The following is a 487587-nucleotide window of genomic DNA, read 5'->3' as shown; positions in this document are numbered from 1 at the left end:
CATGGAAACAGTTTTTTTTACATGAAACGTTTTTATATTATTAATAAATGTTATTACATGAACTAATGTCTACTTATAGTACACTGTAATTATAAACAAATGCAGATGTACAAGTGCAAGTTGTACAATTAATTATTTTCCTGTATATATATATATATATATATATACGTGTGTGTGTGTGTGTGTGTGCACATGCAATCAATTGATGAAAGTAGTTATAAAGAAGCTAAAATTAAACCATAATGTCAATTGTACTGCCTGCTTTTAAAAACTGTCCACAGCATATTTTAAAATTATAAAAACTTTACTGTATTGAAGTCTCTCAAGAAAAATAAAGTAGAATAAAGGCTTATCAAATACAGCAAAAGTTTTTATAATTTTCATCTTAAAATAAGGTATACTATAATCACTCAACACCCTTTTTACTTTGAGTAAAAAACGTGCTGAGCTGTTCTCTGTGGCAGAGTGATAGCGTCTCATTAATGATATTCTAATTATAGACATTCTGCTGTAAACAGATTAAGCTGTATCTTTAATATCATAATACAGTATAAAACAAAATATAATTGCAAATTACATTGAACACCTTAAAAACTAAGTTTCCATTTAATTGAGATTTACAAAAACAAGGATCTACTGTTACACATATAAAAAAATACATTAAATAATTAATTTATCATATTAGGAATAAATAGACTGTAATAGAAACCAATATTAAAACTAAAATGTAAAAACAACCTTTAAAAGCACTATTTAAAAAAAATATTAATATGTACATAATATATATTAAAAATATTATCATCACATCTCTCTCACTGACATAGCCGACAGGGAATCTTTATAATACAACATTAAGGAACATAGGGGGTTATCAATCTTAAAAAGTATAATATAAAAAAAGATAGGAAAATAATTATTTTTCATTGTAATCTTAAAGTCACATATATTCCTAAGTACATTTATCTCCATATATAATGAATACATTAAAATTTTACACACCATTATGATAAAACTTCAGAATAAAATACATTTAATTTTGAAAATTGCCTCTAAACATAAAATCCTGGCTATGCCTGAAAAAATTACTCATAGAAGTAAAGTATAGAATGAAAAAGTTCATATGGTAGAAAATACATCTATAAATACTAATCAGAAACAATAGCTTAAATAACAATAATTATTTTACGTAATTATAAATTCAGCTATAAGGATGAAATTGTAAAGATCTTGAGGAAGGTACAGGATTAATATTCTGGTAAATTGGTTCTGATGATCTTTCAACATCACCAGCACTAAATCTATGATGCTGATAACTCCAACAACTTGGAGGTGGAAGTGGATTAGTCAACCATTCAGGTGGAGGGGGTTTAACTGTGGTTGCACTATTACTACGAACAACAGAACAGTGATGATTGTCATTTTTGTACAACGACGGATTTGATGTTGTGTTTCTTTTATTTGAATTGACTTCTGAAGATATTCTAAATGTAGTAGTATTTGTGTTTGATTGTAATAAAAGGTCAGGGTCCAACCCTAACCAAATAAGAACTGTTCTTGGATTTTCCCTTACAAACACTTTGATCATTTCAACTGGATTATCAGTCTGTGTTTCCATATCAATTAAATGAGAATAAGAAACTTCTTGTGATTCCCAACAGAACATTTCTGGTGGATGTGATGAACTTCTAGGCAAAATTCCTGAATTATTTACTCTTGGAAGGTTTGGATTTGAATGTGCTGGAAGTGGATAAGGATAACGATTACTTACAACATTGTTGCTGGTTGTCGCCAATTCTTGCAATGCTTGGATTGCATTCTGGACCTACAGATACAGAACAAAAGATACCAACAAATAATTAAGTAACTTATTTCAAATATTAAATAAAAACAACTGTCACATGATAAAATACAATGTAACGCACGCACAAATAACGATACCAGCTGCAGACCACTAAATTATTTCCATTTATCAAAACTAAGCTTTAAAACTATAAAAAATGTTATTCATAGATGAATTTACTTATCTATACATTTAAATAAATGTCCCGACTGACTGACTGATAGACTCATCAATGCAGGGCTCAAACCACTTAACATAAGAAGGTAAATTGTGGAAGGTACATTGTTTTGTAACATGGGTGACTAAGGAAGAATTTTGGAAATTTTTATCTATAAGGGGGGTGAAAACCAGGGATAAACATTTTAAGAAAAATTGTTCTTTAGTCTTTCTTTAAAAATAAATTGACAAGAGTTTCACCAATTTTCAAAAATCCAGTTTGGGAATGGCAAAAAAGGAACAAATTTTTTCATGAAAATTCTATAGCTTCAGAACTGAAGCTATTAAAAACATGAAAATTGGTATTTAGATACTCCTTTGAAAATAAAATTATATTGTGCAATGTGGAGCTCCGTGAATTTTGGTAGTGAGTAATAGTATGTATGATGTCATCGAATATATTGACCTTCAGCAAGTAGTAGTGCATTTGTGAAAACTTGTTAATTATTGCATAGTTGTATTTTATATTACTGTAGTATGTAACTAGTATGTAACAGATGCTTTTAACTAGTGTAGTAGATGTAATGTATAGTAATTGCCATCTTCACCCCACCTACTCAATCAACACTATCGACCAGATTCACAGAACTGGTCGTCAGACAATACTTATTTCACTATTTTAAAAATTCCAATTTGAGCTATGGCAAAATATATGAAGCTGAAGGTATTGCAGTAGTGAATATTGGTATTTAGACTTTTCTTTGAAAATAAAAACCCATGTGTATCACCATTTTTAAAAAATTCAATCCCCAAAACTGTGCAATGGCACCAGATTGTTAAGTAAAAGCCCTTCACAGAAATGTGGTCGAGGTATGATGATAACTGGTTTTGACTAAGAGGTGTCTGTTTATTCTGCGAATACCTTTTCTATACAATCAGAATATATTTTTGAGTTCAAGATTTCAGTCTTCCTTAAAGATATGTTTCACCATGATTAGCAACAAGCCCCAGGGGCAGACTCTGAAGATGGCAGAAATTGACGTTCCTTTTTTCCTGTTTAGCCTCTGGGAATTACCGTCAGGTTTACTTCAGAGGATTAATGAGGATGATATGTATGAGTGTTAAGTGAAGTGTAGTCTTGTACAGTCTCAGGTCGACCATTTCTGAGATGTGTGGTTAATTGAAACCCAACCACCAAAGAACACCAGTATCCACGATCTAGTAGTATTCAAATCTGTATAAAAATAACTGTCTTTACTGGGACTTGAACAATGGAACTCTCAACTTCCAAATCAGCTGATTTGCAAAGACACATTCACCACTAGACCAACCCGGTGGGTTGGGCAGGAATTGAACTATCAGAAAACTGCTTCTCTCATGGATAGTTTTATATGGCATGTTTCAGAATGAGTTCACCTATCTCTCTAGTCATTCTCACACTGAAATGTAAGACCACTGTACAAAGAAGTTGGTTCTGTATCTTTACAGTTGAAATTTTTTAACACTGATTATAATAAATAATGTACAGAAATTTATGGATACCAATCCAACAGATCTAGTAACATCAGAAATTAAGGTATTACTGTTTTCCAAATTATACTACTGCTTTCTAAGGGTGTATATTTTAAAAATATCCTGGTTTGTTAACTCTTATAATAATGATATTCAGTAGATATTGAATGTAATAGTCTAGAATTATCATGTACAGTTTCATATGGTGGTTGAAACATGGTAAACAAAAGATATGCAGACCCTACTAATACAAACTGAGAATTTTGTGTATTTGACATAGTAGTCAACATGTAGAGAGTTTTTTCATCAAACATGACACAAATGATGTAGAAGAATATTATACATACATGTTTACGTGTCATAACTATTTAGAAAATTTTTCTTCTTCTGGGTGCCATATTTACTTAGCAATCATCATTATTATGGTTACATCTTTATATAAAAAATAAAAATAAAAGATATTTATGTATTTTTTCAGGCTAGTGTGATATTCTAGTGAAACTTAATCCTGACAGAGGTTTGGTTTTCAATTTTAAATATTTCAATACAAAAATATTTATTAAATTATTGTATATATATAGATTGGTTTTTAATTAAAACAAAGTTAATAATAAATATAATTACCTCATGACTAAGTGTAGCAACATGATGATGCAAAGAAGTTACTTGATTATCAAGTGTATCAACATTACTTTTTGTATGATCAACACTGGTTCTTTGTTTTTCTCGCAACCGTTCCACTCTAAAAATAAAGTAAAGTAATATGTAATAGAATAATAGAAAAGCACTAATAAAGAGTTCATCTTAACCTTACTGGTAAGTAACAGCAATATTTTTTCTTCTTTTTGAAAAATGCCATGCCTGATTGGGATTTGAACCCAAGTCCTCCAGGTGAAAAGCCGAGATGCTACCCCTTGCGCCATGGAGGTCGGCAATTGCATCAATTCTATTTCTCAGCTACTGTATGTTGTGAATTATAATTAACAATATATCATATCATAGCTAAATATACACAGACATAAATAAATCTGAGAAGAATTAAGTAAAATAATTTTTAATAATATTCAGAAACCTAAAAAAAAAAAAAAATAAAAAATAATTTAATAAATTATCAAACAAACCTCCTCTATGAATTATGAGACCTTGCCGTTGGTGAGGGGGCTTGAGTGCTCAGGGATACAGAGTAGCTGGACCGAAGGTGCAACCATATCGGAGAGGTATCTGTTGAGAGCCAGACTAAGGAATGATTCCTGAAAGAGGGCAGCAGCTCTTTCAGGAGTGGTTAGGGCGTGAGTCACAATGACTTAAACGGCCATATCAACATCACTCAGTCCTCTGAGTACTGCGCAGCTGAAAGCAATGGAAAACTACAGCTGCTTTTTTTCCAAGAAAATGTGGCTCTCTGCATTTTCACATAGCAATAATGGAGGCGCCTTCCTTGGTAAAATATTCCGGAGGTAAACTAGTCCCCCGTTCGGATCTCTGGGTGGGGACTACTAAGGAAGGGGTCACTAGAAAATTAAAAAATAACATTTTACGAGTCGGAGCGTGGAATGTTAGAAGCTTAAAAAAGGTTGGTAGGCTAGAAAATTTAAAAAGGGAAATGGGTAGGATAAATGTGGATATAGTAGGAATTAGTGAGGTTCGGTGGGAAGAGGAAGGCGACTTTTGGTCAGGTGATTTTAGAGTAATTAAATCAGCGTCAAATAATGGGCAGGCAGGAGTAGGTTTCGTGATGAACAAGAAGATAGGGAGGAGAGTGGAGTATTTCAAGACGTATAGCGATAGAATCATTGTAATAAGGATAAAATCAAAACCTAAACCGACTACGATTGTTAACGTCTATATGCCTACAAGCGCCCATGATGATGATGAGGTAGAGTGTGTATACGAAGAGATTGATGAAGCAATTAAACATGTAAAAGGAGATGAAAATTTAATAATAGTTGGAGATTGGAATGCAAGCATTGGAAAAGGCAAGGAAGGAAATATAGTGGGTGAATACGGGCTGGGCAAAAGGAATGAAAGAGGGGACCGACTTATAGAGTTTTGCACGAAGTATAATTTAGTAATTGCCAACACCCAATTTAAAAATCATAATAGAAGAATATACACTTGGAAAAAGCCAGACGATACTGCAAGGTATCACATAGATTATATCATGGTTAAGCAAAGATTTAGAAATCAACTCGTTGACTGCAAAACTTACCCTGGAGCAGACATTGATAGAAACCATAATTTGGTGATAATGAAATGTAGATTGGGGTTTAAAAACCTGAAGAAAAGGTGTGAGATGAATCGGTGGAATTTAGAGAAGCTTGAGGAAGAGGAGGTAAAGAATATTTTTGAGGAGGACATCGCAAGAGGTCTGAGTAAAAAAGATAAGGTAGAAAATGTAAAAGAAGAATGGGAGAATGTTAAAAAGGAAATTCTTAAATCAGCAGAAGCAAACTTAGGCGGAATAAAGAGAACTGGTAGAAAACCTTGGGTTTCAGACGATATATTGCAGCTGATGGATGAACGTAGAAAATATAAGAATGATAGTGATGAAGAAAGTAAAAGGAACTATCGACAATTAAGAAATACTATAAACAGAAAGTGCAAACTAGCGAAAGAAGAGTGGATTAAAGAAAAGTGTTCAGAAGTTGAAAGAGAAATGAACATTGGTAAAATAGACGGAGCATACAGGAAAGTTAAGGAAAATTTTGGGGTACATAAATTAAAATCTAATAATGTGTTAAACAAAGATGGTACACCAATATATAATACGAAAGGTAAAGTCGATAGATGGGTGGAATATATTGAAGAGTTATACGGAGGAAATGAATTAGAAAATGGTGTTATAGAGGAAGAAGAGGAAGTTGAGGAGGATGAAATGGGAGAAACAATACTGAGATCTTGTTAAAGAACAATTTAGATTCGGAGTAACAGTACAAGGTGAAAAGATAGAGATGCTACGATTTGCTGATGATATAGTAATTCTAGCCGAAGAACTATCGCATGAAAATAAACAAGAACAAAACAAAAGTAATGAAATGTAGTAGAAATAACAAAGATGGACCACTGAATGTGAAAATAGGAGGAGAAAAGATTATGGAGGTAGAAGAATTTTGTTATTTGGGAAGTAGAATTACTTCCCAAAGATGGACGAAGCAGGAGTGATATAAAATGCCGAATAGCACAAGCTAAACGAGCCTTCAGTAAGAAATATAATTTGTTTACATCAAAAATTAATTTAAATGTCAGGAAAAGATTTTTGAAAGTGTATGTTTGGAGTGTCGCTTTATATGGAAGTGAAACTTGGACAATCGGAGTATCTGAGAAGAAAAGATTAGAAGCTTTTGAAATGTGGTGCTATAGGAGAATGTTAAAAATTAGATGGGTGGATAAAGTGACAAATGAAGAGGTATTGCGGCAAATAGATGAAGAAAGAAGCATTTGGAAAAATATAGTTAAAAGGAGAGACAGACTTATAGGCCACATACTAAGGCATCCTGGAATAGTCGCTTTGATATTGGAAGGACAGGTAGAAGGGAAAAATTGTGTAGGCAGGCCACGTTTGGAATATGTAAAACAAATTGTTAGGGATGTAGGATGTAGAGGGTATACTGAAATGAAACGACTAGCACTAGATAGGGAATCTTGGAGAGCTGCATCAAACCCGTCAAATGACTGAAGACAAAAAAAAAAAAAATCAAACAAACTAAAAAATTTCAATAAAAGGTTTTTTCCAAGAAACAATATTATTCTTTTGATGAATTTCTAATTAATACGAATACTAATTTAAGAAAGCTGCATTTTCTGAAAATTCAACATATACATGATATGTGCTCAAAAATTGTAATTAATTGTGAACTATTCACATTTGGTTTGAGAGTATAAGAGATGTAATTTATTAAATGCATACAATGAATCGATATTTTTGATAGACTTTTTTTAAGATTTTCATGCAAATAGTGTTGTACAATTGCTCCATTATAATGAATTTAAAAACTTTTTATAAAATACCATTTTTTTTCAGTCAATACCACATGCCACATTTCATGGCTTACCACAGAAACAGCTTTTATATAATGAAATTTATTTGATAAATATTTTTAAAACAAAATTGTAGTTTTGTTATGTTCTTTATGTAAATGTTTTTATAATATTTTTTTTAAAACCATATAAATAAATAAAAAGAAATACCTAATATAAAATTTTCAAGTTTTTATAATAAAAAAAATTTTAACACTTAAATTAAAAGTTAAGATTATTTATCTTTAAGGAGGTTGGGGAATCACCCATTTCCCATTATCCTTCACCCACCACCCAATACCCATTACCAATACACCAATCACCCACGCCAATTAAATAGAATAAATATTTAAATACTGTGATTTTTTATTAATGGATTGGAAGAGAGTGTTTATTTACTAATGTACTCTCTGATTATAACTTTAAGAATATTAATATATTGTGGAAGTCATTGGGATGTTCCTAATCCTTTTTAGTTGAGTCCAAAGGTGCAACATATACTGCCATTTGCCACTGGGGATGGGACGGCCAACTGGGGCTTTTGTTGTCAAGGCTGAGGATGGTTCAAGACTAACAGTCCTGTTGGTTTGGTCTAATTCCGTGTGGAGAAACGGCAGGTGCTTAAGAGACAGGAAGTTAAATAGGGTTACATGGGATCTGTATTTGATGGGATTGCCAAGATGATCCATAGTCATGTGGACAGGAACATCAAAAGGAAATTAAAGCAGGCCAAGCTGGAACTGGGTAGGCTTGCTGTGAAGCTTAGTAGTTTAAAAGGCAAGTTGGTGGATATTGATCTTGTAGTCAGATTGAAATGAAGGCTGGTGTAACAGATGTTAGAGCTCGGAGTTGTATAAGGACAATTGAGATGGAGTCTGTGTTCTCTATGAATAATAGAAACACCTTTCTCATGTACGATTTGGCCAGTGATACATCCCTACGCCTTGTGAAGCTATTTAGGAGGGAAGGATTAAGGCAATGAGGTTAACGTCATTAGGGAGGTTAACGATGCATCAATCCTGATTGAGTACGAACTTGATCTCTGGAGCTCGTCCACCTATATAGTGGTAGTAAACACAGACAGCAGAGAGTGAGGAGAGGTCTATTCTAGCTGTCAGGCAGGCAATGGAAAAGATTTTGGATGGTTTTCAGAACCTTGTCTTTGGGCTGTCATGACTAGCACATAGCAGGGCTGGTATGACTACTAGATGTCTGTTGGAGTATGTGGGCAGGCGGAAGGATTTCTCATTTGAAGTTTCACAGAGAAGCTAAGAAGAAGACGAGTTCAAAGAGGGCCGACCCTAAGGAATCAGAAGCTGGAACCAGCTGCGCATCCATGTCAGAGGTGAGACAAATGCAGTGAAGTCTCTAAAGGCCATTTTGCACAAACATGTTGCCAGGTTTGACGTTTCTTTTCGCAGAAGGGTGGATAGAAAAGTATTGTCCATATTAAGGACATCAACTGTAGAACTGATGAAGGGGCGATTAGGCAGGGTGTTGCTTCAGCAATTGGACCCAACAAGTCTTTTAAGTTAGTTTAAGTTACATTACTACCAAATGAAACAACTAGCACTAGATAGGGAATCTTGGAGAGCTGCATCAAACCAGTCAAACGACTGAAGACAAAAAAAAAAATACTACCAAAAGTCTCAGCTATGCAAAAGCATCAGTAGTGATCTGTCTCAGTTCTCTGACGTTCTTGGGGGACTACTTGAACTAGTTACTACCTTATTTATTATGAAAGGCAAGACCTTATGAAGGGAGCCACCTACTCGATTCTTCTGAAGAACTACATATCTAATGTTGGTATATTGCAGATGGGACTGGTCATGATTTAAATTATTATTTTCTTTGTTACTTTTATCCTCATCAGACAAAGCTGAGCAAGATTTTTTTTAAAAACTGGATATTGGTGGTTTTTTTCAGATGGACTACCAACCATCATAAGGCTTTTCTGAGGACTAGTAATTTTGGTCCCATGAGTACCAGGGAAATGGAAGACCACTCTGCAGACCCCACACATAGGCTAAAGCTAATTACAACTGGGTTTGCCCAGATGCCCATAGGATATCATTCAAGACTATCTACATAGAACCATCCACCCATTGGCATGATAGTTTCCACCTTGGGTTATGGTTGCATTTTGTAAGGTATTGCAACACCAACCGAGTGTCAGTTTAAGAAGAAACAATGTAAGATGTTTTGCAATTTGTGTAGTGTTAGTGTATGTATGTGGTGTAAAAGATTATGCAGTTTGGTGTGTAGGAGAAAGAAGAGCTGCATGAATTTTAAAACATGAATAATATGGCTACGGTTATATAAAAAAATTAGGTATATACTCGTAACTAACAAAGTATCAGTGTAAACCATGAAAAGGAAATAATTAGGACTGCTTCCAAAATATTTAATTGCAAAAAATTTACTGTTCAAATTCAGGAGTAAACTTTGATGTAAGTTACCAGAAGTGTGAATTTAGATATAAAGTTATTTATTTATTCCCTTTAGAAATAACAGCCAGATGCTCAATTATGAAACTGTAATTACCACTTACCAAGCCTGGCCAGGACTCAAACCAACCTTTCAAATGTGAAAGATAGAGATACTAATGTGATGTAACCATACAGCTATGGTAACAGAATATTCTTTAAATACTAAAATTTTTTTTAATATTAAATATCATATCTTATTTCCAAAAACAAATATTCAAGATAAAATAATAATGTATATTAATTACCTTGAATTAAATTTAGCATGCCTTGGACTAATATTTGAATGAAGAGGAGATTTATTATGAGGGGAAAGGGGAGATGTTTCCCCTTCTTCAGGCACATTCTCATCATCTTCACTTATTGATGGTAACGTCAATGAAGGTAAACCATTTACTTCTGACTCTTGCTGCAAAAAAAATATTTGATTATCTACACAAATTCATATTTTTTAATATATATATATATATATATATATATATTTTACAAACTTAATGAATAATGATTTATTCATCAATTTTTAAACAAGTTTAGTAAGATAAGTCAACTTCAGTGGGTTAAATAAATAGGTGGACAAATCCCTATGAGTCATAGTAGTGTAGAAAACAATTCTATTCAAAGTTTTGTATTTTCTAGTATTTTTATATTGTTATATTTGGTGTACAGTGTATGTTGCATACATGTGAAGAATTCAAAAGTTAATTTTTGAAGAGTCGTTTGTCATGAGAAACTTAATTGAAAAGACTCAGTTTACAATGTATTAACAATTATTTTCTGCATAATCATTTTGTTACAATTTATTTGAATAAAGCTTTATGGGAATTATGAAAAATAATACATAAAAAGCAGCCCTTTTTTCTGTCTTTTCCAGTACTGCAATTTCAACTTCCCTGAGATTAATTCCAATTTTGTCATGAGATTATATACAAGTTCAATGTTAATATGACAGCTACATTTTGTTTTAATTTCCTCTCAGTAAAGATAGAAATTTTTTTTGCACTCAACAGTATGTTTAAACACTTTTCTTGCTATGGTAAGTATATACTAAATTAACGTATATACATAAATATTAAACAAATATATATATATTTGTTTAATATCTCAGTTTTTTAATTTTGTTTTTTATATCTTTTATTCGAAAATACTTTTTAAGTTTATTTTACAAGCTGTAAAAATCTCAATAAAAAACAAAATTTATTTAATAAGTAGTTTGCAAAATGAAGTAAATATTTATAAACATAATCTTTGGTTATTAATAAAATTGATTTTTTTAGATTTATTAATTTATCGTAGCCATAAACTAAAATTTCATTACTAAATACCAGTTTAATTTTCAATGCCATGTATATAGCTAATTATGGTGTACAAAAATTGCTGCATCATAACTTTTATTTTTGATAACAGACAACCACTCTGCAACACTGGCTTCAACCAAAATTTCATGGGCATATATTGTTGAAATGGATTAAATAGTCAGTAAACAAATCTAACAAAATAAACTGTGATAGTTTTAAAAATTCATAGAAGTTTATAAATAAACAATTCAGATTAATAATTACCTCAGCTTCATAACCTTCTCGAAGATTATATGTTAAATCATGTTGAATATCGTGTGCAAACTGTTGCTGATATTCAGGATATAATCTCAGTACTTCAACTAAACCTTGTATATTAATACATTTAAGATCACAGTAAGTTAATGCTTTAACATCACAGCTTGATTTAATAACAACATCTACTCCACCACTTGTTGGTGGTCCAGGACACTGACCTCCATTTGATGGCTGCAAATATGCATTAATATCTGAACCAACAAGATCACCCTTTCCTGAAAAGAGATTTAATTAACAAATTAACATTATTTATAAATAATATGGAGCAAAAAAAAGGAAGAAAGCATATTTTTTTTTTCCTTGAATTTTTATGGGCATCGACTGCTAAGGTCATTAGCCCTCGTCACATTCTTTAAAAGAAATTATTATCTCCATCAGGATCGTCATATGTAAGAGTGTAAAGGGCCCTTACATTTTATTTAAAAACACAAACTTCACAATAAACATTAAGACATAAAAGACAAGGACAATCACAAACACTTACGGGGTGTAAAGGGCCCCAATATTAAAATTTGAGATAAGGTTCTCAAAAGACCATGAAATTAAAATTTCAACTTATCAATACCATTTCTTTCTTTATATATATATATAAAACTACCGCTTAGAGATTCTTTTATCACAGCTTTAAATTTTCATTTTATAGACTTGTAAGAAGTCCACTGGCGTGTAAAAATGCAACTATATTTTCTTCATTTCCATTATCCAGATCAGCACTAATATTATTTCTAAGACGGAACCTCTTTCTGAGGTCCTCATATATGGTACACTCTTCTATTAGATGCTTGATTGTCAGTGTTTTATTACAAACACCGCACATTGGTCTCACTTCGCCGGTTAACAAATATAAATTTGTTAATCGCGTGTGACCGATTCTAAGTCTGGTCACCGCTACTTGTTCACGGCGAGTCAACTTAAAGTCGCTTTTCCATTTATAAGGACAAGTTTTAACTGAGTTTAATTTTGTATTTAAACTCCTCCATTCAGCATTCCACTTGTTTTTTACTATGTTTGTTAGACGGTTTTTAACATCTGCCACTCTTACAGGAAATGCATCCAAGTCATCGCAGACTGTTGCATTTCTGGCAGCTTCGTATGCGATTTCATTACCTGTAATACCAGCATGCCCCGGAGTCCATAGAAATACGCATCGCTGTCCTCGTTGTTTTAGAACGTATAAAATGGACAGGATGTTTGCAATTAGGACATCCTTAATGTTCTTGTTCCGAATTGCGACAAGTGCACTTAAAGAATCGGAACATATTAACACTCTCTTCGCAATAGTGTTCAGTGTAGCGAAGAGCTTGCTGAATTGCAGTGAGTTCTGCCGTGTAGACACTGGCCACATCTGGCAGTTTCCAAAAGTGGGCTTCTCCATTTACATATATTGAGCATCCAACACCATGTTCGGTTTTAGAACCGTCAGTATAAATTCTAATATGCTCTTCGTAACTACTGACGGTTGCCAAAAATTCCTGTTGGATGATCACTGCTGGTTTCTTTTTTATTTCTCCTTGAGAGAGATCCAAACTTGTATTTACCGCTGGCAAGAGCCATGGCGGTATTTCTCTAGTAGGAATTGCCAATGTATCTGGAAAGGCAATTTCGTATTTACTTCTTAATTCGTGGTACCTAATTCCGGCTGGTCTGGAATAGGTAGCACGACGTTCGTATAATGGAGCCACAGGATGGTTATTGAAAAGTTTATTATTTATATGGGCAGGATAAGCCCATATATTTGCTGCGTATCTTAGTAAAAGGATCTCTCTTCTATAATGTAGTGGCATTATTCCGGCTTCAGACATCAGACTAGCCGCCGGACTTGTGCGGAAAGCACCAGTTGCATATCTTATTCCGCTGTTATGAAGTACGTCTAACTTTTTTAAATGGGACTTTCTAGCGGATGAATATACGATACATCCGTAGTCTCGTTTAGATTGAACCAATGCTTTATACAATCTCAATAATGTCTCTTTGTCTGAGCCCCAATTTAAGTTCGATAAACATTTTATAATGTTTAGGGCTCTTTTGCATCTATCACTCAAGTCCTGTATATGTAATCCCCATGTAAGGGATTTATCCAATACTAGTCCTAAATATCTTACATTGTCTTTATATTGTATTGGATTATCATCAATTGTCAACGCAGGACTTTGATGAGGAATTCTCTTCCTACAAAAGTGTACACAGCACGTTTTTTCTGGTGAGAATTGGAATCCGTTATTCCTTGCAACTTCATTTAGAGCATTGATCGCTCGTTGCAATTTGTACCTCACCATAGCAGTCTTGTTGCTAGATACCAGATCATACCAGATCATCAACATAGACACTTTTGCTGATTTCTACTGGAATGGCTAATATCAATTTATTAATGGCAATGGTAAAGAAGGTACCGCTCAACGGCGAACCTTGTGGTATGCCATTTTCCAAATTTCTACAGATGAATATTCGCTACTGACTCGTACTTAGAAAGTACGGTCATTCATATAGTTGCTCAGTAAGACTGGCAGGTTGCCACGAATGCCTGGAGCATTATACCATGACGCCAGGTCATATCGAAAGCCTTCTGAAGATCAAAGAAGACCCCGACACAATGTTTCCTTGTAATGAAGCTGTTATATATAACGTCCTCTGAGCTGATCATTTGATCAGTGGTAGAATGGTATTGCCGAAAGCCTGCTTGATACGGTGATATCAGGCTTTCTTTTCCAAAACCCAGACGAGTCGATTATTAATCATTTTTTCAAATATTTTTCCCATAGCACACGTCAAAGAAATAGGACGATAGCTATTGGGATCTGTTAAATTTTTATTTTTCTTTGGTACTGGAACAACATGAGCTTTTTTCCACTGCTGCGGGTACGTTCCATCCCGCCATATTTGATTATAAAGTTCTAATAATCTGCGTTTTGTAGTGGTATTCAGCTGCCTGATCATATTATAATGGATTTCATCCGGACCAGCAGCTGTGTTACCTGATTTTTCCAACGCTTTCACGAATTCTTCCATTTTAAATGGTACATTATATGAGTAATTATACTCAGTTCTAAAATTTAGTAGACCTTCGAGTTCTTCTTTTTTGGTTCGAAAACCTTCCTCGTAGTTGGCCGTTTTGCTGGCCTTCTCGAAGTGATTGGACAATAGCTCTGCTATTTCGTTTGGAGTATCCTTAATTCCATCTTCATCTTGAAGGCTAGTTATGGGAGCAAAATTTTGACGCCCACAAATCGCCTTCACTTTCCTCCAAACATCTGATGCAGTAGTGGTTCTGTCGATGACACGTATTGCTGCCAGGATCGTTTTTTTCGAGTCAATCATAAGACGTTTTGCATACGCTCTGTATTTTTTAAAGGCAACAAGATTTTCTATGCTAGGACGCTTCTTGAAGGCGTTATACGCTCTTTTCTTTCTTTTAATAGCTTCACTTATTTCATCGTTCCACCATGGAACGGGTTTCTTCGTAAGTTTCCCAGATGTTTTGGGAATATATCTCGATGCCGATTCAATTATTGCATTTGTTATGGCGTCGACATCGTCTCCGATAACTCCAGTTGTTTCAGGGAGTATCGTTATAGCTGTGAAGCTCGTCCAGTCTGCCTTTTCAAATAACCATCTTTTAGGGATGGGATATATTGTTCTTGTAACATCAGTTACAATTTGCACCGGGAAATGATCGCTTCCATGCAGATCGTCTAAGACATGGAAGCTGTACCTCGGTGCTATCGATCCGCTTATAAGTGCAAGATCTATACAGGACGTCGATCCATCTCTGGCATTGAAAAAGGTTCCTGATCCATCGTTTAAAATAATAAGTTCTGAATTCATCAGGAACCCTTCCAGTTCTCTTCCGCGGGGATCTATTCGATCCGATCCCCAAAGAGAATTTTGAGCATTGAAGTCACCAGTAAAACAGGTGGGGGAAGCTCAAAAATGAATCTTGCTATGTCATCCTTATTCCAATCAAAATTCGGCAAGTATATGCTGCAGACAGTGATCTGAAGCGGACGGTTCATTCTAACGGCGACCGCTTGTAGGGTTGTGTTTAGAAAAACCGCTTCGGTGGTTCTAGTCTATGTTAATAGAACTACTCCACCTCTAGCTTTTACATTTGGCGGTTGATCTCGCCGAAATATATCGAATCCTTTTAATTTAAAATTTTCATTTCGGCGGAAATTCGTTTCTTGCAGACATATACAAATCGGGTCTACATCATATACCAAGCGTTGGAGCTCATGGATGTTTGAAAAACATCCATTGATGTTCCATTGTACAATCGACTCGCTAATTTTTAATTAAATTATGATCTGGGTTTGCCTTTCGGCCACCCTTTTTTCTTTTATTCTCCATCTTTCGAACAGCATCGTGTTCGTGGAGAAAGTCGTCGCCCGTAAAGCTTCCGGTCTCCGAATCGGAGACCACCGAAGCCGCCAACGACGACGGGCATGGATCGGCGCCGGTTTCAGGCGCCGATTTAGAGGCGGCAAGCTGGCTGTCCCCAGACACGGGGGTCGTACCGGTCACCGCCTGTGGAAGGGGGGACACTCGTCCCCCCTGTGTGATATTTTGTGGCCTCTGTGGTTTAGAGGCCACCTCAGTTGCGGGAGGCTTTGCAGCCTCTATAACACACTCTATCTTGTCATGAAGAATCTCGCTGAGACGGACTTAACATTCTGGCTTGGCGTCCGTTTTCTTTTCTGCAGGAGCAACTTTCACTTTTACCGATTTATCTTCAGCAGGCTGTACCACTATCTTTGGCTAAACAAATTCTTTATTGGTGAAAGGTTTCATCTTGTTTTCGATGATCCTCTCAATCGTGTTAGCCAAAGTAGGCGCAAGTTTATTTATAATTTGAGTCTCATCTACAGCAAATGGAGCAGGAGCAGGAACAGTAGCCGCAGCCTGAGCATAAGATGTTGTTGCTCTAGGTTTGCGGGCGTTAACAATCTTTTTGGCTTCGATGTAGCTGACTTTCTGCAGGGTTTTAACTTCCTGCACAGCTACTTCTTCTTTGTAGACAGGACAATTCCTGGATCTACATGAATGCTGTCCCTTGCAATTGATGCATGTAGGGGGCTCTTTACACGGCTCTCCCTCATGCACCTCTTCGCCGCACACGCATATTTGCGTTCTCTCACATTTGATAGCGGTGTGGCCAAAACTTTGGCACTTGAAGCATCGCATTGGTTGCGGGATAAATGCCCGCACATCCAATCGATGTATCCCCGCTCTAATCTTCTCCGGCAAGGTAGGCCGGTTAAATGTGAGAACATGAGAGGCTGAAGGTAGGACTTCGCCATTCCTCCTCATGTTCAATCGCCGACACTCTATTACTCCCTGCGATGACAACTCCTCAACAATTTCTTGCTCCGTGCAATTTAGAAGATCCCGACAGACGACCACACCCCTTGAGGTGTTGAGCGTACCGTGGGGATCGACATGTACAGCCAGTTCTCCAATCTTTTTAAGCCCTAAAATCTTTTGAGACTGGACATCATTTACAGTCTCAACATGAAGTCCCATGAAGGTCTTCCTTATTTCTTTTACAGGGCCACCAGCGCATTTGGTTATCACCCGAGCGATGAGAAAAGTACTCACCCTCGAGAAATTTCCATCTTCCTTTGTAATGACTAAATATTTGGGTTTCGGTACATTACTACTTTTAAAAAAAAGCTTTTTGTAAGCTTTTCCTAGCGTCAATCTCAATCTTTCTTGACTCTGCACTTTTTCTCCGTTTTGCCTCAGGCGAAACGGCTGGTTCTAGACGAGGGTGTTTACGTGAACCCTCTGCCACGTTTAGTTGTTCAGTTTGCATGAACAATTAATCCCTTCTGTAGTAAGGCTAGCCGCCGGGGTACACCCCCACTCCAGGGCTACCAACCCTGGAGGTTCGTTCCGGTACTCCGGTGGAACCGGCATATGTCCTGGCAGAGAGCGGATGCGCAGTCTCTGCACTGACTCCAGGCCCTTACACACCGAGGCTTTCAGGGCTCCCATGCCCCGAACAACATGGGCACCTTAACTACATGCTTGCCATCGCGGGGTCATGTGGACAACGAAAGGTCCCGTTACACCTGCAAATAACTTCGACCGTGGCCGCCACATCGCCAGCTCTAAAAGCAGTATCAATCCATTTCCATAATCAGTAAAAATTTCGTATCTGCAGGTGGCCGCGAAATCCAGTCCTCTAATTCGGCCTGCAGATGAAAATCGGCCGAGAAAAGTATATCCGAGAAACAATACTCGGAACCCCGTTAGCCAGCTAACGGGGTAATGCATTACATATAATGCATTACATATAGCCAGCTATATGTAATGAACGTGAGTACAGCTGTTGCCGCCCTGGACGTGGAACGTAGATGTTGTGTTCCGGACGTGGGGATTATCTACCTCAGGGCTAGCATATTTTTAGTATTAATAAAAATACTCTTTCAGTAAAAGAACCCTGACAAAATGATTTGTGTGATTGATGTGGTAAGTAATATTATTTATCGAATGATTTAGTTGCAGTTTTACATGGCAAAACGAGTTGCAAAAAAATATAAGGTAGAACATCAGCTTTTTTTTACTGTCAAAACCATTTTTAAATTTCACAAAATTCAATGCTATATAACTTACCAAGTATAGCAACCACCATTCCATTTTGAACTACTTCCATTGATCCATTGCATAAATAATAGATGGAACTTAAAGCATCTCCTTTATGAATTAAATATTCTCCAGGAGCACAAAAGTTTGTTCGGATATGAAGAGAGAGTAATTTTAAACAACCCTGCGATGCAGCTTCAAATATTGGAAGCTGAAGGATTTCTCTATGTAAATGCATTGAAACATCCCCTCTAAGTTCTTCTGGGAATTCTTTAAGAGTCTGAAACAAACAAATAAAATAACACACAGAAATTAAATATTTATAAATAAATATATTTTGATAAAGAATTTTATTGTGAAACTTAAATGACTTTTTTAAAACTTACTTCAGCTTAATCACTTCACTTAAATCACTTCAGCTTAATCTTCTCACTTAAACATAACCAAAATCATTGACATGGTTCATAAATCATATACTATTCAACTTTAATAAGACCATTGATGTTGCTTACTAATTTGTGTCTGTTGAGATTTAATTTAATCTAATTTCAGCATTTTACCTTTAGAACAGGAATCTGGCTGAAATCTTTTGTAAGATGTAACTTGAAAACAAAGCAATTCCAGATTTATGTTTATAAACACTTTTTTCATTATATTGATAAGAGGAATACATCAATAAAGTATACAGCAGAAACTGTCTGAACAGTCGGTTTACATATTTTGAAATCCTGATAGCTGAATACAAATAATGGAACAGAGTAATGGTGAATCAAATAATCTACTCATATTTTACAGGATTTTATCTTATATAATTTATTTTTTACCTTAAATAACACAGGTCAACAAAAAAAAATAATCTGGAACTGAAATAAAAGTAGGTGAATTAGAATGTATTTTTTATGCTGAATCTTAAAATGAAATCAGTTTTTCTTCATCACCATCAGATTTTTAGTTATGATCCTTTAAAATACTGAGAAACTTCTTAAATAATAGAATAAAAAAATAGTAATAATAATTACAATTAAAATTCCTACCTTTATTTTGCAGACATTTACGTGTATCTTAATTTATTTATCTTATTTTCCTTTTGTGTTCAGTGAAGTCTTCTCTTTTTATGATCCAGTAGTAGTCACTCATCATAGATTCATCCCATCTACCCTGATAACATTGTTGCATCTGCAATATATCTTGGTGGAGCCTTTCTCCTTGTTTGTCGTTGATGTCGGCCAAGAAAGGGAAAAAGTCCAAACGAGAATGTAAAAAATGAATTTTCAATAACAAAATTCTGCAGCCTAAATTTTTGTAGTTCACTAAGAATTCATTTATAAGCTAATCATGGCTTTCAGCTTTTTGTTTCCAAGAAAACAAGTAACAACATCTTTGAATGACTTCCATGCTGCTTTAGGATTCAGTTTGCTGTTAAATATATTTTCACAAATTAATTTTCCTGATTGTGGCCCAATTTGGCCAGTCTTTAAGTGCATAGTGTTTATCTGTAGCTTGACTATTCCACAAACACAATAAACACATATATTTTGTAAAGCCACTCTGGAAACCAAGAAGAAGCCCTGCAGCTTTCAGGTCACCATGAATATTCATCATACTTAATAGCTTTTAAAATTTTTGACATACTTTCATATGTTTCTTTCACTCCTAGAGCATCACATCAGTATAGAAGAAAACTTATTCGATTTATGCAATAACTCTGCCTTTAGGCTTCTTTTTGATGAGTGTATAAATGCCAATCATGAATTACATAATCAATGTCCAGTTCAGACATTAGCCCCCTAACATCATGGCAGGAACAAATCAAATCATCTCTTCTAAAGTATTTTAGTAAATTTTCATTTTGGTTTCTATGTACTGAAATTTTAGTATCCTTGTTTAATAAATTACATTCTTTAAGGTGTGAACATAGAAGTTCTACATGTTTCAATGAATACATGGCACAAATTAGGTCGCTCAGTTCTGTTTGTGTGATGACATGAGGTTCAGTATTTAATTCATCTGGAATATAATTAATATCTATTGAAATTTAAGATTCATTGGTTGAGCCTTCTGGGGAATCAGAAGTTTCTTTCCAAGAAGTTGGAGCAACTGGAATCAGTAAATCAACACCATGAAGTACTGGTCTGATAGCTAAACAAACATTTTGGTATACAATACTATTTTTATTGCTTGAATTGAAATCATTAACATTTGTTAAGCAAAATATCAATCAAAATAATGGTTAGTAGGCTCTTGCCAAATCCATTCAAAATGTTTTAATGAATGAAAGTAAACTGAAATATTACAGAAATAATTATAAAAATTAAATTTTAATTTATAAATATATAATTACTTAAAATACTTCTTAAAATTGTTTCACCATGGAGTGAAATAAAACACAGCATTGATACACGCTCACGCGTGCGCGCACACACACACACACACACACACACACACACACACACACACACACACACACACACATACAACTTAACAAATCTTGATGTTCAATAAAATAATACCAAAAGTTGTCATAAAAAACTTTCACTAAATTTGTGGCATCACTTATGAAACAATCTTTATAATATGTGTTAATAAAACCACTACCACAACTAAAGAACACAGAAAGTCATACAAAGAGCTGATCTCGTACTGAAGAAAATTCCATCATATTGAATTACTCATTACTTGACTCACTGATATGTCTATACATGTCTGACTTGACATGAAATGACATCATTTGACTTATGTATCAAATACAACATGCATCACATTATAAATTACATGTGAATAAGCAAACATACAGATGTACTAACTTATTTGTATTGTTTGTTCTACAAATGATGGAGCAAATAAATTTAAGGGGTTGTAACATAGTATTACGTGATGGGTTGTTTCAGAATACATATTCATATTCAGCATATAAAATAATATATAGAACACCTACTTCCTTTTCAGTTCCAAATTTTATATTGACCAGTGTAATGTTCTATAATTTAGTAAAAGTTAAACATTTTCAATAACATAGTTCAACAGCAGTTAATGATGGATTAAAAGGAGAAAAGGAGAAAACTCAGCAATAATCTCAACAACAATTACTAAAAATTCTTTCAAAAGATATTATCAGTTATTGGTGCTACTATCAATTCACTGAAACCTTTCATAGTATGGAAACCTAATAAACTTTTAATGGTTAATATAACAAAAACCCTTATGGGGAAAACCAAATTAAACTTAACTAATTTATAGAAAATTGTAAAAGATCATTAATCCTGTAAAATATGGTCAGATTATCTGTTTTACCATTACTCTGTTCCATTATCTGTATTTAACCATCAGGATTTCAAAATGTGTGTGCGTGAATGTGTGTGTGTGTGAATGTGTGTGTATGTGTGTGTGTGTGTGTGTGTGAATGTGTGTGTATGTGTGTGTGTGTGTGTGTGTGTGTGGGTGTGTGTGTATGTGTGTGTGAATGTGTGTGTATGTGTGTGTGTATGTGTGTGTGTGTGAATGTGTGTGTATGTGTGTGTGTGTGTGTGTGTGTATGTGTGTGTGAATGTGTGTGTATGTGTGTGTGTATGTGTGTGTGTGTGTGTGTGTGTGTGTGTGTGTGTGTGTGTGTGTGTGTGTGTGTGTGTGTGTGTGTGTGTGTGTGTGTGTGTGAATGTGTGTATGTGTGTGTGTGTGTGTATGTGAGAGTGTGTGTGTGTATGTGTGTGTGTGTGTGTGTGTGTGTGTGTGTGTGTGTGTGTGTGTGTGTGTGTGTGTGTGTATGTGTGTTTCAAATACTTAAACACAGACAGTTTTGCTATATACTATATAGGTGTATTCCTCTTATCAAAATTATGAAAAAAAGTGACTATAAACATAAATTGGGGAATGTTATGTTTTCAAGTTACACCTAACAAAAAATTTCAGCCAGATTTCTGTTCTAGAGATCAAATACTGAAAGTAGATTTATATTAAATCTCAACAGACCCAAATTATTAAGCAACTTTAATGGTTTAGGAGGAGCTGATTGCTGCCAGCTGGAGAAGTCCAGATAATGGTCTTTCGATTGAAATAGTCAGGATTGTGATTGACGCGACACTATATAAGGTGTTGGAAGCATTCAACCATATCCTGGTCAATGAGTGTACCAGAGCACTGGAAGGAGTCTAGGCTGATGTTGATCAGGAAGGAGGGACGTGTTATTGATGACACTTCAGCCTACTGAAGGCCACTATGCTTGATCAACAACTTTATGAAATTGTTTGAAAAGATGTTCGTTGTTAGGTTTGCTGATACCATTGAAAGATGCAGTGAGTTAAGCCCAAACCAGTTCGGATTCCGTTCTGATCCCCTGTTGTATAATATAGTCTATGATGGGGTCCTCAGAATTGTGTTCTGTGAAGGAGTTGTTCCTGTTGCCTTTGCTGATGATTTGGTCCTGGTTGTGCTGGTTAATTAATTGTGTTGTGTCGTGGGTCAGTAGGGATTATGGATTATGTTCTTCTTAGGGCATGGGTGTTACAGGTTGCACTTGTTTCGGCGAAGACAATTGGTGCCTATACTGCACTACCCTTGATGACATTATCTTCGTGTGAGATAGGTGGACAGATTCACCCACTGGGTTGGTCTAGTGGTGAATGCGTCTCCGCAAATCAGCTGAATTCAAAGTCGAGAGTTCCAGTGTTCAAATCCTAGTAAAGGTAGTTACATTTTAAACGGATTTGAATACTAGATTGTGGATACCGGTGTTCTTTGGTGGTTGGGTTTCAATTAACCACACACCTCAGAAATGGTCGATTTGAAACTGTATAAGACTACACTTCACTTACACTCTTACATATCTTCATTCGTCCTCTGAAGATAAGATCTAGGAGTCTAGAATACCTGACGGTGACTCCTGGAGGCTAAACATGAAAAAAACAAAAAAAGGTGGACAGATTCAAGGGTGTGGGTGTGGTGTGTGGTGATGGCCCCTCTTGATGCCAATAGTATTGTTAGTGTCATTTTCGATTCCACTGAAAACTGAAACGCTGTCTCTACGATGGTGAAGGGGCACCATCACAAGGAAGGTGATGGAGGGGTATGATAGGGGGTCAGCTGTGGGGGTAGGAGACACCTGTCCACATATCAATATGGGTGTGTGTTCTCCATTGTTGCTCATGGGACTCCACTAAGTTCCTGCTGCCCCTTTCAGTCCTACGATTGTGCTGCTTGCGTCAGGGCAATGAGCATTATCATGGGGAGAAGCCAAGAATGGGATGGAGGGACAGCCTTTGGTGAGGAAGGTGCATTCGCCTGCGACCGGTCATGGATGGAGGTAGCTCTGTTGATCCCCATGAGACTCCGCTCACCATATCCTTCTGGCTTTCAATCCTGGAATTCGTACCGCAGATTGTTATGCTTTTTGGCGGATCTGGTCTTTGTGTGTTACCGAGGGGGAGATTTTCTTTTGCTAAAAAAAGCTGGGTTCCAGACTGTATCTTTAATATTTTCTAAAAAAATTATTGTAAAACCCAAAAAATTGGAATCTAAAAGTTTGAATTTTTTAAGTTTGGTATAGATTTATTTTGTTAAATTATCAATAACTGCATAAAACTTCAAGGTACCATTTGTGAGGAATTTAATTCTGTAATAATTTATGTAATGTTGTCAATAAAAATCGAATAAATTTGCTACTTAAAAAAAATTAACATATGTTTGAGATTTGTATATTTGATGTCATAAATGGAAGTTATACCAAATTTCAAGTTTTTATGAAAACACTTATGAGATATAAGTAATAACTTAATTTGTTACCTTCATTTCTCTTTTTAAAATATTTATCAATAACACTTAAGCATATCTATCAAATATTTATGCACCAATAATTAACTATTGCATTACTATCTTCTTCTTTTGTGCTACAGCCTAGAAACATAAAAATTGACTATAAAATGAAACTCTGTGTTAAATTTATTACAATAGAATTTGTAAAAAAAGAAAAAAATTCATTATTCTGACTTTTAACAAATAGAATTAATGCCTCCATATAAAGTAGTCCTTTTTAAATGCTTCAGCATTTTAAACATCAATCTCATCTGAGATAAAGTGAAATTGAAGTCAAAGCATACATAAGTACATTCACAGAAGTGCAGATAATTTTTAGTTGCAAGATTTTCAGAATTTTTTGCTGAATTTGGTTTCAATTTGTAGTCCAATACTTTCAGAATCTTTGTTGTGTTTGTTTTCAATTAAAATGGATTTAAACAAGTTTATTAGCTTTTGGATTTTATTAGCTTCATTAACATAAATTTTCTCAAAATTAAATTCTCTACTAATCTTGTCTTGGGGTTTTATGTGGTTATTGGCAATTTAACAGAAACTTTAAATAATCATGCTTTTTTCTCCAATTTTTTTGGGTTTAACAATAATTTTTTCAGAAAATACTAGAGATACTGTTCTGGAACACTTTTTTAAATAATTTATGTCCATTTAGTTTTAATATAAATCTAGTTTCAGTGTTTGACCATTAGAGCTGGAATATGGCTGAAATTTTTTGTTAGCTGTATTTCACAAACAAAGCATTTGCAGACTTATGTTTGTATGCATTTTTTTCATTCTTTTAATGAGGGGATATATCTGAAAAGTATGACAAATTTCCTGAAGCACAATAGACACCCTGTTTTGGTAATTATTCCTAAGAAGTCTTATAATCAAACACAATACAATTTTGTTATTAATTTCAGTATAGTTCATCTTCCTACGACTTTTTTTAACATCAATGGAATATGCTATAAACAATTACTATAAAAACATAATTCAATAAAAAACAATTAAAATACAATTCTTTGGCTGAATGCAAAATTAAATTTATTATCCAAGTTAATTCAGACTACTCCAAGAGTCACTATTTTTTTCAGATGGGTGAACTGACCAACAATTAAAGCTATAAGTGGTTTCCTGTTTTACCTTCTTTATTGAGCTGAATATATGGTTTCATATTAGCAAATCAAACCAACCAAAATATAGATAATGTACCTTTTTTTATTGTGAAATAATGCATTTATATGCTCTCCTAACTCAGCAGGGAAAGATTAAACGCACAATTTAACAAAAAGGAATATATTGAGGATACAGCATAAAAAATTTCATGCTTCACCTTTAGCAAACTAGGAAGCCAGTACTATGTCACTGAACAAATACTATCTTCTGAGCACAAAATGCAGTTTTGTCACACTATTTCAACAAATTAAAATATTCTGATTATTAACTTACACTTATGAATAAACTATGTTGAATTAGCCTTAGTTCTATGGATACTGTTATGTGAATCCAACAACATATGTTTTGCTTTCAAAATAATGGAATGTTTTCATCCATAAATCTTTCCAGACCCCTAAGTTTTTAATCAAACGTGTTAGACTTATGTTGTCTGTCAAATACATGCTTGTAAATTTCACATTATTCAAGTATGTTGAGTTATTAGACGTATGGATAGTGATTCTAAGATAATTTCTGAGTGATTCTTGTTTCTAACATGTGAATGTTTTTGAAGTGTAGTGAAAATATTTCATTCTAGACACTCTATTTTGAATTGTTTGGAATGGTCTAACTGTGCTCTTCATGTATCAAGGTTTTTGTCTGGAAGAGCAGCAGTGCAACTTGTGACAAGTCCAACATACATACACACATGCATGTATTTTTAAATGTGTGCTTTTAAAACATTAACATTTGTTTGTGTTATAATCTATGTGCTTTAAGTTATTTTATTCAAAATTTTGGGGTAGAAGTAGAATAAAATTAAAATGAATAAGTGTTTCATAAAATCATATAGAGGAAACACTTATCTAATAATGAGCAAAATTCTTAAAGAGTATTATGATACCAACATTTATTAATACACAAAACTAGCAGTAACTCCTCATGAGAAGAATTAGTATAAAATGGCACATTTTATAGTTGCTCATTTATAAATTGAAACTATCATTAACTATCTTTACTCAACACTTTTTTCTATTTTATTACTAACAAAACATGCAAAATAATGCAATATTTTGAAATTTAAAAGATAATTTCATGCATTTTCTAACATAAGCATATCACAGTTTATGGTATATAAATTTACTTTAAATTACAAATATGCACAATACAACTATACATAAAAAGTATAGATTACATGCTAAAGTATTTTAATGCTGTATTATAATTAAAAAAAAATAAAAAATAAATAAATAGATTTTGCTTTGCAAATATTTTCTATTACCCCATGAAGGATAAAAAAAAACCATAACAATAGTAAGGAACTTTCAGAAGAATATTTTTAAGCCAAAAATTTTACATATATTAAATTTTTATTTAAAAAATTTAAAACATTTTACTGGTAAATGAAAACATTTTTTATTGATCTATTTTCAAGCAATTATAGGCTAATACCCAATTAGCCTATTTGCCTAATATTAGCCTATTTTTACTTTTTTTGAAGATGACTAATGGTTTTATAGCATATAAAAATACTAAGCTTAATTAGGATTTGATCAGCACAGACACTCCACTGATTATAAAATATAACATAAATAAGATATCTGACATACTTTTTTTTTCTTTAGTATAACTATCAGACAGGAAATTGGCTCTTCATTTATCACTATCCTGTTTCTCCTGTATGTTTAGATGAAGATAACTTCTTCCTTTAAAAATACTAAGCTTAATTAGGATTTGATCAGCACAGACACTCCACTGATTATAAAATATAACATAAATAAGATATCTGACATACTTTTCTTTAGTATAACTATCAGACAGGAAATTGGCTCTTCATTTATCACTATCCTGTTTGTCCTGTATGCTTAGATGAAGATAACTTCTTCCTTTCATCATTTCTGACAACATACTACCCCGTTTTCTTTATATTTCTATCTTACCTTCAATGATTCTTCTCTGAAAGCAGTCCCTTCTTAATATATGCTCAGTCCATTACATTTTCGGCCTGTAATAACTTTTTAACAGAGATTTTCTTTCCCTCAATACTTAGCTCCTTTTCATTTTTTCTAACTTTGTCACTTCATTTTAATATCAGTTTATAATTCATTCTAATTTTTTTCTAGTAAATATTACTGCAATTGAAAAATCAATGAATTGGATGATTCTTATGATATAAATGTAAAAGTAGCCAGTAGTAGAATATCATTTACCAGCAGATTCTCACTCTAAAAAAAATGTATTTAATAAAATAGATTACTCGTAATGAATTTAATGTAAATCCCAATTCCGTGTTTTTTTTACTATCATATGATAAATAATTTCTTTCATTATAAGAGGAGCTTTATGATGTTTTTTTTTTTTTTTCAAATAACAAATGTACGAATTGCATATAGAGATAAATAAGTAGTTCTTTAACAACCACTTTAAACTCTTACATAATTTTTGCATATGTGCTATAAATTAATTTTGTTTGATTGTAATGCTCCCCTTGGTCAATCACATAGGTCATCACGCCTAGCTTCAAAGTCCCAGGACATAAGAAATCCTATTTTACTAAATAATTTTATGTGATTTGCTTAAAATAAAATTGATTCAAATGTTATGATCAATGAGTACGTTGTTATCTTCAATCAGTATTCCCAATGAATTATTTAACTTAAATTTTAAATTTAAGATTAAAATTCTTAAAAATGACTTTCCAAAATGGTTTTCTAAAACATAACACAATAAATCTGTTTTTTTACAGAATACTAAAATGGGGTTTAGTAACTGAGTGGCCCTTAAAGTTTCTCCTTTTTATCTTTTAAGGAATCTAAAAGATTGTTCACGTTATTTAAACTTAACCCTTGATTCTAGTTCATGAATGTTTACTTTTTAATATTTACCAACTTCTTTTAAAAAAATGTTACTGTCATACTTTTTTGTGTACCTTTTAAATTAAGGTATAGTCTACACCAAAAAAAAAATGACCTACAGCCTTTTCTTAACAGACTAAACAGATGTTTTGCTACCTTAAATTATCTTTTTAGTCTTATTTAACAAAATTGCTTAACAGTGGTCATTTGTCAGATGGTCAGCCCATTTATTAGATTAACTTTTCCATATTTAGAAACATGATAGAAAAAAAACAAATTAAGCAAAATAGACATAATAAAAAACTTAATGAAGTTTCTAAATTTACTAAAAAGTGGAAGTCGTGTATTATACTATAATGGTTAAGGTATAGATTACTACTTATTACTGTTTGCCTCATTCTACAGAATGTTACAGAAGTCTGGGAAAATTTTCATAAAGCAAAAGTGAACAATGTGATTGTGACTAGATGTTCAGGTACAAAAATGTTATTTTAAAGAAAGTTGTAAATTTCTGTCCACTACCTGTGGGTATTGCCATTTTGAATGCAACTTAAATTTTTTTATTAACAAGATAATTGTGTTATTGATGATTTTCATATAAAACTTGCTTAAAGACTTATGTAAAACTTTTTTTTGATTATTATTCCTGTTTATATCAAAAACACAAATCATAACTTTAGTCATCAGTAACTTTGGTCAAAGTTGATGACCAAAGTTACAAAAATTGCTCAAAAAATAAAAGTGAGGAAAATGTACAGCAGACATTTTTTATTATGTTTCACCTTCAAACTACATTCAATAGTAATTTAATGAGTTACTGTTGTAAAAAATTATATTATTAAAACTGTCCTCAGTTAATAACTTATGAAATTATGCATACTCGATACTCTGCATACTAGATCAGAGTAGCATTTTGAAACACGAGTTTCAAAATGAGGAATCTGACGTGCCTTTAATACAGTCTGAATTTACCTTCCAGTCTATTTTTGGACAAGTCTATTATAATCAAACTGAATTTTGATTTAAGAATGTACACTTTCAAATGATGCAACAATACATGCAATAATGTCTGTGGTTCTAGTTTTGGCCTTTTCTGGATTATGTAAAAAATTCAGTAATCAGCAACACATGCAATTCAAATTTAGTAGTGAAAATAGGTAGTAAAATGTGAATAAAACCATAATTTTCCATAATTTAAAAAATTCTGTTAGTATCTATTCTAATTCTTTATAACAAATAAATCTTGCCCCTTTAAATCGCAATATATAATTCAAATATCAGGTTTTCACACTATTGTTCCAAAATGCTGAACTCTTCATTTTTCATTTTAACCACTATAATATAATTAAATATTATTTGCAGCAAAGTGCAAGGATAAATTTCTGAAATGGATCACCTTTTTTTGATAAACTGCTGATCAACTTAAAATATTTTCAAGAAACTTTATTTGAAAGATTTATAGGAATAAGTGTGATTCATACATGAACAGGAATTTCAAAGTTATAATTTACAGACTGTAATTATGTTAGTGGCTATTTCTTAATGTAGCTCCCTGCCACTGCAATGCACCTTTTCCAGCACTATGGAAACTTTTTAACTTTTTTCTGTTTAGCCTCTAGAACCACTGTAAGGTATTACTTCAGAGGATGAATGATGATGATATGTATGAGTATAAATGAAGTGTAGTCATACAGTCTCAGGTCAACCATTCCTGAGATGTGTGGTTAATTGAAATCCAACCACCAAAAAACTATTATTTAACACACCACCACGACCTATTATTTAACCACCACGATCTATTATTTAACACAATAGTCCCATTTTATAAGTTGTAATAACTGCATTGAAATCACGTCTTCAAAAAAAGCAAAAAAAGAATTTAATTCAAAATTTACAGACATTAGACCCTTTTGATCAATTCAAAACATTCAAAACTGAAAAAAACAAGCTCTTTTTATTTTCCTTGCTATTTCTTTCATAAAAAGGGTCAGAAAGATATTGGAAGTTAATCAACAAACTCAATCAATATCCCATGCACAATAAGTTAAACATGAAAGGTTGAATACCCGCTACAAATTCCTGGGATTTAAAGACAGTGCATGAATACAGTACAGAGTGCATGCTATATGTAGTTCTAGCTTACAGCATCTACCAGATGTTATGATATAATATGTGTGCTATCATATCATCTACCAGATGATAAAATATGTGTGCTATGTGTAGAAAATGTTTGTCAGCAATTTTTAATCAAAACCTAAACAGCATTTGTTTCAATTTTATCTCTCCCAGCTTAGCAAATACATAGAAAGATTATTTTTATGCCATGAAGAAATGAATTAGCATATTATTAAAAAACGGAAGAAGTATGTCTCAAAAGGAAGCTTAAAGGATGTTAAAGAATATGAAGAAAAATTAAAGTACTTCATCTTCAGATAAGTATTCATAGAACGAAAAACATACATTTGCATATTAGCTATATATTATTAAACTCGAGGAACCTTTAGAGTACCCTCTCTTTTAAAATATTTAAACTGCAGAACATAAATTACAGATACCCTCATTACATTCTTGCTGAAATAAAAATGTAATGTCTTATGAAGTACAACAAAACAGACAAATGACGATAATAAAACACAGAATATTTTATACTAACACAATTTATACAGTAAAGTATGACACATTTAACAATAGCATAAAGAAATAGCAAAGATGAGATGTGATCATTTTAATGTATTGAATCTAGTAAATTTTGGCTAGATATTTACATATTTATTTAACTTTTGTACCAGTATACAATTTTTTTATTTAATGGTACCAGAAAGTTACAATAGTATCTAACCTGATGATATTATTAAAATGATCAAGCCATCAATACACATAGGGAGAGTTTTTCACTGATATAGCTTTGCTCTAATCAAAAAAAACCCAGCCATTTTGAATTATTACAACTCATATGCTATTAAAGATCCCTGTATGTGCTGCTACTTTACAATATTTTCACCTACCTTTAACCCACCATGTTATGCAACTGGATGCAAATATTAGTGCAGGTTGTTAATAGTGTATCCAGTGAAATTATAATATTAAATATGTGCAGTGATTATCAACCTTTTTAGCTCTATGACCACAAAAAGTAAAAAAAAAAAAATATAATGAATATTTTGTGACTCCCCCACCAACCATAACCCAATGAAACCTACTTAAAACTAATTTTCACGTTCCAACTTGATGTGTACCTACTCCTTGTAATTTGATCTGCCTGCATAATATTCACTGTGAGAGCATCATGTTCCTCTCATGCATATGATACGTTTGTACACATTGTGCTCTAGCAGTATAAAACAGGCATAAGGGATTGCAAAATGTCAGTTTAGTTTAGAATGTGAAGCTTGTGTCTGGTGTCTTTATTTAAGTTTCTAAAAGCATAGTTTCACTGAAAATTGATTGGTAAAAAGACAAGATTGTACTATGACATTTATTTAAATTATTGTTTTATCTCACTGGATGGAAAGTGAGATAAAACAAGAAGTGAGTTAACACAGTGTGTTGTTTGCTTTCAAGTCCTTTCTGATGAAAGCATGAAGCATTAAAATTAATTTGACACTTGGAAACTAAACATCCAAGATCATAGAAGCAAACCTTTGGAATTTTTCAAAAGAAAATTATGTATTTAAGAAATCAACAGGCTTCTATTTATAAATAAAGCCAAACTGATAAAAGTACACTTGAAGCATCTTATCTCTTATTCAGAGTAGCTATGATGTCCAAACTCCATACAATCGCAGAAAACTTCATACTGCCTGTTTCAATTGATATGGTCAGTGTTTTAATAAGCATGGAAGAAGCAAACAAGTTGAAAAAAATTCCACTTCTGACATGGTATCAAGGCAAATCGATGACATGGCTGCCAATGTTAGATAATTCAGCATGTGAGTTCAAGTGAATTTTTTAGTATTTAATTTGATGTACTAACAGATGGATCAAACATTTCTCAGGAAAAGTCAGAGTTATTGTGGGGGTAGTGATATCCCAGTTATTGGAATTGTGAGATGAATTAATAATATTTTTTTCAGGATAAACACAAACACCATTCTCAATGTTTTTACAGAATAATGAGAAAATGTTGCTTTTGGCTTAGTTAGCCGATATATTTTTGCATTTAAATGACTTGTATGTGAATTTACTAGGATGTGATAAAAGCATTTTATTAATGACAGTTCATAGTTTCATTAAGAAGCTTAATTTCTTGATTACTTGCCTTAAAAGCAAAAATTTTGATATTTCCCCTCAGTATCGATTATTTTGAGAAAAATCTGAATGAAGAAGACACTATTATTCACCACAGTTTGAATACTATGAAGATGCATTTGCGTCGGCTAAAAATTCAATTGGTCAGTTGGTAGAGTAGTTCCTGGAAGATAAAAATGATTTTTTAAAGAGATGGGTACTGAATCCATTTAGTGAAAATGTTGCAGCTACCAAGTTACCAGTTGAGATTCATGACCAGCTCATCAATATGTCTGCTGATAAAATGTTACAACTACAATTCACATATGAAGATTTAGATAAGTTTTGGCTTTTTGATTTTGATGAAATGAATATGGAAACTTTGAAAATCTTAATCCGTTTTACCACTTCTTACCTCTGTGAAAAGGGTTTTTCATCTATGGTTGCGATACTAACTAAATATATAGATTATCTTTTATCACTTGAAAACAAACTTTTTATCATTAGAAATACAACTATGTATTTCTAATGTAGAACCATTTATGGAAAAACTTTTACATGAAAACAAATCAAATCAATCAATAAATAAACAAACGGGTCTACAGGTAGTACGGGTTGGTCTAGCAACCATCTCATTAATTTATTTTCTATAAATGTGCACTTATAAATGTAAGTAAAATGTTTATATTATAAATTTTTTTTTTTTCTCATAAAATGATTTCATTACTGTTTTTGTGTAAAATTATTAGCTAATTTCACGACTTCTCTTTCATATCACTCCAACCCTCATGGTGGTCGTGACCCCCAGGTTGAGAAACACTGTGATACATATACATTATCACAAAATAAAATTTATTTTAGTGCATTACTCTTGTAGTATTGATGTAGAATACTCTCAAAAAAGTATTATAATCACAGTAACTTTTATTAAATGTAACAAACTATAAAATATTCACTAAATAATCACCACATTCACTGTCAGTTATATTTTAGAACTCATTAGAAATTAATTCATTTGAACTTCAATAGCAGTTTTTAATTTCCTCTTTTTATGCATATTTATTATTCAATTCTCTGTCTCAACTCTACTAAAGAAAAACTTCAGTATTTTTTATGAATTTTATTAAGCAGTATTACTTCAGTTTTCCATAGGCGATATTTTCCATTGTTCTAATGGTTATTTACGGAGCAGAGACATGTGCAATAAGCACCGCAAATTAAAATGCTGTGCATGAAAAAAGACAATAAGAAATATTTTGGGTTCAATAAAATTGGCACAGGATATAGACTAATGAGGAAATACTAGATAACATTTCTAGATTAATGATAACATAATTTCAAAGCTTGTGCATGATAATTTGGAATAAAAATTCTGTAGTACCTGAAAAATGTTGGGATTTATACTGGGGACATTTTGGATGAATGATGAGATGCTACCACTCCACCATAGAGGTGGACAAAGACACAGTCCATTCTATATGAGTATAAAAGATACAAACAGTTAGAACACTGGTAAGAAACCTCTTGAAAGACAAAATGGAGGAAGAATGCAGAATTAAGAAAGAAACCAAGAGACAGATGCAGAAAGGATGCTGTGAAGAATATAAGGATACAGGTGTTCAGCAATGTTGGATTACAAAACAGAACAGAAGAACAGAAATATATTAGAGTCCAACTTGGACTTAGATAATATACTGAGTTTACTTCAGTAAACTTTACTGCACTGTGATAGCAGTTGTACAAGTTAACATTTTGTTTTCATAATGTAATCTGAATTTAAAATGATATTTTTCCATTCTTTGTTGATTTTTATTAAAAATCAATATCTAATATCGACTCAAGAATTATTTTTTTTTAATTTTATGAGAAAAAATAAGTGCAATAACATTTTTGGTTAAAATAAGTGTAATAAACTATTGGGAGAATTGTGCTACTGTAATTCATATTACAAAATTATTTAGCCACAGAATGTACATCATGTTACAAATGGTTTAAATGCTAAATGTATGTGTATATTCTTAGTGTGAAGAGTAGTTAAATTATGGCCAGTAAATGGAAATTCAAAACTCTGATTCTATCATATTAACTGAAATGATATGCTGAATAAAACGATATATAAAACTATTGATTCAGTGGAATCAATTTTTTTTTAAATACAACAAAAAAAACTTAAAATTGATATTTGATTAAATTAAGTATTATAATTTTAAGATCCAATATTATGTATACAAACAACACAAGTGATCACATTTCTTCTTTCACTACCAATGCATAAAGTTAAATGGTAAACTACTATGTAAAACACAGATTCAAGTGTGATTTACTTTATGCACAAAGCTAAACAACCACAACACAACACCTACCTCTCTCACCTCGTGAATATCAATGCCGTGGTTCAGTGACCACATTGTTTGAAAGTAATCTTGCATTCTTTGTTTCAATTCTTTTGGTATTTGATGTAATGTTAAAAAATCCTTCAGATCTCGCCACTTTGTCTGATAAAGTGATCGTCTTGAGTACATTCTCTGGATAATTGCAGTTACATTACCAAAAACAACAGCATGCATTAATGCTAAAAAAAAAAAAAAAAAATGTATAATTTAATCATATTTATTAAATATACAATGCTTATAATTCCACAAAAACATTTTTATCAAATTAATATTTTCTAAACCAAAACAAACAATAAAAATCAGCAGTCACAGACTATGATGAAAGTTTCTCTTTTCCTCAAAAAAAAAAAAAAGGTGTTACTTTTTTCTGTTTAAATTCTTCCTTTTTACCAATTTAGTGTCCAGTAATTTCATCTTGTTAGCTATTAGACATTTAGTAAGAATTGGTGACATATTTGCAAATTAGACTAAAACATCCTTTTACTTCAGTAAACTAAACTATTTGGGAATGAAATTTCTCAAAAAGATTTTTTTATGTTACATTCCTGAACCACTTGGTATGAACTATAAAACAATTGTAAGTATATTTATTACAGTAAAACCACATCAGGTTCAGCATCAGCAGCAGATTAATTTTGTACTCAACATAGTATAAAATAAACATAAAAGAAAAATGGCTTCTTTTTGTCATTCTGCGTAAAATCATCATAAAAATACAATGTTCAACCAGAACTGTTGGTAAATTTTTTATCAGCTATCAAAATTTTAAGAAATGAAATATTTCATGAATCTTACAATTTAAAAAAAATTTCCTGTTAAATTTTAAATCTGAGGAAATATCATTTTATAGGGCACACAAATGTTATATTTTGACACAAAAATAAATCTGGTAATCAACTTTAATTTAATTTTTACCCAACTTTTTTTTTTTTTTTAAATACTAAATATGTTGTACTTTACTTACATCTAAATTTGAAAGAGAAATGGCAATAGTTACTATGGAAATCCATTTAATAAGGAAAAATAAAACTGTCACAAACTTTTTTATGTGGAGTGATACATTTGGATAACCTCATTTTTAAGATTTCATGCCGAAAATAGTTTTCTGAATTGAAAAAGAGGCAAATTTACTAGAAGAAAATAAATGAGTATGAAGTTATTGACAAAGATGGACCAATGAATGTGAAAATAGGAGGAGAAAAGATTATAGAGGTAGAAGAATTTTGTTATTTGGGAAGTAGAATTACTAAAGATGGACAAAGCAGGAGCGATATAAAATGCCGTTTAGCACAAGCGAAATGAGCCTTCAATCAGAAATATAATTTGTTTATATCAAAAATTAATTTAAATGTCAGGAAAAAATTTTTGAAAGTGTATGTTTGGAGTGTCGCTTTATATGGAAGTGAAGCTTGGACAATCGGAGTATCTGAGAAGAAAAGATTAGAAGCTTTTGAAATGTGGTGCTATAGGAGAATGTTAAAAGTCAGATGGGTGGATAAAGTGACAAATGAAGAGGTATTGCGGCAAATAGATGAAGAAAGAAGCATTTGGAAAAATATAGTTAAAAGTAGAGATAGACTTATAGGCCACATACTAAGACATCCTGGAATAGTCGCTTTAATATTGGAAGGACAGGTAGAAGGAAAAAATTGTGTAGGCAGGCCACGCTTGGAATATGTAAAACAAATTGTTAGGTTGTTAGGGATGTAGGATGTAAGGGGTATACTGAAATGAAACGACAAGCACTAGATAGGGAATCTTGGAGAGCTGCATCAAACCAGTCAAAAGACTGAAGACAAAAAAAAAAGTTATTGAAGTAAAAATGTTATTTTAAGCATCTGAACATTACATCTCCACTCAAAGTAAAATTCTTGATTAGATTAAGTACCTAACACCAAAAATGAGAAAAAATAATAGAAACTTCAGTTAGAACACAATATTAAGAATTTCATCTGATGCTGTGGAGTAACATCCATATAAAACTGAACTTGTAGCTGAGCTGACTTTCCTTTAAACAAAAGGCTGGTTATGGTTAATTAACAAAGTAAATCTAGTGTTTCGTGAAGCCTCATTACAAATATATAAACAACAAAACATCTGGTTAAATGAGCAGGGTACAGTCATCACCAAATTTGGAACATGGAAAACAGCTACCATTAAAAATACTTCAAGGTGGGATTATAATATTAAGAAATAATTATAACAAAGTCAGACAAAATATATTTGTTTCTGTGAAAGATCCTCAAGTATGAGGTCATAAACAAAAGAGTATAACACTATATGCAAGAAATGCATCCATTACCAAAAATAATTCTTTAAATTTGCCTGTTGTATTCTAAAACCTGTATAATTCCTGTTGCAAGTGAGACCCCTGCATTGCATGTTTGAATGAATATGTAATTCATACTTACTCATATTCATTAATATGCAGACTATAACAGTGTCTTTTTTTGGGAGGGGGCTAATTTTACATTACCACTCCACAACAAAGATCAAAATTAATGCAGAATAGAAAGAAAAAAGTGTTTTTCAATTACCAATATAATAAATGTAATAAGAATTTACAGTTAGGTAACATCAATTTAAATAGTAACATAAATTAACAAAATTTACCTCCAATTAGCATTGTGCATATACTAAATATTTTCTCAGCACTAGTATTAGCAGAAACATTTCCAAATCCAACACTAGTTAAACTTGAACATGTGAAATATAAAGCTGTTATATAGGCCTCTGAATTGGAGACATTAACGATATCAACTTTTAACCTTTCTGCTAATGTATGAAGCCAACCTGTAAACATAAACACAATAAATAAATAAAAAAATCTGATATGGACACCAATGACTTCCTTATATGCCTATTAAATTACATGTACACATTTTTTGCTGCACTTCATTTCAACTTATTTCATTTGAAAGTGAGATACGATCATCCAATTATTTAATAAAGTGGACAATTACACAATTGCTAAAATATTAGTTTTTATTAACATCAAATATTTATACAATTATTAATTCAACAATCTTACTAGGACAATCTAATATTAGGACAGAGTAAAAGTCCAAATTATTTCTGAAAGAAGATAACTATAGTGACCTTTTTCTATAAAAAGTTAAATCAGTGTAAGGCACCTAAGATCCATATTACTGTAGCTAACAAAGGAAAGGCTTAAATGGTCAAAATGGGTATTACTGTTGAAATCTGAAAACCCGAAATTTTTGCATGATTACAATACTTCTTTTACTTTGTACAAGGAAATAAAAACTAGTAGGAAAAATAATAAAATGCAATAAATTATAAACAAATAACAAATAACCTTTTATCATGATACTTTTTAGTCAATATTGCATAAAGAAAAACTCTCTGGTTACATCAGACCATTTTTTTATTAATAATCTACAAAACAAATTTATGTGATCATTACACAATTCCTATGTATCTTTCTCTTTTCTAAGAGTACAATTATTTTTAATACAATGGAAAACAAATACAAATATTACATAAATTCTCAATTAAAATACTTTCATAAAGGTGGAAGACTCAACAATCAAAATATTTTTAATTCATTTTTTTATATATATAAATCGCCTAATGATGTTTAACAACTGAAGGATGTGTTTTACTCATAATAGGTTCTATATTGTTAGCTACAAGAATTAATGTCAATGAATTTAAGATTAAATAAATGTAAGCGCAGTTGGAAATGAAATGGCAAACACCTGTTAAAATTAATTATAACACTTTGCAATATTATATTTTCTTTCTTAAATTAATATTGACAACTATATAAATTAATTAATATGAAAATTTTTACCTTTTTGAGAGATCCTTTGCAGAAATTCTTTTATATAAATTTTATTCTTAAACTATTAACTTTATTGATATCATTTTCAATCATTATAAATAAAAACATTTTTTTTACATTGATTTAAAAATAGATTAACATTAATAGATTATTAGGCTTTTATTTTCAAATTTTAACAAAAGTAGCCCAGAGTTTCTTATTTGCTAAATAAAAAGGAGGATATTATCATTAGGGATAGAATTTTACACTTACTATGAATATTTCTTTATAAGTTCTTCCATGCATAAACTATAAAAAATGTTTATTTAAAATATGCGCCTTTTCTACATTTAGAATAATCCCACTAGAATAAGTTTTGCTGGATATTTTGTGTTTTTACTCTGTAGTTGTTTTATGGATTTTTTTGACACACTGGAGTAAGTACATAATATTCCTTTGTGACTATTTTGCACACTATAGAAATGGTGATTTTTCCATCTTGTATTTGTCTTTATTGACTTATTGTGTAATCTACATATATTTTTATGCTCAATGTACTATACAATTTGTTTTTTATTATTTAATCTGTTTTTAATTTTTTTTTTTTGATTAGTTAGCTTCAGTAATATTGTACTGATTGAATAGTAGTGGTGACATTAAACATAGTGGTGTCATCATTTAATATTATAATGATAACGATAATGTTACGTATAGAATATTTTTTTTTTTTTTGTGAAAAACACTTTTGCATTATCATCACCCAAAGAACAGATAAATAGATATAATAACAGAACCCCTTACAATTTAAAGTAATTCCATTTACAGTCAGTAATGAAACATATTCAATTACTAATGAATTAATTAACTTTTTGATAATACATTTAAGGTTTTAATATGTTTAATTATTGAAAACATAACAGCCAAATCATCAGTGATGTTTCTTGCAGATTCAAAAAAAAATTTAACATCAATTTATTTGTAATTAGTTGGGAAAACATAGATACTAACAAGTTAATAACTTTAAATACCAAAATTTGGTCAATATTGAAATAAAAATAGTAAAATTAATTACCTAAATCCCATCTTGTGTCATATCGTGATCTTTCCTTTTCAGCAATAACAAACCATACACAAGCGAGCCAATGAGCAACAAGGGTAAATGATAACATCAGTAAAGTTAAAATCATTGCACTGTACTGTGAGTATCGATCCATCTTCTGTAGAAGTCGAGCCAATCTTAGAAGTCTAGTTAATTTTAAAAGATGTATGTGACCGTGCCCTGATTCCTTAAAACAAAAAAATTTTCTTTTACAAAAGTTACACTATTATAAAACTTTAAATAGCAATAGACAAAAAACATGAATAAAATACAATACTTATCTTTTCAACTATTACAGTTGAAAAATATACATACACATTCAATTATAATTCTGTTACCTAGCAATACTAAAGACAATAAATAAAATAATATTCTTTAAGTCATTTCATACAGATATTAAATAACTCTGAGTAAAACTGGTAATACATCTGTCAAATTTTAGTAAAAATCAATAATGATCTCACACATTTTTAACATCTAAAAATAATGAAAGTAATAAAATTTATTGTAAATTTAAAATACTCCCCTCAAAATGGTTTTGCACATTCATTTGTTAACATTGCTGAAATAACAGTAAAAGCAAAAATATAAATAGTTGGGAATTATTGTGTCAAATCATTGTTTTTAATCAGTTTTAATTTATTTGACAATTTTACAAGTAGGTACTTAATTGAGGTATTAGCAGTGTTCATACAGCTCCTTATATTTCTGCCAGATGAAATCACACATTATTTTATCTTTTTTTTTATCTATACAATTACAGTTGAAAACATATCGAAAAAATTCAGAAATATCATTAATTAGTGAAGTTTGTTTTCTTGCCTTATCTACTACAGCTGATATGTTTTAAAAAATAAATTCAATTTTTATTATGGTAAACAAATTCTTTGATATGATGAAAGTATAATTTTTATAAATCTGATTTTTGAAAAACTTGAGATTAGAACGAATGAAAGTGTAATTCTAATTTACCTACCAAACAATTTGTATCTGCTTTAGTTTTTTAATTACATATTTATTAAGAATCATTACAAAAAATATATAAATATAAACTTTTTCACTAGAGAAATCTCTATAAAATACACATCTTGGAAAAAATAATTAAAGGCTAAAAAATTCATTTTATAAGTCCATAAAACTTAATGTAAGTTTTATTACAGTTTATTCTGATATTGTGTTTCCTTAGGGGAACAAGTGTAATTGTTTTGTGTCTTCTTAAACAAAAAACAAAAGACCACCTTAGTTAATACTGAACAATTTGGTATAAATATTATCATATTTCAGAGGGTAATAAATTATAATCAGGAAAATTATATAAAAATAGGCTAGCATTTAAAGATTTATGGGCAGATGGAGTATATTTATTTTTAGGACTGATGTTTGACTTTTTTGTATTAATTCTAATAATTATACTGAAAAAAGCAATTATGATACATAATATCTTACTTTTACGTAATTATAAATATAGGTAATTACAGTTTTAAAACTAATAAAATTATAATTTTGTTAATTATTGGTTGATTATAACAAGGCTAAGCATAAAAATAAAGTTATAATGATAAGTACATACCTCCCCACTGTAAACATCAGAAGCGTAAAGTAGATCAAATGGTATTGCAGCTAATAAATCAACAGTAAACCACCCTTTACCATAATTAATAGCAATAGAACTAGAGTTTGATACAACTTCACCTTTGCGGTTGACATAAGTGGTTCGAAAATTAAGAATGATATCTAAAAACACAAAAAATTATGCACAAAATTATCAGAAACTCATACTAAACTTTTAGTATCATAACATAGTTTATCCTGTAGATACAGACCATGTAAGCAACTGAATTAAACAGGCTTCTAGTGAGTCATATTATAAATTTAATATATGTTAGGGCCCATTATAATTTGATTTCACTAAGCCGCAACTGAATCACATAGAATAAATGATTACTGCACCTGTCAAACAAAAGTGTACCAATACTGGGTAGGCAGGAAATCCCTTACATTGTAATAAATCCAGCTTAATCGGGCTCTACTGCAGCCAATTCTCACCGCTGATATTGCTCACTGTTGCTGGAAAAGGTAGAAAGGATAAGTAGTGGTGGAAATCATCCTGTACTTTCATTTGTCATGGGATGACCTTAGTTGTAGTGAGTGTGGAACGATGGCAGATAATAGTGTGATCACTGTCGAAAAGCGTTTTTTAGCTTGTGTGTGGGTCCACAAACATCCACAGGCTGGTAAAACATTTGAGAACATTATGAATGACTTATTTGTGTGTTTTAGGAAATCAAATTGTCACCATCATGGTAAATATTACTGACATGGGAGAAGAAGGCTTTTGTAACGGCCAGCGTTCTTGATGCGCCAAGCAGAGGGAAGCTGAGGACTTGAGCTGAGACATGTGCTGCTGTGGAGGCATTGATTCAGTAATCATTGATGAAATCAACACACAAACGTTCTGTAGAGTTAGGCATTCTAAGATCAAAATGTGAAACTGTATGCGCAAGTACTTGGAAGTAAAATGTTTTCGTCCAGTCACAGTTAATGAGTTGTGACAATGACCTTGATCCACGTGTTTATGTATATCAGTTATTGCTTGAACTCTTTCCAAGAGCAAACAATAAAAAGAACGTTCTCAAACGAGTGTGTGATTTATCAAAGCTCTTGATAATCCTTACTTTTTTGAGAAAATTGAACACCATTCGCCTCATGATATTTGGTTTGGCAAGACAGCTAAATATTTCCTTGATCCTTATTTTTCCAATAGCGCTGTTAATCAACAATGTTATCTAAAGTTAGAAATAAAATTTTGTAATGAGTTATAAATGAAAACTGCGATATAATCATGAATTATTTTATTTACTCACTTGATACCTAGTATTAATTTTAATGGTCCAGTGGGTCTGTGTGTTCGCCCTCATGTTGTATGCACAATTCTATATGTCACCACGTTCTCTGTGATATGCGACAGAGCATTTCTGGTGTTAGGTTACAGAAGGCGTCCCTCACAACATCATGCAATTCTTCATTTGTGGTCTAGTGACATGCAGATATATGTGCCTTGATAATTCCCTATAATGGGAATGATTCTGGCGTGATGAGATCAGGACTTTGTGGTGGCCATGATGATGGAGCTAGTGATGCTGGAGAACCACAGCCAATCCAACATCCTAGAAATTTTTCATTCAGAAAAGCGCGGACTGACAGAGCAAAATGTGCAGGTGCTCCATTCTGTTCCAACCATACTCGTTGCATGAGATCCTTATCTTGAAGCTGTGGTACTAACCATACCTCCAACATCTCTAAATAAATTTGTGCATTCACTGGCCCATCAAAAAAGTAAGGACCATACATTTCTGGCATGCAAACTGCGATAGATTACACATTCGTCAATAAAAAGCACCTTTCCATGGTGCACTGCAGCAGGAAATTTTTCTAATAAAGCCTGGCAGGATGATTTACGACATTCCATGTCTGCATCTGACAGTTAATAGAACATCGAACAAAATAGCCGAACTTTCAAGTTCTTTTTCATATGGTCTTGCATTATCATCCGCAGCATACAAAGTTCAGCTGACCGTTTATGAGTTGATTTCATTGGGGATTGTTCAATGGAAACTGCAAATGTTTTTACTCAAGTTAACTTTCATCCACTTCGCGGCCTACCTTTAACACTGCCTAATTCAAACATATATTTTTCTCTAGCCAACATTGTTACTTTTTGTGGTGGCGGCTTATTAAAGCATTGCCGAAACATATCACTAGCTTTATCATTAGCTTCATTATTTGACTCATATGTTGTTCATAAACCCATACACTTGTCAGTAACCGCTTCTTGACACTATAACTATTAATGTCAGTCATTTTAGCATAACTGTCATAAAAGTGTTGTCAACTGACCCCAATGAAAAAAAAGTATATTCTAAACACATATATATCCTAATTCATATTTTTCGTTAACTTTAGGATTACGGTGACTTCCCAGCCAACTGTACATAAAATTAAACAAGCAAAGGAGAGTAAGACAGAAAATGTAGTTTAAATTTTTTAAATTACAAACAAGCAAAAAATATACCATATCAACTAATTAACATTAAATTCCAGTCTAAAGATGCCAAAAAACATGTCATCAATGAGTACTGTTATAAAATACAGCATCAACATTAAACTGTTAGGGTGACATGTATTTAGAATGCAGTCAAAAATGTTTTAGATTTTAACATTTTTCAGTAAACTGTTGTTTTGCATTTATATATTTCATAGTGTACAATTTGTTAAGATTTGGTGTTTTTTTTTTGTAAATCAAAATTGATGGCAGATTTTTTATTGATGTGCTTGACAAATACTGCCTCTAAGTTATACAGGTATTTTAAGATTTTATGGTATATTTGTTTGAAACTGCATCCTACTTGACTAATAAAGAAACTTTATGCATCAGAACAGTTTAGTTTATATTCAGGAGCATTTTTTTTTTTTTTGTTTAGTGATTATTTTTGTTGTGTTATGATTTGATTTGGTATGTTTTTTGTTTTGAAGGCTACATACACTATATCTGGATTTTTTAAAATTTGTGAGCCACTTTATCTGATTCTTTACTTATATATGTTAATGTGATATATTTTATGTTTTGTTTACTTTCATTTATTTATTTTGTGCAGAAATATGAAATATGTCTGCTGTTATATGTATGTGTGCAAGGTATTTTATGGTATTGAGTTTTTCATGTAGACTTAAGGTGACATGGATATGCTGAGTAAAGGATTAAACTTCTAAAAGCAAGAAGTGAGGGTGAGTACCTTGAATTGTGAGTGGGAGTATCTGTTACTGTTTATTGTATCTTTTTGAAAATGTGTTTTTTCTGGTTGTCTATTTGAAGGAACCAAAGTACCATGTCATTGCCCGCCTCGGACATGTGCGTAGATGTTATTGCACGAATGTGGGGTTGGTTGTGACTGGGGCATTATTATTTTAATATGTTTATGAAACCAGTTGTCAAAATTAATCGGCTAAATTTAATGTAACATCACATGAGCATGTGATAAAGAAGATAAAAAACTGAATTATATGTGAAAGTGGCTATACTTGTTTGGGGCAGAGAGGCATATTTTATGTTCTATTGAAGAGAGTCAGAATTGAGTCCTGTGGTATAGCTGAAAGTAGTACAAAACAGATGCATTGATCTCTAGTAAAAGTGAGAAATTATAATCAGGAAAAATCAAATGGTAATTGAGAGATGACTGAAGAATATGATATGCAGAAGGTAAATAAAAAAAAATAAAAAACACAAAAAACCAGATTTATTTTAATAACTGATTTTAGTTTTAGTAATGGGTTGACGTGTATATTAAAATGAACTGTATATTATGTTGATTTTAATTATCAGTTAAATGATTGTTTATATCCTTATTTTTTCAATAGTTTGTGATTACTTAATCAATATCATGATTAGTTTTATGATAATAGTTAAAATGAAAATTTCCTCTGAAAATCATGTTCTTCTTACTACAAGAATAGAATAAATAAATTAAGAAAAAAATATTAAAAAGAAATTAAATTTTATTAATTCCGTTTAAATATTTATTTTTTATTAATAAAATTTAATTTTCGCTTAACTATAAAACAATAAAAAAATGTATATTGAAATTAACATTTATTCGGAATCAATATTACCGCCGCGCATGCGTGTAAAAACTTATTGTTGTCTACAATGAACACGAAAAGCAGCACTAAATATCTAACACAAGAAACGATTCAGTCGGCCATCAACGTTATGCAAAATGGGAAGTGTTTTTAACGCCAAAATGGCTTCTCAAAATAAGGTTTCTTTGTCGAGTCAAAAAGTTATCCAGTCTATGTTAAAAGAAATAGGTATTAATGACTACGAACCAAGAGTTGTCAATCAGCTGTTAGAATTTACTTATCGTGAGTAACTAGTTATTTTAATATTAGTCATTAGTTTTGTTTACATAGTTTTTAATATACAAATACTAGTGGTTAAGGCAGCTGGTTTTTTTAATAAACCTTCAGTACATTTTGTTTTATTAAAATTGAAGAGTGTTATTTATGGCAATAAAACATAATTCAGAAATTGCAAGTATATTCCACTTAGTAGAAAATTTGTGAAATTATAATATTTTTATTCATGGCAAATCTTGTTCATAGGTTCAGTAGTTTCCAAGAAATTGTAATTTTTTTACAAATTATACTTTTGTAGTGTTATTTTCAGTATTTATAATTACTAAGTTTAATGTTTAACTAAAGAAGAATCAATATTAAACGTATTAAATGTTCATAATTCACAAGTAATCACTTTTGTGAATTATTTAGTAATCATGTAGATATAAATTTATCCTTTACATTAAGATTACTTTGTGTATATTATTTCCACGTATTCTTGATGAATTACTTAACTATATTGATTTATAAATAACAACCAGGCAAAGAATAATACATAAGTCTTTTTCTCTTGTTTTCTTTAATTACATTATTTTTTTTGTTGGAATATGACATGTATAAAATGAGATTTACATTGAAGGTGAATACTACAAGAAAACCTCCTTGTTTGTTTTGTAAAAACAAAAAGATTTAATTCATGACTTTAATTCAAAATTTTCTCAATAACATATCAAAAATACTAATCTAATTATAATTCCCATTTTTAATGTGATGAATTTTTTAGCAAGTAAAACTTCCAAAATTGACCAGGATTTGAACCTTCCTGATTGGCAGAGATAAAATATTGAGAGAATAATTATTTTGGATATTTTATAATGGTGTAAGTAATCTACATTGGCCAATAAATATGAGTTATTTATCTTGTCTAATTTAATAATTTTAGCTAGAAACCGTTACCTGAATATTTGTAATTGTGCATTGAATGATTTTTCTTTTTCAGCCTCATGTAAAGTAGAATTAACTATGATTTTCTTAGAATAATATTGTACTGATATGGAGTGTATAATTTTTCTGTTGATACTAGTACAATATCTGAATAATATTTTTATTCTTACATAATAATAAGCTAAAGCATTATGCTTGAGCCTTAAATGATTTAATGTTATATTATTAGTATTGTAATTCAGTTTAGCTATCAGACATTAATCCTTTGTTATAATGTAGTACTTTAACATTACTTCTACATATGTTTGTTAATAAATGTACATTATTTAAGAATTGCACACATTACATTACCATTTCTTATTTCAGGTTATGTAACTTGTATTTTGGACGATGCTAGAGTGTATGCAAGTCATGCCAAAAAAAAAGGAATTGATGTGGAAGATGTAAAATTAGCAGTTCAAATGCAATTAGACAGAGTATTTACGACACCCCCACCTAGAGATGTCAGTTAAAGTTTATTTTAAGTATTTTATCTTTGACAAGGGCAAGTGAAACTTGTGGTTTTAGGTGATTTTCATAAAACTGTCAAGAAAATATTTCTGGTTACCAAATTGATATTTCTTTTACTTTGTAGAATTTACTGTTGCTTTACATGGATGATTGGTACCATTTATTTTATAGTTGCAAACTATTAGGTAGTTAGATTAATTAGTATGTTATTGACTCTGTAAAGAGAGAATGACAGGAAACTACTTTGTGGAGGGTTTGGTCAAACTGTTAATTATTCTTAACTGAAAACATTAGAATGGGAGAGGTGAAAAAATTGTGCAAATGTATTGAAATTCCTTTTTCTAACTCCAGACATTTTTACTATACTATTGGAAAAAATGAAACGTATATTTACTCCAGTTATGACTTTGAACACGTGAATAAAATTTTTACAAGGTTATAAGCAAATTTTAATGAGTTTTTTGCTAGAATAAAGAAGTAGCTAAAGTAGATGCTGAATGATTTCTTGCAATTACCCCTCGATATATACTTGCTTAGTAAAAGCAAACTGACTGACAAACTCTGGTTTAAATGAGATGAGAAATAAAATTAAAACCTTTACAAATGGGGGTTTAAAGTATACATATTTAGGGTTCTAAAAAATATTGTATCTGGAGTATGTATAAATTAAAAAAAGATTTTTGAGTGAGTCAGGAAATTAACAAAAATAATTAAACTTAATTTTATCACTTCATTTTAAGACTCTTAAATACATGAAATTTTATTTCGTTAAACTTCTGATAACTGAAACCAATGAAAATAAGTACCACTTATGATATATAGTTGAAAAGCTCTCAATGAGGGCTTATTACTGCAGTTAAGAAATCCAACTTTTTGGATTTGGGGCTCCTTTTTATACCTTTGGTCTAGATGATTGCAATCAAAATGAGAAGTGCACAACTAGATGTTACAACAGTCCTAAATCCAAAATTTCAACATCGTATGGCTAATCGGTGTTTAAATTATGCGAGATACATATGTACATACAGATGTCATGCTGAAACTAGTCAAAATGGATATTTCCATTCAAAATCTGAAAACTGAAGTTTGATCACAATAAAAAAAAAAAACAAATTGCTGGATAGTTAAAATACTTATTAAAACAAAAGTAGTTTGATACTGTTCTATAAAAATTTAAAAGTAATTAAATAGTTTTAAAAAGTAGATATGCAGTGGCAGAAACTTTTATGCAACTCATCAAACTTGAATTCATTTATATAATTGATAAATTCATGAATCTTTAGTCATTCTGTTTTGTAATCAGAAATTTGTACAGTTCTTTACTTCTTTTATTGCAAAGATTTTGTATTTAATAAAAAATTTTGAATTTTAAAAGATTTTGAATTTTTTTTTTTAAATCTTGCATATGAATTTTTAAAATTGTTTAATTTGTTGTATTTATTTTTTAGATCTTGCTTGAAATTGCAAGAACAAAGAACAATACTCCATTGCCATTAGTGAAACCACACTGTGGAGTTCGTCTTCCACCAGATAGATATTGTCTGAATTCTTGCAATTATCGAATGAGAAGTCATAATTCAAATAATAAAAAGGTGATTAATTAAGTTTTTGTGATTATAATCGGATACAGTTTAAAGTCAATCTTCTTGTTAGTTGTTCTTGTTAGTTTATAAACTAATGTGATTTTTTCTAGATCCTTTTTTGAATTGTGAATAACTGTTTGAAAGTATTGTATTGTATTAAAATGCAGTTTATAACCAATGTTTTTGAGGTTAAAAGGTATAGTTTGTAATTTATTACCTCATAATTCATTTCTCAGTAAGGTTATTTCATATGTAAAAGGTTCAATAAAGATTTGTAAATTGTTTGTTTCACTCTATTCCAATCTAATTAATTGTGCTTATTATTTACTTTGTTTTTCGGCACTATATTCCAAAAATTGATGAGAATATTTGGTTACATTAAGTGAATTGCTTGACTTGTGAACTCACTTCTAAACTACGCATGACAATGAAAAAAATCCTTACTGTACATGCGTAGTTTAGAAGTGAGTTCACAAGTCAAGCAATTCACTTAATGTAACCAAATATTTTCATCAATTTTTGGAATAATTTATTATTAATAATTTATAAGTTTAATCCAAAAGTTTACACGCAATTATTATAAATAATTTAATTTGCTTAAATTACTTAAAAATATGAATCCAGAGAAATTTGATAACATAATTTTGGGGGGGGGTTATCTTTTTAATAAATTAAGTAATTTCTATGTATGTTTATGTATGTATGTATTATGTTTAAAAAAAAAATAAATAAGAAAAAAATATTAAATTAAAAGTAATGTTCTAAATTTAAAAAGTATGTCTATGTATGTTTATGTATAACAAATAAATTTAGAAAAAAATATTAAAAATTATTTGACTGTGTAATGTCTTCATTTAAAATAATTGAATATGAACAAGTATGTAAAAACTAGTCCATAGCAATAAAACAAATTTTGTTTTGTGTTTGATTTATTTGAATATATATGTCTCGCTAAAACATAAGACATGAACTTTTTAGACCTACTTTATATAGCATACTGTCAGAGAAATGGAGGAAAGATTAAATGCCATTTGACCTTCCTAAAAAAAAGGAAGAAAAATTTTTTTTATGTTCAGATATTCATGTTATCTTAAGTTTGAAAAGTTTGATGTTTCATTTCCCTTAGAGAGGGCTACATTTATTTATTATTAGTCTTTCGTATGCATATAATCAGTCTAATCAAGTAGAACTGGATGTTTTCTGTGAGAATAGTGATGAAACTGTTAAGGTCAGTCATATGTAAACATTCATTTTTGTGGGCTTAATATTGTAAAGTTGTGTATTTGGCTTGCTAAAGAGACTGTAGGAGGAAACTACTTTCTTAACTGGTGTCTTATATCAGATAGTCATTTTTAAGTGTTTATGGAAATAAATTTTTACAATATTTTTCAGATGAAACAGTTTGGACATCAGTCCCAAGGTGTTACTGGTACATTTATGTCCAGCGGTCAATCAGGGGTTAAAATTGCAGCTAAAACTGCATCATTATCATTAGTAAAAAGGCCTGGAAGCATTACAACAATACCTCGAACACAATCAATTACTGCTCCTAAACAAGTCATAAAATTTTCAGCAGCAGGTCTGTAATTGGGTCTTTGCATTTTACTTATTTCCACTTTTTTTTTGTATCTAAATTGTGATTATTTCATTACTAATGAAATAATAAAAATAAATTAGTAATATTAATTTTAATATTAATTAATATTAGTAATTTAAAAAATATATAAATTATAATTATATTATATTATAATTATATTATATTATAAGTGGATATTATATTATATTATATAGCATGTGTTGTAAACATATATATTTATATATATGTACTTAAATTTTGTTTCTATTTATTTATTTTTGTATTTTTAAACTGATATTTTTAAACTGTGAGATAAATATTTATTTTTGTATTTTTAAACTGATATTTTTAAACTGTGAGATAAAATTCTGGATTACCAAAACAAAATTTTTAAAAATTTGTTTTAAAAAAAATATTTGTTTTTAAGCGTAAAAAATAAAATAAATTCCTCCTTTTATTCACACCAAAGAAGTATAACTTCATACACGTGTACATCTTCTTACAAATTATATAATTGGGCTTGAATTATATAATTGGGTTATGAAGGAGCTCTTTGAATTAATGTTTTTTTTATTAATGTATTTATCATTAAATAGAAATGATTTTGATGATTCTGTTACTCCCTCTGATATAAGGTTTCTCCTCATAACTCAAGTGGCTCATAACTCAAGTGGACTTAACTTTTCATTTAAAATATAGCATCATATATTCATTTGATAAAATTCAAGAAAATTAGTTGTGTAACCCAGGCAGGCATATTTTTGAAGGATAATACCTCACTTAGTTTGGTTTGGTGAAGCACTTCAAGTGCTTCACCAAAGGAAGGAAGGATACCACTTAGTTTGGTGAAGCACTTGAAGGATACCACCTATTAAATGGTGATTTAATAATCTGCAGTGTGAGTAAAACTTTCTTTGCAATCTGCAGTGTGAAAACACCTGGCAGATATAAAATTTTTGACAGTTACTTCAGTTGAAGAAACTGTTCAGTTGGAAAGAATTATATCTGATAAACTAAAAAAATTATTACTATTATTACTGTACTATTTATGCAATTTTGATTATTTTGTTTTTTAGGTATGGCTCAAAAAATTCAAGTGAAACCAAAAATTCAGATTTCTTCTTCCTCACCAGCTCCTCAAGTTGAAGTTATGGGTCAGAATGTAAAAATAGAAGTTGATGATAGCAATAATCCACTTAGCAGTAATCCACTTAAAAGGAAAAGAGAAGATGATGGGCAATTTGATGAATATGATTCAAATACATAAGCTTATTATTTTCCTTAAAATAAAAAAATGATTTAAATGTAGGTAGAATCAAAAACTGTTTTTGCTGATGAGCCGAATCCTAAATTCTATTCAGTCTCCTGTTAAATAGATTGTTTTTGTTTTTATGTATTAGGAAAATTCAAATAACAATAGAATGTGTGCTTTGTTCTTTTGCTGTTCTAGTTTCATAAGTTAAATGAATTAAGTTTCTATGTTAAATGAATGCTTTACCTAAATAAATTGCAATAAAACTCATTTGTTTTTGTTTTTATTTTAAAGTTGTTGTTGTTTTTATTATTTATTATGTTGTTTTTATTATTTATTATAGCAGTTTTCTTTAGCAATCAATAGGAGATTTTAAATGACGTACTGTCTATGTACATTCAGATGGGTTCAAGGATGGGGGAGGATATACATTGAAATCTCTTTGTATACATGAAATCTCTTTGAATTATTCATTCAACATTGAATTATTCATTCAACATGTATGTTGAAAAGTGATGGAAAGGCACAAACTTGTGGTTTGTGATTTCAAACCACAAGGCAACAAGACCATTCCATCAAGATTTGGTGCCATGCCGTACCGGCAAAAAAGTGGAAAAATTTGCTCCTGTCGCCAGGAGCCAATTCTTTAGCTTTCAATAGTTCACTTCTTGAATCGATAGAAAATCATGTACCCAAAGTATTAAGAATAAGGAGGGCATATACATCAATATTAGAAAATTTTTTATTAAATAACATCAATGTTCGGATTAAGAATTGATTGTATCTGCGAACATAAGCATTCCTTTAATATAAGAATTTTTATTTGAAGGCAAACTCACCAAAATCAGAAATATTGAAGAAAAATAATCAGAATTTTCCTTGAATTTACTGATTCAAAAGAGAATCAACTCCTTTTTTATTCCAAAAAATCTTAACTCTCATTTATGCTGTTGTAAAACAAACTTTTTTTTAGCCTCATTTCCACAAATGTGTTAATAAAAAAATGAGACAAAAAAAAACAATTAATTCTTGATTATAACAAAAGTAAAGGAGGATTCAGTGTTTTCTATCAAATGTGCCAATCCACTAACTACAGAAGATGGACATTGGTCTACTTTATCAAAATGTTAAATGTTGCAATTATAACTGGTTTTATTTACAGTTTTTCTTCACAGAAAATATAAAAACATCTTTCTAGACCAAAATTTTTGCTTTCTTACTGGATTGTTCGTGAATAACGTGAACTGTTCGTGGCATAAAGAAAATAATGCCAACAAATTATTTATTCCAGTAATTGTTTATACCCATAATTCTTTTTCACAGAAGTAATAAAAATGTTCCTAGACTAGAATTTTTGCATTATTACATGAATAGTTTGTGAACCATAGCAAAAAGAACGGATAATAATTCCATCTTACTTGCAAGTTATGATCAGAAAAATTGTAGAAGGGCAAAACATTATTTTGTTAGTATCCAAGATTAGGTTATGGCTAACTCACAGAAAGTAATTAAAAAAGACGGAAAGAATTACACATTGCTCATATACTAAAAGGCATACTAAAATTTACTGTTTAAAATGCCAAATTCCATTTGCAGAGAACATCAATTAGAAGAATCTGATTAATTTTTTTTAAAATAGCTATAATATTTAAAAAGCTGTAATTAATAAAAAGTTGTTTTAATAGTAACTGTGTGAAATTAGTGCTATGAAAGAAGTTTGTATTTTTTTTTTTTAATTTTGTATACTAATCTGAAAAATCAAAATTTTAAAATCTATGTTTACTTTTTAGATTATATTTTATATTAATCAAAAATATAAATTAAAAAAAAATTAATATAAATATAAATTTATATTAATAATAAATATAAACAATAAATACCACATAATGAAACAAAATATAGAGAATAAATATTTTCATAAGCATAAATTTCACCTAAAGGGTAAGTGGGCACTTAATATTAGAAATAATTTAAGGGTTAATAATTAAAGTTATTGTATGCCAAACCTATAAAATTTCATTTTGTGACAACCATTTTTTTACATTACAATAATTTTCTTAAAAAAGTTACTAGATTTATGGTACCAGGATATGTTTTATTCAATTTTTGAGGTCAAAAATATGAAACCATCAAATTCATCCCTTAACTTAGTTCAAAGAATTTCAGTTGGCTTCATTTTCCCATGGACAGAAGTCAGGACAAAATTTTTAACAAGCTACAGCTCAAAAACCAAGTGTTGCTGGTTCCATGTTTGTATGAAATTTTTTATTTATTTTCATTTGTAGAAAATGTGAAGTTATTTATGAGACACTTTATGGAAAAATTTTGTTCATCTGAAGGTAGATTAATGTAATTCCTTTAAAAAATATTTCACAATATTTTAATAAGAATTACCAATATTTAAATAGTTTGCTGCTTTATTTTAACAAGTTGTAATAACAATACCATGCATACATGTTTTGGGTCATATGATATACATCAATTGACGATAACATGTAAATTTATATGTCTTAAAATGTTATGAGGTATGTAGTTTTTGATATTTATATTGAAGGACATGGTTTTGTCTATTGTATTTATTTTAATTTTCAATAAATCTCTTTTTTTATTTAAAATCAATCTTGTGAAAACATATCTTGAAAATTTATTATTAATATTGCTCTTTGTTTAAATAAAAATAATGAAGTAAAATGAACATTTAGAAAAGGACATTACGTAAATGTTGATAACATATTTCTATTCTGCAGAGATTCTGTTGTGTGTACGCGGACTTATATTTAACAATAGCTTTTGAAATTGTAATGAAACCTTAAACTGTTCATTTGAAAAGATGTTTACAAAATACTTCCTTAGTGTTACATGGTAGTTGGAAGTATTTTCGCAACCTACTGCACCGTTAAATTAAGAATAAAATGTTATTGATATGTAATATTTATCTACTTGATTTATTTAGGAGTACCACTGAGATCTTAAATTGTTTTTTTAAGTTATTTTCTGTTTTAATTAACTTTCCTTTAATTTGATTTCATTATTATTTTTCAATATATGATAGTTTAAACATTAAATTTAAAAAAAAATATATATTTTGCATTAATTTAAAAAAGTAAAATTAAAATCAACTTAAACACATGGGAGTAAAATATAACAGTTCTCATTATTTCAGTTTTGAAGTCATGAAATAAAGATAGGTTATCAATCTTTAAATGGTGCTGCTTTTTAAAAGTTAAATTTTGAAGAAGAGTTGAATACATTTTAACATTTAGTGTACATTTAAACTGATTTAATTTTTTTTTTTAATTTATGTTATTTACAAATTTTTACTTTTTATCTTCATCTAAAAGTTCTGATGTAATACATGGATGGTTAAACAAAATAAAAGTGTTCATTTAAAAAACTATTTATAAGAAATTTAAAATATGACCAACTACTAGCACCTATTCACTAATAAAATGAATGCCGAGAGGAAATTAAGTACAACCAAGGTGTGTGAGCTAATGATAAATGGTGATCTAGGCTATTCCTCTTCCCCTTCCTTGCATTATTCTTTATTAACTTGAAAAAGTGCCATGGAGTTAGATTATCCATCCTTGTTCCATATGTGGTGTGTTACTAGGATTTTCTAGGTAGAAGGCAGTGTAGCTTTATTTAACATGTTGGATATTGATTCTTTTTACTGCATGTAAATTTTTAGTTACAAATCTCCACTGTATGGTATTCCATCTCCAATGATATATTACAGGACAACCGTGTCTTGTAAGGTTCGCCTCTTCTAACACTGTCCATCAGCGATTGATATAACTAATTATGAATTTTGTAATCATATAGTGTGGTACCAGCCACTCAGGTCCTAAAACTTAATCCTTCTAATGTCAGAATTAATCTCTAGTATTACTCAATATGACATAAAAAATAAACAGATGGAAAAATATACCTGCCACATAGAAGGGAAATCAAAGGGAGAATAGAAGCTTCATTGCAAATGCTTGTACATATCTAATGGATAATGCAGCCAATGTGTTAATGTTGGCATTAGTTAGTTGATTGGCAGCTTTTCTGCCCTAGAAAGTTTTGCTTTCTCACTATGAATTAAAAAAAAAACTAACTATTGTCTAAGGTGCCTTCTGGATAAAGCCATGTATTTGTTCCTGTTCATAATCAATCAAGTGAGAATAAAGGAATGTGTATCACTTTTTATCTAAGATTTTTCAACTAATTTTTTTCAAAATTCACATGAAATTACTTTGAAAAACATAATGACTTCAAATAACAATCAGACATATCATAGATTCTACAATAATTCAACACTAAACAGTGATGAGAAATATTTAAAAGTATCTTCAAATAAGATCTTGTAACTAACTGCAGCCAACAGAAAGAGAAAAACTTCTACAAAAAAAGAATTTGGGCATTAATTAAGGCTGAACAGTTATTAACAAAAAAAAATCAGTTTTACATGGAGAAGAGATTGTTTTTGATTTCTGTAACATTAAAAAGCATTTGATGTGAAAAAAATGATTTCTTTTTCTTATGCAAGTCTTTTGACATCTGTTTGAATTGTATTACAGAGTACTAGTGTATATTGATAGGAAAAAGCGACATTGAGGAAAAAAACATTTCATCAAATATTAAACATTTTTGGGGGAAAAGTGATAACAGGAAAATTTTTACACTATTCTTAGTTTTTGGTAAATTGTGACAGTACATCTAGAAGAATAAATAAAAAGGTAGATTAATTCATAACATGAGTATTTAGCTTTGGTATCTAAAGCTGGAGGTATCTAATTATGCATGAACTGCATGCAGTACTGTAGCATGTAATTCAGTTAGTATAAGTCTGCATATTATTGTACCTAGTCTGTTTACTTTTGATAATGAGATACCATGACTGTTCTGTTTATTATTACTTAATTTATTGAACTTTTTTTTTTTAAGTTTTGCAGTTGTCATTAGTCAACCCACCCTTCATATTCTTTAAATTTTTTTTATAAGTAGTTTTAATTGAGACCCATTAAGAATGGGTCTCAAATTAAGAATATAATACAGTAAATACTTAATTTATGGGCAAATGTTGCAAAGTTAAAATAATTGTAATATTCACAATATACTATAAAAATTAATTATAATATACATAGGTGAAAAAAAATGGTTAAGTAATGTGTGTTTTACAATAGCAGTTGTTTCCTCTGTAACAATATGATTTGGAGGAGATACTGCTGAATGTTTATAAGAACAAAAATTATTTCTCTTTCTTATGCAAGTCTGTTGACATCTGTTTGAATTATATTGCAGAATACTAGTGCATATTGATTGGAAAAAATGACTTTGAGGAAAATTACATTTCATCAGATATTAGACATTTTAAACTGTACATGAAGTAAAACAAAAGTGACAGAAAATGGTATGAACAGGTTATAAGCAGAAGATCCTTACGACAGAAATCTTGCAGAAAAAAGAGATATTTCCACTGAAATGAGGAGTTCTGATAACAAGGAGAAATACGCCATTATGAATAAACAGTAACTATGTGTGTAAATTTGTGGACATGGTATGGGTTACCTATCAGTAATAAAGCTGTACGTATACTGTTACCACTTTAGAAATCTCAAAGAAGTACTACTCAAAATTAACACCAGAATATTCTCAACTCAAAATGGGCCAAGTTTCTTTTAAGCAAGACTAGAAATATCTTAATTAGCAAATGATAATCTATCGTATCATTCCCTACTTAGTGAAGATAGTGTGCATGTAATTCATTATTTCTTGTGAGAAATAATGAATTAATGAATGAGAAATAATGAGTGGGGTATTTTTTGCTTGCCACTTTCTCTTCTAGTGATTTTTATAGCTGTAACACATTAAAAACAGATCAAGGTTTTAGTCAAAGTTGGTTCTTTTAAGTAGTGATTTTCATTATGCATCCAATTCATACGATCAACAGAATAAAGGTGTCATTTGTAGATTTGACCATCTCTTGTAGGTAGCCTTGATATGTAGCAATACATTTGTCTAAGTCAAGAAGGGAATTGGAAATTATTTACTTCCTGATCTTTAATAAATCTGATATGAAATGCTTGGTATCTTGAAAGGTTATTACCATAAACATTTCTTACCTCCATTTTATGAACTATTTAACTATGTAAACTGTTCTTCCCACTAATTTTAAAATCAATGATTTACTGTATCAATAATTTATTAACAATGAATTTAACAATAACGTTTTATAGATATGGAATTTTTGTTTAATTATTTGTAGAAAATGTTTTTATCATGTATCAAATAGGCAATAATTTATGAAACTAGAAACTTTTTATTCTTTGACTTGGAAATAAAATGTTTTTGCATATCACAATAATATTGAAAAAAGTAAATGTAAATATTGATAAGAATTGATCATTTGTCTAGCTAGATCACTATACATACTGCACTTAACTGATTTACAAAATTTTAAGACAGGCAGATAGTTCCTTTCTCTGTCAGAAGAAGACACAATTCTTAAAAAGAGAGGAACACAATAACTAATGGATTAGACAGAAAAAAATATTTTTAATATAAACGGTATATCTTCATATTTTTACTAACTATTGTCAATTAGCCTCTATTACAAAGTTTGAGAAAAATATGGTCTATCAGGGTTAATGAGGAAAATTTCCTTTTTGGTACTGTACACAGCACTTTATTGACTATTAATTATTATTTTCCAGAATTAACTGAGTGACGTTAGGAGCTATAACAATTAAAGTAAAAACAATAAAATTATAAAAACCAAGTATTAATTAATTACAATAACTATCACTTAGTGTAATTAAAGTGAATTAAGGTAGGTATTTGGTGAGGAATAACTTAATGGATGTTACAGTGTTATTGTTTAAATAACAATAGACAGGGAAATCAGCTATCTTGTGTAATTCTATTTCCATACCATAAACTAGTGGATTAAACATATTATGTATTTATTCCTTTGAGAAATCTATTGATTAGAATCTACATGTTTGGGATATTCAAAGCTAACAACTAGTCTGTAGCAGTCAAATGAAGACAATGAGAGAGAGAGAGAGTTATTCTTATTCTCTCTACTTTGACAGGGAAGAGATACTTAAAGAAAAAAAGGGCACTAAAAGAAAGAGAAAGATGGAGTACAGTTTAATCTAGTTTTGTATTCTTTCATCTAAAAGCATATTCTAACCAGCTTCTTCAATGAATATAACATGAGTACAACAGATTTTTATATAATATTTTTGAAAATCTAGACATTTGGAATTAATTTTATTTGGGACATTTCCTTGTCTATTTCAAACTATTATCATATAATTACCACGTAACATAATTTTATGTTTACCATAAGCTTACATATCTATAAAGTTGTTTCATGTTAATATTGCTTTACATGTCTGTTCTGGTGAAAAAAATGAAACTATACATATTATGTTTTGTAAAAATCTGATTATTTGCTTTGTTATTTTTCTTGTTTTAATTAGTTATTTTCAATAACTTTTTAGCTGAGGTTTATATTCACTACTTTCATTTTACTTCAATGTATTGAGCTACACACATAAGGATGCACAGAGATGGGTGTAACCCTACTCTACTTGTTCAGATTAGTCCAGAACCAATTTTTTTTTTTAAATCAAACAACATTTTTTTTTGTAATATGAATGTAAAGCTTAATTTAAAAAAAAAAGATAGTACAAATTAAATTTAAAATGATAGCATATTAGTAAAGCTCTTACTAGATCTAGTATAAATTAAATCCATATAACTTAATAAAATGTACTAATATTAAAATAAAATTAAAAAACTTACCTATTATAAACAATGCTTCAACAACAACATCACTAACCATGGATGGTCGGTCAGTATTGACAAAACTTGCATTATATGGTACAACAATTGCAACATAAAATGTTGCTATAAGTATTAACCAATCCCAGCATGTTTTAAAAACTCCATAATGTGATAATACAAACCGAGACTTCTTAATTGCTGCTGTTTTGTATTCTGGTAAAGGTGCATTGGACGCTTGAAGAAGTGTCTGTAAAAAAAAAAGTTGAGAGAAGAATTACATAATGATTTATTAGATGAATTTATTTCATAGAAGCAAAACAATCTAATCTAATCTAATCTAATTTCACAAACTTGACAAAGTACAAATATCTTTTGTTTCCAATTCAAACCAAGAAAGAATTACTACACAGCCGGGTAATTCATAAGAGAATTAAATAATTTTTTGATATCATGTCTTGCTTCTGTAGACTACTAATTTTTGATTGTTACATTTCTGGATATGAATACATGAACAAAAATATGAATCTAACCTTAGAACATTTTTAAAAGTTTTGCTGTATTATAAGATTACTTGTGGAGTTTAAAAAGTTTAAAAATCAGTAGAGATAAAAATAACTATTCATAAAAATTGAAAAATTTATTTTTCTTCTACCTTAAGTCTTTTAATTCACCTTAATAGCTCAGTAAATACAGCAATATATAAAAGGTTTGATTTTCGAGACTGGATTTGAAAGGTTTTCTTTTGTTAAGGTTAACATTGCATCAATTTAAAGAATAGTATTTAATAAATAATATTGTTAACCTTTTAACAAACAAAAAAGAAATTGCACTTGAAAGTAATAAATTATACTTTTTTAGTTCTATTTTAAATTTAGTCTTTTTAAAGTTGATTGTCAAATTAAAAACAAATTATTTGTGGCTTACAAACCCTTAATATAATAATAAATACTTAAAAAAAGAAGAAATTTAAAGGATTGAAAAGGTATTATTTTTTAAAAGTTTTATTTGGAATTGATTAATATTTCTGCCTGTATGAAAAAATGTTGATTGAAAAATTGCAAAGATGAAACATCTTGGTAAAGTTAAAACAAGGAATATAGAAAACTATAAAAAGGGACTACTGAACATCTGTTAGGTCTCTTGGAACATGATATTGTTATTTCTTTATTTAATTTTGATAAAAGAAGAAAAAGGAATGCAAAGAGAAATAATTTAAAGAGTATAAAATAAATTAGGTAAATTATAAAATTCCTTCTGTGGAAAATAGATAAAAAAAGATTCAAGTTAATTGAGAACCTCCAACTGTTATTGAAATATCTTGAAAAATGACTTTTCTCAATAACTATGAAAATTGCCTGAAAACTAAAAATATTTGTAAAAGTTCAGTTCTCCTAACAAAAAATACAATCAATTTGTTAAAATTGTATAAAATATTTTAAAGAAATTGAGTATTTTAAAAATATATACAAAAAAAGTTATTTTAAAATAATTTTCATAATAATTGGTTGCAAGAACTAAAATTACATAAACGTTACACTAAAAACAAATACACTGAAATTTTATATGACTGGGCAAACATTAAAAAATTTTGTTTTAAAATTTTTCAAAATTGAGGTATTGCTTATCTTGGCAAAAATAGTGGCTATTAGTTTTGGCTGAGGCTGATATTTTTAACTTAATAAGTATACACAAGTTGAAAATATCATAAATAGGGAGAAAAAAATCATGATAAATTCTGTACATGTAATATGGCTGATTTCAGAAACAGAGTATTTATAATAAGACATTTAAAGTTTCTCTGTAAATGCCTCAGTGGTTTAAAGTAAACATCAAAAGAATATTCTCTTTTAAATCAAAAGTCTGCTCTTTTGAAGAATGAAAGATTATTTACACTCGAGTAGAACTTGGTTTTATAATGAGGAATTACTTTCAGGAAGAAGAAATCAAACTTTTCTAAGCTTATTACTTATATTTTATTTATATAAAAATATAGTAAAATTAAAAAAGGATTGCGGTTGCTAATCCTTTTTATAGCACATTTAGTTAAATATGTTCTGAATATAAAATTATTTCAAAAATAAACAAAAATAATTTTTTTGTTTTGTCTGATATTATTTGTTATAAATGAATCTGATCTTTTTTATAATCAGTACACAACTGTTCTTTTTATAATACTCAATCAAAATTATGAGTTGATGATGGACCACAAAAACAATACGAAAATAAAAAAAAGTTGTGATAATAAAAATAAAGTAGTTCTTGATTACTGCGTTTCTCAGAATTAAGGAATTACTATTTTCCTTTTAAAAAAAATTTTTTTATCAAATGATTTTTGATAAAATCAATATGAGTTTTCCAGCTCAGTTGATCACTGTGCTCTAAGAAATAGAATTTACTCCTAAACTCTTGGTTGTCAGATGCAGCATAATATATAATTCCATTCTTCCCTGAGTCAATCTCTTGTAGGTTGATGTTACCCTTATCACATACCTTCAGTTATTTCACTCGTATTGTCTACTTGCAGAACTTCAATGATTTTTCTCTTGTATAGAACACCTTAATTATTATCTGGAAATAGAGTCATCTCAAATGATTCATCATATCTGCTCTTCTTTGAACCATGATCTTCTACAAATTGTTTTTTCTTTAAGATTTCTATAATTTGTGAATTTTTCTCCTATAATTATTTTAAGCATCCAATTAATATCATAACTTGAAACATAATTTTTATAAAATGTAATTTTTATATTTGAGATGTTACACAACACCTCAAAAGGCTTTTATTTCATTATTTTTGTTGAACAAAAGATTATTAAACAACATATTAAAATACTCAAAATGTATTTAACTTGTTTTCAATATCAATGGAAATTGTGCTTCCAGATCGTTTCAGATCTAATCTATTATTTTCAGCTATATAGGCTTCTTCATCAACAGAATTACTGGTGGTGTTTTTGTTACTGACTCCAATTTTAAAGTGATTTGATTTTAGTATATAGTCAAAAAATATACTTTGTCTGAACTGTGATTGTTCATCTAATATAGTTTTTTGTAAAATTTAATAAGAAAGTAAATTTTAGGTGTGTTGTGTAAAATCTGAGTTATGATTATTATCTTTGTATATGTCCATCTTATTTTTCAATAATGTGATCAACTATGAGTTAATTACGCTGTTATTTTTTATGTTTATGAATTTTCATGATAAATGTGGACACCAAGAATGTTGATAATATTATAATTTTAAAACTTTTAATATTTTAACCATGTTATGTAGTAATATTTTAATATTTCATGATGTATCTAATATTTTAATCATAATGATGGTAATGACAAGATGTCAGCATAAAATGGTTAATAAGTACCTAAGTAACTGCAGGTTTGTCACACATCCAATTAACAGAAAATGGCAAAAACTGGATGAATATCATAATTTTTTCATGGAAATCAGAGCCGACCCAGACAAATACTAATTGTATTTGAGAACAACACTGGAAGCATTTTGATGTTTTTGATTTTCTCAAACAAAAGTTGAATGAGCACATTAAATATTATAATCTCCATATTCATCCTGTTTTTTGGAAAAGAAATACTTTTCTGAAAATAGTTTTGAGGAAGAAGTGATCTGTATGAAACAATCACAAAGCTGAATATAGGTAAGGCACTGACATAAAATCAAACTAGTTTGATAATCGAAGACATCACACTAGGCCTCCATGTAAAGTTCTTCCTACACTGTGACATGCTTATTATTAATTTACTCATAAGTTACAATGCTATGATTTACTAAGCAGTTAACTGTGGCCTTGCTCCACAAGCTACACCCACTGTGACCTGTTCACCATGTTCTTGTTCGTATGAGTACAAAGCTAATGCCAATCATTTTTAAAAGTATTATTTTCATTTAAAATGCAAAATATTCACTATATTAAATTTCTTTCAACAAAATAAATCAACAGACCACTTGTTATATTAGTAAGAATTCTACTCATTTACTATTTCAGATATTATATTAAGAAAAAATGCTTATTGAACAAAAAAGTCTGATATGGACAGCACATGACTTCCTTGTATGCCTATTAAATTACATATATACACATTTTTTAAAATTGAAAAGTACATAAAATTTTATTTCATGATATTTTTTGTTTTTTTTTATTGTTATTTTTTTACAATCAGAGGTTAATAATTATTAATAAATCAATATATTTAATAAAAAAAAAAAAAAAAGGTGATGAAGTCTGATTTGAAACGATGTGCCTTCCCTTTCTAAGATCCAAATATTTCATTAATTAAAACTATATTTCGCTATTACTCTGGAACCAATGAAAATAAGTACCACTTATGATATATTACTGAAAAGCTCTCAATGATGGCTTATTACTGCAGTTAATAAAAAGTCCAAAATCCAAAACAATTTGAATTTTGGACACTTTTGGTCCAGTCGATTGCATTCAAAAGGGGAGGTGCACAAAAATTTTGCATTTAGGACTGTCCTAAATGCAAAATTTCAACATCCTATGTCTAATCGTTTTTGAGTTATGCGAGATACATACATACAGATGTCACACTGAAAATGGTCAAAATGGATTCAGGGATGGTCAAAATGGATATTTCCATTGAAATCTGAAAACCAAAATTTTTGTGATCGCACTACTTCCTTTACTTCATACAAGTAAAAACACTAGTTTTGATCTGTCAAATCACATGATTACAGTAGGCATTTTAATAAATTTTAATTTTTAATCAAAATTTCTGGCATATCATCTATCTAAGTTTATGTAAAAAAAAATTCAATTTTAATCCTATTTTTCTGCTAATGTGTAGTCTCTTATAATACAGTTTATCTTGTATAAGGTTATTTTGTAAACACATTTAATTTTAGTATTTACCTTACTGTGCCAAATCTTTTCTTATTTATAGTATGTTTGGTGAGGCTTTTAGAAAGTATTCTTTTGTAATGAGGTGTGTATTACTAGAACTATTCAACAAGCACTCAATAGTGGTTACTTAAATATTTACTGATTTTTTTTTTTTTTGTTGTAAGCAACATCCAAAATTAACGTATAAATTTATTATTATCAATTTTAATAGTTTAGCCACTAAATACAGTAATTCAATTTTTAAGACTGTTTTGATTAATTTTATTTATACATTACTGGATTTAGAATATCTGATTAAGGACTAAGAATGGTAAAATTTTATGGCTTGAGGACTGAGAATGTAGAATCAGAATAACCAATACAACACAACATTTCAAATTTCCTCTTAGTGCTGTACCAACTTAAATAAATATCCTTTTCATAAACTATTTGGTCATTCATGATGCTAATTGAAATAACGTTTTAAGTACAAAATTTTTCTCATAAATTTCTAAAGGACACCATAATTTATCCCAAATTATTCAATAAATATCATTCATTATATGTTATGAGTCTGTGGGATCTATTGGGTTTAAAACTTTTCCTCTGCAGCGGATTTATGTGGATTTTAAATTAAATGTTTCAATGACTGAATAGAACATCAATCACAATAACTATAAAAATGCTAATATAACTATATAAATGCTAATATAAGGATAAGTCTGGATTTTATGAAAATATACTTACCAAAACATTATAATATTATCTGAATGGATATCAAAATTAACTTTATGATTATTTCAAAGCCAAGCCCTAGTACTGGAAAAGATGACATAACACCCTGATCAATTCCTATCAGGTAGTTCCTCTGAGGGTTGACTTTCTTCATCCTCTTTCCTCCCCTTTCCTTATCCTTTATTTCTTCTTAAGTGCCATAGAAGTTTGTTGGTTGCCCTAGCTTCTGCTGGTAGCCAGCAGGGAAGTGATTCTGCAGACCAGTTAAACTGTCTAAGAATTCTTGTTTCCTATCTGGGATTTCAAAAAATATTCAAACTAAGTGTCTACTGGTTAAATCTAGTTTCATATTTCTGTTCAACAAAAAATAAAAAATCAAGCCTCTTAGACAGAGCTTCTATGAGCTACATTTGAGTTTTTATTTTATGTAGTAAGTGATCCCAGGCTGGGTCAGGTCCCGGTGTTGTTTTCTTATTGGTGAGTGGCTGTATCTCATTCAATGAGACTGGACTAACTGCTTGAACCAATGTAAGTTTGACTGGATCCAAAAAGCCTGTGGTACAACTGTATAGGTCTGTCCCCCTGACAAATATCATTACAATTGGTGGAGATGCACTGGGACTGATTTATAAGCTGCGTCACATATCTTTTGGATGGGCATGCAAACTAAGTAAATATATCTTTGATAATGATCAGAACATATTAATATATTATATCAATTATATCAGTGGGTACATAATCTACTACATTGATAAAAAATAAATTACTGGATGGATCAAGGGCAAAAACATGGTAAAACTTTGATCATTGCAGCATCATAAAATAAACAACAAATTATAAAGTAAAACATCGGTGTGATTAAAGTTTAAATTAATTATTAAAAATATAAACATATGAAAAAATGTTAAGCTAAATATATGAAGTTATTGTAAAAAAATAACTACAAATTAATTCACATTTCAGAAGACGTTATTGATAAATATTTGAGTAGATAATTGTGTAAATGTTGAGTGGAATGCAGAAAATTTAGGGGTTTTTCTTAAATTTTTTTTTTGTTTGTTGCTATCACCACATAAGCTTGATAAGTAGGGAGAAATGTATATTGTATTTACATGTTCATATGTAAATGATGTTGATTTAGGTTATGGTGAAGTTAGATTGTATGTTATGATTGAAATCTAATATGTACTGAATTAATGAGTCTTATAAGTCTAAAGCAATCATTATGTTCATGTTTTTGTAAACAGTCATATACAACAGTTATATGGGGTAGGCAGGTCATATACAATATTTTGTTTACATAATTTTTGAATGATTTGCAATTTTGTTTGTATTTCTGTGCAATTTGTCTCAAGTCTCTGATTCCTTCTGTGTTTCTTTAATTCAGTGAAGTCTCTAGTGCTTGGTTTATATATATATATTTATATATACTCCTTGTTCTATAATGTGAAGTTCCTCAGAGGAACAGACACAGGTTCCTAATCTCGTTTGAAAAAAACAGAAATAATGGCAGCGGTCCCATTATTAAAAAACACGTAACAGTAAACAACAGAAAATAAAAATAGTAAAACAATTTTCAATTTAAATATCTAGGAGAAATTATAACATACAATTTAAATGAAAAACCCACCTGGCAAGAAATAACTAATAAAAGCCCTAAAACTAACATGGTCCACAAAAATGCCTATCCATCAATACAAAATTAAAACACTACAAAAAAGTAGTTCAGCCAGAAGTAATCTATGGTAGACTCTTTTTAAGGTCACTCAGAGGACCAGAATTGACAAGATCCTAAAAGTGGAGAGAAGAATGGTAAGAACTTTTAAAAAAAGAAACATCAGAGAGAAAGACAGTGGTGGATAGTGCCAAATGAAGTAGTGTACAAGGAGCTAGACCCCATCACAGATACTGTACATAAGAAGAGGATCTCTTTCTTTGGGCATCTCATGAGGGCACCAGAAACCAAATTGAAGAATTGTAGAGAAGTTTTGGAATAGGAAGCAAAGAATAGGATGGATCAACGAAATAAGAGAGGATACTGGAGATAACTCTAGAAAATTTACAAAACAAGACAGAAAACATCAAGAATTATCAAACAAGGAAATAAGTATTAAGGACAAATGACACACAATGAAATGGAGAGAAGGGAGAAATCAGAACGAATGAAGAGGTACAGAGAAATTCAAAAGAATAGAACAAGTGCGCTCATTGAAGAAGGTGACTGGACAGAGATTGACTAAAGTAGTCCAATGAGGCTATAAAACTAAAATAAAACAATAAATAAATATTCCTTGTTCCATCATTAATTTAAAAATATAACGTTATAGATTTTAAAGATGGACAATGATTTAGTAATATTGTGGGTGACGAATTTTCATGTATAATGTAAAAAAAATAAAAATAGAAAAAATACTGTTGAAGTCACTGAACTGTTAAAAATAAAGAAATGTGAGAGAAGGTAAATTATAAATTGCAATAATTCAACATATTTGCTTACCAACTGTCCTAAAGTACAGATCATGTAGGTAGAATTACTACTATGCTTAAAGGTGCTTAGCACTTTGTAAATAAAATAGAAGAATAAATAAGTAGAAATTTAATACATATATAGATATTTATTTAAATCAGTTATTTAATTAATAAATTAATAAAGTGTTCATAATTAAATTAGTTGCAAATATATTGTTAGTTCAGTTTATTACAATATGATACAATTATCCAGCTGTAAACCACAGGGTATTTAATGGTAAGTTCTACAGGAACAAACAGGAACCCTTTCCGTTTGCATCTCCTAACTCTACCTATCCTTATTTTACTTAGCTGCAATGCACTATTCTGATTTTAGAAGATCTCTTGAATTAATTCTGGAGAAAGGTTTCCCATGTAAAACCTATAGTAATTAAATGAATTCCAACAGAATAAATATTTACTTGCAAAAGACAATTTTATTATTTATTTAGTAGGCTGTGAGTAAGTGAGTGAGAGAGAGTGTAGTACTTAAAAATGATGTTTTTTCACTGTCATGAATATTAATGCTTTAGATTTATTTTATTAGTTTTTGTACATTGTTACACTAAAATAAATACAATTTAAAAAAGTAAAACTAAAAACTTTTCTCTTTTTACACAAATGAATTTAATTTAGATATTAGAGAAAAGGTCTTAAATTTAAATTTTAAAGTTAATTGTGTTTACTTAAAAGGAGTAATAAAAACATTTTTTGCTACTATTTGCTGATAAATCTTAACTTTTAAATTACTACCACAGCTAAACGGTACAATGAAATTTAGATTGGCAACATTTTTAAATCTAAAAGATTACATCACAGCCCGACCAAGAGTAATTAGGAGTGGATGTGCAACGATCAAGGCTTTCAACTTTCCCTTAAGAAAAAATTAACTGTTAAGTTTTCTTCAGTAATAAACTTAAATTTAGATATAAATTTCTTAAATGTGAAACTGTATTTTTATGATGTCTCTATCTCAACAACTAAACAGGGAATGACAATTTATAGTATATTATAGCATATCTCTAGACTTTAGGTTAATGATATTTTTTTAACATTGTTTTGAATTTTCATAACTTTGCTGAATAATAGTGTGTTTTCAAAGAACTTCAAAAAGAGAAGGAATTCTCAATTAGAGCATTTTTTAAAAATATTGTGTAAGCCTTTACACTTCAATCTAGAATTCTAAATAAACTGATTTTAATATTTATTCTATTTTATAGAAGAAGTGGTTCTGTTACAATTTCTTTTATACAAAATAGCATTTTCTACCTTCTGTATTATTTGAAAACTTTGGTCAGCAAGAATTTTTCAAAAAGTTCTTTCTGATGATTTTTCTTTCAATTTTTTATACCTTCCACAACTTATATCTTTCATAACTTGTATGTTAATGTTGGTTTCCCTCTTTGTTTATACATCTCTTCCCCTCAAAATTGAAAGGAAAAAGACTCCTTCCATTATTTGTTTTTCTATATTATCATGTCTCAGTATATGTTTGGTGAATTCATTTCTCCTGTTTGTTATAATTCTATTAACAGAATATCTTTTCCTCTCTCATTCTTTTTAGTATTAATTTTATCGCACCATTTTATCTTCAGCAATTTTCAGTAATACCATATTTCAAAGGATTCAAGCCATCTTTATTCTTCTTTCTTTATTGCCCACATTTTATATTTGTATTAAGCTATAAGCTCAAGAGATAAGAAAGTGAGATTATGTTGGTTGTAAATAAATTCTTTTGCAAGCAGAATTTTATCTGATTTATCCTACATAATATGGTTTTTTTTTTTACTGTCATTAGTAATTTTTCTCCCCAGATAAGCAAATTCCATTACTTCTTTAATCATTCACCCAATTATAATATGTAACTTAACTTCTTTCTCACTACTTTAGTTTTCTTGTTCATTCCCACCATTTTCTCTACTGATCATTAAGCTCTTGTGCACTTTCTGATGTTATACCTGTATCATCATCATAAAAGTGGGACAGTAATTCATTGTAAATTAAAAAAGATAACATTAATCAGTACTTTTGGAAATGTAATAATAAATTAAGAGATATAAAAAAGTAGCATTATTGAACATTTTTCTTTCATAACTTGCCAAAATAAAAATTATTGATTTTTTAAAAATTTATAATGTATTCTAAAATGATCTTTGTTTATGAAGAGTATGTAGACCTGACTCCCTGCCAACCTTAATGAGAATTCTTTGCTAACGAGCAGTAAAAGGTGGTTAGGATGCTGTGGTTGCCAAAATTCCTTACTTATGAATTATATACAACCATCTCCTTTTCATCCATCCCCTATCCATGGGTAATAGCTACTGTTTTAGAGGATAATTTATTGAAGTGAAGTGTAATTTCACTACTCCTAGAAACACACTCTATAAATTATGAAACAATTTGGGCACATAAATAAAGTTATCTAACGGATTATTCAGTGATTAAAAAATTACTTAGGGCCATGATTCTTAAACATTTTTGTTGGTGTGATTGATTACTTTAACTGGAATTAATTGGTTTGGGGCAAGGTGTACAGTACCCCAATTAATCTCAATGTGCAGATCTTCCTTTCTTACCAATCACACTTTTTTGTCAACCCCTAATCCCTTTTTTCCATTACTAAATTTGTGGGTGTAGATCCTGTATGGACCATAATGGCAGAACCACTGCATCCTTCATGTTATTGGTTGGGGAACTGTTTGTGGTCTGACTTGGGTATGTTGTTTCCTAACTGGTAACTGCAATATTAACTTTAATAGGTGAAGTGGCTCTATCTGGTAGTGAAGCCTCCTTACAGTTCATTTAAAAGGAGAGATTAAGAAGTTAATTTTTTTGATATGAAATATGAAGCCTTGATAAATAAATTTACTAATATATTTTTTCCTCCTTGATTTATTTGATGCACTTCCTCATTCTTTTACTCTACATTAACCTTTTAACCTTAAATTATTTGTCATATCTGACATCTTAAATTATTTGTTTTTTGTGTTCTATGTCTACTCACTTCTTTTTACTTTCTACACTTCTATTTATAAATTAATAAACTCTATGTGCTTTAATAAATTATCCATTAAACTAATTCTTCTTGAGATGTGACTGTCCTTCAGACTTCCTTTTTCTGTGATTTGTCTTAAAACGTTTCTGAATTTCGATAACTAAACTAATTTACATTTTCTTCCATAATGCCAATTTTCAGAAGCCTCTATTCTTTATTGTGGTTGTTCATGTTTCACTTCTGTTCACTACTTTATTCCATACGCACATTTTCAAATCTTCTTTTCCTACATATGTTTTACATAAGATTAATTTTGTCTACAAAAACTTTTTACCATACACTAACCTTTTAACGTGGTTTTCAACAATTGGGATAGACTACATCCTTTCTCATTCTCTCTTAAATTGTAGCTTTCAGGTTCTCGTCATCTACTCCTTTTCTCAACTGATTTATAATATTATATATTTTATGATATACAGAGTGTATCTAAAATGGTGGACTGGCTATACATTTTTGGATACTGTGTCAAAATGAACAAAAAATGCTGATTTCCCCTTCGTTTTCCTTCTGCAGTTTTTAGTTTATTAATGAGGAATTTATATCTCAAGATTGGATTGAGAATCACAATAACATTTGGTATACACATTTAAATCAACAATATCTAGTAAATAAAAATGTACACTGTAACGCAGTCATAAATTTCAAAATGGTGGGCATGTGAATATTTCATCCTTTATATCTTGGTAATCCTCAGATATATTACATTGCATTTTATTTACAAAAATGTTTATTCTATTGTGAACAAAATGGTACATTAGTTTGAAAATCAGTTGACAAATAACCAACTTATAATAGAAAATGTATCTAATTTAAAAGTACTCTATTTCACTTATCATTACTGAATGTCCTCTAAATATTTATAAATATCAGGTTAGTATCAACTTGATTAATTTGAAAACTAAAGCTTCCTGCTATGCCATCATAAAACAAATCATAAATAATAAGACTTACATCAACAACCAGTATAATCTTTACAATTATCAACTACAAATGATATATGCAATGAAAGAAATGTCCACTGAAAATAATAGCCAAAGCCAATGTTTACTCAATTTTTGAAGTACATCCTAGGTTATTTTATTGACTGAAGATGACTTATCGTAACTTTGGATTCTGTGAAATCTATTTTATGTATTGAAGATTACATTCAACTGTTATGGATAGGATAAAATAATGCTCAGAAAAATCTCTATGTATGATTCTTCTAGGTGTGTTTTTTTCTCATAAACAACTGTCAAAATTAATATAAAGTAATTAAAAGTAGGAGTCTAAGCAATTCTCAATCATCCGAACAACAAATATCATAAATACAAATACAATGTATGAATTTTAAGTTTTGACCAAAACAAATTTTTAAAATTTTAATCACTTACCTTAAGAAATTAATTCCAGTTGATCATTAAAAGGTTAGGTAATGTATTAATATCACTGATATTGTGACATTTAAATGTTACTAGTACTATTAAAGGCTAAGTATATATTCTGAGTTACTTATTGATGCCTGAAATAACTCTGTATTATGTAAGACATTTTAAATTATTCAAATGTAAACCTGCAATTTTAATTTATTAATAATATTGCATCAAAAGTATGAACAATTTAAAGCTACGTTACAAAATGAAGAACTGAAAATACAGCATATTTACAAATGCATGAATTCATATTTATTTGTACTCAACAGCAACTTATGTAAAACTTTATCAAATTTAAACACAAAAAAATGTTTACAGAATGTGTCTTTTTTGGATATTGAAATATTAATTCATGTCAGACAAAGATTTGGTATATGGAACTTAAAGAAGTGATTTTGTTTTAAAGAAAGAAAAGTAATTAGAAAACTGGATGAGAAGAATAAGTTTTATCTTAATATGGAATACTGAAACTAAAAAATTTAAGATAATGTATGAGTACTTTATCAAGTTTAATAAAATACATTGTTTCAAGATTGGTTTGCCTGGCACTAATCAAGACCAAGGTTGTACATGAATATGCAAGAAGTATATCAAAATAAAATTTTAAATAAAATCAGTCAAGGTCACTGAGGGGAGAATAAAATTTTCCAAGGCCATCATCATTTATCCTTTATTGTAATTAATTCTATGGATTTCTAATTTTAAACATAATCCTTAGTTTCTTGTATTTAATAATCTGAACCAAGCATTCATAGTGTATTACCATATGTAATTCATTACTACATATACTAAGCTAGGAAAATCAGTTACAGGGTAGTAAAATCAATATAGTCCAGATGGTCAAAAACCCTAAATCCTTGCCTGATTATGAGCTTTAAATGTAATCACTTGTTACCAAGATGACAAACGTTACAGCATATTTAATATGCCTGTCAGCTTATACTGTGATTGAATGTTGTATAGGAAATATCTGTATGGAAACCCATGTCCTGGGTTTTAGGCTTACTTATATATATAATGTGAATCTAGATTGTATCACTATTACTAAACTACACTAGCAAAAGCTTGTCACATAAACTTCTGCAATAAATGTCATTATTTAATTATATATATATATATATATATATATATATAATTATATTATCGTATTAATCGTAATTAATATTTAACTGATAATTGGGTATCATTAAATAGTTGTTATACGTTATTTTTTCCTCTACTGAGAGAAAACAATAAATAAAATTTATTCCTGCTGAAAGGAGTCCATTCATTTTTCATTCAACATTATCTGTCAGGTCTTTATGATTTATGATTTTGATGCATATTTCTAACAGAATTACTTTCTCTAAAAGTTATGTTGTATGTTATACACAGTCTCACTTTGAGGAATAAAAAAAATAACTTGTAATGTGAATATAATCTATATTTTCAACAAACATACATTATATAATTTTCAGTTTTACAGTTTGTTTTTATAGGTTTTATAGTTAGTTTTAGTTTAGAGTTTATACTGAACAGTTTAGTTTATAGGCTATACTATTTTTAGAAATGATATGTATTTCACATCAGGGTCATCTACACCTTTAAGGGTAAATGGAATCTAACCAATATCTGTATAAGGATTAGGAATACAAAAGATTAAATTTCATCTGATGATTAATACAATGCGTTCAAAAAACAACTATATGAAGTAGGCGAGAAGTCCCTTTGCACTGTAATAAATCCAGCTTAATCGGGCCCTACTGCTGCCAATTCTCACCGCTGATATCACTCACTGCTGCTAGAAAAGGTGGGAAGGATAAGAAGTGTTGGACATCATCTGGTATGTTCGTTCGTGGTGGATGACAGTCATAGACGAGTGTGGAACGATGGCAGACACGAGTACGTTCACTGTCAAAGAGTGTATGTTAGCTTGTGTTTAGGTCCACAAACAACCACACACTGGTAAAACACTGGAGAACATTATGAATGACTTCTTTGTGCAGTTAGAGAAATTGTCACCATCTTAGCAAACATTAATAACATGGGTGAAGAAGGGTTTTGCAACGAGAAGTATTCTTGATTTTAAAAAGTTAAATATTTTTGTCCAGCACACAATGCTCACTTTTGAGGTAATTGAACACTATCCGCTTCATGTTATGATTTGGGCTGTGACGACAGTTGAACATCTACCTGGTTCATATATTTTTGATGGCACAATTTATCAACACAGTTATCTGAGAATGATCGACAAGTGGTTGCTTCCAGAATTAATGACAAAATTGATCACTGATATCATTACATTTCAATAAGATGATGCTACAGCACATTTTGCTTTGAATCTCCGCAGACGCCTCAATGAAATTTTTTTGAATCACAAATCAAACGTAGGCGAGAAGAGTTACTGTCTACATTGCCTTAGCCACCAAGAAGCTTTGATCTCACCACACCTGACAATGCACTCTGGGATTTTGTAAAAAAGAAAACTGAAAATGAAAATACATCAACGAGCAGCTCCCAGACGTGTTCGACCAGCATTTGAAATGATCCCCCTGATATGCTGTTGTGGATGAAAAGCCAGAAATGTAGGTGCATAAAGCTGTGCTTTGAATATGGTGGAACCCACACAGATGTTTTAGATCTATAGAAGGTAAGCTGCACCTATCCTAATAATTTTATAACTATTCTAAAGGAACTTCACATCCATCTATATAAACACAATTATATGTTGAGAGTTTGTATTTTGTTTGCTGAGAGTAATGGTTTCTGCAAAGATTGGTAATCCTGTGCATTTTACTCGGCAAACCAGTCTGGCTGATGATCTTTCAGACAAGAAGGTGCAAGTGTTTCTTTGTTCATTGTGTTCGTCTCCTTTGAACAATTGAAACCGTGTCTCTGTTTTCGCTCAGAATGTTATTTGCTTTAGAAGAGGGAATATTTCTCATAGTGAAATTTGACCTGATAGAAAAACTACAAGTTGTTGTTGCAACTGGACACAAGGCAGTTTGTAAGAATCTCAGTTCATCCTATATAAAGCGAAAGCTATTCAAAACTTGTTCACAAAAGCGTATTTGACAATATGAGTGGTTTCAACAGTTTCTAATGGATAATTCTGATGATGTGTTTGACTATATTATGTTTTCTATCCAATGAGGCATGGTTCCATTTATCAGAGTATGTGCATGCACATAACTCACTTTTATGGCTGCCAACAAACAACATAGTGTAACTGAAATTCCTCTACATGACCGAAAGATTAGGGTGTGGGTTACAGTACTCTGGAGAAGAATAGTGACCCAATAATATTTGTAGAAAGAAATTCAGCACGTTATAGTGAAATCATTTACCAGTTCATAGGGGTACTAAATTAATAATGGTTGGATAACACTTAGTTGGCAATAACAGCTGATCAACAATTAAGTTTAGTGTCTAGCATTTGAATATTCATTTGAGCATTGTTTGTGCTGTTATTGCTCGGTTAGTCATTCACAGGGAGTGATACCACCAATCGGGATGGTCTCGGTTGAACTCGTCTTCGCAAATCAGCTGATTTCAAAGTCGAGAGTTCCAGCGTTCAAATTTAGTAAAGGCAGTTACTTTTATACGGATTTGAATACTAGATCATGGATGTCGGTGTTCTTTGGTGGTTGGGTTTCAATTACCCGATCTCCTAAGTAATATTCTAATTATTAATGAATTCTGTTTTACAAGAAATAGCATTGTAAATTTATGGAAACACTCACACTTCGGCAGTTGAAAATCCTCATGAGACTGCTACAAGTTATTTCCATTGCACTTTCGTTTAATGTGTGGTGTTTCTTCTTTTGCAAACAAATCTGACGATACACTTGGAAGATATTCCACTTGCAGATAGAGTGCAGATGTGGTTTTTCAATGATGGCCCACCTACTCACTACTACCGTGATGTGATGAATCATTTAAATAACACATTTAGTAAGAAATGGATTGGTCGAAACGGACCAGTAAAATGTCACCTTGATCTTCCGATCATATAATAGAAGTTGGATCTACTACTAATAATGATAATGATGCTATTAGACGTGCCCGAATAGCATGGATACACGAAGCTAAACTATGCATTGAAAAGAATGGCGGCCACATTGAGCAACTGCTTTGAAGAAATTTTTGCAGCTTTATCAAGTAACCATTTTATAGTTAATAATTTTTAGAAAAAAAGTGTGATTTTAATTTTTTTAAATTTATTTATTATTCTTTTTTTTCTGTTTTACATTGAATAGCATGAAAACTACGGGAGATAAAGTTCTGGTACGTGTTTTATACGACTTTTCAGATAAAAAAAAAAAAGAAACCATCAAGTTTACCCCTTATATAACGCCTTAAGAATTTCAGAATGATCTCATTTCATCGGGGGGGGGGGGAGGGGGGACTAAAATCCAGGCGAAATTTTTTTACTCGATAACAAAGCGTTTTCAGACATATGAAACTAGTATTTTTTTCTTTTTTCAAGCCTTAGAATCAGTTCCTAAATTAATCCCCATTCCTCCTGAGTCAGTCGTACTACTACAAAGTTCCAGTGATGGTTAATGTCTTACGTAAAGATTTCTGTGTGGACTGGCAGGAACGCGTTGACAAAGATGGTTCTTTCATTAATTAATAATTTCGTGATGAATATATATTTGAAATTAATTGAAAGTTAAGCAGATGAATATTGGGAACAGAAACCCTCGAGAAACTGTGTAATATATATGCGATTCGCTAAAAGTTAACGTGTTTTGTGGTATTTCCCACGATAAGGTGTACAGACTACTTTCTTCGTCCATACGAATCTGTACATGCCAGCGGGCAGTTACAGATTTGTTTGGACGAATACTTTCCAAGAGGTTGGATTGGCGTACAACTTAAGAAAATTTAGCGTTAATAGGTTAACCAAGGAGTCCAAACTTAACGTGTTGTGACTACTTTTGTGGGCTTTTATAAAAGACAAAGTTTTTGTCTTTTGTATCACAAACGTTATTAGGTACATACTAGCAAATAACAGTGTTGAACGAGATATGGTTTCACGTGTTTAGGACGAATGGACAACTGTGGTTGTTCCATCATGAGACTTACGGAGCACACAAAGAACGGTTAAACAGATCAACTTTACGACATTTTCTGTAAAACCGTGTAAGTAATAATCCCCTATTTGAAATTTTTTTTTTACAAGTTATCAAAAGTGTCTATTTCATTTTTAAAAACCTCTACATTAAGAAGTATATAATGAAAAACCCTCTATATTAAGATGTTTATTATGTACAAACTCGCGATCGCCAATTCATTTCTGACAATATAAATATTAGATATTTCATTAATTACAACCCGTGAATATATTTCATTTTCAAACTTAACTTAATTATTCATTTTTAAAGTTTAAAATATTATGTTTCTTTTCTACGGTGTGACTGAACTTTTAGATCTTGATTAAATGTTTCATTTACAGAAAATTAAATCGAGAAAGATTTCATTACAGAAAATTTAATTGAGAAAGATTTCAGATTCCATTTCGCTAAGATTTTTTTATGTATATAAAATTTACTTAAGTTATTACTTTGTATGTTGTATGTGTAAGAGTTTGCAGTTGGATACCAATTAATGAAAACTAAAATTTTCCAGTTTCACCGAAAAAAGGATTTTCTGAAAATATATGATCCCCAGTTATTATAAAATCATAAATAAATAGGCCGATATTTTAAAAAGGGGAATTTGCAAATTAGAGATATTTTTTTATCCTTGAGGTTGTGAAGCGACGATCATTTATCTCGCATAAACGATACAATTCCATGCCCATATTTCGATAGATTTTTGTGATTCATGAAACGAAAAATGGCGAAATTTGATTTCCTAAGGGATAAACTCGTTCAGTATAATCCAAATTTCTTAAAAACTAGTTTACCGATATTCCTGAGGTCTAAAAAGAAAAAATAGAAATGCAAACTGCAAGCTCACATAATTTAATTAAATTTCTTTATTTTTACTAAGTAAAAAAACTACTGTCTTTGTTTACCATCTTAATAAAGTATCTTCTTTTTGCTTTTAATTACCAAAGATTACTTAACAAATTGGTATTGGATTATCCGGAAGGGTTCCGTGTTGGAATCGCTGAATAAGTGGAATTTGTGGATCGTTAAGACTGATATGTATCGTCATTCGTCATTCGTTTATCAGTATCGGTTTTTGAGGGATAGAATTAAGCATTAAAATTTGTAAAAGATCAATTTAGTATAATTTTAAAAATAGTGATTGTCGGTATTTTTATTTATGCATAGCTATTTCTTATTTTTTCGATTACACAGATATTATGGATTTACATTCGTTTCCGTAGAAACAATTGCAAGTCTGAAAAATAAAATAGCATACATAAAAAATCACCAGTTTGAATATTACAGAAAGAATGATTTTACAAAATAAAATATCACTTAATTATAATAACCTGACCAAAAATACTACTGCACTATAAAATGAAAAACCACGAAACTGCAAATATAATGATAAATAAAAATTAAACTTTGTTCGATTTATAAAAAAAATATCAATGTATTGTAATTTCTTCAAAGCAACAGTATTGTCAGTAAAGGATTCGAAATTTTGAATGATCTAAGAATGTACTTTTCAAAACGTCAGCCTCCATCTTAAAAATATTAGTTAAACTGGTTACCTGTACGAAGAATGGGTAAAAATGTATTTTGTCCGGTTCTTATCCTTATCCAACAAACACCAGTAGGAGGTGATCGTACTTCGTTTCTCATTTAAAAAAAAAATCTTTTAATTACTTTTATTTTATGTCTTTTAGTCAAGTAAGTGGAAGCAGGTGCAACCAGTTTTTTGGTGCACACACCAAAAATCAAGTTGTCTTCATTTGTTACCTAGAAATTGAAAAAAAAACCAAAAAAAAACCGGGTTTCAAAAACGAATCAAAATCTGCCTTAACCCTTTAAACTCTATAAAAAAATCCTTTCTTAGTGTTTATCTTCAGTAGTTTTTACTGAGCGTTGATGTATCAGTCAGTCAGTGACAAGTTGCTTTATAGGTACACATTAAATATACGAATGAAAGTATGAAGACAATAGGGTAAATAAAAAAAAAAAATACATAAAATCCTACTGATTTTCCAAGGGTTACGTGAATGATTCACTCTGAATAAAAACTCTCAAAAGTATTATTTATTAAATAAATCTAAATCTATCATATGTACGATAGATGTAAAAGGAGTCGAAATAATTTCATTAAACATTCTAAACGTGATAAATCGATCAAAAAATGTTCATTCTGTGACACATTAGGGGCACACACGGCAAAGAACTTATCAGTAGTAAATAGAAAAAAAAAATACTTGTTTAAAAATTGTAATTAATTTTAATGGTATGACTGAAATAATTTCAATAAAAATATTCTTGAATTTCAATTGAATCCGTTGTTCTTACATTCTTTTGTCTTTTATTATTTTAACATTCTACATATTGAATTCTTACAACATTCCATGTAGAAATGTAATTAAATGTTTTTCTAGTCTATTTTATTTTAAAATAATAAATAATTTTAAGAATAAAATAAATGAAAGGATTATTAAAAAATAATAAGAATCAGAAATAACTAAACTGGAATAATGAATTAACGAAGGCTACTATAGCAACAGGAAGCCAAAAAAGAAAAGAACTGGAACTTTTTAACAAACAAACAAGGAAATAAAATAAAATATAACAACGTATTCGCGTATTCATACTTAAAAAGTTCCAGTACTCATATCAAGAACCAGGATATTTTATTTTATTTCCTTGTTTGTTTATTAAATACTACAGTAAATGAAAAATTGTTCATCTTTTAACAATCTTATTTTAGTAATTAATATATTAATCAATACATATAATAGAATAACTAGGGTCGTGTCTGTGCGTGCATCACGCAAAACCTAAGGGACAAACTTTAATAAAACTTCTCAGATTTATACCTTAGAGGCTTCTAAGGTATAAATCTCCAAGGCATTATCTCCAATTAGAATTATCATGAATTTCCAAATGGGGATTAAGATATTACAGATATTCATTAAAAAAAACATTAATCCTTTTACTTTATTATATTTCTGTTAACATGGTAACAGAAAAAGATCGAGTTCAAATTTATATAGTACTTTTATACGATTATTATAAAATTATTATTGTAATAGCTTAAATTAGCACATTTAGCGAACTTTTATGAGTTTTATTTGTTTATTTTGGCTGTCGTTACTGAATTGTCAAAAGTTAAAAAAATCAGGCTTTAATTTTTATTTATCAGTATTATTCTCACAAGGATAACGAGGATAACAAACACAGTGGAGGGTCTAGGCTAAAAGGGAAGGCCGAGCTAAGCAAGCCCAGAACGGCTAGTTATTAAAATAAAAATTATTCTGTTTTTGATTAGATAAATTATAATTTAGTAATTAAATATATTCCGCTATGTTCACTGCATTTGAAGTTTACTACGTTTTAAACCTTATCAGCTCACTGCGAATACTAATATTGGCATAATACAAGGATTTATATGAAGCAGGTTGTGGGATTTGTATTAAGCAATATATATTGATTTATTATTTTCTATTATTAGATTTATTATTTTTTTAATTAGGTAAATGTGTGTTTTTTCCAAAGTTCAATATAAGTATAGGTTTTAGCCTTCAAAATGAAATTAGTAGTGAAAGAAACGGAACAAAGAGAAAGACATTAGAGAAACATATAATTTATAGAACAATGGAAGATAGAAGTTCTATTAGTCTTAATGAGATTTAAAATTCTAAAAGCTTAATACATATATTTGCTGCTGTCATTATTCAAAAATGAAATCTCCGCATCACTATAAAGTAATTCCTTAAATTTGTAATTCTTCTTTTACTATGGACATTTTTTAAAACTGCCGTTTATAAAAAAGTAATTTTTTTTTGTCAGTTTACTGGGTTTTCGCTTATTTCTCTAATCTATATTTTAACGAGTCAAATGCTCCTTTACTTGTAGTTTCATTTTTTTTTTTTTTGAGTATTTATAGATCAATCTATCGCTCTTTATACGGGATTAGTTTTATCTTCAGGGCTTTTCCATGTTATACAGGATAATTTTCTAGATTTATACACACGGTAACATTAAAGTTGTAATTAAAAAAAAAAAATTTTACTTTGTTGCTATATGGAGGGCAATATGGAATTTTATCCATGCTTTTCCCAAAAATACTTCTCTATTTTTCTGAAGTAAGGTAATTTTGTTCGATTTTACCGATTATTTTCTGTATATTGGAGCAAATTAAAAAAAGAAAGATTGAAACTCGAGTAAAGAAGCTCATTATAAATTATCAATAATGGAACTAAAGGATTCATTATAAATATAGAAGACCTGAGAAACTGGCTATAGCCCAACATTGATTAAAATATGATCACAAAATAAGCTAATTAGAAATAATGGTTTTAAAAAGTGTACATAATATACAGGAATTAAGATTAGCTTGAAAAAACTTAATTTTCAGTAGTGAAGCATAATTCATTGTTGAAGAAGGAAAAGATACTAATGTCCATTATCCTGCAAAGTGATCGGATTTGTGCCCCTGGCGTCCAGAATAGAGGGTGGATAAGGGGATCCGGAGGTATCGCTTGTCCGCAGGTGGCAGGAGAGTTGGGATTAGTTGACGAAAGGGATGGACTTATAGACTAATCCCTGACCTTTCAGGCAAAAATACGAGGAACTTAGGTGCCAGTTGACCCAGTTCCCTAACGGAGGGGTGTTTTAAATCATACCAGTGTGCGAGGACGCTGAGACCCTTCCCGCCTTTATCTTTCTTGATATAAGTTTTATTTACTCAATTTATAAAAGAGGGGTGCACTAAATCATGGTAGCCAGTCTGAATTGGAGATTTAAATGGTTTAGTTATTTTAATAGAATGATACATTTTTATTATTTTTTCTCTTAACCTAAACTCCGGCTAAGATACTGGTTTTATGGTGTATTGTAAGTACAGAATATTTGTCAATTAATATTGTTTATTATTTCCTTTCTTTTTTAAATATCTTTTTTTATACTATTTCCCTAGTGTTTATTGATGATGGTCACCTGAGCTTAGATTTTAAATAAGATTTTTTTTAACGGTTTTAGTGCATAATCATGGTTTTAATTTATTTCAATAAACATTTAAGCATAGCTCTTTATGTAAGTTACGCATATGTCCTAAAATGCTTCGTTTGCGGGTTACGGCTAGTGAAAGATTTCGTTCGGATTTCAGCTAGTGAAATGAGGTCGTACTGAAATTTTTAGGACGATAATTAAAGAACAGAATTAGTGATTTCTTACGGTTTTTGACATGAAAAATCTAATAAAATAGGTCCCAGAAAATTTTATACAAAACTTGTTGAAAATTTAATTTTGAACAAAATGTAAGATAAGTTGAACAAAACAAAAAAAATTCGAATATTTCTAACTTTTTTTTTTGTTTTAAATCGCTAAAAACAAAAATCACTTGCCATAGAAACACTCATTTTTCATTAGTTCGGTATGAGTAAACATTAAAATGAATATATACGGGTATATATATATATATATATATATATATATATATATATATGTACAGAGTGTATCAAGAAGTTCTTCCAGAACTTTCATAACCTATTCTTCTCGTGAAAATAATGGAAAAAATTCATATAAACATATGTCCTAAAATGATTCGTTTGAGAGTTACGGCAAGTCAAAAATTTCGCTCGGATTTCAGCTACCCTGGTGAAATGAGGTTGTACTGAAATTTTTAGAACTATAATTAAGGGGCAGAATTAGTGATTTCAAACAAAGAAAAGTTAAAAAAATTCTAATTTTCTTTGTTTATTTAACTTATCTTACACCAATTTCTTCAGAATTAAATTCTCTACAAGTTTTGTTTAAAAGTTTTGTATTTATTACCCATTTAACAAAGTTATTGTACGTCAAACATAAACAAACAGTTTCTTTTACTCCAATTTATTGATTTTTACCTCGGATTTCTCAAAATTACGGTTTTGGGACCTATTATAATCGCTTTTTCAGGTCAAAAACCATAAGAAATCACTAAATCTGTCCCTTAATTATCGTCCTAAAAATTCCTCTTACGACCTCATTTCACCGAGTTAGCTGAAATCAGAACGAAATTTTTCACTAGCCGTAACTCGCAGACGAAGCATTTTAGGACATATGTTTACATGAATTTAATCCATTATTTTCACTAGTAGAATAGGTTATGTAAGTTCCGACAGAACTTCGTGATACACTCTGTACATCAAAATATTTTTTTAAAGAAAGAATATATTGAAAAAGATATATATTTTGTATAATTTTAATTCATAAACACATTATGATGATTGGTAATAATTTCTAGTTGTGTAACATACTATTTATTGCTTTTATTACTCGTTAAGCCCTATACTTATAAAGGTACTTAAATAAATTGTTAGTAAAGAGAAGCTTAAAGAAGAATACTCAAGGTATTTAATTTGCCAAAGAGATAATTCTTTATAGAGGGAACTTAATTTCATTTCAGGAAGAACAGGTGTGATGGGGGTATGTAAGGGGTAAAATAATTTAACAGTAATTAATTATTAAATGCAGAAGAAATGCTATTGTCTTTTAAATTAGTTCATGAAATATTTTTAATTAATAACACCTCTATCTATATCATTAAAATAAAATCATAATTTTGCAATTTATATCACATCCCATATCAAATCTTTTTTACAATGATTTTTTTAAAATATTTTTTTTGTTAATTAGATTTTGATTCTTATTATCATTATCAATAATTCTATTAGATAAATCATTTTTAATTTCAGATAATCATCTTCTTTTAGACATCTAATAACCTATTTTTAATTTTGTACCTCACTGTATGAAAGACCTGTATTTTTAATATTCCAGAATTTAAACAAACAGTAATATATTGGTTAAAAAGAAAGATAAACTTAATTTTAAAGCCATTGAGCCAATTTTTAAGCCATTGAGATCACAAAAAGTGAATTTATAGCTCTTTTCAGTCGATTATGAAACAACATAACTTATGGAATTTAAAACAAAAACATTTTCCTGTGGAACGGATATTCTGAGATATTTTTATATGTTAGCAAATTTTAGTATTCTTGTTGCAAGGGAATTAGGGAATTTTATAAATATTATTATTTATGTTTTCAAGAAATATAACACTGCTTAAAATAATATCATAATCCTTGTAAAACTAAGGAAGCAAAAAAAATATCAGAATGAATTTTTTTTTTTTACTTATTAAAAAAACTGCATATGCTCAAACTGGACCGATTACAATACTTTTCCTTCTAGCTAGACAGGAAAGTAATAGGACAACAGTATCTTTGCTATAGTATTTAGGAGAACCATTTTTGTTCATGAAAATGGAAATACAGTTTTTAAAACTCTTAATTCCTTTACCTGTTGCAGAACAGTGCTAAAATGTTTTATCTGTTATAAAAGTAACTATTAAAAAAATGTTTAAATGACATGTTTTGAAAGTTGATTAATATATAAAATGTTTTTTATTAGTAAACTGTAGTTAGTAATGACGTGAAAGGGAGGCATCTGGTGATACCTACCAAGACAATAAAATAAAAGTTTAAACAAAGTGCAATACGGTAAAATGTTTAACGAATAAAAATACAACTAAGCATAACAAAGTATACACAACAATGAACTATAAAGAACAAACAAAGTTAGATATTTAACATAACTTAACACAGATAGTGAGAACAATAGAATTAAATGGTTAACAAAACACATAGTTTGAATTTAGGCGGTGGATTTCTTCATGAATAGGTGGCATCCCTATGTAATTGTGGATCTCCTTGTTCTTTGCAAACCATGGCGCCTCTGAAATGTTTCTCAGCACTTTGTTCAGGAACTTTTGAATGATATCGATACTATGCTTGATATTTAATTGCTTCCTCTTTTCTCTCATACTATTTTATCATGTTAGGTGGCACCGGCGGGTCAAAATGAAGTTATAGGTATCGTACATTGTCGGAATGAGGGATGTGCACTCCATCTAAGTAGACTCGTGGACAGAACCCACCGGGTTGGTCTAGTGGGGAATTCGTCATCGCAAATCAGCTGACTTCGAAGTTGAGAGTTCTAAGATTCAAATCCCAGTAAGGGTAGGTAGTTTTATATGAATTTGAACACTAGATCGTGGATACCGGTATTCTTTGGTGGTTGGGTTTCAATTAATCACATATCTCAGGAATGGTTGACCTAAGATTTTACAAGACTTACACTTCATTTACATTCAAACATATCATCCTCATACATCCTCTAAAGTAATACCTTATGGTGGTTCTGGAGGTTAAAACAGAAAAAGAGTAGAGTAGATTCGTGGGCATACTCTTCTCCTCATTGCAAACATCACATGACTCAACTTTAAAGCATTAACATGTACCTTCCCCATTTGACTAGCCATTCACTGAGAAGGTCTAACTCCAACTGCAGTTTCTCCAGTACTATTATTGGGTTAATTTGTAGCTTATGAAGCTACTAAGAACTATAACATAGATTGAACAAATGTACTGCAATATATTTAGTGATGATGCAAAGGTGATAACAGGAAAGAACAGTGGATTTCTGAAAAAAATTAAAAGGCTGTTTTATACCACGAGGGTTGCACTGCTTTCTTCACAGATATTCTCTTATCACAGAAAATCTGCTAGAAAATCTTAAACAAAATTTGTAAAGCCATTAAAATGGTTGATTTTATTAAAAGTTGCCTATTACAGAAAAGGTTGTTTGCTAAACTATGTGATGAAATGGGCAAAAATAAAAAATCTCTTCTTTTCCACACAGAGATCAAATGGTTATTACGGGAGAAAGTATTAATCCCGTTAGTAGAATTGTGAGATGAATTATTATTTTTCCAAGATAATCACATGCCATTCTTAATGTTTTTAGAGAATGAGTATATATTGCTGTTGGTTTACTTAGCTGATGTATTTTGGTATTTAAACAACTTGAATATGAATTTTCAAGGACACAATAAAAATATTTTATTAATGACAAAGTTCATGCTTTCATTAGGAAGCTTGATATCTGGATTATAAGCCCTCAGTATAAACATTTTGATATGTTTCCACTCACTTCTGATTCTGAGAAAAATTTGGATGAAGAATACAATTCAGCAATGTTTGGAGAGTATGAAGATGCATTTACATGAGATAAAAATTCAGTTTGTAGTTGTTAAGAGTATTTCCCTGAAGATAAAAATGATTCCTCAAAGAAATAGGTATTGAATCTATTTAGTGAAAATGTTTCAGCTGTTAAGTTACCGGTTGAGATTCATAACCAGCTAACTGAAATGTCTGCCAATTAAATGTTACAACTATAATTCACATCTGAAGATTTAGATATGTTCTGGCTTGCACGTGGAAGTGAATATGAAAATTTAGTATCAGAAGCATTAAAAATATGAATCTCTTTCACCAAATCTTACCTTGAAAATGGTTTTACATCTACCATAGATGAAACTAAATTAAGCTAAAAACTTTTCTTTTTTTTTGTCTTCAGTCATTTGACTGGTTTGATGCAGCTCTCCAAGATTCCTTATCTAGTGCTAGTCGTTTCATTTCAGTATACCCCCTACATCCTACATCCCTAACAACTAAATACAACAGCTAAAAACTAAATACAGAAATCATCTTTTGTCACTTGAAAACAATTTGCTTTTGTGTGTTTCTAACACAGATCCATTTATGTTAAATGAAAAACAAACTAACCATCTCATTAATTTATTTTCATTATGTGTGTATTTATAAGTGTAAGTAAAATGTTTATAGTAAATGATATTTTTCTCGTAAAATAATTTCATAATTGTTTAAGTGTAAAGTTGTAGGCTAATTTTATGACCCCCTCTTTCTGTCACTGTGACCTCCAGGCTGAAAAACGCTGCTTTAATCTATGTTTGACTATATAATTTATTTTCTATATAAAATATCGCTTTTCATTTGACCTCACTTGCAATTAATGAGTTCTTTACAATGTCTCATTATTGTCATTTTATACTCCCTAAATAGAAAAATTACAATTTACGTTTAGTATATTATATTCTACCTGTTTATAATTTAATTCATAACTTTTCTTTTTTGCAACATTTCATTTTATTTTAATCTGCTACAATTATTGTACTAGTATTAACTTTCTCTCCTAGCAGGGAATCTATTGTTAATAATTATTTCTTTTAACCCACTTTAACTTACATTTAAAATAGTATCTTCAAATATTATAATTTTTGTATTTTTTTTAACTTTTTCTTTGTACGTCAACTGCATTTATGAAAATGAAAAGAGAAAAGAACAAGAAGATTTTTCTAGCACCTCAATAAAACATCCTTTGATCCTTTTTTCTTAAATAGGCGCCACTACAATTTTTTAATTTCTTATGATAGGCATACATATGCCAAATTTATGGCAAATTAAATACAAACAAAAAATAAAATTTATTTATTTTTTTTTTTATTATTTATAAGAATTAAGTTTTGTATAGAACCAATTATAATTTTTACATTTTCTTTCATTTGAAAGAATCCTTCTCCTAAAAAATCTCCTGTGTAAAACACAACCTCAGCTTCTTCAGAATGTAGCAAATCCCAAATCTTCATGTTACTTAATGTCTCAAAGAACTGAAATATAGTACATTGTGCAATTGAAGTGGGAAGTAACTGTATAAACAAAATCAGGGAGTAAAGAAAGTAAGAGGTCACAACACGTATGCATAAGCTATCATTAAATCATGTGGTTAAAAGACAAGGTATACTAATAGATTACGTCAATGAAACTCATATATATATATATATATATATATATTATAATTACAATTTACAATAAAAAAGGATCCTTTTCCCAATTTTTTATAACTGAATAGTATTGTAATACTGTTATAATACACTTGCACTTATAGTATTACAAGATAACAGTCACAGTTGAATTACAATATAATAAGTATGAATTATTTTGTCAGTAGCAAAAAAAAGCTAAAGTATTAGTATTAACAATATTAAAAGAATTTAACGATTTATGATAAATTAAAATATAGGTCAAATCCTTTACTATAACAAATTTTCATTAAAAAAGATTATTTCCGCGAATGCAGGAGGTTTAAAGATAAGAATAGGGTAAAAAATATTACTTTTCAGATATCTTATTTTGAAAAACTGTTTCCTTTTCCCCCATTCACATCCATTAAAAAAAGCACTTGGCTGATCCTTCATATTTTTCAAATATATTTCTTACCTAACTCTATGTTTTGTTCATGATAAACTTAAACTTTAAAGAAAAAATCAAGAAAACTAAATAAAGTAAGAGACAGATTAAATAATTTAAGTAGCGACGTTTTAATGAATAAATTAATTTGATAAATGAATAAAAACTAATCTAGGAAGTTGACAAATAGTTGAACGGTTGAAAAATACATTTACCATCACTATAATCATAGAGATATATCCGCAAAAAGCATCAACCTTTTAAAGAGTAAATAAAGAATAATTATAATTATGTTGTACAGAAATAAATATAAAATGATGCAAAATATATTGTTTACCATTGAAATAATTACAAAAAGGTTACATTTTTTATAAATTAAAGATATTATGAAAGGTTTCAGGTGTGAAAAATTTATATACGATTATAGATTGTCAATTACATGTAATGTTACTTAAATAATTTTAATACAGGCATTATTTGGGTGGATTTATTTTCAGATTTGGGTGGGTTAACATTAACTTTTCCCATGAGACATTAATGTTGATCACCATGTAGACTCCAGTATCATATAACGTGGATTGCCAAGCAAATCATTATGCATATAACAGCTATTGAAATGTGAGTTTGAAGAAATAGTGGTATAATATTTGTATGTTATTAGTTAGGAGGAATACCTATGAAGTGAGTAGTAAGAATTAATTATACATTTTGAAAGACAGTATTATTATCTTTTGCATTTACAAAGGTGCAGTATGAATTCAAATAGCTACTGCGACTGTCTAAACTAATCACAAATCACCTTTATCATTGACGGTTAACTATGTAAGCACATTCTGCAGACTAGTATAAGCACATTCTGCAGGTTTATGCAAAGTAAAATTCATAATTACTTATACATTTTCCATATTTGTTCTATAAATCTATTTCTGTTCCCCAGTGAGACCAATTGACCTAGGAAACAGATGAAAATAATATTAGTAGGAACTACAGAGGACACACAACAGTTGAAACCTTCCTCTCAGAATTATCAATCATTGAGCTGTATCAGATCATCTCAATGAAATAGAATATCTTTCATCCTGGAAAGGACACTGTATATTAATGTAATTATTTTTTTTAGTATTCAGGTGGATATTTTTAAATACGTGTTCAAGTCTTTCCTAGCAAAATAGCATCTTGGCTATTTTAAACCCAACACATAAACATATTACTTATAATATATCTTGTAAAATAATTCAATTATCCCCAAGTAAATGCTATACAATGAAAGATTGGATTAAGAAGAGTATTAATATAGTAAACAAGGTTTTTTACTTAGGTTTTTATTTGATTTTGATTAATATTCTGTCCTAACCCTGAATTAGGACCTGTCAAAATTTATTTTTAATTTCAAATAGTTAAGAACAGTGGGGTAAAAGTTTCAGTAGGTAATGTGACCTATCCCTGATCAAAGTTAATTGTCTGTAGGTTGATAATTCTACTTTCCTCTTTCTTCCCTCTTCCTTAACTTTTATTCCTTTTGTCTTGGAGAAGTAACATGGAGTCAATGTGGTCAGCCAGCCTATTTTCACATGTGGCACCATGCTGAAACATCTCATTAGTCAATAGGGCAACTGCTTCTTTGTTAGATCTTAGTGGATTAACAACCTTGAACTAAATAAGGACTCTACCTGGGAATTGCAAAAAAGGTAACTACTGGCTATACAATATAAAACCAGAAACCCTACTCCTATTTCTAATCAATCAATAAAATCTACTTAATTTGTAATAATTTTATTAATAATGTAATAATTTTTTTCCTATTTAATAATAAACAAAGTACTTTTAATTTTTTGTTGCTAATGATAATAAGGAAGGAAGATGTAAAAAGATTTAATCATACAATAAATATTAAAAAAAATAGGTAAAGAGTGAACAATTATGTTATGAATGTTCTTACAAAAAAAGCAGAACAAAGCTTATTACAAAAGAAAGAGACTGGAATGGGAATACAATAAGACAGGTAAAATTTTAATAGACAATCTGGATGTAATAATTGAGGAGAGGATGTGAGACTGTCAGATAAGCAACTACATCAAAATAAGTTAGAATTATATAAGAACAAAAGGAATAACAGGGAGACAGACCAACATTAAAGGAACAATAGGACATAAAAGTAAACTGTATTACTGTGGCTATTAAAATATATCTTCAGTAGAATGAAAAAGTATATTTAGATAAAAAATATATTATTATTTTTATCTTCTATTAAAAACAACTATAAAAGTTACTTACATTATTTAATTTGATTTTAGTCTTCATTTTATCCTGTTTATAATGTCCTGATAGCTGATAAAGAACAGCTCTACTTCTACGCCTTCCATAGTTTGCTGGTGGTGCTTCAGGATCTTCAAGATCTCCATTAGTATCTACAAAAAATAAAAAAATAAAAAACATCCTTTCTTTTGAAAACATTTTTCTCTTAGATTTGTGTATTTCAAAATTTTTTTACAGTTCTAATTTAGTTTCTTAGAAACAGAGGACAATTAAAAACTTACCAAGTAATTTAATCACTAGAAATATATTTACACATATAAAATTTTTATTTTCTGATTCTTAATTAACAATTTTTTTGCCAAATAACATGTAGTTTGGTGTAATCTATGAGCAATCAGAATGAACATGTACAGCATTAAATTTTAACCAGTGTGCTATATAATCACTGGACAGCTGTAATACTAAAATAATGAAAGGAATGGGCTCTTAGCCATAGGGGAATGAAATCCTTCTTAGCCACTTCCATCATAATTGTTATTGTACATTCCAATAAATCTAACATAGCTTGTAACTCTGTATTTCTAATGAATACCAGAATCTTTCCAGGGAGGTTAGAAATATTAACACCATCTAAAAGACAGGATCCAAAAATGTAGAAATTTATCTAGGTTCCTCCTGATATAGTCTATCAACAATTATGGTCTATATAATAGTTTATATAGACCAATAATTATATATCTCTATTATCTATATAATCAATAAATGCATTATATGTAGCCTACCAACAATATTATTTTACAGTGAAAGCCTTTTAAAGTAACCACTTTCTTAACTTTCTGGAAGAGTGACACTCTTCCAGAGTAAACCCTTTGTATTAAGGTGTTGAAAGGCTTATTTTTATTATTATAGGGGCTTCAAACCACAATAGTACAGTTAGGTTCTGCTGCAAATGAAATCAATTTTATTTGGTTTGGATAGGATCAGCATCCTGATATGCATCTGTGTTTTGGTTCAATGAAAAGACAACAGAAACTGTTTCACTTCTCAATTTTCTTAATAAACCTGATAGGATGTTTATTATTATTCCTTGTGAATTGTAATGTCATTTTCAAGAAAGATTTGTGATACCTTTCAGGTTACATACATCCATTATGGTTAGATACTTTATATACACAATAATTAAAGAGCAATTTTACATGAAATGTGTTTGGAGGGTTATCCTTAGGCTTGTAGAACGTGCCTATATTCTACAATTTTTGAATTAAAATTAAAATATAAGAATACAAATGAAAGTTATAGATTCTCTTCAACATCTTTTTAAATATAAAAAGATCAAATAAACAGAGAACAACTGATACAATGGAGACAGCCAAAGTGAAATACATTCTATGATGTGTATGAAAAAATTAAGAAAACTGAACAAATTATATTTTTCAGTATTTCTTGTTTAAAAATATTAAAATATTAAGTATAAAATTATTTATTTTTAACATTTAAGGAATTTTTTATGTTGCTTAATTTCCATAATATAAACTCTTTAATGAACACCACATCAATTTAGTAAAGTAAACTTTGTAAAAGTGGTATATTATAATTGACAACATTATTACTGTGTTATTATTATTATTATTGTAGCAGAAGTTAGATGGTAGGTTATTATTTTAATAAAAGATATCGTGGTGTGTAATTACAGTTTTCATCTTTAATAGATACCATTAAAACTGTAAAACTAAATAAATTTACTTTCATTGGTTACGTGATCTCATTTAAACAATTTCATACTTTGCTACCTTTTCTTTAGAAAATCCCCATGCCATTTATTTCTTATTATGTTATTTTACCCTTTAACTGGCTTCCCTAATAAAGTTTCTTACATTCAAAGTTTTTTTTGTTGCACAAATAATACTTTTAACAAAAACTTTATTTATTTTTAAGTTTTAATCATTAAAAATTTATTCTTTATATGAAATAAAATATTTTCAAGATTAATATTAAGAATTGTGATCAATACTAAATTTTTAATTTATATATATTAGGAACATAGCAATACTCTCTGCTATTTAAGTTTCTAGCTGTCATGTTTAAGTAATACTCACACATACTTAAAATATAAAAAGTTAATTTAAGATGGTCCATATCATTGTTCATATGAAATCAAAAAATTATTTTTATTTTTTTTCTGTGGTAGCTGAAATCAATAAAATCATTAAAATTTGTGGCACAGACTCTGGTGCCAAAATATCGCTTTTTTTTTAAAAACTGTCCTTCCTCTTTAGTATTGATGGGATTACAACAACTTAAAATATAACATACTGTAAAAGTGGTAAAAGAATTATAACTTCTGTCCCTGATTGTTTATTTATCCACAAAATTTCATCTCACCTGCTACTTGAAAAAAAGCACACCATACAAGGTTATGTATTCTGGCTATTAAATAGGGGTAATAGTCGTCATCATCATCTGGTTTTCTGCCTGACATTATGCTGTTGCTATCTTTATTCATATCTGTCTCAAGCCTTTTCCTTTGTTCCCTTGTATATTCCAATTTTCACCTTATCTATTAACTTCATCCTTCTTCTTCATTATTTCCTTTCTTCCACTTCTGACCCAACGTCAGATTACATTTTCTCTTATCCCCATGTCTTAACTGGCTTCCTTTTCTTTCGTGTATTTCCTGCATAAGTGCTCTTTCTTCTTTAATCCTGTTCATTTCTTCCTTATTCCTCACTTTATCAACCCATCTTACTTTCTCCATACTTCTCTATATTCATTTTTAAAAAGCTCAATACAGTCCTTCTCCCTTTTCCTCATCATCCATGCTTCACATTTTCAAACAACTAATTTTGGCTAACCTTTTCCTTAACTCAAAGAAATAGTGTTATTATTAAAGTTATCCCTCCACCTTGAATTTTATTGAAACATAAGTATAAAATTATGTACCAAGTACATCCTAGCATAATAGTAAGTCAATAATTACAAGGCTACCATAAATAAAAAAACAATTTCAAAGGAGTTATGCACATATTTGGTGAACAGAATTGAAACATTACTTCCATGACTGTACACTAGCAATCAAACATCTCCATATACCCAAACCATCTCTTGACACAACTAGTAATAATATTATAATAATTGCCTTGTTGAGATAAATTAATCCTGGGATTGGATACTTAACATTACAAAATAAAGTCAATTACATCACTTACACAGAACTTAAGCATACTTATACATTTATTACTAGTATCGATCAGCTATTAACAATAACATAATAAATTTACAAAATATTTATAATAAAAGTGGGTAATATTAAAAACAGATTAAATTATTACATTAACAAATAAAGTGTAAAACAAAACGGAAGGCAACAAACTCTATTTAAAAAATTAAGTAAATTAAATCATATATAGATTATTTAGTAAGTTTTTTTTATTATTATTCATTATTATTATTTGGACTATAAAGACGGATTTATCATAACGGATACATATGAGACTTATGAGAAAATTTTGTTTTTGACTTTGTAACACTTTTATAATTTAATTATTTGTTTGTAACAATTACAATTTTGATATATTCTCAGCATTTATTTGTATAAAATTATAAAAGTTGTTTAACAGAATTAATAAAACAAGTTTGTATTATTAAGTTTTTAAGATATTATTAGTAAAATACTTATAAAAACATAGCTAAGAAAATAAAGATTTCTTGAAAATATGTTATTTCATTACTCAAATTTTTATTAAAGCAAGTTAAGTAAAGAGATAATTAAAGTGATCTAAGAAGGCTCGTTTTTATAGCAATTTACTTGGAAAATATGAGACTTAAAAGATATGGAACTTGACCAAACTTATTTAAAAATAAGTGGAATTTAATAATTACAGATGAATTTTTTTTTTTTTTTTTTTTTTAGAAAATATAGTTTTGGAAGCCAGTCACAAGTTCATTGTTTGTCTTTAAAAACTAACAATGAACTATATTCTGTTTGTTTTTTATGAAACCTAAAAGGTGGTTTCGCCTAGCATGCTTGATGATTTTTTTGAGTAGCATTTGAGGAGTAAGTATTTTCAGTGCAAGCTTGTGCCGTGCAAAAGAAATGTTTTTATTTACCTGGCATGGTAAGAGCTATGATGCCTAGAGCATTATAGATCTAGAGCAGAGCCATGATGCAAGAAGTAAAGTGTGGTAATATAATCAGCCAAAAAATGGATTGATTTTTTTTTTTAATTTTTGACTTTTCATGACCCAGAGACCCCAAAAAACAAAAAAAAGTGAGGGGTAATTTTCGTACATGTGTACACGAGTAGGCATGTTTGAAGCTTAATAACTTTTGACTGGATTAACTGATTTTGATGAAACTTGGCACAGAGATTCATATATATGTGGCAATTTGTTAGTAAAAATTTGGGATCAATTTCTACAGTAGTTGGTAGATAATTTCTTTGGGGTCAGTTTTCTCAAAATTTTGCAAACATAACCCCACTTTATATAAAGCTCAGTACAAGCATACACGCTTATCTTAGAATTAAAAAAAAGTTTTGCCCCAAAATTTTCCTCCTTACATGAAAAAACTATCTCTTTATTTATGACTTATTTTTAACCGATTTTTTTATATCTTCCTTAGCACAGTAGTAATGCAAATGGCAAAAAAATAAACAAAATACTTTTGGAGTAATACTGGTGGTGGGGGAACATATAAAAGTTTAAAAATATTGATTTTTGAATTTTCAAAACTTTTTTATAATTTATTTAAGCTTTTAATTATAAATATTACAATAAAATTTCATCATAATTCACCTCCACCACCGAAAAAGAAATCTTAGGTAACTTTTTATTGATAGTAATTTTTCTGTGAATTTTTAAAAAAATTTCTTCCATTTAATGTATTAAACGTAGAAAATGTTCTTGGGAACTGATTTTGAGGGTGGGAGAGTAGAAAAATGAAAAAAATATAAATTTTTTTAAAACTTTTCATATATCGTTATTTTTTCACTATGTAAAAATAAATAACCAGTGCCAGGAAGTATAACAGCTTTGTTATTGGTTTTTTGTAAGTGGCTGAGCAATATATCAAATTCTTTCCTAATAAGCTGTATTTATTATTTTTGTCAATTAACTACTGAAGAGTTTTCGTACAACTTTATTATCAATTATATATTTACAAAATTACTAAATGTATGTATACATACAAACAAATAATTAAAAAAATATTTTTCACCTATATTATAAGAGAGGATAAAGGCAAGAAATCTGCAACTTGTTAAATTAAGAAAACAATAAAACAATGTGAAGATAAAACTATCAAAAGCAAACTAAAGATCGAAAAATGCGAGCAACATATTTTACCTTAAGTTTATGTACGTGTTTATACGTATAAAACATGGAGTTAAAAGGAATTTTAAATCTATTTATTTTTTTACATTTCCTTTTTGAAATTAGGATACTTGATGTTTTATGAGAATGCAGTTTGATAGAATGATTTCAGACGATATATCTTTATGATATAACAATCTAATACTAAATAATAATTGCAAAAAGAATATTAAAATTCGATGTTCGAACTGTATGTATATCTTAAAATATGAATTCAAACCTAATTTTTACCAAATGCAAATCATTCAATGATTTTTTTTTTCTTCACAGAGGAAGTCCTGTTGATCTGTTCGTAAGTATTTTTGTATGTACCTTTATCAGAAGATTTATTTAAAATTATATGTCTTCACAGACTATATGAAGATAATTTTATTTCTTTGTTATTATCATTATTCAGTATTGGATTATTTTAACTATAGTAAATAACCAAATGTGATTTTGATACTCAAACAGTTTTCATAAGAAAATTTAAGAAAAAAGTAGTGGGAAACTTTAGTTAAAAACGTTTGTAAAGCATTAAGCTTGAAGTAGTCTGTTTATGTTGTTTTTCTGCATTCATTAATAAAAATACTATTTTATCATTAATTATATTATGCCAAAGATATTATGGTATGCTATTAATTTCATCCGGAATTCAAAAAATAAATAAAAAAAATGGTGGAAAATTATGTACGGATGATCTGTAGTGTTGTAAATCTTAAATTATACTAGAGAAAGTAAAGAAGTAAGAAATATTTTTATTTTCTCAAACAGGAGGTTGGCAATACTACATGTACTTTATCCGTAACCTCACAGAAACTATATCTAATTAATAGTTTATAGGTTATGTCTTTGTCATTTGGGTAATAAAAATTTAATTTGTAGGGAATGATAGCACTGGCATTTTTACACCAAGAACGAAATGTGAGGAGTGAACGTCATTTTTTAAGGATATATTATGAGTATTTTGTTCATTCTACACTATCGCTCAGGAAACATTACATAAATCTCGATACTGGTTATTGTTTTTTTTCTGACGAGAATAAATCTCAAATTTTCTATAAGGAATCCTAAAACCTTTTTGAATAGGTTCAGTCATTCACATTCAAATTTACATTCTTTGTGTGTGTGTGTGTGTGTATATATATATATAAAACTACTAAAAGGCTGTCTAGATTGTCTGACTTTCTGATTACCTCTAGCGAATCAGTGTAACGATACTATAGCTCGAGTAAAAGAAATAAGAAAAAGTTTTGCAAGTAGCGATTTTTTACTTAAATTGATGAATGTCATCTCAAGTAAGTTGAAGCAGCTATATGAGATGGAAGGTCATCCGCCTTACCTGTCATTTAAATTATAGCTCATCGCTTTCCCCACTAAAAACATGAAAATTTTTCTTCCTGTTTGTTGGATCTGTTTTCTGACAGTTTTCAACTGAACATTCTCTATTTTTCACGGTCCTAGTTAATTTCTTAATTTCCTTATATCTTCTTTCTTTCCTATCGGAAATAAGTATCCATTCTTTTTACTTTTCTTCTATGATACTTTCCTGAAAGTAATTTCTAAGTAAGATGTGTCTCAACTACCATATTTTTTTGTTTATTATCTTAATGAAAGTCTGCTCCTATTTCTATTCTTCTCAATCCTGACTCATTTGTTCATACAATTCACCTACTTCATTTTCATAATCAAATCCTTAATTTTTTTGAAATTTTAAGTCTTATGAATTTTATGAAATAAGGACATGGGAGAAAAGCACTGCTCGATTTTGTCTACATATATATATGTATATATATATATATATATATATATATATATATATATGTATATATGTATATATATATATGTACACCAATATGTTTATTGTTTTATATACATATAAAACTTACAATATAAATATATATTTATAAAATATATAATTTATCTTTTAATATGCCATCTAAACGGGTAATACATTAAAATAATAATAATTTATTTCCGTAATAAAATAATATAAAAAAACAAAAATGTGCAATAATAAATACAAATATGGTAGAGTAAAAGAAGATAGAGAAAAACTGTAAAAATTACTTTTTCTCCAAAAAGTCGGTTATTTTCGAACAATTCGTGTTGTAGAAGGTTCTTTTCTAAATCGAAACAAACACTCTTTGTTTCTTCTTTAGCAATTTCTGTAAAACTGAGAAACCGGCAAACGGTTTTCATTACCGGTAAAACTTCTGGAAGATTTGACGGATTGATGTCTTCTTTCTTACCTTCGTTGTCATTACCTACGTCCCCGTCTATTTCTGCTAGTACTGAAGCCATTACATCATCATCTGCTACAGTTTTATGCGATTGTCAACCTCCTGATAATCTTAAAACAATGCATTTGACAACGATTGGTTTTGCATACTATTGTCGCATTCCGCTAAAGATTCTTCTACGCATGCGACGTCAGTAACTTCGCCAGCCTGTGGTAAAAACCCTGCATGTCGAAAGCAATTTTTTAGTCAGTGGAGAAACCTCATTCCATGATCTTTCTAACATAACTATAGCATCCAGAATAGTTATTTATGTTTCTTTTTTTTTATTTAAGTCCTGTATGATTTCTAAAATTAGGTGTTTTTTGTAGTGGACTTTTACAGACTTGATCTAAAGACTGTAAGACTGCTGTTGTTTTCGGTGCTAAAAACACTAACTTTATACAAGAAAGATTTTCAACGTGTGGATGAGCCGGACAGTTGTCAGTGAAGAGCAGTATTTTGTCATTTTCAATCATTAATTCACGGTCCCATTTTCGTAACCAAGAAGTAAAGATATCACTTGTCATCCAAGCTTTCTTGTTACTTTCGTACATAACTGGAAGCGATTTCAAAATTTTAAAACATCGGGGTTTAACACTTTTCCCTATAATCAGAAGTTTTTTTGTTGTCAGTTCCAGTATTATTTGTAGCAATTAGTACTGTTAGTCTTTCTTTTGATAATTTTCCCCCAGGACACGTTTCACCTTTAAACCGAAGGGCAGAGATTTATTTAATTGATTTGCTTATGTGCAGGGATTTGTTTAACTGCACAGAAGTCGAAATTGTAGAAGATCTCTATGGACAGGTCGTTGCTGCACGTCGACTGAATACACAACGAAACGGAGAAATCGTACCCTCCACGCCGAATGTTTTGATGTTTAACAAACATAACTGTCCTGAAAAAGTAAAGGCTGGATTTCATAGGCTAGATGTCTGTCCGTTCATCCCAACACCATTTCGGTGTTTTGAATATCAAAACTTCGGATACACTGCTGCGAGTTGCACGAGAAAAAAATCTGTATTGGTGGTGACGCGTACACCTCAATGACCCTTGCAGAGTCCCACTGATTTGTGTTAATTTAATAGACATCACACTGCAAGATCACGAAACTGTCGTAAATATAAGGAAGAAGCAGCAATACAGGAGGTAAAGACTATTCAGAGGTCAGCTACTTTGAAGCGAAAAAAATCGTGCTCAGCAGAACGCCAAAGGCCACGTCTTATGCACGGGTTACTGTGTTTCTGCAACCTCCTTTAAATCAGAGGAAGTGATATCAGAACTGGTGCCAACCTTAGCAAATTTAATAAAACGGAACATTGATGAAAAGTTGAAGAATCGAACAAATAGGGATAGCAGTTCAAAGCTGTTATGAATAAAAACAGACATGATTAAACAAAAGAGTACTTCGCAATTGAGGAGTGAGCCTTCGACTAGTTCCAAGGCGAAGGAAAATGAAACCAAAATGCAAAAGATGCCTGAAGCCAAAGTTAAAATTGAAAAAATCCCCATTCAGGGAAATGAGAAAAAAGAGATTAAAGTATTACAAAATGAGAATGTTGGGTGACATACAATGGAGCCACTGAGAGCTGGCTTTCTGAAAGCGGCAGTCTTGCACCCAAGCTAGACTTGGATGCAAGACTGCCGCTACATATGGGTCGGTATAATCCGATACCGGACGCAAAACATCCTCTCCTTCAACATTGGTATTATCAGAGGTGGACGAAGATTCCATCTCTGAGCCCTCAGATACCTTGTTGAGAGGTGGATGCCGTCAAGAGGATGGAGAAAAGAAATAAAAAAGGTTGGCCTAAGAAAAATCCTAGGCAATAAATCTTATGAAATAAGTTTTCGTAACTATTGATGAATCTATTTTAAGGATGTTCTTTTAATAATTGCAGGCCCTTTACACCCATTTTGTCAATTTTGAGAACACTTCTTTAGAAATGAATTTCTTTTGAAGCTTTAATGTTCCATTATAAGTCTGTTTTCAGGATGGTCTGTTTGACAAGACTGATCTTTTGACTTGGCCACTATTTTTAATAAGGGAGGGAAAGTTTTAGCTTAAGACAAGAGCTAATGATCGTAGTAGTCGATACCCCCTGTACTATGAAAAAAAAGTTATAATATCTTATCTGATTGGGAATAATATATATGTTACCGTAAAAGATCGATATCAGGCAAATATATTTAACAGAATTAATTGCTACAACTATTTACAATAAGATTTAGTTCATATTTCTATATTAAATGAGAAATAATTTCAATCAGTAAGTTATTAAACCATTATATTATTTGATAAAGTGAAAGTCTATTTTATATTACATAGAAATGAGTAATGAAAGACAGGATACTCAGTGCGATGAAGTATTTTTATTAAGCGTGTATATAGATGTATAAGTGAGATCATGTTAAGAGGATTTTATTTGCTTAATGTGCTTTTGATAATTCTAAATACTTTTAGATTATAAAAGGAACAAAAGTAACATTTACAGCTAGACTGAAAATTTAATTACGAATTATAATTAACAGAAGTAGGATTATTGAAATTAAAAAAGAAATACAGATAAAAGAGAAAGTATCAATCAAATTTTTTACTAAATTACCTAAAAAATTAATGCAATTTGAAATTTACGCTATTTTATTATTTATCTTGATTTTTAAAAATAACATTAAATAGATGCAGCCCTTTATAGTTTTTTTTTCAACAAAAAAATCTATAACGGGTTGCTTTTTTTATTTGTGGTTTTAATTTCATTAGAAATGTTTTTCAATTCTTCAGTTGATCTTTTTTCTTTTTGTAAACTTTTTCTTTCAAATAACCCTACCAAAAAAGCACATACACTTAAATCTGTGCGATCTTGATGGTTATTTAATATTTACAATCCAAAAAATCAAACGATGAAGAAATATTATTCGTAATTCATCCAAAGATATTCTAATTGTAAATGGTATAGCACCATCTTCATGGAATTATAACTTATTATTCACTCCTTTTAAACGTTGTAATTAGCACTAAACAGTAACTATACTGTAACATAGTTTACTTAAAAAAAAGACCATTGACTTCAAACATTTTTACGCCATAACCGAATAGTTTACTTTAACAGTGCAATGGTTATTCGAGCTTGAAGTAATATTTTTTCAGAAGATGAGTACCTACAGTTTTGTTTAAAATATCCTGTTAAATGGAAATAAGATTCTTATTGCATAATTAAGTTCTGGAACATTAGAGAGTTTTTACCTAAAACTTTAACTTATTTTCAAAAGTCAAGGCGTAAATGATTCAGTAAAAATTTCTGAAAAATTTAAGTTTTATACAGGTGAAAAAAAAGGAATGGCGTATTTGCCGAGCTGTTCTATTTGGTGCGTTAAATAATGAATGATATCTGAATCTGATAACTGTTCAAATAGTTAATGTCGTTATATTACTGATAGTCGAAAACTTTATAATACTATTTTTCTTACATAAAACTATTCTAAATATTTTTTATAATTGTATAAGATATTCTAATTTCTCGTTCAGCATTTTCAGCAGTTCTAATGATTAGCAGCTGCCAAAAAAAAAAATCTAACATTCCCAGTCATTTGTATACCACCCTAAAATAATATTCCATGAGAGAATTATTCTCTCCCAAAGTACGGGCCAACCTGGAACTTAGACGTCAAAGGGAAAATTGGCCACACACAAGCGGCGAGTCAATGTGGCGAGAGTCGCATTGTCGGACCGTGTGGGAGTTTCTTGTTGCGGTTGCTTTATTCAACCGACATCAGTAGTTTACCTAAGAGAAAAGACTCTTACCGCACTGCTGTGGGAAGCTAATCTAGATATAAATGACTGACCACCAGCCAATTAGTGGTCGTAAATATTAAAGCGTCACCAAGCGCTTTAATATGGTGGACAGGTACTTGCTGACATTCAGCGACCTAGGCGTGACAGCGAATTGCTGTCTCGACGAGATAAATTTTAATTTCTGGATGTCATGTATATTTTTAGTAGCTGACGGGGTGCGCCTACCCATTTTAGCAAATATATGACAAGTGAGCGGTTGGAATACGTAAGCCGGTGGTGTATGGCACCGAGCTATTTAGGATACTAGTCGCTAAACTGTTCGAGGCTCAGTAGCCGTTTGTGGCACAGACATTTAGTGCTTTAGGGCGACCGAATGGAATGGTGGCGGGAGAAATGCCAAGCAAACCAGTGTTTCCCAAAGGACATTAAACTTTCTACGAAACTCATTTATGAACGATTTACTCTCAGTGAATGCTATACTGACAAATATGCTACTAGTTCCGCTGATCAGTTGCAGCTGAGAAGTGAACTATGACCGTCATGGTAAGCAAAGGAAAATAAACCATGGTCGCTGACAAGAAAACTGTATGTAATGTAGATAATAGCGTGCTGAATCTACATTCAAAATATTTTCACTAAAAAACCGTCAAATTTTCATGTCTCATCAGTTATTAATAATAATTATTATAGTTGCAAATTAAATAATCTACAAAAAATTAAAAGAAAAAACTAAAAATTAAAATCTGCCAAATCTCACATCTTAACGCGTGATACGTTTTTAATAATACTCACAAAGGGTGATAATCTTAGATTTGATTCAAATTTATGCTAAAGGAGATTTCATAATCAAGCGGAAAGCGCAGCCTTCTTAGTTAGAAATATATATTTTACCATGTTATTGATTGAATATATTTTAACAAAAATTGAATAAAAACTTACTATTAAATGACATTTTCATAATTTCACAAAAATTTATTGATAATTTATATATTTTTCCAGTTATTGGTATATTATCGATTGTTTATATGTAGGCCTATAACTCTGGCTACCATCATAATTTGTAAATACAACTAAAGAAAAGTAAGAAAATTTTTGTTGTGAAATAAGTCGAGTAAAAAAAAAACCACATGATTTCGATGATGGGATCCGTCAGGTTATAAGGGCATTCAATGCCTGGACGTAATAGTATTTGTATTTTGGAAGCTTTTCAGGTTTTCTTCAAATTGAATCTAATTAGTTACCGGATTGAGTAAAGAAATTTGATACCTTATTATCGAAAATTCGAAATAGTTTTTTTATAACTGTGTAGAACATGCTAGTTTCCTCGGATATTTTATTTAGGTACTAACAACACCTAATAACTAAATTAATAACCTAACTAACCCTCAATTCCAACCAAAATCTGTAACCTTTATTCTATGATCAATAAGCTCTCATTGGAGCAAATTTAAAAAAAATATTCAAAAGTTAAGTTCATTCTTTACTTAGAATACCTAATAAACTAAACTGAAATCTGTAACTAGTTAAAGCATATGATTTAAATATTACTACCGAATACTTACCATTATCAATGTGTTTAGAAGTATCAAGTTCTTCCATTTTACTTCTGGTAATGTCTTTATGAGAAGCAAGAAATAAAACAACTTCTCGCTTTTCATTTTTAATCGGAACAATATCCAGTAAACACCAAAATGGTGTACCTGTAAACAAAAAAAAAATTAGTTTATTTTTAAATTAAATACATATCTGTACCTATAAAAACATGCACCGATTGATTCATAATCAACACCCAGCAAAAACTACCGAAGATAAATTGATTAAAGTCTGCATACACGTTCTTCTAACGGTGTAAACGCACACGAAGAAAACAATACTTGATAATTTATGTAACTAGGATTTTTTGAAATTCCTAGTTTAAAGAGTTAAAATGGAGTAACAATGAAGTTTACTATTTTTTTAAATTTACCGGTTACAAATGAATATATCGATGTGATTTTTGGTGCGTGTATTCTACATGTGAATATCTAAAAAAGCAATTTCTAGACTTTTCGAAAATCGATTATGAAAGGAGTGAAGAAAAGTAAAAAAATTTTGAATAATGATTTCAAACTTTTCCCATTTACGACTATACTAAACTATATATTCACTCGAGTTGGGATTGCAAATATTCTTCAGATAAATACTTAAAAATCATTTTTGAGTTTTGTCCCACAATTTTTTAAGGGGTGCGACGTGTACGGTGTGGCGGTTTAACCGACACAACCACTGTCATTTTACTGTATGTGCGCTGCGACTGGCTACACCTGCCTGTGGTTAATTGACAAAAAACATAAAATAAAAATATTACAAAATAAAAAAAAAAAATGAAAAACGAAGTACGGTCACCTCCTAGTTGTGTTTGTCGGGTAACACTAATAACCGGAAAAAATACATTTTTACCCTACGAAAGACGGGTAACCAGCTACAAATACTATTTTTAAGATGGAGGCCGATTATTTTGAAAACTGCATTCTTCACATGTCAAAGTTTCGGGTCCTGTAAACTGTTGCTTTGAAGAAATATACAATACACTGGTATTTTTTTTTATAAATTGAACAGACTTTAACTTTTATTTATCATTATTATTTTCACAAACATGCATTTAATGAATACTGAGGAGTCCAGGGAGCAGAGCCGCCTGGTTACACTAGTAAATATATATATTCCTTTGGCTAATTAATTTTAAATTTCATCTAAAATATTTCCAATATAATTATATCAACATTCGTTGATTTCTATCAATTACTAAAGTCATTAGAGACTATTCTTGAGCTTATTTGTTTAAATTTTTCAGACCTAACTGAGAATTAAATCAGGATATTTTAGTGCAACAGGCAAGTACGCTACCACCGTGGCGGTCCATTTCAAATCTTTACAAAGAAACTGAATAAATAAAAATATATAATAAACTATGAAATAGATAGTAATGCTAATCGGATCAAATTTTGCATGTCAGGGTTTTTGCAGATCTTGACGTTTTATGAATTCCCTCTAACCAAAAAATCATTTTGGTGATGAAGGATTCTGTAAGGATGTACGTACTGATCTTAGAAGCACATTTCTTGAGATTTTACCCAAAGAGTAGATACATTTTATCATATAATTTAATGCCCCTTAGGTATCTTAGTACTATCTGATGGTGTTTAGTCTTATTTGTCTAAACCTATATAAAGAGATGGAACCAAACAAAATTTTTTCACTTTTGTCTTTTTCGGACTCAAAATCACATACTTGTACTAAATAGGTAGTTCCATTATTTAGCATGTTACTTTGGTTACATATATTTGACAATTTCATTTAAGGTGATAGATTAAAAGCCTATTTTCGTCAGTTATCGTTTTGCTTGATATCTTCAGAGTAAATTAACAGATTTTTATGAAATTTTTTAATATGACCTGTGAAATTGAATTATTGATTCCATTTAATCTTGGTTACAATTGGTCAAGGAGGTGGGAACATAAGGCCATCATGGCTTTCCAAATTTAATCAACTTTTACATTAATTCTGTAATTGCATTGTTCCATTTAATTTTCGTACTAAGTGGTAATCTTAGGGTTAAGCAGTAAATTTGGTTAAGTTTAAAAAAAAGCTGTTTGTAAGGAAATAAACATTTGCATGAAATACAAACCAGTTACAATACCAGTTACCTATATTTTGATTCACATAAGAAAAAAAGAAGATAAACTACGTATATAAAAAAATATTAGTAGCGAGCCCAACCAAGACACTCTGGAATGCATGAATATCAATTTTTTGATCTTAAATTTATATTCGTAAATTAATAATAAATTTAACGTCAATTTTTTTTCAGATCCGTTCCATGTGAAAGCGATTTCTTGTGTAATATTTTGAATATCAGACTGAAATCAAGTTATATATATATATATATATTTATATAGCGAGCAAATACTACGCAATGATAAAAAATTATATTTTCAAATCGTTTGGATAGACATCTACTTTTTCATTATAAATAACTTTTTATAGCGCCCATCTAACATATTTGGAAAAATGTTTTCATGAAATCACTAAAAAAAGGACTTAATACGTAAAATTAATATAACGTACTTTTCTAAAAAAATAAAAATTGTACTAAAAATATTAAATTAAAAAATATTATATATTCTTCTTAAAATTTTGATGAAAATTTAAAAACATTTAAAAATTTTAAATGTATGCATATATACATAAGGGAGTCTCGAAACGTGGCACGTATAGTGACGGGAGGTAGTCCTCTTGCCTAGGCCATTTTGGCTCACCTGCATTCAAGAGCAGTGAGTCGGGGTGTGTCCGATGATGGCATGGGGGACCCTCAAGGGTGGATTGAGGGCGCGAGGCTGTGGGTGTACGCTGTGCATTCCTATAGCCTGTTTATAAGAAGGATTCAACTGCCACTGCACCCTGGCGCGACTGATATACTGCTGAACGGCGGTTCTGGTCGCCCCGAGGGTGCTTAAACAAACTATAAATGAGACTCGTAGAAGAATGAAAGATATGGTAGGATAAGTTTTAATTTTAATTTAATGGTCTTTTGGGAACCTATCTCAAATTTTAATATTTGGGCCCTTTACACCCCATAATTGTTTGTGATTGTCCTTGTCTTTATGTCTTAAATGTTTTGTGTAGTTTGTGCTTTTAAATAAAATGTAAGGGCCCTTTACACCCTTACATATGACGATCCAGATGGTGATAGTAGTTTCTTTTAAAGATTCTGACGAGGGCTAATGACCTTAGCAGTCTATGCTCATAAAAATTCAGAAAAAAATAAGTACAGACAGCTGGTAACCATGGTAGTAACAAAATAACAAGTTTTTTACATTCATAGAAAGAAATAAACTTCTTGATATTACAAATAAAGAGGAAATGAAGTCGGGACTGACCACTATCGGTTTGTTGAAGAGTAAATTTGAAAATTCGTAAATAAATAAAATTAAAGAAAAGAATACACGTCAAATTGAGAATACTCTTTCTTTTTTGAACTCTGTTAAAGAAATGAGTGTAAAAGAAAAAAAAATATTAAAGAAGATGTATATTAAAAAATCTGGCAAAGTATTGCATGACTTTTCCGGCTGTTAATAAAAAATAAAAGAGCATTAAAATAATTTCTAAAAAAACCAGAATGTATATTTTTTAGAAGTGAGGAAAACATTTTAGGAAAAGGTTTTTTAAAAGATATTCATATATAAACTTATCGAATTTAAAAAAAAAACTTTTATTTATAGTCACATCAGCAAATAAAGTCATTAGCGACTTATCAGTGTAATGTAACTGTACCGGTAAATTTGTAGTCTTGAAAAAACTCAGGTCGACTACTCCTGAGACGTGTGGTTAACTGAAACCCAACTACCAAAGAAACCGGTATCCGCAATCTAGTATTCAAATCCGAATAGAAGTAACTACCTTTATTAAGATTTGAACCTTAGAACTTCGAGTTCGAAATCAGCTAATTTACAACAAACAGTTTACCACTAAACCAACCCGTGGGTTAAGATAACGAATTTGCTTAAGTAAAGTTTTTTTTTAAATCTAATACTATTTTAATTAAAAGTTAAAATATGAAAAATAAATTTTTCAAAATTCCTTTCTGCATTTTCGGTCCGGGGTCTATAACTTAAAGCAATTGTACACATTTGTTAATAGGTCTATATACGAAGTATAAACTTTCAAAGATTAAAAAAAAAATATATTTGGAAGGCAGAGAAATAGATCAAAAGGACAAAAAATATATTTCAATTTTAAGAGGTGGGATTGTTTTATGAAAAACATTTTTTGGATTATTTATTTATGCATTGCAGGTTAAAAATTTGCTTTAATAAAATGCCTCTGAAGAATTTGCTTTTTTTTCGGAATATCCTGTAACGGATTTTGTAAAAAAAAAATAATATTATCAATGCCCTTCATATAAAGATATTTTTGCCAAATTTGAAGAAAATCTGTTTGGTCAATCCTGAGTTATAGTCAAAAACAGTGTGACACACATAAGTACATACGTACATAGATACATATGTTTTTTTTGGTCTAGATGAACTAGTTGGGCCCTAAAACGTAAAGATTTGAAATAAACCTGATCCCCCATTTTGACATGACCTCCAAACTTTTTCCTTTAGTATAGCTACTCTCGCTATATTCACTGGGAAAGTAAAATTAATTGATTTCTCAGCATATTCATAACATTGCAAATAAAAGAAATCAGTGAAAAAAAAATTAATAATAAAAAAAAATGGTGTTTCTCTTTTTTATGAGGATTTTTTAAAACAGTTTTAGTTTTTTTAATTTGGGTGTTTTACCAAAGAAAACAAGAAAAAAAATTGGAAAACTAATAAAATGCCTCTGAAGAATTTGCTTTTTTTTCGGAATATCCTGTAACGGATTTTGTAAAAAAAAAAATAATATTATCAATGCCCTTCATATAAAGATATTTGTGCCAAATTTGAAGAAAATCTGTTTGGTCAATCCTGAGTTATAGTCAAAAACAGTGTGACACACATAAGTACATACGTACATAGATACATATGTTTTTTTTGGTCTAGATGAACTAGTTGGGCCCTAAAACGTAAAGATTTGAAATAAACCTGATCCCCCATTTTGACATGACCTCCAAACTTTTTCCTTTAGTATAGCTACTCTCGCTATATTCACTGGGAAAGTAAAATTAATTGATTTCTCAGCATATTCATAACATTGCAAATAAAAGAAATCAGTGAAAAAAAAATTAATAATAAAAAAAATGGTGTTTCTCTTTTTTATGAGGATTTTTTAAAACAGTTTTAGTTTTTTTAATTTGGGTGTTTTACCAAAGAAAACAAGAAAAAAAATTGGAAAACTAATATTCTAAAGTAAATTTCAAATAAAATTTTAAATTGCTTTGTTGCTAAACAAAGTTAATTAATTTATAAAACAATCTATCAAAGTTTAACTTGTTTTAAGTAAATTTAACGGGGGTTCTTGTTATTAGGTAATAGTGTTTCAAAACATTTTCTGTTGAGCTTCACCTATGGTAATTTTATCACAGTTCAACAGATTACAGTACAAATGTTACAAAATTACACCGTGAACATATTACTATTTGTCACAAAGTCTCAGTTTTAACCATTAACTTTGACAAACAACCTAACTTCCGTACAATAAAAGATAAATTATGCTGTTATCTTATTTGGTTGAGTGTAAAATGTAATATTTCACTAATATTTTTTTAACTACTTTTTTTTTATTAAATTTTTAATAATATAATAAAATTTTTTCATCACGTTCATAATAAATAAATAACATAAAAATTAATTACACATATCGTTTGTATACTGAAAATAACATTAAAAAAAAAAACAATAAACAAAAGCTGGATAAGAAAAACAGAGAAAACTTTGATTAAAAAATAATATATATATATATATAATACCATATTTAAACATAGATTCATTTAAATATGGTATTTTATGTTTTTAATAAAAGTATACTTATTTTTAACCTATTTTTTTTTTTTTTTAGTTTATGCATAAAAAACACTGTTATTTGACATGTCTAATTTCCTTTCGAATTTACTACCTAGCAAAATATAAATCCAGTTTTTAGATTCTTAATAAACTATGTAAATTGATACCTAGTGTCCGATCAAAAATTATGTATCTAGGTTGCGGGTAAATAAATTGGACAGATTGTCAGACATTTATAAAGTATATTTATAAATTTAGTACTACGTTTATTTATTGCCTTTTATTTTTTTACTTTCCTAAATATTTTAAGTGTGAAAAATGGGGTGTCGGGTTTTATTGCAAAGCTTTACGTTTTAGGTCCTTTAGATTTTAGGTTTTTTTGGTCCTTTATAGAATAGAATTAATTCTTTTAATGCATATTAAAAAAATCAGGTATTAAAGAATCAGATTTCATTGCAATTTGATTGCCATAATACAACATTTTTATTTATATAACTTTAAAGATCTTTTTTTATAACCAAAAATTTATGCATAGTTTTTTTTTTATTTTTTAAGTAAAATATTTTTTTTCTATTTTCCGGCAAATATAGTTAGAATATTAAAGAGAAAGTATGGTGAACATGTCAAAAATTAGGTATCGGTTTTTTTTTCAAATCTTTACTTTTTAGGGTCCAACTAATTCATCCAGACTAAAAAAAAATATGCGTGTATGTATGTGCGTACATATGTACATATGTGGTGTCACACTGCTTTTGGTCTTATATCTCAGGATTGACCAAACCGATTTTCTTAAAATATTTCTACATATGAGGCAATAATAATACAAATTCCTTCAAAATTGTTTAAGAGGGGTGGGGGATATCGTGAAAAAAACAATTTCGACTTACTTCAGAAGTATTTAAGAGAAAACTTTATTAAACCAAATTTGTTATCTGCAATCCACATATAAAGAAAAAAATTAACTCCCACCTCTTAAAATTGAAATATATATTTACTGTTCTTTTATGTTATGTATGTTTTTTTTTTGAAAAAAGTATTTTTCTTATTGAAGCGGGTGTTAGATTTAGAGAAAACTTTACATTAGAAAATTTGTTAAGCTTAACGTACATAGTACGAATATTTTTATAAAGATCTTTCTTAAAATCTATTTCCTAATTCTGAAAAATATATATTCTGTTTTTTGGCTCTAACTCTTTTAATTTTTATTATTTATATTCGGAATAGTCATGGAATATTTTGCCAGCTCTTAGATACTTAATTTAAACAATTTTCTTTTTTACATAAATTCGAAAAAGTTTGTTTTGAAGAGTTTTGATTCCGAAGGCCACATGTTAGTAGATAAGACAAAAAAACCATTGAAAAATTTGTTCATACATTATATTTTCTATACTGTTTTTAAGTACCTGCCGAATTTCAAATCGATAATGTTTTACTATTTATTATTTGTGCTTGTTATGAAGGTGTGATACCTGTGCAATTATAACTCGAAACTAAATAGTTAATTATAAAATCAGGGTTGTCAATTAACCAGTAGTAATTCAATTAACTGTATGTAGATCTTACTCATTTTCTGATGAATTAAACAAACCTAAATCTACAATAAAACTAAATTAACAAAATGAAAAGCTAATTAAAAAACGAAACAGAATTGTGATTGATTATTGGTGGAGGTTTGGCCAGTGTCAAAAATAACTTTATTGTATTATAATTACCGTAATTACTGACTGATGGCTGTCGAATACATATTGCCTCTATATCCCAAACCATTTTTTAAAAACTATCTAAGTAAGGTGTCCAAAGAGAAAACGGTAAACATAAGCTTACCAAAAATCAACATAAGATTAAATATTTAACAATGTATTGAAAAAGACACGTAAAAGAACTACCTCGAAAAGAGAGTTAGACTTAATGACGGACTAAAACGTAGAAGAACGAAGTGTTCTTACGTGTAACCGCTAAAAGACAGACTAGAAATTGCGTATGATAACAGGAATACGCCGCGTCAGAAGCGGAGGTGGGGGATTCATTGTTGATGTCTTGAAGATAAAAACTTCCCCACCACTACAAAAACTGTAAATGAAGAAAAGCACAACAGATCAAATTATTTGATATCACAAATCAAAATTTTAAATAAACTAAATTCTTTTATGTATAAATGCGAAATTTTGTTTGTTTGCAACAGCAACAAGCGAGAACCAACCGACCGATTTCAAATCATCTGCATACATTCGTGTTACCTCAGGGAAGGTTTGAAGCCATAGATCGAGACCCTAGCCCCCTTAAGGGATTAAAATATTAAAGATATTCATTAAACCAAAAAAAAAAGATTAATCCTTTTACTTCATTATATCTCTGTTACCAGATAACAGAAATATTTTCAAACACAAAGCTAATTAAAACTATAATTTGAGTTCAAAGCGTAGTGAGCCAGGTTGGTTCCTATATTTATCTTCTTTTTATTTTATTAATTCTAACTGGTACAAAAAAATTTAATATTATAATTATTTATTTAGTAATTTGGAAGGTTTTAGTGCTTTTTAAATTTAGATTTTAATTATGTCTTAGTTTAAAGTTAGTAAATTTTTTTCTTTCTTATTTTTATTCTTTTGGATGTAGTTTTTTTTTCACTTCATCTGAACTTAGGATTTTAGGCTATATTCAATTTCGTAAAGATCCTAATAGGGTTGGTTATGCTTTCTTTTTCCTGTTTATTAACCTCAGGGAATTACCGTTCAGATAATACTTCAGAGGATGAATGAAGATGATATGTATGAGTGTAAATGAAGTGTAGTCTTGCACAGTCTCAGTTTGACCATTACTTAGATGTGTGGTTAATTGAAACCCAACCATCAAAGAACACCGGTAATCCACGATTTAGATATCATAACCATCTAGGGTTAGTTATGCTGGATTATTTTAGCCTTTCAGTGATTAAAATTATTTAGTAAGGAGTTTTATTTTCTTTCTTTTGATAGGGATATTATAGAAATCTTTAATGCCCCTGAATAAGAAAAATAAAAATAGTAGCCGCCATTTTGAAAGTAAAACTTTTTATGAAAAATTCGTTACAATACGTCATCTCACGTAAGGTATTTATTCCAAAAACGCGTTTGGCCATAGTGCGTCACATACCTGATGCGAAATTCTCTGTGGGGTGTTAATATAAGACCCCATTTTTCTATTATAGAGCATATTTTCTATTATCGGTTAACCAAAGTGAAGTTACGATAGAGAGATTTATTTTTTTTAGTAAAGCCATCCAACTCTGCGTTACATCTGTTTAATCCTACACTGAAATACTTAAACACATCCAATTAAATCACTGAGATGTTCATCATCTTTAAGACCTTAAATATTTTCCAAGAAAATTTATATTCAAAATTAATACAAATTATCAGCTAAATCTTGAAAAACATCAAAATTAATTTGTATTTAACCTATAAAGCATAATTTCACGTAATTTTATTAAGTTAGAGACAAAAATATCTCTATTTAGGGTACCCATTGAACAGATGCAATGCAGATTAATTTTATTAGACAAATCACTTTAACATTTAAAATAATTAAAGTGTTTCGTTATTTTAATCATGTTTAATTATTAAAATTACCAACGCCATGATCATATTCGTTTTTATTCAATCCTTTGTTGGTATAAAAGCAACACACACACACACACACACACACACATTATATATATGTATATGTATATTAATTGGTAAAATGTATGTTATATGTATGTATGTTGGGCTTCGTAATATATAGGCAACACTAGGCAACCTGGCATGAGACACAAGTCATTTATGGTCACTTGTGGTTGTAAGCACAACAATCACCCCACGTCAGGCTAACTAGGAAAAATGAAAGTTGAAGTGGTTTCTTGTTGCCTTCAACACTGAGACAAGATGAAGTTATTATAGTACATCAGTATGCCAAGTTTTCCGATTCATATGTGACATTAAAACTAACAAATGTTGCCTTTTATTTGTTCATTACAGAGATTTACTGTAATGTATAGTAAATATTATTAATATCAGAGCAGGAACTCTGATTGGTATAAGTTATACTTAAGATGCTTTATATGCGTTATAGCTATAAGAAAGACTAGACTAGGAGGAAATAAAAATAATCTACCCCTATCTAAGTGAAGCAGTCCATTTTTATACAAATATATACTGTTTATACTTAATAAGGGAAAAAATGATAAAAAAAAAAAATAATGAAAAATTGTCATTATATCAGCTTTTAGCTTAATTCCCACTGTAATTAATTATTTTTACTTAATTTTTTTTAATGACGAAGTGTTTCGCTTTAATGTTCTATTAAAAGCAAAGATGTTACAAAATATATATTCTAAACAATATAATAAAAAACTCAATTTTAAGCATGACTTGTGTGTTGACCTATAGGTAAGAAAAGTGCCATTATTAGGAATTTATTTTTTACAAAAACTAAAAACAAAAATTGTAATAATAAAATTAGACAATCTCCAGAAAGACAAGCAATATAACATGAACATATTAAAATCTTAAAAAAATAGTGATTTTAATTTAAAAGATTTTTTAAAAAATTATCTGCCAAAATTATTGAATTTTGAACAAACTAATGTATAAAACGTAAATAAAACATACAAAAGTTTTATCAAAATTATACAAACCATTTTAGAAAAATACAACTACAGAATTTTATTGAATAATTTCTTCTTGAAAGAATAAACTAAGAATAAGCTTTAGAATAAACTTTAGAATAAGTATTAAACTAATTATTATACGTGATATTTAACCCTTTAATGTTTAATAAAATATAGGAGTTACAATTTAACTAAAACAAAATTCATCTTGGATAAAATTAATAGAAATACTCACGTTATTAGAGGAATAATTTTATCTCACTGGTCGAGGTAAGCGTTGTCATTTATTGTTTAATAACGATTAATAACCCCCTACCTTCAAAAGCTGTCAAACATTTCCAATTACAGTTTAGTGTAGATATATTATTAACAATTCATGACTCTACCTAGTAAAGCACAATTGATAATCTGTTTTTTGATAAATTTTGATAAACAATTCATATATTCGAGTGACACAAACTAATAATAAAATAATGGACATTTTAGAGGATAACAAAATGTTAGGCTACGGTAAAATTTGATTTTTTTCTTTCTAGAACTATAATCATTTATATTATTACCAAAACTTAATATTTACTATGAAAAGATTTACGTCTTTGATTTATTTACATTTTTTTTTAATCAATAAATTTGGCTGAATTTTTCTAAGCAAATTAAACGCATCATGAAAAATACATCGTAAAATATCAAATTTTATTTTTTTATTTTATACACATAAAAAGGCAATCTTTCAAAATAAAATATATACACAGTTTAAAATCGATGTACTTCAAAAAACGTCAATAAGAAAAAATAAACAAAATAAAGAATTATCAATTTTTTATTATTTTTGCTATTGATGAATTAATTCATCAAGAACCCAATTATTATTTTAAAAAAAGCTTTTTTCGCGGTAAAATGACAGTCGCAATTTTTAGCGTATTAAAAATACCATGCCTGACCGCGATTCTAACCCGGGACCTCCGGATAAAAGGCCTAAACGTTACTACTCCACCACAATTTACATTTTCAGAAACCAATACAAAATTAAAAAAAAATCAACATTCAACAGCTTATAGAAAGTCACCCTTCTTAAATTGGAGCAGATTTCAAAAAGTAGGAATTTAAGGAAGTTAAAAGTTAAATTAAAAAACCTATAAACTTTTTTGGTCGTTTTTTAAAGTATGTATTGTTCATTTATAAAAGTTTATCTTATTTTATATTTGTGTTTTATGTTCATTTAAAATATGGAAGGGTGTAGTAACAACAATAACTATTAGAATAACTATTATTTCAATTTAATTACAATTGTATCTATATATATTTACATAAAAACAATAGTGATAGCATATTCAATGTAACAATACAATAATTAAAACATAGCATCTATATTATTGTAATATTTTTAATATTATTAAATTTCAGTTACTGTTGAATTATTTAATTTATTCCGGAGGAAATGAAAAATATTTTTTTAAGCTAAAGCGACTCACTTCGGGAATCTTTGCCATAATTTTATTGTTTATGAAAATATTTAAATAAATAAGGTGTCTTTTTTTTGTTTTTTTTTTTTTCATAAAACGCTTAATATTTTTGTTTTATATAATTTTTAAATAAACCAGTAGTTGGAAATATATTAACAATCAAAAGGTTTACATGGTCGCCATTTTGAAATGGATAGAGAGATCAGGTTCATTATTTTTATACCTTTATAACTTTAGGTTCATATATTTTAATTATATTTATATTTTTAAGTAAACTTTTAGGTACCCTAGCAGTATACGGAATTTCACTCGATACGATTAACCTCTCCTGAGAAATAACATTTTCTGTTAAAAATATAAAATGGCGGACAGCCGGTAAACTAAGCGTTTCTGGACATATGTTGATAGTAAAGTTTTTTTTAATTTCGACTATCTCCAGAATTCTTGAAACGGGTTTTTATAAACACTATATGTATATATGTATATATATATATATATATATATACACAGAGTTAAAAATTAAAAATTTAATAAAATTTGAAAAAAATAAAATAAAACCGATTTAAAAATTTTCATAAAAAATAAAATTAATACGTCTTTCTTTTTACTTAATTCTATTTTAGATTCGGAGTAACAGTACAAGGTGAAAAGATAAAGATGCTACGATTTACTGATGATATAGTAATTCTAGCCGAGAGTAAAAAGGATTTAGAAGAAACAATTAACGGCATAGATGAAGTCCTACGCAAGAACTATCGCATGAAAATAAACAAGAACAAAACAAAAGTAATGAAATGTAGTAGAAATAACAAAGATGGACCACTGAATGTGAAAATAGGAGGAGAAAAGATTATGGAGGTAGAAGTTATTTGGGAAGTAGAATTACTAAAGATGGACGAAGCAGGAGCGATATAAAATGCCGAATAGCACAAGCGAAACGAGCCTTCAGTAAGAAATATAATTTGTTTACATCAAAAATTAATTTAAATGTCAGGAAAAGATTTTTGAAAGTATATGTTTGGAGTGTCGCTTTATACGGAAGTGAAACTTGGACAATCGGAGTATCTGAGAAGAAAAGATTAGAAGCTTTTGAAATGTGGTGCTATAGGAGAATGTTAAAAATCAGATGGGTGGATAAAGTGACAAATGAAGAGGTATTGCGGCAAATAGATGAAGAAAGAAGCATTTGGAAAAATATAGTTAAAAGAAGAGACAGACTTATAGGCCACATACTAAGGCATCCTGGAATAGTCGCTTTGATATTGGAAGGACAGGTAGAAGGAAAAAATTGTGTAGGCAGGCCACGTTTGGAATATGTAAAACAAATTGTTAGGGATGTAGGATGTAGAGGGTATACTGAAATGAAACGACTAGCACTAGAAAGGGAATCTTGCAGAGCTGCATCAAACCAGTCAAATGACTGAAGACAAAAAAAAAAAATTCTATTTAAATATTTTTTTGAAGTCGATACCAAATTACTTTAAGTCAGGTTCCCAACCTTTTTGCACTCTAGAGCTCATTTTAAAATATCAGAAGAGCGGTGGGCACATCTATTTTTCAAAGTAAATATATAGTTGGATATAATTAATAAATCATAAAAAGCCGAGTTCAGTGACCAAGTAGGTATATATATATATATATATATATATATATATATATACATCCATACATTTAAAATGTGCTAAATATGAATTATACCAAATGAAAGTGTGTCAGATATGAAGATTCATAAAAAAGTGATTTTAACAATTTATTTGTGTAAATTTTATGTTGATTGATTATTTAGTTTTAAATCTCATTATTTTGATAACAAGAAAAAATAAAAAAACAGATTAAAACAGATATAATATATATGTTTTAGTCTTAAAAATAAATGTATGCCACGAAAGAACTTATTTAAAAATATATTTATTTATAGAAAACAAAAAAACTACATTTAAAATCCTATTCGAAAAGATAAAAGTTAGTAGGAAAATAGCCATGAATTTTTTAAAAGCAATAAGGTACTTAAAGAGTGTTGCTATTTTCTTTTATTTAAGGGTTTTAATAGATAAGGCGGGTATTTTAATATTCTTTTACCTACTTTTATCTTAAGTGCTGCTTAAATATCCCATTATTTTATATGTTTACTTTAATACCAAACCACTAATCGATAACAATATAACGAAGCTTAACTTATGTTTAAACTTCAGATCAATTAACGGGTTCTGTTACTGATGATCTGTAGAAACAAAGCATTAAAAGTCAGTTGTTTTTTCATGATTGTAAACTAGACTCTGCAATTAAACATTTTAATTTATTAACATTTTTAGAATAAATTACCCTCTACAGAAGTGATGAGGTTTTAATCAGTTTGGAAAAAAAAAACAAGAGGAAGTTCTTAATACCATCTATATTTATTATATTTTTTTACTATTTGTAAATTAAACCCTTACTTTTCTCTTATTAAATCAATCTTGATGATTAAAAACAAAGGAAAAATTATATAGAAACTCCCTCTGCGCCCTTGCTTAAGTTATTCTCATACTCACAAATATTTAAGTAAAAGAATATTTAAAATGAAAAAAAAAGTTTCATAGACAATTCATGACGTTTAATTTTTTTATCGAAACCGTTGATTATATTGAATCTTTATTAAGTAAATTCGTTCTAAATATTCTAAGTATTTTCATATAAAACTCAAGGAATTAGTTGGAAAACAAAGAATAAAAAAAAATAATACACGTTTTCGTTTCTGACTCACGCTCAATAGTAGTTACTTAACATCATTTTTCTATATCTTATTTCTTATTTTTATCAATATATAAGTAAGCGTTATATGTATGTAAATCTATATATAAATCCATATATAAAAAGAAAATTAAAAGTTTAAAATTTAATAAAATTTGAAAAAAATAAAACAAAACAGATTTAAAAATTATCATAAAAAATAAAATTAATACGTCTTTCTTTTTACTTAATTCTATTTAAATATCCTTTTGAAGTCGATATAAAATTACTTAAGTCAGGTTCCCAACCTTTTTGTTCACTAGAGCTCATTCTAAAATAGCAGAAGAGCGGTGGGCAATTTTCAAAGTAAATATATGATTGGATATAATTAATAAAACATAAAAAGCCGAGTAGGTAGCATCTCGGCATTTCGTGCGGAGGTCCCAGGTTCGAATCCCGGTTCAGGCATGACATCTTTTCATACGCTACCAATTTCCACCAGCTGTAATTTTAACTGTTAAAATACATATTAATTATTTAAATTCTTGTCTTAAATGAAAATGTACAATGTTCACGATATTTGTAAAAGAAAAATTAAAAATATTAATTTCAAAGTCAGTTTGATCTTAGGCATTGAATTTCACTGGCCAGTTCCTCATAATTAAGACAGTATATTGCTATTCCTGTTTATAAGCAATTATCAAGGTGGTCATCACCTTGATATTTGGAGTCGAGATCCATATTTTGATTTTGTGATTCACGGTCGAAAAGAATGATTCACAAAGGTATGTGGAACCGAAAATTGATTTTATCTTGTACGCTGCTCTTTTTAAGAATGGAAACCATTTTCTTTCCAATAAATTCCAGAAACTCTCATCTGATATGTAGGAGTTTATTATAAAGTCATTCCGAAAATCCAAAATTTCTAGCTCCAGTTCTTCAGCCCTTACTTGAACAAGCTCAGCGATATATGCAGCCATTTCTATTAAATTAGTTGGAAGTAAAAGTATCGATAAAAAAAGAAATCATTGGCTCGATAAGAATAAGCTGTCGAAATCACTTTTGAAATTGTTCTTTAAGTATTTGAAGATGATTAACAAATGATGACAAGTTAAATTCACTGTCGCTTACCATTCATATTTGGGAAATGCATGAGATCCCAACTGCAGCTCTGATATCCGTGAAACAAGTTTTCCTTTAAATGAGTTTACAAAGCCGATAATTTTAGCGACATGTTTGTCTTTTCTTTGCAGTTCAATGTTCAAAGAATTCAATTTTTCCATGATGACCGTGAGAAATCCCAAATCCACCAGCCAGACAGTTTTACATTGAAATCTTCATTTTTGGCATTTAGATATACTTTTATTTCTTCAGTCAAGCTTAGAAATCATAAAATTCAGTGATATCGACTCAGTTTTATCACTACCTCCTTGTATCAACTTCCTTTATCTCTCTTTACTATTTCTTGATCTCTCCTTCACTATTTAAACCTCTTCTAGGCTTTTATATTAAAGGTAAGATCTTTTTAAGAATTGTAAGATAAGCATAGGCCGGCTGGACAGCTGCACTCGAATATACATAACTCGTACCGCTATCAGAATGAATCCATCGAGTAATTTAAATTCCATAACTTTTTAGTCATACCAGGATCGAAAGTGTTTAAATAAAAATTATCGAGTGCACCCTCCAAATACTGAATTCGTATTCGATAATTTGAAGAATTCAATACTACCCATCTCTACCCACCACTACTCAATTGGACTACCTAAGCGCACTGCGGCGGTAACACAGATATTGGTCGACGGTCACAACTGTATCCGCGGGCATAGGGTTGGGAACCCTGGACTTAAGTAATCGGCAAGATTACCAATTACTATCAACAACCTTGAGTTGTTGATAGGTGTAGTGAATTATACTAAATTTTATTTAGTATAATTCACTACACTAAATTTTATTTAGTATAATTTGCTCAAAGTTGAAAAATTAAAGGTAAAGGCATTAATTTTTATTTTTTGCTTTTTAGGGTTGTTCTTTACAATAAGTTTTATTTTTAAGATAAGTTAATTTTATCATGATTTATAATTTAATTATAATGATAATGTTATATAAATCAATAATTATCTTCAGTTTTACATTAAACTTACTCAGTATGTCGTAACAATAAATATGTCGTAATAATAAATATTTGTGTATAGAACTTTGTAACAAGAAATAAGTAAAATATAGTTAACATAATCTTCAGCTGAATAAATATTACACCATAATTTATATATCTATAGAAAGTTATATTAAAAACAGAATAACCTATTTAATAGTAGTTTGATTACATAACACTTCTAATGTTAAAAGTGGAAACCTTTTAAATAGATACTTCAACTTAAGTTAATGTAGTATTGCTGAATATGAGTATGTAAGATTGAACGACAATTCATTTTAGTAAATTAACTAAATCCAATTATAAGTTATCAACTGCATTAATTAGAGTATAATTGTTATTATTATGCAATAATATTTTGACCTACATTTATAAAAATTAATCAATTTTTTCCCCATTAAGAGCCAACAAATTAAAACAAAGAAAAAGGTAATTATGCCTGTTCAACCAGACAATCGGGAAGCCCAAGGTGCCTTCATCATTTCTATGCTCACTATGCTCTAAATTCGCTTTTACTTGCAATCTTCAATCACAATTTTTGAATTGAAATAATATAATTTATAATAACATAAAACAATTAAGAGTTTAAAAAACTCTTGCGCAGTTCTGCGCAAGAAGACCGACTTTTCGTTTCCGACGCCCTCACTATTTCGCAGTCAGAAACGCACTGATTTTCAAAGTACAACGCACTACATACGTTCGATTAACGAGTAGACCCTACACATAAGCATCAAATGCCAACTCACTCACCCCTAAGACTCAATACATAAACGCTGATAAAAAATAGACAACTACACATGTTGTCGACTTTAAATTCAGCGTAACTAAAAAATTATTCAACCAATCTTCAACAAATTTTTAAATGGACAACCTCAAGATACACTACTTCAGCATATCTAAATTTCAATGAAATTGATCTGGTAGTTTTTGGACATTTTCATACCACAATATTTTATACATGATTGGTATTATGGATTACATCCTTTGGATGACACTAAATACTATTCACGTCTTAATTTTTTTTCTAGAAGAGTAGTAAATCTAATATTTATCAAAATAATGTTTTAACATATTCTTTTTGATTAATAAACAATATTTAAATTTAACTGATATGAAAAGTGTGTTACAGAAAATAATTGTAGAGATAGGTCAACATGAATACTTATATTTCGAGTATTTAAAAAAAATCGCGTAATGGAAATAAATTACCGTAATATTCATAAGAAATAAAAATTTGACAACAAGGCTGATATACCTGGTATTGATTATATACTCATTCTTACATAGTGAAAAAATAATGATACATGAAAAACGTAAGCCATTTTTTAGAGGTTAATTATGATGAAATTTTATTGTAATATTAACTCTAAAGGTTTATTATTTAAACTTTTAATAATATAGAAAGATTAAATAAACCAAAAGAAGTTAGCAAAATTAAAAAAAAATTATATTTTTAAACTTCGATCTGCTCTCCCACCAACAATATTCCAAAGTATATTTTAGGGTCACTACTACTATGCCTAGGAAGACATTAAAAACAATTCGGTTAAAAAATATGGAATAAATAAAAATATATTTTCCATTTTTGGATAAGGGGGAATTTTGGGGTAAAATATTTTAAAAATGGTAAGATAAGCATGCACACATGTACTAAGCTTAATATAAAGTGCGGTTATGCTTGCTAAATTTTGAGAAAATTGACCCCCAAAAAACCCCCTACCACCTGGAGATATTGACCCAAACTTTTATACACGAGTCTCTGTACAAAATTTCATAAAAATCGGTTTTTCTAGTCAAAAGTTACAAAGCATCAAACAAGTACATATATGTACGAACATTACCCCTTTTTTTGGTTTCTTGGGTCATGAAACGTCGAGAAATGAAAAAAACCCATAACTCATTTTTTGACTGATTACTACTATACTTTCTAATTGCAACTAGCTCTAGAGCTGTGATGCAAGGAAAGTGTAAAATATATCAATTTCACTTTTTTTTTATGGATAATATAATTATTCCGATTAAATTATAAATCTATAAAAAGAGCACACATCTTCAATATGATCAGAACTAAATTATATTTAAAGTTTAAAAGAAATTACTGTAATGTTCATAAAAAATGAAATATAATTTTATTTACTTTTTACATTTTCATAATACAGGCTATGTTCTGATGAAATATACTGAATGTTGTCAAGAAAATTTTGACAACAGGTTTCTTTTCCTGAGATAAAGAAATTTCTTCTTTGTATAAAGAAGGTAAATTACTCAGATTCACTATAACTGAAGAAGACAATTCTGATGGACCTCTTGAATACTTCGGGCACATTACTAGATATGTCGAAGTCCAATTTTGAAATAAATTTTGGAATTTGCGAGATTGTAACACTGTAGGACCATCGCATGAAATCTTAATTTATGCAAAGTCAGTAATTCTGAAATCCGGTTTTTAACAAATTCCACCTTCAATAATATACACTTTAATAAAACCTTCTTGGTACACAAAATAAGTCGGAAATGGATTTGTAATTTGTGAAAGACAAAAAAGAAATGATAAATATATTCTTAGACATACGAGTAAGAATTAATTAAAATGAGTAACAAAGATAATTTACTCACCTCAGTTAATAGTATTTTTCCAAGCTTTGTTTTTGTATCCCAAATATCATTGTCTGTGTTTCTTTGTAATTTATTTTTTTTACTTATTCACTCACGATTCTTAATTTTAAGTCTCCTACATTTGTCCATCAATTTTATGCACTTGGCGAAATAACAACGGAATGGAAATCAACCATGATGATACATTTTACAAACTTTTTCCACCCAATGGATTGGCGGAAACAAATAACACCTGATATTTGTACTGTATGACCCAATATAATAGTGGAATAACTTAAGAGGCTTTTTACAACTTTCATCCCTGGAAAAATTACTTTAACAAAAAACTGTATATTATAAACGTTTTGGTAGAAGATTTTCTCTTTTAGTAAGAAAATTCTGTCTATTAAAGAAAAGAGTCAAACTATTTTTTAAGGTAAAGTAAAGGAATTACTTGTACAAAGATCAATTTATCATTAAAAAGTTATTTAATTGTTTATTAAAGAGCATACACCTCGTATTCTTTTTTTCCAATCTTACTGTATTCCTTAATATCATATGAATAACTTAACCAGCCAGTTTTTAGACTCAGTTGCAATACTCGCACAATTTTATTTTCATTAAAATTTTAAAATTATACAGTTTGAAATACAAATTTTCACTGATACTATTACTTCATTTTTTTAATATGTATGTACCGCTACTTAAAGCAATAATCTATATTACATTTTGTTTATAAAGAGAGCGGAATATACTCTAGAAGTGCATACATAATGAATAATGTTTATTACCTTTAATTGCAGAAACAACTAGTTTTTTGAGTATTTATTTAATAAATTCAGTAATTATTGCAATTATTTATTATTTAAATAATCAAAACCCTCCTGTTAATTAGTCAAGGTTAGCGAGCGAAGCCAGCGTAGGTTAAGTTTGATTAAATTATATTTATAAAATAAATAAATATAAATAACCATTTATTAAAATTAATAAAGAGACTGTTTTGAATCTATGTTAAACTCTATATCGGCTCATTTTCCACCGAAATACGATTGACTACTTTGCTTTTAAATAAAGCTGTAGCTGCGGTGGCGTTAATACGTAAGTACCAAAAAAAAAAATTATATATATATATTTTAATTTCACGAGAATCTCATTTGGCTAAACGATAAATAAAATGCATTTCAACGTGCTCTTCATTAGAATAATTGTACTGCATGTCAAATGTCTACACAGATAATTACCATGTACTATCAAACAAAAATAAACAGAACTGGCTAACAACCAAACTGGAATTATTTTAACACAATTGTACTCGCTTACCAATAAAACTTAAAACAGGTAAAAGCATACTTGGAAAATATTTTCCGTTATAATTCGGTTGTTTATAATCATATTTATATAGTTAAGATATCATTTTGTTATAAAACAAAAACATGCTTAACATTTTTATTAACTCAATATAAGTTATTAAGGATTAAAATATTTAATTATCCATCATTTTAAAATTTGACAAGGAAAAATTTCAAAATATTTTTGCTTTGGACATGTCTGTTAAGTAGATTTTAGAAGAAAGCTACCTATTGTAATGGATACCATGATTCGACTTCCGGAAAATTTCGACATATCTTCGCGTTTCACATCCGCCAGACCCCAAAACCACCGTCAGCTCAAAAATGTATATATATGTATATATTTCACTTTCTTATGGACACGATAATTGCCGTAATTTTCCCCCAATCACTTTCAAATTGTTCTTTAAAAATAACTAGTCCCAAAACCTCGGTCGAGTTCGTTAACAGCTAAAATCGGACTATCGGAGTGGAAATTTGTGGAGGGGGGCTTTTTCGATAAAACAAAATATCGCTATAACTTTCTTATTAAGTAAAATATCGAATTCGTTCGATATTTTAAGTTCCTACCATTCTGTGGATAAGGGCCTAAAACTTATCTAAGTAACGTTTTTTTGATATCACCAACCATTGGCTCAGAGGTGGAAAAAAATAGGGTTCCGAAGACAAAAAAATTATACTTCCCTTAACAGGCACGGTATCGAATCGGTTTAAAGTTGGTCTTAGTCCTCTAAACATAAACTAAAACTTTTGTCTGAAACAAGTTTTGATATGAGCAACCCTTACGGCAAAGGATGACCAAAATGTTGCTGGAATTGACTTGTTGTATGCTAAACATATGAAACATTTTTCACATGCTACCATTGTCGCATTGAATAAATTTAAAATATTTCTTAACTTTAAGGTGGAAATATTTTTTATCCCTTTAGACAGGTAAAATCTACCTCCGCCTTCTGGTGTGTCGAAAGGGATTTTTTAAATATGCATTCCGAACTTCGACGAAATACTCAATCAGGAAATATGAATTATTGAAAATACACAAAACGGCGGACAGCCGAAAAACGAAGCGAGATAGTACTTTTGTACAAATAAATTATTTTTTATTTCGAGCTACTGAATCATGTCGTAAAGTTTGACGCTCTACTGTAGACTCTGTTCACTTATCTGTACAAAGAGATTTTTTTTTTTTTATAAAATAAATAAATAAACAGAAATTTACTATATACGATTATTGAATAACAACATTCAGAATAAAATTGGTGTTCTGGTTATTTTTTCCCTCATCACTTATGAAGTTGCTATGTATAGTGTATATGTTATCTAACTCAGGATATACAATTTCCCTACATAAAATATGACAAATTATAAAAAGCTAATTATAGAGTTTTTTTTAGGTAAACAAGCCTCCCATGTTTAAAATAGTGCTTAAAATCTTTGAATAATAATAATGATATAGTAGATATAAGTATAATAATAATAATAATAATAATAATAATAATAATATAGTGATATAGATATGTTGAATGGTATAATGGTATAATTATATAGTGGTAGTCGAAATTCGAGGTATAAAAACTTAGTTTCTTAATGGTAACCAAATTCATTTTTATATAAATAAAATCTTAATATAATTAAATCTTAATATAAATAAAAGTCATTGTTTGTATGTATGTGGGTATGTATGTCTATTTGTTTCATATCTCCTTCTAAAACACAGAATTGATTTAAACTTAACTTGGGACACTTACTACTTACTAATCAAACAAAAATACTATGGCTGTTAGAGATCCCTATTGCAATCGCTTTGGGTGAGAACACTATTACATGATTGAAACCCTGGTTTTGAACATTATACATTAGGTTTCACTTCTAATGAAAAACATTACATTAGTATTGAACATCTTAAAATTTTCTACAATATTTTGGTATATTCTAGATCATTCTGCAATATTATAGAACATTTCTTAAGTGGAAATTCTAGACCAATTTCAAATTTTCCAAATGTTAATATAAGATTCTGGAGTATTTCTGCAATAGAGAAGATTTCTAAATTTCTTTAATAATTTAAAAAGTGGTGTGAGATATCAGTTGTTTCAATTTGAACTTAAAAGTGTAAGTTAAGATCGAAATTCGAGGTATAAAAACTTAGTTTCTTAATGGTAACCGAATTCAGATTATAATGTTTAGTGAAATTTCGGACAATATTATCACTGAGAAGTGTATAAACTTTAGCGTAGTGATTTGACGATGAATAAAACGAAACTTAAGACCATCGGTCAAATTCAGCCGAAAGTGAAAAAAGCAAACCTTCTGCGAGCAGACGAAACAGATGACCAACGATAGCAACGGCTTCAGGCTGTGCGGGAACGTGCCACAATATCGCAGGCGGCGGAATCTGAGGTCCAAAGAGAACTTCGTCTTCAAGAAATGCGGGCACACGCTAGCACATTGTGAGCAACTGAAACTGAAGACCAACGTGAACTTCGTCTTCAAGTAAAGCGAATTTAAGCTAGCACATCGCGGATTAATTAATCTTGCTCGATTTGAAAGGTTAAATTCAACAAGAAGGAATTCAAAGGAAAATTATTTGTGTTGCGGAAAGTTAGTGACAATTTTTGTAAAAAAGAAATAGATGGGCCTACGAAGAGAAGTTATGATCCTGAGCAACATCGGGTATATAAGCTAGGAGTATTATAAAAAAAAAACTATTATTAAAAATATTCGATAACTACAGTACTTTCTCAATAATATAAAATGTTAACTATGTGTTATTATTGTCATGCAGTTACTGTGTAAGAAAATAGAATTTTAGTAATTATCAAATTATAAATGGAATAATTTAGAAAATTAACATTTCAATATCGGATTAATTTTTCTTTATTAAACACAAAGAATACTATTTCAAAATAATTTCATATTTCAATAATAAAAATGTATCAAATAAAATAAATAAAGATAACCAAGGTTTATTTATAAATATAAATAAGTAAAATTAAAAAAAATATTGGAAAAGTCATCATTTTAAGTAAAGCTACAAATGGATGGATATTTTCACCTCTTTTTTATTCTATATCCATGAAGAAGGAAAAATGATTGTATTTCTGTTGAAAGGATGCTTTTAGTCTAAAAAGCTAGAGAATAAAACAGTTACATCTGCAGAATTGACTCCGTTAACTATGAAGCTCAGAACGTAAATAAATAGTGAAAAGAAAAAGAGATTTTTCATCGTTAATCCTGCCTTGGATTTTTAAACGTAATAATTCATTTCAATATTAATAGATGCGAGTAAACACAAAGATTTCATTTTTATTTTAAATTATCTCTCATGGTAAAATCATTTTGTCGTTTATTTATAATAATAAATTATCAAAATAATTTACAGATTAACTACATGAAAAAATTAAGCAGATTAATAATTAAATCCTTACTAAAGCAGAACGTCAGTTATGAATTTAAACATGTTTTTGTTGTAAAACTAAGGGTATTATTTTACTAGTTTTACTAAAAATAAAAATATCAATATACTTAAATGCTAATAAAAGAATGAAGAGAGGTTTAAATAAATAAAAACCGTCTGGAGAAAAAAAAACCCGAAAAAAATAAAATTTTTCTATACTGTTCGTTAAATTTCGTTTCTTTCAAGCCGGTTAGAAATTAAAAATAATTAAAATTACTGGCATTTCACCTCAATAAAGACTTCAAAAAACTGAAATTTACAGAATTATTTTCTAAAAGTTTTTCCACGTTTTAGTGCTTTATTTTGTGGCTGATTTTATTTATGTTAAGCTCATTGTAGTTTTACTTAAAATACAGGTATCCTACTGAAAGATTCCCTTGATAAAAAACTTAGCAAAGAAGTAAAAGATATGAAACATCTTGATTAAAACTAGTAAAAAAATTCAATGAAACGATATTAAGAAACTACCCTTAACATTAACTAAGGCTCTATGGAATGCGGGAATTTATACTAAAGTATATTTATTTATCATACGTATAAAAAGCACATAAAATATAAAATTAAGAGTTTAGTTAACTATCGATGTTCATTCTCCTTGCAAATATAATTCTTAGATTAATAATAAATTTAAAGAAATTTTTCAAACAGTTTTCAATTAAAATACTTTACTAATGATATGAAGCTATAAATCGACGTACAATATTTTAATATTGAATTATTTTTGATGAGAAGAAAACATAAATATGTTAAAAAATTGTAAAGCATGAATATTTATTTAGAAAATCTTCATCTTAAGTTATTTGGAAAACCTAATAGACATTTGTATAAAACGTTTTACAAGTATAGCAGCAAAACATGGATAATAAATAGGGGCTTTTAAAATATTAATTATGCAAATTTTATTGATTAAAATAGTGTGAAAAAAAATTTAAAAAAAAGGTTTTTATAAAAGACTTTTGTTCTAAATTTTAAATCATTTATGGTTTGCTACTTTTATTTCAGAAGAAAGCATAGAGATTAAAGATTATAGAGTCAAGCATTAAAAACCATAAAACAGAAAACTGAAGATACAGAATGTGCAAAAGACTTCTAAAGCTGACTTACTTAATCAACTGTCCGACTGGCCTGTTAATCGAAATTATTTTCAGTTCGTTATCTTAATGCAACTTCCGGTGGTAGAGTGATATGTTGATGAAGAAGGGAATAGTTACAAGTAGAGTTGAAAGTGGAGGTGATTTATACAGAAAAATCTAATTATTGCATCCATTAGGTACCTTTACTCGCTAGATATCAACGCAGGTAACGGTATCGGAAACGTATTATTCCGTGCAAACACTAGGATAATGTTGATAAATACTGAAATTTATCACTATAATTTAGTAAATTAAACGAATATTGAAAGTCATTCGGGTAATTATTAACTTTCGAGAAATTATTAAATATGTGGCAAACTAAAAAGTAAAAGCTTAAAATCTGGCCGATTTTCATTGGAAAAACAATGCTTCGTTTAACTAACTAGATGCTCATAAACTTTTTATATTTTAATTGGCCTGAGTCTGTACAAGACTACACCTCATTTTCATATCATTCATATCTCATTGGGCTACGGAAAGGGTTGCTTATTGTTCACTAGTGGAATAGACTGTAACTCACATATAAGGGGAAAAAAAAATTGGATCAATTAAAATTAATTTATATTTATACAGCGAACGTATAATTTTTTTGATGAAAAAATTACCTAGACTTAAGATTTTAGAGAAACGGGGTGATGGGCAGCCCTCTGCGAAGCCTTCGTTCGTCCACGCTTGCGAGGATGGGCGTTAGTGATGATGCACGGGGACTCCGGACCCCATAAACTTGATGGCATCTTGGGGGGAGCCTCTATATTAGAGGAGTAGAAAGATGAGACTATGCTACTTGGACTCGGATGGTGGTCTACTCCGAAGGATCAGATAGACCGATAAGAAGTCCTCGGTGCGAGGAAGAAGCACAGGACCGGTGAGCAACGGGGTGACGGAGAGTCCTCTGCGAAGCCTTCGTTCGTCCTCGTTTGCGAGGATGGGCGTTGGAAATGATGCACGGAGATTCTGGATTCCCTGAGCTCGATGGAACCTCTCGGGGCTGATTATGCTTGGTTGCAGGGCCGGCCCCGGTGGGGGAGAATCGGTGAGAGTTTTAGTCGGTAGGGTACAGGTATACATACGTTCTTAGTAACATCTAGCGGAACCTTTGCGAGTCCGACACTGCTCTATTTATGGGACGTGCGTAAATGGATGGCATTTCTCTGACTCATCGTGAACAAAAAAAAAAAGAAAAGATTTTATAATTGAAGTACCTATAAGCAAAAAAATTCTACTCTGAAAATAATGTTAAAAATTCACTTGACCGATATTGTTCAATTGATTTATGTCATATATATAAACACCTTTTGACTTTCTTTAACATTTTTTTCTTAACGAGAAAATAGAAGATACAATGCACGTAAAGTAACATTGTTATTTTGTGAGTCTTGGAACACAATACAAACAGGAAATGAATCTATCAAAAAGAAAAAAAAAAGAGTAGAGGAAATACAACATAGCAACCTTTTGTTAAAAATAAAAACTTTAACAGAAGCTAAGAATATTATAGTTTTTCTACCTCTCCACTTCAGCAACGAAACAAAAAAAAAAATTACTAGATTTGAGAATTACGAAAATAATCTGTTATATACAACTGCAATTCATATAATACATAAAAAAATACAGTAGTTACATTTACTAACAAATTCAACTTTATCCCATCTCATTGTCTATTTATCGCAAAGCACTTGTTTATCTCTCATTTAAAATTAATTCTTGATTTTTTGTCCTATCTAATATATATTTCTAATTTATAATACCGTTTATATATCGTTTTATTTTAAGGTGCAACCACCAGAATTAATATGACATATTAAATTGAAAAACTTTTATTTCATAAAATATATTTAATTTAATTGGAATAGTAAAATATTAGATAGAAAAAAATATTAGGAAGCCATTAGACTTATAAAAATCAAATTGGCCATTTTATACAACTGATAAAACTAATTTTATTATGTCAGTAGATATTATTAATATCAACAAAACGTAATCAGTAGATTTACATAAAGAATATTTTGTGTTTCTATTTCATTTTAATAAATGAAAATAAAATTAAATAAATTTATATGTAACTTAGGATGTAATTTACTGATAATGATTAAATAATATTAAAATTGTTAATTAATACTGCACGTATATTTAATGTGCTGTGGTGGAAATGTTTCAATTTATATTGGTAGAGTATTATTTGGATTAAATTATTTTAAACAATAATATAAAATATTTCTGTTTATATATATTATGCCTATATGATCTATCCATTTATATTTGGACACGATTCCTTTTTTCAAATGTGGAATTAGATTGTAATATTTTATAAAGATAAGAAATCCCTCTAAAAAGCAACAATGCTTGGTAATAAATTGTTTAACCTAAGTATAAAAAATCTATTACAATTTATTTATTTAAAACTGATATTTTAAGAAGGAAAATGATATAACAATGATATTTAATGAATTAAAAAATTATTATTATATTTGAATGTTATTTTACTTTGATCTAAGACCGACAGGCAGAGCTGGCATTCACTGTAGCGGAAGATTTTCAGCAGTAATTGTTTATAATATTAGTTTTGTTTTTGTTTGGATTACTAATCTTAAATATTTATACGTTTGTTTTATAATATTGAAAATTTTGTTTCGTTTAATACTTTGTTAAATCTACTAAATTTTGATGTTTTTTTTTTTTTTTTTTTTTTTTTTTTTTTTAATAAACTTCGAAGTTATTACTTTTGTATTCAATTTCTGTGGATTTTATTCATAGCATTTTACTGAGAATCAATTTATCTACAAGTTTTGTTTAAAAATTTTATGTTTTTATTACCAATTTAACAAAACTTATTTTATTCCGAACATAAAATAGTATGTCATTCATCCCCAATTTTTTTGTCTTTTACCCTAGATCTGTCGAAAACTACTATAAGTACAGTTCTGCTACCTATTATTTTAGTATTTTAGGAGTTATTACATAAAACCACTAAATTTACCTCATTTTTCGCGAATCACTCTGAATATAATCATTTAAAGTTTAGAAAAAACTGATAAGCAGCAGCTGAATAAATGAGGGATTGCAAACTCCCTGACCGATATTTTTTAAATTTTATAATACATTTTTTATATTTAAGATACCTAAATGGGAAACTGATTTTTCCATTTCATTCTTTTATTTACCAGATAGCTAGAACGCTAAAGTTCCCATAAAGATTTCCCATAAAGATCTTTACAAATAATTAAGCAAAGATTGATGTATAATTAATTCCTAAGGAATTAAATTAAATAAAGATAAAAAGGAGGAGGGTGTACAGGACTAGAAATTAAAAATAATTACTGGGTTAAAAAAAACGAGGAATATTTTGGGTGCAGAAGGAGAAAATGAAATTTTTTACCTTAAAAGTTGCGCTGTAGCTAAAATAGTAATCGCAACAAAGTTACGAATGATACCATCTATGTGCCATTTGTAGACATGGATAAGGCATTTCATATCAGAGTGGAATAAAATGTTAATAACATTGGGACTTCGGTATGAGAAAAAGAGTAATTTACAGTCGATCTAGAATCAAGCAGATGTACAAACTGTGATAAAGAAATGATTAAAAAAAGGTGTATTCATCTATGTAGGTTTGGTATGAACGGTCTTCAAAAATATGACGTACTAATTGTTCCGTTTTTAAATCGCAGCACAATAAAGTAAAAATAGTAATAACACATACAACTTATTTAAAAAAATAAATATCTATATTAAACAGAGGGCCTTGCTCTCCTTAAAGACAAGGAGTTACATCCTTTTCACCCGTTCGATCCATCTCACTATTGTAGCGTGTTTGATAAATGAGTCTGTTTGTAATTAGTTACCTCAAGAATATTTAATACGTCTTGATGTGGTTTCTTTGAAAGATATCTTAAATTTAATTAGATATTTCCTAAATAAAGTTATTTTTGAAGTTTTATCTAATCTCTTTTTAAAATGTGATTAATTAAATAAAATTTTAAATCTTAAACATGCTTTAAAATACATCATAAATCTTGAATGAAATTGGCGTTTCCGCTATCTTTAATTTATTTTTAAATATATTTTTAAACATTCTGATTTCACTGAAACTGAAATAAATTAGTTAAAATGAAATTTTTATTTAACAAAATATACGGAAATTTTGATGAAAAATATTTGGTGTAGTGGAATGCGTGAGGCCAAAATCTTTCACCTACCTGCTCTTTGATTTTTTTCAATGTAATTAACATTTCGACATGTTATATATAAAAATGGAAAAAACTTTCAGGATATGTTCTTTGGAAAATAATGGAAAAAGTTCATATAAACATAAGTTTGGAAACGCTTCGTAAGCAAGCGCCGGATGGCGAAAGATTTCGCCCTGATTTTTACGCCTTCGGTAAAATTAAGCCAGACTTGGGACACAAATTAAGGAATAAATTTAGTGGTTTTATATGAAATTAACTTGTAGAATTGAAAAAAAGATTCCAGGATTGTATTTTTAATTGGTTTTAAGAAATTTGTGGTAAAAGACAAAAGATTGCGATTGAAAGACACACTATTTTGTGTAAAATAGCTTTGTGAAATGGGTAATAAACAAACGAATTTTTTTTTTTAAATTTGCAGAGTATTTGATTCTGAGAAAAATGGTGTGAATAAAGTCCACGGAATGAAATACAACTGATAATTTTAAAGTTTATTAAAAACGAAATATATTAAAAGTGCGGCAGATAACCTTACTAACGAAACAAAACTTTTAGTATTAGTAATATTACGGGTAATCTTTTCCTGTCCGAAACTATTATCAGCATCACAGTGCAATATTGTTTTTCGTAACCGGTAATTTGTATCTAAACACTCTTTACACACACACTTTCAACTGTTACTGTTGACGGTATTTCTAAAGTTACCGGTGTATTACCGGTGCATTCCCAATTTGATTTAGAAAATAATTGTTCCTTTTTCGTAAATTTATGACATATTTGAAACTTTGTCAATCTATATTCGCATGCTTCTGGTAGCTACTATACATTGCCGTCCTTCTTCGAACAGAAAAACTATGTCGGCAAAGAAACTGCCGTACCCGGTTAAAACTAGATTTAAATTCATCCCTACCAATATTTAACTCATTGGCGATTTTGCAGGGCTTTCATCAGGCACATTTCTGTTATACAAATTTCTATTATGGAATGCAAATGGTTTCCAGACCGATGCACATTCTATACACGCACTGGACGTTTTTTCTCCTATTTCCGGATATTTTGTATTTATCCACCGAAATGATCTCATGTTTTTATTGGCTACGAAAAATTCACTATCTTTCTTTCTTTGGCCAATCACAAATGCAAGACTTCGCTACATTAAATTTTCTGCCTGTAGACGATTTCCATATTTCTTCGTGTAAGAGGGAAACTCGCGTGCTGAGATAGAACTCAGACCGACTCAGGCATGAGTCGTACTAAGGTTATGGAGTCTACAGCATAAGATGGTTTTCAGTGCAGAGAAAACCATTATGATGTTTCTTAAAGGTCGTCTAGCCGCGACACATCACCCGCGGGACGTGATGGACGGCCTTCCAAGTAGATATGTTACCGTTCATATCTGGGTGTAATCCTTGACGAGAGGCTTCAATTCAGGAAGCACCTTCAGTTTGTAACAAGGAAGGCTATAGATGCCTTCCTTGGTGTTCGTAGAGTCATCCATCCCGATTGGGGGTTGAATTTTTTGAATTTTCATACCATGCGTATTCTTTACAAAGGTTTCCTTTAAGTGTAAGGCCACAATGTTGTACGCTGCGTCCGTCTGGCTCATCGTTTACAATTCCAGTGTTTTAGGGACATTTTATTGCGAGCCCAGCATCTTCTTTCGTTAGCTGTTGTCGGAGGTTACAGAACTGTCTCAAGAGAGGGAGTACCTGTGATCGCCGGCATAAAACCCATTGATATTCTAGCTACGGAACGTAGCAAGTGGTATATCTCAAAGAAGGAAGGCCTTCTTACTTCTGGGCGTATGCAAGACATTGAAGACCAAGGTTTAAACTCTTGGCAAATTAGGTGGAATGAATCTTCTACTGGTCGATACACGCATGATATATTTCCTGATGTTAGGGACTTGTGAGATATTAGGTGGGTTTCCCTCAATCGGTATATAAATCAATTCCTTTCGTGACATGGTGTCTTTAGAAATAGTTTGGCTAGGTTTGTTTTGGCTGATTTGGGCTTCCGCCCGGAATGTAGAGTCAATGAAACTGTGGACCATGACCTTTATGTATATCCCCGGTACGAGGCTGAACGTACCAGAGTTGTTAGTGAGCTCGAGAGAGTAAACTCCTTTCTTGAGCTGCGGGTCAATTGGAAGACTCGCAGAGAATGGAATGTAGTGGTAGGCTTCCTCCGATTCCTCGCACTGAGCAGAATGACTGAGAGGGTATGAGTAGAGTAGTAACCCGGGCGGCTAGGGACTGACTGGGCAGTTGATTGGCCAAAACGCCTACCTCTGCGTTTTGGCATCAAGCTACAGTTAATTAAAACAAATATCGCGATTATTAGTATATTTGTTGTCGGCGGGACACGACTGCACTGCCGAGGTTATGGTTATCCATGCAGCCGAGAGGTGTAGCGTCGTTTGGACGAGGGCAATTAATGAATGAGCAAGTATCGCTGTCGACGGGATGGTGACGGCACTACCGAGGGCATGGATTACCATGCAGCCGTGAGGTATAGCGCCATCTCGATGATGGTAGTTTGTATGATAAAGTAGATGTCACACGGGACTCTGCGATGGAGCTGAATGGGAATAGGAAGTCTGTCCTCCGCTCACTGGTAGATCAGACCAAAGTCCGTAGTTGTAATCAAACTAAGGAACCTTAGTGAACTCAGCTATAAAGTTGAGTTCACTAAGGGAAATACGAATAAATTCCGTTGTTGCAAACAACATTTCTTGTGGTATGTTATTTACTGAATTTGCTCGAATATTATGACATTTACTCGCAATAGCTCAATTAAAATGTAGAACTAGTCGCGGAGTTAATGCTTCCACGAACTCGTTTACCTAGTTCAGAGGGCATTGAAGTAGGACAGTCAAGATGTCCGAAAGAAGTCTACAGCGAAGGCGAAGGCTGAGTAGTAATTCATTGATGTAAATGTCTACCGAGGCATTTACATCGGTGGCATCCCAACGAGGCCTGTTTTATTACTGTGAGATGTAAAACGTTAGATAGCTAAAGACGACCTCCGTTAAAGCCGATCAGGGCTAGGAACGGAGGGGGTGATGTGACGACCGGAATCGTCACAAGGCGGGTGTCTTCCCCAACGGGGATTGGGATGTTCCTTTGTGTAAGCAATAACACGTAACTTTGCATTCACAAATAAATAAACGTTGGCTCATTTTTACACTCATTCTTCAGTTCTACTGTACATAACATTTTTACAAACTGAACGGTTACTGTCACAGTGAAAACTGATTATGAAATAACGACAAAATTTTCGATTAAAAAATGTTTCCGTAATGATCAGACTGTGAGAAAAATGCAATATCACTTTCCGATAAGTTTGGCTCCACGTCGTAGATAAGAGAATAATTTTGTAATACGTTTAATTACTCATAGGCAAGTTTATGTTTTATCTAAGTAATTTTATTTCACTGTATGTAAGTTCGTAGTCAAAACAAAGCATATTGTATTGCAATTCTGCATGGACTGATTAATATACATAAATTTAATCGTTACGTTATCAATATCAAACTTTAAAATCGATGTACGACCAGCAGGCTGTTTCTGGAACCGTCATTCAGGTCAAAATGGTATGCATGGAACATGGATGTATATGGTAATATAGTAACTATTATAATAATTTTTTTTTAAATTCGATTTCAAGAGAAAAATTGTTTTACAATATTTAAAATGTCTTTTGCCTTTTAAATGAAAATAACTAGTGTGGGTATTTGAATGGGGTTTTCAATAGGTCTTAGTTTTATTTCTCTGTACTCAATACTACGTTAATAAACATGGAATAAAAAAAATGTACTCGTATATATAACTTTTTTTATAATAAATGAGACCTTCCAAAACAAACGTAGCAAAAAAAAAAAATATGCGAGATAAAATATCCACGCAAATTCTTTCAACATCACTGACATATTTAAATCTGAAATTTCAAATAAATAATATAAATCGTACCATTTTATCAATCAAAGTTTTTTCTTTTTCTAGTTTTTAGTTTTATTTCTCTGTACTCAATACTACGTTATTAAACATGGAATAAAAAAATGTACTCGTATATATAACTTTTTTTATAATAAATGAGACCTTCCAAAACAATCGTAGCAAAAAAAAATATGCGAGATAAAATATCCACGCAAATTCTTTCAACATCACTGACATATTTAAATCTGAAATTTCAAATAAATAATATAATTCGTACCATTTTATCAATCAAAGTTTTTTCTTTTTCTAGTTTTTAGTTTTATTTCTCTGTACTCAATACTACGTTATTAAACATGGAATAAAAAAATGTACTCGTATATATAACTTTTTTTATAATAAATGAGACCTTCCAAAACAATCGTAGCAAAAAAAAATATGCGAGATAAAATATCCACGCAAATTCTTTCAACATCACTGACATATTTAAATCTGAAATTTCAAATAAATAATATAATTCGTACCATTTTATCAATCGATGTTTTTTTATTTTTCTAGTTTTCACAAAAAAAAAACATACATTACTACTTTATATAATGCATAGCAGTTCTATTAATAATGAAGAGAAAAAATAAATTTTCATAAATTAACTAGATCATCAAAACTTATGTTTTAGAAGTTAGAGATGAAACCCCCAACTATGATATTCGGTTTAAATGTTCATTAAAATACGAACATTTAAATGAATACGAACATTTACAATAACTGAATTAAGAGTACGGCTTTTACCAGATCCATAGTATAATAAAAATGTTATAGAAAATGTCTTAAAATATAAAAAAATATCAAATATACAAAGCAAAACTTAAAAAAGTACAATTTTTAAGCTTTCTTTTAAAGGTGAAATTATTTAAATGCAATTAAAAAATTCCACTTTATACAGTTTCCTAAATGAGTAGTGGCACTTAATTTTTCACAACACAACAGAAATGGGGTAGGATAATTTGCTGCGTTACACTCTCTTTACCAGTCATTATTAAATAACGCACGTAAAGCACTTGAGATACAAAAGACATAGATCAGAGTTGCATTCTCTTCTCTCACTCTATCTAAGATCAGTGATGTCTATCCCATAACTGAATGGAAAGAAGATGTCCTTTGTTGGTATGAACATCACTTATTTAATTTTTGATGGTCATAGCATAATTCTGTTCAGCAATTCCGGGTGATTCAAAAAGGACTTCACAAATTTAAAAGCATATAAAAATTTATTGAGATAACTTACAGATTCTGTTAAGGTCTCATTTCGTAGAAAAACACACCAAGTTTGTCACCCGACATTCACTTTGGTTTGACATGGTTTCCATTAGTAATGTTATTACGTCTTACGGTGCGCCAAGAGATTGATTGCGACGTGAGTGAGGATTGGCTGGGTGCACTGGAGGACCGGAATACGTGATCCGGGTGAGAGGTGCTTTCAGTGCTGAGGGTTGGAGCACATGTTCTTAATCTGCAAGGGACTCGACCGCACTGCACTGTGTTTTAATTGCGGTCAGAAAGGACACCAGTGGACCCACAGCGCACCTGCCCGAGAAGGTATGCAATTTTTGGTTCGAAAGACCACAAGATGGATGACTGCTCTGCCCGAAGACGAAGTTCATCGGTCATCCAAAAGGAAATTGTACGGCCACGTGATCAATTCTGAGCTGGTAAGACCTAGTTTCGGCAGCGGCGGCTTGTGGGTCGCGCTTGTTAGAAGTAGGCACTTGAAGGACTGAGTCCCGGCGGAGGTGACCTTCGGGTTACCTCCGTTTGAGGCAGGCAAAGCAAGACCGAGTCCCGATTCCCAGGGTGGGTCGCTGGGCATGACTAATCTTCCGTGACGCACGTCGAATTGATTTCTTCGGACTGCGCGCAAAGCTTTCTCTGACTGGTTCCACATCAGTTTTAGGGACACGTGGCTGTCCTGGTGATTTTGTATGTTTAACAGAACAACCTGTCTCAACGAAGGTTTGATGCTGAGAGTAAATTGTCTGCCAACAAGGAGGCTCCCTACCGTACTCTATGGAAATTACGTTGAACTGCAGTTGAGAATATTAAACAATAACTATTATTTAGAACAGTTATGCTAATTTTCTTTAATAAGTGCTCTAGAAGGTTAACGTAAACTAACTGAAAGATAAATAAACTATTAAAGGATACGCCTTAATAATAAAGCTTTATTGTGAGGTATGGACTATAATGAAACTTTTAAACAAAAAGCGTTGGATATTAATTCAGGATCAGTAGATGAATCTCACATGAAGAATTAGAAAGAGCTGTGGTTTAATGAAAAACAGGAAACCGGTAGGATCGGGTAAATTAAATTCAGAATTATCTAAGAATACGGGTCCTGTTTTCTTGAATCGATCCGGGAATTTCCTAAAAAGGTGCTGGCATCATAGATCTATAACAAAGGAATGAAGCGTGGGAAACTTCAAAAAAGTGACCAAAACAATTAATTGTGCGAATTCATGGGATATTAGTTTATTAAATTTCTTTAAAAGGTTTATGCAAGGATTGTTAATAATAGAATGAGGAATATTACTAAAGTATCGTTAGTGGAGAATGAAAACGGATTTCGCTGAGAGGTAATGGATTTGATGGTGCTGTTTCCTTAAACAAATAGTCAGAAAAGGAAAAGAATTTAATTTTTGAACACATTTAGCATTCCTTGATCTATAAAAAGCATTCAACCGAATTAACAACGCACCTTTAGGTGTATTTTACAAAAAAGGGGATTTCCACTCTACATTATAAGTCTCATTAAAAATATCTACCAGGGAACTAAGACATCTATTGATGCAAACAATACATCTAGTTTACATGTATTGATGTAAAACAATTCGTAATATTTTTTTTTTGGTAAAATCAAGGCTTTAGGTAAGGATATAGTTTATCACCTGTATTACTTAATATTTAGTTGACGATCTGGTAAAAGAGGAGTAGGAGATGATTCCAAATGCATAAATATGAATGGATAATAAACATTATCCTATATGCTTCTGATCAAGTGATTTTAATAAGTCAGAAGATGAGTTACAGAAAGACTACGTATCACTAAATCGATGTGAAATATATTATACAAACATCTGCATATAACTTAGAAAAAAGATATCGCATTAAAAGAAAAGAATTTGATCTACTCGAAAGTAGAAATTAACAGAACAGTTTTTAAACCAGTAAGTGAATTATCTAGAATATGATGTTAGTATTCTCGAGGAATCACACAAAGATAAGAAATTAAAAGATAATCAAAATATCTACAGCTCAATTTGAATATTTTTTAAGTACATAAAAAGAAAATCCAATTGAAGTTTTATAATGTTATAACCAGGAGAGTATTATTATGATAATGAAACTTGTATTATAAAGAAAAGAGGTGAGGTTCTTTCGAACAGTGAAAGGTTGCACACAGTAAATAATGTGGATATATGAAGAAAACTTGCCCTGGAAGAAATTAGCGATATTGGCAAACAATATAAGTAAATGATTCAAGACTTGAAACGAACAGAGAAGGAGAGATTACAAAACGTGTTTTTAATACTGTACAGGAGGCTGAAGAGACATAGAAATCGTTGAAAAAATGGAGAGATCATAATAATAATAGTAGTAGTGATAAAGTAAATTTGTAACTGAAAATTAATTAATTTACTAGGAAATCAATTTGATATTCCGGCATTTACAATAAATGAAACATACTTGATAATGGACAGAGTTTGGGTCCATAATCCGTTTTAGTGAGAGAAAGGAAAAATGGTTAAGCAATATTCAAGAGAGGCTCATGTAATTCATATTAAATCACCTACTGATAATTATGGTTAGAACACTTAACAAAAGCACAAGTTTCTGAAATTCATTAATCTTTTATTTACAAAAATAAAAGTAATTATGCAAGAAATAAAAATATCCATGCAGTAAAATACATTAATAAATAAATATTCACACATTCTACAAATAACTGGGTTTATCATATGTAAGAAAAGAAATACAGCGATTCGGTATGAAATATAGATTGAGGATAAACAACCACGTGAACCATTTAGCTATTAACTTTCTAGACAATAGTGAAGACGTTAGCAGATTAAAACGACTCTACGTGCTAGATTTTGGTGATTTTATGTGATTTGAGGTGGTGCTGCGTCAACTAAGTGTTACATATCATATCTATATTTCACCTCCTTCAATTTTAATTACTATTCGTTCATTATTAATTATAGTTTTATTTTAATTTTTCTCTTATTTATGAATTATTGACATTATTTTTACTTTGTCTTGTTTTGTGTTGAACTGTTCTCTAACCTAACTCTATGTGTATACTTACAATGAATGTTCTTTTTAAGAATATTAGTATATGATTTTTAAGGAGGTTCGATGGAAACCTCTCTATATGCGATCTAATATGTCATCATATATACTTATGGTTTCTGTAATAGTGTAACTGATTGTAAATTTTATTTGAAACAAAAAAAAATTAATAAATATGACAATAAAATTTTATGATGAATAAAAATTAAATACATAATAAAGAAGAAACATTTTGTAATCAAATTTTATTAAAAATATTTTCTATAATTAAAATTTATCCAATATTACAATCTTTTTTAATATGAGGTATATATTTTCATCGATGTCCTAATAAAAAATTAATAATAACAATAATTTTTACTAACTGAGATAAATTTTAAATGTCAAATTATTATATACAACGAAGTCGTTTCTATTGTTACGTTTGAGTTTCGTGACAACAAAACACTCTAAAATGAAATACAAACCACAATCCCTCGTTCAATTTATTTCTGAAGTTTTTCTAACCAACAGCATTCAACAAGTGTCCCCCCCCACAAACCAACTCTATCCCTTCTACTTTTCTCATCATTTCCTTTTTTTTTAACAACGGATCGATAAGTTGTGGCTGAATCTGAGTAAGTTATAACGTTTGTAGCAAATCATCCATGAATATCCCTTAAGCCACCGACAAAATTAAATTATATTTATAGGGTTATAAACAATAAACTTATAGTTTGAAGCAAAGAATTTTATGAAAAATATAAATAATATGGTCATAGCTTTAAAAAAGAAATAATTTTTGAATAGTTAATTTTCTTTATGGTACTTGAAATAGTGGATTAAGAAAAAACTATTTTGAAAAGATAACCCACCGGGTTGGTTTAGTGGTGAACGCGTCTTCGCAAATCAGCTGATTTCGAAGTCGAGAGTTCCAACGTTCAAATCCTAGTAAAGTCAGTTATTTTACAGTTAGTTAGCTAGTCTGCAGTTAGTTACTTTAATATGGATTTTAATACTACATCGTGGATACCAGTGTTCTTTGGTATCAATTAACCATGCATCTCAGAAATGATCGACCTGAGACTGTACAAGACTACACTTCACTTACTCATACATATCATCCTCATTCAACCTCTGAAGTAATACCTGATGGTGATTTCCGGAGGCTAAACAGAAAAAACATTCGTAAAGAAATAGACTTAGTTGGGATGAATACAATTAAAAATAATCTGAAAACTATTTATACTTTGTTTCCCAAATAAAGCATTTTTGTGTTTTATCTAACACAATCTTAAGTATTACTTATTTATATAATTGTGTAACTAAAATGTTGATTCCAAAACGAAAGAAAGAATAATTAACTTGTGTAAAAATAAATACATAAAATTTATTTGTCTGTCATTTAAAATAAGTTAAAATAAATAATGACTAGATTATTATCTAATACTAACCGGGAAGGGTGAGCGAAGCAAGCCCTGACCCTCCAAGGGGGCTCCGTCCATTGATTCCCGTTGTGTTCGTTATCTTCACGGTTGTGAATGCTGGTAAATAACGAAGCCTGAAAAGAGCTCTCTTTCCTACAACGTTTACCTCGTTTTTGAAATAGAACCTCTGATACGCTCCTGCTGTAGAGAAAGCTACAGCTCGAGTCTGGCGTAGCGCTCTCGGTCAGCAGATATCAAAGAATTACGCACTTCAGCTGTTTCAGAGGACCGAGATACTTTCATTCTTTTAGACGATTTTGAATAATAAGAAATCCAATATCAACAGCCAAATTAAACAACTAAAACCCATAAAAGTTCGCTAAATATGCTAATCTAATCTAATTACAGTAAAAAATAATTTAATAATGATCATATAATAAAATATTAAAATTTTTAAAAGTATGTAGGTCTGAACTCAGAGATTTTTTTTCTTTTACCACGGTAACAAAAATATAATTAAATAAACGATTTAATTTTTTTTCTTTAATGAATTTCTTTAATATCTTAACCCCCATTAGGAATATCGTAATAATTCTAATTGGAGATAATGACCAAGCTTCTGAGGTATAAATCTGCAAAGTTTTATTAAAATCTGTCCAATATTTTTTTGCGTGGTGCGCGCACATGGACAACCCTAATTATCATTTTATTATGTGTATAGATGCTAGGTAATTACACTGAAATTCATTATTATGATTAATTAGCTAATAATTAAAATATGAGGAATATTTAAAAAGAAATATGAAAAACGTAACAAGAAAAGAATTACGTGAACGATAGCGATACAAAAAGAAATTAAAAAAGATTTTCTTGTAATTAAGTAATAAAATTACAAAGCGTGAAAGAATAAGATTGTGTAAGCAGTTTAAACTAGCTTCCTGTTTTCTGTTTTGTCATAGAATCTTTTCCTATTTCAGGTAGTTATTCCATTTTATTTCTCCACTTTCAGGTTGTCATACTGTGTGGGTGTGTTCATGCGCGCTAATGTGTATATGTGGTGATGTATTCATACATTATTTATTATTTACTAAACTTCACTTATTTCATTTAATCTGAATTTAAGAATTTGAAAGGCTACATAAAACCATCCTGTCTTAGTAGTTTTATTTAAAGCTTGTCTATTGCTACATATATTCATATATTGTATAAAAAAAATTTCATTCTAAATATCGTTATATACTTTAAATTGCTAATCTGAGATTTATTCCTTTATATTTTCTAATTAACTGTATATTTTGTGACTCTGATCTAATGAAGGTTTTTACCATGTATTCACTTAATTCATCCCGGAAAATGTTGGCTTGTTTTCTTTCATAATACACCTACTCATATCTGATGTTATCTATATAATGTATTATAATACAGCGATCAGAATAAAATATTTATTTATTCCCTTAACCTAGTATCACTGTGTATACAGTAACCTTAAAATTAAACAAACAGAAGATGTATTTTATTATTTACTTTAATATTTCTAACTGCAAGTTTATACAGAGTGATATTAAAGTATACGGAAAGGACTTTATATTTCAGAACTGAGGCATATTAAGCGGTGAAAACAAGTGCGGATTTACATAGTTACAAAATTACTATTTTATGGTAGTAATTAAGTTCCATGATATTGGGACCGGTTTTATTTCTAGTGTATTATGCTGAACTTCCTTGCCCAGGATCTGTTGCAATTGCATCGTATGTGGATGATATGGCGATCTTATCTTACCGGTTGTAGATAACCTGACTGTAGTCTCGAAAAGATTCAGTTGGCGTTGGATGCGATTAGTACATGGCTACACAAATGGAAGATTAAAATCAATCCGGCGAAATTTACTCACGTTACTTTTACAACTAAGAAAGGAGAGTGCCCTCCTGTTTGAATAACATTGAAATTCCTCATACGATTAGGGTAGTAAGATACTTTGGCTTGTACCTAGATTGACGAATGACGTGGAGAGGTCATGTACTGGAGAAACCGACTGACCAGAAATTCGAGTGTATGTATTGGCTATTGAGGAAACTTACTCAACCGTCTTGGTACATCAGGAATTCCGAAATACATAAATATTTGGTGATCCCGTTAGTTCGGAATGAGATTGATCGTTTCAGTTCTAAATACATGCTAAGGCTAAAGAACCTGCTAAGGCTCTTATTTTGAACCTGTTAGACAACGGTGATGACATCAGACGATGGAAAAGGTTTCATGTGCTGGACCATAGTAATTGTCATTGAAGTATTTTTTTCCCGTTTTCTTATTTCCTGTTTTTTTCCGGTACTATTTCTTGTGACTATTTTTTTTATCGATTTTTGTTTACTATTGTTTCAACGCTTATTTTTTCTGTTTTAACGTTATTACTGTTTAACGCTGTTTTCATTCGTTCATTTATCTACATCTTCTGTTTGATAAAAAAACATCGCGTGCGAACTGAATATGTTGGACATATGTGGTCCATCGACTGGACTAGGTATAGAATCCAGTGATGATAATGCTTATCACATATTGAACGTTTATTGGATTTTAGTTGTTAGTATAAGTATTTTTATTCAAAAGAACGTTTCTGTTATTATAATCTTTCACCGTTTGTTTTTGTGGGGGTTCATCTCTGGATGGTCCTCTCTCTTGTGATATCTTATTTATTTAATTATGGGTTCGTCAGGAAAAACCGACTGTAAATTTTTGTTCTAAAACAAAAAAAATAAATAAACAGCAACACTAATAATAATAAATTATATTCTCAGTGCAAGGATGATTTCTTACAGTGGCGGTTTCTTCAAATCGCTGAACTGTCTGGTCACAGATGATTTACTTAGTGGTTCTTTGTTTTGAAATCTATTATTAAATAAACCACACACCTCTTTTAAAGACCATATTCTGTCACCTACCCTTACATCATCAATAGATTTGTTTTTTCGATTTCACCTACCCGTACATCATCAATAGATTTGTTTTTTCGATTTCACTTGAAAAATGCATTATTATTTGATAAAACTAAATGAATAAACTAAAATAATAACATTAATATTTGTATTCGAGAACAAAGATTTGAACCACTACAACCTAATTCTCCGATACGTAATTAATTTAGAGCCACTGAAATACTGTACATGTATGTTGAAGTAAGAAGCCAAAAAGAGAAGTCAGTAATTTGCTTTGTTGTAAAATAATATTAATTGCATTGTAAAGTAATATGTGATTTACTGCTCTAAATTGTTAATACATTTCTTAAATTTCAAATTTTTTTTCAAAATTTATTATATTACGTAATTTAGGAATGAAAAAGTTTAATTAAATTTTAAGATTAATATGCTGGTATGTAAGTAAATAATATCAGTTTACCTAGCCATTTAATTTGTATTAATGTTATAGATTATTTATTATTGTGTATTATTATTATTATTAGGGTAAATTATTATTTGTTACGGCTTTATTATTAGTGTTTTTTCCCAGTACGGGGAGGAAAAAGCTCTGTCAGCCGTCATCAGGCCCGCATTGACGGCAGTGCGGGACTTTCACCCGCTAAAAAACCTCTCCCTCTTATAATTAATGTTTGGGACATTAATTCCAATATTAACTGATTAATATTTGTTATTGGATGTAATTCTGAAGGTATTATGAAATGAAAACGTTACTACGGGGAATTTTACCTCACTTTACTACTACCGTGATTTTTCCGTTTTTGCAACTGTGATTCCTTAAAACAAAAAAAAACCAAGGCATTTATCGAGAAACGGTTTTCACTACAGTTTTTCTCATAAAATCTTAAATTAAAATCATGTACACACGTCCAACTTTCTGTTTAAAAAAATTTTGATTTATTTTGGCGGATCGAAAATTGCGGACAAAATTTCAAACACACCATAAAGTAGTAATTTTGTAACTATGGAGATTCGTACTTGTTTTTACTTTCTAGTATCCTTTAATTTTAAAATGTGAAGTCGTTTCTATACTTTAATATCACTATGTGTAAGTGTGTGTTCATTATGTCTTAATTTAAATAGTAGAATAAATTAATTATTGGATAAATTATTATATTACGTTGATATAATGTTTCCATTTTTAGCAAACGTACCTGCACTGTTTCGCGTGTTAGAACTACAAAAGCTTGATTTGGGGAATATATTTTTTTGGTCGAGGGGTTATTTTTCAAGTTTTGATTTATATTCCACATGTTAAAACTAGTTGGCTATTTTATAGACACGTGTTCTATTTAAATAGAAAATGAGATGTTTGAAATTATAAGTGAAAATACTCTAGCTCCTTGCTAGGAATAAAATAAAAGACTAGCTGAACTAAAAGCAAATAATCACTATAACCACAAATAAATAACTGTAATTAATCTACTACTAAGAGAAGTTACGAATAAAACAGGAAGTAGTCACATTTTATAAAATAAACGGTCTGTTAATTTGACATTAGAAGGAAACGTAGAATATATTGATAAATCAATATAAAGATTATGATACATATTGTAGATATAATACATATTGTAGATTATGATACATATTGTAGATAATCAAGGATATGAGATGGTACATAAGTACGTTCTATTCGAATATTGGCGGAGAGGAGAAGAAAAACGAGGAGTAATGATGTATGACAAAGAAAAGAAAGTCTAATAAAAGAAATAATACATTTAGTATTTTATTCTATAGCTTTTATTTTATATCTATCTATCTTGTGTTGTATTGAAAACAGATAAAATCTCTAACGTAATGTTTAAAAAAGAGTTACGTCACTTTTACAATTTTTTTGCAACACATGTTTTTCTAATTGTAGGGGAGCCAAGCCTTTTTAGAATTATAGTAGTATGAGTTACGTTTAAACTTCTACAAATAGAACACCAAAATTTTATTATGGGTTTTAACATCAACAAATGAAAATACCAGGACCTCATATCACGGTTAAGTTAAAATAAAAAATTAGAGAAGTATTTGGAGTGAAAAGATTCAAGATCGGCAAAAAATCTGATACGATGAAAATTTGATGCAACTTAATTTTAATTTCAATAAATAATTCTCTCGTTTCACATCACCCGAAGTAGAATAATCATAAAACTTCAACAGATTTAGAATATCTTATGAATTAACAAGGGAATAATTATAAAAAAACTTATGAGTTCGAAGGAAATAAGTACAATATGATAATAAAAAATAGCTTAGCCAACATATTAAAGTAGTTTCAAAAAGTTTATTTTCTAAAGATTTAAATTAGCATTAATTTATTTAAAATTAAACATTTATGAAATATTATCAGCTTTAATTGTACCGGTACACTTTATTAAATTTATATATTTACCAACTAAAATAATATTTATTAAAGAAAAAAAAATACATTAAATCAGTATAAAGTAGTATGCACATAAAAATTTTTTGAACATTAGGAATTGGAATTGCATAGAAAATAATGTTTATTTATTCATATGAGATCCTATGGGATTTCAACTAATGTTCTTACTTTAAAGTTCTTTCTTTAAAGCGGACTTAATAGGATTCAGGAAAAAATCTGTTGTGGAAATATCTAAACTAATATACTATTTTTAGAATAGAATAAATTCCTGTAATGCATGTTAAAAAATCAGTAACTGATTTTATTGCAATTTGAATAACATAATATTGTTATTTATATAACTTTAAAAATCTTGTTTGATACCCGAAGTTTTATGCTTAATATTTTTGTAAGTAAACTATATTTTTTCTTTTTTTAATGGATCTTTTTTATTTTCCGGCTATAGCTAAAATAACTTTATTAAACAGGAAATAGAGTGATCATGTCAAAAATGAGGTATAGCGTTTTTTTGCAAATCTTTACGTTTTAGGGACAACTAGTTCATCTAGAACAAAAAAAAAACATGTATATATATGTGTATGTAACTATGTATGTCGCATTGCTTTTGGCCTTATATCTCAGGAGTGATCAAAGCGATTTCCTTGAAATTTAGCTCAAATATTTATATATATGGATCATTGATCATATTTTATTTTTGTAAATATTGTTAAGGGATGGAAGACATAGCGAAAGCTCTAATTCTGATTTTCTTCAAAGGCATTTTTTTGAGAAAACGTTTTACATTTAAAAAAAAAAGTTTTTTTCAATCTATCAATCCCAACTCTTAAATTTAATTATATGTTTTTGCTCTACTTCCCTTCATTTAAATATTTTTCAAAGATTTTTTGAAAGTTTATACTTCAATGTATAGAGATGTCAACATTTAAAAAAAATTATAAACACCGAAACTAAATGCAAGAAGGTTTTTTGAAAATTCTCTTTTTTCTTATTTTCGTCTTTATTGAAGGTGGGTGTTAGATTTAGAGAAAACTTTACTTAGGCAAATTGTTAAGCTTATCCTATATATGAATATTTTTAGAAAATTTTTTCTTAAGATTTATTCCCCGCCTCTAAAAATATCTATTCTATTTTTTGGCTTTAATTCTTTTAATTTTTATTATTAATAGCTGGGAAAATTGTGCAATACTTTGCCTGCTTTTTCTTTTTATCTTGTCTATTATAATACCATTTCTTAATAATAAAATTCTTTATTCCCTAATTATTTATTATTTTATTACATTTCTTTCTTGTTAAATCATTATTCTGTGGGTGTTATATTTTTATTATCCCTCATTTTTCTTAATTTTGCAATTTTTTGGAATTTACAACTGCCAACAGTTTAAAAAATATGTATAATTTTATTTATCTTAATAAAAATGAAAAACTTAAAAAAAAAACCAACAAATTCGTGAGATTTTGAATAAATAATATTAAAAATAAGAAGAAAAAGATAATGTGGGATAATCACATGCAGAATTTCCATGTTTAAAACTAATTTTAAAATATCTTTATTTTAGAATATTTTTTCCCTTCACCGCTTCACCATTCCCAACATCCAATGGATTGAGAAGAAAAGAAGTGTCGTCACCATATGTTTCCGATTTAAACTTCTTTCTTGAGGAATTTTTAAATCTTTCCAGTTACGGAATCTCACTTGATTACACTAAATATTCCCCGGTGAGGGAAAGCTTTCTTTTCTTTTGTCAAAGTGGGTACTGACCCACTTTGATAAAGTGGTTATACAAAGTAGTTAAGAACGTTAATCTGATTCATCAAACAATAATAATAATAATAATGACAGATATTTTTGTTATTTCTAGATATCATATCCAAAACTAATGAATCGGTTTTAACAGTAAAGTTGTGATCCCGTAGGAATTTACTGTAGTATTTACGTAAATATACTCCACAATTCAAAGGAATTTTATATCAAATACTGATATGTAAATTAAGTCAACGGGATGTTAAGCTGAAAACTATATCGGGTAGGCTTTATGAGTAACAGACATTACAGTTACGATAATTCAATATATTTATTATTATGGTTTCACATATTTAAAGGGTAAATATAATCTACGTACAGATAAAACGATAGAAGTTAACATTTTGAGCTCACAATGAGCTTGTGGTTTCGTTCAGTGTTTGAACCCTGATGTTACAGAACCAAACTTCTCTGTCTTCTCTAATTTCTCTCTCGCACAAATATGAATATATGTACGCGTGCACACCCCTACTACACTAAAAAACACCTTTGTAACGTATTACCTGTTACTATTCACATACACGCACACACATACATATGTATATTTGCAACTGTTATAGTGTGTATCTTTGTAGAGTTTAATTTTCTGTTTATTAAAATAATCAAAACAATATTTACTTCACAAATAAATTGTTTGTTATAAATAAAATGTGAACTGATTAAAAATATTATTCAGCCTGGAAATTTAACTTCAAATTATAAACTGTATAAATTCATTGAATACAAAATCAATATTAATTTATACATGTACTTAAAAATCAACATTTGATTAACATGTAATATTTTGCAACTATATAATTAAAACGGATTTTTACGTTAATAATAAAATATACAAAACAGGCTTAGATTTTGTTTTATGAAATTTTTACGAATATATTGCTACATTCATTATTTCTAATGGAATAATAATACTTTTAAAGAAATACTGCGCTTGTTTCATTGATGACGAAAACGATTTTAAATGGATTTAAATGAAATAATAATTAAAAAATAATTCGTTTAAAAAAAAGCTTAAATAAATTCATTGCATAACTTTAATATTAACGGAAAATTATAAGCCTATATTAAAGTTGAATATTTAAGCTCAACCAAAAAAAAATCTGTAAGTTAATTCCCAAAATCGTAGTGGTTGTAAATTATCTAACATGAGTCATAAGTCACTTTCAAAAATGAAACATCTATCTTCAAAGCATAAAAATATACCGTACCAGGATTGCTAGGGGAACGTAATTAGGGAAGTGGTTTTCTAGTACCTTCTTAACCAAATATATATTTATATGTTTTTATGCCAAGTTCATAGACATTTCAATTAAATGCTATCAAATAATACCTTCTTTCTTTATGCCACAAGAATTTGCTACAAAGTGAAAATCATTATTCCCAGAGATAGAAAATCTAATTATAAAACTCGGATTTGTTTTATAATTTATTAATTATAAATAATCGTATAGTCTGATAAATATTATAAATGGTTTCGATTTTGTGCTGTAAGAGATGGACTTAGATTAATTAAGTTTGAGGATATTACAAAATAGACCTTATTTTCAATAAGTTTAAAATAAAATCTTTGATAAAATATCGACTATTAGGAGATGACAATGAATCGAAAAGTAAATTATTGGATTACAGTATTATAACAATAATTATATTTTTTTTTTATATTTTTTTTAGATGACCTCCACATCTCCCCTTACAGTCATCCAACCTCCCTGAAAAAGCCCTAACTTACAAGGAAGCTGAATGATCTACTCTAATGCGAAGAAAGTGCATAGACCAGTAAAAGAAAACCTTCGTGTATGCACTAGTCGTATCAGTGGACGTATAAAGCAGGGATGTATAAACGTCAAAATATTAAATTAAATATAAATATGTCACAAACTACAATAATATAAACTACAAAGGGCTTGGCAGTGCGGCAAACCAAAACACAGAAATAGTAAAACAGTACGTGCAAGTAACAATAAACAACAAAATAATCGGCGCCGATCCATGCCCGTCGTCGTCGGCCGCTTCGGTGGTCTCCGATTCGGAGACCGGAAGCTACACCGGCGACGACGTTCTCCGCGAACATGATGCCGTTCGCAATATGGAGAAGAAAAGAAAAAAAGGATGGCCGAAAGGAAAACCTAAGACATAATTTAATTAAAAATTAGCGAGTCGATTGTACAATGGAACATCAATGGATGTTTTTCAAACATCCATGAGCTCCAACGCTTGGTACATGACGTAGACCCGATTTGTATATGTCTGCAAGAAACGCATTTCCGCCGAAATGAAAATTTTAAATTAAAAGGATTCGATATATTTCGGCGAGATCAACCGCCAAATGTAAGAGTTAGAGGTGGAGTAGCTATATTAACATCGACTAGAGCTACCACCGAAGCGGTTGTTCTAAACACAAACCTACAAGCGGTCGCCGTTAGAATGAAGCGTCCGCTCCAGGTCACTGTCTGCAGCATATACTTGCCGTATTTTGATTGGAATAAGGATGACATAGCAAGACTAATTTGCGAGCTTCCCCCACCTGTTTTACTGGTGGGTAATTTAAATGCTCATAATTCTCTTTGGGGATCAGATCGAGTAGATCCCCGTGGAAGAGAACTGGAAGGGTTCCTGATGAATTCAGAACTTATTATTTTAAACGACGGATCAGGAAACTTTTTCAATGCCAGAGATGGATCGACGTCCTGTATAGATCTTGCACTTATAAGCGGATCAATAGCACCGAGGTACAGCTTCCATGTCATAGACGATCTGCATGGAAGCGATCATTTCCCGGTGCAAATTGTAACTGATGTTACAAGAACAATATATCCCATCCCTAAAAGATGGTTATTTGAAAAGGCAGACTGGACGAGCTTTACAGCTAGAACGATACTCCCGGAAACAACTAGAGTTATCGGAGACGATGTCGACGCCATAACAAATGCGATAATTGAGTCGGCATCGAGATATGTTCCCAAAACATCTGGGAAACTTACGAAAAAACCCGTACCATGGTGGAACGATGAAATAAGTGAAGCTATAAAAATAAAGAAAAGGACGTATAACGCCTTTAAGAAGCGTCCTAGCATAGAAAATCTTGTTACCTTTAAGAAATACAGGGCGTATGCAAAACGTCTTATGATAGACTCGAAAAAACAATCCTGGCAGCAATACGTGTCATCAATCGACAAAACTACTACTGCATCAGATGTTTGGAGGAAAGTGAAGGCGATTTGTGGGCGTAATGATTTTACTCCCATAACTAGCCTTCAAGATAAAGATGAAATAAAAGACACTCCATATGAAATTGCAGAGCTGTTATCCAATCACTTCGAAAAGGCCAGCAGAACGGCCAACTACGAGGAAGGTTTTCGAACCAAAAAAGAAGAACTCGAAGGTCTACTAAATTTTAGAACTGTGTATAATTACTCATATAATGTACCATTTAAAATGGAAGAATTCGCGAAAGCGTTGGAAAAAGCAGGTAACACAGCTGCTGGTCCGGATGAAATCCATTATAATATGATCAGGCAGCTGAATACCACTGCAAAACGCAGATTATTAGAACTTTATAATAAAATATGGCGGGATGGAACGTACCCGCAGCAGTGGAAAAAAGCTCATGTTGTTCCAGTACCAAATAAAAATAAAAATTTAACAGACCCCAATAGCTATCGTCCTATTTCTTTGACGTGTGCTATGGGAAAAATACTGGAAAAAATGATTAATAATCGACTCGTCTGGGTTTTGGAAAAAGAAAACCTGATATCACCGTATCAAGCAGGTTTTCGGCAATACCATTCTACCACTGATCAAATGATCAGCTTAGAGGACATTATATATAACAGCTTTATTAAAAGGAAACATTGTGTTGGAGTCTTCTTTGATCTTCAGAAGGCTTTCGATATGACCTGGCGTCATGGTATAATGCTCCAGATACATGAATGAGGCATTCGTGGCAATCTGCCTATACTGCTTAGCAACTACATGAATGACCGTACCTTCCAAGTACGCGTCAACAATGAATATTCATGTGAAAGAATCTTGGAAAATGGCATACCGCAGGGTTCGCCGTTGAGCGGTACCTTGTTTACCATTGCCATTAATAAATTGATACTAGCCATTCCAGTAGAAATCAGCAAAAGCGTCTATGTTGATGATCTGGCAATTGTGTATGCCAGCAACAAGACTGCTATGGTGAGGTACAAATTGCAACGAGCGATCAATGCTCTAAATGAAGTTGCAAGGAATAACGGATTCCAATTCTCACCAGAGAAAACGTGCTGTGTACACTTTTGTAGGAAGAGAATTCCTCATCAAAGTCCTGCGTTGACAATTGACGATAATCCAATACAATATAAAGATAGCGTAAGATATTTAGGACTAGTATTGGATAAATCCCTTACATGGGGATTACATATACAGGACTTGAGTGATAGATGCAAAAGAGCCCTAAACATTATAAAATGTTTATCGAATTTAAATTGGGGCTCAGACAAAGAGACATTATTGAGATTGTATAAAGCATTGGTTCAATCTAAACTAGACTACGGATGTATCGTTTATTCATCCGCTAGAAAGTCGCACTTAAGAAAGTTAGACGTAGTTCATAATAGCGGAATAAGATATGCAACAGGCGCTTTCCGCACAAGTCCGGCGGCTAGTCTGATGTCTGAAGCCGGAATAATGCCACTACATTATAGAAGAGAGATCCTTTTACTAAGATATGCAGCAAATGTATGGGCTTTCCCTGCTCATATAAATAATAAATTGTTTACGAATCATCCTATGGCTGCAGTATATGAACATCGTGCTACCTATTCCAGACCAACCGGAATTAGGTACCACGAATTAAGAAGAAAATATTAAATTGCTATACCAGAGACACTAGCAATTTCTACTAGAGAAATACCGCCATGGCTCTTGCCAGCGGTAAATACAAGTTTGGATCTCTCTCAAGGAGAAATAAAAAAGAAACCAGCAGTGATCATCCAGCAGGAATTTTTAGCAACCGTCAGTAGTTACGAAGAACATATTAGAATTTATACTGACGGTTCTAAAACCGAACATGGTGTTGGATGCTCGATATATGTAAATGAAGAAGCCCACTTTTGGAGACTGCCAGATGTGGCCAGTGTCTACACGGCAGAACTCACTGCAATTCAGCAAGCTCTTCGCTACACTGAACACTATTGCGAAGAGAGAGTGCTAATATGTTCCGATTCATTAAGTGCACTCGTCGCAATTCGAAACAAGAACATTAAGGATGTCCTAATTGCAAACATCCTGTCCATTTTATACGTACTAAAACAACGAGGACAGCGATGCGTATTTGTATGGACTCCGGGGCATGCTGGTATACAGGTAATGAAATCGCAGACAAAGCTGCCAGAAAGGCAACAGTCTTCGATGATTTGGATACATTTCCTGTAAGAGTGGCAGATGTTAAAAACCGTCTAACAAACAGTAAAAAACAAGTGGAACGCTGAATGGAGGAGTTTAAATACAAAATTAAACACAGTAAAATCTTCTCCTTATAAATGGAAAAGCGACTATAAGTTGACTCGCCGTGAACAAGTAGCGGTGACCAGACTTAGAATCGGTCACACACGATTAACAAATTTATATATGTTAACCGGCGAAGTGAGACCAATGTGCGGTGTTTGTAATAAAACACTGACAATCAAGCATCTAATAGAAGAGTGTACCATATATGAGGACCTCAGAAAGAGATTCCGTCTTACAAATAATATTAGTGCTGATCTGGATAATGGAAATGAAGAAAATATAGTTGCATTTTTACACGCCAGTGACTTCTTAAAAGTCTATAAAATGGAAGTTTAAAGCTGTGGTAAAAGATACTCTAAGCGGTAGTTTTATATATACATATAAGGGAGTCTCGAAGCGTGGCACGTATAGTGACGGGGGGTAGCCCTCTTGCCTAGGCCATTTTGGCTCACCTGCATTCAAGAGCAGTGAGTCGGGGTGTGTCCGATGATGGCATGGGGGACCCTCAAGGGTGGATTGAGGGTGCGAGGCTATAGGTGTACGCCGTGCTTGCCTATGGCCTGATATAAGAAGGATTCAACTGCCACGGCACCCTGGCACGACTGATATACTGCTCAACGGCGGTTCTGGTCGCCCCGAGGGTGCTTAAACAAACTATAAATGAGACTTCGTAGAAGAAAGAAAGATATGGTATTGATAAGTTTAATTTTAATTTTAATTTCATGGGCTTTTGAGAACCTATCTCAAATTTTAATATTGGGGCCCTTTACACCCCGTAAGCGTTTGTGATTGTCCTTGTCTTTCATGTTTTAATGTTTATTGTGAAGTTTGTGTTTTTAAATAAAATGTAAGGGCACTTTACACCCTTACATATGACGATCCTGATGGAGATAATAATTTCTTTTAAAGAATGTGACGAGGGCTAATGACCTTAGCAGTCGATGCCCGTAAAAATTCAGTTAAAAAAAAAACCAAAAAAAACAACAAAATACAGAATGTGGTTAAAAATATAAAAAAAATGTTAACCTAACGAGACACTAATAAGAAATCCTAATCAAATAAACATTATATCGCAGGGTGTAACACGAAACACAAAACATTAACTGCTTTTTGGGCAAAGACAAGCTCTTGTATAGTGCGCCTGACCTTGAATGACTGCATCTTCTAAAAACAGCACTCATCCTGGTAGTTTCAAAAGAAAAAAGATTGCAACGAAGACGCAACATACAGAATAGTTACTTCTATAGTCCTTAACACGACTCCAGATAACAGCACGATATTCAAGAATATGTCTAACCGTAGTCTTATATAGGTGCAAGATCGTATTTGCATACTGGAAATGCCGACTAACCCAAATAAGCAAACCAAGATTCCTTCTTGACTGGAGACTATCCTACTTTCATGCTCACTATCAATTAACTTTGAATCAAAGTAAACCCCAAGATCAAAAATACCTTCACCACGTTGTATAGAGGGCTGACCAAACTGTAAGTATACTTCGTCACAATGGTTTTTCTAGAATAAGTTACAAGTGCTGTTTTTCTAAAATTAAGCGGCATTCGGTTATCAACTAACCATTTCTGAATTATATCAATATCAGATTGCAAATCCTACGATCAGAATAGCTAGCTATTAACCTAGCCATGATTTTAAGGTTGTCAGCATACAATAATGGCTTAGAAGAAAATCCAGTCCAGTATCATCCATAAACAGAATAAATAGCAAAGGGCTAAAGTTGGATCCCTGAGGTACCCCAGAAACGGCCTTGAACTCATCAGAGACTCTACCAAACACTTTCATGTGAAAGGGTCTTTCTTTTTCCTGTTTATCTTCCGGTAATTACCATTCAGATAATACTTCAGAGGATGAATGAAGATGATATGCATGAGTGTAAATGAAGTGTAGTCTTGTACAGTCTCAGTTCGACCATTCCTGAGACATGTGGTTAATTGAAACCCAACCACCAAAGAACACCGGTATCCACAATCTAGTATTCAAATCCGTGTAAAAATAACTGACTTTACTAGGACTTGAACGCTGAAACTCTCGACCTCCAAATCAGCTGATATGGGAAGACGCGTACACCACTAGACCAACCCGGTTTGTTATGCGAAAGGGTCTATCAGTAATATAGCTCCGCAACTACTTAAATAATAATAAGAACAACTATAGAAACTACTTGTAATAATAATAATAATAATAATAATAATAATAATAATAATAATATGCTCCATATATGTAAATGGAGAAGCCCATTTTTGGAAGCTGCCAGATGTGGCTAGTGTTTATACGGCAGAACTTATTGTCATACAGCAAGCTCTTCGCTACTCCGAACACTATTGCGAAGAGAGAGTGCTAATATGTTCCGACTGTCTGAGCGAAAAAATAACATTAAGGACGTCCTTATTGGAGACATCCTGTCCATTTTGTACGTTTTAAATTAACCAGGACAGCGATGTGTACTTGTATAGACTGCAGAGCATGCTGGTATTGCATGAAATGAAAGAGCAGACAAAGCTGAGAAAAGCGACAGTCTGTGATAATTTGGATGTAATTCCAACAAGAGTGGCAGATGTTAAAGATTGTCTAACCAATACAATTAGAAACTGGTGGAGTAATGATTTGAGAAGATTTAATACCAAATTAAACGCAGTTAAAACTTCTCCATACAAATGTAAGAGAGACGTGAAGCTGACTCGCCGAAAACAGGTGCGGTGACCAGACTTAGAATCGGTCACAAGCGAATAAAAAATTCATATTTGTTAACCAGCGAAGAAAGACCAATGTACAGTGTAATAAAGCTTGTAATAAAGCACTTACAGTCAAGCATCTAATGGAAAAGAGTACCATATATGAGGACCTTAGAAAGCGGTTCGGATTAATAAATTATTTGCTGATGATTTGGAAAGAGGAAAACAAGAAAAAATAGTTGCTTATCTACACGCCAGCGAACAACTAACAATTCTTTAAGAAAATACTAGCTGTGTAACGAATCTCTAAGCGAAGTAGTTTCATTGTATGTATAGAAACAAAAACGGGAATATTGAAGCGTGGCACGTATAGAACCGGAAGGTAGCCCTCTTGCCTAGGGCGCCCGGGTTCGCCTGCATGCAAGAGTAGAAGTCGGGGCGTATCCGATGATGGCATGAGGGACCCTAAAGAGCGGACTGATGGCGCGAGGCAAAGGGTATGCGCAAGGCATGCCTGGAGCCAGGGAGGTCAGGACCGGGAAGGTCAGCCTTCCCGCCGAGTTGTTCTTTGGCCGTCCTGAACAACAGGTGGTCGAAGTGCTCTTATGATGCGGGGGGGGGCCCTCATGTGTTACGTCATACGGGACTATTTATAGGGGGGAGTCAACTGCCACGGTATTCTAGGACGACTGGTGTGCTGCTTAACGGCGGCTCCGATTGCCCCGGGGGTACTTAAATAAAACAAGGGAGACAAAAAAAGTGTTGGTATTGAGAAGACGTTCTTTTTAATTTATATTTTCGTGTTTTATTTATTTCGTTGATTTTCAATTTTAATATCGAAGCCCTTTACACCCTGTAAGTGTTTTCAATGATTGTGTTTAAATGTTTTGTGCATTTTGGTGTTTTTAAATAAAATGTAAGGGCCCTTTACACACTAACATATGACGAACCTGATGGTGATCTAAACTTCTTTTAAAGAATGCGAGGGCTAAAATGACCTTAGAAGTCGATACCCGTAAACAAAAAAATTAAAATAAATAAATGAGTCACTGCTGTAAGGCAGGTCACCGGTATTTTCATTAAAAAAATATTTCTTAATAAAAATTTCTTAATACATGTACACATTTAAGCAAAAGTACTTAAATAATCTCTTATTTAATGTTAAAAATAAATATATCTTTGTTTTTTGCTTTCACAATTCCGTAAAAAATTATAGTCCAGTTTAAATGAACAGATTTATAACAATATTCATTATTTAGAATTGAAAATAGGACAGAGTAGAGGGCAGGTTTAACTAAACAGCAGTCACCGGATTGTGTAAAGTTAGTTCTGTTAATTGGCGGATTGCTGAGAAACTATGGAATAACCACGAATTACAAAATATAGATAGATAGTAATATAGATAGTAACAACAATTTTATTCGCAATAACATGACTACAAGCCTTCTTTTTTCAAGTAAAGGCTATAAATACAGCCAAAACAGTTTGAACTACTTGTATTTGGTAGTTTTCCTCCGATTAAAATCAAGGTTTGAAGAATGTTTCCTGTTTCTTCCAAAAAAAAAATAAATTTCTCACACAAATTTGATAAAATACAGAAAATATTTCGAAAGAAAGGTTCAAAATCGGAATTTTTCAGAAAAAGAAATTATTTTCAGTAAAACATTACTATTCAATCTATAACACGATTCAATTATTTCAAATTTTGTTTACAAGTAATTTAACTTTTTAAAATCAATTAACGAACCATATTAAAAAAAAAATATGTGTGTACAGAGTGATTCAGGAGTAATGGGAAATAACTTGGGAACTTATTCAAGAGCTTGAAATAATAAAAACAATTCATACAAACATTGGGCGAAAACGCTTTGTTAACGAATTAGGCTAGCAAAAATTTCGCTCGGATTTCAGTTTCCCCGGTGAAATGATGTCATATTGAAATTTTTAAGGCGTTATATAAGGGATAAACTTGATGGTTTATTATGTTTATTATTAACATAATTATTATGTTTAATTGAAAAATCATATAAAACGAGTCCCAGAACGGTATCTTCCGTAGTTTTCACGATATACAATGTAAAACAGAAAACCTCGGTGACGAAAAACACTTTTTGATAGGATTCATTAATAATAAGGTAGGTCTATATTTGTTGTACTAAAAACAGCTATTTTTAATTTTTTTAAATTCATTATATTTTTTTGTAATGTTTTATTGTTTTGTTTATAATATTAAAAGTTAATTTTTTTTGTTTTTCATTGACTTAGATGAATTTTCTCAGAGTGAAATTTTTTACAGTTCTGATAATACAATTTACACATTTCTTAGTCATTTAACAATGTTATTGTACTTAAAACCTAAAGAAATGTGTTTTTCAACACAAAATTTTTCTATTTTATGCTGAATATCACGAAAACTACGGAAGATACAATTCTGGGACTTGTTTTATTCGTTTTTTCAGGTCAACAAACGCAAGAAACCATCACATTTACATCTATAACGCCTTATAAAGTTCAGTATGAACTTATTTCACCGGGGCTACGGAAATCCGGGCGAAATTTTTCGCTAACCGTAGTTCGATAACAAAGAATTTTCGGAAATATGTTTCTACAACTTTTCTCTTATTTCAAATTTTAGAATCACTTCCCAAATTTTCACCTTTCCCTCTGAATCACTCTGTATATCTAACGGGGGCAAAAAAAAATTCTGGAATTTAAACACGTTAGTTTAAACTATTATCAAACACCATTATATTAGTTTAAAATCCAAGTAAATACGTCCTATTTATTACTAATATATTTTATATTATAAATATTTTTCAATTAACTTTACTTACACTGATTAATTTACTTCAGATCTGATTTTACGTAAGATTTGAAAAGAAATTTTCACTTAAAAATACTTTGGTTTATCTATCTTTTATAAAGATTTTTAATACTTATTACTCTAATAATATCAGACTTAGTGTCCAGGTAAATATATATATATATATATATATATATATATACATACATGTGTGTGTGTGTGTGTGTGTGTGTGTGTGTGTGTGTGTGTGTGTGTGTGTGTGTGTGTGTGTGCGAGCGCGCACGTATGTGATTGTTTGTATTCGTGCGTAAAATTTTAAATTAATTTAAACATAAGCGAAAATATGAGCAATAAAAATACGTGAATATATAACCAGAAAGAAAAATGAATGTTTGGTTAAGCCCACACCGTTTTGTGTAAACCTCAATTTAATTAAATTTTTACATTCGACTTATTCCCGGTGGATTTCTTTCCACGTTGGACAGGAATATAATTCTTGTATTTTGTACCGAGAATTATTTATTACAAATTATAAGCAAATCAGTAAAAATAAAAAAGAGAAATTGTAGTATTTAATACTAATTTCATAATTCACTAAATTTTATTAATTTTATAATTAATAAAACGTAATAAAAATAAATACAAACTTAGATTGACTCTTGGAATATTAATGGTTATTGAGATGAAGTAGATAAAAGAGATTTTTTATTAAAAAAATTATTTGCATACTCCTTTCTCACTATTAGCGAATCTTTTTACATGATATTCTTGCTTTAAATAAACAAATTAATGAACTCTATTACTTTTCATAGAATTTTTTTTTTTACGACATCGAAACTTCTAATTACCTCAGTGTTTTAAGGAAGGGGAATAAAAGGAGAACAGCTTTTGTAAATCGTTGACTATTAACCAATCCGTTATTTATGATATACTTTAATAGTCAAACAAATTGAAAGATTAATTTCAGCAATTATACAGAAAAAACAATGCCGTATTTTAACTAAAAAATTATAAAACAACAATTTAACAACCAAACGTTCTTAAAATTAGGCTACAAAATAAAATTTTGCAAGCAGTGGTATAGAAGGCCATAAGGAAAACACGAACTTGATCTAACTTGTAGTGAAACTGGTTGTAACAACATTACGGTTTAAGAAAGATCCACCCAATTGGATATCATAAAATAGAAGTCTTTTTTACTCCACGGTGAAAACAGTTACCTCACACAACCATATATAAACGTTATTATGGTTATATATAACCATTAAACCTTTATTTAAAAACAATAATAGAGTACAAAACACTGAATAGTGGGGTTCAAATTTGATAAAACTTTCAATAATTTATTTATTGTATTGCAATCTATTACTTTGAGAACATAAAAGAATTTCCCGGATGACTTACGTAAAAAAATAACGCGATCAAAAACATGACCCATTATATTTATTATCCAACGCCGATTAGCTGGTTTGTACAATCTTATTCTACGTTACAGTTATGAATGATAATTTATTGAAATTATATTGGTCGGTTGATTTATTCTATTAATTTTATGAAATAAATTTTCGTCTTTTCAATTACCTACAAACACAAATATTTTTTCCATTTGTATAGATAAAGAGTCGCAATTTTATTTATTACAGCGTAAAAAAAAAAAAAATAATAAATAAATAAGTTTCGGTAATTTAGATTTTCCATCTAAATTACCGAAAAATTAGTTCTCCCATTAGAGTGCAAACAAACAAGTTAAGACTGAGTCCAAGACCCACCGGGTTGGTCTAGTGGTGAACGCGTCTTCCCAAATCAGCTGATTTGGAAGTCGAGAGTTCCTGCGTTCAAGTCCTAGTAAAGCCAGATATTTTTACACGAATACTAGATTGTGGATACCGGTGTTCTTTGGTGGTTGGGTTTCAATTAACCACACATCTCAGGTATGGTCGAACTGAGAATATACAAGACTACACTTCATTTACACCCATACATATCAACCTCATCCATCCTCTGAAGTATTATCTGAACGGTAGTATCGGAGGCTAAACAGGAAAAGAAGGAAGAAGACTGAGTCCTGGCTGTTTGGGCGGGGTCCCCGGGAACGGCATAGCCTCTCAGTAAGAGGCAGGCAAAAAGGAATAAAAATAAAGATCCAACCGGCGGCCCGACCTGCCATGCAGGACATACAGCCGGTAGGTGGGCAGAGCCGTTTGAGTTAAAGGACATCCCCCTGTGCTGAGAGATAAAAGTTTTGTAATTTTTCAAATTTTATCAGTTACCGAATCAAAATAATATTTTCTCAGATACTTGCAGCAAGAGTAATATTTAAGTAAATAAATTTTAAATTGACTTATTTACTTTCTTGTTACCGAAAGTTAATTGGCTGGTTAGCGTAATTTCATTTTATTTTATAATTATGAGTGATATTTTTCTTAGTTGAATTTTCTCTTTGTTCTGTAAACCAAACTCATTTTAAATTAAAGTTCTCAAATAAACATTTTTGAAATTGAATAAAGATATTGTATTGTATACAAAGGAAATATCACATCATTACGTTTCTAGTAGAAAGTAAGATAGTGAGGAAGATCTATTCTTAATAAATTTTATGATTAATTTAAACTTATTATCCCAGTGGAAAGCAGGCATGCTCATAATAGCACTGAATATTGCATCTATAAACATCAGTATTGCAATTGAAGCTATCTTTTTGATGCTATCATACGGAAATGATCCATTTCCTGTTTTTTCACGACATATTTTTCTAGCCTGTAAACATCGTTATCGTCAACTACTATTTTAGCCAATATGTAGCTAAGGTGTGGAATTGTAAAGACAACCCTTATAAAACAAAATAAAAATCAAGAAGTATGTGTGATAATAATTTACCATACAGAAAATTCAACTTCGAAACAAAATAAATAAAAGTACATTGAAAAATAAAACATAATTCAATTAAATAAGCAGTAATATTTATTTAAACATATGAAACAAACACTGAACGTAATTAGACGATATAAATAGCTAAAATTTATTTATTAGCTAGAATCGCTTGTGAACTAACGACAAACATTGGTGATAAAAATACAGACCTTTTGCTTTAAAAGTCTAAAAGATGAGATTTAAAAATGTATTCTGCTTGTCTATTTCTAACGTAAAATCATCTAGAATACTATAAAATTGTATAGTTTAAATTTGTACCGCCCGGGAACGACGTAGTCGGGTCCGGATTACTCTCTCTCCATTAGAGGCAGGCAGAAGATAAAAAGATCCGACTAGAGGGGCTGACCTGCCATGCCGGACTTTCAGCCGGTAGGTGGAGAGGCCCCCTTAGAGTGAAAAGAAACTCTCCTGGGCCGAGCTTTACTTAATTGTATGTCCGGTCCAGGGGAGTAGGGGAAAAATAATAGTACAAACAATTAAGGGCGGTTTCTTCGCAGCAACTGTCCAATACCGATACTAAACATCCCGTCTAACCAGGAAGCAGAGTTCTCGTAATCCACACTGTGTTTATTATCCTCATGCTTGTTAGACTATTACTGGTAAATAACAAATGAAGCATGTTCAATTCATAAAAACTATCAGTGTACTGTAATTTCTTCAGAGCAACAGTTTGGTCAGCACAGGACCCCGAAACAGTATATTTACACCAATCACAGCACTGAAAGGAACTGAAAGTATAAAATTTGACCAATCAAATTCTTAATACCTATGACCAATCGCAAATCTGATAAATTACATATTTTATCTGATCAATTACATGCAATTTTAAATTTGTAACTCCTAATTTAGGGCATCCACTGATGACGAATGTCAACTCGGCACACCATAATATACTGTTAATATGAATATCATTATATCATATAGAGGGGGTTGAAAATGTCAATTAGTTACTATGTTGAAATTAAAGAAAACAATCAACTGCCATCCATAAGGAAAGTTTATGCATTTAAATTACATTAGTAAGCCGACAATTGGTATATTTAACAGTTCTTGTCGTGTATGAAATACATTTCATTATTTGCAAATTCACAAGAGAAATATAAGGACTATAGTAGTTGTCCCATTAATAATACCACAGAGATTGTCTACATAGAGTTAAATTTCAAATTTGACATTTAAGTCCGTTGTAACAATTTCAAAACAAGCTACCGTACTATTATGTTGATTACATAATGGGTAGTATGAAATAATTACATAATGGGAAGTATGAAAACAAGCCTAGTCTTTAGAGTAATTACATAACTTTATATAATAGTTATTTGCAAATAATACGATTGCGCAATCATTAATATTTTATTCGTTCATAATAAGAAAAAAAATCGATAACTAATTTTATTTTATCTCCTGTTTGGCAAATATAAAATAAAAGTAGCTTTAAATTTTATTTTATATAGTTATGTTGTTTAAGGATTTCAGTTAGATTTAATATTAGTAAAAAAAAAAAACATTAAATTAGTTTTGCAATTATTTTAAACTGAGATACCGGTTGTACTCTACATTTCATCCAATTCGAATGCGGATATAATGTCATAGTTTACCTTTAGATTGCAGTTATATCGGGATATCTGTTGATTAATCAGCTCCATAATATTATATATGGAACTGTATATATAACTTAAGTAACATCAAAGGATTTCTGACACTGTATGAAGTTAAGATATTAATCTTAAACAATAATATGTATAGCGATATATCTACAAGATATAGAACAGATCATTTTTGCGCAAGCTCTGTAGGTTATCGCCAATATCAATATTTTATTAATTTTTAAATTAATGAAAAGTATGCATACGTAAACCAAACTATTTCCTCTTAAATGCATTTTAATAAAGGAGATCTACTGTTGCAAACATAGTTTGTATGAAGCTAATAATGAACTATTGATCTACGAGAGGTAAATATGATGAATAAATCTTTTTGGAAGAAACAGGCTCTTGCTAAGTAAAGGGAAATTATGTAATTGATGAATACAATTATGGTTATGAAAGGTATACTTCTAGTACACGTCCACTGGTAAATTCCCCCCTACTTCACTAGTTAGTAAGAAGAAAAATGTTTTTAAATTTTGCTTAAATAAAGTTTCGTCTATAATGAAGAAAATCGAAACTGTTTTTTTTCGCGATAACTACCCCATATTCTTAAAGAATTATGAAAAAATTAATTCGATCAATACCCCATATATAGAATTGTTTAAGCCACATTTGAAAGAAATTGTCTGGGTCAATCCTAAGATATAAGGCTAAAAGCAGTGCGACACACATACATACGTGCATACATATGTTTTTTCTTGATCTAGATGAACTAGTTGGCCCCTAAAACGTAAAGATTTTCAAAAAAGATAGATATCCCATTTTTGACATTATCATCATAATTTCTCCTTTAATATAGCTAACTGCTCTATCTATATTCGCTGCTCTATCTATATTTAATTGTTAAATTAATTCAACAAAATTAATATTTATACAAAAATAAACTAAAATTGTAAGACTTAGCTAAATAAATCTTTTTTTAATATTACATGGCTTTAATTTTCTTCAACTGATTATACATAGTGTTTTAATAAATTGCTTCTCTACTGTAAGGGTATGCATTAATGTGTAATTTTATTATTAATCCCAGTCAGCTTATAAAATTATTAAGTCAGTTCAGCTTATAAAACTCCTGAGGTACAAGAGGCACCCCAACCAAAGCCCCTTTCTCTGAAAGTAATAATTTTTACCACACATTAGATGTGTAAAATTGTGTCCCTTACAGAATTAAGTACCACTTGTGCACACACTGGTGGGTTTTACATTCTACTGTGCATCTATATATTATAGTCAAGGAAGAAAGCAACGGTAAGTCACGTTATTCTTTACTTCATTTATTGGACTCTCTTCAGATGCTTATTTCTTTGAGGATAATTTTTTTTATTTTTGTCTTACATGTGGTTGCATATAACCGTTTGATTATAGGTGACCTTATCTAGGACATACTCACATGATTGTAGACGATTTAATGGGAGACACAAATCGGCACATTATATACATAAATTCTGTTACCAGGAAAACCTAGCGAAATATAATCGCTTGCCTGCTGTAAATCGAATTTAGAACCCTTAGTTAAGTGTTACACTATCAATAAAGCAGGTTACGCGCAAAAATAAAACGGGTTGTAGGAAAATGTATTTTATATATAAAAGTATAAATGTATTTTATGTGTGTGTGTGTGTGTGTGTGTGTGTATATATATATATATATATATATATATATATATAACCACACACGATTTTAAGTGAATGGTATTTTCGTACTCCTGTACCTCAAAACGTAAAGAGATTCATTTTCACTCCCCAATCTTACCATACGACGAAACTACCGTACTTTTCTTCGAATAGTCGGTAAAAAAAGCACTAATTTTATAACTAGGAACAGCGAAGCGTTAGCCATCAAAATACGTTTACAAAAGTCTGCGAAAAAATACGGATTTTACATTTTACAATAGAAATGCCTTTAGTTTTCGATATCGGGGTATTCATTAAAACAAGTTCCAATATATCTTCAACGCTTAAGGAATTAGGGAAGTTTTTCCGATTTTTCAAGAAAAACGTCACTTTCTGGTATATACTCTCAAGAAAAGGGTTTGAGCAAATCAGACATCATTAAAATAGAAGCCTAGGAGTAAGAGTTTTATTTTATAATTTTTAATAGTTTTTATAAATCTATACGTAATATCAATATTATCAATCCACTATAGAGTAGCCAAAGTTAAAATAAAGCTCGGTTAAGTAACTTAATAAATCGTAAGTTAAAGTCGGCTGCAAATTATAATTACATTTACTACTTCTTACTAGTCTACGTGCTTGAATGATATTTAGGTTAAATTGTAGAAAAAGTCTAAATAAAGGGGAAAAATGGGAAATTTAAAGACCAATAGCGTATCGTCATCAATCAATTAGATCTGTCACTTCCCCTTTTATGCTTAACAACCACTCAAACCACTTTTATAGCAATCTCGATTGAACGATCATAGTAGATGTGATGATATGCTGTAAACTTTGATAAAAAAGAATGATGATAGTAGTTCACCAATATTTTTTGGAAAATTAATCAAATTAAATTTGAAAAAAAGAAAGAATCTTTTGACAAATCGATGTTAATTTAAGGTAGAGCTTAAAATCTATTCATAATAAAATGATGCGAAATAAGATTCTTTATATCTAGTATCCGATAAAAGAAAATTAATAGCATTCCTTTTATTTGGAAACAAATTTACATCTCCAATAAAATTAAAAAAAAGAACCTGTAATTAAAATAAAATACGAAAACTTTAATATTTTCTAATAAATTAAAACTGGAGATATATTTATGTAAATATTATAAACTATTGATTTTTAAATTCCCTTTAATCTAATCAGATAACAATAATAATTACCAACAGTTCAAAAACAATTTTATTTTATTTTATATCAATTTTATTAAGGTTAAGCGAGAAATTTTTTTTTCACAACTAGTAAATTTGCAATCGGCTAAGTGAAACCATAGGTAAATCGTTCGATAATAAGCACATGACAGGGGGTTCTTAAGGAACTCCCATAAATAAGTCAATCCTTAACAAAAGTTTTCAGGAAACAGTAACCTTAAAGTTCATTAGTAAAAATATATATCTGTCAACACTTCGTAGACCATAAAAACAAACAATCGACAAATAAAAACCAATAAACAAATAAATAGGGCCAGGAACGTGAGGCGTTTAGTTATGCAACAACGTAGGCTAAACATACGTGTCATCGCAGGGTGTCGTAAGATCAGCACCGAGGCGGCTTCGGGTATAGCTGGAGTACCGCCCATAGACTTACAATCGCAAATGAGCTTCAATAGTGAATGGAGGGGACAGAAAGGAGGCACTTGACGGTCTCTACATGGCTTGGCGTGACAGATAGCGAGATTCGGACAAAGGAAGGTGGACCTATGGGCTCATAAGAGACGTCAGGAACTGGGTGGAGCGAAAACACGGTAACACAGGCTACGAATTCACCCAGTTCCTGTCTGGACATGGATGTTTTCGGGACTACCTGTACAGGATGGGCAAATGCCATACAAGTTGCTGTCACGATTGCGGCGGACTGGATACAGCAGAGCATGTGGTGTTTTTTTGCCCTAGATGGCGTAACTTACTCGTAGTGCTCGATGATCAGAGTGTGGAGGGGGCCAACAATATAATCGAGGTAATGCTCAGCAATAGCAACAAGTGGGAGTGTGTCTCGACTACGATCGCATCAATGATACGAGAGAAGGCCAATGAAGAGAGGCGACGGCAGGCCGAGTAGATGCGAATCTATGGAGACTTGGAGTTCGATGACGGGTGATCAAGGGAGGCCAGCTTCTGGGGGAGGGCGGCGGGGCTCCTCGGAGTCGTCACTCGTCGATTGCCCCTGGGGACGCCTTCCAGTCACACGGATTTGGATAGTACAGTGCCTGGGTGATCATGCAGGGGCTGTACATACCATAAGGCTTAGATCCGGCCCCTGCATGGTAGGAGGGGAGGTTTTTTAGCGGGTGAGAGCCTCGCACTACCATCAGTGCGGGCCTGACGGCGGAAGGCAGAGGTTTTTCCTCCCCAACGGAAAGAATAGAAAAAAACAAATAAATAGTAAAAAAAAAATAAAAATAATAATAAAGTGATAACTAGTCGAACAAAATAATAAAAATAACATCACTAGATTTGGCGATACTACATACTGTCATTCAGAAGCCCTTAAGTCAAGCACATGGAGACGTTTCAACCTTCAAACGTTCCCACTACTATCAAAAAGATTGGTCGCTAAGTGGTTGACGTGATTTTCTAAACGTTGTGAGAAATTTGGCCAAATTTTTACGGCTGGATGCCGTTTTTGATGCTTACCAACCATAGGAGATGAAGCATGGAAATTTACAGCACCTTGAAAGAAATGCCATGACTGATCAGAATTTGAACCCGAAACTTTCCAAATGAAATAAGGGTTACTACCATTCGGCTATGAAAGTTCGGCAGTTTTTTTGTTTTTTTCATTATTTAAAAGAATTTTTCTTATAAGTTAATAAAATTATATAAATAAATGATTAATAAAATTAACTTCCATAATTAATTTCATCAATATAAATTTTTATTCAGTTACATTTTAATTACTCGTATATTAATAAATTGAATATATATTATATAATTTTGTTATAAATACATTACAATTTTATTTATAATATATAATTTTTTTTTATTTTCTTATACGAAGTAAAGCTATTTGTTTGCTACTGTCTACTTTCTATTAGACCTTTTTAAATTTCGTTGAATTTCCTTTCTTCTTTTCCTCTTCTTTCCGTTGTTTCCAGTAAGTTTCTATTTTATCCAAAAGTGCTTGTTTTTACTGTTCTGTAAATTCTCTTGAACTGTTTTTTTGGTTTTTGCTTTTTATCTAGTTTGAAATCTTCAACTGTTTCTCGAAACTCTATTCTATATGTTATTTTTTTTCAATCTTTATTTAGTCTTTCTAGGTCTTGGTTTACTTCCCGGTGCCACCTTATTTTTGTTTTTCAATCTTTGTAAAAGTTAAATAATTGTTTTATAAGTCTACTGTCACTCATTCAATAAATTTATCCGGAGGTTCCGGGTTCGAATTCCGGTCAGGCATACATTTTTCATATGCTAAAAAATTCCATTTCCATATCTCACGCACAAGAATCAAGCTTATGCGTTGATACCACCAAGGGAAAAAAAATTAATTTTTCTTTTCCATATTTTCATTTCTAAATCTTTCATTTCGCGGCAAATTTCTTTGTTAGATTTTAGCGTATAAATATAATTAAACATAATTTTAGTGACTATTCTTTTGGATCCACCCATTTGCTATACATTTTAAAAAATAAATTTTTTCAACGTACCAGCTCTCCCCCTCGTAAATATAATTCGTTCAATTATTAATAACGCAATTAAACGAAATATGTAATTAAATAATGAAACTTCTAAAAATAAATATATAAATATGCCCTTTCCTAAATAAACTGCCTTGTATTAAAAAGGTGTCTGATAATTTGTAAATTTCTGTAATTTGTAAACGGTCAAAATTTGGCAAGAAGGTTGAAAAATGAAGAAAAATTAGTTATTGTCCAGTTGATAGAATTTAGTTGGATGTTTTTTTTTGTTTTTATATCAGATATACATTAGTTAAAATTATAATAATGTTTTTAGAAGCTTTTAAATGAAGTATTTTGAGTAATTAAATGAGAATTTCCTAGGTAAATATTAATATGATTGAAAAATAAAATCAAATTATCCTTGATTTTTTACTATTATTATAAAGTAAGTTAATAAACTTTTAAATTTACTGACAAAGATATAACTTGTAAAGTATCTTTCGGTTTTAGTCATAAAATTATTAAGTTTTTGTAATTTTTCCTTCGACAAGTTTGTCATTTCAGTGCAAATTTAATGATATCGCGTTTGATAATCTAAAAATTCAACGGTAAATCTTCACTTTATTATGACATTATATAATGATTTAGTTCTCTTTACTCCATATATTTTCTCTATAATTATTCTATGTATCTATATTACTTTATAGCAGAAGTTTTAATCAACATTATACATCATCAAAAAAAAAAGTAAATAAATAAAAAATAAAAATAGATTTTACAGCTACCACCACAATTTTAGGAATTATTTAATTTGAAATAAACTGTGGTAAAATGGATATATTTTTTCAATAAATCTAAATCGAATAAAAAAAGAAAGAAATTTTATAAACTGTAAACTGAATAAACTGAATAAACTTTATCCACTTTTATTCTTCGTGGCTTTTTTTAATTTCAATTATTTTTCACGTTTTTATATTTCAAACTTTTTTTTAAATTATTATTCTGTAAATTTATTAAATTGATAGCAGAAGAGAACCTGTACTTAATTCAACCAATAACGTGAAATAAATATTCGTGATTCAAGAACAAATTAATTAATCACGCCAATCAACTAACTGACCTAAGGTCAAATGCCTCTGAATTAAAAAAAAAAATCTGTACGTTAGAGGGAAAAAGTTACTTTGTTAAAACAAACCAGCCATCATATTGAGAGAAAATGCTTATCCTTTAACAGTTTAAATTAATTAATCACGTCTATCAACTAACTGACCTAAGGTCAAATGCCTCTGAATTAAAAAAAAAAACTGTACGTTAGAGGGAAAAAGTTACTTTGTTAAAACAAACCAGCCATCATATTGAGAGAAAATGCTAATCCTTTAACGCTTATAAAAGAAATATTACACTGAATTAAATCTTGCAGTTTTCCGCAATAAGTCTAAATCTCTTTAAAAGAAACCTGTAGGAATTTCGGTAAATGGAGTATGTCCCGTTTTTCGCACCTTTTTTATAATTAAGTAATATCCGTGTTCTATAGATTTTCCATAAACAATATATATATAAATATATATATTAATTTTAAGTATATATTAAAAGATTTTATTTGTCGTTTGTGTATTTAAATCTTTTTCCAATATCCAGTTGGTGTTTATTTCTAAAGATACAGTTCTATGATTTTTTTTAAAGGTAGTATTGATATATATATATATATTTATTTATTTTTATAAAAGAATGAAAATGTGTGTATAATTCCAATTAAGAACGGTATGGAAAAATGTATTGTGTTGGAATGAAGAAATTTCACAAATGACAATCTCAGGTTTCTGTTCTGTCACATGGGGAATAAGAATATCAACGTTTCACAGTGAAAAAAAAAAAGGCTTTACAGACATGTTGAATGTCAGCAACGTAATTCACGCTTACGTCAAGCTACTGCTCTTTCTTAACAGTCAACGGAGACTTCCGCCCGCTTTAACAGAAATACATATTTTCTTTAATTTTTTTTCCTTTAAATTTCATTTAAATTTTCCCTTTTTCCATCTCGTTAATTGAAATTGTGCAATTATGTACTTTCTGTAATAGTTTATTTAAAATGTATAGTCAGCGTAAAAAATTTTCTAACTTTATCGATAGTCAAAAAAAGCAGTTTTTCTTTTAAAATATCCACCATACTGAGATCGGTCATCAGAAAATTAATAAAAATTCTTTAGCAATAGATATAATTGTAACACTTAAACTTTTATTTCTTTATATTACCTACTAACAAAGTTACAGAACACTGAAATTCCACTGCCAGCTAAATTAGATGAAAAAAAGGTAAATTTCATATGTAATTTGCCATATCCTTCTCCTTTAAATAAACTAAAACTCTCAAGAATCTCTCAGTAAAAAAAAAATCAAGGTTTAAGTTTGTAGATACATTAACCTCGTTCCATCAATTTGGTTTTCAAGGTATAAATTTACAAAGATAAACCTTTTCTTTCATGATAACTGTTAGTCGTACACACTATTTCACCCGGGTTATCGAAAAATCGTCGCTGAAGTTTAAACCAAGGACATAGTAAAAAAAAACTAAATTTCCTTAAAATTCATCAAAAAAAGAAATAGTAAAAATTTGTTTGAAAAGCTAACAGTGCATGTAACGCTAATACCATTCTAATGAAAACATTCAGTATAATCAGTCAAAAGATTCAAGTCTTATAAAAAAACAATTCGTTTTTTACTTCCTTTTAATTTAAAATACGTTGTGTTTCCCGGAAGAACATCGATAGATTCACCTCGTTAATAATAAAAAAAAAAAAACATTCTTAGAGAGTTAATTATAAAAAAAATATTCCCGTAAGATGGTAAGAAAAAATTCACGTTTAAAAGTATAAAAACGTTTTTATGAAAGTTGTTAAAATTTCATGTTCAATAACTGAGGGTTTTTTTTGTTCACCGATTACAACACAGGATGAAGGTGGTTATATACACATAGAGACGCAATTATAAGAAAAATCTAATTAGAAGTTTGGATAAAACAACTTTGTAAACACATAAATTATAGCATAAATTAATTATTTTTATTTCATAAAACATTGCATTAATTAAGTTACTTGGCATAAAACAAAGTTTATAAACTTTGCAAACGAATTACATCTTTCATAAAAAAAAGACGCCTCATTCATATAAAATTATTAAGCTCATTGTCATCATTGTCAATAAACCTATCTTTCTTTCTTTTTTTCTTTGTTAATAACCTGAGGTAAATTAACTGAAATGTCAAATGCAGACCACGTTTACCATTGTCATATTCTGAACTAAAATCCTTCATTATGTCTAAATAATGTTCATTTAAATAGAACAAGCTGAATTTCAACAATCATTTATTTAAATGAGGTAGCGTATCTCATTAATATGATTCATAAAAAGTATATTTAAATATGTTTACTAAACTATTCTCTTATTATTAGAAATATAATTAAAAATCGATTAACCGTCATTTTCTGAAACAATGTAACTAATCATTCTCAATAAAATTTTATTCTAGGTATATTTCTTATTTATTTATTTATTTATATTTTATTCTAGGCATTAAATTATACGTTTTATTATACCATTCATAATTTTGATTACAATTCATAATTAAATCTATACCTAATAATAGCCGGTCAGGTTATTATTAGATTCCCGTCTAGCCAGCCTAGACGGCTGGAACACGGATGTGTTCCTTATCCTCATTGCTTGTGAGAATAATACTGATAAATAACAATTAAAGCTTGAAAATCTCCCTTTCCTCCAACGCTTCCCTCTTTCTTGACGTTAAAGCACTCATACGATCCTGTTTTAGAAGAACATATTCCTTTTGGTTCCCCTTTCCATTTCCAAGCATGATAATATAAACACACTTCTGTCTTGGCGCTAATATGTTCATAATCAGCGTACTTAAATTATACATTATAGCTAAAGGAACTTTTATCCTTATGTAACTACGGTAATACTACAATGACATCAGTAAAAACTCGTAAGGAATTTAACTGCAACTCGAGTTGCAAATTTACTGCAGATCGAGTCTGGGCGTAGCGCTTTCGGTCAGCAGCTAACCAAGAATCGCGAACTTCAGCTGTTTCTGAGGATCGAGATAGTTTCATTCTTTTAAGAGACTTTAAATAACAAGAAAGGTTATTTCCCTTTCTTGAAGGCATTTTTTTTTAACGTTTAACAATCCAACATAGACAGCCAAAATAAACAATCAAAACCCATAAGAGTTCGCTGTCGTCGTAATTACAATAACAATAATAATAATAACAATTTAATAATAATCGTATAATAAAATATTAAAGTATTATAGTCGGAGATCTTTTTCTTTTACCATGGTAACAGAAATCTAATGAAGTAAAAGGATTAATTTTTTTTTCTTTAATGAATATCTTTAATATCTTAATCTCATGAGGAATATCATGATAATTCTAACTGTAGGTAATGACCAGCCTATAACATAAATCTGCAAAGTTTTATTAAAATTTGTCCGGTAGATTTTGCTTCTGGATGCGTGCTTATGGATGACCGTAGTTATCACTTTATTTTAAGTATAGATAGTGTTATAAAATATTGATCGAAAAAATTTATCTAAAGAAGAATTAAGTTCTAGTGAACATTTTATTATTATATTTTTAAACCAAGTTTATCTATTCTTAAACAAAATGAGTCATGTTTATCTGTATTAGTGTCTTCCAATTGCACTTAAATTTCTGGTGATAATTTTTTATAGTTTTTAAATAGTTTACTGCCAATCGGCAGACAATCTAACAGTCAAATTTTGGTGAATTTATTTTCATTTAGTGAAGAATTGATTGTGAAGGAAAAATACAATCTTATATTTGAGTTGTTTTTCTAAATTTATGGTAAAATAAAATTAGCATTTTTTTCAAATTTTGCCAACTGTGGATCATGAGAATAACTCTTCACTTCTTTTACTTTTTTTGTTTCTTCCAGAATACGGTCATTATTTCACTTTATTTCTTTCTTCTTTCTTTTGTTCAAGAAAGTTTTGATTACCTTTCGTTTTTTCTTGGATTTTCTCATTACTTGTTATTATTTTCCTATCCAAAGGTTTTATCTCCAGTATTTATTCGATTTTTTATTTTAATTTCTTCAGTCTTGTTTAACCTGTTTTATTCATTTTTTCTTAAAGAAATTTTCAAAATTTCTTTTTGCCAATCTTTCCGGATTCATTCTTATGTCCGTAAGAAACCAATTCCAATTCATACGTAAGTATCCGTAGAAACAATTCCTATTTTCTTCATCATATTTGATCATTTTTGTATCTCCTTGTGTAGTTCGTTGTATTTCCTGAATTTCTATTCAACTTCAGTTTTCCTTGGTCCTTCAAATAATGAAATTCCTTTTATGATGTTTGTAAATATGTTGTACTTATCAACAATGGAAATTTTATTTACAATTGATATGACGTAGTGAAAATATTTTAAGTATAATATGAATATTGCGTACAAAAGGACAATAAAAATAAAAACTTTGTATTTATGAAAGGAATAAAAAAAAAGCTGGGGGTATAAAATATTAAAAAATTACTAAGATATGTTCATTTTTATGAATTAAATAACAAAATATGCATAAAAATTAAAAATTTTGAATTCTATCTCTGGATATCGTTGGAGACGTTTACGTTTATATAAAATTGTCGTTAAAATTAGTAATCAATCAATTTTAATCATTATAATTAAAATAAAATGAAAATGGTAGTAGTTTAGTTAACAATTTTACAGTGTTCTGTTAACGTAGTTGAAAATACAAGTCACGTGACCTAAAAATAATTATGAATCTAAAATACTATAAGGGAGTGGAAAAGTTCAATTTAAGTACAAGGAATTTATGTAATGATGTTTTTTTGATTCTATCGTTGTAAACAGAAGTATAAAAGAATTTGACCTGATTTTTAATCATTCTTTTTAATACCAATTGAAGACTACACATTTTAATAATAATTACGATTTCAGTATTATTATTTTTTTTTTTTTCATTAGGAATATAGGATCAAATATTTAAATTAAGTTATTTCGATGAGTAGATAATCGTTAATAAAAAGAAAAATAAACAGAAACACTAAGATTACAATAGAAAAATAAAGAAAACAGAAAATAGGGAAAAGAAATAGAAAAATAAAGATTATTATCCCCCAAAAACGTATTTATAAAAATAAATTAATGCATAATGGATAATCACATCAATTATATTTTAAAAATCTTATTCAAAAATATAAGAAGAAAATCTAGTTCATAACTTGTCGTTTTTTATAATAAAAACGACTTGTTTATAAGTTAATTAAATTAACAAGTCCTGTATAAAACGTTTAATCAAATAATATCCGTTGAAACAAAACTCTGTGAAATGAAATACATTTGTTGCATGCTGAATTACACTATTTTTTCTTCGGGTTCATAAATATTATTAAAAAATAAACATTCGGTTAAAATTTCAAAATAGTTTTGTATGAAACTTATTTAATTTGTATTTTTTATTTTTGAAAAAATTACTGCAATACTTAGGGTAAGAATGGTGTCCAGAATCTTCTTTTGAAAATTAAAAAAAAAAATTTCCATAAAAGTATAGTAAATTCCGTCTGTTTTAATCTCCATCACTCGAAATTATTCGTTAAACTGATCAATAAATGGACAAATATTTATAAGATAAAAAACATATATGGTTAAATTCTAAATTAACTACTAAAGTAAATAGTACAGAAACTAAATGTATAGGAACTTTACAAATTAAATTACAATTTAAAAGGCTTTAATGAAAATTATTAAATCTTTGATAAGAAAATTGTTAATTAAGAGTTAAATTGTTTTTCTTTTAATTAAGAGCAAGTATTAAAATGTCGTCCGTCTGCTCATTTGGATTCGTGATATCTTTCAACCTTTGAATTGCACATTTTTTCAAATCAGGTTTGGATCCGATTTATAAAATTAATTACCGACAAGGTTGTGATGGTGCAACTAATTTGGATTTAAAGAAAATACTAACTATGTCTTTGACGATTACCCAGAACTAAAAATCGCAAGGCGGTAAATCACATAACGTTGTGTTATACAATTGTTCCCCGGCATCCTTTACATTCAGGAAAAGTTTAATTACGACAGTTTCTAACATGAAGAGCATAATGAGATGGTGGCCTATCTTGCTGCAAAACATAGAGACAGCTGATATCAAACACATAGTTGTTTAATATCTCCGGAGTAACAACGTCTTATAACATCTAAAGATGTGAATCGATTGTCTGTTGAACTGCCGTTGAAGAAATAAGATCTCAGGATTTCATATTTTGTGATCCCACAACAAAAATGAACTCGAAGAAATATTAAGTTCTTTCACAATAATTACTTAAGGATTTTAATCAGGATTAATAATCATACTCGTAATTATGGAGGTTTTCAAGCCGTTTAAAATGAAGTATGCTGAACAAGAGAGATGAGAATATGCTTCACAACAAATTCATCACAAAATTTCACCCTTTTATCCAAATCATCTTCAGAAGTGATTGAAGATCTTGGAGGATAACACTTAAACTTTAATTCGTTTAGAATCTTTCGTGAATTTGCTCTGGGTTATTTAAACCATTACGGAAGCCTATTTGGTCGATGTTTGACGGATTGTTACTTACTTCGACAACTTATTTGTTTTCGAAGTGTAAATAATTCTAGACCTACTTGATTATAGAGTATATTCACCCCTTCCTATTTCCAAATTAACATTAAATTAGCACTAAAATCTTACATTATATTATTTCTCGGTACAAAAATTACTTCAGTTACATTCATTCCAGTAGCGTATATTTTTTGTTCCTCCACTGAAATGCATTATTATTATGAAGGTGTTTACACACCACATAAAATTATAAATATTTTACAATTAGTAACCGGCAAACATCATTCTGTAAGAGGAGCAGTTCTTTGCATAGCTAATGTATAATGCAGTATTCGTAAATCATGCACTGTCAATATTACTTGTATACTCTAAAATAATTTGGTACTATAAGTAAAACATTATATAAGTCCTTTGTAGCATGTTTAATTATTTAATGTATGTTTCGTAACATAACAAACAAATATAATATTAGAATAAATATTTTTTCTTTTAGTAAGTAATTATGTACATAATATCTAACCTACACGTATAATGTTACCATATTATTCTGAGGAATATAACGTCTGTTCGTGTATAACAACACATGCCCATGTTATACCGAGATATTTAATAGAAAAAGTGTATAAGATTGAAATATCTTGTAAAAAATAAAAAAGTAGTTGAAAAATTTAGTACAAAATTTAAAAAAAATTATAATTTAAATATTAAATGTATTGTAAAGAAAATGTTTCATAAAAAAATTATAAATAAATTAATAAATGTATTTACGAAGCTTATTTTTATGAAAAATCAAGATAATAAATATTTAATTAAATTTAAAAAATTTAAAACAACTTTAAAAATTTACTCATTTCATAATACGCAGTTATCTCTTATTAATATCATCTATTAGCAACATTTAGACATGTCAAAGTTACTTGATCTTTTTCCGAAGAAGACAAAATTGCATTTTGTTCTTATCTTCTGCGTGGGTTAAACTGTTATCCTATATCGAAGAATCTTTAATATCGTGTGAATTGTTCAAAATATTACTTTTTAAAGTTTTTTTTTTTTTTATAACTACTTTACATTTTAACTCATTCCAGCATTTATAATTCATTTTAACCAATTGAACTGAATTGGAAGTCAATTCCATATTTTTAATATTGTAAGTACAGTTTTCTAAAATTGATTGTAATTGCTAAAAAATTGTTTTTTTTTTTTTTTATTTCATGAAGAGTTTCTTTAACACGGTCTATCAAGAATATTTTAAATCTCTTCAAAACAGTCATTTGTTCCATACTGTTGCAATAGATTTTAATATCGTTTTGTCACTCACCCTTTCTCCTACATGCGAACAGTTTGTTCTATAGATATTTTATTTCGGGTCAATTTTTTTTTTGAGAACCACATGTTTACGCAAATTTTTTTTTTTATCAATTGGAATCGAAATTACGTACTTGCATCTTTGCTAATCGAGCCCCCCTGGACTCGATTAGCAAAGATTTTTGTACTACGCATGGTTAATGGACCATGCGTAGTACAAAAATTACATCAGTTGATTTACGTAACAAATTATAAACTTTGTTTAAAGAAATTTGGAAAAGGGAAAATTCCAAAAGATTGGAAAAACGTCTTAATTTACAATTCACAAAAAATGTGATAAAACCGATTTAAACAGTTACAGAAGAATTTTAATTTTGTCCGTCATATACAATTTTATTAAAAGAATTATTAACAGAATTCAACTGATAGTTGAAAAACAATTAGGCGAATATTAAAACAGCATTCAACCAGGTAGAAGTTGCTTTGAACAAATTTTCAATTTAAAATTCAATTAAAATACCAAAAAACTAGAATCTTAATTAACAGTTTTTTTGTGGATTTCAAAAAGGTATAAGATTCAGTACATAGAGAATTTATTATTAAAATATTGAAAGAATTTAAGATCAATAATAAAATATTACATTATAAAAGGAAAATTAACAGAAACATATTCAAAAGTTAAATTTTTAGGCAAATTTTTCAAACCATTAAAAATAAAAAAAATTGATTGTGACAAGACGATGGTCTGTCACCGATTTTGTTAAATTTCGATTCTGGAAAAGTAATTAGATAAAAAAATATATAAAAATGGGGACGAAATATAAATCCTTAAATGTAAACGTTTTAGAATTTTTCTGACGATCTGGTAATTTTGATAAAAGACATTAGAAAGGGGAAGATCAAAATTAAAGAATTAGGAAAATGTGCAAACAAAATTGGTCTACAATTTCATACGAAAAAATAAAATTACTTTCCAGTAATTAAAAAAAAAATAAAAAATAAAAAATTCAGTAGAAAAATTTATCAAAAGAACAAAATTTAATTATTTTGGGTGAAATAACTAGCAGTAATATTTTTTGAAAATAAGGAGTAAAAGCTAGAACATAAAAAATGGAAATGATATCTTACAAGAAACATATAAAATAAAAAAATCCTTATCCAAAAACACAACATTAATATAGTATAAAAATGTAGTTTTACCAGACGCATTACATATTGTAGAAAGCAAACAGAATTTTTCCTGAAAAATTCTGTTTGAAAAAGTTGAAAAAAAATTTAAAGACAAATTTAAATCCCAAAAATTGAAGATAATATTTTATAAATTAATAAAATCAGAAGAAATTAACCAAAATTTTGAAGAAAAAAAACAGAGCATACAACGAGAAAAAGTAGATTCAAAATGTTTAACATTTTATTTGAAACATTTTGCAACGTGTATTAAGTCACATTATTACATGTAACTTAAACATGTAATAAAATTTTTTACTGTCACTTATACAGACTAGATGGAATTAGATTAACAACAAAAAATAGTTAAATAACTTTTTCAAAAATAAGGAAAACAAAAAAAAAGCTGCTTCAAAGAAATAGAAAAAGATTAAAATTATTACATATTTCTGAAGAAATAATTTTTTATACAGAAATCTTTCAGAAAACTAGTGGATGAATAAAAATTTTCAGAGAAATAGAAAAGGAAACACAGAGGATATACCGAAGAAAGGAGAAAAAAGCTGACAGCAAGGTTGTAATACTTTTTTGGCATTGGTTATCTATTCTTATATAATGGAAAAATAATGATACGTAAAAATAAACCAAAAAAGGTTTTGAATAATTCAAAATCGATATTTTTAAATTTTTATCGGCTCCCCAATTCTCAATATTGCATCCTAAGTATTTCTTTTTTAGATTACTTGCACTATTACTATCCCCAGGAAAACAAACAAATTCTGTTAAAAAAAATAACTTTTTTTAAAAAATAAAAAATAACTTTTTCGATTTTTGAGGAAGGGGAGATTTTTGGGTCAATTTTTTTTTAAACTGAAAAGTGATTCGAAAAGTTAACCAACAAACTGGCCTATATGCACGAGTATATACAAAATTTCATAAAAATCGGTTTATGCTGTCAAACCTTATAAAGCTTCAATCACGCCAACATGAAAAAAAGGGCATTTCATTTTGTGTACACGACAACACACGCATGTACGAACATTATTCCCCACTTTTTTCTTGTTTTTTTTTGGTGTCCCTGGGCCATAAACTTCAAGAAATGCAAAAAAAATCTTATCCCAATTTTTTGACTGGTTACCATACTTTCCTTCTTGCAGCGTAGATCATGCAGCTGTGATGCCAAAAATTAAATAAAAAGAATAAAAGGAAAAGTGAAAAGGGAAGTAAAAGTTAAGGTAAACAGTTTTGAAAAAGAAAAAAGTCAGAACTATATATGCGTAATCCTTAAGAAATCCTGTCACAAAAATAAGGAATTTTGATTTTGTATTTGTATAGTAAATATTTATTAGATGGGTTATTTTAATCAAAAAACACTGTTTACGATGAAACTGGATGTACCAACTGTACGAAATTGAGTATTATCGATTTCAACACGTTGAGCGATTTACCTAGTTTAAATCTGTGTAATTTTAATTGCAATTGTGAAAGTTACAATTCCTTTTTTTTTTGATGAACTCGATCAGCTGTTCAGTACCTTTGAAAGCCTATGAGGTGTGTGAGAAATGTAATGAGATTGGTAACACTGCGAGCGATCTGGCAACGCTGTGTTTGTTCATCCCTTCCACATGCTCAGTACGAGTTTCAACTCCGTTCAGCCAAAACATTGTTTTTGACAGCGCCATCAGTGAAGTTGTGTGTTACGAAAATGGAGTATCGGAATTTAGAGCAACGTTATGCAATCAAGTTTTTGTGTTAAACTTGGGGAATCCGCAAGTGTAACCTTTGAAAAGTTGAAAAAGGTCTATGGGGAACATTGCTTATCAAGAGCACAAGTTTTCCGCTGGCACAAATCAGTTTTGGAAGGCCGAGAACACGTTAAAGATCAACCTCACTGAGGGAGACTATCAACTTCAAAATCTGACGAAAACATTGAACGTGTGAGCGTTTATGTGAGATTAGACCGTCGTTTAACAATAAGGATGATGAGTGAACAGTTAAATTTAAACACTTTCACCGTACATCAAATTTTGACAGACGATTTGGACATGCGAAAGGTTTGTGCGAAATTGGTGCCGAAAAACCTCACAATGGAACAGAAGGACAATCGAAGAAACGTGTGCGTTGATCTTCTTGAGAGGATTGACAATGACCAAGAATTCTTCAATCGTGTTATCACAAGTGATGAATGCTGGATATTTGAGTACGATCCTGAAACAAAGCGGCAAAGCGAAGAGTGGCACAGTCCGTCATCTCCTCGACCGAAAAAATGTCGAATGAGCAAATGAAAGATCAAAATCATGCTGATTTGCTTTTTTGACAGTAGGGGTGTCGTGCATAAAGAATTTGTTCCTCAAGGACAAACTGTCAACCAAGTGTTTTACAAACGTGTCCTTGAAAGGCTCAGGAAAAGAGTGATTCGCGTGAGACCAGACATTGCAGACAAGTGGATGCTTCACCATGACAATGCCCCGTGTCACACGGCTATTTCCATCAGGGAATTTTTGACCTCAAAACGCATTCCTACGGTTCCTCAATCCCCCCTATTCACCTCATTTGAATCGTTCTGACTTTTTCCTTTTCCCAAAATTGAAACATGTCTTAAAAGGACGTCATTTTGGAACTCTAGAGACAATTCAAAAGACTGTGACCGACCAATTAAAAGCCCTACCAGTTGAAGCCTTCCAGCGCTGCTACCAGGAGTGGGAACAACGACCCCGCTGGTGTATAGCTGCCCAAAGGAACTAATTTGAAGGGGATAATATTGTAGTTTGAAAAAAATAAAAACTTTGGTAAGTAAAACGTCAGTCTCATTACTTTTCTCACACACCTCGTACGTTGTTTGTGCTAAAACTTACATTATTCACGAAACATACCTATCAAAGAAAATCTGAGGAAAACTTATTTCTTATTTACATAAAACTACGGTATGTATTAAATATAGAAGAAAAATACGTACGTTGTACGATTCATTTTAAGTTATCACATACGCAGGATATAATACTTGCGTATATTGATGACTGGTTTTAAAAGCGACGTACTAACCTACTTTTTTAAAAATATTGGAAATTTTTTTATTATTATTGGTTGATATATGCTTCTAGGTTAGCGTTATGTATTCTCTGTCAGTTGGTATGATTTTATTTTGTTCTATATTTTATGAAACATGTTGTCAATAAGGGGGCAATGGATGCCATTAATCTGTGCTGGATATTTTATTGTATCGAGTTCTCTTCTGTATAGTTGTGTATGGTGTCGTTCAATAATGGAACCATTCATTTCATATTATACTATATTTTATGTATGTATTTATTATAAGCATATTAATAATTGTTGAGCAGTATCTGGCTCTTCTAAGTAATGTTTTTTCATTATTTATAGCGGGCTATAAATAAATATGCCTTTCAATTAATTTGTTTAAAAATGACCTGTGATATAACTCATTAATAATTTTAAAAGCAAATTTTTAAAGAAATTTAATAATAAAATTGGAATTAAAGTAAAAGAAATTATAAAGAAATATATTATGTGTGTATCATTAAAATCTAAAATATGTTAGAAAGATATTACAATTATTTCATACTGATAAATATAGTACACAAAATAAAAGCAGAATTCTTGGAAAAAGATAAAATTTAGAAGGAAAATTTCAGAAAAATTCGTAATGGAAATTTTTTTGGGAATTAAAAAGAACAGCAAACGAACGAGATGAAGTAGTGAGTAAATTGCTTAATCGAGTTTTCTGTTAATTTTATCTAGATAAAAAAAATCATCCGTGTGCACGCACACAAGCATTATAAATCTTTATATTTCCCGTAACTGCGAACATTAGTGCGTAAGTTAGAATACGTACATAAACATTGAACAAATAAATCGAAAAAAATTCTAATATTGAATCATTTTATAACGTGTATTTTCAACACATTAATCGTACAAGTGTTTTACATGTTTTTCGATCGGTTTAATAACAGCTGATTGAAGATCTACCCAATGTTTTAAGCCGATTTACTAATATAATATAATATTTAATTGGATTAAATACCTCTTTTACCAATAGAAATTAAATAAAAAGGGGTCAAGGAGACTTAGGGCTACTCTCAGGACTGTCGTAGTCAAAATGGATTAAAATCAATATGCTTATGAAGAATACTTACTTATATATGAATAAACTTTATTTGGACGAGTAAAATCGTATTGAAAGGCAATATAGTCAAATAAAAAGTTACATATATTAAAAATAAAATGAGATAAATCTGATGAAGCAACATTATATTGACTATTAAGTTGAGATAGTTTCATACGCCCCAAACTTCTATAATTATAGACAATAACACTTGAGACTTATGAAGTTTAATAAAAAATAAGTACCTTAAGAGAAAAAGAATCTTATATAATTGACTTCCATTTAAAAATATCAACTTAAATAATTGCATAACATCTCTAGACTTAGAATTAAATTTCATTAAATTCCTGAAGGGTAAAAATAAATTTTGATTTAAACCGATTATAGCTACATTATGCTGTCATACGTCACTGGTTATGAAAAATCAAGTGACATAAACTTCCATAGTTCTATAAATAAATAATATTTATTTCTATACTCTATATGTTATGCTCGAGACCGCTAATGAATTAACAAAATGAGGGGAAGTAAAGGAACAATAATGCTACTAGGAATTCTCTTACAAATTAGTACACTCCAGCAGTAAAATATTGTTCAAATTTATAATCAAAATCATATCATCCTACATATTCTTTGAATAATGTATCGGGTGATTTAAAAAGGACTTCACAACTTTAAAAGCATATAAAAATTTATTGTGATAATTTACAAATTCGGTTGAGATTTCATAGAAAAACACATCAAATTTGTCACCCAACATTCACTTTAGTTCGATACGGCTTCCATTTGTAACGCGACTTATAACCCAACTGAAGTCGATTTCATTCCATACTATAGCCAGCCAGTGGGGCATTACCTTTACAGCTGCGGCATAATTCGAAATCTTAGCTCAGTTAGATCAGCAGGCAAAGATGATACATAAACCGATCTTTTATGAAACCCACAAAAATAAATCTAGCGGGGTCAAATCTGGGGAGCGAGGTGGCCAATGAATTGAATCTTCACGACCAATCCATCGAACTGGAAATCCAGTATCAAGAAAGTGTCAGAATTCTAGATGGTAGTAAGCTAGTAGTAGTGCTCCGTTTTGCTGGCAGTAATGGTGTGTGTGCATCTAGGGCATTATCGTCTAAGTGAGGAATTAGAAAATTTTGAAGCATGTCCTGATAAACTATACCATTTACGGTTGCCTCCTAGAAAAAGAACGGACCATACAGTTTTGTTTGCTTATGGCAGAAAAAAACATTGTCTTTAGGGGTATCCTGAAAGTGCTGCAAAGTTTCGCTATCCCATAATCAGCAGTTATGGGTATTCACCGAGCCATTGATGTGAAACGTTTACTCATCACTAAAAATTAAATTGCCTAAAATGTATCGTTGTTTGGAATTTTATTCATAACTTCCCCATAAAACTGCAGCCAAGCAACTTTGTCGTTATCTGTAATTTGTTGAACCATGGTTAGTTTGTAAGGCTTCAAGTACAATCGTTTATGTAATACGTGTCAAACAACCGTTTGTGAAATGCCAGTCTCGCGTGACGCTCGTTAAGCTGATTTCTTCGGGATACGTGCAAAGCTTTCTCTGAGTTGTTCCATAGCAGCTTTAGGGACGCGTGGGCGCTCTGTTGATTTTGAATGTTTAACAGAACAACCTGTCTGAACAAAGGTTTGGTATCAAGAGTAAATTGTACGCCTACCCGGAGGCTCCCTACTGTACTCTACAAAAATTACGTTGAACTGCAGTTGCTGACTGCAAATCATGAAACCAAAAAAAAACAGCAAGCTCATTCCGCACCAGTAAATATATTCAATTTTTAACAACACTGGGAGCCGAATTCAGTATTAATGAACTATGCGAGTCAAAATTAGATGTGATTTGCTATGAAATGAGACCTCAACCGAATCTATAAGTTATCAATAAATGTTTATGTGCTTCTAAATTTGCGAAGTTCTTTCTGAAATACCCGGATTTTTGACAACGCCATTATCCTTCTATCTCAATCATCTATCCCACATATATATTATTAATTCATCGAGGAAACTCTTTATTTGAAATGTATGAGCAAAGGAAAGCTGAGAATTAATGACTAAGATAAAATTGTTAACCGATGGAAGGTGGAAAATTCTATGGTAATTCATTCATTAATCAAAATGGATTGTGATAAAATAATTGTTTCTAGATATATTTATAAAGAGTATAATTTGTTTCAATTAGATTTATGCAGTACATTCGAAAGAGACACTCTTCTTTGTGTTAGTGCCAAGCGAGATTACAATCCACACTTTTACACTTTTACACTTCGAAAATTATCTTAATTTGTTTTTTTATGTACTTTTTTTTAGTAAATTATCGAAGATATGATTATTTTTACCTTATTTATAATAGTTTTCATTTAATGAATATATGTGATACAAGTATGAATATTTATAGAATCTGATTTTCTAAGACGTTTTTCGGTTTATATAAATATATATGTAAGATTATATCTGATTATAAGAAGTATAGATAGAAGTCACATTATAGGCCCTAATCTTCTTCGAAAAGACTACTGATGAGGATCATTTTTCTTCAATTCTGTAATCAATTCAACTCACAAAAGGCGAAGATGAATTTTCTAACAAAATGGTGTCATAACTATCCTGTAACTGATAGGACCGAGACATTCTTTCGTTATCTTTAACGATTGGATCATCTCTAAGGAGTATTACCCTCTTTAATCATCAGATTTAACCTTACCAAATTATTTACTACAAGCAATGTTGCATCTGATAGAGCAGGATTGAACAAACAAATCATCAGATACGTAAAATTTTACATAATCAATTGATTAAAGTATTATGAAACAAACTGATTCTTGTTCACGATTCTAAATCTATACAGGGAAATTAATTCCATTATCTTTTATTAATTCTGTTAATCTAAAAATATGAATACAATTAATTTGTTAATCAGCTTTAAAAATCAAGCATACCGTAATTTGCGGAAATATTGTATTATGAAAATATACCTTCGCGTAGACGACTTTGCGGTACTCGCTTGTCAATTAATTTTTCGAAAAAAATTAAATTTTATCTTATATAAATTTATTTTGCTGTTCATTGAATAAATTCATTTTTATAGGACATTAATTTCAAACTACTACTGTAAATGATGTTGAAACTTTATATTTGAAAGTGTATTAATTTTTATTTATTTTTTATTGCGTTGGTTATAATGCAAAGTTTACCTATTCGACATTGACATACCTCGTTCGTTCTTTTACTCGTATAAGCTTCAGGCTATACTAGAATATAAGTTGATATTTAGTTCACATTCAAGAAGTTATTTCTAAGTAAAGTGACAGTTTTGAGATGTGCTTCAATAATATACTGTGAGTAATAAAGCTAGAGGTATAAACAACATTGATATTTTAACCTTCCATGAATCACTAATATTGAAGTAAACTTTACTTTACTTAGTTATTAGAAAACTCATGCAAATAAAGCAATAACCAATAAATTAATTCAAAATGTATATTCTTCTTATATTAGCCATAACTAAATTTAATGACTAATTTTATCAATAATAAAACCTTAAAAAGATTTTGTTTATTTGAAATTTTTATTTGAGATAGATTTATCATCTTATATTCATAATTTATAAAAATTACATAAAAAAATCTGGCAAAAATTTTCTACATTTACACTTTTTTAAATTTTAGGTCCGGGGTTTGAAATTAAAAAAAAAATTGTAAACATTTTTTCATAGTTTTAGGTACTGTGTGTTCAAAATGAATATCGGAGTTTTAAAATTATGTAATATTTACTAAGTTTTACTTTTATTGATTGATAATTATACCTGAAGTGAGAAAAACTCAAACAGTTTTTCCTTTAAGTGTTCAATGTGAACACCATTCGTCACTCGGCACACGTCCGGCCAATAGGAGAGTTCATCCCATACTTTAATTAGCAAATCTGGAATAATTAATGCAACACCTGCTTCAATCCTGTGTCTCAAGTCGGGTAGGTCAGCTGGTAATGGTAGTACATACACTTGATCCTATATAAACAACCAAAGAAAAAAATCTCAATGGTTCAGATCGGTGGAACGGGAAGGCCACAGCAAGCAAGATTTGTCATCTGGTCCCCGGCTGCCGATCCTGCGATAGGGAAGAATTTCATACAACCAATCACGTACAACGTTATTTTTCTGAGGAGGCGCTCTTTTGCCTTTTTCCAAGTAAAGTTCTGTGGTTTGCATTGCAGTTGAGGAAAGAGCCATAGTTGTACCATATCAAGATAGTTCATTCCAGACACACTTGCTTCCGCGAAAAAAATTGTCGTCGAGATACGGCAAAAAAACATTCAATTTTGGGAAGTCTCGTTCACATTGCAATATTTCGTGATAATTTTCTGATTCTCAGATACGAAAATTATGAGTGTTTACCTTACCGTTAATAAGAAATGTTGATTCGTCCCTAAATACGACTCGATAAAGAAATTTTTCATTGTCACGGTGCATCATTTCATTTGCGAAGCTAGCACGCAAACAATAATCTGTAAGCTTTAGAGCTTGTATCAGCTGTAAACGATGTGGACGGAGTTGTAAGAGTTTCCTTAAAATCCTCCACACAGACGTCATTGAAATTGCTAATTCGCGGCTAGCCTTCCAAACGGACTTCCTAGAAGTACATACAAAAGACTCTCTTACTCGTTCAACATTCTCTTCGGACACACTCGGTCGTCCTATATCCGTCCCTTTACAATTACAGCCAGTGATTTCAAATTGTTTATACCATCTACGAATGTTATTGTCACTTGTGGGATTACAACGGAATGCACGTTGAACAGTAATTACAAATTCACACGTTGCTAACTGCAAAACAGAACGCTTTCTGATGGTGGGGGGGGGATCGCCATCTTTGCTAATAGCGCTTTCAAGCGAAAGGTACAGGAGATAGAGTTTATAAGCTTGCACACAACTAAAACTACTTGAGTTGCTCTTTAATTTCATGTATAATTAATCAATGTACGTGAAATTTAAGAAATATTTCGTAGCTTTTAAACCCCATTAATCATTTTGAAACACACGGTATATTTGAAGTATAAACTTTCAAAAAAATATTTAAATAAAGGAAAATAGAGCAAAAGAAGAAAAAATGTATTTTTCAATTTTAAGAGGAGGGCGTTGATTTTTTGAAAACAAAATTTAGATTAATTATATATCCGTGTAGATAACAAATTTGCTTTAATAAAGTTTTTTTCTAAAATGCCTCTGAAGAAAATCGAAAATGGTTTTTTCTCGGTATCTCTCCACCACCTTACCAAATTTTGAAAAAAAAATAATTTGATCAATGCTTCATACACAGAAATATTTTAGCCAAATTAGAAGAAAATCGGTTGGATCAATTTTGAGTATAACGCTAAAAGCAGTGTGACAAAAATACTTATGCAAATACATATGTTTTTGTCTAGATGAACTTGGCCTCTAAAACGTATAAATTTTCAACAAAAAAAAAATCGATATCCCGTTTTTATCAATCACCGTATTTTTCCCTTTAATATATTCTCCTTATATTCGCCAGGAAAGTAAAAGTGAAATAAAACATGCAACAAAATTAATTTTTTTTTATTCATGAGAATAAGTAATATTAGAAAGGTTTAAATGATCCAATTTTCCTTAAAATTAAGAAAAAAAATTGTTAAAATATTTGCAATATTAAAAATGTTCAAAACCAATTTTCTAATTCTAATTTTTTAGATTGAAAAAACAAGTTCCAAGAAATATATATATATATATATATATATATATATTTATCAAAACTGGTAAAAATATAAAAAAAAGGTCTAATTTTAATAAATATTAAAAAAATTTCTTCTTAATTAAAATGATTGTCTATTTTATTTTTAAAAAATTATACATAAAAAACTGAAAGAAAAAACAACCAAAAGCCGTGAAAACTGACGGACAAGCAATCAATTTTTTTAAGACAAAATATTTAATCCGATTGTTCTTTTGTTTGTTGTTTCTGATGATAAGATTTTTGTATGATAACTTAAAAATAATTAATACTAGGTTTTCAAAAACTGTGGACGTAATACAAAATTTACCGGTTACTCAGAACTGAAATTTTCTTTCTTTAAGAAATCCCATTTATACTGTTTCCATAACTCACAGGTAGTAATAAAAAATTAAAACTTGATGTGTTGTTTCTGAATGAGAGAACAGAAGTGAGAGAATGAATGAAAAAGAGGGAGAAAGAGAGAGAAAAGAGAATATAAATGTATGCGTATCCTTCCAAATAACCAAACAATGAATAATTACTGGATGTATTCTGTAAGTGTTTAATTATGGGATTGAAATTAGCATTTGCGTATTAACCGCTTCTTCAATCTCCATTTCATGATATTAAATTTGTTTTCATCCATATTTCATAATTAAACAAAATATTTAATATACTAGTTACAAGTAAAACAATATTAACATAGTAGCATCACAAAAATTTATTTTAAAGTATTTGAACTCAAAACTATATAATAACCTAATAATTATATTTACTTAAATACCGTAAAAGAAAAAAAGAACTGCTTTCAATCATTAAAACTCTTATTTTTATTTTAATAAACGTTTAAATGTAAGTTATAAAAAAAATCCGAATCGTTTAAGATTTCGGGGCCACGTATCAATGTGGCTTTTCATTAATTATAAATGATTACCAAAATAAAATTTAAGCATCACAATTTTCCAATTTCAGATAAAAAAAATTGATCTTGGTAGCTCCCTTACACTGTGGAAACAATTTCGTAAATATATCTATATAAAGAAGTGTCCCTTAAAAAAAAGCGTTTAAAAAAATTGTTTAAAAATATAAAAAAAATGAAGTATAACTAATTTTAGGAAGTGGTGGGGGTTGATTATTGAAATTTTTTGGATTATTTATATATGCAATGTAGGTAACAAATTTTCAAAAGTTTTTCTAAAGTACCTCTAAAGAAAATCGAAATTGGTTTATTGCGATATCCCCCACCCATTGAACTGACCTTGAAAAAGAATTAATATGGTCAATGCTCCATATATATATATATATATATAAATATTCGAGCCAAATTTTATGAAAATGGTTCAGTCAATCCTGAGATATAATGCTAACAGCAGAACTGCATACATAAGTACGCACATACTCATGTTTTTGGCCAAGATGAACTAATTGGACCCTAAAAGATTTGTAAAAAACCGTATACCGCATTTTTGACATGATTACCATACTTTCCTCTCTAATATAGCTATTCTAGCTATATTCTCCGGGAAAAATTAAAGATTTTAAACATTTTAGTAATAGAATCTAACTTTGTCATTACTCTTTCTTTCTTAATCAACAATTTTTTTAACCCGTTAATGAAATGATCAAATAAACAGTAAGAGATTTACAATAGTATGTTTTTTTAGTCTTATTAAAATTCGTAACCCATTTACATTGTTAGAATATTAGAAGTTTTATTTATTCATTACATGTTAGTGTTATATATTTTCAAATGATTTACCGCTTCTTAGAAACTGTAGTCTTGATTTATTTATTTTAATTTATTAACGTAATTTCTTTTTCTTTTTTAAATCTGCCTTCAAAAAAAAAAAAAGAATAAAAATTCATTTTTATTATTCTTTTGTCTAGCATGATTTTAGACTTCAGACAAAAAAAATCCTATTTAGTTCCTAAAATTATCATAGCTTCTCATTATCACAGTTCAACTTTGAACTTTTTTAATTAGAAGTTTATCTTCTCTGATAAGAGTTCTTTAGTTTGGTTACTTTTGACCAATTTTTTACAATATTTAAACAGTTACTATTACATACCGGATGAAATGATATGTATAAATAACATTTTGATTAAATATTAATGCAATAATAAAAACCAATAAAGAATAATTTTTTTAAGAAAATGATCACCCGGCGATTTGGATTATGAGCAGCATTTTATACAATAGCATCTACATACAGGTGTGTCCGTTGCGGTGTTCCTCCAAATTCACCACCTGTCATAATGCCTACTATGTTGTAGACATCTGAAAACTTTGATATATGAACAAAAATTTAGTCGAAGGTTAATGATACGAATTCACCATGTAGCTAAAGTTATATGAAATAAATCTGATACAATACAGAAAGCTACCCAAAGTGTTCTAGGTAGATCGAGCAGAAAATAATGGAAACTGTAAATGAAGGATAATTTGAACAATTTTTGTAATTATAAGTTCGTAATTTTTTTTCAATTTCTTTTAAATAATCAATTTTTGTTATAAAATATTTAAAGAAAAAGAAAATATTTTTGGTTTGGTTTAAAATTATATCACTTTTCCTAGGTTTCAGGTCTGTTAAAAAAAAAAAAAACTGAATTTCTTCTTTTTTTTAGTTTTCAGTTGACTTTATATAAATTTTAACCCAATTATGCCGAGCGAGTAAATTAAAATTGAACCGAGCCGGTTCGAACTGCAGTTATTTGAATGGCACTTTTAACGCTGCTACCGTTGTTACAGCTGCTATCGTCACTATTGGTTGTGTATGTTACTACCCGTCTATTGCTGTCAGTTGTAAACTACTCATGCTTCAGAGTAGTTTTCAGTTGTATTTACCTGAAATGCCTTATTCGATCGAGAAAAGGGTTGCTATAATGGAAGCTTGTATGAATTCTGGATCTTTTCATGAAATGCATTAAATATTAGTAGAAAAATCTCCAAATATCAGTACTTAGCAAAGAGTAGCATATAAAAAATGATGTAAAACGGAGTCGGTTTCAAACGCAAAACGAAATAGGCGGCCTTCCGTTAGAATTTCAGAAGCCATAGCGATATTCAAAGAAGAATTTCTACCGGTTCGAAAAATCTTTACATACGTTATCACAAAACAAAGCGGTGTAAAATACACACCTTGGCGAAAGATTCTTCACGATTTAAATTTGAAACAGTATCTGCAATAACTGAGCGACAACTGAAGAGAACAAACAAATCGAAACGGTGCGTCTGGTTTTTAATTATTGGCTTCTCGAAAACATTGTCGGCAGGCAAACAGAAACAATCCTGTGTTTCTTATCAGGCGAGACACGGTTTCATTTATCTGAACGTGTTAATTCGCAAAACACCAGGTATCGAATAATCCTCATCGGATGTTTGAGCGTCCATTTTACAATGAGAAAATTGGTACATGATGGGCTGTTTTTGGTAATCGTACTAGCGGAGCAAATATTTTTTTTGAATAGACTGTCAATATAGTAGTATACCGTAAAATTTTAAAGATTTACGCTCAGTTAACAAATCGTCGAATAGAATACAGCTTCTTTCAACAAGGTGGAGCAACACGTGACACATCAAATTATTCACTAACAAAGTTGCGATTTTTCCTTTGGTACTGTTTAAAGGATAGGAATTAAGAATCGAATCCCCTCGCTATCGATGAACTGAAGGTGGACAGTCAACAAGAAGTCGACGGAATTGACAATAACCTTTTACATCAAGTGTGACTCTCAATATGATCAATCGTGAACAAACGTACAAATCTGCGCAGGGCGCTCATTTCAAGAATAGTATGTAACAATATGATAAATAAGTTGACTTTTGCAAATGTAAATACAAAATTTATTTAATTTTTTCATTTCATTCAAAAATATTACGTCACAACTGTATTTAGCCTTTAGCAGTTTGAATTTAAGTTGCTCACCCGGTATTATCTAAGAATCTTTTTACAAAATTTTATTTGTTTAGAAAAAATTTAGCGAAGTAAAATTATAATAAATTTACAAAAGTGCGGTTTTCGTTTAAATTTACTGAACTTCACAATAACATTCTCCAAAACTACCGAAGAGGAACATCTAATTTTCTTTTAATTTTTAATTTTCAGGCCAAGAAAATAAACAAAACATCTAAATCTTTCCCGTAATTTGGGTCCCAATTATTTTACTAAGAGCAGAAATTAAGGCAAACATTTTCACTAGGCGTAACTCGAAAATGAAGCTATATGGAAGTTTACGAATCCTTTTTTCGTTATTTTTACTAATAGACTATATTTTAAAACTATTTGGATCTCTTCGTGAGGACACTTTGCTACATGCTAGGTACAATAAGATAAATATTATTCACTTCCCAGTAGAAGAAAAACTAAATATTTAGGAGTGGCATGCTTTTTTATGATTTTTGTAAAACATTTTTCAGTTATGTTATTTTAAAATACTCTTCTGAAGATGTTAATAAACTTACATTTTTTTAAGTCATAATATCATCGAGATTTAACCTAAAAATATCTTCCAACGCCATAATCGAGCTAAAGAATATTTATAAATAAATAATTTAATTTTTCCTACTATTAAACTATTTAATTTTCAGTAAGTGATTTTTTTTTTAATTGTTGAAGAAAGATACCTATTAATGTTTACAATTCTTGCAGGTAAAATATTTTTGTTTTAAATGTTATACGTACTTACGTATTAAAATAACACACGTATAACCTGTACACTCTGTCCGAAAATAATAAATTTTCATTTGGTATTACGATGCTTTAAAAAAAAATGCACGAAGCCATGACACGCTTATGTTTTATACTAAAATTTCAGTTTGCTATGGCACATTTTAATTGTGGCTGTTTCATATAGGCTAGTCCTTGATATATGAAATTTATTGGATAGAGTTCTGTTATATGTAGAACTATGTTATTTACATAAAATCTGTATCATTTTGTACTGTATTCATTTTCTTTTTATGAGGTAAATTATAGTGAATTCTCTAAATATATAAGTTTGTACGATTACAACATTCTTTCTATTATAGATTTCACTGATTTATTATTATTTTTTAATAAGTGAACATTAGCTAAGATTATCTCGAATATAAATGGATTATAACCTACATGTTATGGTTTTGAGATACGATAAAAAATTCTTATCATCTATAAAATGCCGAACTGGTGACATATGTCATGATTAAAGAGACCATTAATCTATCACTTTCTTATCATAAGCTGTTAAAAGGGTTGGAGTATCAAAAATAACAAAAAAAGCCTCTTTAACACTTAACCAACAAGTTTAATCGTAGGATAAACCAAAAAAATAAAAAAACTGTTACAAGCTGGCTCAACACGAAAGATTCCTTTGATGTAACACTCTCTTTTCATCCTGTTGTAATTGAAATTCTACCATGCTGTTGTTAAAAACAGTGCAGTACAAAAACATTTCCTAACTTTACTGATAGCTAAAGTAGTAATTTTTCAACTACATTCTGAAACGAATCAGTAATATTATTTTTAAACTCTTAAACAACATATAAATTTTATTTTTAAATAATCTTACACGCTTTTTTAAAATCTATTAACGAAGCTATGAAATGTTTTTATTACTATTCTATAAAACAAGGTACATTTTGTGTGTAATTTATCATAACTCCTACAGCTTTTTTCTAATATAGATAGAAACTGAAAAATAACGTAGAAGAGAATAAAGTTTATATTACAGTAAATAAATAATTTTTTTTTTCATTGAGAAGTTTGTAAAATATAACTCTTTAAAGAAAAGCTTATTTTTCGTGTTGACCACTGTAGACAGAGTTGTCAACAATGGAAAATATTCATAATGCAGGCAATTCTTGTGGTGAAAAGAATTAAACTGTGTCGGAATATGCAGAAGTTGAACGTGATCTTACTTAAGGATATTAGAAATTAGGCGTACAAAACATCTGGAAAGCTAATAGTGGGAAGGAGGAACAGCATTTTTCTTGACTTGCTTTGTGATCGATAAGTAGGCGAAAAGAATTACGAAAACAATTCCAAATAAAGTAGTAAATAATGCAAGTAAAATAAAGATTTTAATTATTTCAAAAACAACCAATTACATAATAAGAACATAATCCGTTAAAAAATACCCGACTAAGTTATGAATTCATTAGAATTCATTTTAGCTAATACTGATGATTTATTTAATAATAATTCAAATATTTCCTTGATTACTAAAGTTACCTTCACCTATTCTTCAGTCAATGGACTTATGAAGTCCATATATCAATGGATATTAACAATACAAGTTACCAATGCAATCCAACTTATCAATGGACTTAACAAGTAGTGTTTCTACCTTTATCGTAGTGTTGCGAGTAAGATTGAGTACCACCTGTATTTCGGCAGCCTTAATAAAAGGCATATTCGACAAATTGAACAATGGAATAAGCAAACTATTTCGCTTCTCACTTGGCTTGGTATGGAATGCTTGTTGGAAATGAAAATTTCAAAGGAAATTGTACTTTGCCTATGACAAACACTACAGTATTATTTGGAACAATGTGTATACGAAGATAAGAGAGGATTTTAAACTAATTAATAAACAGTTTAAAAGTAATAGGTTGGATGTTAATGTTAATAAATAAAAAATCATATATTTTTTGCATGGTAATGAGGTGACTGGCTCCACCATGCAAAATTTCTCAACTTATAAATTTTTTTGTCTTAATCGCAATATATGCTCATGTAGAACATCAAACAAGCTGGTTTTGTTAAATATCTACGGTTCGGGGTCGATGCAGACCCTTAAACCTAAAATGAGAATCCCGTGTATTGAAACTCAAAAAAATACTAATGGTTTATGCTTTTAAATTTGTCAAATCGATGAAATAATTTCATTGAATGTATTATTAGTAGTATTTTTTATGCTCTGATATGATCACGCATTCGATACGGAATTGCATGTCAATCGATTACATTTAAAACTAATATAGCAGCCAGCATAAAATATGGACAAAGAAAGATCATCAGAATTATATATTTCAGGCCTTGGTGATCAAATATAATTTTTAAAAATATATTAATATATTGCTGTTAAAAATTCATGCACACCATTTGGTCCGGAATGATGGCTGCGAAAGTAGCCTGCGTGTGTCATATGTGGATTTTAAGTTTGACGATGATGTAGTCAGATTTATACGTATATTAATCAATGCATAAACAATTGAAAGCTGCCCTTGCATTTTTCTCATACACGGCTATTTTTATTTCTTACGAAAATATTTTTATCGATCATTTCGTAGCCAATTTACGATCAGTTTTCATTTTTTTAACGATTATTCAGTACGTAAACGTTTCGTGTACAGTAGAACTGCAGAATGAGTGAAAAGATTGCGTTTATTAACTGTTGCAAAAAAGTTAGGTTTCGCTTACGCAAAGTTGCATGGATTACATAAATTAAAATCCAATAATGTGTTAAACAAAGATGGTACACCGATTGGTGTATAATACGGAAGGTAAAGTCGATAGGTGGGTGGAATATATTGAAGAGTTATACGGAGGGAATGAATTAGAAAATGGTGTTATAGATTAAGAAGAGGAAGTTGAAGAGGATGAAATGGGAGACACAATACTGAGATCTGAAGTTAAGAGAGCATTAAAAGATTTAACTGGCAGAAAGTCTCCTGGAATAGACGAAATACCTGCAGAATTACTGCGCAGTGCAGGTGAAGAAGCGATTGATAGATTATACAAACTGGTGTGTAATATTTACAAAAATCTGAATTTCCGTCAGACTTCAAAAAAAGTGTTATAGTCAAGATAACAAAGAAAGCAGGAGCAGATAAATGTGAAGAATACAGAACAATTAGCTTAACTAGTCATGCATCAAAAATCTTAACTAGAATTTCTTAGAGAGGAATTGAGAGGAGAGTAGAAGTAGTGTTAGAAGAAGTCCAATTTGGTTTCACGAAAAGTATAAGAACAAGGAAAGCAATTTTAGCGGTCTGATTAATAGTAGAAGGAAGATTAAAGAAAAGCAAACCAACATACATAGCACTTATAGACTTAGAAAAGGCATTTGATAACGTAGGATGGAATAAAATCTTCAGAATTTTAATAAATTTAGGGTTCAAATATAGAGACAGAAGAACAGTTGGTAGGTAACATTTACAGGAACCAACCTGCAACAGTAATAATCGAAGAACATAAGAAAGAAGCCGTAATAAAAGAGGAAGTCCGATAAGAATGTTCCCTATCTCCATTACTTTTAAATCTTTAGATAGAATTACCAGTCAATGAAGTTAAAGAACAATTTAGATCCGGAGTAACAGTACAAGGTGGAAATATAAAGATGCTACGATTTGCTGATGATACAGTAATTCTAGATGAGAGTAAAAAAGATTTAGAAGAAACAATGAACGGCATGGATGAAGTCCTATGCAAGAACTACCGCATGAAAATAAACAAGAAAAAAACGAAAGTAATGAAATGTAGTAGAAATAATCTAGATTCACAGATAATAGGTAGGTACCTATTCAGGTATAGAGAAGTTTGTCATGTTTTATTAAAGTACGTGATGTGCTGTAGATAAATAATTGTAATGATTAATCTTAAGCTAAAGGTATAAAACTTTTTAAATCGTTGCTTTAAAAAGTTTACACATAGTATAATCAACAAAAATTAAAACCTGAAAGGTAACAGTATTTTCACGACTTTAAAAGTAAATTCGTAAAAGTTAAGAGAGGATATATCATCTTCTTAGAGAAGAATAAATGACCAGAGACGTAACAAAGGGATAATCTGTATTAAGCTTTTGACAGAATACAAAATTGCTTTAGAGATAGTCGGAATACTGCTACGAATCTGGATGGAAGCCAATTCTCAAGTTCAGGTCGTACATTTCAACATTTAAGATGAAAAAAAAGAAATAAAGGAAAAGGAGAAATCATCAGAAAGTATGTGAATAAAGTGAAATACGCTAGGTATTACAAAAACGGATACTCAAATATGCTGAAAAATATTCTTTCGTTCCAGGAAATATTTTATAAAATTTATTTGAATAAATTGTACCGTAAGTTTATAAAATGAATACATAATTTTATGAATTATTGAAATCTAAGAAATGTATTTTCGAAAATGTAATAAACTAAAAAAAAACTGATCAAGATTAACTTGCTCACAAATCGCATTGCTCTGAAATTAAAATAAAAACTATTGAGGAATTTTTATAGTAATTTAAAAATAAAATTCATTATGTAAAACTATGAACAAATAATGTAATTATGGAAATAAAATTCAGGCAAGACGATAATTTATGTTGTTATTTTAGATTTAGAATAATCTGATTATTTCGTTCGTTCAACAACCCGTATCATTTGATTATAGCTGGGAGTGTATCAGCTATCATTTTACTCTCACATGTTACGCTACAATTATATAATAAATACGTAATTTATTACAATTTGTTTAATATAATTTATATTTTGTTTAATAATATACAAATATTGTTTAATATTTAATTTATTTAAGTTATATTTTATTCTATTGTTTCTTTATTTCAAATTTTTTTTTTCTAAATGAAATGCACTGCAGAAACTCGAAGCTTGTGCGTAGGAATATAAAATATAATTTTAGTAGCGTATGAAGAATGTCATGTCTGACCGGAATTCAAACCTGGGACCTCCGGATGAAAGGCCGAAACGCTACCACTCGCGCCACGGAGGATGCATTTGATTCTATTTTTACATTAAGTAGTTTTAATCCTCGAAAAATGTATTCTTTTCAAAAAGATTCTCAAAAAATTAAAAACTGCTTTAATTCACCATTTAAATAAAATGGAAGATACTGAATAAAGACTTCAATAATTATACAAGAATTTCCCTTATGAGTTTACCAGGAAAGTCCCTTATGAAATTTTACCCAAAATCCTACTTAAAAGAGCTGAACAAATTCAAAATAAAAATTTTGGAGTATATTAAAGAAGATTTAGAAAAATTACATCTTAATCGGAATAAATCTTCAATCCGAAAAGTATTATTATGTATAATTAATTATAAAACAACATGGTTATATAATTATGTTTGTGGCTATTAAGAAAGCCTATGATTCGAGGGATAGAAACAATTTATTTAATACCGTAGAAGAATTCAGTATCAATCCTAAAATTACAAAATTTATTCAAGAAAAATTGTCCGATAAATATTCCAAAAATTAAGTTTATGGGCGAAGTATACAAACCATTTCTTATCAAGACAGAAGTTCTGAAACGAAACTTGATTTTAGAAAAAATAATTAAATTTTAGAATCTTCAGTTAGAAAAACTTGAAATCCATCCAATAACTCTAGAAACGAAAACACAGTGAATTTAAAAATGTATAAAAAAGAATCCTAATTGCTATTTCAAGATCGATTAAAAGTACTTTTTTAAAAATTCAAAAATATAATATAGTATGTTTAGTTTGATAAGTTGGGTAAGAAAATGATTATAGAAATGAATAACTACTATTGTCACGTAGATGAAGTGATATTTGAAAATCAAACTACGATTAAATATTTCGGGTAGTCAGTATGATGATGTACAGTAGTAACTAATGTATAAAAATAAATCGTTGGCGCCTTGACTTTAGAGAAGGAGCGATTCTATTTTCTTCTTTTTTTTCTGATTTCATTAAATATATTTTTCTCACCTTTAAAACTGTTCAATTTTTCTCTCCCGCACACCTTCTTCCAGTCCATCTTTTCTATCTCTTCACATTTTATTCGTTTAAAATAAATTTAATAAAGATGTATAAAAATAAACTAATATATATGTGTATGTGTACATCCTACTTGCAAAATATACTTTATAACATTATTGAAGTTTGAAAAAATATTTTGACTGTAACCGAAGTAAATACCTAATTCAGAAAATACGATTAATTCTTGTAGATGTACCCGTTCTTTAAGTGAAACGTAATTTGATTTTAGAAATAACTGAACCTCTTACATTAAAAGACTGTTGGGCTAATGCAATTTAAAGTAAGATTGTATCTGTCAAAATCGATACTAGTAACTTTCTCTTTTTGGTGACTTACATAGTCTATACATCTTCCAAATTACGCATCTAAAATATTTAGGTAGCTATTTTTACGTAATTTACATATTATCGAGGTTTTGTTTTTTAGGAGGGACTATCTAATTCGTCTTATCCAAAAGAAATTTCAGTCATTATAATTATCATGGAATCATTGATTAGGAAACAACAGACTTTAGATACGGCCACAGATATTCATTCCATACTAAATTACAAAGACAACAGTCAGATTCTACTGAGCCCAGCGCCTGATGGCAACGTTCTGGAACCGTAAAATCAGACATGATTGATTTAAGGTAACGAAAAGGGGTGAAGGTTTCTCATTAGCCGAACCAAGCGGAGAATTTTGATGGTACAAATTATAATTTCCGCTTAAAAGAAGAAAGATTTGATTTACTGATACGTTTCATATTAATTGATAGTATGTTTCATCTTATCAGAAGATTGAAAAAATAAAAACTGAATAGCTATAGATAAGAAAGAATTTAACAAAAGGAACTCTTATTATTATGCAGAGACATGAAATGGAAGAACCGCTTTTAATAGTGATATATATCCAGTATACTTGAGTATGGGTTTGAAACGTCAAAATTAGGAAAAGGAGAAAAAGAAAGGCTGGAGGCACATGAAATATGGCCTTAAAAGAAATTAGAGAAGAGAATTAAATGGACAGATACAGGGAAAGATAAAGAAGGGATGAGGAGAGTTAACTATAAAAGAAACTAATTCAAAACAATCGAAAATAAGAAAGCTAATTGTCTGACACATAAAATGAGAAAGGATGAACTGAATAAAATAGTGATGGAAAATAAATAGAAAATGTAAAAAAGAGAAGCCGAAAAAAGTAAAGATTGTAGACAACCTAAAATAAAATGACACCTATCAATAAACTTGTACGTTTAGCTAGAAATAGAGGAGAATAGAGACTGTAATGGTGCTGGGACCTTCTTCAGGGCTGATAACCAAATATCAATGGTGATGATGAAACTATACTATTATCTAATATTTCGCTTTCTCCTAAAAGTGATCGTAACTAATTGGTTTAAAACAAAAAAAAAACATTTTAAATTAACTAAGATTAGAACATACTCAAGAAATAGTAACGCAAAGTGAAATTAAGTAATTTTATGCTTGCTTTGTGGTGTGTGCGAAGAATGAGGACGAGGTGGCTATTGCAGCTAATCGAGCCATAAAGCAGGTGAGCGGCTGGATGAGGAGGAAAGTTCTTTGTCTCGCACAAAAATACAAAAATGATTACGATAGCCGGTACACGCAAGATTGGTTCCATCCCGGTCAAGTTTCAACCGGAGGTCCTTTACTGCACACTCACAGACAGGGCACAAAAGCAAGATCTAACTGGCGAGCCGAGCAATCATGCCGAAGCTGTCATGCATGAAGGCACCTCCCGCAGCTGTGTTATGCTTAATTGTGGGTCCGGCTCCGGGAGAGGAGTTGATAAGGTGGCTGTTTAGTTGATAAGGCGCAAGTATACACACGCATTCGAGTTAGTAAGCTCATGCAGTATATTGCATGCTCACGCATGTATTGCTTATTGCAATAGGCAATAAGGATTATTTTTGTGTGTCAGAAGGTTGTGCGTGTATCAGCTAGTTATCGGCTAGTTCTTTGTCTTTATTTTATATATCATTTAATTTTTTATTTTCTTTCTTTTCTTGTTATCCTTGTTCTATCTCTTGATATATTCTATCCTTTGGTTATTTATTCCCTCTTTTTTCCGCCATACAGTTGCGAGAAGGGTGAAAATCCGTTTTCGGCAACGAAGAAGCTAACTCTCTAGTTAGGAGAGAACAAACCGCAACGGGCTCGATTTCACCCGATGTGATGGAAGAGGACGTGGTTGGGTCGTCGGTATCGGGTAGGGTGGAGCAGACCACTTCCGGCAGTTAAACGCCTCCGGGTGGCGTTCTCGGACAAGGAGTAGTCCATTCCCGGATTGGAAGTGCTGGTATTTAGACTTGAGGAGTTGGCTAAGAGTCTGAATCAGAGAATTGACAGTAGTACTAAGCCGACAGTAAAGGCTATTAACAAGGCTCTCTTTCTTAGTGGGAGAATTGAAGGAACTCGGCGAGATGTCACCTCCGGTGGCGAAGATAGCAATTGCCACACAGAGAGAGCCATATCGGGTTATGGAAATTAGTGAGCAATTGAACAAGGAAGTTACTGACGAAGAACCTCTACCTGTTGGTGGCCCGACGTTGGCCTGCAGAAGTTATGGCCACGATAATAAAGATAATAAAGGTACCCCCAGTGATGTCGAATGTGATAGTAAGCCTTATAGATTTAGCGAACAGAACTAGTCAGGCCATACTGGATAAACGCACGTCCCTAGTCTGCTCTTTGATCAAGGAAGGTAGGGCTAATAGCGGACAGGTAGTAAGAGAAAGAAAGCAAGGATCCATTCAATGCGGGGAGGAATCGTCAAGAGTCGGAGGAGCGACGTATACAGCGTTTTACAATTCTGAAGAGGGCGAAGGGGCCGTTTTGGCTGATTGCCTTAGGGCATTTAGGATTATCCTTGGCGAGTCGGAGGACCCGGTATTTAGTTTCTTCAGGGATAAAATAGGAAACACGGCAAGGAGAATGTTAACATATCTGTGTAGGGGCAAGAGTAGGCCAATGAGTATTACCCAGATGAAACGGGACAGTTCGGCTTCCGGAAGAAAGGCGACTTCGGTTAGTCAGAAGAATAATGAAATGAAGACACTGGTGGTTAGGGCATCTGGAAAACCCTACGCAGAGTTGCTGAAGTCTATGAATGAAGGCGTTTCTACGCGTCTACGAACGTCTTGTCATTGCGTCGTGGCAACAATAAGGAACTACAGATCAAGGTAAAAAATGTTAAGGCGGCGGAGACGTTTAGAACCATTCTCCAAACAAAAGCGGAAGACTTGTAAGTAAATATTAGATCGAGGGCCAACCGTCGGACGGTAGTCTATGTAAGGGATATTGATGTCACTACGGATGCAGGCACTGTTAGGGACAGTGTGGCGGCGCTTCTGGGTCGGGAGGAGAAGTTAAGTGTGACGTCTCTAGGTCTCGCATCAGATCGACGCAGAAAGCCACGCGACCATGTCTAGTAGGGCAGCCAAGAAAGTAACAATGGACAGGATACGTAGTGGATGGTGCGATGCCTTGCCACCATCAGAGAAGATCAGGAACGGTGCTACGGGGAAAAAGGATAATGTGTCGGCAGTATGAAAGAGGACGGATAGACCCCGCCAAAGCTTCAATTGCAGCAGAAACGGACACCAGAGGGCTAAATGCAAGTACCAGAGGGTGAGCACAATTTGTAGTTCGGGGCGTCACAAAACCGTCGACTGTGGAACCAGAAAATTAAGGTAATACAACTTATCACGAACAGAGTAGACAGTCGGCCGATGTAAGTTGGAAGGTGACCTTCCAGAACGGTGTGAAGCTTATACTATTATTGGAACTGAATGAGAGATCAGCTACCGGATCTGTATGATTGGTGGACAGGGCGAAGGTGACAGCCATCGGTTTCCCTACTGCAGGGATCCCTGTGGTTATAAATGGGTCCGGTAACGGTTACGTATTGGGGGATTTGGTGGATGTGGTAGTGGTTTCCTGCTACTACTCCCCAAATACCACTGTGGAGGAATTTTTATGGTTTCTGGACCAACTGGAAGAGGTGGTATAGCAGTTTAGAGGACGCTGCATCCTTACTACCTGCGACTGCCATTCGAGCAAGAGCAAGCAAGATCGGTGTTGGACTAGGAATTCGTAAACGGAGGGCATGCGGACTCATACCAAGAATGGCAAATACTGTATGAAGAAAGCCTGTCAGATCATCGGATCATTATGTCTGAATTCATCAACGGAGTGAATAGAAAACAGCAGAAGAGGAAGGTCACGTCGATGGCTGGTAGTGTAAGGTTTGCAGGGGCAATCTCGCAGCAACCACTGTATGGGTTATGGCGGAGGAGTTTATTAGGATGGGTTAGAGATGAGTATGACAGATCTGGGGTGGTGATTTCTAGTCCTGAGAAGAAACATACTTACTGGTGGTCGGCTGACCTGGCAATCATCCGGCGGCGCGCATGGGCGGCTCGCAGGCGGTATCAGGGATCAGGTGTAACAGGAGTTGATGAGGACCGGATTGAGACCCGAAGGGAATTTGTAGAGGTCAGAAATAGATACCGGGCGAAAATAAAACAAGAGAAAAGAAGAGCGTGGGAGGAACTCGAGGCGTCAGTCGATAGCGACTCTTGTGGGAAGGGCTTTAAGGTGGTAACAGAGTTTCGGCCGCAGGTTACCGGTTCTCCCTGAGGAGAAGGTGAGCGAATGTGTGGCGAAATTATTCTTGGTATGACCGGTCCCGGTACGGAGGAGGTAGAGGTGATAAAACCCTTCAAGATGGAAGAACTGATCGCGGCCGGTCGTAAAATGAGATTACAAAGGAGTCCCGGACCGGATGAGGTACCGGTAGAAGTTAAAAAGGTAATGTTGGAGAAAGTCCCGGTTAAAGTACTAAATATCATGAGCACCATCTCAACAGGAGGTAGTATCCCTCCCTCCTGGAAGGTGGTGAGGCTGATTTTGCTACAAAAACCGAATACTCGTGATACACCAGAGCGTTATAGACCGGTATGCTTATAGAACAAATTTTGTAAGCTACTGGAGAGAATGTTGACAGGCTGCATTCTAGAGGACGTCAGGGCCACAAGCGGCTTTCATGAACACCAATTCGGTTTAGAGAGAAAATATCAACGGCGGATGCAGTGGGTATGACAATTGAGTAGGCAGATCGGGCGGCAGCTGGCACCTGGAGGACCAGAATGATTCCGGTGCTGGTCACGCTCGAAGTTAAGAACGTATTCAGTTCCCTCCGATGGGAGGCGATCTTCGGGGCTGTTAGAAATCGGAGAATTCGAGGGACGTCGAGAAGGCTTATCATGAACTCTTTGGAGGATGGTCGTTGACCTATACTGTAGGAGATAGGAGAATGTATTTTGAGGTGATATGTGGTGTTCCGCAGGGGTCCGTGCTGGTTCCCTTCGTGTGGAACATCGTATAAGATGGGGTGCTCGATGTGGATCTCCCTGCAGGGGTCACTATGGCTGCTTTTGCGGGTGACCACGCGATATTGGTTACTGCAAATAAGGCCGGGGTAGCGAGAATTGTAATTGGGAAGGTGCAAGAATCGGTGGTCGAGAAGGGGCTTAGACTGTGTATTATTAAAAAATCCCAAAATCCAAATTTTTTTTGGGATTTTGGACTTTTTCTTAACTGCAGTAATAAACATTGAGAGCTCATTAACGATATATCATATGTGGTACTTAATATTATTTGTTCCACAATTATAGAGAAAATAAATTTTAATTAATAAATATTTGGATCTTACAAGGGGAAGGCACATCGGTTCGAATGCGACTTCATTTCCTTTTTTTTTAATTTACATATATTAATTTATTAATAATTATTAACTTCTGATTGTAAAAAAGATTTCAATAAATAATAATTCAATAATAAAAATATAAAAAAAATCAGACGTTATTAGTGAAATAAAATTTTATATACTTTCAAAAATGTGTATATATAATTTAATAGCCGTACAAGAAGTAATATGGTGGTGTCCACATCAGATATGGTGAAACATCTGATTATTTAATATTAATTGAAAATTATAATTAAGAATCGTGTTACAATTTTATGTACTTTTCACTTAAAAAAAAAAAAAATGTGTATATGTAATTTAATAGGTGTACAAGGAAGTCATGTAGTGTACACATCAGATTTTTTTTTATTTATACACCGAATTTAAAAAGAATATAGTCAAATACACCAGGTAAAAAAGCTCAATCTCTCTATGTGTATTAAAAGAGAGATGTTAACGAAATTTTACATTAATTAAATAGAAGGGTGTACTATAATCATTTACTTAAACTTTTTAATATAACTAGGTTTAAAAATAAAATAAAATAAAAAAGTTATAAATATATACAAGGTTTATATAAGAAAGAAAATCGTGACATAAATTTAACGATTATGATATTAAAGAATCGGGAAAATTTAATTTTACATTAACGAAGAATTTTATTATAAATTTATTTTACAGCAAATATATAATTTAGCTTTTATTTCTAAACAAACGTTTACATTGATGGATAGTTTTTATAGAGAATTATATTCTAGAAAAAAGTATTTAAAAAAATAAATTATTTCTAATAAAATATGCATGACAATGCAGTTGTTAAGAAAATTCTTACTGTTTAAAAATAAAGTATGTCGTTAATAACTGAATGAATTCAAGTTAAATGTTCATATAAACGTCAAATTATTGTTAGGCAACAAAATATATACCCTTTTGACATGACTTTTACTGAAATACATACTAATGTTTTTATTGAATTTTGAAGTTGGTTTTAAGCACAGATTCTTCCATTATCGGATGAGCAATAAGGATTAAAATGGAATGATGTCATATTTTATAGTGCCTTTCAAGTAATATCTTGAGTCCCTAACTAAATTACATTCTGTTTATTTGTGAGGTAGGTCCCTCACAAATAAAAATTTATAAAAGATTGAGTTTACTTTGGAATTTTATTTATACAAATACATATTTAAGATTGATTTCAACACTAAAGATAAATTTATACACAATTTCATTCAACAGACATAATTAAATTTGAAAAAAATTAAAAAAGCTTATTTTTTATTTCGAATTGGAAATTAGGGTTCCACCTTCCTACTTGTATAACGCTTTTGTGGTTTAAATTGACTTTTTCTAATAATTAAGCAATTAAATAAAAATAAAGATTTCTGAATGAAGAATTAAAAAAAAAAACTTTGAAATATCATTTGCATGCTTCAACCTTTAGATTTTTGTTGAGAATTGTATGCTATAAAACCTAACAGCAGCAGTCTAAAAAAGAGAATCCAATCAATTGAGATGGGCTTCTGAAATAGTTGTTACGACTAGTATATAGAAGTTGTAACTACCAAAAACAAATAAATAACTAAAACGTTATCTTGAATTTCGACTGAGAAGAGTTTTCTACCGGTTAGTAAATAAAATCTGTTAACATCGAATCAAGTTCAGTTATAATTTAAATATTTGCTGGTATACATTTCATGAGAATAAATACTAAAAATTTATTCCTCTTTCAATTACTGGACGTTACTTTAAGTAAGGTGTCATGATGAATGGTTATAGGCGATTTCAAATAAGACGCATCCATTCCATGTTTGGCTTACTAAGAAAAGTTAGGAATGAAATGGTTCCCTATTGGATTCTTTATTAAACTGATTGCACTTCAGTACAACAACACGATAAGCCCATCAAAATGTAGGTGTTATTCATTGTTATCATTGCACTATTTTCACCAATAACAGTATGCAAAAGAAATACTATGTACATTTATTTATTATACTCTGATTACAGGAATTGGGCTGTAGAATGATCATTACTCTCAGACTGAGTCGATTGATACTTCAAATCTGTAACATAATTCACAGGAATAATAAAGACTGAAGCACGGAGTGTAACGAAAAAATTAACGTTTCCCTTTTGTTCTGTGAGACAATATTCTATATACAATAATTACATCGTAGAAAATTTTAGGCTAAATAATAAGAAAGAAAATTTTACTAGTAATAATGCAAAGTAAATACAACCGGCAGCCATTTCCTATTGTTGTATAAAAGAATTTATTAAATAAAATAATTAATTTAGAATAATTTATTAATTAATGCAATTTTTAAATATCTCTTTATCTATGATTCAAATTTTCTATTAATAACTTTTTTTGGTTATCAAGATATGTAATATTTTTTTTTTTAATTTAATATGAAAGGAAAAAAATTGAGAATAGGTTCATTCTTCCCATCAATCTACATTGTGATAAATAATTCAATTAGCTATAAACAGATTTTATTTTATTTAGTCGGCTTCCGTGGCGTCTCGGCTTTCATCCGGAGGTCCCGGGTTCGAATCCCGGTCAGGCAAAGCATATTTTCAAACGCTACAAATCATTCATCTCATCCTCAGAAGCAATACCTAACGGTGGTCTCAGTGGTAGGTTAAAAAAAAAAAACAAAGAAAAAAAAACACGAAAATGATTTTAACTAACGATAGCTTAGAACTTATACAGAAATTGAAATAAAAATGTTTAATTCCGTCATCAAAATTCCCATAAATTACACTTAATTATAGGTAGTAAGATATTACATTGTTTTCCATCTTTTTTCCAAATAATTTAATTTAAAGAAAAAACCATTCAGTTAACTTGTTACGCAATTTGTTGAAAAATATTTCAAAGTCGATAGAGCAAACAATTTTAATGCATGTATGTAAATAAATATTGAATGTAACATTCAATATTTGATTATAAGACGAGGTTTGCTCATATTTTATTATAAAAGGAAATTGATATTTTTATGAAATTCTTTTTATAAAAAGTGTTTATTGAAAGGAACGCTCTGACATAAAATGACACTGCTGATCCGTAAAATGTTATACATATATATAAAATAAAAAAAAGTTGCAGGTGTTATTCTGTTAATTGGGTTGTTTCCACTTACTATTACTTGTCTTTGTTAGATCCATTTAGTACTTTTATAGAAATCTTGTATTTCTTCAGGGTGGATTTTCTTTCATTAAAAAAAAAAATAAATAAATAATATAAAATGAATACTACAGAAATTTGTAAAAAAATATTCACCATGAATGTAACAAAATTTCAAGACATGTTCTACTGGTGAAAATAAAGAAGAAAGTTAATAGTAAACAGAAGTTTGGAAACATTTCATTAGCGAGTATCGGCTGGTGGAAGATTTCGCCCTGATTTTTGTCAACCAGGGAACCAGGTAAACCAGGCTGTAATTCTTGAGACCCATATTAAGGGGTAAATTTTATGGTTATATATGAAATCTGACATGAAAAATTGTTAAAAACTAGGACTCAGAACTGTATTTTCAGTAGTTTTAGAGAAATCTGGGGTAAAAGACGAAAGACTGGGATTGAAAACACACTATTTTATTTTTGGCGTAAGATAGCTTTTTTAAATGGGTAATAAAATTTAAAGTTTTAAATAAAACTTGCACAGAATCTGATTCTGAGAAAATGGAATAAACAAAGTCCATAGAAACTAAATACAAATATAAGAATTTCAATGTTTAATAATCACTTCTGTATATATATATATATATATATATATATAAAATTACATCTGGGTCCAAATAAAATAACCAAAACCAGCCGTCCACCCCTTTTAAAACGACAAAAATTGTTTTTTTTCCATAAACTCATGTCTCCATATTAAGTAAATTGGGTATGCTCTATCGATTGCTGATAATATCAACTTCTGATTCCCACCAGAAGTGAGTTACCCAGACCGGAAGTTCATTTCTTAAAACAAAACTTGCATATTCTGACCATGGACTTGTATTCCACGTTGAAAATACCTAAGTTTTGTTTTAAACACTTTTTTTTATCAAAGGTAGATTTTAGAGGTAATTTTTAATCTCTAAATTTTCTTTGAAGTTTACCTTGTGCTAAGTCACTATGAAAGTACTTTCAATTCAATAACGAATTTTTAGGATAGTAGCAATGATGTCTAACCTTAAATCCCATTTTGACTCCATTGCAATGCTTTTGATGGCAGAGGTTTGTACACACAGCGGCACGTTGCACTAAGAAACAAATCTGTGTTTGTAGTGAACCGTAGCATCCGGATGACCCGTGCAGGAATCCACTTGTCTGCATCAATTGTCAGAGGAATCATTCAGCAAGATCAAGAAATTGTCCAATGTATAAAGAAGAGCTAGCAATCCAAGAGATTAAGACCACTCAAAAGGTGAGCTACTTCGAAACGAAGAAAATCGTAAAAAATAGATCGCCAAATTTAATGTCATATGAATAGACTGTGTCATCTCCTGCATCTTCTTTCAAAACAAAGAATATGATTGCAAAACTCGCACCAACATTGGCAATTATGGTTGAACGTATCGTGAACAACAAACTTGGAAACGTCCAACCAGAAAAGATAGATCAAAATGGAGAAGCAACTGCAGAAGAAACAGGAGAAGAAAACAGCAGCTGTTAAACAAAAGAGTTCATCTCCTTTGAGAAATGAACCTTCGAAGTTCCAAAGCGAAGGACAGTGAATGCAGATATGAGAAGAAGACATAGAAAAACAGAAATGGAGCCTCCAAAATCAAGGAGGCCTTTAAGTGAGAAGGCGAGGATTTTAGTCGCCATACAAGCAATAGCGGGGAGTGCATCGAGTCTTGATGCACTACTGAATCCATCATCTGGGCCCGTATCATCTGATGCCGGTAGTAACGGATTCTTCGTGGTTTACTGCGAAGGATCGGAAGATTCCATCTTCGAGGACTCAGACACCTTGGAATTTGACATAGAGGCCTTGAGAAAGATGGAAAAAAGAAGTAAAAAAGGGTGGGCTAAGGGAAAATAACAGCGGCGCAGGCGAGCCGCTGTTGTATTATTCTCTCGAATATCTTCACCAATGTATCATTCATTGATAAAGGACGGTAGGATGACGGAAGCGCCACATCCCTCCCGGGCTTCGGTATCAAGACGAGGCGCTGCCGCCTCCACCTCGCAGGAAAAACGCTCTTGCTCTAATATGCATTATATACCCCTAAAAATATATCAGGCTCAGCTACAATCACCGCTATGACAACCGCATTTGGTAGGCGGTCAGGACCAGGTACCTTCTCCAAGGGAACTCGCTGCACGGCTGCCTTACGTTCCTCCACTCCGAACATCGGTATTATCCCCACATCCATCTCCTCACGTTCCAGTGCTACATCCCCAATGGGAAAACGCTCCTCGATTATTCTTGCAACCTCTCAGGAATCGTGGGTAATTGAGGACCTCACTTTCAGCACCTTCTTGACTAACAAACTGTATGGTTTCTTCCAGGGTCTTCCTCTATCTTTTGAAGTAAGAACTTTCAACATTCTCTCTTCCTAGCTTTAATCATCCAGGACAGTTCCTTCTTCTTTGTCTTGCATACAGCCATGTATATTAACTAGCTTAGCTGAGCTGTAGTGCGTCCTCATAAACGGCCGCCTAACCGATAAGCACTCCCTACGTTTATCCGCGATTTCGACCGTCAACCAGTAAACTGGTGGGCGGCCTCTCCTGATATATTTTCTAGGGAGCTGCCTTTTACACGCAGTCACCAACGAGTCAGCTAAACAACCGGCTTTGTTCTCAGTGTTGCGTGCCTCGTGTACTATCCAGAAATTCAGGCTCTCTGCAAAGGTAGTTAAGTCCCTTCATTTAACACTCCAGCCTAACAAAGCAGACGTATCACTTCTGCCGTATCCTGTTTCGACTATCGTCATGGTTATCGCCGAGTGGTTGCTAGCGGTATACTCACCCTTGTCATTTTCTCATCTCATTGGGCTGGACGGGTGGTTGCTTATTGTTCACTAGTTGAACCGATTGCATCGTACACATTAGGAATATATATATATATATTTTAATAATAATTTAAAAAGGTGAAATTAGTATCACACGTACTAAATCAAACAAAAACATACAAGTTTATTGGAATAATGGAAATTTAAAATGAATAAATCATGAATTTTTTTGTTATATAACTATTATTAAAATTTAATTGAAAAGGAAGGCAATATTGTTGGTACTTTTTAATAATTAAATTATTCCTGAAATCTTATTTTAAAATAATAATGACTACTAATCATTAGACAATAATTTTAAAACTTGGTTTAAACCTTTTAAAAAAAATATTAATAACGGCCAGAGGTATTTTTTTAAAAATGTAAAATTTAAACAGAATTGAAATTAAAAAAGAAGATTTTATTAAGGAAATTCATTTAAACTTGTCTAGAAAGATGATAATTTATAAACTTTTTAATTAATTAAAATAACTTTCATAACAAAGGTTTTATTGTATACAGGAGAGAAATAATAACATTAATAATAAACTTAATTTTTATTTTATTTGTTATAATTTTATTTTAATTTCAATTTCACACGCACGCTCACTAGTAGTGCCTATTGATATGTTCTTCCGTAGTTGTTCAATTATGGCATTTTTTTGCTACTAATTAATTTTTCCTCAAATATTAAATTAAAATATTTTAAAATTAATTTACTGATTCTTTTCGACAACCGTTTTGATTTTTGAAACATTTGCATGATACATTGAAACATTTTCAGTGATTTCCGAATAATTAAAACGGATGGTTAGAATTACCAAGATATTTATTCAATTCTTAATTTTTAAATTTCTTTAATGGAATAAAATCATCGATATAAATAACATTCATTACCAAAACTGAATCTCAAAAGAAAAAGTAAACAGAGCCAGTTAAGTAATTTATTTATTAGGAGACTTTTTGTTAAAATTAAAATACTACAACGGTAAGGTGGCTTCGGGGAAAATTTGTTTAAAAATAACATACTAACAGAGATATCGATGGGTTAAGATATACACAAGGATCTGAAAAATAATGTGACTGTTCCAAGAATTAACAGAACTGTATTTCGACAGTATTATAACATTAAAAATCTTAACTTTTTTTATTGCAAAAGATAATGTTGGTGGATCTCAAAGGAAGTAGGAAAAATATTACTAAATTTTTAATTCTAAAAAGAAAATAGAAGCGATATAATGGAATAATATAAAACATTTGTTGTGATATTAATATAAAAACTTCTATAAAATGCCTTATTAAATAGAAGTAACATGTGTTACATTGTTCAAATATTTCCATAATTTAAAAATCGAGCATTATTATTTATCCGATTTCGACGTAACACAAGATATATGTCATATATTACATGTTTTCGGAAAAAGGAAGATAGAAGATTATCGTTGTGGAAACTATAACTAATAAAGCAATAAGAGCAAGAAAGAAAGTATTCTACAGAAAAAACTTAGTCTAAACGTTTTGGATAATATTATTATAAATGATACGAACTGTTGGGTTAGCTTGTCTATTTATTAATGCTAGATATATAATAAATTTTTTTACTATTAAACTACGAAATACCTTGGTGTTAACAATGAAATCGGTAACCAAACAATTAATTTTATAAAATCATTAAAACGAAACTTTCCTAAAGAAGCAATTTAAAAGAAATAACAAAATTAGAGGAAAAAATTTAACAATCATTATTATTCCAGCTATTAATATTTCCGATCATTTTCTTCAAACTTCAAAGCTGTACATATGAATATTTAAAAAAAAACAATTTTAATTCTGTTTCCAGTGAAAACATTTCATAAAATATAATAAACAGTGAGAAAAATAATATGGTAATTTATTTTAAAAACGATCTAACATTTGGTTAGTTGATAAAATTGTAATATAAACAAATTAATAGCATATAATGTTACAGTTAAGGCAAAAAAAAAATCGAGGAAAGATTATAAAATTTATGTTAGCGCGTCTTTTTAAAATTTGGTAACAAATTTCCACGTCGATATAAGAAAATCAGATAACCAAGATTTATCAAATTACAGAGTAAAATTTTACGTTAAAAAAGGGTCAACCTATATTACAAAGTATAATTTGGTTTGAAACAATTATATAAATGCAATCCTAGAACTTTTACAAAGTCGAGAAATATTAAAAGTAATTTAAATTTCTAAGCGATTAAAAGAATTAATTTAAATAAAGAATTACATAGAAAAACTTTAAAAATTATAATTCGAGAACATTTAGATTACGTAAAACACAGAAAGGAATCTTAAAAAAAGATTCAATAGAAGATTCCAGAAATTGTTTAACGAAGAGGCTAAAGAAAGGAAGAAAAAAGAATTTTAATTATTTTGCACAAAAGTGATCGGAATTGGACTTATACCAAAAACAAATTACACAGCATTTTGGATTAAACAGTTAAAACGTTACATATTTAGATATATCTTTGGATAAAGACTAGAAAATTTTAAAGCCTATTATAAAAAATTATTAAAAATATGTTCGTAAATACTTTTGATAATACAGCAATACCAGTAAAATAATGATTTAAAAATATGTTTTTAAGAGCCAAGACAGAAATACTCCTCTCAGTATAATTGATATTTTCCGTTTCCAGAATTTTAACAATAGAAATACGAGGATCAACATCTTACAATGGGGATACTTTTCCCATAATAAATGCTATTATAAAAGCATATAATAAATAAAAGTTTAAACATGCATCTTTTCAGACTGATAGTATAATTTAATAATTTTCTCATACATTTTAAATAGTATCATACAATAAAGTCTTTTCAAAAAAAGTTCTGGAAAGGAAAAATAATAAACTGAGAGAATAAAGAAAAAAGCAGTTAACAACGTTCTATTAAACACGTTTACAAGAATTAACAACAGTCGTTCAACATCCTATATCTACGTCTAAAATAGATAACAAAGTCCTATGAACATTGTTATTAAAGATTGCTGGTAAGTAGAAACTATTATATAAATAATTTATATATTGATACTAACGGGCCATGCTTAAAAAAAAAAATCCTATTTTTACCTTTTCAATGAACAAGTTAGATGAAGGAAATTAAAATCCCTGGAATAAATTAAATATACTTAACTGGAAAGAAAGAAATTAAATTACTAAAAACAAATATTAAATCACACAAGCATAAATTTTTTTTTTCTTATTACAAATTTAAATATTTTTTAGTTTTTTTTGCATTTTATTATCAAAATCATCACGAAAGCTTGAACGTACAGCAATAATTGTTATTTATATAATGTTAATAATTCCGGCTATACTGTAAGTATTTAAGTAAAAGCATAGAAATTATAGTTGGTATTTACCTTAATGTAATCAGTGCTCGAGTTTCAGTCATGCGTAAAATTGCAATTTTCATCTTAAATACGTAACCGCAACAATCGTCCTCACTTCCATCGAGAGCGGTTCGAAGTACAACATTTCTTAAACGATTTTTTAATCAAATCATCCGGTATTTCTGAAAAAGTCGCAAAAATCCACTTACAAATCTGTATAAAAGATAATGTAATCTTGTGTATCGTGTTGGCTACCAAGTTTTGAGTAGTATTTACGAAATTTGGTTGATGTTCGCATATATTTAGCGGTTGATTCCACTTTCCAGTTTGGTCATTTCATCATCGGTCGTTTAACCTCTAAAACTGTCCATTACAAGTGTGGTTGTTTGTCGTAATAAAGCTTCTGATCCATCCTTCCAGACGAATTTAATTCCATCCAGTATTAACTAATTAATTAATTATTCATCAATTTATTTTCTTGTGTTCGTACCACAATATCGGATGGAAATTTTTCACCGTTCAGTAGATGTTTTCTTTTATAAATTACATCAGGGGGGGGGGATAATTTTTTCCCGTTCGAAAGTATTGTCAACACCACCGATGTTTTTTATAACCGGCAGTTCCTATCTAAACACTTCTTGCCCGTGCACATTCAATCGTTGTTGATGACATTTCCAAAGTCACTGGTGTCCAGTCTGCATTCCAAATTTGATCTAGGGAATAATTATTCTTTTTTTCTTAAATCTATAACATAGTTTTGAAACTTTACAGTTTATCTTCATATGGTTCTTGTAGCTATTCTAATGTCGCCCTTCTTCGAACAGAAAAGCTATATCGGTAAAGAAATCGGCTTACCTGTTTAAGACTAGTTTTAAACGCACCCCTATCGATATTAAATTCATTGTCTATTTCCAAGCCTCTCATCTGACACATTTTTGTAAAATCGGGTCCCTCAGATGCGTCCCAGAGGACTGTTACTTTGAGTTAAGTATCAGTTTAGTATTTAGTTGAGCTGGCCGGTCGAGCGAGAACCTTCCGCTAGTTTCGAGGCTTCTCTGGTTAATTTGGATGACAAGCGTCATCCAAATTAAACTTATCTTTGTCCCAAGACACAGAGAATTAAAATGCGCAGTTAATCCGATGCACCCCGGCGAAGAAGTGGCAACGACCTCTGGTCGTTAAGACCCTGTTCAAGCAGGGGAATACTCCCTAGTCCTGCTTGCGTTCTTTTCAGAACGAGGGCCGTGATCCGTGGTATTAAACGAACCGATCCAAAAGCGGCGAGGAGTGGGGAGAATATACAAGGTCTCCGGCTACCCGTGGCTCGCTGCGGGTGATTGTCACACCAATCGGCTTGTCCAACAGAATAGTAGGAGAAAGATAGTAAGCTTTTAGTTATTCGGATAGTCAGGCTAGGGAATATCCAACCATGACTGATTTCTAAGAGGCAGTGAGCAAGCCCAGGTAGAAGAGGAGTGCCTCTATGACTTTACCTTTACCTTTAAAGGAGCCACGGAGACTTTACCACGGAGCCTTTACCTTTGACCTCTATGACTGCAGATGATGAGGTCTCAGAGATGGATGTAGGGCCATCCACTCGGATAGAGAAACCCAACCCTGTTCTTGAGAGCTTTCATAAAGCGAAGGGAAGTCCTGTCCCGATCGTCCAAGCAGCGCAGGACGATTTTGATAATTTGTAAACAAACGAATCAATAAGTAAACTTATTTAGAGAACTCCCGTAGCATCAGCGCAGGTGCGAGAAAGATAACTCATCCTAGGTGGCAGCAGCTTCGCGAAGTCCTTTCTGCATTGGCAGTAGGATTTGAGAACTTGGCCTCCAAGCTCAAGGAGGTCAAGGTAATTCAGAAATCTGTTCCGACCCCAGTACAGCCCAGGCGCTATGCTGGGGTAGTAAAAGTTAAAGGGGAAGTCAGCCAGGTAGCTAAAAAACCCGAGGTGCTCTTTGTGAACAAGGCGGAGAGCTCTACCAAGAGCAGGAAGGAATTGAAACGGGACTTCCAGGTTGCCCTTCGTGACAACCGGAACGGCCTGAAAATAAGGGATATAAAGGAAACCAGGAAAGGGCTAGTAGTAGTAGCAGAAAACAAGGAGACTGTCCGCGTCATCACAGAGTCTCCTGCGGTCAAGAAGCTCGAGATTAAGGTTAATTCGAAAAGGAAACGTAGGCCCCTTGTCGTAGTATATGACATTTGCCGGAGCCTCTCTGATGCGGAGGTTTTGTCTCTCATTAGAGAGCAAAACACTGAGTTGGATGAGGCTGAGTTCAACCAAGAGTGTAGGATGGTCTTCAAAACTGGCAAGCGTGATGCCCAACGGTAACACGGTGTATTTGATGTGGGTGCTGATCTCTTAAATAAGTTCCTGTCTGAGAGTAGGTTGTTTTTAGATTTCGTATCCTGCCGCGTCAAGAAATACCTTGACGTACAATGGTTTTTAAGTATTGTCGTTTCGGCCACAGGAATACGTTTTGTAAATATGCGTCAGTCTGCGCGCATCGTGGCGAAGATGGCTATAAGGGTGACGACTGTTCGCAGAAAAACGAGGCTCCGACTTGCGACAACTGTAAGAGGTTGGACAAGCATCATAGCCATTCCGTTAATAGTAAGGAGTATGGTTGCTATGTTCGAGCACTAAAAATGTATTTCAACTCTCTAGATGGTTAGGTTCGGCCAACTGAATGCCCAGGGTGCCTATGTAGTCAACGCTGAGATAGGTGAAGTCATTGAACAGCGGAATCTCGATGTTATTCTTCTACAGCACCCGTACACGATCAAGGGTGATTTGCCAGGTTTTCGAGGTTGGAAATAGTTTTTCGTAGGCCGTCACAGTAAGTCCGCCGTTCTGTGCAGGAAGTCTTTAGATAGTGTTTTCACACGGAAGCTCTCGGACACGCATCACGCATTAAAATAATAGTAATTTTGCGGATCTAAGTAACAAATCATTTAATCAGCTTGTTATTTAATAATATGTCAAACGTTTCGATGAAAAAAAATTAAAATAATAATATACTGTTTTGGCTAAAATCTTTTATAATTTACCATTAAAATTAGAATAACATTTTTAATAATCATTGTAGATATAAAATTATTTATTAAGAAGATGAATAACCAATATTTGTTTAAACTGCAGAAAAAATAACTTTGTACAATTAGTTGCAAGGAAATAATAAAAATTAATTGCTTAAAATCCTAAAAGGATAAGAACTATAAAAATATTTAATCTCTTTTTAAAGTCATAAGTAGAAAAAATAAAACTATATTCTGGCTTTAAAAATATTTATGTCATACATATATATGCCTTACATAAAAATAGATTTTTTTAAATTTACATTTATTTACGACGTAAATATACGTCTTACATAAATATGGATGAATGTACTACTACGTATCAGTATTCTTTAGATAAATTTTATTTTCTTAACACAAAAAAAAAACAGTTCATATTACACGGTAAAATAAAATGTAAATTTTATTTTATAAGCAAAAACTTTTAACTGAATCAACAAAAGAGTATTACTATACCATTCATACGTTCAAAAGTACTTATAAAAGTCAATTCAATTCAAGTAAAAATACAATAATGTACTAGGAATTTTGAAGTTTCTTTAATTTATCGATTCTTGTTTCACTCGTAAAAAGGTGAACGACCTTTTTATTACACAAATAAGAATAAATACAAAGTAATAAGAAAATATTTGATAAATTTAATTTCTTAGAAAATTTAATTTCAATTTTATAACACAAGTAGTTGATTTTTTATACCGTATTAAAAGCAAATAACGAGAAAACCAGAGTTTTTTTTATTTTAGGATACAATTATATAACGAAAAACTTAATTAAATTTGAAGAAATAAAAAAGTTATTGGTAAAACTTAATAATTAATCATTTCTAAGCCAGTGCTCGCCAGGTTTATTAATTTTAAACACACTGTGTACTAGTTAACTATATCTACATTCAGGATAGTTAATAAATTTTGACCGTAAGGGAAATAAATAATCTCTTACGACAGCAGGGGAAATTCTTTTACCAACTTAACTCCAGCAGTCAATAGACAATTATTTAAATTATTTATGATATATTTTGTCTACGTTTAATCGTTGAGGAGTATTCTTGTATAGTCGGAGATATAGTGCTGCTGATAGCTTTTGGGATCAATACAACATGTCTTCTATTGAATTTTATGAATGAATAAGGACTGAAAATGAAAGCGAATGCTATAAGGATTTCCCTGAGTTACACCTGATACCGTTCTTTAACATAGGAATAATTTCTATCCACTTTTTTAATGTCTACAAAAAAGGAAGAAGATTCTAACTTCGGCCTGTATGTATCTTTTTTATCAGTAAATATTACTGATATTTAAATTCATTGATTTCCATAAAAATATTATTTTTTATTTATTTATCAGAGTAAGTTCTCTTATGGTCATATAGTGAGCTTCCTCTCAGAGAAAATCTTTAAATGAAAAATTATTGTCTAGATAGAAAATTTAGAAAGATAAAAAAAAAAAAATATTTTCTATTTTTTTGCCGTCATTATTATTTAGTACTAGGAGACACGGCAATGCTTCGCTATTGGTAGAATTGATTATATTTGAAGATTAAATGAGCACAATTGAAAGTTTGATAAAACATTAAAAAAATGAACATTACGGAACTTCACAAAATTTAATCTTTCACTTTATCTCTTTTTCCCTATTCCCGCGCATAAATCGGTTCAATAGTTTTTTTATTTTATAGCGGAAACACATACGAACATTGCTTTATATATATATATATATATAAATACTCTTATATATAACAAGAAAGTCTGTTTGTATTTTTCTTTGTTTGTTTTGTAAATATCTCGACACAAGTGCCACCTAACGGGTATAGTTTTTACAAAAACCTTTCTTTTCACGTAACTAATATATATTCTGAATATGAGCCAAATCGGACCATAAATGCAATTTTTCCAAATATCTCGACCCCAGCACCATCTAGCGGATCCATTCTTTGCTGAGGTATTTCTTTCCATGTAACACATATTCTGAATATGAGCCAAATCGGACCTTGAGTACAATTTTTCCAAATATCTCGACCCCAGCGCCAACTAGCGGGTCCAAACTAATTCAGAAACCTTCGCGGGTGTGTGCACAACTCACCATAGTTTCATGGCAATCGGATGAATGGTATAGAAACGCATATGGGTCAAACAAACAAACACACAAACATTCTTATAAATATATATATATATATATATATATATATGCGCGCGCGTGCGTGTGTGTAAGTTATCATCGTCCTTAGAACGTTACTTGGAAAACTTCTTTTACTTCAATAACACATATATATTTTTATACCCGTATTATATTTATAATATTCCTTACTTTAATTTACTGCTCTATAATTAATGTAAATTGTTTCAACTCTTTTTTATTTTATTTTTTATTATCAAGGCGCAGATTTCTCGCCTTTCCAGTTCTTGAAAATTGTTTTTTTTTCATGTGGACTACTATAATTATTGTAGACCAACATACATATTAAATAAATTAATATTAAATATTAAAAACCCAAATTTAAAAAAACATATTAAGTAAACCTAAATAATTCTTTTCTTTTTTTCATCTTTGAGTTTTGAAATAGTTGCAAAATTAAGGATTGTTTGTTTTCAAATTAAGAGCTGAATATTTTTTATATTTCTTTACTCGATTTTTTAATACGTACTTTATTTGAATAGGAATAAAATTTTCAAATTATTTTAAAACTATTAAATAGTGTTTTATAATCGTATTATAATTAGAATGAGAGAAATTGATGGTTTTAAAACGTGATTTATATAACTTATTTTTGAATAGGTACGAGAAATTTTTGTTATTATATACGTAAAAAAAAAAAACAAAAAAAAACAGAGATCCGTAATGACCAACGCGGCTTAACATGAAAACAACTATCTATCAAAAGTGGCATAATCATTCTCAGGAATAACAAGGATCTAATTCCAGGTTTAATAAGGAAGCGAGGAATGAACTGGTTTCCCACTTGATTTTTTCATTGAATTGAATACATTGTTGAACATCTGCATACCAAGTTCTCTGAAGTGCAATGAATATTCAGTTTTAATCTGAAACTTTCCCTGTTTGCATCTTTGGGTTTTATGATTTATGATGAACATCGTTACTCTCGAGACAAAAATTCTGATTAGTACAAATTTTAACTCAGATGCACGTATTTAATAGCCATAACTATCTAATTTACTTAAAATAAGCTATGAATACAATTTTTTTCTTAGGTATTTTTTATTTCTGATGTATTATTGCAGTTATCTTTTTTTTATTTTTTTTGTTTAGCCTTCGGAACCACCGTAAGGTATTACTTCAGACGATGAATTAGGATATGTATGAATGTAAATGAAGCGTAGTCTTGTACAGTTTCAGATCGACGTTTCCTGAGAGGTGTGGTTAATTGAAACCCGACCACTAAAGAACACCGGTATCCGCGATCTAGTACTCAAATAGTATTCAGTCAGTATCTTGTATTGTAGTTATCTGTTTTTAGTTTATTTTTAATTTTCTCACACACCCACGTTCTATTAATAATAATCTTATTTAATGTTACGGAGAAGGAAATGAAAAGCAAATTACGACATTCGTGATTTAACATGAAGACATTTTGAAATTAGTAATATTACTGTATTTATTAGCATGAATTAAAGCTTTAACACACGTGCGAGCACACACACACACACACACACACACACACACACACACACACACACACACACACACACACACACACACACACATGCGCGCGCGTGCGTAAACACTTTATATGTGTAATACGTAACGAGTACATTTAACTTACAAATACATTACTTGTAATTTGATAATTAATATACTGAATACTTATTCTAAAGGATTTACGCTCGGAAAGATAATTCCATTGTTAAAACCAATGAATCAGTCGGTTAGTTAAGTTGAACTCTGAGTTTAACTGTGTTGGAAAACCACAGATAGATTAGTAAAGTTGTTAACTTTACGAGATAGTTAAATGACTTCAACATATATATTATTGCATTATGTTTCTAACATATTTGAAAATTAACTTTGATCTTTTTGAACGATTCGATTACTTATTATATAAACAGTTTTATCGCGTAAAATAATTCATAACTAACAAAAAAATCAAATTGTTTCTATAACTCTATACGGAAATTAGCAATAGAAATAATTTAACATGTATCTCAATATGTACGGGGATATTAATAAATCAGAGGATAATTGATTAAATTGTACTCCACATAATCAAATATTTTCGTATCGATTAAAACTCAAAATGAATCTGGAAATTCTGCAAAAAATGAAAAATTACTCTCTTGCATTTGAAATACTAAACCATTACGTTGATTGAGATATTTAACATCTTCTAAGTTAAATGTTTTTTCTTTTTCTGTATCAACTTTCATAGGAGAAGGTGATTTTGATCTGTTAGCTGATATTTTTTGGAGAAAGAAGTTTCTTTAATTTTTCCTTGAGGTGATTTACTAGTACTTCCTTTTGTTACTTTGCTTTCACTTGTTTTATGTATGATACCAGAAACAACTTGGGCTGCAGTAATTATTTCAGCAGCTGGTACAAACTGTAAATTACTTTTTTGGGTTGCTATATAACACGATGGAACTGATTCATCAGCAGTCCTTTTAATAGGTTCATCTCTGAAAGATGACCTGGATAGTTATTTATCTCTTTTTTCATTCAATGATCTACTCAATACTAATCCTCCAGTACAGTGTAGAACTGGATGTTCTTCCTTATCTCTTGTAGTTACTCTGAGTAAAGCCCTACCACTTGTCAGACCAAGAGTTCAAAGAGTGGTTATTTTCAAAGCATCTACACCAACAATTTCTCTACGCATATATACAGCTACTGGTATTCTTTTATCGCTATGTTCAATAAACTTAGGAACCAAACGTAATAAGATATCCTCCAAACTTGAGTCAGATAGAAATTCATCCTTAATTCGCTCATTTTCTCCATCTAACTGCAAAATAAAAATGACTGTGGAGTCCTGAGATTGTCTAGTAGAGGGTACCACTTCAAGGAATGCATTATTAGGTAATGATAAAAACCTTATAATTGATGCTGGATCTAAAATATTTCTCTGATGCTTAAAGGCAAAATCCTTGGAACTGAATCCACACTTTTTACATATGTAGGAGATAATTTATTTACCCTACTTTGAGTTAGTACAACAATCAGTATAATAGAAACATGGAATATCAATCACTCCTGAAAATAGTATAACCTTTCTCAAGAACAAGTTCTCATGCCAGGCTTACCGTGAAAGTGAGGAGTTGTCATAATCACTTTGCTGAATATAGTATAGAAAATCTAAATGTCAAGCCTATTAAGAGTTCGTTGATATTCAGACCTTCATACCGTTTAGCATAGTGATTAGTTTTATTTTAAGTATTATTACTTTCAGAGAAAGAAAGATATCTAAACATTACCGCATATATAACTAAGTTACTTTATATGCGCCATAAAGAATCAAAATTGTGATAGATAATGTAAATTAACAAATTAATATACCCCCTTATACGGGAAACATGCATTATTGTCGACATTGAATGTCAACATTCAGCAAAACTAAAAGCGTACAAGTTATACTCTTTATTTAAAAAATAATTTTCAACTATTAATATTCATCTCTTTGTTCACCGACCTTTTTCCCTGTTTAATCGAAAAGCTTTTTTCTGTACTATATCATTTCATTTTTTAACTATTTACATTTTGTTGTTCAGTATGTTTTTTAAACGTAGAATTTAATTCTTAAATTAAATTTCATTAGAGGTAAAAACAAAGTAAAGTTCAAAGAATTATCTACTAGCATTAAAATTTAATCAGTTTTTTATCTACTCTTAAAAAGAGGATTAGGGATTCGTCTCTCCGATTTGAATAAATCATCTCTTCCTGGATTGTTCTAATCTTCTTCTAAAAAAGAGCCAGTAATCTTTTATTATATGTGAAATTTTAATGTTTGATCCGATATCTTTTTCGAATGTTTATTATGTTCTCCAAAATCTTTTTCATTATTATTCCTTAACATGAGTGGAACATAACATAGGTTAATATTTTAGCTGTTTCTTTTTTTTAAATTTTCTTCCTAGAATGATATTGATATTCTTCGAATGATATTGCAAAAAAGTCAAAAATGTATAAATTTTTCTTCCAATTTCTCTAATCTATTCTCATTTTATATCAGTATGTAGTAATATTAAATTGAATAACCTGGCGTAGAGCAATTTCGTCCAGTTTCAAGAATCTATTAGAGTTGTCTTAATAGGCAATATATAAACCTGGAGAAAAATAATACCCTTGTATTCTGATATATAACATAAGGATCTGATTAGAATATTAAAAAATTCATCATCATGTATAAATGTTATCTATTTTATTAATAGTGTTCTATATTTGATGTCGTAGATATCTAAACCCTTTTTTTTATTTTTGATATAAATCATTAAATCTTTGACATAATTCAATAAAATTTAGATATGATACGATTAAATTACCGACTTTTTTCAATAAATCTTCATGTAAAACATTTTAATACAAAAGAATGTTTTCCGGTAACATTAGTCACAAAACATCAGATATTCTACAGTTTTTGTAAACCCGAGTACACCGAATTCAACAAACATTACACCCTTATAATGTTAGTTCCTACATTTTCCTTTTTTTTGCTGAACAGCGTAATTAATTTTTCTATATCCCGCATTCTTAAAATATTTATAGACATCCAATATCTCTATATATAAAAGAGAATGTCCTGACTGACTGACTGGCTGACTCATAATCAACGTACAACCAAAACTATTATAGGCAGAGACTTGAAATTTTCAGGGTACCTTCGTATCTTTAAGTAGGCGTGCACTAAGAAAGGATTTTGCGAAATTTTGATTTTAAAGGGTTCAAATGAATAATCAATAGTATTTTTAGTGTCGATTTATTTGTGATGAAAATATTTGAGTTTTACGATCAACCGATATTGAATGAATGGATTACGGTAGTAAAATTTATTAATGATTTAATTAAAATTTATTATTAACTAGCAGGTTACCCGTCGCCGCCACGCCCACCCGATAAAGCTAAAATTATCACTGGGTGTGCCAAAGGAGAATCGGTGCTCATTCCTCGCATAACAATGATACCATCGGACTATCCGTTTGAATTTAAGAGAATGCAGTTTCCTGTTAAAGTATGCTTTGCAATGACAATAAATAAATCGCAAGGCCAAACGTTACAAGTTGCTGGGATTGATGTTAGAGGAGACTATTTTTCACAAGCGGCAATTTTATGTGGCATGCTCCAAAAACAGCAACCCTTAAATGTAGTTTACAAAGAATTCTAGAATAATTTTATTTTTATATTATACTTAAAATATTTATATTCATTTTTTGTTATTTGTTATTTAATGATTTTTTTTTTATTATTTATGTTGTTTGTTATTTAAATATTTATTAAAATAAATTCTGTAAGTAACATGCGATTAAGAAGTTTTTAGTATTTATTAGTAAATTTTTAAAAGCACTGGGCCTGTGAGGGCTCGAATGGAAAAAAGGGTAGACTTTTTTTTTTGGGAGCCCGCAAGTAACTATGATGATGAATGAAGATTATGAGTGATAAGTAGAGGAGTTCTATTATCTGTTTCTGACATCATCTTTTAAACATAGCAACATAATAAACAAAAGCATCACTCCAAAACATTCAATAAATATGTTTAAAATTCAAATATCGCGTGGGTGAGGCCGCGACGGGTAACCTGCTAGTAAGTTAATAAAGTAGATAATTCTAAACTTCCAAAATGGTTCAACCATACTTATTCAATTTTCTACTTAATCTAATACTTATTTATTTTATATTTACACTACTTAGATTTTTCTACCACTGATGACAATAAGTTTCCTATTTTTTAATATCTTAAATATATCTTTCAATTTATCAACTGGAAAAAAGGAATTAAAAATAAACTTGAAATAACATAGGATCAAAAAGTGATTATCCTTTTTTTCAATACCTTTTCAGGTTAATAAGTATTATTTCTTAAGTTAACTGTCACAGCAATACACTGAACACTGACAAAGTTAAAAATGACCAGTATTGCTGCAATATTTTATAATTTTTTTGTAATAAAAACACTAAAAAATTATTTTCTGATTTAAAATGAAAAATTATTGGTAAAATTTTGATTATTGTTCATGAGTTTTAAAATTGTAAAAAAAAAGTTAAGACATCAATTTATGTTTCTCCCCTACCGAGGATAATGAGGTATACGTATATTGATGTCGAATTGTTAAAAACATATTCTCATTTTTGTTAAAAAGTTATAATGATAACAAAAATTATTTACTAAAAAGTGATTAAATTTATATTTTCTTCTATTAAACTACAGATCTCTTTAAGAATATTTTTATTTTTTTACAATAAAATATACTTTTTAATAATAAAAGAAAAAGCTCTTGCGCATTCTGCACAAGAAGACGGACTTTTCGTTTCCGACGCCCTCACTATTTCGCATCAGAAACGTAATGATTTTCAGAATACAACGCACTACGTACAATCGAATAACGAGTAGACCCTACATACAAGCACCATGATCAAACTCACTCACCACTGTGACTCACTGCATAGCGCGTATGAAAAATACATAAATACAAAGTCAAGATAACCTCAAATTGAGGTTATTTTGTCTGTTTTCAATCTTTAATTGAGCGTAACTGAAGAACAATTCAACCAATCTTCATCAAAGTTTTACATACACAACTTCTGATACACTAATACAGCATATATAAATTTCAATGATATTAATCCTGTAGTTTTGGAGATTTTCGAGCAAAAAAATTTATACATAGACCTTCCTTTACGTATATATACGTGCCTACCTTTTCTTTACGTATATATACGTAAAACAATTACATTTTAAGTGAATAGTATTTTCGTACTCCTCATACTTCAAAACGTAAAAAAAATTCAATTTCACCTTCCAATCCCACCGTTCAACCGAAAGTAATACCGTACTTTTCTTCGAAATGTCAGTAAAAAACACTATAGTGTTATATTAAAAAAATAATATGTAATTTTCATATTAAAAAAAAACAACAAAAAAACAGCATTTCTGAACTTATGTAACATTTTATTTACGACAAAAATTCTCATTTAAGTTTATTTTGCCTTGATAAGGTTGTTTTCAAAAATATAGACATTGCAAAAAGATTATAACTTTGTATACTGAGTTTTTAATATAAAATTACACGCCTACGCCAAATATACGCTAAACTATGATTTTTTGATTTTTTTAAATAAATAAGAATAGAAGAACATTGCCATTTAACAATAACACTACCCTGAAACTAAAACTCGCAGCAATGACTGTGAAATCAAGACACCAAACTATGTCTCATACCAATCATAGATATCAAAGTGAGACGTAATCTGATTTTCATGGCAGTCAACCTGTTAGCTAATAAAAATATGAAAAAAAGAAATAATAATGAAAAATAGAATTACAATGTATTTATATAAACAATATTTATTATTATAACTATAATAATAATTTGATAATGATAAACAGAATATTTAGGACACACAAAATTTATCCTTGTACTTTATTTCGTACGTAATTCATCATATTATATAATGCTAAGTTACTGAAATGGAAAAATGAAAAAGGAAAATTTACGTAAGAATTATTCAACATCTAGAGTTAATGCTAGCTTGTGCATATAAAACAAGAAAATATGAAGCTTTTTTTTTTTAAACGGTAAAAAAGTTGTAGCTATGCTTTTAGCGTATCAAGGTTGATAGGTATACACGATGTACAGAATTTTAATTCTGTAAGTTAATATTAGATTCATTACGTGACGTACAGTATATCTCTACTATTTTTTTTACAAGTAATTAACTGAATTAAAAATCTGTATCTGAATTGTAACAAAAAATACTTTTACTTTAAAGAAGTACCGATTGTATTCCATTTAAACACAAATATTTTGAATAAAAAACAAAAAAATAGATAAAAATTAAAAAAAATAAAGAGTAAAAATAATTACTATTTCTTAAGTAACGTTACTCTGCTCAAAATTAAATATTGCATGTTATTATTTAGGCGTACTACTGTATGCTAAGAAAAATGAAACACGTTCAACTTAACAGCTTTTATGTTGTAAAATATTGTTGTAATACAACAAAAGCTACGCAAAAATGTTATAATATTAACGTTCCTTTGTCAAATGAGTGATTCTACAATACAAACGGCTGTAAAAATAATAGATCTAACTTATTTCCTGGTTAATTTAACAAACTGAATTCAACAACAGATTTGGATTCAAGTGAAAATTAAAATAAAATTCAAAATACAATTTTTGAATGTGGTTGAATGATAAATGTTTAGCTTGTGCCAAAATTAATATTGAATATTAAAAGCACTGTTTTTTAGTACTGTACATCATTGACCGTTGATTGAGGTAGTTATTGTAAATTACCACCATGTTTTTTTAATTTTATTTTCTAATATATGTTTATATTTTTTCAATTTATTATTATTATTAATCTTTTTGTAAACAAGGTCCAAAGGCAAAACGATAAAAAGAAATTTATCAAAAGGCGACGGAAATTGTTTATTTAATGTAAAAAGTACGTGCTATATAGTAATAGGAGACAGGTCACAGAGACAAAAATTAGATTTAAAGTTGGAGTAAAAAGTGAAAGAGTGATGTATCTTACGCACAACCGCTGACCGAGAGAGAGAGAGAGAGAGTGTGACGGTGACAGGAAATGGGAAATGGTAGATGATGTCGGAAATTGGTCGAGTGGAGTGGACACGTCTTATTCTATTAACAGAGTTGGCTTGGTGACGGAAACTTCCCTTCTGCCACAACTCACTATCACCCCCCCCCCACCTTAAAGATATATATTTTAAAAGAAATATTTTAAGAAATATCGTTACATATACGACGTTCAAGCTAGTAGTAACATCTTTACAGTAAAACTTCATACAAAATCCGAAATCGTATATGACCGTAACTGTGTCACAAATACACAACGGAGGAAATGCTGCAAGATCGAGTTATAACAGGACCTCGCTTAATTCGATCAAAGAAATTAACAAGTCGATTCGGTTTTTACGGTGATTTTAACTCAGCCAGAATAGTATTTTAAAGATATTACTAGAGGGCACTGCTCCTCTCTTGGTCCTAAATGATTTTCCGTGTTTTTAATTTTATTTAAAATATTAACATCATATGTTAAAATCTATGTAAACTTTTCAAGAACTTTTATCACTTTTATTATATTGCAAAATTTTACGAATCATTATTGATGCAAGGTAGATTATTGATCAAGGTAGAAAGAAACAGATCTTGTACAATGTGGGACTGGAAGAGAAATGTTGATAAACAGATAGAATTACAAAATAAATATTAAAAGAATGAAAGAAAAAAGAAATCTTGGGAACAATCTTGAAAAGAAACGCATTAGATTGGTGAGCCGATCTAAGACATTCAAAATTTAAAGTATCTTAATTAATTAAAAACATTAATAACATTTAAAAAATATTATATATACAGAGTGTTTCTAAAATGGTGGGCTGGTTATACTTTTTCGGATTCTACTTGTAAAAGTAAACAAAAAATATCCTTCGGAAAAATGGCAATTTCTCCTTCATTCTCCCCTTGGCCGCCATTTTGTTATTTTTATATAAAACTTTATATCTCAAGTTCGAATAAACGAATCACGTTAATATTTGGTAAGCATCTTGGTAATAAAATTTTAAAATTAGCAAAAAATCAGGACTTAAATAACTTCGCAAATTACAAAATGGCGGCCACGTTTATTTTTCAATCCGTTATATGTCCATAAATATTAGGTTTATCAAAATGTATGTTTTAGCTAAAATATTAAGCCTTTTCATTTTATTTTTTTAAACCGATTAACATATAGTCGAGTTATGGGAGAAAATTGATGTTGTAATTTTGTGTCATAGTTATTAGGTCTATTATTGTGAGAAAATTATTACTTAATTTGATATTAATTTATAATACTAGATAACACTAAATAAAAGCAATATTTAATCGAATTGAATGTAAAGTGGTGGACATGAAAACAGACACAATATTACAACAATCCATTTTTAACATTCAATTTGATTTGTTTTTACGTTATAATATAATATAACAATATTAAACATAAATATTATTTTACTTGTGTAAATTGGTTTACTTTATTATATACACTGTCTACATGCACGCGCACTGCGCGCTGAGCATTGGATTATAATATACTTTTTCACTCTCTATCCATGACAATACTTCTCAAAATTCCCCCTAAAATATGAAATTTGAATGTTTAATAAAATTTAAAAAAAAAAATAACGAAGGAGATTTTCCAGTGGATACTAATAAGAAACGGATGTACCCAAAATTCTTTAAAATAAATTTTGTTTGAAAATTAAAATCTGAATAAACAGTTTTAGTTATCTTTACTTTTAGTATTTAATATGTAAGAGACGCTACAATAAGACGGAAATGAGAGAATTTGGATAATTATTTTGAGATTCAGTTTATATTATGATCTGAAAAGTTCAACTTTTGAATAAGTCAACGTTCAACCTTTTCATATGCAAATAATCAAGCATCAGAAATTGTTCAGGAAGTCAGAAAATTAGAGGTTTTCAAAATTATTTTAAATGGATCAACATTGATTTTAAAACAGGTCAAAGCTACTTTAGAATTAAGATAACGTTCATCCGGAGAATCAAATTACAGACGGTGATAATCAACTTTACAGTATAAGATAATTAAGTTTTAAACAGCTAAATAATTAAAGTGCAATTTGCGTGGCTAAGTATATAAATCAGTGTAACTAAATGTTAATAAAATCATTTTATCAGTTCAAACTAATGATTTAATGCGAAATGAAACTTGTGGGATAGAAGGGGTTGAATATTTGATTAACAAATTATGCCAGTTAACAAACTCATTGTTCGTATTATGATTTACCATGAGTAACCTAATTTTAGTAATCTTATTAGACTAAAATTATCATACGCTTACACATAGTAAATTAATTAATAAATCAACATCATTGTATTTAATCATGTCATAAGTTCATAAATAGAAAATACAAAATGTAAAATATCTCGTAACATAATATTATATTTCGATTTTTTTTCATGATATGTTTCACACAAAGAAACGGGAAAAGTTTCAATATATGTTCGATAAGTGAAAAAAAAAATCATATTCATATAAACTTAATCCGGAAACGGTTTGTTTTTGACTTATAACTTGAGAAAAATTTCATCTTGATTTCAGCTCCAAATGTAAAATGAAACCGTACTGAAATTCTTACAACTTATTGTAAAGGATAAATTTGGTGATTTGACCAAAAATTGATTAAAGCAGATACCAGAACTCTAGCTCTAGTAATGTTTGAGAAAATTACTGTAAAACCTAAAATTTGATATCGTCAAACATAATTTTTTATGTATAAAAAGATAAATTCGTTAAATTACTCGTAAACAGATACAATTTTATAAAAAAACTGAGCATATATATTTATAACGTATTAATAAAAAAAAGTTCCTGTGTACTTGTGTACGCAAGTAAGAAGTTATACTTCTTTGACGTGAATAAAAAAATAGTTTTTTTACGCTTTCAAACAAATTTAAACCGAGTCAAACGATCGACAGACGACATTAAATACCATGAATAAAAGTATGAATAAATAACAAATTAAATTAAATAATATTTATTTTATACAGTTTAAAAAGTATTGAAGTATTCGTTGAAATATCGTTCATCGAATATATTTGGATTAGTTCAGTTCCATGAATTCTTAGGATGACGATTTAATAAACACGAGGGTATCAGTAGCTTATGATATGAAAAATATGATATAAATAGTTTTATTTTGTAATAGTGCATTTTATCAAGAATTTTGTTTTTGGTAAATTTAAAATTATTTATGCAAAATCAAGAATTTATCTGATGTGTGCTATTTTCTGTCTCATTAAAAAAATATAATTTTATTCATAAAAAATAATACTTACATAAACAGAACCTAAAATCTTGATATACAATTTTCACAAAAAAAAAATAAATAAATAAATATACGCTGCAATATAAATAAAGTTTTATTCACAGTTTAAAATATCTGTCTTCAGAAATCCCTGTATGTAAATATATATTTATTACGACACAATATCTGTTATGTTTACAATACGTGCTAATCACTTAATTGCATTGAACGACTGACTGAATTAGACACTACACGCAAGTGCGTGCAAAGTGATCCACTAGGGCCTGCGCAAATCTTCATGGTGTGTTACATAGGCGCGTGCAACTTCCGTAACTTGCTGAAAATATACTCTGATCAGTTTCTTTTAACGCGCCAAAAGAAGTATAAATTAAATTTTTTTTCTAGAATTCAATTCTGAGAAAATATGTGAAAGTAACGTCAACTAAACAAACTGTTTAAGAAATATCTGACTTTTATTAAAAACAGAACAGACAGATATGTGGTTCAAAAATACGTTATTATAATTTTAAATTAAATGAAGGAGACGAACCTGATAAGGTTGGTATGAAATTGGAAAGGGTGGTGGTGGTGATTTAAATACTACGTAGATATTTTCTGCTGTAATGGTTTATACAAGGAAAAAATGAATGACGAAGAAAGTTTATATATTTTAAAATGTATATAAAAAAAGAAAAATAATAAAATGGTGTACATGAAAAAAGGACCTCCAACTGATACCTGTCAAATTAAAAATTTACGGAAGAAAGACGTTCTGGATATTTTCTTTTCTATCCATTTGGGGTTCTTTCAACATTTATAAAATTAAAAACTGTTAGTGAGAGTGTAAAGCAGAAAAATATGTTGAAATATTTATTTAAACTATAGCCGCTACAGAAATATTCTACTGCAGTGTCTATGTATATTGTATACCGTAAAAGTCGATCCTATTTATAAGTCGAATTTTTATAAGATTTTTTAAATAATTCATGAGAGTTCTGCCATTATAATTGAGTTTAAATAATTCCAATGATTTATTATGATTTAATCTGTACTTACTTCTATCTTCAGAAATATTTCTCTTGCGTGACTTCAAGGACTGCACATTAATAACATCAACCTACTACTACCGATATATCGTACATCAATCATTCATAAAATGTGATCAGTCTTAGCTCATGTTTCGTAAAAGAATAGTATTATTGTTAAATATTAATTTAAATTATTTATTTAATACTTTTAATAATGCTGGGTGAAAAAAGATTGTCCTTTTAAAGTTAAACTAATCTTTTAGAAAAGAAAACACAGTTGTTTATGATTAGTGGAAAAATTGAGATATGTAAAATAAAAATGTCTTACCAGTCCCACTATTGGACAGGTGACGTAATCAATACGATTCATTTGCTTCTGACGTCGCAAGCATTTTTATCACTACTGATAAGATTACTATGCGGTCAGGTGATGCATATTCTTCTTATTTTGTCGATAAAGAATATCAAATCTTACTTTAGTCCCCTTGGAGAAATATTAAATAATTTTAATACACAAAAAGAAAAAAAAAACGGTCTAAATGAAAAAAACATTGAAAACATGATACCTATGAAATGAAAAATTTACAAAATTCAATTTTTTTGTTAACATATGCAACTTGATTTCATTTTTATAACTCTTTAAAAAAAAGTTATTAAAGAAAATTAAATTTTCTTGAAACATTTTTAACTTTTCAACTTTATTTGAATTAACGTCTAAGTGAAAAAGAAAAACAAAAAAATGATTAAATACTCACAATTACCTGTATAATAAACTACTCTTTTTTCATTTTCCTCTGAAAACTTTAGCGTTTTTTATTGTTACTGTCTATTCTCAAGCTACAACTATTTGAGATGAACCGGCTATTTTTATGATTTATAAAAAGTTTCTTATGTTACTTTGGTAGACTAAGTAAGAAAGTATGTTCAGTAATAAAAAGTAAATATAAAAGTTTTCAACTTTGCTTATATAAATATTACTAAAAAAAAAAAAAAAACATATAATTACTGAATTTAAATAGCCAAATCGGCTGCGTAATAGGACATATTTCTTGAAACGTTTTGTATTTTTCACATAAAATGTAGTCAAAAAATTAATTTTATTCAGTTTTCGTTTGGTTAAAAAAAATTCAATACTGAAATGAAAAAGCCTAAGTTATTTGAATAAAAACGACGTAATTTCAATTTTCTATTGTTGTTTTAGAGCAAGTTATAAAACTTAAAATTGGAGAAGCATATAACACGACTAGTACACTCGAATGACTGTTTAAAATCAAAGAAAATTCCAAGGGAATAACAGTAAAACAAAATTTTTATCCAAATAATATCAGAGCTACTCAATTTATGAAAGCTATTCACGCATAGTTGAAAGCGATTTGAAAAATAAAAATTGATTCAGACTTCGTGAACAATAAAATCATAGGGGAGAATAATAACTATTGCGTTAATAAAACAATAAAAGAGTAATTTTTATTATATTAATGCAACAGTTAAAGCCATTATAATACTTTCACTCCGGTATTTTGTTTATATAATATATTCCTGATTTAGTTAAGTTGTTTTAACTAGCAGAGTATGAGTTTAGAAATAAGGAAAGTTAGGTAATTAGTTTCTTGTAGTCTATTTAAGTAAAACCCTATTTAGATTATAACCTTGAAAATGTGAACTCTAAACAATAGATGTAAAGCGAACGCAGGAAGGTAGGCAGGCCTATGTATATGCAACGTCAATTTTGTCTTTTATTATTAAAATAAAAGTTAACTTAAATTTACTTATAGGAACAGTATGATAAAAGGAAAAGTACAAAAGGAATGGAGAGAAAATGGAATAAGGTTAATGCAATTTTCTATTTGTACAAACAATAACTAAAAAGCTTTTTCTTTATAAAATTTTCTAAATTGAAGAAAGTGATAATAGTTTTAAAGTAAAGTTCAAATCTTTTTTAACACCAATAATGAAAACGAATGGACAAACAAAATTAAATAATGATAATTTATTTTTTAAATACAACAAATTTTAATAATATCAGCATTATAAAAGTTTATCCTTCTGGTATTTTTCACCATTTTGATGAAAAAAGAATCTAACAGTTCGCTTTTATATCATATAAAATATACGAAGATCATTCAATAGTTTAGGAAACAAATGATTGTAGAAAAATATTATTTATTCAATAATAATGCAACAAACTCAACTTTTCAACAATCAACAGTTAGAGTACTTGTGCCATCCTTCTCTGAGCTTTTTTACCCAGTAGTAAAAAATTATCTTTCTTGGTGTCTGAGTCATTATTGTACCATATTTTCGATTTACTACTGCATTGCCAAACTTGGTACTGCCACTTAAACACTTTCAGAGGATCAAATAAAAAATAATATGACAGTACAAGTTCGGTACAGTTTAGTGGATCTTATACTTCTCCGGACACGGAAATGTTATTGCATCCACAATGTAGTACATCTTACTTTATCTGAACAGATTTTCCTCCTTATTGCAAGTTCCACTTTTAATCTAGCACTCACAAAGATACTCATTGTTGATTATACATCGCTTTTCCTAATAATCACAATAAATTCGGGTTTTATATCATCACGTTTTTTTTTAGGTTCACCGTTACCGGCTGTCGAGTAGCTTTTGAAAATTTTGCGGGCGAACTCGAATATTTTCATTCCGTACTCTGGCGTTTGGATTCCAATTCAAAATAATGAAACTATAATTTACCAGAAGTTATTACGCGATCTATAAAAGCATTAGCTTTCACTAAAAAACCGTCGTTAAAGTTCCGTAAAAATGTGAATTCGGCTGTCTTTGTGATTTTGAGATGATAGTCTCACGATCTTTGATACGTTCCGAGACGGTCGACGATTTGCGGTAATTCAGCTTCTCATGGATAACGGAATGGATACTAGCACTACAAATTTCACCAATCTCACTAATTTTTATGAGTTCTTGCGAATAAGATCATTATTACGATTTTGCAAAGCGCCAGTCGAAACTTCCACTTCGAAATTTCATTTATTCTCCCTGATTTAAATTGTTTGATCTATTTATAAAACTTTCACTTTTAATACGCTTTCTACCATACCGTTTTAACCTCAACAAGTAAATTTCAGCCGGTTTTATACCTTAGGAAATAAAAACCTTACAACAGTTATTCTTCCACAGCACAACTTTCAAACGGAACCGATATTTTGAATTAAATAAAAGAATTTTTAATAACGGAAATTCAATTGTTATTTTCCTGCCTGGTGTGCCAATTTGAATGACAGTTAATATGTTTTTTTATCATATAAACGTACGAAGATCGTTCAATAATTAAAGAAAGAAATGACTAGAAAAATATTATTTAGTCAATTATAAGGCAACAAACGCTACTTTTCAACAATCCTGCGCTACATTTAGTCGCTTATCCCATCCTAAACTCTATTAAATATTTTTTCCGCTATTACTTAGGAAGTCCGATAAGAATGTTCCCTATCTCCATTACTTTTAAATCTTTAGATAGAATTAGCAGTCAATGAAGTTAAAGAACAATTTAGATCCGGAGTAACAGTACAAGGTGGAAATATGAAAATGCTACGATTTGCTGATGATACAGTAATTCTAGCTGAGAGTAAAAAAGTTTTAGAAGAAACAATGAACGGCATAGATGAAGTCCTACGCAAGAACTATCGCATGAAATTAAACAAGAACAAAACAAAAGTAATGATATGTAGCAGAAATAACAAAGATGGACCAATGAATGTGAAAATAGGAGGAGAAAAGATCATGGAGGTAGAAGAATTTTGTTATTTGGGAAGTAGAATTACTAAAGATGGACGAAGCAGGAGCGATATAAAATGCCGAATAGCACAAGCGAAACGAGCCTTCAGTCAGAAATATAATTTGCTAACATCAAAAATTAATTTAAATGTCAGGAAAAAATTTTTGAAAGTATATGTTTGGAGTGTCGCTTTATATGGAAGTGAAGATTGGACAATCGGAGTATCTGAGAAGAAAAGATTAGAAGCTTTTGAAATGTGGTGCTATAGGAGAATGTTAAAAACCAGATGGGTGGATAAAGTGACAAATGAAGAGGTATTGCGGCAAATAGATGAAGAAAGTAGCATTTGGAAAAATATAGTTAAAAGAAGAGACAGACTTATAGGCCACATACTAAGGCATCCTGGAATAGTCGCTTTAATATTGGAAGGACAGGTAGAAGGGAAAAATTGTGTAGGCAGGCCATGTTTGGAGTATGTAAAACAAATTGTTGGGGATGCAGGATGTAGAGGGTATACTGATATAAAACGACTAGCACTAGGTAGGGAATCTTGGAGAGCTGCATCAAACCAGTCAAATGACTGAAGACAAAAAAAAAAATTTGAGTGAATTTATTATTTTTCTAAGATCCCTCCCTACTTTTGCCTTTCCCCATTAATAAATCTAAAGGTATTTTTAATGATTGCACATATTTTCAATAATAAAAAAATATCTCCAAATTGATATACTCTCTGAAATTATAAAATGCCCTTTTAGCTTATAACCAACATAAATAGTAATTTCTGTGAATAAAAGATAACCCATGAATTTTCTCTGTATTACTAAGAGACCGTGCATACCGCTTCGTATCCGGGTGGGGTACACAAATGTTTGTATGCGATTTTAAAAATCAATTACTTTTTTAATATATTTTAAGCTAAATTTTTAGATTATTCATCTACAACCCTGAAATATTTATGATAAAATTCTCGTTTCAACCAGAGAACAAAAACTGTATAGTTTTCTTTCTAAAGTAATAATTTAATAATAATTAGTACTCAAAGAATGTGTAGAAGACATATTAACGTAAAACGTGTCCCAACAAGAGCAATTATACAAAAGTTATTGCTGGTTTTCAACAACAGGACTCTTGTTTCCGATTTGCCTGGTTCAGGTAGGCTACGTTCCGTTTTTTAGAAATATTAACTTCAATATGTAAAAGAAAATGAAAAGGGGATCCCAAAACTTTGACCCATACACCTTAATAATTGGTATTGTTTTGAACAACATTAAAGCATATTTCAAATCTCTTGTTAATACTGGCAAATTGGATATTAATGAGCGATATTACTCATTTTCACTTAGACGATTCTGTAAACAAAACTGCAAATTTTGGAACACCCGTAAGCCAAGAGACTTTCCTTAGGTTTTAGCGAATGCTATTGATTAAACCAGTTGCAGGACACTATCCTAAATGAAATTCGAGCCTTAGTGAAACCGATTCACAGAATTGTTATGAAGAAAATATGCTACATCAAGCAAGATTTAACGAAACTAAACTGGAAGATTTTTAGTTGAGGTTGTTAATTATACTTGGTACTAAACAGTTATTTTTTGTGTTAACAAATTTTCAAGGTTTACACAGAATGGTGAATTATTAATGATGAATTACCAAAATAATGGTTAATATTTTCGATCATCTTTGGAAATTTTTGCTCATTTTGTGTAATATATCAACTCTTAGAATAAAAATGTAACTTTCCATTTATTTTTTTTTCACCTAGCAAGCATCATTTACACATAACAAACCCATTTAAGTGACTCATGACTCATCTTGCATTTAAACAGCTTTGATACGGTTGGACTTATTCGTACTTGGTGTAACATCCAAGTAATAACATCCGATGGTGTTATTACTATGCGTAGCTAGGATAAATCGGTGACTTTACTTTTAACGCATATACAGATAGGTAGTATACATACACTGATAGACTAAAATTAGAGCGAGGTGAGGATAAACTCAGTGTTTTCTTAATCATACAAATTCAAAAAAGAATAGCCCGGTTATACACAGTATTTAAATTATAAATCCTCATCTATGTTTGCGATGTCATAGAGGATTAACTGTTATTTTTCCGAGTAAACTCGTATAATTTCGAGACTGAATTGGAACAATTATTTTTTGATATTATCGGCTTATCGATATATTAATAATTAGTAATACTGTGTTTAATAATTAAAATTATTCTCTACAAAGCAATCTAAATCACGTCTCATTTTATTTTATTTTATAAATTTTCAGTTTGCCAATCAAGAGATTTAAAAACCAAAGCTTATTTCACGAAAAACAAACCGAAATATTTTTGACCTCAAATCGGCAACAAAATATAAAGATATTTTCAAATTATATGATCAATAAAAAAAAAATTTAAACCTATTTAAAATGGGCTGTTAATTTTCACATATCCAACCAAAGTAAGAACAGAATTTTTTTATGGTCACAATTATCATTTAGTATACTTTTTTAACAAGGAAATATAGAAATAAAATGAATTATAATTACACTTATTAATTAATTAAAATTTCATAAAGCATAAGAAAGTTGAAAACTTAACAGTAATTTGTATAACAGAGCAAGATGTTTTTTTAAAAGTTATTAAATAGTTATCATGTAAGTTTTTGGTTAATTAAATAAATTCTGAAAATTGGTTAATAAATAAATATTAAACATAAAGTTAGAAGTAAAACTGTATTTTTGTGAATAAAAAAAAATTATTTAACTAGAAGTAATATTTTGAAGCGACAATGTTATGTTTAGATAAGCTTAAGACTAGATGAGAATGGCAGGTGGTATTATTCGTATTTGCATTTCTTATCGAACACAACAGTCAAGCTTGCAGAGCGTTGACATCTACTAGTTCTTTTTTTATTCTTGTTTTTCACTTAGAAAAAAAAACACTCTCCTTGAAACATTTGAGACGATGTCATTTCATCGAAACAATAATTTTTATATAAAACATAATGTTTCTAAAGATGACATTGAGCGTCAAATATTTTATGATTAATTTTCAATCTGAAATAAAATATATAAAAAGTTTTTTTTTCCTTTATATTATAATTATTAACAAATGATGATATAAACCTTTTGAATATATTTTCTTTTTAATAAGAACTTTTTTATTCAGATTCGACATCATAACAAAAGTTAAAAAAAATATATTTTATAGTTTTCCAATTTTACTGATGTAGTATATTTGATATCTAAATAAATTTATCTCTCTTTTAAAATATCCAAGATCAAAGAAAAATAATTAAAAATGTAAGTACACAATTTTTTTTAAATTTAAAACTAAAGATTGTGTAATATATCAATGATGTATAATTTGAAACTATACACTTTACTTCAATTTTGACATACGATATATGCCTGCTTGTCTAAAAAGAAGTAAATTCACGGAGAGGCGAAAAATTAGGTTTGTCTCCCATTTTAACTGCAGGAATTGGAAATAAGAAAAAGCTGAAATATCAATTAAAAAAAAAAAAAAAAAAAAATTAAAAAATGTTACTAGTTGGCCATTTCGATTGTTTAATACAATCGAAAAAGCTAATATATATTGAATGAGATGAATATAAAAAAAAGTAAAACAAGTATTTTAAATAGTATTTTTAAAATAAAAGTAAAGATTAAAACACGGTTTCGTTTTGGGCAGCCCTATCGAAAACGAAAGTTTCGCTTAAAAACTTTAAATAACTAATACCTCTGATTGTCGTAATTATGATTTATATATTACACGTGAATTTTAGACAGGCTTTTGATATTCAGGATATATGGCAATCTCATAACATACAACTTGTAAATTGACGAATACTCTTTACTTTTATTTTAAAGGGCAGGAGAGATATGAAGAGAAAAAATTAGTGCGAGAACATGGAGAGTGAACTATTTGCATTTAATAAGGGAGTGAAACAAGGGGACGGCCATTCCATCGGACGGCCATATCAAACACATGGATAAGAGAAAAACAATATTGAATAAAACTAACAAAATATGTGCTTACGTCGATGATATGATATAATCATCAGATCAAGAAAACCCATGTTTGAGGTTTGTAAAGAGCTGAAGAGTAAATCAGTTGAAATGGGATTAAATGTAAATATCAGCAAAACCAAAAATATGCCACTCTCTGACAGAGCAAAGGAGGACAATAACATATATATATATAGAGAGAGAGAGAGCGATACATTCGAAGCAGTTGGTAGGTTCAGGCAGATAGGTTGGTTGGTAGGTACTTAGGCAGAGTGGTAGTTAGTAAAGGATGCATTAACACAATAATTCGAGATAGTATTAAAATGGGAAATAAAGAATATTAAGAAAATACAAGATTGGTGAGAAACAAAGTAATTAATCCTAATACAAAAATTAAAATATATAAAACGCCAATTACACCGGTTGTCACCTATGGAAATGAAAAGCGGACATTACCAAAAGGTGAGCAAGTTGCGCTGAGAAGATTTGAAAGAAGAATCGTGCGACACAAATATATGGCTCAATTAGAGAAGATATGTTGAGCAGTAGACATAACCGGAAAATAGAGGAGGTACTGAAGCATTAAGAAAATTTAAGATTAATAAAAGCGCGAGGAATACGATGGCTGGGTTATTTGGAACGAATTGATGAACAGCGCGTGCCAAAGAAAATATTAAAAGGACAATTATGAGTATATAAGAGTAGGAAGAAGAGGCCACCCGAGAATGAGATAGATGGATGATGTTCTTGTACGGGTGGACGTGGAAGGTTACATGGAGATGTCGATGGATAGGGACTCTTGGAGAGGACCGCTAAGGGGGGCAAGGCTGATACAGGGCCGTAGTGCCAAAGCAGAAGAAGAATATTTCTAACTAGACTGCCACCATGACCTTCATACTACTCTAAGGCAAGAACATGATGAGTAGGTTGCGATGATGTGTAGCTTGTGTTGAGCTGTTCGCCGCTTCAGTCATACTCGATGTAGCACCAAGAAGGTTGGTAATATTTTAATTTAAAAACTTTTAGTATTTAGTTTTTAGTATGTTAATTATGTGTGATACTAGCAACGTTAGTGCCGAGATATCGTCAGCAAAAAAGTGGTAGTAACAACTATCTTAAGAAACCACATGTTTCCCACACATCCCATTAGCAGAAAACGGCAAGAATTGGGGGAATGATATCTTTTTACGGAAGTAAGAGCTAAGCTAGACATATTCCAATTGTATTGGTAAAGACGCCGTATTTTTCTGGTTTGCTCAAGCCAAAGTTGATTGAGTGTATTAAATACTGTATTCTGCTCGTAAATCCTGCTTCAGGTGAGGAAAGATTTCTCGGAAAAGAATTTGAAGTACGAAATAGCCTTTTACGAGCCAATCACAGAGCTGGGGTTAGGTAACGCAATTACATAAAATCAGACAAGTTTATTTTCATAGTAATCGCGCTAGGTCTCTATGTAAAAATGAGCTGAACCTACCACCGCGACCTGCTAAGTATTATATTTACTCATTAGTTATAATGACGATAATTTAAAAAGTGATTAATTATACCGCTACCTGCTGAGAATTTCCTTACTCTTAAATTTGATAAGATAAAAAAATTATTTCATGAAAGACATAAATAATACAAACCTTAAACCAGTCGAAGACGTATCCCATTCCATGAACAAATTTTGAGAGAGGGATAGAGGTACTAGCCAAACCGCTTAAAATGTTTTTATGAAAGCTACATTAGATTTTGATCCCTATAGTTAAAAATTCTAATTTATAAAAAAATAAAAAAACAAACACAAAAAAAATTTGGTTCCATTTTTCAGTCAACGATTTGCTGCAGTAAATTTCTCCAGTCTTTTATATTTACGAGCTTAATTCTCTTTTATACTAGTTTCATTATCTCTTTTTGTTTGCTCCCCCTTCCATAAATTGCAATTACTGTTTTTAAGAATCAATTGATAAATGGCCGCTGTTTCGGTAAGTTTAGTGTCCAACTTTAGTGCCTATCTTTAGCGTTTCCAACTTCTTAGACGTAGACACAGTAACGTTAAATTTGTAATTTTTAAAATATTTTACTGCTAAAATGGAGGGTAGTATAGAATTTTAACTTATTCCTCCCACCTTCCACCCACCTCCTCACCGCTCCTCGCTCCTCCCACCTTATTCTGAAGTAAGATTTTATAAAGCGCAGGAGAGTAATTTAATCGAATAAAAAATAAATAATTTTATTTATAATTTAATAAAATAGTTTTATTTATTATTATATATTGATGTATAACGAATTAAATGTATCCACAGTCGGCTACTGAAACGCAATAATTCTGTGTTACTCGTTTAAATAATGAAGTATAATTAAATGTTACTTATCAGTTCTTCTATATTTCTCCTAAATAGTTATACATAAATATATTACAACTATTATCATGAATTGAATTCTCTAACCTACAGATGTACACTGTGTATGAAAGATGAAGCGTCTTCCGTCCAAGAACTACATAATCTAAACTTACATGTTTATAAAGATTACTTCCCATAAAAAATTAGATTGAACATGGCTGTTCTCTTTAAACATAATATAGCTCTAATTTCATCAAACCCAATAATCCAATCACTGTATTTTCAGCCAATTAATATTTTATTTAATTTTAATTACTTCTGCTCATATCTGAATTTTGCGTTGTGCTTGTAACTGAATAAGTAACGATCTTACTATGACTAACTGTAACTACAATTGTAACTATATAACTAACTATATAAACTATGTTATAAACTGACTGTTAATTATATAATATAATATATTACAGGTAACTGGCAATTTTACGGTGCATAATTTTAAAAATATCTTTACATCATACAAAATAATAATTCTTTTATAATTATTGTACCCTCACTGTAGAAATCTGTTTTCATTTCTTTTACATAAGTTAATTGTATTTTTAATGATAATAAAATGGACACGCAAAAAATTCTTTTCTATCATTAAACTAACTTAAAAAGTATATTTTTTTTATTGTACTAAAGTATATCAGTCTTAAATTTATACAATTTACTTAGTGAAGAATTTAACATGATGGAGATACTGAATTTTATCTAATTTTTTGATACATTTATTTATACGTAATCATAATGAAACTAATTTTCAATTATTAAACTATACTGAAAATTAACGGTACTTTTAAACAGTTAATGAATTTCTGAATTAAGATAATAATTATTATTATAATTATCTTCTGCTAAGAACGCTATGATTTCTACGTTGAGTAGTTTGAACCTTTCTTAGCTTCATTTTTTTCTTATATGTTGACAAGTTTCAGAACTACTCCATTGTCAAAACTTATTTTACTAGTACTTTTAAAAATCTGTTAGTCTTTATAAAACGTTTAGTCAACGTAACTCCCTTTATTTGACGTCGCCTTATCTGGTCTTCTCCTTGTTTATTTTTTATTAACGGTTATACTTACCTTTCAATTTTATTTATCTATTTCCCGTTTTTAGTAAATTGAGGTTTTTGAACAGGACATTCCTTTGATTGCTGAGCTTTATAATTTTAAGATTTCTAAATTTTCTAAAATGTTCATTCTTCTTCCTTTAATACAACTGTGAATTAATTAGAATGATTCTTTCATTTTCATCAGTGTATGTCCTTCTTTTATTAAATTTGTTGCCTAACTGGAATATTGTTTTTGATCTTTAAAAGATCTCATGTCACTATATGTTAATTTTAATTTTCTTCCTGTTTGTCCAATGTATGTTGCATTATATTTACATTTTATTTTATATATTCCGTTACTGTTATAAATATATTTTTCTTCTATATTACTATTAAAAATCTTATTCAGTGTATCATTTGTATTTACAGCCATTTTTATATTATATTTACTAAAGAATTGTTTAACTGGATAAATTTCATTTCCCGTAAATTTAAATTTACTCCATTTTTTTAACGTTTGTTGTTTTAATTTCGTTTCATTATTTCTATTTTTATTAATTTTTTTGATGATTTCTTTTTTATACCAGTTATTTTCTGCTATATGAAAAATAGTATTTAACTCTTTTTGATATGCTGGTTTCTTTAATAGTAATTTATGTAGTCTTTCTATGATGTATCTAAAAGCCGCTAATTTATGCTCCATATGGTTCGAATCGTAATGTAATCTGTATAATCTTTTTTTCTGTATATTTCAAAATCTAGGTTATTTCTTTTTATTTTTAGGTTTAAAAAATAATAGTTTCGTCTGTCTTTTTCCATCGTATATTTAATGTTACGGTAAAATTTGTTCATTTCTTCCAGAATTTTTTCTTCGTTGTTATTTTTTTTCTTTTTTAATTACCAGTAGTGTCGTTCACGTACCTAATATATTCTAAGCAACTGTATATTTTCATGTATATATTAATATTATATATATATATATTAATATATATTTCATGTAATATTATATATACCATATATGCTCCTGTAAAGTTATTAAACTTAACTGTTTGTTTAATAGAATGCACTTCTCTACGATAAGCTTTCAGATCAAACGGTATCCAGTTTACTTTATAAACCATCGCGTTAATTCTACCATTTTTTATTGCATAGAATGAAAAGTATAGTTGTATGATTTTATATACTTGAAATTGATTTTATTATTTTTAATAATTAATTTTACAAATAAAAAAAATTTGATATGTTTTTAATCTTAAGTTTCATGTATTAATTTTGTTTATATTAATATAAATACATAGATAATTTTTTAAAAAAATCATCAATATAATCAAAAGCAGAAAATCCACGTATCTTGATTAAACTCATGGGAAATAATGATTAAAAATTTTTATTTATTACATCAGTCTACACAGCCTACTAGGGTTGGGATCTTAAAAAATCATCGGTTACGAGCGTATATTACTTCTACAACCTTTCATAAATTTTCCTTATGACCTCTACAGTGCTGTAAAAAAGTGGTTCATTTATGTTATTTTAATATTTTAAAGATCATAACCAAATTATAAAAACCAACCGAAAAAATGGATAAACTAATAGAATAAGTAGTAATATTCCATGTTCATGAGGTGTAGGTACATTTTTCTAATTTAAAAAAAAAAATTTAATTAAGTTTTTATTAAAAAAACTGAAAATTAATAAAATTTTCTTCGTAATATTTAAATAGTTTAAATTTCCGTTAAAAAATTAGTGGTGAAAACAAATGCGCAGTACTATTTATATAAGTTTAGTGATTCTTTTGTTTCAAAAAAAAAAAAAATATATATATATATATATATATATATATATATAGTAAAATAATAATACATGCCTGATCTTGTGCTCCTCTCCAGATTTCTTTCTCTTTTCAGATAAAAAATATTTACACATACAACACAGATCAGTAGTATATTTGATATGTATTAGTTAAATACAAACGAGAAAGTTTCTTTAAGTTGTTTTCATTCTCGTATATCATGTAGTTTACTGTTCTTTTTTTACTGGAAACCGAAAAGCAGTAACTAACTTAATTTTCAACAGTATATTATAAATCTGATTCAAATGAGTTCTGAATACTAATGTGTAGATTAATATTCTGCAATAATATTTCTTTACACAACTATGAATAATTAACTTACAAGTTTTTATTTGAATTGTCATTAAAATTTAATAAAATATGTTTCACAATTTCTTTTTAATATCTGCTTTAATTGTAAAAAGAGTATTAGAGAAAGATTTGATATATCTACGAGATAGGCGATTATTATCTATTTGATCGAAGTTGTAACTGTCATTTCAATATTATTTTCAAGTTGACAGTTACATTTTTTTAGATTTGTATTTTTTATGCAAAAAACCAATTTAAACTTTTCTTCAGCCAATTTATTTAAAATTACTGAAGGAACTTTCAATATACTATTTAAAAATTAAATAGTAATTATGAAAAGTACACAATATAAATACAAATAATTTTATAAAATTATCTTTTTATTTGATTATAATGTTATTCTACATCCAATATTTTTAAACGAAATTGCATTATATACTAGCTTCTTATTTTATTTACAAACGTAAAACATTTAAAAAAAATTTTCTTATAGATTAAACTATAAAAATGTGATAAACAGTATTAAGTGGCATCTGCAGTAATAACATTTATGAAACTTCGTTTAATATTATTGATTAAAGGCGGAATATAAGAAAATTTATAGTTACACGAGTTTTTTTTTGGTGGGGAGGAATATCTGAATCATTAAAAGGATAGTTTCTGAATATTAAAACAAAAAAAAAGAAAGATTTACTTTGGCAAAAGTTCCCTAAATATAAGTACGTATAGTATTATAATTTTGTTCTCCCATTTAGGAAAAAACCTTTTTTTTTCTTAATTGCAAAATGCTTTTACAAATTATACAGAATTTAAAAGTTCTTTTAGAATTAAGAAAAAGGTAATTGTTTCTTTATTTTTCTCTTGTCCGGGAACCTCAGTTCTTTCCAATCTTATAAATTTAGGGTTAGTTTCATCCTAACTCTTCCTTGCGCAATCAGTTCCGTTCATCTCTTTTAGTGTTAAATTTATTTTTTATGAAGAAAAGTTTTTTAGTAACAGTTATTTATTAATTATTAAAAGTACAAAACTGAAGAATATGTATTATTAGCTCAGTTACCCGGCATCCGGTTGTCCGGGCTTTGCGCAAAGTAAAGAGGCTTCAATTAAATATTTTTATTTCTTGCGTGTATAAATAAGAGGAGAATGGGGAGGGTTAATAGATGGCAACCGATAACATTTTTATTTATTTCAAAGCTTTTACTGTAATGTTTGACGGTACACTACATTTTTTACTTGTCCGTCCTAAGCATAGAAAAATTATTTGGTCTTTGATCATTTCGAAGAGTACGGAGTGAAAAGTTCTAATGCATAATTTCCAGATTTATTTAATTATCCAGTGTCCTCAACTATTTTCTCAATATTATTATTTTTCCACTTCTAATTGTCCTACTATTCGAAAATCATTTTTTCAATATCATCGATTTTCATAGTAACGACTTTATTATTGCTTTAAAATTAATCCCAAAATTTGAGGTTGATTAGAGACTACAGTGAACAAATGAGAAGGGGGATGGGGATAGTTTTTTCAAAGTGAAAAGTAGATAACTTTCCTCTTGTTTGAAAATGTTAGTGTGCAAAATTTTAATCACGATTGGAATAAAACTTCAAATCTGTATAAAAGGCAAACGGACACTCAAATACACATACACACACACACACACACACACACACACACACATATATATATATATATATATATATAGCGAGAGAGAGAGAGAAGAAAAACTAGGTAAAAAAGACAAAGGTAGTTCAAGATGACTGTGTATAGCCAACTACTTGCTAATTAACGATGTCTTAAAGAATACGTTAGTTTAGCTTTGAAAGACATCAAAAAATGCTGATGAAGTTCACCAAGTTCTCAAAGATACTTACATGAGGGCTTACTTAAAAAGAGGAGGGAAGGATTTTTTGTTCAATCATAAAGAGAATATAATTCTGAGATTTTCGATATCAAGCAATCTGGAATATTAACGAAGAGGTAAAATGTGTTTTAGGTTGGTACGTTCAAAGCTGCCGAAAGGTTTTCAATGTTCACAATTTACGTCTTAATGATTTAAATATTGCATCTGATTATTTCTGGTTAACATCTAGCTTATAGTCACTACTTTAGCTGTGCACGTGACCAGCAGATGCGAATCGATCTGCTCAGAATTTACCGATGGTTGGTTTTATACTACACAGCCAAACTAATGTATTTTTATTGCGAGAAATGGGTTCACGGCTGAAAGGATGTAGTAGTTACTCGTACGTACTATACAACTGTAAGAGATATTTGCTGTGGTTACCTAATGTAATTTTTTGCAGAGTTTTATTAATAGAAAGGTCTGGCTTACCTTCAATTGTCTCTTGTTTTGCCAGGTTCTAGTTTGGGAGGTAAATCACAATGATAACACCATCTCTAATATATCCTTCATTAGTAGAGAAAAACATTTATCCGAAGAGGTTCATTCATTAAAAGGTTATTTTACCTTCGTTAACTTAATGTTCAAAGAAGTACAAAGTTATATATGATAAGACTTGAGAATGAACAGAAATAAAAGAGATTATCTATTGTAGTTTAGAATGCAGGATTACCAATACAACAAAAATTCCTTTCTAATTTTTACCAACAATATAATTTTTTATTTGTTTTCATGCAAGCTTTGATTGGTTACGTTATTATATTCTTATAATATTCTTCTTCTTCTACATTTATATATTATATATATAATGAAAAATGAATGTCCGTTTGACTTTTATAAAGATTTACGGTTTTATTCCGATACTGATGAAAATTTGCACACTAACATTTCCAAACAAGAGGAAAATTTTTATCTATATTTCACTTTGAAAAAGCTATTCCCATTCCCCTTTTCACTCGTTCAGTGTAGCCTCCAATCAACCTCAAATTTTGGGATTCATTTTAAAGCAATAATAAAGTCGTTATTATGAAAATTGATGATATTAAAAAAATTATTTTCGAATAGTAGGACAATTAGAACTGGAAAAATAATAATACTGGTAAAATAATTGATGTTGGATAAGGGGCACTGAAAAACTAAATAATTTTGGAAATTCTTCATTCGAACTTTTCACTTCGTACTCTTCAAAGTTCTTTTATATATGTATGTTTACATGTTTATAATATATAATTTTATATATATGGAGAGAGAGAGAGAGAGAGAGAGCATAAAAATGATCTTCCAGAACATCAGTAGTGTCTTAACATTAGTGCAAAAAATGTAACTATAATCATAGATCTGGAAACGTCGTTATATTTTTCTGTCGTGCATATTATATTCTTTAAATCGGATTTAAATATCGATGAGGCCTGAAGTTTTTTTATTTCATTCACAGTGCACTTTTTACCATTAAAAGGAGTAGAGTTGATCTTACTGGGATTTAGATCTATAATTACTAGATAAGAATAAATAAATAGAAATTATACCTCTAGGATTGATTGGGCTATTTTAATGAAATCTTTTTAAACTAATATTCTATACCATTGATTCTCAAACTTTTTCGCCTACCGCCCACATTGAAAATTAAAAATTTGCTAGCGCCCCCCAAAATTTTTAAACTTACCATCTGCTAAAAATAATAATTGCAATTGCTGTTTTTAAGATGCGCTCTTAAAAAAAGCAATTGCAATATTATTTTTAAACTTACCATATTCTATTTCTGAGTTGAAACTTACATTTTAAATGAGAGAATTTTTTTTTTTTAATTTGATGATTTTAAAATTTTGAAGTATACTGTCAAAAAGTAGAGTAATCAAGCTTTAATTTTTTTTATTCGTCTCTCTAAGTCTCTTGGTTGCAAAATTAAAGTAGTTTGAATACCATCATTTTTTATCATAACATATCGGTGTCCCTTTAATTTTTTTATTAGTATAGTAGGTATTTAATTTTAGTTTGAAATATCAGGAAAACATAATTTTGGCTTTTTTAAACCAACCATCGCCTTCCTAGACCGCCTGAACATCCCCAATTTTCTGTGGGCCTTCTACTGCCCCCCTCCCCGAAGGCCACCAGCCCCCACAAGGAGGCGTTATCGCCCACTTTGAGAGCGAATGTTCTATACGAAATACATAAATAAACATGCCATTTTATACATTTTTTTGCAATGTTTTTTTAATTTAATATTTAAATTTAAATTGTGTAGCGTTTTAGTCAAATTTCACCAGTTTAGTAGAATTCGAATACTATCAAGAAGTTCGTTAGAACTTCGCCGGTAAGAGTCCGCAGAACTGGATGGCAAGGCGAAGTCAACGAACTATATTTACAGTTTTAAACATGACTTAACCTAAAAGTAAAATGAAAATGGTGAAAAATTAAAAAATAAGCATGAAAAAATTATATTTCAGTTTAATTAGATTTTTATAAAGAATACTTTCAAAAAATATCTCGAATTTTGTTAGAAAACGTTTTTTCCTCCAATTGATGAACCACGGGACTCGTATATGTCAATGTTTTATCAAAAAGATGGATTTACGAATCGCGCCGCTAGGTAGCAGTACTTGATAGTACTAGGTAACGTACAAAAACATGATAATGTACTTGAAAAAATAAAATTTACAGCTTGTCTTAATAGTAAATGATCTTATGTAAATGAAAGTACTGAAGATGAAACAATTTTTTTAATTCCTATCAATTCATTAAAAAAAATAAAAGTATTAGTTTAAAAAAGATTATAGCTGCTAATAAAACACAAAAAACAGAAGGAAAATATTGCAAATGTGGCAACAAAGATTTGTTACATAAAACAGAAATAAATTCGATTGGTAAAATGTTTATTCCACAATTAGAATTATTTGAACTAATTGAAGAAGAAATAAAAAAAAAAAGTTCATTTAACAGTAATATAAAAAATGTGTCCACGGATACGATCAATGGCGGCTCGTAGCTAAAATTAGTGTGGGTGCTCCTCCAGAAAATTCTTTTCTGGGCTTTTTCAAGGCTGGTATAAGTTTTTATTTAAAATAAAAGAACCGAAAAAATAAATCAAATTGAATAGCTGGAAGCAGGATAATAATTTAATTCTACACTTTCATATTCAAGAATATGGTAAACCGAATACGATTTTTAAGCACATGTACTTAAACACATGTATTCCGTTTAACCAAATAAATAATAAAATGACAATACAGATAATATATTTTAGTATTATTACATAATAACTTAATAAAATGTTTGCTTAAAAGCACTGTAGTCCAATGGTGCTTAATTTAAATTTCTATGTACATAGAACCAAATAAATAATTAGTTTTTACTAATTACCTTCTCTTTCACCCTTCCAGCGTGTTTTTGGACAGATTTGGCAATCAAAGGCCCTTGCTTTCAATCACTTTCTGATCACTACTGAAAAAAACAAGTAACCAACTTTCATATCCGTTCCACCGACTAAACTAAAAAAGGGAACGAACAAGGAACGTTCCATACACACGAGTAACTTCCACCAGCACACCAGGATCGGAACTGCAGGAGCGACAGTGCTCTCTTTCCCTCATAGCCTCGCTTGCAGCTTCCTATGTGCGCATGCGCACAGCAGCCAAACAACACGCCGATGGAACTGTGAAGCGCACAGTTCTATACAAAGAGCTTTGTATCTTTTTCAAAAACCGGGGGATGGATACTAACATTTAATCTTATGGATTATATATTATACAAGTATAAGGTAAGAATTAAAGAAAAAAAGGACTCACTATATTACATTTTATCGATAATATCGAGTGTGAATAGGGATACAGAAGTTCCACAGTGCCTATACACGAGCCGCCACTGGATACGATAAAAATCAAGGGTAACACTTACAAAGTAATAAGTGCAATATTACATCACGGATATTCGATTCGTGAAGGTTGAAGTACTAGTTTTAATAAAAAAGGAAAAATATGGTATCAAATGACTGATATGACCATCAACAAAATAATTGGCCGAGAAATTCAAAGAATGTATATTTGTTTGTTCCAGAAAGACAATAAATTTTAATAATAAATCAATAGATAACAATCAGTAATTCATAAAAAAAAGATAAAAGAATAATTTAACAAAACGCAGTGATATTCAAATAAATTCCAATGAAATTGTAAACCGTACAAACATTTCTGTAATATAAATAAAACTGTTTTTAACAAAATGATAATATCAAAAATGTAAGGCACTACCATTTCTATGTTAAATATATGTAATAGAAAACAAGTATACAATAATAGATAATAAACAATGTTTAACGTTCCATATAATATGCAAAATATTTAAATTTTGTTACAAAACTCTTACCGGCCCGGAAAAATATTTATTTTTAGTTTTATAGTAATACTGGGAAAATTCAATCAATTCTTTGCCAGCTTATGCTGGTAGATTATATGTTTTGCAGATTATGTTGAAAAATTTTTTATACTAAATGCAAAACTTCATATTTCTTATATATAAAAAGTATGTACCGAAAGTTTGTTAGTTTGTTCTCACATCTCGCGAGAATCAACCGACCGATTGCTTTCAAATCTGCAGAACACATTTGTGTTATCCCAGGGAATGTTTTAAGTCATAGATCGAGGCCCAATCTCCCTTGGGGGTGAAGTTGTAGTCGTCCACTATGTTGTGACATCACAGGCAACCGGTAGAATTAAATAAATGAATAACATTTAAAGTGTAAAAAAAAGTATTTATTGTGACCGCCACACTCGCGCGATTGAAATACGGTATGCGCGCGCCCTTTAGTTAAAATTACTGAATTAAATAAACAAAAAATATTATATTTAAATAAAATGAAAAACATTTTAAATGAAGTTGTGTGTGTGTATGCATGTGTAAAGCGGTGCATCAGAAAAAATCTGCGTGACGGGAAATTCCTATAACTATGTTGTCAGCTTTTTTTATTCACAGCAGCTTGTATATAGTTTTTGCTTTATTCTCGTTTAATTGTTGTAAAGTACAATATTTCAAAATATACAGAATAACTCCTATACCAGTAATATTATAACGTATTTTAAGTGTAATTTAAGTTAAGCAACAATTCACAGAATAAATATAAATATGACTTACATTTCAGCTATAACGGAATAAATAACAGCAACTTACCTGTAAAAAAAAAATAACATTATATTTTTTGTTTTATATTAGTAAATATAAAAATTAAAATTGCATCATATTTACATTCCACAAGTAATTGTATGTTTTGTATGGTATATTTAAATGAGGTACCGTAAACAATTTATATTTTTTATTTAAAAAAAAAAAACAAACTATAATGTCTCTCTAATGACGTGGTTAACAATGTGGAAAAAATGAAGAAGTTTTAAGGACTAAAATAATAAGCTGTATGTGACGTAATCTTATAAAAGAAGACAAATCTAGTGTCAATTATGTAAAGATATTTATGAGTGGTTAATTTAGCTAATATAAAAATATTAATGTAAATGAAACTTTTACAGTGTACTCTAGCGCTTTCAACTGTTACACCAACTTCAGTTTTTGTACCATGTTTTCTATTAATGAAGAGGAAATTCTTGAACAGCCCAATTCCTCTGAGGAGTCTTCCGATTAAGCTTTTTTCTTCAATGGAGGTACTGCTAGTAATTAGAAAGGGGCAGAACTCTAAGAAGGCTCCAAGCTTTGACTTGGTTACTCACAAAATGCTATTTATGCTTCTGTTTAAGGCCATCCTGTATATAATGCCTCTTTTCAATGACATTCTTCGGACGATATGTTCCTGTCGAAGTGGAAGGTGTCGAAAATGGCAATGGTCTCGACAGCTAGTAAACCAGTACTCGATGAATCTTTGTACATGCTTATAAGCCTGTTACCTATTCTGTATAAGATATCTGAGAAGTTATTTCTTCGGAGACTGTGGCCTATTATAGAGCAAGGACATGTAATTCGTGACCATCAGTCTGATTTCCGAATTGGTCATTATACAACTGAACTGACAACATACGATTGTTAATGTGGTCACCAGGTGCTTGGGAAGTACTGCTCAGCGGCCTTTTCGGATGTTCAGCAGACTTTCAACAAGGTCTGGCTGCCTGGTCTATTACGTAAGCTGAAATCAAGCCTGTCTCAACCGTTTTACTTAGTCCTTTGTAACTACTTAGAAGAGACTTTTCTCAGATTAAGTATAATCAGAATATTTCTGGGTTCTTTGACATTGCGTCGGGTGTTCCTCAGGCTCAGTTTTGAGACCTGTTTTGTACTGTATTCAATGTGTCCCTTCTGTCTCCTGACCACGTCACTGTTGCCTCATCTGCTGACGATACGGCGATCCTGGCTTTTGATGATGACCCAAATCAAGCTTCGGCTAAACTACAATCTGAATTGGATCTAATCAACGAGGGACTGTAAATGTCTATAAGTTGAAAATGAAGATCAATCCAACGAAGTCGAGTCATATGACGTTGGTAACGAGAAGTGACTGTCCACGAGTCCACCTGAATGGCGTTTATATCTCGCATGCTGATCGTGTACGGTACCTACGTAGGTCTGCATTTGGATCGTCTTCTGACGTGGATTCATGTGTGTAAAAAAGGGAATAACTGAACATCAAGTTTACAGAGCTATAATGGTTGATAGGAGGAAGTTGCAGTTGTATCTAACAAGCGATTGTTGTTTACAGAGATTCTACAGCCGATTTTGACCTACAGCATCCAAATATCGGTACAATAAACAACAGAAACTTTGAAGTTATTCAGCGATTCCAGAAAAAAGTATTGAGCATAACGGAGGCATCGTGTTTTGCGAGGAACACTGAGATTCATTAATATCTGGGGTTACGTACGTTCGCGAAGAAATCCAAAGGTTCAGTACGAAATACAAACTAACTTTTATTTCACAACTATGTGAACTGTTTGTTTTTCCTGTTTTAGCCTATTCTAATGTCCGTTTTATCTCAATATTTTATGTAATGATTGGACAATACAATGTATAATTTTACATTTCTAATTAAGATAAACATTTTTTTAAAATTTATGTTAAGTTCAATTTTTTAAAAATAATGTACTTCTTTTTGATTTCATGGTGTTATCTTTTGTGTAAATAATTAATCTCCGTAAAGTTTTATAAATAGTTTTCTTTACTTAAGTTTTGTATTTTATATTCTATTTAAATTTTTTAAAAAATTGCTATAATTTTTTTTTACATACAGCCTAATATTTTTACGGAATCCTACAATAAATCATGTAAATTTTGATAATTATCTTATCGCTTTGTTTTCGTAAGAATTAATAAAATAATTTTATGAAAAAGTTCTTTTTGCCTTGAAGAAAGTGGAAAATATTCTTGTTAATGTTAAAAAATCAGAGTAGAAGATAAAAGTAACGAAATAAATGATAAAAGATCTAAAGAATAAAAGTAAATTAAAACAACCAAACAAATGAATGATGAAAAACAACTATTAATATATATTCAGAAACGATTAAAATCAGATAAAGAATTCAATTATATGATACAATTCGATTATGAATTTGTATAAAGTATAAAAAGAAATTTAATATTTATTAACTATCAAGGTTAATTTGTTAATTTTGGTTTTCCATTATCCAATTTGTTTTGGATGATGATGATGAAGATTATTATTACTATTATTTTCTTTCTATATATCTTTGTATAAGACATACACCATCATGACTTTGACCTTGATAAAATGTATTAAATTTTCATCTTTGTTTTATTTTTTGAAGTTTATTTGTCAAGATGATCATCCGTCATTTTTGTGTACTGAAATATAAACCGCTCCCTTTCATTTATAAATGAGCAGAAAAATATAAGAGAAAACGTTTTCATCGATTCTACAAAAGAGAAATATTATATATAAGTTTTATCTTTTTACTTTCATTTAATATAAACAATATATTATTTTTACATCAAATTTATACTAAAAAAAAGAACAAAATTATGGGTTCCAAAAAAACTTAGAAAAATAATTAATTTCATATTAAAATAATGGGGTCTCATGGGTTTTACGACCACCACTAAATATCCTATAAATATCTGTCCATGTTCGGTTATGAGATATCCAAATAAATAAATATATATATATATATAATAAATAAATCTAAAAGTATAAACCTTGACTAACGAGCGTAGGTTAAGTTTCGTTAAATTATATTTATACTTTTAAATTTATTTATTATATACCGAACATTTATTTACAACATTTATTTACATTTATTTATTATACAACAACAACATTTATTTATTATATACCGAACATGGACAGATATTTATTTTGGTGGTCGTATAACCTATTAGACCCAAATAATGTGTTTATAAAAGATGTATATTTTGTTATTAAATTAACGATATGTAGTAACTTAATTTTAAACTATGTAAATATTATGAAATTATATAAACTGATTTTTTCAAAATGGCCTGCAAAATAATTTTCTAAATTTAAAAATAATTTGTTTTTATGTCCATCTGTATTATTCGTATTTTTTTAATTTAAAACAAGAGATAAGTATTAAAAACGAAAAAAAAACAGGACTGCCAAAATCATTGCTGACAAACATTGCTCTTTAATATAGGATAATTATACAGAATAATTAAAGAGCGTGCACATTACAATTTTTTTCAAATCTTTAAATTTATTTAACATTATATAATAAAATATTTAGATTTCAAATAAATCATTACGTAGGTAATAGAAATACGAAGATAAAATAATGTTTCACTGTAATTATCCATTTATTGGTAAATAAATCGTATATATATACGATTTTTTCTATATATATATATATAGAAAAAACCTTTTCTTTTGACTATTGTTATTACAGTTATAATTAAAGGGCAGTTAAAAAAAAAAAAAAAATTAATAATTAAAATAATGTAATAATAAAAAATGTAAATAATTAAAATTAATAATTAATTAAATAAATAATTAATAAATAATTATTAATAATTAATTAATGTAATAATTAAAATAATGTAATTTTAATAATTAAAAATAGTCAAAGGTTGATTCCAGATATGCTGTAAAAACAAAGCTGTTTCACCACTAGCAGTCCCCCTTCCCAGACTGCTGTTTCACTCTACACTGGCAAACCGAATTTCAAGTAGACATTTTTATATTATGTTTAATAAACTTAAAAAAAATATCCCAATTATCAGGTATATTGAACTGATTTGTAGTGAAAAAAATAAAAATAATTAAAAACTAATAAGCAATTAAAAATAATTGGTAAAAATATTTAAAAATAAATTAATCATTATATCGTTAATTATCTACACTCTATCAGCATAAAGTACACTATATTGGCGAGAACTGGCTGTTATCACTTTGTATAGATTGGCTGGTGTTTTTGCTGTCAGTTGATGACAATAGTTGTATGCCGTTTCTATATCCACAAGCAGTGAGAAAGACAAAAGAAAAGGGAAAAAAAGCCGTGCAAATGCCTTTGTTGAATGAAACTTTTTTTTCCATTTGGTGTTTTAAGATACCGTTCCTAAAGGCGAAATAGCGGGTTTTAAAAGTATGTGTAGAATTAGTCTTAAAGTGCACGTTCGTCCCACTGATTGCTCCACTTCAAATTGAATGACATTCAAACTGATACATACAAACTGAAAATCCGTGGAAAAAAGGACAAATCAATTTCAGGTGTCATCAGAGCCATCGGAGCCAGTTGTCAGAATGAGCATAACGTGCAAATTTTAAGAAAATCTAAATATTGTTGTTTTTCTTGAATATTTCGATAAAATTTCACTCAAATGATTTGCTAAATTTTAACGAAAGGAGGTTCTCATTTCAACACTATGCACTTCTTTTGAATTTTTATTGAAGCTTTATTCTTCATAAAATGGAATGATTTACATAATTATTTTTTGTTTTGTTGACGTTCCACTGGTGATTCCGTGGTATATTAAGCGGAAGATATTTAAACGATAAATACGTTCACTAATTAAATGATTTGGAAATTTTTTCGTCATCGTTTATTAGTACTGAATTATTGTAAAATAATGTTATACAACCTGATTCTCTACAATTAATATTAAAATATTTTCATGCAAAAATTCAAGATAATTATTTTTCAATTATAATAAAAATAGTTACTTATATTTCAGACAGGCTTAGTCATGCTGGATAACTCTTTTATATCGTTCTCTGCACTTCTGTTCCACTTTTTAGCATGTCACACGTTTCCCTACCTTTATATTTCTTGCAAACTGCTTTTTTAAGGCAAGAATTTCTACTAGTTTATTCAAATTTTAAATAATTTAAATAAAAATAAAGCAAGAGTCATTTCAAACTAAAACCTGCACTAAAAACTAAAAAAAAAGTATACTTCGCAATTATTTTTTTTAAATTTAACATTTTGAAGGAAAATTAAATGATTACCGGTAGATAGATTTTTGATAGTTATTTCTAATCTAGCACTGACTAATGTTTTTGTTTAGAAGTCGGTTTTATTATTACACATAGTTTAAAAAAAGTTTTTTTTTCAAATAGGGTTGAGAAACATTTTATGTTAATACAGTAATAGAATAAAGTTTTTCACACTAAATTAAAACTTTCTGATTACAATAATTCTGTACAATAATATCTATGGATACGTTATTTTTCAATACGAAAAAATTGAATAATATTCTGAATCATAAGTATATGTAAAAATCAGAAAATAAAATATTTTATTAATCATGAAGCGAGAATAGATTTTGATATTTAATAAAAATTAACAATTGTAAAAATGAGAACACAAAATAACACTCCTTCGACAGTGATTAAAAAATAACAATACTTCGACTAAGATAAGATATTTCTATCAGGGATTTAATAAATTTAAATTTTGTTTGGTGACAATATTTTTGAACGGGAGATCAAAATATAAGACACACAGTTAGATATTTGGAATGCATAAAATAATTTATCAAAAATTAAAAAAAAACAAATTGAAATTTGAAAGCATCTTTTTATGGAATGTGCCTGAAACTCGCATTTATAAGTTTTACATTATCTTTCGTTTGTTATGTGATTGCGTCCTTATTCAAATAAGTTTTGTTCTGTTATTAGGTTTATTAAAATTTTACCCTTCGTTTCAAATACAATTGTGTCTTATAGTTATCGATTAATTTCTTTTATAGTAGCTGATATATAACTTGTTTTTTTCTGGTTTAGTTGTTTTAGAGGTGCGGTGCAAATAAAATGTCCTTGTTTGGACCCTCGTAAGAATTGGACAACTCAAAAGCGATTGCAGTACGGCACTTTCAGCAATGCGAAATTGGGAAAGGATGTGTGCAAACGGTGATCATATATTTATTTTAAGTGCACCGTCCGACGATTGGCGATGCAATAGAATAATATGCAGAACGGAAATCGGTTTACATAATGGGACGTGGCTGGAGAGTTCGAAATTACCATTTGATAAGATTGCACTATTTATTTATTGCTGGGGTAAGGAATATGCCACAACCAAATTTTGCACCGTTAAATTTTGAAAGAGGACGGAAGCGATCACAGATTGAAAATGTTATCTGTAGGAGGATTGCTCATTCCTTAATTATTAAGCCAGACACTATAAGTGGGCTGGCCGTACAATAGAAATCGACGAATAGTGCTTCTCAAGGCGGAAACAGAATCTAGGCTGAATTTACCTTAATCAGTAAATGTTCAGAAGTGCTTGCAAAGAAATAAATGTTTCTTGTATGCTGTGCCGGAAAGTCTGCGAAAATCCTTATAGAAGCAATCATAGCCAGCATTTTACCCAGCACAACCATTATATCTGACGATAAAGGGCGTACCAGGGAATACCAAATATTCCTGGAATGCGGTACAAATACCGAATTCATTCATCCTATTATGACTGCGTGTAGCCTAAAACATTGAACCGCTTTGGACTGTTGCAAAACAAAGAGACAAACCGGGTAATATTAGATTCCTATTTACGCGAATTTACTCTGCATGAACAAATTCTATACGATAAATGGCTTATATCTCTCCTAACAGGTAAATGGTAAGTTTAATTACGCCATTAGTCACAGTTTTACAATTTGCGTGAACTTGTAAAAAGGACCCACAATATTCTTGAAGGGGGTCAAAAATTAGACTAAACAGTTAAATACTTGATTCCATAATAATAAAAATAAAAATAATAATTAATTAAAATTTAAAAGAGAAAATGAAATTTTAACTTGGTTTAGAAACACTATACAATTAAAAACATCCAATCAGTGAATTTTTTAGTGACGATGTTAGACGCTCTAATTGCTTCTTTTTATCACCTAATTAAAAAATAAAAAAAAAAACTTTAATTTTTATTTTGGTAATAGACCGTATCTATAAGAGTACGGAAAATCTTATTGAAAATATATATAGATGATTTTTAGTTTTATTAAGATGAGATTTAAGTAGCAAATTAAACTAATTAAGTTAAACATTTGTCCTATAAATAAGTAACTATAATTAAGGAGCAACTACTAGCTATTTCATGAATAAGCTTTCATTATCTTCAATGAGCTATTCTTAAAGTTAAGTGAACCAAGAATAAGTCAAATTTAGTAGTCAGTTTAGGTTGCGTTTTAGATATCTGAATTTTTATGACAATATTACAATTCTCTGATTAATAGGTTGAAGAATTTAAAGTAGGAGGAAAGGGCATGTAAAAATGATGAAGAAGGGATGGGGGAACGTATAAACATATGCGATGCAAATTTACTCTAAAATATAACAATAAAAAAAATTTCTAAATTAAGACAAAAATAATTTTTTACTTAAAGATACATTAGTATTATAAATTTCTTTATAAAATGACGCTATTTTTTAAAATAAACTAAAAATCTTTTAAAAGCGCAAGAAAAAAAGAGAAAAAACACAGAACCTATAAATACAAGAACTCTAATCTCTGGAAATGTCACACAACGTTTAAATTTGTTGTATTTTTTTACTGCAGAACAAAAAAGACCTAAATCCTTGTTGAAAGATGGTTGGTTGCTTTATCTGCGTCTATTCTAGAAGATCAAAACAAATCTATTTTTCCGAGTTTTGAAGAAAAAAATAATGCATCTAATTTAACAAAATTAAACAAAAATAACTTATAGATCAACTTAAAATATTTATTTAAAAAAAAAAATCTATTTGATTTTAAACCGTTCTAACTATTAAACTATACCTATCTTTTAAAACATATTTTGTATCTTATACGTTAGTTTTATGAATAAAACCAAAATACAAACATTAGAATTTTAAAAAATGTTTAAAGAAAACAAGCCCGCATTATAGACGGTCTTTAGTAGACTATGTCAAAACATCTATTACATAAATAGATTCATTATTTTTACTATGAACGAAGAAGTGTAAGAAAGCCAGACGATTTCTGATTATTTACAGAGAAATAGCTATAAAGAATTCGGAATAATAAACAATACAAAAATAAAAGCTATGCTAAACGTCTATTGGAATAAATAGCATGGCATTGGAACAAACGTACTTGGCGGTTGAAAGTCACGAGTCGGTACGTGGTTGAAAAATTTCGTACATCACCTTCATGACCGTCATACGTTTTCTATATAGTTGGGCATTCAAATTATCAAGTGTTGCTCTCAGTGTCACCGTGAATTGGGTATGGATCCGAATAGAGTAGTCGACTGGAATAGTTTCTTTAGAAAAATGTGTGTCGACTGTATTGAACAGCACAGGCAAGGTAAAAATGAGGAAATTGTATGGTCATTGAAACCGATGAGACGCTGTTCTCGAGGCGTAAAAATCATTCAATTATCGCGGTATTTTTGTTAAAACGGCAAGTTTTTCGATGTGAATTTTGCTGATAAATCGATTCATACCGTGTTGAATGCTATCAAAGCCAACGTTAATGACGGGTGCATATTGAACTCGGATTCCTGGCAAGCGCACCAAAATAATGCGCAATAAAAGGAAGAGTTCCGCCATTATACTATGAATCATCAGTATTTCGTTGATTCATGCTTATGCTCTCAATACAGTATCATGCTCAAATCATTGTGCACTTGTGGGGGTAGCTGAAATGGTGGAATGAAAGCACAGGAGAACTGCCCGACACCACGTGGAATTCTATTTCGTCGAATATATGTAGCGTCATATGACAAGGGATAGAACCCGTTCCAAAAAACGCTCAGTGCAGTAAGGGATTCCAGGCGGCAGGAAGTCATTTAGTAGTCAGTAAGTCAATTTTCTGTGATTTTTAAGTTGAAATAATGCAGTAGCGCTTAATAACGAATTATGAAATTCGCTCGAAAAAGTCACCGGTTGAAGGGAACAAGTGGTAGCGCCGGTATTCGATAAAAGTATCAAATAAATTTTAAAACAAAATAATTATGTTCAAAAACCGCTTACAAGAAATTTTTTTTAAAATCAAACCTAGATGGCCATTCGATTGTCAGAAAAAATCTAGAAATTGGTTTGTAGATATTCACATGAAGATTACACACGCCAAAAATCAAGTTGAAATCTTAATTTTTTACCAAAAAATTCAATAAATAATAAAATCTAATGTTACCCCATTTTAAACTTTTAAACTCGGAATCTGAAGAAATCCTTTATTAATGTACTCTTACACCGTAAGAAGAAAATGTATAGAGATTTTCATCAATTTATCCTTAATAGTTTTTGCTGGGCGTTGAATAAGTTTCGCTTTCAACATGTTCTTTTATATGTATACTTGCATCCCCGTCTCGGTTTCGTTCACGCTATACATTTATTTACTTCTGTTTCTCGTCTTGGTCAGGGATATTCAGCCGGTCGTGGTTCGCTTCGCTCGCCCTTCTCGTCTAGCCGGAGGGCTCTGCCACTTGGACCCCGCTATGTTCATGCTTGTGAAAATAATTATGATAAATAAAAATTAAAGCCTGTTCAATTAATAAAAAATGTAAGAGTATTGTAATTTCTTCAGAGCAACAGTTTGGTCAGTACAGGAACCGAAACTTTGAGTGATCTAAGAATGTGTAAAATAGGCGCTGGTCACCAGCGCAAGGATTGTACGAAGGAGGTCAGATGTCTCTCCTGTAACGTGTGGGGTCATTCGCTGGGGTCGTGGTGCAGGGCATCGCCACCGACATGAGTTTCCATCTCCGGAGTAGTTTGGGTGAGTTGAGACAGCTCCATTTAGGAGGGGTGGAATGCTTAGTTGTTCCACCTTCGAAGATTGAACGGGGACTCCCTGGGGTTCTGCACAGTGAGAATATTAAGCCCATAGTCCCAGTGGGGGATTCCTTCGAGAGTTCCCCATTAGAGGCATGGCGGGAGGGAAATGTAAGACCGTAGTCTCAATGGAGAATCCGTCTGAGGGTTCCTCACTAAAGCCATGGCTTCCCATGAACGGTGGGAGGATCTTCAGAGTCCACTCATTTGAAGCATGGGAGGTGAATAAAAAACCGAGTTTCGGCTACTTGTGTGGGTCTTTGTTCCGCCGAGGGAGTTTGAGGCGATGGCGTCCCCCTGAAGCTCTGTAAATGCTTAATTGGGGTCCGGCTTCGGAGGGGGAAAATGAACAAAAAAAATGTGTAAATTAAGTAAAAATGTATTCCGCCTGATTTATGCGTTACCTGACAAACACCACTAGGAGGTTACCGTACTTTGTTTTTCAATTTTAATAAACTTTTTTGATTATTTTTATTTAATATATTTTTTAGTTAAGTAACCGTTGGCAGGTAAGGCCAGTCGGGTTGCATATATAGTTGTAACAGTTATAGTGGCTCTGTTGGTTGAGCCGCCGCGCCGTACACCGTCGCATACATTAATAAAACGAAATTCAAAAAAACCTCGAAAATGATTTTTAGATATTTTTATGAAGACTATTTGCAAGCCCCAGTCTCGTGAATATCTCGTTTATTATAGTCGGAAATGGGAAAAATTTACAATCGGTTTTCAACATTTTTATACACCACATTTCAAGGTCGAATTTCAAAAAATCTAGAAATTTGTGTTTAGATAATTACATATAACAAAAATCAAGTTGATATCTTCATTTTTTACCGAGAAATTAAAAAATTAAATTTCATTGTCACTCCATTTTAGCACTTTAAACTCGGAATTTAAAAACATCCTTTGTTAGTGTGCACTTATATCGTAAGAAAAACATGTATACAAATTTTCATCGATTTATCTTAAGTAGTTTTGCTGGGCGTTAATGAATCAGTCAGTCAGGACAAGTTGTTCTATAGGTACATAGGTACTGATATATATAAATTAAAAACTAAACAATTCTTATGAAGCGCTAAATATATATTGGAATAAATATATACGAGTATATATAATAAAAAATATAATTAATTGTTTTTGTCCTAGGCAATTCCAATAGAAGCGAAATTTAGCATAACAATATCTGAACAATTTAAACCTTCAATCTAGATTGCCCACCTCAACTTAGTGCACGCCTCTTTTTTCTGTCCAACCTATATAAGAGGCACACTCAGTGGAGATGCGCAGTCTGGATTGGAGGTTTAAATGGTTAAGATATTTTTAAACTAAACTTACGCCTCCCATTGGGTTGGCCTAGAATGAAAAAAATTATTTGCAATGTTGTTAACTTTTTTTTAGTCTTAATCTAAAATCTTAGATAAAAATGCTTGTTTTATAGAGTTTCGTAAGAATTTTTTTTGTATTTATTTCACTTTTATAAACGTGTCAACAGATGCTTGTTCAACACTCGAAATAGTATAGCTTTATATTTTTGTAAAATTATTTGCAAACGGTTCTTTAGAGTGTAACATGTTTTAAAATTTAAAAAAAATAGTATTTTATGACCTTTCCTATTTGTATTTTATTTTCTTTCTTCTTATTTATGTGTTTTGGTTTAACAAAACCACAAATTCAACTTTTAACACAATCAGGAAATTACGGAAAGATGTCGTTTACTCTTTCAGATCACTTAATGTCATTCAGTGATGGAGATAGATACCCAAAGTATAAAAATCAGAAAAATTACGCACGAATCATAAAAGCACAGACATTAATATTCACATATCACCCATAGATTATCTCCTTTTGACGTAGTCGAACAATGTTTATTAGATTTATCCAATCACATAGTTACATAATACAAGGTATTGAAACTAATTAATCAAGTAAACTTTAATAATGAAAATTAATTAAAAATACAAACACGTACAGCGGTATGAAACATATATGTATGCAAATGTAGAAAGCCAAACACATAACCCTTCTTTGCGTGTTGCAGTCGGATAAAAATATTTTAATAAAACAAAGGGTTTGACAGATACCTATTCTTACCAAGGCGTTATTTAAAAGCATAATTAATTAAAAAAGTTATTTCGTTTTGTTTCGTTAAAATTTTTACTTGTAAGTAATTATTTAATAAGAGAAGAAGTTATTTCTATCTGTGAAGGTAAAAGTAATTTATAACTCTTGCGTATATTGCAATAAAATTAAAGATAATATTTAATTACGAACTTAAGAACTGGTTAAAATAAAAATTCTGTCTATATATATATATATAGACAGAATTTATATATATATATATATATATATATATACAGAAATCAATATATATATATATTTTAACAACAATTAATTATATAACTGAACCAAAATCTAATTCAATAAAGTATTGCCGTACTGGTACTATATGTTAATAAAAAATACTAAGGTAATTGGAGAAATAATTTCCATTTTTACTCTTTCTTTCAGTACACAAATCTCTTTATAAACGATTCTTTTAAGATAAAAGCAAAATTAATGAACAACAACAATAATTTAAATAATAGTCTCGATTTTAATAGCTGTGAATTATTTATAGTAAAAATTCTCCCTGAATCAAAGTATTTTCTCATGTAGATTTAAGGATGCAAACAAAAAATATGTACTTGAAACATTTTACAACAATTGTATAAAACAGATACGAAATTTTATAAATTTATTTGGTGTTTACTATGAATATATGCTGACAGAACATTAAAAATAATGGAGAAAAAATAAAAAACTTCATGATTCCGAGAATAATAATGAGAATAGAAAAAAGAATTATTCAAGAAATTAGAAGTGAAAGAATTATCGTATGGAAGATGCATGTACGAGACTCATCGTCAATTAGAGAAAAAATTAAAAACTGTAAGGGGAAAAATATAAAATTCTCAAATTATATAAATTTACTGGCTGCTGTAAGACAAAGTAAGATAGAATTTGAAGAGTGAAGAGTTATTGAATAATAATAAATATGTGAAAGTATAAAACAGCATGAGATAAGTTGAAATGTTAAAAGGATTAATGTCACGTTGGAAATTGAAGAAATACGAGTTTTCACAGACATTTTCTAAAAAGGACAAGAACGAACGGATGAAGAACCGAATGAAGAATTCTAGAACCGGGAGATTGAAAAATGTTTTGAGATGAAGGAAATGAAAAAATTACTAACTACTATAATTAAACTGTACTAATTGAAGAACCTTCTTTATGATACTACCACTAGTAAAACTGAACTTAATCATTTAGTCAGAATGTTACAAAGTTTTGTTGTTTGATTAGTGGTAAGATATTTAAATATAAAACCTCTATTTTCTACTTTACTTTTCTTTTTTACCGCTATATTCATGAACAAGTCATTACGTTTAAAATAATAATAATGATATTTAAAGTACATTTTATTTAACTTAAAGGGCGAAATAAAAAAATAAGGAAACGGGAATCGAGTTTTTAAAGACAGAAAAATAAGGAAAAGAAAGACAAATTGAAGTAGAATTTGAAGAAAAATGAAGGGATAAAGGCGAGATGATTGAATCGGAAAGGAATATTTAAAAGGATTGTAGAAAAATTATGAAAACTGGAAAAGATAAAAAAGTAAACAGTGTATGAAAATGGTTTGAACTGTGAGAAAAAAGAAATACTAACAGAGGAGCTGAGCATATCCTAGACAACGCTTAGTTAAATAAATTAGAAAGGAAAAACAAAAGATTGAGATGAAATCAATTAACCTTTCTTTATTTTTCTGTTTAGCCTCCGAAACCACTGTGTGGTATTACTTCAAAAGATGAATGAGGATGATATGTATGAATGCGAATGAAGTGTAATCTCAAAAATTCAATTACAGTTTGTGGAAGATATGATAAATCAAAAACCTTGAGGATTGCAATGAGAGAATCTTCTCAGGGGTTTTAACAAAACTTGATTTATTGTAGTACTGTTTTTTTTTTTTTTTTTAGAAACGAGTTATCAATGGTATGTGAAAGAGGCGTTTTTTATAAAAAAAAATTCATCAAATTTTAGTCTGTGCTAAGAGGTAAAAGAAATAATAATAGTAATAATTTTTTATTTTATTTGTATTTTTTGTGCAATAGGACAGCTACCTAAAGCCGTTATGTATTACACTGTAGTGCATAAAACATATACAATAAATATAAGTTAACAATTTAGATATAAATTAAAAACACAAAATTTAAAATGTACAATTCGGAACATAATTTTTATAATCATACATTTTAGATTAATATTAATTATAATTCATAAAAAGATAGTAATAATTGGTGTTCTAATTATGTTACACAATTTATTATTATTATATTAGTCTTTGCATATATAAAAAATTACAGATAAACATGTACACATAATTAAAAATACGTATAATTCAGAAAACAAATTTAAATAATACAGTTTAATAATAATAATAATTATTATAAATTCAAAAACAACAAAAATAAAAATTAGAGTTTTCATTATGGTAATTATTGAGAGATAACCTTAATAATAATTTTATTTATATCTAAGTAGTAGTACATCACATTTACATCTATCTCCTGCATCCAATTACATTTGTATTATAATTTAATTAGACTTGCTGGTAATTATACAACACTAGCAATATATATGTGCAGGTAAAAAATAATCACAAAAGAAATTTATATCACTGTCATACAATATTAACTGTTTTTAATTATTAAAATATTTATTTATTTATTAATAGAAAATGGTTTAATTTACATAACTTAACTATGGTCAAGCCGAAGATGGTCTGTGTAGTTCTGCAGTAATCCAGTTTTATAGCTTTATGTTTTTAATATCGTTTACCACACCGGAGTATAACCTTCTCAGTTCAAAAACAAAATTCTTCCTTGGTTGGAAAAAGTCTATTTTATCATATATGTTTGCAGCAGTTAAAGAGCATCTCTCTCATCTCTCTGTGGGTGTAATAACTTGCGTAGAGTATACAAGAGGACAAAAGTTTCTAATACTACGTCCGGGTATTCGCAGGTGTATTTAATTTTCCGTAGGATTACACCCGTGTAATACTTTATGGAAAAACAGTAAATCAAAGCATTCTCTTCGATATACGAGAGACGGCAAATTATGAAATGACTTAAGCTGTTGTTTGCCAAGATGCTGAGGTTTAAATTTGTGAGAAAGTCAAGACTGAAAGTTGTTCTGAATGGATTCGATGTATAGTCTCTTCGAAAATTCCAGGTTGAGGTAGAATATTCAAGCTGGCATCGAACAAGTGACTTGAAGAGTAAGACGCAAGTACGAGGATCAACAAAAGGTCGCGCAATCCATTTCAACAGACCAAGATTTCTCTTCGCTCTGCTCACAATCATGTCTGCGTGTTTAAAAAGGTGTAGCTTGGAGTCAAGGAGTATGCCTAGATCGGTGACGGAGTTTCCAGTAGTAATAGGAAGAGAATTTATTGTATTATTAAAGCAAGCAATAACAAATAATAATTCCGTTCTTCCGTCTTACGGAAGAATGTAATATGTTTTATTTTTGATAAATTTAGCGGCATGTGATTTCTCATTGCTCATTGGGAAATAGAGTTATATTGTAAAGTTAATATTACATTGTAACAGTAGATGATCATATGCTTTTAATTTGGAGAAATATTTTAAGGTCATCGGCATACATACTCAGACCAATAGAGACGGATTCAGTAATGTCATTCATAAAAAGTAGAAACAGCAAAGGGCCAAGGTTGGAACTCTGTGGAACTCCAGAAATGCGGAGAATTCTCGTTGGGAAGTACATCCAGCATACCTAACAGCAAAAGTTCTGTTATTCAAGTATGAAGAGATCCACTTAATAAGACGCTCACTGAACTCGAATACAGCCAACTTCTTTTTGGAGCAGGTAATGCTGCATTTTTTCAAATGTTTTTTTGAAAGTCAAAATAGATTGCGTCCACCTGGCCTTGAGATTCAGCAATAGGACCAATTTGATCAAGGAAGCAATTAAGGTTTGAGGTAGTGGAAGGGGACTTCATGAAGCCGAGTTGAGAAGCGAAGATCTTATGTTGGATAATTTGAGATATATGAGATAATAGGATTGATTAAACATTTTTAGGAAAGGAGGATAAGACGGAAATGACATAATAATAATAATAAATCCTGTGTGGTATCGGGACCACCTGGAGAGTTGTGCCATGGGATCTCAACCTGTCGTAAGAGGCGACTAATAGGAGTAGCAGTCTGCTATCCCTCCCCCTAATAGTCCCATATTTTCCTCCCACCTTCCTCCCTTTCCCACGGGAGCCAATGGGTGGATTGAGTAACTTGTAGGCTCCTGTTCCCAATTCCTGAAGTCGTCCTGCCCAATCCTCTCCTCAACCGTCTTTGAAACCTGGCCGTAGGTATAAAAGGCCTCCCCATTTTATGATGGAGTCTCTACAGAAGTAAAATTTGAGGCCGCTGCCTGAGGATCGTCAGGGCGTACCTGGAGCTGGTGCTGGTGCGATAGCATGCAAACCACCAGTGTAGGAGTTTGGGAAAGACTAGCAACTCCCACGGGAGAACCCGAATGGGCTACTGGATCGCAAAGCTTGGAACAACAAAGCGTAGAAGTACCTCCTGCGAAAGTTATCTCCTGTTAGTCTGCCTCGATCATTGAATGTCAGAGGCCCTAACAAAACTTCTGCACAAGTTGTTTTAAATGGATACATAAAGGTAACTGTGATGTATTGAGGGCATTACACATAGTAACACACTGTGGGAAAGACAAAATTAACTGTCGTATGAAGATGTACCGTGAAGTCAAAAATATTCGACCAAATTAGGGTAAATTTACTTAACAAAACATATCTGACCAATTTAAGTATATTCTTAGCAAGCTTGTTATCACAGTTAATGAACAAAACATGATTACAAATGAAAACTTTATTAAGTATTTCAGTAACTCAATTACCACTACTGACCCTGCATGTTTAAATGCAGACATCAATCAGTATTATGTAGTTTCTGGAGCAGAGTTCAGTGCATCTAGCAAATAGCCCAACATAGATGAGGAGATCTCAAAAATTAATGAAGAATTGGAGAGAAATGTGTCTTTGTATGCCGGAACGAATCCAAAGCACAGAAATCCCCTACCAAAATTATATCCAAATAAAAGGACGTTTTAACTCTTGGGTACGGTTAACGAAATTCTCAGGACAAGAACTATATTCACTTTGGAATCCTTACAGTTACACGCGTATTGTGCTGTAAAAACTGTATTAAGTATCCAGAACATCAATCCTGAACCAAACGTGACTTCAGGTCCGATAAGAGTATTACAGGTACCAAAATGGAAGATAAGAATTAAGAATAAAATAAAGAGATTCAGAAGCGATATCGCAAAGTTGTCAGTGTGGAAGGAAAGACGCGACACGACCAATGTAAACAGCATTTAAGGGATAGAGTCAAACACATTTTCAAATTACAAAAAATCAGTAAAGATGATTCAGTATTCGAAACAAAAGTGGACCTGCATATTAACACTCTCAAGCAAAAGATTGCAGCTCTGGGGAAAAGACTACGACGATATAAGATATCGAACAAGAGAAAATCTGAAAACAGGAAATTTGGTCTCAACCAGAGACAGTTTTATAACAGTTTCAATGAAGCACATTGCACTGGTGGTCTACCAACCGTGGATACTACCGTAAAATATTGGAGTGACTGTGGACTGGTACAGTGAGCCATAATTCTCAGGCAGAATGGATACAGAATGAGGCAAGTAGATGTATATCAATCATGGGCACACCCGTAATTTCGTTCGATGATATCAAACAAGCTGTAAAAAAGTTAAAAAACTGGAAAACAGCAGGACCTGACTGTATTCAGAATTTTTGGTGGAAGTACTTGGTAGCTCTTCACGCCCCTTTGGTGATGATTTTGAATGATTTGCTCCGCAATCCTTTCTGAAGCACCCATTTTTATCTCCCAGGCAGTTACATACCTGAAACCAAAATCTAAGGAAACCAAAAATCCAAAACTACAGGCCAATCTCATGTTTGAATACAGTGTACAAAATTATTTCCTCAATATTGGATCGTAAGATCATTACTTATATAACATCTGAAAACATTCTCGCTGAGGAACAAAAGGGTTGCCGGAAGAATGCTAAAGGTTGCAAGGAGCAGTTGATCATCATAGATGCGATAATAGGGAGAAGGCAAAGAAAAGGAAAAGAAATCTGTCAGTTGCATGGGTAGATTATCAGAAGGTCTATGACTCGGTACCTCATAATTGGCTATTACATATTTTAAAAATGTACGGCATTCATCAAAATATTATTGATCTCCTTAAGAAGTTAACGGGTTCATGATGTGAAGAATTGGTACTCCCTGGAGGAGGAAATAAGTCAAAACCAATCGCAATACAACGCGGTATTTTTCAGGGCTATACTTTGAGCCCCCTGTGGTTCTGCCTAGCTGTGAACCCTCTCTCAAGTATGTTGCACCAATCAGGACGCGGTTTCAAAATTACTGACAAAGGGAAAAATGTATACACTATCAACCATCTACTGTACATGGACGATCTCAAATTGTTTGCTAGCAATGATATAGAGCTTACAACGTTGCTGAATATTATAGCTACATTCAACAATGATATCCAGATGCACTTTGGTGTCGGGAAATGTGCCACTCTAAAGGTTATACAGGGAGAAATTGAGGATGTTCCAAAAAACTACAGTCTGCCGGGAAATGGAAAATACGACCACTAGACGCAGAGGACACTTACAAATTTCTTTGTTTAAAACAGACTATCATCTATATATATAAAAATGTTAAGTTCGTTTGTGTATGGCTTCAAAAACTCAAAATGTTCTGCACTGATTGAGCTCAAATTTTAGCACGATATATAACCCGCATCAAAGATTGTATTCATCTATTTTTAATAAATCTATCTATCTATTTTTCATTTATACATTTTTAATTTGGAAATGTAAACAAAAGAAAACCAATCAGATTAATGCAAGATGGCCGCTGTCAAACACAACGACCAAATTTCTTTGAATTATATTTAACAGCTAAAATATCTGTATTTTATTAAAAAAAAAAAAAAACACGATAAAAAAAAATTAGCAGGATATATAATCCGCATCAAAGATTGTTTTCATCTATTTTTAATAAATCTATCTATCTATTTTTAATTTTTACAGTTTTTTGATAAATAAGAGGCTAATAAATCAGATGGAAATGTAAACAAAGGAAAACCAATCAGATCAATGCAAGATGGCCGCTGTCAAACACAACGACCAATCACAAAGAGCCCGTATGGCTGTAGCCAATATAAACAAAATCACAACTGATTAAGTAACAAATTTCTTTGAATTATATTTAACAGCTAAAACATCTGTATTTTATAAAAAAAAAAAACAAAAAAAACACCAAAACAAAAAGAAAAGCCACCAAGAAGGATGACTTACAGTAAATAAATTAAAACACCCAACTTTCTTATAGCCCAGATAGACTTAAGAATAAGCAAAACAAAAAAAATCGAAATAACCAAATACACAGAAAATAATATCCCTACATAATGACCAAAAAATCCTTTGTTAGGTTATTTTTTTACATATATATATGACCGAACAATCGTTTTTTGGTCATTTAGCATTCTTTGGTATGTAAAAGCAAAGAACAAAATTCACAAATAGTAACACTGAAACCACACAACTAAGTATTCGTTTTTTTTTCGTTTTTTCTAACCTCCGAAACCATCTCACTCATATCATCATCTGAAGCAATGCGTTATGCATTGCTTCAGATGATGATATGAGTGATTTATAGCGTATGAAAATGCCATGCCTGACCGTGATTCCAACTCGGAACTACCGGATTAAAGTCCGAGACGTTACCACTCACGCCACGGAGGCCGGCAAACATATTCGTTAGGAGCCGAATAAAAACACGACTTACCAATATGGCGTGTGTGTCAAACCAATTTTATACGGACTACAATTACTTTTAATACGAGAAACCCTTTGCAATGATTGAACATTAACTTAAACCTCTTCAAAAATTATTCCTTTTGAACTAAGCCGCATTTTGATATCATTGTTTTTCTATAACACGGCTGGAATTCTTTTCGTTTAATGATAAGAAGCGTTGTCGAAGACAATAACCGAATTCTCTTCCAAAGGACATAATACACCGCTAAACTATTTTCTAAATAATTCAAATTCGTGTAATTTTTTTACTAATTGCGTTTTTATCAAAATCTCACCTTTTTCTCAATTGACCTGCGTGGTTTTGTTTTCTTTGGAGACCGTAATTCATTAGTAGATTCATACTCGAGAATCACGTTGTACACTGAAGCAGCACAACTTCTACTTACGTTAGCAGTTTATTAACATCTGAAATCAACGCCGTTTGATTATTCTGTAATTTGTAAGCATTACTCTGCTTTTGTAAGCATTTAAAATGATGTGTTTTTTCGCACGACTTAAGGGTTTTTTTCATTTTTGTTATCAATTTCAAAACATCGAAAGGAGGTAAATCTTTTTCGAATAGAGAACACACCACTGATATTTCATCACAAAGTTCCAGGCTGTTTTTATCCCAATGGTTTCCAAATCTTTGCAACTGGACAAAATTACAGAAGAATAACATATATTTTAGTTAATATATATGATATGAAAATTAGAATTGACTGTAGTGATGTTGCAGCTGAGAAAATCTTTGCTGTTAAGAATTGATTTCAGTGTCAACCAAGTGGTTCAAAAGAATTCACTTTTGTATTTTTCCTGTGCATCGATTATGGGCACATCCTGACTTTCATAATTAAATTGTCTTTACCGCTGACGAACTCAATATCTAGATATTGATTCTAAAGTCTAATCTGCATCTATTTCGGATGGCATTTTGCCATCATCGACAAGGATTGGATTAAAGTGATTGTCTGATCTCAAATTCCTAAAATAAAGATTGGAACTTACCAAAAGTTTTATTGCCAATGCAATATCGTAATTTTTCCCCTGCATGAGTTTACTAATGGGATTGACATGATTTAATACCTCATACCATATTACAACAGAAAAAAGAAATTTGAATTGTTGTATTTGCTAACTAGCCCAGATGCTTCATCTCTTATTGTACTATCTATATATTTGTTCTCGTAAATGCTAAGCAATGCATCATATATTTGACCAATTTGATACCTCAGCGGCTTTATAGCACCGATGGACTTTTCCACCAGTTGTAGCTGAGAGGGTTTAAGATTAGTTCTTCAACGTGCTTCAAAAAAATATCCCGTCTGAAAATCGATGAAGAAAAAAATAAGTATAATTTCTGGACAATATTGAAGAAGTTGGCTTCTTCTAATGATGAATTGGCAATATCATTTACCACGAGGTTAAGTGAGTGGCTATCACATGATATAAAAAAAGCACGAGGGGCACGAGGGCTGAAGATTCTAATCTTTGCTTACACCCCCTCTTGTTTTCGTTTCATATTTTCCCCGTTATCGTGTACCATTGGCCTCTCATGTTTGCCAAAGGTAATCCCAGGAATCTCCTGAGACAGAATATATGTCACAAATTAACAAAAACAAAACACCAGAATCAAAGTAAAAAAAGTTTATTCTCATACACAATCGTTATCCACACTGTTCTAAATTCCTAAGCAGAATATATGACACAAAGTAAACAAAAGCAAAATACCAGAATCAAAGTAAAAAAAAAATAATAAATAAATAAATTAATAATATGTAAATGTTAAATAAGTAAATGCAAAATGAACTTCAAAGAGAATCTCCTGGCCATCTCACTCCATAGATTTTCCGATGCAGATGTTCATCACAGAGAAAGTACTTTTATACTAAGTGTCGAAATAATGCATGTTTAACAGAAAATATTTTATAATCACAATTTGCGCGCTAGATTATTCTTCATCCAATTTTTTTTTATATTAATGCTTGTATTACTGTGTCTGTAAACTATTTGTTTAGAAACCTCTTTATATATTTAATACATAGTTGTATTTAGATATCCACGAATAAAAAATTAATAAAATACAGTAATGCGTGTTTGATGGTGAAATATTTTATAATAATATCTTGCTGTAATGATTATCCAAATTGTTCTAAATCGCTAAAATAAGCCTGTATTTCGAATCGAAATCACTCACTAAAAAATTTCGTAAATATGTCACACCTCCCTCTAAATAACAAGTTTTTCTCTCCCAACAAAATCGCCAATTCGAATTCAATAATTCTTTCCCCCCCACGAAACACACACATGCCTTCTTTCTTCCTCGCCCTTTAACCATATGACTTGCATCAGCCAATTACGATGAACAGAGAAAGGAAGAAAGATGTTTTCCTAGCAACATTCGGAACATACTTAACGCTGGTCATTTTTCAAATTTATGGCTTCGGAAAAAAGATTTTTTTAAAAGAACTTCGTATCAGATTTGAATAATTTTTCTTTCATTTGAGAGCCAACTCTTGAGTATTTTCTGAAAAAAAATTTTTGTATGACTAGTAAAGTTTTTACCGCGATTTACAAAACGACTTTACGGGAAAATAGGGTTTCGTCCGAAAAGGTGACCTTATTAAAGTGACCGAAACGCGTCTAATTATTGCACAGTTTTAAAGATGGTTTCGTTTTAGAGGATATTAAATAACGTTTCAGGTGGTATAAAAAATATTTTTGTACCTGTTCAACTTCCGGACTTTCAATAATTTTAGTACGGAACTTCTCTGAAAAAGGCGAAAATATCGATAAAACATTGAATAACGAAAAATCTAATTCGAAAATCGAAAAAATCGCTTCGAGGTGTTTCGGCTCCTGTCCTGGGCCATCTTCGTGCCAAATTTCGTACCTGCAGGTGCAGCGGAGAGACTACTGCACCACACACACACACACACACACACACACACACACACACACACACACACACACACACACACACACACACACACACACACACACACACACACACACACACACACACACACACACACACACACACACACACACACACACACACACACACACACACACACACACACACACACACACACACACACACACACACACACACACGATGTGAAATACTATATAATTCAGTATGACAATTAAACCAATTTAATGACAAAAACAACCTTAGTCATAGTAACTTCTATCACGACAGTTAACGCCACAGTTAAAACAATGAATTTTTCACAAGACCAAGTAATCTTTTTTAAAATAGTGTCGGAAATATAATTTAACTGTTATAAAACTATAAATAGCTACGAAGTATTGCTATTGATTATATAACATCGTACATATGTAGCGATATACTGACTGCAATTCAAATATTTGTGCTATAATCACGGGACATTTCTTTATTCTAGGCCTCAAATAGGATAATATAAATATTATAAAATTAGAAAATCGAAATCTGTATAAACTTTTCAATAATAGTGTATTTTTTACATTGATGTAGACCTAACATAATTATAATTATACAATAATAACTAACAGTGTGATAATCTGAAATTAATAATAGGTGTAAGTAATGATTAACGTTCTTATGGTAAGGTACTCATAAGCTACTTTTAAAATTGATGTGTCATTTTTGTCCCTCCAGTGGATTGCATCAACTGGTTGAAGGTTGTCATATGTATGTATGTAGTATATTTACGCGCACCACACAATGCAGATTGTTTACTTCAGGCCTCAATGTAAATTAGACAGAAAATAAATATAAATTTTCCACTTCAGTGTATTAATAAATTCAGGGTTGCGTAATTTTCACTCACTCTGTATCCACGTAAAACGAACACAAGTTTACATATCAAGCACCAGTTAATATGTGATTTTATAAAAAATTCAGGTCCAATCATATGTAAAATTATAATTTTATGGTATTACCATTAAAAACCCTTTTTTTTTGTACCAGAATTACATTTTATGTATTAAAATATAAAAATATTGAAATGAAAATTAATAGAAATATTGAGGAAAGTATTCGTAGTATCCAGTTTCTTTCCTTATTAATATAAACCTGTTAGAGGCAATCACTTTTATAACAATGTTAAATAATTTAAAGCACTTTAGGAAATTGAATAAATGATAGACGGCTATATTTATAATGAAAGTAGCTTAAGTAGTTACATATATTCAATATTTTCAATATCATACACCGCAATCAGAAATGCATATGACACGCAATTAATTTATTCTTAACCTCTATTTGTTACTACATTTTTGTTTTTAATAAATTAGTTGCTTATATAAAGACCATTAATGTATTGTACTCAATGACCTGCTTAATTCTCTTTCACTAAACTAGTACCTCTTTGATACAACAAGAAGCTTAAAAAGTAGGGGAATTTGCCTTGTACTCTCTTACTTTCAAGAGCAAGAGAGCACTTCAAAGAGGGATTCCCCCTCTTTCTTTTTTTTAAATAAAGAAGCTTTTCAGGTCGGTTAAATTGGTAAGAGTACTGTTCTGAATATACCTATTTATTACTGAACGCCCACATATTCCTCTGGACCTACAATTTTCAACATATTCCGCGAGATCTTAAAAATAGATTATAGAAACATTATGTAACGCAATAAAAGCTTAAATTGTGTGGTTATAATAATAGTAATAGAATTTGTTTGAGTAGATTTTTAAGCAGAACTAATAAAATTATATTTTATTACAAAAATATTTATTTGAAATTACTTATTTATTTGTGATTTTTTTTTTTCTATAATTAAAAAAAAATAAAATTATCATACAGTGCAATTATTTATATTGTTAACACAAACAAAGCCATAAATTTTAATTAGTGATTGATAATAATATTCAGAAACATTTACAAATTACATAATGATGATTAAATCATATATTGTATATTATCCACACATAAACACCTATTTATCTCAGAAACTCTTTTTAATAATTTTTTTTTTTGATGATTAAGTCACCACATAAATTTAAGCTTGTGCATGGGAATATGAAATGGAAATTTTGTAGCGTATGAAAAACGCCATGCCTATCGGGGGTACGAACCCGGTACATACAGATGAAAGGCCGAGATGCTACCACTCCGCCACGGAAATCGGCAAAAAAATTATTAATAAAGTTTAAAAAAAATTGTTAGTAGAAGTAAAAATGTCAATAATGGCTAATTTAATAACACCAAATTTAGGGTTTTAAAGGTACAGATTTAACGTAGGGTGTCATGTCAAATATCAGATATCGGATTTTTTACAAATCTGTACCTTTTTAGGTCCAAATAAATCATTTATAGATAAAAAACACATATGTACGTGGGCGCGTACGTATGCACATACGTGTGTCGCATTTCACTTGGACTTATATCTCAAGATAGAGCAAATCGATTTTCTTCAAATTTGGCTCAAATTTCTATATATGGGTCATTGATAAATTAATTATTTTTCTACATTAGTAAAGATGTGGAGAAGGTATCTCGAAAACTTCAATTTTATTTTCTTCAGAGGCATTTTAGAGAAAACTTTATAAAAGAAAATCTATTATCTACAATGCATAAGTAATCCAAAAAGATTTTTTTCAAAAAAAAAAGTCAACTCCCACCTTTTAAAACTAAAATATATGTTTTTTGTTCTTTTGCTCAATTTCCCTCTGTTTAAGAGTTTTCTTAAAGTTAATACTTCACATCTTAGAATCAAATTCTATGATCCAAAGAAGGGGACTCAGAACACTGCCCTGAAGACATCCTTTAGTTAAGGTTTTACGAACCTCCGAGCCGCCATCACGCAGGTAAACGGTCCGAAGGCTGAAATAACTTGAGGGCGCTTCTAGTTAATTTCGTGTATACTTACGCTTCTGCATCTGAAACAGGGCAAAGGGCCACCATAACTTGTTAAATGCCCCGGATATGTCCAGAAAAATCCCTAATACATATTTACATTGACTGGAGGAAGCTATATCCATCACCTTTAGTATGGCATCCTCAGTGCTTTTGCTCGGTCGGAAACCATACTGGTTGTCCATTAGCAAATGATCAGTGGCCAATCTAACATTAATAAGCAAATATAGGACCTTCTCAAAAATCAGCTACAGTAGGATCTTTGTCGCCACCTCTGAACAACAACACCACGTCTCCACAAACAACAAACTATCCTGTATTCTACTTTCTACAGCAAACAAAAAACATTCACCCATTTCACAGCAAATGCTTTGCTGTTTCGGAATCCAGCCGATATTATATTCGAGTTATGCAAATGTGGATTCATCGATTTCGACCGTTAATCCTGCCATTTTATTACTTTCAGTATTTTTTGTTGTACAATACAACAGCATACACTTCTAGCAAACAGTTACACCAATTCAAAACCGTGTTAATTCGTACTTCACGCTCGCAAAACTTAATATTCACCATCTCATATCTCCAGTCGTAAAAAAAACAATACTTTCCCATAAGGTAATCTTTCCAAAGTGATTTACCAGAAATTAGACCGTAATTGAACAACTTGTTTACACTCCGCTTTTTTGCAAGCCAACTTTCACTACTTTCAGTTGCACTAAATGTTATGTTGTTCCCATTATTATACGTTTTATTTTTTAACAAAATATTACACGTTTGAAAGAAAAAAGTACACAATTGTTAGATTTACACAAATTAAAGATATTATCAGAAACTTTTATTAACGTACTGACCCACAAAGAGATCGCGCATGAACTGACCATCATTCTTATCGCAATTATGTGATTGATTGGATAACATCGGATCGTTCCCAGAGAATTAGAAAAATATTTTACATTAACGACTACATTTACATGGATATAAATATAAAGAAAATTTTTGAAGATTTACGGGCATATAACGGAATTTAACCGCAGTCGGTGCTACGCAATTCAGTATTCTTATCATTTTTAAAATATCGTTGGATAATTTAATTCATTTTGCACTGTGCCTTCATGATGAAGCTAACATGATCGATTTGCCTACAAACTCTTTGTAAACAACCTACCAAAGAATATTTGATACATTTCAGTTCGATTGGGAAAAGTGCTTGTTGAATGTATAATATCTTATAATATAAGAGGCGTTTTTATGTAAAAGGTACAAAATATGACAAAAATTTAACATTTAACAAAGTTGACGAATATTACATGGTTTTAAACGTCTAAGAATATTTATGAACTAAGTATACCAAATTACTCGTATACATAATTACCAAAAGTATTAATTTTTGGTCCAAAGCTTTGTATTATTTTCAAAAAACCAATTCTTCCCACCAAACCCGTGCACACACTGTGAACTCGTCCAAACACAAATACGTATTTATCAACATACAAGTACGTATTACCGACTAATGTTAAGAAAGTTTAGTAGAATAACACTGAGATTTCTGTCTGGATTGAGGTAGGATGATACTAATCGATGAAAAATTCTATCAAAAATATTCATTAACTTATTTTACTGGAAGTTAATATATCAATATTAAAAAAATATTCACTCTTATGGTAACAAATTTTTTATAATACTCACATAAGATATCTTAAAAAATATTCCATCGTGATTTTACGTTCTTGCAAAGATTTTCAAAAGATCAGTTATTACATCAAATTAGAATAACAATATTCACAACTAAATTAACCAGCTTTTCAATTTGTAGTTACTTTTAATTTATATTACTAAAAAACCTTTTCTAGTGGCTTTTTCTGAGTTAGTATCTACAGAAATGAAATTAACTTCAATATTTTCAGTTTAAATGTTGATGTCATCCCATTGTTAACAAAACATTATAAATTTATTTATTATTTATGACATATTAAAAAGAAAAGATAATATAGTAAATCCAAACTTTGAAATGGTTTCTCTATATTTTTATTGAGTGAGATGGAGAATAATCTGCTAATAACAAAGAATTTCTTCTATGATATCTTGTTATTACTAATGAGCAAGTTTTTATTCCACAATATGTGTAGCACAAATAATAAAAAAATTATTGAAAATTAAATTTTTGAATTGATTTTATAAAAAATTATTTTATTATAAATTTCATAGGTATATTTTATGATAGTAAAATGTTTATTATTTTCAATTGGGACGACATTTAATTAATAACACATGATAATCGATATTTAGAAAGATCCCTGATTATTAAGCTCTTGTAATTAAATAATATTTACTCTATCGGTAATATTAATTAAACAGTGAATGAGCAATTTAATTGAAAATACTTGTAATTACTTAATGGAAAACGTTTACTAAAGGAAGAAAATTTATCGCAACTATCAGTGAAAATTCACTTTTAAAAGCAGGAAAATTAAAATACCTAACAGACACTCTAAAAACTCAAAACATTATGATCACAGCTCTACGAGAAACACGGTTTATGGACGAAGATATTTGTTCCCGAAGATGTTTCGGGAGGTTTCAGAATTTATAGAAGTTAAAACCGTGCAAGAATAATGAAGAACATGCCACATCTATGGTTTCAACATAAATAAAATTATTTTAAATTCTATTCTAAATTTAGAATCGTGTAACGAAAGACTTTGCCTACTTACATTTAAAAGCACAAATAAAATTTATACGATAGTTAATACACATACACCTATTAATAAAGAAAATAGTACGAACAAAGAATACATGGAACTACTTTGGGATAAAGTAAATGACATTCAGAAAAATACTCCTTAAACACAACATAATACTCTTGGGAAATGCACAAATCGGAAAAGAGACAAAATTTAAAAAAGTAATGGGAGAATACCCCACGCACAAAAGAACTAATAAAAATGGGGAAAGATTAATAGAAATAGGCCAATCACATAATTCGATTTTAAAATCCACAGCTTTTAAGATATTGCCGCAGAAAACGTGGATCTCTCAAAACCCCACTTGGGAAAATTTCAATTAGATCACGTAGCTACAAAAAGATATTGGCAAAAAAAATTCAAAATGTTACAGCATTAAAAAGTGCTAATTTAGATTCAGATCACTAACTCTAGAAATAAAATTTAAAGTAATTCCCAAAATAAAAAGAAAATCTAATATACTGAAGACTAAATTATTGATCCTGAGAAATTAGTACAAAATGCTAACGAATTTTTTAAATTAACAGAAGACTTAAAGCACGAAAGATGGGAAAACTTTAAAACCAAATTATACGAAAAACAGAGAGTGTTGCATCACGTAAAAGAGTTAAAAAACACCCGTGATAGACGTCATACTGCGATGATCTTATAAGTATAAGACAAAAAGCCTTGCAATAGTGGAACTCCACCAAAAATGAGGAAAACTGGCAAAATTTCCTTAAAATCCGAAAAGAAGTTGGTAAAAAGATAAAACAAGTCAAAAAAATAATGAAAAAGAACTTTTAAACCAAATAAATGAAAACTTTAATAAAAATACTTCTCGCAACTTCTACCAAATATTTAAACAAAATTTAATAAAATATAATCCACCAAGTGTTCAGCTGGAAGAAGAGGATGGTAAAAAACAGATAAAAGTAAAATTTAAGCCAAATATTTATATTAGAAAATTTATTAAATTGTGAGAAACTAAAAGAAACTTTTAATTTCAAAATAACAACCATAACGCAAAAACTCCACACCTCCGGATTTGGATGAAATTCAAAACTTAAAAAACTTAATAATAAAGCTTTTGGGAAAAGTTCAATTATAGCAGAAATGTGGGTAAAGGCCAACATAAATGCAAAAAAATCCCTAGTAAAAATGTTTAGCGTAGTACGGAATAACGAAAAAATTCCCGAAGATTGGAAGACTGCACTCATCCACCCACTTAAAAAAGAATTTAAAACAGGCTCAAATAATTACATGGGAATTTCGGTTTTGGAAGTTACATACAAAATTCTATCTAAAGCTCTTCTTAATCGTGTGGAACCTCAACTGGATCCACAACTGGGTGATCAGGGTAGATTTAGGAAATATAGATCTTACGTAGAACAAATCTTTAATCTCAAAAGTACTATGGAAGATTGTAAATGTCAAAATAGAACATATGTTATAACTTTTATTGATCTTCAAAACCATACGATTCGGTAGATCATTGCTTTTTTCAGCATAAACAGAATTAGATTTAAATAACAAAACCGCAAACTTAAAGCAACATGAACATATTATTGAGTTTTGAAAATGAGTGAAAATGATGAAGAAATTCTAAAAATTTTGAAATTTTATTACAAAAGGGGGAAGTATGGAACTCAGCTACTAAAAATATTTGTAATATTTATGGATATGATACAGTAGCAGTAGGTATAGCACAAAACTGGTTCAATCTGAAAATTTAGATGTCAATGATGATGCATCTTACTCTGGTAGGCCAATGACTAAAACAGTCGATGAAATCATGTAACAAATTGAGCAGGTCCGGCTCATTAGCAGTCTGATTTCAGTAACGAACTAATCATTGACGATAAAACAGTTTAAACCATTTAAGAAAGCTAGGTAAAAAAAAAATTGATGATTGGGTCCTAATAACATTTTTCACTGTTAAATCATATTATGAAAACTTTTATTTATTTAGTTTCCATCTGAAAATTATTTTTAAAACGGAATGAAATCGATCAAATTCTGTTATGGCTTATTACATGCGATGTAAAATGTTTTGCTTATGACAAAAATGTACGTGAAAAATACTGATCAAATAATGTTGAAGCTCTGCAAAGGTGGAAAAGCCAGGATTGACGTCAAGAAAAGTGATGTTTTGTTTAGTGGAATTCGATAAGAATTATTTACTATTAGCTGCTGCTGCTGGGCCAATTAATTGATTCTAAACCTTCTGTCAACAACTGGAAATATTACGCTAAGAAATCGAAATAAAACGACCAGAATTGACCAATAGGAAATTTGTTCTTCCATAACGACAACACCAGTGCCCGTACATCTTTAGTGTTCCGTCGAAAATTGAGATCCATAAATTTGATTTGGGTAGGGAAGTTTACATGCATCCACTGTAGAGTCCTGATCATGTCACGTCAGATTACGACTTGTATCGGCCTCTACAGAACTCTCTTAAAAGTATAAATTTTGTCTCAAATGAGGACTGTGAAAATCAGTTATCACGCTTTTTTATCCAGAGAACACAAAAGTTTAACTGTCACGGGATTATAATTTTATCTTAAAAATGGCAAAAGTTTGTTGATCAAAACGGTCATTATTTGATTTAATAAAGTTAATTTCAAATATAAAAAAAAAGTGTTTTACTTTTGCATTAAAATTAACTTTTCACTCGCTGCCCATTTCTGCTTTGTAACAATTAGAATTGTACCAAAGCAAACCTATTGTATCTGTAATATTATTGTATTTTCTATATTTATTTTAAATATTATAAAAAAAAACGATGTTATTTTTTCTTGAAATTTTTTCAGCTGGTTTTAAGATCCGTTCGCATCGTTTTGGAAAAATATTCAGAATAAATCTTATTAAAAAAAAATCTTAATTATTACTATAGAAAATATACACTGAATAGTTCCTTATCGATATTGACCAATATTTTTTTTTTATACACTTCACTATTAATATTGTAGCACTTTTCAAAATTAAAGCGTAGCTCCAACGAGAATCCTGAGCCAAGTTGTAACCCTTCCATTATTCTTTCAATTTTTCTTGTTTGAGGTTCTCCTTCAATTCAATCTTTTCACCAAACGAAGAATTTAATTTTTTTCTGGAAAAACTTCTTCATTTTAGTCGCTAAACTTCTTTTTTTACAATTATCTTAGATGTTTTACTTTCTATTAATCAATCTTCTCGGAATAAAGATGTACGTTACAAATAAATAAAAGCTACTATATTTTTTATAAAGAAAAATTTGTTTATTAATTTTAGCAATTAGTACAATCTAAACCAAAAAAATTAGAGTTGGGTACCAAAAAACAAGTTATAGTTACTTATGAAACATTTATTTTGTAGCGTATGAAAAATTCTAAGCTGACTTGACCTAGATTCGAACCGAGAACCTTTCGAATAAAATGGAACATGCTAGGAATAGTAAAAATAATAATTATTTTCTTTTACTCAAAATTCAACACGTACGGGTGGGTTGTATTAACTTCAAAACCCTACAAAGTATAATTTATTTGGCTTTTCAGCTTTTATCAACGATCTTGGAATCCTTCTTGTATTTAACTTAAATAATTCTTAACAATTAAAAAAAAAAATATGTATTAAATGTATAAAACGAAATATTTTATGCTTTAACATAAAATAGTTTGAAAGATATCTTTGAGTGCGAATATTTCAGTAAAACAATGAAAGTAGGCTTAAAAATGATTATAATGTGTAATATATAATAGAAACAACATGTGGTATTAAATGCGAGAAAAAATCTGAGGTACGTAACATAAATTACACAACTGCAATATATTATACTATATATTAAAAAAAAATAGAATTGAAAACCTATTTCCAGCTCTTGTGGGCGTTCTACTGGCCGGATCGGGCTGACTTTTTTTAATCTGCTTGAAATGATCCATATATATATATCATCAAGAGACTCTAAGCTTGAGTCTCGTCTGAGATATCCTCTAAAAATCCTCATTTATTCCTTAATTGATGAACTTTCCGAGATTATTACTCACAGGTAAATAAATTACTTTAAAGATCCGTCTAGGTGCTTGATGGCATATGTGCGAGCCATTCCGGACAGAATAAAGATATCAGCCCAATCCGGACTGGAAATAAGTTTTGATTATGCATTTTACATGTGTAGGAAAGGAAAAAGAAGACAAGAAGCCCTAAATATGTTTTTTTTTAAATGAGAAAAAATTCTTATAAAATGGTTAAAAAATCTAAAAATTTAGGAAATACGATAATAATGGTTAATATTCATCAGCAAGAGTTATCAACTCGTCACAGAAACAATTTATCTATTCCCATTTTAATTTATAATTCAACCTCTTCTCTTTAGAAGCATTATAGTAATTACAAAACCAGAATATAATGTTTTACTCTTCATTAATTATAGATAGGATAGAACTTCATCTACTAAGTGACATCGGGCAAATAATTCAACAAATTTTATGAATATGTTCGCAAAACTTCACTTAAACTACTTAATGGTTAGTTATAAAGTAGATTTTTGCTTGAAAAATTATTTTAATTTTATTAATTTAACAAAAATTATACATGAACATATTAAAAATTAGCTGAAATTACTACATGGTGAATTCATTGTACCGTTAAATACCAATATAATTTTAAACTAACATAATATGGAACTACCTCTACATGTCTTCCTTTGTTATCTGCCCTTTTGATATAACATTCTGAAGGTTATATTCATTATTCTTAGAGTTATTCATAGAGACACGTTATCCCATAGATTTTTTTTTTAAGATGGATTTTCCCGAGTTTTTTAATAAGAGTTTTACAGTTATCAGTTTCACAGTGATCATGATCTCCTTACCTCTACATGATATTGTCTGTTCCGATATGTTTAATGTAGGGCCATGAGGTTTTGAGAGATTGCAAATTATGTATATTCCGTTGGATATTCTTATGTCACTCGCTAGACGGTATTAGTTTACTTATCATAAAACCTGTTTATTATTTAGTACCAGATAGTGTATATAAAAAAAGGGAAAATAAAACTCTAAAATCTGTACTACAAAGATACAACAAACAGTTCAGATGAAAACTAGTAGAAAACGTTTTTTTATTAGACGAGTTAATATAAATTTCTTCAAAAATTATCTCAAATATCATTTTAGAACTCTAATTAAAAAAATAACTCAACGTTATAGATGTATAAGTAATCTAAAAAGAATAGAATAAATAGAATCTTCAGGTTCAAAATTGGAAACTGATTTCCCTTAAAATCCTGAAACCGAACTTGACACCGCCCATGAATTAGTAATAAACTGTATATACTGATAGGGAGGACTGAAAGTAATCACTTCGGATGCAATGTTATCACACTTTAGTGTACTGTTATATTTAATCTTTGACAATTCCATATTTCTAGGATTAAAGACTTCAGTGAAGGCAATAAATTGCCATATCTGATATATAGCTATATAAATTTCAATAAATTAGCTTACCGTTGAATATATTATTCTATATAATAGATTTTGTCTTGGTTTTAGACGATAACATGAGGTTTCTTGGTTTGTGAATAAATGTTTTTTTTTTTTTTTTTTTTTTTTTTTTTTGTAAAATGTATAAAAAGCCGAAATTTTCAGATATTTGAACACAGAATATTCTGTATGAAGGCAGAGAAATTAGCACTTCATTAAGTACAGTGTTATGGAAATTATTATCATTTTTAATAATTAAAAAATTAATAATAATCAACAAAATTTTCGGTGGATACGAGAATTTTATATATATAATTACTATAAGCTGAAAAATTATAACTTTCCCGGGTGTTAATATTAAAAATACATACAGCCAAAAAATAAAAAAAAGAATATATGAAACAGGATATTGAAATATTTAATGATTGAGACTGTAACATGATCTTGGGTTAAGCTGTGAGGGAATGATACATGTCCAGTCTTAATCTTTAAAGATTTCAATACCTCGGCATGAAATGAATATAACCCAAAAACTGCAACGCTACATTAAAGAACTCACAACTTTTCATTAAAGCTAGATCAAAACCCTTTAACTTCCATATTTATTTGTATCAATACGTTGCTTAGATTGGGAGATAAGCAGCATTAAAGATAAAAGTGGTCTTTTCTCTTTAAAGTGAAATATTTCGGTTCAGAAAAATCGTAGAGACACATAAAAAAAGAAATGAATGCTAAAGTCTTAACCTTTTAAACGATTTTAATGCAGTTTACTGAAAAAAATTCGTTTCCCTCATGCACTTAATCAAACACGAAGAAAAACTATAAAATTTTTAAAACTTTTTTTCTCACTGATTTATTACTTTTTTTAATTTTATGATTTTTTAAATCTGATGTAAACTGTCAAAAAGTAGAATATTGAAGCTTTAATTTTTTTCTATTTGTCTCTCTATGCCTCTTGATTGCAAAATTAAAGTAGTTTGAATATAATCAGTTTTTATCATAAAATATAGATGACCCTTTAATTTTTTGTACCAGTGTAGTAGGTATTTAATATTAGTTTGAAATGTCAGGAAAACATAATTTTTGGCTTTTTTTTTTTAATCAGCCATCGCCTTCCTAGACCACCTGAACGCCCTCAATTTTCTGTGGGCCTTCTACCCTCCCCCACTGAAGGCCTCCAGCGCCCACAACGGGGTGTTATCGCCCACTTTGAGAACGAATGATCTAGATGAACAAGGTAGACCATAATATGTAAATATTTTTAAAAAAAACGTTACCCCATCTTTCACATGATCACCATACATTCCTATTTTATTTAGCTATTCTAGCTATATTCGCCGGGAAAGTAATATTTAAATGTAGATCTTGTATTTTTTTTTAAATATATGTTTTAAACACGATTAGTACTAAATTAATGAACATAAAAGATTGAAATATAGTTTGTACACTCTTTATATTACACAAAGGATTATAGAATTAATAAATTTGGGTTTTTATTTACACTTTTAAAGTGAAATTTATGCGTTTCTTTCTAAAATATTCGAAGTGACGTGACTAAATCACATTATGTGAAATTTTATGGGCGTAAATATATTTACACCCATAAGCTGTGAAACCAGTCCGAGGTAAGAAACGCACCTAACTTCACTTCACCAAACACCTATCATCCTTTCCTTACACTTACAATCGTGTTCCTAGCCAGTACATGCGACTCCCTCCGGAAGGGTAACGCGTTGCTTCCTCCAAACATTAGACCCTCGAAAGGCGTATTCCTGTTAGGCCGAAAGGCCCTAGCACCGTAACGACTTCAAGAGACGGACTTTGAAGTGGAATCACGCCGGGAGAACGAAGCTCATATACGCCTAATCTCCCAAGATCAGCAGTGGTCAACAATTTTTCACCGGTCTAAAGGATCAGAACGCAAATAAAAATTCCGTCCATAAATAAAACAAAATACTCGTATCTATAACCGCCACGAAATAAATAATGACCCGCCCTATAAATGAAAGACACCGGAGCAAGGGACATTCCTCCAGGTTCTGCGATTAGTAGGAAGATACAAATCTCCCGCTATTCTTGCGTTCCGTTCCGATATATATATATATATATATATATAGAAAAACTATCGAATATACGTATTATATTTGAAAAAAAATGTTTAAATTTAGCGATCTGTTTACAGAAGTGAAGGGGTAAACGACAGCAATTAAAAATTTCTACCATTTGATTAAACATTACATGATACATATGCTATCATATTATACTGAGTTTTCTACAGCATCTCTTGTACTACATGACTTTGCTTTCTAGTTACGAGGTTTGTATCACTTTTTTCAGGTAACGTAAAATACAAAAAATGTTTACGACACTTTAGATTGGGAAAGAGCTTTGTTAGAAAATTTCCCCAATCTTAGATATCTAGATCCGAAATAAATTTTTACTTTTTTTAATTAAAAGTCATAAATAATTAGATTAGTACATTTTTTCTTGTTAATGATACAATTTTAAAGTAAATTTCCCAATATTGACTGAGTAAATTAAATTTGATACCATCGGTTTTGATTTGATGACATTTCAAAGGTATATTTGATTGTTATAATAGAAAATATTTTAAATTTTCCTATCAATCTTACAATAATATTAAAAATGTAAATTAAAAATTTCATCACCACTTTGAAAAAATAAAACGTAATTTTTAACTAGAAGATTAAGTTTGAAATTATTTTATAAGTTACACATAATTTAATAATTTATTAAAAAAAAAAAAAAAAAAAACAAATAAAGTTATTTTACTACATTTAGCAACAAAAAATTGAACTTTTTTTAAGAATTAAAACTTCTTCAATAATATTTCATGGTGCATACTTCTTTATATAAATTGCAAAACTGTTTGTTTGCCAATATAAATTGCAAAACATATCGCAATATATGTATTTTTTCAATGAAAATTTGAAAATTTTATGTGACGAGAAAATGTAAAAAAATAATTTCCTAAAAGTTCGTTACCTTTAAGATAATATAGGCATTTAATCATGACATAAATCTAAATAAAAGAGAGAAACATCAACGTTAATAAATAGTTTTGATACTTGTTCCCTTGAAAGAAAAATACGTATTAAGTCAAAAATTTATTCATAAAGATTTTTATTAAAGTAAATAAATGACAAACACCATTAGTCTATATAAAATTCAGGAAGTTCTACATAATAACTATATATGAGCTGTATAAGAAATATTTTATTAAATTTAGACGAACTCGTTCGTAAGCGAGAAAAAAACTTTTGTTTACATTCTAAATAATTTAAAAATTACTTTTGTGAGTTACGTTTTATTAAACGGAACGAAGAATAAAGAGAAAAATTGAGCGTAACATTTTCTCCATTTCCCAAACTTCCATTCCACAATGAAAAGTACTGCAAGATGGTACATTTTTTTTAAAGACTGCTCATATTTTTCACTTCTCTTTTCATATTTCTTCCTTATAATATATAAAGTTTTATATTTCAATATAATGTTTTTATATTATATATTACAATCCTACATTTTTAATTTAATTCATGTGTGGGAAAAAATATTTTTTATTAAATTAAATAGATCATTTTTTATGTTTGAAAATTTAACATAGACCTAATTACTTTTAATTAATTTTTAATGCAAAAAAACAGTACGTCTTTTTCTCTTTTCTTTCCTTACAAACTACAAAATATTATCACATGATTTTATTTGAAATAGAAGCTCATAATATAATATGGAAAAGGGAAAAACAAAAGTATTACCTCGAGTTATAACAGAGGGACTTCTTATTTTGTGGGAAAAGATAATTTAAAATTATATAAAAGAATTAAACATTTTAAATGACTTAATTACAAAATCGATTCACATTATTTTTATCCAGACTTAAGAGTTAATATTAAAAAAACCTTACAAACCCTTCCATAGAGCTATCGGTGGCAGTGAAGTAGAGAAGAAGGTGAATCAGTTCCGAAAAATTCTTTTTGAACTTTAATGTAATTTAACATTTTATAATTTAATAAAAAGTTGTTTAACCAATTGAAAAAAGTAACTGAACAAAACAGGCTTGCAAATTTCCTTTTCAAAAACCGAAATTATGAAGAGGGGTAGTAAATATCCCGAAAAAAACAATAGAAACAAAGTACGGCAAAATTAAGATCACGGATCGTTTTAAATATCTTAGAAAAATACTCTCAGTTAATAGAAATGGAATAAATAAACTAGTGATTGAGAGCAAAAAAAACGCATTAGAACAATTAAACTTTTACACAAAAAATATTTACAATACAATAAAATGTTTAAAAAATGCAAAATTAAGACATAATAGCACAGTTGTAAGACCAGTTCTCTTGTATGGCATGAAAACTACAAATATAACTGGAATAGAAAATCTACTTAAAGAACAAAGAAGAATTTTAAGAAGGATTTGTGGTCCAAAAAGAACACAAGTAGGCCAAAGACTGAGTTCAAATAAAGAAATACACGATAATTGAACCTGGAAGTAACAACAAGTAACGATCGTTACGTAAAAATTCTATGGACACTTGGTCCAAATAAACCATTCAAGGCTAAACAAACAGATTTTAAAAAACCCTGCGACTACAAATCAAGGTGGCTATGTTAAACAGATAAAAGAAGAATTAAAAAGATTAAACATTACAGAAAAAGACAGTCTAGATCGATAAGAATACAGAAAGAAAATTTTTGAATTAAATTTTCTGTAGGTAAAAAGAAAACTCAACAGAGGAGAATAGACTGAAGAAAGATGAGCTAAACAGTTCGAAAGAATGAAGAATTTCTGGAAGAAAAAGAAAAAACTACATGAAATGATATTTGCGTTGTCCAGAAGGCCTGTTCGCGGAGAAAAAGAGTAGTGTGTAATTTTTAAGGTGATATGATGAATTATCATAAGTACAGTTCTACAGAGGTATGTCTAGCTCTTGGATACAACCGGGTTTCCTAGCTCTGCGTAACTGCGGTTATTACTGCGTTTTTCTTCATAGTTTTTTAGTTTTGTTTTTCGATGTTTTGTGTTATTTTTAGTAGTTTTGTTCGTTATTTATTGCGCACTTGTTTTTTTTGCAGTTTGTCTTATTCGCGTCAGACTATTTTTGGCAGTGCGTTATTCATCGTTTTACGTAAATTTTAATTACTTAAGTTTTATCTCGTTTCGTTAGATAACTTTTATTTTGTGTTTAGTTTCCGTTTCGCTGATTTATTTAATTTAAATAACGTGTTTAATATTTATATTTTTTATTTGGTCCACGGTAACCAAGAACTTTTTGCTTGGTTACACAGATGGTAATATTAATTTACTTAGTTTGTTTACATTCTGCTTGGAGTTGCTAAGTCGAATTTTAATAACGACTTTAACTTAGTTGTGGACTATAGCCAAACCAGATTGGTCCGGGGCAGCGTCCCCTCCTGATGGGTAGGTTTTCACTCCTGTTGCGGGCAGATGATCCGGAAGGAGGAAGGCATCACGAGTTTAGGTACGTGAAGTTCCCGCCGATGGCAGTGAGAGTGATAGTTCAGCGGATATGGAGATGACGGAACTTCGGCGCGAGGAGCGATTGTTAGAAAAGCGCCGAGAGATGATGAAGAAAGACACGTCGGCTGGGAGGCAGCAACGAGCTTCTGATTTACCCGCTTTAGCCGCAGTGGATAGTGCAGGAAGTAGAGGCTATGAAAAGGATTTCGCGCTTCTTCCGTAAGGTCCGATGATGACATGAAGGCAGGGACTCCCGAAGACATCTGGGAAACGGAAGTTACGTCTCCCTCCCCCGCAGGTGAAGAGAAGAAGAAATCCAAAGGTAGTAGCTGACGTTCCTTATCCCCAAATGGGTTTGTCTCCAGTGTCTACCCCCTCCACCATTCGAGACTTGAGGAGGGAGAGCAGAGAGTTGGTGTTGGTAAGGATCTTAAGAGGCGGGTGAAATGCCTGGCAAATAACACGGCGATTCTTATACATTACGTTAAAGAGTTGAGTTCTCTCGTTGACCGTACCGTTACCACAAAATTGGAAATTAAAGACTGTTCTCTTAACATGGATGACATCAGTCGAATGGTAGATACGTTTCGGGATCTTCTTGATGACATTGATGTGGAGTCCTAGGAGAGGCATTTTATGCAGCCTTGCAGAACCCAGATGTGGGAATGGAGCGGTCTGTGTCCTGGTCGTGTGTGGAGATTCGTCGTATGATTGATGACGGTGTCCCTGATGGAGACCTTTAGAGGCTGGTTCTTGGAGGGGGAGAGGACCTTCATATCTGGGTGCGGGCCGATAGTGGTGTGGCTGAACGAATTAGTAAGGACACTTCCGCGAAGGTCGAGGGCATCACTACGACCGTTCTGTCGGTGAGACCGGCTTATGGTGAGACGCAGGTGGTCATTGTGGCCGTGCCACCCATCCTGGCGGACAAATTACTGGATGACGGACGTATCTGCATTGGGCGCTAAGCTGACGACCTATATTTCCGCTGCTGGAAGCCAATTTAGAGCCAATTTTTGTACTGGGCCAGACCGTAGTGGCCACTGCTTTACCTATAACGAGGCCTGTCACCTGCGGAAAGGACTGCCGGCGGGAGGCTCGGTGTCCTTCCTGCAGGTTGCATGGCATGCACCTGAGGGGGTGGGCGGTCATGCGTCATAAGATGCAGCGTCTGTTTAGCGCTGTTGGGTGTCTGTGGGGGGGGGGGGGACAGCCTCGTCCAGGAGTGGTAGGAGGCTGCGGCGTCCCACTATCAATGATTGGCCTGGGACTCCTTTGCAGCACATTCGGTGAGGGAATGTATGACCTCGGTGCTGGTGGGGATCCCTTTGGGGGTTCATTAGTGGCAAGGTGTAAAGACCGGAGTCCCGGTGAGGGGTTCCCATTGGGGTCCCTTCATTAAGAGGCGTGGCACGCAAATATAGACCGTGTCCCGGGTACCTGCGTGGGACTTTGATTCTACCGAGACAGCTTGAGGCGATGGCATCCCCCGGAGCTGAGTTTATGTTTGGTTGCGGGTACCGATTCTCGGGGGGAGGGGAAATACATATGTAAAAGAAAAGTACAGTTCTACGAATGGAATATTATCATTGACATTAGAAAATTAATTACCTGGAAAAAACTTTGTCATTAGGATTCCAAATAAAAAAAGTATACATACGATAAGTGTTTTTACTGATGATTTGTAATTTGTTTTAACTGTATAATTATCTTTTTTAAAGTTTTGTAATGTTTTCCCTCTGTTTGACCTAGAGTAGAGTTTTTTATTTTTTTCCTCCGGTTGCGTATTTGTACGATATAATGAAGTACTCACTTCTCCATGAAGTGCATTAACTTTTTTAATTCCACTATATTAAAACATAGAAATAGTTTTTCTGGACTGGAATAAACTTTTCCTTCCAGATATGTTACGAATAGTTTAAAAAAAAGTATGTTAAAAAAAAGTTGGAGCTGAAATTTTACATTTATATTTTATAAGTGGATTAGAAATACATTTTTTTTGCAAATTTTTATCAGCTAAATTTACTACCAATACATAAAAATTTGTTTTATATCTATTATTTACTGATATAGCGGTTATTACTATATATAGCAGTTTGTTTTGTAAATTATATTCAGAATTAATGGTGAAGGAGATTCTTCATCATTATCTATTGATAGTTAACATGAATACAGTACCACCTAACCTCGAAATACAATACATAACGTCAATTTTAAAAAAAAAAGAAAAATATTATAAAAAGTGCTTTTATAAATATATATTTTCTTTTGTGTATGGTACAAAATTATAATTTTAAAATTTCCACGGTACATTATACGCCTTACAAACTTATTAAACAAACAAAAACAAAATGTACGTAATTATTAAAAAATAATATAGTATTTTGAAATGTAAGCTCAGTATTATATTATATTCGTAAATATACAGGAAGGTTTTTAATAATTATTTTTTACGAGAGACTATAGTACAGAAAGGAGATTATAGTAACAATGAAATCCCAATTAATTTTATACTAAAACAGCTAGCCGGAAGATGGTAGATGTTTTCCCACCTACCATTTAAAGATGGTTAAATTATTTTGAATTACTTTCTAAAATAATAATTATTGTTTTCTCTTCCTGATTTAAAACAATTTATATAACACATTGCTTCACAACAAAAAAATATAACTTTAAAGATATAATACATTTCTTTTATTTACATAATTTATTCCAGTCTCTCTTACGACTTAAGCCATGTGAAGCATTGAGGCACTTGTCATAATTGCTATCTTTGACAGTAATGATACTCATCAATATATTGATACTGATGATATGTAGAAAAGATATTGGTCAAAGAGACATGTCTCTATGACCAATAAATGTATACATATATATATATATATATATATATATATATATATTATATATAAAAATAGCATAGACTGCTAGCTAGTAGCATGTAGTGAAAATATAACCAGGTTTTTTAACTCTGGTGCTTATTGAAATTGTTTTAGTAAACATGGCTACAGCAGTTAGCATTTTACCCCTGATACATTTCAGTATCCAGGCTTATCTTTCTCGAGATCTTTTGCTAGCTTTTATGTTTGTTTTAAGGGTTATAACTATTTTTGATAGATAATATTATTATGAAACTGTGTAATATCTAAATTTTAATTGCTTTATATTAAACTTGATTGGTTTTAAAAAAAAAAATTGAATTTTCAACTAGAAGAAAATGATATCTATTTTAATAAAATTGTTCAAACAACCCTACACTTACTCAATTCGAACTAAATCGTCTGATACGTACCTTGTGAAATTTGGTTTAGCGGTTGTGGAGTTACAAGGGCAGAAATAAACAAATTTACAACCCAATCACCCTAGCAAGAAAAAGAAAAAAAAATTGCTAATTTAGCTTTTTTTACTGTACTACTCAGAATTTCTTTTAAGTGTATTTTGAAGAAGATGATATGACGAATGATGATATTGAATGAAATGACAGGGTAAAAATGCCAGATCCTCGCCGGAAAACAGAAATTAGACTAAATGATCTAGAAATGAACATGCCAACCACTTCACCAACTAGCCATCTGTTGTTAAATTAACTAAGAAAATAAAGATGAAATTAATATATCGATCTGTGGGGTTATCATAATACACTGTAAAGTTAGATTGGTATATCAATATACAATGAAGTATCGATATCTGTCAAATATAATATAATCTTTTGAATCTTACCCTAAGCACTCATTATTTTTTAATTTTCAAGAATATAGCTTTATCTATCTATTTAATGCAACCGATAATAGTTATATTAAAGGGGAAAAAAGTATAGTGATCATGTCAAAAATGTGTTACTGACTTTTTAAAAATATTTACGCTTTAGGGTCTCTAAACAAAAAAACAAAATCGTATGTACGTATGTATGTGTATCGCACACCTTTGGAGTTATATTTCAAGGGTTGACCAAACCGATTTTCTTCAAATTTGGCTAAAATATTTCTATTTATGAGACACTGATTATATATATTTTTTTAAATAATTCGTTACGGGTTAGGAAGGATATCGAGAGAAAACCAATTTTGATTTTCTTCAGAGACATTTTAGAGAAAAATTTACTAAAGCAAATTTGTTACCTACAATGAATATATAACTAAACAAAAAAATTGTTTATAAAAATCAATTCCCACTTCTTAAAATTGAAATATAATTTTTTTTGCTCTTTTCCTCTCCCTTTAGTCGAAATATTTTTCCAAATTTTTGTAAGTTTATATTTCATACAGAGAGCTATCACGAAACGTCTACATTTTTTTTTTTTAAATTATAGACTCAGGACCTAAAATGCAGAAACGTTTTCTGAAAATCTTCTTTTCCTTATTTTAGCCTCATTGAAGAGGGTGCTAGATTTAAAGAAATTTTTACTTAGGGAAGTTTGTAAAGCTTAACCTATGTATGAATATATTTAGAAATGTTTTTCTTAAAATTTATTCTCCACTTCTAAAATATATATTCTCTCTTTTGTCTTTTGACTCTAACTCTTTTAATTTTTATTATTAATGCTCGGAAAGTCATGCAATACTTTGCAAGATTTTTTTTGTATGTTTTAAAAATTCATACATGTGTGCCTTTAATTTGAGATCATTGTATAGAATATTTTGAAAATAATAAATAGTAAATAAAACTTTGAAAACATCCTCATTGTTAATTTATCAAAAGCGACCAAAATACCATTTACAGCTTATCGTTTTACTGAAACAAAATTATCAATAGAATTTTATAAACAGTAATAATATGAAATTTTAAAATAATGCGGATTACATAGTAAATTAAAACAGCATTCAATATTTTAATCCAAGAATAAAAAAATTGTAATGAAACGGAAACTAGAATCAGACTGTTCCACGTACCTCCGATACGTGACATATATCGTGATATGGGGATTACAGTTATAATTTAATACCTGTACAATGATAATATAAAATATATAACCGTTGTTCTATTTGCAGGAATTAAAATTTATTTTACCTATTAATAAAATGAATATTTACCTATAAATCGCTTATGGATTAAAAAAATGTATATTTATTTACTAAAAGAAATATTTACCTCTGAATTACAGGAAAAATGAGTGGTTTAATGATGGTAAAATTTTATATATATTTTTTTTCATATTAATGGGTTTTATTTTGTTCTCAGGGGAAATGAAATAAGGATATCGGGGAAAAAATGTTCATTTGTAGTCATCAGTCAGCTGACTAATGACTATTTGCTATTCTATATCGATTTCTATTTAGTACTTATTTTTTAAAAATAAACATACTGGGGGTTGAGGAAAAAGTCTTTTCGTATTCTCTCGAGAGATAAATTCAGAATCCTATAACTCTGGTAATATTAATCAAAACTTCAACAATTACGTGCTTTTGTAAAGTGACATAACATAGCATTTTTAGGAATATTAAGGTACTTATATTAGTTTATTTATTCAAAAGTTATTTAATCATGAAAATGAGTGAAAATAAAGAATAAATTCGATATTTCTAAAAAAAAGGAAAAATATGAATTAGGCTACTAAAACACGTTTCTGATGTTTATAGACATGACACAATATAAACAGGTGTGGAACAAAGCTGGTTAAAGCGTTTTCAGTCTGAAAATATTCATGTCAATGATGCAACTCGTTCTGGTCAGCCAGTGACTGAAAAAGTCAATAAAATCATGGAATAAATTTAAATCATAGCATATTAGCAGTCTTAATATCAGTAAATAACTAAAAATCTACAAAAAAACAGCTTTAAACCGCTTGATGAAGACTGGATTCAAAAATAAAACTAATGTTTGGGTGCCACGAAGTTACTGAATTTCTTTCTGTTAACACGGAACGAAATCGAACCAATTTTATAACGACTCATTACGGACTATGAAAAATAGATTGCTTACAATAATAATGTATAGAAAAAAAATAGTGGTCGAAACAAGGTGAAGCTCCGAAAAGTGGACAAGCTAGGATTAAAGCCAAGAAAAGTGATGATATGTATGTGATAAAATCGGAAAGAAATTGTTGACTATTGAGTCTCCATAGAACCGTCTCAACGATATAATGTTCTATTCAAAAGAGGCCTATGAAAATCAGTTATCACAGTTTTTCGTGCGAAAAAACACAAATTTCATTCCCGGATTATAATTATTTAGGTGTTGATCAAAACGGCCACTATTTGATTTAATAAACTTCATTTCAAATATAAAAAAAACTTGTTTTAATTTTCATTGAAATACACAGAAAGTTTCTTCCAATTATTTTTTTACTATAATATTCATTATATAGCCTTAATTATTTGTTTTATATTTTCCAGTAATATTATAATAATATTCCAAATATTATCTTTACATTTTGCACCCATTATATATCTTTCATCATCAATTAAATCTGAATGGTTTTAATACGTCCCACCAATCTAGTTCGTCTTTATGCAAAATATTTTTATAAATTTCTCTCCATTTTTATTCATAATAAGACCTCTTCATTTCGAATTATACCAACCCATCTACTTTCCCTTAGATTCCTGTAACATAACATCTCAAAGGCTTTTACTATTCTCCTTTCTCACTTATATTTTTTGATTATCCATGTAAGGCTACCGTAAATTTTTATCCTGTATAGAAATATTTTCAATAATTTTTTCCTCATTCCTTGATCTATATTTGATACTTACAGACAAACATAGCTGAAATATTATTTTTAATAAATTACTTGCTATTTTTATGAATCCTGAAATATATGAAAAAATAAATTTTATAATTTACTAAAGACCTATGAATGAAAATTCTGTAATCTTCTGCCTTAAGATCACATTGCTGGAAAAGTCATAACGCCAAAATTTGTCATGATTCACTATAAAATATTATTTAAAAAACCCAAAGAGGTGTCTTCAGTTACTTTTTTTTTTTACCTGTTTAGCATCCGGGAATCACCGTCAGGTATTACTTCAGAAGATGATATGTATGAGTGTAAGTGAAGTATACTATTCAAATCTGCATGAAAGTAGCTGTCTTTACTAGAATTTGAACGTTGGAACTTTCGACTTCAAAATCAGTTGATTTGCGAAGACGCGATCATCACTAGACCAACCCGGTGGGTCTTCAATCACATTTACCAGAACATAATTAACTGATTAAAATTTTATATAAAATCATTATCTTAAATGTTTTTGAAAATCGTTTAATAGAAATAGTATTACAAATAAACACGAATTATCATGACCTTAATATAAAAAAAATCATTAAGAAATTTAGAAATATAATAAAACAATTTTTCTTTACTCAGGATTATTTTTGCAAACCAATACAAATTTCTTGCCTTATTGTTATTGTTTGATCATAGTGATAAGCAATTTTCCTAACAACTTTATAACTGGAGTAATTTATATTAACAGTATCTAGATTAAAATTGGAATTACTTCATAGTTAGGTTGATAATATTAAAAAAAACTTAATATTACAAAACATCACAAAAATACATATTCAAGCCAGTATATGTATATCATTTACTTATTTTTTTAAATGCATAAAAAATGATTAAAATGATTTTAAATGATTTTAAATGATTAAAAAAATTAATAAAGAAATCATTAGGTTTCATATCTTATACGTTATAATAACTTATGAAAAGCTTTAGACTTTAAATAATTCTTCTTTTACTTCTCTTTCTAGAAGTCATATTTTTCTAACTTTTGACAGTCCAATATCGACAGCCAAAATAAACAATAAAAACCCATGAAGTTCACTAAATATGCTAATTTAAGTTAATTATAATAATAATAATAATAATAATAATTTTACAATAATCATGTAATAAGGTATTTAAAAATATTTAAAACTGATCTCAGAGATCTTTTTCAGTTATTATGGTAACAGAAATATAATGAAGTAAAAGGATTAATTTATTCTTCTTTAAAGAATATTTTTAATATTTTAACCTAAATTAGGAATACCGTATTAATCCTAACTGGAGATAATGATCAAGACGCTAAGATATAAATCTACAAAGTTTTATTAAAATCTGTCCAATAGTTTTTGCGTGATGCGCCCAAAGGAATGACCTTAGTTATCATTTTATTATATGTATAGAGAAACATTTATTTTCATAATTTTAATACAATGCAAAAGATGATAACAATAGTAATTTTAACCATATATATATATATATATATATATATATATATGGTTAAAATTACTATTGTTTTTGGTAATGTGATGATGATGATATTAAAGTATGGAAACTGTTTCATATTACAAAACTGAGTTTCTAGGAAGTAGAAACAAGTTCGGATCTATATAGTTACAAAATTACAACTTGATGGTGTGATTGAAATTTTGTCTACGATCTTGTATCCGTCATTGACCTAGCCATAAATTTGTAGTGTGTTGCAAATTATTATTATTAGTCATTTTGTATTATTATTATTAATGTTATTTATTACTGCGAAGACCGTTATTATTAATGTTTCAGCCACTAATTTCCAACACTAACTGTATAAAGTTTGTTAATGGATGTAATAATGAAGATAACACAAAATAAAAATTTACTACGGAACATTTTACTTCGTTAAATTACTACCGCGATTTTTCCGTTTTTAGAGACTCTATTGCTTATAACTCGAAAACTACGGCATTTATCGAGAAATTTATGCAGTTTTACATTAAAATATGTCATAAGTCCCCCTTCATTTTTAAAAAAATAGTTTGGCGGATTCAAAACGGCGGAATAAAAATTTAAACATACCAAAAAATAGTAATTATGCAGCTATTCGCAATTATTTCTATCTCCTTGCATCTCTCGATTTTGAAACATAAAGCCGTTTTCATATTTTAATATCATTCTCTTTCTCTCTTTCTCTCTCTCTTTCTCTTTATATATATATATATATATATATATATATATATATACAAACATATATTGTCTCCGAATGGCTTCGACGGCACGTTAATCATAACCCTGCAGTGGCCCTGAAAAGGGCCCTTTTTTTGCGTTAGCTCTGGGAAGAGCTGTTGGGTTCGGAAGCTGGTCCCCGGCGAAGTCGGGGAGTTGCGGCTTGTCCATTGAAGTCCGACCGGGCTTTCCCTCAGCGACAGTAGGGTCCCCACTACAGCATGGCAGTGTTGGCTCCCAGAGCCCCGCAGTGTCGGATCGGCGTCAGTCGTCCTTTGCCGGCGCGGTCGAGGAGGTTCTCCCCGAGCGATCGCACGCTGGGCCGGCTACTGTTTTTGAGTCCGCCGGCCACGGCGATTGAAGCCCGGCAAACTGGAGCGGGAAGGTAGCGACCGCGTCCAGCGGCTCCCTCCCGGCGGGCCGGCCAGGTCTGCTGCTCCTGCCGGGAGGTCCCACGTTGAGGCGGCCAAAGAACTTCTGTCTTCTTCCACCTTCTTATTTTTCTTCTTGATCTTCTCCAGGTGGTGGTCGACGATGAATTGGAAATTCACTCTCGTGCACGCTCTGTTATTGGAGCCTGAGAGTGGTGGGGCCGCAGCGCCGCTATGGTGGGAGAACTGCGTGGCGGTAGTGATGCTTGTATCAGCGCGTCCGTATACTGTGCGTCAGCTCACACTGAGCTGCTACAGCATCCGTCCGCCGATATTAAATTAGGCATATATGTGGTAACAATATATAATATTTGGTCTATGTGGTAATATAGACAGATATTTTTTCATGTTGTTTTTTATTCATTTGATAAACTTCTTCAGTGGAATACAATTATTTATTTTAATTTTTTATTAGATACTTAAGAAAAACCGATAAGCTGATTAGAAAGAATTTGTTCTATTTAAAAACATTATTAATACACCTATTACTTTTTTTAAAAAACATGATTTTTTGTAAGGTACTCAAAGTAGGCAGTTTGTCCAGATTTAGCTGATCATTATATTGTTTAAATCAATACTTTTAATTGAACCTAAATGATAAAAGGTAACGATGAAGGAATTATGAAATGTGAATTCAAAAATACCTTAAAAATAAATATACTTTCACTCACATTTGAACCTGGACAATTCATTAACACAGAATAGCATTCATTACAATGAATTCGTAACGATATTAAACAGTGTTAAATTCTCATTTAATAATCTGGATTAAGTAAACCCATTTTGATATCATTTAAAAAATGCTGTATAACAGTAATTACCGATGAATAATTGAATAAAAATTCGATGTCCAAGATTATGTTTTAATTGAAAACCAATTCACAAAAATTTATGCATATTATTTAAAACTGATGGTATACGGAGAGTGACAGTGGACTTGGGTAATCATACTTTCTGGACACGTTGTTAATACTTATTTCTTACTTTCACTTTCGTACTATCAAATTATTATTCAGTAATAACACTAGTTATTGTTGAGATAATCATTCCGCGCTAAATTCGGAGATTTGGGGGTGGTAATAGCTTGTCCTATGGATTCAACGATGATAGAACTATGATCATGAAATAGTCCATGCCCCTAAAGATCTATTTCTTAATTTCAAAGCATAGGTATAATACAAAATATTTAAAAAAAAAAAACAATAACCACTGATTTACTCTCCTTTCAATACGATATCCAAACTTATCGAATTTCGCGTGATTACTTCGATATCTCTTAATTTAAAATCTGCCATCAAAAATTATAAGCATAAATTTAAATTTAATCAAAAATTTATTGTTTCTCTATTGATTTGATTTACTAACAATGGGAGTTTTTGTTTTAGTAATAAAAAAAGAAAAATAAAAAATAAAATTTCAATGAGAAATATAAGTGCAGACGTTACAATATGTTAAATTCTACAAAATAAAAGTATAAAAATAAAATCAATATATATCAAATCAATAAATACATAACAAAAACCTAACATTCTTATGTATTTTTCTTTTCTTCTTATCAATAAAATATAAGGTCCTAAATAAATATGATTTAATAAAAATGAATGGTTTGTATTTCTATTTTATTTCTTCAACAACTCTAGTATTATTCAATAAAACCGTAAAAAAATGTATTACTCCTTACTCTATTCAAAATTGAAAATTTTAGATGGATCATGAACTCTGTATAAATGTCATTCTTTTCATAGGGTTTTTAGATTACACCAATATATAATAAAATATTAATATTTACCACTTTAGTTTTTGTCCACGTTAAGTATTTTCTCTAATTTCTGATTCATCAAAAATATTTTTTATGATTTTTTATTTATTTAAAATATATATATATATATATATATATATATATATATATATATATACATAAAATATATTTTTAAATAAAAATTAGTTAAAAAATTGAAAAAAAAATATTACATGACTTTCCCCGGCTACGCAGGTCAAGTAATATAATAACTTGAAATTTTATTGTTACGATGATTAATAAAATAAGATTTAAGCATCAAAATTCCCAAATTTTGAATAAAAAAAGCATTTGATTTTAGGGCTTCCTTACTCTGAGGATAATATTTAGAAAAAAAGTTATTTATACTGAAATGATCCCTAACAAAAAAAAAATTAATAATATAAAGAAAATTGTTTAAATATATAAAAAAAATGAAGAATATCTTTAATAAAAATCATGAAAAAGATTGCTTCTCATTTTGAGTCCGGAATGTAACATAGAGTCAGACCTACTTTAATTTTAATAGCCTTTTAAGAGATGAAGATAAATACAAGAAAAAAATTTAATAAAAATTAAACGAGTTAGAGCCAAAAAGCAAAAAATATATATTTTAAAGTTCGGGAATAAATTTTAAGAAAGCCTTTTTTCTAAGTATATTTGTATTTACAAATTTTCTTAAGGTAAAGTTTTCTCTAAATCCAAAATCCCCTTTAATAAAGGTTAAAATAAAAAAAATAAAAACTTGCAAAACAATATTTTTTTATTTAAGGTCTGGAATCTATAATTAAAATAAATTGTAGACATTTCTTTATAGTTCTTATGTGAAGTATAAATATTAAAAAAAAATTGAAAAATATTAACACAAAACGGAGATAGAACAAAATAACAAAACACATATATTTCAATTTTAAGAGGCAGAGAATAATTCTTTTTTTGTACTGTTTACATATTCACAGTAGATAACAAAAAGGTTTTCTCTAAAATGTCTTTGAAGGAGATCGAAATTGGTTTTTCGTGATATACTCTCACTCCTCAACGAATTTTGAAAAATAAAATATATAATCAATAATCCCACATATAGAAATATTTGAGCCAAATTTGAAAAAAAAATCGGTTAGATTGAATTTTGAGATTTATGACCAAAAGAACTGCGGCATACATACGTACGAACATAAATGCAGATTTATAACAATTTTTTATTATATTATATTACGTTATATAAACAAATTTATATGACAAAGGGTTTTACTTTTAATAAGATTAAAACATATAAAAAAAAAAAGGTTTTCAGTTACTGATGATGGAATTTTATTTTTAAAGCGCTTGAACGCATGTATAAAGAATTGTTGGTAAGTAGGTTTTTTAATTATTAATTAAATAATACATGCAGATAGTTTTTGGTCTAGATGAACTACTTCTTGAAAACGAAAAGATTCGGTTGTATGGAGTATATATATATATATATATATATATAATAAAACAACATGTCCTGATACATTCTTTATCAACTCCCAGCAAAAACTACTAAAGATAAATTGAGGCATATTTGTATTTAGTTCTTACGGTGTAAGTACACAGTAAGAAATTCCAAGTTTAAAGGGTTAAAGTGGAACAACGAAATTTGTTATTATTTTATTTTTCTGGCTAAAAAATAATGATATCAACTTGATTTTTGGTGTATGTAATCTTCATGTGAATATCTACAAACAAATTAAAGATTTTTTTTTAAATTCAACCTTTAAAGGGGTGAAGAAAGGTATAAAAATGTTGAAAAACGATTGTAAATTTTTCCATTTCCTACTATACTACACCAGATATTCAATAGATTTGGGGTTGCAAATACTCTTCAGATAAATATTTAAAAACAGTTACTCGTAATTATGAGTTTCGAGGTTTATAGGGTTGCGACGGTGTAAGGCGCGGCAGGTCAACCAATGCAGTCAACTGCCAGTATTATTGTATGTGCGACGCGACTGGCTGCACCAGCCTCCGATTACTTGACTAAAAGGCACAGAATTATTAAAAAAAAAAGAGAAACGAAGTACGGTCACTTCTTAGTGGTGTTCATCGGGTAACCCTAAGAACCGGGCAAAACACATTTTTACCCGTACGAAGAGTAACTCGTTATAACTACAATTTTTAAGATGGAGGCCAACCGTTCTGAAACCGGCACTCTTCAAATCACAGGAAGTTTCGCGTTCTGGACTGACCAAACTGTTGTGAAGAAATTACAATGCACTGACAATTTTTATTAAATTGAATAGTCTTTAATTATTATTTATCAGTATTATTTTCACAAGCATGAGGATAATGAACTAAGTGGAGATCCAGGCTAGACGGGAAACGCTCGCTTCGCTCGCCCTGACCGGCTAGTAATATATATATATAAAATATATATATATATTGTTACCATATATATGCCTAATTTAATATCGGCAGACAACAACGGTAGCATCTCAGATGTCAGCGGGAGCACAGTAAATATACGCGCTGGTACACGTCACTCCCTTCGTGCAGATGACCACGCAGTTCTCCCACCATAGCGGCCCCACCACTCTCAGGCTCCAATAACAGAGAGTGCATGAGAGTGAATTTTTAATTCATCATCGACCACCACCTGGAGAAGACTAAGAAGAAGATGGAAGATGACAGAAGTTCCCTGGCCGCCTTAACGTGGGACCTCCCGGCGGATGACAACATCCCCGCCGGAGCAGCAGGCTTGGCCGGTCCGCCGAGGGAGCCGCTGGACGCGGACGCTACCTTCCCACTCCAGCTCACCAGGCTTTAATTGCCCTGGCCGGCGGACTCGGCAGCAGGAGCCGAACCAGCGTGGGATCGCTAGGAGAGAACCGCCTCGGCTGCACCGGCGAAAGACGACCGACGCCGATCCGACACCGTGGGGCTCTGAGGGCCACCACTGCCATGCTGCAGTTGGGAACCCAGCTGCTGCTGAGGGGAAGCCCAGTCTGATTTCAATGGACGAGCCGCAACTCCCCGACTTAGACAGATAATCCAGCTCAACAGTTCTTCTCAGAGCTAACGAAAAAACGGCCATTTTTAGGGCTAACACAAGGTTTTAAATTACGAGCCGTCGAAGCCATTGGACAACAACAGCCCTTCTTAGGGCTACCAAAAGGTTATAAATTACAACGAGCCGTCGAAGCCGATCGACGACAAAAACAGCCCTTTTCAGGGCTACTACAGTGTTATAAAGCGCCACATGCCGTCGAAGGAATTCGGCAACAGTATAAAGTAGCGTCTTAAAGTTTATTATCCATTTTTGTTTTTATTAAAACCTTTCTTGGTGTTTTCTGCTATAATGAATCGACGCAACACAACGAATGTATCGAAAGCAATATAGCCAACAATATTCGCCTTTTTCTTAGACTATTTGTCACTCCATTTAAATTGGACATTTTTTGAAGCAGTAATTTCTGCTGACTGTCAATATTTTTACCATAACAAATCAATCTTTGGAAACGTTGTAGGTACTTGCAAAAAAGGTGAAAAAGGGACGCATATTTGGGTACCCAAAAATCGTCCCTTCATAGAATCACGCAAACGATTTACATTAGTTTCCTCACAAGACTTAACTGTTCATAAAACCTCACAAGTTCATAAACTGAATCCTGCTTATATCTAAAAACTTTATTTACTGTAAAACTCTATTAAATCTTACGTATTGAGATCACCAGTTTTCCGTTAAAGGTTTTTGTATCAAACGAACCTCACTTTTAGTTGAAAGATACGGTAAACGAAGTTTCGATTTTGTGAAAATAGAAATACAAAAAGAAATTTATTTGATGTCATTACTTCCGTAACGTAACCGTTTGTCTGGGTTAAGGTCTCAATTGATCAAGGGCCATATTTCTTTAAAAATGAGCAAGAAAATTAATTTAAAATTTAGCCGGTACAGAGTAATAGTACATGATATTTTAGTACCTGAGCTGAGTAGTCAATGCCTGTAAAACTTATGGTTCCAACAAGATGATGATACCATGATACAAATAGATCGCACGGCAATGGATGCATTGAGGAAAGTTTTTCTTATTAGCCTAATTTAAAAACCACTTATTCATTAGACTTTAAATTTTTGTATTAAAAATAATCTTGATTACTTTACAATTTTAGAATTGTGGGCAAAAATGAACAAAAAACTGTACTATATACTCGCAATAAACACTTACCTTAGAATTCTGATTATTTTATCGTCATTTTATACAGTTTTTAACAAAATAAAAATAATAGTTTATAATTATTTTAATAAAATATCTGATGTGGACTTCCTTGTACGCATATTAAATTAAATATAAACATTTTCTGCTGCACTTCATTTAAATTTATTTCATTTGAAAGTGAAATATGATCCTCCTCCAATTTTTTAATAAAGTGAACTGTTCCACAGTTGCTAAAATATTACTTTTTATTAACATAAAATATTTATACAATTGTTAATTCAACAATCTTACATGAAATATTAGGAGAGCGTAAAGTCCCTTTATTACTCGTATTACTAGATGAGTATTATTCGTATCATCGTGAGTTGCTGATTAACAAAAGTTTTAGATTTCTGGTGTACCGTATAAACAAAAGTTATAATAATAAAACTTTTTCGTTTACTGAACTCCTGTACAGTGGTTACAAATGTTAATTTCGACCTAACGGTGTAAACTATTCAGTTTTTATTATTGGATTATTTTGTGAATAACCAAATATGAAAAAGAAACAATCTCACAGGAAAAAGAAAGATAACATGAAGAAATATATCTTAAAAAACGACAAGAAGATGAATATGAAGGAGAAGAAAATGTTAAGAACAAGAGAAGAACGAAAAAATTGAAAAGATGATAAATATAAAGAGGAAGAAATCGTTTAGACCAACGAAAGAATAAAACAGATTAAGAGAGGATGATGAATATAAAGAGGGAGAAAATTTGTAAACTAGAGAACGTGTACACAAATTAAGATCAGAAGAATTATATCAAACCAAAAAGCTATTAAATGAGTGGCAACAAAAAACAAACGAAATGATGATCAACCCCGATTTAGGAAGAATACTGTCCGACGATATCAGAGGAGTAATGAACTAAAATATAAGAATTTCTTGCAATCTATTAAAGATCGGAAATGTATGCCTTAGTGTATATGTTGTTCTTGTGAGGGTCTATTTTTCAGTTACTCTGTAGTTAACTTTAATGTAGATGAAACTAACAGAAGTTAAATTGAAAATCCAAAAAAATAATACGATTCTAAATTATAATTTTTAGTTAATATTAAATAATCAAATGTTTCACCAAATCTATTAAATATACACCTATGTAATGCCTACTAAATTACATTTACACATTTTTAAAAATACATAAAATTTTATTTCACTAATAATTATTTTAATTTTTTTTGATCATCGACTTATTATATTTTGTAAAACTTTTTTTACAATCACGGATTAATAATGTGCCTTTTAATATCCAAATATTTCATTAATTAAGATTTTAATTTTAATTTCGATTGCAATATAAAGGAGGTGCAGAACTAGATGTAACAACAGAGCTAAATCCAAAATTTCAATATCCTACGGCTAAACGTTTTTGAGTTATGCGAGATACATACATACATACGTACGTTCAGAAGTCACGCCGAAACTAGTCAAAATGGATTCAGGGATGGTCCAAACGGATATTTCGATTGAAATATGAAACCCGAAATGGTTCGCAATCACAATAATTCCTTTACTTCGTACAAGGAAGTAAAAAAAGTTAAAAGGAGATGAAATCTGAAGACCGAAATTTTTCGCGATCACAATATTCCATTACTTCATACAACGAAGTAAAAAAATTATAATATAAGCTGAAATTCCATAAAATCTCTCTTATCAACGGATCTGGTTAACCTGTACCATTCAATACTACTGGGTTTTGTTTATGCAATAATTTTATTTAACAAATAAATTTTAATGATTTCATACTATAAAAATACTCTATACATAAGAATTAATTTTATTCTTTGTTGAGCACACTAAAAGTTCATTAAAATAAACATGGTCGCCTAGACACTTTTAATTAACTAATATGCATGAAAACTTAATTAATTTACTGTTATTACTATTATTTTAAGTTAAGCAAAATAAACGAATAAATAAAAACCAATACTTTTAACAAAATGTTTACTTTTTAAAACTGATTTATTTTAAATAAAGCACTTTTTTCATTAAATTTGTTGATTAGAGTGCATTTTTTAATTTTAACTTTACAATTGTTTAGTTGTTTCTCTTTTAATATTTGCATTTTGGTTATATACATATATATATATAAATAATAAAATGACAATATTTTAATTAAAAATATATCTTGATTAATCTCTTGGGTTAACATACAAGCAACTCCTGTTAGGCTTTTCTCAGCGAAAAAAAACGATCCGTAAACTTGCTGCCGGGATATTTAATTTACACAGAAAACATTTAATTTTGGAAAGTCTCTTTCGGAGTTTCTTTCATGGGATAACATTTCGATCGCGAAGTCGGCATGCACAACATAGTTGTTATTCTTTAAAGACTGTAAAATCTGTAAATGCTACCGACGCATATGTAAGCGTTTTTTTAAAACGTCTTATATTGTCATCACCAGCATCGCTAGTTTTCGGCCGGCCTTCCCAAAAACATTTTAAGACTACGTAGGAAAAATCTTCCCGACATGTTCAAGATTTTTTCAGACACCCTTGGTCGTCTCGTACTTGTCATGTAGAGGATCACAACTTTTTACGGAACACACGTTGAACTGTAAGTATAGATTCTCATTTAGCAAACTGCAATACGCAGAAGGTTTGCAAATGTCATTGTCATGCAAAAAGATAGGGTATATCTTTTTGCTTAATTAAAATATAGGATATTGGGCCATGCATACAACTAAAACTTTCCGTTTTGCTGTTTGATTCTTTCCTTAAATCAGCACTGTGCACTTTATCCAAGAGATATTATAACAAATTAACGCTCTTTTTGTGCAACTGGTATCTTGAACATGATTACTGTATTTTTTTTTTGTAACATGCAAAACTTTATTTTTAGGTAGGATTTTTAATGTATGAATACTAGTCCTTCCTGATTAGGGATATTTTTACAAAATTACAAATTTAATATTGATTAAGTAGATGAAGAATTAAAAATGAAAAAATATGGTTTAAGCACCGGTTTCATACATATGAGCATATTTTTTTAAATTTCTATTCTAAAATCGATAAATCAAGTCACATTGGGTTTACATACGGTAAACATTTACCATGTTACTCGTTTAACTGATATTTTGGTTTATTTTTTACTTTTATCTTTAACAAATATTTTTTATTACAAAATACTTTTTTTTAAAGATGAATATAAATTAATAAAAAATGTATTTATTTAAAACATTTACCATGTTACTCGTTTAACTGATATTTTGGTTTATTTTTTACTTTTATTTTTAACAAATATATTTTATTACAAAATACTTTTTTTTAAAGATGAATAGAAATTAATAAAAAATTTATTTATTTATTTTTTAATTTAAAAACAAACACTGAGGGCCTTTTGAGGACAAAGAAATAGCTACCATGCCTACATTCATTTTAAATATGTACATTTATTGGGAAAAGTTCTTTTGAAAAAAATCATCAAATAGTACAAGGACTAGCATTACACATAAAGTTAGAAATTACCTTAATTTTCAGAACGGGTAGTACACTCTTTTAATAAATGGTTCATCGACTAAAATAATGCACTTGTCGAATTTTCTTTTAAGTGACGGCAGTTAATGGGCAATCCATCAATATTGCTTTTAAAAAAGAAACTTCTCTTCCTTTCAGTAAAAAGAAATTACAATTTACACTCCCGATATCTAGTAAAATGTAATTATTTTCTAAAAAAAATGTAATAATAATAATACCAATAAAATATAATAGCGTCACAGTAATCAGGAGGCAATTGCCTTTATTCTTAAGCAGTAGCCTAATATATTTTATGATTTGTGCTATAGAGTTTATATGAAAATAATTTTATATAGTTTTTTCATAAGTATTAGAATTAATTTTATTTTTAATTACATAATATTTGAATTTTTGCATACTTTTACTGATATTTACTTAAATTTCAAGAATTGTCCTCCAATTTGAATAATTTTTCAGCTATTAGAAAGAGAAAAAAACGGAAGTTTAATGAGATCATGATTGTATGATTCACGCGACTTAAACTTATTTGAAATATTATTACAGTAATGATGTAATATATTTCAGGATTGTTAGTATAGACGCTGGCAAAATAAAACGTTGGAACAAATAATTAAATAATGAATTTTTTTAAATGTCTATTTTTTGTTTTCGTTTAAAAAACTGGCATTTCGTAATGGTTATACCAATGCTTTTATACGGATTTTTAATTTTTCACACGTTTGATGTGATATAATTTATCTCAGGAAGTATAATACAATCTAACTATTAAAAATGTTTTAGATGTTATTATTACAAATTTTAGTTAGTTAAAGATAGAGGTATCATTTCGAATTAATACAGTAAAACATATTTTGAAATTTAAAAAATGATTGTTTTCATTTTTATTCTTGTAATTTTTTGCAATTTATATAGCATGATGAAACCGAAGTAACATTTTTACTTTACAAAATATAACGATTCACTTTTAAATTGTTAAAACTGCTAAATACCTTTCGGAACTAATTACCGCTTATTTTTTCGGAGAAATACTCCTTAGAAATTTTGTTAATAGCGCTGATTTTAAAAAGGTTATAAAGAACCTTTTAATTATGTAATAATATATTATATTCTGTGTAAACATTATCAATTTGCGTGTTCGTAATTTAATACTATTTAAATGTGTTGAAATAATCTTTTTTCTACGTAAAAAGTTTTCATTTTATAGTTTTTGTTAATATCTTTGTATAGGCGTATTGTTTCTATGTAGTAATTAGCAAGATCTGATGTGTTTATTCTATCTATAATAATTATTCTATCTATCTATAATAATCATTCAGCCAGTCAAATTAAGTATTACTGAATGCAATCGCTGCAATTTAATTTGTATAATTATTGAATGTTATGTCTGTCAGCGGATAATTTGTGCGTTTAATATTTATATATGTATACTGTTATTCTATTTTTTTCTTTTAGCAAAGGAGGGGAATGAAGAAGAGAAAGAAAGATGTACAATATCTTGATTGTGGATAATACATTAGTAGTATTCTAAGGGGGAAGAACAGTTTGATTCAGGTTCAGGAAAGGAAAGGGAACCAGAGATACCAATAGGTTAGTAAGGTTGATTGGAGAGATATTTAGAGAGAGGAGGAGGAATGAATCTGTGTTTCACAGATTCAGAAAAGGCAGAAAATGATGGAGATTCTGAAAGAGAAAGAAATAGAAAGGAAAGACATCGTTATATAAAGAATTATACATAAAACAGCAGCAGTGGAAGTATATAACTGATTGGATGGGTCTAAATCGATTTTTTAGGCAAATATGCTGCCTCTCGCCGACATTGTTCAACAATTAGATTGAAGATCTGATAATGAGTATATATATGAAGAAAGAAAAGAAGGAATAAGTTTATGAAGATAAAAAATAATATGGATAAGATTTGCTGATGATATGATAACTTTATGCCGATGGCAAATACGCCCTTCAAAGATTGTTAACAGCCCTGGAGAAGGAATGAAAGAGTATGGAATGAAGATAAATATACGTAAAATTAAAGTAAACAACATAGAGGACTTATCCTCTTGTGAAGGAAGAATAAAAAATGTAAAAGATTACAGATAGCTGAGTACTATGCTGAACTGGAAAAGCGCAATGGAAATAAAAGAAAGGATGGTGATGGCAAAGGAAGCCTTCAATAAGAAGATAGAATTACTACGTAGTAAAAGTCTAGATTTAGAGTCAGGAAAGAGGTTGACCAAATGCTATGAATGGATATCTTGTTATACAAAAGTGAAGCATGGACCATGAGGAAGAGGAACTGGATTGAGGGTTTTGTTAACGATGGAAAAAATAAAACAGGCGGATAAGGTGAGGAATGAAAAAGTAATGAACAGGATAAAAGAAGACAGAGCACTTGTGCGAGAAGTACATAAATGAAAAGGAACTGGTTAGTTTAGGACATGTGGTTAGAGAAAGTGGAATCTTGATAACTACATTGGAAGGTTCAGTATAAGGAGAAAGGAAGCGAGGAAGAAGGAAGAATTTAATATATGAGGTAAAGACTGGAAACTACAAAGAACAAAGAAAAAGGCTCGGTTCAGTAACGGATGAAACAGCAGTAGCGTAAGGGATCTGTCGACTGCCAGAACATCAGATAATGATTGCTGTAAGAATAGAAAAATTTTAAAGAGAAAGCAGCAAAACAGATTATCATGGAAAAACAGCTAAAACCCACAGGGTAGAAAATCAAAGTAAATAATGTTAAGTAAAATAAATATAAATCCTCAATAAAAGAAGTTAACCTCGTGCAAAATATTTTTCTACAGACGGAAATGGAAAAGAATTCTTATTTTTTCTTTCTACGGGACAGATATTATAACTAGTTTTCTTTTCTGCAATTATTTCTTTATGGATCTTAAAAGCTTTAAGATATAATTAACTACTTCTTTAAAGAAAATTGTTTAATAGTGAATAATTTAAAGTATTAGTAATTTATGTTAATTAAGCCTAAAGGCAAAGAAAGGGATCGGCAAATGGAATGGATAGGAGAATGGATGTTTTTTTTAAATATTAAAAGAACAGTCGGTTTTATTTATACAGATATAAAACAATTAATTTAAAAATGTTTAATTACTTCTTTTGATCTCAGTAACTTATAATTAATTCAAATGGTGTTACATTCATTAATTTTCTTTCAATAAGTTAGGTAGTAATTTTTTCATATAATTATGATTTAAATTTATTTAAAGCTGTAAAAGGAAAATACATTCATTTTTTTTTTTACTTTTATAGAAAAAAAAAATTAAATTTATAATAATATTCTGTACAACTTAATTGAAATCTTAATCTACAAAAGATAAATTATATTACCGTATGTAATATTCTAAGCGATAAATATTTTAATCGCAAACTTTTTCCTTATTCATTTTTTCATAAGACATGTTTCAATTATTTGTCTCTCATACTGACATTTCTTTCTCTGAGTATATTAACTTTATCAGCAAAAAAATATTATTTTTGTCTAATTTAATTTTTTTTTAATATAAAAATTTTTTTTCAATTTAAATTATTTCACTTAAAATGTTTTATTTCCCACTTCAAAGCTAAATGAAAAAATAATATCTACCCAAAAAAAAATGATTTAATTGTAGAAATATTTCTTACGTTAAAACAAAAGTTCGGTAAAACACATATAAATAATTAAAAAAATAGGAAATCGACGTAGTAGTAGAGAAAACGGAGTGTTAAATAAAATGTGAGAATCTTATATATATATATATATATATATATATATATATATATAGAGAGAGAGAGAGAGAGAGATGGATAACTTTAAAAAAAAAAACAACAATTGAGACCTTCATACTGACATGACGGATAACGTTGACATTATTTTACCTTTTGACGATCAGTTGTTATATTTATATTTTTATAAAAATTCAATTCAGTATAATTAATGATATGTGAAGTAAATAATTGCAATGTATAACACATCACTGTTCCTGAAGGTGGGTTAATAATCCGAAAGCGTTCGAACATTACTATTAAAGATTGTTGGTAAGTGGAAACTATTAAATAAATAATTTATAATAAATAGAGTGTCCGGGCTAAATGTATCCAAAAGTAATATTTAGAAAACCAGTCGTCGTAATCTCTTAAACGTAGGCTCAATCGACAGAAAATATCTCGTTCTGTTTGCTGGCAAGGTCAAATACGCATACGCAGACAAGTCGACTCATAATGCAGTTGTCAGTCAAGATGTGGACGCCGCAACAGTAGGTGTAGTATGTGCTTTGGTTAGCGTAGTTTCAATAGTTACGCTTGAACAACGGCGTGTACGAACTGAATGGAATATCGATCCTCTTACATCTAGGTCTATTCGTCAGTGAGATACGACTTTAAGAAAGTGGAAATCACCCAAAGTTTCAATTAGTGACGAAACTGTGGATCGTGTACGCGATGCACTCATTCCAGTCCTGGAAAGCCAATTATACGGGCTAGTTAGAATTGCAAATTCCTCGTTCCTCTGTTCACGACACTGTTTATAAGCAGCTTCGTTTGCGAGAGCGTACAAGTTACAACTTCATCACATCGATATGAGTTTGGTGCAGAGGTAATGCACCTTGTCAAAAAAAATCCTAATTAACTTGATACGTTATTTAGTGATTAGGCAACCGTTCATACGTGCGGGAAAGTTAACAGACACATTTGTCGAATTTGGGGTATTGAAAACCTCCATACAGTAATCGAAAATGAAAGGGACATACCGAAAGTCAATGTCTGATTAAGACTGCAAAAAGTGGGGTCGTCGTTTTGGTTTTTTTCATGGACCCGACTGTGTCAGGACATGCTTGAAAACTTTGCTATTCTTCAGATTTTTGCAGGCTTCAATTTTCAACAAGATGATGCTCCATCACACTTTCATCGACATGTTACCGTGTTCATGAATAACACTTTCCCCGGATGTTGAATCGGACGTGAGGTCCATTCCTGATATCATTCCTTTGGATATTTTTTATCTTGGAGGTTTATTAAAAGTTGTGTGTACCAAAGAAAAGTTCGATATCTGAACGATTTAAAACAGAGAAAATTGTTGAAGCTGTTGTTCTAGTAACGCCTCAAATACTCTTAAACACCTGACAAGAGTTAGATTATCGTCTATACGTCTGCCTAACTACAAAAGGTGCATACATTAAACGTACATAAAAACTTGGCGATTTACTGTTTATTAAAAAAAATAAATAAATAAATTATATTAACTGGTACTATTAATATAAGCTATTATTTTTAAATACCTTTAACTGGGTCACTCTGTATGTATATATATATATGAAATATTAACCTTAACTAATTTATTTAAGTTTATTTTCCTCTTGATTGGATAAAATTGTATATAAAAACAAGACATATTTTACTTACAAATATTATTTTTATTAATCTCTTGGGTTAACCAATCAACCATACAAACTTATAAATTAAATTCACAATGTTTCATTTAGAATTCTCTAAGCTTCCTCAGGTGACAATACACATTCATACACAAATCATACAGAATTCTCTTGCATACTAAGAAATTAACTGATCAATCCATCCTAGACAACAACATTTTACCCCCGCCCTTATTGTAATAGATCCCACTACTCACACATGACTCATCTTATCTTTAGATAATTATATAGACCAATCAAACTGTCGAAAATACCTTGTTTTTTTCTGCCAAAATTAACTTCCGTTAAATAAGACATGTAAAAAATAGGAAAACTTACGTAGAGTAGAATGGAGTACTTTTCCACTCTCTCATTTTTTGCATCATTTCAAAATGGCGTCAAAGTCGGTGAAAAACAGTTTTTTAGTTTTAAAGAAAAACTAGATGTTTTACGAAAAAAAAGATTTTAAATAAAAGTTGTAAAACTATTTGAATTAAAAATTTTAAGCCCTGCTTGATGTCAATTCATCAACAAAGAAATTAGTTACTACAAAAAAAAAAAAACAAAAAAAAAACGCTAAAAATAACGTTTTCTTCAATTAATATTTTTAAAATAAAAAAAAAATTTTTGACAATAGTTCCAAAATATGTAATCTTTGACGAGTAAAAAAAGGGCCTTTTTTTGACTTTTGCAAAATATTCAGTAGTATTTACAAAAATCCAGTTTTTCGAAAAAAATACATTTTCCTAATATTCGAATAACTCATACTATAATGAACCTACGTGGTCCATCCGGGGCTTATAATTTTTTTTAAGACTTGTACTAACCTCTGCAAATAGTGTGCGTATTGCAAACCAATAGAAAATATGCGAAAAATTGACTAAAACATAGATTTTTTTTTGTGTTAAAAACTTCAATTATTTTTTTTTAAGTTGGAATGCTATCGAAATGGCATTATTTCTATTCAATAGCTGCCATTTTTCTACGAATTTTAGAAGAAAACATTTTGCTCTACAACCTACTGGAGCCAAGATAATCTTTTTTTCAAAAACTTTCTACGATCTCATTTGACAATATTAAGGTCTGAAATTTTCACACATTGCACTCGAATACTAGTACATTAATATAAAAATTATTCCGCAGCTATCGATTTCATTTTCTTCACTGTAAGCTAAATTATATTGGACCCCGTAAAATACTTATTCCACTCCGCACGCTGATGCGCGTGATGGGCGAAGAGAGACTTCGACTCGTCGGTTGACAGTTTAACTGAGGACGCCAAGTCGATATCTACCACCACCCCGCCAGGCGCATCAACATATGTAGTCTGGAACAGACTCGGGTCGCCCACTCCTGGAACGTGTGGTTAATTGAAAGCCAGACATCAAAGAACACCGGAATTCACAGTTTAGCATTCAAATCCATATAAAAGCTATTGCCTTTAAAAGGGCTCGAAACTTTGAACGTATATACGTATATATATGAGTAAGTATTGTTCAGATCATAATTTATTATACTAAAAACAGCTGTTTTTAATTTGTAAAAATTCCTAACATTTTTCTGTCAATTTTTTTCTGTTTTGTTTTTAATTATAAAAGTTGCAGGTTTTGTTTTACGAGAATTTTCTCAGAATTAAATTCTCTATAAGTTTTGATAATAAAATTCACGCATTTAACAAAGATATTGTACTTCAAACCTAAAAAAAAGTTTTTCGTTATTGAATTTTATTGTTTAACGTTGGATATCATGAAAACTACGGAAAATTCAGTTGTGGGAACTTTTATTCTATTTTTTAGGTTTAAAAACAAAATAAACCATGAAATTTATATAATGCCTTAAAAATTTCAGTATGACCTGATTTCACCGAGGCAACTGAAATCCGGAGGAAATTTTCCGCTACATCTGTTACAAGATATTCAATATTTTCTGTAAAACGTCTGTCAATTATTCCAGCATTGGTTACGCTTTTAAATCAATTTTAAATAGTTATTTTACAGTTGTTTTTTTAATAGTTTGAACGTTATTTGTAACTACTTCTTGTTCATTCATATTCTTGTTTCTTTATTACAACAAAACATTCCTTTAACACCCCTATCCATTTTCCAATTACTTTCTCTTGTTTTCACTTACTTCATATTGTAACTATACAAACTTGCTTCCTCTGATTCTTATCCTGTTGGTGTTGTTAGTATTATTCGATTTCTGTGGACATACTTGTAATTAAGTAGTTGAAATCTTTTAGATCATTTGAAGGTCAGGATGTGATTTTACTTTTCTGAGATTATCATAAGAGAATTCAGAATAAAAGTTATTTTAAGAAAAAATTTAGTGAACATTATCTTAGAGAAAGTTAAGTAGAAATTATCTTAGGTAATCCAAACTCTCTTGTTGCTTTAAATCATCAGCCTTACTACACACACACTTATATGTTGTCCATTTTCTGATGATGATTGTTTAACAATTGAAACGTCCAACCTGTAATGGATTTTTAAGGTGGTTCTTGAGTGTTTATCTTAGGTAAATTATTTCTACCGCTGAAAGTTTTACAGTGTGAGTTCCTATATCCATATTCCTAAACAATATCTGTTAATGTTAATTTATATTCATTAGTATTAGTAATTAATATTAATTATTTGCTAATTAAAATCAGCTGGATTTAATTTTACCATATAAATAATAATTAATATTTATGAAACTTTTACAATTCACAGAGCTACTTCAAAATTTTTTTTACAGGTTTAATTGGATTTAGATTTTACAGATAACATGGAAGGAATGTTAAACTTTCCTAACGTAATTACAGGTGCGGTAAGAAAAGAAAATTTATTCTATCTATCTATTGTTGCCGTCTGCCTACTAACTGTATTAACTCCTACAGTTAATACACGTAGTTCGTACTACTTCGACAATTTCAGAATTAGGTTACCTTATCGTTCTTTTTATTTTTAGAATTAGGCTTACGTTACTGGAAGAATTTTATTCGAACTAATGCAACTGGAAACATTTTAGTGCATACTTGTCTTAACTTAATTCTATACATTAACACTGATTAAATGGAAATAATTATTGTGAAGTAGATGAGACTTTAGATTGTAAACAACTTTCTATTTTACTCTAAAGTCGGATTTCTCCAAGAAACCTTCTCATGTGTTTTTTTTTTATAATACAAGAAAATTTCCTTTTTCTCAAATTAGGGTTTCGCAAAGCATTCACTACTGGTGATAGTAATAATTACTAAATATTTAATTATACAAATAATTAATAAATATTTGAATCATTATTAGTATTTATAATTTAGATTTTTGTTTAAATTGTTGAAGTTTTAAAAATGGGTATTATATAAATCGATAATAAAAGAAGAAAACGTGAAAATTACCGGTCAGTAAGCCTAACAATTTCTCTAAAATTAAGGATAAAAAAATCTTGCTTTTTTTACTTTTCTTAAAGAAAAGTATTTTTTTTATCAAAACCAGTTGAAAATTTAATTGATAAATATTTAAGTCTTGCGCCATCCAGTATGTCAGTCACTTCGGCTCTTGGCAGGGATTGTCCCACGGGTAAGGGTATCGGAGCTCTTACTGCTACGTGCGTCTCCGGGATTATGTGCAATTTTTCTTCCTCGGCGCGGTTTATATCTGTGAGAAGCGGCTGACTAGAGGAACTCGGGCAGGATCAATGATCGGGGGCACGCCCAACCGTATTTCCGCCCGTACCTTGCGACATACTGACTGGCGAATTATAGGTTTATGGAAACTTCTACTTCCACAACTTCTGTGGTAGACGGTCCACTTTAAAATCCTCGTCTTGGAGAACCTCTTTCTTTGAGAGCGAAGGAGGAAAAATTTAGAGTTTAGTGATACAGAAGAGTGCAGAGTTTTGGTAAGGAAGGATCGAATCAAGTTTCAACCGAAGAGAGGCGGACTGATACCTAAATATTTTTAATCGATAAAAAAACAATTTTTCGAAGATTAGCCCTTTCATGATAACTCAAGGCATCGCGGAAGCATCTGGAGGACCGGTTAAGGAAACAAGAAAGACTGCGACAGCATTCTTTGTTGAGACCGTCAATGACCTACAGTCGTTACGGCTACTCAAAGCAAATAAGAAGGAACTGATTGATATTGAAGCTGTTCTATATAGTATTAAAATACTTTCAAGGGTTTTGTTGTGAGCAGGGATCTGCTAAACTGTACAGAAGAAGAAATCACAAAATAAACGAATAAATAAAAACCAATACTTTTAACAAAATGTTTACTTTTTAAAACTGATTTATTTTAAATAAAGCACTTTTTTCATTAAATTTGTTGATTAGAGTGCATTTTTTAATTTTAACTTTACAATTGTTTAGTTGTTTCTCTTTTAATATTTGCATTTTGGTTATATACATATATATATATATATATATATATATATATATATATATACATATATATATATATATATATATATATATATATAAATAATAAAATGACAATATTTTAATTAAAAATATATCTTGATTAATCTCTTGGGTTAACATACAAGCAACTCCTGTTAGGCTTTTCTCAGCGAAAAAAAACGATCCGTAAACTTGCTGCCGGGATATTTAATTTACACAGAAAACATTTAATTTTGGAAAGTCTCTTTCGGAGTTTCTTTCATGGGATAACATTTCGATCGCGAAGTCGGCATGCACAACATAGTTGTTATTCTTTAAAGACTGTAAAATCTGTAAATGCTACCGACGCATATGTAAGCGTTTTTTTAAAACGTCTTATATTGTCATCACCAGCATCGCTAGTTTTCGGCCGGCCTTCCCAAAAACATTTTAAGACTACGTAGGAAAAATCTTCCCGACATGTTCAAGATTTTTTCAGACACCCTTGGTCGTCTCGTACTTGTCATGTAGAGGATCACAACTTTTTACGGAACACACGTTGAACTGTAAGTATAGATTCTCATTTAGCAAACTGCAATACGCAGAAGGTTTGCAAATGTCATTGTCATGCAAAAAGATAGGGTATATCTTTTTGCTTAATTAAAATATAGGATATTGGGCCATGCATACAACTAAAACTTTCCGTTTTGCTGTTTGATTCTTTCCTTAAATCAGCACTGTGCACTTTATCCAAGAGATATTATAACAAATTAACGCTCTTTTTGTGCAACTGGTATCTTGAACATGATTACTGTATTTTTTTTTTGTAACATGCAAAACTTTATTTTTAGGTAGGATTTTTAATGTATGAATACTAGTCCTTCCTGATTAGGGATATTTTTACAAAATTACAAATTTAATATTGATTAAGTAGATGAAGAATTAAAAATGAAAAAATATGGTTTAAGCACCGGTTTCATACATATGAGCATATTTTTTTAAATTTCTATTCTAAAATCGATAAATCAAGTCACATTGGGTTTACATACGGTAAACATTTACCATGTTACTCGTTTAACTGATATTTTGGTTTATTTTTTACTTTTATCTTTAACAAATATTTTTTATTACAAAATACTTTTTTTTAAAGATGAATATAAATTAATAAAAAATGTATTTATTTAAAACATTTACCATGTTACTCGTTTAACTGATATTTTGGTTTATTTTTTACTTTTATTTTTAACAAATATATTTTATTACAAAATACTTTTTTTTAAAGATGAATAGAAATTAATAAAAAATTTATTTATTTATTTTTTAATTTAAAAACAAACACTGAGGGCCTTTTGAGGACAAAGAAATAGCTACCATGCCTACATTCATTTTAAATATGTACATTTATTGGGAAAAGTTCTTTTGAAAAAAATCATCAAATAGTACAAGGACTAGCATTACACATAAAGTTAGAAATTACCTTAATTTTCAGAACGGGTAGTACACTCTTTTAATAAATGGTTCATCGACTAAAATAATGCACTTGTCGAATTTTCTTTTAAGTGACGGCAGTTAATGGGCAATCCATCAATATTGCTTTTAAAAAAGAAACTTCTCTTCCTTTCAGTAAAAAGAAATTACAATTTACACTCCCGATATCTAGTAAAATGTAATTATTTTCTAAAAAAAATGTAATAATAATAATACCAATAAAATATAATAGCGTCACAGTAATCAGGAGGCAATTGCCTTTATTCTTAAGCAGTAGCCTAATATATTTTATGATTTGTGCTATAGAGTTTATATGAAAATAATTTTATATAGTTTTTTCATAAGTATTAGAATTAATTTTATTTTTAATTACATAATATTTGAATTTTTGCATACTTTTACTGATATTTACTTAAATTTCAAGAATTGTCCTCCAATTTGAATAATTTTTCAGCTATTAGAAAGAGAAAAAAACGGAAGTTTAATGAGATCATGATTGTATGATTCACGCGACTTAAACTTATTTGAAATATTATTACAGTAATGATGTAATATATTTCAGGATTGTTAGTATAGACGCTGGCAAAATAAAACGTTGGAACAAATAATTAAATAATGAATTTTTTTAAATGTCTATTTTTTGTTTTCGTTTAAAAAACTGGCATTTCGTAATGGTTATACCAATGCTTTTATACGGATTTTTAATTTTTCACACGTTTGATGTGATATAATTTATCTCAGGAAGTATAATACAATCTAACTATTAAAAATGTTTTAGATGTTATTATTACAAATTTTAGTTAGTTAAAGATAGAGGTATCATTTCGAATTAATACAGTAAAACATATTTTGAAATTTAAAAAATGATTGTTTTCATTTTTATTCTTGTAATTTTTTGCAATTTATATAGCATGATGAAACCGAAGTAACATTTTTACTTTACAAAATATAACGATTCACTTTTAAATTGTTAAAACTGCTAAATACCTTTCGGAACTAATTACCGCTTATTTTTTCGGAGAAATACTCCTTAGAAATTTTGTTAATAGCGCTGATTTTAAAGAGGTTATAAAGAACCTTTTAATTATGTAATAATATATTATATTCTGTGTAAACATTATCAATTTGCGTGTTCGTAATTTAATACTATTTAAATGTGTTGAAATAATCTTTTTTCTACGTAAAAAGTTTTCATTTTATAGTTTTTGTTAATATCTTTGTATAGGCGTATTGTTTCTATGTAGTAATTAGCAAGATCTGATGTGTTTATTCTATCTATAATAATTATTCTATCTATCTATAATAATCATTCAGCCAGTCAAATTAAGTATTACTGAATGCAATCGCTGCAATTTAATTTGTATAATTATTGAATGTTATGTCTGTCAGCGGATAATTTGTGCGTTTAATATTTATATATGTATACTGTTATTCTATTTTTTTCTTTTAGCAAAGGAGGGGAATGAAGAAGAGAAAGAAAGATGTACAATATCTTGATTGTGGATAATACATTAGTAGTATTCTAAGGGGGAAGAACAGTTTGATTCAGGTTCAGGAAAGGAAAGGGAACCAGAGATACCAATAGGTTAGTAAGGTTGATTGGAGAGATATTTAGAGAGAGGAGGAGGAATGAATCTGTGTTTCACAGATTCAGAAAAGGCAGAAAATGATGGAGATTCTGAAAGAGAAAGAAATAGAAAGGAAAGACATCGTTATATAAAGAATTATACATAAAACAGCAGCAGTGGAAGTATATAACTGATTGGATGGGTCTAAATCGATTTTTTAGGCAAATATGCTGCCTCTCGCCGACATTGTTCAACAATTAGATTGAAGATCTGATAATGAGTATATATATGAAGAAAGAAAAGAAGGAATAAGTTTATGAAGATAAAAAATAATATGGATAAGATTTGCTGATGATATGATAACTTTATGCCGATGGCAAATACGCCCTTCAAAGATTGTTAACAGCCCTGGAGAAGGAATGAAAGAGTATGGAATGAAGATAAATATACGTAAAATTAAAGTAAACAACATAGAGGACTTATCCTCTTGTGAAGGAAGAATAAAAAATGTAAAAGATTACAGATAGCTGAGTACTATGCTGAACTGGAAAAGCGCAATGGAAATAAAAGAAAGGATGGTGATGGCAAAGGAAGCCTTCAATAAGAAGATAGAATTACTACGTAGTAAAAGTCTAGATTTAGAGTCAGGAAAGAGGTTGACCAAATGCTATGAATGGATATCTTGTTATACAAAAGTGAAGCATGGACCATGAGGAAGAGGAACTGGATTGAGGGTTTTGTTAACGATGGAAAAAATAAAACAGGCGGATAAGGTGAGGAATGAAAAAGTAATGAACAGGATAAAAGAAGACAGAGCACTTGTGCGAGAAGTACATAAATGAAAAGGAACTGGTTAGTTTAGGACATGTGGTTAGAGAAAGTGGAATCTTGATAACTACATTGGAAGGTTCAGTATAAGGAGAAAGGAAGCGAGGAAGAAGGAAGAATTTAATATATGAGGTAAAGACTGGAAACTACAAAGAACAAAGAAAAAGGCTCGGTTCAGTAACGGATGAAACAGCAGTAGCGTAAGGGATCTGTCGACTGCCAGAACATCAGATAATGATTGCTGTAAGAATAGAAAAATTTTAAAGAGAAAGCAGCAAAACAGATTATCATGGAAAAACAGCTAAAACCCACAGGGTAGAAAATCAAAGTAAATAATGTTAAGTAAAATAAATATAAATCCTCAATAAAAGAAGTTAACCTCGTGCAAAATATTTTTCTACAGACGGAAATGGAAAAGAATTCTTATTTTTTCTTTCTACGGGACAGATATTATAACTAGTTTTCTTTTCTGCAATTATTTCTTTATGGATCTTAAAAGCTTTAAGATATAATTAACTACTTCTTTAAAGAAAATTGTTTAATAGTGAATAATTTAAAGTATTAGTAATTTATGTTAATTAAGCCTAAAGGCAAAGAAAGGGATCGGCAAATGGAATGGATAGGAGAATGGATGTTTTTTTTAAATATTAAAAGAACAGTCGGTTTTATTTATACAGATATAAAACAATTAATTTAAAAATGTTTAATTACTTCTTTTGATCTCAGTAACTTATAATTAATTCAAATGGTGTTACATTCATTAATTTTCTTTCAATAAGTTAGGTAGTAATTTTTTCATATAATTATGATTTAAATTTATTTAAAGCTGTAAAAGGAAAATACATTCATTTTTTTTTTTACTTTTATAGAAAAAAAAAATTAAATTTATAATAATATTCTGTACAACTTAATTGAAATCTTAATCTACAAAAGATAAATTATATTACCGTATGTAATATTCTAAGCGATAAATATTTTAATCGCAAACTTTTTCCTTATTCATTTTTTCATAAGACATGTTTCAATTATTTGTCTCTCATACTGACATTTCTTTCTCTGAGTATATTAACTTTATCAGCAAAAAAATATTATTTTTGTCTAATTTAATTTTTTTTTAATATAAAAATTTTTTTTCAATTTAAATTATTTCACTTAAAATGTTTTATTTCCCACTTCAAAGCTAAATGAAAAAATAATATCTACCCAAAAAAAAATGATTTAATTGTAGAAATATTTCTTACGTTAAAACAAAAGTTCGGTAAAACACATATAAATAATTAAAAAAATAGGAAATCGACGTAGTAGTAGAGAAAACGGAGTGTTAAATAAAATGTGAGAATCTTATATATATATATATATATATATATATATATATATATATAGAGAGAGAGAGAGAGATGGATAACTTTAAAAAAAAAAACAACAATTGAGACCTTCATACTGACATGACGGATAACGTTGACATTATTTTACCTTTTGACGATCAGTTGTTATATTTATATTTTTATAAAAATTCAATTCAGTATAATTAATGATATGTGAAGTAAATAATTGCAATGTATAACACATCACTGTTCCTGAAGGTGGGTTAATAATCCGAAAGCGTTCGAACATTACTATTAAAGATTGTTGGTAAGTGGAAACTATTAAATAAATAATTTATAATAAATAGAGTGTCCGGGCTAAATGTATCCAAAAGTAATATTTAGAAAACCAGTCGTCGTAATCTCTTAAACGTAGGCTCAATCGACAGAAAATATCTCGTTCTGTTTGCTGGCAAGGTCAAATACGCATACGCAGACAAGTCGACTCATAATGCAGTTGTCAGTCAAGATGTGGACGCCGCAACAGTAGGTGTAGTATGTGCTTTGGTTAGCGTAGTTTCAATAGTTACGCTTGAACAACGGCGTGTACGAACTGAATGGAATATCGATCCTCTTACATCTAGGTCTATTCGTCAGTGAGATACGACTTTAAGAAAGTGGAAATCACCCAAAGTTTCAATTAGTGACGAAACTGTGGATCGTGTACGCGATGCACTCATTCCAGTCCTGGAAAGCCAATTATACGGGCTAGTTAGAATTGCAAATTCCTCGTTCCTCTGTTCACGACACTGTTTATAAGCAGCTTCGTTTGCGAGAGCGTACAAGTTACAACTTCATCACATCGATATGAGTTTGGTGCAGAGGTAATGCACCTTGTCAAAAAAAATCCTAATTAACTTGATACGTTATTTAGTGATTAGGCAACCGTTCATACGTGCGGGAAAGTTAACAGACACATTTGTCGAATTTGGGGTATTGAAAACCTCCATACAGTAATCGAAAATGAAAGGGACATACCGAAAGTCAATGTCTGATTAAGACTGCAAAAAGTGGGGTCGTCGTTTTGGTTTTTTTCATGGACCCGACTGTGTCAGGACATGCTTGAAAACTTTGCTATTCTTCAGATTTTTGCAGGCTTCAATTTTCAACAAGATGATGCTCCATCACACTTTCATCGACATGTTACCGTGTTCATGAATAACACTTTCCCCGGATGTTGAATCGGACGTGAGGTCCATTCCTGATATCATTCCTTTGGATATTTTTTATCTTGGAGGTTTATTAAAAGTTGTGTGTACCAAAGAAAAGTTCGATATCTGAACGATTTAAAACAGAGAAAATTGTTGAAGCTGTTGTTCTAGTAACGCCTCAAATACTCTTAAACACCTGACAAGAGTTAGATTATCGTCTATACGTCTGCCTAACTACAAAAGGTGCATACATTAAACGTACATAAAAACTTGGCGATTTACTGTTTATTAAAAAAAATAAATAAATAAATTATATTAACTGGTACTATTAATATAAGCTATTATTTTTAAATACCTTTAACTGGGTCACTCTGTATGTATATATATATATGAAATATTAACCTTAACTAATTTATTTAAGTTTATTTTCCTCTTGATTGGATAAAATTGTATATAAAAACAAGACATATTTTACTTACAAATATTATTTTTATTAATCTCTTGGGTTAACCAATCAACCATACAAACTTATAAATTAAATTCACAATGTTTCATTTAGAATTCTCTAAGCTTCCTCAGGTGACAATACACATTCATACACAAATCATACAGAATTCTCTTGCATACTAAGAAATTAACTGATCAATCCATCCTAGACAACAACATTTTACCCCCGCCCTTATTGTAATAGATCCCACTACTCACACATGACTCATCTTATCTTTAGATAATTATATAGACCAATCAAACTGTCGAAAATACCTTGTTTTTTTCTGCCAAAATTAACTTCCGTTAAATAAGACATGTAAAAAATAGGAAAACTTACGTAGAGTAGAATGGAGTACTTTTCCACTCTCTCATTTTTTGCATCATTTCAAAATGGCGTCAAAGTCGGTGAAAAACAGTTTTTTAGTTTTAAAGAAAAACTAGATGTTTTACGAAAAAAAAGATTTTAAATAAAAGTTGTAAAACTATTTGAATTAAAAATTTTAAGCCCTGCTTGATGTCAATTCATCAACAAAGAAATTAGTTACTACAAAAAAAAAAAAACAAAAAAAAAACGCTAAAAATAACGTTTTCTTCAATTAATATTTTTAAAATAAAAAAAAAATTTTTGACAATAGTTCCAAAATATGTAATCTTTGACGAGTAAAAAAAGGGCCTTTTTTTGACTTTTGCAAAATATTCAGTAGTATTTACAAAAATCCAGTTTTTCGAAAAAAATACATTTTCCTAATATTCGAATAACTCATACTATAATGAACCTACGTGGTCCATCCGGGGCTTATAATTTTTTTTAAGACTTGTACTAACCTCTGCAAATAGTGTGCGTATTGCAAACCAATAGAAAATATGCGAAAAATTGACTAAAACATAGATTTTTTTTTGTGTTAAAAACTTCAATTATTTTTTTTTAAGTTGGAATGCTATCGAAATGGCATTATTTCTATTCAATAGCTGCCATTTTTCTACGAATTTTAGAAGAAAACATTTTGCTCTACAACCTACTGGAGCCAAGATAATCTTTTTTTCAAAAACTTTCTACGATCTCATTTGACAATATTAAGGTCTGAAATTTTCACACATTGCACTCGAATACTAGTACATTAATATAAAAATTATTCCGCAGCTATCGATTTCATTTTCTTCACTGTAAGCTAAATTATATTGGACCCCGTAAAATACTTATTCCACTCCGCACGCTGATGCGCGTGATGGGCGAAGAGAGACTTCGACTCGTCGGTTGACAGTTTAACTGAGGACGCCAAGTCGATATCTACCACCACCCCGCCAGGCGCATCAACATATGTAGTCTGGAACAGACTCGGGTCGCCCACTCCTGGAACGTGTGGTTAATTGAAAGCCAGACATCAAAGAACACCGGAATTCACAGTTTAGCATTCAAATCCATATAAAAGCTATTGCCTTTAAAAGGGCTCGAAACTTTGAACGTATATACGTATATATATGAGTAAGTATTGTTCAGATCATAATTTATTATACTAAAAACAGCTGTTTTTAATTTGTAAAAATTCCTAACATTTTTCTGTCAATTTTTTTCTGTTTTGTTTTTAATTATAAAAGTTGCAGGTTTTGTTTTACGAGAATTTTCTCAGAATTAAATTCTCTATAAGTTTTGATAATAAAATTCACGCATTTAACAAAGATATTGTACTTCAAACCTAAAAAAAAGTTTTTCGTTATTGAATTTTATTGTTTAACGTTGGATATCATGAAAACTACGGAAAATTCAGTTGTGGGAACTTTTATTCTATTTTTTAGGTTTAAAAACAAAATAAACCATGAAATTTATATAATGCCTTAAAAATTTCAGTATGACCTGATTTCACCGAGGCAACTGAAATCCGGAGGAAATTTTCCGCTACATCTGTTACAAGATATTCAATATTTTCTGTAAAACGTCTGTCAATTATTCCAGCATTGGTTACGCTTTTAAATCAATTTTAAATAGTTATTTTACAGTTGTTTTTTTAATAGTTTGAACGTTATTTGTAACTACTTCTTGTTCATTCATATTCTTGTTTCTTTATTACAACAAAACATTCCTTTAACACCCCTATCCATTTTCCAATTACTTTCTCTTGTTTTCACTTACTTCATATTGTAACTATACAAACTTGCTTCCTCTGATTCTTATCCTGTTGGTGTTGTTAGTATTATTCGATTTCTGTGGACATACTTGTAATTAAGTAGTTGAAATCTTTTAGATCATTTGAAGGTCAGGATGTGATTTTACTTTTCTGAGATTATCATAAGAGAATTCAGAATAAAAGTTATTTTAAGAAAAAATTTAGTGAACATTATCTTAGAGAAAGTTAAGTAGAAATTATCTTAGGTAATCCAAACTCTCTTGTTGCTTTAAATCATCAGCCTTACTACACACACACTTATATGTTGTCCATTTTCTGATGATGATTGTTTAACAATTGAAACGTCCAACCTGTAATGGATTTTTAAGGTGGTTCTTGAGTGTTTATCTTAGGTAAATTATTTCTACCGCTGAAAGTTTTACAGTGTGAGTTCCTATATCCATATTCCTAAACAATATCTGTTAATGTTAATTTATATTCATTAGTATTAGTAATTAATATTAATTATTTGCTAATTAAAATCAGCTGGATTTAATTTTACCATATAAATAATAATTAATATTTATGAAACTTTTACAATTCACAGAGCTACTTCAAAATTTTTTTTACAGGTTTAATTGGATTTAGATTTTACAGATAACATGGAAGGAATGTTAAACTTTCCTAACGTAATTACAGGTGCGGTAAGAAAAGAAAATTTATTCTATCTATCTATTGTTGCCGTCTGCCTACTAACTGTATTAACTCCTACAGTTAATACACGTAGTTCGTACTACTTCGACAATTTCAGAATTAGGTTACCTTATCGTTCTTTTTATTTTTAGAATTAGGCTTACGTTACTGGAAGAATTTTATTCGAACTAATGCAACTGGAAACATTTTAGTGCATACTTGTCTTAACTTAATTCTATACATTAACACTGATTAAATGGAAATAATTATTGTGAAGTAGATGAGACTTTAGATTGTAAACAACTTTCTATTTTACTCTAAAGTCGGATTTCTCCAAGAAACCTTCTCATGTGTTTTTTTTTTATAATACAAGAAAATTTCCTTTTTCTCAAATTAGGGTTTCGCAAAGCATTCACTACTGGTGATAGTAATAATTACTAAATATTTAATTATACAAATAATTAATAAATATTTGAATCATTATTAGTATTTATAATTTAGATTTTTGTTTAAATTGTTGAAGTTTTAAAAATGGGTATTATATAAATCGATAATAAAAGAAGAAAACGTGAAAATTACCGGTCAGTAAGCCTAACAATTTCTCTAAAATTAAGGATAAAAAAATCTTGCTTTTTTTACTTTTCTTAAAGAAAAGTATTTTTTTTATCAAAACCAGTTGAAAATTTAATTGATAAATATTTAAGTCTTGCGCCATCCAGTATGTCAGTCACTTCGGCTCTTGGCAGGGATTGTCCCACGGGTAAGGGTATCGGAGCTCTTACTGCTACGTGCGTCTCCGGGATTATGTGCAATTTTTCTTCCTCGGCGCGGTTTATATCTGTGAGAAGCGGCTGACTAGAGGAACTCGGGCAGGATCAATGATCGGGGGCACGCCCAACCGTATTTCCGCCCGTACCTTGCGACATACTGACTGGCGAATTATAGGTTTATGGAAACTTCTACTTCCACAACTTCTGTGGTAGACGGTCCACTTTAAAATCCTCGTCTTGGAGAACCTCTTTCTTTGAGAGCGAAGGAGGAAAAATTTAGAGTTTAGTGATACAGAAGAGTGCAGAGTTTTGGTAAGGAAGGATCGAATCAAGTTTCAACCGAAGAGAGGCGGACTGATACCTAAATATTTTTAATCGATAAAAAAACAATTTTTCGAAGATTAGCCCTTTCATGATAACTCAAGGCATCGCGGAAGCATCTGGAGGACCGGTTAAGGAAACAAGAAAGACTGCGACAGCATTCTTTGTTGAGACCGTCAATGACCTACAGTCGTTACGGCTACTCAAAGCAAATAAGAAGGAACTGATTGATATTGAAGCTGTTCTATATAGTATTAAAATACTTTCAAGGGTTTTGTTGTGAGCAGGGATCTGCTAAACTGTACAGAAGAAGAAATCACAAAATAAACGAATAAATAAAAACCAATACTTTTAACAAAATGTTTACTTTTTAAAACTGATTTATTTTAAATAAAGCACTTTTTTCATTAAATTTGTTGATTAGAGTGCATTTTTTAATTTTAACTTTACAATTGTTTAGTTGTTTCTCTTTTAATATTTGCATTTTGGTTATATACACATATATATATATATATATATATATATATATATATATATACATATATATATATATATATATATATATATATATATAAATAATAAAATGACAATATTTTAATTAAAAATATATCTTGATTAATCTCTTGGGTTAACATACAAGCAACTCCTGTTAGGCTTTTCTCAGCGAAAAAAAACGATCCGTAAACTTGCTGCCGGGATATTTAATTTACACAGATTGGAAAGTCTCTTTCGGAGTTTCTTTCATGGGATAACATTTCGATCGCGAAGTCGGCATGCACAACATAGTTGTTATTCTTTAAAGACTGTAAAATCTGTAAATGCTACCGACGCATATGTAAGCGTTTTTTTAAAACGTCTTATATTGTCATCACCAGCATCGCTAGTTTTCGGCCGGCCTTCCCAAAAACATTTTAAGACTACGTAGGAAAAATCTTCCCGACATGTTCAAGATTTTTTCAGACACCCTTGGTCGTCTCGTACTTGTCATGTAGAGGATCACAACTTTTTACGGAACACACGTTGAACTGTAAGTATAGATTCTCATTTAGCAAACTGCAATACGCAGAAGGTTTGCAAATGTCATTGTCATGCAAAAAGATAGGGTATATCTTTTTGCTTAATTAAAATATAGGATATTGGGCCATGCATACAACTAAAACTTTCCGTTTTGCTGTTTGATTCTTTCCTTAAATCAGCACTGTGCACTTTATCCAAGAGATATTATAACAAATTAACGCTCTTTTTGTGCAACTGGTATCTTGAACATGATTACTGTATTTTTTTTTTGTAACATGCAAAACTTTATTTTTAGGTAGGATTTTTAATGTATGAATACTAGTCCTTCCTGATTAGGGATATTTTTACAAAATTACAAATTTAATATTGATTAAGTAGATGAAGAATTAAAAATGAAAAAATATGGTTTAAGCACCGGTTTCATACATATGAGCATATTTTTTTAAATTTCTATTCTAAAATCGATAAATCAAGTCACATTGGGTTTACATACGGTAAACATTTACCATGTTACTCGTTTAACTGATATTTTGGTTTATTTTTTACTTTTATCTTTAACAAATATTTTTTATTACAAAATACTTTTTTTTAAAGATGAATATAAATTAATAAAAAATGTATTTATTTAAAACATTTACCATGTTACTCGTTTAACTGATATTTTGGTTTATTTTTTACTTTTATTTTTAACAAATATATTTTATTACAAAATACTTTTTTTTAAAGATGAATAGAAATTAATAAAAAATTTATTTATTTATTTTTTAATTTAAAAACAAACACTGAGGGCCTTTTGAGGACAAAGAAATAGCTACCATGCCTACATTCATTTTAAATATGTACATTTATTGGGAAAAGTTCTTTTGAAAAAAATCATCAAATAGTACAAGGACTAGCATTACACATAAAGTTAGAAATTACCTTAATTTTCAGAACGGGTAGTACACTCTTTTAATAAATGGTTCATCGACTAAAATAATGCACTTGTCGAATTTTCTTTTAAGTGACGGCAGTTAATGGGCAATCCATCAATATTGCTTTTAAAAAAGAAACTTCTCTTCCTTTCAGTAAAAAGAAATTACAATTTACACTCCCGATATCTAGTAAAATGTAATTATTTTCTAAAAAAAATGTAATAATAATAATACCAATAAAATATAATAGCGTCACAGTAATCAGGAGGCAATTGCCTTTATTCTTAAGCAGTAGCCTAATATATTTTATGATTTGTGCTATAGAGTTTATATGAAAATAATTTTATATAGTTTTTTCATAAGTATTAGAATTAATTTTATTTTTAATTACATAATATTTGAATTTTTGCATACTTTTACTGATATTTACTTAAATTTCAAGAATTGTCCTCCAATTTGAATAATTTTTCAGCTATTAGAAAGAGAAAAAAACGGAAGTTTAATGAGATCATGATTGTATGATTCACGCGACTTAAACTTATTTGAAATATTATTACAGTAATGATGTAATATATTTCAGGATTGTTAGTATAGACGCTGGCAAAATAAAACGTTGGAACAAATAATTAAATAATGAATTTTTTTAAATGTCTATTTTTTGTTTTCGTTTAAAAAACTGGCATTTCGTAATGGTTATACCAATGCTTTTATACGGATTTTTAATTTTTCACACGTTTGATGTGATATAATTTATCTCAGGAAGTATAATACAATCTAACTATTAAAAATGTTTTAGATGTTATTATTACAAATTTTAGTTAGTTAAAGATAGAGGTATCATTTCGAATTAATACAGTAAAACATATTTTGAAATTTAAAAAATGATTGTTTTCATTTTTATTCTTGTAATTTTTTGCAATTTATATAGCATGATGAAACCGAAGTAACATTTTTACTTTACAAAATATAACGATTCACTTTTAAATTGTTAAAACTGCTAAATACCTTTCGGAACTAATTACCGCTTATTTTTTCGGAGAAATACTCCTTAGAAATTTTGTTAATAGCGCTGATTTTAAAAAGGTTATAAAGAACCTTTTAATTATGTAATAATATATTATATTCTGTGTAAACATTATCAATTTGCGTGTTCGTAATTTAATACTATTTAAATGTGTTGAAATAATCTTTTTTCTACGTAAAAAGTTTTCATTTTATAGTTTTTGTTAATATCTTTGTATAGGCGTATTGTTTCTATGTAGTAATTAGCAAGATCTGATGTGTTTATTCTATCTATAATAATTATTCTATCTATCTATAATAATCATTCAGCCAGTCAAATTAAGTATTACTGAATGCAATCGCTGCAATTTAATTTGTATAATTATTGAATGTTATGTCTGTCAGCGGATAATTTGTGCGTTTAATATTTATATATGTATACTGTTATTCTATTTTTTTCTTTTAGCAAAGGAGGGGAATGAAGAAGAGAAAGAAAGATGTACAATATCTTGATTGTGGATAATACATTAGTAGTATTCTAAGGGGGAAGAACAGTTTGATTCAGGTTCAGGAAAGGAAAGGGAACCAGAGATACCAATAGGTTAGTAAGGTTGATTGGAGAGATATTTAGAGAGAGGAGGAGGAATGAATCTGTGTTTCACAGATTCAGAAAAGGCAGAAAATGATGGAGATTCTGAAAGAGAAAGAAATAGAAAGGAAAGACATCGTTATATAAAGAATTATACATAAAACAGCAGCAGTGGAAGTATATAACTGATTGGATGGGTCTAAATCGATTTTTTAGGCAAATATGCTGCCTCTCGCCGACATTGTTCAACAATTAGATTGAAGATCTGATAATGAGTATATATATGAAGAAAGAAAAGAAGGAATAAGTTTATGAAGATAAAAAATAATATGGATAAGATTTGCTGATGATATGATAACTTTATGCCGATGGCAAATACGCCCTTCAAAGATTGTTAACAGCCCTGGAGAAGGAATGAAAGAGTATGGAATGAAGATAAATATACGTAAAATTAAAGTAAACAACATAGAGGACTTATCCTCTTGTGAAGGAAGAATAAAAAATGTAAAAGATTACAGATAGCTGAGTACTATGCTGAACTGGAAAAGCGCAATGGAAATAAAAGAAAGGATGGTGATGGCAAAGGAAGCCTTCAATAAGAAGATAGAATTACTACGTAGTAAAAGTCTAGATTTAGAGTCAGGAAAGAGGTTGACCAAATGCTATGAATGGATATCTTGTTATACAAAAGTGAAGCATGGACCATGAGGAAGAGGAACTGGATTGAGGGTTTTGTTAACGATGGAAAAAATAAAACAGGCGGATAAGGTGAGGAATGAAAAAGTAATGAACAGGATAAAAGAAGACAGAGCACTTGTGCGAGAAGTACATAAATGAAAAGGAACTGGTTAGTTTAGGACATGTGGTTAGAGAAAGTGGAATCTTGATAACTACATTGGAAGGTTCAGTATAAGGAGAAAGGAAGCGAGGAAGAAGGAAGAATTTAATATATGAGGTAAAGACTGGAAACTACAAAGAACAAAGAAAAAGGCTCGGTTCAGTAACGGATGAAACAGCAGTAGCGTAAGGGATCTGTCGACTGCCAGAACATCAGATAATGATTGCTGTAAGAATAGAAAAATTTTAAAGAGAAAGCAGCAAAACAGATTATCATGGAAAAACAGCTAAAACCCACAGGGTAGAAAATCAAAGTAAATAATGTTAAGTAAAATAAATATAAATCCTCAATAAAAGAAGTTAACCTCGTGCAAAATATTTTTCTACAGACGGAAATGGAAAAGAATTCTTATTTTTTCTTTCTACGGGACAGATATTATAACTAGTTTTCTTTTCTGCAATTATTTCTTTATGGATCTTAAAAGCTTTAAGATATAATTAACTACTTCTTTAAAGAAAATTGTTTAATAGTGAATAATTTAAAGTATTAGTAATTTATGTTAATTAAGCCTAAAGGCAAAGAAAGGGATCGGCAAATGGAATGGATAGGAGAATGGATGTTTTTTTTAAATATTAAAAGAACAGTCGGTTTTATTTATACAGATATAAAACAATTAATTTAAAAATGTTTAATTACTTCTTTTGATCTCAGTAACTTATAATTAATTCAAATGGTGTTACATTCATTAATTTTCTTTCAATAAGTTAGGTAGTAATTTTTTCATATAATTATGATTTAAATTTATTTAAAGCTGTAAAAGGAAAATACATTCATTTTTTTTTTTACTTTTATAGAAAAAAAAAATTAAATTTATAATAATATTCTGTACAACTTAATTGAAATCTTAATCTACAAAAGATAAATTATATTACCGTATGTAATATTCTAAGCGATAAATATTTTAATCGCAAACTTTTTCCTTATTCATTTTTTCATAAGACATGTTTCAATTATTTGTCTCTCATACTGACATTTCTTTCTCTGAGTATATTAACTTTATCAGCAAAAAAATATTATTTTTGTCTAATTTAATTTTTTTTTAATATAAAAATTTTTTTTCAATTTAAATTATTTCACTTAAAATGTTTTATTTCCCACTTCAAAGCTAAATGAAAAAATAATATCTACCCAAAAAAAAATGATTTAATTGTAGAAATATTTCTTACGTTAAAACAAAAGTTCGGTAAAACACATATAAATAATTAAAAAAATAGGAAATCGACGTAGTAGTAGAGAAAACGGAGTGTTAAATAAAATGTGAGAATCTTATATATATATATATATATATATATATATATATATATATAGAGAGAGAGAGAGAGATGGATAACTTTAAAAAAAAAAACAACAATTGAGACCTTCATACTGACATGACGGATAACGTTGACATTATTTTACCTTTTGACGATCAGTTGTTATATTTATATTTTTATAAAAATTCAATTCAGTATAATTAATGATATGTGAAGTAAATAATTGCAATGTATAACACATCACTGTTCCTGAAGGTGGGTTAATAATCCGAAAGCGTTCGAACATTACTATTAAAGATTGTTGGTAAGTGGAAACTATTAAATAAATAATTTATAATAAATAGAGTGTCCGGGCTAAATGTATCCAAAAGTAATATTTAGAAAACCAGTCGTCGTAATCTCTTAAACGTAGGCTCAATCGACAGAAAATATCTCGTTCTGTTTGCTGGCAAGGTCAAATACGCATACGCAGACAAGTCGACTCATAATGCAGTTGTCAGTCAAGATGTGGACGCCGCAACAGTAGGTGTAGTATGTGCTTTGGTTAGCGTAGTTTCAATAGTTACGCTTGAACAACGGCGTGTACGAACTGAATGGAATATCGATCCTCTTACATCTAGGTCTATTCGTCAGTGAGATACGACTTTAAGAAAGTGGAAATCACCCAAAGTTTCAATTAGTGACGAAACTGTGGATCGTGTACGCGATGCACTCATTCCAGTCCTGGAAAGCCAATTATACGGGCTAGTTAGAATTGCAAATTCCTCGTTCCTCTGTTCACGACACTGTTTATAAGCAGCTTCGTTTGCGAGAGCGTACAAGTTACAACTTCATCACATCGATATGAGTTTGGTGCAGAGGTAATGCACCTTGTCAAAAAAAATCCTAATTAACTTGATACGTTATTTAGTGATTAGGCAACCGTTCATACGTGCGGGAAAGTTAACAGACACATTTGTCGAATTTGGGGTATTGAAAACCTCCATACAGTAATCGAAAATGAAAGGGACATACCGAAAGTCAATGTCTGATTAAGACTGCAAAAAGTGGGGTCGTCGTTTTGGTTTTTTTCATGGACCCGACTGTGTCAGGACATGCTTGAAAACTTTGCTATTCTTCAGATTTTTGCAGGCTTCAATTTTCAACAAGATGATGCTCCATCACACTTTCATCGACATGTTACCGTGTTCATGAATAACACTTTCCCCGGATGTTGAATCGGACGTGAGGTCCATTCCTGATATCATTCCTTTGGATATTTTTTATCTTGGAGGTTTATTAAAAGTTGTGTGTACCAAAGAAAAGTTCGATATCTGAACGATTTAAAACAGAGAAAATTGTTGAAGCTGTTGTTCTAGTAACGCCTCAAATACTCTTAAACACCTGACAAGAGTTAGATTATCGTCTATACGTCTGCCTAACTACAAAAGGTGCATACATTAAACGTACATAAAAACTTGGCGATTTACTGTTTATTAAAAAAAATAAATAAATAAATTATATTAACTGGTACTATTAATATAAGCTATTATTTTTAAATACCTTTAACTGGGTCACTCTGTATGTATATATATATATGAAATATTAACCTTAACTAATTTATTTAAGTTTATTTTCCTCTTGATTGGATAAAATTGTATATAAAAACAAGACATATTTTACTTACAAATATTATTTTTATTAATCTCTTGGGTTAACCAATCAACCATACAAACTTATAAATTAAATTCACAATGTTTCATTTAGAATTCTCTAAGCTTCCTCAGGTGACAATACACATTCATACACAAATCATACAGAATTCTCTTGCATACTAAGAAATTAACTGATCAATCCATCCTAGACAACAACATTTTACCCCCGCCCTTATTGTAATAGATCCCACTACTCACACATGACTCATCTTATCTTTAGATAATTATATAGACCAATCAAACTGTCGAAAATACCTTGTTTTTTTCTGCCAAAATTAACTTCCGTTAAATAAGACATGTAAAAAATAGGAAAACTTACGTAGAGTAGAATGGAGTACTTTTCCACTCTCTCATTTTTTGCATCATTTCAAAATGGCGTCAAAGTCGGTGAAAAACAGTTTTTTAGTTTTAAAGAAAAACTAGATGTTTTACGAAAAAAAAGATTTTAAATAAAAGTTGTAAAACTATTTGAATTAAAAATTTTAAGCCCTGCTTGATGTCAATTCATCAACAAAGAAATTAGTTACTACAAAAAAAAAAAAACAAAAAAAAAACGCTAAAAATAACGTTTTCTTCAATTAATATTTTTAAAATAAAAAAAAAATTTTTGACAATAGTTCCAAAATATGTAATCTTTGACGAGTAAAAAAAGGGCCTTTTTTTGACTTTTGCAAAATATTCAGTAGTATTTACAAAAATCCAGTTTTTCGAAAAAAATACATTTTCCTAATATTCGAATAACTCATACTATAATGAACCTACGTGGTCCATCCGGGGCTTATAATTTTTTTTAAGACTTGTACTAACCTCTGCAAATAGTGTGCGTATTGCAAACCAATAGAAAATATGCGAAAAATTGACTAAAACATAGATTTTTTTTTGTGTTAAAAACTTCAATTATTTTTTTTTAAGTTGGAATGCTATCGAAATGGCATTATTTCTATTCAATAGCTGCCATTTTTCTACGAATTTTAGAAGAAAACATTTTGCTCTACAACCTACTGGAGCCAAGATAATCTTTTTTTCAAAAACTTTCTACGATCTCATTTGACAATATTAAGGTCTGAAATTTTCACACATTGCACTCGAATACTAGTACATTAATATAAAAATTATTCCGCAGCTATCGATTTCATTTTCTTCACTGTAAGCTAAATTATATTGGACCCCGTAAAATACTTATTCCACTCCGCACGCTGATGCGCGTGATGGGCGAAGAGAGACTTCGACTCGTCGGTTGACAGTTTAACTGAGGACGCCAAGTCGATATCTACCACCACCCCGCCAGGCGCATCAACATATGTAGTCTGGAACAGACTCGGGTCGCCCACTCCTGGAACGTGTGGTTAATTGAAAGCCAGACATCAAAGAACACCGGAATTCACAGTTTAGCATTCAAATCCATATAAAAGCTATTGCCTTTAAAAGGGCTCGAAACTTTGAACGTATATACGTATATATATGAGTAAGTATTGTTCAGATCATAATTTATTATACTAAAAACAGCTGTTTTTAATTTGTAAAAATTCCTAACATTTTTCTGTCAATTTTTTTCTGTTTTGTTTTTAATTATAAAAGTTGCAGGTTTTGTTTTACGAGAATTTTCTCAGAATTAAATTCTCTATAAGTTTTGATAATAAAATTCACGCATTTAACAAAGATATTGTACTTCAAACCTAAAAAAAAGTTTTTCGTTATTGAATTTTATTGTTTAACGTTGGATATCATGAAAACTACGGAAAATTCAGTTGTGGGAACTTTTATTCTATTTTTTAGGTTTAAAAACAAAATAAACCATGAAATTTATATAATGCCTTAAAAATTTCAGTATGACCTGATTTCACCGAGGCAACTGAAATCCGGAGGAAATTTTCCGCTACATCTGTTACAAGATATTCAATATTTTCTGTAAAACGTCTGTCAATTATTCCAGCATTGGTTACGCTTTTAAATCAATTTTAAATAGTTATTTTACAGTTGTTTTTTTAATAGTTTGAACGTTATTTGTAACTACTTCTTGTTCATTCATATTCTTGTTTCTTTATTACAACAAAACATTCCTTTAACACCCCTATCCATTTTCCAATTACTTTCTCTTGTTTTCACTTACTTCATATTGTAACTATACAAACTTGCTTCCTCTGATTCTTATCCTGTTGGTGTTGTTAGTATTATTCGATTTCTGTGGACATACTTGTAATTAAGTAGTTGAAATCTTTTAGATCATTTGAAGGTCAGGATGTGATTTTACTTTTCTGAGATTATCATAAGAGAATTCAGAATAAAAGTTATTTTAAGAAAAAATTTAGTGAACATTATCTTAGAGAAAGTTAAGTAGAAATTATCTTAGGTAATCCAAACTCTCTTGTTGCTTTAAATCATCAGCCTTACTACACACACACTTATATGTTGTCCATTTTCTGATGATGATTGTTTAACAATTGAAACGTCCAACCTGTAATGGATTTTTAAGGTGGTTCTTGAGTGTTTATCTTAGGTAAATTATTTCTACCGCTGAAAGTTTTACAGTGTGAGTTCCTATATCCATATTCCTAAACAATATCTGTTAATGTTAATTTATATTCATTAGTATTAGTAATTAATATTAATTATTTGCTAATTAAAATCAGCTGGATTTAATTTTACCATATAAATAATAATTAATATTTATGAAACTTTTACAATTCACAGAGCTACTTCAAAATTTTTTTTACAGGTTTAATTGGATTTAGATTTTACAGATAACATGGAAGGAATGTTAAACTTTCCTAACGTAATTACAGGTGCGGTAAGAAAAGAAAATTTATTCTATCTATCTATTGTTGCCGTCTGCCTACTAACTGTATTAACTCCTACAGTTAATACACGTAGTTCGTACTACTTCGACAATTTCAGAATTAGGTTACCTTATCGTTCTTTTTATTTTTAGAATTAGGCTTACGTTACTGGAAGAATTTTATTCGAACTAATGCAACTGGAAACATTTTAGTGCATACTTGTCTTAACTTAATTCTATACATTAACACTGATTAAATGGAAATAATTATTGTGAAGTAGATGAGACTTTAGATTGTAAACAACTTTCTATTTTACTCTAAAGTCGGATTTCTCCAAGAAACCTTCTCATGTGTTTTTTTTTTATAATACAAGAAAATTTCCTTTTTCTCAAATTAGGGTTTCGCAAAGCATTCACTACTGGTGATAGTAATAATTACTAAATATTTAATTATACAAATAATTAATAAATATTTGAATCATTATTAGTATTTATAATTTAGATTTTTGTTTAAATTGTTGAAGTTTTAAAAATGGGTATTATATAAATCGATAATAAAAGAAGAAAACGTGAAAATTACCGGTCAGTAAGCCTAACAATTTCTCTAAAATTAAGGATAAAAAAATCTTGCTTTTTTTACTTTTCTTAAAGAAAAGTATTTTTTTTATCAAAACCAGTTGAAAATTTAATTGATAAATATTTAAGTCTTGCGCCATCCAGTATGTCAGTCACTTCGGCTCTTGGCAGGGATTGTCCCACGGGTAAGGGTATCGGAGCTCTTACTGCTACGTGCGTCTCCGGGATTATGTGCAATTTTTCTTCCTCGGCGCGGTTTATATCTGTGAGAAGCGGCTGACTAGAGGAACTCGGGCAGGATCAATGATCGGGGGCACGCCCAACCGTATTTCCGCCCGTACCTTGCGACATACTGACTGGCGAATTATAGGTTTATGGAAACTTCTACTTCCACAACTTCTGTGGTAGACGGTCCACTTTAAAATCCTCGTCTTGGAGAACCTCTTTCTTTGAGAGCGAAGGAGGAAAAATTTAGAGTTTAGTGATACAGAAGAGTGCAGAGTTTTGGTAAGGAAGGATCGAATCAAGTTTCAACCGAAGAGAGGCGGACTGATACCTAAATATTTTTAATCGATAAAAAAACAATTTTTCGAAGATTAGCCCTTTCATGATAACTCAAGGCATCGCGGAAGCATCTGGAGGACCGGTTAAGGAAACAAGAAAGACTGCGACAGCATTCTTTGTTGAGACCGTCAATGACCTACAGTCGTTACGGCTACTCAAAGCAAATAAGAAGGAACTGATTGATATTGAAGCTGTTCTATATAGTATTAAAATACTTTCAAGGGTTTTGTTGTGAGCAGGGATCTGCTAAACTGTACAGAAGAAGAAATCACAAAATAAACGAATAAATAAAAACCAATACTTTTAACAAAATGTTTACTTTTTAAAACTGATTTATTTTAAATAAAGCACTTTTTTCATTAAATTTGTTGATTAGAGTGCATTTTTTAATTTTAACTTTACAATTGTTTAGTTGTTTCTCTTTTAATATTTGCATTTTGGTTATATACATATATATATATATATATATATATATATATATATATATATACATACATATATATATATATATATATATATATATAAATAATAAAATGACAATATTTTAATTAAAAATATATCTTGATTAATCTCTTGGGTTAACATACAAGCAACTCCTGTTAGGCTTTTCTCAGCGAAAAAAAACGATCCGTAAACTTGCTGCCGGGATATTTAATTTACACAGAAAACATTTAATTTTGGAAAGTCTCTTTCGGAGTTTCTTTCATGGGATAACATTTCGATCGCGAAGTCGGCATGCACAACATAGTTGTTATTCTTTAAAGACTGTAAAATCTGTAAATGCTACCGACGCATATGTAAGCGTTTTTTTAAAACGTCTTATATTGTCATCACCAGCATCGCTAGTTTTCGGCCGGCCTTCCCAAAAACATTTTAAGACTACGTAGGAAAAATCTTCCCGACATGTTCAAGATTTTTTCAGACACCCTTGGTCGTCTCGTACTTGTCATGTAGAGGATCACAACTTTTTACGGAACACACGTTGAACTGTAAGTATAGATTCTCATTTAGCAAACTGCAATACGCAGAAGGTTTGCAAATGTCATTGTCATGCAAAAAGATAGGGTATATCTTTTTGCTTAATTAAAATATAGGATATTGGGCCATGCATACAACTAAAACTTTCCGTTTTGCTGTTTGATTCTTTCCTTAAATCAGCACTGTGCACTTTATCCAAGAGATATTATAACAAATTAACGCTCTTTTTGTGCAACTGGTATCTTGAACATGATTACTGTATTTTTTTTTTGTAACATGCAAAACTTTATTTTTAGGTAGGATTTTTAATGTATGAATACTAGTCCTTCCTGATTAGGGATATTTTTACAAAATTACAAATTTAATATTGATTAAGTAGATGAAGAATTAAAAATGAAAAAATATGGTTTAAGCACCGGTTTCATACATATGAGCATATTTTTTTAAATTTCTATTCTAAAATCGATAAATCAAGTCACATTGGGTTTACATACGGTAAACATTTACCATGTTACTCGTTTAACTGATATTTTGGTTTATTTTTTACTTTTATCTTTAACAAATATTTTTTATTACAAAATACTTTTTTTTAAAGATGAATATAAATTAATAAAAAATGTATTTATTTAAAACATTTACCATGTTACTCGTTTAACTGATATTTTGGTTTATTTTTTACTTTTATTTTTAACAAATATATTTTATTACAAAATACTTTTTTTTAAAGATGAATAGAAATTAATAAAAAATTTATTTATTTATTTTTTAATTTAAAAACAAACACTGAGGGCCTTTTGAGGACAAAGAAATAGCTACCATGCCTACATTCATTTTAAATATGTACATTTATTGGGAAAAGTTCTTTTGAAAAAAATCATCAAATAGTACAAGGACTAGCATTACACATAAAGTTAGAAATTACCTTAATTTTCAGAACGGGTAGTACACTCTTTTAATAAATGGTTCATCGACTAAAATAATGCACTTGTCGAATTTTCTTTTAAGTGACGGCAGTTAATGGGCAATCCATCAATATTGCTTTTAAAAAAGAAACTTCTCTTCCTTTCAGTAAAAAGAAATTACAATTTACACTCCCGATATCTAGTAAAATGTAATTATTTTCTAAAAAAAATGTAATAATAATAATACCAATAAAATATAATAGCGTCACAGTAATCAGGAGGCAATTGCCTTTATTCTTAAGCAGTAGCCTAATATATTTTATGATTTGTGCTATAGAGTTTATATGAAAATAATTTTATATAGTTTTTTCATAAGTATTAGAATTAATTTTATTTTTAATTACATAATATTTGAATTTTTGCATACTTTTACTGATATTTACTTAAATTTCAAGAATTGTCCTCCAATTTGAATAATTTTTCAGCTATTAGAAAGAGAAAAAAACGGAAGTTTAATGAGATCATGATTGTATGATTCACGCGACTTAAACTTATTTGAAATATTATTACAGTAATGATGTAATATATTTCAGGATTGTTAGTATAGACGCTGGCAAAATAAAACGTTGGAACAAATAATTAAATAATGAATTTTTTTAAATGTCTATTTTTTGTTTTCGTTTAAAAAACTGGCATTTCGTAATGGTTATACCAATGCTTTTATACGGATTTTTAATTTTTCACACGTTTGATGTGATATAATTTATCTCAGGAAGTATAATACAATCTAACTATTAAAAATGTTTTAGATGTTATTATTACAAATTTTAGTTAGTTAAAGATAGAGGTATCATTTCGAATTAATACAGTAAAACATATTTTGAAATTTAAAAAATGATTGTTTTCATTTTTATTCTTGTAATTTTTTGCAATTTATATAGCATGATGAAACCGAAGTAACATTTTTACTTTACAAAATATAACGATTCACTTTTAAATTGTTAAAACTGCTAAATACCTTTCGGAACTAATTACCGCTTATTTTTTCGGAGAAATACTCCTTAGAAATTTTGTTAATAGCGCTGATTTTAAAAAGGTTATAAAGAACCTTTTAATTATGTAATAATATATTATATTCTGTGTAAACATTATCAATTTGCGTGTTCGTAATTTAATACTATTTAAATGTGTTGAAATAATCTTTTTTCTACGTAAAAAGTTTTCATTTTATAGTTTTTGTTAATATCTTTGTATAGGCGTATTGTTTCTATGTAGTAATTAGCAAGATCTGATGTGTTTATTCTATCTATAATAATTATTCTATCTATCTATAATAATCATTCAGCCAGTCAAATTAAGTATTACTGAATGCAATCGCTGCAATTTAATTTGTATAATTATTGAATGTTATGTCTGTCAGCGGATAATTTGTGCGTTTAATATTTATATATGTATACTGTTATTCTATTTTTTTCTTTTAGCAAAGGAGGGGAATGAAGAAGAGAAAGAAAGATGTACAATATCTTGATTGTGGATAATACATTAGTAGTATTCTAAGGGGGAAGAACAGTTTGATTCAGGTTCAGGAAAGGAAAGGGAACCAGAGATACCAATAGGTTAGTAAGGTTGATTGGAGAGATATTTAGAGAGAGGAGGAGGAATGAATCTGTGTTTCACAGATTCAGAAAAGGCAGAAAATGATGGAGATTCTGAAAGAGAAAGAAATAGAAAGGAAAGACATCGTTATATAAAGAATTATACATAAAACAGCAGCAGTGGAAGTATATAACTGATTGGATGGGTCTAAATCGATTTTTTAGGCAAATATGCTGCCTCTCGCCGACATTGTTCAACAATTAGATTGAAGATCTGATAATGAGTATATATATGAAGAAAGAAAAGAAGGAATAAGTTTATGAAGATAAAAAATAATATGGATAAGATTTGCTGATGATATGATAACTTTATGCCGATGGCAAATACGCCCTTCAAAGATTGTTAACAGCCCTGGAGAAGGAATGAAAGAGTATGGAATGAAGATAAATATACGTAAAATTAAAGTAAACAACATAGAGGACTTATCCTCTTGTGAAGGAAGAATAAAAAATGTAAAAGATTACAGATAGCTGAGTACTATGCTGAACTGGAAAAGCGCAATGGAAATAAAAGAAAGGATGGTGATGGCAAAGGAAGCCTTCAATAAGAAGATAGAATTACTACGTAGTAAAAGTCTAGATTTAGAGTCAGGAAAGAGGTTGACCAAATGCTATGAATGGATATCTTGTTATACAAAAGTGAAGCATGGACCATGAGGAAGAGGAACTGGATTGAGGGTTTTGTTAACGATGGAAAAAATAAAACAGGCGGATAAGGTGAGGAATGAAAAAGTAATGAACAGGATAAAAGAAGACAGAGCACTTGTGCGAGAAGTACATAAATGAAAAGGAACTGGTTAGTTTAGGACATGTGGTTAGAGAAAGTGGAATCTTGATAACTACATTGGAAGGTTCAGTATAAGGAGAAAGGAAGCGAGGAAGAAGGAAGAATTTAATATATGAGGTAAAGACTGGAAACTACAAAGAACAAAGAAAAAGGCTCGGTTCAGTAACGGATGAAACAGCAGTAGCGTAAGGGATCTGTCGACTGCCAGAACATCAGATAATGATTGCTGTAAGAATAGAAAAATTTTAAAGAGAAAGCAGCAAAACAGATTATCATGGAAAAACAGCTAAAACCCACAGGGTAGAAAATCAAAGTAAATAATGTTAAGTAAAATAAATATAAATCCTCAATAAAAGAAGTTAACCTCGTGCAAAATATTTTTCTACAGACGGAAATGGAAAAGAATTCTTATTTTTTCTTTCTACGGGACAGATATTATAACTAGTTTTCTTTTCTGCAATTATTTCTTTATGGATCTTAAAAGCTTTAAGATATAATTAACTACTTCTTTAAAGAAAATTGTTTAATAGTGAATAATTTAAAGTATTAGTAATTTATGTTAATTAAGCCTAAAGGCAAAGAAAGGGATCGGCAAATGGAATGGATAGGAGAATGGATGTTTTTTTTAAATATTAAAAGAACAGTCGGTTTTATTTATACAGATATAAAACAATTAATTTAAAAATGTTTAATTACTTCTTTTGATCTCAGTAACTTATAATTAATTCAAATGGTGTTACATTCATTAATTTTCTTTCAATAAGTTAGGTAGTAATTTTTTCATATAATTATGATTTAAATTTATTTAAAGCTGTAAAAGGAAAATACATTCATTTTTTTTTTTACTTTTATAGAAAAAAAAAATTAAATTTATAATAATATTCTGTACAACTTAATTGAAATCTTAATCTACAAAAGATAAATTATATTACCGTATGTAATATTCTAAGCGATAAATATTTTAATCGCAAACTTTTTCCTTATTCATTTTTTCATAAGACATGTTTCAATTATTTGTCTCTCATACTGACATTTCTTTCTCTGAGTATATTAACTTTATCAGCAAAAAAATATTATTTTTGTCTAATTTAATTTTTTTTTAATATAAAAATTTTTTTTCAATTTAAATTATTTCACTTAAAATGTTTTATTTCCCACTTCAAAGCTAAATGAAAAAATAATATCTACCCAAAAAAAAATGATTTAATTGTAGAAATATTTCTTACGTTAAAACAAAAGTTCGGTAAAACACATATAAATAATTAAAAAAATAGGAAATCGACGTAGTAGTAGAGAAAACGGAGTGTTAAATAAAATGTGAGAATCTTATATATATATATATATATATATAGAGAGAGAGAGAGAGAGATGGATAACTTTAAAAAAAAAAACAACAATTGAGACCTTCATACTGACATGACGGATAACGTTGACATTATTTTACCTTTTGACGATCAGTTGTTATATTTATATTTTTATAAAAATTCAATTCAGTATAATTAATGATATGTGAAGTAAATAATTGCAATGTATAACACATCACTGTTCCTGAAGGTGGGTTAATAATCCGAAAGCGTTCGAACATTACTATTAAAGATTGTTGGTAAGTGGAAACTATTAAATAAATAATTTATAATAAATAGAGTGTCCGGGCTAAATGTATCCAAAAGTAATATTTAGAAAACCAGTCGTCGTAATCTCTTAAACGTAGGCTCAATCGACAGAAAATATCTCGTTCTGTTTGCTGGCAAGGTCAAATACGCATACGCAGACAAGTCGACTCATAATGCAGTTGTCAGTCAAGATGTGGACGCCGCAACAGTAGGTGTAGTATGTGCTTTGGTTAGCGTAGTTTCAATAGTTACGCTTGAACAACGGCGTGTACGAACTGAATGGAATATCGATCCTCTTACATCTAGGTCTATTCGTCAGTGAGATACGACTTTAAGAAAGTGGAAATCACCCAAAGTTTCAATTAGTGACGAAACTGTGGATCGTGTACGCGATGCACTCATTCCAGTCCTGGAAAGCCAATTATACGGGCTAGTTAGAATTGCAAATTCCTCGTTCCTCTGTTCACGACACTGTTTATAAGCAGCTTCGTTTGCGAGAGCGTACAAGTTACAACTTCATCACATCGATATGAGTTTGGTGCAGAGGTAATGCACCTTGTCAAAAAAAATCCTAATTAACTTGATACGTTATTTAGTGATTAGGCAACCGTTCATACGTGCGGGAAAGTTAACAGACACATTTGTCGAATTTGGGGTATTGAAAACCTCCATACAGTAATCGAAAATGAAAGGGACATACCGAAAGTCAATGTCTGATTAAGACTGCAAAAAGTGGGGTCGTCGTTTTGGTTTTTTTCATGGACCCGACTGTGTCAGGACATGCTTGAAAACTTTGCTATTCTTCAGATTTTTGCAGGCTTCAATTTTCAACAAGATGATGCTCCATCACACTTTCATCGACATGTTACCGTGTTCATGAATAACACTTTCCCCGGATGTTGAATCGGACGTGAGGTCCATTCCTGATATCATTCCTTTGGATATTTTTTATCTTGGAGGTTTATTAAAAGTTGTGTGTACCAAAGAAAAGTTCGATATCTGAACGATTTAAAACAGAGAAAATTGTTGAAGCTGTTGTTCTAGTAACGCCTCAAATACTCTTAAACACCTGACAAGAGTTAGATTATCGTCTATACGTCTGCCTAACTACAAAAGGTGCATACATTAAACGTACATAAAAACTTGGCGATTTACTGTTTATTAAAAAAAATAAATAAATAAATTATATTAACTGGTACTATTAATATAAGCTATTATTTTTAAATACCTTTAACTGGGTCACTCTGTATGTATATATATATATGAAATATTAACCTTAACTAATTTATTTAAGTTTATTTTCCTCTTGATTGGATAAAATTGTATATAAAAACAAGACATATTTTACTTACAAATATTATTTTTATTAATCTCTTGGGTTAACCAATCAACCATACAAACTTATAAATTAAATTCACAATGTTTCATTTAGAATTCTCTAAGCTTCCTCAGGTGACAATACACATTCATACACAAATCATACAGAATTCTCTTGCATACTAAGAAATTAACTGATCAATCCATCCTAGACAACAACATTTTACCCCCGCCCTTATTGTAATAGATCCCACTACTCACACATGACTCATCTTATCTTTAGATAATTATATAGACCAATCAAACTGTCGAAAATACCTTGTTTTTTTCTGCCAAAATTAACTTCCGTTAAATAAGACATGTAAAAAATAGGAAAACTTACGTAGAGTAGAATGGAGTACTTTTCCACTCTCTCATTTTTTGCATCATTTCAAAATGGCGTCAAAGTCGGTGAAAAACAGTTTTTTAGTTTTAAAGAAAAACTAGATGTTTTACGAAAAAAAAGATTTTAAATAAAAGTTGTAAAACTATTTGAATTAAAAATTTTAAGCCCTGCTTGATGTCAATTCATCAACAAAGAAATTAGTTACTACAAAAAAAAAAAAACAAAAAAAAAACGCTAAAAATAACGTTTTCTTCAATTAATATTTTTAAAATAAAAAAAAAATTTTTGACAATAGTTCCAAAATATGTAATCTTTGACGAGTAAAAAAAGGGCCTTTTTTTGACTTTTGCAAAATATTCAGTAGTATTTACAAAAATCCAGTTTTTCGAAAAAAATACATTTTCCTAATATTCGAATAACTCATACTATAATGAACCTACGTGGTCCATCCGGGGCTTATAATTTTTTTTAAGACTTGTACTAACCTCTGCAAATAGTGTGCGTATTGCAAACCAATAGAAAATATGCGAAAAATTGACTAAAACATAGATTTTTTTTTGTGTTAAAAACTTCAATTATTTTTTTTTAAGTTGGAATGCTATCGAAATGGCATTATTTCTATTCAATAGCTGCCATTTTTCTACGAATTTTAGAAGAAAACATTTTGCTCTACAACCTACTGGAGCCAAGATAATCTTTTTTTCAAAAACTTTCTACGATCTCATTTGACAATATTAAGGTCTGAAATTTTCACACATTGCACTCGAATACTAGTACATTAATATAAAAATTATTCCGCAGCTATCGATTTCATTTTCTTCACTGTAAGCTAAATTATATTGGACCCCGTAAAATACTTATTCCACTCCGCACGCTGATGCGCGTGATGGGCGAAGAGAGACTTCGACTCGTCGGTTGACAGTTTAACTGAGGACGCCAAGTCGATATCTACCACCACCCCGCCAGGCGCATCAACATATGTAGTCTGGAACAGACTCGGGTCGCCCACTCCTGGAACGTGTGGTTAATTGAAAGCCAGACATCAAAGAACACCGGAATTCACAGTTTAGCATTCAAATCCATATAAAAGCTATTGCCTTTAAAAGGGCTCGAAACTTTGAACGTATATACGTATATATATGAGTAAGTATTGTTCAGATCATAATTTATTATACTAAAAACAGCTGTTTTTAATTTGTAAAAATTCCTAACATTTTTCTGTCAATTTTTTTCTGTTTTGTTTTTAATTATAAAAGTTGCAGGTTTTGTTTTACGAGAATTTTCTCAGAATTAAATTCTCTATAAGTTTTGATAATAAAATTCACGCATTTAACAAAGATATTGTACTTCAAACCTAAAAAAAAGTTTTTCGTTATTGAATTTTATTGTTTAACGTTGGATATCATGAAAACTACGGAAAATTCAGTTGTGGGAACTTTTATTCTATTTTTTAGGTTTAAAAACAAAATAAACCATGAAATTTATATAATGCCTTAAAAATTTCAGTATGACCTGATTTCACCGAGGCAACTGAAATCCGGAGGAAATTTTCCGCTACATCTGTTACAAGATATTCAATATTTTCTGTAAAACGTCTGTCAATTATTCCAGCATTGGTTACGCTTTTAAATCAATTTTAAATAGTTATTTTACAGTTGTTTTTTTAATAGTTTGAACGTTATTTGTAACTACTTCTTGTTCATTCATATTCTTGTTTCTTTATTACAACAAAACATTCCTTTAACACCCCTATCCATTTTCCAATTACTTTCTCTTGTTTTCACTTACTTCATATTGTAACTATACAAACTTGCTTCCTCTGATTCTTATCCTGTTGGTGTTGTTAGTATTATTCGATTTCTGTGGACATACTTGTAATTAAGTAGTTGAAATCTTTTAGATCATTTGAAGGTCAGGATGTGATTTTACTTTTCTGAGATTATCATAAGAGAATTCAGAATAAAAGTTATTTTAAGAAAAAATTTAGTGAACATTATCTTAGAGAAAGTTAAGTAGAAATTATCTTAGGTAATCCAAACTCTCTTGTTGCTTTAAATCATCAGCCTTACTACACACACACTTATATGTTGTCCATTTTCTGATGATGATTGTTTAACAATTGAAACGTCCAACCTGTAATGGATTTTTAAGGTGGTTCTTGAGTGTTTATCTTAGGTAAATTATTTCTACCGCTGAAAGTTTTACAGTGTGAGTTCCTATATCCATATTCCTAAACAATATCTGTTAATGTTAATTTATATTCATTAGTATTAGTAATTAATATTAATTATTTGCTAATTAAAATCAGCTGGATTTAATTTTACCATATAAATAATAATTAATATTTATGAAACTTTTACAATTCACAGAGCTACTTCAAAATTTTTTTTACAGGTTTAATTGGATTTAGATTTTACAGATAACATGGAAGGAATGTTAAACTTTCCTAACGTAATTACAGGTGCGGTAAGAAAAGAAAATTTATTCTATCTATCTATTGTTGCCGTCTGCCTACTAACTGTATTAACTCCTACAGTTAATACACGTAGTTCGTACTACTTCGACAATTTCAGAATTAGGTTACCTTATCGTTCTTTTTATTTTTAGAATTAGGCTTACGTTACTGGAAGAATTTTATTCGAACTAATGCAACTGGAAACATTTTAGTGCATACTTGTCTTAACTTAATTCTATACATTAACACTGATTAAATGGAAATAATTATTGTGAAGTAGATGAGACTTTAGATTGTAAACAACTTTCTATTTTACTCTAAAGTCGGATTTCTCCAAGAAACCTTCTCATGTGTTTTTTTTTTATAATACAAGAAAATTTCCTTTTTCTCAAATTAGGGTTTCGCAAAGCATTCACTACTGGTGATAGTAATAATTACTAAATATTTAATTATACAAATAATTAATAAATATTTGAATCATTATTAGTATTTATAATTTAGATTTTTGTTTAAATTGTTGAAGTTTTAAAAATGGGTATTATATAAATCGATAATAAAAGAAGAAAACGTGAAAATTACCGGTCAGTAAGCCTAACAATTTCTCTAAAATTAAGGATAAAAAAATCTTGCTTTTTTTACTTTTCTTAAAGAAAAGTATTTTTTTTATCAAAACCAGTTGAAAATTTAATTGATAAATATTTAAGTCTTGCGCCATCCAGTATGTCAGTCACTTCGGCTCTTGGCAGGGATTGTCCCACGGGTAAGGGTATCGGAGCTCTTACTGCTACGTGCGTCTCCGGGATTATGTGCAATTTTTCTTCCTCGGCGCGGTTTATATCTGTGAGAAGCGGCTGACTAGAGGAACTCGGGCAGGATCAATGATCGGGGGCACGCCCAACCGTATTTCCGCCCGTACCTTGCGACATACTGACTGGCGAATTATAGGTTTATGGAAACTTCTACTTCCACAACTTCTGTGGTAGACGGTCCACTTTAAAATCCTCGTCTTGGAGAACCTCTTTCTTTGAGAGCGAAGGAGGAAAAATTTAGAGTTTAGTGATACAGAAGAGTGCAGAGTTTTGGTAAGGAAGGATCGAATCAAGTTTCAACCGAAGAGAGGCGGACTGATACCTAAATATTTTTAATCGATAAAAAAACAATTTTTCGAAGATTAGCCCTTTCATGATAACTCAAGGCATCGCGGAAGCATCTGGAGGACCGGTTAAGGAAACAAGAAAGACTGCGACAGCATTCTTTGTTGAGACCGTCAATGACCTACAGTCGTTACGGCTACTCAAAGCAAATAAGAAGGAACTGATTGATATTGAAGCTGTTCTATATAGTATTAAAATACTTTCAAGGGTTTTGTTGTGAGCAGGGATCTGCTAAACTGTACAGAAGAAGAAATCACAAAATAAACGAATAAATAAAAACCAATACTTTTAACAAAATGTTTACTTTTTAAAACTGATTTATTTTAAATAAAGCACTTTTTTCATTAAATTTGTTGATTAGAGTGCATTTTTTAATTTTAACTTTACAATTGTTTAGTTGTTTCTCTTTTAATATTTGCATTTTGGTTATATACACACATATATATATATATATATATATATATATATATATATATATATATATATATACATATATATATATATAAATAATAAAATGACAATATTTTAATTAAAAATATATCTTGATTAATCTCTTGGGTTAACATACAAGCAACTCCTGTTAGGCTTTTCTCAGCGAAAAAAAACGATCCGTAAACTTGCTGCCGGGATATTTAATTTACACAGAAAACATTTAATTTTGGAAAGTCTCTTTCGGAGTTTCTTTCATGGGATAACATTTCGATCGCGAAGTCGGCATGCACAACATAGTTGTTATTCTTTAAAGACTGTAAAATCTGTAAATGCTACCGACGCATATGTAAGCGTTTTTTTAAAACGTCTTATATTGTCATCACCAGCATCGCTAGTTTTCGGCCGGCCTTCCCAAAAACATTTTAAGACTACGTAGGAAAAATCTTCCCGACATGTTCAAGATTTTTTCAGACACCCTTGGTCGTCTCGTACTTGTCATGTAGAGGATCACAACTTTTTACGGAACACACGTTGAACTGTAAGTATAGATTCTCATTTAGCAAACTGCAATACGCAGAAGGTTTGCAAATGTCATTGTCATGCAAAAAGATAGGGTATATCTTTTTGCTTAATTAAAATATAGGATATTGGGCCATGCATACAACTAAAACTTTCCGTTTTGCTGTTTGATTCTTTCCTTAAATCAGCACTGTGCACTTTATCCAAGAGATATTATAACAAATTAACGCTCTTTTTGTGCAACTGGTATCTTGAACATGATTACTGTATTTTTTTTTTGTAACATGCAAAACTTTATTTTTAGGTAGGATTTTTAATGTATGAATACTAGTCCTTCCTGATTAGGGATATTTTTACAAAATTACAAATTTAATATTGATTAAGTAGATGAAGAATTAAAAATGAAAAAATATGGTTTAAGCACCGGTTTCATACATATGAGCATATTTTTTTAAATTTCTATTCTAAAATCGATAAATCAAGTCACATTGGGTTTACATACGGTAAACATTTACCATGTTACTCGTTTAACTGATATTTTGGTTTATTTTTTACTTTTATCTTTAACAAATATTTTTTATTACAAAATACTTTTTTTTAAAGATGAATATAAATTAATAAAAAATGTATTTATTTAAAACATTTACCATGTTACTCGTTTAACTGATATTTTGGTTTATTTTTTACTTTTATTTTTAACAAATATATTTTATTACAAAATACTTTTTTTTAAAGATGAATAGAAATTAATAAAAAATTTATTTATTTATTTTTTAATTTAAAAACAAACACTGAGGGCCTTTTGAGGACAAAGAAATAGCTACCATGCCTACATTCATTTTAAATATGTACATTTATTGGGAAAAGTTCTTTTGAAAAAAATCATCAAATAGTACAAGGACTAGCATTACACATAAAGTTAGAAATTACCTTAATTTTCAGAACGGGTAGTACACTCTTTTAATAAATGGTTCATCGACTAAAATAATGCACTTGTCGAATTTTCTTTTAAGTGACGGCAGTTAATGGGCAATCCATCAATATTGCTTTTAAAAAAGAAACTTCTCTTCCTTTCAGTAAAAAGAAATTACAATTTACACTCCCGATATCTAGTAAAATGTAATTATTTTCTAAAAAAAATGTAATAATAATAATACCAATAAAATATAATAGCGTCACAGTAATCAGGAGGCAATTGCCTTTATTCTTAAGCAGTAGCCTAATATATTTTATGATTTGTGCTATAGAGTTTATATGAAAATAATTTTATATAGTTTTTTCATAAGTATTAGAATTAATTTTATTTTTAATTACATAATATTTGAATTTTTGCATACTTTTACTGATATTTACTTAAATTTCAAGAATTGTCCTCCAATTTGAATAATTTTTCAGCTATTAGAAAGAGAAAAAAACGGAAGTTTAATGAGATCATGATTGTATGATTCACGCGACTTAAACTTATTTGAAATATTATTACAGTAATGATGTAATATATTTCAGGATTGTTAGTATAGACGCTGGCAAAATAAAACGTTGGAACAAATAATTAAATAATGAATTTTTTTAAATGTCTATTTTTTGTTTTCGTTTAAAAAACTGGCATTTCGTAATGGTTATACCAATGCTTTTATACGGATTTTTAATTTTTCACACGTTTGATGTGATATAATTTATCTCAGGAAGTATAATACAATCTAACTATTAAAAATGTTTTAGATGTTATTATTACAAATTTTAGTTAGTTAAAGATAGAGGTATCATTTCGAATTAATACAGTAAAACATATTTTGAAATTTAAAAAATGATTGTTTTCATTTTTATTCTTGTAATTTTTTGCAATTTATATAGCATGATGAAACCGAAGTAACATTTTTACTTTACAAAATATAACGATTCACTTTTAAATTGTTAAAACTGCTAAATACCTTTCGGAACTAATTACCGCTTATTTTTTCGGAGAAATACTCCTTAGAAATTTTGTTAATAGCGCTGATTTTAAAAAGGTTATAAAGAACCTTTTAATTATGTAATAATATATTATATTCTGTGTAAACATTATCAATTTGCGTGTTCGTAATTTAATACTATTTAAATGTGTTGAAATAATCTTTTTTCTACGTAAAAAGTTTTCATTTTATAGTTTTTGTTAATATCTTTGTATAGGCGTATTGTTTCTATGTAGTAATTAGCAAGATCTGATGTGTTTATTCTATCTATAATAATTATTCTATCTATCTATAATAATCATTCAGCCAGTCAAATTAAGTATTACTGAATGCAATCGCTGCAATTTAATTTGTATAATTATTGAATGTTATGTCTGTCAGCGGATAATTTGTGCGTTTAATATTTATATATGTATACTGTTATTCTATTTTTTTCTTTTAGCAAAGGAGGGGAATGAAGAAGAGAAAGAAAGATGTACAATATCTTGATTGTGGATAATACATTAGTAGTATTCTAAGGGGGAAGAACAGTTTGATTCAGGTTCAGGAAAGGAAAGGGAACCAGAGATACCAATAGGTTAGTAAGGTTGATTGGAGAGATATTTAGAGAGAGGAGGAGGAATGAATCTGTGTTTCACAGATTCAGAAAAGGCAGAAAATGATGGAGATTCTGAAAGAGAAAGAAATAGAAAGGAAAGACATCGTTATATAAAGAATTATACATAAAACAGCAGCAGTGGAAGTATATAACTGATTGGATGGGTCTAAATCGATTTTTTAGGCAAATATGCTGCCTCTCGCCGACATTGTTCAACAATTAGATTGAAGATCTGATAATGAGTATATATATGAAGAAAGAAAAGAAGGAATAAGTTTATGAAGATAAAAAATAATATGGATAAGATTTGCTGATGATATGATAACTTTATGCCGATGGCAAATACGCCCTTCAAAGATTGTTAACAGCCCTGGAGAAGGAATGAAAGAGTATGGAATGAAGATAAATATACGTAAAATTAAAGTAAACAACATAGAGGACTTATCCTCTTGTGAAGGAAGAATAAAAAATGTAAAAGATTACAGATAGCTGAGTACTATGCTGAACTGGAAAAGCGCAATGGAAATAAAAGAAAGGATGGTGATGGCAAAGGAAGCCTTCAATAAGAAGATAGAATTACTACGTAGTAAAAGTCTAGATTTAGAGTCAGGAAAGAGGTTGACCAAATGCTATGAATGGATATCTTGTTATACAAAAGTGAAGCATGGACCATGAGGAAGAGGAACTGGATTGAGGGTTTTGTTAACGATGGAAAAAATAAAACAGGCGGATAAGGTGAGGAATGAAAAAGTAATGAACAGGATAAAAGAAGACAGAGCACTTGTGCGAGAAGTACATAAATGAAAAGGAACTGGTTAGTTTAGGACATGTGGTTAGAGAAAGTGGAATCTTGATAACTACATTGGAAGGTTCAGTATAAGGAGAAAGGAAGCGAGGAAGAAGGAAGAATTTAATATATGAGGTAAAGACTGGAAACTACAAAGAACAAAGAAAAAGGCTCGGTTCAGTAACGGATGAAACAGCAGTAGCGTAAGGGATCTGTCGACTGCCAGAACATCAGATAATGATTGCTGTAAGAATAGAAAAATTTTAAAGAGAAAGCAGCAAAACAGATTATCATGGAAAAACAGCTAAAACCCACAGGGTAGAAAATCAAAGTAAATAATGTTAAGTAAAATAAATATAAATCCTCAATAAAAGAAGTTAACCTCGTGCAAAATATTTTTCTACAGACGGAAATGGAAAAGAATTCTTATTTTTTCTTTCTACGGGACAGATATTATAACTAGTTTTCTTTTCTGCAATTATTTCTTTATGGATCTTAAAAGCTTTAAGATATAATTAACTACTTCTTTAAAGAAAATTGTTTAATAGTGAATAATTTAAAGTATTAGTAATTTATGTTAATTAAGCCTAAAGGCAAAGAAAGGGATCGGCAAATGGAATGGATAGGAGAATGGATGTTTTTTTTAAATATTAAAAGAACAGTCGGTTTTATTTATACAGATATAAAACAATTAATTTAAAAATGTTTAATTACTTCTTTTGATCTCAGTAACTTATAATTAATTCAAATGGTGTTACATTCATTAATTTTCTTTCAATAAGTTAGGTAGTAATTTTTTCATATAATTATGATTTAAATTTATTTAAAGCTGTAAAAGGAAAATACATTCATTTTTTTTTTTACTTTTATAGAAAAAAAAAATTAAATTTATAATAATATTCTGTACAACTTAATTGAAATCTTAATCTACAAAAGATAAATTATATTACCGTATGTAATATTCTAAGCGATAAATATTTTAATCGCAAACTTTTTCCTTATTCATTTTTTCATAAGACATGTTTCAATTATTTGTCTCTCATACTGACATTTCTTTCTCTGAGTATATTAACTTTATCAGCAAAAAAATATTATTTTTGTCTAATTTAATTTTTTTTTAATATAAAAATTTTTTTTCAATTTAAATTATTTCACTTAAAATGTTTTATTTCCCACTTCAAAGCTAAATGAAAAAATAATATCTACCCAAAAAAAAATGATTTAATTGTAGAAATATTTCTTACGTTAAAACAAAAGTTCGGTAAAACACATATAAATAATTAAAAAAATAGGAAATCGACGTAGTAGTAGAGAAAACGGAGTGTTAAATAAAATGTGAGAATCTTATATATATATATATATATATATAGAGAGAGAGAGAGAGAGATGGATAACTTTAAAAAAAAAAACAACAATTGAGACCTTCATACTGACATGACGGATAACGTTGACATTATTTTACCTTTTGACGATCAGTTGTTATATTTATATTTTTATAAAAATTCAATTCAGTATAATTAATGATATGTGAAGTAAATAATTGCAATGTATAACACATCACTGTTCCTGAAGGTGGGTTAATAATCCGAAAGCGTTCGAACATTACTATTAAAGATTGTTGGTAAGTGGAAACTATTAAATAAATAATTTATAATAAATAGAGTGTCCGGGCTAAATGTATCCAAAAGTAATATTTAGAAAACCAGTCGTCGTAATCTCTTAAACGTAGGCTCAATCGACAGAAAATATCTCGTTCTGTTTGCTGGCAAGGTCAAATACGCATACGCAGACAAGTCGACTCATAATGCAGTTGTCAGTCAAGATGTGGACGCCGCAACAGTAGGTGTAGTATGTGCTTTGGTTAGCGTAGTTTCAATAGTTACGCTTGAACAACGGCGTGTACGAACTGAATGGAATATCGATCCTCTTACATCTAGGTCTATTCGTCAGTGAGATACGACTTTAAGAAAGTGGAAATCACCCAAAGTTTCAATTAGTGACGAAACTGTGGATCGTGTACGCGATGCACTCATTCCAGTCCTGGAAAGCCAATTATACGGGCTAGTTAGAATTGCAAATTCCTCGTTCCTCTGTTCACGACACTGTTTATAAGCAGCTTCGTTTGCGAGAGCGTACAAGTTACAACTTCATCACATCGATATGAGTTTGGTGCAGAGGTAATGCACCTTGTCAAAAAAAATCCTAATTAACTTGATACGTTATTTAGTGATTAGGCAACCGTTCATACGTGCGGGAAAGTTAACAGACACATTTGTCGAATTTGGGGTATTGAAAACCTCCATACAGTAATCGAAAATGAAAGGGACATACCGAAAGTCAATGTCTGATTAAGACTGCAAAAAGTGGGGTCGTCGTTTTGGTTTTTTTCATGGACCCGACTGTGTCAGGACATGCTTGAAAACTTTGCTATTCTTCAGATTTTTGCAGGCTTCAATTTTCAACAAGATGATGCTCCATCACACTTTCATCGACATGTTACCGTGTTCATGAATAACACTTTCCCCGGATGTTGAATCGGACGTGAGGTCCATTCCTGATATCATTCCTTTGGATATTTTTTATCTTGGAGGTTTATTAAAAGTTGTGTGTACCAAAGAAAAGTTCGATATCTGAACGATTTAAAACAGAGAAAATTGTTGAAGCTGTTGTTCTAGTAACGCCTCAAATACTCTTAAACACCTGACAAGAGTTAGATTATCGTCTATACGTCTGCCTAACTACAAAAGGTGCATACATTAAACGTACATAAAAACTTGGCGATTTACTGTTTATTAAAAAAAATAAATAAATAAATTATATTAACTGGTACTATTAATATAAGCTATTATTTTTAAATACCTTTAACTGGGTCACTCTGTATGTATATATATATATATGAAATATTAACCTTAACTAATTTATTTAAGTTTATTTTCCTCTTGATTGGATAAAATTGTATATAAAAACAAGACATATTTTACTTACAAATATTATTTTTATTAATCTCTTGGGTTAACCAATCAACCATACAAACTTATAAATTAAATTCACAATGTTTCATTTAGAATTCTCTAAGCTTCCTCAGGTGACAATACACATTCATACACAAATCATACAGAATTCTCTTGCATACTAAGAAATTAACTGATCAATCCATCCTAGACAACAACATTTTACCCCCGCCCTTATTGTAATAGATCCCACTACTCACACATGACTCATCTTATCTTTAGATAATTATATAGACCAATCAAACTGTCGAAAATACCTTGTTTTTTTCTGCCAAAATTAACTTCCGTTAAATAAGACATGTAAAAAATAGGAAAACTTACGTAGAGTAGAATGGAGTACTTTTCCACTCTCTCATTTTTTGCATCATTTCAAAATGGCGTCAAAGTCGGTGAAAAACAGTTTTTTAGTTTTAAAGAAAAACTAGATGTTTTACGAAAAAAAAGATTTTAAATAAAAGTTGTAAAACTATTTGAATTAAAAATTTTAAGCCCTGCTTGATGTCAATTCATCAACAAAGAAATTAGTTACTACAAAAAAAAAAAAACAAAAAAAAAACGCTAAAAATAACGTTTTCTTCAATTAATATTTTTAAAATAAAAAAAAAATTTTTGACAATAGTTCCAAAATATGTAATCTTTGACGAGTAAAAAAAGGGCCTTTTTTTGACTTTTGCAAAATATTCAGTAGTATTTACAAAAATCCAGTTTTTCGAAAAAAATACATTTTCCTAATATTCGAATAACTCATACTATAATGAACCTACGTGGTCCATCCGGGGCTTATAATTTTTTTTAAGACTTGTACTAACCTCTGCAAATAGTGTGCGTATTGCAAACCAATAGAAAATATGCGAAAAATTGACTAAAACATAGATTTTTTTTTGTGTTAAAAACTTCAATTATTTTTTTTTAAGTTGGAATGCTATCGAAATGGCATTATTTCTATTCAATAGCTGCCATTTTTCTACGAATTTTAGAAGAAAACATTTTGCTCTACAACCTACTGGAGCCAAGATAATCTTTTTTTCAAAAACTTTCTACGATCTCATTTGACAATATTAAGGTCTGAAATTTTCACACATTGCACTCGAATACTAGTACATTAATATAAAAATTATTCCGCAGCTATCGATTTCATTTTCTTCACTGTAAGCTAAATTATATTGGACCCCGTAAAATACTTATTCCACTCCGCACGCTGATGCGCGTGATGGGCGAAGAGAGACTTCGACTCGTCGGTTGACAGTTTAACTGAGGACGCCAAGTCGATATCTACCACCACCCCGCCAGGCGCATCAACATATGTAGTCTGGAACAGACTCGGGTCGCCCACTCCTGGAACGTGTGGTTAATTGAAAGCCAGACATCAAAGAACACCGGAATTCACAGTTTAGCATTCAAATCCATATAAAAGCTATTGCCTTTAAAAGGGCTCGAAACTTTGAACGTATATACGTATATATATGAGTAAGTATTGTTCAGATCATAATTTATTATACTAAAAACAGCTGTTTTTAATTTGTAAAAATTCCTAACATTTTTCTGTCAATTTTTTTCTGTTTTGTTTTTAATTATAAAAGTTGCAGGTTTTGTTTTACGAGAATTTTCTCAGAATTAAATTCTCTATAAGTTTTGATAATAAAATTCACGCATTTAACAAAGATATTGTACTTCAAACCTAAAAAAAAGTTTTTCGTTATTGAATTTTATTGTTTAACGTTGGATATCATGAAAACTACGGAAAATTCAGTTGTGGGAACTTTTATTCTATTTTTTAGGTTTAAAAACAAAATAAACCATGAAATTTATATAATGCCTTAAAAATTTCAGTATGACCTGATTTCACCGAGGCAACTGAAATCCGGAGGAAATTTTCCGCTACATCTGTTACAAGATATTCAATATTTTCTGTAAAACGTCTGTCAATTATTCCAGCATTGGTTACGCTTTTAAATCAATTTTAAATAGTTATTTTACAGTTGTTTTTTTAATAGTTTGAACGTTATTTGTAACTACTTCTTGTTCATTCATATTCTTGTTTCTTTATTACAACAAAACATTCCTTTAACACCCCTATCCATTTTCCAATTACTTTCTCTTGTTTTCACTTACTTCATATTGTAACTATACAAACTTGCTTCCTCTGATTCTTATCCTGTTGGTGTTGTTAGTATTATTCGATTTCTGTGGACATACTTGTAATTAAGTAGTTGAAATCTTTTAGATCATTTGAAGGTCAGGATGTGATTTTACTTTTCTGAGATTATCATAAGAGAATTCAGAATAAAAGTTATTTTAAGAAAAAATTTAGTGAACATTATCTTAGAGAAAGTTAAGTAGAAATTATCTTAGGTAATCCAAACTCTCTTGTTGCTTTAAATCATCAGCCTTACTACACACACACTTATATGTTGTCCATTTTCTGATGATGATTGTTTAACAATTGAAACGTCCAACCTGTAATGGATTTTTAAGGTGGTTCTTGAGTGTTTATCTTAGGTAAATTATTTCTACCGCTGAAAGTTTTACAGTGTGAGTTCCTATATCCATATTCCTAAACAATATCTGTTAATGTTAATTTATATTCATTAGTATTAGTAATTAATATTAATTATTTGCTAATTAAAATCAGCTGGATTTAATTTTACCATATAAATAATAATTAATATTTATGAAACTTTTACAATTCACAGAGCTACTTCAAAATTTTTTTTACAGGTTTAATTGGATTTAGATTTTACAGATAACATGGAAGGAATGTTAAACTTTCCTAACGTAATTACAGGTGCGGTAAGAAAAGAAAATTTATTCTATCTATCTATTGTTGCCGTCTGCCTACTAACTGTATTAACTCCTACAGTTAATACACGTAGTTCGTACTACTTCGACAATTTCAGAATTAGGTTACCTTATCGTTCTTTTTATTTTTAGAATTAGGCTTACGTTACTGGAAGAATTTTATTCGAACTAATGCAACTGGAAACATTTTAGTGCATACTTGTCTTAACTTAATTCTATACATTAACACTGATTAAATGGAAATAATTATTGTGAAGTAGATGAGACTTTAGATTGTAAACAACTTTCTATTTTACTCTAAAGTCGGATTTCTCCAAGAAACCTTCTCATGTGTTTTTTTTTTTATAATACAAGAAAATTTCCTTTTTCTCAAATTAGGGTTTCGCAAAGCATTCACTACTGGTGATAGTAATAATTACTAAATATTTAATTATACAAATAATTAATAAATATTTGAATCATTATTAGTATTTATAATTTAGATTTTTGTTTAAATTGTTGAAGTTTTAAAAATGGGTATTATATAAATCGATAATAAAAGAAGAAAACGTGAAAATTACCGGTCAGTAAGCCTAACAATTTCTCTAAAATTAAGGATAAAAAAATCTTGCTTTTTTTACTTTTCTTAAAGAAAAGTATTTTTTTTATCAAAACCAGTTGAAAATTTAATTGATAAATATTTAAGTCTTGCGCCATCCAGTATGTCAGTCACTTCGGCTCTTGGCAGGGATTGTCCCACGGGTAAGGGTATCGGAGCTCTTACTGCTACGTGCGTCTCCGGGATTATGTGCAATTTTTCTTCCTCGGCGCGGTTTATATCTGTGAGAAGCGGCTGACTAGAGGAACTCGGGCAGGATCAATGATCGGGGGCACGCCCAACCGTATTTCCGCCCGTACCTTGCGACATACTGACTGGCGAATTATAGGTTTATGGAAACTTCTACTTCCACAACTTCTGTGGTAGACGGTCCACTTTAAAATCCTCGTCTTGGAGAACCTCTTTCTTTGAGAGCGAAGGAGGAAAAATTTAGAGTTTAGTGATACAGAAGAGTGCAGAGTTTTGGTAAGGAAGGATCGAATCAAGTTTCAACCGAAGAGAGGCGGACTGATACCTAAATATTTTTAATCGATAAAAAAACAATTTTTCGAAGATTAGCCCTTTCATGATAACTCAAGGCATCGCGGAAGCATCTGGAGGACCGGTTAAGGAAACAAGAAAGACTGCGACAGCATTCTTTGTTGAGACCGTCAATGACCTACAGTCGTTACGGCTACTCAAAGCAAATAAGAAGGAACTGATTGATATTGAAGCTGTTCTATATAGTATTAAAATACTTTCAAGGGTTTTGTTGTGAGCAGGGATCTGCTAAACTGTACAGAAGAAGAAATCGTTGAAGAGCTTCATCCACAAGGATGTATGTCGTTGTATCGTTGTATGTCGTAGATTGAACCCATAACACAATAAAGAAGTTGTACCCTCCGTGTCGCATGTCCTGACGTTCAACCGACCCAAGCATCCGTAGATGATAAAAGCTGGTTTTCTTCGTTTAGATAGATGTTCGTTCATTCATTCCAACTCCGTTGCGGTGTTTTGCGGACCGGAAGCAAACATCGCAGCGCGATGTACAAAAAAAAACAAATCTGTGTATGTTGCACCCTGATGATTTGTGTAAGGATCCATCTGTGTACGTCAATTGCTGTGGACACTACTCAGAAAGATCGTATAACTGTATACTTTATAAAAAAGAAGTAGGAATCCAGGAAGTGAAGACCGTACAGAAGATCAGCTATTACGATTCGAAGAAAATTGTGACTAGTAGATTGCCGAAAACTACGTCCTTTGCTCAGGTTGCTGCAACCCCAGCAGCTCCTGCAGCTCCCTTTACAACAGGAGACGTAATATCTGAAATGGCACCAGCGTTAGCGAAAATGGTTTAATGTATCATTAACGGGAAACTGAAAACTAGACCAGTTAATGAAACGAGTCGTGAACCGTTACAGAAGTTAGCGGATGTTACTAAAACAATGACTTCTTCTTCACCAAGGATTGGACTTTGGAACAGTTCTAAAGTGAAACCAAATGAAGTAAAAGCTTAGCGAAAGCCTGCATAAACTAAATCACGAATTTAAGTGCAGATTGACAAAATCCCCATTCAGGGATCTGAGAGACGGAAGTGAAAATGTTAGATGGAACAGATTTCGAAAAACCAATAATGGGGCCTCCGAAAACACGGAGGCCCTTTAAACGAGAGGACGAGCACTTCATCCGCCCTATACGCTCTAGCGGGGAGCGCATCTGGTCTCGACTCTGATGCACTGCTGACCGCACCTTGGGAGCCGGTACAATCTGATGCCGGTAGCAGGAAACCCTCTGTGATTTACTGCGGAGGATTAGAAGAATCCACCTCCGAGGCCTCAGACACCCTGGAGTTTGATATCGAGGCCTTCAGGAAGATGAAAAAAAGAAAGAAGAAAGGATGGTCTAAGAGTAAACCTAGGCGATAAATTAATGTTTACAAATTAATTTATACTTCATATATATTATTTGAATTGATTTTGATAGTCTTTTTTTGACATTTCGATAGGAATGGTTAAGTGTTTTAAGTATTTTTAACGCGTTTAATGCGTTAGTTTTAAGTGATTTTTAAGTGGCAAGGGCCCTCCCTGTACACTTTTTTACATCACAACATAAAAAATACTACTAGTCCAGTTGTTAGCTTGAATATTTCATACAATCCCTCATAATATTCATTATTATAGAGAACACTAAACAGTGCATCACAATAGCACTGTTATTTATTGCGATATTTACCCAACGGATTAATTGGAACATCACCAGCAGGTATTAAGGTGTCTGTACTTTAATTTTTTTTGAAACTCAAAAACAAAGGACAACTTCACGGCGATCTTATTCTCGACAATATTCCTACGGAAATAAACAACAGTTTGTTGCCAATACTATCAAACCATTTATCTTAAATAAGTAGCCTTTAAATAACGATTTACCCAGCTAATAATACGGTTGTAATCATAATTAAACACGCTCTCAATTGAGTGCAAGATTTTGTTGATCTTGATCGACTTGTTTACAGATTAGAATTTCTAAGAAAATTTATACATCTGGATTTATAATATGCATAAATTATTAAGGAACTGTAGTCTTATTCACTTGCTTTACTTTTATTATTATTTTTTTAATGTATAAAAGACATAGAAAACGGTATGGTTTTGTCATCTGAATTTTGTCTAACGATATGTATTTGAAGATGATTCTATCATTACTTATCTAGTTTTATCTGTGAAAAAACTTTCATCTTGAAAAAAATAAAAACAAACTGCAGTGTTTAGTATATAAAAAGGGCCAATAAAAAGATAGCATTTTCGGAAAAGCTTAATCCATACAGAAAATAAGAAGGAAAAGGTTATTTTAAGTATTCTATTATAATTCTGCTTCAAATACAAAAACCGCAAGCGTAATTATAGTTTATTAGTTGGCCTTTTTTAGCTTTAGGACGACTATTCTCGTGATGGTGACATTAATTAAACCAAATGACGTAAATAGATTTATAATACGGTAATTCAAAACTAATCATCAGTAATTACATTTAACTAAATTTGTAGGAGGGCTTTAACCCATTTAGATTAGCTGTATTTACAGCTAACCATTTTTTATTGTTTATGTTACTTTAGATGTGGTAGACGATCAGTCGGCTTTTTTCCAATATTGATTTTTCAAAGTTTAAACTGATATAATATGAATATTTATAAAAAAAATTATACTACCATAACCTTTACCATAATAAAATTCTTGCAAATATTACTAATCCTTAAATAAAAGTTTAATTGTATATATATATATATATATATATCTTTAAATTATTTTACAAAATAAAATATTACTTTCTATACAGGAAAGGAATTTTACACGAACATATTATGTAAAATAATATAATATAATAAATTGGTTTAGTAAATACTTTACAAAAGTTTGACAAGTTCTTGAGTAAGAGCTTAGTTTGAGACTTGGAAAAAGTTTTGAATAAAAAAAAAGTAAGGATCTTCGTGAAGAAGGCAGGTTTATGAGTATACTGTACGTCAATTTCGTTTCTTTGAAAAAAAAGTTTTAATAGTTGAAACAACATTTTCTCCGACTTAAATAAAATGGTAAAGTAACGAAAAGTATTTGACGAGAAAGATATTGAGTTATCTATGAGCCTGTATAATTAATATTATACAAAATCTAGATTCATCTAAAAGATTTTAAACTACTCAATCATATTAAAGACGTATTTCAATATTAATTAATATGTTATTATAATTTTATAATTAAAATATTCCAATCTTGAATAAAACTTTAAAATTACTTATTAGTTAATCTTATGATATATTAATCATTTTTGTATTTTAACAGCTTAAAAAGAGATAATGAAAAGTATGTTATTGAAAACATTTAATAACAATTTCATTAAATATGGTAGCTTATTTCATAAAAGTAGTCAAAACAAGTTTATGAATCGAACATTGCTAGGTCAAATGTAAATTAAATGAATAAGTTATAAAGTTAAATATAAGCATACAGAATTTCCCAACTTAATAACAGCTTAGATAATAGTTACCTGTTAATAAATTGATTTGAATATTAAGTACTCAACTCAGGAAGTATTATTATTATTAAACCTAGGCTTCATTCAGAATGTTTAATTAACTTATAAAAGGTACTTGAAACTCACCAAAATTTATTATCTAATAATAAAAATATTTTGTAAAATTTATAATAAAATTAAACATTAAATTTTAACAATAATAAAAAGAGAAGAATATTCTCAAAATTAAGTGAGCATTTTCAAAACATGACAGGTTAGCATATTTGATTTTTTTCCCTCTCCCCCGAATCGGATCCCACAGTGAAGCATAACACAATCCGGGGGAGTGTCTTTTATAAGCCGGCTGGATCTTATCTACTAATGCCTGCCTCTAACTCCCAGAGTAGGGTTACCAGGCCCGACTATGTTCCCGCACCTTAAGAACCGGGACTCGGTCTTTATGCCTTTTGCCTCAAACGAGAACACCCAAAGGAGCATTCTCGCTGGGACTACGGTCTTTTCTACAAGAGGACGAGAGAGTCCCCGTGCCTCATCACTGCTATCCATCTGTACATGCACAAACGAATAATAGCTCAGCAGGGAGCTGTCCCTCAGCATATTTGATTTAAAGTACTTCATATAAATTTATATACGATAGGTTAGTAAAAAGATGTATTTCATTAAAAAAATAATTAAAAGCTCTAACAAATAAAAAGACATCAGTGTTCTCCATAAAATATAGCTTAAATATATATAAATAGTTTTAAATTCCTGTTATACATGTTTTTAAATGTTAGTTATAAATTTTTATTTAAATTCCTGCATTATCGATGGACTTCGGTAGTTAAGAATCAATAAAAAATGTTTCAGAGGATAGATCTGAGATTAGACTAGCTCACCTACCAAACAGTAACTGGTAATTTTCTAACGCTCTTAAAGAAGCCATTATAGAGATCTTAAAAAAGTATGAAATTTAATGTACATAATACCTACTAATGCATATTAATATAAATTTAATTAAAGATGTTTTCTATCATTAAAAGAACTGAAAAATCAGAGAATGGTTTGGAATATCAAGAAGTTCCAAGAATGCCTAAAGAGAAAGGAAACAGAACAGTTCTTTCTAAAGGAAAGAAACGTTCTTCTAACCTGGTTAGAAGAACGAAAAACCGAATATGAGAGGGTGAGGAAGTACTAGGAAGAGAAAAAAAAGCGGTTGAAAAAGAAATAAACCATTACTTAGCGTTGTCCACATAAGGCCGGTAAAGAAAAACAAAAAAGATTGAAAAATCACGCGAATATCTTCAAAGAGCCAACAATTTTTAATTTTTTAACTCAAAATATGGGTTTTCTAACAATATTTTTGTAAATTTTGTAAATTAATATAAATAATATATCGGGTGATTCAAAAAGGGCTTCACAACTTTAAAAGTATATAAACATTTATTTATATAACTTAAAGATTCGGTTGGGATCTCATTTCATAGCAAAACACGTTAAGTTTTCACCACGTAGTTCATTAGTACTGAATTCAGCCACCAGTGTTGTTAAAAATAGATACATTTACCGGTACGGAACGTGCTCGCTGTGTGTTTTGGTTTCACTATTTACAGTCAGCAACTGCAATTCAACGTAATTTTCGTGGACAGAACGGTAGGGATCCTCCTACTAGACGTACTATTTACTCTTGGCAGCAAACCTTCATTGAGACGGGTTGTTCTGTTAAACATACAAAATCACCAGGACGACCACGCGTCCCTGAAGCTGCTTTGGAACAACTCTGACAAAGCTTTGCACGTAGTCCAAAGAAATCAACTCGACATGCATCACGTGAGACTAGCACTACACACACGACTGTTTGGTACGTACTACGTAAGCGATTGCACTTGAAGCCAAACAAATTAACCGTGGTTCAACAAATTTCAGAAGACGAAAAAATTTCTCGGCTGCAGTTTTGTGTAGAAACGATGGATAGAATTGCAGACAATTATATCCATCGTTTTCACACAAAACAAAATTATATTGTTTCCACACAATATTACATTGTCTGAAAATGTACATTACATTTTTAGACAATGAAATTTTTACTGAGTCAGTTTCACGTCAGTGGGAAAGTGAGCACCCTTAACTGCCAAATATGGGGTCGCGAAAACCCTCATAAAACTTGCAGCACATTCGTGATAGCCCTAGGGTCAACGTGTGTTTTTTTGCCGTAAACAAACAAAGACTGTACGGTCCGGTCTTCTTCTAGGAGGCAACCGTAAATTGTGCCGTTTATCTGGAAGTGCTTCAAAATGTTCCTCAGTTAGACGATGATGATCAAGATGGACGCCTTTACTATTAGCAAGATCGTGCACCACCACCTCACTACTGTCTAGAAGTCCGAGGTTTTCTTGGTACTTGATTACCGAAGGACTAGTCATGAAGATCCAATCGCATGGACAGCTCGGTCCCCAAATTTCATCCCGCTAGATTTTTTCTTGTAGTGTTTCATTATGTACGAGTTCATGTACCACATTATCCTCGTGACCTTGTTAAGCTAAGACTTCAAATTAACGCCGCAGCTGTAGAGGTAACGCCCGACTTGCTGGCTACAGTCTGGAAATAAATTACTTCAGGTGGGATTTACGTTGTATTACAAATAGAATCCATATCGAACCGAAAAGAATGTTAGATGACAAACTTGATGTGTTTGAAATGAGACCTCAACCAATGTGTAAGTTATCTAAGTAAATTTTATATACTTTTGAAGTTGTGAATTCTTTTTTTAATCACTTGGTACAATGACTTAGAATACGCTTTATACAACTGGTTTTTTATTTATCACACTTTTAAATATGTTTTTTTTTAAATGTATCTGTATTATAAAAAGATGATTGATATTTGTAATAGAACGTAGTGGAAGTGGAACCACGTTAACTACTGTTGGGTAGATAATTAAGACTCTACGGTAGTAATGCATCAAGGTTGTCCAATGTTCATAAAATTATGTAATACCACATGAACGGAGTACTCTTTTGTTGTCTTCAAACGTGCAACATAATGTTTACCTTACTCGACTTTTCCGTTGCACACTTGCGCTCTCCTTTCCAAGCCTATCCTGTACCACTAGTATTGAGTTGGCAAATTTACGTTCCTTACTTTTCCAAACGTTAATCCATTTTGAAAATCAAGTACAGAAAAAGCTTTTTTCATTTGGGGACGAATTCCAGAAAAAAGATACAAAGTTGACTTTGAAAATCAAAATTAATTTTCAATATTATAAACGTTTCAAGATCAACTTTCTTTCTTCTGATTTGTTTACTAAATGAAAAATTAATACTAAAGTTGGTCTTTTTAACTAAAATATTTTTGAAATACTTAATTTTCTAAAATTATTAATGGAAAGCTTTTTAAAGAAAGATGACTATTATTATTACTGTGTTAAGAATATATTTAGTATAAATTTTATTAAAACTTTGAAATTGGTTATATCTATTAAAAGAAAACTATAATGAAAAGCAATGAATTTGTAATAATTTTAAAGATATTACTTTTACAGGGGGATAAATATTAAATTTATTTTTCTAAAGATTTAGCACAAAGATATTGTCTCTGCTAATATTACTTTAGTTAAACATTTTTGAACGTTATTTACGGAATAAAACCATTAAATAAGAAAGTACTTAATTGCTAATTTAAAAATTATGTTTTCAATTAATTCTCTACTTTCAATAACAATTTGTATAAACCTTTATATACTCGTATTATTATTACAAACTGAACTTTAATTTATAACCTTTTGTCAGTTAAGGTTGCCAGGAAACCATTAGAACCACTTCCGGCAGTAAAGCTGAAATAAGAACTTACTGATGCTGAAAACCATCTCCTGAAATCTAAGTGAAGATTTTATAACTTTCGTGTTAGATGAAAGTATTAAAATTATACATTTTTTATAGGTGTTGTTTCATTAACAGGATTATGATAAATAAATCTTCGTATCATAAAGCAGTCTCACAAACAATAAATTAAAACAAAACACGAGTTAAGTTTCTTATCTTTCCTTTCTTGTTTAATAAAAATAAAACAATTACAAAATTACTCGGTAGTAAAGCAGTTACATTTTTGATCTCCAGTTTTTATCAGGCGAGATCAATAAATTTTATAATAAAAATGTATGCAAACACATTGTATAAGCTGAATGACAGACACGGCCATTTTCTTTCCAAAATTTCATAGGTAAACATATTAGAATTGTTTCTATTACTATAAACACTGTTGTAATTATTACAAATAAATTTGGCGCCTAAAATAAATTTCTAAAAAGTTTATCGATAATTATTTATGTCTTAAAAATTATTTCAAAATTTTAAATTATTATTACATTTAATTTTACGTGAAATATTAAATATCCATTCTTATGTTATGAACCTGCGGATAATTTTCGTAAAATAAAAAAAAAATATATAAAATAATCATTACGCAAGAGCATTATATTATTAAAATTAAATAAAGATAATTCTTAGTAAAATAGGTAGGAATATCCCGATCATACCGAAGAGTAAAATCGCTCCACCTACGTGAGAAATATAGTTCAGAACTTTGAAGCGACTATAATCCTCTCTAATAGAATCGAAATAGTCAGCAGCTTTAATGGAAATGTTTCCTCCCTTCCCAACCGTCGTTAATAAAAATATGTACCAGTATACATTGAAATAATCGCCTTTTTTTACTCAGCCAAAATAACTGTATTTTAAAAAAAATAATCGCTGTATTGAAACTAATAATAAATAAAACATAGGTAATACAAAATAAATTAAATATCTGTATAATACAAAACGTAAATATTTAACTTATTTGAAAAAATGAAATTCAAAATAAGATGGTTCAAAGAAAATTATAAAGTTCTAAATTTATTAAATATTTCCAATGAAATTATTTCTGATGGGCAGTCTTTTAGAAAACTATAGGATGAATCTAAATTTGAAAAGAAACAAAAAAGCAAAATATGGCAGATAAAACGAAAAAAAGAGAGAGCAGTTACGGGAAAAAATGAAAGAATTTTGGAAAAGAAAGAAGTCAGGACTAGGACTAATATATGCATGATCCTTAGGAAGTCCTGATCGCAAAAAAAAAAACTAGTAAACTATTCCGTGATTTTCCCGCTACGCTGCCAAGTCCTTTCCTTGTACAGCTTTTTCGTTACATAATCTTCCCGACTTCACCAGATGCCACATCCGGAAGTTCACATTACAAAGATAAGAGCCCCAAAATAAATAACTCCATTTTTAGGCCCTCGTATCAATGGGGGTTTAATGTTGATTATAATGATTTCCAAAATAAGATTTAAGCATCAAAATTTGCAATTTCCAATAAAAAAAACTTTCGCTTTTCGGGGCTACCTTACTCTGTAGGGACAATTTAGTAAACAGTTTTTTGTATAAAGAAGTGATCCTTAAAAAAATAAATATAATTTTGTTTTTTAAATATTAAAAAATAGAGTACAGTTTTTTAAACTCTATTTACTCAGTAATGAAAAAAAACTTCTTACTTTGGGTCCGTACAAAAACAACGTAAACTTTAATTGCCCTTAAAATGACAAAGAAAAAAAAAACGTTTAATAATACAAATTAAAAGAAATAAAAAACAGAATATTAATTTTTATGAGGTGGGAAATAAACTTTAAGATAATTTTTTAATAAAAATATTAATATATAGATTAATCTTCACAAATTTGCTTAGGTAAAGTTTTCTCGAAATCTAACACCCCCTCTATAAAAATGCTAAAACAATAACGAAAAATTTTTCAAAACAATTTTTCTGTGTTTAAGGTTTATAATTTTGGATAATAGTGGAAGTGTATGATGTATAAAATAACAAAAATGTTTTTTTTCTAAATATTAAAACTGAATAGAGATAGAGTAAAAAATCATAAATCAATTTTAAGATGTTGGGATTGATTTTTTGAAAAATATTTTTTTTTTTATTATGAATTGAACCAAATTTGAAGAAAATCGGTCGGTAAATCCTGAGATGTAAGGCGAAACGCAATGCGACACACATACGTAAATGTTCGTACGTACGTATATACATTTATTTTTTTTAATCTAGATGAAATAGTTGAGCCCTAAAGCGTAAACATTTGCAAAAGACCAGTTACCCTATTTTTGATATGATCACCATACTTTTCCCTTTAACGTAGTTATTCTAGCTGCAATCGCCGGGAAAGTAAAAATAGATAATATAAATACATTTAACATTAAAAAAACTTAAAATTCTAAAGTATGTTTTTAAATACTCTCATAAACGCTAATATTTTTTTAACGTATAATTTATTAAGGAATTTATTGAACATAAAAATTTCACTACTGTAGAAACCGGGTATTTTTTACGAATAAACTGCTGTACCTTTTACTGGCGTTCTTTAAATAACTTGAAACCCTAAAAAATAATGAAGAAAAGACGAAGGTTTAAAGTGACATCAGTCAGTTAATGTTTTTACATTAATTGGTTCATAAAGTATAAATTTTCAAAAAATATTCTTATTTTATTTTTAGTATATTCAGTATACTATTATTATTTTATAATAGTATTATAATTTAGTATAATAGTATTATAATTTTATTACAGTATTAATTTATTTAGTATATTTTTAGTAACTTAAATGTTATTTGTTCCTCCGATCTGACTCCGGCTTCTTAATTTTTTTTGGAAATTTATTAACAACAAATTGTTAATAATTTTATTTTAACAAATAATGAATGTAAATATTTACGGTTTCCAACCAGGTAAAGCACAATACATGTATTTTAAAATACATTATAATCGCATTCAGTTTTCCTTGAATTCCAAAAATGTATATTTATACTATTTTTGAATTTCTCTTGATTTAAAACTATGATCATTCATTTTAAATGCAAGTTTATAATAATTTTCTCATTCACTGGGGGTCAAATAATGTACAACCTATACCGACTCGTGAATCTGATTGTAATGTATTATGTGATGATAGTAATTAATTATTAGAAACCCTTTGCATCATTAGTTATTATTCAAAACCAAAAATTATATGTGTGAAGATTCATGACGGCGACAGTAGATTAGTTAAACCTAAAGCTGGCTGCAAATTACAGTAAGAGGAGTCTGCGTTTGAGGATAAATTATTACACACTGTTGAGTATCAATCGATTTTCTCTAATACACCTCTTGGCATTGGGTTGCGGTTTTCAGCCCTTACCAGACTGACATTCCTGTACTAAATTCATGACAGACATCTTCTCGTGTATGCCAGACACAAGTTTAATGCAAATAACTTAAGAGTATAAACTTTTGTTAATAGCTTCATTCGTACATCAACAAAACATATATTATCTTTAATAAAATTTGAATTATGTGTTTTACTACCGACATCAATAGTATTTGTAAACATGATCAATATGTTAAAACTTTTTTTATAAAAAATAAACGTTCTCTAACGTTTTACGTTCTTAAAAGTTTACATAAGTAAACGTTGAAAAGTAATCTTTAAAATTTACTAGGAAAACAATTAAAAGGTTAGTTGTTTTTTTTTATATCTATTTTTTAATCGGTTGCAATTAATTTTCTACGAATAGTTAAAAAATTAAAATTAATTAATTAATTTAAAATTAATAGAGATAGAATATACAGAAATAAGTTGGCATAAAAAACTTAAATAAAACCATTTTAGCATTCTATTTTGAATTAATAAAGCTACTTTTAAAACTTATTTAATGTAACATATAATAAAATGATAACTAGGGCTGTGCGCTGATCGTGCAAAAACTACTCGTCAAATTTTAATAACACTTTGCAGATTTATACATCATAGGTTTAGTAATTATCTCCAGTTGAAATAATTATGATATTCCTAATATAGGTTTAGATATTAAAGATATTCATTAAATAAAAAATAAAAAAATTAATCCATTAATTTCATTATATTTCTATTACCATGATAAAATGAAAAGATCTCTGGTTTAGATCTTTATACTAATCATCTAACCTAATTTGTAAGATATTTAATATTTAAAATACCTGATATTTTATTGGTTTATTTTTATAATAATCTTTTCATTCACTGAGGGTCACATAATATGCTCTACAACCTACACCAACTCGTGAATCTGATTGTAATGTAGCACATATATGATGGTAGTAATTAATTATTTATAATTATTATTATTGTAATTAGCACGTTTAACGAAGTTTGACAGAATTTATACTGACGGTTCTAAAACCGAACATGGTGTTGGATGCTCCATATATGTAAATGGAAAGCCTATTGTTGGAAACTGCCAGATATGGCCGGTGTTTATACGGCAGAACTTACTGCCATTCAGCAAGCTCTTCGCTTCACGGAACATTATTGCGACGAGAGAGTACTAATTTGTTCCGATTCCCTAAGTGCACTTGTTGCAATTCGGAACAAAAACATTAAGGATGTCCTAATTTCAAACATCCTGTCTATTTTATACGTTTTAAACCAACGAGGACAGCGATGCGTATTTGTATGGACTCCAGGGCATGCTGGTATTACAGGTATTACAATGAGAGCGCAGACGAAGCTGCCAGAAAGGCAACAGTCTGCGATGATTTGGATGCATTTCCTGTAAGAGTGGCAGATGTTAAAAACCGTCTAACAAACATAGTAAGAAATAAGTGGAACGCTGAATGGAGGAGTTTAAATACAACATTAAACTCAGTAAAAACTTCTCCTTATAAATGGAAAAGCGACTTTAAGTTGACTCGCCGTGAACAAGTAGCGGTGACCAGACTTAGAATCGGTCACACGCGATTAACAAATGCATATTTGTTAACCGGCGAAGAGAGACCAATGTGCGGTGTTTGTAATAAAACACCGGCAGTCAAGCATCTAATAAAAGAGTGTACCATATATAAGGACCTCAGAAAGAGGTTCCGTCTTAGAAAAGATATTACTGCTGATCTGGATAATGGAAATGAAGAAAAGATAGTTGTATTTTTACACGCCAGTGGACTCCTTAAAAGTCTATAAAAATGAAAATAAAGCTGTGATAAAAGAATCTCTAAGCGTTTTATTAGATTCATATATAAGAGAGTCTCGAAGCGTGGCATGTATAGTAACGGGAGGTAGCCCTCTTGCCTAGGCCATCCTAGCTCGTCTGCATTCAAGAGCAGTGAGTCGGGGTGTGTCCAATGATGGCACGGGGGAACCTCAAGGGTAAACTGAGGGTGCGAGGCTATGGGTAAGTGCAATGGATGCCTGTAGCCTGTTTATAAGGAAGAGTCAACTGCCACGGCACCCTGGCGCGACTGATATACTGCTCAACGGCGGTTCTGGTCGCCCCGAGGGTGCTTAAAAAAAAAAAATAATAATAATAATAATGCCCTGAGGTAGGTAATCCCCACGTCCAGAACAAAACATCTATGTTCTACGTCCAGGGCGGTAATAGTTGTACTTATATACAATACTTATAGCTGGCTAACGGGGCTCCGAGTAAATTCCTCGGATATATTACTCTTTTAGACCTGTTTCCATCGTCAGGTCACCAGATGGATGGGACTTTTTAGCAACATGCAGGATATGAACAATTAAATGATTAGAAAGCGGACACGTACCAAATTTAGAGCTGGAGATGTGGCGCCCAGGGTCAATGTTATTGCAGGTGTCCCGGAGACCCTTCCGTTGTCCACATGCCCCCTGGGATGGCAAGCATGTAGCAATGGTGCCCATGTATGTCGGTGCATGGGAGCTCTGAAAGCTTCGGTGAGTAGGAGCCTGGAGTCAGTGCAGGGATTGCGCATCCGCTCTCTGCCAGGACATATGCCGGTTCCACCGGAGTACCGGATCGGACCTCCAAGGTTAGTAGCCCTGGAGTGGGGGTGTATGCCGGCGGCTAGCCTTGCTACAGAAGCGATTAACACAATGAACATACTTGGACATACAAACGTGGCAGAGTGTGCACGTAAACACCCTCGTTTAGAAACCTCCGATTCGCCACAAGCGAAGAGGATAAAAGTAAGGAGTCTGATAAGATAAAGAAAGATGCTGATAGAATCAGTAAAGACTTAAAGAAAAGTTTATTTGTCTATAACGTACCTAAGCCAAGATTTTTAATTATTACTAAGGAGAATGGAAACTTCCAAAAAGTTAGTCCATTCTTAATAGCTAGAGAGATTGCTAATTGTGTTGGTGGTCTTGTTAAAGAAATCCGAAAGACGTTTAATGGATTGCACGTCGAAACTATCAACGACATGCAAAGCCAGAAAGTCCAGGCGTTGAAGAAGGACGGTGAATTTGCGGTTTCTGTCCAACCGCATAGCACACTTAGCTCATCCAGAGGAGTTGTTGTTTGTCGCGATCTTCTAAATTGTACAGAAGAAGAAATTGTACAAGAAATGTCGAGTCAGGGAGTGACTCAGTGTCGCAGACTAACCATGCGAAGAAAAGGGTGAAGTTCTTCCTTCGGCTTCGCATGTTTTAACATTTAATAGGCCGAACCTTCCTAAAAAGTTGTGAGCTGGCATCCATCGGCTTGATGTACGGGCATTCATTCCGCAGCCAATGAGATGTTTTAAGTGTCAACGATTCGGACACACAGCAGCTAGATGTGAAGCCCAGGAAACACGTATATGTGTAGTGAAAAACATGAGGGTGACCCATATAAAGACCCTCCAATCTGCGTTAACTGTAAAGGGCACCACAACTGTCATTCAAGGAACTGCCCTATATATAAATTAGAAACGGCCATTCAGGAAGTTAAAACGCTTCAAAAGGTCAGTTATCCTGAAGCGAAGAAAATTGTTAATCAGCGTACACCTCGACCATCGACTTCGTATGCAGAAGCAGCGGCTGCCCCTTCCACATCTAAAATTAACGTAGAGCAGTTGCTTAACACGATGGCACCAAGTCTTGCGACAATGATTGAAAGAATCATTGATTCAAAGGTTGAGTCGACTCATCGGATAGAACAAACTAAACATGAGAAGGCTCACTCTCCGACTGACGCCGTTGACGTACCAGCACAGCCTAAAAAACTAGAAAACCCAGCAATTATAACGCCACCAACCTACGTAATGAATAAAAATCTTGAAAAAGGTAAAAAAGATCACTCCATCGACTAGTCATAAGACTAAAGAAATTATCTCGAAAGTACAGGAAAATTATGCGTCTACCGAAATGGAGGTGCAAGTTATTATTGAAAAAGCACCAGACGCAGATGATATAAAAACTGCAACAATGGAGCCTCCAAAAGCTCAAAGAACAGCTTCAGCGAGAGCATCTACTTCAGCTGGACCCAGTACTGCATTAGAGATTGAATCCAGATCATCAGCCGCGGAAAGTGCATCGCTTGCTAGTTTAGATTCCATAGCAACGATGCTAACAGCACCAATGAAGCTTTCATCACCTGATGTAAACCGGCGAACGTCATTGGCATCAGAAAGAGAAGAAGATGCCATGTCATAGGCCTCAGACACACTGTCATCGGAAGTTGAGGCCGTTCGCAGAATGGAAAAACGGTGCAAGAAAGGATAGCCGAAAGGAAAGCCTAAACGGTAAATGTTGGATTTGAACGTGTATTAGAAAATGAAATTATTGAACCTTTTGAAAGTTCGATAATTTCAGAATTTTTTTTTTTTTTTTAAGTGTGACGGGGCTAATGGCCAAAGTAGTCGATGCCCCTAAAAACCTCAAAAAAATAATAATAATGAAATATAATTATATCGCAGAGAAAACGTAAAATGATTAAATTTGTAAATTTTGCATTGGAAAATTTGACTCTGTACGCTTAATACCTATCGAAGTACGACCGAAAAAAAGAAAAACAATTGGTCAGATAACTCCTGAAGCTAACAAACGTCATCTGTGTATCAGAAACACCTGAACAACGGGAACTTCATCTACAATAGGAGCGTATCAGATCTTCTACATCAAGTAAGAAGGAAACTGAGGAAAGAGAGCTTTTCAGGCTTTAATTGTTATTTATCAGTATTACTCTGACAACTATGAGGATAAGAAAAACCTGACCGGCTAATGTAACAATAAAACTAAAATACAGAAAAATGGAAAATTTTAGGTTTGTACCTTTGAAAAAGGTTTCGATGGTACAAACCTAAAACTATTACATTACTTATAACTGTCTAACCAAAGAGAATATTAGTTGCATAAAAAAATATTCACAACTTATTAGATATGATGTGTGTGTGCGTGTGTGCGCGTGCGCGTGTGTATGATATTTTATAAAACTCTGTGATTAACAATAAGAAATGTTATAATAATAAAAATACGACTCCCTCTCAAAATACATAAAATTGTATTTAAATAAAATTATTCTGAAACTATTACATACTTACTCGTCGGTGGAGTTACTAGTTGGAAAAATGGAATCTCATGTAAAACATTTTCATCCTCAAATTTTCTGTTTTTTTTTCACATTTGATTGAAAAAATAGAATACAAAGTAGTTCTTTTTTCTTTCTTTTAAACATGAATTTTAGTAATGAAAAAATTTAACACTAAAGTGATTGTGGAACAAATTATGAATATATATTTTTATTAAACCTAAGATTTTTAACTTATTGACAAAGATATAAAGTGACTGAAATAGTTATAAATATCGTTACTTAAATTTATAGACTGCCTTAAAGTTATCTTGTATAAATATGTAAATATACGTTAATACGACGAGTAAACTATCTGATCTACTAAAGAAATCAAAATTCATTATCCATCATAGATTTTTCAAAAAATAACTATAAGCTAAACCTTAAGCTTCACACTCAATCAATAATTTTTTTTAAAATTAAAATATATTTATCAAGATAAACATTCCTATTAATAATTTTAAGCAGAAAATAAGTTGAAAACAAAAACTAGTTGTAAATATTCATCTGTTTTCTTTTTTTTGTAATTTGCTATTCGTAAAACCTTAATTTAAAAAAAAATGTTTACCTGTTATTAACTTAATATAAAATTTATATTAACATTAATACACATAATAATAAAAACATTTATGCACAAAATTAAAACTTACACTAATAAATAATAAATGAATTATATAAAAGACTTACCATCTTTTTTATAAAAGATAACTTCCAATTTAAGTTCAGTCTTACATTCCAAAGATTTATCAATCTGCGTCGTATGATCTTCATTGGTATCACGACCATAAAGAAACTTACAGGCACACCCTTTTTGCATAATTTGCGCTCTCGGAAATCCAGTGAGATCGCAGAAACCGTCAGAACAGTACACAATCGGATATAATGCCGGTACTTGGGCATTTCCCAGCACAAAATTACTATCTGTAATAAAAATGAAAATAAAATTTTAATAAAATATTATATTATACATCTTTATTATTATAATTTTTAACAATGTAAAATTAGTTCATCTATTATTTATTGAAGTGAAAACTTCTTTAGGCGTGTTGTGTCAGAATTTTTTGTACGTACGAATTACATGGGAACATGGGAAAAAAATCGCTGACTCGTAATCAAAATCTGTAACGTAACGCAAGACGCTAAGCATACATATATGAAAGAGAAAAAGGCATAGAGCGAGAATATATATATACGCATATATGAGTGTATAGTATAATATGTAGTAGCAGTGGATGGGAGGTGGGAGAAAAAGTGCCGGTGATTCACAATAATTCTCCCTCTCTATCGATCTCTTTCTCTCTTTCAATATACATGCCCATACACGCGTATACGTATAGATAAGTATACGGTAAAGATTGACTGTGAATTATAGTTAGCCGTACCACATTGCTTCTCGGTTGTGCTTGTATGTATACATATATACATTGAAATGTTTGTTTATTATATGTCAAAGCGTTTGTTTATATGAAATATTTCAATACGTACTCATAATAATAAAAAAAATAATAATAATTGTTTAAATTCAGTGTAAGTGTAACATATAATATTTGTGAAGAATACTGGATAAAAAAGGGAGTACATCAAAAATGTATTTCATGTTTATATTTTTTGAAGTTTTCATTTCTGTCGGCAAGTCCCGCGACTGCCTTTTTTGTATTAAAAAATGCTTCCACAAAAAAACAACACGAATTATATTGGTTTTATACTGGTAAGAGAGATATGTTAAGAAAAATTTCATATTATTATTAATAAGGTTAGAATAGGCAGAAACAAACAAGCAGGCATTCTCTGACAACTACACCGACTGGATTAATCTTATAATTTATACACTGAATCAAGAATTAACGGTACCAGATAATCCAGTCAAAGTTTCTTATACACACGCCAACTTTGCATAGAAGTAGAGACTTAGTTCCTAAAGCAAATAACTATATAGTAATACTACTATAATTCTCCTTTCAACACCGATGTGCCGATCACTTAAGTCAGCAACTTCATCTATTCATTATTGACGTAGAGTATTAAATAGCCAACACCCTTCGTTGTTCAAATAGGGTTATTTTTACTTTGCATTTAAGTTATCATACCACTAAATGCATCTACTGCTACAGACAGTATAAAAATAAAATAAATTTTACAAGAAATCCAACTTAAAATACACATCCAAACAGGCTTTTAAAATATTTTCAACAAAAAATTTATCGTACATAATATTTATTCATTTACATGGAATACGTTCATAAATTTTCTCTAGAGTGACAACGTAGTCTCTCAAACATTCGGAAAAAAAAAACAACTTTGGTCTGAAAATTGTGCATAAGTGTGGAGATAGTATTGACGAAAGACAACAGTTTATACACAATATTCCATCCAATTATAAATAACAGTTTAGAGGGTTGTCTAAATAAATAATACTTCAAATCTTAAACGATGGTACGGCCAAGTGATGTTATCTTATATTACGAAACGTTCGATAAAAATTGTAAAATTTTCTCTATACTAACTTATCGATGTTTAATTCTTAGTGTAACTAAAGCCGATACATATTCAAGATAGGAAGATTAAACATTTTAAAGAAATAAAACGGAATTTTTGTACGTTTATCAAGGATAAAAGATTTTAAAAAAATTCTTTGAAAAAATTTAACACTTGATTAAAATCAAGAAAAAAATTACGGGTTTACGCTAAAAACATCATAAACACAATCCTGTTAATCGTTATTATTTTTAAATGGAACTATGGAATGACAACTTCATTTAATAATCACACCGCCTCGGCTCTTAGTTTAAAACATATTTAACGGTAATAATTCTTTTATTTTACTGCTACCGAACAAAATTAAAAACAAGCAGCAGTATAGCGGTTGGTAAAAAATTTCAAAATTGGGGTTTTTGGAAATGTCAATGTTTCCTACAGTTCAAAAAAATCTGATGTAGACACCACATGACTTCCTTGTACGCCTATTAAATTACATATACACATTTTTTTAAAATGAAAAATACATAAAATCTTGTTTCACTAATAACGTCTAATTCTTTTTAATGTTATAATTGAATTATTATTTATTGTAAAACCTTTTTACTATCAGAACTTAATAATTATTAATAAATACATATATATTTAAATTAAAAAAAAAAAGTTAACAAAAAGGAGATGTTGTCGGATTCTAACCGACGTTCCTTCCCCTTGTAAAATTCAAATTTCATTAATTAAAATTTTATTTGGCAATAACTCTTGAACCAATGAAAATAAGCATCACTTATGATATATCGTTGAAAAGTTCTCAATGTGGACTTATTATTGCAGTTAAGAAAACGTTGGAAATCCAAAATGTTTGGAATTTTGGGCTTTTTTGGACACGTTTGGTCCAGTCCATTGCAATCAAAAGAGGAAGTGCACAACTAGATGTTACAACAGTCCTAAATCCAAAATATCAACATCCTATGGCTAATCGTTTTTGAGTTATGCGAGATAAATACGTCTACACGTACGTACAGACGTCACGCCGAAACTAGTCAAAATGGATTCAGAAATGGTGAAAATGGATATTTCCATCGAAATCTGAAAACCGAAATTTTTCGCAATCACAATATTTACTTTATTTCGTACAAGCAAGTAAAAACACAAAAAATAAGCTATAGAACTAGTGGCCCCTTGCTTCTTAGCGCGCTATTATTACAAAACAATGTTATATACTTAAAAAGGTCTGTTAAACACCAATTCCATTTACAAAATGTCTTACCCCAATTCTCTTGTTTTTCTATTTTTCTCCTACTACAGGTAAAATGCATGCTGAAATCCTATTTCCAGTCCATCCAGATGTTCTACTGGGCGGATCAGGCTGATTTTTTTTATTCTACATGGAATGCCCGTATATATATCATCAAGCATCGACGGACCTTCAAAGTGATTTTCGTAGGAGTAATAACATCGAAAATTTCCTCAATTAACTAATAAATGAGGATCTTTGAGGATTTCTCAGAGGAAACTCATGTTTGAGGTCCGATGACGCTTGGTGAGATATATGTTGGATATTTTGAGTATAATGACAGCACAGTTCCCAGCACCCGATATATCGGGTGCTGTGAACTATACTGTCGTTAGCGAAGGTTTTCTGTAAATTTTACTTTGAACGTAATCTGTTTGCCAGTTGAAGTAAATGCTGTGCTTATTTACGATAGAAGAATACGCTGGTATGGTATTCATTTGATGAACAGTTGTAATGTTACAGTTAGCATAATATGAAATTCGTTTCTCGAATAGCAAGATTTCAGATTCCAAACAATTAGCGCGACTTTCACAATCTTCGGAGAACAGGTTCACTATCTAGTATTCGTGCCAGAACTTCGCTTGGAGTTCTGCAACTAGTGGTACCAAATTGATAACTCTGTAAGTATGTTTTGTTTATCGACGAGGCAAATTTCACTTGATATGGCGTCAGCAACTTAAGCAATGAGAATCCATAGCAGAAGTAAATCCTCATCCAACGTTGGTAGTCAATTCTCAACCCCGATTTATCGTCAATGTATAGTGTGGCCTTCTTCACAATCAGCTGTATGGGCCCTTTATATTACCTGGCCGTTTAAATTCTGAGGTCTACTTCCACTTTCTTCAAGAAGAATTGCCGCAGCTGCTTGAAAATATTCCTCTAGTACTGAAACATAAATTATAATTCCAGCATGACGGCTACCAGCGCCTCCCCACTTCTCTTGTGCCTTTTCACTTACTTAAATCATCGTTTATGAGAGAACTAAATCGGTCGTGGAGGTCCACATTCCTGGCCATCAAGATCGCCTGATCTATCACCTTTAGATTTTTCCATCTGGGGATGGAGGAAAAATATTGTATACAAAACAAAAAAAAATACATTTTCGTGAGGAATCAATTGTAATTAATTGCATTATAAATACGGCTGAGTAACTTAAGGACAGATCTAAAGAACTTAAAAAAAACAAAAGCAGTACAGTAGCGTGCCAAGAAATTTATTGAAAATGGCGGGCTGATTTTGGACATTTACTATAAACAGGTTCGTATAATGCACTTTGGTCTAGTGTACTGTTCTAGATAGAATTAGAATTTTTTAACTTTTCTTTGTTTTATTCAACTTATCTTCCACCATTTTGTTTAAAGTTAGATTTTCTACAAGTTTTTTTTAAAGGTTTATGTGATTTACCCAATTAACCAGGTTATTGTAGGTCAAACATACAAAACTGTTTTTTACCCCGATTTCTTGGTTTTCATCCCAGATTTCTCAAAAAAACTACTGCATAAACGGTTCTGGAAACTATTTTATTCAATTTTTCAAATCAAAAGCAAAAGAAATCACTAAATTCTTCCCCTTAATTAACGTTCTAAAAATTTTAGTACGACCTCATTTTACCGGGGAAGCTGATATTCGAGCGAAATCTTTGACATACCGTAACTTGCAAACGAGCATTTTAGGATCTATGTTCATATGAACTTTTTCCATTATTTTTACGAGTAGAGTAGGTTATGAAAATCCTGGGAAAAATCGTAATACAATTTGTATAGGAGGCATTTATGAAATCGATATCACAAAGATAACGAAATAAAATACAGTCAAAGATCATATCTCGGCTAGAACAAGAGTAAATGAAAACGAACATTAAACTAAAAAGTTGTAATTATATTCAAAATTTTCGACTTCCCATAAATTTTTTATTTTTATTTCAAAGTTGTTACAGAATTGTAAATGTAAATGTGTATAATATAGTGTTTTAAAAATATTTTGATAAAAAAGACCCATTTCCGGAAAATTGTATCAATATTTTAATCCGTAATTTGGTTTTGTGTGCATTCAACATTCAAGTCTTTTATACATTAACTTCTGATATTAAAGCTGAACCTTATAACCCCTATTGTCATAATAAGTATACTAATCATTCATTATTCAACGTAATTGTTTCTAATCTAAGACAATCATTTATGTTTTAAAATTTATTTTTTATTTTCTAATCTCTTTTCATAGCAACATTATGTTGTTTTAATGTACCAGGAAAAAACGTTCAAAATTTTATATATTAAAAATATTAGAATAAAATCAGTGTTGTTTTTGACAGGTACTTTAAGACTATGACCACTTAAAAAATGTACACTTGTTCAACACCATTAAAGTATAAACAATGCATCGTTAAGATGAACTTATTGAGAGGATAACATTGATGTCAAGGACCATTCTACTTGAAATAGATCATGTTAAGCACTATGTTCACCAGCTTGTTTCAACGAGTAAGCTCATTTTTTGCAACAACAATTGATAGATCTTTGTTCAGTTCTAAGCGCTGCATTTTATTTAGTTACTTTTTTTTAATAATCGATTTACAATTTCTTTTGCATAGAGAAATGACCATACGGTAAGTTTTTATTTTTAATAACTTTATAGAACGGTATAATATCAATGGTAATTTTACCAAAAAACAAATAACGGTAATGTATCTCTAAAGACGATTTCCTTGAAACTATATTTTGTAAACAACTTAAATTTTTATTAAAGAAGAAAAATCTTGAATCATATTAACCTGAAATTTAAAACCTCTATACTGTAAATCAAATATCATTAACACTGAGTTATTATTTTCGTAAGATAGTAAATACTCGAATTTAACCATGTCTCGTAATCGTTGGTTGGCAATTTAACGTTTTGGCATGTTTTATTTGATATCATAAATCGATGTTTTTATCAAACCATTGGTTTTAACTTCTTTGTTTTCTCCAACCAGTTTTCCAGCTACTGCCGGGTCTCTCTCTCTCTCTCTGTGAATGCGCGCGCGCGCGTGTGTTTGTGTGTAAACAAATACAATTACTGTTAATTATGGCTTATGAGCCCTGACTTAGCAGCAGATGTAGTGCAATGTAAGTGAAAATATACCAGTAGTCTGGAACAGACTCACGTCAACTGCTCCTGAAATGTGTAGTTAATTGAAAACCAACCGCCACAGAACATCTGTATCCATAGTTTAGCATTCAAAAACAAATAACAGCAACTGCCTTTACAAGGACTCGAACCTTAGAAAACTCAACTTCGAAAATCAGCTGATTTTTCGATGAGTTTAACCACTAGACACCCGGTGGGTTTGTTTTTAGCTTACTTTGATGCTGCTAAAAAATATTGCAGTCCACTATTAGTACATTAAGCAACGAGCCTATAATGATATCCATTGATGGATACTAGAGTGCAAAGTAAGTTACGACACGAACCAAGGCTCATTAATGACCATTACAGAGAGTTACACATCGTATTATTTCTACGGCTGAGAAAATATTGGGAATATTCATTTAAATCAATGATAAAATACATCGTTTATGAAATATTTTTTTATATTTTTTTTTCAAAAAAATACATTAAACAATAAATTTCTGTGGCAATAGGTTATTAATCATAAGTTTTTCCTTTTTTTAATATCGATCGGTGTTAAAGACATTTCTTCCTCTACATGCGGCTTAATCAACAAAAGAATAAACAGTGTAATATAGAAACTTTGTTACCTATTGGTCTACTTTCAAATCAACTTCTGCTTACTAACTACTAAATCGGATTAAAATCAAAATAAAAAAAACAGCTGATACATTAGACGATACTCGCTTTCAATTTGTCAGTGGTTGAAAAGAGTATGCTTTTGACTGATAAATAATTGTAGCATAATGAAAATCTGTTTCTTAATAGCTTATTATAATATCTCATTATACTATTACGTACTAAATGTATTAATTTACTATGTGCCTTGTTTTTTCCCAATCATAGGTCTTAATTTAATTTTATATGTAAGGTACTGCGACATTTTTAGAACACAAAATTGCACTAAAAGAATCGGAGTGTGTTTGAAAGGCTTTTAGGGTAAGGTATGTTTGTTTGGACCCACTCACTCATCTAATTTCCTTATTCGATTTATTTTACTTTTCCTCTCTTCGTATAAGACAATGAATTATCTCTGATTATTATTTATCTCAAATGTATCAGTATGTAAACTGGTAATTTTATTTAGTTTTATTTTATTCATTGATAACCATTTCTTTATTAGTACCTACGAAAACTTTATTAAAAAGTTTTGTATTATGTTGGTTGGTTAGTTTAACTAACCAACAAAAGTTTTGTATTATGTTAGTTGGTTAGTTTAACTAACCAACAAAAGTTTTGTATTATGTTAGTTTGTTAGTTTACTAACCAACTAACATAATTAACTTAATAAACAAACTATATAAACTTATAAACAAACTGTTTACAAATTTTTTATAAACAAACTATATTATTAACTTAATAAACATAATAAACTTTAAAAAACAAAACCATACTTATTTTGTTGATATTTTATGACAAGTGTTGGTTTTAATACATTTTAAATGAGTATATCTATAAGTATACATTTCTGTATTCTTCTTCAAGGTAATTTTACTTAACTAACAGTATGCCGTTCAGTCCGAAAAACAGATCTGTAAACAATTGGCATTTGTTATTATTTCATGTGCACATCAATCATGAACACCATTAAAAAAATAATCTTTTAGTTCTAGGATCTTTTAGTTCCTAGTGCTCATATAATCAAAATATGGATCATTAACTTTGATAAATCAGAATTATGAGCTTTGAAGTTCTTAAAAAAGCCACCATGTAAAAAAGACTACATTTGTGAAGAAAGTTTTATTTAATCTCATTTAGTATAAATACGAGTAAACACAACTATTATATTTTTCACAAAGATTTATATTTTCATTCGTTTAAAGATCCAAATCTTACGGTCTCAAAAATCATGTAGACATTTTTTGAGAATGTTTGTTACGTTTAGATGAATATGAAGAGCAAATCAATTACTGGTTAATGGTTTTTTGAATACATAAAATTATTCATACTGGTTGAATATAAATTCTAGACGTTTGTAATAACGATCTCTTAATAGTAAACAATGATTGTATGATGTCCAGTCTTTTGCAGTAAAAGAAATTTTTTTTTTTAAAATGGAAAGAAAAGAGGTATCAATTTCGAGATAGTACGTTTTATAATTAAATCACATTTTGACACCTTGTGTTACATTTTACGTTTCCATCATGTAAACTGGCTTTAAGAAGACGGTGCTACTGTATATGTTCTAAAGGAATTTTTTCGAAACTAATTTCTTTTAGAAGTGACATTCTTTAACCGGCAAGATCTCCTCTGCAATTTTTTTGATTTCTTTCTATGGCAATCCAAGAAAAGTAATGTATATTAAAGCCATTCACAAGATGTTAACAGCCTAAAATTAAAAAAAAGAAATTATAAAGAAATCTTGAACATAACCATAAACTACATTACGCAGTCCTATGTATGGTTTGCTTTGTCGACGTGATAATAGTCATCAAAGGATTGAAATGCGATACAATCAGTAAACTCTAAATAGGCTGACAGACTGTAACATGCAAATTTGTTATATTTAATACACAAATTCAAAATGCAAAATGACAGTCAACCGGTCTTTTTTTTTAATTTAAAAACTAAATATATTTCAGAATATATTGGAGATTTAATTATAATCCGCTTCCCTAGCAAACTCTGTATGTAACTTACAGTAATATAACATTTTGTACATAAAAACAAAGAGCATGTAGCTGACATGTTTATTTAAAAAAAAAGGAAATATAAGTATTATACGAAACCACTGATTCTCAAACGTTTTCGCCCACCGACCATATTGAGAATCAAAACTTTTCTAGCACCCCCAAAATTTTTAAACTTACCATCTGTTAAAAATAATAACTGCAATTGCTGATTTTAAGATTTTTTCATAAAAACAGCAATTGCAATTATTGTTTTTAAACGTGGCATATCCTACTTCCGAGTTGAAACTTACATTTTAAATAAGAAAAAGTCCAAAATCCAGTTTTTTGGGGGGATTTTGAGCTTTTTTGGACACTTTTTGTCCAGTCGATTGTAATCAAAAGGGGAAGTGCATAACTAGATGTTACAAAAGTCCTAAATCCAAAATTTCAATAACCTACGGCTAATCGCTTTAGAGTTATTCGAGTTACATATACGTACAGACGTCACGCCGAAACTAGTCAAAATGGATTCAGGGATGGTCAAAATGGATATTTCCGTTGAAATCTGATAACCGAAATTTTTCGCGATCACAATACTTCGTACCAGGAACTAAAAATTAAAACTAGAAAACGCTCAAAACGTTTACAAAAGGTTTAATTAAAATGTAAAATCTGTTCACCATTTTGATAATAATGGTAAATAATAATCGGTAGGTATCGAGAATTGGAATATAAGAAGCTGAAAGGTTAATAAAATTAGAAGTAATGATAAAATAAAAAAGTAATAAATTAAACTGTATGAGATTTGAAATACTAAAAAATAGCATTTCTAACTTTCCTTAAAAAATAAAAATTAACCTTAATTAAAGAATTGTGAAGTATCGCTGTCGATAATATTAACTGAAAACAAAATGTTTCGCTTAAAACCAATTTTCCCCTCTAAAATTCCTCTTCAAATTATTCATTACGGTCTAATATATACCCCTTTATAGGTATTAGCCAAACTTAAGGAACTGATTATCAATATAAACAGAAACGTCATGTGAACAAATCTTCTATTCTCCACCATTTTCCTTCTGCACAACATCTTCTAGAAATAAATAAATTTGAAGTTTTTATCTTTAAAAATGTTAAGCCTTTTTTTGATAACAAAATTTCATCTCATTTTTTCAAATCGGTTAATGAAAAGCTGAGGGGGCTGAAATTAAGATATAGCAAAAATTATTCAATCTGATAAACTGTGCCAGTTTTCACTTTCTTCACTAATTTCATTAAAATTTATTACAACACAACACTTCATTTACATTCATACATATCCTCTGAAGTAAACTTTACGGTGGTTCCAAAAGCAACAGAAAAATAAAAAAGAAAAGATTATTCAATAATTTAAAAAAATTCTTAATCCGTTCTTAAAATATATTTTTTTACAAAAAAAAAAACAAATGAATTAAAAATTTAAGAAAACACGGTGAATAAAGAAAGAATGAAGTGAGATGGAGAATTTGTCCATAAGAATTTTTTTGTTTATTTTGACGACTTGAATTGGTTCACAAAGATCCATAAAACCTGATATTTATTTATCGTAGTTTCAATTTTTATTTTTGTTTGCTAGTTTAAAAAAAAAAAAATTTATATACTCCAGTTTTTTCTACAGGTTTTACTTTAGCGATTATGAAGGTAAAGGACAGTTTTCTAGAAATAGGTAACAAAATATAATTTTATTTTACTTTTTTGCTATAAGAGTGATACGTGGCATTCTTTACAGATTATTCTACATTATTAAGTGGCCTTGTGTTATTTTTATATTTTTTAAACGTTTTTAAATTATTTTCTGAATTCCATTCAATAATTTTTCTGATAACGATTGAAATCATTTAAAATAATTTGTCTTTAATGTTTCTGCAATAAGCTTTACAGACTTGATTTACGATGAAAACCATACCATTAAAATCTACTACCTTGTGCAACATAAATGAAAGAATCTTTATAATAAAAAGGGAAGCAGGAAATATTTATTTTTATATTACAACTCTGCAAAAATAAGCTTTAAAGACTTGATTTACAATGAAAACCATACCATTAAAACCTACTACCTTGTGCAACATAAATGAAAGAATCTTTATAATAAAAAGGGAAGCAGGAAATATTTATTTTTATATTACAACTCTGCAAAAAAAAGAAAAGAGAGCAATTATGAGTTAGAAACTAACTTAAAATTGAATTAATAACTCTTTTTGTCACCTCTGTATAATATTACAGTTTTCTTAATCTTCCAAATTATAATCATAAAACAAAACAATTAAAATGAGACAACAGCTTGAAGTAATATTGTTGTTAGGTAAAATTTAATGTATAATTCTTTAGTAAATTTATTATTGTATAGAACTTAAAAGTAAATTTAACACTGAAAATTACCTTTTTTCATTGAATTATCGGAATATTTTTAAATACCGTTCCTATATTACAAAAAAAAAATATTGACATAATTAATCTCTATGCAAAAGTCTCAAAATATTTCTGATAATGTTAAAAAATGACACATATAAAAACAGACTAAAAATTTTGTTTTTAACAAGACTACTGTTTTTAAAATAAAGACATATTTATTGTTATCAAATTTTTTAATAACATTTTTGAAATAGTCAAAAAATTGTATCCCAAATTTTTCTAAATTATTATTAAGATCTTTTTAAACAAAGATCTTTAAAAAAAGATCTTAATAATAATTTAGAAAAATTTGGGATACAATTTTTTGACTTTTTCAAAAATGTTATTAAAAAATTTGTATCGTAGTATTTTATTTAGTTAACCAAACTATAATAACTGAACAAGGATAAAGGTTAGAAGGCGTAATCAGCTTATAATATTGTATCTTTACATATTCCTCAAGCTAAGCTTCTTTTGAACCGTTATTATTATATTCAAAGTTACTTTCTATGATCTCAATAATAAACAATGAATGGATAACTTAGGGTATAAAGGGTTAAATTCAGTCAGATTATTGTATATCCAATCTTGAAAACTTTAGTATTTTTTTTTTATGTAGAATATTCTTAAATTAAGCTAGTGCATAATAAATCATTTACAAACAAATCTCCTACGATAAATCAACTCTTAAAGAGCTTATTAAAATACACTGGAAAATAAAAATATGCTTATTCTCTTAAATATAAACCTTAGTGACCACTTCGATTGTTAAACAACCATCACCTGTAGAAAAACTAAGGAGAGTGAGTGAAAAGAATTAATTAAATTAAAGGTAAAGAGAAATAATGACAATTTATTATTAAAGAATAAATATTATAATTTTAACATTTTTTATTAATTGAAATATATAAAGTTATATAACTCTACGCTTTCGATTAGGATTGCCTAAAACAGTGGTTTTAATATATACATATTTTTAGTTCCTTGTTCGAAGTAAAGGATGTTTTGTGATCGCAAAAATTTTCAGATTTCAACGGAAATATCCATTTTGACCATCCCTGAATCCAGGGGAAGGCATATCAGTTCGAATCCGACTTCATTGCCGACTTTTTTTAAAAATTTAAATATATTGATTTATTAATAATTGTAATATTATACAGGCGATTCAAAGAAACGGGAAATTTAAAAAATTAAATAACGTTAATGAAAAAATTTTTTAGAAAATTAATTTTATTTCATGTAATTGTACAAATGTTGCCATTTTAGGATACATACATTTTAGTTTATTTTTTAAAGATGACAACTTCCAGGTGACCTCCTCTTCTACGTAAACACTCACGAAGCCTCTTCGTTAAATTGTTCACGGTTTAACGTAACATCTCAACTGGAATTTCCGCAATTGCTTCTCGGATCTTTGCCTTCAGTTCTTCCGTTGTAGCAGGTCTACTGTGGAACACTTTGCTTTTAAGGTGACCCCACAAAAAGTATCGCAAGCTGAGAGATCAGGCAATCTGAGAGGCTATCTAATGTCACCATTTCGTGAAATGACACGTTGTCCAAACAATCGGCGTACAGCTGCCTCGATATTCGTGCAGTATGTGACGTTGCTCCGTCTTGTTGAAACATGGCTGTGTTAAGAATTGGTGTAAATCTCTTTTTGTTGTTCCACAACAAAGGTTTCAAGCATGGCTACGTAACGAGCTGATGTCACTGTAATCACAAGACCGTTGTCATCCTCAAAAAAATAAGGGCCTATAACACCGTTAGATGACATAGAACACCACACGGTCACTTTCTGGCTGTGCAACGGACGCTGGTGTAGCTGCGTAGGATTTTCTTGCGCCCGGTATCTGAAATTTTGCTTGTTAACAAATCCATTGAGGTGGAAATGCGCTTCGTCTGACATTCACAGTTCGCGAACAAACTCTTCGTTATCATTTATCTTTTGAAGCATTACATTACAGAATTGTGCTCGCACAACTGCATCGTTCGGTTTCAGTTCCTGGACGATCTGCAACTTGTACGGATGGTATTGCAAGTCCTTCACTAATATTCTACGAACACTTGAACTATGCAATTGTAAAGATGCTGAGAGACGACGGATTGACCGATGTGGACTTCGTGTGACAGCATCTTGTAAAGTTTGAACATTCTGTGGTGTACGGACGGTTCGCTCACGGCCTGGAGGTTTCTTTTTCATTGCCGAACCAGTTTCCTCAAAATTAGATATCCATGTTTTAATTGCATGTGGTGATGGAACACGGTCGTGCCGTCCCACATTAAAAAGACGGCGAAATTCTCTACGCGCTCCCGCCACACTGTCATTGTTTTTGTAAAACGCTTTGATAGGAAATGCACATTGCGCACCACTCCAAGGATCCATGACAACTAAATGGCAGGTTAGGTTAGAGAGGCTGGCCCTACTTATCAAGTGGTACCAATCGCCTACGGTTACCAACACAACTTTCAAAATTTCCCGTTTCTTTGAATCACTCTGTATAATAATTATTGTAAAAAAAATTACAGTAAATAATAATTCGATAACAAAAAAAAAATAAAAAAATATCATAAGTTATTAATGAAATAAAATTTTATGTACTTGTTATGTGTTTAATAGGCGCACAAAGAAGTCATGTGGTGTTTACATCAGATTTTTTTAATTTTTCTATAAATCCTATGTAAAAAAAATAAACTATTTTATAGCAGCCTATTTCTAAATATTATTTCTTTTATGTAATTATTATTTTTTTTTACTTATTTAGTTTATTATTACTTCCCATTTTCCTCAATTTCTACTGATGATGATTGTTGGTTAACAGTCGAAATGATTATTTTAAACTCTAACCTTTAAGAGGTTGTTTTTTAATATTTTCTTGTTTTGAAATGTATTAAATTAATTACAAAAAATAAATTTGAATTATATAAAAATAATAATTATAATGTAAAAATACTAGTAAGAATAAAATATTTCTAAAAACAAAACGAACTTATTTAGTAATCTACATGTTTGGTAACTTACAAACAAAATGTGAGTATTTTTTATTTATTTCTATAGCAAAGTTTAGTAAGTAATACGTTTAACGTAATTAAGAAAAGGATAATGAGAAAACAAAGTTTTGTAAAATTTCTTACTTCAGCTTGAAAAGTTATTATCGTACGTTACTTATCGTACGTTAAGTTAATATTATTTACACTTTAATTAAATTAATTTTGATTTTGAAAATTTATTTATTTTTAATTTTTTAAATTATAATGAATAAATAAATCCAAATAGATTTTCTCTGCACAAATTAACATTAGATTTATCTTTAAAATCAAATATGCACGTGGGATGTTGATTAAAAAAGGTAGGTGTATAACGAGTTAAAAACAACAATTTTTTTTTCTATAATTAAAATAAACTAGGTAATTAAAAAATATATTTTTTTTATTACTCACCAAGGACTTTTAATTTATTTATGAACAATTTTCTTTACAGTTTTTATTTTAATATTATATTTATTTTTTTGTTCAGAAATTAGGAATACTATTTTACTAGATTACATTATGTACTTTATCATTTTAAAAAAAAAAGTGTATACGTAGTTTAATATAGTATTCTATATGAATATTCACCGAAACGTATCTCATATTCATGTCTACGCTGTTCAACACAGAAACATCATAATTCTCGAGAATTAAAATAAAAAAAAAAATGCTCATCTACATAAATGTATAAAATGTATGAGTGATAATTTGAAATTACACCCACATAATATAACATAAAACAGATAAATCATTATAAACTGATTAATCTTCCGGTCGCAAAGCGGCCATTCAGATAAGAAAGGATTATCCTTCGAAGGTAAGGGGGAACTCTTCTATTCACCAGCGCATTCCCGATGGCACCGCGGGTCACACAATTAAAAGCATTGCGGACATTCAGAACCACAAGCACACATATCTTCCCACGGGTTATTCTTTTCGCCATCCTCACAACCTCCTGCGCCTGCACAACCGCCTGCGGAAGAGGCTGCAGAGCCTCGCGATGGATGAATGTTAGCTGGAATGGCACACCCACCCTAAGGGAAGACCCGACTAAGGGAAGATCCTTGAATACGTTTATACAGAATCTGGGGGAATGAAATGCCTCGAGCTCGTTTTTAAGGGCAACGGGTGCCCAGCTGCTCACCAAGCATGTTAATTTAAACCAATATCTGTTTTAGTTCCGCCTGGCAGCTGAGTTGTGCGTCTGCAGGGAAGTCTAGTCAAATGAACACCTGATGTTTGACTGCCTTACCCTGCTCCTGTGGGGGCCGCAGACCGGGCCACCCTGAAACTTAGAGGTCAAGGTGAAAATTGGCCACTCAAAAGAAGCGAGTCAATGTGGCGAGAGCCTCATTGCTGGACTGTGTGGGAGTTCCTTGATTCAGTTGTTTTGTTCAACCGACATCAGTAGTTTACCTAAGGGAAAAGACTCCTATCACTGTGGGAAGCTAACCTAGATATATATATATATATATATGGCTGAACACCAGCCAGTTAAGGTTCCACGCGCTTTAATATGGTGGACAGGTACTTGCTGGCACTCAGCGACCTATGCGTGACAGCGAATTGCTGTCTAGACGAAATAAATTTTAGTTTATGAATGTCATATATATTTTTAGTAGTTGACGGAGTGCGCCTACCCATTTGAGCAAATATATGACAAGTAAGTGGTTGGGACAACTACCCATTTGAGCGAGCAAATATATGACAAGTGAGCGGTTGGGACACGTAAGCCGGTGGTGTATGGTACCGCGCTTAGTCCGCTAATGCTGTTAAGTAAACTCTAGGATACTGGTTACTAATCTTTCCGAGGCTCAGTTGCCGTTTGTGGCACAGACATTTGGTCTTATGCTTTAGGGCGACCGAATGATGTGGTGGCGGGAGAACCAATCTCCACAACCTTCGCCACCACATCTAAAGCCGACCTCCCTCGCGTCCTCTATAGCTCTGGATAACATCTGTTGTAGTGTGCGTTCGAATTCCTTAGATATTGTGTGAATCATTGCCATAGGTCTACCAGAGAGATGCAACACCGGATCCCTCCCTGGCTTGAGGACCAGCACTAGGGGCTGCCGCCTCCATCTCTGGGGGTACACTCCTTCTGCTAAACAACTTTTGTACACCCTCAAAAAGGCACCTGGATTGCCTCAGCCGCCACTCTCCGGTTCGGCAGTAGATCCGGTTCCGGCAGTAGATCCGGTTCCGGCGCCTTATCTAGAGGGATCCATTTAACTACAGCCACTAACTCCTCTTCCGTGAGACCAGCGAGGGAACAGTCCGTCTATTATATTCTGGACCTTCGCTGGACCTCACCTCCGCTCTGACTCTCAATATTCTTTTTAACAACGGTCTGGAATGGTCTCCCCCACGGGTCTCCCCATTTCAGCGATGAATCGCTTCCAGAAAGCCATTTTCAAATCTGGAATAAGCTTATTAAGCTCGCTCCTATTGGTTCTGTAGCGTTCCATGTGCATTTGTTTAAGTGCGTGGATGCGTGTTCGTTGCGCGACCCTCCTGGCCGCAAGGCAGTCCTCACGTTTAAGGGCTATGTCTTCCGACCACCAATATATTGGTTAACGACCCCTCTATCAATACCTGCTGGGGAAAAGAGCGGAACAGGCACTTTTCAGACAGTCAACCAGTCTTGCAGCCCCATCCTCTGCAACGATAGTCTCACGCACCCCGCTAAAGTCAAGAGTCTCCCTCCACAAATGTTTTCGGGTCAAATCCAACCGCAAGTGACCGGCCTCCCAGCTCCCCTGAAGGCTCCCATCTGCTGTACTAATTAAAATGACTTGATGGTCACTTTTCACTCACGCACCAGTCTCGTATCCGTGCCGCTAGGGCCGGTGTAGCGAAAGACACGTCGATAATGGAACCGATGTTCCTCCTCCTGAAAGTGAATGTATCACCGGTATTAAGACACTCTAGGTCTAAAAGCGTACGGCTTCCATAAAGTAATGAAAATCCCACCCACTTCTTCCGATTTATAGAATTTATATACCGAGATTATTCAACAGATATCCAAAATCTAACTTGTGTGTGTGTGTTAGAAGGTACTGTAATCGAAAATATGACCTGTCGCATGCTATTACTTACTTCTGAATTGGCATAAACATTTTAATAATAATAATAATAATATCTCATATTAGGCTATCTCAGAAGATTGAAGAGTAAAGACATTTCGGATTGCTTTCATTACTGAACCAAACTACTAACAAAACAAAAAATTGGCATGAAAAGCATTACGAAATTAAAGAGAAGTTTAGGACTATAAATGGCACATTCATTATGATCATCATTTTAACCGACAATGAAGTCATTATTACTATTAGAGTAAGCAAATATGTTTATTACCTTTTGTATTGCTGCCGCAATGAATCTTGAAGCTTGGACTACGACGGCTAGAACGGTGCCTGTTGAAAACAGGCAAAACAAAACATTCAGTTTTGTTTTCACGCGCAGAAGCAAATTGCCTTCTTGTAAATAGAACTGATTATTTTATGTTATTGGATGGTATTATGGATTACATTTAAACATTTTCTAATTCTGCTGTTCATGCCTTATAAAAGATTACGTATTTTGTCATAAAAAGAAATGTTATGCCTATACCTTTATATGTTTTAAAAATGTAGGCCTATTCTTCTTGAAGGTAACATTTAGATTTGCATGATATCATTTTATGTGTAGGCCTAATATTCCCAGCTTCTCATAAGTGCTCCTGTAATTCTTGTCACGTTTACTATTTTTGTCATAAAAAAGGCCAATAACATATCTTTCCGCAGAAAATGGTTGGATATTGACTAAAATTTCTGTTTAGCTAATGTTTAAAAATATTAGCTATACAAAGTAGTGATTAGAATTTCAAAAAATTGTGTTCTGCGATCCAATACTAACACCAAAATGTATTTTATGAAGGTCCATTTGCTGTTAGGTAATGAAGCAATTGTTACGCTTAAAGGATAGTAGAATTATTCGAATTGCGGCTGTCGCTATCGTGGCACCAAGCATCAAGATTGGCTGCACAGTCTGTACCTATATTTTATTCGGTTAGCTAATAGAGTCTAAGTAAACCAACTGTGCGTACGAGTGTTTAGGCAGCCAAATCACAAGCCTCTTTTGTAATCTTAAAAACTAAATAATTATACACATTCTCTTTCTTTGATATTATATAAAATCTTTCTTAGAATTTTTAACTAAGCAAAATAAAAATAATATTTAATGAATTATGCATTTTCAATTTTTTTCAATCGCTATGAAACGTAAAAACATTATAAAAAATATATCCAAATTGTGGTATGAATATAAATATTTTATACCTATACTAGCATATACACACAAATAGGTAGGACAATGTTTGTGTGATATATTTTCTTGTAATAATATGAAATTTAATATAATAATATATACAAAACAAAACAAAGTGAATAATATAATTAAATATTCAATGAAATTAGATAGATTAACATTTATCAAATTTAACGAAATATTACGTTGTGATTTATATTGATTAATGTAATAACATAATACCAGTTACGTAAATAGAATATAGTAAATGACATAGTTTCATATTACATGTAGGTAATTTCAGATGTCAAAATGACTTTATAATCACACCACTAATACATAAGTAGTATCATACATCAGCATAAACTAGCATAACTAATCAATATAGCTTTCAAGCAGTGAGAAATCAAATTACCAGCTTCAATAACAATCGATTACGTGAACATGACAGTTTTAGAAAAATCACCACGTCTAATTGTTGAATATTATTATTAAATAGCTTAAAACTATTGACGTTTTTATAGTAAATTAAAATCTAATTTTCAACAAAAAAAAATCATAAGCTCAAGTTAATGTTTTTTTTTTTCAATTAGATCATATTATTGTATATTTAAAAAAAAGGTTTTTTTTTAGCAATGTAGGATTTCAAAATTAATTTTTTTTCATAAAACTGTAACGATCTTAAAGTTCTTTTAATTTAACTTCAATTAAAAAAAAAAAATTGAAAATGAATGGAGACAAGCAGTAATTGTATCTTAAAAAAGTAAAAAGGTGTCGGTGCATTCTTATCTAGGTATAAGTATTCTCATCGGAGTTTATAAAATATTCACGGCTTATAACATTGAAATTAAAAAAAAAAAAATTAAACGAAGACTGTACTGAAGGAAGAACAGTCTGATTTCAGGAAACGTAGAAGGAGAGAAAGATTGTGCAGACAGTGTCTTAGCTATAAGAAAAATCAATAAAAATCGCCACGAATATATCCGTGAAACACACCTATTATTTTTTTGTAGATTTAAGAAAGGCGTTTCATAAAATTTTAAGGATGAAGCTTTGGGGGTTTTTGGAGTAAAGAGGGTTGTCAAGACATCTGACTTTTACATGGAAAATATTACACAAACTTCCCACTCCTGAAAAAAGGATGAAAATGTAGTGTTTGTATAAATTTAGGATTTGATAAGACTGCAGTTTATCATCGTTCCTTTTCAATATAATTTTAAATCACCAGATAAATAATTTTGGGAACTATACGTACTACGATCTTAATTCCAGAGATTTTATCATAAAGAAATATGTAAATGAAAGAATCAAAGCTTCTCATAAAGATTGGAAAAGTATTATTAGTAGAATGAGCGATGAAAGATAAACTATTTTATCAGTATAAACCCAGGATATAGAAGACGTTTGCGTCAGCCTAGGAGACGGGAAGGACAGCTGATAATATTTAATTAAAATTATATAGTGGATAGTACGTGATTTTCGAAAAGGGTTAAATTTCAATAGATAAAGAAAAATACTAGAATGATTTATTTTTTGTTTTTATTTATTATAATGTACAATAAATAAAATTTTCGTACCTTGGACAAGTATGTGCAACTTTAACGAATCTATCATATAATTAATGCAAGAAATTACGGGTTTTAATTCTTAATCGCAAATTTATTTTTCCTAACTAATTTTGGAAATAAATTATAAGGCTACATAAATAGTGAATAGTTTTTAAAAGATTTTCCACCATAAAATAAAACAATAAACAACAGTATTTCATCATTAGAAAACAAAGAATGCTTACAGACAAAAGCATTTCACTTTTGACATGATCACCATAATTTATCTTATAATATAAAATATAAAAATAAAAATAAAATTATATAAAATATAAAATAAAAAAAATTTTTAATTTAATAATTTTATAATTTTTAAATCATTCGTAATTGCAATCCAATGGAAATAATCTAATCAAAAGAAAGGAGCTGAGCCACCGCATAAAATTGTTTAAAATATTTGAAATAATGTTATTGAAGATTTTACGAGAACACAGTTATTTCAATATTTGATGCGTATTTTATGCGGTAGACAGGCGCCCGCTACAACATCATTAACACGAGAATAACATATCGTTTAAGCCATTCATAAACTCGGATTTGTTTCATTTTACTTTTAATTACAAGCTAGATATATATTTCTCTGACAACGATACTTAAAATTTCTCAGCCAAATGTTTTATTTAAAAAAAAGCATAAATTTTGATTACTTTCTGTCCTTTTACTGTATTTTTATATTTCTTCATATATAGTATAATTCATATGATGTGCAATTAAATAATATAAGTACCATAAGGTATCAATTATAACAAAGCTAATAAAATTGAATTAGCTTTCCAACTAACGAAACACACATATTACAAACAGTCTTTATCATGGAACTCAAACTTTCGACATTATAAAACTGTGATAAAGCTAGAAGCGCTCTACGCGACATTTTTTTAGATTGACTAAAAAAATTCTGAATTTCTTCCAAAGTGAAAAAAACTAAAGGAAATGGTTCACACAAGTCCAAGAAGATATAAAACACTGAAGATAACTAAAGAAATTATAAGAGAAAGAGAAACGAAGGAAAGAGATTTCATAAAGAATGAAGAGGTACTGGGCAGATACAACAAAGAAACAACCGAAAATAAATCTAACGTATTTCAAAGTGAACTATTCGAGGGGGGATTATTTATTTGTACCCTTTAATTTAATATTAAGTCTAACTTCCTGTATGGAGATAGAAAATTTTAAGGCGCCTGAGTTCACACAAGGTACAAAAATATAGTTGTAAAATTATATTTAAATTAAAATATTTTCACACACGCTACGAATCATTCATCTCATACTCTGAAGCAATGCCTAACGGTAGACCCGGAGGCTAAACAAAAAAAAAACAGCGAAGAGCAGCGGACGTGACAGGACCTGCCCTAATGGCAGAACACTATGAATGAATGAATTAACAATTGAATAATACAAATTTTATAAATTTTTTCTTTTACTTTAATTATAAACAAAAATCATAACTGTACCATTTATTCTGAATAAGAATTTTTTAATAATATAATTATTATAAATAATAATACGATTAATACGAGTATATAGGATTATAGACAAAATCGCTGTTAACTCTTAAAAGAGTTCTAATTAAATTTTACGTTACCAAGAATAGAAAAACTTCAAATTCACCCAGTATAGCATCTATCAAAGAATTTTTTTGCCTCAGATTAGATTCAACAATCAACTGACATTTATGGTAATTAAAGAACTTCATGTAATTATGTTTCTTTAGGTGAAACGTAGTTAACTTTATTAACATGGATCCTCAACTTCAATATAAATTCACTCAAAACTTTCATTTAATTAATAATAAGGCTCAGAAAGAAGATCCTTAAATCACCCCAGCAATGGAACTGTAACCATCATTAATATATATTTTATGTATTAATAAATCATTTTTTCTCTTGGACCTTCTTACTTGTCGCTAAAGATAATATCGAGCTTATAACGGATAGTGTTTGTTTTTCTAATGATAATACTGATATTATATTAGAGAATTTGGTTCACTGTTATCGAACATTTTATACAGATTTGAAAATATAAAGCTCTTCAAAGGTGGAGCCACCACTAGTCATTAATGAATTCTGTAAAGGATGACATAATATAAATAGCTGATAATAATAGAGAGAAGCCAATTTTGTGGCAAAGCCACAAAATCGATTTAATTTAAACCAGTTTTAGTGGCTGCATATTATTACAATAGCCTAAGCTTATAAATACTTTATTGATATTATAGTTATAATTAATACGTCATCGTCTAAATAATAGATTGATAATTCTCAAAATAGCATTAATTGTATCTAGGAAAGCCTGGGATCCACCATAACAATGCTTTTTTAAATCTGACTTTACTTGAATAAATTGGTCTGGTAGAAAGAAGAATGAAGAGTTGTAAAGCTACCTGTGAATGTGAACACTGCTTTTTAAATTTATAAAGCATCATTTAATTTAAATGCTACATCTTAAATTTACATTAAGAAAATAAAATCGTATAAAATTTTACTGAATTCTCAAAATAGCTTTTTGTAAATTAAAGTACATATCTTATAAAAATTACAAAATGAAAAAAAGACTTAGGATCCAATTATTAAAATTAGTCTTTATGCTTTTATACAGTCTCTTCTACAATATAGAGTGGAATATTTGATTCTCATTTACTTGACTTATTTGCATTGCAAAAACAATTTAAAAAAAAAAAAAAAAAACTTAATAAACCAATAACGACGAGTTGTTTAATATTTAAAGACTTCAACGTCATCATTATAATACATTTGTATTACCCGAATGTAAATAAATATTTATATAATTGTATGAATTTTAATTTCCACATGATTGTATTTATAATGTAATGAAGAACAATTATAGTAGTTTCGGATTATTAATTAACTAATTTCACAATTATTGGTAAAGATTATTAATTATTTATTATTATTATTATTTAATTATTATTAATTATTTATAAATCAAATATTTATAAATTCTATCTACTTTTAATTAAACTGATAATAATAAAAATAATTTTAAACTACTTGCCATCGACTGAATTATGAAAAACTATTTTTGGTTTCGTATGAACTCGTCATATCGTAATTTCTTACTTACCTTTTGTATTATACTCTGTTGCAATAATTATTATTACCGTAATCTTAAGATAAGTATCAGTAGAAAAATTTATTAATTATATAGCAGAATCTCAAAGATAGTAAATTATTTTGAAGAACTTTAAATTCATGCCCGAAGGAAAAAATAAAAATTATATTAGCATTGATTCTTGCGAATTGTACCAGAAACAATTATATTAGCCTATATCTAAATAAACCTTCCCCTTTCTTTTAATTAATGACTCATCCTATTTGTCGTTCTCTTTTGAGGAAATATAGTTAATCATTGAAATATTGTAAGAATAGTAAATCCCTGGGTCCTGATTACGTTTAAAATGAGTTCTATAAAAATTTACCTCTTTACGGTGTCAGAATTATTTAACACTACATCTGAGAAAAAAATCATCCCAAAAGCATGAAGAAAACCGAGATGTTCATAATATTTTCAAAAGGTAATCCTTACTGACCTAAAAATTACAGATATAAATTTATTATGAATCAATTAATTAATTGTTCATTCAAGCTTTCAGTATTAGATTACCCGTATGGATTGAACTTGGTAACGCCATAAGGAAAAACCAGAAGTTTAGAGGCTGTTTTGGTAATATTTTTGTTCATTCTACTCTTATCCACAGTCAATTTATGAAAACTTTTCCTGTTTAGCCTCCGGTAATTACAGTTCAGATAATACTTCAGAGGAAGAATGATGATGATATGTATGAGTGTAAATGAAGTGTAGTCTTGACAGTCTCAGTTCGACCATTCCTGAGATGTGTGGTTAATTGAAACCCTACCACCAAAGATCACCGGTATCCATGATCTAGTATTCAAATCCGTAGACTTTACTAGGACTTGAATTCTGGAACTCTCAACTTCAAATCAGCTGATTTGGGAAGACGCGTTCACTACTAGACCAACACGGTGGGTTTTTTTTGCAGACAGCTAAAATTTTCAACACCATTCAAATCGTTGAACCGTGTTGAACCACAATCAGTTATGGCATAAGCCGTACTATCATGGTATTAGATGTAAGTTGATAGAGTATTTGTAAAACTCTATAGTGTCGCAAGTACTAAAATTAGAATAGATTTTACGTTTATCAGTGAAATTAAAGTATCGAAAGGAGTCTTGCAGGCACTAAATCGCCCCTACTCTATGCAATATTTATCAACCCAAATTAAATAAAAAATAAAAAACCGGGTATCTTCATTGTTATTTTTCTGATCTATTTTATTGTAGTCGAACTCAACGATAAATGTATTAATTTTGTTTTATACTTACTTTTTGACAAAAATACTGTAAAATCCAAGGTTGTAATATTTTAAAAAATCTTCAGAATGTCCTGAAATAATTGTTTTATTACTTAATATCTGTTGGATTTATCCCTGCAATAACAAGATCTTCGTTCACCTGAGTAAATCACTTAATGTTAATTTTGGTTCTATGGCTCTTCTCGAAAACCCTCTTCGTCAATCTGTTTTCATCCACTCTATATGCGCATAGATGGCCAACCTTCTTTTTCGAATGGCATCTGTGAGACTGTCTTTACGAAGGTAGAGGTAGAGTTCTTCAATTTTTCGTAACCTCCAACCGTCATCGGTTTCCATGGTCCGAGTAACTTTCTTAGTATTTTCCTTTCAGTCATTCCAATTTACCAATCTCTCCTCTGTTTAGAGTTACACAATCTGTAGCATAGAGCATGGCAGAGTTAACTACTGTGGTGTAATGTCGAATTATTATAAGGCGTTGACCTTCTGCAGTTTTTTTTCTAGTTTTCTTTGCCTCACTAAATAATTTAGTGATACCTAATGTTAGTCCACAGTTTTATCGATTGATATCCTTAGAACTGCTTCAGCCATCTCCACTAAGACGTTCAATTGTTCGCTGTTAGGATTGCAAGGGTGATACAATTTATGTTCAATTTTTTTTTAGCATATTCTAATATAAATTTTCTAATTATCTTTTCTTTGCATATTTTCCTCCATTCATTAATGATCTTTTCCAAGACAACATTGAAAAGAAGGGGGGATAGGTCATCGCCTTGCCTTACACCTGTCTGAATGCTGAACGGTTGCGGGATTTTATTGTTACAAGGTTCAATGTTTTCTTATCCGAGTTTTTATTTTATTATTTATTGTATTCTACTTTCAAATTCTGCTGTTTTTATTTTTATTTTATACTAGCAGACCCGATAATGCTTCGCTTTTGCTAGATATGAGTATATATATATTTTTTATATATATTATATGAACACAATTGAAAGTTTCATAAAACATTAACAAAATGAACATTATGGAACTTCACAAAATTTAACCTTTCGTTTTTCCCTTTTACTCTTTTCCCTTTTCCAAGACTAGTAAATATTAATTCAGGGAACTGATAGAACATTTGATTTACTAAAAATCGGTCCACATTAATCATATCTAATGACACAAATAATAATATTACAATAATAAATTGTCATCTGATAGATCATTTTGTATTCTGAATAATCTTTCTTTCTGAAGAAGTTCTGAGAACACAACATTTCAGACGAGAATATAAATTAACGTAATAAACAGTCTAAAATGATTAAAAATTTATTGTATTAAAATGTTTGTAAACGAAATAGTTAGATGTAATTTTGCTATGGATGGAATCTATCTGATCATCCAACAAAAATTTATTACATTCACAAAACCTCTAACTATTTGACAAAATTGAAAATAGAAAACTTAATAAATATGGTAATTGAATGCAATTAAGAATTATCTCTTTTTAAGAAGCATATTTTTACGTTTAATTCACCAGTAAAGTTGAATGTTTTCAATCTTTGCAATGAATAATAGTTTGAATTGGCAACGCATAATTTTAGAATGGTGGTGTTACTTAGTTATTTTCGGATATAGGTTACAGCTATTAATTAATATGTGATGTATAATAATAATAATAATAACAAAAACGGATCAAGGACGTTTCTCACGGCTCATTAAAATCAATACACTGAGGACTTAATAAGGGTGTTTTAATAATAGACAAAATCCCAATCAGCTGTTTTTGATCGATAATGCATCTAGGAAATTAAATTTCTAACTATTTCAGTCAAAATTAACATGTTTATTTTTATTTCTAATGTTTTATTTTTATTTCTTGATACTTAGATCATATCTTGATCATACAAAGAAAATATTTTCTATCGGAAGAAATCATCTTTTCGTTGTTTACAGCGCATCATATTTAAAATCCATAAAGAAAATAAAAATGGATGCTAAATTCATTTGAAATAGCCATAAGTATTACCTAGTCTTAGTTTTTCTATATACAACACGCATAAGTAATTTTATTCCTAATTTTTTTTTTCTCCTTCAACATATTTTTTTTATTTAATGCTTTTATTTATAGTCGCATCAATAATTAAAGTCATTAGCGACTTATCCGTGTAATGTAAATGTATTGGTAAATGTGTAGTCGTTAACAAACTCAGGTCGACTACTCCTGAAACGTGTGGTTAATTGAAATCCAATCGCCAAAGAACACCGGTATCCACGATCTAGTATTCAAATCCAAATAAAAGGAACTACCTTTAATAGGATTTGAACCTGAGAACTTCGACTTCGAAATCAGCTGATTTACGACGACGAGTTAACCACTAGGCCAACCCGGAGGGTTAACATAATATTTATTATATTTACAATCCAATATATAGAACATCACACTATCCATTCTATTTTTAAATATTTAGGACCAAATTTTCAGATTTTATTGTATAAAGGAATCTTATAGCACATTGTCTTCTTGAGTGCAAAGGTTCATGTGAGTATTGCCACACATTCCAAGAATGAGTAACGCAGCATTTCTTTATGAAAATTGAGCCAGTAATCAGATAACATTAGTTTTAGAAGGTTGTTTAGACACAAAATCTAGTATTATTTTTTTTTTGTACAGACTCCTGTAAATCTATTATTCTTTATCTGATTATTAACGACCCTACTGTACTTTATTTTTTAGTTTTGAACAATTCACTAAACACGTAACATGTCTTGACTTGATATGATCCTAAAAAGGTCACCTAACTAAAGTTTTAAACAATGAATCAAATCTTTACTAGAAATGATTTATGTGGTGCGCGGACTTTAAAATATTAAAATAATAACATGTTAACAATTTAAATAAATTACAATATCTAACCTTTAAATATTTTGTTTATAAACAAATGTTGCCTTAACTCTTGACGCTCTGAGGATTTTCGCAATAAAGCTGTACGTAAAATGCGTAAGAAAAACATCTCTCATTAATCCAGAGAATGGTTCTAATGCATCGTGCCTATAAACTGCAGACAAATAAAAATATTCTCTTGTCTACTGCTTTATGTAAATCTATTGACAAATATGGCAGTAGTATTAATTGCAGAATACTCCTCGATTCCGGTAGTCGAGAAAATCTTTGTACAATTAAATGTACACACAAATTAGGACTTGATCTCATAAAGAATAATCTTCTGATTGCAGTCATTAAATATAATTTTTGTCTGTCCAAATATGTCATGTTCTTTGCCTGAATATTTATTTTGGGCCGATCCAATCTTTAACATTTCATCTAAAATTGATATTATTCTTGGTGCTAAATTTTATCTTAGTCTTATTAAACCAAATAAATTCACTCGCAGTGCTTAACATCCAGTCATTCAAGAAACTAGGCTACATTTTTGCTGTAAATTTACCCATCAACAATCAACATAATAAGCCAGTTTCAACATTCCTTACTTGAAATGACAATCTTGATCTCTCATCTGTTATGGGAAAATTTTGGAAAATTGAAAGAGTTAATTTATATAATAATAAGAAAATCTAATTTTTGAAACTTATTTCTCAAAAAATACCTATACAAACAAAATGGAAATTTTTTTGTCACATTCTACTCAAATTAGTTAACATACTTGGTGATTTTGTTGTCAATGCCAAACAAAGATCTATGTCTAGAAAGAAAGCATAATCGTAATCCTATTCTTAACACTAATTATTCTAATTTTATTCATGAATATATAAACTTAGGTCATACGTGTGAATTCAATTCATATGATTTGTCAATTTCAGATTCCAATTTATTTTACTTTACGCACCACCCTATGTTTAAAGAATTAAGCCTAACAACTAAGCTTCGAATTGTATTTTATTTGATGGCAACTAAATCAACAAATTGTTTATCACTCACTGACATACTATTAGTTGATCCTACTGTCCAGTAAGATTTTTTTCCAGTAATCCTTAGCTTTAGAACATACGAATACAACTATGTTATTACAGCTAACATCATGAAAATTTACAGACAAATTCTAGTCACACCTAAAGATAGCAATCTACAAAGAATTTTATGACGTGAATCCCCTGACTAACAACTAAAAAATTACGCGTGAGAACTGTAAGTAATATTAGATACAGCTAGTGCCTCCATTTTGGCCCCAGGTTCCTTAATAAAATTTCTGAAGATAATAAAGATGAATCTCCTGCTGCTTATCAAGCTATATTAAACGATTTTTCTATCGATGATTTCATCTCAGAATGTTACGATCTAATTATATTAAATCAGTTAAAATTATACGTAAATAATTTATTGAAGCAATATGGTTTTTCATTACATGAATGGTTTAGTAATGGTCTAAATATAATTTCACTAAACGAAAATTTCAACGTCTCGCTAAAAAAAAGGAAAATACGGAAAAAGGAGAAACGGTTAGGAGTTAAATTTAACAATCATTCAAATAAATTAGTATTCGAAATTAATAAAAAGGAAATTAATGCGTTTAGTAAAATAAACATTCGATATATTATTACTGGAATTTATTACCCGCTTTCAGTTCAATTAAATTTTTTTCATCTAATAAAATAGTTAATAATTACTATCATTTTACTTGAACTACTCTTCCTTTGCTGTAATATGAAACCGAGATGAATGAAGAACTTGGGAACGATCCATCAGTATGAAAACTAACCTGTCAAAAGAAGATAAATTAAAACGCCCACAAACCACAAACACAAAAAAAACAGGATAACTTGTGCCGCTTAGATAACATTTTTTGACATCTGGAAGATAGAAATCTAATAAAAATAATTCAGGACAGAGCAGTTTTAAAAACCTAAAAAAACACTTTTTAAGAAATGGAAAAAACGATCGAAAGTCTTTTAATTGATGACGATGATGGTGCATAAAGTTGTCTACAATCTAGTTGATAGATTTTTGAGAAAGTGATATTAACTGAAGTGCAGTCTCCGTGGAATACAAGTTAACATGGGGAATGAAATTCAATTTCAAGAAAATTTAGAAGATGAAAATCTTAATCAAAATTTAATGTTAACAGGTTCATTTTGATGCAATTTTTTCGAATTTAATAAATTATTATAAAATTTCATTTTACAATATTTATTTAAAGATGGTATTAAATTTAATTTCCTACCATAAATAAACATTTGACACCATTCCTGCTGGAGAGTACGCAGAGAGAACTCGATAAAAACAAATTAATGGAGATTTAAACTATAAATCAGTGCTACATAAAAGTAAGAAATTTGGATCAAGACAATATTAAATGAAACTAGAGACAGGTTACTGTTGTATTTCTGATTATTTGTTATAAATAAGTGGTTTCTTCAGAACAGAACATAAATATCCATTGTATTGATCACGTTAAGAAACATGATCTTACAGATTGTAAGTGAGCTACCAAATTTAAGTATTACTAGTTGTGCCATTGATTAATGTAACTGTTCCCGAATTCGCCTGGTAAGAAAAACTTTTACAAAGTAAGACAGGGAGATTTCATACGAAATAGACGTATTTTATGGTTTTTAAAAAATTTGCCTTTTGTACGTAAAGACAATAATTAATGGGATTTTAAAGGAAAAGTTTTTAAGGTAGTGAGTGCAATTCTTTTTTTAACCCGTCAAAACTGATTTTTTGGCATAACCAGTCTGGAAGATGGCAGCTACTGTTATGGAGAAAACGTTTTATAGGTTTTAAGTGCCACAAAAATTCCGTTACTATCATGCAGCGACGTTTCATATTAAATTACGTGAATGTCTACTAATAAGACAATCCACCTACACCTGGATAAAGCAATTAAAATATACAAGTCTCTGAGTACAAGTCGACTGTGTTCACGTTACGTACCAACGTAGTCTTGATGAATCAGCCATAAACAGTCAGTTTAAAATTAAAAATTTCACAAATGATCGTGTGGAAAATTTTTCGGAAACGTTTAAAAATGACGAATTATAAATTACAGTGGTTTAAATGACGACGGTAAAGTCTTAGGTAAAATTCCTTGGTGGACATACATGAATATGACAAGATGGTTTCTTTTAACGGCTAATTGTTGGAGATTATGTACCATATATTTCAATGTGAAGAATTTTGGAGCTTTCTACTAATGAAACTTAATGGAAACATTATTAGGTCAGTAGACACATCTTACGACTTTGGGAAACTACCCCAAGTAGTTTATTAGTTTACAAGATAATATTTTGGCCTAAACGGTAGGCCAATATGTTATCCTTTGAAACGCGGTTTGATAGAAGTGGATTTTTTTAGAAATAAATTACTTATAAAATAAGAGTAGCAAATCCCTAAAAACACAAATGCTTGATATTTGTAAAATCTTTTAATTTACTAATTGTCGTTTAACATGATCACGTTTACTAGAACAAATCAAAGATAGGATACGAGTAGTTCAATTCTGTAATGTGAAAATTCGTTCTGCTTTTTTAAATAGCCTCATTATATGTAACTTGGAGAAGTATTTAGACATATTAGGTATTTAATAATGTTGATGTATTTATCACCTAATTTAGACTGAAGTGTCTAAAGTGAATACATTTTTGTTTTTTGGAAACGAAATATAAGACTCTTAAGTATAATACTATCTACGCGTTTAGCAATGTTACTTCTACCTTGAATCGTATTATGAAGGTTAAGTTAGATTTAGGAAGGTCCTCCTCTCAACAAATGACTTTATGGTTTACTTAGGTAGATTTTATAATTCTTTTAATAATCGTCTTCTGCCACAGTGAAAAAGTAGATCAGTGGTATAATTTTCGACATAATTAAAATGAATGATGTGATGGAAACATATATATTTATATAAAATGACAAATTTCGAGTATTAAACATAATAAAATGAATAAAAGTTATCTAGGGTAGAAATTAGAATTAGTGCTTGTAAAAAAGGTATTAAATAAACTGAAGGCAATTAATAATTTGAGTCGGTTATAACAATATTCCTGGCAGCTAATTTAATGGAGAATTCTGGCTGGAACACTGACCGAAAATTAGCAACGATTTTATTCTGCTTGCGCATAAGTAACTGCTCCGAAACATATTTAAATGTTTTTCAGTAGGCTTGCAGTCAGTGATGTAGTCGTAGATGAAAAACAAATGGCATGAGTATTTTTTGAATTGATTTCTTTTTTACCAAGGTGATTAACATCGTTGTTGTTACTAGCGTGGTTCGTTAGGTAGCATTCTGCAATATAAGATTAAGTGTATTCTGGCGAGTGATTGATGTTAATCTGTAAGATGTCAATAAAGTGGTGAGCTGTGCTTGTGGTTCGCGTTACGACTTTGAACAGACAATACTATACCCGAGCAGAAGCTTCTTGAACAATTAGGTCACTGCTTCGCAATCCATATTTTTTGTTATGTTACGGGATTGTATAAACTGCAGCGATTATAGGGGGGGGGGGGGGAGAGCGTTCCTACATCAGTTCGTCGTATCTGATCCTTTGTCACAGTAATGAAAAAATGACGGCATATACCATCTGAGACGAACTATGATCTGAAGGTGAACGAAATATTGATGTTAATAAATACATGGTTATAGGTGAGAGAATGGAAAAAAATTTGGCTTGGGAAACAGCTAAACAAATTAAAACCTGTTAATTGTTATCAGATAGAAAGTTAGAAAGACCTAAAAAATAAATTGGGAAAAATAGTTTGTTAGTCATTTTTAGACATGCAACAAGTTTATTTTGTATAGATTATATATTAATATATATTTTATATAATAAAATAATTAATTAAAGTTTATAATTATCTTACATTTTATATGTAGTATAAGTTATTCTCTCCTATGGAATAAAAGTTCAATTATTAGACGTCTTAATATCAGAAATTAAAAAAAGTAAAGTCTTATTTTAAGTAGAAGAGGATATTGAATAGAATTTTTTCTGCACTACATCAAATTTTATACAAGTATATCGATTTTAAATATCAACCAATAAAGACAATTTATAACTGAAAAATATGCGAAATTTTTAACTTTGTTAATATGAAAAATAAAAAAGAAGAAAATAAAAAATTAGGTAATAAAAAAAAAATAGAAAGCATATAAGAAAAAAATAATAAAGGTAGAATGATATTGAGGAAATACTGGAGGAAACAGGAACCGAAAGAAAGCCACGGGGAGATCATGAACATGATGGCTAGATTTAATAGAAAATTATAAAAATACACTGATGCAGTAAGAAGTGATTTAACAGCAACCTATTTGAAGGAGATGTGTCAAGATCTCGACGAAACTATATGAAAATGGATAAGAAAACTCGAGGAAGAGAGAAAAGATAAAGAAAATATTTAAAAAGGAATGATAGCAAAGAGAAGAATTTATATCCACAAATATCTAGTTACAGGATTTCTTTTTTACCAATCCATTACTTTGTTTTCGCAAGTTGTAGATTTATAAATAATTTAAAAAAATATTAATAAATAAAACATACAAAACCCCTAAGGAATAAAGATAAAATAGTATAAGCTAAAGAGAAATGTAAAAGAAAATTAATATTTTATTAGACATGTAAAAGTTGGTTTCGCTTGTTCCATTATCCTAATTTTCATGAATCTCTAGTCTGAAATAAACACTCGTTTGTGGTTTATGAAAACTACAGCTCGGTGAGTTACTTATTTAGCTTCATGATACTGTAACATATATTATGTTATCATGTTTGCCCTAGAGATGAAAATTCAACAAGTCTGCAATAATCAGCTACTTGATTACACTGACAAACGTAATTTTTGTTTCCTAACATGCGATACATGATTTTAATCTGTTTTTTATTCTGAAAACGAATATGAACTCAGAATCTTTCTATCGTCCATCATTTTTGAAAAATTATTAATATTTTATTTCATTTTTCAACGTATCGTTAGCATATTAAGCTCCTATATTGTATTTTGTTAGCTCTTTATTCATTGTTTAACTTTGTTAACAAAATTTGTAAGCTATAAATAAACAATACTAGACAAAGAATTACATCATATTATGACATCGTATCTAATACTGAAGAGTGAGCATTCATGGACAAGGTTAGTCATGTCTTTGCGAGTCAAAACATGTAGCTGAAAACACAGCTGTGTTGTTTGTATTAAACATAGGATTAGGAATAAATTAATTTTGTCTTATTGCTTTCTTAAGTTTGTTAACAGTGCAGTGTCATAATGCCTCAAAATTGTGTAAATGATATGGATGCCTTTTTTTATATATGTGGTGAGTTTACCGTAAAATCAAATAAAAAAAACGTTATACCTTTAATTAAAAAAGCATATCATTTATACTTTCAGTGTAAAATTGGTGATCAGAAAAAGACGTGGGCTCCTCATATAGTATGCACTAATTGTTCTATATATTTAGGAGGATGGCTGAAAGGTTGGAAGGCTTTGCCATTTGGTTTACCTATGCTTTGGCGTGAACCAAAGGATCATGTAACCGATTGTTACTTTTGTTTAACAAGAGGATTCTGGAATTTCTAAAAAATCTAACCATACTGTAAAATATCCTTCATTGCAATCTACAATAAATCCTGTACCTCACACTCAAATCATTCCAGTTCCTGAGCCACCTGTGAATGTGTTTCGAAATCAGTATGTATGTATGAATGTATGTTGAATAATCAGGCAGTGCTGAAGAAGACAACAATAATTTTGATTTTCAATTATCTTCCAATAAGCCACATCTTATATCACACTGATTTAACTGACTTGGTTAGGGATTTAAATTTATCAAAAAATCAAGCTGATATGTTAGAATCAAGATAAGGTTGGAATTTACTTAAAAAAAATAAATATTTTCGGGCATTCGAAGCCGACAAAAAACTGATAATGTTCGTTTTGTGCTTAATTGATGAATATAACATGGTTTATTTCTCAAATATTGATGATCTTAAGTTGCACTTAGGACAAGTTCATAAACCTGAGGACTGACGCCTTTTAATAGATTCGTCAAAATATAGTTTAAAAATTGTTCTACTACACAACGGTAATAAATATCTTTCGATACCAATCGCTTATGGTATTAATTTGAAAGAGACATACGATGTGATGAAAGACGTTCTCGAAGAAATAAATAATAAAAAAACATAGCTGGAACATGTGTGGTGATTTGAAAGTTATAGCTGTTTTTTTTTTTTGGGTCATGCAGTTAGGCAATACTAAGTACACGTGTTTTTCTTTGCCAGTGGGACAGCTGAGCTAGGGATAAACATTATGTTACCAAAGATTGGAAGAAACGAGACAACTTAACTCCAAATGGGAAAAATATTATTCATGGGCCCTTAGTTTATTTAAAAATATTTAAATATATTTATTTAGAGGATTGACCATTAATTAATAACAAAAAGCTTTATTTAAAAAAATAATCTCAGTTAATTATAAAAAATTAAAAAGTTTTAAAAATTAAATTACTTTGTTAAAATTAGTTTTTGTGAAACATCCAAATTATTATAAGTATTATTATAAGGTACTCTTTAAATCTAAATATTTGTTTACCGTCATGCTGTTGCTTACTAGATGTGAGATACGGTGTTCTTTGGTGGTTGGGTTTCAATTAACCACACATCTCAGGAATGGTCGAACTGAGAATATACAAGACTACACTTCATTTACACTCATACATATCATCCTCATTCATCCTTTGAAGGATTATCTAAACGGTAGTTACCGGAGGCTAAACAGTAAAAAAAGAAGAAGATGTAAGATACGAAAAAATCAGCAGTTAACAAAAGAAAGTTGTAATTAGTAAAAAATTATTTAATCAAAATGTATTTTTAATTAAGGCGTATTTTATTCCATTTTGAGGGTTTGTAGTGTTACAATAATGAGTGATTTGCCAATTATCAACTACCGTAATAATAAAAGATTGACACATCTAAAAATAAGACACAATGATGACATTTAAAATCCTTTTCATTAAGCTGAGTGACGCAAGAAAATATCTATCTGCGTTTATTTTCATGAATATTAACAAAAAGCCATAGAAAATATGATGCTTATAGATGTTACTTTAAAATATTCTACTTATTTTCGTAGATCAATACCAAAGGTTACTTCTTCCCAAATTCAGAGAAGTCCTGCGTTACCTAAATTTTGCAGTAAGAAATACACAAGTATACATAATTTTTTTTTCCATTTCTGAAGATCGGTTGTTTTATTACTCAACTGTTGATTTATAATAGCAAAGGCTTCCATTTAGTAATTAATAGTTTGAGTAGAGGATCAATTCGTAATTAATATCACTTTTTTTATCTCACTTTTTCTGCATTGTGTTATGCTATGTTTAATGAAGATATAATTTCATGATAATAAGCTAAATTATAAAAAATAATTATTGGATATAATTCTTAATAAATATCAAAAATCTATTCAAAAATATACAAGAGTATTTATTATAACTTGAATCATAAACAACATTGAAATAAAAGCAGAATGATTGAGGAATACTCGAGGGGGTGCAGATTGCTCTCAAGACCATCTCAGCGTACGCTTCTGTTTCAACGGAGGCGGTAATGGTTGTGGCGGGAATTCCAGCTCTGCAGCAACTAGCCAAACAACGTGATCCAAGATATAACAGCAAATCAAGAGAGGAAGCACAGGCTGTTTTAATGCGCGATTGGCAACACAGATGGGATGTGTCCATCTGAGGTTTGGTGAGAGGTTTGGTGAGACCAAAGAGGTTTGGTGAGACCAATTTCTGGCTCACACAGTTCTTGACCGAGCATGGGGTCTTTAGGAGCTACCTGTATGGCCGTAGGAGGGCGGAGAATCACAAAATTGTGGGGATCCTAACACACTCGAGCCCAAGGTGGGAGATTCAGCGACAAGGGTGTGTCACGAACACGGGGGGGATCGACGTAGAGTCCATAGTAGAGATCATGCTGGCAAGTGACGAAAATTTTCGCACGACTGCAACGTTCGTATCGGGGATACTAAAAGAAAAAGAGAGGGTTGCGAGGGGGTGAGAGACAGCCTCGGATGGAGTCGTCGTCTGTCCGTGGGAATGTATTTCACGGGTGGGCGGCGACGATGAAGGTCGGGGTCTCTCGAGCCCGAGCTATTAAGACCGAAACCCGGCAGGAGTTCCCCTCGGGGTTACTCCTGTTAGAGGCAGGCACAAAAGACCAAGACCCGGTTGCGGTGGTGGGGTGGTTGGGAACGGCATTGCCGGGCCTGGCTGCCCGCCCTCGTGTTTGGAGGCAAAGGCACTTACCGGAGATGTGTGATGCTTTAATGCGTATCCAGCTCCGGGAAGCAGGGGGAAAAATAAATTCATATACTACGTAAAAATTTTGTTTGTCTATATATAAGATTTTATATTTTATTTTGTAAAATAAATGATATTAAAAAAAAAAAACTGATGAAGTACAATAAAAAGTAATTGAGAGAAAAATTTGTAAAAACAATAACAATGAATAATGTTATTCACTCCCTTTGGTCAAAGCGCAAGTGAGAGTTTAACAAAAATTTATGTTTCACTGACATCTGAGCATAAATTTTCATCAAGCTATTAGATGAATAAATAATGTTTCATTACCTGTAATGTACGAGCAGGTTAAAAATACTAAATGCACTTTCTTGTTTTTTGTATATTTTATTAATTAACTTAATTACCACCTAAAAAAGACAAATATATTATTGTTATTAATATTATTATTATTATATAAAACACTGAAACACAGTCATGTATAAAATATAAGGTATGAATATGATGAATTTCATATACGTAATCCTGACGAAAAGCGTACCGTTAAAATTCATACAATTAACTGCATTAAATTAAAAAATTTATGTTTTTAAAAATGTTTATTATCTCCCCAGTAATTTTACGAACAAAACCACTTTAAAAAAAAGAATACGTTCCTTTTTTGTATGGGTCGTTATATGATCCATCTGCAAAACAGATTATCTATGGTATACGTGACTTTTTCCTATGTTATTGTGCCTGTCATTTTAACATTATTACTTTCTCCGCTATTCTTCTGTTTTTGCTAACTAACTACACAGGAAAACTACAACGATGGGCCAAAATTTTGGGTATCGGAGTTTTTTTAAATGTCATTTCAAGAACATTAGTTCAACAAAGATATAGAAATTTCCAGATCTATGTACATAAGTACGCATGTGTATTTTGATTAATATATCCGAATTGGGTAAACATAAACTTTTCAAAAATGGCAAAAAAAATTTCTATACTGATCGAATTAAATTTTTGTGTACCGATCATCGTGAATTGAGAGCTTTAATATACGATGAAAGTAGTACTTCGTATTAAGTTATTTAAATTTCCAAAGTTTTAAGGCAATCAGATTTACGAACAAAGTTATACAAAATTTTTTAATCAGATTTGCCAAGCATCACTAAACCTCTAAACTAGAAAAGTTGAAATTTTAGCACAAATATCTGACTATATATATAATATATATATCCCAGCTTCGGCCTTTTTTCAAACCAATTGTGATGAGGACATGATGGTACACCACCTTAGTGAACTATAATTTTTTTAACCTTGCTGAATATTATACCAAATTATGCCAACTTATTAAAGTAAATAATTACTGGAATAAATAAAATTTTAAGCCCAATAAAACAATGAATGAGACAAGGACTTATATATCAGTTTTTTTAAGATTTTAATCCACCTTATCTAGTATTTAAGTAGACAACATGTGAAATTTTCAAAAAAGGAGATCCCGCTGAACCCCAATTAAGAATTTTATTTTTTAACATTTCTGATACTTCGTCTTTTTTTTAAAGTATAATGTGACTAAAAATGTTATAAATTGCAAGGAATTTAATGGACGTTTTTTAGCAATTTTAGTATAATTTTTCAGAATAAAGACGTTTTTTGATCAAGGGGGTTTAACTGGAACTCAAAATGTTTTACTAAAAATTATGATTTTTTACCTCAATTATACTTTTAAGACAGCATAATCTTTAAAATACAAACTTAATTTAATCAAGGGGATCATCATCTTTGTCCCACATTTTTTTCCTGTATATCTTGTTCTTTTTCTTAATTGTACTTAATAATTAAGTCATAATATTTAAAATCCCTTCGACGTATTTAGATAAAAATTTGTCAAGGGCAAATGGAAAATATTATGTAACCTTTAGCGGGCTTCGTTTAAGTTTATTATATTCTTTTATCATTAATATGTCTTTATTTACAAATTTTTATTATCAAATAAAATTAATGAAATATGAACAAATACATTTTTAAAAGCTTACAAACAACGAATAACTTTCTACATGATACTGATTTACTGATGTAAAAAATACCAAATCGTTTATTTGTATTGTAAAATAAGTAATTTTTAAAATCAATTTTTAGAAGTTCTCCACATACTATTTCTATTCCATCTACTAGTAAAAATTGTCAATAATAAACAATAGTATCAAATATATTTTATCAAATACGAGATATAATCTTCTTAAAAAGACAGAAATACGACGTATTTAGTTTACATGATTACTGCAATAAAATTTGTCACAGACTGTGATATCTAAACTTATGACAATTTTCACTTTTCCAATTACTTTTTGGTAAAATTTTATATTTATAATCTTGTTTTTATTAGCGTGATTTTTATTGCCAAAAATCACAAGATTAGTTTTAATGCTAAAGATTAATACACAAGATTAATTTTTTATAACTGATTATTCAGAAATGTTATTAAAACTGTTATAAAAACAGTTGCTTTTATAGAAAGCGAAAGTGCTATAATAAGGAGTGTCATTATTTTGTTTCAATAAATTTGCCACTACTTTTGTGAATTGTTAATAAGGATTCCATTCCAGCTTTTTAATTTATAATTTCATATAAAAATTATAATTTTTTAACCACTGATATCATAATTCCTTGTAGAATGTAAGGGCTATAATCAAACCGTTATTGAAAATAAACAAGATCAAATTATGATTTGTTATTAATAATCATAATTTGTAAAATGTGACCTAATAAAATGTTTTTCCATATTTTCAAGACAGAGCTGGAATAACTTTCTCTTATTAAGATAGCACAGACAAATTTTAAAATGAGAATAACATAGTAGAGACAAATTCGTTAAAATTTATTTACTGAAAATTTCTGTCGACTTAATTAAAGCTGGCAACAGACTTGCTATAATTTTCTGGCACTGAGAATTGAAGCTGTATTTCAGAAACTAGTTCCTAACGATTTTTTCTTAAAAAATTAAAACAGCTGTTTTCTTTAAAATTATTATTTAAAGAAAATAAATAAAAAATTTATTTCATATGTAAGAGAATATTTGTTATACGTGTGGTATGTAGTATGAGTGTAATAATAGATATATATGAAATGTGCGTGAAATAAGAGATGTGCGTGTGCGACGCTAATCGCATCAGATATGTTTGGATATACTAATCGCGTCAATTATATTAACAGCTTTTAACCGCCTATTAACCACATATTAACAGCTGTTCCATTATTGTATGTCTTGTTTGTTTTGAGTGATTTTCAAAAAAAAATAATTGTGTATTGTTACTTTGGGATTATTGCGAATATTTTTCGTGATTTAATAATAGGTAACAAAAATTATTTCGAAGGTATATTTAATTATATTCGGGCTATGGTCCAAGTAGTCCTTAGGTTAGGATGTATTCTGTACCAGCTGTATGATCGATGATGGGACGTCTTTTATGGAGGTTATCTGGTATCATCACGAAAGCGTTGTTAATTAACGTCGTCGAATATGGACCCTGAGGAGAATAGCTCGCATAGTATTAATCAGAGATGTCATAGCGATTAATTTATCAATTAATTTATCCTACTTCAAGTCCGTGGAGAACTTTGGCGAGAAAGCAAATTGCAATTCATAATCCAACCATTGGAAGATTATCAATATCAGATAGATTTAGCCTTTCATTAGAGGACACGAATGTTACGAGCCAAACGGAACCGTCAATTCCCCACCTATTGTACTTTACGGGATAATGATGTACTTAGGCTATACAAACTAACAGAAATGGTTGTGGGTAAGGTAAATTACAACGTACGACTTGTTGGAGGGAACCACTTAGAATAATTAATAAACTTATAATAATTTCTATAGATGATGAGGTGTACAAGAAAAATAATAAATCTAGTTCGTAAACATAAATTAATAGGTCATATCTTCACTTGAAAGGATCAACGAGCCTTTCATGTTGAATCAACCGGCCTCACGTTTGAAGATAATTTCCCCAGACTGGGACGTAGAGCACCTTTGAACGTCGACGGAAAGTCAGAGTAACTCCACCGGACGTATGCTACGGCAGCTGGCCATAATGGTAAGAATAATGAAGACAGGTTAGACAGGCTTTGTTCAAATATATATTTCCCAGTTCAACAGACGAATTCTGATAAGTTTTTTTTACTCAGGTACTCTCAAAAATCTATTACATGCAACAGAAAGAATTCTTTCTTTCTAAACGGAAAGAATTAGAAACTACGGCAATTACCAATTTACCTGAACGGTGTACGGGTATCAGTGACGCACTTTACAGACCGAAATTACCTAATACTGGGAGGTCGCTCGGTGCATATAACAAATCATCCAGACGGGAGAGCTCGAGGGGGAAATGCGGTACTGGTTAGGAATTCTCTACGGCATCACCAATTTTCCGGTTTCTGCACTAAACATATTCAAGCAATCGCGTTTAAAGTTACAAATTGGTTGGGATCTTTAATATTATCAGTGGTATACACACTGTGTACTGACCTCCGAGCCATACTATAACTAAGGAACTATTCTCTGAGCCCAATGCCAGTCAGCTTTTCGTTTAAGCCAATCTCGACAAGAAAGTTATTGCAGTTAATCAACCAGGGAAGGCGACTGAAGAAAGTTTCTGGTTTTGATTTAGTGATGTACAAAATATGCTACCTCTTAAACGCGTTACATAAATTAAAGACTTCTTTACCGCTGTTCTGCTGATGTCTTACTTTCAACTTGTAATGTTACTTACAAGGTATCTTCTTACAGACCAATTAGCTTCTTACTAGTCGTATCTAAATTACTATGTCAAAAAGCTATTCCTTCGCAGACTAAGGCCAGTTTTGGAGCGTGAGGAAGTAATTCCGGGCCACCAATTTGGGTTCAGATTCAGTCACTATCGAACAATCCCATAAGGTCGTCAACGTCATCTGTGGATGTTTGGAATAAATAAAATGTTACTCGGCGGCAATCTCAGTAACTCATCATTTCATCTTACCTAGAAAATATCAAGATAATTTCTTAATATCCAATAGGCTGTTGACACGGCATAGTTGCCTGGACTGCGCTATAAAATTATAATTAAAACTTTTATTACCCTACTAGACTGCCTTAAGAAATTATCTTGATATTTTCTAGGTAAGATGAAATGATGAGTTACTGAGATTCTTCGATTTAGGTCGAGTATCCCTCAGGGCTCTGTATTTAGTCCTGTGATCTATTTAATATTCATTGCGGACTTTCTAACCCTAGAAGACTGCACCATCGTCACATTTGCCATGACACTAGTATCCCTGTCGTTAACGAAGACACTTGACTAGCCTTGCGAGGCTCCAAATGATACTTGACCTTTGTCTGCGCATAGCAGAAAAATGTCAATCAGGATAAATCTAAGCACATCACATTTGGCATGAGAAGGGGTGGTAGATCTAGTATTAACATGGACGTTATCTTGATTCCACATACAAATTTAGGTTTTTTAAACCTAATAAGGCGTATGAAGAGTAAATATCACGTGAAGATGAAAAGAGAACAACTGAACGCGACGAAGTATAGGGAACTGCATTGGCTGCTGCGAAGAAACTCACATCTCACATTGTCCAATAAAAGTCTGATTTACAAATCTGTCCTACGTATAATCTAGATTCATGGTGTAGAGTTTTGGTGGACAAGAAGTAATAATAACGTAGATATCATACAACGCTTCCAAAACAACGTAACTAGAACAATTGAAGAGGCGACATGGTTCACAGGGAACGATGAGATTCATGAATATCTGGAGCTACCAACTGTTGGTGAAGTTGTGAGGCAGTATACTGTTAAATACCATTAACGTCTAGAAAATCACGTCAACCACTTAGCGATCAATCTGTTTGATAACAGCGGAGACGTTCGAAGGTTGAAATGTGCTTGACATAGCGACTGCTGATTGATAGATTGCAGTTACTATCGCCAATACTAGTGAAGTTATTTTTATTTAATTCTTTATTCTTTGTTTATAGTTACTATTTTTGTTGTTTTTGTCAATTTCTACATTATTGTCTATCGACTCTTTATCGCTTGATTACTTATTTGTTTTTATTGACTATTTTTTTGTGTTTTGGTTGCTATTTATCTTAATGGAATATGGAGTGAAGGCAGATATATTTTTTTACTAATGAACTAAGAACGCTGCTTACTTTTGTTTTGGATTGACTTATTATGGGAGTTCCTTAGAACTCAATAACATGTGCTTATTATTTTTTATACGATTTCCTTATTGTTCCACTTTAGGAGCTGATTGTAAATATACTAGTTGAAATGAAAAAAGTATAAGTTTGGGCCTCGGTAATAAACGGCTGTAGTTGTACTGTTTATTTATTTTATATTCAATAGATTTTTAATAATACTATACCTATGTGTCATCCTTGACTTTGCTGTATTAAACAGTCACTTAATGTTCTCATATACTAAAAGTTAATGTTTCTGTGGGATTATTTTAAACTTATTGCTACTTCCAGTTGAGAAATTCTAAAACAAAGATGTATAATTGTAATTTTCGGTAATGGGGTTAAAATTTTAGAAATTGTTTTGTTGAAAGTTTATGTAGTATCTAAGCTCTATACTTTTTGCTAGGAAGATTTTATTTTCTAAACCACCTAAATAAAAAGTAAAAACTTCACCCGTCCTTTGAAAAATTTGGAAGAAAATTTAACACGATAAATACATTATATTTAGATATACCTACTGACCAGGTTTTCGACAAAATCGGTCCAGCCAGCCTGAAAATATTTACGGAAAGCAGTGCGACATACATATTCTTACACAAGTGAGTATATATATGAACATAAAAACATACATGCATACCATTCTAACTGGATATTCAGAAAATCTTTGCTTTTAATGGACATCTTGGCGCAAGAAACGTCGAGATTTGCCAAAATCAGGAGTAGATTTTTGGCTGATTATCAAGAATTGATTTTTTTGGGAAATACTATACTTTTATATAGTTTATCATTTGTATAAATAGGAAGAAATATAAAAACTAAAGTTACCATAGATATATTATGCATCACGAAAGATAACGATTTGCTCTAACTAATGAATTCTCAAAAATAAATTTAAAAAATTAAATTTATTTAATTAACTTTTAATTTTCATAATTTAGACTAATTACTGCTAATGTGAAAATGGTAAATTCATGGTAATTTAGTTGTTATAGTCGTAGTAAGTTATATCGATTGCTTTTTAAATTGTTTTTACTAAATGAATGCATTTCATGCTGCAATGAATATTTTACAGAATGAAATGAAATCACTCGAATCCTTATAACAACGCCAGTTTGATTATCGTATTTTATAAACAAATTACAAAGCAGAAAACTTTTAATGGAGTTTTGAAGAAAATAAAAAATCACATTTAAAAATACGATCGATTTGCAATTCAAGTACAATCCCTACTAGAATTATACTGGTTGAGTTGTGAAAATTTTCTTGTTGAAATGTAGCCCTGTATTAAAAATAGTCCCGTAATTCCTTAAAAATAAATTTTACTACTTGTACAAAATGCATTTCTTAGATTTTTTATTAATGTACCATAAAGCTTCGAAGCTTGTGCACAGGAACATGAAATAAAATTTAGTAGCTATGAAAAATGCCATCTCAGACCGGGATTCAAACCCGGGACCTCCGGATGAAACCCTGAGACGCTACCACTCCGCCACCGGATTGGCAAAATTTAAAGTAAATGATATTAATCTCTAACAAAATCTTGTCTAATTTGAAAATTTAATGATCAAAATACTAATCTGTTTTTATAATTTGAACTTTTGTTTTTATACCGGGTGTAAAAAAAAGAATAATACAGGGATTTTAATTTGTTGTAGTACCTCGTGAATGAAAAGAACAGTTGATATATGGCTAGAATCAAAGAGCAAAAAAGAAGGTTTTTGTTGCACGCATGGCCGTAGATTGTTTCCCTGTCTTTTTCGCTTGACAGCGCTACTTCCAAAACTGCCTATTCCTGAACACAAAACCTTTTAGGTTTGCAGTTTGCTGAATGTGAATCAATTGTTTTTAGTTCAACCTATGTTCCGAGCCTTTAAATGATAATAACATTTGTCGATGGCAAAATCAGTTTGAAACAACTGGATGACTGTGTAAAGAAAATAATACGGGACTACCGAGGGTGTCAGTGGAAAATCTTGAACATATCAGAGGGTCTTTCCTGCGTAGTTGTAAAAAATCTCTTGGGGGCCAGCCGCAAACTAGCAATGCCGATCATAACAGTATGGAATGTTTTAAGAAACAGTTACTTTTACGTCCATATCATTTATAGCGGTTAGATGCTTTGAACCTGTCAATTACAATGTGCGAGCTGACTTCGCAATCAAAAGTTATCACACATAATGTTCGTATCAGGGGTCAGAAATTCTCATGAAGTCTTAAATGTGTACGGGAGTTTCCAAAATTAAATATTTCTTGTTTAAATTAAATATTCCGATGGTAAGTTTACGGACCGATCTTTTTCGCTAAATCAAGTGTAACAGGAGTTGGTTATCTGTGTATGCTGTGAACATGGTTCTTTCCTCAATTGGGAAATGAACTAGAGAATTATATTTGACAACTACATTGTGCGCCTCCTCACTGGCAAAACGGTTGAATGATGTTTTCCCCGACCGCTGGATCGGCCGGCATATGACCGCAATGATAGAACTTGTTTGCGGTGATCTCTAAGATCACACGACTGACCTTATGTGAATATTTCATTTGTTATTTTATAAAGGATGTTGTGTATGCGCCTCCATTACCTATTGAACTACCCGATTTGAGGCAAAGGTTTGAAGCAGCTGTCGCTTCCATCACTCCAGACATGCTGATTAAAGTACGGGATTAATCCTCCTGTTAGTTGAATGTGTGCCTCCTGATGAAAGCTGCTCACATTGAACACTTGCAAGGAAAAATTAGAAGAGTTACTTTTTATTTCATTTGTGATTGTAAATAGAAGTTAAGAATACTAAACAGCTTTAAAATCCGAAATTAGTTTTCTTACATCCTTATTTCGAGTAGTTTATTTGAAATATTCCAGCACATTGAACACCATATTTTATACAAAATAACAGTTACATACTTTACGGTTTTTTAAATAAATTCAAATCAAATTTTTTTTATGACGATTTACTATTTTCAAATATATTACAACTAGAATGTAAAAAAAATAATATTTTTTCATTTATACAAATATATAGTAATGCTATTTCTTAAAAGAAAAAAATAAAGAACTGTTTTTTTTAACAAATTATTTATAGTTTATTAAATGTTTTTTTTATAGATTTAATATTTGTTTATATACGTAGCCAATAATTCAATTTTAAAAAGATGGCAGACCCATAACAAATATGTAACTAAAGTAATATGATTAACATTTTTTAAATCATTATAAGTTATCAATTTTTAAAAATTAAATCAAATAAACTATAAAGCATTGGAAAGTTACTTATACTAGAATTCGAATTATAGAAAGCGTTTAAAAACATTATACGGTAGTTATAATTCTCCCTACAACGGGGCACTCACAATCATTATCTTACACACATTATTCGATACAGTACATTTTATCTTTTGTTTTTATATCACGTGTTGTCAAAACAATTTAAACATAAATTATATAATATTGAAGAATTTGTATCACTTTCTCTTTTTTACATTAAAAAATATAAAAAAAAATAGGTAACGTAGAATTGTGGTACTTTTTTGCTTACCTCAAATTCACAAAAAAATATTTTCATATTCTCATATTGGTTTAGAGTACGGTATAAAATATGGGTTTGTTTAAATAATAGTCAGAGTTACCGAATAAATAGAAGTAATATTATGCCTATAGGCTATATTTAAAAATATGAACATCGTACTTCGTATGAAAGAAAAATTAAACGTACAAAAAATGGTCTACATTTAAAATAATTGAAAAAATACGACACAAAAAATTAATAATAAAATTTAAAAAATACGTCAAATAAAAAAAAAATTATCCCAACGGGAATCAATTAACTATATAAATAACAGAGATCCTACTATAAATTTAATTTAGACAAACGTGGAGTATACAGTTTAAAATGCGCAAATATAAATAACAGATATCCTACTATAAATTTAATTTAGATAAACGTGGAGTATACATTTTAAAATGCGCAAATAACGATTTGGAATGTATCGGGATGACAAACCGATCTTTTTCAATCAGAATTAATGAACACATTAATTATATAAATAAGGGAAATAAAGAACGATCTAATTTTGCTACACATATTTTAGAAAATAATCATAATTACAACCCATATTTACAAACAATATTATATTGGAATATTCCAGTAATATTCATAAAACAAATTATTGAAAAATATTATATATACTTAAATAATAAAAATTTGATAAATGAACAAACGAAATTTGATAAAATGAAACAAATTTTAAACAATAATTTTGATTCTTAGGTGGGTTATACCGATTCATACTGATAAACATAACAATTCAGAGCTTCATACTGACTTTATGGACAACGACATTTTTACCTTTCGATTGTTGTATTTATAATTTTTATTTTTAAAATTCAAAATTAATTTAATATATTAATCTTTGAAGGAAATAATTATAATGCGTAACACATAAATGTTCCTGATGATGGATTTATATCCGAAACCGCTCGGACATAATAAAAAAATAGTTGGTAACTGGAAATTATTATCTAATTAATTTATATCGATACCAACGGGCCATGATTAATAATAAAATTAATTTTAATATCATCAACACAAAATTTGAAAACGTTTTTAAAATAACATTTGATTGTCATCAAATGTTTTTCTTTTTTTCATATTATTCAGTAAATAATATAACAACACATAATAACAATTAAAATGCAAATATAAGTTGTATTTTTTTCGTATCTTATATTCATTCATTATTTCAAACGATGAGTATCATAAACTCACAGTTATAAGCGAGCTGACATAAGTTACTAGTCACTTCCAATAATAATAATTATTTTCAAGAATTTCAAGAATATTCGGAGAGGATGGAAACCCTCTAACCTTCCTCAACGAAAAATATTCATGAAAGCATTCAGTTATCCAGCGAAAGATTTCTGGAGATCCAGCGAAAAATTTCTGGAGATTCGCCTGAAAGTGTTTGGATCTCAGACGACAATACTAAGAGCGGCTCACTCCGATCACAGGTCCCGAAGTTCTAACAAAACAAGGGATAGAATTAGCATAGAAGTCTCGATCCTTATCATAGGTGTTACATACGAATAAGTCTGTGTATGTAGAAATACATAAAAATGATTTCGTATGCTCTAGCCGTAATTACTGATTTATTTTTTTGGGCATATAATGACCACAGTAGTGGAAGTCAATACCAAGCATCCATTTCACATATGGGATCGACATATCAGTACGTCGATTGCATCGAAATGAAGGTGATATTCAGCTTTACAACACTTTTTATTCATTGTATTCACTACGGGACTGAATGCGCCGTGAATTCTCGAAGCAAGAACTCTCATTGGTGCCTGTCGTACCTCAGATATTTTATATGTATTACAGTCATGAAAAGACTGAGGTAGAAAATATAAAGGAATATATAAATGAACTCTTTCTGTTATGATACAATACAGTTATATATATATATTCAATTTATATATTTCTAAAACCATTCAACACTAAGTAGTGTTGAACATTACAAACCAAGGAGTAGCAACATTACAAACCACTCTGTAATTTATGTAACGTAAGGAGAGCTACTACTTAACAAACAGCTGCAAAATGAAAATAATTTTTGGATTAGTAATGTAAATTAACAAAAAAAAAAAAAAAAAAAAAAACGAAAAATTAAAATTAAGACAAAAAATTCTAGTTTATATTTCTTTTTTAACAGTACAGGCATCAATGAGTAACGAAAGTTTTTTTTTTTTTTTTTTCAAGAAAGTGATAAAAAAACTAATATTACTCGATAATTCCAAAGAAACAATAACTCAGTTTTATAAAACTGATATTAAAATTGAGTAACTAATCCATCAATTACTAACAGTGATTATGTATAAGTAAACCATAAAATATGAGGCAATTTAGTATTATACTGCAGTGTTGCAGTGTAATAACATAAAATAGAAAATTAGGTTTAAACGTTTATTTATTTAGTATAAATTTTCTTTCTGTTGGATAGAAGGATTTTATTTATCTTTATAAAAAATGTTTTAATGAAATATTTACTTTATTTGATTTTTTCAAATAAAATCTGTTTATAAAAATAAAATCTCAAACAGGCAAGCCAAGAACAAAAGATTCAAGTATCTTATACTGTTGGTTAAATACATATATTTATTTATAATTTTGTGTACAATTTAACATCGTGGAATTCGTTTTACTTCATTATAAAAAATCGAAAATAAAACAATAATAATAATAATAAAGTAATAAAAATTTCACAAAAGTAAATAATAAAATAGAAGTCATTAGCTATGAATAATTTATTTTTTTCAAAAACTTAATTATTTTACTAGTTGGATATTTACAATTATCTAGCAGATAATTTCATCTGTGGAAATGTTTGCTAAAGATACACAAAACACACACGCAAACGAAGTAAATGATATCAGTTTAGCAGTCAAGATCGGTGAAACTATTTTTAAAACGATAAACCAGTTGTGGTCGCATTTACCCCAAACAATGGATGTTGTGTTATTTGTCGTCAAACCAGGATGTGTTTTTTTGTTGAAGTATCAGATTGATCTTTCTAACTTCAGCATCATCAGAAATTGCTGTGCTAAAGTTACAGAGGTATTTCTTATTTCAAACTTCTTATGGAAAAATGCTCTATTTGACAGTCCATACAATCTATCAATTTTGTGCTTGTTTTCAGTTTCCTCACTAATCAAATTAAAGACAATTATTAATAAATGAAAACAGGCACAAAATTGTCTGATCGCATAATCTTTTATATCTATCAACTTCGGCCATATCTCAGTTGTTTATCAACCAATTTTAACAAATAGGGTGCTATATTGTCTATAATAAACGGGTTAAAATTTTATCTGGTAAAACGTAATTGAAAAAACTATTATTAACGATTAAAAATTTCAAATAGGCACCATTTTGAAAATTACAAAGATAAAATTAGTAAATTTATTTATTTTCTAGAAGATATTGTTAAGTATATGTGTACCAAATTTGGCCTGATATAAGAAGGAATCAACTGCCACGGCACCCTGGCACGACTGATATACTGCTCAACGGCGGTTCTGGTCGCCCCGAGGGTGCTTAAGCAAACTATAAATGAGACTTCGTAGAAGAAAGAAAGATATGGTATTGATTAGTTTAATTTTAATTTTAAGTTCATGGTCTTTTGAGAACCTATCTCAAATTTTAATATTGGGGCCCTTTACACCCCGTAAGTGTTTGTGATTGTCCTTGTCCTTCATGTTTTAATGTTTATTGTGAAGTTTGTGTTTTTAAATAAAATGTAAGGGCCCTTTACACCCTTACATATGACGATCCTGATGGAGATAATAATTTCTTTTAAAGAATGTGACGAGGGCTAATGACCTTAGCAGTCGATGCCCGTAAAAATTCACATTAAAAAAAAAAATCTCAATCCGTTCTGAACATACAAATTTTTATTGAAAAAAAAATATATACGAACAAAGGTAAAATGAAGGGAGATGGGTGTGTCTACATGAATGTTTTTGTTAATTTTGATGTCCAGAATCAATCACTTAAATAAGTATAAATGTTTGTCTATAATAAACGTATTAAATAATTTTAGTAAATTGTAGATAAGATAAAAGATAAAAAAAATAACCATTTAAACCTTAAAATGCTGTATTATGGCTCATTAACTAACCTGCAGGTTAAGGAAAACATTTTGCTAAAGGTCCAAAATCTAATAATAAATCTATTGAAGTAAAATGAAGAGTTCCTTTTTAACAATCTCAAAGAAGCTTTTGTTTTCTTTTTTCTATTTTTAAGATTGTTGGACGACTCTAATATTATCAAAACGTTTGTGATTTTTACTGAAAATAAAAAACCACTAACAATCCTTCTCTCTTTTAACACTGCATTGGCAAAATAGTAGGAAGAAATTTATTAATACAGATTATTTTCTAAAAGTTCAGTTAACCTGAGAATAGTTAATTCCATCAGAATGAGTGGTTCTCCAGTAAGCTACTTCCTGCGTCATTCAAGTTACTGAAGAACTATCAGGTTGTAGGGGGGATACAGTTTACTCCAAATCTACGTTTATTTTATTTTAGGGCTTTTCTTATGTTATTTATTACTAAGCAAACTGCATTTGATTTATTGTAACAAAATTATAAATATGTGTTTTTTACTGATGAAAACCTACTTTAATGACTTCATTTTGTATATCAATCAATATTCATTCCTTTTTTCTAGTAACATCAAGAAAGACCATACAGAAAGATGTACAGTTGTGAATAAGAATTTTGATCTGCCAATTAAAAAATCTTTCTATTCTTTCTTAAAGTACTCAACCCTGTATGACATAGCAGACTTCATTTATGTAATAAACTAGTTTTTTGGTTGTCACACGCCCAAAAAATCTGGATAATTCCTGGATAAAAAATTATGTATATATAAATTGATACCACGGGTGTGGTAGGAAGATATGATATGTAAAATAAAAATAATAAAAAATCACCAATATCAGTGTCAAATTCATAAATTTGACACTGAAAACTTTAGCGACACCGAAAACTATGGTTTTCGGTGTCGCTAGTTGACAGTCCCTATGATATTTAATCCAAGTTTAGTAGAATTGAACGAAGGAAACTCTGTAGAATCTTCTGGAAGTTTTTAGGAACGAATAGAACTCTATAGAATCTTCTAGAATATTGTGAAAACGAATAGCTCGGTGTCGGTAGAAACTTCTGGAAAATTTTAGAAATAATTTATCCCATTCAGACATCTGATGTTCGACAAAATTCCAGCACCCACTCGAAACTTAGATGGTCGTATTTAAGGGAAGATTTGATCCCTTTTCCTATCTAATAGAAGACTGGGATCTGGGATAAATAAATACCCGGACAACAACCGGGTATCAAACCCTTAAAATATCTGATAAAGGAAAAAGTTACACAAAATAAAAACACAATGAAATTTACCATAAGTGGTGAAATAAAAAAGGCCAGATAGTAGAATAAAAAAACCATTCTTAAAATACATTAAAAAAAATAAATAAATAAAATAAACCAGAACTAAATTTAAATCGGCAGTTATATAACCTAATCTATATAAAATTAAACACAACCTCTAATTAAAAAAAAATTAAAAACAATTTAACAAAAGGACCTACCTTTTGGTCCTTTCCAACCGTGGTTTACCTTTCCAACCAATGTAAATGCTTATATTTTTATTTCCCCCTTGGCATGGGTAAATCATCCTATGCCAACCTTACTAAAGAAAGTAGGAAGTGAAAGCAGCTTCCCACTGTCTTCTTGAAGGAGCCAAATACATGGTTTACTCGGTTGGTTGAAATTACATTTACTAGATTATCATTACTCCAAGAGAAATCAGTCAGACTAGTTTCCCTTTTATCTTAGGTTGTTTATATGTATTATAGCAAGATATAATCAGTCGGATATATATTATATACAAATATTATACACGACATAATTAATTCTGTTACCCATAAGTTATAATATTACATATCAATTATATACTATGCAATTATAATAAATGAAATTCGCAATTCTTTATCCTAAAAAGAAGATTTAAAAAAATATTATTCATAAATTTTCAATAATAGTAATTTAATATACTAAACAGAAGAAAAATAAACTGAAAAGCATTGAATTAATATAAATATTAAGTACTGATAAATTCAAACTGAAACAAAACTTGTGCAATATATAACGCTCTTACTGTAATAAGAGATTTTAATATGTAATAGGAATCTTGCTACCTGTTGCTGTTTATTTGTTATGTCGGGACGTTTCTAACCTATTCTGACAACGTGAAACTTTTAAATTTACTAAAATATTACGTTAAGTTATATCTAAGTCGTTAAAAGCTATTAATATTTTAGGGTGATTAAAATACTATTTTACTAGAGCTAAACTGTTATTTCAGACTTAAGAAAGTTACCTAACTCTTACAACTTTCATTTTATTTCAGAATTATACTACCAAGATACAGAAGATATATCTGCTCTAAAAAGATTACAACATCTAGTCCTGAACACCTCTTTGTGTGTGCGCGCGTATGTACACTAAATTATTCTCAACACAGACTTCTTTGAAGAAGGAATTTTTTTCAACATTTTTAAAGTATCGGATTATACCTTCTACAATGAAACTTGAGACTGGACTCGTAAAAGAACGATTAATCAGACTACATTCGTAAAAAAATCATCGCTGTTTTAAAATTTATTATTTTATACATTTCGTTAAATTATTAATAAAATCCTAGAAACAGAGTTACTCATTTCACTCAATTTTTTATATAGATCGTCTTTATGAAATATAACAATTATTATATATTTAAATTTAATTAAAAATAAACAAAATTATCCTTCTGTATGTATTAAGTCCCATAACCACAATAATGTAAGTTGTAAGGCTTCTAGTTTATAACTAGAAGCCACTTCTTAAAATATCGTATCTATCCTCAATCATCCCATGCCAGAACTATTAAATAAAGTAGAGAATAAAAGCAGTTTCCCACTGACCTGAAAGGTTAATCATAAGGACTGGTTGAAATGATTTTTACTAGATTATGTTACTCCAAGAAAACAGTTGACCGGTTACCCCTTTTATCTTAGTTGTTTGTATGTATTGTAGCAAGAAGAATAGAGAGAGAGAGATGGCGTAAAGTAATAAATTGAAAAGTCTTTTCTGTTGTAAAACTGTGCATGCAATTATGAAATAATTATTTTTTGGATATGTTATATAATTGCCATATCATGGGAATATGGAGTAGAACTTTTGTACGTATACTATACGTACATATATGAGAGGGTTCGAATCCCGCTCATCGTATTTATACGATCAGATGAACTAGTGAGATGGGTACCACTCCAACACGGAGGTCGGCGGATTGGTATAATTTTTCAATATTATTATTATATTTATTACTCTTTAATAAAGTAAAAAAAAAAATTATTCTGAAACTTGATTTTTAATAAAATTCTTTCTTGATCTTTATAAGAAGATGAAGTAACACATCAAAAAATAAATAGAAGTTATAATAATACCGGTCGAAAGCTATGAAAATTGAGAGCACGGTTTGAATAGTATACCATCTTTGGATATATATATATATATATATATATATATATATATATATATATATATATGTGTAAAATAATCCTCCTTAATTAATACATGGGAAGGGAAAAACACATTATGTATGTTGTATGATTCTTGTAAACATTACTTTTTGTTATTTAAGGAAAAATATGTACAGAGAAAAAGAAACAATTAGCGTTTTAAATAAACAGGATTGGGTTAAAAGGTAAAACAATTTTTTAAAGAAATTAATTTTTACAATTTGAATAAACTAGTATTTTATACTTTTTTTAATGTGTTCTGTATTTTTATTTTCCTATAAATAATCATGCGTTAATAATTTTCAATGAATGACTTAATTGACCATTAAGTTTAATATGAAAGATTAGTAAAAATTATTAATAAGTAGTTAATTAAAAAAAAATTGTTTTTTGATACGTATTATGCTAGTACTTCATGAAAATAATAGCTTATCCAGTATTTTTAAATCTACAGAAAATTTGTTCAATCTGCTAACAATACAATTACCATCTGGTAACATGTACTGTATGTAATAACCATATAACACCACTACGTTAAATCCCTAATCGCCTTATGAACTGAGCCTATTACACCTAGTTGAGCTGCATACAGCCGTCAGGAGGATGAGTTAATAATAATTGTGGTAAACTGACAATTCGGTATTTAATAATATCTTAACGCAAACCAATTATACTATGATATTGCTAGTTCTACCGAATTCGGGAAGAAATAGACCGCAATAATTAATTTATAATTAATAATTTATTGTAATAATTAAATTTAATGTTACGACATAATCAGGCTTTAAACTACTAATACAGTTTGGATTACATTTTATATACTAACAACCAACTAATTTTAACGAAGTTAGGTTTTAAATCTATAGGTTTTACTACATAATCTACATTTTAATAACTGCTACTGTATTTAGCAGTAAAATTAATTATTATGCATTTCAATTAAAATAACTGCAAGAACTTATGCATTGTATTTTCTGATTATATTATATAAGTATTCAGAATAATAGTTTATTTTGAATAAAGCATCTGTTTATAGCACAATGTTTGTAATACAAGTTAATAAAATTATTGACTAATTTATTTTTTTTTTATATAAGTAGCTGTTGTTTTTTAATAAGTAGAGTAAAAATTATTGTAATAAATCACTACACTTTTAGTTTTTTTTTTCTTAATATTAAAGGAATTGAATATTCAGTAATAACATACTATATAACCGGTTTGTGTGTTTTGAAACACTCTAAGTTAGGTCAAATATCATATCACAATTAGAATAATAAATCGATTTACTACAAAAGATTAAGACTAAATAAGTAGACTTAAAATTAAATAAAAATGTTCATGCTTTGTTGCCTCCCCAGAAAAAAAAAATTGTCTGCAATTTTGTGTTGTTTTTATAAAAATGTGTATAGTCTAGTGTTTGACGGTAAAAATAGAGTATTACCTCAGAATTCTTTCGAACAAGATCGATTTTCATGAAAATTTGTAATTAAGTTTATCTAACCCTCTGCTTCAAAAGTTATATGTTCCTGATGTGTGCTTTTTTTTTGGGGGGGGGGGGTGAAAACTACCCTTGTTAAAAAATTTCCAAAACCATAGATTTAAACTTTAACAGATTGAAGTCATGTTTAATTATATAGAAAAAAAATTCTTTTATGTTTTGGAATACAATTTATGATGTTTTACTACGTTGAAATTAAAAAAAAAAAATAATTTTCAAGTTAAAAATGTTTTAGTGGTGCATTTATAACGAATTAAAATCCCTTTAGTGTTTATAATATAATTTATGATTTATTGCAACTTTTTAACCCTTAATAACCACCCCTTATGAAAAGAATTGTTAAAATTATACATCTAAGTTTTTTGTAGCTAAAATCATTTAAATGTGTAGAATAGAATAAACTTTGTTCCATAATCTGAACATAATTTATGATGTGTTACAACGTTGCAACCCTTACACCCCACCCAAATGACAAAAAAAAGTATTTTCAAGTTTTCAAGTTTTCAACAGCTTAAAATGTTTTAATGGTGCATTTGTAATGAATTATAAACTTTTTACAGTTGTTAATGTAATTTATAATTTATTGCAACGTCCGAATATATTGCAACTATCGAGAATATAAAAATTTACACGCTCCGAAAATTTCTCCGAAAAAATGCGATTGGTTTTTTAACGAAAACTTCCTTAAGGTATACAATCTCTACAGAAACCATTTTGGAAGGAATTTCAAGGGCTACAAGGCGTATAAACCTTTTTGTTTTTGAAATTTTTGAGTTTAAAGGGCTCGGGCAAGGTGGTCCTTACACTCAAATGCAAACTTCTAACAGTGATATCTCAATCAATTTTTATTCTACAGAAATGAAAAAAAAAATTTCAGTAAAAAAAGAAACTAAATTTTTGTACTGTAGCAGTTTTTACGTATTATTTTATTTCATGTTTGAATTATTGTGAGAAAAAAGAAATTTTTTTAAAGAAATTTCAAAACATTTTTCAAAGTTGAATCAACCGTTTTTTCAATTCTAGGCATTGAAAACTGGCCAAACTTCTAGAACATATAGTTAGTCCTTAAATAATATAAATCTAAAAGTATTACGTTTAATTTCAATTCTTGCGGAAAAGTCAGTTGTTTCATTGCTGATATTTTCTCCGAAAAAGCGAGACATCCATTTTATTTTCATGATAACTCCGTTAGTTTTCATGCTAATGATTTTTACCAAAGCTAAATTAAAGGTCTTTTCACGTACTATGAAAAATATTCATAATATTTCCTCGAAAAAGTTTTCGTTTTTCCGTTATTTAACGTTCAAAGGTCAACTTCAGTTTTTGGTGAACAATAAGTTACCTTCAACAAGACATAACTCGGTTCGTGTTGCAGCTACAGAAATAAAAAAGTCAATCTCTTTGGTATTTTTTAACCTTCGTTTTTTTCTAATAATAACTTTTTCAATAAAACGTATTCGTGATAAATCGTTCAATGTTTGGGTGGAAAATCAACATTTTCAATCACGAATAACTCAAAACGTAAGACTCTACAAAAACCGTTTATACAACATTTTTTGCTTAGAATTTATTCCTCCATCGATTTCTGTTGTTTTTTCATCGATTTTTAAAATTTTATTCGATTTTCGGGGGAATTCATTTTACCTCTCCCCAACCACCACGAAACCCATCGAATTGGGTCTCGTTGAACGGGGTGAGTTTTGGCCCGTAAGCAGAAAATCGGATAATACAGAGAAGACGCTCATTCCCGTTGAAGCAATCAGTCGAAGAAGATACGTCTATGTCCGGAAGTGCGCAATCTCAGAAAACCGAGAAGCGGCCCGACTTCAAGGGCAAAAAACGAGTTAGGCTGGTGTCTTCGGAGTAGGAGGATCCAGCTCCAGATGGTTTGCGGGGCATTACCCATCAGCTTGGGCTGGCAATGGTGGTGTTAAAAAAAAATCATGGGTCTGGATTGCCAAGGTTTATAGGCCAGTACGAGAAGACTTTGTCGAAGATATTTAGTGGACTTAAGACACTGGAACCCGATAACGACAATAACGCAGGCTATACAGACAGAGGAGCCAAAAAAGGTCAATATCAACGACATTTTGCAGGAGGAAGTAACTGATGATGAGCATGTGACCTCATCCCTCAGAGATGGCCGGCTGAGATTATCAATCGGGTCAAGCAGATAAATGACTTGGCAGCAGAAACTGGTGATAGATGTTCCTTTAGAGACCTGGCCAGAGCTCAGGGTGTGAACACGTCGATCATACTACGTGACGTGTCAACTATACTGGGAACGGACAAAGTGGATATACAGAAGTGCAAGTATCGAGTATATTATAATTCAGCCAAGGAGGGAACAAAGTTTTCTTTTGTTACTCCTGAGTTTAGTTACGACAGTCATGTGTAGCACCAAGTCTTTGGTTTTTATTTTGCTTGGTGGTGAAGTTGGTTCCTACATTAGGAAAATGTTAATATACTTGCACAGAGGACAAGAGAAACCGGTGAAAGTGGTTGCGCCGCAACAAGATGGTGCACCTGACAAATAGGGGTCAGGATTGGCAAGTGGAAAGAGGGTCACTCCCCCTGTAACTGAGAGTAGGACCGTAACTGTGAAAGCGGCAGGGAGGACTTACGCTGACTTAATCAAGACCATGAGCTCACAATTTCCCGAGAGGAAACGGGAGAAGTTATATCGCTCAAGAAGAGCAATAATGAATTGCACATTCGGGTTCAGGGTGCGCAGAATGCGGAGAATCTTATAGCAAGGTTGCGTAACAAGGCTGTTGAATTACTGATTGATTTCAAAACACGAAGTGGACATACTGTAGTACATATTAAAGACGTGGAATCAGACACCATAGCACAAGAGATAAAGGACGCGATAGCACAGGCCCTAGGTAATGATGAAGAATTCAAGATGTTCTCAATAATGCTGGAGTATGGGGAGCCAAAGAGTGTCACAGTAATCACTTCGCTACCCGCAAGCTTACCCGGCAGTGGACCGATCCTATTCGGATCGGTCCACTGCCGGGCCCATATTCGTGAGGAGGCAGATAGATGCTACCGCTGTTGTCATGCAGGGCACCGCAGACCAGAGTGTCGGGTGTCGGAGTCCAAATAGGGCAGACCTTTGTTTTAACTATGAGGGAAGTAGCCACAAAATAGCAGCTTGTAAGTAGAATATGAAATGCCTGGATTGCGAGCTATTCAATCATCGCACTGGAGGCCTGGAGTGCATATACAACAAACATGATTAGAATCCTATAATGAATTCCAGTAGAAGCTCGCTGTCTCAAGACTTGGATGGTGAAATAGCGGGCAGGCGCTGGGCTGATTTCGTCGTGGCGACTGAGCCCAATAGTTACGATGTCGCAAGAAGCGACTGGTGTGCAGACACAAGAGGTGATATAGTTGTCCGAAATATCGATGAACGGATCACTTGGCAATTCCTAGAAAGAAGAGATGGCATTGTGTCGTTGGAGTTGGTAAGTGTGGTGGTAATTGGAGCCTACTCCCGGAACTGTGCGCTAGCCGAGTACCAGATCTACATAGATGATCTCAATGAGGTAATAACTAGATCGACTAAGAAGACAATACTGCTGGGAGACTTCAATTGTAAATCAGTGGCAGCAGGTAGTGGATACACAAATCGTAGGGGTGATTTGTTGAAGGACGTGATGTTAGTTAACGGTTTAAATTGTGTAAATGACAGCACTCACACGTTCGAGGCTAGCGGTCACGCTTCAGTCCTAGATTTGATTATCTTGGTCGGAAGAATGAACCTGCACCAATGTGACTGATGTTTACTCTGAGACGACATTGCCAGTGATCATTGATCATCTGGCGACCTAGCTGGAGATTAGAGACTGATCGTTCAGAAGAAGAGATCGGGGACTGTCCCCAAGGCTGACTTACCAACAAGTCGAAACATTATTCCCGAACGTGGCCAGAGCTGTCAATGATGGAATTCAGTTGACTCCTGAGGCCCTGGAGGTCACTACAAGACAAGAAATAGGCAAAATCTCAGTTGGACCGAGACCATACAGGTCAGCCTACTGATGGACCCCGTGGATTGCCCAGTTGCGCAAGAATTAGCAGCGTAACAGACGTACTATGCAGCACCTCAGACGATCAAGCGGGGAAGAGTTCCTCATTGCAATACAGAGAGAGCAGAAAGATACTCAAATATCAAATCAAGACAGAGAAACGCAGGAAGTGGTTGGACTTATGTGCAGATCTGGATCGCGATCTCTGGGAGCAGGTGTATCGTATATTAACGATAAAGCTAGGAAGACGCCTGCTCGTACTTATGGAGGAGAGTTCAATAAGAGATCTCGAGAAACATTTTCCCTGTCGGAATCAAGACATAGACAGACCACAGGACTTTGAGTCACGATGGATGAGAGCCCTGGGGTTCTCATCCCCAGGGCTTCCTGCACTGATTCTCAAAAGCATAGTGAGACGGATCCCATGAGAGATATCGGATATGATTAATAGGGGTCTGGGGAGTGGTTCCTTCCAAGTTTGCTGGAAGGAGGCATGGGTGGTCTTCCTCTGAAAAGGTGGACAACTGGTTGACCAGCGGAGTATCGTCCTATTTTCCTGTTAAATACTATAGCTAAAGCGGTAGAGAAGATACTGGAAGTAAGAATAATTGATGAACTAAGGCTCGGGTGAGTATTCCTCCAAATCAATATAGTTTCAGTGGCGGGAAATCGACCATCCAGGCGATCTCCAGAGTGATACACTTGGTTGAAAGATGTAACTAACTGAGAAATGTAAGGTGGGGGCAATAGAACTGAGAATCAATGACCAGCTGTTGCATCGGAGGGATAAGGTCAAATACCTTGGCGTAATAATAGATAGAGCATGTCATATATGGAATAATCAGAAGGGAATTGCCAACGTGTATGTACTGTCACGTGCAAAATTCAGTAGAGCACACCGTGTTCCTTTGCCAGAAATGGCAAAACATCAGCTGGGAATCGCTGATTTAACACCATAAGAACTATTAGATTATATGCTAGCTTCAGCGGCAAACTGGGTAGCCGTCGACGGTTTGGCAAGGACGATTTGGAAGGAAAAAGATGATGAAAGACGTCGAAGAGGATTTTAGTTGATGGCAAGGCGGACAGCACTGCCTGAGAGGGCGGGCATGCTGAGTTGTGTCGGCTCCCCGAGGACTCCTGGGGTCTGTAGGCAGGGGAATCAAAATATCGAATCCCGGCTGCTGGGTGGGGCTCGGGAACGACATAGTCGGGCCCGGTTTCCCTTCCTCAGTAGTTAGAAACAGGCGAAAAAATACTTAGAAAGAGCCTTGGTGCCGTATGGGGGGGGGGGGCGGAACGACGTAGTCGGGCTTGGTTAACCTCTCTTGACGGTTGGCGGAGAGGCTCGTTTGAGTTTGAAGGACACTTCCCTGCGCTGAGCTTTACTTCATTGTATGTTCGGCTCAGGGGAGTAGGGAAAAAAAAGGAAGAAAGTAATTTTACCTAAAAAAAAACCTCAATTTAATGTAGATTGATAATTTTAATTTGTAGATATTTCTTTGATATAATTATTTAAGGAATAATTGGATATTATGTTCATACATATTATAATGAGTATACGTCATTAAAAGTTATTGTGTACATGATTTTCCTAACTCATAGCTTTCGAGATATTATGAATGTTTTATATTAAATTTTGAATAGAAAAAAGATTAAAACAATTTCTTTAAATAAGCCTTCATAAATTAAACTATAAATAATTTCATAAATGTAATAATATTTTTTTTTAATATTAATTAAAAAAATATCTGTAGGCTTCGTGATAAATTAGTTAATTTTTATAAAATTTAATGATATTCCTTTGGAATAACAGAATCCTCGAGAAGCAAAGTACCCCCTCAAGGGATCTATTCATGTTTCTCTTGTTAAATAAATTCCAACGAAGTATTCTCCCGTTAAAGCATATTTTCTTGTATTTGAATAAATGAGTGTAATATTCACCATACAAATGGGCATCTTCTTAACTACATAAATATGTAAAAACGTAAAATATACTGACTACATAAAAATGTACTGAAGTATTTTTCTTTTTATACTATAAAACAAAATTACAATTGGGTTCTCCTGACGAAACTATAAGTAACATGTTAAGATATCACATGAGAGATGGCCATCTAACGATAACCTCCCACGAAAACAAACAGTAAATGATTATAATAATAGTAAACGTCCATGTTAATAAACATGCTTATAAAAAATCTAAAATCCAATAAACAGTCATTGTATCATAAGCACTATCACCACTGGGTTCTAGAACTTGTTCAATCTTTGGACCACATGTGACCAACACATTCAGTTCGCCCGCGATATTTTTTATTCAAAAAGAAGATTCTCATCCACATACAAACGCAGGTAAACAAACGAACGAATGAAAAATTAAACACAGACATAAAAAGAAGGCTGACTAAATAAGCGAATACAAGGTAATACAAACAGTAGTAGAATTGAAACAACAGCTGTAAATTGATAGCAACAATGGAAACAGAAACAGATAAATGTTTTTCAGTACAAAAGTACCGAAAAACATGAAAATAGAGCATCTTCAACAACCATCACTAATGTCCGGTAAATAAACCCTTTTCAATCGTGTAAAGTCATCACCGTTGTCTAGCAGGTTCAAAGTAAGGGCATTTACATGCGTATTTAGCCTAACCATGTACCTAGAACTGAAACTGTCAATCTCATCCCGAAAATACGGGATCTCCAGGTATAAAAGTATTTCAGAATTCGAGTTGAATTCTGTTTTTAAATCGGACATGTTAAAGGCCAAACTAATTTGCTTAATGCATTAACAAAATATGTAAAATAAAATATGTAATAAATATGTAATTTTTCCGAGTTAAAAAGATTTTTTTTTCTAAATTAATGGGATTTTTTATAAATATCCGTACGCTAAAAAGTACATCAACGATTATTTTTGCTTTCTTGATAACAACAAAGCGCTCGATATAATCCATCATATTCAGCTGCGTTAGGAAAAAAAAAGTTAGACATGAAAACTGTTTAAGTAATAATGAAAGTTGTATTTTAAGATAAAGAGAGAATGAAAGTAGGTTATGAGGTCTCTGAGGAATTAGTGATGCAACCAAGAGGAAGACAGAGATTTGTATCATTATTTTTTAACTTATATTCAGAAGAAACAATTTACAAAGCTTTGGCAGGTATAGCAATCAAAATTAATGTCAATATTTACCTATTAATAGGGACGAAGTAGAAAGCTCGAGACAGGGTAGGATAGAGACAGCGGTGGCGAAAGAGATCTGTCGCCAAGTGGTACAACGGATGATAATGCCTAATAATAATATCAGATACGCAGAGGAAACCATACAAATTGCCGAATCACAGAAGAGTTTACAGATATCAGTTGATTTACTTGTGAAAAGTAGTGAGGAAAATGGATTAATAATGAACATCAAAAAGACTAAATTAAAGAAATTAAATAATATTTTCAGAAAGAAAGTAGCAGTCACAAGAACAGAAAAATCTGTGGCTCAAGAGTAATTAGAAAAAAGAGTCACTAAATATAAATAAGGATGTCTGGGCTGGAAGTATATAAAAATAACAGCCTACAGCTAGAAAACCAGTCGTCGTAATGTCTTAAACGTAGGCTCAATCGACAGAATATATCTCCAAGATTTGTTATGTATACACCCAAGATCAGTGGAATATACATACGCAGGCAAGCCGACTGACAATGCAATTGCAGTCAGTAGTAGTTAGTCGAGATATGGATCCCACAAGAGATGGTTCAGTGCGTGCTTTGGTTAGCGGAGTTTCAATCAGTTACGCTTGTTCATCGGCGTGCACTAACTGAAAGGAATACCGATCCTCCTACATACAAGTATAATCGTCAACGAGATACGACTAAGAGAGGGTGGAAAATTAGTTTCACAAACTTGAAATCACTCAAATTTTCAATTAGTGACGAGACGTGAATCGTGTACGCGACTCATTCACTGCCAATCCTGAAAAGTCAGTTAAGCGGGCTAGTTACGAACTGAAAAATCCTCCTTCCACTGTTTCCGACACTGTTCATAAGCGGTGCTGTTTGCGACCGTAAAAGTTTACCCTCGCAAAAGAAAGCTTACGGGATCATTCGGTTTAATCACATTAAATCGAATGATTCCGGCCTACGATATCAGTTTGCTTCACCGTACCGAAAACAATCCTAATTATGTTATACGATTATTAGTGATGAGACAACCTTTCGTACGTATTGGGAAAGTTAACAGACACAATTGTAAAATTTGGGGTACTGAAAACTCCCATACAGTAATCGAAATGAAAGGGACACACCGAAAGTCAATCAGTCTGATTAGGACAGCAAAAAATGGCGTCGTCGTTTGGATTTTTTTCATGTATCCGACTGTGTCAGGACATACTTGAAAATTTTGCTTTTCATCAGATTGAGATGGTGCTCCACTCCACTTTCATCGAGGTGTCAGTTCATTCTTGAATAACACTTCCCCCGAATGTTGAATCGGACGAGGAGCACACAAACTACATGGCCACCTAGATCTCCAGATATCACTTCTTTGGACGTTTTTGCTTGGGGATTTATTAAAAGTTGAGTTTACCAAATAAAATTTCGAGATTTGGACTACTTCAAACAGAGAAATATTGAAGCTTCTTGTTTAATAACGCCGCAGAAGCTCCTATAAACCGTCTAGAGATCTGCCGAGCTACAAAAAGGTGTACACATTGAACTTAACTAACTACATCATAACTTGGTGAGTTCCTGTATACATTAAAAAGAAGATTATGAAATTATATTAACTGGTTATCTTATTTTTGGATACCTTTAGTCAGGACACCCTTCTTCTTCTTTTTTCCTGTTTAGCCTCCGGTAACTACCGTTTAGATAATTCTTCAGAGGATGAATGAGGATGATATGTATGAGTGTAAATGAAGTGTGTAGTCTTGTACATTCTCAGTTCGACCATTCCTGAGATGTGTGGTTAATTGAAACCCAACCACCAAAGAACACCGGTATCCACGATCTAGTATTCAAATCCATGGAAAAATATCTGGCTTTACTAGGACTTGAACTCTGTAACTCTCGACTTCCAAATCAGCTGATTTGGGAAGACGCGTTAACCACTAGACCAACCCGGTGGGTTAGAGTCAGGACACTCTGTACTTGAATAATTATTAATGAATCTAATTCGTAAACGAAAGAAATTAATAACAATTGGGCAAGCTATAAAAATATTTAATAAAATGATAACTGAATTGTGCAGTAAAGATCTTAATTTTCAGCTTAAAATCAGAATGTTATGGTGTTATATGTTCTCGGTAATACGTTTTATGTAATAGAAGCATAAACAATTAATCATCAACAAACGATCAAAAGGATTTGAAATATGGGCGTATAAATGAATTTAAATTTCATCGGAAGAAAAAGTAACAAAAATGATGTAGTTAGAAGGATGAAGAAAGAGAAAGAAATGAAAACGTAATTAAAAAAGGAAAATTTTCGGTATTTTCGATAAGTAATAAGTGATGAGAGGTATGTTTTGCAACAGACTATCATATAAAGTAAAGAAGAAGATATTTCTTAGTTGGACAATTTGATACAGTAATATAGCTGTATTTTTAAAAATCTATTTACAAATTTTTGATGTTCTACATTAAAAACCAAAATAACATTGTTATAGCCAACTTTCTCACAGGAGATGCAATGTAATAAAAAAGATGAATAAGAAATAAGGTACTCTGGAGTATATATTGTCGCATCTTGGCGGCTCGATACTGAAAGACTAACAACTGAAAATATTTATATAATTACAATTTATTGGTTTAAAAATATAAGTAAAACAAGACAAATTAATAAAAATGGTAATAGTAATAATACTTTGTTGACATACTTTGTTAAATGGGTAATAAACAAACAAAACTTGTGAAGAATTTAATTATGAATAAAATGATGTAAGATAAGTTGAATAAAACAAAGAGAAATTACAAAAATTCAAATTTAAATTCTCTACAAATTTTGTTTAAAAGTTTTATTTTATGTGTTTATTACCTATCCATTTAACAAAGTTATTGTGCATCAAACATAAAAAACAGTACACTCACTAACAAAGCATTTTAGGACATACGTTAACATGGACTATTTCCATTATTTTCAAGAGTAGAATAGGCAATGAAAGTACCGGGAGAACTTCGTGATACACTCTGTATATTTTAACCTTAATTTTTCTTCTGAAAATAGTTTTACTATCATAGTAATAATATACTGTATATAGTAACAATATAATCCAGTATTAAGAGACTATGATGAAAACAATGTAAAATACTACCATATTGTCTAAAAAAAAAATTTATAGAAAAAATCTTATACCGAGACCAACAAAGCAGCTATCTCTCTAAAATAAAATAAAAATCATGGAACTTGGACCAACTGGTAAAGGTCGCTTGGTGTAAGGCTTAATCTTAAAGTAAAAATTCACAAAACCGTTTAATATGAAATTAAAAACATAATACTACTTAAAAAATCAATAACCTCCCCTTTAAATAGATGTCGGTTATTTATTGGAATAGTTTAGTTACTAAAACGTAAAATAAAGTTTAATTTATATTTTAATAATTACAAATTAGACAGGGTAAAAAATATAATCAATCAATTTATGTAATATTAAATAACAAAACGCTGATATTAATTACTTTTAAAAATAATTAAATAAAGAAAAGCTAAAATAGATGAAATAATGCTACAAATATTTAATTGAATTTAAGTGAAGCATAATATTACAGTCGTTTTTAAAATTATGTTATTATAACCTGGATAGCAACTAAGTTCATAATGACTGAAATTAGTTTTTCTAAGAAAAAAAGTGTATGAACTAAAATTTCAATTACTTTTCCACTTAATTAAAATCACACATTAATTTACTGATTAAAATTAAACCAGGTTAATGTAGTACAGTTTCATATTTTTTTACTTTAAATCACAATATTTCTATAAACATGTAAGTACTCTCGACAGAAAAGAAATTCTAACTAAATTTTTGAAAAACTATTAAAAATTTAATACTATGTTGAGTACAATCAGCAGCATCGTCTGAATTTCTATTTTTTTATTGATTTTTTCTTTTGTAACAGGATTACAGAATACTTATCCGCGCACTAAAATTGTTTGTACTTTAAGATGATTTTAAAGTCCAACAATTTTAACTAAGAGGAACTAGATCCATTAGGTTTATCGTAATGCTACCGCACAGAAAATAAAGTCTCCAAATTGCCCGCCGACAAATAAAAAAATCAGGTACCGACATCTTCAGTAAACAGAACCAAGTTAGTTCCAAGCTACCCCGCTGAACTGTTATTGTAAAGAAGGAGTTAACGCTAAAAGAAAAGGCGTAGAGTAGGTTAGGAAGTATGGTCTACCCTCAAAAGTATCAAAATATTAGATAAACTTCTCTACCAAAAGGAATTCTTAAGGCACCATCCAGGCAGCGAAGGGCTATACCACATCCAACTTCTCGGAAGGTCTTAGGATTTTTTAAAATGAAACCACAAAATTATTGATCAAAGAGTTTGAGTTGACCAGCAAAAATATAAACTGTAAAAAAATCTATTTGCCTTCAGGAACTAAATAGCTGTTTGAGTATAGGTACAAGGCTTCAACTACAATTCATTAATCGGACTCCCCTCCAGTTGGGGTTAGTTCTATGACATAAAGACGTATTAAGAATAATTGGAAGGTACATAATGTATGGTAAATTCCTTTAAAGAAAATAAGGTTTATCAAATTAAGCACACAAAATATTTATATTTAAGAACATGGAAAAAATACATTCAAGAGATTGATAACCTTTGTAACGTTTACAGTATTAAGTTAGTCACTCCACCCAAGTCGAAGGAGAATGCAAAAAAAAAAATCTAGAAGTCCTCCGAATGTTCTGACAATGGGAACGGGTAGGAGAGATGAAAAGTTTCTTTCACGGGATATCGTTTTTTTGCGCTAATTGAGAAAGATATAGTTAAACTTTTCAGAAGCCATAATCAAATTAAAAATATGAGTGACTAATAATTTTGTACAGTATCATGTAATACCACTATAGAAGTTCTAAAAAATTTTGTTAAATAAATATAAAGTTGTAAAAATTAGCACAAATTCAATATTGGGCTAAGGTGCTTGGTAACAAAGTTAAAAACTGTTTCCACCCTAATAATGCCTCATTTGGAAAATAAATAGTAAAAAAAGATTACATATCTAAAGGCGGAAAGTTAAAAAATTAAATAAAAAAGGCTGAAATAATAAAAGAAATATGAAAAATTTATAATACAATTAATTAATTTTTTCCGTACTGGAGGTAATTTTTTATAAATATATTTAATATTATTATTTACAGTGGTAAGCTATTTTTGATGATACTTTTTTGACAAATAAAATTTTTAACAAAAACATTTTCATAAAGTTCAACTACCTTTGAGATAAGAGCAGTGTTTCAAATACCTTTATCAACTTTTATAAAAATTTAATATACTTAATTCCCTATACAATACATAAGCTACACTGAATTTGATGATTGTAGATTAAAGAGATATCAAGATATAAAATCAAACACAGGCCGATATAAATCGTAGAGATGAAATCTCGAAGAAATATATCTGATAACTTAAAGAGGAAAAGTTAGAGCTGTTTTCGAGGTAGTGACAGCAAAATGTTAATAGTATGAGAAAAGAAAGAACAACATTAAAAAGCTGAATTCGGAAATAAATTGAGAAAAATCAACAGAAAGACAAAGGAAAATTGTTGGTAAGGGAAAAGAAAGAAACGAAAGGGCCAAAAACCACTTACAATAAATGTATAACAAATTTTTTGGGCATTTTTTAAGTGTAATAAAATATTTTGGGCTTATGGCAATGATAATATGCAGTTTAAATTACCTGAAGTATTAAAAGACTTACGGATACCAACACGAGAGGTAATATAACCAATAATTGCAAATATTATAGATTAATTATTATCTGTAAAGGTGATTCTATTTATGTCATCCTACTAACATCAGGAGCAGACAGCTGATAACAGTCGTTGTTAATAGCTGGACGGATATTAATAAAATTCATTATGTATAAGCGTAATTTAATTTCTTATTTAATAATTGATTATTTAGATAGTCGTAATGGTTTATTTGTTAAATTATATACTTCAAATAATATATTATGTAATTTATAAACTGTCAGATATTGCCAAAAAAATGATTTTCTCTAAAGGTTATTTTGTTACGTTGATAAATGGAATAGAAGAAATTTATATTACAAAATAGTTCATATAACCGTTAAATTAAATTCCCTAACAGTCTTCTTGTATAAGAAATATTTTACAGTTATATGTTACTATAATTATCCCAGTTTGTTAATTGTTTTCTGTTGTTATTCAAATGAAACTTTTGAAATTTATTATAGATATCATTATGTTAAACATTTATATGTTACTATTTAAACTACTCACTGTTATAAAGGGGTAGGATATTAATAAAATCCAAGTAAAATTAAATTTAGAATCTAATTTAATCAATTTTTATGTACAAATTTCAAGAAGAAATAATATTTTAAGGAGCTATAGAAGGTAATAATTTATAAATTCGGTTAATTTATATATGTTTGTTATTTAGAAAGGTAAACATTTTTGTTTTCTTTTTTCAATCAATAACAACATTTAAATAAAAATAAGTAAGAATATTTAAAAAAAGATAAAATAGCGAAAAAAAAATTGCATTTTAAATATCTTGAGACTGAAAATTAACTGTTACCATTATTATTTTTTGCATTAAACCTATTACTCTTGAAAATTTTGTATAACACATTACCATAGGGCCGTTTACAAATAATCTTAAAAACTTCTAGAAAATTAAAAAAAAAGTATTTTTTCATAATATAATTTACGTTTTAAAACTAATCATTTTACAATTATTTAACATATCACTTCCAAACATTTCCTTGGAATAATAAAAAAAAGAAGAAATATATTCCCACTACAGCTATTTCAGTATTACGATATACTTCTTGTGAATATTATATACTTATCGTGGAGGTGTGGAATGGACTTCATTTAAAATTAGGAGACTTGATCCTGAACAAGAAGATTCTGGTTTAATCCTGTATGACTAAACAATTGTCTTGACTAAAAGTTTTGCCAAGAACAGTGCAAAAAATTCATGCGGTAATTTAAAGAGAAAGCTGGAATGTAGAGATACAGGTTTTCCCTGTGAAACAAAAATACAGTAATATATAATAAAGTATGTAACCTAAAAAATTTTCTTTAAGGATTTATTATGCTATGTGCTATTCTGTATTACGTTATTGCAACACCGCATCCACTATTTACATTTAAAAGCGTACTATCAAGCAAGTAATATAAAAGATCAGTTGTCAAATAGGTAAGTCATAGGTTGTATTTCTGTAGTGCACTAATCACTATAAACCACGAAACAGGATTAAGATCTGTTCATCTGTAGGTATTACTAATCAAAACAAAAATTCAGCGTCTACTTAGTATACCTCTCTCTTCCGAAATAAGTGCGATCAAAACACTCCTGCAGCTGATATTGCTACGCAAAGATAAGGGGTTAACCTGGCCGTCTGAAACTCAGTTGTTTAGGTAATAGTAAACTCCATCATATTGTTAACATCTGGCATTAGTTGATTCGCAATGAGACAACAATACCTTTTCCAAAAATATATCCATATGGATTTTGAGCGAGCCTAGTACTACCTACTTTACAGTGAAAAAGCCAAGCCCAGTTTTTGATTGTGGGGCAAGTAAAAATCCATCCTGACTATGTAAACAAGGATAATCTGGAAAGAGCAGATTTTTGTTCGGGTATTGAAACTGTAGTATTTCGACCTATCCTGAATCATAATTACTGTTTCTGCGAAACAAACTTCGATCACGTTATTTCCATACCACTGAGAATTAAGAACCATTCATATTAATAGATATTCTGTTCAGATATCACACAAGGATCTTCACCCAATAATATAGCTGAACTACAGTCGTATCCTGAAATTAAGCTCCAACAAGGGCAAAATACTGGATTCGTCCGAAGAATAAAGAAATAAAAATTATTTTTATTTTCCCAAAAATAAATTAAAATTACTACATTTTCTCAGTATTAAGATTAAAAAGTAAACTTCAATTTTTAAAAAATTAATTTAAATTGATAATTATAAAAAAGTAATTAATTTGTTTCATTAATAATTGAAAAGGTCAGTGCATTATATAACTTCATAAATTAAATTATGGACATTTTTATTCGATTTTTATAATGAGATTAATTTTTAGCATTTCGTAATCTTTCACATAGCTTAACGATTCAGATATGATTTATAAGACCCTAGTGACATGAAAGGAGACATAAAAATGTAAGAAATAAAGAATAGAAAAACCAATAATGAGGTAGAACTATACTCATTCAACCATGTGTATGTATATATATATATATATATATATATCGATTATATCAATCATGTGGATTTGTGAGTGTGTATGTGCGCGCACACATACCTACGCTAACACCTACGTCTACATAGCGTTCACTGTATAATCTATTCCTATAGTTGACTATAATTTACACAGATCAATGGAACTAAATATCATTTTTCACTGGTAGATCCAATTCATATCACAGATATGAAAATTGAAACTACATCTGACTGGTGTAATTCATAACTAATCAAGAATATTTTTTATTCTAAAAACTATCAGTTTTTCAATAAATAAGCTTTTACTCATAATTATGAAAGATATATTAATATTTTTAATGAAATAATAATGTTAATTTAAATATAGAAAATATAGATTTTGAAATTTGAGTAGAAGGATAGCCGTTGAAATCGAAGAAGTAAATATCTCCTTGTATAAAATTTATTTTTAAAATATTTCGTTCATTTTTTATACTTTATTAATATTATTATTTTGAAACGCGCTGACTATCATGTTTGATGCTATTTTATATATTTTTTTAAATTTTATATTTAAGTTCCACATCTTTTTTTATTTTAAATACTAATTACTTATATGTTTTAATATTATCTACAAAAGATATTTCCCAAAAATAATAATAATTTTTTTTTTTTAATTCTAAAAATTTTGTTTATTTAATAACTAGTTAAATTTTGCCACATTTGATACGTTTTGTTTGTTATAAACTTCGAAATTCTTACATTTTAATTTAGTTTCTGTAGAGTTTATTCATTGTTATTTTACCCCAAAATTAAAATAGTGCGTTTTTCGACCACAGTCGTTTGTCGTTTACTCCAAATTACTCAAAAATTTAAAAATACAGTTCTGGAACCTACTTTTTTTTCAATCTTTCAGGTTAAATTTCATACATAACCACTAAATTTACCCCTTAGTCTGGGTTCCAAGAATCTAGGTTTAATTTTACCGAAGGCACAGTAATCAAGGCAAAATCTTTCGCCAGCCATCTCTCCATGTTTCTATGAATTTTTTAATTTATTTTCACCAGTAGACATGTCCTGAAAGTTCGTTACATTCTTGGTGAATGACCTTCTACATTTGAAAATTAAAAATATCTTAGATCTTGCTATAATAGTAGGCAATTACTAACCTCTGCATTAAATTTATATAATTTAAGATTAAATTTAATGACGTTTATAATATGTTATGAAATAAGTTGGTTTGCAAAAAATGATTTTAAATCTCCTTAAGGATAGAGAGAAAAATTCACCTCTTTAGTTATTATAGTTTATTAATCTAAGGAATTTATTTGTCAAATTTTATGTTAATCGTGGTTGAAGAAAGAAAACACAAACCTTTTTATACAGAGTATACCATGAAGTTCTCGTGACTTTCGTAACATTCTAATCGTGAAAATAATGGATAAAGTTCGAAAGGTTCTAAAATCCTTTTTTAAATTTTTAGAATGTTAATTATGGAACAAAATTAGTAATTTCTTAGCGCTTGTGACCTGAAAAATCGAATAAAGTAAGTACCAGACAGTATCTCTAAGAGTTTCTGAGAAATATGGGGTGAAAACCAATAAATTTTGGTAAAAAAAACCATGTTTTTATGTTTTTTTGAACAATAACTTTGTTAAATGAGTAATAAACAAATAAAACTTTTAAACAAAACTTATAAATGTAGAAAATTTAATTTTGAACAAAATGGTGTAAGATAAGTTACATAGAACAAGGAAAAGTTAGAAAAACTGGAATTTATACGAACCAGTTTACAATAAATGTTCAAAAATGAGCTCGCAATGTACAACACATCTCTTGGCAGGCTTCTATTCTACTTTAGCTGCTTTTTTTAGTTCTTAAGGGGTTTCCTTAAGTTACGCAGTCAAATCCATAATGCGGACAATTAATTCCTCATGAGAATGCACTTTTATTCTGTATAAAATATTTTTCATCAACCCCCAGATGCAAAAATCTAAAGAAATTCCCGGGAGAACCTCGTGACACACACTATATACATTAACGATTTTCATTCAGTATAATTATGAAATTTAACTTAAAGTAGAGTACTTTTTTTTTCTATCTACGAAAAAATATCTGTTATACATGTGACTGTGTTAATAATAATAATGATAATAATAGATATTTTGAAAGTGTAATACGTATTTTAGATCTATCCATACAAACAAAATTGTCTGTTTAGTAATTTAGTTCCATTGGACTAATAACACAAAGTTAAATTGCTGTACATAGTGAATTCTACATTGCTTATGATGCACTTTAACAGGAGTAGTTTGTATGTGCCTAATATTATGATAGGATATTCGCTATGAATAACTGTGTCTTGTTTCCTTTATGTTGAGGGATATTGCTTTTCTACAAGAAACAGATATATGTGCTACTTCAATTCGCGTTATATACACCAGTACTTAAATGGTAAAAGCTTTGTATATTAAGATTATCTGAGCCCATAATTTACAATAGTGCTTTGCTCTTGCTTTGTTTCTCCTTTACCTTGATTTGTTAAAGAAAAATTATAAAATTCATATAGATAATGTTGATTAATTATTTTATATTTCAGAAAACTAAATAATTTTTGGAAAGCTTTTTTTAGATTTCATTTTATATACTGTCATATTTTATATTTTGATTAATTAAAAAAAAAATTTACTTGTATTAGTCTGGATACTACTGGAAAGATTATAAGGTGTTGATCACAACTATGAACATCTAATAAATAGCAGGTTGAATACATCAAACAACATTTAAATGGTAAACAATTAAGTAATATTTTCTTAATCATATTCGCACAAACTCTGATCTTTCTTCAATTCGAATAAATGTTTTGCCTTTTACTAAATATTGCCGTGGAGAGGTATATAATGAGTCTAAATTAATTTACAGTTTCCCAATCCTTCCTTAATCTTACAATTATCAGTTAGGCAACCGCCTGCAGACATCACATGCAATTCCCTCCGCGAAGGAAATGCATTAGACATTCCAAAAAATATCATCAAGGCCCTAGTTTCATTCTTGCTAGACTGAAAACATTAGCATAAAAAATAATTCGGTGGACGGAATAATGGGAAATCGCGTCAGGAGAAGGACTCAAACATCTTGCTTATCTCTCAAGGAATAACCAAAATAAAGTACTTCACAAACACGATACACAAAGGATCGGAACGCAATCCCCAATTCCGTTCTTCTCAAACTAAATATAAATATATAACCGCTAATAAAAATTAAATACCCGCCAGATAAATAGAAAAACACGAGACTAATGTCAAGGCTATGCAATGATTGCGGAATAAAATATTCGCCGACGTACTTGCGTTACAACGAATATTTTCAAGTATTGATAAAGAATAAAGATGCAATGAAGGACTAATGTTTAGGTAGCATAATTTCAATAACTGAGATTTTAGAATCAAGACATTGCATTAAATTAGTAAAGGGAAATTTGCCTTTTTCTCTTTGATTTCTTCTTACACAAAGTTCTGCTGGACTGTAATTCACGTGTTCGTAGCCTTCCATACCGTCTTCTTCCGTAATTCCACCACTTCTTATGTTTCACGTATTGTCAACTGTTGCAGATTAATCAAATATTTACTTACATGGAACAAATCTTTTATCGAAAATTTATAAAATTATAGTATAAGAAGGTGGAATGTTTTAACTTTGATAGAATTCTTTTCGATATGGTCAATTGGTGGGGAATGAGGATGGAATTCAATCGAATTCGGGATTGGTTCTTCAATATTGTATACCTAAGCTGTAGCAGAGTACACTGCCTTTTGTTAGTTCTCGTTCTGTCTTAGTTCCACCTGTTTAAATGCTTGGTTTTCCCAACCATCATATATTCTGCTTTTGGTAGTTAGCTCCCACGATATATAAATTTAGTAATACCGTACAAAACAGAGGAAAAGCATGTTTCTTTCAACATAACTGATCTCTTTACAAAATATTTTCAGCTAGTATAAATAAAAGAAGTGTATAGATTTTTAGATAAATAGCAGAAAAGCGAATATTTTTATGCTACTAAAGACACAAAACATCATACTACACTGGTTGGTTTTTGGCGGAGGATAAGAATGATTTACATGAGTTAAACAGCCGTAAACGTATATGGTCTACCTCCCTTCATCCACCAAAACCATCAAAAACCATCTCGCCGTAATCCAAAATCAATTTCTCAAACACAACAGCAAATATAATGATTTCAAGCAAAAAATTTAAAAATAAATGGCCCTCATTACATTAGTCATCAAATTGAATAATTTGGTTTTAGATATAATTTTTTTTTTTTTAACCTCCAGATCCACCGTTAGGCATACTTCAGAGGATGAAGATGAATGTTTTGTAGCGTGTGTGAAAATGACAAGCCTGACAGGGATTCGAACACGGGACATCCGGATGAAAGGCCAAGACGCTACTATTCGCGCCACGGAGGCCGGCCAGACACATAAATTACAAAGGAATTAACGAACACTGATTTAAATTTAAGACTAAGTGATAATAAACACCCTTTTATTGACAAACATATCTGTTTTAAAACATATCTGTCATTCATTCATGAAAATATGTCAAATATTCTATTACGGTCTAATAGCTTTTAGAAGGATAAAATAATTGTTAGGTATACGAATACTCTTAAATTGTTCAATGGATTCTCACTGATTCAATATTACACGAAACTGAGCTTCGTTTATTTAAGTGGTCTATGTATATAGTTTTAATAAAACACTTATAATATAAATTAAAAACATTTGTTTTATTCTAAGTTTGTTTCTTTAAAAAAATATATTTTTTTTCTATTTTTATTAAAAACTAATTGATCAGCAGTAATGAAAGGTAAAATTAAAGATGAGAAATCAGCATCAGTTTTGTTCATTTATTTTTGTTTACATATAAAGAGTAGTACAGTTACTTCTAAGGGATGTTTACGATTCCGTTACATCTTATTCGTTTTATACACTGTAAAACTTTTTGTAGTAAATATAATCTTTATTTATCATTTATTTAGTTGAATAAATTAATTTTAACTTAAATAATTGGTTAGATTAGTAATGTAATTTTAACTTGCTATTATTTCATAACAAATAATAACAGCTGAATATGTAACAAATCAATTTTTAAACAAAATTGCGACAAAATATGTCTGAATTAAAATATAAAATAAATCAAGTTATATGTAATAAACTTAATACGTGTAATTATTAAGGGAACAAGATATACTTGTATTACATGGTAAAAATTAAATTAGAAATCCTAATTACAACAAATTCTGCAGTTGTCTATTCGTCAAGAAATCATTTTATTAGTTGCTTAAACAAACTAATAATATATAAGTTTTTATTATGTATTTATTAAAAATAGTTTTGACATTTATACCTAATAATGACCTATTTTTAAGATTGGCTTATAAAAGGCGGTATTAACTACACGAGCTTCACTTTCTTTATATGATTTCACTCGTTGGCAGGTATTTCAGGATTTTCTGCTAAACGACTTCCAATATCGTTTTCAATGAGACTCGATTAAAAGCTAACAAAGAAATTCATCTTATGAATTTCCACGCGAATAATTTCAATATAACTGCGTTATTTCAATATCCTTCCATATTAATATCAATTTAATAAGAAACTTATTCAATTACATATATAGTTATATCTTCAATTTATCCTCGTATACAATAAAGTAATGAAGTCATAACTAGGTCTATAAATTAACAATGGTGAAAGATAGAAAGATTTTATTAGACTAGTTTGTTAATATGCAGCGCTTATTTACTTATCTTATAGGCTATCAGTTATTGAATTAGATTAATAAGATTATGAATATGAAATTAATAATAAGCAGAAGATAATTAAACGAAAAAGACTTTTCTGATAAATAAAAAAAAAAAATCAAAATATGGACTAAAGAGAAAAATATAAATAAAATTATAAGTCAAATGCAATTTAAAAAAATAAAAAAAGTTTTCATTCTACTTCTTTATGTTTCGTTTATTTTGAGGAACGTTTGAAATTAAAAGCAAAATGCCGCTTTAGATTATTCATTTGACAAGAATTTAAAAAAAAATAAAATTAAAAGAAGACTAGGAAAAATGTTTAATTTATTTTTTTTGTGAATTTTTAAACTGAAAACAAATTATACACGAGTTAAAAAATCGGATCTTAAAAAAAATTAAAAGATGAGAAACCTGCATCACAGCAAAAAAACTGTTAACAGAGCGGTTATACTATCCTGGCATTGCTTGTTTATTCTTATATAACGGACAAATAATGATATATAAAAAAAGTTAAAAAAAAATAATAATAAACTAAAAAATCGGTATTTTTATTTTTTCTACCATGCATATCATCTCCCAAGAAAATATTTGTTTTGTCTACGTTTACTATGTTAAACGAAAGGAATTTTTTTTAATTCCTCTGAAAAATGTACAATTAATCAAAAGTTACCTAAAATTTCATTTTTGGTGGTGAGGGTGAATTATAATAAAATTTTATTGTAATATTATTATTATTAAAAGTTTAAATAAAACTAAAGACCGTTTTAAACAATTTTTTAAAAAATATATATTTTTAAACTTTGATCAGCTCTCCATCCGCATTTAGCTCCCAAATTATTTTTTGGGCCACTTGCTCTATTGCTATACTTAGGAATACAAAAATAGAATTCAGTTAAAAAATATGCAGTAAATAAAAAGATAGTCTTAAAAAGTCAAAAAAGTCAAAAAGGGTTTTAAGATAAATTTTTGTGGAAATTATTTTGACTTGGATTTCACTTGTTGCTCCGAATGTACCTATAAATTACGCGTACATACGAGTAGGTTTATACCTAAGTATGTACGTACAAATATTAACCCCCACTTTCTTTTGGGGTGGGTATCTAGGTCATTAAACTACGAGAAATGATAAAACCATTTCCCATTTTTGACCGACTACCATTAGTAATCTTCACTTAGATTTCTCTTAAAATTATTCTCACTTTGAATTCTCTTAAAACAAATTTCCACTTTCAATTCTCTGTATGGAATCTACCACCTTATTTTCAACTTCAATTGTGGTCTGCTAACCTGTACTAGGAAAATTGACCACTTAAGCAAGTGTTAAAATATCCAAAAAATCTATATTTTAACTATTAGTATGTTGTTAAGTACTCCATCTTTCGCATCTAAACTTTTAAATCATTATTTCGCCGTAAAAAGGATTTTTTAACTGCTTAAAAATCCTTCTTTTCTATGGTAATTGCCGGTGTAGGCCTTATATCCGCTTTACTTGTAACAAGATGTCTAATATTTTCTGTAAAAAGTCTGTTAATTATTCCAGCAATGGTTACCCTTTTTAAATCAATTACAAATAAATCTATTATAATTGTTTCTATAGTAGTTGGGACGTCATTTAAAACTACGTTTTGCTCATTCATATTTTTGTTTCTTTATTGTAATAAAACATTTCTTTAACACCCGTATTCATTTTCCAGCAGCTTTCTCTTGTTTCCATTTACTTTATTTTCTAATTACTTCTTGTTTCCTCTTATTTTTATTGTGTTTTTGTTGTTGGTTATTAGATTTCTGTGGGGCACAGTGTATTTAAGTAGTTGAAGAATAAGTAGTTCATTTCAAAAATAAGGCTAATTATTTAATTACCTTATAGTATCACACAGATATCTTACAATTTGAAAGACCACTTTATAGAAGATCCGAAAACTACTAAAGCATCCATCTGTAACTGCTTTCACTACATCTAATGCCCAACTCCCCTTCCGTATGATACAGATTCATTATATATATTGAAAATGGTAGAAATACAATAGAGATCGGATGTATGCTTGGTGAATGGGAGCGATGAACTTGCAAAGGATGATTATATAACTAATTTTATTTCTATCGGACCGAAGAGTTATGCATTAGAAATGTAAAGTTAATTGTAAGATTAAAGGATTTACGTTGAACCATAAGAATACTGAGAATCTGAATATGCAAACAACGAGACAAATGTTGGAAGGGAATAAGAACAAACTACAATCAGATAGTTAACACTAAAGATTAGTTAATAAATCCGTAGTTAAGAAATTTGAATTTGATTATGACAAGCGAATGATTCTGGAGGAGAAAGGTGGAATTATAGATACTAAAACTGAATACGCATTTTATGGTTAAAGAATTTTAATAGGTTGTGGTCCATTGAAATTGAAAATAAGGTTGTTCCGTATAGAGAATTCAAAGTGAAAATTATTTTAAGAAATCAAAGAGAATTATTTTAAGATAAATTTATGTGGAAATTATTTTGACTTGATTTTCACTTGTTGCTTCGAATGTACCTATAAATTAGTCACGCGTACATACTAGTAGGTTCATACGTACAAACACTAACCCCCACTTTTTTGTTTTTTGGGGTCCCTGAGTCATGAAACTACGAGAAATGAAAAAAAACCAAACCTTATTTTTTGACTGATTACCATACTTTCTTGTAAGTGTCATGTTATGACGCCAAGAAAGTAATAAATAGGAAAAAGAAATGCAGAGAGATAGATTAAACAATATTAAAACCCAACTAAGAACTAAAATTTGTCTTGGGTATTTGAGAACAACTATAACTTTTATTTTACTTAAGTTTTTCTACTAATTGTTTTGTTTGTGAGAATATTTTGAGCATTAAAATCACATGAATTTATATAACAGTCTGACTAAGACATGATGATGAAAAACAATTTTAAATGTCTGTGTAGATTAAATAATTTTTAATTAAAAATATTTCACAGCTTTCATGTAATTTAAATAAAAGAGATTTACTACGATACCAACAGAAGAAGTTTCTGTACAAAACAAAAAAGAAAAGAATCAAGATACTTAATCCAATAAATGAAATCTTATTTTTGAACGTAAAGAACAAAAACTAATTCAGGTTGTTTGACCTAGTACCTGCTTTTTCTTTTTAATCTTTTGAATCTATAAAATATTAAACATTTATAAATTACTTTAAATAGAAAAGAAATTTTGAAATTTGAAAATCGTTTTATGATTAATATCTAATTAAAAGGAACCATATGTTTTGTACTCGTAGTTTTATTAAAAAAATAATTTCGAAAAACCTTTACAAAAACAACTTTATTTGATCTAGAATATAATTTCAGTAAAAAACAATAAATAAAATAAAAAATAAAATCTACACAAGAATGATTGAGCAAATCATGATAAAGCTAACGCTTTTACGTCCCCGTTTAGACAGGGCTACAACAGAGCAATAGCTTTAGAAGATAAAGTATTTTAATCAATACAATTTGGGCGTATGCAGTTTCCACCGGATCACCGGTGACACCTATGACACCTATGGAACTCAAAAAACCGGATGGAAATTTTCCGCATGTTAGTGTTCGTATCTACATGTGTGTGTTCGGTATTAGCCTCTAAGTTGCCTTATTACTCCAGAACTACTGGAACGATTCTGACCAATTGGTCAGATTACTTGTACATACGGGGCATTGATGCCATTAAATCTTTCAACTTAAATGGTCAAGGGGGTAAAGCAAGGGTACCCTCAGTATCTCGTAATTTCACCTAATTTTAAGGACATATTTTTCTTAGGCACATTTGTTAACAATTAAAAAATAGCAATTTTGCAAAATCGCACCCCCAGCCCACAAAAATTCTATTAGAGTAACCTGCTACGTTGTGACGTCACAGGTGAGCAGTAGAATTAAATAAATGAATATAATTTTTTCTTCCTGTTTAGCCTCCTGGAATTACCGTTCAGGTATTACTTCAAAGAAGGATGAATGAGGATGATACGTATGAGTGTAAATGAAGTGTAGTCTTGTACAGTCTCAGTTTGACCATTCCTGAGATGTGTGGTTAATTGAAACCCAACCACCAAAGAACACCGGTATCCACGATCTAGTAATCAAGTCCGTATAAAAGTAACTGCCTTTCCTTGGACTTGAACGCTGGAACTCTCGACTTCCAAATCAGTTGGTTTGGGAAGACACGTTCACCACTAGACCAAACCGGTGGGATAAATGAATATAATTTAAAGTGTGAAAATGTATCTCGGTCTGGTTGAATCTCGAAGTTCATCGCCCGGTCGGCTCGGCACCTGGTGTGTTAAGCCTCGCGGCCACACCAGTCTGCCGATCGTACAAGTGAAATTTCTTCTATGTAAGTTGTGAAATTACATTAATTTAGTTAGTGCCACTGTCGCCGCTAGTACCACCGCCACACCCGCGCGAATTAAATACGGTATACGCGTTCGCCATTGAATAGTAGAACCATAGTTAGAACCATTGAATTAAATAAACGAAAAAATCATATTTAAATTAAGTGATAAATATTTTTAATTAAGTTGTGTGTGTAAGCCATGCACCAGAAACTATTTTTTTTTGTTATTTTTTTTTGCGCAATAACAATCATAATTACAATCGGCTCTCCTGCGGAGCCATAAGTAATTTTCCTGAAAAAAGCACGTGATAAGAAGGTCCTTAAGGAACCCCCAAAATAAATAATACACAATAAACAGTTGTAGGCAAACTTAAAGTCAAATATGAAAATTCAAGCTCAGTCATAAATTACAAACTAATAATTTCAGCACCACATAGTCCACAAAACAAACATTAATAACAAATAAAAAAGAAAAAGAAAGAAAAGTAACAAGAAATTATATACGACACCACTTAACTTGACGGTGTTAGATTCCAAACCGTTACGCAGACCCTAAGTCGAGTACATGGGTTCGTTTCAACCGTCGGACGTCTCTGCTGTTATCGAGTAGATTAATTGCAAACTGGTTGACATGATTCTCAAGCCTCTGCAGGTATTTGTGCTGTCGTGCAACCTCACGAACCGGTGGGAGCTCCAGATAATCCTGAATCTCATCATTCCGCGTGAACCACGGAGCTTCGGCAATTACCCTCGCTACTTTTTTCTGAAATCGTTGTATCATTTCCACATTACATTGTGGGGAACTACGACTCACTGTTTTCCTCCTTGGCACAGGTATCTTCCTCCACTGACTAGTAGTAGGCTGGGACTCCGTGGTTACACTCTCGTTGTCACTCGACGCACCTGACAGATTGTTCGCCAAGTCGTCTCTAATAAGCCTCCTACGCGCAGCCCTCCTCGGGTCCCTATCCAACGACGGTAACGGAACACGTTTCCTGGACGGTACACGATAATGTATGATATCAGATGAGCCCTCGCCTACCATATCTGTCGAAGGCAGCTGATCCATATCGTGTAAGAACTAAGCGTACATAAGCATAAAAGTGAAACCATTAAAAGTAAACAGAAAAGAGAACAAAACAGTAAACAAACAATGAACACTCCTTAGCAACGGAGCGGCGGAACGAATGATCCTCCAAGATTATAGGAAAGAAAAAAAAAAAACTTACACCTAATGATAATTAACTTCCAAAACACAACCGCAATTATAAAACAGAACGAACACAACTCAATATACAGATAAACAAATTCTAGGTAGAGAACACAAACATAAACATGAAAGTAACTTACTTTCATCATGAGAGTCTATGTTACCATGAGCCTATGAGTACTTTCATGAGAGTCGTATGTTACCACCATTTCAAAGTACAGCTGATATTGAACAAGGTTTGAATATAAACAACCCACAGTTGTAGGACCTTTTTTTCTTTTCCTCTTTGATTAATTTATATATAAAATTAAAACCATTTTTTTTTCGTAAAAAATAATATTAATTTTACGAAAAAATTATACTCTGATCTTTAGTTTTACCAATAAAAATTTAATAAAAATCGAAAAAAAAATGATGAAAAAATCATCTAAGGCAAGAAACAGTGTTTTAATATTATTTCCTTTTAACAGTACTGGTCATCGACTTGTTCTAACTATACTCTGATTATATATCTCTTTTATTCCCTTTTCTCTTTCTGTTTGAATTTACCAAAATAATTTTATCATTAGTAATTCTCATCACTGCTTCTTTCGTGTTTTCTGTATACATAGATTTACACATGGGTAGAAATAACAAAAAAAATTATTTTTATTCTTATTTGAATTTCTTTTCTGTTCTTTTAATACATTCTGACCTGCTCAGGGATAGATTATATGCTTTAAAAAAAAATGTTAATAGAAAAACAATCCTTCCTTTATCGTCTAGTTTTAGCTGATGATATGTTGTTAACTTAATGGAAAATTGCAAATGATTTAAGAAATATCTATGATCTAAAATCTAAAAATTCATCAATCCTTCAACGTAATAAACTATTAATACAATACAAAACGGGAGTAATTCAGAGAGCTAGAATTTAGTAGGTAATGGCACTCATAGTAGGGTACATGTATTTTTTGGTCCAACGCTCCAAATTTTTTTGTTCTTTTGCTAAATTAAATACATAAAAAAAATGTTTTCTCAATTTAAAAATACATTTCGAAATAAATAACTTCACTATGTGAAGTTATTTATTTCAAATGAGAAACTTTGTTTCAGGAAATAAAGTTTATTGTTTTGAAATGCACATAGACTTACTGGTCAATAACCTGTTAGATGAACTTCGTCTTGCTTTTAATTTCATTACTTTTCGTTAAATAAATTACCCCTCACTAACCATACGAATTTTATGTGTTTTTCTTCAAAACTTTCTTATAACTTCCAACATTTTTTACACATTTACTTGTGATTTAAAACTAACCTTTATTGTTTTTAACCGACTTTTCGAAGAAAATACGGTATTACTTTAGATCTCGCGATGGGATCCTAGGGTGAAATTGAATTTCTTTGCGTTTTGAAGTATGAGATGTACGAAAATAAAACTCATTTTCAATATAATTTTGTTATATAGGTTGTTGAAATGTATAAAAACCATTTCAAGAATTCAGGGAATGGTCCCCCACATCAACATATGTACGGAACAGTTTAGTTTACCCGGCTACTCGCCATTCTGTATTTTTAACATAAAACTTTTATCTCAGGAATGGTCAATTGTATTTAACTGAAACTTTGTATACTGATAGGCTGTCTAGAGATTTACTTATATAAAAATAGCCAACCTGATCTCTCAATCCATTTCAAAATTGCGGCCATGTAAACGTTTTAATTCTTAATATATTTGCAACCGCTGGTTTATTTAAATGATATGTTTTACAAAAAATGTTAAACGATTTATGACAAAGAAAATGACATTATTTATTCACATCCGTTCATAAATAACAAAGTTATGACACAAATTCATCAAGTCACTCAACTCCCAAATAAAATTAAACAACTTGACAAGATCTCAACTGAAATAATTTTATTAATATCATCATGTAAAAAATTACAATCTAAAAAAAAAGTACGGCATAAAATAGATTTCCGCCTTAAAGTTAAGAAAAACTTTAAATTTAATCAATACGACAAAGGTTGCATCTGAAAAAAAGTTTCACATGTTTAACGTACGACCTTACAATTCCAGCTACATTTTGGTCATCCCTTGCCGTAAGAGTTGGTCATATCAATAATTGTTTTAGACAAAAGATTTAGGTAATGTTTAGAGGACTAACGACCACTTTAAACCGATTCGATACTGTGCCTATTAAGGGAGGAATGATTTTTTTTTCTCTTTGTTTCCATCCTCCAAACCTCATTGTTTCCACCCCTTGGGCCAATGGTTGGTGATATCAAAAAACTTTACTTACATAAATTTTAGGTCCTTATCCAAAGAATAGTAGGAACTTTAAACGAATTCGATGTTATATTGAATAAGAAAGTTATATCGATTTTTTTTTTCAAAAACGCCCCCTCATTTCCACCCCCATTATCAGATTTTGCTCATTAAGCAAAATCCAAGATTTTGGGTCGTTATATTTTATATATTTATTTGAAACTGATTGGAGCAAAATTACGGCATTATCGTGTCCACAAGAAAGTAAAATATATATATATAAATGAATATATAAACTTTTGAAGTGACTGTGATTTGGGGTCTGGGGAATTTGAAACGCAAAGATATGTCGAAATTTTCCGGAAGTCAAATCATGGTACCCATTACAATAAGTATCTTATTAAATCTAACTAATAAGAAAATATAGTAGCTGTTCAGATTGGCGGCTCTCATTCAAAATACTGTACATGTATCCAGGCGTTTTTTCGTTAACTGCCCGACTCTTTTGAAAAAAATCTGACGAATCGTCTCAATCTCATTTAGAATTCTTTACGAAATTTTTCTATGGTATCCACAGGGGTTTCGAATACCTGTCGAGTACCCATTTGTCTTTAAAAGAAAGTCAAGAGAACTGAGATCTGGACACTTTGCAGGCCTTGCTACTAGGCCTCCTTAACCAATCCATTTTTTTGGATATGCTTCATTTAGGTGATCTCAAACTTGTAATCTGTAATGAGCCGAACCACATCCAGCATGAACCACATTTTGTTGCGTATGTACATACATGTACAGAAAACAGATATCTTCTGCGGTCTCGCAGAAAAAACATATAAACACATAAACATTAAACCGTAGGTTTAATGCATCATCTCTATTTCTAAGTTAGTATAAATATGTTTCATATTATCTGCCATGGTGAATAAGATAATGGTAAATAATTAATTAACTAGTACAGCACACATCATTGTGTCCACTTAGTCAATAGGAAACCCAAACAGGGCGTTAGTTTTTATTTACAACAGTGACTTGTTAATTGCATCTGTTTTAATGCAATTTATTTTTCAATATTAATATTATTTATTACTATCATATTTTCATGATTTCAATAATATTCTATTTTATTATAATATTTTCAATATTATTAAATTCCAGTTGAGTTGTTGTCGAAGTATTTAATTTTATTCCGGAGAAATGAAAATTGTTTTTAATCTTGACTGACTCACTTAAAGAATTTATGCCGTAAATTTGTTATTTATGAACGGATTTGAATAAATCAGGTGTCAGTTTCTTTATCATAAAACGCTTAACGTTTTTTTTTGTAAAACATAACATTTAAATAAACCAGCGATTGCAAAGATATTAAGAATTAAATAATTTACATGACCGCTATATGAAATGGAAAGAGATAGTAGGTTCGCTATTTTTATATAAGTAAACCTGTAGGACCCTAACAGTATACAAAATTTCAGCTCGATAGGATTAACCATTACTTATAAATTTTTATGTTAAAAATACAGAATGACATAGCCGGTAAACTAACAGTTTCCGAAAACTGTTACAACATGTTGATAATAAAACTTTTTCTTTATTTTGGTATGGGGAATATCCCATGAATTCTTAAAACGGTTTTTATATACACCCGGAATATAGGCCTATTCATCAAATTTGTGACTCGAAAATCTCCAAATTTACTGGATCGATTTCACTGAAATTTCGATATACTGTAGTAGTGTATCTGAAATTATGCATTTGAAAATTTTATGAAGATTCATTAAGTTATTCTTAAGTTACAGTCAGTTACTCTACTTGTTATATTTAATTATTTCATCAAACCTTTGTCATAAAAATGTAATTTTCTTATAAACAGAAAATATATTTTAATATTAAATAATAAAAAATTATCCCACCTTTATTTTTATCATTTATGTTTTTTATATTTCTGGCAAAAAAAATTATATAAAATAATAAAACAAAAAAAAATTATTTAAGAAATATTACACAAAGTAGGAAAGATGCGCAGAACTGCGCAAGAAGTCTTTTTACTTACTCTTATTTTATTTGCCTTTTATTCATTGTTAAATTTAAAAAAAATTAGGCTACGCTTAAGATAATTAAGCAAACGAAACAAAAATTTTAAAATTTTTGCATAAAAAATTATCTGCTCTTTTGCATAAAATTTACTATAGAATTAAACGTCAAAATAAAATTTTAAATAACAAACCGGCTTCAAAAAAGAAAACGCTTTTGCAGTTTGCGCACGAAGACCATTTGGAACTTTTTCACTATAGGTCTGCACGGCTTAATCTTCTTTGGTTTGGTTATGTTGATGTACATACGATTAGTCAGTACACAAAATCAACATAATCTAACCAAACATAACCTACGCTCGCTTTACTAGCTAACCTCACCTAATTATCGTTAAATACACTTATTAAAAGTAAACTAAATACAATAATTATTAATGATACTTATTAACAACGTAATAAATTGAATAATTTCTGCTTATAATCGAGTTGTTATTTTAATACCTGACTTCGATAGAAAAAGGTTTTAATCGTGCAGTTCTGTAATGAAAAAGAACCGACCGATTTTTCGTTTCCGACGCCCTAACCATTTCACAATCAGAAACGTTCTGATTTTCAGAGTACAACGCACTACAAGTATTCGATTAAAGAGTAGACCTATGCATAAGCATCAAGTTTCAACTCGCACACCACTGTGATTCACTGCATAAGTGAGTATGAAAAATACATCACTACACAGACAACAGCCTCAAATTGAGGTTATGTTGTCAATCTTAAATTGAATGTAACTGAAGAACCACTCAATCTTCATAAAATTTTCATACACACAATTTCAGATACATTACTAAATTTCAGATATAGATCAGATACATAACTTAATTTCAATCAAATTGATTTAGTTTTGGAAATTTTTGAACCACAAAATTCTATATATATATATACTCATATATTATATAAGGAAATCCGAATTTAAGTGAATGGTATTTTTGTACTCCTCATACCTCAAAACGTAAAGAGAAGTCATTTTCACACCTTCAATCTCACCATGCGACGAAAAATAATACGTTACTTTTCTTCAAAAAGTAGGTAAAACCCTCATAATATATTTATATATATATATATATAACAAAAACAATAATAAGCACCGGAAATCTGGAATAAATATTGAAACTGCATAATATTATTTTTAAATCATAAAAATTTTAAAGTTATGACAAAACTTAATTTACAGTCTTTGTAGTTTTCTTTTTTTTCACCATTTATGTATTGTTCGGTTCTTATGTCCGTTTTTTATAATAGAAAACGAAAGTTCTTTCAATATGGCTGGATCTAGGATGCTAATACAGATAAAGTTTTCCATTCCATAAAAAAAGAATTTAAATCTTGACAACGATTAAAATTTCGAACTTAAATTTTTTAACCTATTTTTTTATTCGTAAATTCTCTCTACTTGAATGACTAGATTGTAATTAAATCCCTATGGAGTATAAATTTAGTTATACAATTAATTTTTTTTATGAAAAAGGTAGTAAAACTTTACAAGAAAAATGTTTTTAATATTTACTTAAATAAGATAAAAAAATTTTGATTTTTTGTAATACCGTGGTTAAAAATCATTAAGCGCTCCTCATATTCGTCGTGTATCAAGTTTTAAATTTAGAATAACGCCTAGAGTTCAATACGGCATTTTTTCATAACAGTTCTTGACAATGATAAGGTTTTATTTTAATACAAAAACCTTACTTGTCATATATTTTAATAACTAGATAGATTAATACAGATTTTTTGAATAGATTGACTTTCAATTATATTCAAATTAGAAACAGTTTTAATAAACGGAAAAACGCTGTATACTATTCTTAAATATTATGATAAATAATATCGTTTTTAATAAATCAGGATCACTATATAAAATTATATATATATATATCCCCAACCCTATGCGCTATTAATTGGAAAATATTTTCACCGTATTTCATTTGGGAATCGTAAATTACAAAGTCTGTGGCAATAGTTTAGACAGTGGATGATATTAAAGTTGTACCAAACTTTATGTTTACTATAAATTTCACGTTTTAGCTAGTATATACGGTCTAGATGCTCACACCTGGCCATATCTAAACTGATCTGTCATTCTAGTTTTAACTCCTTTACCACAATAATATATTTAACAGTAGACATTTATCACTCACATAAATAGAAATTCGCCCCTGTGTATGCAAAACTCAGCCCAATTGTCATGTGTAAAAGTCTTGCAGAACGCAACGTTATTTGTGTGCGTTTTTTTTTTTTAATAACGTCATAAATATTATCTACGAGATAATTATTATTAATAATACCACCTGTATTAAAAAAAAACATCATTTTTATTCAATAATTACGAACCTTATACAAAGATTCCTCAATAATTAAACAAATGATTGTTGAAAAATTATTATTTATTTAACGACAATGAAATTAACGCTACTTTTCAACCCATCTTTCTTTTTCCAGTAGTAAAGAGTTGCTAACCTTGATATATGAACTATTCTTGTATACATTCCTGTCTCGCTCATTGTCGTTGAACTTGATGCCAAGTAGAATCTACTTGACAGGACGAACAGAAAATAATTTGATGGAACCTGACGTAGGAATAGCCACCCGTGTCTTTTGAGTGGTATTGTTGCGAGCCTTATGCTGTAGAAGAATTACGCCTTTTGGAAGAAAATGGTGAGGAATTTTTCTTCATATTGCGGATTTCACTGTGCTTTCTAATAGTACTCACCGCTGACTGTTAGTTATTCTTCCAAATAATCACAATAAATTGGGCTTTTATAATCCCAAAACACCGTTAGAGCATCATTTTAACGGCTGAGAGTAGATTTTGATATTTTCCTGGCGGGAAAAATTTTATGTTTTCATTCTATACTCTGACATTTCGATTCCGGCTCAAAATGATAAATCCAAGTTTCATCATAAGTTACTATGCTATGTAAAAAAGCATTACCTTTACCTAAAACCCGTTGTTTAAATTCTGTTAAAATGTGAATTCGATGAATGTAAATTTGAGTCGACAAATTTAAAGCCCATCTCGAACATACTTTGCGGTAGGTCAGCTTTATCATGTTAATAAAATGGACAGTATTGATAATGGCACTACAAATTCGACGATTTTCCAAAGTTTTATGAGTCTATCCTTGCGAATTAGATCATTACTGCGATATTGCAAAGGGTCAGTAAAAAATCCGCCGACTTTCCGCAACTATGAAAATCGGTAACATTGGCTCTACCCGATTTAAATTACTCGATCAATTTATAAAAATTTTCAAGATTAATATATTTTTTACCAAATTATTTTAATATCCGCAGGTGAATTTCAGCCAGTTTTATATTTTAAAAAAATTAAAACCTTATCACAACACACTTTCTTCTACAGTACATGCTTTAAGTGGAGCTGACCTTTTGAAAAAAACAAAAGAAATTATAATGAAAATCCTTTTCGAACAGCTGATATTTTTCATATCAGGAGTGCCAACTTAGAACGTCAGACAGTTTCAGTTTATTTTATTTAACAGCTTTCGACTCTTGCCATATGTCTTTTTAATTGTTAAAGGAATCCTCGGATTATCCAAGAAATGAGTTAAATATCAATCTAAGAGTGGAGGTTAATTTTCCATTACGGAATTGCCACTTCGTACAACCTTGACAATAAAATATAAAAGGTATGTCCGCGTTTTAGTGTATTCACTGTAGATTTATATATCTGTCTTTAACTGGCCTTGATAGTTGAATGGATATTGTTTATGTGTAAAATCCCAATTCAATTATGTTGGGAATTGATGTAAAATAGCGCATTTCTTGATTATTAACGGACTGTCTTTACTTCATTTCTTTTATTAACGCTGACGCCTGATTACAGTGACGGACACGATACAGTACAGGAATCGCCAGACGACACACACAGAAAAAAATCTGTTGACTTTAACGGCACGAATCTTTTAATACCCCAATCTTGATGTGAAATATTTACACCAATTTCAAACATAATTAAATCGAATTATAAGTTTTGTTTTTTGTGCTGTAACTGAAAAGAAGCGTGGCATACGTTCTTGTATTTCACAACCAATTATATACCGCACGCAGAGAAAATCTGATTACTGGCCGTTTCAGTTCCCGTACAATGAATGTTGGGTACAAACACCGATTTAGAGTTAGCGTTTAGATTCTACGTTGTTGCTGTTGCATATGATAGACGTTGTTTATCTTTTTAAATTTTTCTTATTATCACGTTTTGTATTTCCATAGCAGTGGTGCATAAAAACTAATATTTTATGTCGTTAGTCCACCTTTACTTGACTGATATATCTTTGGCGATGACTTTGAAGTTTAAAAATTCACTTCATATAACATTAAAATAACGCGAGTGGGTTTATTTAATTTATAAATCAGTATCTATTAATATAAACAATTATTTTTCAATAGTAAAAAATTTTTCTTTAAAGATAATAAATACGATTAAAGTATATTTTTTGATTAATTTTTAACTAATAAAATTTTACTCGCGTGAAACGTGAAAAAAATAAATTTACATGTGCTCTACAAGCTGTATAATAATTAACCTTTCGGACGGTCAGTTTTCCAGTTATCGGCGATTCTCTCCTAGTAATATTTATTTCAGTCAGGAACGGTTATTAAAAAAATAAAAATATTTATATTTGATTTAATAAAGCTTAATAAAGAAAAGCATAAAATTATTAAACGTAAAAAGTCACGGGTTTTATTTCCAAAGCAGACTCATCCTTAATTTTCATTTTCGTAATTATTAATATTGTTTCGTAAATTAATTATTTATACATTAAATTACAATATTTAATTGCTAACGTTTTTCTTATCTGTCGTTAAAGTAATTACATTTCAACCTGCGCTATATTATCATCTTTGAATAGGCGGCTGTGAACTAGACGGTGCAGTGAATTATTTTAATCGTCTACTGCGTGAGTTTTCTGTGCTTCTCAATATTCGTTATTTTTATCCGACATGGGTTTGATTAATCCGCGAGGTGGCAAATAAACATACTGTTCGTTTTTTACAAGCCAAAGAAATTTTACATAATTTTAGGTTTTGATTACAGGTTGATAAAATGTCCCTTTCGTTAAGCGATATGGATGATTATTGGCATTGTCTAAAGGCAAGTTATCAATTCTACTCGTTTAAGGAGCGGACGTGCTGCAATCCAGAAAACTGAAATTGAAAGTTGTTTTTTATTTCCTCTACGTATATAATACGAAGTATACCAATTTTAAGTTTCTTTTTTATAGAGCAATTTATTTTTACAATCAGTCGCCAAAAGGATTGCGACCATAAGTAAAATGTTTAGCCAAGAGTAACAGGGGACGATCCAAGATAGTCCACCTCAAATAAGATATTAATAATATGCACCATCTCTCATGACACAAACGAAGCAATTACGTAACAAAAATGGTGGTAACAGATAACAAATAGTGAAGTCAATTGGCCTTTTAATGTTTTGTGACTTTCCAAAACATTCAAATTATCCAAGCAAAGTCACAAATATTAAAGTCAGATATAAACCATGGAACCCCAAAAAAATCAAGACACCGGATTCTCAGCAGAATATTCCATGACGTTCAGGCTACGCCGATCAAATCATACAATACCTTGCACAGATTTTTCACTGCAAAATAATTTTCTGCCTTTTAACCCCGGGATTTAAAATTTAAAAAAAATGTAGGTCATTTCTTGGTAGCTCTATATATGAAGTATAAAATTTCAAAACTTTTTTTTAAATATTTAAACCGAAGAGATAGAGCAAAAGAACAATAAAAAACATATATTTCAATTTTAAAAGGTGAAGTTGATTTTTGGAAAAAAATTGCTTGATTATTTATATATGCATTGTAAATAACAAATTAACATTAATAAACTTTTCTCTAAAATGCCTGGGAAAAAATTTGTTTTTTTTTCTGATATCCCCCACCCCGTTAACGAATTTTGAAAAAAATAATATTGTCAATGCCTCATATATAGAAATATTAAGCCTAATTTGAAGAAAATCACAAACATACATATGTAAGTATGTGGATACGAGATACATAGTTATACTCGTACACCTATGTTTTTTTTTTTTTTTTGGTCTAGATGAAGTAGGAGTTGAAACCTAAAACGTGAAGATCTGCAAAAACCCGCGATCCCATTTCTGACATGATCACCTTAGTTTCCCCTTTAATATAGTTATTCTAGATATATTCGCCGGGAAAGTAACAAACATGTCTTTTTGTGTATTTTTTTTTAAGTTAAAACATTTCATTGTGACGACATTGTTAAGTGGAAACCTACCAATAGTAGTTATCATTTTTAAAATTTTGTAACTCATTATTATTATAAACAACTTGGACCACTCATATTTTTAGCATAGAAATTGTTCTTTACTCTATGTTGTTTTATGTGCTGCTTGAAACTTATTGTACCTAGAATAATATTTAATATCGGATACTTAAATATAATCTTAAATCGAAATAAATAAACTTATTTAATTTATGGTCTCCATAAATGTTAAAAAGATTGTTGTAATGCAGAATCCCTGTCTAACTACTCTTACCATCTTTATTGCTTCTGTTTCTTCTCCTATTCGAACCTGTACCTTTTGTCACAATAAGGTTAAATATATTATACCCTTTGTATAATATGTTTTAAAATTGTATAATATTTAAAATATATTATTCAATTTTTTAATGCTTTGATTAATTTAAAATATGTTTATAAAAATAATTTAATGAAAAATTTATTTCTCAAGTACATTGGTAATAATGATTATTAAAAAAGTAATTTAAACTAAAAATAAAAGGCTTGTAAAAGCCTCCAACATATATTTTTTCAGAAAAAAATTAAATATCCTAGGTGGTTACAACGGAGATAGATTTGCTATTATGACAGTTGCTCTACAGTACTATCAGACCGAGTACATATTTATGAGTGTTAATGTAAATTTCATGTTATAGGTCTTATTATTGCTTTAATATTTACGACTCTGTATATGAGTACTAGTCCTGGATCTAAATAAAACCATTTGCTCGACTGTGATTATATAATATAACTTTTTATGGTGTTTATTACAGAAAACATTGGTATAAACGAAATAGCTTGGTGATAAAAAATGAGTATAAAGTACATTGATTTACAGATTCTAGGAACTTATTTTTATATATATAACAAAAAAAAAGCTTTAAAATATTTATAAAATTTAATTACGCATCTATTTATAAATTAAATAAATTATTACTTTGAGTGACAAACTTTTAATTGTAGATTAAAGTAACTGAAAACATACTTACGTAGGTGAACGTAATTTTTTTTTAACAGTAGCTTATATATTTAATGAAAAGAAATAAGTTATGAATATGTTTTATTACCATTTCTTTATATAAAATGTTTTAAATTAAAATTAACTGAATAAACGAAGCGTTAAAATTATAAAACTTTTTTCACCAAGCTACTGTAGAATAACATAACTTATCCGAGGTAAATACAGATAAATATAGAAAAATATAGATATATATACGTATACAGTATAAAACTTACGGTATAATAAGGACAAACGCTCACCTTTATATTAAATTTAGAAGAAAGAGAAAAATATATAGTTCACAATAACGAACAGTTTTCCTTTTCTAATAAATGATTCTTATATTTATATATTAATTTTTTTTAACCAAAAAATTATATATTTATATAATAAAAAAGAAAAGTGTTTTGTAACACATTAAAAAGCAATAAAATTCATATTATTGAATAATAGCATTGTTACACTTAAGTAATAAGTAAACTTTTACAATAAATAGCTCGTAGGGTCTACAATTATTGACAGCTTAAGGATTAAAAAAATACTCAAGTCATAATTGGATGTGCAGCTTCAACTTCATAAACGACTAAATGATTAAAGTATGCTTTTTAATCATTTAATAATTAAAATAAAATTCAAAAAAATTATTTTATTATTTGACTATTTAAAAACATATAATTTTTATAATAAAAACTTCATTAATTAGCAGACATCCTGAAAAGTTTTTTAAAAATTGTTAATTTCCTCCCGCATATACAGGTACATGCAAAGTTCAGCGCAATTTATTATTGTATATCCCAATCGGATAAAACTAAGCATTAAGTAATCAAAAAAAAAGAAAGAATAACCGGTAGACGCGTTGCATAATTTTCCTGGTAAATGTTTCTTTTCTTCTTTTGCTTACAAATGTTTCAACTTCTAGTCCATATATTTTTAATTTTTCGTTTTAATACTTTGATAATGATTTTTAGTTCAGTTAAAAACCATCTTACGAACATTATTCTAATTATTACCTACTAGGAAATGCATATTAAAATTTCATAAATATAAATAATTTTGAATATTAACTATAATCAATTTTGCAACACCTATTTAAGTGAATGACATCATTTTATATTCAACCTTATTGGCGGGTATGGGAAAGCGAAACACGTACGGTTACAGGACTAATATTAAAAAATATAAATTAATGTTAATATGGAAGTAACATACCTGATCACGTACTAATCCTGCATTCATTTCATTATTATACATATTAAAACAAGCACTAATTAAAATTTACCGTCATTTCTACTAGCAAAACAATCTGTACTTAATAATTAAATACAATCTTACGCTCACGTTTAAATATTTAGGATTACTCAGCCCCAAATATAAAAATATTAGATACGTAGATTTAACCTATTTTAACTATTTATCGTTTTTACCTTTTTTGAGCAAACCTCAAAACATAATGGTTACAATAGCGTCAAAATAATCTGAGAAAAACTAAAAGTTCTGATTAAAACCGTTATTTTTTTATTTTTTGTGAGTAATTTTGGGGGAAAAATTAGTTAGACAAAATCTTCATCTTTTTTTTTTAAATTCTCAAAACTAGTACAATAACATTTTCATCACATCCAACTCCAGTCGAGATGTGAACCCTAATCCCTCCACTATCATTTGAGATTCCAGCTCCAAACTTTAATCAATAAACACTGTCAATAATCAATGTATGTATGTAATTTTAATCAATGTATATAAGTAATGCTACATTTAAAACATTTTGGTCCAAACAATCCCACTAAATTAACACAGATAAACGTTAACACACACACACACACACACACACACACACACACACACACACACACACACACACACACACACACACACACACACACACACACACACACACACACACACACACACACACACACACACACACACACACACACACACACACACACACACAATTTATCATTTTTTATGGATTTCTTAAAAAATATATATTTTTTAATTTTGTTATATTAATTTTAATAAAACCTGTTCTGTTTTTATTTTCTTCTTTTAAATTATTTTTGTACGCAAAAATACCCTCAATGTCATTTTATAAAAACAGAAGTAGAATAGAAAAAAAGAGAAAAATACTTTATTTTAAAATAAAAAATAATAACATTTTACTTGTATATAGAGAAGTAATATACAGTGTTTTATTTTATTTTTCTTGTTATATTAGTTTGCAGAAACAATAATCACATGCTAAATATATATATAGGACGTTGGTACTTAGTGTACGTGTATTAAGTACCTTAAAATTTACGTAAATAATAGTGGAAATTTCAGCACTATTACTATCCTTATTCTTCTCTGGGTACTTACTTATCATTTTTGGGAAAGTACACCCACCCAGGATCTTAAAAATTAATCTGTAATCAAAAATCTGATTTTTTAAAAAAATATTTTTTTTTTACAACAATTGTTTGTTTAATTTTTTGTTGTAACTTTCACTAAAAAAAAATTAATAACAATAATAGCCATTATCTAATTGAACCGAACTCATTATTATTATTTTTTTGTTTAATTTATAATTAACAAATCCAAAATATATATGTATTAATAAAAAGAGTAAACGAAACGATAATATAGGTAATATATTTAACGACTTTCATTCAATACTCTTTGGTAAACTATTACTTTATGAAGCAGTTGGCTTATAATGTTTTTTTATAAAACTAGAATGGTATTAGCTACTTCAATTAATCACTGACGATTGATGTATCTCTTCTGCAGTTATACTAAATCACACTACCAGTTCAAGACATTTAATTCAATTTACACGAGAAAAAAACGATTCACCACGTGTAGAATACTGTAATACAATCTATTGTTTATACCAGTCATATTTTTGTCGATTTAGAATCTTAATAATCCATTTCATAATAAAAATTTTCTTTTTATTCTGGAATTAACTTTTCAGTCTACAATTTCGTCAGTTAATAACTAAAATTTATCTTTAAAAAACTATAGATAAGTATCATTTTGATGATTTTTTAAAAATAAAAATAAGATTATAAGTAAAATAAATGATAAAATGAAAAATAAAATAAAATGATTATTTATTTTTAATAAATAAGTGTCATTTTTGATAATTTTTTTTAACTTTACTTGATTGGTGCCTTTGTGCAAAAACAAAATTCTAAACATATGTTTATTAAGGGCCAAATAACACTAATCTTTTGCAATGGTTGCCGAAGTTGAATTTTATTTTAGAACTACAATTTTCCACTTATTGGCTATTTTCCAAATAATATCTATTGAGATTAGGTATGGTTATTTTTATGTCTGATAAACAAAATACACCGATATCTTCTCTTTGATACGCTAAGTTGAAAAAAACATAAATAATATTTTAAAGTAATGAATATTACGAAGTAAACGAATGGTATACGTAACAATTATTAAAAAAAATCCTTAAAATAACAGCAAAACAAACTTACAGAGTTTTTACTAATTAGAAAATTAGTAAAAATCCTAGAGTGCGCTTGTGGCTTTACCACATCATTAAGATATACTGAAATTAACCATTCCAATATAAATATGGGTAAATGAAAAGTTAACTTAGTACTTTATAAATTAAATTTATTAAAAAAAAAGTAGGAAAAAGGAGGGAAAAAATTAAATTAATAAATAAAAGAATATATAGTCTCAAGAAGAAACAGGAATAAATTCTGGGCATGTTCTAGAGTAAAATAAAAAATATTCTTCATATAAACATTGATCCAGAAAAGCTTTGTTTTTCAGTTAAGCTAGCCAAAAATTCCATGCTGATTTTTACTTTCAAGGGTAAAACGAAACCGTATTGAAACTCGTTTAACCTAAAACATAAAATAGAACTAGCCTACCTCTCTAGTAATTCTTTAAAATATTATTATAAAACACAAAAACAAGTTGTCGCAAAACAATTTTTTTTATTTTGACGTAAACGTTAATTTTCAGTTAAAAACAGTTTTTCAAAAAAAACTTTTTAGAAAATTTAATTTTGATAAAATCTATTTAACATCAGTTAAATATATAAAGAAGCGTTTATGAAATTTGTCTTCTTTTATTAAAAACAAAACAGACCGAAAAGTAGATTACTGCATTAAATTTTAAATCGAAACAAAATAATTAGAAAATATCTCAAAATAAATTTATAAAATAAGATGATAATTTAATATCATTATGAAAATTTCATTGTGTTATATTAAAACTATTAAATAAAGAGATTTCATAATTTAGTTTACAGTATTTTTTTGTATTGTTTCAAAATTCTTTCTATATATATATATATATATATGATTTTAAAAATATATATATGATATTCAGTATAAATTTAATTCATGTTTAGGACACGTTAATTCAGTAAATTTATTCGCATAAGTATTATTAAGTAAACAATTCTAAGAAGTTTTAATGAAAATTTATAACAAAACCAACGAAATAAAAAAAATTTACCATAATTATTCTTTATACCTAAAATTATGATTAAAGTTTCTTTGTATATGGTCTAATGTAAAATAACTGAATTAATTTAAGATTCTTTTTTTTTTTTGGTTAAAAATAATACAAAAAATAGCAATATAAAACAAGAAAATAATACATTTCTAAAAAAAAAAAAAAAAAAAAAAAAAAAAAATAGCAGACGGTAGGTAAACAGAAAGAATATTCATGAATTACAAATGAATAGGAAGCAGAATAAATAACGACTTAATTAATCTTAAAAAAATTATTTAAAACTTCTAACTTTTTTCCATTTATTAAAGAAATTCCAATTTGCTTTACATAACGTTTTATTAAATTTAATTAATACAGTTATTAAAATTCAATATAGTCAACTAAATAAATCAGTACTGTAAATTGTATTATTTAAAAGAATATATTAACTACTAACTTTATTAATTTAAGACTACTAAATATAAATATTCAGAATGAACTAATATTTTTGCCTTCTACATCAACTGTTTTCCATAGGTTAAATGATGAAATTGCTCGATTAATTTTTAAATCAAGCAATGTTGAAATTTTTTTATAAGAATAAGAGATTACAAAAACTTGACTCGGACTAAAAATCAATAAATATTCTCCAAACACCTTTAAATGTTATTGTTTTATTACTCCCAGGTTGCATAAAAGTCAATTTTTAATTAAATAATGCTGTAAACTAATAATAGTATTAAACGAATTAAATTTTTCCCATTCTTAATTTACACCTTCTTGTGTCTATATTAGAATGCAAGGTATATAAATATAGAACAGCTAGTCTATATAAGCTATTGCAGAACGTCAGAAGGATTTTGATAATAATGAAAAATATTTATTTCCAGAATGATGGAATGATGAGTGCTTTAATAAACTTTTTATTGCCAAAGTAACTTGAAAATAGAACTTAGTAGAAATGCTAACTATATTTTTAGTTTACAGACTTTACTTTTTGGATGCTGTAAAAATATAAAGCATAATAATTGTAAGTTAGAAAGATCGAGCCGGCCTCCGTGGCGCGAGTGGTAACGTCTCGACCTTTCACCCGGAGGTCCTGGGTTCGAATCCCGGTCAGACATGACATTTTTCACACACGCTACAAAACACTCACCTCAGCTTCTGCGGAAAGAATTGCTTGACTGCGGACACGGAGGTTAAAGAAAAAAAGAAAGATCGAAGAATTTTTTTACTTACAGAAACTTAATTATATACTCGTATTACACCAGACTAAGAAATAATAATCATGTTTGTTATACTACAAATTCACAACCTATGTTCTTACAAAAGCAAAGTCAATGATAGTAAAATTATTATCACGAGAATTCAGAAAGGAAAGCTAATTAACTTGAAGAAATTAGAGTAGGAATGATTAAAATAGTTCTAAGGGGTAAAAGCAACCTGCTTCAGATCGTGTAACTTTATAATCATTATAGAAAAAAGGCCAGACAGCTTAAATTCAATTAATTTATAAATAAATATCTTCGTGCAGAAGTTGTGACTTGTAGTCACAAATCCTATTAGATACGCAAAAGAAAATTTAAATTAAAAACTTGTTACACAAGAGCATACGTAAGGAAGCTTTATGAAATATAGAAGTACAAAGTTTTCCGTATCATGTAACATTACATTTTATTACCCCAAACAAACAAAAGTATTAAGTTTTAAAAGCAAAGCGTTGAAAGTATTATGATTCGAGTACAAAGTAAAAAGTTATTTATTAATTCAGTTCTGGTTTTAGAAGGTTTAGTGAACAAAAAAGCTTCATTTAATATAATTGTGGATTTATTACACATAGCTAGCAGAAAGATATTATGGTACACATACAGTGTTGATATATCTCAAACATTGTTTTACTAAACAATTTTCCTAACCACACTTTTTTTACGATAGTTTATAATTGAATTCTCCGTATTATTCTGTAACAGACGTAAATATAACCGCAGTATTACATTTTTAAAAATTAATGAACTAAAAAAAAAAATGCATCTATGTTCAGTTTCAAAGAAATGATCGAACAAAGAGAAAATTCATTAAAACCTTAATGCTATTACTACCTCTACGAGTATTGTTCAAAATCCACGATAGAAATTATCTTTTTATTTTCCAAAATACTAAGAAAAATAGATCTTTTTTTAATATGAAATCTAAATACGATTACAAGAATGCAGATTACATTTTTTTTCCAAAAAGATTTAAACATTTACTCAAATTTATTTTAAGCCAAATTTAAATCAGTTAAGTATTAAATGTATTATTTTTAAATCTACAATTCCATTAAATTACAATTAAATTTTACATAGAAATTTTGAAGCAAAAATACATGAATCGAAAAAAAATATTAATAGTATGTCATATTGCCCTGAGGTAGACGTCCCCACGTCCGGAACATAACATCTACGTTCCACGTCCAGGGAGGCAACAGCTGCACTTACGTAAATTACATATAGCTGGCTAACGGGGCTCCAAGTATTGTTCTCGGTAATGTTCATTTTCGGCCGAATTACATCTACAGGCCGATTTTAAGGACTGGGTTTCGCAGTCACCTGCAGGTACGACTTTTTCAAACGATTAAGGACATGGATTCATACCCCCATTAGAGCTGGCGATGTGGCAGTTACGGTCGAAGTTATTTGCAGGTGTAACGGAGGCCTTTCGCTGTCTACATGCCCCCCGCGATGGCAAGCATGTAGTTAAGGTGCCCATGTTTTTTGGGGCATGGGAGCCCTGAAAACCTTGGTGTGTAAGGGCCTGGAGTCAGTGCAGAGACTGCGCATCCGCTCTCTGCCAAGACATATGCCGGTTCCACCGGAGAACGGGAACGGACCTCCAGGGTTGGTAGCCCTGGAGTGGGGGTGTACCCCGGCGGCTAGCCTTACTACAGAAGGGATCGTTCTAACATGCAAGTTGAACAATCAAACGTGGCAGGGGTTCACGTAAACACCCTCGTCTAGAACCGGCCGTTTCGCCTGTGGCAAAACGGAGAAAGAGCGCGGAATCAAGGAAAATTGAAGTTGAGGCTAGGAAAAGCTTCTCAAGAGCAACGTTCCGAAGCCGAAATATTTAATAATTACAAAGGAAGACGGTAATTTCTCGAGGGTGAGTCCCTTCCTCATCACTCGAGAAATAAATAAATGTGTTGGAGGCCCTGTTAAAGAAATCAGAAAAACGTTCACGGGACTTCATGTAGAGACTGTAAATGATACACAATCTCAGAAGATCCTAGGGCTGAAAAAAATAGGAGAATTGGCTGTACGTGTTGATCCCCATGGTACGCTCAACACCTCAAGGAATGTTGTGGTCTGTTGGGATCTCTTAAACTGTTTAGAGCAAGAAATTGTTGAAGAACTAGCAGCACAAGGAGTAATAGAGTGTCGCCGATTGAACATGAGAAGGAATGGCGAAGTCCTTCCTTCAGCATCATATGTTCTCACATTTAACCGGCCTACTTCGCCGGAGAAAGTTAGAGCGGGAATACATCGATTGGATGTGCGGGCAATTGTCTCACAGCCAATGAGATGCTTCAAGTGTCAACGTTTTGGCCATACCACTGTAAGATTTGAGCGACCGCAAATATGTGTGTGCGGCGATGAGGTGCATGAGGGAGAGCCGTGTAAAGAGCCTCCTACATGCATCAATTGTAAAGGACAGCATTCATGTAGATCCAGGTATTGTCCTGTCTACAAAGTCGAGGTAGCTGTGCAGGAAGTTAAAACCCTCCAAAAGGTCAGCTACTTCGAAGCAAAGAAGATTGTAAATGCCCGCAGACCTAGAGCAACAACAACCTATGCTCAGGCTGCGGCTGCTGTTCCTGCTTCTGCTCCAGTTGCTGTTGATGAGAATGTAATCATCAACAAATTTGCACCTTTTTTGGCTGGCTTAATTGAAAGAATCATTGAAAATAAAATGAAACCTTTCAGCAGTAAGCTGTTAAGCCAAGAATAATTGTACAGCCTCCTGAAGACATATCTCCGAAACAGAAAGTTGCTCCAGTACAGAAGAAAACCGACGCAAAACCTGAAATCCAAGTTCGTCTTAGTGGGAGTCTAGTTGATGAAAAGAAAGTAACAGCTACAGAGTCTGTTATGGAGGCTCCCAAGGCTCCTGTAACTGATGTGGCTTCTAAGCCACATCAGTTACCTCAGAAAGAGTTTCCGTCTAAGAAGTGACATTACTGCTGATCTGGATAATGGAAATGAAGAAAAGATAGTTGCATTTTTACACGCCAGTGGACTTCTTAGAAGTCTGTAAAAGTTGAAAAATTTTTAAAGCTGTGTTAAAGAATCTTTAAGTGGAATTCTTTATGTATATGGGAGTCTCGAAGCGTGGCACGTGTAGTGACGGGAGGTAGCCCTCTTACCTAGGCCATCCTGGCTCGTCTGCATTCAAGAGCAGTGAGTCGTGGTGTGTCCAATGATGGCATGGGGGACCCTCAAGGGTAAACTGAGGGCGTGAGGATATGGGTAAGCGCAATGGATGCCTGTAGGCTGTTTATAAGGAGCCAACTGCCACGGCATCCTGGCGCGACTAATATACTGCTTCACGGCGGTTCTTGTCGCCCCGAGGGTGCTTAAACAAACTATAAACGAGACAGGTAGAAGAAAGAAATGGTATTAATAAGTTGTATTTTTAATTTTATGGTTTTTTTTGAGAACCTTATCTCAAATTTTAATATCGGGGCCCTTTCACTCCATAGGTGTTGTTTTGTCTTGTTTTTGTGTCTTAATATATTTTATGTTGGTTGTGCTTTTAAATAAAATGTAAGGGCCCTTTACACCCTTACATATGACGATCCTGATGGTGATACTAATATCTTTTAAAGAATGTGACGAGGGCTAATGACCCTAGCAGTCGATGCCCGTAAAAATTCACAAAAAAAAGAAAAGTATGTCATATTTAAATTATAAATTAACTATAATGGGAAAGAATCAGTTTGAAAAAAATGAGTTTTAAAGACATTTTGGAGAACTCAAATTTAAAAAAATATTGGAATGAAATCATCTGTTAAAAAAATTATAATAAATAAATAATATGGTAATAGATAACATATTTTAAATCGAAGTTTATTTTTCATACTTATTGTTTTATATTATTATTTATTTATATAGTAATGCTCACAACTACAGTCTTACATCCATATTAAAGTTGTCGGATAAGTTGCGATGAATTTTATATCGCCATCATGAACCGGAATGTTGAAAACCAAAAGTGCTTCTACTTTGCCACTAAGATCGCCCATAATTTTGTGCCCAATAAGACAATTAGTGCTACTTAGTAAA

At 30.3% G+C, this 487587-nt stretch overlaps 2 protein-coding genes and 1 non-coding gene across 4 annotated transcripts; 2 read left to right on the top strand and 1 right to left on the bottom strand.

Moving 5' to 3' along the window:
* Nucleotides 1-1198: 1198 nt before the first annotated feature.
* On the bottom strand, nt 1199-443283 carry LOC142322719 (voltage-gated delayed rectifier potassium channel KCNH8-like). The gene is made up of 14 exons (XM_075361795.1): nt 443268-443283; nt 383763-383996; nt 103078-103215; nt 90112-90245; nt 59065-59293; nt 41077-41240; nt 39480-39693; nt 37234-37413; nt 34591-34799; nt 18237-18486; nt 11571-11839; nt 10260-10420; nt 4133-4250; nt 1199-1822 (listed from the first exon to the last, which is right to left on the bottom strand). Exons 1-14 carry the CDS (start codon nt 443281-443283, stop codon nt 1199-1201), a joined length of 2940 nt encoding a protein of 979 aa, XP_075217910.1.
* Taf9 (TBP-associated factor 9) lies at nt 45228-51534 on the top strand. 2 transcript variants are annotated; one of them, XM_075364189.1, is made up of 5 exons: nt 45231-45425; nt 46710-46846; nt 48302-48445; nt 49829-50015; nt 51089-51534. In XM_075364189.1, the coding sequence occupies exons 1-5, from the start codon at nt 45281-45283 to the stop codon at nt 51277-51279; spliced, it is 804 nt and encodes a 267-aa protein (XP_075220304.1). In that variant the 5' UTR covers nt 45231-45280; the 3' UTR covers nt 51280-51534. The 2 variants fall into 2 exon arrangements, with proteins under 2 accessions (XP_075220305.1, XP_075220304.1); XM_075364190.1 differs by lacking the exon at nt 48302-48445 and having other exon boundaries at nt 45228-45425.
* A 14359-nt stretch (nt 443284-457642) lies between the features above and the next one.
* LOC142324308 (U5 spliceosomal RNA) lies at nt 457643-457754 on the top strand. The gene has a single exon (XR_012756268.1). It is a non-coding gene; the product is annotated as a U5 spliceosomal RNA (small nuclear RNA).
* The last annotated feature ends 29833 nt before the right edge of the window (nt 457755-487587 follow it).

The sequence above is a fragment of the Lycorma delicatula genome, chromosome 4 (assembly GCF_047948215.1).
Source record: "Lycorma delicatula isolate Av1 chromosome 4, ASM4794821v1, whole genome shotgun sequence".
In the NCBI taxonomy this organism is placed as follows: domain Eukaryota; kingdom Metazoa; phylum Arthropoda; class Insecta; order Hemiptera; family Fulgoridae; genus Lycorma; species Lycorma delicatula.
The sequence above is the reverse complement of the archived record's forward strand: the minus strand, read 5'-3'. Positions and strand labels throughout refer to the sequence as shown.

Bases quoted from the DNA above. Each gene is read 5' to 3' on its own strand.
- LOC142322719 (XM_075361795.1), bottom strand. The intron at 59,294-90,111 runs GTAAGTAACTTT...TTTTTTTTACAG, and splicing joins CTAAAATCAAATTAAATAAT to ACACTTCTTCAAGCGTCCAA. The intron at 11,840-18,236 runs GTAAGTTATATA...ATCTCTTTTCAG, and splicing joins AATGGTGGTTGCTATACTTG to GAAAGGGTGATCTTGTTGGT.
- Taf9 (XM_075364189.1), top strand. From the start codon at position 45,281: ATGGGAAGTGTTTTTAACGCCAAAATGGCTTCTCAAAATAAGGTTTCT. The intron at 48,446-49,828 runs GTGATTAATTAA...AATATTTTTCAG, and splicing joins ATAATTCAAATAATAAAAAG to ATGAAACAGTTTGGACATCA. The intron at 50,016-51,088 runs GTCTGTAATTGG...TTTGTTTTTTAG, and splicing joins CATAAAATTTTCAGCAGCAG to GTATGGCTCAAAAAATTCAA.